Raw genomic sequence first — 576,716 nt, forward strand, 5'->3', positions numbered from 1 at the left:
GCTAAATAAAATTCCATTGTACATATATGCCATGTTTTGTTTTTCCGTTCATCTGTTGATGAACACTGTCTTGCCTCCACCCTTCGGATGATTGTGAATAATGCTGCTATGGACATACGGGTCCTTTAAGAGACTTTTAAGAATAGTTATCCCTGGAAAGTGAGACCAGGGCTCAGAGAGTACTGTTACTCTTTATCTTAGACCCTTCTGTACTATTTGAATTTTTTAAAACTACAAGCACATGATTTTTAAAAGTAATTACATCAGTTGTGTATAATATTGGGGAAATTAAAAGATCCTACCATGTAGGATTGGATTAAATGTGTGTAATACCCCAAGCTTGAAGCTGATAGATGAAAGGTATATGATGGCTGCTACTTACATTGGAGTCAGGATCCCCTCTCAGCAAAGGGCATGGGAGTGCTATAGACTGGAGGAGGGTAGGGTTCAAAGGCAGAAAATATGAGGCTGCACTAGAATTTGCTTTGGTGACTCATTTGGAGGCTGCTATCTCCATTTTGGTCCCTTCCCAAGAAACCCAAGGAATGGGGCTGCTCCAAGACCATCCTAGCTTCCCATCTGCACCCCCATATGGGCTTGTCTTCCTCAATTGCCAACACCAGGCAGCATGCCCCATTCCCAAACCCCTTCACTGGAAAGTCCCTGCCCTGACTCCTATGCCCTTGGGGCCCTGCTGATATGGTCATTAGCCATAACAGGTTCTTGTATGCTCTATCTTGGCCATATAACTGAAACCATAAATGTCAAAAAAATGTTCAAGGATGACAATTCTGTAGCAAAACCCCTGGCCCTTCTTTTCCAGTGCCCTGGTAGACGCTGCTACATGAGCACAAACATCCTCCTGCTAAGCCCAGAAAAGGCCTCAGAACCTTTCTGAAAAAATTCTACTCTCCATAATTTAGAGTTGGCACTGACTGTGAAATCCACTTGCCATCCCCATGACCCAAAGAATGACTCTCTTGGTCTAAGTTTCAGGTTTGGGACAAAGGTGTAGAAGGGAGATCTGGGGGGGGGGCAGTTCTTGCAAAACCTCATGCCACAGAGCTAGGGGATCCTGATACATCACAACTGTATAGCTTGAGAACCTCTGATCCTCTCCTATTTGAAAGACAGTGAAGGTCACCTTGTGAACACCAAGAGGGGTGGCCTCAAGTGGCCGATGCTGGGCCCATCTCCTGATATCACAGTTCACCCCTGAGACATGAAATATACGGTGGCATCGTCACCCCTTCCGTGCATATTCTGGGGGAAGGGAGCCGAGAGACTTTATGGACCAACTGATGGCCATGAGCAGATCTAGGGGACTGGGTTCTGTTGTGTCAATGCTTTCCTCCTTCCTGTGAATTAGTAAGACTCCTTGTCCTTACAGATATCATCTGGGAGAAAAGCAGAGAAAATTGGCCATAAGGGGGTAGAAAAAAGAAGAAGAAAGAAGAACTAGGGCAATCAAATTGCCTGCTTTTGTTACAGTGCAGCACGTTTGCAGTGGGTTTGACTATCCACTTCCTTGGTCAAACTGTGTCCACTGTAGCTGGAACCATTAACATGCCACCTTTAGCAGCTGGTGAATTTGGTTTTCTGGATCTCATTGCTTTAGGCTGGACATGCATCTTTCATAAAGGCTAGCCATGGGAAATGAAGCTGTTATCCAGACGCTTACCTGCCACTAATGACAGCAGCAATAAATTAAAAGAGAAGCAATTATCCAGAGTTTACTATGTGGCAGGCACAATGCCAAGGGCTTTATAAATGTTTCCTCACTTTGTCCTTACAACAACCCTAAGAGCTAGGAACTACTGTCATCATTTTTATAGATTGAGGAAATGGAAGTTTGTAGAAGTTAAGACATTTATCCAAGGTGACCCCTAGGGGGAGACACAGAGCACAGATGTGAATCTACACAGAGCAGACTTCGGATCCCTCAGCCACTAGGCTGCCTGAAAAATGACTTTCCTGTAAAGCTGTGAACATGATAGGCAGCTGTCTGGGGGTTGATGCTGGGAAATATTGCACTCTATTGAAAGCAGGCATTGCCAATGAGATTCCTTTCCCTCCCCCCTCCATCCCTCTCTTGCCTTCCCTATCACTGCCTATCCCAGCTTCGACCCCCTTGTCCATCCCTTTGCCCCAAACCATGCTGGCCCACATGAACGGGAATCCTCACTCTGCTCAGCTGCCCGGGTCTTCCAGGCCTCCCCAACAGCTTTATGTCCTCCAGGTGCTCCTGGGGGACCTTGAGGAGTGAGGATCCTGCTTCCTCCTGCTCTGGCAGCAGCCTGCCAAGGTCCACCATGTTTCCCAGGGGCCCCTGGGGCTTGAGGCTTTCACCTTGGGGGCTGTGGTGGCCCCGGGGACAAGGGGGCAGGGGGTGGCTGGGGTCCCCTCTCAGCCACGGGTGAGCAGGCCTGGCCGGAGCAGTGGTCACGCTCAGATTCCTGAGTCTAGGAAGTGCTTGTGGTAGACACAGCAGGTGACTTCCTCCTTGGGGGTGGGTCAGTGGATGAGCCACAGAGGAATACCAGGGTTCAGTTTCACTTTCCTTGTCTCCACGCTGTCTCTTGCGGCTCTAAGCCCAAAGTGTTGGCAAGTGGCCTCCCAGACCAGCCCCTACAAGTCATCTGAGCTTCTGGGCTTTTGGTGCCTTTCACCTTCCCAGTCAGAGCCTGCTTCCCTGGGTCTGCAGCCTTCCCATTCTGCAGACCTGCGGGGCCCTCCATCACCTGGGCAGGGGACTGCTTCCAGTGGGGAAACAAGCAGAGGTTTATCCCTCATCACTATTCCACTGGTCCAAAGGGCTCCACATTTATCTGATGAGGATCTTTGAAAATTGTTTTGTCATAACTGTGGTGCTGGCCTCAGAACGAGAGAGCATTAGTGCTTCCCACAATGATCCTACTGACCCCACAGATCTCAGCAGCTCCCAGGGCTGGGGACGGGGCCAGAAGTCTGGTTTCCTGAGGCAAGGACTCTAAGATGTTGGCAGGGTGACACTGTCTGAGTCACATCTCAAGAGAATTTGGGAGGAGGAGTGCTTTCTTAAACTTTTCTTTGTGGGAAATGAGACTTTGCCTTCAGTAGCTAGTGGGGGACAAGAAATGGTGGGGAGGGTGTACTTGTCCAGGAGTAGCCTCACTGATGGGTACCATCCGGGCCTTACAAAGAAGAGAACTGGAGAAAAGGGATGAGCTGGACGTCCTGGGTTCTGGTGGTGACATGAAAAATGTAATCAAATCATCCTGATGGTCTCCACACTTAGATGCTCTTCTGACTCTACACTGACTTCTGTCCCTGGAAGGGGGAGGCTGTGTGCATGGTCGTGGTGGGGAGCTGGAGGGGTCTTGTTCCATTCCCTCTGTCTCTTGAAAACATTCTTTACAAATGTCCTCTGGACACACAGCCCCTGCCTCAAGCTCCAGATAGAGGTACTTTATTCCTTTTTTTTTTTTTTTTTAAGATTTTATTTATTTATTGGTCAGAGAGAGAGAGAAAGAGAGAGCACAAACAGGAGGGGTGGAAGAGGGAGAAGCAGGCTCCTGGCTGAACAGGGAGCCCAATGCAGGGCTCTATCCCAAGACCCAGGGATCACAACCTGAGCTGGGGGCAGAGGTTTAACTGACTGAGCCACACAGGCATCCCCAGGTAGAGGCACTTGCCTGAGGCCAAAGTTCGTGGGAAGTGGTGGAGTGGGGATTCAAGCTGAGGTCAGCTAAAGCCCAGATGTTTACTGTGCACACTACTGACCTTCTGCACACGGGAGGGACTCTGAAGGAAAACAGCTGGACTTGTTCTCTGGGTGAATACTCTCTTAGGAGACAGGAGTCACTGAGACCTTTTTCTGGCAGCAGCAAGAGGACCAATGGAGTGGGTGTCCTTTGCTCCTTGAGCTTATGTGGGTCTGGAGAGAAGCGTTAGTGTGAAGCTACTGCACTTGTGGTCCATTGTGGGCATTCAAGGGAAAAGTACTCGCCCTGGTTTTCACAGTTTTCTAGTCTGAAACAGCTGGAGTGGAAATATTCAGCCACAAGTCACTCAGAAGTGACTTCTCGAACTTGCCTTGCGACACATTCTCCTAATAATGCACTTTAAGTCCCGTGAGCATCTGCCACCCCCTCCCAAGGATTCAGAGACCCAAGTTACCTCCTACTCCCAGTTGATGGGAATATTAGAGAAGTCAAAGGGAGGTGGACTCAGGCAGGAGGGGCCAGCCACTGTCATTACAGATGAGAGGAGACCCAGACAGTTGCTGACAGCCAAGAAACACCTGTTTTAGGGCAGAAGCAAGGGCTAATCTTGGTAACATTGATGGAAAGATGACATTTTGTCAGGTACTGAGAGAACCCAGTGGAGCAAATTTGCATTCATGTTCTACATGGGTTTCTCTGGTGATTCATGGGCCACTCACTGAAAAATGTGCGAGGTTTGCAGAAGTATTTCCTACAGCAAATTCAGTTCCACATTGAAAAGGGCCTGAGTACAAGCATTTTTTCCCCAAATTTCATTTATTTATTTGAGAGAGAGAGAGAGAGAGAGAGGAAGAGAGCACAAGAATGGGGAGGAGGGGCAGAGGGAGAGAGAGAAGCAGGCTCCCCACTGAGCAGGACCCTGGGATCATGACCTGGGCTGAAGGCAGACACTTAAGCGACTGAGCCACCCAGGTGCCCCCGCAAGTAGGAACATTTTAATGAACTGCTGCAGCACTAGACGCTACTAAGCAAAAAGCTCCCCTCTTTTAATTTTTAAAAATTTATTTTTTAAATGAGGAGAGGCAGACAGGTTATCCATAAGGGCATAAATCTTTCCAAAATGGTTTGCAGAGTACGAAGTTTGAAGGTCTCTATCAGGAAGAACAGGTTCTATGTCTCAGGTCTCCTTTCTTGGGAACACAGCACCCCCTCAGCCTTGGGTCTAGTGAGAGACTAAGTCAGCCCTCTTCCCAGCAGTGAAGATGGAGGGGAATGCTGGGCTGGTGGGCTGGTGAGCGGGGTGGAGGGGTCGTGGGGAGGGGCAAGGGCAACACCCTTGGGCCATAAAGATCTTCATCATCCCTTTTAACAAAGGCATATTTCCATACAGATGGGAAAAAAAGACCTGGGGAAAATACCAAATGTGCATAACAGTTAACTCCGAGTGATTCTTATTTATTTTTTATTCAAATGTATTTTTCAAAATGTCCACAAAGAATTCACATTCCTTTTATAAGAGAAAAAACACATTGTAAATACCTCTCTCAGGCAGAAAAATAACCATTTATGTAACGTTCTGATTTATAAAGTCTTTTTCAGACACATTCCGATTTCATTCTCTCAACAGCGCTGATGACAATTTCCATTTAAGCTTCAGAACACAAGCCTCAGGAGGTTGAGGAACTTTCTCAAGGACAAGCCGCCGAGCCAGAGTGGGAGCTGGTCTTTTCCCTTCAGTTGCCTCATGTGGTAGGTAGGATATGAGGTTCTTGGGATGAGGGACTGAGGCTGCAAAAGGGAATCAGGTGTAAGTTCAGGGAGAAAGCAAGGGAACAGCTAATCTCATAGGAGGTGAGGGTTTGGGGGCTGGTGCTTCAATAGCTGGGACATGAGACTTTGGGGTTTATTTCGTGGGCTCTGGGTGATTTCTGAGCTGAGTAGAGAGCATGCCTTCGGGAGGCTGGTCCTCTGGGGCTCCTGACAGCTGGGCTTGGCTCTGCCTGGCTCACTTCTCCAGCTGGAGACAATTAAAACCTGCTCCCCCAGGCTGTGCATCAGCCCATACATGTCTCCTCCTTTTCTGGGCCCAAGGTGGGCCTTCTTCCTTGGGGTTTAAATAAAGGGAGTGGCTCATGGTCCTGAGGCCAGCCTCCTCACACCAGAAGATTCAGGGCTCCTCCAGGAGCCAGGAGTTGCCCTCTGCTGGGGTGAGAGCTTCTGGGCTGAGGCAGGCCTGTGAACCCAATCTATGGGGAGGGCATTTGGAGGTGAAGACAGGAAGGTCAAATCAGAAGGACATTCTCTTTCAGGGCTGCTCATGATGTTTAGGACAGTCCCTCTTCCTTTGCTTCGTTAGAAATGAAAAAGACTAGCAAGGGGGGGGGAATGGAAGGAGAAGTGGACCCCCGTGTTGGGCTCCCCGTGGAGGCTGAGGGGACCTCAGCTGGCTCCCCCCGTTCTCTGTTAGGGGTCAGCCTTGCTGGGATAAGGCTGATTTGTGCCTGCTCCATGATGTGCACCAGCTGGAAGGAGTCTGGAGTCTAGCTGATTGGGAGGAAGATGAGAGGGTGTATTTTTTCTAGAGATTAAGAAAAAGTGGTGCGTTAGAACCAGCTCCCACCAGCCTGTGAGAGACCAGTTGTGAAATTTTCAAGAATCTCGTGAATCATCATGTTTGTAGCTTGAAATTGGTCAAAGTGGGAGTATTTACACCATGGAAATTGGCAAACATGACAAACCAGGGCTTCCCTGTGCCAGAGAGCTGGTTGTTAGTTGAGCAGGTGTACCCTTCACCTCATAGCTTGGGGTTTCCTGCGTTCTTCTGGGGGAGAGGATGACAACAACGCCTGGCTTTGGTCTCCTTTCTATGATGTTATGATGGAAAGTGGGGTTTCCCTCGCCTGTGGCTTTCTCTGCTTTCCTTTTCCTATATCTGAGTCACAGAGGGCAGGCTTGGCTGGAAAGGAACCTCCTATGTCCTCTATTCCTAAGCTCTAGACCACGTGACAGCTAGTCCAACGCTCAGGACAAAGTAAGCTGCTCCAGAAATATTTATTCAAGGGGGATGAAGGGGTCAATGTCACCTGCTATAAGAATTGCATCACTTTCATGATTCTTATCAGCAGGGGGCGCTGCAGGACTAATGATGTGTCTCGAGTCACGCTTCTCTGACACTCTAAAAGAAAAAAAAACCATTAATTTGAATGAATTAGAAAGGGGCTAACTGAATCAGTGACTTTTTTTTTTAGATAAAGCATCAGTTTTGGGGGAAAAGAAATGTAGTGCTCAAGTGATCATAGTGGACATTGCTGTACCGCTTTACAACATACAAAGGGCACGTGGCCTGCATGGCCTTGTCTAGTTCTGAAGAGGAGCCAACCAGGCAGCTGGAAGGGCCACAGTGTAGCCAATACACGTGTGTGCTCTGGAGTCAGAGCAGCTGGGCTTCGAATCCTGGCTCCTTCCATTGCCGACCCTCTGACTTGGGACAGGTCACCAAATCCTCCTCGGCTTTGGGAAAAACACCCAGACTGAACCTCAGGGCTTGGTGTGAAATGACAGGGTGCCTTGCAGGTAAGAAGCACTCTGCAGATGTGATCTGAGCGTGAAGGAATCTCTCAAGGTCACATCACCCGTAAGGGCAAAGCCAGGACAGAAGTCTCACCTCTTTCAGCCTGGGGTCTCTGTCTCTGGCCAGTACCTGTCCCCCAGATGTCACTGCTGAAAACCTCCCAGGTGGGCTAATAATGCTCTACATTCCCACTGGAGTGCCTAGAAACTGCTTTCAAAAAGATTCCATCTTGGGGCGCCTGGGTGGTGCAGTGGGTTAAAGCCTCTGCCTTTGGCTCAGGTCATGGTTCCAGGGTCCTGTGATAGAGCCCCGTATCAGGTTCCCTGCTCAGCAGGGAGCCTGCTTCCCTTCTTCCCTCTCTGCCTGCCTCTCTGCCTACTTGTGATCTCTGTCTGTCAAATAAATAAAATCTTAAAAAAAAAAATTCCATCTTGAAATCCTATTTGGGCTATGAATTGGCTTAGTAGCTCACTTTTCTCAAAGAGCTCACAGCTCACTTCGGCCTGTCTTTCCCAGGTCTCAAGGCTTGAATCTGAGTGTTCAACATCAGGTGGGTCGACTGCCCCTGGGAGGTTGAAGCCTGGCTTGATGAACTTCAGGTGTCGTGAGATAGGAGTGGTGGGGAGTCATCCCATCTGAAGCTGGAAGGGGGCGTGCAGGCTGACTATGATTAGATTTGCTGATGTTTCTAGAAAAGCCAGGCCTCCAGGTTTTTATGTAAAATATCCCAGTTGATAAATCTTGTCAACTCATTTTAAGTTTTATAAAACACAACAGCAAACATGTTTGTGGGCTGTACCTACTCGGAGGCTAACAGGTAATCATCACTGCATACAGTTTATGAGAAGCACTATACACTATATAATCTTGGGGGTGGGGTGAGGTCGTTGTAGTCCATGGCCAGTATTCCCAGGGGCGACAAGGGTAATCCCGCTTCAGTTTGGAGATTCTTGTCAAAAGCCAGTGTATTTTGCTCTATTGATCATTTTCTCCCTTCAGTTAAGCAGCAGTCTTTGCTCTTTCTGTAAAGAATCAATTCCTTGTCTAAGCACTGGATGCTTCTAGATGGAGAATTGGAATGCCTGGAATCTATTTGCAACCCTGTGGTGTGACTCTAGACAAGCTTCAGACCCTCCCCACACACTTGTAAGATCAACAAGGGCTTTTCTGCCCTCTCGTCAGAACCTTGCTTAGAGAAGGAGACTCCACTTTTGAAGGCCCAGGCCGACAACCTCCTCATGGGTCTGTGTTAGATCCTCCCCACCCCCAGATTTTGAGTTCGTCTTTTCATTGCTCATTTGCTCTTCAACACTCAAGAATCCTTGGAACCATGTAACCCTGCGGTGTGGTCCATGCAGAGAGTAAAGGCAAGTCTCAACAAGCATGTCATTTCAGGTCCTTTGAGAAACAGATGTCAGCATGGAGTTAGGTATGCAAAAAAATGTCCTGAGGAGAACACCTGTGAAGGAGGAAGGGTGTGGGAGCCAGGATGGGTGAAGAGAGGCTTCTAGCAACAATGCAGGCCTGCTGCTTGCCAAAGGAGAGGGGAGACAAAGGAGGCTTGGGGAGGAAGAAATGAAGAGTAGACCACAGCTTCAAGAAAGTTATGGCCAGGCCTGGCCCGGCTCTCGTACCTCTGCTGTGCTCCGGGAGAGCAAGGCTTTAGTGGGAACGCTACAGGCATCCCAAAGGTGCCATGGCTGGGAGCTGTCAGCCGGCCACACCCTCACAGCGTGCTCTCTCTCAAGGGGCGATCTAAGCTATGCTCTCTTATGGCTGCCCCAATCAGCCAGATTTCCATGAGTCCATAAATGTGTGTTATTACTTATTTCAACACAAGAAGAGGGAGCAGAGTGGGGGTTTCAGAGTTAGTCCTAGGTTTGTGGCCCCATCACTGTGCTGGCTGTGACCTTAGGGCAAGGACCTAAACTTCTTCATCTGTTCATTGAAAACAGTGAAAGGATCGCTCCACGGAGTTGCCATGAGAATGAGGCTAGAATTCAGGGAAGGCGCTGAACACAGTGCCAAGTATCCACAAGTGCTGGGTCAATGTTTTTCCTCTGGTGTGTACTTGGAGATGAAATATAGGCTAGCTGCTCCACCACCTTTGCTTTACTTTGATTTTTAAGAGTGTCATCTTCTAAGATGACATTGCTAGGGTGAGTCTGGTCATAGGGTCAAGGGAGACTGCATTTATGGACAACGGTCACTACAGGCAGTCTCCCACCTCCCTGTAAGTTCTACTTTTACACCTATGGTACAGATGAGCAAACAGAGGCTCAGAAAGGTCTTGGGGACCTGGTGGAGCCGGTGACTCAGATATGATGATCAGAGCGTTGTGTCGTCTCACTCCCCATGGTTTAAGAAGGGGCGGAGGATCCAATGAGAACCAACACTTACGGAGTCTGACTGGGGTAGTTGCAAAGATGTTGGGCCCTTTCACTAAGGGGCTCGGAGGGTGGTGCCGCTGAAGCTCTCTCAGTCTCTACAAAGGTCACCAGCCCTTGGCCTGTCTGGGAATGAGGCCGATGCAGAAATGGTTGGCTGGCTAATCCAACACCCATCCCAACTCCTCTTTCTCTCGTAACTGTTCTGGAGGAGGCTGCTAACTCTCTGCAGCGCTGTTCCCCTTCGTCCCATTAGTAACACAACTCCCTCCTTTCTGGCGGAGCACATCGCTACGCAGACGCTGAATTTCCCAAGTTCCCTTGCGGCCAGTTGGACCATGTGACTAGATTCTGGCCAATCAGATATGAGCAGAAGGGATGCCGGGAGCGCAACCTCTGTATCCCAGCCTAGGAGGAAGCTCCTTGCACTTCTCTAATGCTTTCTCCTTGCCCAGAGGGGAAGGGCGACCTTACCGTAGGGGCCAGGGGAAAAAAACAAAAAAACAAAAAAACGCCTTCGTAGCCACAGAGGAGCTGTGTGTCCTGTGACACTGACGTGTCAAACCAGTCGGAAGCAGAGATCAGCCGGGGACCTCGAGGGACAATTTGCTTCTCTAGATAAAATAATCAGATATAGCTACTTCTTCTTTCTGCCTTGAATCCCTGTAGCTGGAGAAGCCCTCCTGGGACCCCAAAGACCAGTGGAACTGAAATGAAGAAAGAGGTTGGGTTCTTGATAACATTAATGAGCGGCGGCATAGTCACGCCATTGGCGCCTATTCTGGGTGACTTGTTACATGAGGGAGAAAAAGAAAAAAAAAAAAAACAACAACAAAACCCCCAAGCCTATCTCTGGACTTCTTATGTGAGGAAAATAAACCACCCTTGGCTGAAGCCTCCTTTAGCTGAATTTTATGTTATTACAGCCCCAAATGCCAAGACATCAGTAGAACTTGGTGTGACAGAGAGCCCAGATGTTGATGATGTCATCTGGCCCCATGAATAGCTGAGCCCGCGAGACTAGCCCTTGGACTTTTCAGTTAGGAGAGAAAGTGAGTTCTTTTCGTGCTTTAAAAGGTTGGATTTTGCGCTGTTCTGAATGGGAAGACTCCTGTGATCCTTATTGACGAAGAGCCAAGTGGGCTGACTGCATTTTCACCTCCTCTCAGTCCCTCCACTGAATTTTATGGTGGAAAATATGAGAAAACTTAAAGGAAGAGAGAAAAGCGGGAAGGAAGGAACAAAAAGGAAAGAAGAGCGGCAGTGAGACGTGAGCTACGTTAATAGAACGTGAGGATGCTTTGTTCAGAATCCTTACTCAGAAACCCGGGTCCTAGTTTCCCTCACTCAGGACGCTAGTTTCTGGTGCCTGGGACCTGCCCCTGACACCCTGGGAGCCCCCCTGACTGCAGGGGGTAGTGTGACTCAGTTTCCCATCCCAAGCAACCCAGCACCGTATTTCAGGAGCTTTTCATTCTCTTTTACTCTTCTTGAGGTACGGCATGGCCCATGCTAATTAATCCATGCCCTCAACCCAGGTGGTTGTTCTCCCAGGTCACCCGTAAATCCACGGGCCATAACCCTCTTGTACTTACTGATCTCCGGGGTTTTCATCACTCCTGAGAAGGCACCATTTAGTCCAATCTTGGTGCAGACCAGCATTAATAGGCAATTGCCACAGGGAGACAATACGGGAAGAAAAATGGCTAAAAATATACAGTGAATCACAGAAAATTACATCTCTTAAAACCTACAGTGTATTCCTATTGCCATAGCAACCCTGGGGCTAGTGAAGACAGAGCTGATTTATCGCAGGCTCTCCCCAGCACTCAATTCTGCCGGAAGCGCCTCCAGCCTGTGGTGCAAGTCCCAAAGACGAGAGGGAGGGGGCCATCGCATGCCCAGTGTTTTCTCTGCTGTCTTTCCATCCCTTCCGGTGGTGTGGCTGTGCCGAGGAGACCTGAGTTCCTTCAGCACAGCCCTTGTTGTCTCCCAGCCCCTTTTCTGAGAGGAAGGTGACAAAAATGTCCTGCATTCTGCCCACACTGATGCCGGTGATGGCAGAAGGCTAGCGTTCTGGAGGGGTCAGTGTGCATGGGAGCCCTGAGGAAGCTGCAGATGCCAGGCCACCTGGGGTAGGACAAGAGGAGAGCAGTTTCTCTTGCCTTCTTTCTTTTCCTTTCCCCTTCCTCTCTGCCTCCCTCTCTCCCCCACCTCAACTTCCTGACTCTTCCGTATCTCCTAGTTCTTCAGTGGGTTTACTGTGAAGCGGACTGGCCTCCCATCAAGACCAGGACATGGGAGAAGGAATCTAGCCTTGACTTACAAAGTGAGTCTGGTGTGTAGAAAGTCGATGAAATGAGTGTTCATCAACCGTTTATTACTCCATTGGAACTCTAAATTGCACTGGCATATAATATGTGTTTCACTGTAATAGTGAAAATGACATTCTTGTGTGCGATTTCAACTTCCAACATTTGGGGAAATATTCTGGACCAGAGTTCTGGCACGTCCTCACTCAAAAATAGCCCTTTCTGGACATGTCGAAAGGACAAAGGAGACAGCTGGAGGGGGCTCCCACTGGCCAAATCTGGAACAATCTGAATTCTAGGGGAAAAAATATAGTGGTTTAAAATCTACTGAATAAAATAAGAACTATAAGTCCATACTGATACAAATAAATAAATGGAGGAAAAGGAAAGCCCTGTCATACAGTAAAATTTCAACTAATAAATATAGAAGAAATAATGGTACTAGAAAGTCATCATTTGGCAACTTTCAGAGCAATAATTGATTCAGGCAAGAACTAGCAATGGATGTGTAGTGGATAAAAGTTTGATGAGAAACAGTATATTTATACAATCTCTAAGTATCTCCTCATAAAATACTTATTGATTTTAAAAAAAAAAGTATATTGAGAGTGGAGAGGCTTGGCAGACCCCACCTGAACCAAGTGATCAAAGTTAACGTCACAAGGGACAAATAGGACAGATCAATATCCTGTTTCTCCTGAGGTGATGCGCTAAGAAGGACATAATATCAGCTCTGTGGTATTCCTGCCAAAAATGTACAACCTGAATCTCATTGTGAGGAAACATCAGACAGTCCCAGAATGATGGACAGTCTATTCTATTTCTTTAATGTCAGTGTCATGTCAAGAATGACAGAGACTCGGGAACTATCCTAATTGAGCGAACCTGAAGAGACGTGCAATGTGTAATCTGGGATTGGATTTCAGATCAAAAACATTTTTATCTTTTGATGTAAAGAACATTATTAGGAAAATTGATGAAATTTGAAAAAGACATGTAGTTTAGAGAATAGTATTTCATCAATATTATTTTCCTGATTTTGATAAGGTATTGAGGTTATGAAAGGGAATGTCTTTTTCTTTTTTTTTTTTGTAAATGCATGCTCAAGTATTTAGAGATAAAGCGGCATCATATCTGCAACTTATCTGCAACTAGTTCAGAAAAGAAAATATATACAGAGAGAGAAAATGATAAGCAAATCAGATGAAGAGTATACAGGAATTCTTTGTCCTTTCTGTATTTTTCTGTAAAAAGTACTTTGTGCTTTTTTGTAGTCTGAAATGAGTTCAAAATAAAATGTAAAAAACAGCCCCATCTGCACACTCACAGTCCTTTTGAGTGAATTTTCTTCCCACTCTTTTCTTTCTTGCACTCTATTACTACACCTTAGTATTTCAGTCCTCACAGCTCCCTGCATAAAATAGGAGAATCCTACTTTAATATGGGAGTATGAAGTGTGTGTGTGTGTGTGTGTGTGTGTGTGTGAAAGAGAGAGAGAGAGACCTCAGGGTGTCACAAAAGGCCAAACATAAAGCCAAGTTAAAGTATTTGTTCCAATGCCCAAACCAGACCAGTGAATGAAGTCAAAGTTTCCCTCAGGTTTCTGAGGGAAGGGAGGGTGTGTTTTCAGCAGGATGTACTGACCCAGCCTATTGAGAGCAGAGAGCCAAAGATGTGAGAAAGCCAGGACTGAGTTCATGTCCTCTTTCTCAACTCCTCCCTCTCTTATCTCTCCCTCCTCCTCTCTCTGTCTCTGTCTCTGTTTCTGTCTCTGTCTCTGTCTCTCTCTCTCACACACACACACACACCCCTTTCCTCTTTTTTCCCTAGAATTGTTCTTGATTCTGGAGCCTTTTCTATCAGAGACAGAACACTTCTGCACAGGAGGTACTTTCTTCCTCTGGAACCACAGAATGAAGCTTAGTGGAAATGTTAACTTCAGCCTCAGCAGGTGGTGGAGTGGGGTGAGGTGAGGTGGGGTGTGGGAGGTGGTGTGAGGCCCAGAGCTCCATCCTCCTCCATTTGGCCTGGCCTGCCCAGAGCCTTGTATCCAGGTGCAAGGACCTGGCTTACAAGTCCCAAAGTGCTGACCCCATTGCCTACACATGGTTGCGATTGGAAAAGATTCCAAAGGAAGGTCTGCGGTATGCTACATTAAAATTCACTCCCCTACTTTCTCTAATAGCCGTTTACTTTAATTCACTCATCTCAATATCATGAACTGCAGCAAAGCAGAAAGTGGTTCTGCTATTTATAAATGATCCTGATCCAATAAAGTAATGTCTTGATTTCTTTCCAGTGGTCTAGGAACGATAACAGGAGAAGCCTGAAGTATGGTGGTTGGTGGGGTGGGGGATCAGAATTCTCCTCTCCCATGAAAGCAGCCATCTGTCCCACCCCCAGCTTTTTGAACACAGCCTTATGGTTGAAGGGAGTCACAGGAAACTATGGAGTCATTTTCAGTTCTGAAAAGATGATATTTGTCTCTATTCGCCAGCATCAGCCAGCTCTGTGTTGTACAAATCAAATAGGCACAAAGCTTCAGGCCAGACTGTGAAAAAGAAACTTTAAATATTAAAGAAATGACCAGCCCTTATCTGATCAGTTTAGAGTGAAAACAGACTCGAAGTCTGAACCCTTTTTAAAGAGGCCACAACGTACATTTCTGCAGAGAAGAGAGATCACGGCTGGGCCCAGAGTTCCATCCAGATTATAGCAGAGGCAAGGCCCATTTGCCTATATACTACCCCACAAATGTCTTTATTTCACAGGGACTATATCCCAAGTAGCAGCATCTTATTTATCAATCCGGAGGGAATCAGGCAACGAATGACTTGATATTAAATTTAGGCCAGCCCAGCACTTGGACAAACCTGTAAGAAGCTAAAGGACTAGCTCCCAGATGGGAATGGGTGTGACCAGAAAGTTCTCGTGCCATCCCAGTAATCATGAAGGCGGAGAGTCAGGGCTTTTCCCTGAGTGAGCGGCTGATCGCGCAGACCTCCAGAGCCCAAGGGCGTGAAAGGGATTTTGGTTTTCTCAAGGCCCCCATATCAAAACAAATGATTCACTCTGACATGGGAAATTCACTCTTTTCATGAGGCAACCTATACTTTCTTTTCTATTGACAGTCTGAGGAAGCGTCTGTAATTTCCTCATGAAGGTTCTCATGAAGACCTCAAAGCTCCTGTGGTACAGGCTTGGGAAAGAATTACTGTATTTAAGGAGCGAGGAATTTGCACAAGGAGAAACTGGTATCTTGGGGGAGCCCAGGGATAGATGTACTCCACAGCAGAGGGAGGAGCTGGGATGAAGTGCCCTTCTCTGGCACCGGGGGGGGGGGGGGAGGGGGGGAGGGCCGTGGGGCAGGATCAGTGTTACTACTGTCTCGTGGGTCTGGGTTCTGCCGAAGATTCCATTTCCCTCATGCAACCCTGGTAATGGTCTCTTTTGGTTTATTGCTCTGAATTGCAGGAAACGGTTCACACTTGAGGGCACACCTGGGTCTTAATAATTTGCAACCCCATAGTGTTCTACTTCATTATGAAAGACCCTTGTAACCCTTTTGTCTTCATCGGGTTTATTGTAGTAGGTTAAGATGGAAGCAAATTCTTTGCCTCTCCTCCCTTCAAGAGGCAGACTCCATTTCCCTTTTCTTTGAATTTAGACTGACCCTGAGACTGGCTTTGATGTACAGAAAGGAATGGAAGTAACACTGTGTATCTTCTAAGGCTGGGTCTTAAAGATTTCAGTAGCTTCCAATTTTGTCCTACTTGGAAACAGTTGCCACGTAAGAGGCCTAGCTACCCTGAGACCTCCACGCTGTGAGGAAGCCCAAACTAACCATGTGGAGAGAGAAAGAGGCCATGCAGAGAAGTGCTGAGGTGCCAGACGTATTTATTATGTTCTTCTCAGACCTAATGCCCAGCCACCATGGGAAGGAAGCCAAGTGCCTGACCCCAGCATAGAACAGAAAAACCACTCAATATGGTCCTGTGTTTTGACCCACAGAAGCATAAGCAAATGTGATGGTTGGTTTTAGCCAGTAAGTTGTGGGGTGATTTTTTCATCTATTTAACATGAAACATACATATTCAAATCTAATGGAATTCGTGACCCATCCACCACCACCACCACATAGAAACAACAGGACCCATATGCATGAAACTTCTTTATGTCACTTAATTAGCAAAACTCCACTGAGCTGGGAGAAGATCTGAGAAAAATTTGAGGATTCCAGTTGTGGTCTATACAGTGTCAGATGGAAATAATATTTTTCTGAGAGCAATTCTTTTCTCTCATAGTCCTTTTTCTGTACTGTACCCCATATTTCTTACCCTAACATTTTGGCCATTATATTACCCTGCTGTAATCCCATTATCCAGGGGTGTGTTCATTTTACCTTTAAATGACTGCAGAGAACACCATAATACTAACACTTGTAAACAAACTAGCTGTCCAACAAGAGGGGATTAGATAAATATAATTTATGGCACATCCAAATAATTTTTAAGAACCCTTGAATTTATTAATGTGGTAGATGTGTATAGATGTGTTGTAGATGCTAGATGAGTGTATCATAGACATATATTTTCGATATATGTTATAAAACAGAATAATCTTACTTAAAAACCTTATATATGGTATCTATTTATATACACCTAGAAAAGGATATGAGGATTTGCAGCCAGGTTGAGTAGGATATGGGGACCCTTCTCCTTTTGAGTTTCCTGAAATAAGTATGTATCTAACTTTTATATGTAATAAACCAGCACAAGAAGTTATTTAGGAGGTAGAAGTGGTGATGGACTGGCAGGAAGCAGGCCAGACCCCCCAGGGAAGTGGACTGGGGCTGAAATGACATTGTGACTTAGATTGAAATACCTGTGGTTTCTTGGGTCCCCCACTTGGTATTTGCTCTCCTGCGCCAGAAGCTGCCCCAGCCTGCCAACAAGAGGACCTCTATTAATAGCAGCTGAGATCGGACTCAGGCAGATTCTTAAGTGCGGCAGTCAGAATCATGGGTTATTGAGTGGCCTTGTCAGAACGTTATCATCAAATGGTATTTATTAAGCACTTTCTTGCTTTAATTTGTCAGGAAATAGGGTTCTCTTTCCCTTCATCACTAACAGAGGTGTTTCTCGGCAAGAGTATTTCTCTCTTCCAAAAATGGACCAGGACCTTCATTTCCCTGAAGCCATGTTACTGGGCAGAGTTCTACAGGGATAGGAAGTGCTGACTGAACCACAGAACACCAGCGAATGTGTGGTTGCTCTCTGGGACTTTCTGTCTGGCTCTCACTTCTCCTTCTGACATCCTGCCGGGAAATACAGTAGCAAAATCTGTGTGTCATGGACATCCATTGGCTGGTATCTCCTTCTCTCTCTCGCTTCTATCAGAAGCCCCGGCCTGCCTTTTTTCTCGGGAACGTCCTCCTCTTGTTCTGTATATGTGGTTGGGGTTGGAGCGACCATGTCTACTGGCTCCAGGTAGGGGCACATGATTCAGGCTTGGCCAATTGGCATGTTCCATTCTCCTGGCCATAGGTGAAAGGGCCACGAACAGGCACATGACCTAGGTCAGACCACTGAGACTCAATTCTGGCACTTGCTGGAATTATGGAGAAAAGGGTGGGTTGTTTCTCTTCGGGTTGCCAAGCTGACAGATTGCAAGCCTGGAGCTGCTTGTGGGCACTTTTGCCATCTCATCGGCTAAGTCCGCCTGGGAGTAGAGACTACACAGAGGATAATGGAACTGAGAGAAGGAGAAAATCAGCTTTTTAACGCCATCTTTTTGGAAACCTGGATGACGCTATTCCAGAATTTGCTCCTGGATTTTTTAGTTGCAAGAGCTAAGGAAATCCTCTTTTCATTGTTCTCCTTCATGTAAGACAGTTGGAATTGGATTTCTTTCACAGAAAAAGTGGGACAAGGCAGGGCTCGGGGAAACCTCTGAGATTAGGAGAACAATAAGCTTCTAGGTTTATTTATTTATTTAAAAAGATTTTTCTTATTTATTTGACAGATGGAGATCACAAGTAGGCCCAGAGGCAGGCAGAGAGAGAGGAGGAAGCAGGCTCCTCACTGAGCAGAGAGCCCGACACGGGGCTCGATCCCAGGACTCTGGGATCATGGAACACTAAGTTTCTATTTTGCACACTACCTTGCAGCTTTCGGGGCACACTCACACATAATCACAGTGGAATGTCGCCGTGCCCTCGTGAAGGAGGCAGAGGCTTTCTTGTTATTTCCACTTTACAGAAGAGGAAACTGAGGCTCAGAGAAGTTTGCTGACCTCAGTAGATGCCTGGGGCCGAGGAATGCTGAGCCAGGGAGCACAGCCCAGCTCTCTCCACCACGAGGGAGAAGCTCCTGAAGAGGAATCAGATTTGGTGGGCAGACGGGAGGCAGGGAGGGGCTTCAGAGAACATATTCCTTAGGGGCAGTGACTGCCTCTGCTCCTTATGCTTCTCTCATGGAGGCCTGACACAGCCCTAAATACGGAAGAACAACAAAACGAATATTTACGGCCTGCCACGTGCCCGGCATTGTCTAAGCAAGCACTTTCCTTGGATTATTCAGCTCCTTTGCTCTTCCCGACACATATGTGAGGAAGATATTATCGCCATCACCACCGTTTACTATGATGAAGTGACTAAAACTCAGAAAAGACAAAGAAGGGGCTGGGATCCAGAGCTCTTGTCCTCCCTCTCCATCACTGGACTGAATTGGTCCTCAGCAAGAAAAATGTGGATGCAGTCGACACCTCCTGGTTGGCCTTTGGGCCTTTCGGTTGGAATTGGGAAGTTGTGGTTCTAGATTTTTCCCTCCAATCCTACTTCTCCTCTCCTGACTCTGGGGCTGAATTCTGTCCAACTCCACGGGGACACAGTCCCCACGGGTACTCTACCCTCTCAAGCCGGCTCTGCCCTCCTGGCTTGCACAGCAGCAGCAAAGCCGTCACACATTTCCAAACGACTCGTGAAACTTCCGAGCTTCGGATTTTCTGGCTCCTGCTGGTGCTCCGAAGCCCAGTGTGGCACAGTTGGAGGACAAGGGGAAGGAGTGGGCGGCAGGAGTGAGGCCCTGAGCCCCGTAGGTCCTCAGAAGGCTTCTCTCTTTGTCTCTTCCCACCCCACCCCTGCCGGCTCCCTCTCCATCCTGAAGGGACAGGAATACAGCTCATTATCTATTTGTTCTCTAAAAGTGCTGCCTTCAGTGTTCAAATCACCTCAGGGCCCAGAGCACACAATTTTAAAACAATTAAAAGATATAAAACACAAGATCGGCAGTGACGATACCTTTTAAAAATCAGCAGTAAAATGCCAGTGTGAGGAGCCCTGGCTCACCCTGGGGCTTCGTGGGTCACTTGAGGGGGCTCTGGCAACGGCACGGGCAGGGAGTGAATTTTCTACAACCTCTTTCTGAGCTGTGTGCTTCCAAAGCTGAGACGCTTCAGCCACCTTCCTTCAGACTCTCCCGTCTGAGGCTTTATGACTCAGCTCAGGCCAGCATCGACTCGCTCATTTCCTTCCTGTGAGTGCTGTGGAAGCTTGTAGGAGGCCTGCGGTGTCTGACAAGGAACACAGGGGCAGGCCAGCTCTACGTGTCTGCGTGGGGGTGGCCTTGGCTGTTGTGTGTCACTGCCTGGGCCTTAGCCTATAGATGGTGACCAAATAATAATATATATATATATTTAAAGATGTTATTTATTTATTTGACAGAGAGAGAGAATACAAGCAAGGGAAACAGCAGGCAGAGGGAGAAGCAGGAAGCTGAGCAAGGAGCCCAATGCAGGACTCGATCCCAGGATGCTGGGATCATGATCTGAGGTGAAGGTAGACGCTTAACCAACTGAGCACCCAGACGCCCCCCCCCAATAATATTGATAATAACAATATTAATGATGAGAGCTGGGCTGGATGGAGTCTTCTGCTCTGTGAAGAGAGTTACTAAAGTTTCTCCAGCTTTGAAAGATGTGTTTAGAACCCGAAAGGAGAAAACCAGCCCAGAGCTACCATGTTATCCAGGCTGTAAGAGAACCTGGGAAAAAGAAAACCCCAGTGGAAGTCATCTGACCTTGAATGGAGGTCGAGGTGCGGCTGGGGCACGGGCCATGAGAAACAGAATTGATGGTCACTGTAGACTGGTTTGCCTGAAGAAGGAGCAGTGAACCGAGATCTGGAGGATCTGAACTTTGCTCCTAGCTTCCGGTATGGCCTTGGGCAAGTCGCTTTACTTCCTTGCTCTGGACTTTGGTTTCCACACAGTAAAAAAAAGAGGCAGGCCCCATGATCCCCTTATAAAGCTTCATTATAGGTTTCTGATGCTCAGGATTCAACTAATCATTGGCAAATATTTATTGACCATTTTCTATCTGCCAGGTACCCCTAGAGATCCCTCAGGACAAATAACATTTTCTAATTTTTCAGTATCCCACAGGTTTCTCTTCTGACGGCCACAGCCCAGCCACCTGTCCCAGACCAGGGGGTGGTGGTGGTGGGGTGGGAAGGTGGCGATAAGCATCTTTTGACTCAATTACTCCTTTACTGATCACTTACCTTCCCTGCCTTCCGTGTGGGTGGTTGCCTCTAATAGCTTTTCCATTTGACCTCCATGCAACCACATTTTGTGGGATTCCCTGAGCACTACCCCACCTAAAAAGCAGCCCTGGCCTCTCTCTGGGCATTAATGAGGTTTCCTTTCCAGTCTCATGCTGACCTACTACTATCTTTCATCCTGCCGAGCGTCCCCCTGGCTGCATTCATTTCTCTCTCTGCCCCGGTTTATTCAGCTGAGTTCTCCTTGGCTCTGCAGGCTATCTGTCACAGGAGGCTGTCACAGCCCCATTCGAAGTCACTTTATCTTTCCCTCTGCCCTATTCCAGAGTGAACATGCGCATTTGGCGTTTCAGCCCTGGAAATTCTCTGGCCCTCTTTGCTCGGCCTAAAATGGAAACCTCAGTGGCTTTGCAGAAAAATGCCACTTTCTCCTGCAACCTAAATTCCACAGTTCTTTGTTGAGCGTTTATGATACGCCTCATTGTTATGCCCTTGAAGGGCTTCCGATATTGGGGGTGAAATAAAACAGACACGAGTCGGATACAATCTGAACCCAGCAAAGCACAGTCATGTTGTCAGAGTCAACACGAGGGGCCAAAATGTGTGGTAGTAGAAGACCACCTCGGACACGCACCGAGCACCAACGCACATTCTCCTCCCATCTCATAACCAACCTGTGAGGTGGGCATTATTGTCTGCCCCTTACACAGTGGCAAGCTGAGTCACAGAGGACTGTATTAGCTTATAGTCTCATGGATGATAAGACTCTTTTCAACTCCGAAGTCTATGCAAGTGTAACCTAAACTCCACACTGAGTCGTGGCTCTGTGAGCACCGAGAAGGTGGGGTCTAGGTGTGTTTTTGTTCATGACGGTTTTCCAGAGCATTCTCCTAGTTCTCACCATAGTAGATGCTCAATAAAACAAATTACATATATAATATATGTTATGTGTTGCACCCTGCAGTTTTTCTGGACAGAAAGCCCTATAGGAAAAGCTGGACAAAATGGTCTGCTTTCTAGAGTCAGGGGTTTGGAGGATTATGCTCCCCAGGACGGGGGATGGGCTTGAGGAGAAAACAGTGCGGGGATAGGGAAGGAGAGACAGGGAAACAAAACAAAACCCTGTAACAATAACAACCCACACACGATGGTGCTGCTCCTCTTTTCGAGACCTTCCATCCAGCTCTCGTCGTGCCCTGTTCCTTGTGAGCACACGGCCTGGCGGTGGTAGCCATTGGGGAGTGGGGGGACAGTATGCTGCTTTTGTGCCAGGTAGGCCTCATGGGGGCGGGCTGTGGCTTTACCCTACTTTGTGGATCCCCTGTGGTGGGTTGGTCCCTCAGAACAAATGTTTGTTGAAATAAATTGAAATTAGGAAATGTACCATGCCACCCAGCCTTCTTTTTCCCCCCGTTTCTTCTGTAATGCTTGTTGGGAAGTAGCAATGATGTAGGAAGAAAGAACAGGAGAGAAACCCCTTGGTAGTTACAAGGAGAAATGATTGTGGTGCCATTTTTTTTTTTAAAGCCCTGGGTCTGATCTGTCCCAGATTGGATTAACAGTCTTAGAAGAAGTGGGGGGAAAAAGAAACCCCAAGAAAATGAAGCTGCATTTCCCCATTGAGACAGCCTGGAGGGTCTGCCTCAAAGAGGATTGAGGGGGAAATGTTCAGTTTTATTGGTTTGTTCTACTGGGTCCTTCTCTCCAGGACACTGTTTAGTGTACCGAGTGAAGTGGAAAATGAAGAACAGGTGAGCAATCAGCTGTGAAAAGCTTTAATGGACCCAGCACCCCCTTGGGAATGAAGCAAGGCTCTTGCGGGGCGCTCAGGACCAACCCTATTCCAGTTCAATGGGTTTTGTTTTTGTAATGGGAATTTAACTCCCTCAGGTGGCCCCAGGATGGAGGAAGATTACTGCCTTCAGCAACAGTGGGATAGCCACATCTTTAAAGAGAGCCGAGGCCACTGTCTCAGAAGGAACCCCCTGGCTCATTAGAGGCCTTTGGAAATCTTGAACTTCCTGGGTGGTCAGGACAGTGTGGCATGTGACCCCGAGAACAGAGGGATGCTGGGATCCCCTGGGGCTTCCTAGTAATGGAGCTGGGACCATCCTGGAGTGGAGGCTACTCTGGGCTGCTGTGGATCCAGACCCAGGAGGCTTGATAGCGCTACCGCATCTCAGCGGGAACACCTGGGTAGGCGGGTGTCTTTTAAGGTTTCTGGAGCGTTCCATAGAGAATGAGGTCTTGGATTTGGGCTGGCAGGCTGGGAAAGGATGTCTCTCTCATAATAATGAGGAGGAACAGAGCTGTGTTTTTCAGCGCTGCAGATCCCAAGCTAAGTACCTTATTCACTAACGTGCGAGAGCAATGCCTTCACTCCCCGACACTTGCAGAAATGTGGCCTTTGCAAATTAGCCTCTTCCTCTCTCCTGCCCTTTCAGGTTTTCCTGACTACTGAGCTTCTGGAGGAGTAGAATAGGGGGAATGGAATAGAGAGGAGATCGGGGAGGCCGGGCGGGGGGAGAGGGAAGGGTTCTTCTTGCTGGGCCCCCTCCAAAGCCCTTCCTCAGTGTCGAGGATGCTGGTGCTGGGCAGGGCATAAATGAAAATCTGAAAATGAAGTGGGAGAAACTCACTTAGTGGCCTCAGTCAACCTATGTAGCAAATATGGGATGGGGAGACATGAAGAACCGAAAAATGTCTTTGAGTTGCCGGATAAAATACAGGATGCCAATTGCATTTGAATTTCAGATAAACCAGTCATTTTTTAGGCTAATATATGTGTTTTTTAGTATAAATGTCTCAAAGATTGCATGGGAAATAGTAATACTAAAAAAAAGATTTGTTATGTATCTAAAAATCAAACTGGACATCTTTTTCTGTTGTTTGTTTGTTCTGTTTTGCTAAATCTGGTGAGTCTAGTGCTGTTGGGAGAGGAGTTTTGTGAGCTTTCTAGTTGAGGGGGATTGGAGAAGAGAAAAAGATATTTAATGGAAGCTTGCTGTGGGTTATAGACTGGACCCTCTCTTTGAGCAATGCTAGTACGATTAGAAAGCAGTATGGGTTACATTTGCTTGTAGGACTGTCTTCTTCAAATGTCACTCCATGCAGACTGGATAACAGGAGATCCTGGTTTATGTCTGGGGTACATACATATTATTATTTCATTTAATCCTTACCTTTATGTAAGGTAGGTGGCATTGTTCTTGCTTTATAGATGAGGGAAATAACACTCAGAGAGGTTAAATAACTTGCCCAGAGTCACACTGTAAGTAGAGGAGCTGGATTCCAAGCCTAAGTTCATGGGGCCTCCTGTGCTCTAAACCTGAACCTAAAGAGCCCACGTCAAACTGAGTTCTTGCGTGCCAGCTAAAATGCCGCTAGGATACACATACATGTGTCTTAAAGTACTTGAATATAAATGATAAATGCATGTGGAATGGACTGGAGGGTTTGTAGTATTCCTTTTTCAGTTAAAGGAACAGATCTGGAGGAGATAAAAATCACACAGGCAGGTAGTAGCAGAGCCAAGACCAGAACCCGGACCCTTGGAGGGGATACAGGGAATGAGAGCTCCAGGGGACAGCTGCAACGAAGTGAAGCAGATCCAGCTGACTGCCCCTTTTTTGTCAACCTCCTCCTGCCTCATCACCCCACCTCCTCCTCCCCCGCCACGTCTCATGCTCCCCCTGCCTTGAGCCCTGTCCATTTCCAATGTTCTTGCTCTGAATCAGCTGTCATAATCCCTACAAGGTGTTGGCGGATAACAGCCTGCGGGAGGATCATAAGATGTGGGTCCAGTGGAAGATATTAGCGGCTACAGAAGTCTGCGAGAAGTGTGTGCCCGGACAGACATTGCAAGAGATGCCAGAAGGCCCGGCCTGCACGTGGCCTTTACCTTGGGGCATTTGCTTTGGTCCAGTGTCTGTTCACAGCTTTGCTATTCCAGAAGCTCTCTGTTCTCATGCCCTCAGTTTGACTGGATGAGCCATGATCACTCAGAGGAATGGAACTCAGAGAGAAATACAAACCAAAAAAGCCAATTTATTAATGTACAATAAGATATAAGGCTGCTGAAGTGACTTTAGCCCGAATTGTGCCTTCTCTCTCATAGGATGAGAAGCTATGTGGAGAGTCATAGTATCAACGAGCTGTTCAGGGCTCCTGAAATCAGGGCAGGGGCCAATAGGTAGAGAAGACTAGAATTTAATGGCATTGAGAGCTAAGGTCTGGGGCCACCAATTTTGCCAGAAAGAAATACTTGTCAGAACGGTGGGATGCATTCCTCCATCAAACTAGGCATACTCTCTTCTGGACAGTGCTGGAATATGGCATACAGCATACTCAAAAGGGTGTAGTGATTGCAGAGAGCTTAATGAAGGGATTCTTTTCAAAGGTGTTTCAAAGCCAACAAGAGATGATGAAGCAAGCACTCCTCATCTAGCCCCAATCTAGAAACCCTGGGACTAATTACCAGCTCCAGAGCAAAAGGAGGAAGTAGTTACCAGAAGCTGGAGAAGGCTGCATTTGGAGGTCTGAGGGAGAGCATTTCCACAGGACCCATGGCTCTCTGATGGGAGAATACCTACAGCCATTGCCGAAGCTGTCTAGCAGGGAAGAGATCCTTGGGCTTCTCTCTCCTCCTGTCCTCTGATCCTGCTCGTGCCTCCCATTGGTTGAACATAACTGGAGGCCAGAGGGCTTGATTCTGTTGGTTGAGGCCAGTCTTTCGGATCACAGAGCAACATGGAGAAGGTGGAGAACAGCTCCAGATGGGCAAACAGAGATCCCTGGCACATGGACCTGCAGGCATTGTGCCTTCTCTTTCCCCGACTTCCTTCGAGGCCATGCTGCTTCTGCTCGAGACCATCCAGAATAATCTCCTTAATGTGGTGACTCAGGGAGGCATCTTCCAGGTCTAAGAACCATTTTTTCTCCTTCAGATGACTCTGGGTATCTTTGTTCTGATCAGGTAAGTGATGAACTCATTAATGCAATATTATAGTCCTATTTTCCTTGTTTTCTCATGGCTTTAGGGCTGGGGTTGGGGCTCGTCAGAGCGGCCTTGTAAGCCAGCAGAATTCAGCCCCATTGGATAAAAGAGTTAAGGGTAGAAAACTCAAGAGCTGGCCAGGGCTCTCTCAGATACTCTTGGTATCACCTTTACCAGGAGTGCTCGCATTTTATTTCATTTTAAAAAAAGATTTTATTTATTTACTTGAGAAAGAAAGAATGAGAGAGAGCGAGCACGAGAGGGGGAAGTTCAGAGGGAGAAGCAGACTCCCTGCTGAGCAGGGAGCCCAGTGTGGGACTCGATCCCAGGACTCCAGGATCATGACCTGAGCTGAAGGCAGTTGTTCAACCAACTGAACCACCCAGGTGCCCCTGTGTTTGCATTTTAAAAGGGACTCTTAAATATACAAAACTTAAGACCTGAAAGAATGTATTTAAAAAGGCAAAATTTAAGTTTAGTAGTGGGGGAAGAGTGCTGGGCTAAATAATGGCCACCCAAAGATGGGTATGTCCCAATCCCCAGAACCTGTGAGTATGTTGCCTTATATGGAAAAAGGGATTTTGCAGGAGTGATTAAAGTAAGGACTTTGAGATGTGGGGGACTATCCTAGGTAGAGCTAATATAACCACAAGGGTCATTGTAAGGGAGACAGGAGGGTCAGAAGCTGGGAGAAGAAATATGACAACAGAAGTAGAAGTTGGAGTGATGTACTTTGAAGGTTGAAGAGGAGGTCCCACGAGTCGAGAAATTCAGGAAGCTAGAAAAGGTGAGGATTCTTGCCTACAGCCTTGGAAGGAACTTGGCCTTTGATTTTTAGCCTCATAAAACTCACTTTGGACTTCTGACCTCCAGAACTGTAAGAGAAATTAGTTTGTGTTGTTTTAAGTCACTAAATTTGAGGTAATTTGTAACAGCAATTATAGAAAACCAACACAAAGGATATCTTTAGGGTAGAGGCTCCTTTCCAACATCCTTTAACCACAGGCTACCCTAAGACCTGCTTAGGATAGCTTTTTTTTTTTTTTTTTTTAAGAATTTGTTTATTTATTTGAGAGAGAGTGAGAGATACTCCAGTGGGGGGAGGGACAGAGGGAGAGGCTCTTCAAGACGACTCCCCACTCAGTGGGTAGGCTGATGAGGGTCTCGATCCCATGACCCATGAGATCATGACCTGAGCCGAAACCAAGAGTCAGATGTTTAACCAACTGAACTACCCAGGTGCCTCTAAGGATAGTTTTTTTTTTTTTTTTTGCCAACCAGTCTTGAGTTTCCATACAGACATCTGTTGGCTAGAATCCTGAGCAGAAAAGCTGCCGTGGTTAACTGCCTATGACATGCACGGCTGATGCTCGCAGTCTGTCTGTCTGTCACGGCTCACCAGGGTCCCTGGGCTCCTGCATCTCCCTTTGAGTCCAGAGCACTGTGTTCCTAGAAAGTGAGAAAGGCAGACAGGTTGTGAGGAGGCCTCTCCAGGCAGGGATGGTTGGCCAAAAAATTAAGGAGTGACATGAAGGGCACCTTTCCTCTTGTCACTCTGCTGCAAAAGTAGCCTAAGGAAATAGTTTTGAGTCTGCTTCGAGCTGAAATGCTTGGTGGGCAGGGGGGGGGAACCACCCATGGCATGAACTTCAAGTCATTTAGCCGATTTCCTTAATTTTTTTCTCCACCCCTGTGGTGACCCTGACAGGCTCTCGAAAGAGGTCCTTCTTTTTAAGGCTGTTTTCTTTCTTCAATTAAGCTGCACACACTAAATGGAAATAAAGAGGACATCGCTTAAAATGTGACTTTAGGATGAAATGGAATATGAAAAGGCTTAAATCCGTTTTAGAGACAGCCTCTTCTGTCAGAAATCAATACAGCCCATGCGTCCCACAATGTGTCAGTTCATGAAGCAAAAATGACTCGAACTCTCAATTTAACATTTTCAAAGCCGATATTAAATTCCAAGATTTTATATCTGCTGTTGCCCATTTAGGACCAAGTTATAAATCTGAAGTCTCTCCCCAGCTTACGAGTCTGACAGTACTCGATAAAAACTTTTATAATCAAGTTCGATAAAGAATCACAAATCTCCATCCTGTGATTTTTTAGCTTACAACAGTCTGCGTAAATAACATCTTCCTGCCTTGATGTTTGTCAATATTTGTCATCTTAAAAAAGGGATAAAATAGAAATACTATGTAAACTCTCACTTTTTGGGGGGAAATTACAGTTAGTAAAGGATTCAATGAGTAAGATGTCTTTACAGTGGCATTACTTAAAGCCAAAAGCAGAGGGAACAGCAGGCAGAGCAGGCTCCCCGCTGAGCAAGGAGCCCATGTGACACTCGATCCCAGGACTCGGGGATCATGACCTGAGCTGAAGGCAGACACCCAGCAGCAGACTGAGCCACCCAGGCGTCCCAATTTTGTTAGTATTTTTTAAAAGATTTATTTGTTTATTTGAGAGAGCATGAGTAAGCAGAGGGATGGGCAGAGTGAGAATCCTGAGCAGAGCCCCTGTGGAGTTTGAATTTTTTTTTTTCCCCCACCCACCCCCCAGGCTGGGCTCCATTCCACAACCCTAGCAACACGACCTGAGCTGAAATCAAGAGTTGGGTGCTTTGCCCAATGAGCCATCTAGGCGCTCCCAAAAGAGTCTTATCTTAAAAACAACATGATAAAACATCTGCTGGTAGCCCCTGCCTCCAACTGTGCACTGGGGGCTCCTCCTAAGTGTACTAGTGTGGAGCAGAAAGGAAAAAACAGCTCAGTTGTATTTAGTGTGAATCAGGTACCCAGCATTGTGCTGAGTGCTCTGGGTTATTTCAAGTCTTCACTGCCCCAGTCCTACGACGTTGGCATGAATACTCTGATGATAGGCGAGGAAACTAAGAATCAGAGAGGCCTCATTTCTTTGCCTAACCCGTGCAGCGAGTGAGCGGGGTGTGGGGGGTGGGGTGGGGGTGGGGTGGGGTGGGGCTGGCATTTAAGCCCAGGCAGACAGGCTCCAGAGGCTGTGCTCTCAGCCCTGGCTCTTTGCTGTGCTGCCTCCTACTGCTCCGCTGCCTGTCTGGCAGGGTGTCAGAAGCTCTGGGAGACCAGCCTATGCGAAAATTCCTAGCCAAGCGTCCTGAGTGTTTATTCTCAGTCTCAGAATTCAAGGAGCTGTAAATTCTAATTGAGTCAAGTCTGTTTCTTACCTGGGACTGTTATGTTTGCATGAATAAAGGTTTGAGATGAGTTTTGTCAGCTTCCCCGGGGGTGGGGGGTTAGCCAAGAGGATGAAGGGAGCTCCTTAACAAACCTGAAGTCAGCTGATGCACCCCCAGCTGCAGAGGTGGGGTTGGGGGCCAGGCTGGGGAGCCCCCAGACCCTATGGACTGAGTAGGCTTCCTGGACTTTAAATCTAAGTAGCCCCACAGGGTCCCACCCTCAGGAGGGACCCACGTGAGGTTAAATGCTGTGCTGTCACCATCTTGAAAGTCTTCATAATTTAAAAAATTTATTTTAATTAATTTTTTAAAAAAAGATTTTATGTATTTATTTGACACACAGGGAGAGAGAGAGCGCACAAGCAAGGGGAGCTCAGTAGGGGATCAATGTGGGGCTTGATCCCAGGACCCCAGGATCATGACCTGAGCCGAAGGGAAAGGTTTAACCAACAGAGCCACCCAGGTGCCTGTGTATATGTGTGTAAATATATATATATATATAAATATATTTAATAATTATAAATATAAGCAATAATTTATATTTATAAATATTTAATTTATATATTTATGTAAATATTTTAAAGATAGATATATTTTAAAGATAAAGATTTATAAATATATAAATATAAATATATATATATAATTTTTTTTTAAATCAAGGGACCTTACATTCCTCACATTCTTCTTGCATGGGGAACTGCAAATTGTGTAGCCACACATGCCTTAGGGCATCAGAGGGAGAAATTCGACCTGAAATTATGGCACCAGAGGCTCAGGTGGGAGGGGAGAGCTGCAGGCCCAGGACAGCGAGCAGGTGGAGCAGGGGCACTGGAAACCCAATGCCAACTTCTCCAGCAGCCCCTTTGCAGGAACACTCTTAAGGCAAACCTCAGCCGGGGGGGGGGGGGGCGTGGGAAGGGGGCAGCAGGCGGGTGCAGCTCTACTTTGTTTCCTCTCTCACTTTGTCCTTGGGTCTCATTTCAGTCCCAGCCTGGACCTGTGCCTAGTATTCACTGTTAGAATTTCCATACCTAATAATTCTATGAGTTCTTTATATTTCCTGTCTCATACTGCTTCTATTTTGTCTCTTTAATTCTACTTAATGCTTGTTTCAGATTCTCGGTCCGTTTGTTCTTATTCTAATCCTTCTAGTCCAAATGGCACCGGTGGCTTGTGCGGTCTGCTGTGTTTCTTCTGAAAGTGTGCCGGTGGCCCAGTTAGGGAGAGCGTAGTCCCCAGGAGCACTCTGGGCTGCTCTGTAGTGTGTACAGGAAAGTGCCCAAGGCCAGGCCCTTGTCCCAACCACCTCCCCAGGGGCTTCTCAAGCCTTGTTGCTATTGTTAGCCTCCTCGGTGTTAGTTCCTGAAAGCCCGGCTTCCCTCTGTAGTTTTTCCAGCACGTATTTGGGAAAGGGAGCCAGTGGCCCTGCGGGTCCGCCAACTTGGCACGTACTGGAAGTCTCTGTCTGGCTCTCCTCTGGCTCTTGGGTAACCTAGCCATGCTGTCCTTTCCCTCCCTTGTGGATGGGTGAAGCCTATTTTATCGTAAGTTGCTAGGTAGGAGAATTTCTCCATTTCAGTGGGCCCACTTCAATTCATTTACAAAGGGTCAGTCATCTGCTCCTGCCAGGTAAACAAGATCCTGATAGTGAAGGCCAGTAAACAAGGAATGTGTGGGGAGAGTGCTGTCCCTTCTGATTTCTGACGGGTGGAATTTCCTTGCAGTATCATTGGCCACACGTCAGGCAATTATGCAGGAACATGTTCTTGTTTTTTTGGAGAGGGCATTTAGGGGTGAAGTTTCATGATGTATATAATTTATTTTAAAATACTTCAGCATTAAAAAAAAAAGAATTTAACAATAAGAATTGTTAGTCCCTAAGATTACATTTCTAAGACCATAGGTTGCAGGGAGCATTCTTGGAGGGAAATAATGTTTCTATCTTATAGTGCATGTAATCTGCCTTACATTGTGTATAATCATGTTACTTGTTCTAGGTAGATGCTATGGTATGAACATTTATACCCCCGTCCCCCATTCTTAGGTTGAAACCCTGCTGCCTGGTGTGATGGTAATAGCAGGTGGGGTCGTAAGGAGGTACTTGGCTCAGGAGAATGCAGGTCTGGTGAATGGGATGTGTTTCCTTATAAAAGAGGCTCTAGAGAGATCCCTGTCCCTTTCTAGCAGGTGAGGATGCGTTGAGAAGACCCTGATTATGAACCAGGAGGCAGTCCCTTGCTAGAATATCACTTTGTTGGCTGGATTTCCAGCCTCCAGAACTGTGAGAAACACATTTTTACTATTCATAAGCCACCCAATCTATGCCATTTTCCTACAGCAGCCTGAGTGGACTAAGACAGTAACTGTTTGGCAATAACCTAATTTCATGAATTCTGCAGAAGTAATGTCCATTTGACAGATGAGAAAACTGAGGCCCATTGAGCTTGTGACTTGTCTGGGCCACATATTGAACTAAGGTAGAAGGGGTGCCGGGTGCCTGGGTGGCCCAGTTGGTTAAGTGACAGATTTGTGATTTTGGCTCAGGTTGTGATCTCAGGGTGGTGGGATTGGGCCTTGTGCTCAGAGACTGCTTGAGATTCTCTCTCTCCTGTCCTCTCCCCCACCCCATGACTCACTCTCTCAAAAAGCACATGAGTTAATACATTTAAACTACTTAAAATCATGTCTGTCACAGGATAGGCAATATGTTTTGGCTCTTATCATATCAGCAAGGATATTTAAAAAATCTCTTCAAAGATGCATAATGCATTATTATATGGTCACAATGCACCTCAATTCCATTATTAGATCATTTCTAATTTCTTTTACTACTGTGACATGACAAAAAATATATTTGGTTTCTGCCTCCAGTTCTAGACACACAACTCCTAAAATCTCTGGAAATTTCATGATGGGAGTGTCTTTTGTTCTAACGAGGCAATTTTGTGTGGGCTCCTGGATGGCTTCACAAGGGGAATGGCTCACCAAAAAGACCCAGCCATGATTATAAGCCTTGAACTATCAGCTCTGCCTCTTGTCCTCCAGGGAGGGGATGGGCTAGAGATTGATTTCATCATTGTTCATGATTGCACTTACCTGATGAAGCCTCGGTCCCTAAACTATAGGGTTCAGAAACTTCTGGGTTGTTGAGGACATCCACATGCAGAAAGGCTAGAAGCTCTGTATCTGGAACATTCTGGACCTCACCCTTCATACCTCTTCACCTGGCTGTTCATATGTATCCTTTATAATATATTTAAAATAAACTGAAAAATATAAGTGGATGTTTCTTTGAGTTTTGTGAGCCACAAAAGCTCATTATAAAAACAAATGATCAACCCTGAGGAGGGAGATGAGAGAACCCACATTTATAGCCAGTTGGTCGGAAGTATGTGTGAGAACTTGGGACTTGCAGTCAGTGTCTGCAGTAGGCTCTTGTGGGTCTGAGCCCTTGACTCAGGTGATCTGTGCCAACCCTCTTAGTGTCAGAATTGAATTAAATCACAGGACATTCAGTGGGTGCCTGGAGAGCTGGAGAACTGGTTGATGCGGCAATCTCTTCCCCCACATTTGGTGTCAGAAGTGTGGTGAGTAGAGAAATCATTTTTTCGTTTAATTACTTATATTGGTAATGCTGTGATGAACATTCCTGTGGCTCCGTCTGTCAGCTGGGGAGGGAGCTCTTTGGAACATATACACAATTTTGTGTATATAAAAGACTGTGGAGAAAGGGTCCATGGCCTTCATCAAATTCTCAGAGATTCCTAATTCAAACGATGTTAAGAGCAGCTTGTTGAAGATACAGTCCTTGGCCACCCAGGTTTGGTCCTGGAGGAAGGGATGGGAGGTGTGGACATCAAGGTTGGGAGCACTCATTTACACGAACCAAGCTCCTGGGGAAGTTCTGGAGGCATCGTGTCACATCAGCAGTGAATTCATATGTTGTATTTCATGGTAGCTTATTTCTAGGGTGATTTCTGTAAGTGACTAATCTAACCACCTTATTATTCTTGTTATGAGATCAAGTAACTTTGTGGTCTAAAAATATGTGGTTCTTCAGTCCACTGTATCCAGGCTGTTCCATTTGAGGGTAAGGTATGATTGCCCCCAGTGTGTATGTGCTGTGTGCCAAGCGTTCTATAGTATTTGTTGAGTAAATGAATGCATAAATGGAAGTGCTGTCAAAAGTGGAAATGCAAAGAGGAAGTGGCCCATGTTTGTCAGGCCCTGGAATGATGGAGCTTTCGTGATGGCAAGAGATCCAGAGAAAGGAAAAGGAGGCCCAGCATCCTGGTGGAGAAGGGAGATGGCGAGTAGATGCTGCATGGAGATGGCCTGAAGCTTGGGTTCTCAAAGAGCCGGGATGAGTGAGAGGGTAATGGACAGATGTCTCAGATCAGGCAGTGGGGGTGCAGGGAACAGGAAGCACCTGGCCTCCGGTGTGGGGCCAGAACCTGCGGCGATCGCACTCACCCCAACTCAGCAGACCGCCACGGGACTCAGCCACGCTGCAGCTGAGAGCTCAGTGTCCCACCCGGGGCGGCGGGCTGGCGGTGCCTCAGAAACCCACCTCCCACTCACGGCTTCATTTTGTCTGAGCCTCCCCAGCAGCAGCTGCTCAGAAACCACCCAACTTCCAGGCCAGCGGCCCTTAAGGTCTGAACTCGTGGGGGCCGCTCATCTATGGTGTGGATCACTAGGCTCCACCTCTTGAGTGTTTAACTTAGCAGGGCTCGGGGGAGCATTTCCAGTGCTGGTGCTCACAGACCACCTATGTTCCTTCAGGTCCACTGGGAAACGGATGCCAAGATGGGTTTGGCCATAAATGAGATTTACTGGGGAAATGCCTAGGTAGCGTCAAAGGGTGGGAGCCCAGGAAGCGGGTGAGCTGGCACCCCAGTGCAGCTCTGGTCCCTGTGAGGGGGGGCGGGGTATGGTTAGTGAGAAGAGTTAGGATAACTGCAAAGTTCCAAAGGAACAATTGCACCAGGCCACCCTGACTTCAGACACCAACTACAAGTTCAGAGGCTCCAGGACCACTCTCATGGTTCAGCGATTTCTAGAAGGACTCATGGAACACACTGAAAGCTGAGGATTAGTTTATTACAGGGAAAGGATGCAGACTGAAGTCAGTCGATGGAAGAAGCACATAGGACGGTGTCCAGGGACGTGTCAGACCCAGGGCCTTTCTTGTCTTTTCTCAACGGAGTCAGGACAGGTTGCTTTCCATGCATCCATGTGAGACAATATGCACAGAGTATTACAAACCAGGGACGCTCAGCTGAGCCCTGGTCTTCCTTCAGAGCTTTTGTGGGGCTCTGTCACATAGGCATGACCGGCTGACTGCCCACGTAGGACATCTCTTTGGGGGACCACATCATCCTTCCTTGAGTGACCAGCCCCTACTGTAACTCATAGGGCTCCTAGGGGGCCAGCCCAACGCCCCCAGGCAAACAAAGATTAGCTCCCAGGAGTCAAGGGTAAAGGCCAGACCTCTTTTTGGGCAAGGCTCAATTTTTTTTTCTTTTAAAGATTTTATTTATTTATTTGACACTCAGAGATCACAAGTAGGCAAAGAGGCAGGCAGAGAGAGAGGGGGAAGCAGGCTCCCCATTGAGCAGAGAGCCCGATGCGGGGCTTGATCCCAGAATCCTGGGATCATGACCTGAGCCGAAGGCAGAGGCTTTAACCCACTGAGCCACTCAGGCGCCCCAAGGCTCAATTTTTTACTACTCAGATGGGAAGAGTCTTAGTAGCACGGCTCAGAGAAAGGTTCAGCCAGAAACATGGGGAATGCCAGAGCCAAAACTGCTTTGGAGGAGGCCTGGGTCTCTCAGGAATGGCCTGCATGAGTCCATCCACTGTTCCCCAATGCTCAGTCCAGGGAGTGTGGCTTCAGGCTGAATGTAGGTGTGGAGCCTGAGGAGCAGTGACTGGGACCTCCAAGCGGGCCTGCTCTCTGCAGCAGGAATGCCGAGTGGCCTCTTGATGGCACGAACTTGCCACAAGAGCTGGGAAGGAGAAGCAGGGCAGCTGCTGGGTAAGGCTGGTCCCTGGCCTTCCCACTCTGACGCTCATTACGAGACTTCTCAGCCTGACAGGTCTGCCTCCCTTTCCTCCTCCACCCCAGGCTTCTGGCTCCTGTGATGAGGAAGGTGGTCCTGACTGGGCTGTCCATATGGCCGCGGCAGTGGGGTACAGCCTTGACTGTGTGCTCCCCTCCCACTGAGGCTCTGGAGTGGCTCTGGGCCATGGGATGCAGAGTCCGGGCAAAGCCAGAAAAGACGCTACTGGGGTGCAGGCGGCAGCACCCCATGACCCCGTGAGGGGGTCACTCCTGGGGCTTCTGCTCCAGCTGCTGCTCGCCTGGGATCCCAGCAGCGTGGCCCCAGCTCACACAGAGGAGCCCCAGGGGCTGTGGCTCAGAGTCTCCAGCTCAGGGATGGGTCAGGTGTCCAGAGGCACCTGTGGGGGAGCATGGGCTCAGGGGGCAGCTGGGGAGGAGCCCCCTGAGTGTCCACAGCCAGATCTCCTGTCACGGTCCCTTCTAGGCTTGTGCTGATTTCTCCTTCTGAAACTCCACAAGCCACCACAAGTTTGGGCAAGAAAGCAGGTGGGGAAACTGAGATTATAGAGAAAGTGTGGCGTATAGCCCAACCATGTGGAACCAGGAAGGGGATGACTCAGAACAGAACGCCAGGGCCGCGGGTGTGTTTTTTGCCGGGCACAGCTGGGCCTGCCCTGCGTCTCACAGCCTCTTTCCTTCTTCCACCTTCGCTCTCACGTTGTCTCACTGTTTTCCCTTCCTGAGGTCAGATGCCAGCCCCCGGGCATGGTGCATGGTCCTTCTAACTGAAGAATGCAGAAGAATCTTTGCACACTTAAAAAAACAAAGAACAAACAAACAAACAAAAAACCCTGGGCCTGGGCCACTTTGCATCAATTCTGAGCCTCAGGGTAGGGATGGGCAGCCTTGGTGGCCCTGCGTGTGACAGAACTCCAACGCTGGAAGCACTGTGATCTTGGGGACAGGACGTTTGGACATGCAGGCTGGCCTCCTGAGTCCTTTAACTTACTATACCGTTGACAATTATGATCACACTTCTCAGATTCTAAGACACCATTGGTTGTAAGATGTACCATCAGTTTAATAACTGCTTTTAGGGAGAGAAAAAGAAACATGGCCACCTTAAATGCACACATCAACTCAAACACCTGCTCTGATTTCAGGACTATTAATGTGTGAAAAATAAATGATTTAAAAATGATTTTTTTAAAAGCAGAATTTATATAAAAAAAAAAAAACTAAGCAAGAAGAGACTTTTTCTAATTCTGGAATTGAGATGCAAAAACCAATACCCACGTTTTGGAATAATAATAGTTTTGATAGACTTTTACCCCGTGCCATTGCTATCTTTTTGAGAGGAAGACGACATGAGTTGACCTGATAGACATTCAATCAAAAGGATGGCATATTTGTGATATTTATAGTCAGTGAGCAGTGCAAGGTTTAAATTGGTTACTAGATATTTGCATCTTTTAACTACACAGCTGAAATAAGAGAACTGTAGGACCTTTCTGGCTCAGGACAATAATGTTTGTGGAGCACTTTTTAGGTGCACATATTTCATCTTTACTGACTCGTAGAAACGCACCAAAATCTCAGGAGAAGGTGCTAAGACCACCGTGACCTTAGAGATGAGAACAGGAAGCACCGAGATTCAGCAGTGGCTCTGGGTCTCACAGGCAGGACGTGGACTTGAACTCAAAGGGTGTGACCACCCCCCCCAACTGCACTAGACAATCTCTCTTTAAGCTTAAGGGAGGAAAAGAAAGCAGATATAACTGAAGATCTCTAGTCCCTGTGGGCAGGACGTGTTGGGTCGGTCTAAAAGCAGTGGTAGGCTGGTAACCCTCCCTCAAGATGCCTTGTTTAGAACACTTACTGATATCTTTGGTGTAAACACTTCTGCTTTGGCTGATTTCAAGATACCACTCACTGGTAAAATTCTGAGTGTTTAACAGTTGCCTCTCAGGAGTTGGCGTGACTAGCTCCAACATACCCCTGGTTGAAAGTAGTTGTTTATGTCGATATGGGGCAGTTTGGTCAAGAATGTGTTTTCCGTGACATTTGTTCAGTTAAGCCAACCATGGGTGGGACTCGGGGCATGTGTTTAGGGCCTGACGCAGTGTCTCCCCTCCGTCTCCCCTCCTGCTCACCGGGGAAGCCAGCCCCTTGCTGGATTCTGGGAGGACGAGTGCATGCTCGCCACTCCTCACCGGCCTCCTGAGTGTCACAGATGAAGATGGAGACCCAAGTCCCCATCCAAAGAGAGGCAGTTGCCTGGCTCATGTTCACAAAGGAGTGAACATGAGCACGAACATGAACATACTCACTTGCCTCCGGAAGCAGAGGGGCAGGGCTGAAAGGAGGTATAAGAGAAGAGAAACGCAGGTTAGAGACGAGGAAAAGGGGCATCTGGAGTGGCAGAGTCGAGGCCACTAGTGGAAGGCTGGTGAGCTGTGGTCAGTGAGGGCAGAGCAGAGAACAAACCCTACAAAGCAAAAGGACTGGAGAACATTCAGGTTCCTATCGGGACAGCTCTAGAAACAAAGTCACAAAGTCAGATGCCTACAGGCGCCAGGCAGATGACAGAAGTGGGCAGATGAATCAAGGTCTGAAAAAACAGGAGTGGCAGGGCTTGTGGTCAGCTGGAAGCACAGTCCCCACCAAAAGATACTGACGAGTCGTGGGGTTTTTGTTTTGGTCTTAACATCCTCGGTCAAACAAAATAGGTCCACAACCTGGATGCAGGCCTCTGGCTTTGTGGGTTCTGTCACCAAGGCTTCCTAGCAAGATGTAGAAGGCCAGACTCAGAGGTCAGCTGGCCTGGGGCTGCAGTCTCCCCGCTCCCTGTGTGAGCAGGGGGACACCAGGGGTGGGCGGGCAGTGGGGGAATCCGTCCCAGGTGCAGGCAATCAGGGGTGCATCGTCTAGAACATTTTAAAACAACAATCAAACAAACTAAAATTCGGTCAGTTTTTTATTGTCAACACGTGCTGGCCCATCTGAACCACGTCAGTGATCAGAATACCCACTCTGAAAACAATCTTTTGTTGGTCTGAGTCCTACATAATTGCTGTGGCTGCTGTTGAGTTTCCCTCATATGGATGTAAGCTTCAATTAACACATTTAAATCACTTATCTGTTAACGAGTCTTGCATTCTACGTGAAAGTTAATTTGAGAATTAACCCCCGACTCCAGTGGATCTGCCCACAAGAGTATGTTTTGAGAAGAAGTCCCTAATGATTTGGAGCCCTTCTGTTCTAAAGCCTGTAAAATCACATATTCCTGTGGCTCAACAATAAATTCAAAATAAACAATGATAGTGGCTGATTGGAAATGTGAAGAAACAGACTAAGAGTTAGTGGGGTTTTGTCATTCTCTGCACTCGTTGCCGGAACAATGCCGAACGGCAATGCTGAAGTGCCTTGTTTTCCCAGGCGTTTAAAGAGCTGGATGCTGGGGCGCCTGGGTGGCTCAGTGGGTTAAAGCCTCTGCCTTCGGCTCAGGTCATGATCCCAGGGTCCTGGGATCGACCCCCCCCATTGGGCTCTCTGCTCAGCAGGGAGCCTTCTTCCCCCTCCCCATCTCTACCTGCCTCTGCCTACTTATGATCTCTCTCTCTCTGTCAAATAAATAAATAAAATCTTAAAAAAAAAAAAGCGCTGGATGCTTATTCTAAAGCAATATATATCAGAAGTTTACCAGCTGTACTAGAAACGTAGGGTGAATTTTCTGGGGAAGGTGTTTTAGCAGGAATTTTTTGACTGTGATGATATTTGAAAGCGTCCACACTAGATCCCAAAGAAACAAACCCACGGACCGTATTGCAGCTTCTGGAGTTTGCTGTGATGAGGGATTTTTAGGAATCTTCTACAAACCCGTCACTATGTTTAAGACGTCCTATTTGTATATCTGTTGATTCACGTAAGAGTTGTCCTAAATGGAAATTGATTAACTATGAGTGAAGAGAGATCAAGAACTGTTTGCTGAGCATGAATATGTGAAGTTAAAAGTCTTGACAAAGCCATTAACAAATGGGTAGAGGTTAAGCCTGGAAAAAGAAACCTGTATTATTTATTATTGCAGCAGACCAGTCTGTAGGTAGGTTTGTCCCAGTTTTTAAAAATATTGATGTACTTGAAACATACCAATCCATTGTTTTTCTCATTTTTTATATTTTAACACTTGCATATTTTTACGGTATGGTTATACATATGGAAGAAGGTCTCCCCCTACCCCAGTATTTTATTTAAACCGTTTTCCAACATAGGAACGGTTTTGAGACAACCTGATCCCGATCAGTTGATGGCCCAATGGAGAGTCCATTTTGGCAGCACAAAATGACGTTGGGAGCAACCATGGAAATTCTGGAATTTGAAAGTTTGATCTCATGGTCAGGGAGTAGTGGGTCTTGTTCCCACTTGAGAATGAAAATACTGTGAAAGCTTTTCTAGACACCATTCTAGATAGGCAACATGGGGGTTTTCTCAGACACAACGTTCTGACATTGGGCAGGGAAATGGAGGTGACTTTCCTTTCCTGCTGGCTCCTGTCTCCTAGCTAGCCCATTTCACTGTGGGCTCATGGCGGTTGTCTTTGCAGAACGTGGACATGGACACTGGCCAGTCTGATGAAGGGGCAGAGTTAAGACTGTGAGGATCCCCCTTAAATCACCCTAGATGGGCAGAGATGGTGGCTTTTTCTGAGGAATAATTTGAGAGGTCCCTGATCCCAGATAGAGCTCTCTTCTCCCCCATAAGCCCTGAAATTCTCACCATCGAGGTATTACTCCTCCTCCTCTTACTACTACAACCATTTTTACTCTGCTTCCTAGATATTCTTGTGAATGCACAGAAGTGCCACCTGGAAGAACTTCCATGCTCACCTTCAAAATGACAAGGAAGACCAGCTTCCGAGCAGCCAATCTGGTCATCCGGGGCCTGGAGGCCAGAGATGCAGAACAGGGATGGGTTTACCAGGAGTCTTAGATGCAGAGAGGTCTGGGACAGGGGAGAAAGAGCGACAGAAGGAGGGGAAGGTGCAGACTCCCCACGCTGGAGGAGTGCCCAGTGCCCAGGGATGCAACAGGCCATGGTCCCAGTCCTCAACGCTTTGCCCAGTTCGGTTCAGGGGTCTAAAAAGGTCATGTGTCCGTAGTGGCACGGAGACACTCCAAAGGCAACTGATTTCCTCTTGGAAGCTGTTAAGCTTATTGATTTAAGTCATGACAGGCTCAAGGGCATCGAGAGGTTCTTTCAAAAGGAAATAAAACAGCTTCTGTAGGTGAGTACTGCTTTTTATTTAGGCAGGGGTCTAAATCTATTGAGGTGAAAGCAACTGGGTCTCACCCCTGGAGCAATCTGGGGAGACCTATAAAGTTTATTGATTGGACTTACTTAACTTACACGGGCTAATAATAAAACAACTAGACCCATCCATCAGTCCCCAGGCCCCCCCCAGAGAATGATTAAAGGATGGATTGATTCCTCCTCAGAGATGGCAGTTTATGGGGAAAACACAGAGGGGGTGGGGGCAATAGATGCTGCACAATGACATTCTAGGGCAGCATGCTGGGGAGGTCACTTCTTGGCCAGGTGAGCGTCCTGGCTGAGGGCCAGGAGCTCTCTGCAAAGAGGCTGCAGTGAGCTCTCTGGACAGCAAAGAGCCTCATCAGGAAGGTGGTGGGAAGCCGCCAGGCTTATGTTTGCCAAGGAAGAAAGGGCAAGAAAGTGGGGATATTGACACAGGCTAAAGAAGGAGGGGTGTGGGGGGAGGAGGCTGAAAGCCAAGATAACTGAGAGGCAAGCACCCCAGCCTTGCAGTCTGGAGTAGGGTCCTCTCAAGGGCGTGCTGTGCTCCTGGCCTGCCTTTGAGCCAACAGGAAGGACCTGGAGGGCGAGTTACTCAATCCTCTTCATGGAGTATTTCTCTTGCCTTGAAGAGTAAGACATGTCCTTACCTGGGGTTACGTGCATTCTTGTTGCAGAGACAAGATGTTCCCACTTAAATGAGATAACGGCCTGAAACCTTGGATGACAAAATGCCAAGTGAGTGGCACCCATTCCACTTCTTGCTGGAATTCAGGAAAAGGGGTACGCTGTGAAGGCTGGGGGGGTTGAGGAGAACCTCAGAGGGAGTGTGAGACTTGAACTAGGCGTCCCTCGTTCAAGAAGAGCAGAGGGCCTTTTGATGAGTAAATCTGTCTTCTGCAAATGTAGCATCTGTGGCTCATTGGGCAAATGCTTGAGGACTGTGGGATAATGTACACAGTGGTTAAATGTGAGAGCTCCGAAGTCAATGCTTGGGTTCCATCCTGGGCTCCACTAACATGGACAAATAACATTTATAAATCTTTCCTTGCTTATAAAATGGGGATCATAATAGTATTTATATGGTAAAGCAGTTGTAAAGATTAAATGAGACTGATGTTTGTAAAGCTTTTAACACAGGGCCTGGAGATTAGAAAACAGTCAAGAAATGATAGAAATGATAGTCACTGCCCTTCTTATTCTTAGTGGTTGTCAGTATTCAGACTACCAGCAGGTTCTGGAGTTCCCTAGTCGTGGGTGGTATTTCTACGAGCCCATGTTAGTCTCTTGAATTGTATGCATGGTCCTCACCTAGAGCCTGGGCAAGAAGGCCCAGGAGCCCCCTGAGGAGGAGCACGATGGCCATAGCGTACCACAGCCCCAGCCAGCTAGTTCAGCACCTGCGGGGCAGAGATAACCAACCCCCCGACCTTTCCAGAGCCTCCCCCAAAAGCACCACTGGATTGCTGGCAGGGATGTAATGAGAGAATGCAGCCCGGAGTTTTGAATCTGAAGTGGCCTAGAGAATAAATAGCTTGAAGAAGCTTTGAGAGAAGACAATCCCTTTGGGCATCCAACAGAGATGCATCTAGAAGCGCTGGCTCCCCACAGCAACAATTACATAAACGGGCTCCTGACGCTGTGGAATGAAAAAGAAACCAGTCTCCAGGGCAATGCCAGGCTGCCCCGGGTGATGTTTACAAACACCTCCAGGGCTGGGAAAGGAGCAGGGGTTCCTCACTCAGCCTCCAGCTCCTCCTCCCTTCCTTTTCCCTGTGCAGAAGCTGCAGGAAGAAGAAGCCCTCAGGATGGGGGATGAGGAGGGAAATGGAACTTGCATAAATGGTACTTTCAACAAATTGGTAGGGATTAGCCAGGATCTCTCAGAAATCAAGAAATGCACAGGGTACTTGCATTTTTTAAGGCTCCTGGTAACTTAAAAAAAAAGGAGAAATGTCAAAACAGAATCACAGAAATTGCGATATTTTTGGAAACTTTGCATTTAATAAATTGGTATAATTTAACACCGAAGGCACTGAGTTATTCGCAAGATAATTGCAGGAGTTTTGAAAAAATATTAATTCATAACCTACGGGAGGCAGTCTGATCTGAGAGTGGGGACACCTGGGTGAGCTGTATAAAGGACATCGTCTTCTTTCAACGCTGCTGTCAGTACGGCTCCGAGACTGTAGGTATAACCTCATTTGGAGATGAGCCAAAATATTAATTTTGAGGCCTTTGGTTGGCCTGGGATGAACGGAATAAATGGTTTTCCCACATAACACACTGCCCCCACTGGTAGCCCTCGGCATAGCAGAAATAAATAATTGATGTAAGTGTAGCATTTTATGGAGATCCAGAAGTCTTAACTAGTATTCAATAAAGATTCCTTTGTTGAGTTAGAGAAGTACTAAAGAAGGGATTATTATGGCTTCTGGGACAGCATTTTGGGGGGCTTTTTTGCCTTTAGGATCCAAATTTCATGAAAGCATTGCCAATGAGATTCAGTTACATTCACGCGTCTCCACAAAAAGCCTAAAAAGACTGAGCCAAAATGCTAATGGAAGGGAAATGATCCTTCATTACCAATGTAGGTCTATGAGATACCTCTTGTGAATCACTTCTGAGGTTTAGGTCTCTTCTGTCCCTTATTCTGGCTGTGTCCAGTTCTGTGGGCTGCCAGCCAGTTTGCACAGGTGTAGTTGATTATGACTTACCTCAGGGGCGCTTTTTGTACCCCTTGCTTTCTGCCTCTGGGCCTCTGAGTGATGGTGCGGGCAGGGCTGCCATGGAAACATCCTTGTCACTCGCTCATGGGCAGTGTATGCTGTGGCAACCATGCGACTTCACCTGGTGGTCTGGGGGCAATGGAGAACTGCTGTCCCCTTTCTACACCCCTTGGTTGGTGCTGAGACACCTTTCAGACAGCGATGCCACAGTCTCCTGGGATCGTAAAAAAGTAGCCTGTCGACATGGCCAACTCATTACATAGTTCTGAAGTTCTTAGTTCATAGTTTTCTTCCTTCCTCACTACCACTTTTCCCCACCACCTCCTCTCCTCTGCTCCTTTGGTAACTTTTCCGGGAAAGAGTTTGGCCTCTGTCTTAGGCTCTGCTCTGTGCAAACCTAAAACCCTTTTCCTAAGAACTGGTGGCATACCTGATCTTCCTTTTACTGCTTCTTGCAATTGATTTTTTGAACCTAAACGCAAGATTTGACATGGAGAAGTGTTACATGCCATCTGCTGAAATGTTTTTTAATTCTGATTCTGTCATTTAACAATGTTACCTGTTCTTCCTAGCCTTGAGGTATCTTTAAATTTGTTCATAAAATTTATTGGCTGTTTTAAAAAAAGCCGTCAATGACCAACCTCTGTAACCTCATCTCATGCTTCGCTCTTCCTGAAACTACCCTCCCCGTAGCCTCACCTCCTGCAAGTGTACAAATGGGCTCAGCTCTTCCTCCTCAGGGCCTTGGACTTGTTCTTTCTGCTTAGAAGCCTCTTCCCTCAGGCTCTTCGTGTGGATCCATGTCCTACTTCAGGACTCAGTTTAAACATCACTTCTCAAAGAGAGCTTCTCCAACCGCTGTCTTTCAGTCATAGCATTTATTCCAATCCATGGGTCCCATGGGTCCATTGCTTCTTTATTGTTCAGTGCCCTAATTAGAATGCGATCTGTAGGAAGGCAGGGGTATTGCCTGTTTTCTTCACTGCTGTGTCCCTAGCACCCAACTTGGCTCTGACACCAAGGGACTCGGGAGGTACCTGATTTATTCTCCATTTGAGCACTAGATTCTGTCCCTTCTCAACTACCCAAGGGCAAGTCACCAATTCTCCCTCCTCTCTCCTGTGTCATTATCCCCCTTTGCCGAATCATTCCCATCAGCAGATATGCTAGAAGCTCGCCTGTCTGAAAAAGTGAAACAAAACAAACAAATAGACAGCAACCAAATAAACTGCTCTTGGCTTGCATCCGGTACACACTTTATTTCTTGTCTGTCTTCTCCAGTAAATGAGAAGCTGTAGGAATTTTTGTTTGTTTTGTTTACTGTGATATTCCTTGTGCCCCCAAACTGCCTGGCACACAGTAGGCATTCAATAAAAAAAAATTGTTGGATGAATGACTCATTTTACAGATTGAATGAATAAAGCAATAAACCTGTTTTTAATTAACAGAGAAAAAAAAATCCATCTGTATCCTGAGCAATGTCTAAGTAAGTTAAAAGATCAACCTTCAGCTAAGAAAGCAAATATACGTCAGACAGCTCTGTGGAGATAGATGGTGGCTATCTAACCGTGTAAGTGATGCGGGGAAGGACCCTCTTTCATTCTCTGGTGCTGCCTTCTAAAAGCTCAACAGGGCAGTTTAATGGAGAAAGGAAAATCAGCAGTAGACTCTTCTGCATTCAGAGAGTGGCCTTGCCTTAGAGATGGAAAAATTGAGGTCCAGAGGTAGTAACTTCTCTCAAACTCTGCATTCTCTCCTCTAAAGCATAATCCTTCACTGAACACATCCAGATAACTAACTCACAACAAAAGAGAATTTCTTATGCTTGCTCAGAAACTGGGCCCCGAGAATTGCTTGTTGGAAAATTGGCATGCGATAATAGCACCAGCCAGGAGATGGCGATGTGCCTTTCTCTCCGGGAGGGCTACTCTCTAGGCAGCCACTGAGGGACTGAGAGCAACTGGGACCTGGCCAGGGTCAGCCAGGGGCCTCTTGGGAGGAGACCCCCCAAAACAGTGCTCTGCTTCAGAAGCCCTCATTCTTGTTGGCTGGGTCCCCATGAGTAAAATAGTTGTTGCTGAATAAGATGCATTTTTAAGGCTTCAGATGCCAGAGCAACTAGGAATTCAGGACCGTTGGCAGGTCCACAGTCAGGATATTTATCTCAAATTCAGGGAGTTTGAAAATCTAGGACAGCTCCTTGGCAACCCCGTACCGACAGTCCTTTTGTTCGACTTTTCTTAGGCTTAGATGAGAGCCAACGAGATTTTCTCCGAGATGGAGCCCCACCCTGGCCAGCATTCGACCACAGGAATTATTCATCCGGGCCTTAGGGTCCACCAACCCCTGGAAGTGGGTGCAGAATTGCATTCCAGGGTTGAAGGTCGGGGGATATTCTGATAGATAGTTACAGTTTCTGAGGAGAAAGCCCATTGTTTTCATGTCTCTGGGACAGCTCCACGATTCAAGAAAGGTTACAAAACTACTCTTAAAATCTTCCCTTCGCTGATTCTTTACCCCCAGGGAGTCCCCTGAGGTACTCCAATTCTCCATTTTTCACTGAGGGGCGTACCAGTCGGGGACTGGCCAGGAGAAGGAAACTGCATCAGTTACTTGAACAGAGAAGGTAGTATAAAAATTGTGAACTAAGAACCGAGCTGTTAACTTGGTGACTGAAAAGGCAAAACCAGCGCATGAGGGTGTCACAGAGGTAGCACCTGCGGGAAGCAGGCACTCCCCATGGGGCCAGGCGTGGGGAGAGGTGGGGATTATTAAAAACTTAGAAACCTGAAACACACACTTCGAGAAGGAGGCACTGCTGGGCTGAGCTGGCATCTCTGAGCTGGAGAGGGGCCCACAGGGACCTGGTGTCTCCTGGGAGCGGGGAGCGTGAGGAGGCTCAGGGTAAGCGTTGGGAAAACTGCATACTGTGTGCAGGTGACACTGCGAGGGAGAACTGCCACTGCCCAGGCGGAGAGGGGACACTAGAGTGACAATGAAGGGACAGGAACCCCACAGGTAGCATATGATAGAACATGTTCTCCAGCTCGGCCCCCTCCCTCTAACTCTTCCCATAGAAGAGTTACCATGGAGCCTGGTTTGCAGAGTCTGGGCCTCACAAGGAGGAGCCCAGAGGGGCAGGTTTGGAGCTGAGAGACTGTAAGTTCAAAAGGTCTCCCGAAAAATTTTGCTCACTCTAATATTCACAGCCATTATCCAATCTGTTCATGCCCAGGCTTTCCAGCTCTTAATAGAGTCATCGTTGGGCAGCATCTGGGGGCACATACAGCGGAGTTACTGCTCCGTGGCTGGCAGGAGAAGTCATCTGCTTCCGTGGTCTTGCAGTGATGGGAGCAGTGGTGGCTGTCAGCATTTGTAATCTCTGGTCAGGATGGGTTTCTAAATCGGGTGGGGACAATGGATAATCCTTGATCATAGCTCCACAGTGGCTGCGGGCGCTGCTCTATTTACTTTGTGGGTGTCACCTCTCCAGTGATGTTCTCTGGGCTTCTGAACCAGAGTCCAACTCATCAACAACCACCCACTCTTTCCTTGGGCGCTAGGAAATCTCCCAATTCTGAAAACGTGACTCATGGAGTGGAATCAAAGCAAATTTGTTTTGGTCTCCCACTGTCTTTTCTTGTCCATTCAGGGAAATGAGCTTTCTTCTGCCCCAGACAAAATTTAGGGCAAGCCCCGTGATTTTCTAGTCATGCTTATTAATACCAACAATCGTCTGGTCACTTGGAAACATAGAGCTGGAATTTAGTAGTTGAAATATTCTTGCTTTAAAATCTAAGCTTCCTGCCCTGTCCCACATCAAGATTATTGAAAGGTGGGGACAAAGGGGCTAAGGGGATGGGTATATGGTCAGCTGCTTATGATTTTCCTCCGCCTTCTCCAGCTTGCTAACTATGAGTCCTGACTCTTTCAGAGCTAGAGTTCTAGAACGGAGAAGAAGTGAGGGGAGCAGGGAAGTTTTTACATGACTGGTCTTGGCATGGATTTATCACCTGCTTTCATTGCACTTGGCAGTTGTTTGAAGGCTGACTCTCTGAGGCTCTTTTGGATGACCTTCAGTCTCAATTGCTGAGATCTCTTTCCTGAAGTTTGCTTCATAGGACAAATATTCTGTATTCTAGCCACTCACTCTTTCTTCAGCCTTTGCGAATGTGGTGATAACTCAGGCTGCTCTCTGAGGTCTGTTTGTCCCTCCCTGCAACCCTCTTGGACAGATCTAGGACAGTCTTTCACTACTGCAGATGAAGATGGGACTTCCTCTACCCTTTTATATTCAGTGACTGGAGCCTGCAAATTAAAATGACCAGGGACAGATTAAAAGGAGAGAAGGTCTATGTTTGTCTGTTGGGCGGGGTGGGGGTAGGGTTCACACAAAAAGGAGTGGAAATCCCCCAAAGCATTGGGGGTGTCTTATATACCATTTTCACAGTGATAAATTATAAAGAGACAAGACAAGTTAAAAGGGGGGGGGGCTGGGCTCCTAGGCGTGGTAAATCGTGGAAATAAATACACAGGGGAAACAAATGGAAGGTAAGAATTATTTTTGCGCTATGGTGAGTGCTGTGAAGTGTGCAAACCTGGCGATTCACAGACCTGTACCCCTGGGGCTAATAATACATTATATGTTAATAAAAAAATAAAAAATTAAAAAAGTAATTTTTGCAAGGCTTCTTATGTAAGTTGAAGTCAGTGCTCTTAGCCATTATGAAAGAGAGGGAAGGGGGCAAAGCATCAAAGGAAATGTATGCCTTGCTTTGACAAAGAAAGAGAGGGCACAGAGTTCCTCTTATGTGCACTGTTTCTTAATTGCCTTCAGCTCAAAATAATCCACATGTCAAAGTGGTATATTTTAGGGTGGTATATTCTTATCCCTTTTGCTGCCAACCCTAATTTGGGTGAGGCTGCTATCTGGCCACATCCTTAATCATTGTTGTGACCAATTTTGAGAGCACAAACTGTCACTGACCTTCTTTTTACTCCACAAAGACACAGTCAGCCCATCCCTGGTCCTTCGGATTTCCCAGGTGGGAATTGGACACTTTTGTACTGTGTTTCCTAAATCTCTCAGTGGACATGTTGGATCCCTTTTACCTAAACTTGTGACAAGGGTCCTATACTCCCTTTTCTCTCTCATGGATGATACTGGGGCTCAAAGTACATCGAAAATGTTCAGAAATCCCCAAAGTACATCGAAAATGAACAAAAATGTTCCTGCTGCTGCCTTTTCTTACCTCCAAACGCTTAGCCATTTTATCACCACGAATGAGGAGCACAACGGTCACACAACTGGTTTCCTCTGCCTGCTTGTCTGCCTGCCTTCCCGAGCCCGCATGGAGGTCTGGCACCTCATTTTGGAATATGATCTCTGTCATCTTCAGGCCTTGGCAGAAATTTCTATTTTTAGATATTGTTCCATGTGTTTCTTGAGAAAAATGAACAAAGTAACTGAGTTGTTTTATTATTCCCAAAGCATCAATATTCTTAAAGTTTCCAAACCTGAGTAAAATGGCTGGCACAGGTCTTTTTCAGTCCACTAGGGACTGTCCAGACATGCTGCAAAACTTCACTCAGGTCCTAGGAATCATCTCCCAGCAGGAATCACTAAACTGTTTCCAATCCCTTGTAAAAGGATCGAAAACTCTGGGGTGCTTTGGCAGACTTTTCTCCACCTCATGGGCTGACCGTGAGGACTAAATGAGATCATATATGCAAAACGTATTTTTTAAATTTTGTAAACTAGAGGCCACCAAGGCGCAAACATGCAGGGGACTGTCATGATTTATGGATACTTTGAGGGGGCTTTATCTCTCTAGAATTTCTCAGGACAGTCCTAAGCAGGCACTTAGAGTTCAAAGAGGAAATTTTTTCTCATTAAAAATAGATCCAGAGCAAACAATGGGGCTATTGGCAAGCGTTTCTAAGGAAAAAGAAAATACACCTAGAGTGTACATGAGCAACATTGGGAGATTGTGCTGCTGAGCCCCACCTCTATGCCCTTGGCTTTCCCCAGGGTCACCTGCAACCTGTTTCCCAGCACTTCCTGTTCCCGCTGCTGCCTGTGGGGGCTCTCTGGACCCTGGCGTTTGCTTGTCTGAGGTTAGCGGGATGAATGCTCCAGGAACAACCCTTCCCCCATGGAGGATGGGTGTGCAGGTCCCCAAGGACCATTCTGAGGTGTGTTCCCTCCCATCTCTCAGAGAGTCCCCGTGGGATCCAGCCCTTCTCTTACCGGGGTAGCCTGCTCACGAACAGCCTTGCCTCCCTTCCCTGTTCCCAGTTCTCTCACCGAGCTTTCTGGGTTCACCACGATAACTACTTGCAACCCGAATCTTTGCCCCAGAGTCTGCTTTCAGGGAGAGCTACTGGAGCTGAGGCAGAAAAGCCATGAGGACTTATCTTTGGCAGGAAAATGTCAGTTATACTAACTGAAATAGTAGCTTCTGCATAAACCTAGCTATCGGATAGAAATTGTTATGTGACCATAATGCCTTGTGGTTGTTGAGAGTTTCCTTCAGGATCCCGAGCAGTTTCCGCCGCCTCGCTCTCCGCCATCGTAGAAGTGGCTGCTGTCATTCTGTCTCATTTTCTAGATGAGGAAATAGACACACTGAGCGGCGCAAGGCCACATAACGTGGACGTGACAGAACTGGGACTCTGACTCAGGCAGTTTGGTTCTAGAAGCCACACTTGTATCTCCTCACTGTGCTTTTCAAACTACTGAACACCAAGTAAGCCAAGAGCCGGGTTGCCTGGCACCGTTCCTCTCTTGTGTGAGAGGGAGGCCCAACTCCAGTGTTGCTGAGAGACAGAGGGTACAGTAAGACGCAAGTAGGTGGGGGAATTCGAAGTCTGAATCCAGAAACCACAATTCCAGTCCTCTTACCTGCTGAGTGACCTTGAACTCATCACTCTTCCCTCAGTTTAAATCTTATGCATACGTTGTATGTGTGTGGGGGGGAGGGTCTGGTGAAAAATTATGTCTGACTCATGGGTTTGTGGTGAGGTCCGAAAGAGAGGGTGCTTGTGGGGCCCTGGGCAGACCCTGAGCCTGACGGGCGATTTTGGAGGCTGTGACATTGGCCACAGGCTCTGAATCCTGTCCTTTCTACACATCACCATCCCCTTCCTCCCAACTCCCAGGACCCACGACTCTGACTTGCCGCCTCCCTGAAGGAGGTAGAATGATGTAGGTGACAGAGGATGGGCCTTTGGAATCGGACGCAGATTTGAATCTCAAAATCCTTGTGGTTTCTACTCGTTTCCTTTTTTGAAATAACGTTATTTAATCTCTCCAGGCCTCTGTTCTGTCACCTGTAAAATGGGGATATAAAACAGGACTATGGAAACAGTTAAGCGGGCAAAGCACACAAAGAGCTTAGTGCAGCCAGCATACGCCAGTGCTCACAACATTGGTAGTTACTGTTAATACTCTTGGCTTTATGAGAGAAAAACATGAGCTGCGTCCAAAGACAGCAAGGAGAAAGGGTGATTTGAGATGATATATAAGAAGAGGCTTATTGGCTCTCGCCATCTACTTAGGAGAAAGTGAGAAAGCCTCAGTCTGTCATTGCATTTCTGTTTACTTTCAAATTCTGTACATCTTGCTGGAGAGAACCATAAAGAAGGTTTGAAGAGGAATCAATTTTGGAAACCATTATTAAAAGCAACAATGATGTAACACAAAATAATCTATGAGCAGTGAGCCCACATGGAGTCCTTAAACACAAACCAGGCTTTTATTTCTGAATCTTGCTCCCTCCTCACAACGGTGTCTGGGGGAAGGGAGTAGGGAATGCAGTGTGCTGAATCTCAAAAGACTGGGAAGATAGCCCTGGGCCGCTGGGTGTGGACTTTGGAAGGAGCAGGAAGGAGCAGGGCAGGGGCAGTAGTGTGGGGGGAGAGGGTGAGAAGATTGAAGACACAGGAGGAAAATGGCGAAGCAGGAAGCTGGTGCCGGCCTCCCACCTGAAGACAGAAACCTCCTCACCCACCCCTCTCTCTCCCTGGCGGGCTCAGGGAGAGGCCCCTCCAGGCTTCACCAGGTTTAAGTGCCTATCGGAGATTCTGTACTTGTTAATTTGTCAGGTTTACAAGAACGGAGAGAGCCCGGATGTTTTCCCACGTTGGGGAAGTGAAAGAAGAAAGAGTTCTTTACTTTTAGGGCCATATGCTGAATGACAGAGGTCAGTGTTTGCAACTGATCCGCGTGGGCGAGGGCTCCTAATTATTTCCTGGATAACCTGTTATCTATTAGCCATCAGGTTGCTTGCCAGAAAATACCATGTCTCCAGAGTTCCTGGTCTGGATTCTGAGGATCGGATTTTTTCTTTCTTTCTTTTTTTTTTTAGAGATTTTATTTATTTATTTAAGAGAAAGAGAGAGAGAGAGAGAGATCACAAGTAGGCAAAGAGGCAGGCAGAGAAAGAGAGGGAAGCAGGCTGTCTGCTGAGCAGAGAGCCTGATATTAGGCTTGATCCCAGGACCCTGAGATCATGACCTGAGCTGAAGACAGAGGCTTAACCCACTGAGCCACCCAGGTGCCCCTGGATCTGATTTTTTTTATGTGTTTTGTTTTATTTTATTTTATTTTGTTTTGTGGGGAAGTATGCATTGGGGGCAGGCAGCCGTGAGTCCCATTGGCAGAAGGGCTGTCTTGTCTGGCCCCCTGCCCTTAGCTTGTACTGGAAGAGAGAATGGGGAGGAACCCAGGGCACAACAATTCTGCTAAACCACCCCCCCCCACCCCATCCCTCCCCGTCCCCCGCCCCAGTGGAACCCAGCAGGTTCTCTTCTTTGTCCTGGCTTCTTGACTCACACTACTTCAGGAGACTCAGCTTTGTTATAATCTTCTGGAAAAGCTTCTGAGAGAAATGTTTTTCTGGGCTGATATCATTTGCTTAGAGAACAAGGAAAAGTCTTCAGATAATCTTCTGTTAGGGGAAGGGAAGGCAGGGAGCCTGTCAGAATTCAATAGGCCTGTTCGGATGAGGAGGGGCAGAACTTGGCCAACACCCAGGGGAGCTCAGTTATCATCCGTTACACCCATGGCCTCTGTATTGTTCTGAGGCACCGTGAAGTGTCAGCAAATAAGAGGAGCACACAAGGATAGGGCATCATCCCTTTTCTTTTTATAAAGGTGGCACACGTTCATTGCTTAAACGTTAAGAACTTCCAGAAAAGCGCTAAGCAAAAACCACTCAAAATTTCATTCCTCTGAGATAACCACTCAAGGTTGAAAGAATAAGAGGAAGTAGTTTGAATTTTTAAAACTTAGAAACTCAGAAGGGAACCGTGGAGTCGAGACTCAGACCTCCTCTGAGGAAAAGGTGCTACTTAAGGGTTGGTTTCTGGGGTTCCGGTGGAAGGAGCCCTTAGGGTTGGAAACCAGAGCTCTGAGAGGGGTTGATGCTGGTTGCAGCCGGTGTTATTTAACTGCTGAAGTAAGACTGTTGGAAAAACTGTCACACTGTAAAGCATTTCACTGCTGCTAAGAGAAAGACTTGCAGCCAGGGAGGGGCAGTGGCGGGGGAAGGTCCCTGGAGTGAGATACCCCGGGGGGGGGGGGGGGGGGGGGGGGGGGGGGATTGGTAATCGCAGCCCCAAGACAAAGCAGGAGGGAAGGAGACCTTCTCCCTTCTCCAGCCCCACAGCCCCCTCCCTGGCTGGCAGTCCCCCACCCAGAGGCAGCAGGCAAAGTGGACTTGCCATGTGCAGAGCCTTCGCTCCAGGCTCCAGGCTTCCAGGGCAGAGTGTGAAAGGGTGGGTTTGGAACCCAGAGATAATAACAGGTGTGTTTGGGTCTGTTTGCTCTTTTGTGTTTCTTCCTTCTGTCCTCTATTTAGCTTGTAGAACTTTCATATGTTTCCCAAGAATTGAAACTGTACACAAAGGCAAACCCAGAACAGCACCCATGCACCCCTCTTTCTTTACCCCAGGCACCCTCCACCCCCTTGTAAATATTCCACTCAAGGTTTTCTGATTTATCTTTAGTATGAGTGTGTGGCTTTTTCCTTTTTGCTTTTCAAGATTTGGCAGATACTTATGTTTTCTTATTCCCTTTTATCTCTTATACTAAAGTGTATTATTTATAATTGTTTGCACTGGGGCACCTGGGTGGCTCAGTTGGTAAGTGTCTGCCTTCCGCTTGGGTCATGATTCCAGGGTCCAGGGATCAAAGCCCAAGTCAGTCTCCCTGCTCTGCTCAGCGGGGAGCCTGCTTGGGGAGCCTGCTTCTCCTTCTCCCTCCATCACTCCATCCCTCTCGTGCTTGCTCTCTCTCTCTTTCTAATAAAAAAATAAAATAAAATCTGTTGTTAAAAAAAGTATAATTATTTGCACTTAGCATTTTTCATTTACTATATTCTGGAAATCAGTTCATAGAGATTTTCTACATTTTTTTTATTGTTGTTGTTAACAGTGTTTCAACCAAATGTCATCATTTATTTAATTAATCTTTCATGTTTGGGGATTTAAGGTATTAACATATTTTTTGGAAATGACAAATAATGTTGCATGAACAACCTAGTACATGCATATTTTTTAAATTGTTGGATGTGTACCTTTAGGATAAACTCCTAGAAGTGGGATGACTGTGTCAAAGGTTGACTGGCTCTGGGTTTGTTAGATATTTGCCAAATTCCTCTCCATTTGGTATTCCCACTAGCCCATTTCCCCAGTGTATTGTCAAGCGTTTGAATATTTGCGCATCTGATGAATGAGAAATGCTATCTTCGTATGGTTTTCATTTTCATCTCTCTTATTATGAGTGAGGTCGTACATCTCTTCCTGTTTCAGGGTCAATTTTTATTGTCGTTGTTAATTTTCTGCTCGTGTCTTTTACCCATTCTTCTGGGGGATTTTTGATCCTTTTCCTGCAACTGAAAAAAATTAAATAAAAATTTAATTTTTATTAATATAAAAATTTATAGATTAAGAGGTCTGGGTCCTTAATCTGTGGTATTATGTGGTAAATCTGTTTTCCAAATCTGTCCTTTGAATTTTTGATCTTGTGAATGGAGTTTTTGCCCTGCGAAACCTTAAATTTTTTAAAGTAATTAAGTGTATCAGTTTTTTATTTTATTGTATCTGCATTTTGAAACACAGGTTTTTCCCCATACACAGGTTGTAGAAGGCTTTACGCATATGTTCTTCTAGTAACATGTTTGTTTCAGGTTTTGCATTTAGATCTCTGACCCATGTGGAGTCCATGGTATCTTTTCCCAAATGCCTGTTTTGGTGATCTATCCATGTAGAACAAACTATCCCCAAGTATAGTGGCTTACAGTGAGATTTGTTTTATTAGCTTCCATAGCTCTGTGTGTAGATCTGGCTCAGCAGGGCAGTTCTTCTGCTAATCTTGCTTGGCTTCTCCTGCATGGGTGCAGTGCTTGGGGGCTGGGGCTGGACTTGTTTCAAGACTTCATCTGGGAGCTGGGAAGGCAGGGCCTCTCTCCTTTTGCGTGTATTTCCAGGGGTTCTTATCTCCATGTGGCATCTCCATTTGGACTTCCCAGCAGGATAGCTAGGTTGCTTTTTCTTTTCTTCCTTTTTCTCTTTCTGACTCTCTCTCTTTTTTAAGGTAATCTCTCCACCCAATATGGGGCTCAAACTCACTACCCCAAGATCAAGAGGGGTGTGTTCTCCTGACTGAGCCAATCAGGTGCCCCTCCTCTCATTATAAAAGTTTTAGATAGATTTCATATATGATAAAATTCACCTCTTTAAAGTTCATACAGCTCTGTGGTTTTCAGTACAATCACAGAGTTGTACAAGCATTGCCACCATAGAATTTTAGAGTATTTTTAACATCCCAGAAAGAAACCTGATATTCATCAGGAGTCATTCCTCATTCCTGTGGCAGCCCTCATCCCTGTTCTGGCCTCAGACAACTGCTGATCTCTTTTCGGGGTGTATGAATGGGTCTATTCTGGATTTTTCACCTAAGTGGAATCATAACAATATGTAGTCTTTTTGGACTGGCTTCTGGCTTCTTCATGTTTTCCGGGTTCATCCATATTGTAGCACGAATCAGAACTTCATTCCTTTTTAGATACTAACAACGAGCCACTGCACGGTGACTTCACAATGTGTTTATCCAGTCATCTGTAGGTGGGCATTTGCACTGCATCTACCTTTGGGCTATTGTGAATGACGTGTCTGTGGACATCTTTTTACAAGTGTTTGTGTGGGCAGATGTTTTGATTTCTCAAACCTTTACACCAAGAGTGGAGTTATCGGATCCTATGTTTAGCCTTTTGAGGAATTGCCACTGTTTTCCAAGGTGGTTGCACTTTTTTTTTTTTTTTTAATTTCGCCAAAAGCTTTCTTATCATTTAGGTGAAATCACATGTTTTTTCTCATTAGACCCATTCAAACGGTGACTTATATTAATGGACTATTTAATAGTGAATTATCCTTGCATTCCTAGTATAAACCCAAGTAAGTTATTTCTTGATGCCATCTCCGAGTTTCAGTTTTGCTATCTGTAGATTGCAGTATTTACTTTCATAATGTTGTGAAGATTTAATGAGATAGTGAATGTGAAGTGCCTTTCGCAGTGCTCAGCATAGAGTAAAGGCTCAATAAATGTGAGCTATGTGTTACTACCTATAAGGAGCTTCTCTCAAAACCCAGGACATTTCCCAGACACAAAGCCTGAGCCAACTAAATGTCTGTGAGAGAGACTGTCTATGGGGAGCCGGGCACTCAGTTGCTAAGGGCTGCGATAACGTGAGATTGAAAGTGGACTGCCGCCATTTCGACCGCAGTCTGTACTTTCTAAGGATCAAGTTCTTCTTTCAAGCTTTTCTCTCAACTCAGGCAAAGTCCCTGCAGACAAAGCATCCCTTGTTGGGAACCTAAACTACCCTCTTAAGCAGTAAGGACTGCACTGAACCAGCAAGACCCTGGTGGCTGACCCTGAGACAGGGATCAACCTGACCTTCACTGCCCACCTGCACATACCCATTGACTTTTGTCCCACATTTTCCTCATATGAACCTGGAAGTATTCGTAGCACTTTGGAGACCATCTTTGAGACTCTAGCCTGCTGTTTCCCCAGTGTTGGCCTCACTGAAGTTAATCCTTTTCTTATTTCACCGCCACTTGTCTCTCTGACTTTGGAGTTTATACACCACCACCCCCTCCACACACACACGCACGCACTGGGGTCTCAGTCCCCAGTTGCTTGGTCAGAGCTCCTAAAAAGCTTTGTCATTCCCTGAGTGATAGGTGTGACAGGGGAGTCCCCATCCAACCACAACTGAGTGATCCTAATGGGGTGAGTCCTGGAAAGCAGAGGCTGCTTGGCTGAGAAGCTGACCCTGTGATCAGAGGGTCTGAATTTTCAGCCCCGCCTGTGACCTCTAGTAAGCAGAGGGACTGGAAATGGAGTTATCCACCAAAGGTCAATGATGTAACCAAGCTTGCCTATTTCATGGAACCACAAAAACTCTAAATGAAGGGGTTCAGAGAGATTCCAGGTTGGTGAGTATACCCACGTGCCAGGAGGATATCGCACTCAGGATGGATCTGGACCTCACTCTTTGTACTTCTTATCTGGTTATTCATTTATATCCGTCATAATCGATCATTAATAGCACTTACAGTGTTTCCCTGTATTTTATGAGCTGTTACAGCAAATTACTGAACACAAGGAAAGGGTTGTGAGAACCTCTGATGTATTGCCAAGTTAGACAGAAATGTAAGTCACTTAGGGACCCATTCCTTGTGATTTGCATCTGAAGTGTGGGTATGTCTTATGGGCCTGAATCCTTAACCGGGTTAGTGTCAGAATTGAATTAAATTACAAGACACCCAGTTGGTGTCCTCAGAGAACTGGAGAACTGCTTGTTGTGGGAAACCCACACATTTGGTGTCAGAAGTCTGGTGAAGGGCTCAGGCATGGGTTGGAATCCTGGGTTTACCAATTCCCAGCTCTGTGTCTTCGGGTATGCTTTGCTTAACCTCTCTGAGCTTCCCTTTTGTCATCTGGAAAATAGAAGGATTAATGTCTACTTCGTTTACCTGGTGTATGAATTAACCAAGATCATTTCTGCAAAGCACTTAACCCATAGTAATATCATACAGTGAGATGGACCTCGAGGTGGGGGGAATAGTTACTCTGACAAAAGAAGAAAGTCATGAGGTGGCAATATCCTGACTCAGAAGGAACTGACCTGACCAGGGTAAACCATCTCATTTCCACTCTTCTCTCCTCTCAAAAAAAAAAAAAAAAAAAAATGGAATTAATGTTTCCTAACATCATTAAGCAGGGTGGTATGAGGGAGGGTGCCTTGGCCAGAGATACTTGGATTCCAGTTTTGATTCTCCCAGAAATGGCTGCCTAATGTTGGATGAATCACTCTCCAATTACATTAGTAGCTTTCAAAGTTTTAACCGCTTCTCAAAACAAACATGGATTTTACACCATGGTTTAATACTTATGTATCTATGTACACGACCAAAAAAAAAGTCAATAATACTCATCTTTACTGTTGGAGTATTGTATTAGTTTTCTATTGTTGTGTTATAAATGACCACAAACTTAGTGGCTTAAACAACATATATTTGTAATCTCTGTTTTCATGGGTCAAGGGCAGGCACAGTGTAGCTGGGTGCTCTGCTCAAGGTCTCACAAGGCCACAGTCAAGGTGCCCGCTGGGACAGCCATCCATCCGAAGCTTGGGTTCTCTTCCAAGCTCCCACGGTTGTTGGCAGAGGTCATTCCCTTACAGCACTAGAATTCATGGCAGCTTGGTTCTTCTGCAAAGCCCACAGGAGGACCTCTCTTTTGAAGAGTTAACCTGATTAGGTAAGGTCTATCCAGGATAATCTCTCTTTAGATTACCTCAAAGCCAGCTGATTATGGGCCCTAATTACTTCTGCAAAATCCCTTCCTTTGCTGCATAACTATCATAATCTTGGGAGTGATGGCCCATCATAGTCACAGGTCCTTTCCATACTTGAGGTGATTATGTGAAGTCACTGGGAGGGGTCCTCTGAGAGTCTACCTACCACAACTATGTTATACCCTGATATTTCTACTCTTCCTTTGCCTTTAAAAAATTAGATTTTGCCACCAATTAATGGTTTGGAACCACTAGCTTGAAAATCCTGCACTGGATGACTTTCAAGAGCCCAAAATCCATGCTCTCAAGCATAGTTCGGGTCTGTAGGCATTTGAGGGCTCTGGCTGCAGGGTCAGGAGGCAATTGCATTGAGAGCTTGACCCTATCAGTGCTAACCTGACTGAGTTTCTTTGGCTCTGCTCCTCACAGAGAACTGTCTTTCCAAGTTGGGAGGTGAGCCTCTCAGCATGCTGGGAAGTTTATCTGGACAAGTCCCAAGGGAAGGGAACAATGAAGCCAAGCCCAGAAGCAGCCAGCTGTCATGGATTCTGCCTGGCTCATCAGCTCAAAGGAATGTCAGGGAAACAAGGTGCTGTGGGGGAATAGGAAACAGGCCCAGGCCTGACACAGCCACCAGCAAGGTGACCTACTCAGGACCTTTCCGGGCCTCAGTTTCCATCTCTGATACCGGGATGTCTAAGGAGCCTTACTATTCAGGACCTTTGTGACTCTGCAAGGAACCAGAATTGTCACTTCTGTTGGAGGCTGGGGCAGGAAGGTGGCTTCATGCTGCTGGCCAATGACCAGGTGTGCTCCAGAAGTTTAGTGAGAAAAAGTTCAGTGAGAAGCCAGACTGTGAGCTCCCTCAGACAGGGCCCCTCTACCTTTGGGTTTCTGCCCAGGCATAGAGCCTGGCCCCTAAATCTTTGTTTAGCCCAACAAAGGGACTCTGGAATGAGGTGTTTTTTGGGGGATGGGGGGTTGGTCTGTTTTGTTTTAGCTCTGGTGCCCAGATCCCACTGTGAGAAGCGCCCACTTGGCTCATGGAAAGGACTGATTTGGAGGATTTTAGCCATTGGGGCTGTGAACTCTGCCTTGTTAAAGACTTCAATAGAATGTAGAGTTCTTTTTATTCAGAGGGAGCTGGGACCATGGGATGGGTGCCAAAGCCAGGTGACAAGAGACAAGAGTGCAGGTTTCTTGAGTCTAAGGCCGCAGGCATCTGCTAGTAGAACCATTCCCATCTCCTGTCCAGGTGGGGAGGGGAGAGAGGAACCAGAAGGGGAGGGAGAGGACTTCTGGGCTAAGTTGGCAAATGGGCAAAGAGTGGTAGGGATATGAGGAGGGAAAGGAGGGATTGAGAGAAGGGGGTGGGGGGCACAAAAGCATGGGCAAAGATTGCTTAGAGCAATGGATGTTCTTCTCCTGGGAATTTTCAAAGGCAAAAACAACCCCCCCAAAACCCTCCAAACAAACCCCTAAAACAAAACCCAAATATCCCCTCCGCCTTTTTTTCCCCTAACAAGAGCTGGTGAGTTAGTGCAGAGGCATGGAACAGGGCACCCAACAATCCATTTTAGGATCAATAGAAAGTTTAAGAGACTAACCATCCATGTAGAGGACCCTTCCGGGCTTCAGAATTAGGCAGCCCTATTTAAAAAAAAAAAAAAAAGAAAAGAAAAGAAAAAGAAAAAACAAAAAGGCAGCCCTAAGACAAACACATTCACCAGTGTCAGCACTTAGCAGTACTAAATATGTCCTCCTTTGGTTAACTCCTGCGTCACTGATGAGTACTCAGCTTGCAGAGAGAGGATTTGGTAGGAAAGAGGGGAATTACTCCAGACCCCCTCAAATGCCCCACTTGGTAGAAAACCCTGCCTGCCTCTCAGGGCTGCTGGGAGGAAGAGGCTTCCCCAGCGAGCCCTCATGTCACACAAAAGAAAGACAGTTTAGGATGGCTGTGGGAAAAGTGAGTTAGTGTGGTCCCTTTCTCTCTAAGGACATCCTGCCCCTTCCAGAGGAGACAACCATGAAGCGGGTGGAAGGGAGGTGAACTGGCCTCTGTGGGAGCTGCTGAATCAGCGGTGAGGCCAGCAGATTGGACTGGGAGGAAGACAGCCCCAGTGACTCATCAAGGGACTGCTGCTTCACTGCCTCAGGGCCAGGAGAAGTGTGTGCTCACAGGGACTCAGAACTGAACTCAGGTAGCTCCCAGCCTTGCAAGCCCAGAGCAGGGGCCCCAGAGGCCCGAGGAGAGGGATGTACTCGGGTCTCTCAGGAAAAGGGACTTAGTGATTGTGTAGGGGAAGGGCCCTGAAGACCCTTAGGACCCCAGTGCTTATTGTCCACCTTGGGGGCTACCCAGGGGAACTTTCTTTTTCAGACTTTTTCGGGGTCTTTTGCCATTGCCACCTGTGTATGTGTTTGGATAAGCTCATTACTTTTAATATTAGCATAAGGAAAGCTAATTAGAATGGTGAATCTACTGCAAAAGAAATGTTGTGATGCATTTACAAAGGAATGAATTATCTATTGTCTGGAATTGTTCTGCCGGCTCTCCTTCCATTAGCAAAGCTTATGGTGAGCCAAGTGTGAACTAAATTTGTTGTTCCATAATGGAATAGTATGTGGGGTAAGGGCCAGCGGAGTGCAATAGACAATAGGCACAAATCAAGTTCAAGAAGGAAGAGATCATTTTAGGCAGGTGTGTCCAGAAAAGGTTTCAGAGTTGAGAATTGAACTAGGCTTTGAGCCTAGGGTGATACTCTCTGACAGACTTTGTCAGGACTTCTATGATTTCATTGTACAATTTCCCATAAATTCTTCTGTCAATTCCCTATTGTTGAACATTTAAGTTAGTTCTGATTTTTGGTATATAACACTATAATGAACATCCTTATACACACATTTTCAAGAATTTAATTTTTTTAAAGGATGTTTTTCTTGAAAGGGAGTTGGTGAGTCAAGGGTATGCACACGTTTTTAAAATCATTTTTTCCCTTTCTGATTACCAAATGAATACACACTCACTATAAAACATTTAAACACAACAAAAGTGTAGAGTTCAAAAAAAGTCTCCTGTAATCCCATATATGGAGCTATTTTCTGATAAGAGTTGGTATATATTGGGGTGTCTGGGTGGCTCAGTGGGCTAAAGCCTCTGCCTTCGGCTCGGGTCATGATCCCAGGGTCCTGGGATGGAGCCCCGCATCGGGCTCGCCGCTTGGCGGAGAGCCTGCTTCCCCCTCTTTCTCTTTGCCTGCCTCTCTGCCTACTTGTGATCTCTGTCGAGTAAATAAATAAAATCTTTAAAAAAAAATAGTTGGTATATATTTTTCCAACTTTTTTCAGTGAAACACCAACATGTTGTAACAGACAAATCTCCAAAGACTGCCTTTCCATCACATTTACAGTGGACTCTAGAGCCCCTGCCATGTGAACTATATGGCCCCTCCCCAGGTGAACTATATGGCCCCATGTCCCACCTCTCTGCTCCCCTTACTTTGTCCCAGCTGCACAGGTCTCCTTGCTGCTTCTAAAGCCAGCTGAATTTGCTACTACAACAGGCTTTTTGATGGCTGATCCTTCTGATTGGAATGTCCTTTCCCCAAATATTCACAAGATTCCCATCCTCACTTTATTCAAGTTTCTGTTCAACTGTCACTATTTCAGAAAGGCCTTCTCTGACCACCTACCTAAAATAGCACATCTCATAATGCTGTTTCTTTCTTTCTTTTTTAAAAGTAGGCTCCATGTCCAATGTGGGGCTTGAACTCACGATCCAGAGATGAAGAATTGGCATGCTCTATTGACTGAGCCAGCCAGGCACCCCAATGCTATTTCTTCATAGCACTTTCCATTACCTGACATTTCACATATATGTAATTGGCTTATCATCTGTCTAGAAAGCTCTGTGAAAACAAGGATCTTGCCTTGTTCTCTGCACATTCCCAGCACCTGGACTAGAAACTGGCAAGTAGTAGATGTTCAATATATGCATGCTGAATGATTGAATAAGATGAAACCAAACTATATTTATCATTCTGAAACCTGCTTTTTTACTTAAGAGTATATCAAGGACATCTTTTCATGTCAGTATATAAATCTTTTTAGTCCTTCTAAGGCTTTATAGTAGTATTGGAATTTATTTACCCAATTCTCTTTTGATGGGCATTTGGGTTGTTTACAGTTTTTCAATATTATAGACAGTGTTGCATTACATATCCTTGAATACATATCCTTGCATGCTTTTAGTGTTTTTATAGCTTTTACTTGAGGTGGTGAAAAAAACTTACAGGCATGAATGTCTAGCATCATGTTGGAAATGCAGACTTGGTGCTCAGAGATATCCAGACTGTGGTAGACTGGAGACTTCTTCACACAGACCTGATCACTGAAGCCTAGGAATCAATGATACAGAAGGAAACTGAGTAAAGCCCAGAGACATGAATCTTAAACAATATCTGTATTAGAAAGCAGAAGAAGGGCAAGAAATTATTCATTCATTTGACAAATCTGTATTAATTGGAACTTTCTAAAAGTTGGAATGTAACAACACAGCAAGAGTGACATGTATAGACCATGTAGTGGCCTTCCTTTTGGTTAAAGTCTAATGAGGGGAAGGGCACAAAGAATAATAACAGAAATCAGAAAATCATACAATGGTGGATAGGACGGGGTGGCACTGATGTACAGACTAGAGATTTTAAGGAAAGTGTTCTAGAAGTAGGGTTTAAGCTGAGGCTGAGGTAGGTAGCAGTTAGCTGAGTGAGAAGAGAAGCTCCAGTGGGAAAGTGTTTCAGGCTAGGGGAGTAGCACTTCCAAAGGTTCAGAGGTATGAGGGAGCGTGGCATACCCAGGCACTGGGAGAGAAAGTCTGTGTGGCAGGAAGGTTAAGAATGAAGAGGGTAGTGGGGAGAGAAGGGATGGAAAGGTAGGCAGCAACCCTCTGGGCCCCGTTAAAGGGATTGGCTTCTGTTTTAAAGGCAACAAGGAATTTGAAGCAGGGTGGTCTTGTGATCAGAGTTATCTTAGAAAATGACTATGGCCACAGTGTAGACAATGGAATGAAGATGGGGTAGGGTGAAATGATCAAAACTGGAGGGACCTGTTGGGGGATCAATGGGGATGTTGGGGGATGTTGGCCTAAACTAGAAATAGTATGGGGCATGAAGAGCCCCATGGCTGGATGGATTCCAGAGGCATCTCAGAGGATTAGAAGATAATTATCAGGACTCGGTTACTGATTCCAATGACTGCTTTGGCAAATCTGTATTAATCTGTATTCCTTATGGAGGAAGACTTCATAAAATCCCAACTTTTTCCAAAAGTTTGGAAAATGAAGACTCAAAGATGGTGAACAAAGATGATGAACACTTTGTGGCTTGTGTAACTGAGATAGTAAGAGGAGAGCTGGTCTGGAGGTGGGCTGAAGATGGAAATTTTAGTTCTGGAAATACTGAGGTGTATGTGGAATAGCCAAGCAGACCAAGGAGACAAAAGAGAGAGATCTGGACTGGAGGCCAATTTACGTGTCATCAGGATCTGGATGGAATTGAGACCATTGGCAACTGTCAAGTCCATGAGAGTAGGCACTTGTAGTATCTTTAGGGTTTAGATCAGTGCCTGACTCACAGTGGGTGCTCAATAAATATTCGTGGAGTAAGAGATAGGTGAAATCACTCAGGGAAAATGAGAAAAGAAGGAAACTCAGGACAGAATCCGAAGGAGAGGCTTATCCATGGTGTGGGGAGGAAGCAGTCATGGTGAGGGGATGCAGGAGAAGGAGGAAGTCGTGAACAATGTCAGTGCTATCAAGAAGAAGTCAAGGGACCATAAAGTTCCAAGGGATTTTGGAAACGCGGTCATTGGTAGCCTTGGTGAGGTTTTTTACTGACACATTGGGAGCAAAGGTCACATTTCAGAGAACTGAGGAGTGACCAGAAAGGATGTAAGGGAAGACAATGGGTACACACAACTCCTAGAAAGTTTCCCTGTGTACTGGGTGTAAAAGGAAATGGAAAAAAAATAAAGAGAGAGAGAGAGAGAGATGGAGATGATGTTTTCACGATGTTTAGAAAAAGGAGCAGAAAAGAAGAGGTTTAAGATTCAAGAACACATAAAGCCAATTGTTAGAGAGAGATCTCTGAGAAGGTGAGAAAAGATAGGATCTCCTTCAAATTGGAGGAACTGCTGCAGGTCAAGCAAGGGAGAAATATTCTATTTTGACCAGAAAAATGATGATTTTTCAGATTTGCAGGTATGAAGTTGGGAATATTAGATGAATTCTAGTCTCTCTTGAGGCCACCAAACAATGGTAGGAATGGCTATACAGGATTGAAAAAGAGTCACAGAAAAGAGAGTTTCACCAAGGAGACAGAAAAAGTCACCTGAGCACAGCACCACAGAGAGGAGAAGCGGAGGATGGATGAGGTACTGGGTCTGGTAAATTGAAGTTTATTCATAACTGAGAAGGTCTGGAAACTGATAGAAGGTGGACCCTCTACTACAAGGATTAAAGAAATGAGCAGACATGTGAGAAGGGAAGGCAGCAGTTATATGTATGTGATTGGAGAGAATTCTGGAGGGGAAGGTAGGGGTGGAGCAGGTGCTAAAGGTCTTTAAAATTTAATTCAGGAGGAAAAGAAGAGCCAGACTGAGAGGAAATCAAAAGTTTGGCAGAGAAGTTAACCCTCAAAATGTGGAGGGATCCTTCTCTTTTGTGACAAAAAAGAAGCTAGAGAGGATTTGTACACCAGCAGAGAAGCATATTGAAGTTGAAGCATGTTGTGCTTTATAATAAGAAATATATATTTGGAGTTCATCCTGGTTCCTGGCATGGAACTTCTAAAACACTTGTAATTTCCTAAGTGATAAGAAAACTAGGAGCATCATCTGTTCTGACGAGGCAATTCTGAGTGGCCTCTGGGATGGGGCCTCATAACCAGAAATACCAAGCCATGATTACAAGCTTGGATTTTGAGCCCTACCCCTTGTCCTGCTGAGAGGGGAGAGGCTAGAAATGGAGTTAATGATTGATCCTGCTTATGTGAGGAAGACTCTATAAAATCCCAAGAGTATGGAGTTTAGAGAGCTTCTAGGCTGGCCAATACATTCACACCAGGAGGGTGGTTCACCCCAACTCCACAGAGGCAGAAGCTTCTGCACTCAACATCCTCTCTGACCTCGTGTTAAGACTCTTTCCATCTGGCTATTCATCCGTCTTCTTTATTGTAACCTTTAATAAACTGGTAAATGTAAGTAAATGTTTCACTGAGTTCTAGTAGCTGCTCTAGCAAATTAATCTAACCCGAGGAAGGGGTCTTTGGAGGCTCCAAATTCATCGCCGTTATTAAGAAGCCCAGGCTTTGATGGGCTTCCTCCTATGAAGGGGGTATGGGGGCTAGTCTTGTAGGCCGGAGCCCTTACCAGAATGCTATCTCCAGGCAGGTAGTGTCAGAATTGAGTTAAATTGTAGGATACTCAGCTTGTATCCAAGACTTGCTTGTTATTTGTCGGGGGGAAACCCCTATACATTTGGTGAAAAGAAGTATCAGAAGTGAAGTGTTCTGTCTAAAGTAGACTCACAGGGAAGAAAGACATAGTAGGCAAGAATTGGGTTTTTCTTTACATAGGAAGGAAACTAGTTGTTTCCTTTTATACCTGCCTAGCTCAGTGAAATCCCAAAGTCCTAGTAGGTTTGTGTGTGTGTGCGTGTGTGTAAATTGGCTCTAAAATGTGTAAGAAAGCAAAGCATCTAGAATAACTATAACATCACTTCTTGGCCTTTTGGCTAAGATCAAGTATAGAATAACTAATGCAATATTGAAAAAGTAATTTTTAGACAGCATGGACAACTCACTTCTTTTTTAAAGTTTTATTTATTTTTTTGACAGAGAGAGAAATCACAAGTAGGCAGAGAGGCAGGCAGAGCGAGGTGGGGAAGCAGGCTCCCCACTAAGCAGAGAGCCTGATTCAGGGCTTGATCCCAGGACCCTGAGATCTTGACCTGAGCCAAAGGCAGAGGCTTAACCCACTGAGCCATCCAGGTGCCCTGGCCAACTCACTTCTATGGGATGTGTTGACTTTTCAACAAATGATGCTGGAATAGGATTTCCATATTAAAAACATGAATTTGACCTGTACTTCATAGCATACACAGACACTAATTTGAGAGAGATCATAGACCTAAATGTAAAAGATAAACCATAAAGCTTCCAGAAGGATAAATAGGAGAATATTTTCACAACCTTTGACTAGTAAAAGGTTGTTTTGGACAACTTGCAGAAAACAATAACTATGAAAGAAAATATCAATCTATTAGATCACATGAAATTATAAATTTCTGCACCTTTAAGAAAAATGAATAGGCAGACCATAGACTGGGAGAAACTATTTGCAAAACAAAGAATGGTTATCAATAAAATAGAAAGCATTTCTACAACTTAATAAGAAAAAGGTAACATAGTTTAAAGAGAATGTGCAGATACTTCATAAAAGAAGATATACAAATAGCTGGTAAGCACATCAAAAATGGCTCAGCATCACTAGCCAGCAGGGAAATGCAAATTGAAACAAATATACACCCACTAGAATAGCTAAAAATAAAAGACTGACAACACCAAATGTTGATGAGGTTGTGAAGCAACTGGAACACTCATACATTATTTTGGAAAATAGTTTGCCAGTTTCTCATAGTTAGAGAAGCTCATGCACCTATTCTGAACAAACAATTCAATTTCTAGGCATCTACCTAAGAGAAATAAAAACATATGTCCACAAAAAGACTTGTATAAGAATGTTCATGGCAGGTACCTGGGTGGCTCAGTGGGTTAAAGCCTCTGCCTTTGGCTGGGGTCATGATCTCAGGGTCCTGGGATTGAGTCCTGCATCGGGCTCTCTGCTCAGCGGGGAGCCTGCTTCCCACCCCACCCCCCCGCCTGCCTCTCTGCCTACTTGTGATCTCTCTCTCTGTGTCAAATAAATAAATAAAATCTTTAAAAAAAAAAAAAAAGAATGTTCATGGCTGGGGCATCTGGGTGACTCAGTCAGTTAAGCATCTGCCTTCAGCTCAGGTCATGATACCAGGGTCCTGAGATCGAGCCCCTCATCAGGCTCCTGGCTCAGCAGGGAGCCTGCTTCTCCCTCTCCTCTGCCAGTCTCTGTCTCTCTTAGATAAATAAATAAAATTTAAAGAAGGATGTTCCTGGCTCTGCTGCTTGACTAGCTGAGTGGCACGCTACTTTGCCACTCCATATCTTTTCCCTCTAATGTAAAATGGAGTTAATATCAATGTGCTAAATAATGTAAAGGGGAAATCATGATGCCATATTTACAACCTTTTTCTGAGAAAAGGAGCATATCTAGTCTTTTCCCAGTGTAGCTGCCATGGCTTATGTAGCATGCTTTGCTGGTGGCCCAGCTTGACTCTCCTGGGCACAGAAGACAGGACGAGGTCTGGGGTACAAGCTGGAAGCAACCACATGATGGAGGTCTTGGTTGGGCCAATCCATGCAAAAGTTGGCTTTGTCTGGCAAAAGGTGTTCCTCTAAGGAGTTGTTCCTCTAAGGAGCAGTTTCAGCCAAAGAATCCCCTGGAAAAAAAAGCTGGAGCACAATTTGCATTTGAGATTCCAAATTAGATAAGAAAATCCGAGAGACTTCCACTCTCTAGGAGATGGTAGTAGGGTCCCTGAGAAAGCATTTAACATAAAAAAAGAAGGACAGGAACCCAACCATGTGGAGGGGAGTGTCTGTGTGACCTTATGGTGAGCAAGTCTGTATTTGAGAGTTGGAAAGTATCAGTGTTCTTTGTGATGAACTCTTCAGCTTCCCTTCAAGCCAGCCACAGCAACTCCATTCTCCTTGTCAGAGATTGGTTTAAGAACAGGCATGTACCTAATTCTGGCCAATGAGACATGAATGGAATTCTACTGGGGACTTTTGGAAAGTTTCTGTGCTTCTAAGAAGGAAGCAGTGTCCTTTTCTTGTCCAGGAAGAGTGTCCTTTTCTTCCTCGAGATGTTATTGCGTCTGGTGAAAACATCTTATTACTACAAAGGGAACTACTACAGGACAAAGACAACATTTTGAGGACAGAAAAGCACAGAGATGAAGACAACCTGTGTCCTCAGCACTTCAAGCTGCTCATTGTACTACACCTGGAGCCCACAACTTCTGGAATTCCCATTAGTGATAGATGGATTGCCTTGTACGATTGAATCTGGGTTTTCTATGACTTGTGGCTAAAGCATCCTAACCAACTGAGCATTGGACTGGAATTCTTGCACCAGCTGAGGAGAGCTTAGAGCTAATAAGATTTGGGTATTAAGGAGATATAACTGGTATCGTCACAGGCTGTTGGCACCAGAACGATGGGGTCATTCATGCTTCTAGACATGTCAGGTGTGACTCTTACTTTATAAACCAGCTGAGCTAGGAATATTGTATTCCTCTACTTTTACCCTTTAATCAAAGTAAATCTGACTCTGAGCCCCCAATCCTGTTCAGTGGGCAGATAATCTATCATTCTGGGAGCTCAAACCCCTGAAAAATTGTGCCCAATTGGGCAAAAGTGTAGCGGCATCCCACCCGCTCACCAGCTGGTAGTCCACACTGAATTTATTTATTTATTTTTTGCCTCAGGTCTCATTGCATTTGGTGATTTTAAGGTTTCTGAGTCTGACTTTGGGGTCCAGGGATCTTTGTTGATGCTGGAAACCCAATGCCTAAGGCCTGGTATCCTCTGGGATCTGACCCTTACCCAAGACTCTGATGGATTCTGTTCTCACAGAGTTGTTTTCTAACTTTCTGGTCTCTGAGCATACCTCTTTCTCTTTCCTTGTCCTTCAAAGCCCTCCCTCCTCCATCCCCCTTCTCCCTCAGGGTGTCTGCATCATCTCCTCAATGAGCCAGGGATTCTACCAAGACAGGAAGATCTATTAGCTTCAAGCAGCTTCTGCTTTCAGTCCTGTAAGAATTCCCAGGCAAGAAAAAACAAAGTCTGACTAGCAGTGAAATGAGAAGGCAATGGAAAAATACAGTGAATTTATTAATATGGCAATTATCTCATCACGGATACTTCGGAGGTGACAGGAGAGAACTCAGCCCAATAGAGGGCTGGCTCTGTGCTGAGTGGCAGCGAGCCCAACCAATGAGAGTGGGACAAAGAGAAAGAAGGTGGATCCTGAGCACTGTGGGGGAAACTTTCCAGGTAGCTTGTAAAACCTGCCTCCCAGTCCAGAATTGAAAGCCTGGCTACCAGCTGCCTCTTCCCAGCTGCCTCTTTCCTGAGTGTTCTTGAAAATATATTTTCATTCCGCTAGCATTCCGTCTCTGCCCTGTGGTCACACATGGGGCTATGATAAATGTTAACCCACCAGGAAGTGAGAAGGATAAATGGAGATAATGTACAGGAAAGGTCTTTGACTTGTTTTAGGCATTGCTGGTATGTTGCCCAGGGCTGGCCCCACTCATGGTCTTCCCCAGCCTCCTTGGTGAAGGTCCTTTCTTATGGCCTCAGTGGTGTGGGTCAGCTGGCATCTGTTACCACCCTCCAGCTGGCTAGGGGACCCCAGGGCTTCTGGACTTGCTCCCAGGTAAACAAGGGCAGCAGAAGTACAAGCTGGATTTAGATAGTATCTTCCCACCTATAGCTGAAAGGGACTTTGAGACCATAAAAGCCAACTCCCTGAATTAACAGATAAGAGCCCGGAGGTTAGAACTCAGGGAACTTGGCTACCGTAGTGTGAAGATGGAAGGGGAGAGCAAAAGGGTGCAGGGCTCTTTGTTCCCAGGCCTCCCTTACCATCCGAATCTCCCAGTCCTGGGTCTGCCCCTTGATCCTGATTGTTCCCTCTGGTTGGTTTTGAATCATGGAATGCACTGTCTTGTTGCTGCCTTACTTCCTGCAGAAGGCTCTCTCGAGGCTTGGTAGCTGCTAGATAATTAACCCAAGGACAAGAAAGGTGTGTAGAGCCCACAGCACCCAGATCTTGGGCCCTTCCTTGGTCTTACTGTCATCCTCAGAGCATCTCTGGAAGGCAGTGAGACTGCGGGTTACTCAGAAGACAGCATTTCCCAGTTTTTAGGTATCTTCTGGGCATGCTCATTTGTGACTTTCCAACCAGAAGTATTTCAGTCTGAAGATAAACCTCAATCAAACCCCCAGAGCAAATATGTGTGGGTTTTTTTGACTCCTGTTGTCTTGATTGGCCTACCAAACACCTCAGGGCATTCCGATGCAGGAAACCCATAAAGCACACTGTAAGAAAGATTGGCGTATGGGTTGGTGAGTTTGGGCAAACTGCTTACCCACCATAAAACAGGGATAGAGTATCTACTCATAGCATGGCTGTGAGGATCATATAAGATGATGGAATGTGAAGTGTTTAGCACAATACCACGCACAGGGGAAGCACTCAACACATGCTCACGGTTACTGCTCTTACTATTATTTTAATTGGGCCACTGTTCAGCTAGGCTCCTAGCTACTACTTCCTGCTTCAAATCTCTGCTGGTCTGAGCAATCTCCTGTTAGTCCTGTTCTTCAAACCTCTACTTCCCAATCCTAGATCTCTTAGCACTTACTCTCCAGCATAGACTCAAATGCCAGGACTGTCTCCTGGCATCTTTTCCACCCCTCAGCCACACACACACACACACACACACACACACACACACACACATTACAACCTGTGTTTCAGCTCTGTGCATTGCCTCCTGCAAAATCTGGTTGTCAAGGTGTTGAGGGTGTTAATAGAAGCCGTCTTTGGGTGGGCGAGATTGTAGGTGGGTTTTTAAAAAATTTCCTTTCTTTGCTAGTCTGTATTTTCTGATTTGTTTGTCGTGAGCATGCATTGCATTTGTACCAAGAAAATATCATTTTTAATTTTTATAAAATCTACTCACTATCTCTAGAAAACTCTCCCTGAAGAGTTCCACTGCATTCTGAGCACTCCTTTGAATTTCCTGTCCCCTCAGCACTTCTCTGCACTCTGTACTACCTTTGTGTGCTCTTGTGAGGTCATCTGTAGAGGCTCTTAAAGGGAATTTGCACCTGTGAGCAGGCAGTAGGCATCTTGAGGGTAGAGCTGGATCATCTTTATTGTTTGTCTTTTTCTTTTCTTTCTGCTCTTTTTTTTTTTTTTTCTCAAGTAGGTGTGGAGCCCAACCTGGGGCTTGAACTCATGACTCTGAGATCAAGACCTGAGCTAAAATCCAACCTGAGCTGAGATCAAGAGTCAGACACTTACCGACTATGCCACCCAGGTGCCCCTCTGTCTGTTTCATAGCTGACTTCAGCTCTCCACCCTTCTCTCTGCACCACTGAGCCAGTGACTGGGAAGAAGTCAAGGGTGCTGGTTAGAGCTGGGCGTGATCATCCTTCCCATTTTACAGTCCCTGATACTAGAGCTAGCAGGTAGAGTGTAGTTTCTGGGGAACCCTGATTCATAGACAGGGCAGCGTTCAGTAGGGATTGGCTGTGTCATGGGGCTTAGGACACGTCTTAGCTTGGGCATGAATTCAGCCTGGATCTAGCAAAATCTCTACACAGTTACTTGTGTGATACAGATAGAGTCTAAGGTAACAGCCACAGGCAGTAGAGAGCGAAGGGCACACTGTATACGGAAGCCCTGGGAGCATCATACTAAGGGGAAGAGTCTGGGAAGTCTTCAGAAAGGATGGAAGTCTTGGACAGACCTGAAGGGATAGGAGAAGACATGGAGGGGTGGGTGGGAAGAAAGATAGGAGTGGGATGCAGTACTGAAGAGGGAAGGCATAGGGGCTGGATGTTAGGAGCTGGCTGAAGGGTTAAGTGGTTAAGAGGTCAAGCTCTGGAGTCAAAAGACATGTTTTGTTTTGTTTTTTTAATAAACATATAATATATTATTAGCCCCAGGGGTACAGGTCTGTGAATCGCCAGGTTTACACACTTCACAGCGCTCACCATAGCACATGCCCTCCCCAATGTCCATAACCCAACCACCATCTCCCTACCTCCCTGCCCCGGCAACCTTTAGTTTGTTTTGTGAGATTAAGAGTCTCTTGTGGAAAAGACCTGGTTTTGAGTCACTAACTAACCACGTGATCTTGGGCAAGTTTCGTGCTCTTCTACAAGTCTGGGTTTTCTTATCTGTGTAATACAGCTAAAGGCAGTTCCTTCCTATTAGAATTTTTATGAGGAATTAACGAAATAATGCTTATAAATTACATTTTAAACGCACAATAAATGCTAGCTAAGGTTACTGCTATTATTTATTATAATTACTATAATGGATACTAGGCATTTGTTTTCCAGAAGAATCTCATTGCACATTCATTCAGGCCCTACTTTCCCATGATTTGTTCACCTGTATTCATTCATTTAGTGCATCTATTATTATATGTAATAATTATATATAAGTACATGTATTATATATTATATGTAATAATAATATAATAACTAATAATAACTAAAATTTAAGTAGTGTATTCTATGTGCCAAATATTATTCTAAGTACTTTATATATATGAAACTAATTTGATCTTCCCAATAATGGTTTTTTTGGGAAATATTTTATGTATTTATTTGTCAGAGAGAAAGAGAGAGAAAGGGAGCACACAAGCAAAGAGAATCAGGTGTAAGGAGAAATAGGCTCTGCACTGAGCTGGGATCCTGATGTGGGACTCTATCCCACCACCCTGGGATCATGACCTGAGCCGAAGGTAGATGTTTAACCAACTGAGCCACCAAGGCATCCCCCCAATAATGCTCTGAAGTAGATACTATTATCACCTACATTTTATCTAGAATGAAATTGGAATACAGAGAAGTTAAGCAGTTGCCCAAAGTCACACAATTAGTTAAGTGACAAAACTAGAATTTTGGTTCCATCAGAATCCAGGCTCTTAACTCTTTAACCTGTGCTATTTTCAAAGACTCTGGGAAAAACTGAAGAACAAAAGTTTAGATTAACTACTAATCTGCAGGGAGATAGTAACCAGGAAGAACAGCAAGATACTTATGATAAGATCAGACCCATCCAAGAGTGACTATGACCGCCTGGAAGTCTGTGCAGAACCCATGTAGGCCTCTGGACATGCCTGGATGGTTGGCCGTGACCAGCTTGTATATCACATGACGTTCCTGTTGTAGGCTCTCTGAGACCTCATTAACTTAGTGCACTGCTGATACTTCTTGGCCACGGTCAGTGCCACCTGTCCCATGGAAGGCTGGATGACATAACATGGGTGGATGAATATAAACCCACTCCACTACTGGTTGAAAAATAACTCAAAGTACAAAGCCTATTGTGTGTGGGTTGGGTCATTGCCCCATTTGCTCACTGCATCACCATTCACTGGATGGCCATCTATTTTTAAGTACTGTGCTCTGTGCTGGATATTACACTGAAAACATGTTTTTCTGCCCCCTCCTGAGCACACTTTCCAAATCCCTAGGATTATTCCACTTAGCCCTTCCCAGCTTCAAACGGCTTCTTTAGTTTCAAGATTTAGAATGTTGGTGCTAAAAAGATCTTAGATAGTGGTATCCTAGAGCTGACTCGTCCTAACTGGTAACAATGGATTGTTAAATTTTCTGGAATTTTGCAAGCCAATTGCTAACACAGCCATTATCAAAAATTGCATCATATAAACTTACAATTAAATAAATTATTTTAAAAGTGAAACTACTAAATACTCAAAACTCATTGCTTCCTAATTACTTTAGCTCATGCTATGTTACTTAGCAGGTCTGGCTCTGCGTTCAGTGATGTGACATTGGTGACTTGAGTGCAGCCATGGTGGTAATATTTACACCACAGAAATCAGCAAACTCTACAAATCAGCAGCCCCTACTCCCAGACTATTGTGAGACATTTCCCCGCACACCAGTCCTAGAGATCATCACATCTGTTTCAGCCAAGGAAATCTCCTGGGAGTCCTTGGTTGCTTCCTAGAGCAGGCAGCAGTGGAGGGGTTGGGCAAAGGGAGAACAGGTGGGGGCTTCTGGGGCATCCCCTCCCCCCCTCCCATGGCCCCAGCCCTGAACAAGGCCAGCCACACATTTGTTTGTTTTTAATATAAACTTATATACAAGATTTTGTCCAAGTCGTTCTTTCACACTTAAAAACAGTGGAAAGTGACTAATCTCCTCTAATCTTATCTCACAGTTTGGGAAACAGAAATTTTTACAGTTTAGATCCCGAGGAGGGAAGTGACTTAACTCTAGATCTTGCAGAGCCCAGTCCTTGGAGTTATGGGAGGGGGCCAACAGCATGGCTCCTTGTAACTAGAGACAGGCTCCTGCCCACAATCCAGGAAGCTGCGCTCATGGCTCCTTCCAGATGGGTGGTCCTCCCGGAGCCCTGTCTGCTGTGCTCCTTCGCGCCCTAGAGTTGAGTAGACTCCCAGCCGAGCCCTGTGTGTGGTTTTCCCTCCTAATAGAAACCCTTCCTGATACCTCTGCTGAACTGTCTGCTTTTCATATTCCCTGATGGGAGAGGCCAAGTTGAAAATCCTACCCTCCCAAACAGGTTTTTAAATTTGCCTGACTTTCAGTTGGGGAAATCTGCTTAAAGATCTCATGGCCTTCCAAACAAACATGGCCAACAAACAAACAAAAAAACAAACAAAACAAACAGCCATTTTATTTCTTATTAAGCAAAGGCTGGGAGAGATGGATGTCAAAAAGCCTGCTGGAGAGCATAGGTGTGGTGGCGGTAGGGGGAGTGGCTATAGGGAAGAGTGGAGGGAAGGCAGGCAGAGCAGAGAGAAGGTAAAAGCAATAATTTTAAGGGGTAAGAAAATTTAGCTACAGGTGTCCAGGGGTGTCCGGTTTCCTTAGATTTCTGAAGTCTTGCCAACCTCTTCCTTCTAGCATAAGCTGATTGCTTGTGTTATCTGCCCATTGTCATTTCTTGTGCAATCCCCATTACCCAGTGCCCAGTGAGTCCCTAGATGTGTTGCACCAACCCATCTTTTTGGTAACACCACAATGAAGAATTCTGCAATAAAGGTTGTATGAGTTTGCTAGGGCAATGATAATAAAATAATGAAAGACTAGGTAGCCTAAACAACAAATTTATTTAAACAAATTTATTTATTTATTAAAACAAATTTATTTTCTCACATTTCTGGAGGTTCAAAGTCCAAGATCAAGATGCAGACAGGCTTGGTGTTTTTCCTGAAGCCTCTCTCCTTATCTTGCAGATGGGCGCTTTGCTGTGTCCTCGCGTGGTCTTCCTCTGTGAGTGCACGTGTCTGATGTCTCTATGTATCCAAATTTCCTCTTCTAAAGACACCATATTAGATTAGAGCTCATCCTAATGTCCTCTTTTTACCTTAATCAGCTCTTTAGAAATGTATCTCCAAATACTGTTACTTTCTGAGGTAGATGTCTGAGGTAATTCATACATTGAGGTTAGGACTTCAACTTATGAACTTGGGGGCTATCATTCAGCACATTACAAGAACTTAGGAAACGTTTATCCTCTACTACATGAGAAGGAGCCCAGTCACATACTTAGTTATCAGTGGTGCCCCCTTGTCAACATGGAAAGACTTTGTCATGTATACAACTTCACTGCCATGCATTGGACCGAGAGCTCATCAGGTGAAGTGTTTTTTAAAAAATCACATGTTGTCTTCAAGAATTTTGAAAATTCTCTCTCCTCCAAATTGCCTTTTTGTTAGTTATCACAGGAGTTTTTTTTCATAGGTGGGAAGTCCTCAAGGGATTTTCAATATTAGCAGAAGCTACTGATGACATGGAAACAGGTGCAATGTCTGAACACAGCTGAAAGTAGTAAGGAGAAGTCATTGGTCAAGGGGAACAGGGCAGGTGAAGGTCACACTGTCTCATCTAAGACATGTATTGAGTATACTACCTCTTGTGCTGTGTCACCCGTTCCTTTGTTCTTTCCTCAATCTTTTAGTCCTTGCCAGGCATCTAGAATGGGCTGGCAACTGCAGATACACAGGTGAGTGACGTTCTTAGTCCCTGCCTTTGTGAGTTGATAGCTCAGTTACGTGAACTATTAAAGACATGATTCAAACAAACACAGTCCTTACCTTACAGAGACAACCTGGCAGGGATGAGGAAACCATCTTCAGGGCCTGCCCTAGCAAACATGGGCACCCACTTCCTGTTTCTCTGTACCCAGGAAGCGGGTAGTGAGGCATTGGTCTAGTGCCTCAGACCATGTTTGCCAGGAAACAGCAGGCAAAGCAGACTACAGTCTCCTCTCACATCTCAAAACGGGCCTTCTGGTGTGCGTTCTTCCCCATGGGAGGAGCTCTGTTGGTGCAACACTCCTGCCTTTCCTTCATTCCTTCACATACCCCTTCCCAGGGGAGGTGGAATGACATAGCTGATCCGCAAATTTGGAAGAAGAAACATTACCAGTCCCCACCTCTTGGCTTTCTTTTGGGAGTAAGTTGCCCCCAGGGATGTGTTTTCTGCTCTGCATTTCTAGGGACAAAGGTTCCCCCACTGGGAAGGGATGTGGTTTCCCAGAGTGACCTACTGGGTAAATTGGCCGCTGTTGGAGTTCAGTGGTAGGGAGCTTACCTGCCTAGAGCTACACTTGCTAACATAGATTTATCAGAGATAAGGGTAGTGATTTGAACTTGATATGCCAACTTTTTCTTGTTTCTCCATTGATTCAAGAACCTGGTAAGGACTGTGCGGGGGTGGCTCAGTTGGTTAAGCATCTGCTTTCGACTCAGGTCCTGATCCTGGAGTTCTGAGATCAAGTCTCGAGTCGGACTCCCTGCTCAGAGGGGAGTCTGCTTTTCCCTCTCCTGCTGCTGCTGCTTCGGCGCTCTCTCTCTCTCTCTCAAATAGGTAAACAAAATCTTAAAAAAAAAAAAAAAAAAAAAGAATCTGCTAAGGAAACTAGAGCTGGTAACATGGGTTCAAATTCTTTGTGCTTCTGTTACAGTGCCAGCTGTCGGTGTGTCTACCAATTGCTCTTGAAGCATTTTACACTTATGTCTCATGTGATCCTCACACAACCTGCTGACAAAGACAGGGCCGGATTTATTAGTTGAGGAGCTCGGGCAGCGATTCTCGGTGCCTCCGACCTATTCCATACGGTGATACACACGGGAAACTGAAAAAAAAAATGCATCTATATATACATAAATCTATTTCTGTGTCTGTACCCATACCTATATCTCACCATGGAAAATGGATGAGGCTGTTGGCATCAGAGGTGACAAGCTCAGAGATGCTGGCTGTCCTAGGGCTTCCCTGCCTATTCTGAGCCTTGAGAAGAGCTGTATCTCATCACCTATAAACCCATTCCTTGCCCACCAGTTGGGAAATTTTAGCTTAGAGAAGTACACTAACTAGTTCAAGGCTACAGAATTATTATTTTTTTAAAAAAGTTTATTTATTTGTTTATTTTAAGATTTTATTTATTTATTTGACAGAGAGAGAAAGTAGGCAGAGAGGCAGGCAGAGAGAGAGGGGGAAGCAGGCTCCCTGCTGAGCAGAGAGCCCGATGCGGGGCTTGATCCCAGGACCCTGGGATCATGACCTGAGCTGAAGGCAGAGGCTTTAACCCACTGAGCCACCCAGGTGTCCCAAGGCTACAAAATTATTAAAAAAGAAATATGAACCCAGGTTCTCTGATTCCATATCTAAAGAACCTTCAAACATAGACTGAAGTGAGGGAGCCATTTGTTACCATCATTCCTACTCAGGGGGCACAGAGAAGTGTCGAAGGGATGGCCTCTCCTTCTGGTCTGTGCCTACGGGACATGCAATGCCTGTCCAGGGATGCAGTCTGCCTCCTATCAGATCTCCTCCTTTCTGAACCAGAGCAGATTTTCCTAGCTACCTTCTAGAGAAGGGAGTTCAGGGAAGTTGGCATTAAGATCTCCTGATCTGCTCTAGTGGTTGGCCCTGGGGAGGAACTATCTATTCGATAGCCAAGGCACTTCCCTGCTTCCAATCACAGGCAAAGCCCTTGTCTCTAATGTGATCAACACAGTAGATGGTCCATTAATGTAAAATATTATTTAAAGAGCAACCGTGAGAAACATACCTTAGACTTCTTATTGTAACTTAAAGCATATACAGGTATGTTCAGGCACCATTAAAAAAAAAATTGTTTCTTGGTGCAGGCCTCTATTAATTGGAGTTTTGTCCTATCTTTCTTGTATCAACTATACTCACAATCCGTTTATCCTTTGAATACTTACTGTGTTCTTTCTAGGTGCCTGGCATATTTTAGGTGCTGGGGAAGTCTCCACGCTCGTGGAGCTTATATTCTATTGGAATCTTCTGTAAGTTCCAGTTCAGGTTTCTCTGAAGTAGAGGAAGAATTTAAAGACCCAAGGCAATCCAAGTATCCAATCATGGTAAAATGTGTATGATCCCCCCTTTCCCAGTCTTTCCCGTGCCACTTCAACGAGATTTTTTTGTTGTTAGGACAAAAGGACAAGTCATAAGGACAAGTCATTATCAAGCTTTTCCAAAACATCAAATGTCAGTTTACAGAGGAACAAAAAACCTCTTTCTTTGTACTCACATTTTATTGGTTTTCACAACAATTAAATTACATAATCAGAATGGCAAGGACAACGGGCAGAAGTGTGTTTGGGAGTAAATGGCACTGAACCCTTGTGCCCTTGTGAGCTCTCAGCTCGATTTGTGGGAACAGAGGCACCTGAGAGCGCCCGAGATCACCCGAGAGCATCCGAGAGTACTCGAGCTTACCCGAGGTCATCCGAGAGTGCCCGAGAGCACCTGCAAGTGCCTTCGCTAGTTGAAGGTCTGGCAAGCCGTGGGCACAATGAATTTTATGGAGGGAACAGAGAGCATCCGTTAACCTGGTGACTTGGTCTGGAGGAGGTCAGTTTTAAGAGCTTTTGCCACATGGATGCACCTGTCCTCTCCAGACCAAATGCATACTGTACTTGGAGAGTGGCTTATGCCACTCTTTTATTAAAAGGCTCAAATACTTATTCCAAATCTTTACAAAAGGTGAAGGAAACTAGGAGCTGTACCTCTGTTGGGCCAAGTTTCATAAAACTGTATATGTCTCATATTACTATGGCTTGGCTCCTATTTTCCTGGCCTAGATTTCATGTTAAAGAGCCTCCCTCTTTATTAGCCAACAATGCGTCTTCCAGAACCATTCATGACAAATGGTACAGCGTTCAAATAGCCTGTCTCTGACGTCCACATTTCTTCTCCCTGAGAGTAGAGGTGAAGTATTCAGTTCATCCTCCTGAAGAAAACACCTGCCTGAGGAGAGCCAGTTGCCCTCTCCTCTGTGGAAGGATAGGAAGAGAACACATGCCTGTATATCTGGACAGCAGCACAGAAGAAAGAACAGGCCATACGGGAAACAAAGAGGCAATAATAATGATAAGGAGTCAATGATAAAGATTGCTCAGTGCCCCAAAGTCCTCCGAAAATGACAGTGACGTGATGGAGATTATTTAATCCGACCTGCTTCATGTTGCAAATACGGAGACCGAGACACTGGAGGAAAATGACTTGCTGAAGACAGAGCCAGCCCAAGGCAAAGCTGGGGTAAGAAGTCTCTGACATTTACACTTGCTGTTCTCAAAGTAGGGTCCATAGACTCCTGAGATCCCAGCAACACTCAGGAGCGGTTCATGAAGTTATGAAGGTCTCCGTTTGATCGTTTTTCCTTTGACCCCCTGTTGACATTTGACAGAAGGTACGAAAGCAATGGTGGGTAAAACTCCTGGCTTCTGGGCATGAATCAAGGCAGGCGCCAAGGCATATTAGACATCATTGCCTCGCACTTGCAATAAAAAACGCCAGTTTCATTTAAGAATACCCTTGATGAAGCAGTAAAAATGATTAGTCTTATTAAATACCGACACTTTTCAAATAGTCTGTGTAACAAAATGGAGAGTGTGCATAAATACTTTCAGTGCATTCCAAGGTATGATGGTTATCCCTAGGAAATGTACGCAGGCAATAAACCTGGGAGTCCAGCCATTTTTTTCATGAAGCGTCTTTCTTCTCTTTTTTTTTTTTCCTTCCTTCCTCCCTCCCTCTCTTTCTCTCTCTCTTTCTTTCTTTCTCTCTTTCTCCTTTTCTTTTCTTTTCTTTCTTTCTCTCTTTCCTTCTCTTCAAAGACTAAATGACAAAGAATGCTTTTTCAGACGGAGTATTCAAAAGACATTGTTTCTAAATGAACAAAAGGAGTCTGTCCCTTTGAGGAAAACAACTGATAGTATTTGTTGCCAGTGATAAAATTTTGAACTTGCAAGGGAAAATGAGAATTTTGGAAAACTTGTATCTGTTACTGTGGAACTTGATAGCTTCCTAATATCTAAGGACTTTTCTAATGAGATGGATGGTGATATTAATGAATGTGATTTTTAAAAAATATTGTATAATGAAATGTGTGAAAATCTGGAATATCTGTATAACTCAATAAACCAGCTTTTTCCAATGACCAATGCATGATATTACCCATCCATACATGGGTAAAAGATCCAATCAAAGTACATAATAAACCAATGGATTTTAATGTAAGAGAATATAAAAAGTTCATTGGTATGATTTCAGATTTCATTTTTCAACTAACCTTTAAGAAACTTGCTATAGTTGGCGCAGTATCAAAAGAGAATATGCACAATTATTCAAAAAGACTAATAAATACTCTATTTTTCCAGCTACATGTCTGTGTAAAGCCAGATTTTCTTCACACATGTCAACCAAAACAACATTTTGCAAGCCATTGACTTCAAGAGCAGATATAGGAATCCAGTTACCTTCTGTTAAGGCAGACATATAAAAAATTTGCAAAAATATCAAACATAGTTACTCTTCCCACTAATTTTTTTTTAATTTTGAAAGGTTTTTTAAAATGAAAATATTTCTGTTATTTATATTATGTAAAAATATGTTATTTATGTTAACATGCCATGGATTTATTTTTGATATTTTTAATTAATTAGCAAAACATTTTAACAAACATTTTCCACTGAGAGACATAACCTACACAAATTTTAAGGGTGTCAAATGGTCCCGAGATGAAAAAGCTTGTGAACTGCCCCGTTATACCAGCCTGCCTTCCAGAAAGTGGACTGGAGAGAGGTACTTCTTTCCCCTGTACCCAAAAAAGCCAGTGCTTGTTACCGTTTTAATTTTAAATCCAACCAGTCCTCCTCCTTGAAAACTGTTAAGAAGTGAAGAAAGCCGCAAACCAACTACAGATTCCTGAAATCAAAGGACCAAGAACTGAGAGAGAAGGCAAAAGAAGCAAATAAGAGTTGTCTGGAGCTGTGCAAGGCTGACCGGGACTCCCCTCCAGGCAGCCTGGTGGGAGCTGCCTGTTTCTTTTTGCATCATTGGCCTGACCCCATGGCCATCCTCCCACTCCCACTCCCTAAGTCTCAACCCTGCCCCGGGGAATGCTATCCTCTGGAGCCTCCAAACACAAAGGGACTTAATAAGCCTTGGGATGGTCCTCACCCTGACACCTCCTCCACTCCCCCGCCCCCCCAGGATGACAGTATGGGGGAAGGGCTCTATCAGCCTGTGCCTCCACCAGCCCCCTGTTCTCAGGTTTGAGTCAAGAAGGGAAGGCCCGGGTTTCTGGACTGAAAAGGAAATGTAAATCTCTCCCAGGCCATGTGCCAGAAGCTGCCAGGAGACCATTTCCCTGTTAGTAAACAGGGTCTCCTGGGCCATCTTTCTCTTCTTTAATAACCTGTGGGGCGCCTATTGATTGCCCATACTGGTCCCTCATAAATTACAATAGCGATGCCTCCTGGTTGCCCTGGAGCTGCGTGGTTGGGAAAATTGGCTCCCTGATACCTTGTGCTCACGGAGCACTGTATCGGGCCACATAAACGTGAAGAATATGTACCATCAGGCACAGAGAATACACAGGAAACAACTCGGGGGGGGGGCGCAGAGGCTTCTGGGCATGCTGCAGACTTTAATGAGCCTGTCTCTGCTGCTTGTCCTGGAGAGCCTCAGGAATGCTGATGACACGCCTCCTCCGTCAGGCAGACTGCTCTGCCTTCAGGTGGGGGGAGCTCAAGCTCTGGTGGGTGGGAGACGGGTCTGCTCCCAGCTCTATCCCCTCACCAGGATGGGAGCCGGCCGGTAAGAGGGAAGTTTCTGCATTGTGCCATGGTGGAAAGAGCACCTAGTTAAGAATCAAGACACATTCTATGCTCCGTGCCACCTATGGCTGTATGATCGTGGGTGAAACATTTAATTTCACTGAATCTGCGTCTCATCTGGAAGTGGAGAAAGTAATATCCCTAGTCAGTTGTGGGGCTGGTGGAAAATAAGGCTGACCCAGTGCCCTGCGTGCTCTTGGTAAATACCTGCAGAAACTGAATTTGAATCAGTTGAAGGACACAGTGGCAGGTCCGGGTCTGAAATGAGTTCTGCCTCCCAGCTCCCCAATCTGGCATCTGCCAGTCCCCCTAGCTAATACCTTGCTCTTCAAAAAGAAGGGAGGCCACGGAACTCACAGCTTGATTGGAAATGAATCTCTCATTCCTTCTGTCTTCCTGTGCCCCTCCTGACTTGGCTTCTGAATTTAAAATTCATTTCACAGGGAACGTCTCTAAAGTGGAGAGTAAACAGAAAAACATGCCAGCATGACTTCCCATTCTACTCAAGAAGCTTGGCATCCACATGCCCACAGTTGGCACAATCTGATAGGAAACCTTGGGGTTTCTCTGACTTGAAGCAGGTCCTGGGCAATTAGGTCCACCGATGCTTTCCCCAAGCTAGGAACTTTGTCCCCACAGTTCTACCACGAAACTTTCACCATTGCACGAAAATGAACTAGAAGGACACTGTACATATGCCCATGTTTTTCTGCTGCTTCCCTAGTCCTAGAGATGATATTCTGCTGCTCTGGGATGAGGTGTGTGGTGGGTTGAAGTGGCCCCCAGAAGACACACCCACATCCCAGAACCTGTACATGTGACATTACTTGGAAAAGAAGTTCATACAGATGCAATTAAATGAAGGATCTTGAGAAGAAATCATCCTGGATTACCCTGGGGGACCCTAACCCAAAGCACAGTGTCCCTGTAAGAGAATGGAGACGCCAAGAAGTCCCCACAAGGCACGATTCTTCTCTAGGGCTTTCGAAGGGAGTGGAGCCTGGCCAACACTTCGATTTCGGACTTCTGTCCTCCAGAACCGGGAGAGAATACATTTATTGTAAGTCACTTAGCTTGTGGCAACAAGCCAAGGAAATGACTGCAAATGTGCTCCTAATGATAGACCCGAGCTCAGAGACTTCTTCCACCAGAGATGCTTTTCCCCTCTCTTGGAGAATTTGCCCGAGCAGCAGCCTCTGTGGATAGGTCAGCAACCAGCTCTTGGGCAATGCAAACACCCCAATGGAGCTGTGGCTGAAGATCCACCCTGGAAAAAGCATCTGGGGGTGCTTTTGGCATCTCTTGGTGGGCAAGGCATTGGAGAAATGGCCTAATTTTGGAACTAGGCAGACCTTGGTTTAAAACTCAACTCCACTATGGGCTTTGTGACTCCAGACAAAATGCTTACCCTCTCTGTGCTTCAAGTTCCTCATCTATAAAATGAGGATAATAGCTCCTTCCATATAGGAGGGAGCAGATCCAAGATCTGAGACTTGCACATTTTTAGAGACCTTTTTACAGAAGAAGGATGCAAAGCTTCAAACCCCAAATTAGAAGTGGGACCTTGAAAGGGCCTTGTGCCAGCGAGGGGCCCCCGAGGCTTACATTAAGCCTGTCTCTGCTTCCAGGGTGTCCTGAGGTTTATAGATAAAAGCATGAAGCTCTAGACAGGCCAGGCTCCTACTGCATGCTCTGCAAGAGGTAGAGCTTTCTGAATGAGGAATCCAACAGTTAAGTGTCTACCAAAAGGCACACAGATATTTTTTCAAACCACAGAGAAAGGTATGGTAGGATAAATTCCATGGCAGCTTTCTAGCTGTTGCCTTGACATCCATTTCCCCTTTCTTTTCCATAACAGAAAACTGACATCTGTGGAGATTGCCATGTGCTCAACTAAAGCCTAGCTTCCCAAGCAGGTCTGGCAGAGACCTGTAGCCATGAGTAAGTTCTGGCCCAAAGACATATAAGCAAATAGAGGTCAGAGACTTCTGTAACATCTTATGGGAGTATATTAGGAATTGAATGGCACCTCCCTCAACCCCCATGCATATGTTGAAGCCCTAATCCTTAGTATCTAAAAGTATGAACTTACTTGGAAATAGGGTCTTTGCAGATGTAATTAGTTAAGATAAGGTCTTGGGGGGGCATAATACAATATGAATGGTGTCCTTATAAAAAGAGAACACAGACACACAGAACACAGACACACAAGGCAGAGAAAGCGGTGATGCTTTTATGACATTAGGAACATCAAAGATTGCTGGCAAATTACCAGTAGAAAGGGGAGAGGCAAGGAATAGATTTTCTTTAGAGTCCTCAGGAAGAACCGACCCTGCTGACTACTTAATTTCAAATTTTTGACTTACAGACCGAGATAATAAATAAATTTCTGTCGTGTAAGCCACTCCGTTTGTGGCAGTTTGTTACAGCAGCCCTAGTAAACTCATACAGGGAGATAGGCCCTTCTTCACCAAATTTCCATCCTGCTGCCTGGAAAGCAGATAAGAGGGCTGGCCTTCCATTAGCCATCTTGGTCCATGAGGATGAGGTAGAGCAAAGAGCTAAATGGAGCCTAAAACTTTACGGAACTGTCGGATTAGCCCTGGACTGCCTACCTTGGGGCTTGTTTTCCTGGAAAATAAGTATATTTGAATATTTTGTTATTGTTATTGTTTTGTTTGTCTTCTGAAACATAATCTTCACTGATACATTGTTTTGAAAAATTAATTATTCTTTGGGGAAGGATAAGGATTGGAATAACTGCAAACGGAATTTTAGCATTATCTGTGATGTTTCATTTTTGATAGCACAATGTATTCATGAATTCTTTTGTAATTAAAACATTTCACTTTGGGGTGCCTGGGTGGCTCAGTGGGTTAAAGCCTCTGCTTTTGGCTCAGGTCATGGTCTCAGGGTCCTGGGATCGAGCCCTGCATCAGGCTCTCTGTTCGGCAGGGAGCCTGCTTCCTCCCTCTCTCTCTGCCTGCCTCTCTGCCTACTTGTGATCTCTGTCTGTAAATAAATAAATAAAATCTTTAAAAAAATTTTTCACTTTATAATAAATAAATTGCAAAGGAAAAAAAAAAAGAGGGATGGCCACCTACAGATTAAAAGAGACCTGAGAAATGTATCAACCAATTGCAATGTATGAACCTGATTTGGATCTTGATCTAAACAAAAAGTTTTAAAAAATTTATAAGACAACCCAGGAAATTTTAATATTAATTGGATAGTTGATATTATGGAACTACTTATTTTTATGCATGCTCATAATATTGTAGTTATATATTTGAAGTGCTCTTAACTTTTAGCATCTAAAACATTGTTTTTCACCCTTAGCACTATTGTTATTTTGGGCCAAATAATTTTTAGTATAGTTGACCTACAATGTGACGTTAGTTTCAGGTGTATGACAGGACTTGGCCCAATTATACATTATGCTATGCTCACCACAGGTATAAGTACCATCTGTCACCATACAATGCTATGACAGTGTCATTATCTTTCATCCCAGTGACTTACTCATCCCATAACTGGAAGCTGGTACCTCCCATTCCTCTTCGCCCATTTTGCCCATCCCCCACACCCCTCCCCTCTGGCCACCATCAGTCTGTTCTCAGGGTTTTATAGATCTGATTCTGCTTTTTGTTTACTCATGCTGTTGTTTATTCACGCTGTTCATTCATTTTACTTATGAGTGAAATCCCATGGTATTTGTCTTTCTTAGTCTGACTTATTTCACTGAGCATAATACTCACTAGGTCCTCCATGTTGTCTCAAATAATCCTTTGTTGTGGGAAGCTCTCCCAGGTCTTGTAGGTGTTCAGCCCTATCCCTGAATTGGACTCACCACACGCCCATCGCACACCCCTCTCCCAAGGTAGGACGATCAGTAGCATCTTTAGACATAGCCAATGTCTCCTGAAGGCAAATTTGGTGTGGGTTCTCCAAATTTTAGAGTAATTTACTGGAATATTTATGGGTGAAATGATTTGTTGTTCCATAATGAAAAGTTTAAAATACATTTTAAAAAATTTGTAAGATTCTGTTTGTATGCTCTTTCTGTCAACGTGGTGGAGTCCTTGTGAAATTTCTTCTTACTTCAAAATCTGCATATCCTGGATAAAAAAAGTAAATATTTACCTTGCTTGGTGCAAGATCTTGTGTCAAGCCTCCTACATTATTACTCTTAACCCCCAAGGCTATAGGCCTTTCTGACTGTGGGTAGGGCAGACCCTCTCACACATCACTCCCTCAGCTCAGCCCTTAGCATTCCCTGGTCATGGACTGGGGTGTGGGGGAGGGGTGGCTGGAGAAGTATGGGGGAGGTTCTGAGTTGCCTGGTGACCTAACTCCTGAGGCTGTCTCCCACCATTTCTCTATGGGCCTCCTTCCCCTGTCCCCAAACTCCAGTTCAGAGGGGGGTGTGTTTAGAACCAGACTTGTTAGGACCTTGCCTTGCCCATCCCTCAGAGTCCAGCCAGTTGACTTTCTGCTGACTGTTTACAGAAACCTTGTGCTCTCACCACACATCAGGTCAGCCCACTCTGTTTAAACATGCACCACACCTGTCCCCATCTCCTCCACCAGTGCTTCACTTGACCACATGCTGCCTCACTTGGCCACCTGCTCAGGACTCCAGGCCCCCCTGGGCCTCAGACTTCCCTGGGTGTCTCTGCTAAGCCTGACTTTCAGGCCCACCTGATCGTCGAAAGGCCCCAGGCCTTCCACAGTTTGGTCAGGCCTCCCTTGTGATTGGGCTACGTTATCACCCAAGTCCGCCAGGGGCCAGTCGGAGTGTAGGTCAGAGGAGGGGCCTCTGAACTGCAGACAACCGCAGTTGGAAGTTTGGGGCAGAAGAGCCACATAGGGGTGGGGGTGGGCTGCACGTGGGCTCCTGACACCAGCTGAGGGGCAGCCTGCTGGGTTCACGAGGGCCTCCCCACAGAGCCCAGGGCGGGGGGGCAGGCAGCCAAGCCCAGCGAGCCCGGCCTGCAGCAGCGACTCAGCCGGACCAGCGCGGAGCCAGGGCAGGGAGAAGGCCCGGCTATTTTTACACGGACGGCGTCTGACCACAGCTGGCTGTTTTCAGAGGTGGGTGGTAGCTATCTGTTAGAAGGATCTTTCAGGTGAGAGGGCGGCAGGAGGCCTGAGCAACCACGACTTCCTCTACCTTTCTGAGTGTACCTTATCGACCTCCTGGTTCTCCTCCATTTTCTGCCTCTCGAAGAAGGAGGAGAGGTGAAGTCTGGCCACCTAAATGCCTGGGAGGCCAGCATGGCCCCTGGTGCGTTTCCAGGACACCGAGAGCTGTGGGTGGACTTACCCAAGGAGTCCTTACCCTGCCCTTCCTAGAAGCCGAAGGCTGCGTGAGTTCACAACAGCGCTCGAGCCCTGAGCACTGGGTTCAAATCCCACATCCTCCACTTAACTAGCTGTGGGAAGCCGCAGGCTCCGTGGTCAACGTCTTCGTACTTCAGCTTTCCCCTGTGAGATGTGAATGTGTGGAATGAGAACAATCCTGACCATTCCATGAAGTTATTGTGTGATACAATATTGTGTGATAGAATAGTTATAATATAGAATATATAAAACACACATTATTACCCATATAATGCAGAAGCAGGACAGGAATGAGTCATATGACCTCGCTCAATTGTTTGCAAACTCCTATTATTAATGACCCTCTTTTTATGTCAGTGAAGTGGGGGATTGTCCTCAGTCTACACCAGTGGTTCTTCCTTTCCCGCCAGCACCTCAGTAAATACCTACCTATGCTATATTAGGGATCAGTAATCCTGCCCGTGTCTGTGACTGTAACTGTCATTAATAATAGCTTCAGTTTATCGAAAGCTTGCTCATGGCGACAAAGACATTTTTCCACCACTAGGCCTTTTTGTCAAGCAAGTGAAGCAGACCTAGAGAAGGAAGAGGCCAGGCTGGCAGTGGGGTGGGGGTGGGAGGTGCAGTGGGGAGCTATTTAAGATGATGGAGCAAGAGCATCATCAAAATAATCAAATATCAGCACAATAGGATTAAAATTTTTTGAGGGTGGAGACTCATTGACTACCTAGAGGTGTTTGGGGTCAACGAACACGCGCAGATTTCTTACTGCCCATGCTGCACGTGTGGGACTAGCCATTCCTAAAGCTGTAGAGCTTTCCAGTAGGAGCGAACATTATCTTTTTAAAGGCAGCTTGCATTGAGTTTCTGTTAATGGCAGCCAAAGGGGTTCTGACTAATTCATCTTTCTATTTATTTTTTATTTTGATGAAAAATTTGCAGTTTTTACATTGTGGCATAAAAACAGAACTCTGACATGTTTGACAACATATTTTTGACAGTTCTGTCTATTTCTGACAAAGACGTGCTGGGAAGTTGTGGGAACACATCCCCTGTGTCTGTCCCCCTCCTTTGATTCAGAGCTACATAAATGTATGCTAATGATCTTCTGATGATGACAATGGGGCTATGCTCCAAGAAGGCTTTAGCAGTTGGGAGTCGGATCAGAGCAGGGAGAGACAAGAGGTAGAAAAGACTCCTCAGGATGCTGATTTCATGATTCCAGTGAGAAGTAACGAGTTCATGAGGTGGTAGCCACAGAAATAGAAAGGGAAGACCCTGCAGAGGTTGGATTTTCATGGTCTGGCCACAGATTAGAGGGCAAAGGAGTAAAAAAATAGTGTTTTCATCTACAAGGCCTGAAAGGACTTGACTCCCATTTCCCGCATCATTCCTGGTTTCTCGCTTACTTTTCTTCCCCTAGCCAGTCTGCCTAGTGACTCTGGCTTTTGAATTCACTGTGCCCTTTGCTTGGCACACTCTTACTCCAGATGGCCCCTGGTTCATTTCTCACTTCCTTCAAGCTTCTGCTCAGAGGACATTGCTTCAGAAAGGCTTCCCTGGGGGCACCTGGGTGGCTCAGTCGGTTAATTATGCATTGTGGTGTAGGTCATGAGCTCATGGGTCCTGTGATGGAGCTACCTCTCCCCTCACCAACCCCCTCCCCCGCCCCATCTGGCTCTGCAATCAGTGGGGGGGGCTACTTGAGCTACTTGAGGATTCTCGCTCTCTGCCCTTCCACTCCCATGCCCCCCGCCACGTGTGCGCATACATGCTCTCTCTCTCACATAAATAAGTAAATCTTAAAAAAGAAAGAAAGACTTCCCTAAAGTCTGCCCCCCCATCAATTAGCATGCCTTACACCTGCTGATCTCCCTCTGTAGTACGTAACCCCTTCTTGACTAGGTATCTGTTTCCTTTCTGTCTCCCTTGACTAGGATGTGGGCTCCAGGAAGGCAGTGACTTTTGTCCACTGCTGAGTCCCCAGAACCTAGGACAGAAGCTGGCACAAAATAGGTACTCAATGAATATAAATAAATACATCTTGAACAACTGGGACAATGATGTAGTGTTGACAAGAACAGAAACAGTGAGAGATGAGTGGTGCCAGGGGTGGTGCAGTGGAGGAGTGAGGTCGTGAGTCATTCAGACCCCATGGAACTTAAAGCTAGATGTGCAAACAGCTATAATAGACTGGTGGTCGGAGTGGCCATCCGGAGCTCAGGAGAAGCGAGAGGTGGAGATTTAGGGAGGAATTTTTTGCAAAGGCTGGTGGCTGCCATGGAGTCAGGGAAATCCCTGAGGAGCCCATGAAGAGAGAGATGAGACCTGGGGACTAAGGCCTACAGAGGACCGAGGGGACCAAGTAGTCTTGGTTTGCCCAGGAGTTTCCTGGTTTAAAACCTCAAAGTCAAGCTTGAGGACCCCCTCAGTCTCAGGCAAACTGCGGTAGTTGTTCACCCTAGGAAGGCCCTTCCATTAAGGTAGAAGGAGGGGAAGAGCCGGTTTGAAAAGATAGAGGAAAAGCAGCCTGGAGCTTCCTCACAGAACTCAAGAAGAGGTGGGCTCTGGTAAGGATGAGTCTCCCACACCCTCTTCCTCCTCCTGGACCAGTTTGGTTCTGCCCTTCTGAGCCCAGGAAGGCTGAATTACCTCTGAGCTTCCCCTTTACCCCAACACTTAGCAGAATTTGATGGCTTCTTAGTACGCTGGGGAATTTGGTTTGGTTCTGGGGCTGGGGCCCCAGCTCCAACCAACTGGAGCAAGTATGGACCCTTAAATGGTGTCTGGGGGTTAAGGGACGCCCTGGGTAAGGAGTTTCAAGTCAGTGATCATTTTCTGCTTGTGCCTGGTGGGAGTTCAAGAGGGTAAACAACTCTGCATTTGCCTAGCCACTGTGGCTAAGGAAACAGGAAGCCGCCTCTTCTCTCGTAAATGACACTGGCCAAGATAAGCAGTACTTGTAAGATGCCACTCTTAGCCGTGGATGCTGAATTGTGCCCAGAGCTAACCTGCAAGTGAGAAAAATTGTTGCTGGATATGCAGAAACACAAAAGAACCCTAAGGGGCATTTTCAAACCGAATTTGGTAGTAGAGTGAGTTTTAAAACAGATGTTTGAAGCCTTGGTCATTCACATTAACTGAGAGCAAATGAGACAATAAATCAGAAAGTACCTTAAGCTATATAGTTTATACAACTAAAGTTGTGTCATTATTTTATAATAATTAGACAAATACGAGTTCTTATCACTGGGCCTGGCTTGAAATAAAGGCACCACCTATAGAACACATGGTCCCTGTCTTTAGAGAACTTTATGGCTTACCTGTAGAGGAAAGATATATACCAAATGTATGATAAGAACTTAACTGTATTTATAAAACAGTATATAAGGAAGTGGAAATAAATGTTGTGTCCACTCCCTGACTCCCTCACCCCTTCCTAGCTCTCTAACCTACATCATGCATCTCTACCTTCCTAATGAACATGGAGAAAAGTGCCCTAATTCATCCAGGCCAGAGCACAGTAATGTTTCTGGCCACCTTTCTTTAGCCACTGACCTGCTCTAGGAAGTAAGGGTCATGAATGTGGCAAGCCTGAGCATAAACACATTTCCTAGAATGTTAATTCAGTAACGATGTGTAGGCTGATTACTTAAGGCTAATGCTGCTGCAGGTTTTGTGAAGGTCTAAAAGAAGGTCCCTTCCCCTTCACTGGCGGGAAGAAACTACAATCCCCTAAACAAAGTCCCATGTTGTGAAGTGTCAGTGTTCTAAGTGTGACAAAATTCTAGAAAAGGGAAACATTAATATTTTAAGTGGACTGTATATTTCATGGAGGGTGAGCCATGAGCTGGACAGACTGTCAAGACAGAAGAAAACCTGGTGAGTCTGGGCGTCATAGAATGAATGAGAGTGGTATCTGGAAAACAGGGACAGACTTCCTGCCGAGATCCAGCTTCTGAAAGAAGGGAAAATGTTTTATTGTTCCTTCAAAATATGATGGCTTTCAGTAGTAGTAAGCAAAAACAAAAACAAAAACACATGGTTCTTAAGAAGTTAAAGGACTTGAATGGAGAAACCTCCCTACCCTAGGACTTGAGTAGAGAACCTAGCACTTAGGCATTGGAAACTCCAAGTCCTTCTGGAATGGGAAGGTCCGCTGTGCTAGGAAGAAGGAAGCTAGTGGCACTACCTCCTGCTTGGAGCCAGGATGTCAACACTGGGTTCCCGGCAGAGGCCACCACTGCTGCCACTGACTGAGGCCGTTGTAGGTGTTCACCAAAGGCACCACTGTTGCCCATGAAAGTTGCCCTGTGCTCCTGTGCTCGGCTGCCTCACTGGGCTATTGCTTCCTAGGACAGGAATCCACCTGCTGAAGGCGTGTCCAGTCCCCTGGTCCCCTTGGCTCTGTAAACAGAGGAGCGTTCGGTATCTACGTTCACTTCTGCTTCTCCCCTAAGTGCTGTTTGTGTACCCCCAGTGTCTTAAGGAAATGTGGTGTGACTGTGCCTACTTCAGTTTTTTGCCACTCCAGCCCTTCTTCCTTAGGCCTTAGTCATATCCCCGGGATGCCGGATGGGCACCATCTGGGAGATGTACACCAGCTGTTACTCAAAACCACTCCTTTCCCCAGAAGTCAAGGACATTATCATCAGTGGCAGCTTGTGCTCGCCCGGGTCTCCCTTAGGAAGAGACCTTCCTTACTGGCCCCTCGGTCCCTCCTATACACAGACTCCTCCCCACCGGTTTTCTAGATAAGTCTGGACATGACTGAGCTCCAGAAGAGAGGGAAAAAAAAATAGACAAAGTTAAAAGCATCATTTTCTTGGGACCTTCAGAACCGAGCAACAGAAAATTAGTGGTGGGATGTCAGTAGGAGAGGGCTTTGGATGAACATTAGAAAAAAAAAGTTGGGGGGGGGGGCGCTGACTGAGAAGACTGGTTAAAGGCAGGGGTAGAAAGCCCTAGCCTTTGAGAACAGATGGGTGAAACTGCCCCAAAAGCAGTAGGGAAGGAGTTACCTGCAGAGTTGGCCTCTGACCTGGGAATGCCTAGAGCTCAGAGACCTGGAGGAGGCCCCTTGGGGGGGCTATTTGATAAAACAAGGGCTATCGCAGCACTAGGGCCCCTGCTGGGAACTTTTCAGTACATTATCTCTAATCTTCAAACAACCCTGTGTTACTGGGAAAAAGAAAACCAAACCAGACCAAAACCCCTGCCCACACCCAATCCCTCCTCTCCTCCCACCTGCAGGGCCCGGAGGACAAAGAGCCTGGGCTCAGAGCGAATGGTAAGGGAAGGGGGAGCTATGGAGCACTGCGGACAGTTCTGTAGTTTGGGTAGAGCTTTGGCCATGTTAAGGGAGAGTGGCTCTTGCCAGGAGGGACAGGAGGGAGGTGAATTGAGTGGGTCAGATGATAGGGATAATCTGTATCTCTTCCTGGGGGTGGGAGCAGAGAAGAAAGAGGTCAGAATGGGGGCGCCTGGGTGACTCAGTGGGTTAAACCTCTGCCCTCAGCTCAGGTCATGATCTCAGGGTCCTGGGATTGAGTCCCAAATCGGGCTTTCTGCTCAGTGTGGAGTCTGCGTCCTGCCCCCCCCCCCCCATCGCCTGTCCCTCTGCTTACTTGTGATCTCTGTCAAAATCTTTGAGGGGGGCGGAAGAGGGCAGAAGAGAGAGAAAAGGAGGTTCCTGAGCGTGGTAGGAGACCAAAGCCGGGAGCCCAGAAGAAGCCTGGGGACCAAGAGACTCCAAGAAATGATACTCATTTTTGAGTACACTTGACTGGGTATAAATCCCTCCATGCTCTGTTCAAAAGCCCTTGGTGGGGGAGTTGTTGTCGAAATTAAGGAGAGGGCTGAGCTTCACTACTCGACCCACGAGGCACAGGTCTGGGACAGCGCTAGTGGCGCATTTGTAAACATTTTCACTGCCATTAGACTCTTCAGAAACAACCTTTTAAAATGTATGCACGATATGGGTGCTCCTCAGTTTTCTTAACTCTATGAAATTGGGCATTCTGAGTGCTTCCAGAATTGTTTTGCTTGTGCATACATTTTCTTACTGAATATCAGTTTAACCATCCCAAGATAATATCGGGTAATCCAGACTAACTAGGATAGGATTCTCAAATCCTTGAGAGACTGACCCTGCAAATGATCTACGGCAAGACCGTGTGTCAAAACTGAACTCTGACCCCTAACTTCTATAGCAACCAGCGCAGGAAGTTAAAACACAGCCTCTGTAGTAATCCACCCATCATCACCCACTTTCCTACATGTCGCTTAAGCTTCCAACTCAGGACCAATCCGAGAAAGCCAAATGTACTCTATGAGCCAATCATACCATGTGCCCTGCTTCTAGAAGCTTAGCCTGCCTCCAGCACCCCTGTCAACAACCTCTAGCCAGAGCGCACCTGAAGCCTTCTCTGTCACTATGTAGTGTTCCTATTCCCCTGCTTGTCTTTGGGCCTCTGCCAGAAGCAAGTGTTGGTGGCTGCTCTTACAAGGCTCTGCATAAAAAGCCACAGCTTGTCACATCTAGCAGGGGAGCGGGGGCGGTCTTCGTGCCCACACTCCTCTCAAGGCTTGTGTCAGAATAACCTGGTAGACACTAGACCCAGAGGAATGTCATAGGCAACAAAGTTCCATCAGAGCTTTTTCCACTCGAGCCACTGGAAAATACCAGCCTATTTCAAGAAGGATGTCTAAGAGGAAAACCCCACCTCTACACCCTATGCATACCAATCAGACAGCAGGCCCCAGGGCCCAGTGTCTTCTGTGACTGGGGGGTGCCTTGTGGGTACACAGCAACAGCGGCGGTGGCGGGAAGCTGCAGAAAAGCAATCAGCTGCTGGGTTCCTATGGCTGCAGCCGGTCACACCTGCCACGTCGTCAGGCCGTGGTGCCGTGTGCCAATTACCCCGGCAAGCGCTGAAGTCACTTTTCAAAACGCGGTCAAACAAACTCCAGCAGGGCCAGCCAGGTGTTAAAACACTCAGACACAATTGTCAAAGCAAAGAATTACACGCCTGTACATAGACGTCTGGGCTCCAGTTAAGCAACCACCCGGATGACAGCCTGCAGATGAACCCTTTGTGGGTACACAGGCCCGCCACCATGTCCCTGAAATGGGGCTAAAGGGAGGGCAAGAGGGCCCCGGGCATGGGATTCAGTCAGACTGAAACTGGGGTGGTTTTCTGGACTGCCACTCCCAGGCCACCACCGTGGTGGGGGTTCTGAGCGATGCTGTCAGCTCGGAGTGTGTGGAGGGCCGGTGTAGGTGTCTCACAGGCTTCCTTGAGCCTCCGCCAGTGTTCTCACCGTCACCCAGAACCTGACCCCACGCAGAGGCTTGTGTTCTGGGCTCCTAGGGAAAATTCTGAAAAGATCCTTTTTAGCCCAACATTCTGAGAAATGATGCAGCTAAAATTTGAATAGGTTAAGCCCCATTTACAAAACTCACTTGGTTGGATTTCTGCAAACCTTCCAAGATAGTACGGTCATTATCATTATCCCTCTTCTGAGGCTCATAGAGTTGAACTGGCTCGTCCAAGATCCCACAGCTAGGAAGGTAGACAGCCAGAGCTCTTCTGACTCCAAGCTCTGGGAACCATACTTTGGCAGTGGGGTGGTAGGGGATATCCAGCTCTCATTAGGGCCTGAGGTGTTTGCCCTAAGCTTCCTGATACACTGGACAGTGGTGACCTTGAGGCAACTACGGGTTGGGTTTACAAAGCTCACAGGGAGGCTCAGACTGGAACTAGCCTCTGGGTTCTCTTCAAGCCCCAGATAGGGAGTGTCTAAGTGAAAGCTCTCTTCTGGTATTTTAATGGGACAAAAAGCAGGAAATAGAAGGAGTTAGCTGATTGCTGGGATGGTCCCTAACATGCTCTTTAACTATAAGGAACTAGTCATTTCCTGGACGGAAAAGAAAGGTTTAAGAAAAAAGTGACTGAGAACGTTCCGGCTCCCAGCCACCGGCCCAGCCAGCTGCAGAGAAGGAAGCAAATGAGTTTCTATAGATGGAATCCTTTGTTTCAGTACAGGTTAATTGTGGCTACTCTGTAACCTGGGGCTGGGGGAGGGGGAAGCGAACACCTTGATGCTTCCCTCAGGGCACTACCTCTGGAGGAAAGACAGCTGTGGGGACTCTGGACCGAATCACTTAGAAAAAAGGTCATAAACCTGGAAAAGTTGGGGGATCAAGTCAGATGTTGTGAAGGGTAAGGAGCCTGTGAATCTGGGAAAGAAAGGACATTTTTCTGGAGACTTCCCTCTTTATTCTCTTTTCATGCCACATTTAGGTAACAAGACCAAGTGATAGTAAATTCCCCAGCCAAAGTAGGAGTGCCCAGGGGAGCAGTGAGCCTGTGCCCAGAGTCTGTCCCGGCTGAGCGAGGTTTCCGGGGAAGGCAGGCCTGGTTCCCTGCCCCTTCGGATACGGGAACCACTGTGTTCTTAACCTCCCACAGCACCCCCTCCCCCCGCCCCCACCCCCACCCCACCCCATGGTGAATGAGTGCCTCCCTGAGGCTGGGAAGGTGGAGATCCTACCTAGTTCCTCCCTCCAGCCTCTGCACCATGGTCTCCCACCAGCTTCTCACCCTGAGGGCAGCCTGTCCCATAAAGAGGAGCCCCGCTAGGACAGCACAAGCATTGGAGAAGGAGATGTCTCTGTGCCATCCTCACAGGACTGGACTGTGTGCTGCACAGACTGCTTGAGGTGCTTGGGCTGGGACTGAGTTTCCACCCGACAACTTTTGAAATCTTTGTGAGGACAATAGAAAACGCATGGCAAATCAAAAGTAAATGCAGATTTTAAAGAGTCCCTACATGAGCCTTGGGTTTTGCAAGAGGCAAGACTTGGATAACAACTTTAGGGCCGATGGGTACTTAGTTCTCAGAAAACCAGTGAAATGGTCCATTTAATTATGCAGATGTAGAAATACAGTAGTTGTAAGGGAAAAGTGCTCTGGGTGATAAAGTGAATGAATGTTTTATGTTGGAGTTTGATAGAGGTCTCCACTATGCTTCTTTAGGAAAAACTGAATTTGTTGAGAAAAGGCAACTTCCGTATCCAGGCTGATGCCCCAGTGAAGCTTGCCTATGTTTTTGTACAGCTCATCGTAGATGAAGGACCCGCTATTGCCAGAGCTCTGTATGAGTACCACGGGGACAAGCAACACAGAATCACAGAGATTCTCTGTGAGGCTTAGCACCTCAGCCTGTTCTGGTATCCCCAAAGAAAGATCCTGCCGATCAGGACACTGGCATTCTCATGATGGGCACATGAGCAATGAGGCCCTTTGCAGGGGTTCTCTAGAATCATACATTTACTAGGTGGGGTATAGGAGTTTTAATCCTAACTCTGTGGCCCCCCTCTGTGGACTAGAAAATGAGAAAGAGGTCGTGAATAGAATTCAGAGACTTTATTTTATGTTTTTGAATGAAGAAAAAAACCTTCATTTTTACTACTTTTTTTAAACTAACTCATTTTTTTACTTTTACTAACTTCTAAATGAGTTTGGTGTTTTCTTTACTAATGATGGAGGCCATCAACTGCAGTCATACTTGCAGAACTTGTGTCTTTGTCACCAGTAGAAATCATAGATATTTCATATCATGTTACCGTTATTGCTGTTACCTTGAGATATTTTTTATGCGCATCGCCTCTTCTAAATTACAGTCTTCCATTAGAACCAGGCAGGATTAAACTGACCTTCTAGTTGGGATCAGGTAATCGATCATTTGTAGGTGGCTTAACTTAGAGCAGACAGAATCTTGGCTTGGACCATCCCAAAGGGCATGAGGTACTGAGCTGTTTGGACAAAGGAGCAAGTGCCAACCTAGTATTCCCAGCCAATGGCACCCACCTTGAACACAACTCATTTTGCCAGTGGAAACCAACATCCAACATTTTGCATGCAAATTAACAAGCCCTCTGGTGCTAGCGTAGATAAAGATGAAATTATGGAACCTTCTCTTGTTGGAATCGTTTTTGCTTAGAGTTCTGTTTAGAGTCTTTCCTAGGTCTTCATCTCTGAAGAGTGAATCTTTTTTAGAGGACGCCATATTTTAATTAACTCTTCCTATGGTGTAGATGACACATATATCATGTTAACTAGGCTGAGATTTTAAGGTAAATGATAGCAGTATAACACAAATCAAGACTGACCCAGAAGTTCGGTAGAAATTGTAGGTCATCTGGCACCCAGAGAATATTCGTGTTTCTCTTGGATAGCCAAAAAATCAAACTTTCCCATGAATTTACAGTTGAAACCACTTGGGAGAGAGCACGGTGTATGGGCTCCCATACTTACCTACTGAAGCCCCTGGTCATGGGTGGATTGCCTCTAAGTCAGGCTTAGCAAACTCTGTAATGCCAGGTCACTAGAAAAAGAGTTTCTTGGGGGACCTGGGTGGCTCAGTCAACTAAGTCTCCATCTTCAGCTAAGGTCACGATCCCAGGGTCCTAAGATCTAGTCCCACATTGCAGGCTCCTTGCTCAGCGGGGAGCTTCCTTCTCCCTCTCCCTGCTGCCCCGCCTGCTTGTGCTCATTCTCTCTCTCTCTCTCTCTCTCTCTGACAAAAAAATTAAAATCTTAAAAAAAAAGAGTTTCCTAAAAGTAGAAGTTCATTGCCGCATCCCCTGCCCTTTCTTTAGAAAGAAGCAACGTATTTCACAGAAAATCAGCAGATAATGCAGAATGGCTGCCTTACCCTGCTCGTAGCTCTGTCTTGCAAGTGTCCCATTCCCAAAGGTGCTAGATGTGGCTAAAATTAGCCGAGGTCCTGAATCCAAGAGCAGGGGATGCTAATCTTTATCACACTTGGTATCATTTTCAAATGTGAAGAGGTTCACTGCCTTTTAGCAAATGGAGCTACAGGATTCAGTTTTCTCCTTTTTTAAAATGGAACTACTCTTTGGCCAGAAAGAAAAAGTTATTTAAAACCTTAACATTATTAATTCAGGAAGGGACTGCAAAGAGCATTTGGTCCAAGTTCCCCATTTAACAGATGAGGAAACAAAAGCCAAGAGAGACACCTTAATAGCTGCATGGCTGGCATGCTGGCCAGTCTGAGACACAAAGATCTAGTCCCAGCTGAGATGAGACAATGGGAGATGATGAAATTCAATCTTCAGAGTAAGCATTCAGTCTGTATACGAGCAATAACAACTCAGAGAATGCACTGGGGAAAATACCTCACTTGAAGTAGCAGCAAAAATGATATAATTCTCTAGATGTCTTCTTCACATCATCCATAAAAATAAATTCTGGGTGGATTAAGGAGCTAGACATAAAGAAACAAACAAAACCAGCAACAAGAACAAAAGCCCCAAAAGAAAGGAGAATGTTTTCATGTTCTTTGGGTCAGAATGAAGAACCTTCCTAAGCAAGACATAGAACCCCAAATCATAAATGGAAAGATCTACAGCTATGACTGAATAAAAGTTACTGTAAACACTTGGTCAGAATCATGAGGTCTCCAGTTCCATCAGCCTCATCAGGTGGCTCCAGCCCCTGGCTTGGGGCTCCCCCACACCTGGACTCCCTGCCATACCACAGAACTGGGGCAAGATGCATGGAACCCAGTAGCAGCCAAACAACAACAAACGCAAGCAAAAGCACTTAAGATGGGGCACTGGAGCCTGCTTTCTGGCTTTGGCGTTGGGGAACACGCTTTCTGGCGTCTGGGAGCACCTGGGAGCACACTTTCGGGAGTCTGGTCATCTTTCACCGCCTGCACCAAGGCCGCCAGTCACTGAGCCCTTGAGGAGTGTGAAGCTGCCAGTGGGAACTCCACTAAAGCATTTTTCTCTCCTGGGAGCTCTCCTGCTGCTGTTTTTGTGGGGAGCAAGGATGACTCAGACATGAGTGCTCCTCAAATTGTGGGGTTGGCCCAGGGGGAGAAGTCTGGGGCTGGACTGACAGTGGGAATAGGAAGTCAGACCTTGCCTGGTCTCTTTCTATGATTTTGAATTAAGAAGGATTTCAAACATCTGACAGCAGACCAGGGACTGTATAGTGAATCCTGTGTACTCAGTACTCAGCCCTGACCACCAAGTACCCACAAGCCATCTGCCCTGTCCTGTGGTTTTTGATTTTCATTTTGAAGCAAATCTCGGCAGTGGATTATTTCTTCTGTATTTCAGAATGCATCTGTCCAAGAAAATGCTATTTAAAACATGATCACAAAAGTTTTCACACCTAAAAAGTTGGTTAACAATTCCTTAATATCAGTATGTATCTAATAAGTACTCAAATTAAAAAAAAAAAAACCCACTATAAACAAAAGCAAATGAAAAGCAGCAGATTAAGAGAAAATGTTCGCAGCCTACATAACTAGCAAAGGGTTGGTATCCACAATATATAAAAAATTTCAACAAATCACACAAAAATACAAATAGGTCAATAGAAAAGCAGACAGAAGATGGGAACTGAACTGGTCAATCACATAAAGAGTACAAGACATCACTGAGCATACGAACAGACAGTTTTACGGAAACAGATTTTGATTGTGGATTTCAGACCACACTCAGTTTCAGAACCGTTCAGTTAAGCGTCTGCCTTCTGGTCAGGTCATGATTCCAGGGTCCTGGGATCGAGCCCTGCTTCGGGCTCCCTGCTCGGCAGGGAGACTGCTTCTCCCTCTCTCTCTGCTTGCCGCTCCCCTTGCCTGTCTCTCATTCTCTCTCTCTCTGTCAAATAAATAAATAAAATCTTAAAAAAAGAGAGAGAGAGAGAGTATTAAGTCACAGGCAAGGGACGGTCTTCAGAGAAATGGGCTTTCTAGAAAGCTGAAAAGGTGTAGGCAGAGCTATTGTTCAGGTAGATCTGGCCTTGTTAAGTTTATTTCAAAAACCAAGAAAGCCCATGATTGATATACCTTCCTTTAGACAGAAATATGGCTTGTGTGTATGAAGGTCACAGAGAACCCTGATTATAGTAAGGTTAAGGTATAATACGACTTGAATTTTTCCACATTCTGACTTGACTGCCTTTATAGGCATAGTGTGTCCCACTTTGAGGCCTGGGGACCAGGGACAGCTGTGCTGAGAACACTCCCCTTTGCTCGATGTGGCCACACCACGACTGCTAATATTTTGTATCATTGGCTAGTGAAATCCAGGCTGCATTAGATGTGTGTTTTTTGTGTTTTATGCTGCATTAGGTGTGTGTGTTTTGTGTGTGTTTTTTCCCATCCACTGATAACTCCCTGAAATGTTGCCATGTTTATCCTAATTAATCAAAAAAACACAAATTAAAACATGATACATCTATTTTTGTCTAATCAGAAAAAAAATTAAAATACTTATTATACCCAGTTTGGCAAGAGGTGGGGTAAAGTGTATGCCAATAAATTGTTGGTAAGGATATTATTTAAAAAAGCCATTTTAGGGGCCAGTTTAGCGATATCTCTGAAATACCAAAGGCATGATTCCCTTTAACCTAGCAATTATAATTCAGGAATGTGTGCACATGCTTAATCCATATGGATCAATATTCTCTTACAGTGTTATTTGGATTGAAAATCACAAACAACTTAAGTGGTCATTAATAAGAAAATGATTCAGTGAACTAGAGCATATTCATGCTATCTTAGTTTATGTTCTTTTGGAAACAGACCTTGTGACTAGGGTTCGAGTGCAAGATGTTTGGAAGTGTTAAGTAGAAAAATGGGGAAGTGATACAGGAAGCGCAGAGAGCCCATAAAGGCTTCGTTGTGAAGCCTGTGAAGCCGGCTAGCGTGGGAGTGACTAGAGTTTAATCTTTCAGGGGAACGGAATAAACAGTGCAAAGCACATGCCTCTGAAATATTCTTAGCCAAAGGGCCCAGGAACCGGGGTATGTATACTCCTACAGCTTTTAGGTATTGTTAAAGCCTGTTTTCCACAGGGACGTTAATTCCCGAGTACTTGCCACCGACTGTCTGAGGGCAAATTCGTTTTCGTGACTGGAGGGAGCTATCCAAGAAAGTGGGGGCCCTGGCCGTTGGAAGCCAGGCTGCTCTATGTGGAAGTGATAAGGGTTCTTGAGGGGATATGAGTAAAGCATCAACGGCAACTGCTACATATGCTGACAAATACAAAGAGACCATTAAAAAGAATAAAATAAACCGAGGAGAAAATAAATATATTTTGTATGCTCCCACTTTTGTCATAAAAATATGTATCACATTGTCCACAGAGGTTTACCTCTAAAGAGAGCAAAGGATGGATTTTAATTGTTTATTTTATACGTTTTTGCTTCTTATTTGTTTTGTAACAAGGCTATAGAATGCTTTTAAAATGAAACAAGGAGAAAAAAAAAATCAGGAAATTCATTCATGAGAAAACAGGAATAAAGCTGAAGAAACCGAAGAAGAGGATATAGGTAGAACCGAACAATGCATTTTAATTCAGTCCCTCAACAAATTTTATCAAATGCCTTCTGTGCAGCAGGTTCCATACTAGATACTGGTTAAAGTGGCCAATAAATACTTTGCCAAGTGATATGCTAACCTCACTGCCCAAAGTATCCCCTGTCACGAGTTCTTGACGTTGGAGGAAAATTAGTTACTTTTTCGTGGAACGTCCATGCCATTTCCAGAGCTTCTCAAGCTAAATATTTATGCTTTTGAGGGCTTTCTAGAGGCGGTCCATTTAGGAAGGGGGAAAACACAGAGCTTCAGAACACATGGGGGTATGCTTTACCAAATTGGAAGCAGTGATACATAGTCAAGTGTTATTTTCTCGTATGTATCCTGAACAGAAGGCACGCGTTTATTGACAGTCACAGACGGGAGTGTCTCCTTCACCCACCTGAGAATTTTAACTGTCTCTCCCAGGTATATCACTCTTGTACTAGATAGTGATGCTGTTGGAGCCAGAAAACATTTTTCTGCAAAGAAGACTATCTCCTTTCCCCCGAATCCTGACATACCAGCTCTGTGGAGAAGAAGAGGTTCGAAGAGAGCTAGGCAACCCCTTCCACCCTCAGTAGCAATGCAGGCCTGGGTACCTCTTTCTTCAGAGTTGCCCCCCCCATTTCGTCCCCCAAATGAGGTACTGTTCTCTTGCTTGCGGGTGACCGGAAGGCCCTCAGTGATCAACACATGTGACTGGGTAAGAGAAGAAACAAACCTTTCTCACACGATTTTCAGCCTTGCTGTTCAGAACCAACAAGATCGGAAAACTCTCCAATGTTTTAAGAACCACAGATCAAAGCCTTTGGCATTTCCTCCAGGTCATCCTCTCGTTATTTCAAAGTGTTTGTTCACACCTGGCAGGAGGGGAGGAGGAGGAGCGAGAAAGCCATATGCGGAGATCTGCAGCCTTCGCTTTCATGGCAAAGCTTCCCCCTCTGCAGCGGTGATGAATTCAGTTATTTCAGGAGCGACGACAGAGATGTGACCCTGACTCAGCTCCGAGTCCCTGTTTAGAGTTCCCAACAATAGGGAGAAGAAAGGAAAATAAAAGTTGAGAAGAAAATCTCTCAGTCTAGTTCATGAACTTGCCAATGCTCGATTAGCTTCTGTATTGATCTGCTGTCCACTCGGGGTAGGACAGCAAGGGATTGGGATTTGAAGGGACAGAGGATTTGGCTCTGATCGCAGATCGGTCACGTATTAGCTGGGTGACCTTTGGCAAGTTATTAATTCAGCAAGCATTTATTGAGGGCTTTAACCTTGAAAATTACAGAGATGAAAGACACCATTTCTGCCCTCAGGGAGCACACAGAACATTGAGTAGAAAATGATATATATAAGCAAATAACTGTATCACAGTATGATAAATACCAAGATAGAGGTCCCCTGAGGGGAGCCTGGAGGAGAGGTACTCTGCTGAGCCTGCAGGGTGTGGTCTCCCAACCTAAGTTGGGAGTTTGCATCCTTCTGCTAGGAAATAGGGAGGTTTTGTGTACTTGTGAGGGGAGCCATTATCTCCGAGGCACCTTGTTTCCCAAGTGAAGCCCCTTTAGTGCCCTGCCTCCGTCTCTCTGGGTGAGCGGGGGAAGAACGCCCCACTCATCCTACCCACCCTCTGTTCGGGACCCTCGCAAGAAAAGCTCTTGCCTTTCTCTGCTGCTGCCTCAGTTTCCCAGGCACCCTAGGTCCTTTCTTGGTGAGTCATATGATTCAGATGTGACTGTCCGCAAATGTATGAAACTGAGAGAGATGAGGCATGTTGCACTGGCAGAAGCCGGGGCTGCGGAAGGAAAAGAGTCGAAGCTCAGCCAGGGCAAGACAAACAAGGAGAAGAGAGATTAGAAGGGAGGGAACCAGAAAAGCTGGAGGCAAATTAAACCAGTTTTCACGGATCCTGGGAGCCTCTCCTGTGCCCAGACAAGAACAGGAGAAATGCCTTGATGGTTCTAGATGTTTGGGACTGTCTAAGGTGTCATGAGGATGAAGAAAAGCCACCAGCACTGTTTCCTTTCAGCAGCCAGATGCGTTTAGCAAATATTTTATCTTCTAAGAGGAAAAAAATCAAGATGATATTAGGAATTGAACACAGACTTCTTGTCTAATTGGGGAAATTATACCAGTGCTTGCAAATGCATATGAGCTTTCCTTCAAAGGCCAATCGGAAACTCAGCATTTCTCATTCATTAACGTCCCTATCATTCATTCACTAGAGCTGGGCACTGAAGGAAATTCAGGATTGCAGAAGACTCAACTTCTGCCTTCAGTTTTCTTCTAGCAAATGTTTATTGAGCATCCGTTATATGCCAGGCACCCGACTCCAACTCAGAATTCAAAAATAGAGCACAACTTCTTACCTCAAGGAGCTTATGGTCTCGTTAATTTGGTAACAAAATGTCTTCTCATATTCTAAACATTGACTAGAACAGATACTAAATATTTTTCCTTCCTGCGATTTAAAAAAAAAAAAAAAGATTTTATTTCCTTATTTATTTGAGACAGAGAGTGAGAGCGAGTGAGAGAGAGAGAGGGAGAGGGAGAAGCAGGTTTCCTGCTGAGCAGGGAGCCCAGCACGAGGCTCAACCCCAGGACCTTGGGATTCCGACCCGAGCCAAAAGCAGATGCTTAATGGCCTGAGCCACCCAGGCACCCTCTTTCCGCCAGTTTTCTGGCCCTTCTTGGGAGAATAAATCTTCTGAATTTATTCTAGAAGCTTGCCAGTTCATCTCCGAGCTCACAGTGTTTATGACTGAGAGAGGAAAAAAAATGGTCTGTTTCCCTATCTCTCTCCTACAGGTTTAACAATGCTCCTGGCTGGATCGGGAACATCCACTTTGTTCTCCAAATGAAGGGTTACACACACTGAGTCATTTTTCTGGCTTTTTAAAAAGGCTCAGTTCAACCTTCCAATTTCCCACCTTCCTCTTCCACCTGCTTTGTTTAGTAATTAGGCTATTTAATAAATGCTTTAGATGAGGAGGAGGGGGAAGCAGATAGCAGTTGTTCAGGTTCACAAGTCCCTGGGGGAGCCACAGCCTCCACCATATACTGGGTTGTTCCTTGGACCTCTCACTGAGTGAAAAAGCTGGAGGCCTTTCCTGCCTCAGGGCCCAGGCTTGACTGACCTGGGTCATTCTGTCTCCAATGGCCTTGCCAAGGAATCCAGTTTGGCTCCTGCCTCTTAGTCTCCTTGTTGTTCCTGCTCTAAGTTTCCTTTCCTCTTCCTTGGGGCTGTTCCCAACAACAGATAAACACTGCTTTTCAAGTATATACCGGGTTCAGAAAACCGAGATCAGATTAGACGAGAGGCAGGTAAAGAAACAACTCCAGGCTAGCTTGTGACAAAGCAGATGAGTCGGGAGACCCCACTGGAAAAGCTCGGCTGGAGGGCGCTTTAGGCAGAGAAGTGAGGAGTGCCTCCCCATAGACAAGAGAGCCATGGAGACAGAGAGATAGGGACAGAGCCAGAGATAGGAAAAGACACTGGGGGGTCAGGATGGGTGTATATGTGCTTTGTACAGAGAGGCTATGCAACTCAGGGGCAAGAGCACTGGTTTTGGAGTCATAGAGATGTGGGTTCAGGTTCCAGCCCCACTTTGTACTAGCTGTATGATCTTAGGTGAGTGACTTAGTCTTCTCTTGCTTCCATTTTCCCATCTATAAAATGGAGCTCACAATACCTATCTTGCACAGTCATTGTGAGGACTAGTAATAAAATGTCAAGTTACGTGCATACAACAAGCACTCAATAAATGGTAGTTGTAGTTATTTATTGAGTACCTTTTTTTTAAAAGATTTTATTTATTTATTTGACAGAGAGAGATCACAAGTAGGCAGAGAGGCAGGCAGAGGGAGAGGGGGAAGCAGGCTCCCTGCTGAGCAGAGAGCCCGATGTGGGGCTCGATCCCAGGACCCTGGGATCACGACCTGAGTCGAAAGCAGAGGCTTTAACCCACTGAGCCACCCAGGCGCCCCTATTGAGTACCTTTTTTAAAAAAAGATTTTATCCATCTATTTGACACACACACACACACACACAGAAAGAGAGAGAGAAAGCACAAGCAGGGGAGCAGCGGTGGGAGAGGAAGAAGCAGGCTCCCTGTTGAGCAAGAAGCCTGATGCGGAACTCAATCTCAGGACCCTAAGTTCATGACTTGAGCCAAAGGCAGCTGCTTAACCTACTGAGTCATCCAGGTGCCCCCCACTTTTTTAAGGGAGAGAGAGCACACATGCGTGCAAGTGGTGGATGGGGAAAGGGGCAGAGGGAGAGGGAGACAGAGAATCTTAATCAGGCTCCATACTCAGCTTGAAGCCCACCTTGGGGCTTGATCTCATGACCTTGAAATCATGACCTGGGCAGAAATAAATGCTTAACTGACTGAGCCACCCAAGCACCCCTATTGTATACCTTTCATCTATTACTTAGCTGGGTTTTGGGGATATGAGTGGGAGGTATGCTGTGACAAGTAGGATTGGCCAGTGGATTGCCCTAGGGGTTTTCTTTGGGGTTGCCTGGCAATGGGCTAGCTCCCTCTTTCTCTAATAGGAGGGGCTGGCTGTACCCAACCTCAATTTCTAATGGGACTAGGAGGCCTCAAGGCCTCTAGCTAGGCATTTCAAACATTTCTCTAAGCAGTGGGCCCCTAAACTCATACTACTTAGCATCTGAATTCCAAAATACTCCCTTCCTCACCCCTTACCTAGCAGAGCTCTTTTCACACTGACCTATTAAAGGAAAAGCAACAAGGGATTTCTCCTCAGGAGCACTACCCGGTGGTAGGTCCCGCTGTACCCCAACCTGACCTTGCCTTTCTGCCAGAACCAGAGAGAACAGACACTTGCCCCTTCCTTGAGTTTCACCTGCACCAGTGATGCTACTAGTACTGAGTCCTTTTTTTTTTTTAAGAGTTTATTTATTTATTTGACAGACAGAGACCACAAGTAGGCAGAGAGGCAGGCAGAGAGAGAGAGAGGGAAGCAGGCTCCCTGCTGAGCAGAGAGCCTGATGCGGGGCTCGATCCCAGGACCCTGGGATCATGACCCAAGACGAAGGCAGCGGCTTAACCCACTGAGCCACTCAGGCACCCAGTATTGAGTCCTTTGCTAGGACAGAAGGGCAGCCTCTTTTTAGAAAACAAAAACTCTCATGCTGTGTGGTGAGTACTATGATAGAGTTAGTTCATGTGGTCTGATTGGGGTGCAGGGTAGAGGCATCTAATCGCCATTTGGAGAAGGTGCAGCCTGTGCTAACTTCGAAGGAATAGTTGGCTGGGCAGATGTTGGGCGTTTACGGGAATGGACTCAAAGAGGACTCATTCCACTCAAATGACTCAATTCCGATTGACTCAGTTTCTGAATGGACTCATTCCATTCAAAGAGAATAGTATACACAAAGCATGGAGGCAAGAGAGAAACTCTAAGTTCTGTTTGCTCAGAGTTGCATGAGACATGATGCGATAGGAGATGATGCTGGGAAGGTAGACAAGTCTTTTAGGGTTGTGCTGAGAATTTGGAATTGACTTTAGAGGTGATGTAGAGTCACTAGAATACTTGAGGCTGATGCAATGGAAATGGAAAGACCATTTTGCAAGCTACGTGTTGTGTGGTTTTGGAGGAGCAAGACTAGAGGCAGCTGCCACAACCTGGGGCAGAGATGTTGGTGGCACAAACGCAGGTGGAGCAATAGGAATACGGGAGGGAACACTTGAGGGAGAGAGTTCTAGTGCAGCAGGAGTGACCCGAGAAGGAGTCACTCACAAGGAGACAGAAATTCAGTCTGATGCAGTGAACGAGAGATCCTGGCAAAGTCTGATTGGTCACCGGGACAAGCAGCAATTCATCATTTCTGGAGAGCAAAACTTGAGATGTGCCCATGAAATAATCCTCTGCTATTGGTATTATTGGTCACATTGACCAGAGAGGGAAACCGAAGCCCAGAGAGCTCACGATCATGCCCGTGGATGCATGTAAGTAAGGAGAAATGCCGCTGTCCAAACGCCGAAGGGCCAGACTCGAAGTCTTCTTCTTCCTATTAGCATTACCTGAAAACAGGCGCAGGACTTGCCATCACTTCCTGTTTTCACTCTATCATGCACAAGCCCAGGACCATCTGCTAAGCTGGCCCCAGAAAATGTATATAAGGCCTCATGCTTCTGATCCTCTGACTTGGATGTGACTGGACCACCTCTGGGGGAGGTGGGGCTGTTGTCAGGGGACAGAAGGTATCTTTCTCCAACAATATAGCTCTCATGTTAGCCCTTGGCAATCATCAGGTTGGTGTAGGGTCAGGGGGACAAAAAGTGGGGTCCTGGCCTTTTTGTCAGAGTCCTTCTTTCTTCTAAGGCCCGTTTTCCAAATGCAGCACAACCTAGATTCTTACAACATGATAACCATCAACTTCCCTTGAGTGAGCGTGAGAAAAAGCGCTTTCTTTTTTCAACCCAGATTATTTATCTGTTATTCTATTGACCTATCTACTTACCTATTATTGAGGTATAATTGACATATAACATTGTATTAGTTTCAGGTATATAATGTAATGATTTGATATTTGTATGCATTGTGGAGTGATCACCACAATAAGCTTTTGTTTTAAATGCACCTTATTATAATGTTTATTAATAAAATATTATGTAATGAGAATATTACAAATACATAACAAATCACATAAAAATAATGCTCCTTATAAAATTGCACACAAACATTTGAATATATGTACATATACATATATCTATATATTTGTGGGAGTGTAGATATACAAATAAAGCTATGTCTATACATATATAGCCATACCCATTTTTTTTTTTCATAAACGGTATGACACTGTACAACCTGCCTTGTAATTTTTTTCAGTTACCAAATAAACTGATACTCTTCTTAAGTTAATACTGATGGGTTTCCTTGACTGCAAGTTCTGGAGAACTTGAGTTTATCCACTATTTCCCGAAGGCTCCTGAGGGTGGCTTGTGCACAACCAAATCAAATAAGGTCACGTGTCTGAGAGTGTTTCACAAACTGTAGGGTGCTGTACTAATGTTAGTTTATCAAAATATCAAAATGTCATATGTGGTGTGAGGACTACATTTACACAGAAATGGGTTGGATGCTTCTCATAATGTTCTTGCCAATAGCTAAGGAGACATGTTTGCACTTTGGAGGGGAAAGAGCAAACACTGTGGTTGACAACATTGTTGGTCCTCCCTCCTTCTTGCTGTTGAGAGCCCACCAAGGAAGGAGCCTATAAGGCTTCTGACTGCCTCTGTCTCTGTTCCCCAAACCACCCAGGTGATTAATCTGAGGAGATTTTCTTTTCTTTCTTTCTTTCTTTTTTTTTCCACAATATTTTTCCAACTTTATTGAGATATCATTGACAAATTTGTGATATATTTGAAGTATACAAGATAATTTAATACATGTACCCATTGTGAAGTAAATCCCACAATTAAGTTAATTAACATATCCATTACTTCACATAGTTACCTTTTTTGGTATCAGAATGCTTCAGATATACTCTCTTAGCATATTACGAGTATGCAGCACAGTATTTTTTAATACTGTCCATGCTGTCCATTAAATCTGGAAGTTATTAAGCTTGTAACTGAAAATCTGTACCCTTTAACTAACCTTTCCTCAGATTTTGAGGAAAATCAACCCCTGATAACCACCATTCTAGTCTCTGTTTCTAGGAGTTTGGCTATTTAAAAAAAAAATTATGATTATTGTTATTTTTAGATTTCACATTGAAGCGATATCATAAAATATTTGTCTTTCTATATCTAGCTGATTTCATTTAGCAATAATGTTCTCCAGGTTCATCCATGTTGTCACATGACAGGATTTCCTTCTTTTCCTTAAGGCTGAATTACATTACGTTATACTCTGTGTGTCTATATGTGTGTGTATGTGTGTATCATTTTCTTTATTTTTTAAAAAATTAACATATAATATATTATTTGTTTCAGAGGTACAGGTCTGTGATTCATCAGTCTTACACAATTCACAGCACTCCCCATAGCACATACCCTCCCCAATGTCCATCCCCCAGCCACCCCATCCCTTCCATCTCCCCTCCCCCTCCAGCACCCCTCAGTGTGTTTCTTGAGATTAAGAGTCTTTTATGGTTTGTCTCCCTCTCTGGTTTCATCTTGTTTCATTTTTCCCTCCCTTCGCTTGTGATCCTCTGTCTTGTCTGAGGAGATTTCCTGAGCATATTTATTAAACCACAAGACCATGTCACAATGGGAGGAGGGAATCCTCCCAAATTCCCCTAGAAGCCCAGAATCTGAGGGCAGCCTTCACTGCCACACAGGAGAGTTGACTTGGTTGAGAACATGGGAGCAAATATAGCATCTTCTTAACTTCTTAAAACATCCTTCGAAAAACTCCAAATCTCCTCTAGCTTCAGTGGAACATTTTACTTCTCTCAGTTTCCATCCGACAGCTTGAAAAATACCAAATTTGTTGTTGACTGGGTTTTTTTTGTTGTTGTTGTTGTTTGTTTTACCTAATGACAAGCCTGGCTTAGAACTATTTGGCCATTCTTCAGCTCCCAATACTGTGTGTCTATAGATAAACAGGCATATATATTATCTACTTTTGTTTACTTCTCCCCAAATGGAAGTCCATTAATTTCCCAATATAGTTTATAGAATGACTTGCCTGTTGCCAGCACTGAGAGGACATATTAATCCTTAGTTCTGAAATGTTTAAGTTAGAAAATAATGGGAAACAGAAGAAATAGAAGGACCAGGATGACTCATTTATCTCAGAGGTTCACCCTCAACAACTTCAGAAATGCTGGCAATGAATTAAAACCAGAATTGTAGAGGAATGGCCTAAATCACACTTCACCAGAGAGTCTTTATTTTGTTCCTTAGCAGCAATAACACTTTATGACTAGAATGGAGGAGCAAGATGATGTCTTGAGTCAGGTAGCATGAACTTTGCTCCAGCTGGTCTGGGGATAAAGAATCTATGTTGTCTCTCTTTGGGCAGAAACCTCATTAGCTTATGACAAAAGGAAGCCACAGTCAAGAGGATGATACTGACACCCTGTGACATGTTAATGTGGAGGAGAGCTGGCTTGAAAAGAAAGCAACATTTTTCTTTTCCTTTTTCAAGTAGACTCTATGTCCAATGTGGGTCTTGAACTTGAGAATTGCAGGCTCTACTGCTAGAACCAGCCATGTGCCCCAAGCTCTTTCCTCACTTGCGGGATCATGAACTTGAAGTCCTCCCCTCTACTTCTTCTGTGGTCTCCTCCTGCTTTGCTATTCCTGAGCACAAATGAAGTGACCCTACAGGGATCAGCCAACTCCCTTTCCTATCAGGTAACCGAAAGGCTGGGGATCCTGTGTGTGATGGTTGGTAAATGCGAAGTTGTGATTGAGGCAAAATTCAAGAAAAAAAATAAAACTCAGGTCAAGGAATAGAAAACATTTTGCTGAATGTTTCTAAAACTTCATATGTAACGAGTCACTGCAGGGAAGCAACTAATCTTATAATAGATGTTGTTGATAATGTTCTTTATCCCCTTAGATGCCATCAGGAAATGGCTTTCAAGTTTACACATTTCTCATCCAAGTTGTAAATTTGGTCTCGGTATGAACAGGGAGGAGGTAAGAGCCCTGAAAAGCTCAAGGAGGTTATTTATTTTGTGTATAAATGAAGAGAAGGATTGGAGTGAATGAAGATTATGAGTGAGAGGGAGACTAAGCCTAACTTTGGGCCTGTTACCCAGGAGGTGCTCCATGGCCAACATCATGTTGGTGAAGGTGGTCTTGGGGACAGCATTGGTCCTCAGCCTGGCGCATGTAGGACCTCCATTTTATCTATCTCCCTGGCAGGTAGCTGACTCTGGTAGGGTCAACAGGAAAAATACGGGGCACCCAGTTAAATTTGAATTTTAGATAAACCATGAATAAGTTTTTTGGTTTAAGTATGTCCCATACAGTACTTGTATTTTTTTTTAAAAGATTTTATTTACTTATTTGACAGAGATCACAAGTAGGCAGAGAGGCAGGCAGAGAGAGAGAGGAGGAAGCAGACTCCCTGCTGAGCAGAGAGCCTGATAACAGAGCTTGATCCCAGGACTCTGGGATCATGACCTGAGCTGAAGGCAGAGGCTCTAACCCACTGAACCACCCAGGCGCCCCAATACTTGTATTTTTATTTGCTAAATCTGGCAACCCTATCTCTCCTAGAGAGAGCTATCTCTCCAGAGACTTGTTTATGCATCAGAACACCAACGTGTGAATTGTAGGGCTGGCCACATCTTTCTGTGTATCAGAGCCCTTGTCTACTCTCTGTACTGTTCTCTTTCAGCATTTGGAAGACCAAGTTGGTCATTGTTTGGTGAACACCAAATTGTAGCAAAGCAAGTTGAGGAGGCTCTTGGGCTCCACACCCAGGCTGCAGCAGAACACCGGAAGCAGGGTGTTGACTATGGGGACACTGCCCAGAACCTGGAATCCCAGCCCAGTCAGACTCAGTGTCTCTCCCCACAGACTGTGCGTGCTGCAGTGATGCTGGGCTTCGAGTTTCCTCTTCCAGTATTTAGTTTTCACTGTTTTTTTGAAATTACCAAAACCTTTTTCCTTGTCATTGACAAGCTGCCATTTCCAAGATTATCTGCTGATTAAGTCCATTTTAGATGAACAATTATGTAACTTTTTAGGGAGTCATAGTAGATGTCTTTCTGAGTCTGAGGAAACTGGACAGTCTTAATTAGTATATATTAGTTTTATGAGACAGTTTCAGGAGTGTATATTGGATTTTCTAAAACAGAACATAACTTTGATCTCATACTCCCTTCTCTTTGGTGCGGAAAAATCAGCTTGTTAACTACTGAGGAGATGAATTCATACTTACACTTTTTCTCTTGCCTTCCTTTAGATGGAATCCCGTGGTAGGGGACTGAGAGGGGAACCATATAACACCATGTACTCTGAGTTGGTCACTCTCAAGGTGAATGACTGCCCCATCTTGTCTTTGGTCATGGAATCCCTCCCCACTAGTCTCCAGTGTCCTCCTTGGAGGCAGCTCCGTGTCCATCTGGTTTGCTCAGCTTCTCCATGGCGGTTCCTCCATGGCAGGACTCCTCGGGACTGCTGGCTGTCACACTCAGCCAATTAATTAACTTTAGAGCCCTTTCCAGGTTTTGAAGAAGGTCCTGTTATTCTCCCACACCTCTTTGGGGGCCACCGGAAACAAGGTTATCCTTTTGTTCATTTCCCCTGTGATCCATACAACCAGCTATTCTCCGTTGACTCCATTTCACTGTGGCATAAGCACAGCTCTGGGGTGAGCGACCGTCCCTAGAGGGCAAGTACACATGAACCTCTGCCTCTCTCAGTTTTCTTAAAGCCTGTCCAGTGTTCTACTCCCAATCACAGTCCTCTTGCTTCTGAGGGGATCCCTCTGGGAAGATGATGGGGCTAGGGCCTCTCTGGGAAACCATACACCCCTATAGTCCAGGTAACACTGCTACAGTGCCTGAGGGATGGGTACCTTGGATGAAAAGGGGAAAGGAGTTCTTTTGGGCCAGTTTTATTTGTCTACTGGTTCGGGCCAAACAGTTGTTGGATGCTCAGAAATACTTTTTTTGTATTCGGTGATCTTAATCGAATCTCAAAATCTAAGCAACTGACTTTATTTTGCTTGCATTAAAGCTGTATCCATCCCACCTTGCCCTGGGGCAGGGCATGCAGGGTAGGAGAGGGTAATGAAGTGTGTGATGTTGATGGTAACGGGGAAGACCCAGTTGAAGTCTCAGTATCTTCTTCTGCTCCACTGGCCAATGAGCCGATCACTGTACTAAGTACATTAGACCCAAGTCCTCGTCAGAACAATTTCCCAAACTACTACCATTCCTGTTTCCAGGTGAAGAGATGGAAGCCCCGAGACAGGATAGGTAACTTGCTCAAAGATCCCAGTTATAAGTGGTGGAGGAAGAAAGGTCTAGGGTAATTGCATTCCAAAGCCTTCATTTTATATCCCAACAGTGGTCTCATTACTTGGTGAACAACCGACTCTCCAGGAAGTTTGTTAAAAATAATTTGATAGGGCACCTGGGTGGCTCAGTGGGCTAAAGCCTCTGCCTTCGGCTCAGGTCATGATCCCAGGGTCCTGGGATTGAGCCCCACATCAGGCTCTCTGCTCAGTGGGGAGCCTGCTTCTCCATCTCTCTCTGCCTGCTTCTCTGCCTACTTGTGATCTCTATCTGATAAATAAATAAAATCTTAAAAAAAATAATTTGATAAAGACCCACCTCAAGGGATCCTGGTCCAATTGGTCAGTGATGGGGCCAGGTCATCTGTACCTTGAAGAGTCTCTGGAGGTAATTCAGGCACCCCCCAAAGTTTGAAAGCCCCCTCTGCCACTTGTTAATTGTGTGATCTGGAGCAGATGACAACCCCTTCCAGTGCTCTGGTTCCTCATTTATTAAATGGGCGATGACGACAGTACCCACCGCATTGAGTTATTGTGGGAATTAAGTTGGTTTAGAACGGAAGTACTAGGATGAGTCCATGGCGCATAGTAAGTCCTCGATAAGCTCTAAAGATGATTCCTTTTGCTGCCTCTTAGCAGCAACTTACTTATGAAACATTTTTTAGGAGTGTTATTTCCTGGACAGATTACATAAAAGGGCAATTGCCTGCATTTACATAAATTTTTGATAGTCTGTGTCTCAGAGAGCAATATTTTTTTTAGCCCTTTCCCCCTCCCAGTTTAAGTTTAAGCCTAATTTGGATCCTGTGGTCTCTTGTGATCCTAATCACTCTGAGGCCACCTTTTGAAGGTTAATTGAAATAAAGCTGAAGCTATAATACTAATGGCAGGCAAGAGAGAAGAAGACCAGTGATTCTCAGCCTTGATTGTGCCTTAGAAATATCTGGCGAGCTTTAAACGGTGCCAAAGTCACACCCGTACTGTTAACATCAGAGTCCCGGCAGATAGGGCCCAGCTAGCCGTATGTTTTGATGCCAGGTGACCCTGGTGTGTGCCCATTAGGCCGCTCCCAGGTCTACTGAACAGACCCAGGAGTCTGTGTCCTAACGTGGGGCTTTGTACGAACTTCAGAACCTTTGGTGTGAACCATTTTGTATCCGCTCCATTCCCCCAAGTCCAGGCCTCTGTTTCTGCTTCTCTGCTCAGTGGGGTGTGATATGAAGGCAAGAGACGCGTTAGCCTTTAGTTCCCTTAAGAAGGTGCAAGTAGATCCGTAGTTAAATCAAGCTGATACCATTCCAACCAGACCTGTGCTAGACTGGGGGAATGAGGATCTGCCTGGGGGAAAGGGGGGGTGAGGAGATAAGCCAATTAAGGGAGGCCCAACTCTCTCAGAACGGACACCTGTTTATATTTGCCTAAAATACCCCTTCTCTCCAATCCTAACCATGCCCTGGAAGCCTCAGGAGGCCAATCAAATGTAAACAAGTTCCAAACCAACCCATCTGCTTTTCATTTCCTGCAGGATGCTAAATCGAGTCTTTTAAGGTTGCTTAAAATATGTCCCTCTTCTCCTGCCCCGCCCTGTGGGGCATTTGCTCTGCGTCCTCAGACCACCTTACCTCCTGCCTCCTCCTCCACCTGGGGCCCTTCTGCACAGACTTGGCTTCAAACAATGCTCACAGTTATTCCTGGCATTTGCTTTTTTGGCTTAGCGTACATCCAATGATATCTTTTTCTTCTTCTCTTAAAAGCTCTGTCTTCTGTCTCCTCATTTGTCCCCTTCTCCGCTGGCAAATGTAATGTTACCAACATTTGAAAATGGTCTGGTTCCCTTGAGTCTGGTAAATGGCCCTGCTGCTAGAATTAGCGTGAGAGCGCTGTGTGCAGAAGTGAGAGCATGGGCTAACAGGACCTCCTCTCCAGGGGCTCAGATGCCCCTCTTGGGACCTCCACAGTGTACTTGGGAGGTTGGAGTGAGCTGCAGCTGGGGGGTGGGACCTGGAGTAAGTCTGAGTTTCCTTCCTAAATTTGAGTAGTGACTCAAGGTGACCTTAAACCACTCTTGGTTTTGCTCTACTTCTGTGTAACATCTGTTAAGTAGAGACCTTTGGCACCAATTAACAAGAGTAGGGCCCCATTCCGTTGCAAAGTACTTCAAGATTGTAAACAAACTTGGAAAGACCAGTTCCAGGGGAAATCATGGGGTAGGGGGTAGGAAATGTGCCCTTTATCCTTCTTTCAATATCAGAGAGATGCTGCCCTCCTCTTCTTCAAGGAGTTAATTTGGACCATCTTCTAGGGCAGAAGTGCAAGCTCCACACCCTGTCCCGAATATGCTGTCCTGTCCCATATTTCAGCTTTTCAGAGTCCTGCCAAGTACAGGGTAGGTAAAATGATAACAGCTCTTATTCCCCTAATGTGTTTTCCCTCTAAATCTGTCAATGTAAACTTATGAGCAACGGAATGGGGCCCTACTCTTGTTAATTGGTGCCAAAGGTCTCTTTATGCCAGGAATTGTGCTATACCCTAAAGAAGCTTATGTTCCTGTTCAAGAGACAAGATATGAGCATGCGCAAAGGTAATGGCCAGAAACCATGCCAAAAACACCAGGCAGATAACAGAGGTTCAAGGAGTTGCAACCAGTTCAGTAGCAGCATCTCGAGCACCTGTTACATGCTCTGTTTTGTGGTAAGCACTGAGGCTAAACCAGTGAACAACACAGATAAAGCTCTTGGCTTCATGGATCTTAGGTTCTAAGGAGACAAGACAGAGTGTAAATGAGTAAATATATAATTCGCCAACATGTGACAAGTGCTTTGAAGGAAAATGAAGCAGAGCGAGGTGATTTTTTCTGGAGAGGAGGTCTGGGAAGATCTCTCTGGAAAAGTAGCATTTGAGTCAAAACCTGTAGAAAAGGAAAGAGCAAGTCATCAGAAGGTCTAGGGGAATTTCCCAAGCAAGCTGAATAGTGAGTACAAAGGCAACGTGTGCTTGGTGCATTCTATGAAGGACAGGAGGATCAATGTGGCTAGAAGGCAGAGAACAAGAGGGTGTGTGTATGTGCATAGGCTATAAGGTTGCAGAAGTGGTGGGTACATCAGAGTGTCCTGCGGGGTGTGATGAGAACTTCGGATTTTATTCTGAAGCCCTTGGAGGGTTTTGAGCAGAGTAGTAACATGATCTGATTTATATATCGGAAGGATCTCCTTGGTGTGAGGACAGACTCTAGGGGTGCACGAAGAGAAGCGTGAGGTCAACAAGCAGGCAATAATTCAGGGGCAAAATGATGGTGGCTTGGACCAGGGTAACAGGACCGGGGGTGGCGAGATAAGATTACATTCTGAATGTATTTCATAGACAAGAGAGCTAATGTATGGGGTTATGAATAAAGAGAGAAATTAAGAATGACTCCACAAAGTTTTTGGACTGAACCCAAGGTTTTACATTCATAGGAGGGTGTGGCTACTTCTGCTTAAGATAATCAGAGGATTAATGAAAGAAAGACCCAAGATTTGAGCTGTACTTTGGAAATCTAGTAGGGTTTTGTGGTTTGGAAACTTTCAGTGGTTTATTCTGAGAACAATTTGTCTTTTGGAACCCTTCCCCCCACCCTAATCCCACTCCTTTGTTGTCTTAGCAGCCTCTACTCCAGGGGACCAGGAACTCAGAAATAGCCAGAGGGAAGTTCATCTTTTTGTTGTTGTTAAAGGTTTTATTTATTTATTTGAGAAAAAGAGAGAGAGAGAGCACAAGCAGGGGGAGCTGCAGAAAGAGGGAGAGGGAGAAGCTGGCTCCCCACTGAGCAGGGAGCCCAATGTGGGCTTGGATCCCAGGACCCTGAGATCATGACCTGAGTCGAAGGTTTAAGTGACTGAACATTCCACGTGCCCTGTGAGGGAAATTCATCTTGATTCTTTGAGCCCATCAAGGACATCCTTAGCTCTTGCCAGGAGTTGGTTGAGATGTGGGCTGGATTAGAAGTGAGCAGCATGTACTATAATTTTGGACAATGAAGCATAAAAGGGAACTCTGCAGAAGAGACTTCTGGGAAATCCTGTAAGTCTGAGATGCTCTGGGGTTGAGATGTTGTGTAAGAACATAGTGCTTGAGCTGCTGTTGCCATCTAGCAGATGTAAAGGGGAAAGCTGAGGACAGCAGCTGGCACGGTACGAGTGGCAGCTGGGAAAGGTTGGAGACAGCATGCTTCCTTGAGGACATCATTAAGCCACTGAGTTAGGCAATTCTGGAATGACACCACTTCTGGACTTATTATGTGTGATTAAAAAAACAAAAACCAAAAAACCTCCGAATCATCAAATGCTTTCGAGTTGTGTGGTTTTATACTTGAAGTGAAAAGTATGCTGTTTTAGGTCATTAGAATAAAGAGTCTACGTGGTAGGACACAGCAAAAGCAAAGACACTTTGAGGCAAGACTTTCTTTGAGACAAGAAAACTCAAAGCGTATCTGGGGAAGAGTAGGAGGAATCATTTGTCCTTCATTCATAGACTCATCAACAAATATTCGTAGAATCTCTGCTGTGCACCAGGCACTGTTCTGAGGTCGCAGATGCTGTGTTGAACAAGGTAGACAGGATCCTTCTTCTCATGAAATTTATTATCTTGTGGAAGAAAGATGGCTGGTAATGAAGGAATCATAAGCAGGAATCATTTCAGGAATTCTGAGTGTGATGAAGGAACTAGGATATACCGGTGTGATAGAAAGCAACCAGAGGAGCCATTTCTGGCTGGGAAATGGTGTATTCTGGAGGCTTAGAGAGAGAGAGAGAAGCTGGCCAGGCTGAGGAAGTGAGGCTTGTGTGGAGAGAAGAGAAAGAAAAGGACAGATAGAGAAGCGGGTCTTGTGGGCTTTGTGGCCAAGGCAGGCAGAAAGAAAGAGCAATCATTGGAGCATGTTAAGCAGTACTATGTTATAACCTGTTAAGATTTGTAGATCTGTGTGGTGGCGTCATGGATGGACCCAAGTCGAAGACCCAGTGCTTATAGGGGACTGTAAATCTGGGAAAGACTTACACTGCCGTGTGACTTCCTTTCATTTCAACAACCCACCAAACACTGTGGTTCATTTGAGAATTTTAGGTACAGGAATAAGGTCATTAGGGAAGGCACTTTCCTCTGCTGAGTCATCCACTTAGACTTCCAGGCTCCTTCTTCTAGAAGAAAAGCCAGCCTTGGTACAACTAGATACAAAGAATAGTGTCAATTACAAGTAGGTGATTCCCTCAGGATGCTGGTCACATTAGGTTAGGGCAATTCTAGGACAGAGCTGTCCAAAATAAATAAAATGTGAGCCACACAGGTAATTAATTAGAATATTAAAATTTTCTAATAGCCACATTAAAAAAGTAAAAAAAAGTAAAAAGATCAAATTAACTTTAATAGCAGATTTCATTTGAACCAATGTATTCAAAATATTGTCAACTCAATACGTAATCAATATAAAAATTATTAATGATCTATTTTTTTCTTTTTTCACCCTGAGTCTTTGAAATCTTTATATATACATTAAAAAATATTTTTCTTAAAAGTCCGGCTTAAGGAGCCCAATACAGGGCTTGAAAGCACGGCCCTGAGATCATGATCCCAGACAAAACCAAGAGTCAGATGCTTAACAGACTGAGCCACTCAGGCACTCCTGAGCCAGGAAATATTCAAGTGCTTGGTAGCCATATGTGCTTAGCGGCTACTCTATTGGACAGCACAAGTATAAAAATATGGGTTGGGAAGGAAGGCCATATCAGGATGGAATTCTGGATTTTGCCAATGGCTTGGTGCTTCTGCTGCTCTGTTAGAGATCCCTTCTCTTAAAGAGATATATTGGGGGTTAAGAGAGATATATTGGTCACAGGGCATAAACATTTTGGGGACTCTAAATTATTTTCCTAATCGATTACATCCATTTAGGATTCCATTTGCCATGAATAAAAGTGCCAATATAACCAGCCCCAGATTTGGGAATTTGCGTCTTAATTTTGGGGAGGTTAATTTAGTTAAGAGTTAATGTACTAATGTTAATTTAGTTAATTTAGTGAAAGAAATACCATACTTCTTTTAATCTGCTTCTCTTTGATAACTCATAACATTGAATACTTTTCCACATACTTACTAATTTTTTTGTGGATTATTTTATTACAAGTCTGTTCCGATATTAGCTAAGTCTTAAGATTCTTATCAACTTGGGTGTCTAGGTCACTTTGCCGGTTTAGCATCTGCCTTTGGCTCAGGTGATGATTCGAGGGTCCTGGGATCAAGTTCTGTATCAGGCAGGGCTCCCTGCTCAGCGGGGAACCTGCTTCTCCCTCTGTTCCTCCCTCCCCTGGCTTGTGCTTGTTTTCTTGCTCTCTCAAAAATAAACAAAATCTTTAAAAAACATCTTATCAACTTGTGTAAATTCTTGAGATCACAATGTCATTCATCTTTTATTGGTCATATTTTTTATAAATATATCTGTTAGTATATTATTTGTCTTTTGGCGATTTTTTTTAACATGCAAAGTTTCTTTTCTGAAATCTTCATGTTGTCAAGTACTTTCATTTTTGCTCTGTAGTAATCCTGTACTCATGAAGTTTATCATCTTGTGAAAGAAAATTAGGTAGCAATGAAGGAAACACAATGCAAATAATTCCAGAAAGTTATAAGTGTGATGAAGAAAGTAAAATATGTCAATGTGATAGAAAGTCACCAGAAGGGCCTTCCCACTAGCACTGTGATAAATATTTAATCCTATTTTTTTCTTTCTTCTGGACTTTATAGTTTTTGTTTTGTTTTTAAAGAATTTATTTATTTATTTGACAGAGATCACAAGTAGGCATAGAAGCAGGCAGAGAGAGAGAGAGGAGGAAGCAGGCTGGATGCTGGGCTTGGTCTCAGGACGCTGGGATCATGACCTGAGCTGAAGGCAGAGGCTTTAACCCATTGAGCCACCCAGGCAACCCAATGGACTTTGTAGTTTTAAGCACATCTAAGTCTTTAAATAAAATGAAATTCAGGGTACCTAGCTGGCTCAATCAGTGAAGCATGTTGACTCTTGGTCTCCAGGTTGTAAGCTCGAGACTCACGTTGGGTGTGGAGATTACTTAATAAATATATAAATATATAAAATGGAATTCGCTTTGATGTGGATCTAAATTCTTCCCTTCCTCCCAAATTGCTCATCAGTTTCCCCCCACCATTTATAGGTTTAAAAAAAAAACAACAATCAACTTTGCTTATCTTATTGTATTGTGACATCTTCCTAGTATACTAAAATTTCTATGAAACTTAAGATGTATTACTGATCTTTTTATTAAATTCTAGGAAGCTGTCTGTTCCACTATTTTACTTTAATTGTTTTGTAGGTTTTACTTTTGATAGTAATTCCTCCTTAACTCCCCTCCCCCAACACATTTTCTTTCTTACCTGTTTAGAGTTTTCCTTTCTTTCTTCTTGTCATATGTTTAAAAACATCCTTCTAGGGTTTTGTTTTTTTTTTTTTTTTCCTTAAACAAGATTCTGCTAGAACTAGAACTGAAGTTGTAGGAAACAGGTATTTATGTAATATTTTGGCTTCCTATCCAGGAACATCTATTTTCATTCATTCACATCTTTTTAGACAACGCAGGTTTTGTAGCTTCCTTTGTAAAGAAATGTGTGTATATATGTGTGCATGTTTGCACACATATATAGTATCTTAGACTGGGTTTCATAGAAACAGACTCAGAGATGGAGCATTGTTCTGGAAGATTTTCACAGAAGGCACATGTAGCAAACCAGCCTATGGTGCAGTGGCCAGTGGGACCTTAGCTGGTTGGGGGTGGGGGGAGAAGGAGGGGGCAGGGAACCTGAAAGAGATAGTCCAGAACTGGAATGGGACATTGAGGTTTAGCAATTTACAAATAAAATACAATCTTTGAATGAATCCGGATGCTCCTGTCAGCCTGACCATCACATTGTCTTTCTTTAGATTGGCCTCAGGGATGGTCAGATTGTCAAGCAAGGGTTAATAGTACCTGACTGCCTTCCGTAGATGTATACCATGCATAATCCTCCCATAACAAATGGCGCACTTGTTTCCCCTTGACAATATTGGGTATTGTCAAGCTTTGGGATCTTTTGTCAATATGGAGATAAAAAATGGCATCACATTTTAGTTTTGAAGTTTTAGTTTTGAATGGGGTTGAGAGAAGTTGCTGTGGCTGATGTCAAAGAGGTTACTGCCTGTGTTCTCCTCTAGGATTTTAACGGATTCCTGTCTCACATTGAGGTCTTTCATCCATTTTGAGCTTATCTTTGTGTATGATGTAAGAGAACGGTCGAGTCTCATTCTTCTGTATATAACCGTCTAATTTCCCCAGCACCATTTGTTGAAGAGATTTTTTTTTCCAGTGGATATTTTTTCCTGCTTTGTTGAAAGTTATTTGACCATAGAGTTGAGGGTCCATATCTAGGCTCTCTGTTCCATTGGTCTGTGTCTGTTTTTGTGCCGGTACCATGCTGTCTTGGTGATCATAGCTTTGTAATATAGCTTGAAATCAGGCAACGTGATGCCCCCAGCTTTGTTTTTCTCTTTCAACATTTCCTTGGCTATTCGGGGTCTTTTCTGGTTCCATACAAATTTTAGGATTGTTTGTTCCAGCGCTTTGAAAAATGCTGATGGTGTTTTGATCAGGATGGCCCTGAAAGTATAGATTGCTCTGGGCAGCATGGGCATTTTAACGATGTTTATTCTTCTGATTCATGAGCATGGAATGTTTTTCCATCTTTTTGTGTCTCCTTCAATTTCTTTCATGAGTGTTCTATAGTTCCAAGAGTATAGATCCTTTACCTCTTTGGTTAGGTTTATTCCAAGGTATCTTATGGTTTTTGATGCTACTATAAATGGAATTGATTCTCTAATTTCCTTTTCTATAGTTTCATTGTTAGTGTATAGGGAAGCAACTGATATCTGTGCATTGATTTTGTGTCCTGCCACATTACTGAATTGCTATATGTGAGTTCTAGTAATTTGGGGGTGGAGTCTTTTGGGTTTTCCACATAAAGTACTATGTCATCTGTGAGTTTGATCTGTGAGTTTGATTTTCTTCTCTGTCAATTTGGGACCTTTTATTTCTTTTTGTTGTCTGATTGCTGTTGCTAGGACTTCTAGTACTATGTTGAACAACAGTGGGGAGAGTGGGCATCCTTGTCCTGTTCCTGATCTTAAGGGAAAGGCTCTCAGCTTTTCCCCACTGAGAATAATATTCACTGTGGGTTTTTCATGGATGGATTTTATGAAGTTTAGGAATGTTCCCTGAGATGCCCTTCAACAAGCGAATGGATAAAGAAGATGTGGTCCTTATATATAATGGAATATTACTCAGCCATCAGAAAGGATGAGTACCCAACTTTTAAGTAAACATGGATGGGACTAGAGGAGATTATGCTGAGTGAAATAAATCAAGCAGAGAAAGTCAATTATCATATGGTTTCACTTACTTGTAGAACATAAGGAATAGCATGGAGGACATTAGGAGAAGTAAGGGAAAAATGAAGAGGGGAATTGGAAGGGGAGATGAACCATGAGAGACTGTGGAATCTAAGAAACAAACTGAGGGTTTTAGAGAGAAGGGAGGGGGGGGTGGATTGGCCTGGTGATGAGAATTAAGGAGGGTATGGATTGAATGGAGCACTGGGTGCTAAATGTAAACAATAAATCTTGGGCCACTATCAAAAGCTAATAAAGTATTGTATGGTGACTAACATAACACAATAAAAAATTTTAAAAAATTTAAAAATGAGGTTGAATTTTCCAGTTGTTTAGTAGTTATTTGTATCTCATTTTGAAGCTGAAGCTTGTAGTACAGTATGATCTGGACTTTGTATCCAACTGTTGCCTTGCAGAACCCAGAACATGCCTTTTATATCTCCATAGCTTTTGTATCCCTTTAGGTTCATTTTGACTGACAGTAACATGAACCCCTGAATCAATGGACTTTAGCAATGAGGAAAATCTTTTATCTTAAATGACATGTCCTGGGATAGAGTAGTTCTAGAGCTGGCTAATTCAGCTACTCACCAAGGCCATTGAGGTCCCTGGTTTTTCTATATTTTTGATTGCCATCCTCCAGACTAGATTACCTCCTGTGCACAAGATGGCTGCATCACCACCAGGCATCCCTTCAAGGCAATGCAGGATTCAGTAGAAGGACTGGTGTTTCTTACCAAGAGCCTCTTTTTAAGAACATGGAAACTTGTCTTGAAGTCCCCTCCTAGAAGGTATGTCTTGAATCTCCATTGGTCAGACTTGGGTTTTATGCCCGTTCCTAAACTAGTAACTGGCAAGGAGCCTGGGACCATCATATATGGCTCATGTTAATCAGAATTATCCCTTGAATGATAATGAGTAGGAGGGGACACTCCCTTGCCCCACCCCCACTTCCCAAATAATTAGAACACTGGGGACAGGAAATGTGGATTCATTGTAGGGAGGCAATCAACTATGATTGCCACAACTTTCCATATGATATTCTCTTTGCCTGATACAGCCCTCTTCTACTTATCCTCCCATCTAACCGCCATTCATTTTTCAAGTATAGGCTGGGGTGGCTTTGGAGGAAACATGTCTTGTCTCCTTTAGGGTCTCTAGGGGGGATAGGGAGCCCACCTCTTCTCCCATGGCAGCCTGTGCCACCCTCATCACACTGCACTGTAATTCTGGCTTCACTTCTCAGTCTCCTGCCACAACCCAGCTCGTTGATGGCAGGGACTGGGTCTGATTTGTTTCTCTATCTCTAGCCCCTAGGATAGTGTGCAGTACAGAACAGTTAACCATGGTTGTTGAATACAATCCATTTGCTAGTATTTTCATTTAGAGTTTCAGGTCTAGATGCATAACAGAGACTAATTTATAGCTTTGTCATTTGGGAATGATTTGTCTGTTGAAATTTGGAATTAGGGTTATCTTTTTCACACAAAGCCAACTGAAGAGTTTCCAGAACAAATTGTTTAATTTGTGGATTATAGATTTTCTTAAGAATCCAGAAGTTCAACAAGTATTTCCTGAACACGTATTATGTGTCGGGCACCAGCCCACTTGGCGCTTTATACAAGAGTGGTATGAGAGCTTGTTTCCGAACATGAAGTTTATGCTTTAAGGCAGCATTTTTCAAACTGCAGGTCAAGATCCGTCATGGGTAGAGAAACCAATCTTGTGAGTCAAAAACCATTAAAAGGGAAAAAAAGGGGATGTCTGGGTGGCTCAGTCTGTTGGAAAGCTGCCTTTGGCTCAGGTCACTGTCCTAGGGTCCTGGGATCAAATTTCGGAGGGCTCCTTGCTTGGCAGGGGGCATGCTTCTCCCTCTGCCTGCCATTCCCCCTGCTTGTGCTCTCTCTCTCTGACAAAGAAATAAGTAAAATCTTTAAAAAAACAAAAGGGGGAAAAAGAGTACAATAGAGTAGAACAAAATATATCAGAGTGCATCACTCTTGGTAAAACTTTGTATATGCATGTATATATAATTTGTTTATACAATGTCCTGGGTCAATATATAAAATGTGTTCTTTACTATGGGTGACAGTCAAAGCAGTTTAAAGCCAGTGCTCCAAGGGCCAGTCTGTTTTCTTTCTTATTTCTCTTTGCAGTATGTGCTCTCTACTCCTCATGTCTGGGCTCCCTGACAGGAGGGAAAGACAAAGCTTAGAGGTTCCTCTTCTCAGTGCGCCCTCCTGCCCCAAGCCAGCCCCGCAGCCTGAGATCTGGTGGGCCTGGTACTGGCTTCAGCGCCTGAGGCAGAAATTCAATCTGAGGCTCTAGGACTCATTATCTGAGTGGCCTTGGGCAAGTCACTGGACTTTCCAGAACATCTGTTTCTCTTTTGTGAGGGGAAGATGACAACAGTCCTTGCTCCACAGGCAGTTGAGAAGATCGAGGGAGATACTACCACATGAAGTTACTAAGGAAACCCCCTCCAGGTCCTCAGGCGAAAAGAGCAGATTTAGCCGGTGGATTAAAAAAATTCTGTCTCCTGAGAAAGGAGGAAAGACATCAAGGAATGGCCCCAAAGAGAAAGTAAAGAGGGATTCCCAGCACCCCTGGCCTGCAGATATTTGAATCAAAAAAGGGGGAAAATCAATGGGAAAAGATCGGGCTCTCCCACTTCTCAAATGAGCAGTAATTTTTTTTTAAAAAAATTATTTATTTATCTGCAAGGGAGAGGGAGGGCATGAAAGTGAGGGATACAGAGAGGAAGAGAAAATCGCAAGCGGAATCCACGCTGAGCATGGCTGATCCCAGACTGGATCCCAGAACCCTGAGATCTTCACCTGAGCCCAAACCTAGTCACTGGCTCAACCCACTGGGCCACCCAGGCACCCCGAGGGGTAGTTTTTAAATTTCTTCGTGGAGCACATTGTCAAGGTGTGTTTGGAAGGGCTGATAGTGTGTTGCTGTATCTGCTTTTCATAAGCATCAGAGGAAGGGCTGTGGCCTCTGTCCTTCCTTCCCTGCCTGAAGGAACTGTGCTGGTGGCCACCCAGCCTTCAGATCACGCAGGTTGGGAGTTGTGGGTTGGGGGGTGGGGGATGGGGTGGGAAGGGGTTCAGATAGGGTGGAGAGGGGTCTCAAAGGGGAGGAAGTCAATTGGAGTGTTGGTTGCCTATTTGGGGTCATTTCTCACACATCTGAAATTCTCTCTTCTGTGACTGTCTTAGAGCTGCTATCACAGCTGAGAATTTGGGCACAGGCTGTCCTTCCTGCTTGCCTACTTTCCTGGAAAACCCTCTGCAGGCTTCATAGCCTGCTTCTTCTGTCATCAGCTGTCTGAACAGCAAGCCGTAGATGGGCTTCCTTAAATAGAAAGTTATTGGTACTTGTTTGTTGTTACTCCTGAATTGTTGAGACTTGGGAGAAAGATTCCATAGGGGATCATGCTTCACCGCACCCCCCAAAAACACACACATGAACACACACACATGCACACCCTTGAGAGAAGACAAGCAAGGTGGGAAGTTGGTTTGCCTTAGCTGGCTGCTGGGGAAGAGAAGGCTGATATCCTGGCTGGGATTTGCCTTTCTCCCGAGGCGAGGCAGAACAAGAGGAAATGGGATTCCAAGAGTTTTAGGTAAAGACGGGGAATCTCCAAGAATCCAGTGGTTCTTTGCTTGTTTGTTTAGTTTTTATCCATCCTTAAGGAGTCCCATCCTGGACTGGGGCACATCATTCCCTGTTCTCTGACGTGTTTCCAACCAGCCTGGGCCCTGAGGGTGCTAGGGTTCACCAGCATGCCCAGTGGAAGGAGGTGTGGAAGCAGGCAGGGCAGTCATACCTGCTCCCGATAGCAGGGAAGGAGGAAGACCCCAGCATCTGTGAAGAGCTCGTTACATCTTCCCAGCATCTTGGTGTGTCCATTTGCCCACGTTTGTCACCCATGACCTTGAAGTAGCCAAGTTTAGTGGCTTTTTCTCACGCCTCATCTTCTACTGGACAGCCCCTCTTTCTTAAATCCTCAACCTAGTGAGCTAGTTCTCCCTGAACCTTGATGACTCTTTCTGTTTCTTTTTCTTTTTTTCTGTATTGCAAATTTGTGATTCCCCCAAACCTGTCTTTAGCCCTTTTCTTGCTTTACTCTCCCTCTCTCTGGGCAAACTTTGGTTTCCTTTGCAACTGACCAAGTAATAATTTACTGAGACTGACTTTCTTTCTTTCTTTCTTGCTTGCTTGCTTGCTTTCTTTTTAAAAATTAACATATAATGTATTATTTGCCCCAGGGGTGCAGGTCTGTGAATCATCAGGCTTACACATTTCACAGCACTCACCATAGCACATACCCTCCCCAATGTCCATCACCCAGCTGCCCTGTCCCTTCTCCCCCACCCCCAGCCACCCTCAGTTCGGTTTTGTGAGATTAAGAGTGAGACAGTGAGATATGCTTTCTGTCAAGAATAGTAACAAGCTTAGGCAAAGGGAAGGTTTACATGGCAAACCGTTTACAAAGCCAAGCGCAGATGTGAATCTGTCAGGGCTGAACCTAGGACATGCTAGGCTCCAAGAAAGCTAGGCAGAGCTGGCTAAGGCCCTGGTCTCTGCCTCTGCTTCTTGGACATCTCTTATCTCTCCCCTCCTCTCCTTTCTTGGGCTACCATCTGGCCTGAAGCCCTCATGACCTTTTCAGTGATTTCCTTGAAGTTGGTTATGTCCTGTATCCAAACTATTTTATTTCAACAGTATCCCCTCTGCCCTGGGTCCCATGTTGTAGGGCCAACCCTCTCTCCCCCAGACCACTTTAGCTGTATTTCTCCATGGGGTAAGGAATCCACAGGCTAATGAAATGTTCCCACCTAAGGTCCCCATTTCTCTTCTACAGCCTATTTGCTGGGCCTGGGTCAGTCTTTTCTCTAGGTACATTGTTCTGAGGACAGACCACATCACCAAAGTACTTGTTTCTGCACCTGAAGGGTACCCAAGGGGTAGTTGTTTATGGAGAGGGGTAGGGGGAGGTGGGGGCTTGGACATGACCATTAAATGTGCTCAAGGTCTTTTGCCATGTGGGGCCGAGCTTGAACTGAATGGGCCAGGGCCCAGTGACCAGCTTTCCCCCATTCTACCCAGCATGGAACTCGGAGAAATTCAATCATTCTATATCTGAACCTAGCCTTTCACACTGTAAGTTTATTTTTAAGTATAGGGGGATGGAACGTATTTTATTTAATAGTTTGTTAGTTTGATTTATAACTTCTTGATATGTGGCATGTGGACCTCCATTTGTAACCATACCTTGGGCCCCACAGACCCCAGGGGCAAGTCCGAATTTCATTATGGCTAGTTTAAGAAAAAAAAAAAATTCCCTAAACAAAGTTCTGATTAAACCATCACCTGCCTCAAAACTTTTGCTATGACTACTACTGTTTACTGGGGAGTAAGTGGCTGCTGTTGTTCATTATTTGGGTCCGATGAAGCTGACAGGTAGGGCATGCCTTTCATCAGAAGAATGCTCAGGCCAGGCTTGACTTGGCAAGGGAGCCGTTTCCTGCTCAGAGCTCGCTGGGAAGGCTCAGGGGACAGAAGCCAGGGAAGCCTGACAACCAGCCTTTGGAGCCTCTGGCAGAGATGCTGTAAGTTCATGCAGATAAGGTTTGGAAAATCACAGGCAATTCTAAGGTAAGCTGTTTAAGAAGTGGCTGGTGTGAGATTGTTGAGGAGAGCAGGGAACACACACAGATAAAGGGGACTTGATTTCCAAGGTCACTTTTTGCCTCCATTCCAGATTGTTCTATAGTTCCCACATACAGGAACTTGTCCTAGCCTAATCCATGTAAGATGCTTCTGGGAGGGGGGCATGGACAGTAGGAACAAAGCTTAATATTTAGCAGCACTCCATTAATAGTTTCTTCTCCTCCTTCTTCTTCCCCTTCTTCTTCTTTTCTAAATCTTTATTTTTTAAGTGATCTCTATGCCCAGTGTGGGGCTTGAACTCACCATCCTGGGAATGAGAGTCACATGCTCTACTGACTGAGCCAGCCAGGTGCCCTTTCGCAAGAGCTTCTATGAGGAACTTAGAGCAGTAATGAACACACTACCTTTATAATCAATCTCGACTGAATATCTTGAAAGTGATTGATTCTGGGAAACAATCCATTTAGAATGGGAGAGGGTCAGTGGGTAGGACTGGAGTCAGGGGTGGTGGCCTGGGATGCTGTCCTCTTGCCTTCCAGGAGCTTCTGAGGCTGAGTCAGGTGCTGGTGCTGGAGGAGAGGCTATGGGACTGAATCCAGGCTAAGGCTTCTGTGGGGCTCAGGACCATCTGTAAGAGCAGCATTCCAGATGTACAAGGATCAAGATCTTCACAGAGGAGCTGTTGCTGAGCGTGGGAGAAAATAGGTAATTTTAAAATAGGGAATATGGAGAAATGTATATTTTAGAAAAAACCTTGAGTTTAAGATTAAAAAAAAAAATGTATGCACAGCTTTCCTGGACTTCAAAAACAGGCATTGGGGATAGAGTCTCCAAAATCTGTAGAGCAGGCTATACTTACACATAAAATTGTTTTATCTCAAACTCACTGATACGGGTCCTAATGGAGGGAACTCCTCACACTTCAGAAGGGATGCTGCTGTCTTAAGCAGGCTGCCTTGTGAGGTGCTTGAAGGGCCAGCCTACCCAATGCTCCCGAGACCGACCCGTCTCAGGACTACCTGGCAGTGGTTGTTCCAAAAGCACAGTGTATGAGACTCTTTTCCTATTTACCCAAAATTATCTCTTGAAAGTAACGGTATTCATTTTCCCAACCAACCACAAATTATTTTCTCTCTTTTAAAATTCAAATAAGCTACTTTAGCTTTACTAAGGGAAAATTTTACCGAGGCAAAATAAAATCCCACTTGCAGAAGCTTAGGTAAGGGCAAAATTAAGTTAAATTCTTCTCCATATTAATTTAGAAATAGTAATAAAAGCAAAATGTTCTAAAGGTTACACCAATCAGGGTCCTGGCAACAGAGAGCCTTGGAGTGAGTCATTTGAGGAAAGCGTAATAAAGGCAGTACTTACTGGGCGCCTGGGTGGCTCAGTGGGTTAAGCCGCTGCCTTCGGCTCAGGTCATGATCTCAGGGTCCTGGGATCGAGTCCCGCATCGGGCTCTCTGCTCAGCAGGGAGCCTGCTTCCTCCTCTCTCCCTCTGCCTGTCTCTCTGCCTACTTGTAATCTCTCTCTGTCAAATAAATAAATAAAATCTTTAAAAAAAAAAAAAAAAAAAAAGGCAGTACTTACTAAGCCTAGGCTGGGCTTAGACAAAGAAAAGGGGATGGTGTCCTACTGTTGGTTTGGTAAGGGCAGGAACCATTAGCACCAGGAGGTGTAAAAGGGCCGAGGGCAGCAAAACCAGGTAAGGGAACCCAGAAAGAAAGCTGATGGGGAGGGTAAGTTCACAGGAAGGAACCAGAGAAATAAATCGGCCAACCTCATCAGCCTTTCCTCCTGGAGCCTGGAAGGCAAAGGGAGCCCATCAATTCAAGTTCCTGTGGCTCAGCCTCTTAGGGCAAGGGACAGGTCGAGAAAGGTGAAGAGTGGATCTTGAGGGACAAATGAAGAAAATCCAGCATTGATCAGAGACAGCTAAGGAACCGGAGGGACCCTTGTGTATTTTCACCAGCACTGGAGAAAACGGTAAAGTGATTTGTTTTACTACCATCCTGTTTCTATTGCCCTATAATATGTTTATAAGAAACATCATCCTTCAATATTATGCTCTTGTATCAGGGGAGGGGAACAGGATCCTATGTCCCATGCCCAGGCCTACAGACTCAAGTCTCACACCAGAAGGGGCCGAAAAATGTGAAGTTTAAGTAAGCACTCCCAATGACGAACATTCAGCTTCTAGAAGCCCTGAGCTATGAAATGAGAGGGTGAGCGGTAGCAGTTATCTGGTAAGGAAAATGGAATCTTATCTGTGTTGAGAAAACAGCTCTACACCCAGTATGGACACAGGTAGACAAGGAAAGGGCAGATGAACACACAAGTGAGAATAATTGGTTCGTGGGGTGTTCTGAGTTTTAAAACTTTTTTCTTTTTTTTTTTTTTTTTTTGCTATGAAATGTTCACATGAGGACTTATTAAATTAAAAACACTTAAAAATTTAAAAATTAAAATTAAATTAAAAACAGAGTAATTGGAGCAGGTAAAACACTAGGTCACCACAGGGGCTGACCCAAGTCCCAAGGAGTTCATGGAAGTAATTTACCATAGGATCTAAGTTCTCTTGGTCCTGGTCAGGGCTGCTCAGAATCCCAGAGTCTCCCAAGCCAGCTTTGTCCTACAGACATCTAGAGAGAACATCTGTGGCCTGAAAGAAGGTCAGACCCTGACCTGGCTTCCCAGGACCCCACAAGAAATACAAATGGGTAGGCAGCCACCAATGACGAGACTTCTCCCTCTCCTGGACTCAGTGACTGAATCTTTGGAACTTGGGCTGAGAAGGCCCCTTCTGTTGGTTTCCTTGTCAGCAGTTCCCAGACAGGGAAAGTTATCTGCCCAAGGTAATCTTATGCTGCAACAGAAATAACCCTTGGGGTTAGGTGCAGCATTGTTGTACTGGAAGTTTCCAAGGCAGCACAGTTCTTATCTCTGTGGAGGCCTGGGTCTGGGCCCTCTGCCTCTCTTTGAAATCTTCTTTCTTTGATTGGTCTTCCATTGAGCTGTAAAGCTCAAGACAGGTTTGGGGGTGCAGAGGGGGGCAGGGTCAGCCTGGTTTCCCCACTGAGGCCAGTGAGTTGCCTGCAAAGAGGAAGTTCAGTGTATAGGCCTTGGGATAGGGAGAGAGGTCCTCTCTCACTGCAGAAGTCAGGAAAGTCTCATTATATTCTATGTGAAGAGCCCCCCAGTATTTTCTGGGCTGACGCAGAGAAGGACTATTTATTTCTCAGCGATGCTTGTCTGAATTGGCAGGCTTGGGCTGGAGCAGGGAGAAGCAGATCCAAGCCAATCATGTGATGGAATTATACCTGCTGAGAGAGAGAACAGCGTGGCTCCCAAAGCAGACGTTCTTGCAGACTCTGCATTGTAAACTCTGGCCCAGGAGGCCCTGGACTAATTTGTCTTTTGCCAACTAACAGCAAATGGAGGAGGGCAGAGCCTGGTAGCCTCTTCAGATGCCTGGTGATTTGAGGATCACTCAAACCAGCGCCCCCCACCCCCGCTGCCCTCCCACTGATGCCTAAATAACAGATATGAATTTGTTCCACTTCATCAAGGAGCAAATTTTTATTTTTCCAAATCAACAGAAACCAAGCTCTGAGCCCCACCTTGGCCTGGTTGGTGGGACCCTCAATACTAATCATTATCAAAATCCCCCCTTCCTCTCCCCTGAGCAGCACTGTTATCTAGAGGCCTACTTGGTAGCAGAAGAATGCCACAGGCGTCTGAGGTAATCAGTAAAATAGCCACCGTCATTATTTCTTCTTTTGTTACAAGATGCAACTATTACACTAAAAAGTTTCCAACATTACCATCCGCTTTGCCTGCACCCTCTGCCATAGGCCCTTGCCTGTGTTTTCAAGGTCAAATAATTAGAGACTGTCCCGGAGGCATTAGTGATGGGCTACGCCTGGGATGGGGGGAGGGTGGAAGGAGCTTTGAGGAAACTTTGGACCTTCCCCAAATAATCTGGGTCAGTGTCTTCACTCTTCCCTGTAGATAATTAATATTTGCTCCTTCCCATATATAGAACCACGTAAACAGAACAGCCTCCCCCTCTCCCCAGACTGCTGCCACTAAGACCCTCCTGCAGAGACATTTTGGAGGCCTGACTGCTGGGTATCAACTGCCACCCCAGGGCTCAGAACCTCCAGAGAGTGCACAAGAGGCATGGATGTCTGCCGTTTGAAAAAGCTCCCCTTAATGTCCTTCCAGGCTTGCAGAATGCAACTCTGTCCCTCACCCAGGAAGCCTCAGCTTCTCTCCACCCATACCCATCCCATCCTTTCGGGCACTCATAGCTTAATTCCTTCTTGGGCTTGACTCTTGAATTGGAGAAAAGCTATTCGTTAACTGCTGCCACCTGCTAAGACAGAACTGGGGGCCGAGAGCACTGAACACAAAGCCTTGGCTGATTTGACAGGCTAGATGGCCAGTGAAGAGGGACAGAGACTGTTTTTTTTCTTTTTGAGTCTTTTTTCCTATAGCAGAAAGGAAACCTTCACTCATTTGATTGTCACGCCTGAAACTGTGCCACTAAAGAGGCACTCCTTTGAGCGGGGTATCTGCACGGGATCCTAAGAGGTGTCCCCGGGAGAGGTAACAGAGCACGGCTCCTAGCTTACTGTAAGGGGTTCCTGTAACACTGCCCGACAGTGGCAGGGGTAGAATATAGCCGGTGGGGCCAGGAGAGGGGCAGGCCCGGCTCTGTCCCACTTTGCAAACGGGCCCAGTGGCTGGCTTTGTGGTTGGTTAGATCAGGTGACGCTGACCAGAAAGCCTTCTCTTCTTTCTGTTGAAGATAAGCTTGCCAGTTTCCTGTGGTTTGTTAGGGGCCCGGCTCCCATGTCCTAGGGACGTAGCAAGGTGGGGCGATCCACTCAGATATCAAACCACCTAGGAGTTACTGCTGTTTTGTAAGAAAAAAAGACCTTCATGGTCAAGTTCAGAATGAACTGGGAATCAGAACACAGGTTCACGTGACCAGTAGAGGCCTCAAAATTCTCTCTCAAAATTCTCTTATTCCACCTCCGGAATAACAGAAGCTAGGAGCAGACTCTGGTTGGAATCAGGTTCCTTGTGTGCCCTTGGGCATTTACCCCTCTGTGCCTCAGTTTCTTATCTCCTAAAATGGGGATAATAGTGTACCTACCTCATGGGGGTATTGTGGGGATCTGTTAGTATATTTGGGCACTTAGAACAGGGCCCAGCACATAGCAAGTGTTAGATAAATTTTCACTGTTGTAATTGTTGTTATTGTTTATGGCCAGGTGGATCGCAGCTGCAACTAGAGATAATTAATCATACTTGCTACCAGTTGCCTAGTACTACAGGTGAAGTAATAGCTGTAAAACACCCAGAGTTTCCCTGATTAGGGGTGGGGTTGGGGACGGGGGTTTCAAAATACCCAGATTCATCACTAGAACCTGGGTACAGAGGCTTTTACCTTGGGGCATTGCAGCCCAAGTAGACCTGACTCCCACATGGTTGAAGTACACCCTTGGGGCACCCCGCTGGCTCAAGTCAGTAGAGCATGTGACTCTTAATCTCGTGGTTGTGAGTTCAAGCCCCATGTTGGGTCTAGGGCTTACTTGGAAAAAAAAAAAGGAAGAGAGAAAGAAATATACCTTTAATGGCCATAGTTTGAGGGGCTTTGAAAGGCTTTCTGGTCTGCACACATCTCTGTCACGGTCTTGCCTCGAAGCCTAAAATTGTCTCCAGTACTCGCAGGAATTCTAAAGCGGTTACCCTGTCTGTAACCAGACTGACTGTTTACAAATCCTGACTGTACTCACCAGCTGGGAGTCTGGGAGACGTTACCTACTCTGGGTGCCTCTGCTTGCTCTCCTGAGACTGGGAAAGCACCCTCTTGATAGAGTGTTTGCGATTACGCGGAATAATGTGTGAAGGGTTAGCAGAGTACCTGGTACACCCTGAACTCAGTAACTGGCAGTGATGGTGAATTTGACTAGAGAAGGTATCCAGTAGTGATTTCGTATTTACTAATCCATAAATACTCAATGTTCACACATTTTATTTTATTTCATTTTTTAAAAGATTTATTTATTTATTTAAAAAGACTTATTTATTTATTTATTTGACAGAAACGCAGAGAGAGAGGGAACACAAGCAGGGGGAGTGGAGAGGGAGAAGCAGGCGTCCAGCCAAGCAGCGAGCCCGATGAGGGGCTTGATCCCAGGACCCTTGACTCATGACCTGAGCCAAAGGCAGACCCTTAACTGACTGAGCCACCCAGGCATACCTGTAATAACTATTACTAAGTATGCAAAAACGTTAAGAAAAGTAATGTGACAACACCTGTATACACACCATTTCAACTCAATAGTTGTTTTATTCATGACTGCCGTTTTTACTGTTATTTGTAGGTTTTGTACACTTACTTTGCTGTTATGTGCATATATATTTTTTCCCTCAATCATTTGAAAATGGCAAGTGTTATGGCACTTTGCTCCTACATACTTCAGCATGTAGCTCCCGCAAATGAAGAGGTTCTCTTACATAACCCCAGTACCATTACTACATCTCGAACAATTGACAGGATTGATTATATATTTATTTATTTATTAAGGATTTTATTTATTTATTTATTTATTTATTTATTTGACAGAGAGAGCGAGAGAGCACCAGCAGGCAGAGGGAGAGAGAGAAGCAGGCTCCCGGCAGAGCAGTGAGCCTGGTGCAGGACTTGATCCCTGGACCCTGGGATCATGACCTGAACCTAAGGTAGCCACTTAACTGACAGAGCCACCCAGGACTCCAATATTTTAAATATTACCTAATAGTAAGTCAATATTCACACCTTTTCTGTTGTTCCCCAAATGTCTTTTAGAGTGTTTTTTTTTTTTCCCCAAATAGCAACCAATCGTAGGTCGTGCATGTATTGTGTTTGATTATGTCTCTTTCAATCTAGAATAATCTCCCCTTCATTCCTTTTTTAGGGACACTGACTTTTAAAGAGGCCGGGTTGTCTCATATAATGTCCCACATTCTGGATTTGTCCTAATGTTTGCTTGTAGTGCTGTGTTCAGTGAATATTTTGCAAAGGGATGAAAAAAACCTGGAGCTTGAACCAGATTCTCCAGGCTGTCCTAAGGACATAAAACCCTATTGCCTATAGGAAATGAGGGAGGAAAAAAAAACAACAACAAGGCACACTCATTTTTTTGGAAGCTTGAAACCTGTTAAAACACTAACTCCCCTTCTCACAGTCCCTAGAGCCCACCATTGTACTTTCTGTATGAATTTTCACTAAGAACCTCACCTAAGAGGAATCATACAATATCTGTCCTTTTGTGACTGGCTTATTTCAGTTAGCATAATGTCTTCAGGGTTTATCCATGTCGTAACATGTCAAAATTCCCTTCCTTTTAACAGCTACAGATTATTTCATTGTATGTGTGGATACAGCACACTTTGCTTATCCGTCCGTCTGTTGATGGACGCTTGGGTTGCTTCCACCTTTTGGCTATTGAATAATGCTCCTACAGGCATGGCTGTACACACACCTGTTCCCATCTCTGCAAAGCGCACTCTTTTTTACCTTTTGTCCTGGGGCTAGTCCTCCTGCGGCCTCTGGTAACTACTAACATTAGAAATCATGATTTGAATCAATTTTCCTTTTTATTGTTCTCTCCCTATGACCAGCATCTAACATGAGATGACTTTTGTGGTTTTGCCATTGTCTGGAGCTTATAATGATCTACACCAACCCGAGAAATGTGGACATCACCGAGAACAAGTATTTCTGTCCTGCTTCCTGATGCAAGTATTTTGATTATAATATCAAAGTGTGAGAAGCCAAAAGCTCCGAGATTTTTAAAGCCAGAGATGGCCTTTTAAATCACCGTAATGACTTTTTAATCTCTTGGGCTCCCATACTTCAGGGAGTTCCCTTTTTAAAGGTATTTATTCCAAGTCTCTGAGTTAACATGGGTGATTTTTATGTAGCTACGCATAAACTATGAGAGGAAGCCAGGCCGAGTGGAACGAATGAACTTTGAACCTAATCATCCGGAGTCGGGATCCAGGATCTGAGCCCTACTGATAACCACGCGACCTGGGACAAAGCCTCAATCGTACTTTAAGTGCCTCAGTCTTCTCATCTGCCATAGCCTTCACCTGCTATGATTGCCAGAGCTACAGTTTTTTTTTTTTTTTTTTTTTTTTTTTTTGCAGGCATCAATCCTGGGGGGGCAGGTGTAGAAAAGGGAAAGTTCCCAGGTTGAGTCCTAGCTTCTCCACAAATGAGTCGGGCGCTCTTCTGGAGATCCCTTCATTCTATAAGCCTAAACTTTCTTGCTTGCAAAGCAGGGATGACAACTACTGCAGAACATGGGTGAAGATTACAGCCAGTGAAGGAGAGTGACAAGACTTTGTATTTTTAAGGTACTGTGGGGTCACATGAGCATGGTTAGATGGAGGATTTTAAGCCATCAGGAGTGCTGCAAATGCAAGGAACTACTATACAGTCAAGAACACTGTTCCTAGCGACTCACTTCCACTTCCACAAAATCAGAGTACATTCCACTAAAATATAGATTATGACTCCTGCCATCCCTCTGGGCCCCAGAATCCATTCTCCAGCGGCCCTGGGTATTTCCTTCAACCGCTCTGGGTGTTGGGGCAGATCCTCCCCCGTCCTTACTTTATAAAACGTCCAACAGCCGTTTGAAAATGCTTCCTTTGTTTTGCTCTGGAACTTGTTGCAGCGGATCTTGTTTCCACAGCCCCCAGCCTGCCCGTGGAGCTTTGGTTCTGCCAGTTGCAATGACTCCCAAGCTCTTTGTCAATTCTTTTGAGTCCCGGAACACTTGACGGGCTAGTCGGGTTGCATGTCGCTTTAACCACTGAAGAGCAGGTTCCCAGGCTCTGCTGTGTTTTACAGTCTGCAATTTAATTATGATTGTTTCAACCAGTGTTCCTCCCCAGAGTTCAAATAGGCCTTATCAACATGCATTCATGCTTCACTTTACCACCACCTGATCTCTCTCCTAAGGAACTCCTTGGGTTCCCAGTTCAAAGGGAGACTATTTGAGAAAAAAGAATACAGGAATCAATGCGTCCAGAATTGAGCTAATGGCTGGTTTAGAGTGAAGGATGGTACACCGGGCTAAATAATTAGTAGGCCTAAGAATTGCCTGAAATTCATAAGAAAAATGCAGATTTCTGGACTCTGACCCCAGAGGTCCCTGATTAAGATTTCTGTGGTGGTGCTCTCCCTGGTGATTCTGAGGCAGGGGTTCTACATTTTAGAAACCTGGTGGAGAGAGAGCACCATTCCCCTACTGTTTGAAGCAAGTTGACTCTAGATAAGCTGCAAACTTACCGAGTTCCATTCTCCCTGCTCATAAGGGGCCATGAAAACAGTAACTGCCCCCTCAGACCCGCAGATTTGAAATGGGAGTGAAATAAGATAATGGACCCAAAACCTTTTGACAGTAAAGTGCTCCCACCAGTGCAAGGCAGCCTCCTCCTCCTCAGCCTTCTCTTGCCCAACAAAGCAGACCCCAGCTGGCAGGATCCTGCCCCCGTGCCACTAGGCACTTGCATGGATGCCCTCAAAAGGAGGGAAACCCCCACCTGCCTTTGTCTACTTGGTTCAGAGAGGCTCACCTAGGTTTATGCCCTTTCTAAGAGAGCGAGGTGAGGCCCACACACACTTCTACCTGAAATCTTGCCCAAAAGGCATCTGGGATGACTCTCCTGTACGCCCTAGCTCTCCTTGAAATCTAGGTCCATCTGCATCCCTAATGATCCCATTAACCTATTTTCTACCAAATCACAGCAGTCTGGGGCCACACAGTTCTTCCTCCACACCAAGGCTTACCCTTGAAGTTATGCGGTCTGCACCCACCCCTTGGCGTTGGCCTTGTTCCCAGGTATAGTACGTACCTTTTGAAGTTTAGAGTGATCGACTTCCCATTAATCTTTTCTTCTTTCCTCTCTTCTAATCCTTTTGGCAAGTACCTATCCAGGGGATTCTACCCTTTTTGGCCTCACTCAGCTTGGAATAAGGTAATGGGAGTATCATTTCCAATTAAAACACTCCACTCTTCTTTGTCCGGTTCCCCCAGGCAGGGCAGCACCTACAATGGCCTCCACCACTGTGCCTTTGTTCAGTTATCCAGCACGTTCTGAACATTTGCAGGTCACCTGGCTCCATACAGAGCAAAGAGGGGTATGGCTCTCCTCCTAAAGCCAAAGTCTTTACCTCACTCGTTCATTCAAGAGATGACCACCGAGCACCCAGGATGGGCCATGCATTGGAGGGACGGCCTAAGGCAGACAATGTTTCTGGTCTTCAGGAGTTTATGTTCTAACCTTCTTAGAGTCAGTATGAGCAAGAACACTGAAGGTGCTATAGTGCCCGCCTGTAGCATTTATGCAGGGTGAGTGGGACTGGAAAATTGCTACCAGAGACAAGGTAGTCAGGAAGGGCATCTCTGGGGAAGTGATTTTTGAAGGAAGACTTGAATGAACTGGCCTTAGAAAGATTAGGCCCAGAAAAGCTATTGCATGAATTTCCCCTCAATGGTTTTCTGTGTTATTCTGCAGAAGAAAGCAATGCTTAGAAAGTCTTTCGCTCTGACTATGGTGACATTGTAACGATTACTGCTCATATATAGTCAGCCAGAATGAGAATTCAGGCTATGACCTGCCACAGCTCTGTGCCCCTTTGCAAAGGAGCTCTCAGGTCAGTGGTGGCAGATAAGCCAAGGGATCCTTTAGAGTAGACTCCCTGAAAGGCCGGCTTTATCCAGTTAAATTAAGCAGGTTACGAAAGTGTTAAGTTTTTCAAGTCCCAGGAGAGGCTCCTACTCTTCCAAATACCCTGGCCTCTCCAACTGCCTCCTGGAGTCTGAAAGTCTTCCCAACCAGTGGTTCATTCTAGATCCAGTTGAAAGTCTTCTGTGCCATGTCCTCTGGAGAAGGAACAAACTGGCCCTGTCTCCATGATGGGGTTCAAAAGAGGATCCAGACACTGTGAGGGGAAGATGGAGAGGAAGAAACAAGTGCTGGAGAGAGCTAAAAAAGGAAAGGTGGGGGAAAGGGTAGAGGTGAAGGAAGGGGAAATGGAAGGACTATGTGTCCTTGAGCCATTTATTGTAAGAATGGCAGCTTCTCTAGATTTCTCCAGAACTTGAGGAATTCGAACACACATGAAGTTGGTCTGAGGGGTTGGCTATGGCTGCTGTCCGTTCCTTCTCTTGCTCTTGTCCTGAGGACATGTTCCTATATTTCAGAAGGTGGGTTTCCCCAGGGGAGGGAGCCATGAATAATTAACGGATGAGCATGATACGAAAGTGACATCTAATTAAGCAAATGATTTTTCATCTCTAAGAAGAAGCCTACTGGATAAGAAAGCCTTAATGGGATGAGACTTCCATGAGAATGTGACCACCGGCACCTGACTGTCCCACAGGAAGGTTGTGTGAGGTCTAACAAAGCAAGAGATGGGATCAAATAGGGTAGGGGTGGGAATGTTGTTGGGTCCTTTTAGCACTGAGCAAGCTACTCTCATATTACCCTAGGCCCCAGTTGGAAGGGTAGAAAGAACAGGGAAAAGGGATGGGAAAAAAAGTCCTAGAGAGTTTCATGGACTAATTCGATGAATATTTAGAGTAATAAAGTAACTGAGTAAATCCTGAGGTCCTCCGGAGGCCCAATTTCCCAGAATCAAAATCAAAGATGGTAATCCCAGAGCCAAGAAGAAATGAAACTTGCATTGCAATCTTTAGAGCTGCAAATCTCTCAAAGAATGCTAAAGGGAATCTGATTTATATCTCAAAGGACACTTCTTAAATTTCCTTTTAAATTTAAACTTCTTTCCTTTTAAATTTAAACTTCTTAAATTTCCTTCTTTAAATTCTCTTTTTCTCAATCTGCATCTGACAGAGAATTTTACCACCAAATCCACCAAATTGTCCTCAATGCCCAAGCTCTCTGTTCATGTCCCCTCTTCCTTCACCTTTTCTCTTTCCTCCCACCTCTCCAACCCCATTTCTCTTCATCTCCCAGCTCTGCACAACGGAAGTGCACAAATTGATTTGGTAAAGACTGGACCATTCCTTAGAGCAGTGTTGTGCACTGGAAATGCAATGTGAGTCACATAGGTAACTGGAAATTTTCTAGTAGCCACATTCACAAAGGTAAAAAGAAATGAGTGAAATTAATTTTAATAATGTTTAACCCAGAAGGTCCAAGATGCTATTATTTCAACATCTAATCAATATACAAATTATTGGGGGAGATTTTTGATATTTTCTTTCATACTATGTTTTTGAAATCCAGTGTGTGTTTTTCACTTATGTTTACACTTAATTCAAAAATTATGTCAAGTACTTGCTAGCCACACGTGGCTAGTGGCCATACTGGACAGTACAACCTTATAAGTTAGGTGAATGGGTAGGGGAAGGGGAGAGCGGGGGCCTCAAGTACAGGGACATGATCTGGTTCATGAAGACATTTTCACAAGTTGGTACAATAGCAAAATAGCAAGAATAAGAGCAGTGTGCCGAGTTTTACTTAGGGAACAAATGTATTCGATTTTTAAGTTTTGAGATTATGTCCCTGCTGATGGGTCCCCCAAAATTGGGTACCCCAATAATGGGTCCGTGATTCAAGGAGTGAGACTGATACAAAGCAAAGGTCAAGCAAAGCTTCATTTCGCGCCAAGCATCAGGAATCAGACCGACCATCAAACAGACCAGTCGGGGCCACCCCTATAGAGAGGACGATACCTCCCTGCCTTCCAGACTAACTATTATAGAGCAAAGGCCAAGTGGTTGGGCCTGGCCGCACACAGGTGGCCAATGAGATTGTTACACACCCAGGAGACTCCGCAGTGATGCTAGGCAACCAATTGAATTACAATTTACCCTAGTAGACATTTGATTTAGCCTATCACACCTTGGTTAGGATTGGTGCCAAAAGGCTCCCAAAGGGCTCCTTGGTAGCTAGGAGACAATTTGTGCCCCCACTGATTGAATACCTCCTCCTGGCCTGACCCACCCTTGTACTTGGACTTTGTTACCTGGGACTGGTTTCCTGGACTTGCTTTTAAATAAGTTCCCCTGGGGGAGAGGGGTGACAATTTAAGTTTTACAACAAAATAGCAGTTCAACCAGCATGGAGCTGCTTTGGCTGAATAGGCCCTTACATCCACCAACGTAAGTTGCTCCTCACAGAAATGATTATTTATAAAATGATAGTTGTAATTGATGATTGTCTTATTCTTCTTCATGTCATTCTGTGGCTAAATAAAAAGGTGGGGATTATAGTGCTCCCCCAATTAAAAACAGGTTTTACTGAACCACAAAACCCAAATGTGAGGCAACCACTGTTTTATAAAACACATCATCTTTTATATACACTAGCCCATTTAATTATCCTGACAAGTGCATGATTTTTTATTTTTATTTTATTTTGTTTTGAAATAATCACACACTTTCAGAAAAGTTGCAAGTACAGTGTATAGAACATTTTCCCCTGGAACCATTGAGAGTGAATTGTTGATCTGATGCTCTGTCATTCTCCAGATTTTATTGCATATTTCCTAGCAAGAAAACATAACCTGCAAATCCACAATACAGTCACAAACATCAGGAAGTTGTGTTACCACTGCCTGAAACTTTGATTGCATTCAGGTTTGAACAATTGTCTCCAACGTGTTTTCAGTTGGCCTCAGTCTAGAGAAGGTCCTCGGTCTGATGTACAGCATCCTAGCACTTCGGGAAGTGACAGGTCAGTTATTCCATAATTAATAAGTAGTTAGTGGGGAGTTAATTGAAAACTATGCAAATATCTCTTACCTCATCAAACTTTTAATTTATTCATTTTATGTTTTAATACTGAAACTGTCCCCAGTTTAAGCAGTGGGAGTCCCTTCAGGTTGTCTTCTGTGTCCTTTGACACGTGCCCATCACTCTTGAAAGCACTTTCTTGCTTTCCAGCACAATGGATTGTCCATGTTCATCTTGTACTTCTCCTGCCTCGTGCTGGGGTAGCCCCCACTTGGATAGCTTCCTCATCCAACGCCCCATGCCGGGACTCCTTTATTTATCTTCCCTTACAGTAAATTTTGAATTTCAAAAATCATATTTTCAATTTCCAAGCATTCTCTCTTTTTCTTTGGCCTTTCTTCTTCACTTCCTTCCTTTCCTCTTGCCTCATTTATTTATTTATTTGGCAGACAGAGATCACAAGCAGGCAGAGGAGAAGTGGCGGGGGGAGGCCGGGAAGCACGTTCCCTGTTGAACAGAGAGCCCAATGCGGAGCTCCATCCCAGGACACTGAGACCATGACCTGAGCCGAAGGCGGAGGCTTAACTCACTGAGCCACCCCGGGGCCCCCCCCTCTTTCCTTTTTAATAGACCGCTGTTCTTGTTTCATGGAAGCGATTTTTCTCTTTTCTCTCTGATGACATTCATTCATGTTCATTTAGTTCTCTCCTTTTCCTTTATTGTTTCTGTTTTTCTGGGTGTCCTTCTTGGTTTTGGCCTCTCTGTCTTTCCTGCTGGAGGCCTTTCTCACACATCTGCTGGTCCTCAGCCTGCATTTCTGTATGAGAATGAAGCACCGACTTAAATAAACAAACAAACATACAAACAAAAAATGGAGAGAATGAGGCAGTGAGAAACCAACTGGAATTTGGGGTCGGGGATAGAGATGCCAGATACAATACAGGACGCCGAGTTCAGTTTGGATTTCAGATACAAAATAAATAGCTTTTTAATAAAAGCATGCCCTAAATATTGTATGGGACATATTTACATGAAGGCATTTTCTGTTGTTTATCTAAAATTCAAATGTACTTGCGCATCCTGTATTTTTATTTGCTGAATCTGGTCACTCCAACTAGGATCTGAGTCAACTAATGGGACCTCAGTTTTTCTTAGGACTGTCCATTTCCTCCGAGAAAAATCCTTCAGTTTGCCCTTTGGGGCTATGAGCCCAGCTGCTGATGTGCTACAAGCCAGGTGTGGGAAGCAGGCAGGTGTGCAAACTATCTTCAGGGCCGCCGTCCAGCCCTCTCCAAACTGTCTGGTGTCCCTCTCCTGAACAGAATCCTGGAGGAGTGGGGGAGGGGGAAAAGAGGAAGGGAAAGGGAACTAGAAGTGATCTAAATGGGTTTTCTTTCTTTTTTTTTTTTTTTAAAGATTTTATTTATTTATTTGACAGAGACTACAAGTAGGCAGAGAGGCAGGCAGAGAGAGAGAGAAGGAAGCAGGCTCCCTGCTGAGCAGAGAGCCCGACGTGGGACTCGATCCCAGGACCCTGAGATCATGACCTGAGCCGAAGGCAGCGGCTTAACCCACTGAGCCACCCAGGCGTCCCCATAAATGGGTTTTATTTCAATGTTCAACCAATCCTTCTGTTTTCAGGCCTGCCCAGAACTCTGACCCTTGGACATACCTGTTGCCTCCAGGGCCTGAGTCTTTGGGATTCTGCGACTCTAACTGATTTGCTTCTCCAGGATGTTTAGGTTCCATCTTTCTCTGAATACCATTTCTTTCTTTCATTTGCTGTGTGTTTGTCTAGTGCTCTTTTAGTCTTTGTGAATTTTTGTCATTAAAAACTTTTTTTTTTTGCTGAATTTGTTTTGTGAGCATAGAGATAAATGTGAGTGTTCAGCCCGCCATGTGTAACTTGGCAACAATGATTTTTCCATTCATTTTATTGATCAGTATACCTGGATGAGAAATTGTAATGTGTTGCATACTCATATGTCCTGGGAAAAAAGGTATTTGGATAAACCCAGAATTTTTTTCCTTCTCCCTTTCCTCTCTTGCCCCCAGTGAAAGACCAAAGGTGACCCTTATGTGGGTTATTTGGCCTTCTAGACTTGGTACTTTGGCATTGTTGGCTCACCAAGGGGAGCTGGACGGAAGTGCTTATAAATCTTCAATCTTAACCAACTGTGAGTTTTAAACCTAACTGTTCCCTGCAGGTCTATGGCTTAGAGCAATGAATTTAGATAAGGGCAAGGTTTATTGTTGTTTATTGCTTTACAATAAGTGCCGTTTGCTCATGGTAATTGGTTTACAAAAGCTCTTCAGTCCCTAATAAATAAACACCCAGGGTCATTTGTTAAGTTGGAAGGTGAGGGGTCTCGAGGCTCAAGGAGGACTGAGAACCCTGGTCTTTGCCTATTTTCTTGGACACAACCTCTGAAATGAGCCCAGGAAATTTCCAGAGTAATCCAATTACTTCCAAAAATGATTTTCTATCAACTATTGTCGTAATTAAACTAGTTGCTACATGTGGTAAATATTATAGGCAGTAAAATCCAGGCTGCTAATCACACAGACTGGAAGTGAACAACAAGAATGGGGCAGGAGAGCCAACAGCTCTCACTTGGCTTGGCCCCATTTTACAGATGATGAAATAGGCTCAGAGAGACTTGTGGCAAGTGAGTAAATGGTGCCAGTGGATTTAAATTCATGTTTGTCAGACATTGACTTGTAGAGAAGGATTTTGGCCCTCTTGGATTTTAAGAATCTGAAAGGGCCTGTGTTCATTCTGGAAAAGCAAAGGCTAAAACCAAAGAACTCTGCAAACAGAAACTTCCCATTCTATTTGCCAAACATGGTTTTACACAGTGAATCATTTTTCTAGCAGATATTGCAGGGCAGTAGAATTGGGAGGACGGTGGTCAGGAAGGCTTCTGTTTTGGTTGTGATATCAGCCAAACCAAACTGGAAAAAAATATACGGTGACAAGAGCAGGAATGGGAAATCTTTCTTGGTTCGGTCCACAGTTAAAGAGTACTGTTTTTTTTTTAATAGCAGATAAGTTCATCTTCAGGAAAACAAAGAGAACTCTTTCCCCTGACATTAAAAAAAAAGGGGTGGGGAGAGAGCACCTGGGTGGCTCAGTGGGTTAAGCCTCTGCCTTTTGCTCAGGTCATGATCTCAGGGTCCTGGGATCGAGCCTCGCATCGGGCTCTCTGCTCAGCAGGGAGCCTGCTTTCCCCCTTCTCTCTCTCTGCCTGCCTCTCTTCCTCCTTGTGATCTCTCTCTGTCAAATAAATAAATAAAATCTTAAAAAAAAAAAAAAAAGTAACTCCAAGCTTGACGGGACTCAGACCTGCGCCCATCTGTCACTTCTATGTAGGGACGTATTAGAGAGAAACATGAGTTCCTGTGAAGAGTTTCATGGGGGCCGGGGCGGGGAGGGCTGCTGGGAGATGAATATGTCAGTTACCCTTCTGTAGTCTAGAAGAATCTGACAATGTTGGATTTCTATGTTCATTTTAGTTGTTTTGATGTCTTAACCTAGTAATAAATTGTTAGTTAATCACTTTTATTCAATAATTAAAGACACTTAAAATGGTTAGTGCTACTTCCTGCTAAGTCCCCCTCCCCAACATAGAGTGTTATTAAGATACATTTTATTCAGGTAAGTTGGCAATTTTATCAGGACATGGAGGACACTGACAATTACACCTCATGCTGCAGCAGACCATATAAAGAGCTTTCGAGTCCTAATCCTAATTTGGTTTGGCCACAAAAATGTACCCTACAGAGGGAGCCGCTTTGGTGGCCCTAGAGAGGTTGATCACCAGGTTACATTATTTTGATTGTAGAGAAGGCCCATATTCCTGCTTCAGAACTTAGAAGCTGGGGGTCAGTACGTAGGGAGATAAGTGATTAATAAAGGTGTTAATAAAGGTGTTAAAATGGGTATCACTAAATGTGGGTATAATAGGTATAATAAAATGTGTTACATATGTTAATAAATAATAATAAATGTGTTAAAAATGGGTATTCTGTGTTGAATGTGAGCTGCATGAGTTTTTAGATCAAGTTCATATAAGAACATTCTTGAATTCTGACTGGTAATTAACTTCCAGTTACCAGTGAGGTCAGCGTGTCCATGGAAATCTATCATGCACAGACACTAGCAAAACAGTCATTCCCAATTTCTGCCATGTGACCCCATATTACCTTGCTGACATGTTTGAGTTTTGGTCCCTTGGTTTAAGTGGAGAGGAGAACCCTCTTTACAAGGTTACCATGTAGGGGAGTCATTGCCAGCCTTGATTTGGCAAAAATCAAGAGCCTTTCTGAAGTTGTTGCAGATTCTCAAGGTATTTCGATGCATCCTGGTGCACCCTCCCCACCAGGTACATGCCATCAGGAGAAATGGTAGTGAAACGGAAAGATGGTGGGGTGATGTAACTCCACAAAGGTTGGAAATTCTTGATAGAGTAAGGTCATAAAACGAAGAATAAAGGAAGAAGTGACTTCGTGATGACTAAGATGACAATCTCAGCACATCATTTGGTTGCTTTTGCCAAAGGAGGAGGGAGGAAGAAGAAAAGACAGGGAGAGGAGGGGCGGGGGGAGAGCTGCCTCAGTTGTGACAGTTCGACAAGACCATAAATTAAGTTAATTATTAGTATTAGCTGTTCCTTATTATTTAATTCAGTAGCGCCACATTGTAATTCTACAACTCGTACGTTGGCACAGCATTTTGTAATGGAGCTGTGTGCAAGATCCTATATAAAATTAAGTTTACTACTCCTGTTATTATAGTTTAGGAGTCACCCTTACCCAGCTGGCATGGTCATGAATTAGGAAGATGAACTGCTAAGGAAGAGGCTGAGAGGAAGCCGATGTTTGGGTAAAGGTTAAGTAGGACGAAATCTGCAATAAAGCGAAAGGTGTGGGTTCTCTTTCCGATTTTGTCATCATTTTGACCTTTTAGCATGGAGACAAAATGAAAATGTTTGTCTTCTATCTACCCACCCGGAATGTCATAGAGAACTCTGGGAGACTCTAGGAGAGTAATGGAGACTCCAGTAAAGAAATGCATTAAGTAAATGTCAGGTGATACAAGCCTTGACGGTCTTCCAGCTACAACACTTTGAAAAGCTATTTATTTAGGAGACAGAGGATAGAAAGCCCTAGGGTTTAAGATTAATACTTCTGCAGTGCACATATGGTAGAGCACTTCTAGGACTATAGGTAAAAGAAGTCAATGGGACGTTAGGCAAATGTCTTTGTGTCTACATAGTGTTTCTTCCTTAGAGCATCAAAATTTTTCTTAGACTTTTATGTAGAGGATTATGAAAAAGGATAGCAGTACCTTTAGAAACACTTCACAAGAAGTTTTTAAACAATAAAAATAATATGTAGAAACACAAGAAAGCAGGATCACATGCGCAAAATTCAAGCATTCAATAACGATCTAGTGAGCCCCAACTGTCTTATGTGCCAGGCATTGTGCTTAGGTCTAAGATCGTGGTGGTGAGTGATAAAAACTGGGATCTAGTTTCCATGGAACTGAAATGTTGCATACCTTCTGGATTTAAGAGAGGGAGTCCTGATCATCTAAAACTTGTTTTTGTAAGTAGGCTAGACGTAAGCAATTATTGAGAAACAATTTATAGTGGCTCGGTATTCAAGCTGTGGAGAGCCAAGTAGGGGTCCTACCCTGAGTTCATCCCAGCCCTCTTCGTTCCTATCTCCACCTCTACTCCCACTGGATTTTTGGCAGCTGAAGGATCGGTCATCCCTCTGGGATTTCCCAAGACTCATTCAGGCAGGTTGGTCAAGTTTCCTGCCTTTCTTTGCGGCTATGTGCATTCCCCAACTTGGTTCACGAGGGTGTCAAGGAAGGAAACCCTTCTTCTGAATTTACTGATCCCAATTTTGGAAAGTGTTTCTGAGAGACAGGGACACCCAATGTCATGGGTTTCCTGCATCTGGAAAAGGGGAGCCATTCAGCTTACTGGCCTGCTTGCCTGTACTATATGGCATGGATAATAATGGGGAGGTGGTCTGGCCATGTAAGATGACTAAATCCTTTGTTAATATCCCCTGAGCCCACACAGTTGCCCAGGCATCACAGAAAGGAGGGGCATAGTCCTAGCCCTTGATGGATTTGTAATCTAAACTTAACGTATTTAACATGTAAAGGAGAACTTAAAAATATGCAGGTTAATTCCACTTCCTAAATATTTATTAATTGCCATTAGCTTGGGCCATTAAACACTATCTTTTTTAAAGCCCCATCTTTCTTTGCCCTTGCTAATGGAGCGTTCTCACTAATAGGCTTTTTCCCTTTCTCTAAAATGTTCTTCTATGGCTCTTCTCTTTAAACTAAACTAAGGAAATATTATCATAGCTGAAATCTTTCCCTATTCAGCTAGACATGAGCATTTAACTTAAAACAGATTGCAGGTTAAGCTTTAAAGGACCATTAATTAGTAGCAGTACCACAGGAGCAAGGTGACTGGATGGCTGAAATTGGGCAGAACAGGCCTATTTTTTGCTTCTTATCCCATGTGACATTTGTCCTTCAAGAGTACATTAAATGACTGGATGGGGTAACTTGTTAGAATTTCAGCATGTGGCCAGGCACGTGGGAAGTTCTCAGTGACTGTTCTCTGCCTTTCTACCTTCTTTGTTCTCACTAGTTACCCAGGCCTTCCAGCTGATTATGAAAACAATGCCTCAAACTCCCTCAACCTTTCTCAACCTAGGACTTATCTCTTTGGACATCCCTTGCTTGGTGGACTCTTCCAATAACCTCCCACCACCCCCAGGTTCCTCTGCGGCCCTGCTCTTCTAGTCACCCACCCTCCACTCTGTATCATCATTCTCTTCCTCTCTGATGCTTCCTTATCTTAGTCAGCTAACAGGCTCTATTGCAAAGTCCAACACAAGTTTCTCTCAGTTCTTCTCTTCTTAAGTTCTGGGCTCTTTTCTCCTACCTACTGGACCAAGCTTCTTGAAGGAAAGTCTATGCTCCTTCTGGTTCCTCATCTAAAATCTGCTCTTTGCTTCTTGCAATCTGGCTTCTGCAGTTACTCAAATTGCTTTTCCAGAGACCAGTCATAATCTATTTACCAGATGGAGGGACCTCTTCTCATTCCTCTTCCACCTGTCCAGGGCATGCGATCTACTCTCTTGATTAAAAATTTTCTTATTGTTTTTATCTCTATCTGCTGCTCTTTACCCTGAGCTGCTTCTGTTTTGCTCTTGATTCAGGTGCAATAGGAGTTGGCTAGGGAGTGATCTAAGAATCCAAACCCAGATTAAATCAAATGAAATCTGATTAAATATACACCAATTAAGTCTGATTTCTGATCCCAGTGATCCTTCCTTAGAGCATCAAAATTTTTCCTAGACTATTTTATATAGAGAATTATGAAAATCAGATTTAATTGATCTGGGGACTGTACCCTGACATTTACTTCCTAAAGGCTCCTCAGCAGAAGATTCTCAAGGACTGCTAGGACTAAGAACCGTAACTCTATAATATCTACTTTTATCTTCAGTTCTTAAATTATTCCTATTACATAGACCCAATTTTTTTAGCTCTTTGCTGAGGTTCTCAGCCTTAATGCTCCATGGCACTTCACTTTCTAGGTGGTCCAAATCAAACTCATGTTCCTAAGTCTAAGAATCTCTTCTAAGTTTATAGGGCTTCCATTCTCCTAAGCTGGAAACCTAGAAGCCACCCTTAAAAATGCCCTTGGCTTTCCCCCCCAATTCACTTATTTGCCATGCTCTCTAGATTTTATTGCTGACCACTTTAAAATCTATTTTCACTACTATCATCCAGTGCCCCATTTTAGGACCTTATTGTAATAACTCCTTCCCTGACTTCCCTGCCTTCATTCTTGTCTCTATTCATTCCATTCACCACCTGCTAGTTGATAGATCTGATTGTATCCACTTAATAACTACTACTGGATTTCTCTTAGCCAAGAGTAAAATCTAAATTCCTTAGTGAGGCCCTCACAATCTAGCCCCAGTTCTCTAAAACCACTCTCCTCTAACCTAGATTCCCACTCCATGATGTTCTCCATAATGCAGTCTTGGTTCCTCAGTCAAGACATGTGTTCCTTCTTGCCTTTACTTATACCACTCTAAGAGTGGATTCAACTCAGATGGTCCAAATGAAGAGGATATTTAAGAGACACAGTCAAGGTAAAGGGAAACCACAACAGTGTTTAAGACATCCAGAAACTAACAGAGTGGAAAGCTCTTACCTTCGATAGGCTCAAAGGGCCAAGGGGATTAGATACTGTCACCACAACCTAGGGAGAGCTAGAGTCATGGGAAAGGGGGCCATGAGTAGGAGCTGTAGGCTGGGAAGGTGGCAGCCACTGCCAAACCACAGTGCTGACCCAGAGATGGGACAGTGAATAAACACCCAACCTCTCTCTCCTCCCGCCCTCTAATTTCTGGCAGGGTCTTTGGCCAAACTCTACTAAAACCCAGCCAGCCACCAAGGATGGTCAGATGGTGTGGTCTCTAGATTATAAAGCAGGGCAGAGAGAGGCAGAGAAAGGAATGGTGGTGTGTGGGAGGGGGAAATTAAATGGAGAGATTAATGAAATGGAAATAAATGGAATTTAATGGGAGATTAAATTAACCACAGAATTCCCCTTTATATATAGTAAAATCCTTTGTATCTTACAGGACATGGTTCAAATGTTGCCTTTTATGTTGTCTTCTTACATTTGGCAATCCCAAGATCCAGTTATTATTTCACTCTTCTATGTTCCCTTGGTTGTTGTTATGTCTACGTTACTGCAGCTATCAGTCTGACTTATGATGCAATTATTTATGTATCTGATTCCATCTCTTGCATCATATTTTGTGTTGCTGGAGGAAGGGGATAGCACCTCCTTTGGCGCGGTGCCTTGCAGGTAACAGGCAAGCAGTAACTGTTGGTTGAATTTAACTGCCTTTTCATGTTATCGCCTTCTCTGCCTCTGTCAGGGAGATTCATTCATACTTGTAAAGCGTAGTTCTCACATTTTTTACATTCCCACTCTTCTCAAGAGTTCCTTTTAGTCTTCTTCAGCTTCTTGCTTCATTTTCTCCTACTTACCACATTTCTTAAGTTAGATACTTCAAGCCTCAGCTCACCCTCAAATTGGGAATACCGCTGTCACTGACCCTGGCAAGGGTCTTTAGCTAGCTTCAGTCCATGTCTTAAGTGGCGCATATGAATTTTTTTTTTCTCTAATTTATGCTTGCACCAAGCTTAAAAATGAAGTTGCAGAACCCAATTTTTTATTCTTCATTGGACTTTAAACTCTTCTGAATAGAAGTTATGCTTGGCTTAACATGTTTTGCATACAGAAAAGGCTGTGAGCTGCTTCTATTCTTTATAAATACCAATAGCAAGGGCAGCTAACATATTTTTATTATGCAAACGCTATTCTGCACTGATAGTTTTGATGCACAATGGTATGTGGTTTTGAGATTTCTGTATGAAAAGGAGTATTTTTAGACCCAATAAAAATATTATTCTTCATTTGTGACATTACTAATGATAGAAATAATGGCAAAAATTATAATTGCCATAGCAGTTCTGAGTTTTCATCTCAAATATTGTATTTTTCATATTAAGAAGTTCAACTTTACTTTTTTTTAGCCTTTCTTTTTCTTTCCTTAATATGCTCATCCCTTCTACTTCTTGAACATATGGAACATAGTTATTACAGTTGTTTTAATGTCTTTGTCTTCTAATTTTATCACCTGTGTCATATCTTTTTGTTTGTTTGTTTGTTTTGTTTTTTAGGGAGACAATTTGGTTTATTTTCAACCAAGAAACAAAGTGTGGAGGTGCTCTATAGAAGTGGTGAAAAGATACAAAAGAGGGGTGGGGTGGAGAGGAGACCCAATAATGCTCAGCATTATTCTAAGCAAGCTCCAGCTCTTCATTCTAACACTTTAGGCAAGGACAACCATACTTTCTCACTAAGGCTGCAGAAGAATGGAAACTGGACTCAGTTTATTGTCTCCTACAGGGCAGGCAGAGCAAGAGGCTCTTTTAAGCTGATGGAATAGGTCATTGTGGTCTGTTGGGAGTCCCGTAGCAAGCACAGAATGGATGCTGACAGGGGTCCACACGGCCAATGGGGGCCAGTCTTGGCTCCCTAGGGTCCTAGGCTTCTCTTGATTCCCAGTGATAAGCTTGTCAGTCAAATACAGTTGGCCCATGTGGACCTGTGGATGATTTATTTCAAGGTCTCTTTTGGTTTTATTCACTAGGATTTGAATTTCTTCAGGACCTTTACATTCTTATTGTCCTCCTGATATCATAAGTTCTTTAACTGAAGGAGCTGAAATGCTTGCTCTTTCTCAGCATTGCTTGTTACAGATTCAACATTTGTGTGGGGCTGGAGGCAGCCATTTTGGAAAGAAAGAATACATAAATAAATGGGTCCTCTTTGAGGAGGTCCCAAGTTTAACCTAACCCACAAAACTTAAGCCTACGTAAAACTACAAAAGAAATAAAATGCAGTGGGCCTCAGTCTTGCCTAGAGGGCTGGGCCTCCACCTCAGAGAGCCCGCCTGCGTCAGATCTGTTTCTGTGGGTTGATTGATTTGTGTTCCTCATTATGGGTTGTATTTTCCTGCTTCAGTTTGCATGCCAGGTTAAAAAAAAAAGAGTATCAATAAAAACATTGGATCCCAGGCATTATGAATTTCACATTATTGGCTGTTTGATTGTCTCTTTCTTTCTATATTCCTTTAAATATTTTTGAGTTGTGTTCTGGGACACAGTTAAGTTACATAGAAACCGTTTACTCACCTTTAAATTCTGATAGGAGCAGAAGGGCTAAACGGGCCTACTAAAGAGGCAGTAGCTTTCTGATACTCAAGCCAGTGCCCAATGTGTTAGAAAGTTTTTCCATTTAGATTGTTGGGAATGTGAAGTATTTCCAGCCCTGTGTGAATGCCAGTAATTGCTCCCTTCAGCTATTTTTTTTTTTTTTCTTGGCCTCAGGTAGTTTCCATAAACATCTATGTTAATTAAAGACTCAAGGGGGAGACCCTGCAGATCTCCAGAACTTTCTCTGTGTTTAGCTTTCACCTCTCTGGTCATCTACCCTATAAATCCTAACTGCCTTAGCCAGTCTGAATTCTCACCTCTTCCTCTTCAACTCAGGAAAACTTCCAGGCTTTATTAGGGTTCTCATGCCTATGCTGTAGCCTGAAATCTCTCTGGGCAGTAAGCTGGGGTAATTATAAGTCCACTTCATTTGTTTCTCCTCTTTTGAAGATCACTGTTCTCTGCTGCATTTTGTCCAATATTTGAAAACTATTGTTAATAGTTAACTCAAGTGTTAAGTCACACCACTGAAATGGTTTTCATTTGTTTAAGGTAAAGGGTAAATCAGGTCCCTGTTATTCTATCATGGCCACAAATGAAAGTCACAGATTTGACTTTTAAATGGAGGATGGGGAAGTATATTGGACCAATTTTGTATCAGAAAAAATAAGCTAGAGTATGACCATGGCTCAGTCATTTAACCTCTTCTTAGCTTTACTTTCCTCATCTGTAAAGTGAAGAGGTTGGTCTATACCATCATTAGGTTCTTCACTGGTTCTTAAATTCTGTAATTATATAATTAAGCATAGGTTTACCTTTGCAGAGAAAATAGATATATAGTCTTCAAAGTGATTATTTAAAGATCTGGATCTATGAAGCTTTTACTTTGCTCTGGTAAAGTAAATTTAGAAGAAAAGGTTTGTTTTTAGTGGATGAAGAAGGAATCTTAAGTTACAGGCTTGGGAGGGACAATACAAATCCCATAGCACATACCTGGGAAACGACCAAACAATTTGAAGAGGGCAAAATGTATAGGAATATTCTTTATTTCATTACTGTTTACAGGGCCTAGGTATCATGTCTGAACATAGTGAGTGGTCAATCAGTATCTGTTGAATATCTTACTTGATACTTGAAACCATTTTTCTCACAAGGAAAAGTGACTGAAAAAGCAATTGTTATTCAGTATATAGGAAAAGTTGGAAACAAACAAAAAACCCATCAACATTGAGATTGCTTAGTGGTATAGCCATATAATGGAATATTATGCAAGAATAACAATACTGAAGCAGTGTGGCATGCATTAATATGGAATGCTTCCCAAAATATGTTGTTAAACTGAGGGTTGCTGGGGGGAGGTGCAGGGATAGGATAACTGGGTGATGGACATTGGGGAGGGCATGTGTTATAATGAGCACTGGGTGTTGCATAAGACTGATGAATCGCACACTTGTACCCCTGAAACAGATAATACATTGTATGTTAATTCATTGAATTTAAATAAAAATTTAAAAATGTTCTTAAATAAAAATGTGAGATCACCATCTAAATTTTTATATCCTTACTTATATATTTCCCAATAAAAATATTTAAAAAGGAGTTGAAAAAGCAATGTGTATAATAGTCTATTATTTTATATAATATATATTAAGTATAAACAGAATCTGTTTAAGGGCTATATAATTATACACATCAGAAAATACATCTAGAGAGTTATAAAAATTGGTGTCACTAGTGCCTCAAGGAAGACTAGGGGCAGAGTGGAAGAGAGGCTCATTTTTCCCTTTATGCCCTTTCATATACCCTTTGCATTTTTTATCATGTGCATATGTTATCTCATTTTTAAAACTGCTGCAACTTGATATATACATGCATATATATATTCTTCTTCTTTTTCAGTAAAGTAGCCAAAGTTCTCCAAAAGGGTTAGATTTCCATAAAGCAGTCTGGGAAATGTCCCCCATCTCTAGATTACTTGTTTAAAGGAGCCAGACCCTACCCACTCTTTCTACTGCTACTCCAGGGCACTTCCATGGCTGTAATTAATTCCTTATTCCTTATGAAAAGAATCATCATGGTAAATAAACAAGCATCGTGCTTGTTTGAATATGGGAGAGAAAGAACAAGGTCATTCGTTTCCATGATTCTATATAGTATTTACGGTGTTTAATTAACGTTTATACTCTAACCTACCTTTCTTTCTGGCTTTCAGAGGAGCTGCCAAAAAAGCACAGGATGTAGGAGCTGAAGAGTGAGACTGTGTGACTCACCGGATGTTAAGCTCTGGCCAAGTTGCTCCTTCCCAGCGCTGCAGGTAACATGTACATATGTTTGTAAGAGTGAAAGGACACCCACAAAGTGGGTTGCTACCTAGTATGTTTTAGGAAGAGAGTTACACCTCTGGAGAGTGATCTTAAAACAATGACTTTTAGCCATAACCGGTGTGTCCCTACACATGTCTGAGGCACCTCACGTAAAACCCAAGTATTTCCTGGAAGACACTGGGAGATATTTGGAAACATATGTGCAAGTTCCAAAGTAAAAGTCCAAGGCCGATATAAGTCAGAAAAAGTGCTAGGACTTGCTATTATACATGCCTAAGGCATTTTCTTCTGACTCTGTTATCTGCTTTAAAATCTCTGGCGCTGTTATCTAGTTTTGAATTGTTGAAATGCCAATGTAGCAAGTGGATAGTTAATGCCAGAAAGAGGCCTCCAAGATCTAACTAGCCAATGAACGAATATGAAGAATAAGATCCTGACTTCAAGAGGCTTATTTTTGTCATATGGGAGATATTAGTATGTAGAAATCATTATAACACATGTATAATAGGAAGGAAAACATTGCTGTTGAAGGGGGAAATGTTATTTTGATGCAAATATACAATATGATACCACACACACACACAGACATATGCCAGTGTTTTGGGAGGTTTATATGTTGACAGGAAGTGTCCTGCTTTCCTCCCCAGTCTGAACCAAAGATCAAGAATTTAACAAAAGAGGGCGCCTGGGTGGCTCAGTGGGTTAAGCCGCTGCCTTCGGCTCAGGTCATGATCTCAGGGTCCTGGGATCGAGGCCCGCATCGGGCTCTCTGCTCAGCAGGGAGCCTGCTTCCCTCTCTCTCTCTCTGCCTGCCTCTCCGTCTACTTGTGATTTCTGTCTGTCAAATAAATAAATAAATAAATAAAATCTTAAAAAAAAAATTCATGCCTTAAAAAAAAAAAGAGAATTTAACAAAAGAAAGGACACTACTTATAATGCCAGGTCTAACATATAAAAATGCAGATTGTTCAGTTAAATTTGAGTTTCAAGTAGACAGCAAGGAATTTCTTAGCATAAATATGTCTCGTGCACTATTTGGGAAATACTTATGCTAAAAAGTGATTTGTTGTTTATCTGAAAGTCAAATTTAGTTGGATATCTTATATTTTATCTGCCAATCCTAGCTGCTCATTGAGTAGAAGTAGATGCATTTTATATTGTTTTCCCCTCACTTCTTGGTTCCCTCATGGTAAGATGAGTTGCTATTGACACCTTCCAGCAAGGGATGAGAATACAGCTGAATTCTTGCTATGTTGCAGAGCCGGAATGTGGGAACAGCCTATAGACTGATTTGCCTCAAGAAAAACTATGAGACAGACCTCCTTCTCCCCCACAAATAAACCAGATGGAGGTGACTTTATGATGTATGGGATGGAAGTTGAGCTTTTAAAATTTGGATATTAAAGGAAAAGGGGACTCCTGAAGGCTGGAGGACTTGAAGAAATTCTATACCATAGAAATTTGTGGAGGGAGTGAAGGTGGGGGTTTTGTGTGCTGGGTCAGTGACCGCTGGCTATGAGTGGGGAGGCACCTGCTAGGTGGAGTCAGGCTGACGGAGCTCCTGGTTTCAGGTCACCCTAGCTTCCAGAGATGGAGAACATAGGAATGAGAGACAAAGGTAATGACTGGGGCGCATAGGTGGGTTTGTCCAATGAATGGGAGAGGGTCTTGGAGACCATGTTAAGGATTCTGGGCTTAATCCACAAAGCAATGGGACTTCTCTGGGGGTTTCTGAGCAGGAAATATCATGATCAGGGTTACGCCTCAGGAATATTAGTTTGGCAGCTCTTCATAGAGGGATTGTGAAGGGGAGAAAGTGGAGACCAGGTGACCAGTTGAGAGGGGATACAGTCAAGGCTTTTGACAGTCCATACGGCATCTCTATGTGGATTATGAAGTAACAGCTCTGTTACTAAGCTCACAGAAGACAAAGGTACTCTTCGAATAAGCTTTGGAACTTGCACTTTGGAACTTACTACTTCTGTATATGATACTGGATTCCCCTGAGGGAATGCAGACCAGGGCAGTCGTTTTGGCAAAAGACTTCCAGGCCACATGGTTTGGTACCAAACCGGGGGCTAGATTTCAGCCCCCATTATCCTCTCAGTCACTATCGTAGTTGGTTAATTAACACTAGTGGCTTAATGCAATAAAAATTTATTCCTTGCTTATGTCAACAGTCCGCAGCTTGTCGGATGGCTCTTCTCCTAGTGGACACTCAGGGATCCTTGCAACCTACCTATCTTAGAGTGAGACCATCTGAAATATCTAGCCTCCAAGATCACCAAGGCAGGGGAAGAAAGAGCTGGAGGTTCTTACATGAGCATTTATAAGCAGAGTAGGAAGTAACAATATCATTTCTGTCTGCCACCCATTGGCTAGTACATGGTTCCAATGTTAGTAGAAAGGAGGCTGGGAAAATTGAAGGATCAGAGTATGTTGTGTTGCTCTGAGTCTAGAAAACATTGGAAGATGATTTTAGCAGCTGAAGATGACTGTAAGGATATTAGGGGAAATCTGATGTACTTTATTCAACTTTCATTTCAACTATAACAAAAAAACATTGTTTTTCTTGTATAAGCAATTTAATGAGCATCTGTATCTAGCAGTTTGGTTTTTCTAGACTGTATATGTGGGAAATTATGAGTCATCAATACAGGAGGTACCTCCAGACCAGACGTTATGGTTCATGCTACTCTCTGTCAGAGTATAATTGACTTAATCCTAAAACCATTATGCACACAAACACACACATTCACACACCCAAGTTAGTTTGAGTCGGTTAAAATTTGTCTTACTACTTCTGTATATGATACTGGATTTGTTGTAATGAGTGTAAAATTTGTCCCATGTCCTTGATGAACAAAGTGATAAGTGGTAATTGGGAGATAATGAAAAACAGGATTAAAAACTCTCCTTACAGAATCAAAATGATCTGGGTACAACCTTGTTTACCAGAGCTTCAGTTAACCTCTCTGTTACTAATTTAAGCTCACAGAAGACAAAGGTACTCTTCGAATATTCAAAATACTATTGCATGGTCTCAGACAATCAAAATAGACTCCTGGCCAATCAGAATTTTGCCCTATTGGTGAGTATCAGCCCTGATATACAACCAAGGACACTTTAAGTACAAGGTCATGAGGAATCATGCAGAGCTTAAATAAATATTTCAGACTTATCTGTGGTGTCCATGTGTCTTGGATTTCCAGGCAAATTCAGATTTTAAATACTAGATTAAGTGCTTAGACTTAGTTTCACTCCATTTGGTGAGTAAAATATGATCACCACAGCCATATCTATCTGGGAGGAGTCGGTAAATGCATTCATTGTAAGTTGGAGGGTAGAACTAATCAAGCACATTTTGTCTTAGAGGCACACAGAATATTAAAAGTGAAAGAGCTGCATAGATTCTTTTATTAGGCCCTTATCCTAAAAATGAAAAATACTCCCATAAAAGGAAAGACAAAGTTAATTGGATTTCTTCTATTATTTAGGAATGTGGACATAAGTATGTGGAAGGTTTCTTAGCCTACTTTAAGAATAGCTATTAAAAGGTATTACAACTTCCTTGGAAACCATTTGGAGGATCTAACAACATGTGAAGACAATTTTTTTTTTTTTTTTGGCCAAATCCTTTCCATTGATGTAGAGTCACTTTCTTCATTCATTCATTCCTTCACTCATGCATTCATGTAATGTTCACTGAGCATCTCCAATAGCACAAGCACTATTCTAGACGCTGCAGACCCTATCTGATTCAATGATACTTCGTTAGGATTTTGCTTTTTGTAAATGAAGTATTGAGCCTGACAGAATATTGGGTTGGGAGCAGAAGACATGATTCTAAATGTGATTATACTGAACTTTGACTTACATTAATGATATGAAATAAGTCATCAACCAAGCCCAAAATCTCATTCATGGTTTTTCACTATTTCACCTAATCTATTATCATGTCCTTCACGATTTCTGGAATTCACCTCCTGCTGTCCATTTAATCTTCTGGTTATCTTATGTTTAAATTACTTTATCCGGAGCTGTGCCGCATGGGATTGTGTTGGTCATCTACTGCCTGTGGTGGAGATATCAGTGCTCACCGAACACCCATGTGGTTCTTTGTATTTCCCAGTCCCCCTTATTGTTAATTCAGAGCTACAGGATTTCTTCTTCTTTTACTAAAAAGATTGATTGATTGATTGATTTTTAGAGGAGGAGTGAGTGGCTAGAGAGTCTTCAAGCAGACTCCCTGCTGAACACAGAGCCTGACCCCAGGCTGGATTTCACCAACCATGAGATCATGACCTGAGCCAAAAACAAGAGTCAGATGTTTAACTGACTGAGTCACCCAGGTGCCCCAGAGTGATATGCTATTTATATATTAGATATTCATAAACTCTGATAGAATTAGCTTTTAATAAAATTTGTCTATAGGTTAACTTTTAAAATGTCTATCTTTCTTACGTGAAGACAGTTTAGTTCCATTATCCTAGGGCTTTCACCTTTTTGCTGATTTTAAAAGGAGCCATGAGTGTTGCCTTTATGTAATTCATGATTTCTTCTGAGCTCACTCGTGACTGTGTGAGGGGGGCTGAGTCATTTTGTTGGTGAGATGCTAGATGGTCCATGTGGAGGCCAACTCCAACAGAGTCTTCATGACTTCATGAACTAAACACTTACTGGAAACAATGCATTAGAGAGTTTGCAGAGATCAATATGAAGGCTGAGCTTGAGTTGAATTGCTAAGGACTGGGGACAGAAGGACAGAGTAGTAAGATCTGTATGTGAATGTTAGAAAGATGATAAGAGTTGTCGAAAGCTGAAGGGGAAAGTGAGGGAAAGGACTGCAGCAGGTTGTCAGTGATGTCAATCCCTGTGTGTATCCCCTTCCCCCACTTCTACTACATGCTCAGGACCAGAGCCCCTGTTGAAGGGGCAGGCACCACCACCTTGACAAGGTAGTTTGGTCCAGAATGGGTACTTGACTGAGGTCCAGAAGACCTATGATGTGACTTAGTAGAGAAAGATACAGAGCCCTGACAAGATTTCCTTCTCTGGTGAACATGAATTAAGAGACAGAAAAACTTAAGACTGTGTCTTATACTATGAAATTACAAGGGAACAAAAATCATGAGCCCCAGAAACCAGAAGGTAGACTAAAAACTAGAAGTCAGTTGGGGGCACCTGGCTGGCTCAGTGGGTTAAGCCTCTGCCTTTGGCTCAGGTCATGATGCCAAGGTCCTGGGATTGAGCCTGGCACCAGGCTCTCTGCTCAGCAGGGAATCTGCTTCCCCTACCCCCCGGCCTGCCTCTCTACCTACTTGTGATTTCTCTCTCTGTGTCAAATAAATAAATAAAAATCTTTTTATTTATTTATTTATTTATTTATTTGACAGAGAGAGAGAGAGCACAAGTAGGCAGAGAGGCAAGCAGAGAGAGAGAGGAGGAAGCAGGCTCCCTGCTGAGCAGAGAGCCCGATGTGGGACTCGATCCCAGGACCCTGAGATCATGACCCGAGCTGAAGGCAGCGGCTTAACCCACTGAGCCACCCAGGTGCCCCATAAATAAAAATCTTAAAAAAAAAAAAAAAAGGAGTCAGTTGGCACTGAGCAAAGAGCAGAAGAACAGAGAATGAGATGGGGAACGTAAGAGGGATGGAGATACGGATCAGATCTCCAGCTGCCTTGGTGTCTGATGATGCTTCAGCCACAGGGTCAGTTTCAGTTCATGCATTTTGAACTGAAAACAGTTCAGATCCTCTTTTCCTTGGAGTAACCTGAGTTGTTTGGTTCCTTATACCTTAAAAAGCTCAGGTAGGTTGAATGGACTTCTCAGCTGTTTGACAGAAGACAGGGAGTGTATTTTAAACTAAATGATCAACCTTGAAAGAAATATAAGTTAGCTCCCCTTGACCCAATCCATGTGAGTTTACAAGTGTACTTGTAAACTCTGCCAGCACAATTTATAGGGGGTTGTTTTTAGAACCTTTGCTCTTTGTTTTAAATACCAACACTTGTACTCTAGCATGTACTGCCGAACTGAAACGACATTCAACCTTCGGTTCAGGAAAATCTCGCCCATCACCTATTTCTTTTTCTTCCTGAGATTCTGTTTTCATGTTATCTTGACTTTGGATGTAGATCAGATAATAATAATAGTGTCCACAAACGCTTGCTTTAGGGCAATAAACAGCTAACATTTGTTGTGTGCTCTCTGCCAGGTGCTGTTCTGAAGAGCCTTATATGTAATAATTCATTTTACAGGCATGACAACCCAGTGAGGTAGATAACATTCTCATTCCCATTTTACATGAATGAAAAAAATGACACATGGTTTTAAAAAGTTTCCCAAGATCTCATCACTATTAAGTGGCAGTGCTTGGATTCAAATATAGTTAGAATCTCCTTTCCGAGCCATGACTCCATACTGCCTTGTTCCCATGGAAACTGTAAAAGACCCTGACTAGCCAGAGGTTAGGAGTTTCTTGATCCCCCTGGCAGTTATACTGTAATGAAAAGTAATTAACTCATTCAGCAAATATGATGCATAGTGGTGATCAAGACAGAGAGGCACGGGCTCTGCCCTCCAGAGACCTTCTGGTCTTTCAGACTTCTGTCAGTTTGGTTAGAGTTAGTCTTTCCTTTCAGATTCTGATTTTCCCTCTCGTGAACTGATAGAGTTTTGCTCCTGCAAAGCAGAACCTTGGAACTTTGGTGGCTTTCAGCAAGGCCCATTCTTACCAGAACAAATATTTATAACATAGTGACACTGGTAAGTTTTGGCTTCTTTGGCTGGAATTTTTCTCTCTGAATTTTTATTTTTCTCTTGCACCTATCCCATCCTTCCTGTCTGTATCTTTATTTTTGGTTTAAAATTTTTCAATATAGTAGTATATATTTGTCTTTTTATATTTCTTTCAAATCTTTTTGGATTTATTTCTCTTTTTATGGAGTATTAAGGATCCAACATAATTTATCAAACTACTATGGCATTGTATCAGGATTAGGTTCAGTGGCATGTAACAGAAAAACCTAGAAAACAGTGGCTTAAATAAGAGAGAAGCTTGCTTATTTAGTTATTTATTTATTTCTTTATTCATATGAAAGAATGTTGGACGTAGCAGCCCAGGACTGGCATGGAGGGGTTTGGCTATCTTCCTCATGGTCCAAAATAGATGAAAGGGCTCCAGTCTTCACATTATGGCTCAGGTAATAGGATGCAGAGAATGGATAAGAAGGGTATATTCTCTTCCTTTTTATGATTAAAAAAAAAAATAGATGGCCCACAGAACATTTCTACTTTGTCTCAACAGCCAGACTTTAGTCATATGGCCACACCTATGCAACAATAGAGACTGGAAAATATTAGGTTTTAGCTGAGTGGCAAGATGACCATCTAAAAATTGGGGGTTCATTGTTATGGAAGAATGAAAGAACAGATATAGGGGGGTAATTTGAAGTCTCTGCTTTACATATAGTTGATGAAGATTTATTGATTCATTTTTATAAACTTGATCATATTCTTAGAAGTATCATTCAAGTTGTTATTAAATTTAATTAATTTAAGGATTTTTCCCTCTTATTTTTCTACTTTATGATAATATACATACCATTGCATTAATCACAGCTAAAATAAGCCCACCTGAAATTAGTTTATGCAAAATAGGGAATATATTAGAAGAATATGGAGGGAAACCTTGGAAGAGGCAACCCACAGCAGAAGGAAAGGCAGAGATTCTGTCAATAGTCAAGAAAACCTGGAACTGAGATCTCCAGCATAATGAAGACACTTTCTTCACCTGTTCCTCTCCCTTTGTCCATCGACTTCATTCTGTCAAAGCAGAATGTGTTTCTTTACTTGGCAAAAACAAAACAAAACAAAACAAAACAAAACAAAACAAAACCATGTCCAGTGACTTCTTTCAGATGATATATCCAGTTGAGACCAAAGATGACCTCCCTTCCAAAGGAGGAATGGCTTCATTGGCCCAACTTGGGTCAGATGTCTACCTTTTCACCAATTAGCTGTGGCCAATGGCCAATCAGTAGTAACAAGGCTTTTCTTGATGCCATCATATGACAGATGTGTGGAAACACGGGGAGCAGTTCCTATAGGAAAGGCAGTCCTGGCTAGGCAATTGTATAGGCTACACTATCATTATACATGATGGAAAAACACAGGGTCAGTGATGTGAATTAAATGAAAGGAACGATAAAGGAGAATGGATCTATTCTAATGCAAAAAAATTGATTTATCTACGAATAAAGACCATTTGATAGGACTGCAATACATAGAATGTTTATTATGTGTCAGGCGTTGTGCTGAGTGCTTTTTACATGTTGAGTCATTTATGCCTCAACCTATGAACTAGAGATTATTATTCTTTTACAGATGTAGAACCAGAGCTCAGGGAGGTTAAGTAACTTGTCTAAGAACATATAGCTAGTAAGTAAGCAACATTTGTCTTAACTTCAAAGGTTTTAACTACCATGGTAATATACTGTCTCATTGCTTCTCTATTTTCAGTTGGAAACTATTGTCATTTTTGATGAAGTAATTATTTGTTTTTTTTTCCCTTTCTTCTGTCATAACAAAGCTATGTGAACTTGATAAATCTTGAAATGTATCTGAGTCTTAATCTCTTTATCTGTAAAAAGATTGGGTTGTATTAAATTACTTTTCCCCCCTTGTTAATTCCGGTGACATTTTGTTTCTAAAGGCAAGAGCATGAACTATTATATTTATAACATTTTTAATTCATCCAATATTTTTGAGTACTTCCAAAGCTATATCTGTGTTAGGAACTGTGATGAAATTAAAGATAAACAAGATGTAATTTCTGCTCATGGTGTTATCGAGGAGAAAACCAGAATTATTATTTTGTAATATTACAAGTCCAGAGAAGAGAAGCCTTCAGGAATTATATAATCACCAGCTCCAACATATTTTCAAGGTTTTTTCTCTTGGTTTGTCATCTTCAGTGTGTTGACTTCATTTTAAGGTTAATCCATGTTGTTGTTAGATTGCTGCCAGTGGTAATCTCTGTTATGGCCTGACTCATTTGTATCTGTTAGGAGAGAATCCTCTCCCCTAAGCAGGACTACAAATCCTTCCCTCCAGCCTGACTGGGCCAGCATACTTCAGGACTATAGTGGTTTTCAGGTATATTAGAATATACCTAAATTAAAATTAAAATAATCTAAGACCTAGCATAACCTAGATATCAAGTCATACTGCAGTAAAAAACAACCCCAAGTCTCAGTGGCTTAAATAATAAAGGTGTATTTTTTATTCATAGATCCATCCTGACCTGATGAGGGTGGGAGGTGTGGTGTTCCACACTTTCCTCTTTTAGGGACCCAGACTAACAAAAGCTCTATCATCTTCAATAATATTGGTTTTGAGACTGGGGCAGGGTAAACACTGTGAGAACTTATACTTGAAATTAAATTTTATGCCTGGAAGCGATACATATCACTTCTGCCCACAACCCACTATAGACTAGTGGCTGTAACTAGTTACATGGTTCAGTGGGGTTGAGTGGCAGGGATGTATTATAAAAATATAATCTCTTTATATGCAAGGAAAGAGAGAGTAAGCTAGTCTTTACCATACTAGGGAATTAATTTACTGATTGACTCAGGCTAATTGAATTGCCCTTCTATAGCTGGAGGTTGGTTTGGTTACCTAAAACACACACACACACACACACACACACACACAGAGTACGCCATTAATGAGGAAGGAATAGGAGTGGTTGTGAACAGTGTGAACTATATGATGCTTTATCTCAATGAAGAAGACAGAAATTTCAGCCACGGAGGCAGGTCATAAAAAGGGATAGTTTGGCTAGTTTCATAAGTCTTTAAATCCATCAATTCATTTACTCTTTTGACTGGAAAGATTGCCTTTGTTCTTTAATAAGTGGATGTAGACTGAATTTCTATTTAAGGAGTTGGCTCATAAATGACTTATAAACATTTACTGGATTTCAAAGTATAGACTGTTTTTCCATATTTCATTGTTGTGGTTGCTGACAATGGTTTGTCAACCTGGCTAGATTTGTAGTTTTAGAACTGGCAAACAACTAAAATTTCATTAGACCATCCCCTTTATTCTACAGATAAGAAAACTAAGGGCCAAAATGGGTAAAATGATTATCTCAAGGTCACACCTTTTTGCATGTAACAATAACAGTGCTGTCTTTTGAATGATTTCCTCTAAGTAAATGTACCTAGAGCAATGCTTAAAAAATAAGAACAATTAAGAATTATTACAAATGTTTCCAGGACTGACATTCAATTGGTCCACACTAGCAGAAATGGAAATATTTCTCAACTTTTGGTAAGTAGCTGCTGCTGAGAACCTCTTTAGCTCCTCTCTGTGGCCTCTTAGATTCCCCTATTATAATAATAGGATTTGTGTCAAAGGGTTGCTTTGAGAATTACATGATGGAAGTAAGAGTTTATCATGGCGCCTGGCTCTCGGCAATATTACACCTAGCCTATTATTTTTATTATAGTCATTAATAAAATGATAGTAGTAAACTTCAAACCAGTTCCTGCATGAATGTTCACAACTTTGGAAATGTGATAATATTCAAGTTCATTAACTTTGATTTGGCTAATCTCTCAATAAAATGGCTACTAGTGTATCCACTTTAACTTTCATCTTCATCTTTCCCATTGTCTAATGGTTAACTCCTCCTTGCCCCACTCACAAGACCCCACATCTCTGGTTGATGACTAAGAATTTGACACAGGCTGTGTAAAAGAATATAATATACTGACAAGGTTCTATTAGTTCTTGGTATAATATGACAAAAGAATGTTCTGTACCGTCTCTTGCTGAGCAGAACTTATCTGTAAGTTTTCAGATAAGCAAAGATGAGTCTAAAACCTAGCTGGTGAGGGAATGGTAGAGGAAGTAGTGGAGCACTTCTACTTGCTTAAGCAAATATCAGAAACTAGGAGTGATGAGAAGCAGAGGCAGGCAGCTGGGGTGAGAAGAGAGAGTGAGAAGGCCCAGGAACAGCAGTGGGTGGTGGTGGGGAAGCTAGAGCTTGCGGAGAAAACATCTTTTGACAGAGATGTCTTCTGGTGACTAGTAATGTGTAGAACCTTTTGGAGATATTTTCCTTCTCAGAAACAACCTAGCAAGAGAGAGGCACAGTTTCAGTAATTCCTCTCCAGAGAAAGTAAGAGAAATGTTAAAGTTGGAACTGTTGTGAATTTTTTGGAAATTCATTATTGATCTGGAACTCACTGTGTAAAGATTTATTTCCAAAGTCAGTTGTATAACTGATACTTCCAGTTCTGAGGTGGCAGCTAATCCTGGGCATGTCCTGGAAAGGGCCTTGATAACACTGTTCTGTCACGGGCTGAGCACATTGACTCAACAGAGCAGAGTCACTAGAGAAGGAGTTTCTGAGTGTATTGTAGAGACACCCAAATTATCTGGTATTTTAATATGTAATAGACTATCCTACCAAAACACACTAAATTTTGAGCAAATATTCCTAGGACAGATTTTTTTTTTTTTTTAAAGCAGAAGGCAGTAGAGAAGATGTATTTTATTTAATTTTTTAAAAAGATTTTAAACTCACAACCCTGAGATCAAGAATCACATGCTCTACCAACTCAGCCAGCCAGGCACTCCTGAGAAGATATGTATTTTAATTCTTACATTTGGAAAGGAAAAATGAAGGCCAGATGGAAAATCGGATGTTTTGAGGCATATGTAAAGTAAAGCTTTGAACTTGGAGATCTTAAAGTATTATATAAGGTAAGCTTTAAAGTTAAACATCCTTGCTAAAATTTTTTTAAATGTGCCATGCTCTTTAATTTTATTCAAAATCTTATTTAGCTAATAACTAACTCTTGAGATTCACAGTCACGTTCTGGAGAATAGGGTAACACCATAATCAAAAATCTAGAACATAACTCCAAAAACTCAATGACAAAGGTTATATACAGAGATCTAACAAGTTGAAGTCTAGACTTTATACAAAATTGGTACAATGTATTGAATAAAGCAAAATGATTTCAAAGAGAGTATCTATCTTGAATCCCTCTGATTTATTTATCCATGTAACAACTTCAGTGAAAAAATTCAGAAGTCTGTTTTTTTTTTCCCAACAAGAAGACACCTAGCCAATCTGTTCTTAAATCAAGGTCAAAGTTGACTGACAACGTTGCTTAAATATTTTAAAAATGCCGTTTAAACTAAAAAGTAAATATCTATCTTACCTCTGACTTCTGAAAATGATCTAGAGAATGACTGATAAGACATTAGCCTTTACTTCATCTTACGATGGCATAAGCCTAAAATTTCTGTTCATTTCCGACAACCAAAGCTTGTGGCCCTTATAGTAGAATTCTGTTGTTTGCAAGCTCTGCACAGGAACCTCTTTAATAGAGGATGGCACCATGCATTCAATAAATCATTGTTGAATGATGATCTACAAGCTCTCTGAGCTAGAACGTAATTCTGGCTCTGCCAGTATCTTTTTCGTGTAACTTTAGACAGGTCACTCTACTTTTCCCTCAACTTTCTCTTCTTAAGAGAGATAACAGTCATAAAGATGACTGGAAACTACTTTGCTGAGAGCTTTTTCCTTAAAGGACTGACAGTAAATACCAGAGTCACAAGGTCCAGCAAACCTAAGAAGAAGCTGAGCTTCTTGAGGACAGGGAACTTTCTGTCTTCTTTGAATCAGCTGTTATCTTATTTGTTTTTCTGTAATACAGTTCCTGGCCTATAAAAAGGCCTCGGGGCACCTGGGTGGCTCAGTGGGATAAGCCGCTGCCTTCGGCTCAGGTCATGATCCCGGGGTCCTGGGATCGAGTCCCGCATCGGGCTCTCTACTCAGCAGGGAGCCTGCTTCCTCCTCTCTCTCTCTGCCTTCCTCTCTGCTTACTTGTGATCTCTCTCTGTCAAATAAATAAAATATTTAAAAAAAAAAAATAAAAAGGCCTCAATAAATACTGTAAATTTATGAACGTTATTAGGCAGATTGCAGTGTTGGCAGGCCAGTGCCTTGTAAATCTCTTTTCCGTGATCCTTTCCATACTCAGCATCTAAAACGCCGCCGCTATTTGTTTTGGGATAAGTACCTAAGGCATTTACTTAAAAATACCCAAGTTCAGAGAAAATTTTTTTCTGTGCTTGGGGCACCACGTCGCTTTCCCTGTCCGCACAGCGCTCCAGGCTCGGGATCTGGGTCCCGAGGCTACAGGGAAGAGTTGGGTACGGGAAGCTCACCCTCCGGCCGTCCGATTGGTCGGCTCGCACTCCACTCACACGGCTCGTGTCTCTGATTGGACCCCGTGGCACCCCCTCCCTCGGCCCGCGACTACTTTGTGTGCCGGGCCGGCGCGCTGGGGTCCTCCGGCTCCCCTCGCGGTCTGGGCTGGTCAGAGCTAGGTCTTCGGCCCACTGCTCTGCATCGCGGGCGCCAGGAATTTCCCGAGTGCGAGCGGGTAGGAAGCATCCTAGGGAACCCCTGTCCCGCACCCCCAAGTGCGCCGTACTGAATAAACTTCCGCCTCAAGGGGGCTGTTGCAGCCCCGGGTCGTGGCAGAGGCTAGGCATCAAACGCAGGCCCTTGTGGGAGGTCTTTCCGTCGGGGCAAATATGGAAATAGCTCTCCCAAGATAAAACAGGGCTTCGCTAGTTGCATAGGGGTGCGATGCCATTCTCTGGTCACGCCGCAAGCTGCAGTCGAACGGCCAGACCTGGGCTGCAGGGGCTGCGCTGCCGCGATCCCCTCTAAAAAGTAGCAGGAAGCCTGCTTCAATCTCCTGTACCAGTGCTCCTTAGGGGCGCGGAATGAACTGGCTCGGGCCAGTCCGTTCCCCGGCTGTCGAGAATACGACATTCCCTGGAGATGGCGCTCCCGGGAGTGGGGGAGTTCGGTTCGAGTCGCGCCGCCGTCAGCCTCCGGCCTGCAGGCGGTAGAGGGCGGCCTACGCTCGTGTAGGAAGCAGGCGCCCAAGCGCAGCTGCTGCCCTGCTGGAAGTCTCTCGGTCCCTCTGTGACCCGCGGCTCTGCCTGGCAGCGGATGCTGCAGCTACGCTATCCACCGGCGCAGCGAGAAGGGGGCGGGAAGAAGCCGTGGCACATGCCAGGGTCGCCGTAGGTGGCAGCGGCCGGCGCATGCGCGCCCTCTCCCAGAAGCCTGTAACGCTAAGGGGCGCGCGCCCCCACCCGCGCGCGCACGCTTGCGCTAGCCAAGGCTTCCCCGCCTGCGCTCGTTGTCAGAGCCGCTCCGGCGCGTGCGCGCGCTATCTCCGGCCGACCCGAGTAGCCGGGTTCCCTCTGCTCCAGGCCCCCGCCCCACACCGCCCCCTCCCAGCCCCCAGCCAGCCGGTCCCCTTCCTCTCCTCGCGGAATGGGGCCGGTGCTGCTCGGGGTCGCGCGCCCGGGACCCGGCTCGCGCTCCGTCTCGCGCTGTCAGCGACTGCCCCGCTCGCGCCGCCTCGCGCTCTCGCTCAGTCAGTGGCGCCGAAGGCTCCGTTAAGCAGCGGCGGCGGCGGTTCCTGTTTCCGTTTCTTCCTCTCCTTTCAGTCGGGAGTAGCATCCTCCACCCAGCCACCCCTCCCACTCCCCAACGGGGCAGCTGCGGCTGAGGGCTGTGGCGGCGGCGGCGGCGGCGGCAACTGGGGACGGCGGAGACCGCCTCTGCTCCCGCCTCGGGTAAGGGGGCGTTTGGGAGCCGGGCCCCGCGCGCCTCGGGGTCTGGGGCTGGGCTAGTGCGGGATTCGAGGAGGCGCCGGGGATGTGATCCGGGGCTGTCGCCGCTCTTTCCCCACCAGGCGTTCCCCGGGCCTCTTGCTGCAACTGCTGCTGCTTACCCGGGGCTCCGGGAAAAGTGGGGAGCGAGCCCCCGGGACGGTCTGGCGCGGCCCGGGGGCGCGGACTGGGGGTGAAGGGCGCCTGCAGCCGCGGCTGTCCTCGGCGTCGCGCATCCTTGCTTCGGGCAGGGGCCGAAGCCAAGGAGAGGAGGGATGGGGGCGGGGGTGGGAGGTGTCCCTCCTTTCTCCTCTCCAGATACCTGCCCTTTCGCCAGCAACTCGGTCCCTGTAGTCACCGACTGTGGGGAGGAGGATGCTTGTACGTTACCGGCTTTTGTGAGGGGTTCTTGGGCCAGAAATCGGGGGGGGGGTGGACCTGTACAAAGATCTGCTCCCGGCGAGGGGCCAGTGCCTGGGCAGTTAAAGGCGTGAGTGCCGCTGCAATCCCCCCCCCCCCAACTGTTGTGGAAATGATGAGCTGGCGGCTTTTGAGTATCTAAACTTATTTGGGAAGGTGAAACGAGTCCTAATTTATTAGTTTAAAGGAGATTTGTCCTGTAAGAGTGAGTGGGTTGTCGGGTGCAGCACCTGTTCTTTTGCTGTGGGTATTGCAATCTTCAGCAACACAGAACATCAGAGATGCAGTGTATATCTTAAGTTAAATGGCAGTGTCTTGGTTAGGGTTTATCCCTGGTGAGCTTTCAGCGTTTTGCCGTATATTATTAGCCTTTTGATTGGAGGCCTTGGAGAAAGGCAGAGAGAGGTGGTGTTTCTTCTTCCCATGTTTGAATTAATTTACAGTGGACTTAAGCCAACTCTAGAAGGTGAACCTAGGAAAAGGCAGAATCCCCAGTAGATAACCCCCAACTTCAAGGTAATGCAGAACAGATTTCAACAAAAGTTTTCTATCAGTTTAGAATTAAGCTCATCATGGGTAACTGACTGCACTTTGACTTGGCTCTCTTTTGAAACTGTAGGCAAGGTTTCATTATAGTTTTTTTTTTTTTTTCCCTTCTTGTTACTCCTGGAGGTAAGTGTATATTTATTTACTTTATTTAATTTAAATTTCATGTTTTTATACATAGTTCTTTTAAAAGGTGCATCATATCTATGAAAACATTTTGGAAAGAAATTAAGCACAGCAGCACTATACTGAAATAATGGAGCAAGTTGTGTTTTCCCTCCTTTAAAATAACCTTAAAAATAACCTAAAATTCAATGCCAAATGATAAGATCTTGTACATTGCCAGCTTTGTGAAATATACCATAAAATGTGTATACAAAGTTGCAATTACTTGATTTATAAATACTATAGTAGTAACAATTAAGGTGGGTATTCAGACATTTGTATTTGTGAATTTACAGTTTAATATATAGAAATGTAGGGGGTTAGAAATGAATAGGCTATTAGGACCATTGAAGAGTGATTTAGGGCATGGATTTTCCTTTTGCTGCTTTTATAAATTGAGAATTGTTACTTGAAGAGTTGAAGATCTGGAATGAAACTTGTATAGATTGCAGAAACATGTAAAAGTGTATCTTTGAGCAAGTAGTGAGTTAATATGAGTGGTATGCTGTGGTTTATTAGGGTAGTGATTCAAAATAATTTCCATAAAATATCATACCATGTAGATTGTTTAAGTTGTTCTTAAATTTAAAGAGTCACTTGAAGTTGTTTTCCTACAAGTCCTCCTATTTGAGATGTATGGAATTTCCTACAAGTCCTCCTATTTGAGATGTATGGAATTACTGCAGGGCAGTAATTCTGATTACATTATGCAATGTTTGATTTCAATTTTAATTAGTTATTTTAAAGTACTGGAATGTCCTTAAAAGTGGTGAATTTTGAAATTCTCTTGTGGTTTGGAAAAACTTGTGTTGTTGTTTATTTTTTTAAGTGCAGTTATATTAGTAGGTTGGTCTAGAGGGGGAGCTAGTGCCAAAGCAAAGAATAGCTTAGTATGTATTTGAACTTTTAAAACGCCCAAACCCAGATTTATGTCCGAAAGGAACATAAATTTTTAATTAAAAGAGTAAGGGAATTGATATGGGCATATATCTGTACTTGGTCATTTGTGGAATATATATATATATATATATATATTATATATATGTTTTATATTACAAATTACTTAAAAAATCTTTTCATGATTTAAAATAATGGAAAGTATATGCTTAAGGCTTACTGAATTTCTCATTTTAAAATCTCAGAAAAATATGCCCCGTAATGTAGTGTGTATGATAGTTGTTTCTTAACTTGTGCATTTCATCACAAGGGAAGTAGTCTTAATCCTTTGTGCATGTTGTTATGTTCTTGAATGTTTTCTTTATAGTATCTGCAGTCCTAAAATTTCAAAAATCAAATAGAGTCTTATATGGGCAGAGATATTGACTGGGTAGTAAGCTAAGTATTTATCAAGAGTAGAGATACTTTCATTAAGAAATGGACCTTTCAGACATCTGGAAAGCAAAATCCCAAGGTCACTTCTTAACCTCTGTCTCCTGTAATATGATGCAGTGAGTCTAGACTGTTTACTAAATTGAACTTGGGCCTTTGAATATAAAGCAATTATTTTTTGGTTTATGGCACTTTAGTTAGATTTCTCAGCTGTAATCAGGTATGCAAATTTATTTCTCACAGTTCACATATTCTTGGAATTCAAGGCTAGAAACTAATAATGTATATATTAAAATTAGAATATTTTATTTTCTGAAGATAGTGGTTGCGCTGTTTGTTCTATATTGCTGTGCAGTATGTCCATTAAGTAAACAGAATCTTAGTGCTGGTAAAATAAAAAATCGATTCTTTGAAAAGAATGGCAATATCTGTGAGATAAAACTAGTGAGGTGTTTACCCTTTTTAAGGTGTTTATGCTAGAAATTAAACAATGTTTTATAAGACATGCCAGAATATTTTTATATATCTTTTTCAATTTCCTAAATGGTTATTTTTGATTTACTATAAATTGCATTAAGTCTCTTGTTTTAGTTAATGGTAAATACACCCACTTCATATTATAGAACATTTATAAAAGTTTCCATTTTATAATCATAAGAATAAATGTTTAAAAAATAGTTTTTTTTTAACTAAAAAATAAAATACAACTGGGACACTTGGTTGGCTCAGTTGGTACAGCATGCAACTCTTAATCTCAAGGTTGTGAGTTCAAGTCCCGTGTTGGACATGGAGCATAGTTAAAAGGACAAAACAAAGCACAGCTAAGATTCTAAACAATGCTGAAACTAAAGTATTACTATTATAGTACTTTTATACCTTGCATTACTACTAGTTCTGTTAGTACTCCAGTCAGCAGTAGTGTAGTAGTTGTAGCGTTTAGAGGACCCATTCAAGATTTTCTTTGGTTTCCTTCTTAATGAGTATGTGGCTTATATTTCTGTACTATTTGGCATACGGTTTCTTTTTGGCAGTTGGAATTGTTATTAAATTGTAGTTTGCTATAATGAGACAAACATTGAAAATATATTTACAATCAATTTTTTAAAAACTGTTTTAAAGGGACACCTGGGTGGCTCAGTTGTTAAGTGTCCCAGGTTCCTGGGATCAAGCCCCGCATCTTCCCTGCTCAGAGGGAAGTCTGCTGCTTTCTCTTGCACTCCCTCTGCTTGTGTTCTCTCTCTTGGTGTGTCTCTCTCTGTCAAATAAATAAAATCTTAAAAAAACAAACAAACAAAATCATTTTAAAATTCCCAACTGAAGACTATTATGTAGGGATGTATAAGATATATTTTTTAAGAAATTAGTCTCATGTCTGAATCCTTTTTTCTTTCTCCCTTCTGCTCTCCAGCCCACTCTTCTTCAGCCTCCCTCCATATCCCAAAATTTTCACTTTGGAATAATCAGGGATCAAACCAATAAAATGAATGATATCACTTGCCTGACATTGGTTTTTCTTCTTGAGTAAATAAATGACCTTATTACCAGCCTCTACAATATTCTAAACATATGACCCATATAAACTTTATATGATACTGTACATTTTACTTTTTTTTTTTTAAGATTTTATTTATTTATTTGACACAGAGATCACAAGTAGGCAGAGAGTCAGGCAGAGAGAGAGGAGGAAGCAGGCTCCCCACTGAGCAGAGAGCCCAATGCTGGGCTCCATCCCAGGAACCTGAGATCAAGTCCTGAGCTGAAGGCAGAGGCTTAACCCACTGAACCACCCAGGCGCCCCTGTACATTTTACTTTTAATGGAAGAAGAATATATAGGGCATATGGAATTATGCTATATATTTCAGTATTAGTTAACTCATATTTGTTACAGAAAGCAGAGCTATATGGTTAATTTCATTTAAGTTTTCTTTTTTCTTTTTATTTATTTATTATTTTAAAGATTTTATTTATTTATTTGGCAGAGAGAGACAGCGAGAGAGGGGAAGTGGGAGAGGGAGAAGGAGGCTTCTGGCTGAGCAGGGAGCCCAATACAGGGCTTGATCCCAGGACCCTGGGATTATGACCTGAGCCAAAGGCAGATGCTTAATGACTGAGCCACCCAGGCACCCCTAAGTTTTCTATTAAAAAGACTTTATTCACCAAAACCAAATAGCTCACTTACCTATTTTTAAAAATATATTTTTGTGATAATTCTTTTTGTTTGTTTTTGTTTTTGGTCAGAAAATGACATGTGAAGAAGACATATGTTTCAAGTTTGATGTGGTTCAAACTTGCTTTTGCTGTTACTCTCTTTTGTATTTGTTCTGTAGTATAACTTCACTTGAAACATTGGAATAAATCTTTAAAGATCACTATTGAACTGCTCCTTATTTTTGTTTTATCTTAGAACTTGGGTTTTCACATTTATTTTAACAATAGGATAAACTCAAAAAATATGACAGCATACTGATGTTTTGATTGGATTTAACAGTTCTACTTGTCACAGTCTTGATGATGGTTAATGTAAATAAAGTTCACATTATAAGTATGTATTAAAATATTGATATTAATCATAGATGTAAATGAGAAACTAATATTTATTTTAGAATCTGAGTTATGAGAAATAATACATGATACTAACTTTAAATACTATAACTTTCTGATTATAAATGAACGAAAGTAGCAAAAATGGGAGATTCTTCTATTTAATTTACTGCAAACATATAACTAAAATGAAAATGAACCTGTTTTGTTTATATGTACATTTTTTTATTCAATTGACTGTTAATGAACCATGACTGAATTTCAAATTTTTAATAATTTTATGGCTGGATTATGTCCCTTAAATGAGATATGAAATCCCATTAATATCTAGAGCCAGAATAAATTTGCATGTGTTAAAAACAATATTTACCAATCATCAAACTATAAAAGCATAGCAATGTTATTAAATGACTTAAGTCATCATTCTATGAGCTAGTTTTAAAAATCATTTTCATAATTTAAAAAATGTAATTGATCATAATATCTTGATTGGTAGTAAAGGGGGGGAAAATATAATTTGTAGCTTCTGTATTATATCCATTGTTTCAGACTTTAGCTGTGTTTGGGGCGGATAGTGAAGGGAAGGAGACTGAGAGAGGCCCAGGATCTTAGTGGTTGGTGAGCCTGCTTTGTTTGGAGGTGAGGGAGAGTTCTTCTTAGTTTTTCTTTGTCCCTCCATTTCTTTTCCTTGTTTGTCATCCATAGCTCTCCCAGTCATGGTAGAAAATGTAGGAGTTGACAACATCCTTCTAGGATTTTTTTTTCTTAAAGTTCACAGAACATTTCCTGGTAAAACATTAGCCTTTGTGTTACAATAGATTTATTATAATGATTTCATTTCCTCTGAGGCAGTAGGCAAGAGACTGGGGTAGTGTTTATTATTATTTATTAAAAAATGATTTTGTTACTCCATGTAAAAAGGGATATTGGGTTGTTGGTTCATTCATTGTTAAGGGTGTTGTATCAATCACATTATTATGTTTAATATTTAGTATATCATAATCTCCCTCTTCCAGTTTCCTGGAATGCATTCTTATGTCTTCTTTGTTATTTCTGTCTTCATCTATGGAGTTTCTGTCTATAAGGGATTGGTTTTTAGAACATCACTTCACCTTCTTTGTGTGCCTCATTGCTGTAAGAAAAATGTAAAAAAAAAAAACCAAAAAAACAACCCCAAACTATACTGTGTCCCTTGGAGAGAGCTAACAAACTAAAATGAGCAACAGTGTTCTCCGTTCATGGGACTACGATTAGCAAGTTTAAGCCAGTTATTGTGAAAAGTTCACAAGGAGAAAGTGTATGTTTGATAATTAGGGCACTCATCATTTGGTATCTGACTGACTCAGTTTATTTAATATTTTACTTATTTATTTGAGAGATCATGAGTGGGCAGAATGGCAGGCAGAGAGAGGGGGTGGGAAGCAGGCTCCCTGCTGAGCAGAGAGCCCAATGTGGGGGCTCTATCCTAGGACCCTGGGATCATGACCTGAACCGAAGGCAGAGGCTTTAACCCACTGAGCCACCTAGGTGCCCCCTGACTCAGTTTTTTAACACATGGAAAGAGAGATGTATTCAGCTGAGATTGTGTTCTATTTTTCATGTCTTGAATCCTTTGAATAACTACTTAATTCATTCAGTTACCAAATGTCAAAAGATTGTAATTTTGAGAAACCTACTCCTTTAAACTTGGAGCTTAAGCTAGGGTAAACATTTAGCTTTCTTTTTATAAGTTTCAGATTTTTCTTTCTCTTTTAGGAAGTTTGTTGAAACTCTAGGGCTTTAGGAAGGTGGTAATTGAAATTCTTTTTTTTCTTTTAAAGATTTTTATTTATTTATTTGACAGACAGAGAGCACACGTAGACACAGAGGCAGGCATAGAGAGAGAGGGGGAAGCAGGCTCTCCGCTGAGCAGAGAGCCTGACGCAGGGCTCGATCCCAGGACCCCGAGATCATGACCTGAGCCGAAGGCAGAGGCTTAACCCACTGAGCCACCCAGGCACCCCGGTTATTGAAATTCTTGAGGGCAAAAGGTCTTTCGTTAGCTTGGGTAAACTAATCCTCAGCAGCATGGGAAATGTAGGTTTACTATGTAATCCTGACTGCTTCCTCTGACATAATTACAGATATCTAGGCCTAAATTAATTAAAACGCTGTTCATTTTTGAGGTTCCAACAGTGGTATTTCTCATAGATGTAAAGCATTAATTGTTATGAGAGAGAGCAAGGAGCCCAATGTGGGACTTGATCCCAGAACCCTGGGATCATGACCTGAGCCAAAGGCAGATACATAACTGACTGAGTCACCCAGTCGTCTGTGCATCTTCTATTCTAAACTGCCTGCGGAGGTTTACTTAGAGCGGTGTAGATCCTATCTAAAAGGAAATAATGATCAATAATGAAAGTGTTTTCAGAGGAATTATGCACATTTCCTATGTGTGTATTTGTGCACTTCCTGTTACTTTCTGTATCCACGGAAAACGTAAGGTTGGAAAATAAAGTACCTAACTTTTGGAAATTTTCAAGGGAAAGGGATCTGAAGTTTGGGGAAAAAGCTTTTTTTGTGTGTGTTTCAGTGATACTTTTATTTTTTTTAAGATTAAAAAAAATTTCTTTGAGAGAGAGAGCAGGGGGTATGGGGAGCTGCAAAAGAAGAGGGAGAAGCAGACTCCCTGCTGAGCAGGGAGACCCATGCAGGGCTTGATCCCAGGACCCTGAGATCATGACTTGAGCTGAAGGCAGACGCTTGAGGGACTGAGCCATCCAAGGCACTGCTAGAAATACTTTTTGACATATAATTTCCTCAGAGCTCTGTGGACTTAAAGCCAAAATCCGAGTTCCTTCTTAGTCATTTTTTGAATAGCTTTATTGAAGTATAAATTATATCTCATAAAGTTTCCAGCTTTAAGTTTTATTTATTTTTTAAAAGATTTTTAAATTTATTTTAGAGATAGAGCATACTAGGTGGGTCGAAACAGGGAGGGGGAAAGAGAGTCTTAAGCATACTCCCTGTGGAGCGCAACTCAGGCTCCCTCTTGTGACCCTTAGATCAAGAGCTGAGCCAAAAGAGTCAGACTCTTAACCTCCTGTACCACTCAGGTGCCCCATATATTATTGTGCAACCATTATCACAATTTAATTTTAGAATACTTTCATTCTCCAGAAAGTTCTGTCTTGCCCTCCTTCCTCATCCTTACTCCCACTCCCAGCCCCAGGCAACCACTGATCTGCTTTTGTTTCTGTAGTTTTGCCATTTCTAGAAATTTGACATTAATAGAATTATACAATATGTATTCTTTTGTGTCTGGCTCCTTTCATTTTGTATAATCCCGTTTAGTCATTTGAACGAATGGTTAAAGTAGAAAAGCTCCAAACCTGGAATCAGGAGATTGGATACTAGTGTTAGCTTTGCTACCAAATGTGTATACTTGGGTAAGCCACTTATTCCCCCTGGGCATTTGCGTGTTTCCCATGCAATGAATTATTTTGATTTTCTTCTATTCCAGTTTTTGCAGCTGGGTAGACATTCATTGACCTTTTGTATCTTAACTCTTCCCCCTAAATATAGTCACTTCATTATTATTTTTTTAATCAAAAATGAGGTTTATGGTCTAAGTTTTTCTTTTTTAAAGTTTATTTATTTGAGAAAGATAGGGAAGTGTGTGAGCTTATGGCAGGAAGGGGTGGAGGGAGAGGGAGAGACTTTTTTTTTTTTTTGAGGGAGACACTCTTAAGCAGACTTGACACCTGACTTGGGGTTTCATTTCATGACCCTGAGATCACTACCTGAGCTGAAACCAAGAGTCAGGTACTTAACCAGCCGTGCCAGAAGTGTGCAGAAAATGAGGCTTATAGTCTAATACTTGAGTCAGCCACAGGCAATTTTGGGACTATCTTGAAGAAACAATATGGCTGATTAAACTTTTTCTTGAACATTTCTTAGTTCATGTGTGTAATGGAGAATAGGGACAGTCATAAAGCTGAGTAAATGATTTTTGAAGAGAATAAAGGCAAAGTTGAATAATTCTCAGAGGTGGGGCTTTAAGAATGATTGAAGCTTCTTATGAATGTAAGAAAAAGACTGCTTTTTAGGTTTTTTTGTTTTGTTTTGTTTTGGGAGTGGAATACAGCATGGAGAGATTTTAGCTAAGTTTAAACCAAGTTGGGTTCAAGGCAACCGGGTGAGATTAGACTGTTTTTCAAAGAAGAACCAAAGAAAATATATAGCTACCGTTGGGAAGACTGTTGTAGGGCTCATGTCGAGGCAAAACTGATAGGTAACATTCAGGTGACAAACTAAGGGAAAAAATCCATATGTAAGGAGTTAAAAAATAGTGCTATATTTGTTTGTATATAAATGTATGTTTTTTGTTGTTGTTGTTTTGTTTTTAAATGGGGCTCAATCCCAGGACCCTGGGATCATGACTTGAGCTGAAGGCAGAGGCCTAACCCACTGAGCCACCCAGGCGCCCCTAAATGTATGTGTTTGTAACAGGAGTAGACAGCTGAGTAGGCTGCTGTCAGATATGCCAGAGGGTTCATGTGCATTATCAGCATAGTATAAAAAAAGGGCATTGAATAACAACTAGCTAAATTTAAAAATGGTGCTGTAACTGCTTTCAAATATTTAGTAATTTGACTTTTTTTTTTTAAGATTTTATTTATTTATTTGACAGAGAGAGCACAAGCAGGCAGAGCAGCAGGCAGAGGGAGAGGGAGAAGCAGACTCCTGGCTGAGCATAGAGCCTGATTGCAGGGGCTTGATCCCAGGAGCCTGGGATCATAGCCTGAGCCGAAGGCAGAAGCTTAACCCCCTGAGCCACCCAGGCGCCCCCCCCCCCCCAATAATTTGACTCTTATAAATCATCAGAGCTTCTTATATTACCTGTAATAGTAGGAAGTATGGCTTTTATTTTTACCCAACATTCTACAATGTATGGGTGGTAAGCCACAGATCAGACGCTGTGGAGGGAGGGGAATATTGTCATAAATATATTTTAATGATGGAGTCATTATAGCAGCATAGGAATATTTGTTTCATGCTTTGTAGTCATATTTTTTGTTCACAAGTAGTATTTCTAATTTAGGTAAACCACCTTATGATAACCAGAAGTTTCCCCAAATATGAAACCTATGTATTTAATCAATGAAGATTTGTCACTTTGACAATAATATTATTATGTTAAGACTTCAAAGGAGTTCTAAAGGTTGACTCTCATAGCTTTTTATGCAATGGCAGCATTCTAGGAATAAGTGTGAGAACTTTCTAAGGTGACTATTTTATGGCAACCCTAATCTTTTAAATATATGCAATGCCATATTTATTTTTAAATGTCTCATAGAATTTGTAATACATATAAAGTATCTAAATATGAATTATGTAATTGGAAAAAAATTTCAGTGTAAAGGGAGAAAATACTTCTTTCTATAACTTTTGAAGCTTTAAAATATTAAAGATCGTATTCTCCCAGGGAATTTTTATTTTTGAACATGATAATAAGTGAGCAGCTGTCAAAAGATAATAGCCCTTTTTTATTTTATTAAAGATCTTATTTATTTATTTATTCAAGAGACAGAGCAAGCAAGCACAAGCAGAGGTAGATGCAGAGGGAGAGGGTGAAGCAGACTCCCTACTGAGCGGGGAGCCTCATGTGGGGCTCTTTCCCAGGGCTCTGAGATCATGACCTGAACCGAAGGCAGATGGTTAACCGACTGAGCCAATCAGGCATCCCTCAAAAGATTTAGCCATTTTTGTTTAGAATTACTTGACTTGAAGAAAATAGACATTGTGGGGACACCTGGGTGGCTTAGTGGGTTAAAGCCTCTGTCTTCAGCTCGGGTTATGATCCCAGGGTTCTGGGATCGAGCCCCACATCGGGCTCTCTGCTCAGCAGGGAGCCTGCTTCCCCTTCTCTCTCTTTTCCTCCCCTCTCTCTCTGAGAGAGTATCTCTCTCAGATACTACTTGGATATTTAAGCAAAGCATCAGAGCAAGACACATTAAAGCAGTAAAAATGATTAATTTTAAAATTTTATAACATAGCGAAGAAAAAATGCAGTAATATACAATGGAAAAGAAGACTTACAGAAGGAACATCATTACCTCAGATCAGATGTAGAAGGCTGTCTTTACAAAACTGTAACAGTCAAATCAAATAGGCTAAAGAATTTGTGCTCTTCTACTAGATAAGTGAAAATGAGATGAATAATTAATTATAAAGTGTGCTCTAAAATATTCACTTACAATGGTTGGCAGTTCTTTTGCAATTGATTTCCTGCAAAGGCTATTTCTGACCTTTTCTACTCCCTAGCCCCTGATTCCTGTGTACTGTTCCCAGACTCTGTAGTTGTTTTCAATTACCTTTTTTTAAAAAGAGTAAGAAGATTAAGGCCATCAAATAGAAATGTCTTCAGCTTTGCTTTCCTTTATCTCAAAATTGTTTAATTTTCCTTCCTCTCTACGATTTCCTGTTAGCGATCTGTCCTTTTAGGCTTACCTGACTATTTCATGGCTACTTTTATCCCTTTTATATACTTTTAGAACGTATGGGTTTGTTAGTTAACTCCTTTAATAATTTTATTTGAGTCTCTCTGACATCTTCAGTGGCCTAAAAAAAAAAAACCCTCCCCAAAACACTTTTTCTTACTTTTTTTCTTCTTTCCCCTCCTTTTTATTTATTTATTTATTTTTTGTATTTTGTGGTAGCTCAAAGGAAAAAGCAACATATGTATTTAAATTTTGCTATCTTCTTTTTCACTAAAGCTGTTCTCTCTGTTGTTACCAGTAACCTTGTTAAATAGAGACTTTTTTTCAGTTTTATCTTTTTTTTTTTTTTTTAAGATTTTATTCATTTATTTGACATAGAGAGACATAGAGAGAGAAGGAACACAAGCAGGGGGAGAGGGAGAGGCAGGCTTCCTGCCAAGCAGGGAGCCTGATGCAGGGCTTGATCCCAGGACTTTGGGATTATGACTGGAGCTAAAGGCAGATGCTTAATGACTGAGCCACCCCAGGACCCCTTTTTTTCAGTTTGAATTCTTGCTTTTAAATTCTCCAGATTTGAAACTGTGAACCCCTTTACCTCTTCCCTTATAAGGGAGCTTATAAGCTCTCCTGTGTATTCTAGCCACTCTTCGTTCACAAGGTCAACTTTTTCTTAAATATTTGCCTTATACATTTTTTTTTAAAGATTTTATTTATTTATTTGACAGAGAGAGATCACAAGTAGGCAGAGAGACAGGCAGAGAGAGAGGAAGGGAAGCAGGCCCCCTGCTGAGCAGAGAGCCCGATGCGGGACAAGATCCCAGAACCCTGAGATCACGACCCGGAGCCGAAGGCAGTGGCTTAACCCACTGAGCCACCCAGGCGCCCCTGCTTTATACATTTTTCTTAATCTAGTTTCTTTTCTTAGAATGTTACCTGGTCCTTTGGCTTCAGTGAGTACCTTCCAGTTAATTCCTGTACTCTAAGTGCCCAAGCTTCAGATTTTAGCTGGAGAGCTCTACCTGTTTGTCATGCCCTTAAGTTCTACAGGCTCAGATTTGAATTTTCTTTCCCCTGAAAGGTATTCTTTCTAACTTTTCTTTCTGTACTATTGGCTTATTCCTCCCATTACCCAAACTTGAACTCTGAGTCATCTTTGAATTCCCCTTCAGATCTATTCAGCTGTTAAACTGAAAATTCTGTTACTAGTATTTCTCTATTTCATCAGCTCTTTTTCCTCCTCCCCCCTCCCTCCCTACCTCCCTTCCTTCCAAAGATTTTATTTATTTATTTGACACAGAGAGAGAGAGAGAGAGAGCACAAGCAGGGGGAGCAGCAGAGGGAGAGGGAGAAGCAGGCTCTCCTCTGGGCAGGGAGCTCGATGCTGGCACTGTCCCAGGACCTTGGGATCAAAGGCAGGGATCTGAACCAAAGGCAGACGCTTAACTGACTGAGCCACCGAGGCACCCCTTCCGTTTCATTTACTACTACAGACATTTTACTACAGAAGGTTCTCATTACCACTAATATATAAATAATTGTAATTTGGTAGTTGCTATGGCAGGGAGGAGTCAGAGGCAGCAGTGCTATTAGGGTGTGATAAGTGGAGAATACTATATTGAAAGGAGGTGATATTTAAGCTCAGCATCAAAGAATAAGTAGGGGCATTCCAGGCAGACAAACCGAAGAAAGACTTATTGGAAGTTTAGTATATGTTGTCAGTTCATATGGCTTTTGCTTTAATCCTTATTGCATATGTGTGTTTTTTATATTGGGGTGTGCAATTGCCTTTCTTCATATATTGATGGAGATGAGTGAACAAACATGGTAAAACCAGAGCAATACAAAGTAGTAACGTATGTTTATGACCTAGGTTTGAAGGAGCAGAATGCTGAAATGTCAGGTGGTGAGAAGTGAGCACCACAAGCACTGAAGACTTAAAAAATCTTAAAATTTATGTTTAAAGCTGTTTTTAAGGTCCCTGGCACTTGGAATTTAAATCTAGTGGACAGCTGTTTTCAGCCTACCTATATATAGCTGTATCTTTTATATCTGTCTCTTTATACATGTATGTTTGCCCTACAGCAGGGCTAGGTAATATCTATATATTAATGGCTACTAATACTGGGAATAAGTTAACTAAAGGCCACAGCAAGTGAAGAGATCATTTACTCTTTTTGCTCCCTTAGAGATATGAAATGTTTTGTGCTTTTACAATGGGATGTATTAAAACCAACAGTTCTAAATTGGATTAAAAAGATGACTTATCTTTGTAAATGGGAAGAGCAGAGGTGAAGCAGTCCAGGAACAAACAGATCCAGGGATTTAAATGATGTCTTCAGAATACTCTCCATTTCTTGACTGTACTTCTTTCTGTATGTTAGTCTTATTGTCTGAGTATGTTAGAAGTCTTTCATGACAGAGAGGCACAGCCTCAGATTGTAGAGAGCTTACAGCAAAGAACTGAGAACTTTCTGAAGGAAGGCCTCTCATGAGACCCATCCTTGGGCTGATCACTGTGGGGAATTGTCATTAGATTGTCATCAGAACCACATAAAATGGAGGAAGGTCAGTTACCCGAAGGTTGGAAATACTATTAACTGGAGAATTGGGGGGAGGAATGTGAAGTAGGCAAAAGCAATCTATAGTCACTGCACTGGAGGAGGAAAATAGAAGTTGTAGCCATAGGGAGAGAGAAATGTGTACATAGGTGAGAGAAGTGAGTAAAGGGAAGGGAAATAGTGTCAGTTGAGAATGTGGTAAGCCTTGTCTTAAGCATTTTGTATTTTATCTCTGTGGTTTACTGGAGGCAGCTTTATTATCTCCAGAGGATAACCATTTCTAGATCTAGTAATTTTTTAAAAACCTTTTCTTATTCTTCCATTCTTTTTTTTTTAATTTGGCATATTTCCTTTATATTTTATGAATTAAATTTTCTTTTAAATTTTTAAATTTACATGCAGTAAAATATATACTTTTGATATACTGTTCTGTATTTTGTCAAATGTATATAGACTGTGTATAAAGCACTATTAATTATCAAGACAAAGAGCCCCTGTGGCCTCTTTGTAATTAGCCTCTCCCCCTCATCTCCAGCCTCTGGTAAACCTGTTCTCCATGGCTTTTGTTTTGCTTTTACCAGGTTGTTATGTAAATGAATCATAGTTGTGTAGATTTCTGGGTCAGCCTCTTTCACTTAGAAAATGTCTTGAAATTCATTCATGTTGTTGTGTGTGTTAATAGTTTATCCCTTTTCATTGCTAAGTAGTAATCCATAGTATGGATGGACCAGTTTATGTATTTATTCATCTGTTGAGAGATGTTTGGGTTATTTTTAGTTTTTGGCAGCTACAAGTAAAACTCCAAACATTTGAGAGGTTTTTTTAAAAAAATATTTATTTATTTATTTGACAGAGAGAGATCACAAGTAGGCAGAGAGGCAGACAGAGAGAGAGGAGGAAAGCAGGCTCCCTGTGAGCAGAGAGCCCAATGTGGGACTGGATTCCAGGACCCTGGGACCATGACCTGAGCCGAAGGCAGAGGCTTTAACCCACTTGAGCCACCCAGGCACCCTAAGAATATTTAAAAAAAAAAATGAACGTAAATGTTCATTTCACTTGGGTAAATACCTAGCAGTCATGTGTATGTTTGATTTTGTAGGTAACTGCCAAACTTTTCCAAAGTGGCTATACCATTTTGGATTCCCACCAACAGTATATGAGAATTCCAGTTGCTGTTCATCCTTGTCAGCACTTGGTATTGTCAGGGTTTTCTGTTTTTTTTTTTTTTTTTGTTTGTTTTCATTTTAGTTCTTTTAGTAGGTGTATATATAATTGTGGTTTTGAATTCTACTTTCCAGATGGCTGATAATGCTGGGTATATTTTCATGTGCTTTAAAATACCTTTTTTTTTTAAACATTCTGAGAATACTTTTCTGCTTTTTAAAAAATGATTGCAGGGATGCTGGGGTGGCTCAGTTAGTTAAGTGTCTGTGTCCTGCTCTGGTTGTGATCCCAGGGTCCTGGATTGAGTCCTACATCAGGCTCTTTGCTCTGCAGGGAGCCTGCTTCTCCCTCTACCTGCCCCTACCCCTGCGTGTGTGTTCTCTCTTTCTGGCAGATAAATAAATAGAATCTTAAAAAAAAAAAACGATTGAAGTGGTTTTTGAAAACAGAACAATAAATGGCTTTAATGAGGGTTTTGATAAGCATTTGGGTTATAGCTGGTGTATTGCACAATCCAGAGGACACCATATTTTTTAAAAAAAGGCTCTCTGGAGTTGTGCAGTGCAGCAGTGTTGGCTATATATTTACAGCCATTATCTAGAATTATCAGTGATTAAGTTCCATGGAAAATTTGAGTACTATCAAATGATGCATTTAAAAATCACTTTCTAGTGTTTCTCTGGAATGAAGTTTTGTTCAGGAGCAGGTTCTAAAGAAATGTCTCAAAGACAGTATGTCTGATGGATCAGTCTTGGGAGATAGAAAGGCCTATTTCAGATACTCAGCTCCACCATTTACTGCATGAATGACCTTGGGCATCTTATCTAGCTTTTTTGAGCAATTTCTTTATCAGCAAAACAGGGTTGATAGTATCTCCCTTTTGTGGATGTGGTAAGAATTATCAATAATGTATATAAAATACCTGACACAGAGTGGACCTCTTTACGTTGCAACTGCTTTTCTATTTCTTCTTGCTACTTAGTGCTGATCACCCAAAAGCCATTCCCAGCAAAGGCTTTAGGGTACCAGCAAAGCAGAGGAAAATAATTTGAAAAAAGATTGAAAGTACTTAATAAAATTTTTTGAAGAAGATATCTGGAAAGAAATAATTTTGTTCTATTAGTTGTGTAGCATCTAATAAGGTGGAGTAGATGATTATACTATTATATTTTCTGTACTTGGGGCTTCTGAAGATCTTAATTTGGTCCTACCGCCATCACCCACCACAGCTACATCTGTATCATGCCTGTGGTAAAGAAAGACTCTGAAATTGATAGTATCATTTAATGTTTAGGGTTTTAGAAATGCAATTTCCTTGTTTGAGACAAGGTGTTATGAATGAATACTACTTAAGACATCATTAGTTCTGTCCAGTAAAGTGAGAATATTTGAGGTTCGAGAGAATTATTTTGTAAGATTCTCTTTTTTTTTTTTTAAAGATTTTATTTATTTATTTGACAGAGATCACAAGTAGGCAGAGAGGCAGGCAGAGAGAGAGAGAAAGGGAAGCAGGCTCCCTGTGGAGCAGAGAGCCCGATGCGGGGCTCAATCCCAGGATGCTGAGATCATGACCTGAGCCGAAGGCAGCGGCTTAACCCACTGAGCCACCCAGGTGCCCCTGTAAGATTCTCTTAAACTTCATAATTTCTTCATGATCAGTCTTTTAAAAAATTATTCAAATTCCGGTTAATTTAATGTAATAGGAGTTTCAGGTGTACAGTTTCGTGATTCCATACTTGCATACAACAGCTGGTGCTCATCACCACAAGTCCCCTCCTTAATCCCCATCACCCATTTAACCATCCCCTCACCCACCTCTCCTGGTCAGGATTATTCTTGTGATTCCAGGTGACTATAGGAAAATCCTTAAAATAGCAAGGGAGGAGAACCAGCAAGATCAGATATGCTTTATGAGTATAAGGTAGAAGTTTACCAGTAATGGAGTGGGGATATGGAGAAGAGGAGTTTAGGCTGAGTTTCTAGACCTGGAAGTAACTTAACTGAAGAAGAGTGATAGTATGATTTTGTTTCTTTGCTTGGTTTTATTTATTTTTAATTAAAAAAAAAGATTTTATGTACTTATTTCGCAGAGAGAGAAAGAGATCACAAATAGGCAGAGAGGCAGGCAGAGCTAGGGGGAAGCAGGCTCCCTGCTGAGCAGAGAGCCTGATGTGGTACTCGATCCCAGGACCCTGAGATCATGATCTGAGCTGAAGGCAGAGGCTTTAACCCACTGAGCCACCTAGGTGCCCTCTTTGTTGGGTTTTAAACTATCTCTCTCTATCTTGGTGTTTTCTGCTTCTTTGATACATCGGTTTTAAGCCTTTGTGTAGTGAAGCGGTCTTGCAGCTTTGAGCCAAATTAGTTTGATTCACACTTTTATTTCTCAAATGGACTTTTGAAAAGGTAATCATATGGAGCAGAGTAAGAAATATTCTAACTCCAGTTAGTTAACATAGTGTTAATATTAGTTTCAGGTGTAGAATTTAGTGACTCAACACTTCTATACAATACCCAGGGCTCATCTCCACAAGTGCAGTCCTTAATCCCTATCACCTGTTTCACCCATTTCCCTCATCCTCCTCCCCTCTGATAATCATGTTTGTTCTCTCTAGTTAAGAGTCTAAAGGTCCTTCTCTTTTTCCATTTCTTCTCTCTCCAGTATTTTTGCCATTTTGTAGCTTGAAATTAGAGAAAGGAAAGTTTGCATTCACATCTCCAATCTTCATCTAACTTTGTTGCCTTTGACTTACTGTTTCATATTCTGTTTTCCTCCATTAACGAAACCTAGATATTTAGTGGGCACTGTCTGCACTTGCTGAAAGACTAAATTTCCGAGGTTCTCTGTAGTTAGGTATAACCTTGTAAAGAAGTTCTGGCAAATGATATGTAAGTAGAAGTGAGTGATACTTCCAAAATTATATTTAAAGGGAGAATTGTATCCTTTTAATGTTTTTCTCTAGCTGTCAACTTAGACCATGAGGGTAGGGGCTATATTCCAAAAATAGTGGGTTGGAGAGTGGAAAGGATACTGTATGTTGATAACGTGGTAGAACAGTCCTGAGTTGCCTGTTTTCAGATTTGTTTTATGTCAGAGAAAAGCAAACTTCTATTTTGTTTAAGCCACGTTAATATGGGTTTTTCTGTTATGTATAGTTGAATTCACATACACATTCCCCCCCACATACACATTCTAAGGCAGCTTCACTTCTCTTGCTCTGTGGTTCAACTCTTGGTACCATTCACTTTTCCATTTCTTTTACTTTTTATTTATTTTAAAACAATTTTTTAAAAAGATTTAATTTTTTTTTAAAAAAAGATTTTATTTATTTCTTTGAGAGAGAATGAGTGAGAAGAGAGCATGAGAGAGAAGGTCAGAGGGAGAAGCAGACTCCCCAAGGAGCTGGGAGCCCGATGCGGGACTTGATCCTGGAAGTCCTTCATGACCTGAGCCAAAGGCAGTTGGTCAACCAACTGAGCCACCCAGGTGCCCCAAAGATTTAATTTTTAAAGTAATCTCTAAATGTAATGTGGGGCTCGAATTCACAACCCTAAGATCAAAAGTCGTATATTGCACCAACTGAGCCAGCCATGTGCCCCACTTTTCCACTTCTAAATCCCTGATATCTCTGCTGTCAATATCTTCTACATTTGTTCACAGGCACATCATTGTAGTTAGAAGCTACTGTAAGTGCTAGTTACATAGTTTCTGAAATTTTAATAACTTTGAAGAAACTTTTTAGACAAGAATATAAAAGAATGTTTAAGTGCAGTTACAGATACTTTATTTCCTAATAAAAAAGAAATAATTTCTTTTTAAAGAAAATTTTACTTACTTGAAAGAAAGTGGATGCATGTGGAAGCCAGGGAAGGGGCAGAGGGACAAGTAGACTCCCCACTAAGCAGGGACTCTGACTGTGGCTCCATCCCAGGACCCTGGGATCTTGACCTGAGCCAAGTCAGAGGCTTAACTGACTGAGCCACCCAGTCTTCCTGAAAAGATACAATTTCTAAAAAATAATGTATAGTTACTAAGTTGCTTCCCAGCCGAAGCACCCCCACTCCACAGTGGTGGTAGAAGTAGATTGGTTTGGTTAATTGGCTACCAGCAACCCCTCCAGTGATTTGTCTGGGTCACTATTAACCCTCTTGTTACCTGCCTCTTTTGGAGCATTCATACTACCCGTACTTTTGTCACAGGGAAGTATAATAATATAGGGAAGCTTCCACATCCCAGTTATGGGTGCAAGAATGGTTGTGTGAGATGAACAAATACTAGCTCTCTTCCAGGCTTTTTGGAACTATACCTAGCAGGGAAACAGATCATCCTTTCTAGTCTTGAGACTAAAGATGTGGAAAAACTGGGTTTAGGAGAATCTACTAATACCTAGAGAGAACCAGAAATAGAGATGGAAGGATACAGTCTAGTCTTTTCTTTCAAAAATGGACATTGTACCTCATCCAGGCTAATTTAAAATTTCTTTTCTAGTAACTTTTGATTGTTTGCAATTGAGACGTAACTTCAAGTCAGACTGGGTTGGGTACTTGAATTGGAGGGTCAAATAAAGGGACAGAAGTCTCTTTAAAGCCATACTCCTAAATATAAATATAAATATAAAATATAATTTAAAATTTCAAGGGTGATAAAAATTATGTTCTTTGATACTTTGAAGGAAGTTCAGTATTGGTTTTTTAAATTTTAACAAATATACAATACTAATGTAAGATGTTAATGGTAGGGGAAATTGGAAAGGTGGTATATGGGAACTCTGTACTATTTTTGAATTTTTCTTAAATGTAAAACTCCTAAAAGAGAAAGCCTATTTTAAGAAAAAATTAATTTTTAAAAATTATGGGTAATATAAATTGGTTGAGGACAGGGTCCTTTGACTTGTTAGTATTTGCATATTTAAGATCTAGCGTGGTGCCTAGCACAAAATAAGCAATAAATGTTGAGGAACATTGTTACACTTAGGTTATTTTTTAGGAGTTTCCAGAAAGATAAGAAAGTTGGAAAAGAAAGTATTAATTTTTCTCTTCAGTTTAATACAAGTTGAATTTTTTCAACTACATTTCCTACCCAGTGCATTGCATAAACTTTTCTGATACTGCTCGTGAGGCCAATTTTAAATCCTCAGTATTGTAAATGATTTTGAAAAGACATCAAGCTTAGTTTAGTTGTTAGAACTATTTCATTCCATGAACAGGCTGAATGCTGAAACAGTCCTTTAATAAGTGGAATTAAATGTAATACAACAACAACAAAAAAAACAACAAAAACCTGAGTATATAGGTGTTGTTAGTACTGGGTTGGGCCCTTCATTTGACCCTCCAGTTCAAGTGCCCAATCCAGTATTAACACTGATATTAGGGAAATGCAGATTAAATCCACAAAGAGATAACCATTACATACCTATTAGAATAGCAAAACAAAACCAAACAAAAACATTCTGCCAGTACTAAACCAGCAGGGATGTGGAGCACCTGGAACTATTACACACTGCTGAATAGCAATGCAAAATTGTCCGGCCTCTTTAGATAAGTTTGTCAGTTTCTTGTAAAGTTAAACATAAACTTATTAGCGCATGACGCAGAAATCCTGTCCCTAGGTATTTTCCCAAGAGAAATGAAACTATGTTCTCTGAAAGACTGGTATATGAGTGTTTAGAGCAGCTCTATTCATAATTGTCAGAAAGTGGAAATGACTGAGATGTCAGTGTGTGAATGGATACACCATATAATGGAACAGCACTCAGTAATAAAAGGAACTGACTTGGATGAAACATAAAGGCATTACACTTAGTGAAAGCAACTTGTCTCATGATTCCATTTATATGACATTGTTAAAAAGGCAAAACTATAGTGATGGAAAATAGCGCTGATTAGTGGGTTATGTTACTTATGACTACATAATAACATGACTATAGAGAAAGAGTATGAAGTTTTTTTGTGTAATAGAACTGTTATGTATCTGAGTATGGTGGTGGTTTATATGTGTTAACATTCCTAGAACTGTATTCCCCTGAAAAAGTCAATTTTATTGTATGTTAATTTAAATAGTAAACGAGAAGACATACACACTGAATATATATCTGCTTTATAAAACTTTTGTAAATAAGTTTAAATAAATAAGCTTATGTGATTACTGTTTGTTTTCTCTATTAGATTTTTTTTTAGATTTTTTTAAACTTTGAAGAATTTGTTTAAAGTCACTGATATCAGAAAATCTTTAATGTTAAAAGAATTAGTACTATAATAATTCTTTACAAAGAATTTGGGTGGTCACTTTTTTGGATAGGCAAGAATTTGTTCATTGAAATAATACTGGTTAGTTGTCACTTTGCTGAACATTTAAGCTATATTTTGCTCATATTCATAGCTAAGTATTATTTTTCCTATTTTACACATGAGGAAACTGAAGTATAGGAGTATTAGATATTTTGGCCAAGATCACACAATAAGAATGTGATAAAGCTGGAATTTCAGCTGTTACTGTTTTTTTGGGTTTATGTATTTTCAACTAATTATCCAATTTTACTTTACTTAATATCAAGGTAAAACCAACTGCAAGGCGTATATATACTAATTGGTGGATCAAAGCAGTCCTACAATAGTCTGCGTAGCAAAAATTAGCTAACTTGGCAGTATAGATTTCCTTTTGTAAATGAATATAGAGATAATAGTTGCAGGTATTAATAATTTAAAACATAATTTTTGCCAAATTGGCCATTAAGCATTATATTTATAGTTTTTGTGCTCTTCAAGTAGAAATAGACAAAAAGGAAAATAAAAATGTGTTTGCTACAGTACTCCAAATTAACTTATAATACAGTTTGTCTTTGACTTACAAATATTTTAAATTTAAGTGCTCTATAGAATAGAAGTTGCCTGGGGAGTGACTGATCTCTATGTAGAGGAAATCTGTCTCACATGATTCTTCAGATTTTCCAGCAGGCACTATTAATTAATTTTTTCTTTAACTTCTATTCTGTTGGTGAATCCCCGCCTCTCTGCAAAGCTGTCATGCTATCATGGCGTATGGTATATGAGTGTCACGGATATCTCTGGTCTCACTGTCAAACACGGAGGCAATTGAATTCCTGAGATCACAATTTAGAACTCAGAATATTAATACATTCACTCTCCTACCCATATAAACTTAAATTTATGCATGTATATTTTCCTGTATTTATGAACGGTAGCTACATATTGTTATTAATTTACTATTTAAATATTGGCTGGCCTGGGAACAGAATGACCACTTTTTAACTTAATTTATTTTTTAAAGATTATTTATTTATTTGAGAGAACGAGTGAGCATGAGCCAGGAGGAGGGCAGCGGGAGAAGAAGCAGACTCCCCACTGCGCAGGGAGCTCAATGAGGGGCTCGATCCCAGAACCCTGAGATAATGACCTGAGCCCAAGGCAGACACTTAACCAACTGAGCCACCTACGTGCCCCTATTTTTTTTTTAATAGATATTATTTATTTTAGAAAGAGTGAGGTGTGGGGGTGGAGAGGAGAGAGAATCTGAAGTAGACTCCATGCTTACAACTGCAAGATCATAACCTGAGCTGAAACCAAGAGTCAGATACTTAACTGGCTGAACCACCCAAGCGCCTCTAGAATGAACATTTTTAGCATTGCTTTCCTATACGAGGAAAGTGCATTTTAAATTCTGAGTAGGTTTTGGAATGGCATGTTCATTCATGGCAGCCTGCCTATTTTAAATACATGAGGACCTCATTGCTTGTCAGGTGCCAAACATGAAATATTTGGTACATTTATTAGCTTGTAATCATCAAGGATTATATATCTGAGTTTGGGATTAAACAGTATACTGCAGATAATTTACATTGTTGTGTAATTGAGACTGCTAGTACTATTGATACTTTGTTAATGAATGATAGAAGAGACTATAAATTTTAATCTGTGTAACTTGGTGGATGGAAGAAGCTATGTTTTTGGAGTCAGATTTGAGTTCAAATTCGAACCCTCCATATTTACAAACTGAATTTGTTTCTTCAACTATGAAATGGAGATGGTAATTGCTGGGTGGTTATGAGATTTTAAATGATTTAGCAGTACCCTGTATGAAAGTGCTTATTTAGTCAAGGCGCTTGGTACACCTTAAACATTCAATAGCATACCATTAGATCTTTAATTCCTTGAAGTTAGTTCTTTAGTAACTTGACATGCATAAAAGTGAACATTTCAATGAGCTATGGCATAGAATTATATTTTAAAAGGTGTAATAGTAAGTAGGTGTGATTATTATATGTTGATACTTCTTTGACTATGTTAAATAGATGGTTTATTTTACTTTTTCACACCTTTGTAATACTCATAAAAAGCACTTATTAAGTACTTATCTATTCATGAAAGCTCAAGTAGCAAGTAAAAATGAATAAAATAATGCATTGTTTATTTTTCAAATTATTATTTTGTATAGTAATATTTGCTTTAGCAGGAAGTCTTATTTTATGGAGATACTGGCTCAATTTTTATTTCCCATTATGAAATAGTAAACCTTTGAAATGCATATGTACTTCTGAAATTCAGAGTAGATTATCAATGGCCAATACTGACCTTCAAAGCTGTTTCAATAAAAGTGATGTAGAAACCTTAGAATGTAAATTAATTTGGTAATTATTCTTAAATGAACCTGATGGTAGGAGTATGGAAATTGAACTAGTGTAATATGTTTGTAGTCCAGTTTTGTAGTGCAGTTTCAGGTTAATAACTAAGCACAATTAAACAAAAATAATGTTTCTGGCCTTCAATACTGAAAATGATTTGTGAGAAAGTTTTAGTTAACAAATACTTGATTTAAGAAATGCTGTTTGGCTAGGCCATGGTAAATATCAGATGCCTAGAGAAAATTTGTTGGTGAGTATCATATATTTAAAATGTCTGGTCAGCTTTGTAGGAGGTATAGTTAGGAAGTTATTTATTCTTCCTTGGGGTTTTCTCTCTCTTTATTTCCCTCCTTCTCACTCCTTTCTCCTCCCTTCTCCTCACACCCTTTATTCCCCCCCCCCCCCCATTTCCCCTTCATCTCTTTTCCTCCCTTGTTCCTTTTCCCATTTCCTTTATTCCAGTAGTCTCTACTGAGATTTTTTTTTAAGACTAAGAAACATTTCAGACACATTAAAAAGTACAGTAAATCATATAGCAGACATTATCTACCACTGAAATTAAGCAGATGTTAACTTTTTTGCAGTCTTTAGTTCAACTCATGTTTTTATAAAAGGGCAGGTAGAAGAGCAGGATTCTTGTTTTTTGCAGTATCTTCAGTACTTCGAATAATGCCTGGGTCTTAGTAGGTTTCCAATAAATATTTGTTAAAAAGACCAGCAAATATGTATTCAGGAAAGAGCAACAAAAAATCAAACATCAAGGCAGTGGTATTTGAAAGAGTCATCTACAGTGTCAGCGACAATGAGAGAGTTTCTGTAAAAACTGAAAGCAGTCCATTATCATTGATAAACTGGGTAGTCACTGAAAGCATTAGTTTTCACCTTAACTTTTATCATGAGAGAGGCAGTGTATATAGTAGTCATTTAAGGTCCAGGTTTTGGAGATAGAATGCCCAAGTTCAAATCCCGTTTTTCCATTTAGCTTTCTGTGTCACTGGGCAAGTCATGTTTCAGTTTCTTCTGTAAAGTAGAGATGAACTTAGAAGGTTGTGAAAAGTAAATGAATTAACTCATGTAAGAAAAATAGGATAATGCCTGGTATATAGTAAATGCTTAAAAAAAAAAAAAAAGTGGCTTTTCGGTAGTTACTACTAAATAACCCAAACACTGTGTATGGCTCTTTTGTAGACTCTGTTTCAATTTGGCCAAAACAAAGTCCCTTCTTCTGCATAACTGCAATATCTCCTGGAGATATGAAATATTTTATATTTCATATTGAAGAGATTTCATAATCTCTTCCAACCTCTATAACCAAGGATGTAAACAATCTCATTATTTGTCTTCTTTTATCTCAGTTCAGATAGTACTTTAAATTTTCTCTTGGTGTTTTCTTGGTAGGCAGTAAGTATAATACCAGTGAAAATTAAGCAGGGTGAATTTTTTTTACGGCCCAAATGTATTTTGATGGTATTTTATCTACAAAGCTTTTTACCTTGAGAATCTGATAAACTTTGTTCGCTCTTCAGAGCTTTATGAACTTTGTTCGCTCGTCATAGCTTTATGAGGATCTGAAAGGACGATCTTAATAGCTGCTAAGTAAATGGTTTTGGATTTTATTCTCAGCCGTACTAATTAGTAATACTGTATGCATTGAATTTCACTATAATCAGGGAGAACTGACAATTTTATTTTCTTCTTTGAGCTTTTAAATGTATTCCATTCCATCCAAAATAATGGAGCGTTTTTCAGCATTAATGACACATTGGGAATAGAAAAATTCACAGCGAGAACATATAAGTTCTAAAATTTCCTTCTCTTATTTGAAAAAAGTAAGTTTGGTTATTTAATGAGGGAAAATAATATTTTAAGGTAAATAGAGGTGTTTAGTTAGTTGTATTCTAAGAACATTTGTTTTACCTATACTGAATTGAATGGACCTGTGTTGTAATAAAGACAGTCCATTTTTTCTTCGTATTGTGTAGCACTTAGAGGAAGCTTTCTGACAAATCAGTTGGTTTTGTAGTAGTGCTCTCAAACTTTTGTTCCTAAGACCCATTTTACATTCTTAAAATTTATTGAGGTTGGATTGCAAGAAACTTGGTTTTTTAGATTATATTGATATTTACCACATTAGAAATTAAAACCAAGAAGTTTAACATAATTCATTGACAAGCAATAATAAACCCATTATGTTCATGTAAATAGCATTTTTTATAAATAATTTCCCAAACAAAATATGTTAATGAGAAGAGTGGCATTGTTTTACATTAAATTTCCTTAATGTCTGGCTTAACAGAAGGTATCTGGAATTTTACTTCTGCTTTTGCATTCAGGGCATCGTGATTCGTTGTTTTGGTTGAAGTATATGAAGGAAATATGGCCTCACATACATATATATTTGGAAGAGGGGTAATTTTAGCTTTTTAAATGATTATGGATATCCTATTTGATACCGCATCAAAATTTGACACATGGCAGTTTTCTAAGTTGTGAAATCTGAAACTATATCAGTTAAACCTTTTTACATTAAAACCCATGGCTATGTTGTATTCATTGATTGGCTCTTTAATCCACACATGGTTTTGTAACATTAAGCTTGGGTCATTTGGAAAATATTGGTTCACTGAGTTATGCGGATCTTCCAAATGTTGACATGACACATTTCATTATACAGTATAAAAAAATCACTTGTTAATAACACCACTAATCTCATTAGAAAAGTAAGATGTTAAGCTCATGAGAATGAATGCATGTTTTCTCAACTTGAAAGTTTGAATTTTATCTTTGGAAACTGTTACTTTAAAGATAGGCTTACTGAATGCCACAGGAGGACAGGGCTCTGGGTTGACTGTGAGGGTGTGCCTTACCTTGCCTGCATCACTGGTGCTCCAGACTAGCCAGTGGTGGCTGGGATGCTGATTCCCGAGGCTGCTCCAGAGCTCAGTAAGGGGGGCAGGTTGCACAGCAGGCCAGTGGCTAACTGTGAGCCTCCACGTACCTCAAGGACACTCAGGAGGAATGGCCACAATGGGACGCCTGCTTGGAGCACATGCCCTATTGTGAGCAGGAAGGCCAAGTGTCTGGTGCACTCAGAAGCTAGGTGGACTTCAGGTGTCCTGGTCTGCTTAGGCTGTCCTAACACAATTGTTGCAGCCAGCTGGGGCAGCACATGTTAATGGGGCTGCCTTCTGCACGTTGCCACCTGTGCACATTCTCCCAGAAGGCTGACAGCAACAGAGCCTTGCTCACACATGTGTACCAACAAGCCTGTGCACACCTCTGCCAGGTGCTCCTGGTCAAGCAGGACAGCTCCATCATCCACAGCTCTTATTGAGAACCACGATGAATGCTTGAGATGCCAGTAGACCTGGCTATCCTATTCTCAGAGGAGAGGCAGGCCTGGTTCCTGAAATGTGAGGCCTAGCGCAGAGAGACAAAGGAGGAGCCAGAGCTCTGTGACAGCTTTGACCTGGAGCAGTACAAAGGGTTCTGGATTGAAAAGTGACCATGCCAGGAAGCTGTCCTGGCAGGGTTTGCTGGGGCAGGGAGCACATGTCTTTAAATGATATGTTCATACACATACACACAAAAAGATAGCCTTTGTTTATTTTCAAGAAAATGTCTACCAAATGCCCAAGTCTGGAGAACCGGAGTTCTTTCAAGTAAAAACAGTATCCCATGGAAAGTGGCTCTTTCACTTGTAGCTTGAACAAACCTACAGGTGGTTTCCGACAGGACAATTCTTGTTTTTTCGTACACACAGAAATGCTTTATGCATACTTCCATTTCATTACATAGACTGTTAAAAAGATGCATTCTCAAAAGGATGAGAATTTAAAAAATAAAAAATTTTAAGTTAAACTCGCCCCCTTTACTGCCTCCCTCCCCCAACATTGTGTGTCTTTGAAGCATACAATGACTAATAATATGATTTGATGCCAGTGCCTTGATTCATTCTAAGGCACTGTGCATGCAAATGTTAACTGTAAAAGGGCAAATATCACCTCAGTGTTATTATGAAAATAGTTTTGGCCTTGTGGATCCCTGAAGGGATTTTTGGGTATTCCAGTGAACTTGCACATCATATTTTATATGCAATAGGCCAGTTTGTGGCTATATCTTTTAGTTATTGGGGAGGGTTATTATTTACTGATAATTTTTTTAAGACTGGATTTTCCTGTTCAACTTCTTGTTTTGAGATAAATTTCATAGCTTTAAGCTATTGTGTGTTTTTTTAAAAATTTATTTATTTATTTTTATTTGTTTGACAGGCAGAGATCATAAGGCAGAGCCTTAACTCACTGAGCCACCCAGGTGCCCCTCAATGAATCAATCTTTTGGAGACACAAATGTTTCCAAATTAAAGAAAATGAGAACTAAGAGAGACTCATTACCCAGAATTAGATCCTGGGCTAGAGGAAATGTTTCTTCTTTTGCTATATTATTTGATCAATTAGTGAAACTTAAATTCATAGACTAAATATTTAGTAAGTATAGATATAGTAAATGAATATGGTTTATGTCCTTAATTACTTCAGGAAACTACCCTAAAATTTCATAAAATACACATTGCGTTTTTCAGAAGATCATGTCTGCAACTTTCAAAGAGTTCAGGAAAAAATATGTATATAATAAAAAGAAAATTATTTAAAACACTGTAAAATATTAACATTTGGGGAACAAGATGAAAGATAGTATACCATTTATTTTTGCAGGTCTGAAATTATTTTAAAAATACAAGACTTTAAAAAACTTTAAAGGTTGCTAAGGTAATAATTTTGAGATTGGAAAACAGATGCCAAGGAACTGACCCAGGATCAGCTAAAGGGTAGAAAAGATTCTGTGACTCTAAGGTCCAAAATTATATAGTACAGCAGGGTAGGGACAGGAAACGTGTCTGTCTATATTTTCCTTGAGTCTTACTCAATCCCAGTTCCAGCCAGTGCCTCCCACACCAGGCATACCCAACAAACGTGTTAAATGGATGAAAATATAAGTAACAACTAACAATGATAATCTGTATGAGAAAATGAACTGAGCTGTTTAGAAATAACTCCTAAAGATAAAAATTAAGTTTCCACACATATTTTAGCAGCAGAATCTTTTTCTCTACTAAAAACAGAACCTCGATGCAGGAAAACAAAGTGAAGTCACTCTAGTTTTAATGTGAATCTGATGAAGTTTTGGAACGCCTCAACTTCTCTTCACCCAGCATCAAGACTCCAACACCAACTTTTTAAGGTTCAGGAGCTCTGAGAAGGTAATTTAAAGATCAAAGAGCCTTATTTTGAAGCTCTAATATCAGCCTCCACCGATACAAACTTTTCCTTGCTTTTTTAAAACTGATCCAAAGAATCACTCAACTCCAAGACAAAATTATTTCCTTTTCACTGTTCTAAGTCTTAGGAACTGTTAAATAATCAATATTCAAAATTGGTTCTTAAGAAACTTCAACTACCTGGATTCCATTAAAACACACAATAGCAGGGCGCCTGGGTGGCTCCGTGGGTTAAAGCCTCTGCCTTCCGCTCAGGTCATGATCTCTGGGGTCCTGGGATCGAGCCCCATATTGGGCTCTCTGCTCAGCAGGGGGCCTGCTTCCCCCTTCCCCTCTGCCTGCCTCTCTGCCTACTTGTGATCTCCCTATCAAATAAATAAACAAAATCTTACAAAAAAAAATGATTGATTGATTGATTGGAGAGAGAGTGTACCAGAAAGGTGAAGGCCAAAGGGAGGAGCAGATTTCCTGGTGAGCAGGGAGCCTGATGCAGGGCTTAATCCCAGGACTCAAGGATCATGACCTGAGCTGCAGGCAGATCTTAACCGACTGAGTCACCCAGGCACCCCTCTGTCTTCCTTTTATAACACTGAGTTTTTTGAAGAGTGTAGCCCAGTTATTTTGTAGAATGTCCCTCAATTTGTCTAATATTTTATCTTCATAGAATCAGGTTACGCATTTTTTGCAGGACTAATGCAATAGTGATGGTGTGTCCTTCTCAAGGTGTTCTGTTGGAGACACATGATGTTGATTTGTCCCATTACTAGTGATGTTAGCTTTAATCACTTGCCAGTTTTCTTCATTGTAACAGTTCACTATTTTTTTTCCTTTGCTATTAATAAGTATATTGTGAGGAAATACTTGAGACTGTGTAAATACTTTATTTCTCATCAGATTTTCCTTAACTACTTTGGCATCTCTTTGAGGAGTTTTGACTGAATCAGTATTATTAATATGGTGGTTGTCAGATGGTGATTTCTCCTTTAATTAGTTGACATTCTAACATGTACATATGGATAGGTTCTTATTTTACTTAGTGCTATCAAATGACTGTCATTTATTTTGATTCTCAGATTGTTGTAAATCTGGTCCCTTTAGGCCAGCTCCTGTGTTCTTAAGACATATTTCCATGATTCTTTGAGCATTTCCTTAGGTTCTGGCTCAAGATATTTTGGGTCTGTCTTGTGCTACTCTCTCAGCCACTGAAGTGAAATCATTTTTTCTAAGAAGTCTCAGTCCTCTTAGTGGAGAAGAGTATTTAGATAAAAAGGTCTTGGTGGTAATTATTGTGCTCATTGTCACTGGGGTGTCATTGCTTCCAGGCCCTCTAGACAGAGTTAGGCAAATATACATTCTGATACATTCATATCCATTTATATTTCTAAGTATGTATATCTATAACTGAGCTCAAGTTGATAGCTCCATTTTCAATCTAGTACCACAGGAATCATTCCAGACTTAATTTTTCAAGTATTTGTAATTCCCTTTGCTGACAGTGAGACACCTGGCTCTGATTATTTACAATTCATTTGCTTATTCAGTTAATCTTAGTATGCATAAAAGATAGCCTCAAAATTGATAACCCATTCCAGTGGTAAAAACAGAATAATGTTAGTTTTGTTTTAAGCTTGAGTATAAACAAAATACCATACTCAGAAGTTACTACAGGGGATGGCTGGATGGGTTAAGCATCTGCCTTTGGCTCAGATCATACTCAGGGTCCTGGGATTGAGCCCCACATCAGGCTCCTTGCTCAGCAGAGAGCTTGCTTCTCTTTTTGCCTGCTGCTGCCCCCCCTGCTTGTTTTCTCTCTCTCAATCTCTCTCTCTGACAAATAAATAAAATAAAATCTTAAAAAAAAAAGGTTCAGTTAGTTCTTCCCAGTAGCCCTATTTTTCTTTTAGTGGTAATGTGTTAATTATTTGAAATGCTTTTAGGTCTGGTTCCTTCTGTTTATATACCACTTTATATACCACTTTAAGTGCTAGCCCCCTTCCATACTTGGTGATTTTATGTATTTTGGGGGGCTATGAAACACTTATATGGTTGAGAACTATAGGAGTTCATTAACAGGAGTCCGAACTATATGAAAAGTTATTCTCAAATGTCATTCCCCCATCTCTTCCACTCAAAAATATACCCTCAAAAATGACCTCCTAAAAGACATGCATGAGACAGGCGTACACTAATCTCTTGAACCTGTGAATGTTATCTTATATGAAAATGGGATCTTTGTAGATGTCATTAAATTGAGGGAAGGCTTTTGAGATGGAGACATTACCCTGGGTAGGTCCTACATACAGTCACATACATTCTTGTAAGAGGGAAGCAAAGAGAGATTTGACACAGAAGAGGAAAAGCCAGTATGATCATAGAGGTAGAGATTATAGTGATGTAGGTACAAGCCAAGGAATGTTGGCAGCCACCAGAGGCTGCAAGAGACAAGGAACAGATTCTTTCCTAGAGACTCCTAAAGGAGTGAGGCCCTATTGACAACTTAATTTCAGTTCAGTGAAACTGATTTTGGATTTCTGGCCTTCAGAACTGTTAAGAGTAAATTTGTTTTAAGCTTCCAGTTTTGTGATAGTTTGTTAAAGCAGTCACAGATACTGATATACACTCCTTGCCAGTAAACAATCTTACAATTTTCTTGTTTCTTTATTTTATTCTGATCCATGGATATTTTCTTAATTCCCTTTCACACTGAAAAGTTTACATACAATAAATATTCTTTGCCCTTTACTTTTCTCTCTTAATGTATCCTGGAAGTCACTGATCTTCATCTTTGTATAGTTGCATAGAACTTGATTATATGGATGTTAATACGTTATTCAACCAAGCTCCAATTTAGGATTTTTTTTTGCATATAATGTTTTTCCATTAATTTGCAATTAAAAGCAATACTGCAATGAATAACTTTGTGCATATATGTTTGCATACTTTCGGAGATTTTTTAGGGTAAATTTCTAGAAGTGAAAGTTGCTAAGTCAGGAGGTAAATACCCTATAAGTTTTATTAGCTGTTGTAAATTTTTCTCCATTAGCATTGTACCAATTTACCTTATCACCAGCAATTTATGAGAGTACCTGTTTTCCTGTGGTTTTGGCAGCAGAATATTATATTTAAAATTTGGGGGGATAGGTAAAAAATGGCATGTCATTGTAATGAGTGAGGTTAAAAATTTTCTGTATGTTTAAAGGCAGTAATGTATTATTGTGAATTATCTATTGCCAATTTCTCTATCCAGTTTTTAAGAATTCTTTCTATACTAGGGATATTAGATTTTTATCTATAATGTATGTTATATATATTTTCTGTCAGTTTTTCACCTGTCTTTTGATTTTGCCTATAGCATCTTTTAAAAAATATATCTAATTTTTTTAGAGAACTTCTAAGTTTACAGGAAAATTTATTAGAAAGTACAGAGTTCTCATACCCACCACTCCCCAGTTCCCTCCATATTATTTACATCTTATGGTAGAGTGACAGATTTGTTATAATTTATGTACCCATATTTTTGCATTATTACTAAATAAAGTCCGTAGTTTACATTAGAGCTCATTCTTTGTGTTGTATATTTTATGAAATTTGACAAATATGTGATATTTATCAACTTTTATTGTGTCATACAAAATAGCTTTTCTATATTAAGCATCTTCTCTGACCACAATGGTATGAAACTAGAAATCCATTACAAAAAGAAAACTGGAAAATTCATGTATGTGAAGATGACATAACATACTACTGAACAACCAGTCAAATAAAAAATTAACTTGAGGGGCGCCTGGGTGGCTCAGTGGGTTAAGCTGCTACCTTCGGCTCAGGTCATGATCTCAGGGTCCTGGGATCGAGTCCCGCATCGGACTCTCTGCTCAGCAGGGAGCCTGCTTCCTCCTCTCTCTCTCTCTGCCTACTTGTGATCTCTCTCTGTCAAATAAATAAATAAAATCTTAAAAAAAATTAACTTGAAACAAATATAAATGGAAATATAACATGCCAAAACATAAGAGGTACAGTAAAAATAATTCTAAGAGGAAAGTTTATAGTAAGAAACACCTTCCTTAAGAAAAAAGAGCTCAAATAAATGACCTGACTCTATGCCTCAAAGAACTAGGTGGGGGGGGGGGGGAAGAAAAACTAAACTCAAAGTTAGTAGGGAAAAGGAAATTCTAAAGATCAGAGTGGAAATAATTGAAATAGAGACTAAAAAGACAATAGAAAAATCAGTGAAACTAAGAACTGTTTTCTTTGAAAAGATAAAATAGACATACCCTTAGCTAACTCAGCAAGAAAAAAACGAGAGGATTCAAAATCAGAAATGAAAGAGGAGATATTATAACTGAGACCATGGAAATGCAAAAGATCGTAAGATTGTTATGAACAATTATATGCCAACAAATTGGACAATTTAGAGAAATGGATAAATTCCTAGAAATATACAACTTAACCAAGACTGAATCATGAAAATTGAAAATCTGAACAGACCAGTTACTAGTAAGGAGATTTAATCAGTAATCAAAAACCTCTCAATAAATAAAACTCTTGTCCTAGATGAATTTTCGGGTGAATTCTGCCTGATGTTTAAGAAAGAGTTAATATCAATCTTTCTCAAACTCTTATTAAAAACTGTAAGAGGAGGAAATACTCCTAAACTCATATTGCAAGGCCAGCATTACCCTGATACCAAAGCCAGTCAGTGACACTACAAAGTAAAGAAAAATTAAACTAGTATTCCTGATAAACATGGATGTAAAAGTCTTTAACAAAATAGCAAATGAAATTCAGGATATATTATAAAGATCATAAATCATGATCAAGTGGATTTACCCCTGGGATGTGAAGATGATTCAGCATATACAAATCAATAAATGTGATACATCAAGTTAATAGAATGAAAGATAAAGATCATATCATCTCAATAGATGCATGAAAAGTATTTGAGGAAACACAACATCCTTTTTATCAGATAAAAACTGTCAACAAATTGAGTGTAGAAGAAGGAACTTACCTCAACCATAGAATGGGAGAAAATATTTCTAAGTCATATATTTGATAAAGGGTTTAATTTCCAAAATATATGAAGAACTTAAACTACTCAATAGCAAAAATTTTTTAATCCAGTTATAAAATAGTCAAAGGAACCTAATAGACATTTTTCCATAGAAGACATACAAATGGCTTAGTTACATGAAAAGATGCTTGACATTACTAATCACTAGGGAAATACAAATCAAAACCACAATGAGATATAACCTTCACCTGTTAGAATGGCTGTCACCAAAAAGACAAGAGATAGTAAGTGTTGGCAAGGTTGTGGAGAAAAGGGAACTGTTGTGAACTGTTGGTGGGAATGTAAGTTAGTACACCCACCATGGAAAACAGTATGGAGGTTCCTCAAAAAGTTAAAAATAGGACTACCATATGATCCAGCAGTCCTGCTTCTGGGTATATATACAGGAAAGTGAAAATTAGATCTTGAAGAGATACTTGCACTCCCATGTTCTTTGCAGCATTATTCACAATAGCCAAGACATCTGTTAGTGGATGAATGGAGAGAGGGGATGTGGTACATAATATATATGCAATGGAGTGTTCAGCTCTGAGAAAGAAGGATTTCCTCTCATTTGTGACAAGATGGGTGGATGTTGAGGGCATTATATGCTAAGTGAAATGAGTCAGGGAAAGACAACTGTATTTCATACAGTATAGGTACTTGAATTGCATATGTGGAATCTGATGAAGCTGAACTCCTAGACACTATAGAATGGTGATTAGTGGGGGTTAGGGAGTGGCAAAAGTGAGATGTTGGTTGAAGGATATACACTTGCAGTTATAAGATGAGGAAGTTCTGGGAAAGTTAAGTTTTATTGATCTAACCTTAGGTTCACTGACTCTTATGTCATTTCCAATATGTTCTCTTTATTGTAGATACTCTTTTATTGTTCTAGAATTTCTATTTGGTTATTTTTCTGTGGTTTCTATTTCTTTATGAGCATATTTTCCTTTATTCATTGAGCATAATTACAATAGCTCTTTTAAGATCTTTATTTATAACAACATCTGATTTTATAAGGTTGATGTTTATGTATGTTTTTGTTTGTTTGTTGTTGTTTGGTCTTATTTTCTTGACCTTTGTATGCCAAATAAATTTGGATTATGGTCTTTTATGTTATGAATGCTATGAAATTCCATTATATTCCTCTATAAAAGGGCTGATGCCTTTGTGTTAGCCAGCAATTAATTTGGTTATACTCATACTACTAACTCTGTATCTTAGGAGGCAGTTGAGTTGTCAGTGTGGGTTTCTTTTTTTTCCGCCCAGTCATTAAGTGTTTTGTGTCCTGGATATATACAGTTCATTGGTCAGTTGGTCTGCCAAAGATTTGGGCAGAGTTACATGTAGGATGTATGACTTACCTCTCTGACTCTCTTCTTTCTGTGATTTCTCCCCACTTTCCAGTGTTGGCAGCTGCTTTGAAAACTTCCTCTGGTATTCTGGAAGAGATAAAAATGGTAATTAAAAACTGTGGGTATCTGTGGGAATTAGGAAACTGACTGCTGCCATTCTTTTGTTCCAAGAATATACTGCCCTCCAGAGTCTGCCTGCTTCTGTTCAATGTTCCTGTGCCTTCAGATAGTTATTGTTGTTTGTACTTTTTCAAGTTTTATAATTGTTACCTGCAGGAGGATTTGGTCTGGACAAACATATTCTATTATATAGGACATGGAATTTCCCTCTTCCACTTGTTTTTAATCAAGAGTCTCATTGATTTTTATGTATTTATAGTTATTTATGGCTTTTGATTTGATGCTCAAATTTGACCAGTTGGAGCCCCTTCAAGTTTACGTGTGTGTGTGTGTGTGTGTGTGTGTGTATGTGTGTGTTCTGTGTGTCTTTTTGCTGGGCCTTTATTGGGCTTTGAACTCTTTACATCAGGCATAAAATGATGTCCCAGGCTCTTTATTTATTCTGCTTTGCATATGAGAACAAGATTTAGATACCATGACCTGGGTGCTAGGTTCATTTTTCAGAGGCATCATTGCTTCTAAGATTTCTTATTGGACGAAACTAAGAAATATATAGATTAAAAAAAAAAAAAGATCCATGTATCAATTCGAATTTAACAAAGAGTCTATTTTGTCTTAATTTTTTTCATATTATGAATATTTTGTTTTCCCCACCATGCTAATATCTTTGTTCCTAGTAACAGATTTATCTATTTGATTTATTCTATACCATACAAAAAAGTTGTTCACAAATAACACTAGAATTACTGTTCTCAAAAATCATAAAACTGAACTTCAAGCTTTCTTTAGTAGTTCTTTTTCTGTTTAGAATATATTCTACCAAGATATGCTATTGCCAGAGTGCTGTCTTTGAGAGTCATTTTAAATCATTTTTGTGTGTAGTTATTTTACTAACACAGTATAAGTTTAAGATGATTTGTTTTGGGGATTTTGTTTCTCCTTTTGATTTAATTTTATTCTTGAATATGTAAAACATTCATTTAATGCAAAAATCAAAACTATTTAATTATATGTCCTTAGATAATTATTGTTTTTACCTACATCTCCTGCCTCCTAGCCCCTTTCCCTTCCTTGCCTTTTACAAGTAACTGTAACTATTTTTATTAATTTTGGTATTTTCAGTATTTTGGTTTTTAAAAAAATAAGACTATATTTACTTTTTTTCCTTAAAAGCTGGCATACCTCATATTTGTTCTGTACTCTGCTTTTATTCACACAACAATATATCCTAGAAAGCAATGTATACATAGAAATCCTCTTCATACCGTTTTACAGATACGAAGGCAAATATGAGCCACATGTGGCTACTAGAAAACTTAAATTGCACATTAAAAAATTAAAATATAGTTTTAATTAATTATGATTAACTTAACTATTTATCCAGATGTTACCATAAATTTAAAATACTATCATTTCAGACTCAAAATGAGTATTATCATTGGCATGTAATCAATAAAAAAATTATAAATGAGGTATTTTGTTTTCTTCTTTGTAGCAAGTCTTCAAAATCTTGGGTGCATTGCATACTTACAGCACCTCTGAGTTTGGACTGGCCACAATTCAAGTGTACAGTAGTGGTTAGTAGCTACATATTTTCTCACAGTTTGTTTTTTGCCATTACTTATAGTTTTGTGGGGGGGGGTTAGCCATTCATATTTAAAAAAATAGGTTTTGTTGAATATATCAGTTAAAAATTTTATCTTCTGCTTTTAGATTTTGAATCACTGCTAGATTGACTTCTTATTCCTGGGTTATACTTGAAATCATTTATGTTTTCTTACAGGACTTTCATGGTTTTAATCTTTATATTTTGGTCTCTAATCCATTTGGAAACATCTTTTTTTCTGTATTATACAATTTTGTTTTTTTCCATTTCATTCAAAAGTTGTGTAAGATAACACTTTTTTAAACTGCAGGAGTAAGCTTTTTGTTATTTTTCATTTGTAGTCTTACTGCACTGTGATCAAAAAACACAAGTTGTGGTATTTTTAGTATTGTGAACTTAAATTTTCTGTATGACCTTACATATGATCAGTTTTTGTGAATAGTCCATTTCCCCATGAAAAGAGATTGTTTTCTCTATCAAAATACAAAATTCAATGTAGTAAGTTCAATATGTTACAATAATTTACCGTACTGATTATTTGGCTTTGGTCTTCTATAGTTTCAGCTACTATTACTCTGTTTCTATTAATTTTTTTCCTACAGCTATTCTAGATTTTTGTTTTCTAAAACTTGTAATAGGGTTATTTGGTGCAAAAGTATACATAATTGATTTATCTTCCTTATTGTTAATTTGTCCTTTAGCATAGAAAAAACCCTACTTTGTCATGCTAGGTGTTTTTTGGGCCTGAATTCTGCCTTGTCAGTTATTAAGATCATAACCTCTGTTTTCTTTTTTATGTATTTGCCCATTATTCCATTCTTTGCTCATATCTTTTTCCTTTTAATGTTTCTTAATGACTTTGTTTTTAGGTATTCATTGTATAATATACTATTGGGTTTTTACTTCATGAGCCAATCTAAAAAATTTTTTTCTTTTGATAGAGGAGTTAAACTCTTTGTATTTATTTTTGACACCGATATGCTAGATTTTTAGCTCTGGCAATTATTTATTATATTTACGGTGTGTTCTGTTTACTGTGTGGCTTTCATTGTGTTATGTTTTCATTGCTCTTTTTAAGAGTTTGCTTTGAAAATTTTTTTTTGATGTTTAATATATTTATTTGAATAAAGTATGGGGTTTTATTATTAAAGTATATTAACATTTTTTTCATTAATTGTGACAAGTGTTCCATAGTAATGCAAAATATTAAACATAGGGGAATCTGCCACGTACAAAAACTCTTTGTATGTTGCAACTGGTCTGTAAATAGAACTATACTAAAATTTAAGACAATTTTTTTTTAAAGATTTTATTTATTTATTTGACAGACAGAGATTACAAGTAGGCAGAGAGGCAGGCAGAGAGAGAGAGGGAAGCAGGCTCCCTGCTGAGCAGAGAGCCCGATGTGGGACTCGATCCCAGGACCCTGAGATCATGACCAGAGCTGAAGGCAGCGGCTTAACCCACTGAGCCACCCAGGCACCCGACAATTTTTTTTTTTTTTTAATGTAGTAGGACTGAAGGTGTCTAGTACTGGTTTTGGAAAGTAAATTTTATGTGAGTTTATTACTGAACTTGGTTCAGTTTCCATAAATTAGGGAGCTGTAATCACTCTGTTTGATGGTAAAGAGAGGAAAACATCTCTGTTTTTTAATAATGAAGAAAAATCAGTTTTTATACTGGAAAGAAATTTTTTAAGCAAGAGATTAAAGAAAACAGTTTCTTCCAGAACTGGTTACTCAAATACTGTCTTGTCGAGATGAATTATTTAGAATGTTGTTAGGGAAGAGGGCGTGTTTAGTAGTAAGGCATAAAGGTGAATTGGATATAAGCGGAAGAATTTTGATGTCTCCTAGAAGGTGTAGTTTTAGGCTTTTACTCCCAGAATTTTAGAGCTGCAAGAGACTTCAACAATTTTTTTCAGTTCTTTCATTTGTAGAAGAATGATTAGAAGTCTAAGCAAGTGATATGTTACATCCAAAATCATGTAGTAAATTGATGTTCAGAGCTGGGGCTAGATTCAAAGACTCTTCTTCATCTCTATTTTAAGAATCTTTGCTCAGTGTCAGAATGTGTTCTTGAAAGTCACGATAAGCTTGAAAGTCATGGCATCCTGAGCTCCTCATATCCTACTTAATGTGCAGCTAAGGCAATGTTACATATTTATACTAGCATTTTAAAAAAAGGCATAAGTGATTTTTTTATTCAGCATTACAGAGATAATGTTAGGTCATAAGCCTCTGTCTGCCTTGTTGATTTTTTTTTCCCTCTGTATCTTATCCAGTAAGGGAAGGGCCAGGTAGAAGATTGTGGCGAATAGGCCAGTCACTATGAACTGTAGCCTGGGAGCTAGAACTGGAGGTGGTGCTGGAAACCATAAAAATGCCAGATGATATGGGGGCTGGGATGCTGTTGGGATGATGACTCCTGCCATGATTAAGTGGACCAGTAGAAAAGGGAACAGAGTAAAGGAGAGTGTGGAGCCACCATCAAACTCATGCTAATCATGAGGGCCAGTTCTGTTTTCATTCCACAGAGCCCTCTACTACTTTGCCAGCTAAGATTTAGGGTAACGATAGATAATGAAATAAAATTCATTTGATATCTGCAAAACATTTTTATTTGCAAAGTACTGTCACAAATATTACTCTTTTTGCACCTTGCAATATCCTTGTGAGATGGGTAAAAGATATATTGATGAACAGAAAATATTAAATGCTAATGAGTGTCAAGATGACAGTGTGTTAGAAACCATTAAAGGATATAAAAATGAATACACATAGTCTTGGCTCATGTGATGTGTACAGTCTTGTGAGATGGGGTGGGGAAAACAGCCAAAGATGTAGTGTAAGGCAAGTTGAAAAATATTTAGAAATTCAAACTGCCATGGGAATTTAAAAGGAATGGTGGTAATAATACCACCATTTTTGTATTTTGCCTTCTGATTTCAGACTAGTTAATAATAACTATAAAAGTATCTCTTTATATATATATATATTTTTTTTTTTTGCCTTCTGATTTCAGACTAGTTAATAATAACTATAAAAGTATCTCTCTCTCTCTCTCTCTATATATATATATATATAGTATGTTACTGTGCTGTTAAATAAGGCGTAACATTTCATAAGTCTATTTTGGGACTATAGTCAATGACCACACAGTAGTGGTCCAACTCTCTAAATAATAATAGTAGACAAACAGGACACCCTCTCACATGTGGACATATCTGCATGGAAAAGTACTCAAGGTTTAGGTGTGGACTTTTGTCCTTTATTTTCCTTTCTAGTGTATTAAGCAATGACATGCACTTTAACTTGCCCAAAACAATGCTTGCATTCTAGTGGCAACATACTACTTCTGATACATAGTAAAGTGAGTACCCGGACTACCAAGCAAGGCAGGAGGTGTAAGTAGATTTTTGTTAGGAAGGGAAGTTGTCAACTTAAATAGCAGCAAATGAAGAGTGAGTAAGGAAGCTTCTGTTGTCATAGACATACAAGACCTCATCATATACAGGATACAGGAGGCATTTCACTTTGTGATACCCAGCCCAGAAATGTCAAATGTTTTTCCATTTAATCTCATAATTCTGGATTTCTACCAAAAAGGAATACATTAAGATCATGGACAGTTGCTTACTGAAGAGAAACCCTTAAAAAAAGTAAGGGAGGGAAAATATAAATTAAGTTACATAGAATAGTCTTTAAATGATAATTAACTACATTTTCATATCTTCACAGTAATACAAAACCCAATTACTTGCAGAACTGGTTCAGCTTACTTAAATGTCAGGTATGTTTTTAGTCCTCTACGTAAGTGTTTAGAAGTTACTAGTGTTTATACAAAATGAAGCTATTAATACTTTTCTACAGCACTAACTACACACCAGGAAGGCCAAGGCAAACACAAATCAAGGAATGGGGTTTTCCCAATGCTAACAGTGTGAAAAGACTATAAACATGTGATTCCATACACATGAATGGGTTTCTTTGCTGTAGGAAATTCAAATGGAATAAGAAATGGAGATGTGTAAAAAGGTTTCTTGAGGGGGAGAAGGATGACATCTTCATGCACTTAGTTTTCTGCTCCTTCTGTGGCATCATATTCTTCTCCTGCACTGTCTGATGTCCATAATGTTAGGTTGTCTCTGAACAACTGCAGGATGAGGGTGCTGCTGTCTTTGGATGAGGCTTCATTCACTATATCAGGTTCTGAAGTGGCCTCATCAAAAGCCATTTTAGCTAGTGTGTAGGCAAGCTTGGATTACTAAGGATGTTACAGTGAAACACAGGAAAGTTAAGAGCCAGCCTCAGGCAGATTGGGTGTGTGGGTTTCATCTCTTGCTTACATCAAAAGCCTCTTGCTAAGCAACTTGGGAATTACCTACCATTTGTTTTTGATCTTCACCACCTGGAGCTTCAGCAACATACCATAGGTAATCTTTCCTCATTTTTAGGTAGAAAACCTTACTCTCTAGATTAATTGCATTGGCTGTTAAATATGCATCCAACAAATAGCTTTTTGCTATTTTTGATTACTGGATCCTGTTTATTCTTTGCGCTTAGCTGCTATTTGCCTATTTCATTTTTATGGTTATTATTCTTTTCTGCTACATGTTATGGATTTATCATATGCTTTAGAATAACTTACTAATGTATGAGTGATGGTAATTGAATATATCTAATTTTTTGAAAATGTCAGCATTCACTGCTGTCACAAAATTAATCTAATTGATAGATAGTGCTTCCACCCAAGATGGACCAACAGGGATTAGTATACTTCCACTTTTATCCATCTGGGTAAAAGATATGAAACAACAGTTTCTAAGACATTTGCCATCAGGCGGCAAAAGACTTTGATCCCTGAGTGATAGAAAATAAATTGAGACTTAAGAATGTGCTAGCCTGGAGAGAGTTTCTAGGCATGGAGCAGGTCAACAGAACCCAAGAGGAACCAAGAGATCTTCCTGAGTTGAAGGGAAGGAGCTGGAAGGCTATGGGGAATTAAGGTAGCTAGAGTTCACAGGGCAGAATATCAGGGAAGAGAGAGCTGCAAGAGAATTTTTAAGAATTTAGTTGAGTACTAATCAGTGAGGTTCCTTTCAAGAATTCAGTTGAGTACTCATCAGTGCATGCCTGTGAGGGAACTACTTGAGGCTAGGAAGAACCACTCAAAAGGAATTGAAGGAACAATACAATACTCATAGCTCACATACAATACCAGGAATAGAGCCCTGAATCCATCAGAGTAGAAAATCTTATTCACTGAGTGTCAGATAGAGCATCTCCAACATTCTAGTTGTCATTTTTAGATGTTCGAGGTTGAGTCTTTTTATCTGTCTTTACTGAAAATGTAGTCAACCTTTTTTCTAGCTTCTAGAACTTATGGGATTTATAACAACTTTTAATGTCCTGGTTTCCTAATCTTATCAACTGTGTCGTATCTAGGCTGATTTTGATTGATATTTTTACTCATGGCTGCATTTTCCTTTTCGTGTTTTTTTTTTTTTTTAATTTTTTTAAACCTGCTTGGAAATCAGTTGATGCTTGTCAGGCATGTAAAAGAAGACATTGTAAATTTTACCTTGTTGGGTGCAGATATATTTGTATTCCTCTGTGTGTTCTCGAAACTTTTTCTGGAATGTACTGAGTTTACTTGGAAAGTGGTCCTTTCAGGTATTACTTTTAATCTTTGTTAAATGGGACCATTTAATCTAATTGCCCCACTGCTGAGGCAGAATCTTTGTGAGTGCTTTACTGGATGCCCTGTGAATAATGAGGTTTTTCCATTTGGCTAGTCATCTGGTTACAGATGTTAAATTGAAGACCTGTTTGTTTTTAAGTTCTTTTGGGATCATTAGATAGTAGTCTTTATTCTAGGACTGTTTTTTAGCCATGCTGTGGTCTCTACTAACTGGCCTGGAGTATACTAGTCTTTATTTACTCTGGTTGGATAGAAGCTCCAATGTCTCCAACCCCGTTTGAACCTTGCATTGTTTTTGTTTGTTTGTTTGTTTTAGCTCCTCAGCAGTTGTTTTTTGCCTGGCCTTGTGGAATTTCACTCTAAGTGTATGTAGATCAGTATTAAGTTAGTCTCAAGTGGACCCCTACCTAGATGTCTAGAGCTTTTTTCTGCATAACCCCTCCTTTCTGGTACATTATTCCGGTAATTCCTGTTACCTGTATCTTACTGAATTTATATCTTTGTCTCTTCAAGTTAAGTAGATTGCTGTGCTGTGCTTTTAATCTCTCTGCCTGCAGGGGTGTTTAGGACATACATGTCTTTTGGCAGAAAGTCAAGATGTTTGCAGGGCTTATCTAGCTTATTTCCTTCTCTCAGGGAATGCAGATCTACACTTATTATTGTCCAATGTCCATAAACTGTTACGTCATATATTTTGTCTAGTTTTGTAGTTGTTTACTGTCTGGGGGTAAATCTGGTTACCAGTTACTCCATAATCATAATAGCTAGAAGCATAAATCCTAAACTGGGTTATTGTGGGAATTTGATAAAGACTTTTGGGTGAAGTTACAGGAAGGAGCGTTGGCTGATTTTTATAGTTGATAGCCATTTAGGAATTGTTTATGGACCCCTGCAGTAGTTGACTTAGCAGTGGTTTGTCTTTTTCAACCAGATCTGGCAGATGAGATAATGTAAATAGAAAAGCACTATACAAATGTGCTTATTATTTTTAGATTAGAGTAATTTATTGAATGTTCTTATTAATAAGTGTTCTGCCTCCGAGTAGATTTTTTTTTTTTAATTGAAAGTAAAAATAGTTGTTTTTTATGCTGGAGAAGTTGGAGCTTTATGCTGGAGAAGTTGGAGTTGGTGATGATGCCTTCAGTGTTATTTCTAATTACCAAAAATTGGTTTCAGTACACTTTGATGTTATTGGATAAAGAATGCTTCTCACATGTAGTAAAAATGTCAGTCCAAGACTACAGTAATGTAGTTGGCAGAAAGACATATTTCTGAAGATTGTATTGTGTCACTATATTATTCTTGGGTTTTTGTACTTAGGGACTTGCACATACATATTCAGTGAACATTTGATGTGTGAATCTTTATTAAGACCATTCACTTGTCAATCATATGATTAACTTTCTATATGTCAAACATGGTAGTAGATATTAGGGAGGCAAAAGAAATAAGAGGTAGGGTCCCTTATTAGAAGATTACATGAAATGGCACATGTATAAGGCAACAACACATTCTAGCAAAGATTAATGGAATACATAGTGATTATGTCAGCTCTCAGGGAGAAATGGAGGGGCTGGATTTTGAGAAAATTGGTGGATTTGCATTGATTCACCAAGAGGATAAGGGAGAAAAAGTCCCTGCTCTAAGAAGAAGGAATGGTGTGTTGCAGGGTGACAGCTGAGAATGACAAAATTGTTCTGTGAATAACAAGCAGATTAAATTGGCTTGAATGGAATTCTCTGTAGAAGAGAGTCAGAAATTAGGTTGTAGAGTTGATTGTGATATGAGGGATGTAGAAGATTTTGAGCATTAGTCTGCGAAGAGAGAAAGCTGATTGCCCCATATGTTAAAAAGTAGACAAAATTAAAGAATTTTGTGTTCACAAAGTAAGTTTTATAGGTGTTGACTTATTTTAAGATAAACTATGAAGCAAATGAAGACAATGAGTGTTGCTGTGTTTGATTACAATAAGGTAGAAACCCATTCTTTATTGGGATTTGAAAAACACTGCTTACAGAAGTGAATAAATATATAAAAGTTTTACATTGGGGTGCCTGGGTGGCTCAGTTGGTTAAGAATCTCCCTTCGGAGGACACCTGGGTCGCTCAGTTTGTTAAGCGGCTGCCCATGATCCCAGTGTCCTGGGATCGAGTCCAACATGGGGCTCCCTGCATGGCGGGGAGCCTGCTTCTCTCTCTGCCTCTGCCTGCCACTCTGCTTGCCTGTGTGCTCTCTCTCTGACAATTAAATAAAAATAAAATCTTTCAAAAAAAAAAAAAAATCTGCCGGGGCGCCTGGGTGGCTCAGTGGATTAAGCTGCTGCCTTCGGCTCAGGTCATGATCTCAGTGTCCTGGGATCGAGCCCCACATCGGGCTCTTTGCTCAGCGGGGAGCCTGCTTCTCTCTCTCTCTGACTCTCTGCCTACTTGTGATCTCTCTCTCTCTGTCAAATAAATAAATAAAAATCTTTAAAAAAAAAAATCTGCCTTCTGTTCTGGTTATGATCCCAGGGTCCTGTGAGTGAGCCGGATGTCTCCGTGGGGAGCCGGCTTCTCTCTCTGCCCCTCCCCCTGCTCACTCTCTCTCAAATAAATAAATAAAATCTTTTTAAAAAGTGAAAGTTTTACATGTTATGACATATTGTAAGGGAAAAAAAAGGAATTTTTAACTCACTGAGCCACCCAGGGGCCTCGAATAAAAAGGAATTTTTTAAATGATACAATAACTGAAGGTATTCTAACTGAATTCTCTGAGTAAGGCTGAATTTCATTTGTCTGTTTGTTGCTCTAGGTTGCTGCATACTCATGACCCAGGTGGTATTTTCATTCAAGATAAAGTGTGTCCTGTTGCCTTTATTGATTAACTGAACAATTCAGGTTAGTATATTTTTTGTACAGCATTTCCCTTTTCTAATTATAAATTGATATGTTGAGAAATAGATAATTTTGTGTTAAAATCTATGTATGTACGTGGCAATGAATTAGAAAGACCAAGTCAATCTAAATGCTACTGAATTATGTATTAGTTAACAGACATTTTGGTACTACCTACTATGTATAGTCTGTAGTGCATAAAATAAAAAAAATGTTTTACTCCTTGTTTAGTAGTTTTGTACTTTAAGAGGCTGGTTAAAAACAAGTTGTGGCTGAATATGTTACATTGTAATTTTGGCATTGTTGTGTGACATATTGGGTGTTGAAAAGAAACAACTCATCTTAGAATTTTTGGACATTTTTATAGCTGACTTTTAAAGGATAGATTGTTGTCCAGATTTTAGTCATACATAAAAATTATTATTTGTTTTTAGTGTTGTCTGTGTGTTTTGACAAATATATATTTATCCCCATAATCTTTTAAATTCATTCATGTTGTCTCTTTGTAGTCAACCTCTCTCTCATCTCAACTCCTAGCAACCACTGATCTGTTTTTTGTCCCTATAGTCTACCTATTCTGATATGTCATTTAAATAGAATCATTGAGTATGTAGCTTTTAAAATCTAGCTTTTTTCACTTAGCATAATGCATTTGGATTCATTCATGTTGTTGTACTAGTAATTTGTTTTCTTTCTTTCTTTCTTTTAAAATTCTGAGCTGTGTTCTACCAAATGGGGATATACTATAGTTGGTTTATTCATTCACCACTTTATATACATTTGGGGAGTTTCCAACTTTTGGTGATAATTTTAGTCATACTTTTTCTCTCTTTTTTGTGATAAAATACTAATATATAGCCTAATATTTATAACAATAAGATACATGACATAAAATTTACCACCTTAGCCATTTTTTTAAGAAAGATTGTATTTATTTATTTGCGAAAGAGAGAAAGCACCAGGGAGGGGAGGGTCAGAGGGAGAAGCTCACTACCTGCTGAGTGGGGAGCCCGATAGGGGACTGAATCCTAGGACTCCAGGATCTTAACCTGAGCTGAGGGCAGACGTTTGGCCTATATAAGCCACCCTGGCACTCCTCCCCCACTCATCTTTGCCATTTTTAAGTGTACAGTTCAGTGCTTTAAGTACATTCACATTGCTATGCAGTCATCAGAGAATTCCTGTAACTCTTTTCATCTTGTAAAATTGAAACAATATTCCTATTAAACAGTAACTCCCCATTCTCTATTCCATCCAGCTCCTGGAAAGCAGTATTATACTTTCTGTCTTTATGAATTTGACTCTAAGTAATTCACATGGGGGGGGGGGTCATACACAGCATTTGTCTTTTGTTTCTGGCTTATTTCACTTAGCATAATGTCCTTGAGGTTCATCCGTGTTGTAGTATAGCACAGAATTTCCTTTCTTTTTGAGGCTGAATAGTATTCCATTGTATGTACATACTTTATTTTGCTTATCTGCTTATTGGTTGTTGGACATGGGTTTCTTCCACATTTTAGCTATTGTGCATAATGTGGCTATGAACATAAGTGTGTAAATATTTCTTCAACACTCTGTGTTTAGTTCTTTTGGGTATATATATATATGTTCAGAAATGAAATTGGTAGGTCATATAGTAATTCTATTTTTAATTTTTTGAGGAGCCACCATACTTTTTTCCACAGCAGCTATACCATTTTACTGTCTCTTCAGCATTGCACGTGTTTCACTGTCTCTACCTCCTTGCCAACAACTGTTACTTTCTGATTTTTGATAGTAGCCATTTTAATGGGTATGAAATTGTAGGTTTTTGTGTGTTTGTATGTGTGTGTGGTTTTGATTTGCATTTCCCTAACGATGGGTGCCACTGAACATCTTTTTATGGGCTTATTGGCTCTTCGTATATCTTCTTTGGAACAATGTCTATTCCTTTCTTTTTTTCCAATTTTGAATTGGGTTGTTTGTCTTTTGTTGTTGAGGCTTAGGAGTTCTCTCTATATTTTGGATAGTAATTCCTTATCAGATACATGATTTACAAGTATTTTCTCTCAGTCTTTTAGGTTGCCTTTTTATTTCACAGATGTTATCTTTTGATGCACAAAAGTTTTAGTTTTCACAAAGTCCAGTTTGTCAATTTTTCTTTTCTTTCTCCCTATGTTTTTAGTGTCATATCCAAGAAATCATTGGTAAATTCAGTAACATGAAACTTTTATCCTATGTTTTCTTCTGAGAGTTTTATTATTTTAGGTCCTACAGTTATGTACTTGATCTATTTTGACTTAATTTTTATATATATGTTAGGTAGGGGTCCAGCATCATTCTTTTGGATGTGGATATTCTGTTTTCCCAGCACCATTTATTGAAAAGACTGTCCTTCCCACCCCTACCCCCCTAGCATTGAATGTTATTGGCACTCTTGTCAAATCATTTGACCATATATATGAGAGTTTATTTCTGGGCTCTCTGTTCCATTGGTCCATGTGTCTGTTTTTGTGGCAAACCACACTGTTTTGTTGTTGTTGTTGTTATTTTTAAAGTTTTTATTCATTTGAGAAAGAGAGAGAAAATACAAGTCAGTGGAGGGACACGGAGGAGGGAGAAGTAGATTCCCAGCTGAGCAGGGAGCCCAGCACAGGGCTGGATCCCAGGATTCTGGGATCATGACCTGAGCTGAAGGGAGATGCTTAATTGACTGAGCCAACACCACACATTGTTTTGATTACTGTAGCTGTATAGTAAAATTTGAAATCAGAAAGTGTAAGTCCTCCAGTTTTTCTGTTCTTTTTCAAGATTGTTTTGGCTCTTTGGGATCCCTTGAGATTTCATATGCATTTTAGGGTGAGTTTTTCTATATCAGAAAAAATGTGATTGGGGTTTTGATCAGTGTTGCATTGAATCTGTTGATTTCTTTGGGTAGTATGACATTTTAACAATATTAAGTCTCCTAGTGTTACTAACATGGGAGGTGTTTCCATTTATTTATGTCTTCTTTATTTTCTTTCACCAATATTTTGTAGTTTTCATTGTATAAGTCTTTTGCCTCCTTGGTCAAGTTAATTCATAAGTATTTTATTCTTTTTGATGCTGTTAATGGAATTCTTTTTGTAATTTTCTTTTTAGATTGTTCATTTTGTGTAGAAATGTGGTTTGTTTTTGTATGTTGATTTTGTATCATGCTGTTTTGATGAATTCATTTATTCTAAGAGCTTTTTCGTGGAGTCTTTAGGGTTTTTTTTTTTTTTTAAGATTTTATTTATTTATTTGACAGACAGAGATCACAAGTAGGCAGAGAAGCAGACAGGGTGGGGTGGGGAAGCAGGGTCCCTGCTGAGCAGCGAGCCCCATGCAGGGCTCCATCCCAGTACCCTAGGATCATGACCTGAGCTGAAGGCAGAGTCTTAACCCACTGAGCCACCCAGGTGCCCCTAGGGTTGTTGTTGTTTTTTAACACATAAGATTATATTATCTGCAAATAAATAATTTTACTTTGTCCATTTCAGTTTGGATGCCTTGATACATATATATATATATTTTTTTTTTTTTTTTTTTTTACTTGACGTATTGCTCTGGCTAGAGCTACCAGTACTATCTTGAATAGAAGTGGGGAAAGTGGACTTCCATTTCCTTGTTGGTAATCTTGGAGGAATAGCTTTTGGTCTTTCAACATTGAGTATGATATTTGCTGTGGGTTTTTCATATATTGCTTATATTATGTTGAAGTAGTTCCATTCTGTTCCTATTTGGTTGTTTTCATCATGAGAGGGTATTGGATTTTATCGAATGCTTTTTTTTTTATACCAATTGAGATGATTGAGTGGGTTTTTCTTTCATTTTGTTGATGTAGCATATTACATTGATCAGTTTTCATACATTGAACAATCCTTGCATTCCTTTAATAAATCCCACTTAGTGGTGGTGTGTGATCATTTTAATATGCAGTTATACATTTTAAAAATAAATCATTGTATTAAAAGAATGTTTATTAGTAGAATTATTAATAGAATGTTTTATTAACAGAATCTATTAATAGAATGTTATTTGTTATTGTTAAAGAAACCATGATGATTTTACTATTGCTTTTTTGGGCTGGGGTTGCATTTCTTTTAAAAAGCATTAAAGCTTAACCAAGGAATTTTTTTAAACAGATTTTGTGGGTAGGGCAAGAGACCTGCATTTATGATTTTTTTTGAGTATATAAAGACAAGTAATTCAAAACTGTTAGAAATGGGATATATTGGATCTTGTGGTGTTTCCTGACTATTGAAAAATCATGTTGCTTTCTTGAGTATAGTGTTAGATCAGAAATGTACTGATAGGCTTGTATAGTTAACCCTCATATAGGTAGCTCCAAAACCTACCTGTTTAGAAAAGTCAAATAAGTTATAAGAATTCTCTTATATTAAAAATCATACTTACTCTCGAAGATGGCAAATGTCAGGCATAAAACGTCAATTTAAACTTTCTTGAACGAATATTTGGATTGAAAGTGATGGAAATTGTCCTTCTGCCTTGGGGAAATTAGTAATATAAAAAATTAGCTATGTAGTGATCTCAAAAAGGCTACTGATTATGTACAAGAATTATCTGGTTCATTGTGTGCTATAGAAATAAAAAGATCTTGGGCGCCTGGATGGCTCAGTGGGTTGAACCGCTGCCTTCGGCTCAGGTCATGATCTCAGGGTCCTGGGATCGAGTCCCGCATCGGGCTCTCTGCTCAGCAGGGAGCCTGCTTCCCTCTCTCTCTCTCTCTGCCTGCCTCTCCATCTACTTGTGATTTCTCTCTGTCAAATAAATAAATAAAATCTTAAAAAAAAAAAAAAGAAATAAAAAGATCTTGAGCAAAGTATTGTGCTCTGAATCAGAGAATGTTGCTTTAGATTCCAGCTCTCAGCCTGGAAATTAAGAGTCACTGCGACTTTGAACTGTTCTGTTTCTGAATATTTTAGATAAATTGTATGACTTGAATAGTATCTACAGATAAAATAGTAGATAAAATAAAATGTGGTATGATATCTGTATTTTTAATTTTTTGAGAATCTTCCATTTTGTTTTCCATAGTGGCTGTACCAGTTTACAAAACCACCAACAGTGTACAAGGTTCCATTTTCTCCATATCCTCACCAATACCTGTTATTTCTCAGTTTTTTGATACTAGCCATTCTGACTGCTATAAGGTGATATATCTCACTGTGGTTTTGATTTGCATTTCTCTGATGACTAGTGATATTCATGTTCAGAACTACCAGTTTCCTTTTTCTTAAGAGCACTACCAGGCCTAGAAAATTAGCCAAACAAACAAACAAAAACCCAAAACACAAAAACAGAACAAAACTTATTCAAGATACTGTTTTAGAAATGGAACCTTTTAAAATAAAATAGCATTTAAGTATTTAATTTTAGATATTTGATGTATGGGCATATTAAGAGATTATGACTCAGTTGAAGTGGTTTTAGTTATACTAAAGTACACCTCTTTGCTCTAATTTTTTTTCTCTTGTAACATCTTCTATTCATTATATTATACTAATTTCATTCTGATTTCCTAAGAATTTCTAGCCCTTTAGAACAAAGGAGACAGCTATTTGGAGAAAATTCTTCATGACTCTTTTGTGTTTCTGTTCATATTCTGAGCGGAAGCATTGACAGCTTTTTGTTGGGGACTGTCTTTTCAAGGAAATTTGTATACCAAACATCCTAGAAAGATAGAAATAGTGTTTTCCTAAGGAAAACAGGTTATAGATTTCTTTGCTGTCCAGGATAATAAAGGTAATCCCTTTGGGGAAAAGATAGGGCACATTAGCTTATAAACCCCTTGAAAGATTTGGGTTTCATAAGCTCATCTTTCTTTTCCTGTACAAACGTACTCTGTGTGCGGGCATCACTGGCTCACCTTGTGTTGCCTTTTAAGGATTAGGGCTCGGAACCAGAACAAATGATGATACTCTGGCTCCTGCTGTTGTTTTGAGTAGTAAGCTGTTCTTTGTCTCTGAACCAGTAGTGTCATATCTTCTGCCAGGATTATCTGATGCAGAGTTGCCAAATACCACTAACACAACTTATTGTTAAAATAAAACTGAGTTTATTGTTTATTGCTGTGAAGGAGAATACCATCTTCAGAAGGCTTTGGTGATATCGTAGTGGGGCAAAGCCAAGGTCAAAATTTGAGAATTTGAAGTTTGGTTTGAGTCTTAAGTTGTGGTGATTGGGCTTGATTGGGATTGAATACCATAATAGTTTAGAATTGGTAGAAACAGCAAAGCAAGGATTTAAAAATTGTTGATGCTTCTTGTTGAAGAGATGATGGGTTTTTCCTGAAGCTTCTGAAATGAACAATCAAGTTATATTCATGCAAGAGCCTCCTGGAATAGTAGAGTTATGCTAATGAGAATGCTGGACTAATAAAGTCTCGTTAATATATACCAGAAGATTTGCATGTAGATATATTAGCTTCTTAGGGCTGCTGTAATAAATTGCCACACCCTTATGTCTTAAAACAATAGGCTCTTTTCTCTTCCAACTTTTGGTATTTACAAGCAGTCCTTAGTGTTTTTTGTTTCCTGGCAGCGTAACTCTAATCTCTACCTCCATCTTCACAAGGTGGTCTTCCCTCTGTATCTGTAACCCAAATTTCCCTCTTCCTATAGGGACTCCAGTCACTGGATTAGGGCCCACCTTAATCCACTATTACTTCATGTTACCTTGATTATATCTGCAAAGACCCTATTTCCAAATAAGGTCACATTGACAATGAATGACTTTTGGGGGGACACTATTCCCCAAGTACAAGGATGCAAGGGAGCATGTGGTTTCAGTCATCAGTATCTAGTGTGGCTAGATGATTTTGTTTCTCAGTATCCAGGACACTGTGGCTGGCTGATTGCTTAGCACGCATGTAGGATAAAATCTCAGACTCTTCAGAGTTCTTGACAAAAGGATGATGTAGTGGAAAGAATACCAGTATGGAAATCAAGTTGCCTTGGTTCTAATTTGTGCCCTGCTATTAAATAGCTTGAGAAAGTTACTGTCTTCTCCAGCTTTTAGTTTCTCAATGGGTATAATGGGGAGGTCTGGAAGAAAAGAGGAATGGACCAAATGATCTATCTGTATGGGCCTTTGTAGGTCTCGGATTCTGAAATTTGTTAATTGTTGAGTTTCTGCTATATACCATGCTGACAGTAGTTTTGATAGAGTGACAAAATTTAAAAAGGAAGTAGAGAATGATTTAAATGCTTATATGATAAATTCTGACTTGTGAATGTGGCCTTGTTTACGTTTTGCTTACTTGGGTGAAGACCACTCATGAAGATAGTAAGTAAACATGAAGTTAGTCCTGATCTCTCTGATTTAACCATATTTTGTTTTTCAATTTGAATAATATATTTGGAATAGAGACATTTTTGAGGTCAGTTAATTCACTTGAAGTTAGAAAAATGTATCGTTGCTGCACTCTCTCAGCTGAGTTCAGAAAATGAAATAATCTTTTTTCAAGTGAACATGAGAGGGTAGATCTCCCTTCATTGCACACATTGCTCTATTATAATATTCCTGCAGTCAAGGGATCTGAGAAACATTTCTCCTAGAGAATGGTAATAGACTAATGAGGTGGAGCCTGGTCCAAGAGTTCTAGGTGTAAGTGATTCTTCTTACATTGGATTTTTTAACATTTTAAATAGCTCACTGCAGTGTTGTTTGAATTCTGTCTCCGAATGTTGAAAATACATAATAGTTACTTCATTAACATTTTGTGGATACTTATGAGGAAATTTTTTGGTAATACTAAAACCATGTGTGGTTGTGTCTGTGCTTGTTCTTTTCAAGGTACAAATTAATAATGTCTATGTATTGGTGGTAAGTATAAATACAGGTTGAACCAACATCTTTGGATTTGCATTAAAAGTGACTGAAGTAGAAGAAAATGGATTGTTGATTCATCCCATATGGTAGAATTTCAGACCCATCTTTTGTGAAACCCTGGAAATCTCTCAACACTTGAATTTAAGGATCTTCCAGCATATAGCTCTTTAATTACAGAAAAATTTTCCCAGGACCCTGTTTTCAGGGTTGGTTATTTGGGTTATTCAGAGATGATCACCAGAAACTGCAACAATGGTGATTTCTTTTTTTTCCTCTCTTCTTTTCTTTTGTTTTTAGTTTTAGAAGAATATTAGAATATAAAATTTGCAATAATACATAGCAGTACTTGAAATAAAATATGTTAAAAGGGGGGTTCCTCAGTGGTCAGTTTGTTAAGCATCTAATTCTTGATTTCCGCCCAGGTCATGAATTCAGGATCTTGAAATGGAGGCAGACATGCCACCTGCTGTTGGGCTCCATGCTTCGTGCAGAGTCTGCTTGAGATTCTCTCCCTTTCTCTCTGCCCCTCTCCCCTGCTTACATACAAGCGCATGCTCTCTCTCTTAAATAAATCAATCTTTGAAAAAATAGGTTAAAATGATCATAATTAAAAACTAATAAAGTATAGATGCTATAATTATGGTAATAAAAATACATACCTTCTGTATCAAATTTTCTGTTCACATTTCCATCCTTCAATGAAAAGAGTAGGAGAATGTTTTTTTAATGTGCTGTCCACATCAGTGAAAATAACTTGACCTTTAAGACGCCAAGATTTTGGGCTCCTGGGTGGCTCAGTCAGTTAAGCTACTGCCTTCAGCTCAGGCCATGATCCCAGAGTCCTGGGATCAAGCCCTGCCTTGGGCTCCCAGCTCCACAGGGAGTCTGCTTCTCCCTCTGACCTTCCATCCTCTCATGCCCTCTCTTACTTGCTCTCTCAAATAAATAAAGTCTTAAAAAAAAAACAAGATTTTTTTGACTTGTGGGCCATTCTGATGAATCCTGGAAGGCTTTTTTTGAGAGGTGTGGGTGGATATGGTCGCTGATGATTCACGTTTTTATTAAACTTACTTGGATTTTCCTCCTCATTTTAGACCTTGAAGTTGGTTTGCTAATATTTAGCAAGATAAAGTTTCTTCTTCTTGTAAGAAATTTTTTTCTAGTTTCAGAGAATTTTGAATTGGCAAAGAGTAGAAAGTAGGGTATGGATATGTTTGATTTATTTTATGGTTTGGAATCTTCACTTTCTGTGTAGTGTTTATTTTGTTGGATTCACATATGCTTGAGAAATTAAAGAATTCTCCTCCCCCAGCCCCCAACCAGCTACTTCTGTAGTTTCATAGGAAAAAAAAAAGAAAAAAGGGAAAGAAGGAAAATCATGATCATGTTAAACACATTTTTTTCCCTTCTTCTTAAATACCTATTCTGAATTAATGGACTCTTGTGCTGGTTGTTTAGTTGAAGGTTTTTTGATTGATTGATTTGTCAGAGAGAGAGCACAAGTAGGGGGAGCAGCAGGCAGAGGGAGAAGCAGGCTCCCCACCGAGCAATGAGCCCAGTGGAGGAATTGATCCCAGGACCCTGGGATCATGACCTGAGCTAAAGGCAGGTGCTTACCCAACTGAGTCACCCAGGCATCCCCCCCCCGCTTTTTTTAAATAGATTTTATTTTTTGGAGTAGTTTTACCTGTAGAGAAAATACAACAGGAAGTACAGAGTTCCCTTATATCCTATAGTCTTGTTATAATTGCTTATTACTACCAGGTATTTTTTCCCTTACAGTTCTTTGGGATTTTTTATGTAGATCATACTGTCTGTGAACAGAGATAGTTGTATTTTTTCCTTCCTACTTTATATAATTTATATCCTTTCTTGTTTTACTGCATTAGCTAGCGTGTCCAATATGATATGAATAGGAATGGTGAGAGGGAAAATCTTAGAGGGAAAGTATCTAGTTTTTAACTATTAAGAATGGTATTTGCTGTGGGGTTTTTGTAGATTTTATTAGCCTGAGGGATTTCCCTTGTACTTCTCTTTGCTGAGTTTTTATCATAAATGGGTGTTGAATTTTATCAAATTCTTTCTCTGCAGGTATCGATATCACATGACTTTTCTTGTACAGTGTGTTGATGTGTGATGGATTACATTAAAAAACTGATTTTCAAATGCTGAACTTGATTTATATATTTAGAATAAATCTTATTTGGTTGTGTGTATAATTTGACTTGCTGATATTTTTTGAGGATTTTTTGCATCTCTGTCCATGAGAGATATTTGTTTGTAGTTTTCCTTTCTTGTAATGTTGTTTGGGTTTAGTATTAGAGTAATGCTGGATTCATAGAACAAATTAGAAAGTGCTCCCTCTTCTTTCTTTAACAGACTGCAGAGAAATGGTATTTCCTATTTCTTAAGTGTTTGGTAGAATTCATCAGAGAAAATATCTGGGTATGGTATGGAGCTTTCTGCTTTGGAATATTGGTAATTATTTATTTAATTTCTTAGATTAGTATAGGGTTATTTGTGTGATCTGTGTCTTCCTTGTGTGAGCTTTGGTAGATTGTCTTTAAAAGAATTGTTCCATTTCATCTAAGTTGTCAAATGTACGGGCCTTGAATTATTTATAATATTGCTTTATTAGCCTTTTAATGTGAATAGGATCACTAGTGATGGGCCCTTTCTGATATTTCTGATATTACTAATCTGTTTCTTCTCTCCTTTTTTCCTGACAAGGGGTTTATCCATTTTATTGATCTTTGAAAAAAAAACAGCTTTTACTTTTGTTGCCTTTTCTCTTTTATTTACATATTTTCAGTTCCATGGATTTCTGCTTCCAATTTTTATTATTTCTTTTCTTGTGCTTATTTTGGATTTTATTTGCCCTTCTTTCTCAATTTCCTATGGCAGAAGCTTGAATGATTGATTTTAACTCCTTCTATTATTTTAATATATAACTCCCGTGCTATAAAAGTTTTCTTAGGAAGAAAAAATACAATAGTATGTTTACTGCATTCCACAAATACTTTTGTTTTATTTTCATTTTTACTTAAAGTATTAATTTCTTGAGACTTTCTTTTGACTCATACTAGTATTGTGTGTTATTTAATTTCCAAATATTTGGGTATTTTCTAACTATCTTTTTGTTACTAATTTTTAGTTTAATTCCATTGTAGTCTGAAAGCATACTTTGTATGATTAAGGTGTGTTTTCTGGCCCAGAATATAGTCTATCTTGAAAAATGCTCTATTTGAGCTTGAGAAGAATGTGTATACTGCTATTGTGGAATAAAAGAGTCTGTAGGTGTCAATTAGATCCAGTTGATTGATGATGCTATTCAGTTTTACAATATTCTTACTGATTTTATGTGTACTGGTTCTGTCAATTACTGACTAGAGGGGTGTTAAAGTCTCCAAATATAATAGTGAATTCATGTGTTTCTCTTTGCAGTTTACTAGTTTTTACATCATTTATTTTGATTTACAGTTGCTAGTTGCATACATATAAAGGAAGTTATATCTTCTTGGTGAATTAATCCTTTGACATTGGGTAATGCCCATCCCTTATCATTGGCTGACAGTCTCTGTCTTTTAGTTGATGTATTTAGACCATTGATGTTTAAAGTAATTATTTGTATACTTGGATTAATATCTACCATATTTTTAAACTGCTTTCTATTCCATGCCCTTGCTGTTTTTTCTTTCTTTTTTTTGGTCTTCTATTCTGTTTCTGCTTTCTCTTGTTTCATTTGAACATTTCATATGATTTTATTTTTTTATCATATCTTATATATCATTATACTTACTGTAAAATTTTTTAGTGGTTGCCCTGGAGTTTGTAATTACACATTTACAACTAATCTTTGTTCACTTTCAAATAATAATATACCACTTCATGGGTAGTGCAGGTACCTTACCTTATCATAGATTATTCCCAATTCCTTTCTCCTATCCCTTATAATATTGCTGTCATTCATTTCATTTATCTATAAGCTGTGATCACTGAATATATTATGCTATTGTTATTTTTAACAAGTTGTTATTTGTTAGATCAAGAATAAAAAATAAGATTTAATTTTATCTTCATTGCTTCTCTAATGCTTTTCATTTTTTAATGTAATCCACATTTTCTGACATTTTGTAATTTGTACAAAATTACAATGCTTTATAATTTTCCTTCCCTCTGAAAAACTTTTTATTTTTATTTTTTATTTATTTTTTAAGTATTTATTTGAGAGAGAGAGAGAGATTAAGAGAGAGAGAGAGCACAAGAGTGGGGATGGGGCAGGGTAGACAGGGAGATGCAAACTCCCTGGTGAGTAGGGACACCAATACAGACTTGATCCCATGACCCTGGGATCATGATATGAGTCAAAAGCAGACACTTAACTGACTGAGCCACCCAGCATCCCTGAAGAATTTTTAAACATTTCTTGCAAGGAAGGTGAGGAGGCCTTCAGTTCCCTCAATTTTTATTTGTCAGATAAAGCCTGTATTTCCATTTCACTTTTGAAGGATAATTGTGATAGGTACAGAATTCTGGATTGGTGGGTTTTCTTTTAACACTTTAAATTTTTCACTCTGCTCACTTTGCTTGCATGGTTCTGAGGAGAAAGTTTGACAGAATTCTTATTTTTCTCCTGTCTAGGTAAGCTTTTTTCTTCTGGATTCTGTCCAGATTTTCTTATCTGTTTTGCTACAGTTTTACTATGATATGCCTAGGTGTACATATTATAGTATTTATCCTGTGTAGTATGTTCTGAGCTTCATGAATCTGGTTTATTGTTTATCATCTCTGTTACATTGTTGTTGATTTGTTGCATTTCCTTTTGATTTTTTTTCTTACTCATAACTGTGCTAACAATACCCATCTATTCTTGCATGTTGTTTGCTTTTTCCATTAGTGCCCTTAGTGTATTTATCATAGCTATTTTTAAACTCAGTGATAATTCTAAAACCTTTGTTATACCTGAGTCTGGTTTTGAGGCTTGCTTTGTGTCTTCAGATCATAGTTTTTGCCTTTACAATACTTTGTAATTTTTTGTCGGTAGCCAGACACGTTATATTAGGTAAAACAAAGTGAAATGATTAGGCTTTTAGAGTGAGGTTTTATGTATATCTGATCAGGAGTTAGGCTGTTTACTATATTCCATAGCAGTGGTGTCAGAGGCTAAAATTAGTAGTGTTTTTGTCTGCCCTGTTGGTTTTGGGTTTTGTAGAGAATCCTTTAATAGAGTCTGAGGCTTGCAGTTCTTTTACATACATATATGCATATGTATACATATACATATATACATTTATACACATACACACACTTATATATATATATATATTTGAGAGAGAGAGAGCATGAACGGGGGAGGGGCAGAGGGAGAAGAAGAGGGAGAAACAGATTCCCTACTGAGCAGGCAGCCTAATTCAGGCTCTATCCTAGGATCCTGAGACCATGACCTGAACCAAGGCAGCTGCTTAACCGACTGGGCCAGGTTGCCCCTACAATCAAGAAGTGGTTGTTTAACTGACTGAGGCATCCTTGTTACCCATAGTTATTTTATTAGAATGATGTGATGCGGTATATTTGGTCCCAGTGTTTTAGTGAGCCTGCTTTGGTTATCTCTTACCCCATGTTGAAGGATGGAGGGGTTGGAATTGGATATTTACTTTTCCCCAGGTTGGTTAGATTCTATAAAATCTTGGTTGGTTAGACTCTATAAAATTCTAGTTTCTTAAGCTTTATTAAATAGTTTTTGTTTGTTTGTTTGTTTCCAGACAGTCCTTTTAAAGAATAACAGAGAGTTCTGGGCATATTTCAAGATGGTTACTTTTCCCCTCCCCCTTCTGGAAATAAGATTTTTTTTCTCAGACTCTCCCAGTGAGAACCTGATAGGGTTCTTGGAGGTAAAAAGTCAGGAATGCATGGGGACCTTTCAAAGACTGGATTTCCTCTCCATTTTTCACTCCAAGCTAGTTGACACAGAGCTTCCATCAAATTGTCAATTATTGTTAAAGTATTCCTATTGATCCTGGCTCCAGCTAAGGGCTTATTATGTTCCTAGGCTTCTGCAGCTCCCACACTGTGATTTTCTGTATCTGCCTGTCTGTGTCTCTGGTTTTCAGGGTAACAGTTTGCCCTCTGAGTTCAATTCTCTGATGGATCTAAGAAGAATTGTTGATTTTCAACTTCCCCACCCCCACAAAGTCTTTCTTTCTTTCTTTCTTTCTTTCTTTCTTTCTTTCTTTCTTTAATGAGAACAGGAGTGATGAATTATAAGCTCTTTACATGTTGGATATGATTGAAGATTAATTTTTGACTCTTTTTGGCAATTTTGTAATGGTGACTTGGTATGATATCCTTTGTCTGACGGTATTTTGGAATTTGATTTCCTTCTGGCATTCGGTTTGCACAGTTTGAGGTAATGTATTCTAATTTGCAGGAATGAGTATAGAACTTTTTCAGAGGGAAATTGATCTTAGGACTGACTCTTGTTATTGGTGAAATGACTCATTCTTAGCCCAGTTACTATTCTTCTGTTTGCAAGTGTAGTTTGGGGCCACTGGCAACCTTTCCTTTGTTTCCTATGTTAAATAGTCAGAGTTTCATTTTTATACTTTTGAACCATACAAAAAATATTTTTACAGACTTTTTGGGTGTAGGATCTTGTCAAGTTTCACCAGTTTGCACTTATGGTAACTATACTGATGATTCTGGGAATGGTTATTAAAACATTGTGCTGGGGCTCCTGGGTGGCTCAGTTGGTTAAGCACCAGCCTTCAGCTCAGGTCATGATCTCAGAGTCCTGCGATGGAGTGCCCCATCAGGTTCCCTGCTCAGCAGGGGGCCTCTTTCTCCCTCTCCCTCTGCTGTGCTCCCCCCTGCTTGTGCTTTCTGTCTCTGTCTCCCTCTCTCTGTCAAATAAATAAAATCTTAAAAAAAATTACAAAACAAGAAAGCAACAAAACAAAAAGCTTGTGCTGATACTTTGGATTTATGAAATTAATTGGATGGCTCATTCAGACTGGATGTCTTAATTTAATTGGTACATTGTTCACTAATTATTTTTATGAGTAGAGAATAGAGTAATAGTGTTAATCCTTACATTTTCTGTGATGTGGTAAAAAAACAACAAACCTTAATGTACATCATGAATTTAGTGCTTAGATATCTTGACTTCAGTATCTTCAGTATCTTGGTGGAAGTATGAAAAGAGAAATTGGTGTATATTGTATGTTAAATGTTTATTTTCTTTTAAAAAACATTACATTAAAAAAAATCACTATGTTACAGGTAATTCAGACAACTGTTTTATTAAAATAAGAGAATCATACTTTATCCCGTAGTTTAACATGACAATAGCTACCATGTGTGAATATATGGTTCTTTTAGTTCTTTTTCATATATAGATTTTTTTAAACATAGCTTTGATAATAATTTCTCTTTAAATTTGTGCTTTTTGTAGTTAGTGTGTTTTCTCATTCTGTATTATTTTGTTTTTAATAGTATATTTTTTCATAGAGTAACATACTATACTGATTTTTCATAGAGTGACATTGTTAGGTTGGTCAGACTGACAGTTTATTCTGTTATCACTGTGATGAACTGTGTATGTATTTAGCTTTTCCATTTCTTTTGATTTAGCTTAAAATTTTTTAAAAAATTTTATTTATTTATTTATTTATTTTAATTAGGTAGACTCTGTGCCCAGTGCGAGGCTTGAACTTACCATCTTGAGATCAAGAGTTGAATGCTCTAATGACTGAGTCAGCCAGGCATCCTCTAATTTAGCTTTTGTATGTTGTGCCATTTCCTCGCCTGGATTTTCACAAGTTTCAGTCTCTCTTTCTTTATCTTTCTTTTAAGGAATATTTTATGTTTTCTCCCCCAGTGCTAATTAACTTCTATTGCATCTTGAAGATCTTTGTTTTCTTACACGATTAGAAAACAGTTCTTTAGGACTTAAATTGCCATAGTGATTCCCATTGTTCTCTTCTAAAAATTGAAATTTTGTAACTAGGTGATAAAAATGTCAAGATGTGTCAGACTTGGTATTCTGGACTCTCATACTTAGGTTGTAAGTAATCTGTAGTTAAGTAATTTAATATTTTATGTTGTACTTAAAAATTGAAGTTTTCCTCACTGGCTTTATATTTGTGGGTTTAATTTGATGTCTTTGTTAGGATTCCTTATTAGATTTCTCTGCGTTCTTCTGACTTTTCTTCTCCTGTCACTTGTGTTTAGGCCTGAACTGGGTCTAGCCTTTTGAGTGGAAAGTCAGTAGTGATAGAAACTTCTAGAAACAGTTAGTTAGTCTGATGATCCTGAACCTACTTCCTCACCCATAAAAGCCATCAAAAGATTGTCTAGGACCTTCTATACTGCATATTCTCTTCTGACTTTCTAAGTTGACATTTGATAAAGTATTTAGCTTTTTTTTACTCTTGTCATCTTCAAGGTATTTTACCATGATTTAAAAAAAAAAAAATCATGTTTCTACTGAGACATAGGTGAACCCAAGGGAAGGTAAAGAACATGCAGAATTGTTGAGTTCATTTCATTTAAAAGCAGTAAAATTCCATAATTGGAATTTGTTCTTATTCTTTGCAATTTTTTCGGGGAAGATATGATTTAAATATATATATATATATATAAATATCGTATATATATACGATATTTATATATATATACGATATTTATATATATTAATATATATATTAATATATATATTTATATATATGATATTTAAATCATATCATATATATATATATATCTCACTTAGGAATATCTGTATTGGTTGGCATTTAAAGTGATGTATACAAGGATGTTCATCATATGTCTTTTCTGTCCTTACTCCTTTTTTCTCCTCGTCTTGATTTCTTGCCCTTTCTCCAACAAATTTAATGAACAACTGCTGTAATTTTGGACACAAAATGATTAAGACCCTGCCTCTAGAAAGCTGATAATTTTGTAGGTGAGCTGGAAATATATGTCAATAGTTGCCATATAGGAAGTCCCCTAATTTCCTATATAATAAAATGTTTCCCAAAATGTGTTTGAAAATAAATATTCACATGGCAGAGAGTTAGGAGGTGTTTGGGTATTTCTATGGGGAGTTACTCCATGAGGCCAAAGTGTGTCATTATAAAACATCTAATTTTAGGGTGAATTTAGTTGGTTGGCTGGGTGGCTCAGTTATTTAAGTATCCAGCTCTTGGTCTCAGCTCAGGTCTTGATCTCAGGGTCTTGAGTTTAAGCCCAGGGTGGAGCCTACATAAAACAAAAACAAAACCAAAAACGTCTAATTCTTTTTCCTGGGCATGTTGTCTCTCTTGGGTCTAGGAATCCTATTTGGTGTACAGCATCAAACGTGTCTGAGTGGGATTGCTCGCTGTGCCTGAGCTAAGCAAATGAATCTTGGCCCAACCTCCTTGTAGAGAGAGGTGCAGCCTCTGGGATTTGAGCTCTGTTCCTGGGATGGTAGCTATATGAAGCTGGGGGAAAATGATCCCTCTCACCCTACTGTGACAGTATGAGCTGGGTACTTAAAGCATGTCTCCCATTCATATATTTGATTATCCGGGGTATCTTTTTGCAACCCAGCAATACCTATAGCTCTGCACTGTCCCAAGGGAGAATCACGGACTGTTGGAGATAGGCCTGGGAAGGAGTAGGCCAGACAAGAGGACACCTATTCTGCAGGACTTTAGAGTGACAGCTTCAGTCACTCCTTAGTCCTTAGCTGTCCCAACTTTTATGTATATGTGGCCAAGGCTTTGTCTGTAGAAGGACTGGGAAATGAGGTAGGAAGAGTTAATTTTTTTTTCCACCGTAGGCCAGGATAATAACAAATGTTTACCTCAACTTCAGGAAGGCCTGGCTTCATACTTCTTCTACTCCTTGGCATTGTGAGCTACCAGAGCTTCATGCAGTAACCACGATCATTAATAAGATGATGTCTAAGAGACTGAATTTGGTGTCCTAAAGGTAGTTTAAGGCTATTAGTCTATAATGTGTGAAATGTGTTGAGTTGTGTGAAATTTAGTCCTGGTTTGCTTAGTGTGGCAAATATAATTGGCATATTTGTAAAATTCAGTAGTAGTACACAGGGAGGAATAATAAATTGTGCCTAGAAGGTAATGAGAAGGTTTACAGAGGGGATACTCAGACTCTTTAGTAAATGGGTGGCTTTGAAAGTAGATTTAATAGTGGAAATTCCTTCCTGAAAATACTGATAATTAAGACCTCACTCAAATCAGATAGGACTGTGGTCCAGAATACATTATTTGTTTTGAATTTCTGTATACCTTAATTCTTTATACACAAAATACAGTAGCTTCTAAGCTGCCTTTAGTAAATTTTCATTGTTAGATGATTAAATGTTTTTTTAAGTAGAATCAGTTGCTCTATTTTAAACTTTTGATTCAGATACTGTGCTGAATGGCTGAGGCAGCCACAACATATGACATGAATTAAGTCTTAAGAGGCAAAAGTCCAGAGGAAAGACAGAAATCTCTGTAACTGTGACAAGTGGGGAATTGTGCTCTTAAAAAATGTGCTTTGTGAGAGTAGGGAGAGAGTGGAGAATGAGAGAGTTGGAGAATGGTGCTGGATGGAGATGACAGTTGAGTTGAAAGCAGAGATACTTTTAAAGCTAAACTTCCAGTACCTGGTCTCTAAGTTTTCTTTAACCCTTGACTTGATTGGTTAAGTTATAATCTTCCATAGCATTTAGTTACATATGTGTACAAGTTAGAATTACTACTCTTAATAAGGACTCTCAGATTTTGCATGGTTCAGGATCAATAAAGCAAAATTATATTTTCCTTGGTATATTATATTTACTCGTAATACTAATAAATACTACTATACTACCACTACTGCTCCTGTAACTACTTCTATCATCACTATTATTACTGCTATTAGTACAGTGTTCTAATGCTATTAACCCTTGTCCTCTTCCTTCCACTCCTAATACTACTGAATAATGCTTATTATTACTAGGAACCACTTTTAAGTTCTTTTTTTTTTTCAATTATTTTTTAATAGTAGTCACTATTACTGTCTGACATGGGGCTTAAACTCACAACCCTGGGATTGAGAGTCACATGCCCTACTGATGGAACCAGCCAGCCACACCTATAGTTTTTTCTTTTTAAGTTCTTTATAGTTTTAAGATGGGAGAGTATATCAATTTTTAGAAGGCTTTTCAAGATTGATTTAAAAAAGTGATTATTTCACAGAAACTTAATAAAATTATCTGCATTTTCAAAGAAGTCTTCTGATAATTCAAGTTCTAGTTATGAGGGGTTATCCTATGTTTTTCTTTTTTTTTGATAAGTATTATTATATGTATAGTAATATGATTGAGTTCTTATGATTAAATTTATTTCAAATAAAAATTAATCCTGGGCGCCTGGGTGGCTCAGTGGGTTAAGCCGCTGCCTTCGGCTCAGGTCATGATCTCAGAGTCCTGGGATCGAGTCCCGCATCGGGCTCTCTGCTCAGCGGAGAGCCTGCTTCCCTCTCTCTCTCTGCCTGCCTCTCCATCTACTTGTGATTTCTCTCTGTCAAATAAATAAATAAATAATCTTTAAAAAAAAAAATTAATCCTAAATATAAAGGTTTTTCTACTGAAGTATATACTTTTTTTTGTTACTCTTTATATATATATATATATGACTAAAATCAGGAAAACTGTTGCCTCCTTTTCATGTTCACAGAGCAGCTTCTGCTCTGTGGGCCAGAGCAGAGTTGGGCTAGTCCTGTTTCCTGCAAAGGAGGGGGTACATGTACCAGAGCAGGATTCTGGTACATGGAATGGAGCCAGGGGTCGGGACACTAAGCCAGCCCTTTCTGCCAGCCCTTCAGGAGATATCCTGAGCACCTAAAATAGCAGGTGACACATGGTAGGTGGTCAACAAATACTTGATGAATGGGAGATTTTCTCTTTTCTTTCTTCTCTCTTTCTTTTAGAGGGGAGGAGTGTCAAGATTCAGATTTGAATAACATATAAGTAACTTTAAGTTATTAATTTTCATAAAGATGATGCTGGGAAAGTATATTTTCATAATAAAGGGATACATTTCAACATTTTTAAAATGAAGAATTAAGAACTCATTAGTTTTAAGGCTTGCCAGTATTCATCATTGTAATCTGTTAAAGGAAAATATAAATTGTAATAATTAAATTGAGAATACAAGAGAACTTTTGGTAAAGTGATAATGTTTATAACAAAAATACAAATAAAATTTTTGAAAAGCTTGAATATTATGAAATCTCCAAAAGTTAAAAAGTCAAAGTAGAGTGATGCAGTGCCTGGCAGAAGTACCTCCATCTGCGGTGTTGTGCTCTGGGAAAGAGAGATGGATTTGTAAATCCAGACTGAGATTCTGCCTACCCGAAGCCACTACTGTGCAGAGACCCATTGGTGAAGCCTCCTTCATCATGTCCTCCCAGGAGGCAAAACTGTCAGCTGAGGACTTGGGGTCATATAAGAAGGAAGGAGAATACAGTAAACTCACAGTCCTTGGACAGGATAGCATTGAGATTCGCTTCAAAGTGAAAATGACAACACATCTCTAGAAACTCAAAGAATCATGCTGTCAGAGACAGGCAGTTCCAATGAATTCACTCAGGTTTCTTTTTGAAGGTCAGAGAGTTGCTGATGATCACACTGCAAAAGAACTGGGAATGGAAGAAGTGATTGAAGCTTATCAGGAATGAACGGGGTCATTCAACAATTTAGAGATTCTTTTTGTTTTTTTCTTTACTCTCAATCCTTTTTTTATTTTTAAAAATAGTTCTTTTGTAATGCAATGTTAAAAATGGAATTGAAAATCTTTAAAACATCTGGTAATTTGAATTCTAGTGCTTGTTATTCATTATCACTTGTTTTTATTATGCTGAGCTTCAGTGATGAAACCTAAGCCCCCTTCATATTGCCTTCTCCTTTTAAAAAGTTACATGTGTGCACAGAGACACCACCTTTTCCAACATTGCATTCACAGGCAATGTGAGTATTCATGAGTTTCCAGTTGGCCCGGGAAATTCTAGCATGTGATTGCTTTATTCCTAGACTATGATTTTCAGTGGGAAATGGAAGTTTTTCAGAGAACTGAACTGTGGAAAAATGACCTTTCTTTAATCTGAAGCTACTTTAAAAATTTGTGGGTCTGGACCAAAAGAAGAGAAGTATCAGGCTGGAGTTGAGATGATAGAGATGGTGAGAGTAATGACTAACTCCAAAGATGGCTTTACTGAGGAGAAAGCATTTTAAGATAAAAGACGTCTTGTCAGAAAATCCAGAAAAGTTCTAATGTAATTAGCAGTTAACAGTTACTCATGCAGAAGTGTATATAACAGAACACAGCTCTTTTTAATTTTATTTGTACTTTTTGGCCTGGGATATAGGTTTTAAATGGAAATTGTCTGTACCAGCTTCATTAAAATAAGCAAAGTGTTTATAAAAACCATTAAAAATGGGAGCCTGGGGGCACCTGAGTGGCTCAGTGGGTTAAAGCCTCTGCCTTCGGCTCTGGTTATGATCCCAGGGTCCTGGAATGAAGCCCCACATAAGGGCTCTCTGCTTGGTGGGGAGCCTGCTTTCCCCTCTCTCTCTGCTTGCCTGTCTGCCTACTTGTGATCTCTGTCTGTCAAATAAATAAATAAATAATCTTAAAAAAAAACATTAAAAAAAGGATCAAAACAGAATCTCTGAAATAGACATTTATTTTAGAATCTGAAAGAGAAAAAGAATAAAATTGGGTTGTAAGTAGACTAGGTATTGACAAAGCAGGCAGTCTGAGGCTAAATGTTCTCAGCCAAAACTAGATGTTAGATGGAGGAATCCAGAAGTACTATCTTCAACCTACTTTTGAATTGGACTACATTGGACCTATCATAGACTGTCGTTAAGACTAAGTTTACGTTCAGGGCTATCCCCAGTGCTCAGTGTAGTTCTGGTAATTAGTATTCTTTGCAAAAATTTTTTCTTGAAAAAGGTGAATTAATCTGTAGGTAGTAAATTGTAGAGAATGGACTTCAGACATTTTTGGAGGTGTTGCCATGGGTTTTAGCCATAGCTGCTCCTGTATCATTTTTCTTTGAGTTTCTCTTAACCTTTTAGGGTGAAGGATCAGAATTTGTTCCTTTGGCCCTTGTTGAGAATATGGTTTGGATTATTTTCTGCGTTATTCTTATCTATAGCTGGATTCCCTCCTCCCTTTTTTTCCATAAAAGGCAGAGGGCAAGCTTCTCTAGTATTTTAAGTTCTGGTAGCTGAAATTTGAATCTCTCTGACCAGTGTACTAATAGATGGAAAGTCTTATATTTATTTTCTTAGTGAAGTTATTTTAACTAAAATTCCAAAGGGTTTAGTCTATATTAAAGAAATCTGTATTTCTGCTAAAGAAATCTGTATTACTTAGTGATGTAAAGTTATAATGATTGATTGAAGGGATTAGGAATGAGCCATCAATGCTTTTCTCTTTGCTGTTAGTGATTTCAAACTTTTTTTTTTTGTGTTGGTAACATTGAAAAATTACTTAATCTTGCTGACATGAAGATATTCAGAGTTGCCTTTGCTTGTATCTTCATGGAATGAAAGAGGTGGATTAAGTTGTCTTTTCTAATGTAAATATGAAAATAATTTAATCTAGATTTTCTTACTAGGCTTTTATTTCACTGAGACCTTTTTTTTTTTTAACCCCAAAGATACACTCCTCTCACTTTAATACATGTTAAAATTGTATGAGTAAGCTTAAATATGTTAGTATGCCTCCCCTTTGGTCTCAGTAGCGATATTTTAAGTGCTCTTAGCCACATGTGGCTAGTGGTTTTTTTTATTGGGCAGTTTAGATATAGAACATTTCCTTCTTGCAGATATGCCTGATACAGACATTTTCTCTTATAGATTTTAATGATCTAGGTAATTACAATTTTTAAGGTAAGATTCTTAATATTTTTGGTAAGACATTTATATTACGAAATTTATTTTATTCTGTTATATCATGGACAGTCCAATAATTTTTGTTATTCTGTTTTAAAATGCCATTTTTAAAAAGATTTTATTTATTTATTTGAGAGAGAGAAAGAGAGAATGAGAGAGAGAGGGAGACCAGGAGAGGGGAGAGCTCAGAGGGAGCAGACTCCCAGCCGAGCAGGGAGCCCCATGTGGGACTTGATCCAGGGACTCCAGGATCATGACCTGAGCAGAAGGCATTTGCTTAACCAACTGAGCCACCCAGGCACCCCTAAAATGTCATTTTTATCTAATTTTGAGACTAGCTTGCATTTTGTAATGTAATTTAATGGGAAATTTTGATATAGTAACTGGAAATTGCCCTTGTTCAGTAACACGGAACATTAATCTTGTTAAGTGAAGTAATGAATAGAACTGTGAAAATTCCTGTTAAGGCTTTTATGATCAGTATTTTAGGAATGTGGAGCTTTCAAAACAGGCCTTTAGCTCCTAATGTGTTTTGGTTAAACATGATAATGATTTTGTCACTATAATGCTGGGCTTACAGAAGTTGCTGATTAGATGTTAGTTCTTTTAATACATAGATTTCATTTTCTAGTGCATGTTTCCCCAGATTAGATGATCATAAGAATTCCCTGAGGAGGGACACCTGGGTGGCTCACTCAGTTATGTGTCTGCCCTCTGCCTTTGGCTCATATCATGATCCCGGGGTTCTGGGATTGAGCCCTATGTCAGAGCAGGGAGCCTGATCTCCCTGCTTCTCTCTCTCCCTCTGCCTGTCCCCCTGCTTGTGCTTTCTCTCTCTCTGTCAAATAAAGAAATAAAATCTTTAAAAAAAAAAAAAAGAATTCTCTGAGGAGTTTTTATTTATTTATTTATTTATTTTTTGAGCTTTTTAAAGATACAGATATCCAAGGCATATATATTATAAACCATCTGTATTAATAAAATCCTTTGTATACATTCCTTAGTTTAAACTCCTTGAGATAGAATTGTTGGCTCCAAAGATTGAATTATTTTTTAGATTTTTGATTCAAAGGAAAAATTTCCTTCAGAAAGTTTGTACCAATTTATCAACTTTTCCTCCATTTTCTCTACACTGGGTATTATTGAATTTTTAATATTTCTCAGTTGATTAAAAGATCTCTTATTTTTGCTTGTATTTCTTTACTTATGAGTGAGAGTCAGCATTTTAAAAAATTTTTCGATAGGCGTTTTTTTCTTCCCTTTTCCTCTGTCCCTCTGTCCCTCCCTCCCTCTCTCTTTCCCTCTTTCTCCCTCCCTCCCTTTCTTTCTCTCTCTCCCCGCTTTCTTCCTTCCTTCCTCCCTCTTTCTTTTCTTTCCTTTCCCTCCCTTCGCTTTTTCTTCCCTCTCCTTTTCCTTCCCCTTTCCCCTCCCCTCCCATCTCCCACTCCCTCTGCCTGGTCTCCCAGCCCCTCCCCTTCTCTCCTCCCCTCCCCTCCCCTCCCTTCCCCTCTCCTCTCTTCTACTCTCCACTCCTTTCCTTTTCTTCAAATTGCCTGTTTTTGATATCTGTTGTTTCACATACCTAAGGTTCTTCATTTTGATCATCTGTACGTTGAATGATAGGGCTAGAAGGCAATGACTAAAAACAAGAATTGGTGTTCAAAAGGGCGGTGTGATTTTAGTTATTGAGCCTAGTACAGATTTGTTAAATATTAACAAATACAGAAATGTTAAATCTATCACAGATCTGCAGTATTCTTTGTACATATTTCCATCTGTTCTCTCATAAATTATATCTTTTAGGAATGGTCCTTTTCAGTTTGACAGTGGAGGAATTGGATGTAAAATTTTCTTATGAACAAAGGAAGTATTTTGCTACTATCATTCGGAAAACCAATCATTATGTTTGGTTCTGGTTGTTACTGGAATCAGTCTGAAATAATGCCATTAATAATGCTGTCTAACACAACTATTTATTTTGATTTCTTGCTTATGTATAAACATGATAGAACAGAAATCCCTTAATTATAGGGACCTTTTATCTTTGTGTTGCTTGTGCCACTTAGTATCTGGCCCTGTAAAAGAAAACTCATTTCCAGTACTCAAAACACTTCTGAAACCAGATTTGTGGGTTTTCTACACCAAGCAGTTTTTAATTTTTGGGGAATACCAACCAAATAATTAGCATAGAGCATAGACTCCAGAGGTTAAGGACCCAGTTCCACAAGACTACCCTTAATGTCAGATGTCAGTTGGGTGTAGTGAGTGCCCAGGTTATGCACACTTCTCTCTGACTTGGCTACAAATTGGCGGGATCCCATGACTTCCTCCTCAGATTTGATAATTGGCTATTATGGCTCACAGAACTCAGAAACACTTACATTGATCATCTCATTACAAAGGATATAATTAAAGATAATGAAGAACAACAAGATGAAGAGATACATAGGATGAGGTCCAGAAGGATCCTGAGCACACAGAGTAGAGTGTGCCACTCTCCTGGCACATGGATGTGTTTACCAACTTGGACAATCTGTAGGCCCCATAGTTTAGGGACATGATTAGTTATTAAGTCAATGTCTAGCCTCTGTCTCATCCCTGGAGGATAGGGCATGGAGCTGGAAGTTACAAGCTTATGATCTGTGTTTGGTCTTTCTGGTGAACAGATTGAATATTGAATATTCAAATATTCAAATATTGAAGCTATCCGGGAACCTACCAGGAGTAGCCTCATTAGAATGAAAGATGTTCTCATTAAGAAGTTCCAAAGGATTTAGGAACTCTATGTAAGGGGTGTGTGTTCATCTGGTCACAGACAACTGCATTCAGTCTGAATGGGGGTCTCACAGAGGGAGTGGAGGTGCTGGCACTGGCAAGAGTCCTTCAGAGTGCCCCGGGGCTCCAGTTTCCATGTTCAGAGGGATTTGACAGCTTATTATCAGACTGAGGTTTCAGGGTTGCAGGAGGATTTTGACTAAGTGACTGGGACTGCACTCCACTAGAAGTCCTCACCCACTTGTCCAACAATACTCACCAAGTCCCTGCTGTAAACTGGTGGAGAGCCTCTTTTTACTTCAGTGTCCCTTGAGTGCCCTCTACTGAAAAAGCTTAGCATAGTGCTTATGTTAAAGGAATAGTTAAAGGAATTTTGTTACCACAAAACATATATTGAAAGATTCCTTCACAGCTGGGGTCTCTATGTATGTGTCCATAAGTGATACATATGGATAATACCTAAGTTTGTTTATCCACTTACCTGTTGATGGACAATTTTGGTTCTTCCTAGTTATTAGTTTCTGTAAGTAAAGCTGCCATGAACATTAATATACAAGTTTTTGTATGGACATATATTTTCATTACTCTTAGGTAAATACATAAGTGTGGAATGACTGGATTATATAGTAGGTGTCTGTGTAAATTTTTAGGAAATTTCCAGATTGTTTTCCAATGTGGCTATATGATTTTTTTGTTCTTGCTGGCAGTTTATCTATATCTTATCAATATTTGGTATGGGTTATTCCTTTTAACTTTAGTCATTCTGTTAGGTGTATAGTACTATCTCCTTGTGTTTTAATTTCCACTTCTCTAATGACTAATGATATTGAGTATCATTTTTTGTGTTTATTTACCATTTTTATATTTTTTTTGGGTAAAATGTCTGCTCACATCTTACTTTTTTTAAAAAATTGGGTTTTCTCATTATCAAGTTTTGGATGCTTTTTTCTTTCTTTCTTTCTTTTCTTTTTTTTTTTTTTGAGTTTTGAATGCTTCTTCTATATTTTTGATTTTGTACTTTGCAAAGATTTTTTTCCTGGATTGTGGCTTGTCTTTTCATACTTTTAACAGTATCTTTTGAGGAGTAATAATTTTTAATTTTGATGAAAGCTCAAGCTATCAATTAATTCTTATATCCATCATGTTTTTGTATCTAAGATATTTTTACCTAATGCAAGGTTATAAGGGCTTTCTCCTAGAATAGTTTCTGGAAGTTTTATGGTTTTAGGATTTTTGTTTTGGAAATAGTTTTTTTTTTTTTTTAAGATTTATTTATTTTAGAGAGAGCGAGAGAGAGAGCGAGCACAAGCAGGGACAGGGGCAGAGGGAGACAAGCAGACTCCCTGCTGATCAGGAAGCCTGACAAGGGACTCAACAACCCCTGGACCCTGAGATCATGACCAGAGCCAAAATCAAGAGTTGGATGCTCAACCCACTGAGCCACCCAGGTTCCCCATGGTCTTAGGTTTTATGATTAGTACTATGATGCATTTTGAATTGTTTTTTATGTAAAGTGAAAATTGGAAAAGGGTTTAATTTTTGGATAGCGATTTGTTGTCTCTACACTTTCTGTCAAAAATCAGTTGATCATATATGTGTGAGTTTATTTCTGATTTCCTTATTCCACTGATTTGTCTGTTTCAATGCTACTGGTTGGATTACTGTGGTATTATTAAGAAGTCATGAAACCAAGTTGTGTTGCTCATCTAAGTTTGTTCTTTTTCAGTGCTATTTTGGCTGTTGTGCTGGTTATTCATTTATTGCCTCTCAGTTCCAGATTCACCCTTTATGCTTGTTCAGTGAAAATGGATCTGGCCCTTTTAGTATTTCTCTTTTGCCAGCTTTCACAGTGTTAAGCTTTGTCAATATAGAGTGCTACAGACGCATTCTAAGAGGAAAGAGTTTTGCTTCTTGCTTTTTGTGTGCTTGCTTGATAGGCTCCAGTATCACAATCAGTTTCTTTAGAATCAACCCACATGGCTTCCTTAGTGTATGGTTCTTGCCACATGTGTGACTTCACCAGCACTAAGCTTCTACAGAGCTCAGAGGATAGCAGTAACCCAGCAGCCAGAGACCCAAGGTTAGCTTCTCTTTGTACCTCTCAATGGGTATGTAGCAGAATGGCTTCATAGGATACTTCCAGATGAATAGCTTTTCCTAGACCCCTATGAGCAGATTTCTGGCAAGTTGCACAAGGCAGATTTCCAGCAAATTCTGTTGGCATGGCACCAGAACAATTTATCTGTCAAATTCAGTGACCTAGGACTGTGCCTTCTCCAACATGGTCTGACCTCAGGCCTGGAACGTATAGGGAGTTGGAGGAAGCTCTTGCTTAGGCATGCCTGTCTCAGCCCTAGGAGATACTAGCTGCTTTTATATTCTTTAGTATTTTCTGTGCTTCTCACTAGTTAATTGTTCTTTTACCAGCCCCTGTTATAGTTAATGATTCTTTATACTTTTCCTTTTCAAATTTCTGTGTGGCTTCTCTTGCCTGATTCTATCTAGAATGATGCAACCCCTTCTAGGTTTTTTTATATTTCCATGTGAATTTTAGAAGCGGTTTCTAAATGTCTAAAAAAAAAAAAAAAGCCTACTGAGATTTTCACTGAATTTATTCATAAATCTGGGGGAATTACACTGGGATCTATAGATAAATTTGGGGAGAATTGGCCTCAGTTGTATTGGGTTTTTTGATTCATGAATAAAGTATCACCTTTTATTTAGATTTTCAGGTTTTTTTTTTTTTTAAGATTTCATTTATTTGTTGATTTATTAGAGAGAGTGTGCATGCATGGGGGGACAAGCAGAGGGGGAGCAAGAGGGAAAGAATCTTTGTTGTTGTTAAAGATTTTATTTATTTGTCAGAGAGAGAGTGTGTGTACAAGCACGGAGAGTGGCAGGCAGAAGGAGAAGCAGGCTCCCTGCCCTGCAAGGAGCCCAGTGGGGAAATCTGTCCCAGGACCCTGGGATCATGACCCAAGCTGAAGGCAAATGCTTAACTGACTGAACCACCCAGGTATCTTGAGGGAAAGAATCTTAAGCAGACTCCACGCTAATCTTGGATCCTGTTGTGAGCTTGATCTTGTGACCCTGAGCTGAAACCAACAGTTGGGACATTCAACCAACTGAGCTACCCAGTTGCCTCTAGAATTTTAATCTCTTTTAGTAGTGTTTCATGGTTTTTTTTATACAGCTCTTTTCCAGATTATCCCTAAATGTGTTATATTTTTTATGCTCTTATAAATAGCATTCTTTTTAAATTCCACTTTCCAGTTTTTCATTGCTAATATATAAAAATGCAGTTGATTTTTATGGCTTTAACCTTGCTAAATTTATTTTTTTAGTTCTAATAGTTTTTTTGTTTGTTTGGTAGATTCCATCGGATTTTCTACATAGTCATTTCTAATGTGAATTAAGAGAGTTTTACTCCTTTCATTCCAATTTGTGTTCCTCTTATTTCTTTTTCTTGCTTGACCTCATTGGTTAAACTCTCTGATATAATGTTGAAGAGAAATGGTGACAGGACATTCTAGTCTTGCTTCTAATCTTAGCAGGAGAATATCCATTCTTTCATAATTAAGTATGATGTTAATTGTAGATTTTTCACAGATACCCATTATTATTAGTTGATTAAGTTCATTTCTATTCCTAGTTTGCAGAGACTTTTCAAATCAGGAATGGATATTAGATTTTGTCAAAAGTTTTTTTGTGTGTGTCTATTGAGATGAGAGTTACTATTTATTTATGTTTTATTTAGCTCTAGGTGGTGCAAACATCTGTTGTTATCTATGGTTTTGTTAGTACTTTTTTTTTCCCCCAAAAATGACCTCCTTCCCTAAAAAAAGCCAATTAATCTGCATCTATAATACCTGGGTTTTAAAAATATTTTATGTGCAATATCATCTCTAATTGGTTAAAATATAAATTACAATAATGCTAATGGAGTCTAATTATTGAGCTGTGATGTAAAAAAAAAAAAAAACAGAAAAGTCTGAGAAGCAGCCCTAAAATACATACCTACTAAAGAAATTTTGTGAGTACAATTGTTTTAACCCTAAATTTATATTTAACATTATTGAAGGGAAACAGCTATAGGATACAGATACATAAGGGTCTTTGGTAAGTGTTTAAGAAGAAGTGAAAACAATAGATGAATTACAAGAAGAAAAACTTAAAGCATAGAGGCTTACTTAAAGATTGAAAAAAGCAAATAAGTAGACCTAACAGAACACAAGGGGCTCAGAAAGTATGCAATTGTTTCTTATAGATAATAATTGGAGTTAAGGCAATGTAGCTGGTGACTTTGGTGAAGTGGAAAGGATTGCCCTGGGATAATTGGGTTTAAATCCTGTATTTTCCACTTGCTAACTCAGTAAGTTTCTTAAACTAAGTTTCTAATTTCTCATCTGTAGAAGGAACATAAAAATATCCCAAGGGTTGTAATGAAGATTAAATAGAATCAGTTACATAAAAGTGCATAGCAGTATAGTTAGGTGCTTAATAGTTTGTCTTTGTCTTTATTATTTTTTTAAATGGCCAATAGAAGCATTACTTTTCTGTTGCCTATTTCCCTGGTGATTATATGTAAACACAGAAGTAGGGCCCACAGTTAGCTTGAAACCCATCAAGAAAATAAAAACTGAAACGAGTTCCTGCTGTGTTGACCTCCTAGAACTTCTCATACTTTGAAAGAAAATTAATCAGAGCACTGTGAGCATAAGATTATATTAGAAGATGTTCTGAAGGAGAGTTCTAATTTGAGGAAGGATGGCAGAATTTCTAGGGTATTAGCAGGAGGGGTTAGACATAGTTCAATTAGTTTGGGGGAATAGTTGGTCAAGGATGACTCTCAGAGAATTGATCTTGTAGATTAGTAGCTGTTGGGCAGATTTTTTTCAAGAAGTTTGAGGAGAAGCAGCTGTGAGGGTCAAAGACATGAGAGAATCAGTGCAAAGTTCTCTGGCTTTTAGTGTCTGCACAGTAGGTTTTTCTATCATTGGCTCTTCCAGTCTTCTCTCCCTGCACCCCCACGACTAGTATAAGGGCCCTTTATCTTCGTCATGATTTTAGACCCTTGATTTTAGACCCTTTCTAGCTCTTGGTCTCAGAGGTATTATCTTTAAGAAACTATAAACAAGGAATTAAGTATTTTGTAGAACTAGAAAGTTCCCTTAGTCTTTGTTTCCAGCCTTCTTTGTGTTGTGTTTTGGATTACATTATGTAGATGTTCTGCAATAGAGAAAATGGTAATGTATGATAACAAAAAGCTTCACCAAATGGCTGGAAGGGAGATTGAAGTAGGATTTTGCAGCAGCTATTTTAGATGATGACACAGCTTAAACTTAAATTGCAATTGATTTTTTCTTTTTATTTTGCCTTATCTTTCTGTGATGATTCTAGTAGAAGTCAAATGAAATTATTTTTGATAGCTGGGTTTGTGAACATTGGTATTTGCATCTAACCTTCCAAAGCCTACCTGTGCTTTCAGAGAGCTCCGCTTGTGACTAAATGGATCATCTCTTCCCTTGTATCTATTTAATGCATTACTGGTTTCTGGCAGCTGGTACTTAACATTGTTCATTCCTGAGTTTGGTGCTTTAGGTGATTTCTTTGCCTTTATGAGGTACTTTCTGACTGTAGGTGAATCCATTCTACTGTAAATATAATCTGTGCTTTGGAATTAAATTATCCTTGTCCTCTTTGAATACTAAGTCCTTTTATTATCTGATAAATTTGCCTCTCGCTTTGTGGCTTCCTGTGTTCCTTTTGTAATGCTTACTTAGCTTTTAATTTAAATACAAGGTTGCCTTAGTTAGCATCCAAGGAAGACTTTAACCTATTCAAACATTCAGAAAGTATGAATATTTGGCCACCATATTTAGGATTATTGTGACATTTCGTTCTAATTTTTCAGAATATAGAAGAGGAGGCAAATTTATTATTTTTTTTTCCTAATCAAGCTTACCATAGGCCTGTACTTTTCAAAATAGCTTGAGTGGGAAAAAAATATATGAAGAATGGCATATCTGCTATTTCTACATGGATGTACTTACCATAACTGTAAAAAATATATTTGATTTACTGTGAACCTCTCAAGGTAAATGTGTCAGATATAATCAATATTTTAGTATTGTCATGTATAGTTAAGCACTTTCCCGTAAATTATGAGAAAGTTATGTTTTTTTGTTTGCAAAATATCAAAATATTTCCATAATGTGGCTTTCTTTTTTTGATAGAGGAAGTTAAAGATAAGATTTATCTACAACTAAATAGTAAGTCACCAGTGAGAATCTTTTCTACCTCATGTATTACTGTGCTTCTTATATCTCATTCTCCTCCATTTGTAACATTTGGTGATATGATACCAATGTTACTATCTTAGCTTTCTTTAATTTTCTGAGAAGTATCGTTTATAGCCTTTATATCTTTTCATCTTAGGAACTCTGGAAGTCTTCATCCTTTATTTCTTCTAAAGAAAATAGCTTCATTTGCTCTTTAGAAAAAATATTTTATCTATTTATTTGAGAGAGAGAGATAGAGAGAGTACAAGCAGGAGGGGCACTGGGAGAAGCAAACTCCCTGCCAAGCAGGGAGCCCAGTATGGGGCTCTGTCCCAGGACCCTGAGATCATGACCTGAGCCTAAGGCAGACACTTAAAAACTAAGCCACCCAAGTGCCCCGAATCTGCACTCCTTTACCAAGCTCTCCCTATTTCCCACACCACCCAGTCCCAGACACTTCTACCCTCTGTTAATATGAGTTGGATTTTTTTTTTTTTTTTGGTAGATTCTATGTGTAAGTGATAGCATACAGTATTTTCTCTGTCTGTCTTATTTCACTTAGTATAATACTCTTGAGATTTATTCATATTGTTGGAATGCAGAATTTCTTTTTCTCATGGCTGAATAATATTGCATATATACACATATATGTATTATACATACACAAACACATACATACACATACATATATACATATACACCCCACATAATATATCTATTCATCTGTGGATGGATACTTAGGTTGTTTCCATATCTCCGCTATTGTGAATAATATTGCAGTGAACCTGGGAATGTCCTGATCTTGTTTCTATTCTCTTAGGGTGTATACTGAGAAGAGGGATGTCTAGATCATTTGGGTAATTCTGTTTTTGATATTTTGAGGAAAGCTCCATACGTTCTCCAAAGTATGCTGAATCAGTTTACATTGCTACCAGCGGTGAACAGGGGTTCCCTTTTGTTCAAACCCTCACCAACACTTGTTAATTACATTTCTTTTTCTGTGATAGCCATTCTAACAGGTGTGAGGTTATATCTCATAGTTTTGATTTGCAAAACTGCATATTTGGTGATATCTAGTAATGCTGAGCCACCTTTTCACATACCTAATAGCCATTTATAGATCTTCTATGGAAAAATGTCAGTTTTTAAATCAGATTTATTTATCAATTGATTAATTGATATTCAGATAGTATGAGTTCTTTGTATATTTTGGGTATTAAGCCCTTATCAAGTATATGGTTTGAAAACATTTTGTCCCATTCTGTAGGTTTTCTCTTCATTTTGTTGATGATATCCCTTGGTGTACAGAAGCTTTTTTTTTTTTTTTCTTTCTTTCTTTAAAATGGAGGTATTATTGGAGGTATTATTGAAGCACAGTGGGGCTGAAAGAGCTGCTACTGTTCTCGGCTGCCCAAAAGCTTTTTAGTTTGATATTGTCCCATTTGTTTATTGTGTTTTCATCCCCTTTACTTTTTGTGTTTTGAAATTGAAAAAAAATCATTGAAGATTGATATCAAAGAGCTTAACCCCTTATGTTAACTTCTAGAAGTTTTATCATTTCAGGTCATTTTGAGTTGATTTTTGTCTGTGTTGTAAGATAGGGGCCCAGTTTCATTCTTTTGATTGTGGTTGTCCAGTTTTCCCAGCACCATTTCTTGAAGAGACTATCCTTTTCCCATTGTATATTCTTGGCTTGAAAAATATTAATTGGCCATATAATGAGAGTTTATTAACCATATATGCATGAGTTTATTTCTGAGCTCTCTTTTTTGTTTCATTGATTTGTATATCTGTTTTAATGCCAGTGTTGTTTACTCTAGCTTTATAGTGTACTTTAAAATTAGGAAGTGTGAGGCCTCTAGCTTTGGTCTCTCTCAAGATTCCTATGGCTATTTGGGGGCTTTTGTGGTTGATTACAAATTTTAGGATTATTGGTTTTAGTTCTGAGAAAATGCCATTGGTATTTTGAAAGAGATTACATTGAATTTGTACATTGTCTTAGGGTGTTTGGACATTTTAACAATATTCTTCTAATCTGTGAGCACAGATTTATTTGTGATCTCCATTTATTTGTGTCTTTTTCAGTTTCTTTCATCAGTGTCTTATAGTTTTCATGCACAAATCTTTTACTTTGCTAAATTTATTCCTAAGTATTTTTTTTTATGTAGTTGCGAATGGGGTTTTCTTAATTATTCTTTCTGCTAGTTTGTTGTTAGTATATATAAACGCAACTTGTTTATAACAACTTGTTGTTGTTAGTATATATAAACATAACTGATATTTGTATATTGATTTTGTATCATGCATCTTTGCTGAATTTGTTGATTGGTTCTAACAACTTTTTGGTGGAGTCTTAGTATTTTCTGTATATAATATGTCCTCTGCAAATAGTAAGTTTTACTAACTCCTTTCCAATTTGGAATTCTTATTTCTTTTTCTTGCCTAATGCCTCTGGCTAGGATTTCCAGTACTGTGTGAAATGAAAGTGGTGAGAGTGAGCATCCTTGTTTTGTTCCTGATCTTAGAGGGAAAACTTTCAGCTTTTTACTGTTGAGGATGACATTAGTTGTGGGCTTGTCATATGTGACCTTTATTATGTTGAGGTTTTTGTTGAGAATTCTTAATCATGAAAGAATGTTGAATTTCATTAAATGTTTTCTTCATCTTTAGAAATGATAATTTGATTTTTTGGGGGTAGGGTGGGGTGGAGAGGGGTAGAGGGAGAGAGAGAATCTAGTGTAAGAGCTTGGTGTGGGCTTGATCTCACAACCCTGAGATCATAACCTGAACCAAAATCAAGAGTTGGATGTTTATCTGAGCATCCAAGTGTACTCCTATATGATTTTTATTCTTCATTTTATGTGTGGTATTACATTTACTGATTTGCCTATATTGAACCATCTTTGCATCCCAGGGATAAAACCCTCTTGATCATGGTGTGTGATCCTTTTAATATGTTGTTGAATTCTGTTTACTAATATTTTGTTGAGTATTTTTGCATTCATATTCATCAGGGATATTGTCCAGTAGGTTTCCTTTTTATAGTGTCCTTGTTTAGTTTTGATTATAAGGGTAATGCTGGCTTCATAAAGTGAATTTGGAATTGTTCCCTTCTCTTCAAGTTTTTGGAAGAGTTTGGAAAGGATTGATAATAATTCTTTATTAAATGTTTGGTAGAATTACCAGTGAAGCCATCTGGTCCTGACTTTTTTGTAGGAAGGTTTTTGATTACTGATTAAATCATTTTACTAGTAATTGGTCTGTTCTCATTTTCTGTTTCTTCATGATTCATCTTTGTAGATTGGTATATTTCTAGGAATTTGTCCCTTTCTTAGGTTGTCCAATTTGTTGTATGTAATTATATAGTCCCTTATGATCCTTTATATATGTGTGATACCATTTGTAATGTCTCCTCATTCATTCATAATTTTATTTAAGTTCTTTCACATTTTTCTTGGTTAGTCTAGCTAAATGTTGTCTATTTTATCTTTAAAAAAACCAGTTCTTAGTTTCATTATTTTTTCTATTGTCTTTTCAATTTCTGTTTCATTTATTTCTACTCTGATCTGTGGTCTTTCTTTCTTTCCTTTTAACTGACTTTGGGTTTAGTTTGTTATTTTCTAGTTCTTTAAAAAAAATTTTTTTTCCTTGAGTAAATTTAGGCTGTTTATTTGAACTTTTTCTTTTTTTCTTAATGTGGGTAGTAATTGCTATGAACTTACTTCTTGGAAGTGCTTTTGCTATAGCCCTTAAGCTTTTATATTGTGTATTTCCATATTAATTTGCCCATAGATTTTTAGAATTTATACTTTGACCCATTTGTCAGCATTAGTAGCATGTTGTTTAATCTTCATATATCTGTGTATTTTTCAGGTTACTTCTTATAATTGATTTCTAGTTTGGTACTATAGAAAAGATGCTTGATATGATTTCATTTTTCTTAAATTTATTAAGACTTGTTTTGTGGCCTAACATGATGTATTCTGGAGAATGTTCCATTGGTAATTAAGTATTTTTTGCTTTTGGTAGTGGAATGTTATGTAAATTTCTCTTGAAGCCATATGGTCAAATGTGTAGTTTAAGTTAAGTGTTTCCAGATTGATTTTTTTTTTAAGATTTTATTTATTTATTTGACAGAGAACACAAGTAGGCAGAGAGGCAGGCAGAGAGAGAGGTGGAAGCAGGCTCCCTGCTGAGCAGAGAGTCTAATGTGGGGCTCAATCCCAGAACCCTGGGATCTAGACCTGAGCCAAAGGCAGAGGCTTTAACCCACTGAGCCACCCAGGCACCCCACCATATTGATATTTTTTTCTAGATGAACAATCCATTGTTGAAAGTGGGGTATTGAAGTTTCTATAATTATTGTGTTGCTGTCTGTTTCTCTCTTCAGATCTATTATTATTTGCTTTGTAATTTTAGGTACTTCTGTATTGGGTAGATAAATGTTTAAAAATACTACAACTACTTGTTGGATTGATGCCTTCATCCTTATGTAGTGACCTTCTTTGTCTTTCTTGTGACCTTTTGCTTTGAATGCTATTTTGTCTGATATAAATATAACTGGTCTTGCTCCCTTTTGGTTTCCATTTGTCTAAAATGTCTTTTTCCATTCCTTTACTTTTAATCTGTATATACCCTTAAGATATATAAGAGAACTTAGTCCACTTACATTTAAAGTAATTATTGATAGATATGGATTTATTATTGTCATTTTGTTAATTGTTTTCTGGCTGTATTGTAATTCCTTTGTTCCTTCTTTTATTTCTTTTTTATTATTTGGTGATTTTCTATAGTGGTATGCTTAACTTTCTTAATCTTTTGTGTATGTGTTGTAGTTTTTACTTTGTGGTTACCATGAGGCTTATATAAAAGATTTTATACTTGTAATAGTGTATTTTAAGTTGGTAGCAGTTTATGTCAAATGCATACTACTAACACTCTCTATTTTTACTCTACTCCCATACATTTTGTTTTCCATGTCATTATTTACATCATTTTGCCTTGTGTATCCATTAACAAATTATGTATCCAATTATGTATCCATAACAAATTGTTATTTTTACTAGTTTTTTCTTTGTGTCTTCATACTAGATTCACAAGTAATTTACCCACCTTCATTACAAATTATAGTAATCTGAATTTAACTATGTATTTACTTTTGCCAGGGAGATTTTTTCTTTAGTTTGTCTTGTTGTTACTAATAAGCATTCTTTAGTTTGCAGCTTGAAGAAGACATATGAACATTTATTATAAATCTGGTGTAGTATCAGTGAACTCCTTAAGCTTTTACTTTCCTGGAAGACTCTCTTACAACTGTGAAGGACAGCTTTGTTGGGGAGAATATTTTGGGCTGGTACTTTCTTCTTTCATGACTTTCATTCTACTTCTTTCTCACCTGCAAAAATTTTTCAGATTTTGCTAAAAAATTTCCTGATTATCTTATGGTGATCCCCTATAATGTAAAATAAATTTTTCTTTTTCTATTTTTAAGATTCTGTCCTGGTCTTTAACTTTTAACTATTATAATGAGTCTTGGTTTAAATTTATCTTGTTTGAAATTTTGTAGGTTGTTTCTTTTCCTGTGGTAAGTGTTATTCAAATAGGCTTTCAGTTCCTTTCTCTCTTTCTTTGCCTTCTGGGACCACATAATACATATATTGGTATATTTTATGGTGTCCCATAATTCTCTGAAGCTACATTCACTCTTTTTCATTCTTCTTACTCATTACTTCTCTAACTGGGTGAATCCCACATCCTGTCTTCAAGTTTGCTGATTCTTTCTTCCACGGATCTAATCGGCTGTTAAATCCCTCTGTTGAACTTTTCAGTTCGCTTATTTAATTATTCAGCTCTTTGTTTTGTTTGGTACTTTCCTGTATTTTTAATCTCTTCTTTGAAATTCTCATTTAATTCATACATTGTTCTCTTGATCTTGGTGAACATCTTTATGATCATTATTTTTTACTCTTGATCAGGTAAATCACTTATTTCCCTTTTATTAAGATCTGTTTCAGGAGTTTTGTCTTGTTCATTTGTTTGTAACATATTTCTGTTTCTTCATTTTCCTTAACTTTCAGTGTTGGCTTCTGTGAGTTAGATAAAACAGTCATATTTCCCTGTCTTGATGGAATGGTCTCATGTAGATTAAGAATCTTATCATTCAGCCTGGCCCTAGCTCTTGGCTGTCTCTCAGACCTTTTGTGATTGTCCAAACTGCCTTCTTCATGTCTCTCAGTAGCTAAGAGTATGCCAAGATCTTTGTGTCCCCAAGTGGAGGATCAATCATCGTCATGTATGCAGGCTGAGTGAAAGCTAGACCCTCAGGTAGCAGCTTTTAAAGTATGCAGGTAGACGTGTTTTAGAGAAAGATTGGGATCTGGATGTTTTTGTCTCCACTGTTCTAAACCCTGGGAGTTAACCAGTTAAGAACTGTTTCTTTGTTTGCTACTGTTTTGCGGGATATATGAATGCAATCCCTGCAGGCTGCCAGAACCAAGAAATCAAAGAGTGCATCCCCTGTGTGACAGCCATAGTACTGATAATACCGGATGTGTGCAGAAGCTCTTCTAGAAAGCTCTTTGTGATTTGTAGTGATCTCCTGGGAGAATGCAGAGATGGTATCTGCTGGCTTCTCAGGTTTCATGGAAGATTGACATCTGTCTGTACATGAATGCTAAATTAGAAGCCTCATGTTCTGGCAGCAGCTTTTAAAGTATGTAACTGGTCTCTTATTGGGAATGACTGGGAGATGGGTCTTTCTGTCTGCTCCTTGTGCATTGAGCCCAAGGGAGATAGCCCCCATAGAATTATTTGTTTGCTGCAATCCTGTTGAGTCTGCTAATGCAAGCTCTGGCCACCAGAGTTAGGCCATCAAGGGGTATGTCCTTTGGGTAGCAGCTGCAAAAGCCAAGCACTGGATGAGTACACAAATTGCTTTCAGGAAAATACCAGTGAGTGAGAGGTGGGCAGAGAAGGAATGCAAAGATGGTGCTCACTGACTTTTCTGGTTTCTGGAGAAGACCTGTCCCTACATGTGTGTTAAATGAGAGTCCTGGCCCTCAGCTTGCACCTTTTAAGATATTCAAATAGAGGGGCACCTGGGTGGCTCAGTGGGTTAAAGCCTCTGCCTTTGGCTCAGGTCATGTTCTCAGGGTCCTGGGATCGAGCCCCGCATTGGGCTCTCTACTCGGCGGAGAGCCTGCTTCCCTTCCTGCCTCTCTGCCTACTTGTGATCTCTCTCTCTCTGTCAAATAAATAAATAAAATATTAAAATAAAAGATACTCAAATAGACATATTTCAGGAAAGAATGGTAGGTGGGCATTGTTGTCTGTTGTCTCTGTGCTGAGGTTGGGGGCATAGCCACAATGAGTCTGTGGAGCCCACCAAGAACTGTTTCTTTGTTTGCTGTGGTTTTCTGGATCTTGTGGACACAAGCCCCATTGGCTTTCAGAGGTAGATGTTTTGGTCTGTCCCTGAGTTGGTGGAAGTCTTAAAAGTGACACTAGATGTTGTGTTGAAACCCTTTAGTCTTTCCTTTTTTTTTTTTTTTTTTTTTTTTTAAGATTTTATGTATTTGAGAGAGAGCATACACAAGTGGGCCCACCAGCAGGGGAGGGAAAGGAGGGGGAGAGGAAAAGAATCTCAGCACAGAACCCCAAGTGGGGCTCCATCTCATGACCCTGAGATCATGACCTGAGCCAAAACCAAGAGTTGGATGCTCAACCAGCTGAGCCACGCAGGCACCCCAGAAAATCTTTACTCTTCAGGGAGAAGTCGGCAGTTGTGAATTCTCTCCCAGTAGTATGTTGCTGTGCTGGGAGTGGGGGTTATGGAAAGAGTCTGGTCTCATAACTGGTCTCATAGTTACACAAAATAGATGGCATGGGGAAGGAGAAAAAAAAATTAGAGTTTCTGCAAAATTACCAAAGGAAAGAAGTGCTATATACTTTCTAATGTACTTTTTAATGTTAAAAAAATTAAAAATTCCAAAACCCAAGGAAACTGAGAAAGCTTCTTGGACTTATATAACAATTTTTATCTATTAGTTGCAGAACCAAAACAATAAGAAATTAATTTTATATAAAAAATAGCTTTTAACTATGAAGTCCTCCTGTCATTCTTCAGTTCGTTAAACTTACTTTTGGTTGTTATTATTTTTAAAAAAATGTAATTAGACAGTTCCAAGAAAGCTTCGGAACAGCTGTAATTACAGCTGTAGATTTAGTCAAAATAGGGGTTTTTAAAGGCTCCACTCCCCTTTTTCATCTCTTTCCCTCACCCTAAGTAACCCAAATTTAGTTGTAAAAGTTTTGGTGCACTCAGGATTCCTGAAACTGAAGTGCCATATGTTTAACTGCATGCAGATGTGATGATTATACGTGACTCTTCGTTAAGATTTTCCAAAACCTTTTTAGTTTTACTACTCTATGCACAGTTAAATGATTTTTATCAGCTTGTTTCTGTATTTAATTTTACAGATATACGTGTATTCCAAACGTAGTTTATTAATTTTTATCAAGGTTCAGGCATCTGCTAAAACTACTTAGGGGGATAATAGTCTTTAAATTTAAATTTGAGCTAAATGATGCTACTATTATTACAAGCTGACTGGGAATCTGTTACACCTTACGTCTATGTTTTTCTTCAAATTTTACTTCAAATATTTTTTAAAAATATTCCTTCAAATTTTACTCTGTAGTAATTAACTTTAACCTTGTCTAAAAACAAATTTGGTAAATCTTTAATTGGAGAAAGTTCTGTTATGATAAATCAGAAGTTAAATATACATCCTTGTTAGTACTCCCCTCACTCTTCCTTCCTTAGCTTTATGATCTAGGGATGTGGATGTCATTCTGAGGTCTAGTTTGCTGTTAGTCAGGGATTGGCCATAAGGGTTATGAAAAATATGGCTGAGCAAGGTTTGGGGCCAAACTCTCTGTCTCAGTTAATTGCCATCTCCTTTGCAGATGTTAGTTATGCTGAATATCATTCATGGACTACAGTAATTTAACTTGGATTCTAACTGTAATTTGGCAGTGTTATATTCTCAGAAATTGTCTAAAAATTGTAGTTATTTGTGGTTGTATCACACATAGGGAAATTCAAGAAGTCTTCTGCCAAAGTTAACAATTTAACACTTTCAGGCTGGTAAGCAAATGAAACATACCTGTATGTGTATGCCACCATGTTCAAAGGGATAAGGTTACAAAGATATATGGCTCTTACCTTCAAGTACAGTGGGTAGAAAAGATACAAATATGTGCATTAGTTTAAGAAATCAACTTCTAGGGATGCCTGGGTGGCTCAGTTAGTTAAACATCTCAGTCAGCTCAGGTCATGATCCCAGGGTCCTGGAATTGAGCCCTGCGTCAGGTTCCTTGCTCAGCAGTGAGTCTGTTTCTCTCTCTCCCGCTGCCCCTCTGTCTGCTAATGCTCTCTCCCTCTCTTCTCTCTCTCAAATAAATAAAGAAAATCTTAAAAAAAAGAAATCAACTTTTAGAGGGTAAATAAACTTGGATTTAAATCTCTAAACCAGGAACTCTTTAGATCATAAAGAAATTCCAAAACTCTAGACCAGCTTTCTTCTACATGAGGAAACAGATTCAAAGAAGTGGAGTGAATTAAGTCATCGATTTAGAAGTAAATAGGACATTTATTGGACATTATAAATATGAACTCAAGAGTGACAAAGGTAGCAAGTTAACTTTGCTCTTAGAATCTTGGATGTCAGCTCATGTCGATTGATTGCTCATTGTAGGTACTTTTAGCGAGAAACTGCTAGTTCTTTCCTCACAGGAGTCTAAGTGGGAGTATCAGCAGAATGTGGACTTATATAGTAGGTTATTTTTAGAGAGATAAAATTGAACAAAAGCCATTTCAGAGAATACTGCTGAATTCAAATGAATAGTTAAATACATTCATTAAGACAGGATAAAGAACTATATTTACAAAATTATATAACTTAAAACATAGATTGGTTTATTTGAGATTGAGTATAATTTTGATGATGAAGATACAACTTATTATGGAAAAATAAAGGAAGAAACTTAACGGAAAGAAACTATTAGGAAGGAAAATAAAACTGAAGCTTTAAAAAGATAGGAAAAATGAAATGCAAAAAGTAATTTAATTTTATTTAGGGACTGGCTACCTATTTATCTCATTACCAGAACTTGATGTTGTCATTGTCTCTTCTTTCGTCTTCTTGCTTTCTCTACTGGTGCTCTCTGAAAAAGGCTCTAGTGTGGTGTGGTGTGTGATACAGGTAATGCAGTTCTGGGTTTGTCTTGGATTTAAGGTTTGTGTATTTAAGACATACAAAATGAATAATTTTGAATTACTTTAACTTCTGAGCTTCAATTAAGGCACTTCATGAAAAATGAGATTAGGTCTTGGATATGACTATAAGATTGTTAGAATAATCAGATGAAGTCACATGAAATGTTTTAAAAGCTGAAGACTTCATGAGGTTTATAATATATTTTTTATAATTATAGATTCAACCCAGCTTGACAAATACTTGAGTATCCAATATGTCAGAGCCAGGATTGTAGACTTTTGAATTCAGGAAGATAGAGTCCTGTGTAATTTGGGGAAGAAACAAAATATATAGTTTATATATAATATATGTATAATATATAATGCAGATGTCTATAATGTATGACAGAATATGAAAAGGGTAATAAGAGGTTCAGCTGAACCAGATTGTGGCTTAAGTTAAAGAACTGTCCCCCCAAAATCTGCTCGAAGTCCGTGAGACTTGGTATGCCACAGTGACAAAGTGAGTATTTTGACCTTTTCTTACATATCTTCTGCTTTTTGAACCTTTAAGAGTGGACAGATTTTTAACTTGCATTGTAATGTGGTGAAATTCTAAACTTGGGCTCTTCTACTGGTTGCAGATGGGCGCTTATTGATTTTTTAGGTGTCCAGACATGAATCAGTAGCTGAGTCAAAGTGCCACAAAGAATGTATAATTTTAGATTTGGTGAGTATTGTCAGTGGGATAGGTTCTAGATTTTAATATCTGGGTTGGATCCCTTGAAAAGGACATAGGTGATTAAAGGGATGCTTGAGGAACATCTGTCCAACCCCCTTGAAGATAACTTTTACAGGGTCCCAGAATTAGCCTGTTTCTCATAGTGAGGAATCTGTTTGTTATGTGATGAAGTATACTTTCTTACGGGCTCTTGTGTTTGGAATTCTTTGTTTTTGTCAGACCAAGTGACCTGCTCCATCTGCTGTCTATATTTTTTACATTTTATTAGATATGCTAAAAGCTTGAATAAGGAGAGAACCTATTGACAGGGCAACCAGAAATAGAAGAGAATGATTGGTTCAGGAAGCAAGTCAAAAAAGGAAATAATGATAATAGCTAATACTTATGAACATTGAAGTTCCAGGTCCTGTTCTAAATGCTTTTCTTTTATTATCTTACAACAACATATGGTATTGATATTTTAATAGTAAATATGAGTTAAATGAAATATTAATTTAATGTTAAATGGTAATAATATTTATCCCTGTTGCAGACAAGGCAGCTGAGCTATAGGGCTTTGCACAACGAGAGACAGGGTTCATGCTAGGGTTGTTTGGTTCTATATATCGAATTCTAACACCACCACATACTACTTGTTAGAGATAATCTGGAGGCTCTTTTGGGAAAAATTCTCAGCCTCCTCTTCTCTAAGTACAGTATTCATTAGAGATAAAAGATGAATATATTAAAGCCAGTAACTTGGTTGGCAAAGGTGGGGTAGAGGAGGTGAAATATAGAATTTATTCAATGTTTCAAGACTGAATGAAGGTATCAGAAAGGAAGGAACCTCAATATGCATATAATCTACTTTGCAAATCAGGCAGGAAGGGAATTTTGGTTAGGCTATTGTAATGAGAAGATTTTATGATGCTACATAGTCATGAAAGATTGACATAGAAATAGTTTCATAAGAGCTTATGATTGATCACTAGTTTATAGACCAGCATCATCCAGTAGAAATATAATGTGAACCATGCATGTACTTTTAAATTTTCTGGTAGCCATATTAAATAAGGTAAAAAGAAACTGGTGAAAGTACTTTTAATAATATATTTTATTAAACCTAATATATTAAAAATACTACCTGAACTGCTAATTAATATAAAAAAATCAATGAAATCTTTTGTATTCTTCCTACTGAGTATGAAATCAGTGTATATTTTACACTTACAGAGTTTCTCACTTCAAATTAACCATATTTCACATGCTGAATGATCGTATTTGGCTACTGACTACCTTACCTGACAGTGCATTTATGTACCATTAAAAGATAAAGGATTGGTTTGTCTTGTTATGTTCTTAAAACATTTCTGATTAAATTACAGATAGATGATTTATTCTCCCTGTGTGTATATAGCACACAAAGAATAGAGGTTATGTTCTGGGGCCAAAAAGGCGTCACTCACTATTCAGTTGCATCTAGAGAATTTGCTCAGGAGGGGAATATATTTTTAATATTTAGTAAGAAGGGATCAGGAGAGATTTACCAAACGTGTCTGCCTTCAGCTCAGGTCATGATCCCAGGGTTCTGGGATCGAGGCCCACATTGGGCTCCCTACTTGGTGGGAAGCCTGCTTCTCCCTCTCACACTTCTCCTACTTGTGTTCCCTCTCTCACTCTGTCTTTCTTTGTCATATAAATAAAATCTTAAAAACAAAAACCCATGATGTTTGTTAGTCAGCAACTTTGTGCCTCTACCTGGGAACCTTCACAACCTCACTAATTTGCTTTTTGTGGGATTTAATGTTTAAGGTTATGTCCCTCAAACAGGGATTTCTAAATCTGCATTTTCCTACCAAAAAAAAAAAAAAAGATATACCTAATTAAACAGATTACTTCAAAATGACAAATCTTTCATAATTGGGGCTCTTGGGTGTTTTGGTCCATTAAATGTCTATCTTTGCCTTAGGTCATGATCCCAGATTCCTGGAATCAAGTCCCACATCACAGGGGCTCGCTTCTTCCTATCCTCCCCCTTGTGCTCTCTTTCACTGTCTCTGCTCTCTCTCAAATAAATAAATAAAATGTTAAAAAAAATGAATCATTCTATTTGTAGAAGTATAATATGCATTCTTTGTAAAAATTTAGATAGTAGAGATACCTACTTTTATGTGTTTAATCAACAGATCTCCAGCAGAAGGAAGTGTTACCACTTTGGCTTCTTTCTGTAGTGCTGGGTTCCTTGAGCTCTGTAGCATTCCAGTGAATCAGAACCTCTTTGGTTTGTATGGGAGAGGTATTCTCTCCTTAAAGGAGAAGGTGAGCAAATGGGAGATAGGTGTTCTCCCTGGCCGAGTTATATTTGTATATTGTTCTGTATTATGTACCATTTTATATTTAGCTAAGAGCTAAATTTTAATGCAGTTCATTAAAAATCTGTCTAGAGAGTTATCTATAAATTATAACGTTTGTAAAACTAAATAGCCTCCACGAGACTTATATTAACTTCTTGAGAGTTATCAGGTTAAAATAAAATAAAATTAAAATAAAAAAATAAAATTTGCTCTTTGCAATTTTAACAGAATAGAATGTGCTTTTATCATTAGTAATTTTCATTTTCTGAATTTCTAGTTTTGGTGGTATGTGTATGTTATCAGTATATACATATCTTTTTTTGCATGACTAATTGTGTTTTGTTATGAATGTTGTTCAAGTGGGGAAGGTTTGTGGAAACCAGTGCCTAAAATGCTTACCATTTTAGAGATAGCTGGTTGGAACAGGCAAGCTAGAAATGTACTTGGGAGGAGAAAATGATGGCCATTTGGGAGGCACAGAGATGAGGGGAAAACAGATGCTTTGAGACGAGGTCCAGAATGTTTTAAAAAGTAAATGATTCATACAAAAAACTTAATCATTAGGAACATAAGCAGATTTTATAAAATTTGAGTAGAAAGCATCCTGAAGGAGAACTTTGAATTGCATATTTATTCTGTTAATATTTTGTGATGGGTGAAATATAGAAGTCTCCTTATTGTTTTGAATTCATCGCCTTGTAGCTTCATATACTTTTAACTAAGGATTACAGCCCTTTGATGTGGGAAGTCAAGAGACTTTGAGTTTGTAATGTTTTTGAGTTAAACAGCTTGATGACTTAGACTGGATTTCATTTACCTTTTTATTCATATTGTCTGCTGGACAATATGACTGTATGGCTGTTAACAGTCATACTGGCCCTTATCATGGAGTTATTGCTAATTCATAATTTTAAAGTGCTGTGAAAATATTAAATACTCTTTAAATATTAAGTATTATATTTATTAGAACATTATTTAATATGAAGTAGTTCACTCATTAACCTGTACTTAATTTTGGTTATTATAATTACATATTGTTAACCACCCATCATAGTATATGCCTGTCTTTCAGTTCTTAGTCATATAAGAATATTTGTGAGACATGCTTAGGTCATGGTTGACCTGGGGATGATTCAGAAAATTTCTTATAAAGTGTAGTTATGACTATAGAATGATTTTGTGCTTACTATTGTTGTCTTGCTATTTCTGGAAGTTAGCCTAGGTTAAAGTAAAGAGTTCAGGTTTTGGAGTCGTAGGTATCACCTTGAATCCTTTCTCTGCTCCCTAACTAGCTCTGGGCAAATTATTTGCCCAGACAATTTATTAAACCTTAGTTCCTACAACTTGGAAATAAGTAACAACCATGTCTTAGAGTCATTATGATGACCCCCACAAAGTTGACTCTTCCTAGGGATAATAGCAGCTTACTGTTTCCTCCTTTTAAAAATTTATTTATTTATTTTTTTATAAGATATTTTACTTTATTCATCTGAGAAAGAAAGTGCAAGCGAGTGAGAGCATAAGCAGGAAGGAGGGTCAGGGGAGAGGGAGAAGCAGATTCCCCACTGAGCAGGGATTCCCAACACTGGGCTTGTGCTTCCAGGACACTGGGTTCATGACCTGAGCTGAAGGCAGACACTTAACCCACTGAGCCACCCAGGTGCCCCTCTGTGCCCCCTCTTCTTCTTCTTCTTCTTTTTTTGTTATTTAATAAAGACTTTTTTTAGAGCAGTTTTATGTTCACAGCAAAATCCTATCCCCTGCCCCTGCACATGCATAGACTCCTCCATTATTAACATTCCCCACCAGAGTGGTGCATTCTTGTAATTGATGAACCTACATTGACATATCATAATCACCCAAATCCATAGTTTACCTTCGGGTTCATTCTTCCTGTTGTACATTCTGTGGGTTTGGACAAATGTATAACATGTATCCATCATTATAATACATAGTATTTTCACAGCCATAAAAATCCTTTCCCCTTTCTATCTATTCATGTCCATTGCTCTTTCCCTAACTTCTACCTGTGACAGCCCGATTTTTTTTTTTAATTTTTTATTTTTTTTTACTGTTTGCATAGTTTTGCCTTTTCTAGTATATCAAATAGTTGGAATCAACAGTATGTAGCCTTCTCAGATTGGTTTCTTTTTACTTTAAGTTTCCTCTGTGTCTTTTCATAGCTTCATAGCTTACTCCTTTTTTAGTGCTGAATAATATTTCATATGTATCAAAGCTTACTTTTTCATTTACCTAAAAGAAGGACATTTTGGTTGCTTCCAAGTTTGGCAGTTATGAATAAAGCTGCTGTAAACATGCATATACAGAGTTTTGTGTATATATTAGTTTAGGTAGCAGCTAGTTTAATGAGCATTTCTTTATCTTAGAAGCTTATAGACTTTACATGCAATATATCATTTAATTCATTTTTTAAAAGATTTTATTTATTTATTTGACAGACAGAGCTCACAAGTAGGCAGAGATGCAGGCAGAGAGAGAGGAGGAAGCAGGCTCCATGCTGAGCAGAAAGCCTGATGTGGGGCTCGATCACAGGACTCTGAGATCATAACCTGAGCCAAAGGCAGAGGATTTAACCCACTGAGCCACCCAGGGCCCCTCATTTAATTCTTATATCTGTAATAGATTATGTAAAGTTCACGGCCTATGGTAATGTATGTCCAACAACTGGTTGTTCTTATTTTTTCTCTATTTTAATTCCAAGCATGTAGTTTAATCAGAAGTTGAAGCTCTTAAGACGAGGGCTAGGGGTGGGTAGTCTGATCAGACCTAAAGGGCTTATAGGGAAGTTCAGAGTGGTTTGAAGGTGCAGTATATATGAAAGTGTAATTTATAGATAATCTGCGTAATAATTACTTAGGAAGCTTGTTAAAATGTATAATTTTGGGTTCATCCTCGGAAACTCAGACTTTATGATTCAGAATTCCTGGTCATGGGCCCAGAAGTCTATAATTTTATGAGCTTAATATGTAATTCTGATTGACAATGAAGTTGAGAATCATCTTTTTAAGTTTATTCTTCCTGATGAAAATATGATTCAAGTGATTTTTAAATAGTTATTTTTCTTTGCTACAATAAGTTTTTATATTGATGATGGAGGTAGTAAATTTTTTCATTTAAGTTTTTACACATGATGTATAATAAATACAATTTTTCTGTGTTATGAGGGTAGAAGGAATAGTGATTACTCATTTGACTCATATTTAGTAAACATAACTTATTTGAGGTATATTTTATTTTGTCATAGGTCATATTTTACTTTATTATTCAAATAATATAGTGTTTTAGAATAGGATAGCAAAGGAAGGTAGACTGAGAACACATACTATTATGAAGATCAGAGGACAGATGAAGAGAGTGGTTTTCTGGTTTTAACTAGAAGGAGAAAGTAACTACAAATAGGTTACATAACTAATATGGATAATTAAAACCGGATGGAAATTTTGTTAGTCATATTAGTGAAAAGAGTCATATCAGGAATACTCTGCTTCTGTGTTTTTTGACAGTTGTTCTCTATACCCAACATAGGATTCAACTCATTATCTCAAGAGCGAGAGTCGTGCACTCTACTGACTGACTGAGCCATTAGGTGCCCTGTTTTGTTTTGTTTTGTTTGTGTAATGTCTGCACTCCATCTCAGACCAGTTAAATCAGATCTATGTTACTGTGTTCTGAGCGTCATCATCATTATTACTATTTTGTTATTTTTGTCAAAAATTCTCATTCATTCTCATGTGTAAACAGCATTAAGAGCTACTATTTTAGTGATTCAAAGGAGAGTCAGTCAGTAAGCTAAGAAGCCCGGTTTCATGTCTTCCTTGATTTTATCTTCTATCATCTTAAGCATCTGTAGGGTGACGAAGCAGAACTGGTTAGAACTCTTTAACTGGAAGGCAGCTAACATCCTGAAGTTTTCTTTTTTTGGCCTGAGCTAAGAAGTGACTCCTTGAATCTCTCCTCATGCATCCTATTGCCTGTTGCTTTCATCAATTTTTTTGTAATTTCTTTCACCTCTCTCTAATTTGTCAGTGGCTTCCTGAAAGTAAAACTCAAGTTCAGTATAAAACTACTTTAATAAAACAACAGTGGCAGAGGCAAAAGAGTAAAGTTCCTTCCACTTCTTAAATTCTGTGATTTGTTATGTAAAGTAGACAACTATATTTGTTTTAGACTTTTTATTGGCCTTTTCTTTATTTTTCTGGGGATTAAAATGTGTTTTCTTTCTGTCATGATATTTGTTCAATATATTGCTTTTTTTTTTTTAAAGGGGACTTTATTTATTTATTTGACAGAGAGAGAGTGTGCATGCATAAGCAGTAGGGGTGGTGTGGGGGAGCAGAAGGAGAGGGAGAAGCAGGCTCCCTGCTCATGCTGAACAGGGAGCCCGATGAGGGGCTCTATCCCACCTGAGCTGAAGGCAGACACTTAACCAACTGAACTACCCAAGAGCCCCCAATATATTATTTCCTCAAGTTGTGTTTCCTCATCTTTCTCAACCATACTTCTTGCATCCATTTCCCATCTTGCACCCATTTTGGGGGAGAGACAGTAAATATTTTCTCATAGGCTGTCATGTTTTCAGAAAATAGTTTTCCTAAGCGATCAAGATCATGTTGGATTTTATTCTGTCTAGGCACTATATTTCAGTTAGAATCTGGACAGGGAAGTAATCTACACTAGATCTTTCTGTTGAGAAAATTTAATATAGTCAATGGATTATACAGGTGATAGAGCTGAAAGAGCAAAAGGGGAACATTGGAGTAACACAGAGATGATAATTGCAAAAAGCTACAACCATCAATACTGGGAACAAAAAAGGGCTTATGAGTAGAGTTGGGGCTCAAAACCTCTGGAGGGAGTACTGTCTGGCTTTTGCTGATACTTCTGAGAGTGCTGGAAAAATTGGTGGCTGTCACCAACTGCTGCTGCTGGAGTGGAGGGCCTATGCTGGGGCAGTGCTGACTGGAAAAAGCAAGTTTCTCCTAGTGCTCTTATTAGCAACAGCCAGCCAAGCTGGCTGGCCAAAGAGAAAAGTAGTTTCCAGAGTCTCTTTTCAGCATCACTATGTTGAGTATTAAAGGCTGGATTTGGAGCTAAAAGACAATAGCTGAATAATGAGCACATATAGCTTTCTCCTCTTCTGGTTACATGACGGCATGGTCCTTTGGTCTCTTGATCTCTTTCTGAGCTATGGAACTGCTGTATGTTCTTAGAGTCTAGGATTTGGAATGAAAGGGGTTGTTACTAAATTAACTTGTCTAGTTCATGTGATTCAGGGGTAGGAGATGGGACCACCTGCTCCAAGATAACTCTGTCATAGCCTTTCTTGGGATCTGAGATTTAATCATTAGATACTAATTCCTTTGTCTCTCAAGGGGTTTCTATTTTTCAAGATGCCTTATTTAAAATACAAAAATTGGGGCACCTGAGTGACTCAATAGGTTAAGCATCTGAGCCTGACTGGCTCAGTTGAGATCAAGCCCTGTGTTAGGCTCCCTGCTCAGTGGGAAGTCTGCTTGTCCTTCTGACCCTTCCCCTGTTCATACTCTCTCTCTCAAATAAATAAAGAAAATCTTAAATAAAATAAAGTACAAAGATTGTGGGAGGAATAATGATGCTTTTAAACCAAAGGTTAAAAACTGATTGCTTATTAGACAGTGGCCTGAAGTAAGAACCAGTCTTCGAACAGATTATACCTTTTTTCTCATTCTAATCTTCCTGCAGAGATTCTCAAATATTAATACCTATGTGAATTATTTGGGGATTGTTAAAATGCAGAATCTGATTCAGTCTATCCCTGGATAGGGACTGAGACTCTGCATTTCTGACAAGCTCCAAAGGGAGGCTTAAGTGACTGCCCCTAAATTAGACTTTTCATCTCCTTTTGCTGCTTTGAAAACCACTGTTCTGGCTTACATCCCCTACTAGACCTGGGTTTGAGTGGCTGAATGGTGAGTGATCATAAAGGAAAAGTTCTCTTGCAAGCTTAATTTTCTAGGAATATTTTGAGCAATCTTAATAGAGATTTATAGCTGTTTCTTTCCAGGTGGAAAGAAAAGGACATATGCCTCTGAATAGGTTGAATTTTTGTCCATAATTTTGTTTGACTGCATCGTCTGCTCTGGATGCAGAGACATGTCTATCACTTGTAGTTTTCCTGGGTTCTTTTCAGTAATTTCATACATGTTTAAGGGGAACTGACTAATGGGAGATAGGATAGGAGGACAATTAATAAATTCATGCATGAGATATCTTGCCTTCATTAGAGCCGTTATTATTGATTAAATAGAGCTCTCTCTGGATTTCAAAAATTGAATTTGGTTTGAATTTCATACTAATTGCCTTTCCCCACTTTTGACACATTCATATACTTGTCTTCAAAGTGTAGAGTCTTGTCTTGAGGGAAATTAGTGGTAGTCTATCTTTTATGTCTTTTATTTTTTAAAAGATTTTATTTACTTATTTGAGAGAGAGAGAAAGAGAGACAGAGTGTGTGTGTGTGCCCAGGGGTGTGGCAGAGAGAGAGGGAGAGAGACACTCCAGCAGATTCTGTGTTAAGTGTGGAGCTGGATCCCACATCCCTGAGATCAGGACCTGAGCCAAAACCAAGAGTCAGAAGCTCAACAAACAGTGCCACCAAGGTGCCCCAGAAAAATGGTGGTCTATCTTAATGGAACTTTGAAGGCAGCCCAAATTTATGAAGTTGTTAAATGCTCTTTACATTTGGATTTTACTTACCAATCCATACCTGGCCACATGAGTAAAACATTAATCTTTTATTCAGTTGCCATCCTTCCAGATTCTTTCTTTGCAGCCACCTCATCCTCATTCCTGGATCTTTCTTTTTTTCTTTACAGACTTCGATTCTCAAAGATTCTAAGTACTTTCTTTTTGTCTGATATGAATATTATCCTTAAATTTTTAATTCAGGCTATGATGATAATTCAGGCTATGAATAGAGAAATAATTGGCCCCTTTATCAGCTGAGGTGAAAGAGTTAAAATGAAAGTTAAGGACTTAGGGGATTCCTACAGAAAAGAAGGGTGAAAAAAACTCAGTTTTAGGATCCTGAACAAAGCCTTTTGATTGGCATATAGAGACCCTTGCATGTACATAAACGCCCATATTTGAATATTTATAGCAGATAATCTGTCAAAATTACTGTTATTTTAATTTGCCAAGCTTGGCTGATTGCTGCAGTTGGATGTTAGCTGAATTCTAGATGAGGAACTGTAAATATGATCTAGTGTGAAGCATGTTTTTTGTCCTTGAAGCTGTTTGAATATCCCCCCTCCCTTGTGTGTGTGTGTGTGTGTGTTTTGTTTTTAATAGTGAGCCTTTTTGTATAGCTGAACTTCCATGCTGTTAAGGAAAAAATAAAGTGGTGTGAGAACAGTAAATATTTAAAAAAATTTTTTAGTTGGAAAAAAATTTATTCACATTTAGTGATCAGGAATTGCTTAAATAGTTTTAACTATGTGTTCAATCTTCAAAGGAGCTCTCTCTAGAGATTTCAAACTAGGGACATGTATCATATTTGAATAGCCTGTGAGATGATATGTGAGATATGTTCACGTTAACAGCAAAGAAAATGCATAATTGTAGGTAATTAATGTTATCCCTTTTTTTTTCTCATTTTGCACAGTGATAATTTTAGTGACCCAGATTCAAGCAATAATATCTTCCTTTGGAAATACCATGTGGTTTTGTCCGTTTACATTCTAGTGGAAGGAAGGTAAGCCGTTTTTCACAGTTAATATTGAAATTACTAATAAATCAAATTTTCTCTTTAAAAGTTAGGAAATCCTTTTTTCTTTAGGTAGGTAGTGTGCCTTCACCCAGAAAGTACTATATTATTTATTGATGCTATATCACTTTTCCTCAAAAGATTCTACTGATACTACATTATTTCAGCTCTGGAGATAATCTGGGACTTCCTTAAAAATCATGTGAGTTTTTTGGGAGCAGGAGTACATTCTGAGCTCTGTCTGCTAGATTATCTTGTCGCAGCCATTTTCACCTGGATAGTTTATTTTTACATATATATAACCACTTGACATAATGAGAGAATCTTAATTTTTGTTTTTTGGTTTTTTCTTTTGATGTTTTCATTTATCTTTTGTGAACTGACATAATTGGCTCCATTTTTATTAGTTATTACTTTAGCTAGAAACTATGCTAATTACTAAGTCTTAGTTTTAGTTTGATTCTGAATTTGTTTTGGGATTTGCAGGAATGTGGGGGTCTCAATAATATATTTTATCTTAAGCAAATTAAGAATGGAACTTTCAGAGCATTCTTTTCTTTCACAAGCGTCCATCTTCATTCTCATTTGACCTCTTTTGGGGTCAGTTACTCTTTCTTCATATATTACTCTTTCTTCATATATATATATATATATATATATATATATATTAGTATATATGTATATATATATTTTTTTTTTAACTAGTTACTGTAGTCACTTTTCCCAATGTTTTTTGTGACCATCCTCAAATCATTTCCTATGCCTTTCACCCTAATTCCTCATTATCCTCAAAAGAAAAGTATTTATCCAGCTTTGGTGGCTCTCCTCTGGCTGAAGAGCAAGATTATTAATGATTCCTTAAGATGTTACCCTTGTTCCTAATTTTGTAATGGTTCACCATCTGTTCAATATATTAAGGGCTCAGAAATGTGTGTTTTACCTAATACATCACAGATGTGGAAACAATAATAATAAAGTTCTATTTATGTGAAGTGAAGATACTGCTAATATGTTCTCTTGGGTTTAGTTAGTCTGACATTCTTGCTATGTTTGGGCACTTATTTGCAACATGCTTTCAAATTTCTTAGAGTGAATTAGATATTTTCATCTTATTTAACCAGCATGCATTTGATTAAGTATGTTAAAACTCAGTTGAATAAAATTTAAGTCAATAATATAAAGAGTAATGAGCTGTTTTACAGTGCAATTTGGGAAAAAATTAGCTGTATTTCTTGTTATAAGAACAGCAGACAGCATCATACAGTGGACTACGATTTTCTAAGTAAATTAATTTTGATAAAGGTTAATTGCACAGCAATAGCAAATGCTAGGAATTGGCATCCAAATGTCAAATTTCACAGACAAATTTTAGTTTTTTACTGATTTTTTTTCCTCCAGAGGAAGAATATGAAAACTCAAGTTTGTTTAGAAGATATTATCATTCTATTTAGGAATTAAGAAATAGGCTTTATTTTTCTGCAAATTGAGCAGCAAAGATACTGGTGAATTACAGTTTTTACAGATTTTTTTTTTGAAAAGCCCCTATGGAAATCTAATATTTAGGCTTTATTTGGGACCTGCTTTTAGTTTGTAATCATAATTCAGGATCTAAATGATCCCTATAATTTTTTATTATATATGTGTTTTCATTGCTTCAGAAAGAAAGGATGGAGTGTATTATTTAATAATTTGCATTTTGGTATTACTTATAGGGTGAACTCTATGATCATTTGTATTTTAGGTAATTTATATGCCGTTGAGACAAATACAGATCTCTATTTTCTCTCTCTCCTTAATAGCATAAGAGTGTTATATATCACTTTATCAGTTAGCAAAATGTGAAGGTAAAAATTGAAAATGGAGACTTTTCAGTGGTTTTTGGCATGTCATGCAAGTTATCATTCTATTTTAACAGTCAGTAAGAATCCGAACAATTTGAAAACTTTCAACTTTCTTAGAGTTTTCATAGAGGTGAGGTCATAGGGCTAGCTGCTGTCCCCAAATTGGAGAGACAGACAGGCAAATACAGAGAATGACAACTTATTCTAGCAGAACATAGGAGCAAAGACCTCTAAGGTAACCAGTACTGGGTAGGGAAAAAACCTAAAATGTAATTAATGAATTGCCAGAGGCTCAGTGTGGTAAGTCTGAGGTAGAAACTCTAGGGGGGCCCAAGTATAAGAATCCCACATTTTTCAAGGTTTTACCTCCAGCTCTACCATGACTTCACAGAGAGAATTAGAGAAAAGTGCCCTGGTACTTCCTACATAGGAAGGGGAAGTCAATCATTTTGAAATATGCCAAGGCATTCTGTTTTTCTTGACAAGATTTGCCCTAAAGAAAAATTATTTTGTCAATGTCTAATCTTTTATGGTGTTATAAGAGTCTAACTGACCTGGAGGAGGGGGAATGCCCAACTTTAGGCTGTTTCAGCCTTCCGTGGAGGGGAAGAAAATTGTCCAATTCCAGCCATTTTGTTCCTCCTCTAGCCATCCTTTTTGTCCTAAGGGGTGTGTGTGTGTGTGTGTGTGTGTGTGTGGTGGGGATGGTGGTGCCGGAGGATTGGGAGCACAGACTCACTAAAAGACTGAGACCTAATCATAGAACACTTCTCTTACCCCACATTACTAATGCCTGTTTGCCACAGTTCCTTTTTTCCAGTGCATCATGTCTGGCTTCCAACAAAAAAATTACAAGGCATGCTAAAAAGCAAAAGTAGAGTTTACAAAGACAGAGCAAGCATCAGAATCAGACTTAAACACAGCAGGGATATTGGAGTGATCGGACTAGGAATTTAAAACAATTATGACAATATGCCAAAGGCTCTAATGAAGAAAATAGCCAGCATGCAAGAACAGATGGATAATATATGAAATTCTAAGAAAGAACAAAAATGCTAGAAATTAAAAAATACTGTGACAGAAATAAAGAATGCCTTTGATGGGCTTATTAGAAGACCGAACATAGCTGAGGAAAGAATCTCTCTGAGCTTGAGGATATGTCAGTAAACACGTCTAAAATTAAAAAACATCGAGGGGCACCTGGATGGCTCAGTTGGTTGAGTATCCAACTCTTGGTTTTGGCTCAGGTCATGATGTTGGGGTTGTGGGATCAGGCACTGTATCTGACTCTGTGTGCAGTGTGGAGTCTGCTTGAGGCCCTTTCTCCCTCAGCACCTTCCCACCACTCTCTCAAATAAATGGATAAATCTTAATAAAGAAAAAAAAAAGATTTAAAAAGCAAAGAGAAAAAAGCCTGAAAAAAAATTAAAAAAAAACAACAACTAAGAACTGTGGGACAATTTCAAAAGGTATAATATATGCATAATGGGAATACCAGAAAGAGAGGAAGGGGTAAAAGGAACAGAGGAAATATCTGAAGCAATATTGACAGTGTTTCACCAAATTAATGTCCGAGTCCAAACCACAGATTCAGGAAGTTTGGAGAACATCAGGCAGGGTAAGAGTCCCCAAAATTTTACCTAGGCATTTCATATTCAAACTTTGAAAAATCAGACAGGAGGTAATCTTGAAAGAAGCCAGAGGGAAAAAACACCTTATCTATAGAGAAGCAAAGGTAAGAATATCTGACTTCTCTTCACAAATCACACAAGCAAGAAAAGAGTGAAGTGGAATAAAGTGTTGGGAGAAAAATCCAACAATTTAGAATTCCGTATCCTGCTAAATTATGCTTTAAAGAAAAGGAGAAAAAAGACTATCTCAGATAACAAAGATGTAAAAAATTTGTTGCTAGTGGGTTTGTCTTATAAGACATATTAAAAGAAATTCTTCAGAGAAGGAAAACTGTATAGGCTAGAAACTTGGATCTACATTAAAAAAGGGGAGAATGTTAGAGAAAGACTAGGTGAAGGGAAATAACTTTAAAATAACTTTTGAATAACTTTAACTTTTATTTTTCTTATTCTTAATTGACCTTACAAATAACATAATTTGTTTAAAATAATATTATCAACAATGTATTCAATGAGTGGAGCTTAAATATAAGTGAAATGAATGACAACAATGATACAAGGGTTGGGAAAGAGGAATTAAGAATATTCTGTTAAAAGGTACTTGTACTTCACTACCCATAAAATGGACTTGGATTAGTTGTAAATTTATAATGTGAACTCCAGGGCAAAAATAAAAGAAAGTGAAAAAAGAAGTATAATTGATATGCTAAGAAGGGAGAGAAAACAGAATCTCATAAAAATCCCTAATTAAAGCCACAAAAGAGAAAGAGTAGAAGATATAAATAGGAACAAAAACAAGGGCAATGAACAGAAAACAGTAACAAAAAGAGAGGATATCAATCCAGGTATATCAGTAATTAGTTTACATGCCAGTAGTCTAAATATACTCACTTAAAAGAGACTGTCAGAGTGGAACAAAAGACAAGATTCAACTATATATTGTCAACAGAAACCCACTTTAAATGTGAAGACACATACAGAATAAAAATAAAAGAATAGAGAAGGATATACCATACTAACACTAATCAAAAGAAAGCCAGAATAGCTCTATTAACTTCAGACAGAGCAGACTTCAGAGCAAGGAAAATCTTCAAGTGGAAACCGGGGCATTATATAATGACAGTGGGGTTAATTCTTTAGAAAGACATAATCCTTAATATGTATGCATCAAAATGTGTGAGGCAAAAACTGAGAGAATTGCAAAAAGAAAGATGATTCCCCTATTGTTGCTGGGTGTCTCAACACTCTTGTCTTAAAAATGGACAGATCTAGCAGGCAGAAAATTAGTGAGAATATATTTGAACTCCGCAGCACCATCAGTCAACCAGATATGATTGACATTTGTAGATTACTTCATCCAACGATAGCAGAATACACATTCCTCTCAAGAATGAAAATGGTAGGGGTACTTGGGTGGCTCAGTAAGTTAAGTGCCCTCCCCTTTGTTTTGGCACAGGTCATGATCTCAGGGTCTTAAGATCAAGACTTACCTTGGGCTCCATGCTCAGTGGGGAGTTTGCTTGAGAGTCTCTCTGCCACTCCCCTTGTGCCCCCTCTCCCTGAGATCTTCCCCCTGTTCCTACACACACATTCTCTCTCTCAATAAATAAACAAAATCTTTAAAAAAGAAAAAAAGGAATGAAAATGGTATTATTCAGAAACTTCAGAGTTCATTTTAGACTTTAATTTGTTTCCTGTAGGATTGCATCATAAACGAGATCAGAGAAAAGATGAGGACTCATTTTAAAAAATACAACAAATTATCACCTGCCTCCCCTCTACTTCTTACATATTCTAGGGTAAGAATTTTAGAACTTCGATTTTATTGTTATACATTTTTCTGGCCCCAAGTTTGGCATAATGAATGAGTGTATGTGAGTTAATATACTTTTATAATGAAACCTACCTGGCATTCTCTCTCATTCATTAGCTACTAGGAGTATTTCATACAACTCTTTGGTTCCATGTAGCAAAATTTGAAAATTTGAAAATTATTCCGAAATATGAATCCTTCATGCCTTGGCCAGTATTTGATAATTATTGATTTTGCTCCTGAATAAAAGAGCTCTAGATGTCTGACTGCCTTATTATTATTATTATTGTTATTTTGAGTAGATTTTGAGTAATAACAGAAGGAGATGAGAAAAGACAGGTGAGAATTTGTAAAGGAAGGGAATATTCTAACTGGATTTTAGACAGTTTTATAGGTTAATAGAAGACAGATACTTTGAGTGATACATTGCTGAACTTTCTCAAGTAGAGAGGAAAATGACTTAGATTTGATTTTATATTTGAAATGGTGGTGTTTCTTTCCCATTCTGAGACCAGCCTTTTCTCCCTGCTCTTGCTCTCCCATTGAGTTATGCTAGTGAGGAACAGAATCATAGGTTTCAGTTAGTGGAATATAGGAGCATTGGGTAGAATGAGGAGTAGTATTTCACCTTCTTTGTCTAAATTTTAATTCTCATTTTCGTTGCTCAAAGTAGTGTTTCAAGAATTGGTACCTGGTACAAGAGGGTCTTATTCTTAGCAAAGCTATTCTAATGACAAAAGGCATTCTGTGTTTTCCTATTAGATATTTGGATTAATTATTGGGTTGACATCTATTTGCATGCTAAATGCTGTGTCATTGCTATCTTTTGTTTGCCTGGTAGACTCATGATAGTGACCTTACAGGGATTACCAACAGAATTCCTTTTCTATAAAAAACAAATAAAACTGAAAACAGGGGCGCCTGGGTGGCTCAGTTGGTTAAGCATCTGAGTCTTGATTTTGGTTCAGGTCGTGATCTCAGGGTTGTGAGATCAAGCCCCATGCGGGGCACTGTACTGGGTATGGAGCCTGCTTGAGATGTTCTCCCTTTGCCTCCATACCTTCACCCCCACCCTCCACTCAGATACTCTCTCTTAAAAAAAAAAGAAAAAAAGGAAAAAAAAAAAAGAAAGAAAAACCCTAAAAACAAAAAAATAAAACAACATGTCAAATGAACTTCCCTCCTTGGATCGCAGTTATGGTTTGCGGACAAAAATCTGTCAATGTATATTCCCAGGGTTTCTGTCCTGTCTTAGCTGCCTATTTTCTGAACAAACCTTGATCAAGTCAAATCACTTCTTACCTCATTTTCTTCATCTTCAAAATGGAGACTGTGTCTACCTTACAAAACAGTGGTAAGAACTAAATAACAAAACGTGTGCCAAGTGCCTGGGTCATGTCTGACACAGAACAAGTGTTACTTCTCTTCCTCCTTCCTTTTGACATCAGTAATATCTGGATTCCACCTCTTGAATTCAGTAGTTACTAATTGTGAGATCAAATTATTTTGTTTCTCAGCATCATTTACCTTTAACATGAGATCATTTTTTTTTTAAAGATTTTTTTTTAAGATTTTTTTTTTTAAAGATTTTTATTTATTTATTTGAGAGAGAGACAGAGAGAGAGAGCATGAGAGGCGAGAAGGTCAGAGGGAGAAGCAGACTCCCCATGGAGCTGGGATACTGATGCGGGACTCGATCCCGAAACTCCGGGACTGTGACCTGAGCTGAAGGCGGTTGCTTAACCAACTGAGCCACCCAGGCACCCCCCATTTTATAAAGTTGTGGTTGGAATTCACTTCCTAGTGTAGTCTAAGAAATTTTTGTTGAATCTGAATGTAAATGTTAAACTGCTAAAAACTTATATAAATATATGAATTTTGCTGGATGGATCTTTTGGACACAAGATCCACAATGTACTTTTAGGAATGTATACTAAGAAGAACATAATAAGGAAAAATACATTTCTAGGTCGTTGTTGTTTTTATGGGAGGACTCTACAATAGTTTACTTAATTTTTGCTTAATGTATTTCATTGGGAAAGTAGGGAAATTGTTGATCAAATGATTTATTGTCACTTGAAATAGCTACCTCTAGAAGGGTTATGCATAGGGCACTAAGGGAGTCAAACACTTGAATATACCTCTTTCTTTGCTTTTATTCTTTTTGTCTTAGGTAACTTCATTTTTAGTGAGACTTCTGCATACAATGATAGTTATGTGGGCAGATCTTGGAAAATTAATCAGTACTGAAAACTGCCTAGTTTGGTAACTGCCAAAGAAATAATTAATTAACCAATATTAAAGTTTAATTGGCAAATTGAGGTCAAGTCCCATTAATGAATCATGTTAAATGAGTTACACATTAAATCAATATTGTTGAATTTAACTATGTGTTAAATCAATGTTTTCTTTGACATCATAGAATAGAAAAGAAATTGATGTATGTGTGGTATATTGTATTGAATTAAGGAGTTTGTATTTTTAAGAATGTTCTATAGTTCCATGAATTTCAGTTGGATTTGTTTGAATGTGAATCATTTTTGTAATTAGCAAAAATATTATTGCCTTTTTGTCTTGTAGCAGTTGTGCCAGCTTTTGTACATGTGGGGATGAATGTAAATTCTAACTTATCTTCTTACACATTTCCCAAAGGTTAGGAAATAATTTAGCATACAGAATGTTAATCACTTTTAAGAATTCCCAGTTTATCATTTTATTTGACATACTATATTTCTTATTAGATTGCTTGTTATCTGCCTTGAATATGTTACAGAAAGTTGGTAATAGTCTTTGTATGCATAGTTTTTACCCGCAAGGAAAAAGATACAAGAAAATAGAATAAAAACTGAATTGCAAATCATTTAAGTGCAGACAAGTTTCTGCTGAGAAAGTGGAGATGAATTTATGTGTGACTGTTAAAACATATGGATATGTTGATTATCACTATGTTTAAGTATTTTTGTCATAAGGCAAAGGGCTTGCAAAGTAAGAATAATTACATACATTATTGGTATTGCTGAAATAAAAAATAACTTTGTTTCTTCAAGGTTTGGGTTTTCTTCCTTTTGGTATTTGTTTTTTAAAGAAACCAGATGTGTATAGAACTGAATGTTTATTTTTTAACTCCTTTTTTAAAAAATAATTTAATGTTAAGAGCTAATAGAATTCTGTGATTGTACATTTATAAAATATTTGGGCAAGTCATTCATAATGTAATATAATATTTTTGTCCTTTTTTATTGTGAAATATATATATAACATAAAATTTACCATTTAACCATTTTAAGTATGTCATTAGGTGTAGATACTTACACTGTAACTCAGTGTAAGTACGTTTACAATGTTGTGCTGCCATCACCTCTGTCTCCAGAACTTTTTTAGCATCACAAACTATTGTACTCATGGAACATTAACTATGCCTTCTTTCCAGCCCCTGTAACCCCTGTAACCATTGTTTTATTTTTGTCTTTATGGATTTGACTATTCTAGGCTTTTCTTATGAGTTTAATCATGTATTTGTTCTTATGGGACTGTCTTCTTTCTCTTAACATAGTGTCTTTTGGGCTCATCCGTGTTATATCATGTATCAGAATTTCATTCTTTTAAGAATGAATAATATTTTATCTTATGAATGTGCCAAATTTGTTTATCCATTCATCTGTCAGTGGACATTTGGGTTGTTGTGAATAATGCTGCTATGAACATTGGTATCTAAGTTATCTATTCAAGTGTGGTAATGTGTTTTTATATATATTTTAATATAGAAAAATTTTTGTGGTAATGAAATTCTATTTAAATGGACTAGATAAATATCTATATTTTCAGTGCCATCAGTGAATATTAAATACCTTTTGTGTATTCTAAATAGTGGAGATATAAAGAGTCATAAAATCATGATACACTCTTTTGAACTTATAATCAAATAACAATATATAGGGTGTATATTTTAATAATAATAATAGGGTGTGCTTATAAAAATACCCTGATTGATAGCATATGCTTTTTGGAGTTGAAAAGGTATTTACAATATAAACCTGCATCCTACTTCACTAAATTCTTGCATGTTGTCCTCACCAACTAAGAGGCAAAATACTTGACCTTAATCAACTTGGATATTCCATTCAAGCATATGTATTTAACATTCAAGCATAAATTCTAGAGAGATCATATACTAAAATGGAAGTTAGATCATGACATTCCTCTAAACAGTTTTCTCTAATGAAAACCATTCTTAGAATGACTTAACATTTCTTTTCCCAGACTTCCACCTTAACTCTTTATCACATCCCCTGTCCCCATACCCACTGTGAGCTGGGTAATTCTTTGTTGTGGATACATGGCTTATGTATGTAAACTGGCTTAAGTGTATATGAGTAAAAGGCAGAAGGTTGAATTCTATATGTTTCAAGGTTCTTCCCAGGTTTGTGATTCTAATTTAATCTCTGTGGTACCTGGATTTTCCAAATGAGAGAAAACAGAATAGGCATGTATAACCTCTAAATAAGGCTTCTCAACAGATATATGGTAAATTTACAAGCTGAAATTTGATCAGAATATAAACATTTTGTTATTTTTTGGTAATTCAGTGGTCTTTTTCTCTCTTTCTCAAAGTATTTTTCTGGAAAAGCAAAATCTTTTATGAATTCATCATAATTTTGTAGTTTAATTGGATTTTTAAGGTTTCTCTGTGTGTGCCAGCTAGACTTTTAGAGAGTGTTACTACTCTTTTTCCATGGAAATGTTAGACCAAAGGAAAACATACAGCTAGCTGTTAGATTCACATTTCCTATGGATGATGTTTTGAAGCTCAAAAGGAACTTTGAACATTTTAAACGCAGCTGAGCAGAGGTTCCAAAAGCTGATGCTATAGTACTGTTTTTTCCTCCATATTCATCTCCTTGACTCCCAGTAGTGAGCCTGAATTGTGAATGATAGACATTTAAAGGCTTATTACTCTGCAGAGTGAAAAAAAAGAAAGAAAGAAAGAAAGAAAGAAAGAGAAAGATAGAAAGAAAGAAAACTGAACTAATTCAAAGTCAACACTTAAAATACTGAAGGGGTGAATGAAGAAGCATAATCATCCATTCATTCAACACATATATGATAGTCTACTATGTATCAGACAATCACTAAACACAGGAAATAAAGCAATGACTAAAACAGAATCAGTCCCTACACTGTTGGAACTTAGACTGCCTAGAACAGTGAGTGGAACATAATAGGCACTTTAAAATATTTGAATAAAATTGTTCTGTTTTCTGGAGAAGATTTTGGAGTAAGCAGCATTGTAGTGAAGAAGTATGGAGTGTCCCGATCACTGTATTATAAATAGTTCGTTTCAAAGACAAAAAATGGAAATAAACCAAGTATCTATTAATAGTGAAAAAGGTTAAGTAAGTTTATTAGAAATACATAAAATGTAGTATACACTGGGGTCTTGTAATGACATGTGAAGATATATACTGGCTGACATGTAAGATGTTCTTTACCTAATGAATTAAAGTAGGCTATAGAATAGGATGTGTGCAATGAGTCCTTTAATGTAAGACTGTTTATCTTTAAGTAAAATGTCTTGAGAGATGGTGCAGAAATGGTTATCCATGAATTATTCTTTCAAAAGATAAATTTCCTGTGAACTTTTCTTTATCCTTTATGCATTTCTGTGATTGTTTCTTTTGTTTTACAGTGATCATGTACCATAATTTGAAAATAATTAAGCTAATTAATATGTTTTAGTATAAATTGATTTTTAAACTTAATACCTGTATCAGTAGACATTGTTACTGGTTGATGGTCCATTGTCCTGTAAATATAAAATGTATCAACATTAAGGAATTCCACATTTTCTTTCTGGAGAATGAAAGTTAGCCAGAAGGAAATACTTACCTTTAACATTTAATATTTATCTTTAATATTCACAGGGTATATTTTTAAAATGAACAGTAACATTTTTAAATGTGTGTAATAGTAAGAAACTATTTTATAGTAATTTTAGTTTTTATAGATACTTTGAGGAATGTCCGTATAATTGAAAGATGGAGAACTGAGACCATTCCTTAGCTTTTTTCTGTTTGAAAACTTAGTTTGGATATAGATATTAGTAGATGTTAGATTTAACTGTATTTTTTATCTGAAGATTTATTTTTGCTTTCTTCTTTGCTTAGTATGATTACTGATTTTTTCTTTCTTTCTTTCTTTTTTTAAGGTTTATTTATTTGAGATAAAGCGAACTAGAGAGCATGAGTGGGGGTTGAGGGAGAGGGAAAAGCAGTTTTCTCACTGAGCAGAGAGCCCAAAGCCAGGCTTGATCCCAGGACCCTGGCATCATGACCCGAGCCAAAGTCAGACGTTTAACCGACTAAGCCACCCAGGTCCCCCTGCTTTTCTTAATTAGGGGAGAGAATACATGTGTTTTGGGAGTTCTGGATATAGTTGGTTAATATTCTTAGGTTTTCACAGTATAATATGGCGGATCATACTAAATTATTTCTTCATGAGTATTTTCTTCCAAATGTCTTGTAATAAGTTGTTTTTTTATCAGGACAAATTAGGGGACTCTTAAAAAATTCCATTGTACACAGATTATTCTAACAAATTCATTTCATTAGAAATACTATACCAACTTTATTTTTTTTTAATCTTCTGGAAGATCATATTGACTGATTATTGGAGTTTCAAATGATAGGTGATTAAATTTGAAAACTGTGTCTCAAGGTCTATTTATCTTTTTAAAATGATTATTGTTAAATACTTGTTTATTTTTTTTAAAGGTTTTATTTATTTATTTATTTGACAGACAGAGATCAGAAGTAGGCAGAGAGGCAGACAAAGAGGGAGAGAGGAGGAAGCAGGCTCCCTGCTGAGCAGAGAGCCCGATGTGGGGCTCGATCCCAGGACCCTGAGATCATGACCTGACCTGAAGGCAGAGGCTTTAACCCACTGAGCCACCCAGGCGCCCCTAAATACTTGTTTAAGTGATAGGTTAATATTGTTTAGGTATAAATAAAAGTATCATTCTTCAAAACAAGAGTTTTGTCAGGCTACATAGTCCTATGGACCGTGATACACTAAATTTGAGACAAATTTTTTTCTAGATGTTTAGCTGTAAGTGCCGTAATTGTACAAAGTCTTCACACACTGAGCATATGAAGCAAAAAAATAAACTATACACTTTGGAAGGTGATTTTTATAGATCCTTTTCTCTCTCTCTCTCTTGATTTTTAGTTTTCCATTTCTGAAAAATAAGATGCTTGTTCTAGTTCAATGATTATGGTAATATCAAACCCAGGTAGAATAGTACATCTCATGTTGTCATTTTTTAAAGTGAGATAGTTGATAGAATGAAGAATAAGTAATATTGTTAGACGTTGACTCCCTTCTAGAATAAAAATGTGAACCTCTTTATCAGTAAATTATTATTATATAGACTTTAACTGTTTAAAAATAGAAGAAAGGAATTACAGAAAAACTGAAACAAAATGCTTAAATTAATACCATATACTTGAATGATAGATAGCACTTATAATTGGTATTTTAATTATTATATGATGACATGTATATAAATAATAACTGTGTATTAGTCTAAATAAAATTAATGGTTTATTCTTTTATACACTGTCACTATTCTTGGACTTTACTTCATTGTACTCATTTATTCATTAGTCAGCAATATTCATATTCATTTCATATTCATATTCATAAATATTCATTTATTCATTAGTCAGCAATATAGCAATGTGTGCTATATTATAGGTACTATTCTAGACTGAATGATACTAACCAATATAGACAAAAATTATTGATCTCATGGAGCTTTTATTCTGGTGGGAATACAGATACTAAACAAATAAGTATGTTTAATGTTGATAAGTATTCTAGAGAAAAGTAAGTACATGAGGGAAGATAATAGGGAATGTTGGAGTGGGAAGTATACCATTTTTGTATAGAATGGTCAGGGAAGGTTTTATTGAGAAGGTGGTAGTTGAGTGATGATGACCTGAATTTGCTGAGGAGAGAAGTATGGTGGATATTTGGACAAGGGTATTTCAGACAGTAAGTTCAAAATTCCTGTGTTGGGGATAGGCTCAGCATATTTTAGAAACATAAGAAATGTATAATTATTTGTTTCATTTTTGGTTTCCCAGTAGATTCTGTGATCCACTAAAATGAGTATTATCTCTGTTTTATCATCCTTGACACTTAGTATAGTGTCAGACATATGGTGGGCAGTGGGGCAGTGGATAAATACAGATGAATTCATGAATGATGAGGGAGAGTTTGGAAGGAATCACCTGCCTCCCACTTTCTCAAGTTCTTATTACAATTCAAGCTGCAAAGGTCTTTATAGATATAAGAAAACAAGGGAGTTCTTTAGGTAGAATGATTCTTCCAAAAATCACTGTTAATTAGTAATGTTCTTGAGATGGCAAAGATTTTATTTCTTATCCTGACTATTGATAGGGATCCTTTTGTTTCAGATGTCTGGTCTAGACTAGGAAGATATTTGGCTGTGAAAGACATACTTGCAGTAAAATCTGGAACCAGGTTGCTGGGTTCAAATTTCTGTTTGATCCTTGCTAGCTGTGTGACACCATTCTCACCCCCCATTAATTCACCTTTAATGCCTTGGTTTTCTTATCTGTAAGGCAGATATTGTTATCTCTGTTCCAATATTCTATACACCCTAAACATTTTCTTTCGCATAATAGGATTTTCTCATTAATCGTCCAGTATACAATCATATAGACATTTTCCCCTTTTTTTATTTTTTATTTTTTTAAGGATGTTATTTATTTATTTCTCAAAGAGAGAGTGAGCACAAGCAGGGGGAGTGGCTGAGAGAGGGAGAGGAGTCTCCCTTCTGAGCAAGGAGCCAGATGTGGAATTGCATCCCAGGACCATCAGGACCTGAGCTGAAGGTAGATGCTTAACTGACTGAACCACCCAGGCGTCCCACTTTTTCCCCTTTTAAAAAGAGAATTATGATTAGGAACAGGGGACTTTGAAATGAAATGTACCTGGGTTCTATAAAAACTTACTACTTAAAGTTACTTGTTAACATGTATCATAGTTTTTATTTAACTAATGAGAGATCAATCAAGAAGAAAGAAGAACTGCTGCCAGGATTATTTGAGCATAAGGAGTTCACCTATTCATTACGGAAAGGGATGCCATGATAAAATGACTAAGCTACATTGAAGTCTGGTAATTTTTTTCTTTTTTTAAGATTTATTTATTTTAAAGAGGTGGAGAGGGACTGAGAGAGAATCTCAAGCAGACTATCCGTCAAGTGTGGAGCCTGATGCGGGGCTCAGTTCCATGAACCTGACATCATGATGGGAGCTGAAACCAAGAGTCAGGCAGTCAACCAACTGAGCCTTCCAGGCACCCCAGAAGTCTGGTTAACTTTTAATGGACAAGGAAGCCTTATCTCCTTTCGGATTTAATCTTTAGAAAATTTGGAATGTAAAACACTGAATTCAATTTAAATATCATCATGGTCTTTATCAACATCTCTAGTATCATCAGACTGGATTTCATCATCATCTCCAGCACCAAATGTATGTCTCATTTATTTTAGCAGGCTTTGGAAGCTTGCCACATGACTTTAGGTTTATATCTTTATCTGCATTGTAGTTTAAAATTTATCAGCTTTGTTATCCTCATAGTCTGGCAGACGAGTATAATGTTAGGTATTTGTTCAAGCCATTTTTCTCGGTTTTCCTTTCATATTGACATAATCTCTTCACACTATCAAGACACATTGTTTCTAATTATACATTTCCCAACATTTTGATTACTTGGTTATACTCGTATTCATCTGTTTACACACCAGCTTTTTTCAGGTTCATTTTCACTCTTACCCTGCACCTGTTTTTACCTTCTTTACCTTTATCCTTGGTCATGACAATACCTCATGGTACCTCAGTCTCCTTTCCTATGGTGGCAGTGGCAGCTGTTCTTCCAAATGGCACATGGGATGACCCAGCATGTTGTGCAAAGTGGCATTCTGCAGGTGTGGGAGAGTTTTAAGACTGAAATTTTCTGAGCCAGAGTCAGCAGCAGCAAATTTATTTCCTTCCCTCTTCCCTTTCCATGTGTGTTAATGTGTTTAAGGTTTTCTAAAGCAGGTCTAGAGGTAACCTTTATTCTTGTGCTTTCTTAGCCTCATACTAAGGTGGACCTCTCTTTGGGACTTAACTGAATGTTCCAACGATTCAGAGGACTCTCCTCTGTCTTGTTTGTAAGAAGTCTAATGATTCCTGGCCCTCAATGAGCTCTAGTATTATCATATAATTTTACTCAGCTTTAGGCACCTGTTAAATTTTCTTTCCCAGAACTTGTTTTTTGCTTAGACTTCTGTGTTTTCACCCTATGCATATATAGATTGTTATTCAGGTAATTTAAAGGGATCTATCTCTGTCTTTTTTAAAATTTACAAAATAGGTCTTTGCATAGCTCTCTCACTTTGGGGACTTTTCCCCACCAAAATTGTTTTATTTTGTTTTGGTGCTCTGACTTCTGCCTTTTCAACTTAGCAATGCACTAGAAGGGTTTCCGCTTCAACATACTATAATCTCAAAAGTACTTTCAGAAAGAGTTCCAGGTAATTATAGGTCTTCCCTGTTTCGTTTCTTCTTCTCTTCCTTCTTTTCCTCCTCTCCTCCTCCTTGGATTTCTCTTCCTCTTTTTTTTTTTTTTTTAAGGACTCAGTTTTGTTTTGCCTATTGTCCAAAGTCAGATGCATAGTTTATTCACTTTTCTAGTAGTTTACATTTGGAAGTTAATTCTGGATCCTATTGCTCCCTTGTGGTAAAAATAGAGACCTCTTAATACTTTTAAAATGAGGAATGATATTCTTCGCAAGTGATATGTCCTTCCCATTTCAAATTGTGTTCAAATACCATTATGTGTAAAAATTCACTTTTAAATATTGCTTAAATTAAATTGCTTTTAGTAACAACATTTCTGTTATCATTCCACATATCGCTATAAATAAAAGCTGCTTTGGCTGCTTTTCATCTAATAAGAGTTCCCAGTCAAGTGATGCATTAAATTAAAGTTGGTGTAACGCTAATGATTTATAATAGCTGATTCTTTTTGGTACTTTATGCCTCACTGAGGATCACTGGCTCTTTTATGATACTTTCTTCTTTCTTTCTTTCTAAACAGGAATCAGTATAACTTTAAAAATCTTAATATAATTCTTACTTAGTATAATAACTTCTTAAAAAAAGATTGTATTTATTTATGAGAGAGAGCAAGCACATGAGTGGGAGGGAGGGGAATAGAGAGAGGGAAAAGCCAAAGGCAGATGCTTCACCAACTGAGCCACCTAGACAACCCAGTATAGTAACTTTTTACTAACAAAAATATGTTTTATGTTTCATCCCTTGAGGAGCCAGTGAAGTATAGTATAAATTTAGTACTGTTCAATTCTTTAAAACTCCTTTTAAAATTAGTTTAAAAGCATTGGTAGTCGGAAGTAGAGTATAAACATGAACTGGTATGAACTTAACTGAGAATGTCTCATTTAGTCTGGAATTAGGAAAAAAGGATGTGTTTGATGAAGAATGATATACTGAACCTGATTTTTTTTTAATAGGGTATGAGGTGTTCATGAAAGTGAGTGACTCTTATAGTTGATTTGATTGGTGACATGAGCTTCATTCATCACTTTTGCTTACAGTGTTTCAGTTACTGTCCTAGGTGCAAAAGACTCCTTCTAATAGTCACTATGTATCTGTGCTGTTGTTGGAAGAGAGACTTAAAATTCTTAGGGGAGTGTTTGAAAATGAACCAGTAGTAGCATTGTGATTTGTATGTTGTGTGTTCAGGCTTAACATAGGCTTATTTATTTATTTATTTATTTGGGGGGGGGGAGATTTTCATTTTATTTATTTTTTAGAGAGGGCGAACACAGGTATTTTTGACTCTGGTATTGGAATTGTACATTTTGGGGTGCCTGAGTGGCTCAGTTGGTTAAGCTGCAGCCTTTGGTTCAGATCATGATCGCAGGGTCCTGGGATTGAGCCCCACATCAGCCTCCCTGCTCAACGGAGAGCCTGCTTCTTCTTTTCCCTCTGCCTGCTGCTCTGCCTACTTATGCTCTCTATCTCTGTATCAAATAAATAAAAACCTAAAAAAAAAAAAGAATTGTACCTTGTTAATCTTAGGAAAAAATATTAAGGAAATTTATAGCAATAATTTACTTTTCTCTCAAAGGATGAGAGTTAGGGTTGTAATTATAGGTAAAAGAACTATAAATTTTTTACTTCTGACAGATGGCAACAAAGTATCTGATTCTGTTACTTTTTATTATTTCTTAAAATATTTTTCCTGATGTCTTTAAAATTACTACTTCTAGATATATCCATTGAGTGTGGTGTAGCAAAAAACTGTTTACTCTTTAATTTTTTGACAGCAGTTGTAAAATGCAGACATCTATTTATTCAAGATCTTTTAGATACTATTGATTTCTAATGTATGACAGTCTAATGTATGACTAATGTATGACAGTCACTATATACATTTGCCAAAGCTGCTTTGAGTTTATCTGTTACTAGAAAAGGTGGGTCTACCTGCCGTGGTGTCTCGGCAATATGGATGCACTGCATTTCATCCTCCTCAATTGCTTATCACTGAAATTTATGGGTTATGTTTGTTATTTTGATAGTGTTATTTTCTTGTAATTCTGCCCTTGAAGAGTAATAATCCCTTGGTCAGTCAAACAATATTGCTTTGATTCATTTGGAGTCAAGACAGTAGATCTAGCTCTTAGGTGAGTTGCTTAACCCTCTGCTGGCTTATTTTATGATTCTAGTATAGGAGTTAATTGAGTTGACTCTCGAGTGTTTGTGAGGATTTGCATCCTGGCTCTGCTACTATTTTTTTTTTTTAAAGGACAGAGATAGCAAGCATGTACATTCATATGTGCACAGGTGGGGGGGGTGCAGAGAGCTAGAATCTCAAGCAAACTCCACTCTGGGGGTTGGAGGGGGCCAATCACAGGGGTCATGACCTGAGCTGAAATCAAGAGTTGGATGCTTAACTGACTGGACCACTCAGGTGTGCCATGGCTCTGCTACTTATAAGCTATGTGACTTTGGGCAAGTTACTAACTTTTCTGCCTTTTCATCTGTAAATTAGGGATAATAATAGTACTTATCTATAAAATACTTTGAGTAAGCCTGGCACATACTAAACACTCAATAAACATTTGCTATTTTTATTTTCTATAAAATGAGGACAAAAATAACATAATAGGGTTATTATGAGGTCTGAATGAATAAATAGATCACTTTGCACAGGGACCTACTACATGTTCAGTAAATGAGGTACTACAATGGGATTGATGATAATTGTGATCATGCAGCAGATGTGTCTATGGAATAAGATCCCAGATTTGTAACAAAAGAGACCACACTGGAGCTCCATTGATTTGCTAATTGGTCAAGACACACAGAGTGAGTTGCAGCATTCTATTAGGCCACTTTACAAAACAAATCAACTTTTCTTTCCCAGCTGGTGCACAAGATGTGATAGATGAAAAATCCTATCCAATAAGACTTCTGAATTACAATCTTATTGTACCTGTTGTAGTATCAGTACAGTTTAGGATTGGCCATACTCCACAGATAGCCAAGGAAGTAAGAGTATATATTGGGGAAAGCTTTTACATTAGCTGTATTGATTAAAGATATGATATAAAATTTCTCCCACTATCAAGGGTTACCTAGAAGCTGTGAAAAATGAATAGGAACTTGTAATGCAGGCTGCTAGTATTCTACCCAACCTTAAATCTGTTTTTCTGTTCTACATTAATAGAATCCTCATCTTTTTTTTTTTTTTTTAAGGTAGGTATTGAGGGGTGCCTAGGTGGCTAAGGTGTTAAGCATCTGCCTTCAGCTCAGGTGATGATCCCAGGGTCCTGGGATCAGACCCCATGTCGGGCTCCCTGCTTAGTGGGAAAGACTGCTTCTCCCTCTCCCACTCCCCATGCTTGTGTTCCCTCTCTCATTGTCTCTCTCTCTCCGTCAAATAAATAAATAAAATCTTAAGAAAAAGAAAAAGGTAGGTACATTGACACCTTGAAGAAAAGACTCTATTTTGTAGATAAGTGACAGGCAATAAAGATAAAAGCAGAAGTATGTGTGTGTGTGCTTGTAAAGATCAGTGACTCTGCTGGAATAGATCCCATTTGGCCATTCAGTTTCTCCTTTTTTACCTTAATTGAAGACATGGTAACCAGAGCTTTACCAAACAATTTGAACTATGAGGTGATCTTGACGATGGAAGCCACTTAGGGAGAATGGTGAAAGAGAAAGTTAGAAACTTGGGGCCCTGAGAGTCCCTGAGGATACTATGCAACCACCATCTCTACATGGCCTTTCTCTAGATGACTTCTACAAAAGAAGGGAAAAAAAACCTCAGTCTTTTTTAAGCCAAGCTGCTCTTGTGAGGGGATCTTCTGTAATGTGCAGAACCATGTCCTTATACGGAGGGGAAGCAGTATAAATAAGCACCATTGAGATTTAATGGTTTGTGTGAGAGGAGTGAAGATATAAGGAGAATTGGAGGCTAATGCTCGATGACTAAGGGAGTGTGGGTCTACTTTGATCATACCTGTGAAATGTTATTAGATTAATAGGAAACAGGAAACATTTTATGGGAAAATATTTAATAATTCAGTGGCATTGATAGTTTATCAAATCACATTTTGATAGATATGGGGGATGGTAAGAAAAACTGGTAAAATTGATAGGTGGGCCATAAGTCATTCTTGTCTTTAGAGTATTAGCAGTTTTTTTTCTTTCTTTTTTTTTTTTTTTGACTTTTAATTTTTTATTGCATTTTGCTAATGATTCGTAGTGTGGAGCACCTTTTCAGGTTCCTGTTATATAGTTTTTTACCTTTGTTTTTTGTGGATCTATTCATTTCTTTCCATATATCTCTGTCCATTTAATTTTTTTAAAGTTTACTAAGTATTAATTACAGTACATACTTTACTCATGTCACTTTTTGTCAGCTTATTTCCTTTTATCTTTATTTTTAGATTTTCCTAGGCAGTACATAGAACTCAGGTGGTGTGGAAAATACTACATACCTTCAAATCTCTAGCTGTCCATTCAATGGGATAGAATATCTTCTTCAATAATAATTCCCTTGGTGGTGGCAATATAATATTCCATTGTATTATCATTAGGCTTTTTAAAAAATTTTTATTTATTTGACAGAGAGATACAGCAAGAGAGGGAACACAAGCAGGGGGAGTGGGAGAGGGAGAAGCAGGCTTTCCCCTGAGCAGGGAGCACTGACATGGTACTTGATCCTAGGACCCCTGGGATCATTACTTGCTGAAGGCAGACACCCAGTGACTGGGCCACCCAGGTGTCCTGTGTTATCATTAGTTTTTTAGGTCATTAGTACATGTTTGCTAATTTGATATATGTAATATTTCTAATTTGATGTGTTTTAACGTATCTTTAATGCTAATTAGCTTATCATCCATCCATTTATATTTTAATCATTTGTATCAATAGTGTAATGTAATCTTAAGCACATAGAGCTTAACGACTTGGTTTTGAATACTGTATCTTCTAGTTACTAACTTTGTGATTTTAAATATGTTTCCATATCTGATTGACAGCATGGTGTTGTGAAAAGGGCATTAAATTTAGAGACAGAAGACCTATATTCTGACTTTATCATATACTAGCTTTGTAAATGTTTTGAGCAAATTACTTAATACCTGTGGGCTGCAGTTCCTCATCTGTAAAAGGGTAGTAAATCATAGTTAATATTTTGGGGGGGATAAATTGAAAGCACAAGTTATATAGCATTATAGGAATATATAACAATAAAACAGTTTGTCTTTAATTTTAAAAAATTATGGTTTTTGAGGTTTTTTTGTCTTTTTTTCTTATACTTAGTTATCTTTTAACTGGAAGTTTGTATTTTTTGACTACCTACACTCAGTGTGCCCACCTCACACGCCCTTGCCTCTCTGGTAACCACCGATTTGTTCTGCATATCATCTATGAGTTTGAGTTTTTTTAATTTCCACATTTAAGTGAGATCATACAGTACTTGTCTTTCTCTGTGTGACTTAAATTTCACTTAGGATAATGCCCCCCAAGGTCCATCTATGTTTTCACAAATATTCTAATTAATATATATTTTAAGTATATTAACTATATTTTAAAATCTTTGAATACGTGGACTTGTACGGTTCAAACTAATGTTGTTTAAGAGTCAACTGTATACCACATTTTCTTTATCCCTTCATCTGTCGATAGCACTTAGGTTGTTTATCTGTCTTGGCTATTGTAAATAATATTGCAATGAAAGTGGGGATGCAGATATATTTTCAAGATGGTGATTTTGTTTCCTCTGGATAAATACCCAGAAGTTGAGTTGCTGATCATATGGTACTTCTATTTTGAATTTTTTGAAAAAAAAAAACTTCATACTGTTTTCCATAGTAGTTTCATCCAGTTACCATCCCACCAGCAGGAGACAAGGTTCTCTTTTCTGTATGATCTCACCAGCACTTGTTGTCTTGTCTTTTTCATAAGAGCCATTCTACCAGGTGAGGTGATACCTCATTGTAGTTTTATTTGCATTTTGCTAATGATTCGTAGTGTGGAGCACCTTTTCAGGTTCCTGTTGGCCATTTGTATATCATCTTTGGCAAAATTTATTCAGATCCTCTGTCCGTTTTTCTTAAATACATTGTTTGGCTTGTTTCTATTGACTTGCATGAGTTCTTTATATTTTGGATATTAATCCCTTATCTGATATATATCTTACGAATATTTTATCCCATTCCATAGGTTTTCTTTTCATTTTGTTGATGGTTTCCTTTGCTATACAGAAGCTTTTTTAGTTTGATGTAGTCCCATTTGTTTATTTTTATTCTTGTTGCCTTTGCTTTGGTGTCAAATCCAAAAAAATAATTTCTAAGACTGATGTAAAGGAAGTTATACAATCTTTTGGTTCAGAGTCTATGGGAATAAAGAAAGGCTAACCCATGGACATTTATTTACTAATAAATAATCACAGTTTTCATTTATCAAGCCCATACTACATACTAGTCACCATGACTAGCACTTTACCAAATATCTCAGTTCAAGACTACGATAAATATTCATAAAAAATAAAAAATTTTTAAAAAATCAAAAAATAAACTAGCAAAGTAAATAAGGGTTAATAGTCTGAATCAAAATATTAAAATAACAGCCTTAATAGTTATAGCCAATATGTTCTAGCTCTAATTGGTTTGAAATGAATGTTATTAACTAATTTACAAAGGGGTTAAATACTATGGTTGCAGTCACAGCTAGAAAGTAGATGAAATGGGCAAACACAGTTGACTATAAACCTTCCTCTCTATTAAATTTCTAATGATTATATTGCTAAATTACTAAATTACTGAGTGCATATCTTTGTATAGATTTTTTTTTAAAGATTTATTTATTTATTTAAAATTTCCTTATTTTTAAAGTTATTTTGAGTTAGATTTTCTCTAACTTGTATCCTAACATGTCATAATTGATAGATATAGTTTATCAGGGCCTGTCTCTGAAAAGAAGCGACATTTATTTAAGTAGAGATATGAATTATAATGGTGAGCCAAAAGAATTATAGTACAGGTGGAAGGAACAGGAAGAATGAAGGTGCCATCATAGGTAAGAACTTAACAGAAGGCTAGTATACCTACTTTCTAATGACCAAGGGAAAAATAGTAGTAACTAATGCAAATCACTATTACATATATATTATTTTATGTAACCTTTACAATTATGTGAGGAGATACTGTTATTCCAATTTTATAGTTACGTAAACTGCCCATATATTTATAGCCAATCATTAATTTGAAATGGTTGCTGTTTCTACTCTATCATACTGCCAATCAAGTATGTATTATGTAATACTGGATAATCATATAAAATAGTAAGGGTATACATTTTATTTGAATTTTTTAGTATTACTACTTTTTGGCAGTTTTAATCTATTCAGGCCAGAGATACAGATGCCAAGGCCAGATTTTTTGACCCATTTGAATAGTACAAATTAATTGCATCAGTAAACACAGCCTGGTGTGTTATCTTGAATTACGGTGAGTGAGATACTCCTGATAGAAACCTCATAAATGTGATTATTTGTTTGCAGTTCATAATGAGGAAGATTAATTTCTAAGATATTGGCTGGTTTGAGTGAATTTAAATAGAGTATTTTGTGCTTATGTATTCAGGATGCCTAGCATTTTAAATTCATATGTGTGTATACTGTGACCTTACCAATAAGCAGTGTGAACGTATGATAGATGAGTCTGTCAGTAATGAATGAAAATTAAATTTATAGACTTGGTAGGGGCTATTTGAAAATTTCCTTTTCTGACTTCTCCTATCCTCCCTTTTCCCCTCCACTGGCTTCTTGTCTCCCCTTCTACTTTCTTCCTCTCTTCCTTTATTCTACATTTCAGTTTTCATTCAATAAATACTAATAAAGGGCTTACTCTGTTTTAGGCACTGTGTTCTAAGTCCTTGTTCTACTAGTGCATACCTTTTAGTATTGGAAATAAATAAGCCAGTGAGTTGTGATAACGAATGATAGAGGATGGTGAGTGCTTTAAAAAAAAAATTACATTTTTTAAAAATTGCAACTAGCATTAAAGGGCCATTTTAATTTATGATACTCTTCTTACTTGTTTTTTTCCACTTTCTTAGATTAATAAACACAAAACTTCCCTTTTTCCATATGGAGGCTGGACAGTAAGTAGTAGTTTAAATAAATGATATATAACAGTACTTAATTTAAAAATGAATTTAGATCAAATGGGAAGATATTTAAAGTCTTGGGTACATGTTAATCTAGAATTGGATTCTATATGTACAGGGCTTTTAAAGTATTTGTACTTCTCTCTTTTTTTTTTTCCCTCCAAGATTTTATTTGTTTATTTGAGAGAGAGTACACAAGAGAGTGAGAGAAAGCATGAGTGGGGTTGGGGGGGTAGAGGCAGAAGGAGAGGGAGAAGCAAAATTCCCATTGAGCAGGGAGCCTGACTTGGGGCTCAATCCCAACTTGAACTGAAGGAAGACACTTAGCCAACTGAGCAACTCAGTGCCCTCTCACCCAAATTTTTGTACATTATAATTGATAACTAGCTTTCTCTAAAAGTTTTATTTATGTTTCCCTTTATCAACCTGGTACCTTTAAAATGTAATAGTTACACTTACCTTCTACATTATAGTAATCACTAATTAAATTTGTTGAATAGATTATTTTCTTTTCTGTTGAAATTTTCCATTTCATTTCATTACAGTGAATTACTTCAAGAAGTAGTCTGTAATAGTGATTTGGTTTTCCCTCTTTCCAGTGAAGAAAATAAATTCTTCTAAAGACAACTCTCTGAACTATATATTTTATAATAATAATAACTAGTGTGTAATTTAGGGACTCATCATTTGAGTATTTGTGATTATTTATTTTGTTTGGAGGAGGTTAGGCTACTAAGAAGACTGAACACAGTTTATGATTTATTAATTATATTACTAGTTATTTGAGTTGATTCTTAACTATTTTGAAATGATACAAAATACAATTTTTGCATTAACATTTGGATTGAAGTTTATTATATCTAAAGAATAATTACCTTTGGAATTTTTTCATAAAACAATGTGCAGTGATTTGGTGAAAAAACTCATTGAAACTCAAGATGCAAACACATAATTTAGTCATTTAATGAATTAGCAGCACTCAATTATTGACATTCTCAATTACATTAAAAAATGGAGATAGTTTTAAACTTTCTCTTAAAATGTTTTTCAACTGTATTGAAGCATAATTTATATCAATAAAATGTACCCATATTGAGTGTACAGTTAGATGATTTTTCTCAAATACATACCTTCATGTAGCTGTCATTCCTCTTTTTAGTCAATCCCTGGCCCTTTGTAGTAATTACTTTGGTCTAGAATTTCATATCAATGTGTATGTTTTTTATCCCTGGTGTCATTAGCCTGGCATGTTATTGAGATTGATCTATATTGTATATATTAGTAGTTTGTTCCTTTTTACTTTTGAATAATGTCCTATTATATGAATAAGTCACAATTTGTTTATCCATTCATGTGTTGGTAGATACTTGGGTTTTTTCAAAATTTTGGCTCTTATAAATAAAGCAGCTGTGGATGTTCTTGTACAAGTCCTTGTATGAACATATGTTTTCATTTCCCTTATAAATACTTAAGAGTGGAATTGTTGAGTTATATGGCAAATATATATTTAGCTTTTATGAGACTGTCAAACTTTTTTCCCCTTTTTTCTTTTCTAGAAAAATTTATGAAAAATTACTGTTATGTCTTCTATAAATATGTTTGGTAGAATTCACACATAAAGCCATATGAGCCTGGAGTTTTCTTTTGGCAAGATTTATAAATACAGATTCAACATCTTTAATGTTTATGAGCCTATAGCCTATAGCTATAAATGCTATAGCTATTTAGATTGTCTGTTTCTTTTTGATTGAGCTTTGGTTATTTCTTTTAAAAAATTTGCCAGTTTCAGGTCTGGCTTTGTATTTGTTGACAATATTCCCTTATCATCTTTTTGTAGCATCTATAGTGATTCTCCCTCTTTCCTTCCTAATTTGGCAATTTGTGTCTTATTTTCCCCCATTGATTAGGTCAGCTGAAATCTCAATTTTATAGGTCTATTCTAGGGGGTTGTTTTTGGTTTTATTGTGTTTATTTCTATTGCTTATCTGTTTTATATTTCATTGGTATTTTGCCTATTTTGAATTTTTACCTATTTCACCAAACTTTCAAATGCTGTCATACCTCTTGAAGGATAATGTAGGAACTTTAAAGTAATATCTTTCCTTTTTCTGCCTGTCATCTTTTATTATTGTCATATGTTTCATAACATTGTTACATGTCCCATAATACCTTGTCATTACTTTAGTTTTAAAGATTAAAATTTATTTTAGAAGACATTAAAATGAGGTTTCATTTATATTTACCATATATTTAATATGTCTGTTTGAATCCATTGTTTATATTCACATTTCCATCTATAATCAGCCTGATAAGCATCCTTTTACATGTGTCTTTGGTGGTATCTGCTGCCAACAAGTTCTTTCAGCTTTTGTTTTCTGAAAATGTATTTGTTTTGCCTTTATCTTAAAAAAAAAATAACTTTTTATTTTGGAGTGACTTTAGAATTACAGAAAATTTGCAAAGAAAGTATGGAGAATTTCCATATACACTATTCCAGGTTTCCCATCTTACATAGCCATGGTAATTTGTCAAAACAAATAAATTAACAGTGGCACAATATTATTAACTAAACTACAGATCATATTAGATTTCACCAGTTTTTCCATAGCGTCCCTTTCTCTTCTGAGATCTAATCCAGGATATCATGTTGCATATAGTCATTATGTCTCCTTGGTCTTCTCAGATCTTTGATAGTTTCTTGTTTGTTTCATGTTTTTTAATGATCTTGTTAGTTTTGAAGAGTACATCCCGATCAGTTTGGGTTTGTCTAGTATCTTATCTTTCTCATTATTAGAATGGAGTTAGGGGTTTGCAGATGAATATCATGAAGATTTATACCCTTCTTCAGTACCTTTTTGAATTGTTCCATCATTGTAAAAATTTCCCCTGCAGCCTCTTTCTAATCCACCTTTCCTTGCATCTTTGAGCCTTGGCTACCAATGATCCCTTTTTCTTTTTTTTTTTTTTTAATATTTTATTTATTTATTTGACAGACAGAGATCACATATAGGCAGAGAGGCAGTCAGAGAGAAGGAAGCAGGCCCCCCCGCTGAACAGAGAGCCCCATGCGGGGCTTGATCCCAGGACCCTAGGACCCTAGGCAGAGGCTTTAACCCACCAAGCCACCCAGGTGCCCCCACTGATCCCTTTTTCATCCTAGTTTTCCATCTTTCATTATGTTAAATAAATGAATCACATGATATTCAGCTTTTGATTCTGGCTTCTTTCACTTAGCAAAATATATTAAAGATTCATCCATTTTGATGAATCAGTGGGTCAATAGCTCATACCTTTTTTTTTTTTAAGTGATTTTATTTATTTATTTGACAAAGAGGGAGAGAAATCACAAGTAGGCAGAGAGGCAGGAGAGAGAGAGAGAGGGGAAGCAGGTTGCCTGCTGAGCAGAGAGCCTAATATGGGGCTCGATCCCAGGACCCTGGGATCATGACCTGAGCCAAAGGCAGATGCTTAACCCACTGAGCCATCCAGGTGCCCCTAGCTCATTCCTTTTTACTGCTGAGCAATATTCCATTGTTTTTGACATATCAGAGTTAAATTAAAGGCCATCTCAATTTATTCCCCCCATTTTTGCCTATTATATGTAAAACTGCTATAAACATGTAAGTATCAGTTTTATTGAGAACATAAGCTTTCACTTCTCTTGGGTTGATACCTAGGAGTGGCAGTACTGGGTAAATGTAGTTTTAACTTTGAATCCTAAAACTAAAACTTATTTAAGAAAACATAGGAGAAAATGTGACCATGGATTTGGGATTTGTATTTTAGCCATAACACCAAAACTGCAATTATGGAAAAAAAGAATAAATCACATTTCATCAAAAAATTTAAAATCTTCTTAGGTGCAAGACACTGTTAAGAGAATGAAAAGAAAGGTAAGTCACAGATTGGGAGAAAATATTTGAAAAATAACTTATCTGATAAAATATTTGTATTTAGATAGGGAAAGAATTCTTAAATCTCAACAATAAACAAATACTCTATTATAAAAATGGCAAAAGATCACAATAGACACTTCACCAAAGATGATATATGAATGGCAAATAAGTACAAGAAAAAGATAATCACTTGCTTAATATCAGTTTGTTATTAGGGAAATTGAATGCATATTGAAACTACATCAAGATACCACTCTATAGCTATTTTAATTGCTTTAAAAAATTAGCAATATCGAGTCCTGGAGAGATTGTGGAGTAACAAGAATTCACATTCATTGCCGGTGATAACTCAGGATGAGCAGCCATTTTGGAGTATAGTGTCACATTTTTTTATTTTAAATAAACATACACTTTCCTTAGGACACAACAGTCCCACTTCTAGGTATTTACCCACATTAAGTGAAAACTTAAGTTCACAGAAAACTGCTTTTTTTAAAAAAAATATTTTTACTGGATAGCAAAGTGTAGTTTGGCCCTTTTTTTTTTTTTTTTTTTAAATTTCAGCAACTTTAAAAGATGTTGTTTCATTATCCACTAGCTTGTACTTTTTCTAAGAAGCCCCCTGAAATTATTTTTACCATATATGTACTTTTTCCATGACTATTTTTCCCCTTTAAATTATGACTTTATTTGTATTTTAAAATACTTTGGAAATTCTGCATGTGCCTAAAACTAAGCATATTTTCAGTATACATTACTTTAAGTTTAATGTCAGATTTTGTTCTGAGAAGTCCTTTTTCAAGCTGAATGTCAAAATGGGGAAATGCCCATAGATTTTTCCCTGGCCCTGAAACTAATGATGTAAATTGCTCTTGCTAATGATGTTGGATGACATTTATTTGAGTTTTTCACCTAAACAAATTTTTAGTTCATGATGATGGCTACTGTATGATGATACAGCTGTGGGGAAAGCTATAAAATACCATAATATCTAAAGATAAGTGCTATAAAATGGCTACTTTAAAATTTTCTTTTTTATCAAATCTCCTTCAGATTTTTTTCCTAGATAATTTTATCTTTGGTTAATTTTAAAAAATTATTATATACAATTAATGAATCACTGAATACTACATCAAAAACTAATGACATACTATATGTTGGCTAACCAAACATGCTAAAAATGAATAAATAAATAGATAAATAAATAAATAAATAAAATTGATATGTAATGTATTAGTTTTAGGCATATAACATTATGATTTGATATTTGTGCATATTGTGAAATGACTACCACAATAAGTCTAGTTACCATTTGTCACTTTATGGGTTACAAATTTTCTTTTCCTTGTGTTGAGGATTTTTTTTATTGCTCTGTCCTCATGTCCATTGACCTTTTCCTCTATAGTATTTAATCTGTTCTTTAATCCTTTCCAGAAAATTTTTTAAACTTTCAGCCTTTTTTTTTTTACTTATAGAAGTTGCACTTTTGTTGTAGCTTTTATTTGTTTTATTTCAGTATATTGATTTTTTAATCTAAATCTTAGTATATATTTTTTGTAATTGTTTTAGTTTCTTTGTCTACCTTCATCACCTCTGTCTTAGGGGTTTGTTTTAAATTGACTGATTTTCTTATTGGCTCTGAGTCACATTTTCCTCCTTTTTGACATCATGGTAAAATCAGTTTTGGGGGTAACAGTAATTCACAGTTTATTAAACCATATTTCTGTTGATGTGCAATTATTATTTTTTTCTACTTTGGAGCTATTGCATAAAGCGTTGTGATGAGTAGCTTTGTAAAATGCATTTTGTTCATATGTTAAAACACATCTTGGTATAAATTTCTGCTAGTGGAATTCTCATCAAAAGGGATGTTTTTACAGAAATACTTGATGTATAATGCCATATTTCCCTTTGCATAGTGTATAAGTGTATACATACTTATATTAAATGAGTGCTGAATTATTTTTGAGATTAGAAGACCATCTTCTTATGAACATCGTTCATAGCAGAACAAGTCTTTATTCTGACTCGTAGTCAGTTAGTTCTGTAGAATATTGTTATATCCTCGTCTTTTGCCCTTAGCATTAAAGTGAAGCCACTTGAATGTGATTCTTGGAAACATCATTTCCACATAGTCAGATGCTAAAGGAAGTAGCTTTGGTCATTTTCTTGTTAGATATAAGAACAGTCAATTTGACAGTTATAAGTGGTACTGCATTTGTTGTTTTTCACAGAATGATTAATTGTGTTTTTGAAATCAGTTGATATAGTTTATATTCAATTTCTCACTGTATCACTCAGTATGTTAGTTTCTGCAAGAAGAGGCTTTTTTGAGGTTGTATCTGTGGAATTACTTCCCTTTGCAATTAGAATCCTCTAGAATATCACCGCTTGAGGGCAGAGATTCTCATTTGTCTTATTCACTGGTACAACTCCAGTGCCTAGGACAGAGTCTTTTATAGGATAGGAACTTACTAAGTATTTTTCGAATGAATGAGTGAGTGAATCATGGTGCTGTATAAAATTAGGTGAAGTACATGGTAAATTTGTTCCACATGTTGTCCATTACAAATGTTGATTAAAACCACACATATATTTTAAAATAAATAGAGCGTAATGTATAAATCGCTACACTAAGTGAAGTAGCTTATTTAGAAGGTAAACTACTCATGCCGTCTCTCAGATGTGCTCCCTTCTTTACTGCAGCTATGAAACTTTCCCCTGTCTTCTCAAGATACTAAATTCTCTCCTCTCAGAAATCCTAGAGTGGTGATCTATATCATATATCTTATGTATATCCTTTCTGTTTTGTATTTTGAATTATGATTTAATTTTTATCATGTTTTTGAATTTTTTATACTTATTTTTATTTTCTAAATATTATAAATTTCTATAATTATTTTCTATAGTAGTTTTCTATTTTCTATAATTTTCTAAATTTTATACTTATTTTTATTTTCTAAATTGTTGCTCTGGGGAAATGTTATACTTAATGAGATGATGGAAATGTTCTATATCTGCACCATTCATAATGGTAGCCATAGGCACAAGTGGCTATTGAACATTTGAAATGTGGCTACTGTGACTGAGAATAAATATTTAATGTTAATTCTAGTTTAAGTGGTTCCATGTGGCAAGTAACTATTGAAGCAGACAGCACAGCTCTAGGACTTATGATATACATTTTTAACTTATCAATCTAATGTGCAGTGAGAACTTTACTACAGTGTACTTCATTTAACTATTTCTTTTTAATAGTGCAGTTTTGCTAACACAGAGTATTTTTCAGCATTTGTTTTTTCCTGGAAATGACTGTTTTTAAAAGATATTTTCGGGGCACCTGGGTGGTTCAGTGGGTTAATCCTCTGCCTTCGGCTCAGGTCATGATCCCAGGGTCCTGGGATGGAGTCCCACATCAGGCTCCCTGCTCAGCAGGAAACCTGCTTCCCCCTCTCTCTCTGCCTGCCTCTCTGTCAGCTTGTGACATCTCTCTCTCTCTCTCTCTCTCTCTCTCTCTGTGTCAAATAAATTTAAAAAAAAAAGATATTTTCACATTATAATTTGACACTATCCCCACTCCCTTCCCCTCTACTCAGTATTTTTAAAGCTGTTGCTTCATTGTCTTCTGGCTAACGTTGTTTCTGACAAGAGATGTGTTCTCATTCTCTGTTTATCTGTATGTAATTTTTCCCCCAGCTGCCTATAAGATTTTCTATCTTTGTTTTCAGCAGCTTTCCCTACATTTTAAATTTATCCTACTAGTAGTTCTCTGCATTTCTTGGATTTGTGGTTTATCATCCATTGATTGTAGAAAATATATTTTCTGCCTCATTTTCTCTCCTCTCTTTCTGGAACTCTTGTTATATATGTGTTAGATCATTTGATAATCAGTACTCCCACAGATTTTGAATTCCTTCTTTTTTTTTTTTTTTTTTTGCAGTCTTTTTTTTTTTTTTCCTTTTCGAGCTTTATTTTGGAGAGTATCTAATGTCCTCTTGTCATGTTTGTTGATTAGTTTTAACTTTTGTCCAGTTTTCTGATAAGCCTGTTGGAGGTCCTCTGATATTTTATTTTTGTTAATTTGGCATTTTATCTGCTGAATCCTCCATCTGTTCATGTATGTTGTCCATACTTTAGACTTTTTAATATATTGGTTATAATTATTCTGAATTTTCTGTCTGATAGTTCTAACATCTAGTTCATTATGGGTCTGGTTCTGGTGTGCTTGCTTTATCTCTTAAAAATGGTTTGTTATTTCTTGTTTTTTTTTTTTTTTTTATGTGTCTCGTGATTTTTTATTGCATGCCAGACATTATAAGTACAGAGCTGTAAAGACTGAGGTCAATAGTATTTATGCCCAGAAATGGGTATTTTTCTTTTTGAGAAATTGTTTATGATCTGATTGTTTATATATGGATGGGGATGGAGTCATTCTAGTCAGTGATTTTCATTGTTGTTGTTGTTTTTGCAATTGTTACCTTCACTGAGTCAGAAACTTAAAATTCTTGGAGTAGTGGAATGCTGTTACCTCATTCTTAGCATGAGGTCCGGACTGCTAAGTTTGCTCAGTATTCTAGTCCATCCTTAGCCTTTACTAGGTCTTGGATGGCTGCCTCACAAGATAATCTCTTTCAGTGTTCTTTCTAATTTTTGATTAGTAGCTGGAGAGAGTGAAGTTTATTTTGTCTTTCTTTTTTTTTTTTTTAAGATTTTATTTATCAGAGAGAGAGAGGGGGAGAGAGCAAGCACAGGCAGACAGAATGGCAGGCAGAGGCAGAGGGAGAAGCAGGCTCCCTGCTGAGCAAGGAGCCCGATGTGGGACTCGATCCCAGGACGCTGGGATCATGACCTGAGCCGAAGGCAGCTGCTTAACCAACTGTGCCACCCAGGCGTCCCTATTTTGTCTTTCTTGAAAGAATATTGAATTTTGTTTTGCTAGGCATTTAATTTACTTTTAGATCACCTTGATCCTTTTGTAGCTTGTTTTTAAGTTTTGTTCTAGCTTTCCTTAGCTTCTTCTTAATTCTATGGCTAGAGTCATTAAACTCTGGCTTATGAGCTAAATATGGTCCATAGCCTGTTTTTGTATGGCTTTTGAGGTAAGAATGGATTTTACATTCTTAAAGGGCTGTAAAGAAACAAAAATAAAAGTGAAAAATATGTGATAAAGACTGTATGTATCTCACGTAGCTTATGATATTTATTATCCTGCTCCTTAGAGAAAAGTTTCTGATCCCTGCTCTAGGGCTTACTTAACCCTAACTTCTTTTTTAAAAAATTTATTTACTTTTTATTTTCTTTTTAAAAGTTATTAATATATAATGTATAATATATAATATATAATTAAAGTTATTAATATATAATGTTTCAGGCATACAGGTCTGTGATTCATCAGTCTTACACAACACACACCTTCCCCAATGTCTGTCACCCAGGCACCCCATCCCCTCAGTGTCCTCCCCTCCAGCAACTCTGTTTGTTTCCTAAGATTAAGTCTCTTAAGGTTTGTCTCCCTCTCTGGTTTTGTCTTGTTTCATTTTTTTCCTCTTTTCTCCTTTAATCCTCTGCCTTGTTTCTTAAATTCTGCATATCAGAGAGATCATATGATAATTGTATTTCTCTGATTGACTTATTTATGTGTTAGCATAATACCTTCTACTTCCATCCATGTTGTTGCAAATGGCAAGATATCAATATTTGATGGCTACCTAATATTCCATTGTATTTATATGCCAACCCTAACTTCTAAGATGTTTTATTTCCTGGCTTTCTACTGAATGCACCAGGTTTTCTATGTGGCATTTTCATTGTTTTTGGTTGGAACTCACAGGTTTTCCCCTTTATACAATTCTGAGACATATTCACTTTTCAGTTACCAAGTATTTATTTTTTCTTGATAATTTTTCTTTGCGAGCCTCATAAAGTCTTCTACATGCAGAGCTTAGTATCCTATATACATTTTTGGATCCTTTTCTCTAGGCAGCTCCCTCCTCTTCAATATATAGATGTAGATGTTCTCCTTAAACGTCTTAACTTTAGTGTCTAACATCACTTCGGGAAGACAGTTTTGCTTTGCCTGGGTTCTCCACTTTTGTGTTGGTGTTCAGTAAATTTTAGGGGGAAAGCAGGAGTGATTATAGGATTTACCTTTGATTGTTAACCTTATCTCAAATGTCACAGTGTTGTCTAGCTATTGCCCAATCTTGAAAACAGATTTTCTAAATACTTAACATTTTTAGTGAGCACAAGTCTAGTACCAGTTACTCTTTCATGGTTAAAAGTAGAATGCTGGTTGGCAAACAATAAAAATGCCTTTAGTCTTCCAATATAGCGTTTAACTAATAATTACAATTTTATTTATTGAACTATTTATTTGTTCTAAATTGAGTTTAGTTTTTATAGTATTTGTAAGATGTGTGAGCAGGATATATAAGAAAATGTGATTGATTAAGTTCTGTCTGGCATCTTGAACGCCCACTCTGTGCCTTAGATTTTGTACAGCTTGCTGGAGACCGAAAGAATAACACATGAACTGATGACCAGGCACTCAGCGCCAGTAGGAAGTAGGCACATATACTATTTATCTATTGTTACGTAACAAATCACCCTAAGACTAAGTCATTTAAAAACAATTGTTATTTGTTGCTTAAGAATCTGGGCATGGCTTAGCTAGATCTTCTGGCTATGGTCTTTCAAAAGCCTGAAATCAAAATGTGGGCCAAGTTTCAGTCACATCAAGACTTGACTGGTGCAGATTCCATTTTCAAGCTTACTTATATGGTCATCGGCAGATTCTGTTCCATTCCACATGGGCCTTTTCCTATGGCAGCTTCAGAGTAATGAGAGAATAAGCAAGATAGAAGTATCAGTCTTCTATAACCTTATCTCAGAAGTAAAATCATATCACTTTTGCTGTATTCTATTCAAGAAGAGAATCACTAGGTCCAACCCACACTCAGGAGGAGGAGATTACACAAGGCTGGAGCACAGGACACGGGGATTCTTGGCAGCCATTTTAGGAACTGCCTATAATAATACGTGGTATATAAATTATGTAAAATCTTATAAATGGGTCTATAAAATAACAGCATTAATATATGTAGTATAATAATAATTTGCTACTGGTATGCTAACTGCTTCCTATGGATTGTTTTATCTAAGCTTTTTCTAGTAGTCTATGGGAAAGGTAGTATGTATTATATCCATTTTACAGATAAAGAAATTGAACTTGAGTATGGTTACCTTGCTGTGATGTAGCAGAGCAAAGATTCTAGTCCAGGCTTTGCCTATTCTATATTTATATTTTAAATCTCCATATCTTATTAACATTAAAATACTATGACCTTTTATTGAGCACCTCTTACGTGCCAAGCAATATAAGTACATTATATATTAACACCATTTAAGCCTCACAGTAACTTTATTAAAGCTCTCAGTTTTACTGATTATATACTTTAGCTTTCAGATTCAAGAAATTACTTTGAAAAATTATATATATTTTATATTTCAGAGACATTAAGCAAATATAACCCAAAGATTCTCTGTAAATACAAAGAACAAAACCAAAAACCATTTAAATACCCACTACCCTAAAAAAAGTGGTATCACTAATTAAATTTGTGGAAGAAAGCCTGCCACATGTCAATCCATTTAGTATTCTGCAATATATACATGCATGTATATGTATATACATATATATACATATATATGTATTCTGCTGATGAAAGGTGGTATGTGAATCTCAAACAGGAATGAGTTTATAAATTCTTAAAAAGAAAACAGCCCACTCCTAGAAGAAATCTCAGCAAACACTGCTGTATAAATTTTAGTTAGAAATTAGTTTATGTAGTTAATGTTGAAATATTTTTACTAATAAATTTGAAATATTTTCACTAATAAATTTTTTCACAGATAAATTGAGTGGTTTTCATATCAAGATCTGTACATACTTTCTTCAGTCATCCCATTGTCTTTGCAAAATGAATCTTTTAGATGAGGAAAATAAGACAAAGAGAAATTATTTTCTTATGGTTGAAGGGTACCATAAGTTGGTATTATGGTCTTTTAAACCAGTTTATTTTAATTATTTGAGAGTATATTGTAAGGTATGTGTTGACAATAGTAAATCCTAAAGCTTATGGATGACTTTATTTTTTAACCATTTCCTTATAGTAATAGTACTCTCTTACTTTCTGCATTCAGATTTGCTTTCTTAAGTGGGGCATAAAATGCAGTCGAAGCTGATGTACATGAATTATGTACATCATTATGTTCTCTTATTTATTTATTTATTCAAAAATGTTTCTAGTACCTACTAAGCACCAAGCACTACTCTAAATGTTGGGATACATCAGTGAACAAAATGGATAAAAGTCATAGAGTTTACATTTTGACAGGCATGGTTCAAATAATGGGCTGCTGCTGTTAATTAAGAAAATGACAAGGTTTTGCTCCTATAATAATTTTCAGTGTATTTTTACAACTCCCGTATTATGTAGTAATTTAATATTTTCGTTATTTCTGATGGTAGTTTATAACAATTTAAAGTATTTTGTATAACAACTTTATGTTTCTTTAGACTTTTGTTTCTGTTTGAGTTGAGTTATATTTTTGCTGGCTTTGAGTATTATAATTTTAAAAAAATGTTGCAGTAAATTTTTTTTTATTTAAATGATTCTTTTTTAGAACGCTGTCTTTTCTTTTGTTTATCAGAGTTATCTTTCTAAGTTAACTGTTACTATGAAGGCAAAGATTAAAAAATTTAAAATCTTGGGGCACCTGGGTGACTTAGTTTTGAGCATCCAGCTCTTGGTTTCAGCTCCGATCATGATCTCAGTGTCCTGAGATCAAGCCCTGCATGAGTCTGTACTCGCATGGAGTCTGCACTCAGCAGGGAGTCTGTACTCAGCATGGAGTCGGCTTGGGATTTTCTCCCTTTCCCTTCTCCTCCCACCCTCCACTCCCATGTGTGTGCACGCTCTCTCTCAAATAAATAAATAAAATCTTTCTTTAAAAATTTAATATCTTACTGGTATAGCTTAGAATTAACTAGACTATTTTATAGTTTTTTTTTTGCATATGTTATAACAGCAATTTACAATGTTATATATATTGTCACAGACGGTATTAACTTAAATGTTAATAGCTAAGCTTCTTTTGTTGAGTTACTGAATTAAGTCCACCCCTTAGGCCGTTAGACTGGATTTATGTATTTATGTATTTATTTATTTAATTTGCTTTTTTAACCAGGAAGCCCTGAATATCTGCTTTTCCCATATATGACATCTTATGACTGGTCTTTGACCCTGAAATGTTGAATAGTCCTTAATTCTTATGTTTTATTGAATAGAGGAGGTTACCTGAGATTAGAGGAACAGGGTTTTGGGCAAGGATTTTGAGAGGGACAAGAATGAGCAGTGGAGTCACTAACAAGAATGTTCTCAATAGGCTTAAGCATAGTTATTAAAACAACAGACAAAATGCCAAGTTTTCTTTTGGATTATTGCCTTTTTAGTTGGTTTTCAAACAATTCTCAGTGAATGCAATTCTTTTCATTGTGTGTTTTAACTAGTGTAAACCAATAACAATGAAGAAAATAGCATAGGAATAGGAAGGAAAGAGAACACTTATTTGAAGAGATTTCCTTTTCTTTGAATACTTGGGCACTTAAAAACAGGTGAGATCTGAGGTTCAAAAATAGGAAAATAACAGCTCTGTACTAATTTTTGAGGCCTTTTCTCCAACTTTTCTGTCTAATCTTTAATAACTGCTTAATTAATGCTCAAATGCTCATCACATTCAGTCTTCCATATAGAAACTATTTCTTATCTTTTCTCTTTTTTTGCAAGGAACTCTGTGCCTGGAGATACAACTTCTCTTACATAGTTCCAGAACTATCAAATGGCATTAAAATTACATCTTTGCCTACAATTTTTTTCTTTGCAGAAAAACCTGTTTTGTTTCTAAAGGGAATTTTAAGCCTGATGCTGAGGTGACAAATGAAACCCACAGCCTAGCCTGAGAAAACATTTGCATGTGTAACTTAAGATGCACAGTGACTAAGATATAACTGGTATAGACTTATGTTGCAGTTATTGGTATTTTTTAAATAAATTCAAGGAAGGGATAATCTAGCCTAATCTATAAGAACCTTTGCTTGTGATATTTGGAGTAGTTACCAGCTGCTTAATGGATGCCGTAACCTTTGCTTAGCTAATACACATGTCACTTTTAGAATTTTATCAGTGACAATTTGCCTGTCACCTACAGAGTTAAGTAGTAGTATCATGGCAGCTGAGCAGTGAGATGGAGGGAGATAGAACTGAGATCTTATGAGAATGAGAACATGTTCTGCTTGAGATAATGGAAACATTGGATCAAATATGTATATAGTTTGTTTGGTTTTGATTGCTTATTCAAAGATACAATCTTTTAATCTCCATGTATTATCTTTTGCACAATGATGTAAGAAGGAAAAGTGATGATGGCACTTAGAGGACTTCCAAGCTTAGAGCTAATTAATTTGTCTGGTGGAACATTTAACATGCAAATGTAAAAGTTTTTGCTTTTTTACTTATTATTAGGTTGTTAGATTATTTGCCAGCCTATTGACCAGTCAAAACCAATGTTTCCTTTAACTCCATGAATCTCAGCATATGCTACTTTGCGTATCCTAAATAATTTAAATACATTTCTTACTCTTTCCACAGCATGTAGAGTCCATGAAGCACAGGACAATAAAGCTTCCTACTCATAGCACCAGGAAGATCTCTTTGAAAGATTCACTACAGGACTGCCAGAGACAACGAGTTTGTCTGAAGCATCATGTGTTGAAACAACAGAAGGCAACCATTTTTGCACTAGCTAGAAACAGAGTTATGATGTTTTCAATTCTTTGAGCTCCAGGAAGCCAGGGGAGTGAGTTGAAAATCTGAAAATGCGGCCATGGACTGGTTCCTGGCGTTGGATTATGCTCATTCTTTTTGCCTGGGGGACCTTGCTATTTTATATAGGTGGTCACTTGGTACGAGATAATGACCACCCTGATCACTCTAGCCGAGAACTGTCCAAGATTCTGGCAAAGCTTGAACGCTTAAAACAGCAAAATGAAGACTTGAGGCGAATGGCTGAATCTCTCCGGTAGGTTCTAAAAAATTGAAGGAAGAGACCTGTAACTTTGTTTTTAGTTGCAGGCCTTCATGCATCTAATAAAAAATACTTAATGATTTCTTTAAACTGCTATTTTTGCAGACATTTAAATATTTTAGTGACATACTTCTTATACCAATGATATCTCTGTATATTTAACATAGAGAATTTTTCAAGGGTCAAATCTTATTTTACATATGAATTTTAGTATAGAAAAACCATGCCATTTAATTTGTTTTTATATTTCATTTATAGTTATCTTCAGCATTTTGATAATTTTGATACATTAAATATAAATTCTTTATGATTTAAATTAGCAGATATTAAAATTTTTATTGTATGGACAATAACAAAGACATTTATAATACTTGAGAGGCTGAGTTAGTCTATAACTTACTGAAATGGAGAAACAAAAATTCATTGCTAAAACAGCGGGATCTGGAATCTAGGAAATTGTTGCTGTTGCTACTTCTAATCTGTTAAAAAATGTGACGTATATGTTAGAAGGCATCAACTGATTTGAAAAATAAAATCTTATATTTTCAGGGAAAAAATAATTCTTAAATTCTAATTTCTCTGCTTTATATATGAAGGTAATTATACTATTTAGTGCTTGCTGTTTCTCAAGCTAGAGTTTGAAGATTTGAGGTAAAGAGTTGTCATTACTCTAGAGGTAGTAATTGACCCTAAGGGAAGTAGTATAGAGAAAAAGAGCACAGAGTTCATTTCTTGTTGAGTAACAAATGAAGGAGTGGAAATGAAAACATCCTGTTGTGCTTTGGGCATTTGGAATAGATGGGAAAGGAGAGAGGGAGAGTGCTTGATTGTGGAAGCTGAGGAGCATTCTCTGAAGGAAGAATATAGTTGACAGTGTCACATACTCTTGAGGCTTTAGAGAAGACTTCTCTGCTTCTCTCATTCCCTCACCTCTCTGCCACCACTGCCCTTGCACTCTTTCTTTAGAACTTCTTTCTCTCAACTTCTTTCTTCACCATAATATTATTTTGGCCCTTTTATGTCCTATGAAAGGCAAAGCTAGGTGTTAAGAATTTTATACAATGAATCAAAAATTATTCCTGTCATTTGTAGTAGTACGATGTGATAAAATATAAGGTAACCAGGGATTAGAAAGTGGACAGATAATTTCTTAAATTTATATATCATGTTATTTCCTTTGGGGTGGGAGCTTGGGAGTATCATGGAGAAGGTTGGTCTTTCATTTAAGTCTCACTCGATGATTTGTTATGAGATTCAAAGATTGATAGTTTAGAGGTAGTGTAATAGCTGTCACTGATGGAGAGTTTATCATATGCCAGGTACTGTGCCAAGGGCTTTGCATGGATTATCTCATTGAATTTCATAAATTTCCTTATGAGTTGCTTGTACTGTTTTCCTAAATGATTTTACAGATGAGGAATCAAAGGAATATTAAGAAATTTAATTTTTCCCAAGGTTATACTTTTACAAGTGGTGGAGCTTACTTTGTATCCTGGCAATATGACTCAAAAGCCCAGACTTTGATGAGGTGTATTGCCTCTGTGAAGAGAAACGAGAGAGAAGTCAATGATTCAGAAATATCAACTATAAGTCTCCTGTAAGAGATCATCAAGAGTGGCTGCTGTGCTAGTTGTTTTTGGAGTGTGCTTTAATTATAGTAAAATCTTGTTCTACATCCTGGGATTTTTGCTCCTTGGGAAAGATTTTGCTTTTTAACAATTCAGGCTCATAAATTATTTATTATTTTCTCCTCATTCCAACTTCAATACTGAGACTTCATTCGACTTATTTCTGACTGCCAAGTGTCTTGTTTTTATTGTATCAAAGAAAGCATGCCTTTAATAATAGTTGTTTATTCTGCAGAATAATCTTTGGGTCTCTTAAGTCACTTTCTTTGTATTCTTTTGTGTTGAAATTAAATTCTGAACTACTGCATTCAAATGTAAAGACAACTTTAAGAGCTGAGACAGTATGTCATGCTGAAATACTGTAAATACAATCTGAAAACAGACTTGAGTCCATTTTTGTACATAGATAATTTTAGGAAAATAAATAAGTAATTCTTTTCCCTCATTAGGAAAGACAACCTCCTCAGGCCTTTTCATCAACTTTACCGGTAGGGCTATTTGTGTTTTAGCCAAAGGGATTACATTTAGATCCCCCAGCATAAAAGGAAGAATAGTAGAGGTGCTAAGGCATTGGTGATTTTTCCCTCTCACTGTAACATTTTGTACCCAATTTGCTAAGTCTTTTTCTCAGAAGAAAATGTGTTCATAAGCTAGACTAAAAGGGAGTAATTCATATGTCTGTAAAATTAGGCCATTTCTTTGAGATGAGGCATATGGATTGAATTTGGAAAGAAGCTTGAAATTACAGTGTTTAAGAGTTAGGACAATAGTTTTAAAAGCCACCAATCCTCCAGTTAGAATTTGCTAATTTTATTGATTATACTACACATTTAGAAAAATAATCATTATTCTGAGGGATACAAATATTTAAGTACAATGAATATTTGGGAGGTTGTTCTGTGTGTGTGTTTAATTCTGATTATTGATGAATAATTGCTATACAGTAAAATTCACTTTTTCAGCATATAGGTCTCTGAATTTTGGCAGATGCTTACAGTCATGTAACTACCACCACAGTCAAATTATATAAGAATTTTACCTCCCACCAGAATTCTTTTGTGCCCTTTTGTAGTGAGATTTTGTTCTTATCTTCTGTCCCTGGTACTGATTTGTTTTCTGTCCTGTATTTTATTCTGTTATAAAATGTCATATAAGTAGAATAATGTGGCATATAGCCTCTTGAATCTGGCTTTTTTCATTTATAATGTACTTGAGATTCATTAACACTGTTGTATGGGTTGGTAGCTTTTTTTTCTTTTTCCTTTTCCCATTAATTCTTTTTTAATACTTAGTAGTGTTTCATAGTATGGTCATATCACAGTGTTGTTTAGTAGTGTTTCATAGTATGGTCATATCACAGTGTTGTTGTCTTTTTTTTTTTTTTTTTTTTAAACATATTGACCAGTTGAAACACATTAGGGTTGTTTCTGGTTTTTGGCAATTATGAACAAAGCCATTATAGCATTTGCTTTGTAGGTTTTTGTGCGATTTAAGTTTTTATTTCTCTTGAGTAAATATCTAAGAGGGGGATTGCTAGGTCGTTTTAGTGTATGTTTAATTTTTTAAAGAAGTTGCAGTTGCTCCAATGTTTTCTAATGTTCCTATATCATTTTGCATTTCCACCAGCAAAGCTTGAGAGTTCCAGTTGCTCTCACTCTTGCTAGTATTTGCTATTATAAGTTATTTTTATTTTAGCTGTTTTAACAGATACATAGTCTTATCTCGCTGTAGTTTCAGTTTGCGTTTCCATAATGATTAATGATGTTGAACACTTCTTTTCATGTCCTTATTTGCCATTCTTTAGTGAGGTGTCTGTACACATTTGTTACCTATTTTATTTTATTATTTTTTATTTATTTGAGAGAGAGTGTCAGAGAGAGAACATGAGCATGAGCAAGGGGAGGGACAGAGGGAGAAAGAGAAAGCAGCTCCCTGTAGAGCAGGAAGCCCAATGCAGAGCTCGATGCCAGGACCCCAGGATCATGACCTGAACTGAAGGCAGACACTTAACCAGCGAAGCCACCCAGGCGCCCTGTCACCTATTTTTAAAAATTGAATTTGCTTTTATTTTTTTTTTTTAAGATTTTATTTATTTATTTGACAGAGAGATCATAAGTAGGCAGAGACTGGGGCGGGGGAGGGGGGGAAGCAAACTCCCCGCTGAGCAGAGAGCCCAATGCAGGGCTCGATCCCAGGACCCTGGGATCATGATCTGAGTTGAAGGCAGAGGCTTAACCCACTGAGCCACCCAGGCACCCCAAAATTGAGTTTTCTTATTAAAATTTGTTTTCTTGTTACTGCACTCTTTTTAAAAATTGGGTTTAGCTATAAAATTTTAAATATATATGCCTATATGATAAAGTAAAAACTCTGTGGCTTAAAACAAAAAAAAATTTTTTTCTTGATTATTTAATTTATATTGTCCTCATCTGGATTGTTTTTCTAGTTTGGGGTCACTTTTGTGGCTGCTGTAAGATAGTAAGGCAGTCCATATGACCTCACTCACATGTTTGATGATTAGCTGGGACCATCATTTATTTCCCTTTCATGTGTTTTCTCCAGCAGGACAACCCAGGTTTCTTACATAGTAGTGTTTCAAGAGGGCAAGAGCAGAAACTGCAAGTCCTTTTGAGGCCAAGTATGAAAAGTCACACAGTGCCATTTCTGCCACATTCTGTTAGTGTATGCATGTGAAAGGGGCACTCTGTATTTAGGGAATAGAGGGAAGAACTGCATAGAATTTTGTAGCCATATTTAACCACGATTCTCATCTCCAGAAGCAATTGATTAGGTCAAATCATTGTGGTCCTGACAGCTGGAGTTTAGTTTAAATTTTTGTTGATAGGTAATAGGGAACTATGGTTGGGTTTATAGCAGAGGAATGACACACTGAAAATGGCTGAGTAAGATTTAGATTTTCAGATGGATTTGGGGCATGTGCCTCACTGGAATGAAATCAACTAGAAAACATAGTATTAATCTAGATATGAGGTGATGAGACCTTATTTGGTGTTCCCCAGACATCTCTTCCTTACTTTTAATTGCCAGCACATTAGGTAAACATGTGGTAGGCTTTCTTTTAAAAACTTGGAGATAATCACTGCCTGCCACCCTATAGGAATGCCTTTCCATGCTTCATGTTTGTTTTATTTCAGCCTCTGATAATGTGAAGTTACTGTCAGTTCACAGACTCTTTGCTTCTTGGAATTTGAATCTGCCACTTTGCCTCTCAGTCAGGGCTGACATTTAGCAGAAAATTACTGAAACTTTTTTGGAAATCCCTTGAGCAGTGAACCCTTAAGTGGACCAGATGTCGGAACTGGATAAAACTTGTAAAATTTAAAGAGTACTTAATTGTCAGTCTTCCTTTTAACTTAAATCCTTTTTGTTCTAGGTCCATTTATTTTTGAGAGTACAGCTTAAAAAATTCAAACGTGACTTTGTGACCAATTAATAAGGTTGTTTGAACAACGAAAAAAAACCAGGAAAACCAAAGAAATGTCTTCTGGAATTTAGATGCTAGCTATAAACTGTAAATTTACAAACCACAAAGAATGTATAATTAATTTATGGCTTATCTGTTTTTCTGAGTTATGTAGTAATTTTCCCAGATGGATTAGAGCCAAAGCGTGACTCTTCTGGTGGAAAAATTTGACTGAGGCAGCCAAAGCATGGAATACTGACATGGGTAGAAAGGAAACTGATGTAATGTTTCACAGGTCATATTTTACTTCTGTTTGAGAAGCTGGTGTTAGAAAGTGGGGGATGCCTTTGTTCCTATTGGTTAATTGGAAAATTTGCTCTAGGCTCTCTTCTCTGTAACTCCTCATCACTCATGTAAAGAGTGTACTTATATTCCTGGAGCAAGTGAATGGATTGGAATGTATAGAGTGCCTGCCATCTGCCTGTAACCTTCCCTTACATATGTGGCTTTTATTTTTGCAGCCCTGCTCCCCTTATTCCTTAATGCTATTGAGGGTATCTAATTTTTCCTTAGGGACAATACTGCTTTTCTATGTGAGAATATCTTAGTGAGATTTGTAGTCAAGATTCCTAGTCTTCCCAGTCTGACAAACAGATGCTATCTCCCTGAAATTTTCACTAGCTTTTTTATATATTGCTGGATTAAATTTGTCAGTGTTTTGTTTTGGATTTTTTTTTCTATGTTAACAAAGACATGTTTGCCTATAATTTTCCTTCTTATGTCTTTTGGGTTTTGGAGCAAGGTTATGCAAGCCAATTCTATTCTCTAGAAGGGTTTGTATAAAATTGGTACCCATTCTATCTTAAATCTTTGTTAGAATTCTACCAGTGAAGCCATTTGGGTCTAGAGTCTTTTGGGGATGGTGCAGGGTTTGAGTTGGGGAATGAACGGTGGCAGGTGGGAAGGTTTTAAATTCTGGATTTGAGCTTTTTAATAGAAATTGGCCCATTGAGATTTTTTGTTTTTTCTTATATCCGTTTCGGTAAAATGTGTTTTTCAAGGAATGTGTCCATTTTATCAACATTTTCAAATGTATAAATATAAAGTTGTTCATAATGCCTTTCTGATTTTCTTCTCCATACTTGTAATACCTGTAGTAATGTTCCCTTTTTCATTCCTGATACTGATTATTTGTGTTTTCTCCTTTTATCTTGAAAAAAGTTTATCAATTTCATTTATCTTCCCAAAGAACTAGTCTGGTTGTTTTTTTGTTTTATTTGTTTTTCTCTTAATCATGTGTCTATTTCTATTTTATTGATTTCTGTTCTTAGTTTGATAATTTCTATAGTCTCTTTTTCGTATGTGGGTTTTTGGTTTTGGTTTTGCTGTGGTTTTTAAAGCTTTTCCAAAATGAATTTTGTATCACTGATTTTAAACCTTGCTTCTTTTCTAATATACACCTGGTGAACTTTGAATTTCTCTCTAGTGCAGTTTTTTTTTTTTTTTTGCATTAAATCCTAGTTCTCTATATGTATATTATAAACATATATTTTTATCCCCAGGGGTACAGGTCTGTGAATCACCAGGTTTACACACTTCACAGCACTCACCAAATCACATACCCTCCCCAATGTCCATAATCCCACCCCCTTCTCCCAAACCCCCTCCCCCCGGCAACCCTCAGTTTGTTTTGTGAGATTAAGAGTCACTTATGGTTTGTCTCCCTCCCAATCCCATTTTGTTTCATTTATTCTTCTTCTACCCACTTAAGCCTCCATGTTGCATCACCACTTCTTCATATCAGGGAGATCATATGATAGTTGTCTTTCTCTGCTTGACTTATTTCGCTAAGCATGATACGCTCTAGTTCCATCCATGTTGTTGCAAATGGCAAGATTTCATTTCTTTTGATGGCTGCATAGTATTCCATTGTGTATATATACCACATCTTCTTGATCCATTCATCTGTTGATGGACATCTAGGTTCTTTCCATAGTTTGGCTATTGTGGACATTGCTGCTATAAACATTCGGGTGCATGTGCCCCTTTGGATCACTACATTTGTATCTTTAGGGTAAATACCCAATAGTGCAATTGCTGGGTCATAGGGCAGTTCTATTTTCAACATTTTGAGGAACCTCCATGCTGTTTTCCAGAGTGGCTGCACCAGCTTGCATTCCCACCAACAGTGTAGGAGGGTTCCCCTTTCTCCGCATCCTCGCCAGCATCTGTCATTTCCTGACTTGTTGATTTGAGCCATTCTGACTGGTGTGAGGTGATATCTCATTGTGGTTTTGATTTGTATTTCCCTGATGCCGAGTGATATGGAGCACTTTTTCATGTGTCTGTTGGCCATCTGGATGTCTTCTTTGCAGAAATGTCTGTTCATGTCCTCTGCCCATTTCTTGATTGGATTATTTGTTCTTTGGGTGTTGAGTTTGCTAAGTTCTTTATAGATTCTGGACACTAGTCCTTTATCTGATATGTCGTTTGCAAATATCTTCTCCCATTCTGTCAGTTGTCTTTTGATTTTGTTAACTGTTTCCTTTGCTGTGCAAAAGCTTTTGATCTTGATGAAATCCCAGTAGTTCATTTTTTCCCTTGCTTCCCTTGCCTTTTGCGTTGTTCCTAGGAAGATGTTGCTGCGGCAGAGGTCGAAGAGGTTGCTGCCCGTGTCTCCTCAAGGATTTTGATGGATTCCTTTCGTACATTGAGGTCCTTCATCCATTTTGAGTCTATTTTTGTGTGTGGTGTAAGGAAATGGTCCAATTTCATTTTTCTGCATGTGGCTGTCCAATTTTCCCAGCACCATTTATTGAAAAGGCTGTCTTTTTTCCATTGGACATTCTTTCCTGCTTTGTCGAAGATTAGTTGACCATAGATTTGAGGGTCTATTTCTGGGCTCTCTATTCTGTTCCATTGATCTATGTGTCTGTTTTTGTGCCAGTACCATGCTGTCTTGATGATGACAGCTTTGTAATAGAGCCTGAAGTCCGGAATTGTGATGCCACCAACGTTGGCTTTCTTTTTCAATATCCCTTTGGCTATTCGAGGTCTTTTCTGGTTCCATATAAATTTTAGCATTATTTGTTCCATTTCTTTGAAAAAGATGGATGGTACTTTGATAGGAATTGCATTAAATGTGTAGATTGCTTTAGGTAGCATAGACATTTTCACAATATTTATTCTTCCAATCCAGGAGCATGGAACATTTTTCCATTTCTTTGTGTCTTCCTCAATTTCTTTCATGAGTACTTTATAGTTTTCTGAGTATAGATTCTGTGTCTCTTTGGTTAGGTTTATTCCTAGGTATCTTATGGTTTTGGATGCAATTGTAAATGGGATTGACTCCTTAATATCTCTTTCTTCTGTCTTGCTGTTGGTGTAGAGAAATGCAACTGATTTCTGTGCATTGATTTTATATCCTGACACTTTACTGAATTCCTGTATAAGTTCTAGCAGTTTTGGAGTGGAGTCTTTTGGGTTTTCCACATATAGTATCATATCATCTGCGAAGAGTGATAATTTGACTTCTTCTTTGCCGATTTGGATGCCTTTAATTTCCTTTTGTTGTCTGATTGCTGAGGCTAGGACCTCTAGTACGATGTTGAATAGCAGTGGTGATAATGGACATCCCTGCCATGTTCCTGACCTTAGCGGAAAAGCTTTCAGTTTTTCTCCATTGAGAATGATATTTGCGGTGGGTTTTTCATGGATGGCTTTGATGATATTGAGGTATGTGCCCTCTATCCCTACACTTTGAAGAGTTTTGATCAGGAAGGGATGTTGTACTTTGTCAAATGCTTTTTCAGCATCTATTGAGAGTATCATATGGTTCTTGTTCTTTCTTTTATTGATGTGTTGTATCACATTGACTGTCTCTAGTGCAGTTTTAAGTTGTGTCCCTCAAGTTTTGACAATGGCCTATTTTAATTGTAATTGAAATAATTAAAATTTTAAAAATATTTTCAAATTTCTATTGTTATTTTTTTATTTAACCCACAGGTTATTTAGGAGTGTGTTGCTTAGTTTCTAAGTGGGACACTTCTTCCTTCTGTTTACCTGGGAGTGATTGAATATGGCAAGAGTAAGGTGATAAAACTTACTTTACATTACTGTACTCAGGGATTATTTTGAACTTGCCTTTATTTTAGGTAGTGTTGTGTTTTTCCCATAATTATATGTATACATATGTAATCTTTCAAACATGGGCATTTACTTTTGTAAGTGTAAATGTAGAAAGTTCCCATTGTAGATGGTTTATCCTTTTGTTCATGTAATGACGTTATTCCTGGAAGCAGGAATTTTTGATGAATACTTTTTAATTGAATTTTCAAAATATATATATAAAAGTATACTCAGAATTAATCAGTAGTTGAACACAAACAAGTATAGCTTTCATGTGAATAATCACAGACTCTTCAAGTGTTAATTAAATTTGGCTACCTTTTTACTGGGAATCTTTATAATATCTCACTTGTTGAAGATGGTTGGATCTCTGGGGTTTTTTGGTGTGTGCTTGGCTTTAAATGGCAAACTATGGCTGATAGAACAAATCCAGCCCTCTCTTATTTCTTTGGTTTTGGGTTTTTGGATTTTGGTTTTTGTTTTTAATGGCTCCCAAATGAAGAATGGTTTTACATTTTTTAAAAAAATTTTATTTATTTATTTATTTTTTAGAGTACAACTACAAGTAGGGAGAGTGGGAGAGGGAGAAGAAGCAGGTCTCCCAATGAGCAGGGAGCCCAATGTGGAGCTCTATCCCAGGATCCTGGGATCATTATCTGAGCCAAAGGCAGATGCTTAGCAACTGAGCCATCCAGGTGCCCCGGTTTTACATTTTTTTTTTTTTTTATATTTTATTTATTTATTTGACAGAGAGAAAGATCACAAATAGGCAGAGAGACAGACAGAGAGAGAGATGAGGAGAAGCAGGCTCCCTGCTGAGCAGAGAGCCCGATGCGGGACTCGATCCCAGGCCCCTGGGATCATGACCTGAGCCGAAGGCAGAGGCTTAACCCACTGAGCCACCCAGGCGCCCCATCCGGTTTTACATTTTTAAATGGTTGGAGAAAAAATAAATTCCAAAGAGAACATGCAACAGAGGCTATGTAGAGTCACAAAGCCTGAACAGGTTTTTTTCTGGCCCTTTAAACAAAGTTTGTTGACCAAAAGTTAGTATGAATCAGGATGTACTCATTTTTATCTCTTGTTTCTCTTAATCTCTAAATGGTTATGCATATTGCATGTGAGAATTGACATGCAATGTAAGTCAAAGTCCAATTACTGATATTATTATGTTTTTGTTTACTTTACTCTAAATCTTTATATACTTTTGGTTTCTTCTTGTTTTATGCTTTTACTCTGTGTTCAACTATTCCATGTTTTCATCCGTCTGCCTCCTTGAAGCAGCTTATATTTAGAGCTGAAATGGGACTTATGGGTAAGAGATTGGGTATGTTTAGAAAGTAACAGTCTGGTGAAATGAAAGGAGTGTGAGTTTCTCAAATTTGGATTTGGTTCCCAAGTATACTACTTACTATATGATCCTAAAAAAGACTTATAACCTTTTTGAACTTCAGGTTTTTCACTTGTAAAATGGCAGTAATAGTCTCTATTTTGCAATATTGTTAAGTTTTAACATAAGATTTGAAAGCTTATTGAGAAGACATCCTTTGTATTTGTAGTTCATCAATAAATAGTCATTTTAGCTAATGGTAGTTGATAATCTTATTTTACCTAATGGTAGGTAGTTAGTAATCTAAAAAGTACATGGCCTTATATACTTTAAATAGAATTCAGAATACTTGTTTCCTTTCTTTCTAACAGAAAGAATTCTCTTATGTCAGATGTTTAGCACAATGGATTAAAATTCAAAAACCTATGTATTCTTTAGAGTAACTCTTTACCTTGAGAAAATTACTTAAGCTCTATAGGCCTAGAATCAAAACTATGAGAAAGTTGATTGGGATAGGTGATCACATTTGATAGATCTGTATATTTTTGCAGACAAAATAGTTAATACAGTAGTTTGAATTGGAACATAGAATTGAGTTTATTCATTATAATTTGGCTCTCATGACTAAGTTTTATATATATATAAATATATATAATTGATGGATGCTTTTAGTTATAGGAATTATAATTCCCTATCCTGTGCTTTATTTAAAATACAGAGATTTTAATTATTAATTATCACCACCCAGGAAGGTCTCTAGGGAAGAATAGATTATTCTTTGAGAGAAGTGTCACACCATAATTTTACAAAAATCTTAAATAACTTATTTAAAAAAATGTAAACTTTGTGTTTTAATTATTTTCCATATATAAATGCCATAGAGACAAAGTGAATTTGCATTAAATATTTTTAAATGTATGAATATTTGAGTTTAGGAGCTGGATTAAACATTTTTTATGTAATAGCCTTTATACTTTTATCCTGGTATTATGGAGCTGATAATAGCTCTAAGCACGTCTTATTAATTGAAGATAATAACAGCAGGAAATATGGCTATAGTCATCATTTTCAGTGTTACCTGATTTATAGATGGTACATAATCTAGTAGTTGTTTAGAAAACAACTTTTCTGACTATTTCTCATATTTCTTTTAGGCAGACTTTTATTTCACTATGGTTTGTTTTGTTTTTATAGTTGTCACATTGATAGTTTATAATTTATTCAGTTAAAATGATGAAAGAAAATGGTGGTTTAGTTTCAGAGATCAGTATTCTAGACAAAGCTGTCTGAAGGAGAATAAATATAAAAGGATTTCAAAATATTATAGTTAGCCTGTGAATTACACTGGCTAGAAGGAAATACAGTATAAAATAGCACACTGCTTTTCTTGTTGTTGTTGCTGGTTCAAATAATAAAGCTTGATTTTAATCCAGTCTTTGTTCTTTTAAACTGTATGCAAAAGGTGTTGCTTGGCAGAGATGTTTCACATCTGAAATGTGTAAGAGATTCTAGTAAGGTTTGGAGAGAAATTGAGGTTCTCCTAATAAATGCAGAATGCTAAATCTGCTAAATGCTAAATGCTTTAAGGGACGTTCAGAAGTATCATATTAATTCTCATTTGTATTCAGTAGCACTTCAAAAATATTATCTCTTACCATGATATGTACAGAAGCTAAGTGACTTTGTCATTTTTCTGCAAGTCGGTGGCAGAAACAGAAATAGAATCTTCGAAGGAATTAAAAAGTTGTATCTAATTTTCAATACACTGCCAACACTGTCATTTTTTATACCTTTTCAAGTTCCTCTTCCTTTAAGTATTTACTCAGGACAGTATGTTTTACTAGCCAACCAATAATGACCAGAGTATCCTGTAATTAGTTCTGTAATTGTTACATGTGATCAGAGGTTCCTGTATACCAATATTAGAAGTAGCCATTTGAATCATTACATCTTTAAATTTATAGATACACCTGTATAAGCATAGAGGGGCTATTTTAATATAGTTTGTTGAACTTAATTAACTATAGTAACAGTTTATAATCTGTATAAATAAATTCAAGTGGCACATTTGACACAGAAGTTTGCTATGATCAGTACTTGTAGCATTTCATGTGGGTCATGAATCTGTAGGAAAAAACCATAGGCTATAAGATCAGATTAAGTTATTTGGTCAATCATACATAAGCTTATTAGAAGTGGTGTGGCCATGTGGAGAAAAAAAATATGTAATATGTCCAAATGTAGCTTCCATTGGCTCTTTAGAGCCCCATAAACTGCCTGTGTAGTTGTCCACAGAAGGTATTGTCTTGTCAGCTGTAAAGTCATTTGCGATTATATTGTAATCTTTTTAATACCTGGAACTAATGTCACCTTTTTGGAAGAATGTACGCAAACAGTTTATGCATTTCCATTTAAGGGAATGTATACCGGCTTTGGGGTCTATAAGTTCTTGAGCCAGTAAAGCCCTATTCTGATCCTTAAGAAGAAAGCAAAATTCATTTCAAGGCATCTCAATAATAAATATGCCTCTGGCTTCCCAGAATTTTAGAGAGTATATCTCTGCACAATACTATTAGTGTTATATACTAGACACACACACACACACACACACACACACACACACACACACAGAGGCACAGAAGATTGGTTGCAAACTAACCCAGTGTAGGTAATAATCATTATTATTTGATTACTTTTGATAGCCATTGGTAGCTTCCCCTAACTAGAGGTCAGTGAGGAAGACAGGCCTACTCCCTCATTTTTTTGGCCAACATTTAATATGTTACAGTGAAGGCAAGGCATGGATTGAATTCTGCCACATATAGACACATAATAAGCAGGTGCAAAAATATTCACATAATCTATTCTGTAATTCTGAAATCCACACCCTCTATCCCTTTAGGTATTCTTACAATACCTTCTATAAAAGGTTCTCTTAAGACAGTTGTGGCATTATTCTAACTATTGAATTTGGTCAGTCTTCTTTTCAAGTATCTGAGAATATTTGAATCAGTCCCTGGACATTATGGTTTTGGAACCTAAGCCTAATACACGATCCCAAAGATTATAGACTATGGGTTTTACTAGATTCTTACATGTTGTTCGTAAACTGCTTCTGAAACATTTCTAGATACTTCACATTTTCATGTATATTGAATTAACTATAACAATGAAATTATATTTCTCGAGTCTTCTTAGCTAATAAACTGCCTTTTATTGAAAATAAAGCTGGCTGAAGAGCTTAATAATACTGTTTCCTTTGGCATATTGTCTTTTCCCCCCAGATTTATTGGGATATAATTGACTCATAACACTATGTAAGTTTAAGTTGTGAAGTGTGATGATTTGGTATATGTGTATATTATGAAATTTTTACCACAGTAAAGTTAGTTACTTAATTGTGTGTGTGTGTGTGTGTGTGTTGAGAACTTTCAAGATCTACTGTATTAGGGGCGCCTGGGTGGCTCAGTGGGTTAGGCCTCTGCCTTCGGCTCAGGTCATGGTCTCAGGGTCCTGGGATTGAGCCCCGCATCTGGCTCTCTGCTAAGCAAGGAGCCTGTTCCCCGCCCCACCTGCCTCTCTGCCTACTTGGGATCTTGGATCTTTCTCTGTCAAATAAATAAATAAAATCTTTAAAAAAAAAGATCTACTGTATTAGCAACTTCCAAATATATAATACAGTATTATTAACCATAGTACACCATGCTGTACATTAGATCCACACAACTTATAACTGGAAGTTTGTGTGCTTTGACCACTGTCACCCATTTCCCCCATCCCTCCATCCCTCCACCCCCTAGCTGCAGCCAATCTATTCTTTGTTACTTGGAGTTTGACTTTTTTAGATTCTAACTATTAGTGAGATTATGTAATATTTGTCATACTCTTAATTTATTTTGCTTAGCAAAATATCCTCAGGGTTCATTCCTCTTTGAAATACTGATTTTATTTCCTTTGGATATATATCTCCAAAAGTGAGATTGCTAAATCATATGATTGTTCTAGTTTTAATTTATTTGGCAACCTCCATACTGTTTTCCATAGTGGCTGTACTAATTCACATTCCCTCCAACTATGCACAAAGGTTCCCTATTCTCCAAAAACCTTTCCAGCATTTCTTATATCTTTCTGTTAATAGCCACTCTAACATAAATGATATTTTATTGTGATTTAGATATGCATTTCCATAATAGTGATGGCAGGAAACTTTTCATGTGCCTGCTGGCAATTTGTGTGTATTCTTTCAAAAAATGTCTATTTAGTTCTACCCATTTTAAAACCAGCTCTCCTTCCTGTGCAGTTTTTTTTTTCTAAGTTAGATGTAGTCCCAATTATTAATTTTCCTTCTATTGCTTATGCTTTTGGTATTATATCCAAAAATTATTGCCAATACTGACATAAATGAGCTTTTTCCCCTGTATTTTCTCCCAGGAGTTGTATGGTTTCAGTTAAGTCCTCAGTCCATTTTGAGTTAATTTTGTTAGTGATGTAAGATAAGAGTCCAATTTCATTCTTCTGCATATTATTATCCAATTTTCCCAGCACCATTAGTTGAAGAGACTATCCTTTTCCCTTTCAGTATTCTTGGCTCCCTTATCAAATATCAGTTGACTAAATATGTGAGGGTTTATTTCTAGCCTCTTGGTTCTTTTCCATTGGTCTATGTGTCTTTTATGCAAGTACTATCCTGTTTTGATTACTATAGTTTTGCAGTATAGTTTGAAATCAGGAAGTGTGATACCTCCAATTTTGCTCTTCCTTCTTGAGATAGTTTTGGCTATTCAGCATCTTGTGGTTCCATACTAACTTTAGGGTTGTTTTTTCTATTTTTGTGAAAAACGCCATTGAGATTTTGGTGGGGGTTGCATTCTATAGATGGCTTTGGGAGTGTGGACATTTTAATAATATTAATTCTCCTCATCTTTGAACATGAGATATTGTTCCATTTGTGTTTTCTTTGGTATACAGATCTTTCACTTATTTTATTGTTTTGGTGCTATTGTGAATAGAATTTTTAAAAATTTCTTTTTCAGATGTTTTGTTATTAGTGTATAGAAACAACTGATTATTGTATGTTGATTTTGTATCTTGCTACTTTACTGAATTTGTTGATTAGTTTTGACGGCTTTTTTTGGTGGAGTCTAGGATTTTCTATATGAAAGATCATATCATCACTACTTCTTTTCTGATTTGGATGCATTTGTTTATTTTTCTTACCTAATTGCTTTGGCTAAGACTTCCCCTACTATGTAGGAGTGATGAGAGTGGGCAGCCATTTCTTCTCTCTTATCTTAGAGGAAAAGCTTTCAACCTTTAACCATTGAGTTTGATATTTGCTGTCAGTTTTTCATATGTAGCTTTTAATATGTTGAGATATGTTTCTTATGCACCAAATTTGTTGAGTTTTTTATATGAAAGGATGTTATACTTTATCAAATGCTTCTCTGCATTTATTGAGATAATCATATGATTTTTATCTTCCATTCTATTGATGTGGTATATCACACTTAATAATTTGCAGACATTGAAGTATCTTTGCATCCCAGGATATCCTACTTGGTCATGGTTGTGATCCTTTTAATGTACACTTGGATTAGATTTGCTCATATTTTGCTCAGAAATTTTTCATCCATATTAATTGGAGGTCTGTAGTTTTCTTCTTGTAGATTCCTTTTCTGGCTTTGGTCCTCATAAAATGAGTTTGGGAGTATTCTCTCCTCTCGTTTTTGAAAGAGTTTTTGAAGGACTGGTATTCTTCTTTAAATGTTTGGTCGAATTCATCAGCGAAAAAGTCTGGTCCTGGGCTTTTTTTTCATTGCAAGGTTTTTGATTATCGATCCTGTCTCCTCGTTACTGGTCTGTTCAGATTTTCTGTTTCTTCATTATTAAGTCTTGGTAGGTTGTATGTTTTTAGGAATTTATCTATTCTAGGTTATTCCATTTGTTAGCATTTTATTGTTAATAGTAGTCTTAAGCTACTTTGAGTTTCTTGGGTACCAGCTGTAATTTTTTTTTTTTTTTCATTTATGATTTAATTTATTTGATCCTCTCTTTATCTTAGTCTAGCTAAAGATTTATTAACTTTATCTTCTCAAAATACAAGCTTTCATTAATATTTTCTGTAGTTTTTCTGATCTCTATTACATTGATTTCTGCTCTATTTCCTTTCTTATGCTAACTTTGTTCTTAGTTTATTCTCTTTTTCCCTGAGGTGTAAAGTTAGGTTGTATTATATGAGGTGTTTCTTTCATCTTGATGTGGGTGTCTACTGCTGTAAAGTTCTCTCTTGGGTTTTAATAAGTTATATTTCCATTTTCATTTGTTTCAAGCTATTTTTAAAATTTCCCTTTTTGATATCTTTATGACCCATTGTTTGTTTGGGAGTGTGTTGTTTACTTTTTACATATTTGTTATTTTTCTAGCTTTTCTCCTGATTTTTAGTTTCATATCATTGTGGTCAGAAAAGACACTTAGTGTGATTTCAGGGTTTTTGTGACCTATCATGGTGATTTACTCTGGAGAACATTTCATATGCACTTGAAAAAAAGTGTATTCTGCTGCTGTTGGATGTAATATTCTGTATATGTCTGTTTGGTCCTTTTTGTGTAAAATGTGGTTCAAGTCCAGTGTTTATTCCTTACTGAGTTTCTGAAGGAATGCTTTGCTCATTGTTCAAATTAAGGTATTAAAGCATTCTACTGTTATCCTATTGTTGCTTGTTTCTTCTTCATATTTGTTAGTATTTGCTTAATGTATTTTGGTGCTCTGAGGTTGGGTGCCTGTATGTTTATAGTTATCATATCTTGTTAATGGATTGATCCCTTTATCATTTGTAATTACCTTGTTTGGCTCTTTTTAAAGTCTTTGGATTATAATCTATTTTATCTAATATAAATATAGCTATCCTTGGTCTCTTTTGGTTTCCATTTGTATGGAATTTCTTTTTCCATCCCTTCACTTTGAGCCTCTATTGCATCCTTGAAGCTGAAATGAGCCTCTTATAGACTAGGTATCTAACTGGATTTTGGTTTTTTATCCATGTGGTCATTCTTTGTTGTTTGATTGGAGAATTTAGTACATTTACAAGGAGAGTGATTATTGATATTTGGAAAGTTACTGATGCCATCTTATTAATTGTATGGACCAAAACATTAAAGAGGAGGGAACACTCTCAGACTTAATGAGGCTAGCACTACACTGATACCAAAACCAGGGAAGGACTTTATAAAAAAGAAAACTAGAGAATATCCCTGATGAATATGCAAAATATCTCAACAACAAAATATAAGCGATTTTAAAGGGCTTATTCCCTAATTAAATATTTTATTATTCCTTGAGTGTGGATTTAGATCACATATACACCAATACACACAAATGCATTCACCACATATACCATTTCCTAGGTATTTTAAAGTTAATTACTAAAGTTGTGGTATAGTTATAAAGAGACTGACTAATCTATTATTTATTATCCTTTAAGGGAAGTTACATTTAGTTTTCATCTTATTTTTGGTTTCTGTTGTATTTCCAGTAACATTTGTATACGGAGAACCACTGCCTCAGAGCAGATGTCATGCCTGGTCTACTTCATTTAAAGTGGAAATAATAAATTATGTAAATGGTTCTTTTGATGACCATTTGTCTTAACTGGTATACAGTATTCTATCAGTAGGACAGTTATGGACATTGGGGAGGGTATATGCTATAATGAGCACTGTGATTCGTTAAACAGACCTGTACCCCTGAAACAAATAATACATTATATGTTAATATATACATTATATGTTAATAAATAAAAAAGCAAAAACAATATATCAGTAGAACAGCTATCTTTAAAATGATAATCTGTACTCAGGGAAGAAATCTTAAATTAGTTAAGCAATTAGTACTAGTCTAGTAAGTGAAAATGAACGTACATGTGCTACCTGAATTGTATTAATGTGCAAAGATATAAACAGACTTAATTTAAATATTTGCAACTTTTGTGTTTAGAGAATGAAGCAAATAAAAAATTAATTCGTGCTTTCAAAGCATAAACCCTGAGAGAATGCTGTTTCTGGTATATGCCTCTCTGCATGTATAAATGTCTGTATATTCATACTCCTCCCTTCCCCTGAGTTCTCTCTGTCTGTTGAGGTTCTGTCCATTTTTCAGGCCTTTGTCCATAAGCTTCTTCCTAAAGACTTTCCTCAGTTTCCTTCCTGCATAAAATTATTTCTTGTAGTACTTGTTTTTAACTAGACATTGTATTAAAAACATTTATGGACTTGGGATGCCTGGGTGTTTAGTCATTTGGGCATCTGATTCCTGATTTCAGCTCAGGTCATTATCTCAGGGTCCTGAGATTGAGCCCCACACTGGACTCTGCACTCAGCCTGGAGTCTGCTTATCATCTCCCTCTGTTCCTCCTTCTCCTCCTCTTCTCTTTCTCTCTCTCTCTCTCAAATAAATGTTAAAAAATTTATGGACTTGTTTTATCTTAACCTCCTTAGTGCTAACTACCTTGAAAGTAGAGGGGCTATTCCATTCGTCATTGTATCCTCCATAATATTAAATATAGTGCCTTCTACAGAGTAAGTTTTGAGTATGTTTTTAGGAATGTGTTTATTTAGAGTTTTAATACTAAAATATTCCAGAGAAATTCATTGTAAGGACGTTTCTTTTTTCATCTTAACTGATCAGTCTGATTAGTTTTTATTTACTTGCTTTTTTTTTTCTTTCTTTCTTTCTTTCTTTCTTTTTTTGTTATTGAATCCCGCTGTTTCAAGTAAAGGTTCTTGGAATTAATTTGGGAAGCACCCTGACTTATTTGAACTTTAAGGAAAGAAAACTAGATCCATATCTTTACATCAAGGTGTAAAAATTGGCAAGAACCAGTGGTTAGTATAGGAGGATAGATGTTTAAAGGGCATGCCATATGGGTTGGTTTTGTGCCTCTCTTCTCTTTACTGAATTCCATTTCTCCCTCCACAAATATCCAATCACTAGGAAAGAAGCAGGCTAGGAGACGTTTCTTTGACTTTAACTGCTAAGGTTATTAATGATGCTTGAAACTTTGTAAGGCCATGATTTGCTCCTGTAGTTGATGAGTTTTTTGTAACTTTATAAATGAGGAACAGGATGGTTTACGTGTTATATTTAGTGTAAAGGAAAACTTGAAAATAGTTTTATAGACTTTATTTGTATTCTTTATCTGACCAAATTTTTTTTCTTCTTGATGTAAAAAAATTGGAAGAGTGATGCTGTAATGTTTTATAACTACACTTCTGTTTTCATGGAACCACCCCAAGGCAGTGGTTTTCAAAATGTGGCCATCTTTTTTATTTATTTTTTTAATTCAAGCATAATTAAAATGCAATGTTATATTATTTTAATTGTATAATATAGTTATTCAGCAATTCTGTACATTATTCAGTCCCCTTAACCTATTTCACCCATTCCTCCCTCCCACTAACTCCCTGACCAATTTCTGGCAAAATGTGGTCATTTGAATGTAGCATAAATATTATTCTTACAAATCCAGGTGCTCAGGCCCCACTCCTAGGCCTATTGAATCATAAACTCTGGAGATGTGGCTCAGTAATTTATTTTAGCAGACTCAAAATGGATCTGATGTGTACTTTTAATACGTAGAGTTAATAAGATGGCATTAGTAAGTCCTGCTTACTAATAATTACTCTCAGTTTAAATGTATTGAATTCTCTAATCAAAAGATGGAGTGACTAGATGGATAAAAAAGCAAAACCCAACTATATACAAGAGAACACTTCAGCTTTACGGATACATATAGGCTCAAAGTAGAGGGATGGAAAAAGATTAAGAATCTCTGCGCTAATAGATATAAAAATTTGATATTGAAAGTCCTGACAGAGAAAATTCATAACAGAAAAAGAAATAGTTAACTACCAACAAATCGTCTTTGCGAGTTTATCATGACCAGTTAGTCTCAGATACCCGCAGTGTTTACTAATGAAATAAATATTCACATCTTGTTTCCTCAAGTGTAGAACTTCATACAATACGATGGAAGTGAAGTTTATATTAATTCAAAAGCACTTATTAGGAGCCTTCCATTTTAGGAAGATTGCTGCTTTTGCAAGAATTTACATTGACTCACTTATGCAGCCAAAGATTTTATTAACAGCAAAAGCCTTGAAAGGAGAATGTGAATAAAATATTGCCATACTTGTCTGTGTCAAAGAATATAAACCAGCATGTGCAAATTTCAGTTTATCTGTCCTGGCCTTGTTTTCCAGTTAAAACCTACCAGGATTGTTTTTCATAATTCATCTATGTGTGATATATGAGTTGGTATGTTTTATTATTGATAGATGTCAAACCTTTTTATCTTTTTTGTTCTACCTATTTTCCTTCCTTGAATGATTTCATTATTGCCAAATCAACAATGAGATATTTATTTATGAGTTCTTTGTTTTCTAACAGGACTTTTGCATATTTACAGAAAAATTTGGTTACAGAAAGGAAGGTACTGACATTTGGACAGATTTTTATTTTCTCAATCTTGGGAGGAAACGGTTTATTTTGTCCATTACAACTGACTGAGACCATTAGAATCTTGTTGTGATAACTAAAAGTCATGGTATTGAATTTGCCTTTGAGGTGTAGAAAATAGAATGATGTACTTGAGTGCACTTTGCTCCACAGAGTAATAGCTTAAAAGGAGCATAATATCAGAATGATGAGTTTAACCAGAATTTCTTTCTTCCATCCAATTAAAGTAATATTTAAAATCATGAGTCTCCATTTTGGTTGTGTATCCATATTTTATTCATGATGAATGCCTATGATTTCTTTCATTTTAAACTTAAATGTTCCCCTCCCCCAGAAATTTTATGCTATTCTGAAATATTTTGATATAAAATGTACTTCATTATTTTTAGATGGATTTATAGTGATGTTGGTATTTCATGGTCTCTGCTTACTTCACTAACCTTTATTCTCAATATTCCTAGTTTGCATTCTAAACGTCTGCTTTATTGAGCATTTTATAGTTCTTAAAAAACGCTATGCTTCCTGCCTCTGTTCCCTTTGCATATTTTACTATTTTGCTGATCCAGCCCCCATGCCCATCTCTCCTAAGCATTTTTAGTGGGTCCTACTGGTGTTCTCTCAGAATCCTTTCCTGATCCCACTCACCTGGATTCAGTGCCCTTTCTGTGTTTCAGTGTGTTCTCCTAGCACCTGTGGCTAACAACAGTCATTTTACTTTACCATGGTGTAATAACTTTTTATACAGTTGTCTCTCTGACTGAGTCTTAAGTATCTTGAGGGAATGAACCATATCTTATTCATCTTTACATTACAATGCCTTGCTCAGAGGCTGGTATCTTTAATAAAATGTCCAACAAATGAATAAACGAATGAACAACTGAATGAACCTGATCAATTTGGGGAGCATTTGTGTCTGACTGAAAATCAAAATCATTCCTGTATTTTCAGCTGATAACTGTCATCTTAGACACTGTCATCTTAGACATGCTGATGCATGCCTATTATATCTTTGATTCCCTATATTACTTAGCATGATATTTTCTATAAATCATACAATAGACCTATTTATTTTCAGATTTAGTAATTTTATGATTGAAGGTTAGATGCCACCCCCTTTTTTTTTTTTTAAAGGTTTAGTTGATCTACCTTTTACCCCATTGGTCAAAGTATTCCTTTTGCATATTTGGACCTCATTTTGGGTTTTGGGTTCCGTTGTATTGTGGATTTTTGTGTGTGTGTGCACGTGCATGTGATCTAGATTTAGAATTCTTGTCAGCAATTATATAGTCATTGTTCTGAAATTTAGTATTCTTATGTCATTGTGGAAGATACTAGCCATAGTATTTTTTGTAGGTCAAGTAACTATGATAGTCATCACTGTGATAAAATATAAAAGCCACACTGCTATTTATAACCATCCAAAAGACCTAATAAACCTCTGGTAAATGAATTATAGGCTCTAGACAATGTAAGTGATATTAAATTTATTTGGATTACTGAACATCATAAGCAAAAAGAGAAAGAACTCTGAGTCAAATCTACATAACTCTGTTTTTAGTGATTAATCAGCATATAGAGATCATTGGTGCTTTCCAACCCCTTGTTTAGAGACCTAGGACCTCATCTTTGTTGTATAGAGTAGGCAGATTTTTAAGAAAACAGTGTTTTACATTTATTTCCTTTAAACTTTTTGAATTAGATCTGAATTAGGCAGCCAAGAATCTTTATTTCTTAATACCAAACCTTGAAGAAAGTAAATTGCTATCTATTGTAGCTGCTGTTTGCTATTAAGAACATTAAAAACTGGAATAAAGATGGAAAGATGGTCGGTTGAGGTGGTAACAATTAATGAAGCAGAGAAAGTAAGTCAAGATATTGAAGACCTGTAAATTGATCTAATGCTAATATCTTAATGGGTCCTGTGCCTAGTATCTAGGTTCTTTCACATATATTACCTTTAATTTCAGATGAAAATTATAGTTTATTTTTTTTTTAGGATCTTCCTTTACATCTTCTCAACACTTAATTCTTCAGTTTGTGTGTGTCTGCATTTGGCATACTGGTTTGTCAAACTTTATTCAGTGATTCATTCATGCATTCAGTCAGGCTTTGTAGTCTGAGAAATCTGAAATCCTGTTCCATCTCTGTTGTTTAGTTATTAGCTAGGTGACTTACTTATCCTTTTTGACCCTTAGTTTCTTCATTTATAAACCAAGAAATTAAACTTGTTGGTCAAGAGTTTTTTGTTTGTTTTGCATTATTTCGGTTCATTGAAATAAACTTAACCATCAGACAGAATTATTTTATAAGAATACATGGACAGGATGAAAATCAAGACCTTGTAAGAGTCTAGAAACAGAATTAAAAAGCTGGTAGAAACCAGCTTTTAACGGTAGACCGTTAATTTCTGTTTCTCTCTTACTCTTAGCTGTTATCTCTCTGTCTCATCTGTCTGTGTCATCTCTGTCTTCCTTTTTTATTCTTTCTTTCTCTCTCATCTCATTTCTGATTCGCTTTGTATATCTACCTCATTCTTTTCTCTCCCTCTTTCTGCAGATCAGTTTTCACTGCTTTAGTGTGCACATGGCCAAACACGGGAGCCCCACAGCTCCTCGATTTACATAACTTCAGTTTGAGTGACAAGCTGAAACTCTGTAGTAGATCTCAGTTTATATTCTAAATTTCCAGAAGAAAGAAACCAATTGGCCCATCAACTGTGGGGCGATGAGGGAGGGTCACGTATACAAACATGGCTACTCTTTAGGTAGTGGCAGGGGTTAGTGCTGAAAGAAGGTTGCTGGTGGCCGTCTATTTACTACCTTTCTCGTTAGGTCTGCTGTGATTTTTATATTAAATAACACATGGGTATCTATGAGCTGAATTGGTAGAGAAAACTTTGTACTACCATAATGCGGATGCCTCTCAAATGTTAATTGCTTCATTTAATATTCCTGGGCAAAAGGAGCAGTTATCACTCACATTTTAGAGGTGGTCACAGAAATGGTAAGCAGGCTGCTTACTATCACAGAGTGAAGTAGTTTTAGACTTAAAATCTAAGTATGTAAGTTATCGCTTTCTCTTTATCAAAATGCACTTATTAAATTCCTAATAGCATATGAGGCTATGCCAAGAAAATTAATTTGGCCTTCCCGTGATCATGAGATGCATATAATTAAGACATGCATTAGACATTGCAGATAGCCAATAAGAGAGATTAGTCAGTTATGAAAGGGCTAGTGATGCCTTTAATGCAATTTTAGGGTGCATATATATAGGCTAGAATACAGTAGTCACATTATAGACAATATTGGAATAGATACTGAATTGAAGTATGACCATGAGAATTACACATTTCACCTGAGTAACGTAAGGCGTGTCATTGATACAGTATACCTTGGGCTGTAGTGCAAAACCTTCTTTAATACTGTTACTAAATACATATATGTATATATTTTTGTAGATATGTATGAGATTCAAAACTTGAATGATCGTTCACAATTGTAAAAACTGATGTTCATTAGTAACAAAGGAATGTAGAGTTTCTGAACTTTCTCATTGTCAGGCAGTCTTTGAGAAAAGAAGGATTCAAGATCAAGAGATGGGCCCGCAGGGATATAACTTACATTGGCACATGCTGTCCTTGTCTGCTTTATCTGTATGTAAGAGGAATAGTAAATTCATTGAGTTAATTATAGGTCACATGTAGGCACTACCATTAATTCTTGTTGGTCATGAAGACAGTTGTTGGTTACGTTGTATACGTTCATTGCATAAGTTAATGAATAAACTAGTAGAGGCCTACTTTTGAAGGTCTTTTCTCTTGGCATTTGCGATCATAGAGAATAAACTATCAGTTACAGTCAAACGTGCATGCCCCACTGGAATAAAATTCCTTTAAGGACTTTCCAAGCACACTAAAAAAAGATTGATTAGAGACTATTTTTAAGATGTAAGGAGGAGTATTATCCTTTGTTCAGAAATATTGAGAAAATTAGAGTAAATGGTGATTTCTTTAATAAGATGGCAAGTTGAAGAGAGTCCTTAATGACTGATTTCCTTAAAATGGTGTGCTATGGTTAAGTATTAAGAAACAGTTTTCAGGGGCACCTGGGTGGCTCAGTTGGTTAAAGCCTCTGCCTTCAGCTCAGGTCATGATCCCAGGGTCCTGGGATGGAGCCTGCATCAGGATCTCTGCACAGCAGGGAGCCTGCTTCCTCCTCTCTCTCTCTCTGCCTGCCTCTTTGCCTACTTATGATCTCTGTCAAATAAATAAATAAAATCTTAAAAAAAAAAACACCAGTTTTCAGATTTTGCTATAGTGGGTCTGAAAGTAACGAAATTACAGAACAAGGAGGAAATTATTTCATTAGCTTATATATTGCTATTGATTGTATATACAATGGATCTAAGGAAAATTTGCAGAAAGACATGTGGCTCCTGTTCCTGGAAGGAATAAAGCCTAGAGTAAGTAAAGTTTTCTAGTGGAGATTGATCATTTTATATGACTTTAAAAGAGAGCCTGTAGGTCAGAATAAAAGAAAGCAATGTCTAAGTTTTAAGTCTGTTTAAAATAGAAGATAAGTAGTGTGTTAAGGCAGTGGAAAAAGAGATAATGGTTCATTATCCAAAGTTTACATTTAAAGTTTTAGAAATTTTTTCCTTATATTTTTGAATAGATTATCAATCATAGATATTTTTTCTTTCAGTTAGATGTTATTTTGGGACCCTTGGGATATTACATACCTTTAAAATATTGGTAGACTAATACATACATATGTGTATGTGACCATACTCAAGTTTATTGAGGAAAAAATTAGCATCAAAATGGCTGTTAAATAAAAGATTTATTAATTAGAAATTTGTATAAAGGAAATCAGAATACATAAAATGGGAATATGGAGGTTGGAATAAAAATGCTGTTATAGCACTTTTTCTTCTCTATTGAAGCTCAAAAATTTAGTTGGTTTGTGAATGACATGCATTTACCTTCTGCATGAAGAGCCAGTATAATCCCACCAAGTTTATGACATAGGCAAACCTGCCTAAAGTTAAAGGCAGAGTTGTGGTTTTAGGGATCATGCGGTTAACTACAGATCAGTCAACTGCAATAGTATGAGCAAAGTGACTATGTGACTATTCATCTGGTTGGTAAAGACATTAGTGTTTACAAAAGTTTAACAGCAGCATCAATTAGTTGAAGCTTATGGTACAAATACAGTATATCACTTTATAGGGAATATAACCCTTTTTTAAAAAAATTCTTTTAAGATTTTATTTATTTATTTGAGAGAGAGAGAGAACAAGCAGGGGGAGCAGCAGAAGGAGAAAGGGAGAAGCAGGCTCTACACTGAGCAGAGAGCCAGATGTGGGACTTGATCCCACAACCCTGGGATCATGACCTGAGCCGAACGCAGATGCTTAACTGACTGAGCCACCCAGATGCCCCCTACCCCAAACCTTTTTGGACAAATCTCCTTAGCTTTGAAAGTCAGCTGATCTTTAGAATTCATTAAATCACAGATCTCTGTCCCAAATGATTTCCATCATTTGAGGTGTTAAGTGTTTTTCTTGACAGGTTTTTGTTTTTGTTTTTTAAGTAAGGTGTGCAGGGCTTGAACTCCCAACCCTGAGATCGAGACCTGAACTCAAATCAAGAGCTGGACACTTAACCAGCAGAGACACTCAGGCCCCCCTTTCTTGACAGATTCTGTAAACCACATTCAGGTATTTTGTTCAGTCTCATATAAATACATTATAACTTTCAGAATATAAAACAACCTAATACCATTTTATACATAAAATACTATTCAAGTTTACCCCTCAAGCAACTGTTAGAATGACACATTAAACTTTTAATTCAGTCCATCTGTAATACTAGAGTTTGAGTTGATTGGCTTAGATGATGTCAGAGGGCATGATGTTAAGGAAAAGGTCATAAATTGGTTCACACCCCAAACTGTTATATTTTTATGGAGAAAAATTCTATTTTGTAGTTAGAGATATGCATTCTTAGGTATTCTTTATGTTATATACATATAAGTACATGCCTTACTGACTCCTTACTCCCTCTTTGAACCATGCCCATTCGAGAAGAGAACTAAATTTTGTAGGAAATAAAAGAAGTTAATCAAAACAGATCATCCCATTGTCTTAGTTTGTTAGTTATCTGTTTCTGTGTAGCAGATTACTGCCTTAGAATTAGTCTGGGGTGTTTAATGACATGCCACATGGCTGCTCCCAGAGCAAGTGATTCACGAAACCCAGAAGCTACAACGTCTTACAGGACCTAGCATCCAAAGTCATACTTCGTCATTGGCAACATGGTATTAGTTACTACATCAGTCATCTCTAGTCACTGTGGGAGATGACTACACAAGAGAGTGCATAATAGGAGGTGAGAATTTTTCTGGGCCATTTTGTAGGCTTGCTCCTCTACCTAGTATAATAAATTACTCACATGTTCATACAGTTTGAAAACTGTAAAGGATTTTAAGGGTAATCTGTATTAACTCTCTCATTTTTATGGCTGAAGGAATGGAATATTAGATGGCTTATTGAGTATTTCCCCCAAGGTGACTTGGCTAGCTCATGGCAGAGCCCAAACTAAAACCTTAGCCTCTGAACTTCAGGACAACTTTTAGACCTTCTAATGTCACCATTGGCTCTACTAGCATATTACAATTTGGGAATACATGTAAACTAAATACTTAATTGTTCTCATAGATACTCTTAATTGTTTATATATTTCTTGGTTAATTCATTTATAAAACTTTGCCTCCCAACTCATCTCTTAGGATGTTCTCTCTCTCTCTCACTCCTCCCCCCAGCTCCCTCTCTCCTGTCTCTCAATTTTATGGTTCTCAATCTTGAATAATGATTGATTTGAAATGATAGCCAGAGTAAAATTCTGGCCATATGTAATATGAAGTAATAGAAAATAACATTAACTATACTTGTAAAAATATGGATATTTTAAGCTGCTCCTCTTTTGACACATGTATAGATTACATGTATTTTTATTAAAATTTTAGACAAGGAGCAAAAAAGAAAGTATAAAATAGTGAAGATTAAGGAGTGGCATGTCTAGTTACTGTTGTTTCCTTCAGAGATAATGGCCTTAGATTTCCTCAAAGCTGGCAGAACTCAGCATAGGGAAGTCGGGTTGCCTTGCCTTAGAAACGTACTTTCTGTGTAGTACCTGGAAGCGTAATTACTTGAAAACAAAGTAGAAATAGCAAGGAATAGAAATAATAGATAAAAATTAAATTACTAACATTAAAGAAAGGCATGACATAATCACAGAGAATGCAGGTGGAAAAGTGGTAAAGAAAAGCACAGAGACTATATTAGATACAGAGAACCAGCAGAGATACAACATGATACAGGCAGTGGAAGATGTGGAAGAGAGAAATTATTCAAAAATATAATGAAGAAATTTTCTCTGAAAAGAATAAACATTCATCAAGTCAAAATAATATTTTGGGTCCTAGGGATTTTGACTGCTTGGTGTATCTAGTTTAAATGATAGAATTAGAATTTTGCTTTTTCTCCAGGTATCCAGAAAGAAGCTTCTATCATTTCAAAGAGAAGAAAATCAAGCTCTTAGTAAGTGTCTCCCTAGGAGCAGTCAGTGCTTAAGACCACTTTAGCAATCTCCGTACACTCCTGAAATAAAGAAAATATTATTCAGGAATGTTATTCCTAGCTAAGATACCACTTAAGTGTAAATTCAGTGGTCAGATATTCCCAAATGCCCATGGGTACTCTTTTTCTTTTTCTTTTTTTCTTTTTTTTTTTTTTTAAAGATTTCATTTATTGGTTTGTTAGAGAGAAAGAAGAGCAGCAAGAGCAGGATCCAGCAAGAGCAGGATCACAAGCAAGAGGAATGGGAGAGGGAGAAGCAAGCTTCCCACTGAGCAGGGAGCCCATGCAGGGCTCGATCTCAGGACCCTGGGATCATGACCTGAGCCGAAGGCAGATACTTAATGACTGAGCCACCCAGGCGCCCTGTCCATGGGTACTCTTGAGATAATATCACTTAATTATGAAATCCAGCCAATTAAAAGATGAAAACAAATTGGTAACAAAATTGGTAGTGACTCCATTTAAATGCATTACTAGACATCTACTCAATTTATGATTATGGAATTTAATATATTTGTTATAAAGTTGGACAGTGTGATTAATAGCATGCCCACAAAATTTGGAGTTGGAAATGTGAGTATTCTTATGTTTCAGTTAATAGCATCTGAAATTAAAAATATAAAGACATGACTATTGCAGTCTGTTAATATATTTTCACAATTTTTTAACCTTAATCTTTCAGAAAATATCAATTTGAATTTGAGAAGTTTGTGTATTTTCATTGAGGTTATGCTTCCATTAAATTAAAATTAAGTTTATTATATTTAAAAAGCACAAATAAGGGGCACCTGGGTGGCTCAGTTGTTAAGAGTCTGCCTTTGCCTCTGGTCATGATCCCAGGACCCTGCATCAGGCTCCCTGCTCAGCGGGAAGCCTGCTTCTCCCTCTCCCACTCTCCCTGATTGTATTCCCTCTCTCGCTGTCTTTCTCTGTCAAAAAAATGAAGAAAATCTTTTAAAAAAAGAGGACAAACAATATCAATTGGATGCAATTTATATAAAAACTACTTCTGCATATGCATTGAAGTGGCTAGAATTATGTTAATATAAATGATAACTATTTGTGTGTGGTGATATTTGAAGGTTTTTTCCCTGCACTTAAAAATACCTTTAATCCTTTGAAATAATAAGTCCTAACTTATACAGAAATCAGTAAAATATACATTTTGGGACCACTTACTTACTATAAAATAAAATTTTCATATATTTAGGAAAAAGTTATGACTCTTACACATGGAAAAAGTGTGAAATGAATGTTCTTTGTCTACTGCTCTTACATGAGTAATAACAAATGAAATTACGATGCTTCCAAGGTAGTGAGAGCCACAGTGTGTTAACAAAGAAAACAAGTAGTAGGCTCCGTGTGCGTGTGTGTATGCACATATAAAATAAGCTGAAAAATTTTAGTAAACTTACCTACTTAGTACATGTAATATTAATATTTTGTGAATAAAATTATACTGTTTAGGCAACATTGAGAAAACTTTACAAAATAGGCTTAAAAGATGTCAGCATAATCTTAACACTGAGCCTCATGGATTCCTGGACTTCAAATACTGTTAAATATGAATGTTACTGGGGCTTGGATTTGCACAACTAGTTTGTATGTATGCATGCCTGATTTTATAAAAGCATAGGTGCCCATGTATTAGTTGTGTTATTATACGGTACAAATTTGCTTGTTGAGGGGGAAGATAACAATCTGAATTAATGACAACTGCGAATCATACATCATTTGATGATAAAAATACAGCCATTCTGCTTTGAAGTTCATATAAACCAGAGTAAGTTCAACAAACTCTGCAAAGAGAGAGTCCACACCTGATATAATCAATAGGTAATAGTAATTAGCTAATAGTACTATTTATACACCAGTAATTAGTATATTTGTGTTCTGAAAAAATTGTTTTATAAGTGAAAATACTGCTACCAAATCTCACCCTGTGTATTTACACAATAAATTATTTTTAAAACAAATATTCTTCAACAGTTTAAGAAGCTGTTCATTTGCACTGTTTTAGCTTATTCTCCTCCTACTCCTCTCCTCACCTTAACCTCCCTTTTTACTTTTACTTCCTAGTCTCCTGTATACCATATGCTCCAGCCACATAAACTCATACTCGTGTTTCCTGGATGCCGTGTGCTCTTTCATACCGTTGCTCCTTTGCTCATGCTCTTCCTTCTTGAGATGCTCTTCCCTTTCTCCGTCACCCAACAAATTCTTCCTTAATTTTTGGTATAGCATAGATGTAACTGCCTTTTTATAGCTCTTCAGCTATACCAGACATTATTTGTCTCTTCTTAGTCTAGTTGAAACCCTCATACCAAATCATGACTCTTAATGTAATTCATATTTCATAATTTGTGTCTAACCTTTTCCACCAGGTCGTGAATTCCTTAGGATAATAACTGTTTCTGATTCATGTTTGTGTCCAACAGGCACCTGGCAAATAATTTTCTTGGTTTTGTTTTTGTTTTTGTGTGTGTGTGGTTTTTTGTTTTTTGTTTTTTAGTGAATTGTGATTCTTAGTCCTACAGAGATCTTTTTATCATTGTTTTTCTTTCTCCTTCCTTCCCGCCTCATTCTTCCTGTATGTCTCCAACCCTTTTTTCACTCCCTGCCTTCTTCCCCTCCTCCCTCCCTCTCAGTTTTTTTCTTTTCTTCAGATTCCTTCTTAAATATCAAAGTTTGTTAATAGTTTTATTTAACTGTGTGCACATAACAAAAAAGGAATCATGGGCCTATGCAAACTTAAAGATAAAAATTTAGCAAGGACTTATAATTCTACAGAGAACGCCATGGTACCTCCCGGGATATTTGCTTTGACATTCACCTCTGCTTGTCAAGGGCCTTACCTTAAAGGTGTTGACTCCAAGTTGTTCACCTTCACTCAGGTGCCTGGGTGGCTCAGTCAGTTAAGCCTCTCCCTTCTGCTCAGGTCATGATCCCAGGGTTCTGGGATCAAGCCCTGATTCTGGCTCCCCACACAGCGGAGCATCTGCTTTTCCGCACCTCCCCTGGCTCATGCTCGCGCTTGCGTTCTCTCACTTTCTCTCAAATAAATAAATAAAATATATTTTTAAAAAAGTTTTTCCCCTTTGCTCACTCAGTATGAAGACCTCTTTTCTCATTTTCATTCCCTTCCTCTCACAGTAATAAAGATATATGTAATTTACTTTAATAATTTTTTGAAACAACAGGCAATTCTAATTTTTTTAAAAGGTGGTCCACAGACATGGGAAAACATTCAAATGGTACAAAAGGGTATACAGAGACAAATAATTTTCCCCACTAACCCATTCTTCAACCCTTCATTTCCTCTTCCCATAAGCAGTTGCCTAAATCACAATCTTATGCATCCTTTCAAAGATATCCTCCCTATCCCTGAGGGAAAGAGACAAATATATGGCATATCAATGGATCACTTCACCTGTTCGAATAGTCTCCTAGCTATGTGTTCAGAGCTCTGCTCCTTGATTTTGTTCTTATAAATTCAAATTTTTGTGTTTATAACTGTACAAAAATAAGAATCACTTATTGATCATGAGTATATGGGCAGAAAATTTAATATTTTAATATCCGCTTAAAAAGTAAAACACTGGAACACCTGGGTAGCTCACTCGGTTAAGCGTCTTACTTCACTCAGGTCATGATTTCAGGGTCCTGGGATTGAGCTTTGCAGGAGACTCCACTCTGAGTGCGGAGTTTGCTTCTCCCTGTCCCTCTGCCCCTCCCCTGCTCATGCTCTCTCTTTGTCTCTCTTCATCTTCCTCCCTCTTTATTTTTCTTTCTCAAATAAATAAATAAAATCTTTCTAAAAAGACATGAGAAACATTAATTCTAAGTTTTTGTAATTAGAAGTGACTTTGCAGTGAATCTGTTTTCAAACCAGAATAACCAGTTCATTTGTCATATGGGATTAAAAAAAAAAAAGACAGGAAAGGAGTAGAACATCTCCACTTAACCTGCAGAATTATTTTTACATCTTTGCATCATGGGGCCAAAGAATAGATACTACAGGGAAAATCCTTTGAGAGGCTTCTTTCTCTTTCTGCCTTTAGCCAACAGTGAGGAATAATAATAACTGAAAAGGGTTGATTGCCTGGATGGCAGCATGATGGAACCTACTGTGTCATTCATGCATTTCCTGCAAGCGGATTAGTGTCTAAAAGACATTTAGGTATGTGGAAGAGCTGCAGTTCTTTTGTGAAGTAGGAACACAGTAAAAACCTGTGATTCTTAACTCCAGACAAAAGGTTTCAAGACACTCCCAGGGTTCAGTACCTCAGTAAAATCCTACTTAAAACAATGTTTTATGAGGCTACTGGGATTTGTTAGAAATAGCTTTCATACTTCAGGCTGGAATGACATGCCTGAGGGCAAAGGATAGTAATGTTCTTTCACCTCCTTCTGTCACTCCATCTGTCTTGATAAAAATCTCCGTGGGGAAAAGTGGTGTTAGTGCTATATTTTGGGTAATTTTACACATTCGTCATTTCATTGTAGGGGAAAAACAAACAGAAGCATTTCAGTATTTACTTGGGTAAATGTGATATCCTTAAGTTTGGGGTTTTTTTTTATATACATTTTGTTAAAACACACAAAACATAGAGTGCTGTGCAATGATGGAAGAAAACAAAGTATTTTGTTGATACTTTGGGGAAAATGTTTCTTCATAAGAATTGTTATAAAAATACATTTGTTAAGTAAATATGGAGTTAGTAGTTTTATAAGTTCCCATTTCAGTATAAAGAAACTCAAATTTACCTAGGAACTTGCTATTAATAGTCTATGTGGCTTTCTCTTGGCCCATCATTCTTTAGCTGTTTTCAATGAAAAAAAAAAAAAGTATTTAGTTCAGGTTTAGATTTAAGTATTTAAGAACATGAAAGGGACGTAAAATTCTACTTCTGAGAGCTTATAATACATTCTTTATTTGAACTTGAACTTCCTTGTTCTGACAACTGTATTATGCCTTGGCCAGGCAGCAAGATTATATATAAGTAAAACCCAAGTCTTTCTTGGAAAGGATTAACCTTCAGTTGTTTAATGCTTACCTTACTGGGGTTTTGTATAGCTTAATTAGCATTGGCAAAGCAGCTTGATATGTTTGGATTAAATGAAGTTAAGTTATTAAAGGTTATGATTTATTATGATTGCGGTTTTATAAACCAATGATCAGTTTTTTCATTTGTGACTTGAAGGGAGGCTGAGGAGAATCTTTATCTTGGTCTTAATCCCTACGATAGTGTAGTTTGAGGCTAGAGGCTTTATGAAGTGGGTCCTGTCTTTAATATCTTGGCTGAAAATTGATTGTTGTTTTTCCCTTAAACAATTCTGATACATTAACCAAGGAAAATGTACACTGTGAAAGTAGGCTTCCGTGTGTGGGGGTGTGTGTGTGAGAGACAGAGAAACAGAGAGACAGAGACATAGAGATGTATAATCTAGTAGCAGTTTACTGATATGGTTAACACTGTAGGCAAGTCACAGATGGATTTTAACAATTCCTTGCATGATTTGGTTGTGACTAAAAGGGTGTAAAATTTATTACAAGGTAATATAAGTTTTTAAACTAGAAATAAACAAAAGGTCATTGCTTCTAGATCTCACCTCCTAGTTCTTCAGGAAGTTTCTAGTTGCTTGTTTAACACAGGGATTAATTATGAAGGCTTTTCTGCATCTTTGTGCATTTGCAGCCGTATGTGCAGTTGGCTTTTTGCCAGCTCCATTTTTAAAACAGGCACCGAATGCCTATGGTTATATATGAGAATATTTTACTTGGATTTTGTATCATAATATTTTCTCTGCTAGAAAGTAGTTCACAAAAAAAATGATTTTGAGTGTGACTTGAAATACAAGGATACATTTGTAATTCATGCACAAAAGCATGAGCATGTGTGGTGCAAGGAGAGGGAATGACCTATGACCTATTCTTTTCCTTTATTCAAGCATTGGCTTTTTATAGGAGATGTAATTGTGTTCTCTTAAAGAATGAAAATTTATAAGTGGTGAAGTGTTCCTTCATTATAAAAGATATAAAATATTGTTCAAACCTCAGCCTTTGGTGGAAAGCAAAAGAGGATTTTCTCAGAAGATGGGCTTCCATTTAAGGAATGTCATTCTTTCATGCAAATAGTCTAATTCTATCTAATAATGATACTAGTGGACATTTCAGTTTGTCATAGGGCAGTTTATCTTCCAGGATATAACCTTTTAAAGTTTTTAGTCTTACTCAGTCACCTTTTCCCCTAAAATAATCTGTATGGGTCTGCTATCAGTTGGTTTATTGCAACTTTGTTTGAAACCAAATGGGTTGTCAGCATAGGGAACAATGCATTTCATGTATTTCTATCTTTTATGGAAAATATTACTCTCTTCTTTACATGTTAGGAAACTATCTCTGGTCATTCTTTAATGCATCAGTCATTTGATAGGTATTACCTGAGCACTTACTATGTGCCAGCACTTGGGCTGGGACATGCCATGTTCATAGCATTGAGTAAGACAAGGTAGCTGCTCTCCAAGTGGAGAATTATTTTTTGTGGATATATTGGGTCTTTTGCCTTCCCTCTCTCTTCTTCTCCCTTCTTCTCTCCTGGCCTTCCTTCCTTTATTTTCAAGTAACAAATAAAATTTACAGTTATATTACCTTGCACATGATGCTGTAGTGTATCTTCACTGAGTCTTCCAGAATTCCTTAGGAGTAATAAGATGGTTATTGTTTATCAAGTGCTTTTCGTTGTTCAAATGCAAGTCAGTCATGTTCCACAAATTGTTTTCCTTTTTAACTGAATAGGAATAATGAGAAATAAAAAAACATAAAATTTCCATTGAGTAGTTTTAGGATACCTTTTATTGCTCTTAAAAATAATATTCGGGGGCACCTGGGTGACTCAATCATTAAACCTCTGCCTTCAGCTCAGGTCATGATCCCAAGGTCCTGGGATTGAGCCCCGCATCTGGCTTCCTGGCTTCCTGCTCAGCAGGGGAAACTGCTTCTCCCTCTCCCACTCCCACTGCTTGTGTTCCCTCTCTCACTGTGTCTCTCTCTGTTAAATACATAAATAAAATCTTAAAAAAAAAAAGTAATATTCACTGTTACAACTAGTGGTTGGATCCATTCTACCAACACCTTTTTTTCCCTTCTAGTGAATAGGTTGCCCTTTTGTCCGTTTTCCCTATCTTGTTGGTAGTTACTGAATAGGTTCCAGTGCTAAGACTTGATACCCACCATACTACTCAGAAGATTGTTTGGCTCACTTCATTACTCTCCGCCAAGTTCAAAATAGGTCATGCATTATGAACTACCAATAAATGGTATAGTTAATGTAGAAGTATGATATTAACCTATACCTTTCTTTTTTAGCGTTTTTTCATGTTAGATTCAGAATCGATTTAAAATATGGCTGATTATCAGAATTACTAGAAGTGGTATTATTATTATTATTATATTTCTGTACCATTTTAAAGGATTAATATTGTTTATGAAGAGAAAAAAACTGCCCTCTTCTTTCCTTTTTTTTTTAAAAGATTTTTGTTTATTTATTTGACAGACCGAGATCACAAGTATGCAGAGGCAGGCGGGTTGGGGGGGGGCAGCCACCCAGCCACCCCGCTGAGCAGAGAGCCCAATGTGGCCTGATCTCAGGACCCTGGGATCATGACCTGAGCTGAAGGCAGAGGCTTTAACCCACTGAGCCACCAGGTGCCCCATCTTCTTTCCTTTTTTTTTTTGGTATAAGATTCCATCAACTGTTATTTAAAGGTAGTATCTTTGATTCATTTAGGAGTACAAATCTCTAAATTGATCAGAGAGGGAATCCCCTGATCTCAGCTCTTTCCTTTTATTTCTTGAGCATTATTTCTCTTCACTTCTATTATTTTTGATAATTTTACTCTGGATTTGTTATGGAAGTTGAGCAGAAAGGGACTCTTTTCCCAGATTCTTCCTGTCTAATAGTATACCATGAAACTTCTCAACATCTCTTTCCATAATTACTGTTCCTCAGTTCTAACTCTATAGTGGCCGATTGTCTCCCTTGCTGTCTTCTGTTCTCTGTAATTCAGCTGACTTGAATGCTCCTGACAATATTATTTTGCCACAATTTGTTTGAAACCGTTCAGTGGCTCTCCATTACATAAAGTCAGAAACATTTAACCGTCTTTGAATGGAATAAGAGGTCTTTATGATCTGGCTCTTACTAATCTTTTTGCTTTCATTTTCCACCACTTATACTATAAAATCAGTAGCACTGAATTTCTCTGCCATTCCATTTTACACCACCAATCCTTTGCACATGTTGTTCTTTCTGACTGTAGAATGGTTTCCATTACCTTTGGCCTAGGTTCAGTTTATCCTTTAATACAAAGCTCATGCATTTTCCTTTCCGTATAGCCACCTTTGCCTCTCTTCAGTCTGTCTACTTGCTCCACAGTCTTAATCACTTTCTCCTCTTTGCTACCTAGACACAAATTTGCTATCGCGCTTTTCCCCCGGCCCTTCCCTACTAAACTGGGAGCTTTTTTAAACATAGGGTAAGGGTTGGATACGTGTTTTACCTATCGTGTATCCCCCAGTAATTGTCCCAGTGTCAGGTACAATTAAAGGCCACAGTATATATTTATTCAGTAAAATTGAGTTGGGTTGAAGACCAAATACATAAAGTGATTAAAGTTGTGTGAAGCATTCTGAGCCAATATTAAGGCTATTAGTCAATGGAGACCACCTATAGGTTATATCATAAAGCAGAGGAATTGGCTTAAACAAACGGGGTGTTCAGTCTGGGATTCCAGAATCTTGGCAGTCCCAAATATAATATAAATTATCCCCATTTTAGGAAAGTGTACATCCCTATAAATGCTAGCATTGATTAAATCAGTACTACAAAGGGCTGTGAGACTATAGTCTCCAAAGAGTAAGTTCTGTACATGGTATTTTGGTAGTTTCTTAACTATTTTATTCACATATGATGGATCCAGTATAGTTTCTTGCAATTAGTTCAGGCAATTGATCAGTCCTTCCAGGCTTAAGTAGTGTTTATAATCCCCACCATAATTCCATAGGCTTTCCAACCTAATCCTGCATTGCTTGTTGATCTTTACCATGTATTTTTCTTGAATCACTGTAAAACAGTCACCTGCATTCCACTCCTTTTGTATGTGCCAATGCTATAGACCTTATATTTACCTTTTTTTAAGTGAAAAAGTAGAGTAAGGAAAATATCCAATATTTTATTTTATTACTTTTTTTATTAACACATAATGTGTTATTTGCTTCAAGGGTACAGATCTGTGAATCATTAGTCTTACACAACTCGCAGCAGTCACCATAGCACATACCTTCCCCAGTGTCCAAAACCCAGCCACCCTGTCCCTCTCCCTGCCCCCCCCAACCCCCCAGCAACCTTCAGTTTGTTTCCCGAGATTAAGTCTCTTATGGTTTGTCTCCCTCCCCGGTCCCATCTTGTTTCATTTTTTCATTCCCTACCCACCATGACCCCTCACCATGCTGGGGATGGAACTAGAGGGTATTATGCTAAGCAAAATAAGTCAATCAGAGAAAGACAATTATCATAAAATGTCCACTATTTTAAATAAAGAATGATAAAACTTAACTAAAATGAATCTTGAACTTAAGTGGGGAATCTACTGCTACCTTTATTTTGAAAGAGAGATAATTGTTCTTTTAGCAAACAAACAAGACTTGGTTTTGTTTTGTTTTTGAAATGTTCAAATTTTTATCATGAACACTATAGATTATGTATTTCACAGAGTAAAGATACAGACTAAACTTGGCTGCCTAATATCTATATAAAGGAATGTTATATTAAAACAAAATAGTTGTGAGATGATGAGCTTTTCTAAAACACACTTTTATAATGAATTTTACAGTGCCAGTTTGACTTCTAAGAAATCTTGAGGGGCATCTGGGTGTCTCAGTCTGTTAAGCGTCTGTCTTCGGCTCAGGTCATGATCTCAGGGTCCTGGGATTGAGCCCCACTTTGGGCCCCTTGCTCAGCAGAGAGCCTGCTTCTTCCTCTCCCTCTGACCCTCCCCTGCTTTTGTTCCCTCTCTGTCAAATAAGTAAATAAAATCTTTAAAAAAAATAATAAAAGTAATTAGAGGGGTGCCTGCGTGGCTCAGTTGGTTGAGTGTCTGACTTTGTTTCAGGTCATGATCTCAGTGTCCTGGGATTCACCTGTGTTGCCCCCACCCCCATTCAGGCTCTGCATTCAGTGGGGAGTCTACTTCTCCCTCTGCCCCTCACTCATGTTTTTTTTCCTCTCTCTCTCTCTCAAATAAAATCTTTTTAAAAAAAAAATTAGAAAATAAAATGAAAAATTGCTTTTAAATGTGAATTCTTAAAATATAAATTAGACTAATCTTTGTTAATGACATTTATCTAGCATGTTATATTTACTATGTTTGTTAATTAATAATAATCCTTAAATCTCTCATTAAGTGTCAGGGTATCATTAACATGAATGGATTTAATAAACTGCAGTTTCACTAACCACATTTCAAAAATATTTAGGTAAGGACTTATTTTGAACTTGCCTATGTCTATTTGACTATTATAATACGAACTGAAAATATTAGAATTTCTTTTCTAAGGCAGAATGATAAGGGAAATTTGTTTGCAGCATTCAGTTCTTCCTGAAAATAAAGTATCATTTTTTTTCTCACTTCCATGATACTCTTCTACCAGTTACCTGATTTTAAGAGAAGTCACTTTGAATTAAGTTGAATTTGACATTTATTCTTTATCAGAGAACTTGGTGAGAGTCATCTGTTTATCCTCCACAGCATTTTCTTCTGTCATTTCTACTCTACAACATTACTGTGGGGTTGATAGTTATTCTGTGTTTCTTAAAGTGTGAGCATAAATCATATTATCTGGGCTAGAAAATGCAAACTTATAACAATGGAAATGAAGCTTATAAATGACCTGACAAACTGGTGATCTGGAATCTAAAACCTTTTCAGTTCAATTGAAATTACTTTTTGACCCCTTTAGATTCTGTTAATTTTTTGGATTTTTTTAAAATTTTAGGAATGATTATTTTTCTTAACTGGGTTAAATAAATGTACACAGAGGTGATCACATGCACATATATATGAAAATGGGAATTTTGATGTGTTATGATTTTAAATGTAGATCTATAATAAAAGCCACATTTTTTTTACTTGGATGTGAGTATGCACAGTTTGAAGATTAAATATACTTATTAATCATTGCTTTGACAGCAGCAGTGTTCAGTTAAAACTCTTGATATTATCATATAATTTATATAATATTCTTTCCAAAGCTGTTAATTCACTTATGGCAGTAATCATGACTATTATTCTGGAAAGGGATTATTTTTCTTTCTTATATGATAAGCTATTTTAATGTTACTGAAATTTTTAAAAGTCATAATTCTTTTATGTTCCTTCAAATTTTCCTAGCAGACTATGGTGTGGGTCTGCAGAATAGCTACAAAAGTTACTAAATTATTTATTCTTTTGATAGTTTTCAGTTAACATCTCCAAGATGCCATAGTAAGGAACCAGATAAGAACCTGCTTAATTCTTTGATGACCCAAGAAATTCTCTGGTTAAAAAAAAAAAATTGTAGGGTGTCTTTGTGAGACTGTCTCAGTCAGGCTGCCTTCAGCTCAGGTCATGAACTCTGAGGGTCCTGGAGTTGAGCTCCGCGTCAGGCTCCCTGCTTGGTGGGGAACCTGCTTCTCCCTCTCTCTCAAATTAATAACTAAATAAAATATTTTAAAAATAAATAAATAAATAATTGTAGCTTAGTATTTGTGATTATTTTCTCTCAAAGAACTTACTATATTATAGTATATTGAGTTTTCCAAGCACGGTCCTGTGTAAACACTTACTTCGATATGTAGTATTTTATTAAATTTTTTGTAGACCAGTTGTAATTAGCTCAGCAACATACTTCATAAAAAAGAAGGTTAATCATAATATTTATAAAATTTTAGGGTTGTACCATAAAGATGTTCCACAGTGTTTGTGCTGCTCTATAGTAGAACACAGTAGAAATATTAATAGGTAACATTTATTGAGCCTCTACTATTTTGGAGCATTTAGTCCTGAAAATGAATCTTTGTGGTACTATTGTTTTGTTTTGTTTTGTTTTTCTCTTAAAGGCTTTACTTTGAATGTGGTAAATTACTTTGAATATGGAAGAATCTTACAGGTATACATGGAAAAGTAAGACATGATCACAGTTTGTGGTACTGTTATTTTCATGGTACAGGTAAAGAAAATGGGCTTAGGTTAAACACCTTCAGAGTCAAACAGCTAGCAGGACCCTGATCAAGGTTTGTCTTACTCTAAAACCACCATAATACACCTAACCATATGTAGAACTTAAGAAACAGGGCAGAGGACGTTAGGGGAAAGGAGGGAGAACAGAATGGGAAGTCATCAGAGAGGTAGAAAAGACTCTTAATAGGAAACAAACTGAGGGTTGTTGGAGGGGAAGAGAGTGGGGTGGATGGGGTAACTGGGAGATGACCATTAAGGAAGGCACATGATGTAATGAGCACTGGATGTTATACAAAACCAATTTTAAAAAAGGTTACTGTGATATAAAAATAAATAAAACTACCATAGTGCACCTAACCAGCAGTTGAAAAGGCACTGATTTAAATGATTTTTACAGTGATGGTAATGATTAATTCATCTAATTTATCCATCCTTACTAGAATGATCTATATCCCAGAGTAGTTTGGCTTGGGATAAAGGGCATAATAATGTAACAGGTTTTCTTTGGAGGCCTGGAAACTCTTTATACTTAACTTAAAACAGCTGAGGATATTTGGCTCTAGATCACTGACCAATATGGATAACTAAATCAGGGTAACATTGAGTCAGATATTTACAACTCAGGCCACCTCATAGTAAATTTGTTCCTAACAGGTTTTATTTTATTCTGTTAACTAAGAGAAAGGAAGAATAATAAAAGCCTGGGCTCCCAGTTCTGGCTACACTGCTTATTAGCTTTGGAACTTCGAACAAAGTGCTTAACCTCTCTGCACTTCCATTTCCTTGTCTATAAGAATACCTCCTTTTTCATGATTATTGTGAGTTGTAAATGAAATAGTTCTGTTAAATGGTAAACACAGTGCCTTGAAGATAATGGGAGTAATGTATATGATAATAGCTATTATAACTATATTGTCATTTGCATTATTCATGTTAGAACAAACAAGAGTAGGGAATAAATTTTTTTAGAAACTTGTTTTGCAAATTTGAGTCCTTTAGAAATAAGCAGTTTGGTGATGAGCATTCAGACAGACTAATGTGCCCTACTCTTACATGGGAAACATTATAGTCATAGCAATCTGCCAGTTTGTTTAGTTTCAAAGCATTCTATTATGAATATACAAGTACATGTTTCTACTTTCAGATATGTTTGTGTCTGTGCATATATGTGTGTGTGTGTGTGTGTGTATCACTATACTTTTTGGGGAGAAGAGAGTATATGCATGCATCTATTAAATCTAGTCTAATTTAGCTTTTAGTGTTTTTGTTTGGTAGAAGTCTTATCTTCATTTCTTAGTTTATTGTCATCATTGAATTGTGAAAGAAAATAATTTTATGTTTCCATAATAATACATTTATTTATTTCAAAGACTAAACTGTTGTTTGCAATTTTTTACAAACCCCTGAACATAAAACTAAATTTTTGCTTGAGCTGTTTTTCACCTTGTAAATGAGAAATAACCAAAAACACAATCAGTCATCAGCACTAGTAAACAGAAAACATGATTTCAGAATATGCTGCCCACTCTAATATCAGGCATATAAATAAGAAAATCATCTTTATAAAAAGAAATTGGAGGAAGAGAGGAAAAAAGAAAAGGTAAACTCATTGCGAAAACGCTATTTCCTCCTTTCCATGCATGCTCTCAACAACATTTCTTTTAAGCATTTTTTAAAAATTGAGGGTATGCCTAAAAGGAGACAAAAAGTGCCCTTTTAGAAATTTATTTTCCAAATGTAATTTTATTTACTTTCTTATTTTTATTTTAAGATTTTATTTATTTATTTGACAGCACAAGCAGAGAAAGTGGCAGGCAGAGGGAGAATGGAGCTTTAGGCTCTCCATTGAGCAGACAGCCAGACAAAATGGGTCTCCATCCAGGACCCTGGGATCATGACCTGAGCTGAAGGCAGATGCTTAGCTAATTGAGCCACCCAAGCTCTCCTAATTTTATTTACTTTAGTATATTCTTAGTTTGGTATGAGTATTTTCTGAAATGTTCTAAATTCTTACTTATACTAGGGAAAGGCTGGGGCGGGGTTGTAAGCAAGGGGCTCAAGTTTGGGCCCATGTGATAAGAAGGCCTGACCCACTACCTTGTAGGAAATCTATGTTTAGAAGAATTTGAGGATATATTTCTGGGTCGGACATCCACAGATACTCTGTGGTTTGCAAGGTTTGCAAGTCTTTTTTCAACATTTGTTCTAGGGGTTCCGCTTCACTTAGAAAACTAGTAATTGGTATGGTGCTACCATTTTATTCTACCTTCAAACTTTGCATCTAAAAGATCTGTAATAGCATGATTTGGCAGGCAACCAAGGTCTTGCCATTTCTTAATAAAGCCATTCACTACTTTCTTAATTTGTATCTAGAAGAGATTTCTAATAATAGTTTTACAGGCCGACTTAGTACATAAGCTTTGACAAAAATTCAGTAGTCTGTAAATCCTCTGCCCAGAAGATATTCTCACTGAAGATTCTTGCCCTTTGAGTATATGAAGAAAATTAGCTGTTGTTTTTGAAAATGTTGGAATGTAGGAATTTCTCAGAAAACAATAGATGTTAACAGTAGAATAACTTGATAATAAGGCCAGGATTTGGACACTTATTTTAACCAAAAAAAACCCCTAAAATAAAATATGCAAATTTTTTTTACAACAACCTATATTTTGAGCATTTTCTTACATTAAAAATATTCATTCTTAATGAAAAACGTGAATTTGGAAAAACAAAGAAACATAGCAAATGCAGCAATTGCATATTTGAAAAAGGAGTCGGATTTTCCATTTACTCATATTTCAGTTTCACAAGTGCTCTATTTTCACTTCTCACTGATCTTTCACTTCTCACTATAGCTCGGTACAAACAGAGCTTTGTTGTTTCCCCCTCCTTAACCACCTTCTTCTTTTCCCCTTGGCTCTGATAAATAGTGATTTGTTTGTTTGTTAGCTCATTTATTCAGAAAATATTTATGAAGTGTGTCAGAGAATGTGTCAGATGCTAGATATAAAGTAGTGCCCTCACAGATTTGAATGTAGCAGAGAGGAGAAATGGGCTTTTACCTTAAATATGTGGTTATACAAACAACCAAAATCACCATCAGTAGAGGATGGGTTAAATAGATTCTGTTTCTGTAAAATGAATGTTTTGTAGCTCTGTGTGTGTGTGTGTGTGTGCGCGACATTTTTTAAAAATGCCTAAGACACTGCCAACAGTTACTGTCTCTACTGAGGGTCCATGGGTCCTGGACTTGTTATTCGTTGTGTATAATCTTGCACCTTAAAAAAGAAATAAACCTCTATTCATGTAGGTATATTCAAAGAAACTTTAAGTAAATAAAATTTAAGAAAAATTTACAGTACAGTGAATAAACAAATAAGCAATTACGCTTTTGTAAAAAGAAAAAAGAAATCTGGAGGTAAAACCTTCAATTTTTAAAACAATCACTCATTACCTTAATTTGTATGTTTTGTCCAAAATGCCTTCTTTCAACGGGAGTGCTGTTGTCACATTTGAAGTGAGCAGGGACAACTATCAGTCTAGATTGTTCCGTTTTAGGCTGTTGGATGATGAAAGAATGGTCTAATTTACACTTTCTATTTCACTTGTCAAAATAAACTTGGTCACAGATTTCCTTGGAGAATTGAGCCTGAGACCTCTATTTAATGTTGATATTATAGTATCACAGAGCTGAATTTAGATACAGGTTATCCCATGTGATTATTCCTTTAAAACTGATGTGGTTGCTTGACCTTCTATTTCTTCCTGGGTTCCATTTCTAATTTCTGCACATTAGGTAAATGGATAGGTATAATGATAAGCAGTTCATTTGAATAAAATGGTGTTTTCTTTCCATAGAGACAAGGCCTGGCTCTTCCATTTAATTTGAACAGACCCTTGGCAAAGCTTGACATTTGAATAAATGTGATTTTTTGTGTGTGCTTTTGCTAGAGATATTTTAGTAGAAAAAATATTGAGCATCTATGTGTTATTGAGTATAATGCCAATTTTCAGCCAATTTAGCTCATATTTATAAATGGTCCAAATTTATGTTAGTCTTAGTGGTTTTAGTGATAGGGTACCACTATTATAGATTCTCTTTATAGACTGTGTTCTTTTTTTTTCTTTTTTAATTCTTTTTATCTTAGGAGCTCTTGTCCCATATAGCAATGACCAAAGTTTTGGTAGATGATGAATAACTAAGTTGGTTAATCTCTTTTAAATAAAGGACATTTTTATAGCAGTATTCTAATATGCAGTACTGCCTGATGTCAGAAGTTGAGAGTTAAAAAGCATTAATGATGAGCATCTACCCAATTTTTATTTTTTTTTCATTAAGGTATATCTCTGCATTTAATTAAAGCGTATTTGTAATACATGCATGAAGCTCAGAAAATAATGTAATTCCGTGTCCCTGTCGCTCCTTTTGAACAAGTGTTGACATTTTGCTTCAGATTGTTAGAAAAAATACAGATATTACTCCCTTCCTCAATCCCATTTTCATTCTTCCCTTCCCAGAGGTAATTACTATTGACTATTATATATACCTTCTGTCCATACTTTTATTCTTATATTGTGTAAGTATATATATATGAAAGCATGTTGTTTAATGTTTTAAAGATTTATATGAATGTTTCACACTACATATGTATGTATTCTGTGACTTCTTTCATTCAACATTGTGATACTTGTGCAGGATTTTGCATAAGCCATACTTGGAGATATACCCATTACTCTATTGATGAATAGAAAGCATCTTGTGTTGATGTGCCAAAGTCTCTCTAGGGTGATTAGCTGGAAGGACATATGCTGAGTCTTAATATATGGGCATCCTTGACTTTGAAGTAATTTCATGGTTATTTTATAAATGGATTATTCTACTTTTATCTCTCTACCTTTATTATATGTGTCTCCCCTGCCCCTCAGATTTGTATGTTGAAGCCCTATTCCCCCAGTAGCTCAGAATGTGATTATATTTGGAGTAGGGCTTTTAAAGAGCTTATTAGTTAAAATGAAGCCATTAGGAATGTCCCTAGAACAATCTAACTGGTGTCCTTATAAAAAGAGGATATTTGGATACACAAAAGAGAAATCAGGAAGTCAATCACACAGAATAACATGTGAACACACATGAGTAGGGAGCTTTCTACGAGCCACAGAGAAAGGCCTTAGAAGAAACCAAACCTTGATTTTGTACTTTTAACCTTCATAACTGTGGGAAAACAAGTTTCTATTGTTTAAGCCACCAGTATATGGTATTTTGTTATGGCAGCTCTAGCAAACTAATAGAGTAGTTCCAAATACTGCCCTATATCCTCACCAGCATTCAGTATCACACTTTTTGGTTATCAGTCTAATAGGTGAGAAATGGTATCTCTGTTGTAATTTGAATATCCTAGTTAGTCAGATTTTAGAGTTGGTCATTTCTGAGGAGTATTATTCAGTCAAGTCCTTTTCTATGAATTGCTAGTTCATATACTTTGCACATTTTCCTATTGGATTATTTTCTTTATATAATCTAGGTAATGATTAGGTATTTTCCATTCTCTTCTGTACATCTATAACTTGCATTTAAACTGTATTGCATAGAAATTCCTATTCAGGACCATCAGATTATCAATCTGATTTATCAAATCATAGTTTAGACTTTTAAAATCTTGGGTTTTGTTTTTTTTTTTTTTAAAGATTTTATTTATTAGAGAGAGAGAGAGTGAGTTCTTGTGTGTGCATGAGGGGGTGGGAGTGACAGAGGCAGAGGGAGAGGGAGAAGCTGACTCCCCTCTGAGCAGGGGTTTTCTCAGGTCTGTGGGATCATGACCTGAACCTGAACCGAAGGCAGATGCTTAACCAGTGAGCCACCCAGGTGCTCCTGGACTTTTAAAATCTTATTTACAATAAATCTTTTTTCCCAGGATCTTGAATAATGTAAAATTTCTTCTAAAGTTTTAAAGTTTTAATTGTCAGATTATTTTCCACATTTTCCAAGTAGATATCTCAGTGATCATTTATTGAGTAATTTATCTTTTCCCCAGTAATTTAGAATGATACCTCTGTCATACATACTGGAATCTATTTCTAGGTACTTTATTCTGTTTCATTAGTCTGTTTATCTGATCTTATGCCACACTGTTTTAATGTTTTAATTATTATTTTGCAGAATTATCTGGTCTATTAGAGGCGTTTGGTTTTTCGTATGAATTTTAGCATCACTTTGTCAAATTCAATTAAATTTTTGGTAATTTTTTATTAGAATTGCATCTAAGATCAATTTGGGGAGCAATTAGCTCTTCAGAAAATACATGGGTTTTCCCCCCATACAAATCATGTTATCTTTTGTTAGATTTATTCCTTAGTAATTGATTGTTTTGTATAGTTACTATTTTAAAGGTGATGTTTTTAAAAGATACATTTTGTAATTTGTGCTTATTGTTGTTTAGGAGCATTAGACTAATTTTTTTTTTTTTTAAGATTCTTTAATTTATTTGACAGAGAAGAGACAGTGAGAGGAAATGCAAGCAGGGGGAGTGGGAGAGGGAATCAGGCTTCCTGCTGAGCAGGGAGCTCAATGCAGGACTTGATTCCATGACCCTGAGATCATGACCTGAGCAGAAGGCAGATGCTTATTGACTGAGACACCCAGGCACCCTAAATAATTTTTATACCTTAATATTGTATCTAGCAATTCCCCTAAACTCTTTTAGTATTTATTAATTTGTAGATTATTTTGGATTTTCTGCATTAAAGGTCATATCATCTGTGAATATCATCAGTTTCTTCCTTTTCTCTACTTGTCTTACATCCTTCTTACTACCTTGGCTAAGACTTGAGTACAGTGGTAGTGAAGGGCAGACATTCCTTCTTTTATTCTTAACTTTAAAAGGTATACTTTTGATTATTTGATCCATGGAATGTGATATTTACTTTGAATTTATGATAGTTACACCTTATCAATTTTCCTTGTTAAGAATTTTATAATGATGGGTATTAAAGACGGCATGTGTTGTAATGAGTTCTCAGTGTTATACACAAATAAAGAATCATGGGACACTACATCAAAAACTAATGATGTACTGTATGGTGACTAACATAACAACAAAAAAAGAATTTTATATTGAGAAATTTTTAAAATTTGTCAAATGACTTTTTCCTGTTTCTATTGCACTTGTGATTTTATTTATTTCCTTTAATTTGTTAATGCAATGAATTTACATGAATATCTTTTCTAATCATAAATCAATCTGTTAGTCTTTGATAAAGTATGGGTAGTCATGATGTAATTTTAAATATATTGCTGTATTTGTTAATATATCACTTCAGATTTTGAAAATAAATTTTAAATTGAATTGGCTTTTTGATTTTCATTTTCTTGATCTTTATACTCCTTTTATATCAACCTTCTACTAATCTCAGGAATGGAATTTTAGAGGATCCTCTCTTAATATAATCCATAGAAAACTTCAATTCAAATAATTGTTTTCTGAAGATTTTTTTATAACTCCTATGTAAAAATGTCTAGGGGTGCCTGGGTGGCTCAGTAGGTTAAGCAGCTGCCTTTGGCTCATGTTGTGATTCCAGCATCCTGGCATCAAGTCCTGCATCGGGCTCCATGCTTTGTGGGGAACCTGCTTCTACCTCTGCTTCTGCTCTGTCTCTCATAAATAAATAAATAAATAAAATCTTAAAAAAAAAATAAATGAGGTGCCCCTGGGTGGTTCAGTTGGTTTAGTGGCTGCCTTTGGCTCAAGTCATGATCCCAGGGTCCTGGTTTCAAGCCCTGCATCAAGCTCCCTGCTCAGTGGAGAGCCTGCTTCTCCCTCTCCCTCTGCCTACCACTCTGCCTACGTTTCCTGTCTCTCTATCTCTCTGTCAAATAAATAAATAAATTTTTAAAAAAATAATAAATGAATAAATAAAAATGCCTGGACCTAGAGATTTTTTTTTTTAATTCAATAGATTTTTGGCAAGTGATTCAACTTCTGTTTCTTTTTTAATCTATTTGGTAATTTAATTTCTCTGAATACCTGTACCCCTGGGGATAAAAATATATGTTTATAAAAAATAAAAAATTAAAATAAAAAAAATAATTTCTCTGAATATATTTATAGTATTTTGTGATGAATTTTGACATTCCTAATCTGTGTTTATAATTCTCTTTTCATTCCTAATACTGCTTATTTGTGCCTACGTTCTTTTTCTTAAGATCTTTATTGTTCCAACATTCAAGGCATAATTGTTTTAAGTGTTTAAGAAAGGCAACCTGTTTAAATCAATTATTAAATACATTTCTGACGATGCAAGTTTAATTTTTCTGAGAATGCTCTATAATCATTCTACTTAGGCTACAGATTCACTGTTTTTTTCTTATTCTGACTAGAAAATAAGAATTTACTGGCCTTCATATTTTTGGATAGATCCACTGAATTCCTTGAAGAGTGAGGCTTATGTTTGGGTATTAGTAGGGCAACTTCATGCTTTAATAAATATTTTTGTCAAATGTTTTATTCAGGAGAATTTTGCAACTTTTGATGTATACAACAAATCTCAGAAAAGCCTAACCTGTAGGCATTTTTACTCCCCCCCCCCAAGTTTATATTTTTAATTCCAGTTAGTTAACATACAGCGTAATATTAGTTTCAGGAGAATTTAGTGATTCAACACTTAAATACAACACCCATTGCTCCTCATGATTAAGTGCACTTCTTCTTTTTAAAAATTTTATTTATTTTTTTAATTTCTTTTCAGTGTTCCAGAATAAGTGCACTTCTTACACCCCATCACCTACTTCACCCATCCTCCACCCCCCGCCCCTCTGGTAAACATCAGTTTGTTCTCTATGTAGTTAAGAGTCTGTTTCTAGGCATTTATAAAGGCACTTTAAATAAGGAATGAGAAATGAGGATCATGGGCAGGAAAATCAGTTTCATATTTAGGATGTCAGCTCTAAGCAGTGAACCAGGACAGCCACACATTCTACCCTTCTTGCATTTCCTAATGACTAAGGATGTTTAACATCTTTTAATGTACTTATTTGCTATTTTTGCATCTTTTTTAGTGAAGTGTCTATTAGAATCTTTTTGTCCATTTTTGTGGGGGATTGTTTTCTGATGATTAGATCCTGGGTATATTCTAGATACAAGTTCTTTAACAGATAGGGGATTTGCAAATATTATCTTCTAAGTCTCTGTTTTGTTTTTTCATCATTTTACTAATGTTTTTCTAAAAGAGTTTTTAATTTCAGCGAAGTCCAATTTATCCATTTTCTTCTTTTACAAATCTTGTGTCATATCTAAGAAAATTTTGCCTAACTGAGGATCACAAAGGTAATTTCTTATTTTCTTACAGAAGTTTGATTGTTGTAAAAGCTATCCTTTTTCAGGTAGATTGCCTTTGTGACTTTGAGAAATCACCTTTACATGTACGTGGAAACCTCTTCCTGGACTCGTCTTCTGTTTCAATAAATCTCGTTGTCTGTCTTTATTTCTAGCAAATGAATGTCTTGATTATTATAGCTTTATGGTAGATCTTAATATCAGATGGTGTAAGTCTCAGTTTTCTTAGTCTTGTTCAGATTTGTTTAGGCTATTTTAGGTTTTTGCATTTTCAATTTTTTCTAAAGAATCAGCTTTTAGTTTCATTGATTTTTCTCTTATTCTTTTCTTATTTCCATTTCATTGATTTCATCTCTGATCTTTATTATTTCCCCTTTTCTACTTAATTCAGGTTTCATTTGCTCTTTTTTCCTAGGTCCTTAAGGTAGAAGCTACAACATATAATTTGTAATAAATCCCATTGGTTGTATTTTTCAGTTTAGGTATTGTTAACTTTCGTTTCCCAAAGTTCAACTTGGATCTTTTTTTATGTTTAGTATTTTTTTTATTATTAACATATAATGTATTATTAGCCCCAGGGGTACAGGTCTGTGAATTGCCAGGTTTACACTTCACAGCACTCACCATAGCACATACCTTCCCCAATGTCCATATAGTATGTTTTTTATATTCTCTTTCTCTCTGCTTAACTATTGAAGAGATGAAATGTCATAACAACTGTTCCTTATCTGCTAGTTTTAACATGTCAGTTTTGCTTGATTGATTTTTCCCCCCTTATTATGGATTATATTTTCCTGTTTCTTTGCATGTCTGTTAACTTTTTGTTGGATTTCAGAGATTATTACCTTTGCCCTGTTGCTTACTAGATATATTTGTGTTTTTCCAAATATTCTTAAGCTTTGTTCTGGGTTAAGTTGAGTTACTTGGTAATAGTTTGATCCTTTGGGATATTCCCTCTAAGAAATGTTGGGCATGATCCAAGTAATGTTTAGTCTGTGGCTAATTCCCCCACCAACTGATACCAGATTCTCTGAACATTATACCCAATGCCCCATGAACTATGAGGTTTTCCAGTTTAACTGGTAAGATCAGGAACTGTTCCCAACCTTGAATGAATGCCAGGCATTGATTTCATTCATTCTTTGAGAGAATTATTTTCTCAGCCTTCAGTAGATTCTTTACGTACATGCACTGATTGTCAAGTAGTACTATGCATATCTCTGGAGTTTTCTCCTTGTTCAGCTCTCTCTTCTGTGGTACTTTGGTCATCCAAACTCTAGCTATCTCGGTTTTTTAGACACAGCTTTATCACTTTAGAACATGTACCCGGTTCCACCTGAATTCTCCTTCTATGTAGTCAGAAATCTCTCAAGGCAGTAAACTGGGGCAGTCAGAAGGGCAATCATCATTTATATTCCTTCTCTGGGAGTCACTGCCCTTTGTTGTCTGATTCCAGTATTTTTTCAACTTTCTTGGGATGTGATTAATACATGACATAAAGTTGGGTTGTACAACATGGTTTATACATATCTATATTATGAGATGATTACTACTAAAAGGTTAGTTAACACAACCATCTCAACACATAATTACCATTTTTTTGGTAGTGAGAATAATTGAACGTCTACTGTCTTTGAAATTTTCAAGTATATAATACAGTATTGTTAACCATAGTCACTATGCTGTACATTAAATTCCACAGAATTTATTCATCTTAGAAAATTAAATTTATACCTTTTGACCAGTATCTCCCCATTTTCTTCACCCCTCAGGCCTTGGCAATAATAGTCTACTCCCCATTTCTGTGAGTTTCTGATTTTTCTATTTCACATAAAAATAAGACTGTACAGCATTTGTCTTTTTCTGTCAGACTTACAGTTCATTTAACATAATGCCCTCAAGGTTTGTGTGTATTGTTGCAGATGGCAGGATTTCCACCTTTGTTAGGGCTGAATAATATAGCTGTGTGTGTGTGTGTGTGTGTGTGTGTGTGTGTACACTCAATGCCAACATACACACACACACACACACACACATACAATTTATACCATATATTCTTTATCTATTCAACCTTCAGCAGACAGCTAGGTTTTTCCCATGCCTTGGGTATTATAAATATTGATGCATTAAACATGGAAATGCAGATATTTCTTAGAGATACTGATTTTATTTCCTTTGGATATAGACCCAGTAGGATTACTAGATCATATGATAGTCCTATTTTTAAATTTGTAAGGAATGTCCATACTGTTTTCCATATAGACTGAATCAATTTATATTCCTACCAGCAATGTAAAAGTTTCCTTTTCTCCACATCCTTACTGGCACTTGTTATTTCTTGTCTATTTGATGACAATCATTCCAAAGGTGTGAAGTGGTATCTCATTGTGGTTTTATTTCCATTTTCATAATGATTAGTGATGCTGATTATTTTGCATGTAGCTTTGCAAATGTTAGCCATTTATATATTGACTTTGGAAAAATGTGCATTCGGGCCCTTTACTATTTTTTTAATCAGATGATTTTTTTTTCAGATTTTCGTTTTTGCTACGAAGTTACATGAGTATTTTATAGTTGCTTGGTATTAGCCCTTTATCAGATACATGGTCTCCAAATATTTCCTCCCATTCAATAGATTGCCTTTTCATTCTGTTGATATTTTGATTGCTGTGCAAAAGCCTTTTAATCTGATGTAGTCCCAGTTGTTGGTTTTGCTTTTGTTGCTAATGCTTTTGCTGTTAGGAAAAAAAATCATTGCTAAGACCAGTGTCAAGTTTTTCCCTATGTTTTCTTCTAGAGTTTTATGGTTTCAGGTCTTTCATTTAAGTTTTTAATCCATTTTGAGTTAAAGTGTATGAGTAGTGGTACGATGGGGGTCCAGTTTTATCCTTTTGCATACGGTTATCCAGTTTTCCTAGCATCATTTCTTGAAGAGAACGATCCTTTCCTTCTTGAGTATTCCTGGCTCCCTTGTTAAATATTAGTTGACTCCATGTGCAAGACCTTATTTCTGAGCTCTTGATTCTGTTTCATTGGTCTGTAAAAAAAAATCTGTTTTTTTTTTTTAATATCATGCCATACTGCTTTATGTTCTACAGCTTTGTAATAGAGTTTGAAATGAGGAAGTGTGATGCCTCCAACTTTGTTCTTTCTTAATATTGCTTTGTCTATTCAGTGTCTTTTCTGTTGCCATATGAATTTTAGGATTTTTTTTTATTTCTATGAAAAATATCATTAGAATTATGGCAAGGATTGTGTTGTATCTATAGATAGCTTGGGTAGTATGGATATCTTACAATGTTACTGCTTTAAGAACATGAATATTTTTCTATTTATATCTTCTTTCATCAAAGTCATAGTTTTCAGTGTACAAATCTTTCACCTCCCTTTTTATTCCTAAGTATTTTATTTATTTATTTTTTTGGTGCTATTGTGAATGGACTTTTAAAAATTTCTTTTTCAGATGTTTCATTATTAGTGTATAGAGATGTAATTGATTTTTCTATGTTTCTTTTGTATCCTGCTGCTTTACTGAATTTATTGATTAGTTCTAATAATTTTTTTGGTGAAGTCTTTAGCATTTTTTATATACAAGGTTATATCATCTACAAACAAAGACAGTCTTACTTTCCTTTCTGATTTGGGTGCTTCTTATTTCTTTTTCTTGCCTGATTGTTCTGGCTGTGAGTTCCAGTACTATGTTTAATAGGAGACGGGAGAGGGGGCTCTCTTGTGTTTTTCCTGATCTTAAGAGGAGAAGCTTTCAACATTTTAACATTGGGTATGTTAGCTATAGGCTTGTCATATTTGGCCTCTTATGTAGAGGTACATTCCTTTTCATACCCATTTGGTTGAGACATCTTAACATGAAAGAATGTTGAATTTATCAAATACTTCTTCAGTATCGAGATAATCATATGATTATATCTTGTTCTATTAATGTGATGTATCAGATTTAATCACATTATTGAACCATCCTTGTATCCTAGAAATGAATTCCACTTGATCATGGTATATGATCCTCATAATTTGCTGTTTAATTTGGTTTGCTAGTATTTTGTTGAAAATTTTTTCATCTGTATACATCAGGGATATTGGCTTATAGTATCCTTATCTGGCTCTGGTAGCAGGGTAATGCTGGCCTTGCAAAATGAATTTGGAAGTGTTCCCTTCAGTTTTCTGGAACAGTTTGAAAAGGATTGGCATTAACTTTTTTTTTTTTCAATGTTTTTTAGAATTTGGCCTTGAAGCCATTTGGTACTGAACTTTTCTTTCTTGGGAGATTTTTGGTTGCTTGCTCAATCTTCTTACTCATTATTAGTATATTCAGATTTTTTCTTCTTTTCTTAAAAATTTCTTTTCAGCATAACAGAATTCATTGTTTATGCACCACACCCAGTGCTCCATGCAATATGTGCCCTTCATAATACCCACCACCTGGTTCCCCCAACCTCCCACTCCCTGTCCCTGCAAAACCCTCAGATTGTTTTTCAGATTTTTTAATTTCTTGATAGATTGTATGTTTTTAGGAATTTACTCATTTCTCCTAGGTTGTCCAATTCGTTGGCATATAATTATTCCTAATAGTCTCTTAAAATTCTTTGCTTTTCTATGGTATCAGTTGTACTGTCTTCTCTTTCATCTCTGATTGTTTTTAAGGTTTCAGATGTAGTTTATTTCTTCAGTCATGCCGTATTTTAATTGGCCCACAGTACTTTTACTTGTCATCAATTATGAGTTGATTTTAAAACAATTCCATATTATACCAGCTGGGGTGATTACTGATCATTCCTTTGGGTTGAATGTGCCAACAGGAGACAGGTTCCATTCTATTCCAATTTGTGTTGCTGTATATGCCTGTTTGGTAACACAGAAAGTGGCTCTACTAGCTAATACAGCATTGCCACATTTGGTGTGGAAATCAAGTGTCCCTTTCTGGTAGCTCTATCTTGCCATTGTTTGCTGAGTGCTTTGAAATTGGAGACAACTTAGAGACATTTTAGAGCATGTGGGAAACATCATGAAGCAGAAGACAAAATGGAAACTGCAGCTATTGGTTTGCTACAACTTCGTGCTAAGTCCCCTTGCAAAGAGCCCTAAAAAACCTCTAATTTTTTTTTTTTTGTCTTTTTTTCTTGGTAAATCTAGCTAAAGGTTTACCAGTTTTGTTTATCTTTTCAAAAAACCAACTTTTAGTTTCATTAAGCTGTCTTATTATTTCCCTCTAATCCATTTCATTTTCTTTTTGCTCGTATTTTTATTTCCTTCCTTCTGCTTATTCGGAATTTGTGTGTTCTTTTTCCATTTCCTTAAAATTATAAATTTAGATTGTTTATTCGAATGTCTCATTTCTTAATATAAGTATTTATCACTGTCAACTTCTGTCTTAGATCTGCTTTTCTGTATCCTCTATGTTTTGGTATGTTGGTTTCCCATTTTCATTTGTTTCAAGATATTTTTTTAATTTCCTTTTTGATTTTTTTCTTTGGCTCATTTTTTGCTCAGGAGTGTGTCTTTGCTTTGTTTTTATTTCTACATATTTGTGGATTTTCCATTTTTTTCTCCTGTTACCCAGTTCTGGTTCCATACCATTTGGTCAAAAAAGAGACTTGGTCTGATTATAGTCTTTTAAATTTGCTAAGACATTTCTTGTGACCTAAAATATATGATCTGTCCTGGAGAATCTTCCATATCTACTTGAATGTGTATTCTGCTGCTGTTGGTTGGAATGTTCTATATGTGTCTACAAGGTCATTTTTGTCTAAAGTATAGTTCAAATCCAGTATTTCCTTATTAATTTTATGTTTGGATGATCAGTCCATTGTTGGAGGTGGGATCCCCATAATAGTAGTGGAACCTGCTATTATTGTCTGTTTCTTCCTTCAGATCTGATAATAATTGGTTAATATATTTAGGTGCTCTAATGTGAGGTACATACATGTTTAAAATTGATATATATTCTTTGAAGACTGATGTATTTATCATTCTATAATGAACTTCTTTTGTCTTTTGTTACAGTTTTTGACTTAAAGTCTATTTTGTCAGATATAAGAATAGTTACTCCTGCTCTCTTTTGGTTACCATTTTCTTGGAATATCATTTTTCATCCTTTCACTGGAAGCCTATTTAAGTGTTCTTAAAGCTGATGTAACTATTACAAGCATTATATACCCAGATCTTATTTTTTTAGCCGTTCAGCCTTTCTGTTCCTTTTGGGAGAATTTAATCCATTTACAATTTTTTAAATTTTATTTATTTATTTGGTGGAGAGAGACAATGAGAGAGAGAGGGAACACAAGCAGGGGGAGTGTGAGAGGCAGAAGCAGGGAGCCGAGCAGAGAGCCTGATGGGAGCCTGATGTGGGACTCAGTCCCAGGATCGTGGGACCATGACCTAAGCAGAAGGCGGATGCTTAACAACTGAGCCACTCAGGCACCCCTCCATTTACATTTAAAGTACTTATTGGTAGGGTAAGCACTAATGTCATCATATTATTTTATGGATGTTTTGTAGTTTTTCCCCCTCTTTCTTCCTCTCTTACTATATTCCTTTGTAATTGATGATTTTACTTGGTAGTATTCTTTGATTTCTGTTCTCTTTATCTTTTGTGCATCTACTGTTGGTTCTTGTTTTGTGGTTACTGTGAGAGTTACATGAAATAACTTATAACAGTCTATTTTAAGCTGATTACATCCTAACTTGGATCATTCAAATAAACCTCTACTCTTTTACCCTCTCCGCACATTTTATGTTTTGATGTCACAATTATATCTTTTTATGTTGTATAGGGGTTAACAAATAATTGTAATTATAGTTTGTCTTTTAACTTTAATACCAGAATGAAATGATTAAAACACTACCATATTACAGTACTGTAGTATTCTGAATTTGGTTATATACTTTACTACTATGTTTTATATTTTTTATATGTTTTCATGTTACTAAATAGTATCTTTTCATTTCAACTTAAAGAAATTTCTTTAAGCATTTCTTATAAGGCTGTTCTGGTGGTGATGTCCTCCCTCAACTTCTGGTGCTCTTGGAAATTATTTATCTCTACTTCATTTTTGAAGGACAGCTTTGTCTGATAAAGTGTTCTTGGTTGGTAGTATTTTTCTTACAGCACTTTGAATATATTATTCTGACTTGTAAGATTTCTCCTGAGAAAGCACTGATAGCCTCATGGAGGTTCCCTTGTATGTAAGATTTTTTTTTTCTCTTGCTGCTTGTAAAATTTTCTGTCTTTGATTTTAGATAGTTTTATTATAATGTGCCTTAGAGAAGATTTGGTGGGAGATTGAAACTTTTCAGGGACTTTCAGGCTGCATGAACTTAGATGTCCACATCTCTCACCAGATTTGGGAAGTCATATCTTTAAATAAGTTTTCTGCCCCTTTCTCCTCTTATCCTTCTGGGACTCCAATAATTATAGATTGTTCCTCTTATGGAATCCCATAATTCATAGTCTTTTTCACTTTCTAAAATTTTTCTTCTTGCTCCTTTGAATAATTTCAAATGACCTGCTTCAGATTCACTAATTTTTTCTGCTACTTGGTCAGATCTATTGTTGAAGCTCTCTGTTGAATTCTTCAGTTTAGTTATTGTATTTTCCAGCTCTAGAATTGCTTTTCTTTTCTTTCTTTTTTTTTTATGGTTTCTTTTTCATTGTTGAACCTCCTGCTTTTGTTCATATATTGTTTTCCTAATTTTGTTTAGTTGCCTATCTGTATTATCCAGTAGTTACCAAAGTCCTTTAAAAGGATTGTTCTGAATTCTTTCTTAAATAGTTAATGATCCTGTTTAAAATTTTTTATTTTTTTTAGATCTTTATTTCTAAAGGTTTGTTTTTTAGAGCTTTATTAGTTTGTTTTGGTGGTGTCATGTTTACTTGATTCTTCATAATCCTCATATTCTTATGTTGGTAATTTGCTCATTTGAGGAAGCAGTTTCTTTTCCAGCCTCTGTAGGTTTGCTTTGGCAGGGAAAGAAAGATCTTCACCATGGAGCTCAGGGGAGGGTTCTGTAGGCAGCTGCTAGCAGTTTCTGGCAAACAGTGCTTGCTCTGAGGGTCTCTAGTTGGGTGGGGCCAATGTCTGTGCTCTGACATTGGTTAGGGTAACTGCCACTGTTTTGTAGTCAGGTGGGTCTGATGGCTGGACTTTGCATTCAAGCATAACCACTGGTTTGTATCTGTATCCAGGCAGAGCTACTTGCTGGGCTTTGCAGTCGCACATGGTTGGAGGTTGCAGTTTATGTTTCCTGGCAGGGTGGTATTGCTGGTGCACTCTGCGATTGGGCAAGGCCACATGCTGAACTCCGAATTTGCCTCTAGTCGATTGGAGTCTCCAATCTGCACCCCGTGGCTTGATGGTGCCACTGGCTGGGACTCTACATCCAATTAAGGCCATTCACAGGGCTTTGCAAACAGATGGGAACTCAGGCTGTGCTTCTTGATCAGATGGGGCTATAGGCTGTACCCCAAGCTGGGTGAGGCTGCTGGCTAGGCTCTACGATTGAGGAGGCTACTGGCTGTGCTTTGCTATTAGTGCCTCTTGCTGGGCTTCCTAGTTGGGAAGGACTGCCAGCAGTACCCCGCAGTTGGATGGGACTAGAGGCTGTGCTCCATGGTCAGGCAGGGTTACCTTCTGGCCTCACTGATCTGGTAGAGACAGGCTATATTGTGATTAGGTGGGGTGACTGGCTATGCATTCTGTCTGGGTGAGTCTACAAGCTATTCCCAGCAGCTGGATGGGACTATAGGCTGTCTGTGCTGCTGGATAGAGCTGTCAGGTTGAGCTCCAGAACTGACCAGGGGCTCTGGCTGGGCAAGCCTGTAAGGCAGGGCTGGAAGCTATGCTCGACAGCAGGGGGTGCTGCTACTGGGGTTGGCACCCTACCTGAACGGGACTGTAGAATGGGTTCTGTGGTGCCTGAAATCACTGGCCAGGATTCCCAGTCAGGAGCTGCTGGAAGCTGTGGAGGCTCTACTTAGCAGTTTGACGGGATACTGACTTGCTTCACTGCATAGGCAGGCCAAAGAATGTGTATGCTACCCAGGGCTACCTGGTATCTTTGGTCAGGCTTCCCTGTTGGGTGGGGCTGGAGACTATGCCCAGCAGTTAGGTGTGGCCAGTGACTTGTTTCGCTAGTACAGTGGGCGATAGGATGTGCTGCATAGGCCTAGCAGCTTAGGGCAGGCTTCCTGCAGTGGGGCTGGAGGCTATGCTCAGCATTTGATCAGGGCTGCTGACTTCCTTCTTGTGTAGGTGGGGCTCCTCACTGACGTATCCCTTTCACTGGGGACCCAAACAAAGCAGAACTGCCATTGAAGCTCCCTGGCCAGTTGGAGGCACTGACTCAGCTCCGCACATAATTGGATCCAGGATCAGGAATCTGTTCAGGCCCCACAACTAACAGGAATACAGTTGGCCAAGATCTGTACACTTGTTGCTATGAGTGGCTTCTATCTGTGACTGATTCTCCCAGTAGTCTCCATGAGGCATTTCTTTTTTTTTTTTTTTTAAGTTTTTATTTATTTGACAGAGAGAGATCACAAGTAGGCAGAGAGGCAAGCAGAGAGAGAGAGAGAGAGAGAGAAGAGAAGAGAAGAGGAAGCAGTCTCCCCCCCGCTAGCAGAGCGCCCGATGTGGGACTTGGTCCCAGGACCCTGAGATCATAACCTGAGCTGAAGGCAGAGGCTCAACCCTCTGAGCCACCCAGGCTGCCCTCTGTGAGGCATTTCTTAAGTGGAGCTCCCAGGAGACATCAGGGATGCTAGGGAAGCTTGATGTCCACCTCGCATTCTTCCTTTTCTCACTGGAGAAACTGTAGGACCGGGGGAGCCCCTTGTGTAACATTGCTCTGTCTTGGAGGAGGAGCAATGCAGTCAAAGTGAAACTGCTCCTCTTACCTTATTCTAATGAGGTTTTTCTCAGTTTTTGTGGGCCAATTGGGATCTTCACAAATATCTTGTCTATAGATAGTTGTTAGTTGCCCTTTCCCTGAAGGGGACTAAAGTTGGGAACCACCTATTTTGCCATCTCTCTAGTGTCTGTCTCCTGATTCCAGTCTTATTAAACCATTGTGTCATGTATTTTTTCTGGGTTTTCAGTTGTTTCAGGCCTTATGGTAAATTTAATCTCTTTGTTAATTCATCTTGGCCAGAATATGTTCTCTATCTTTTGCATAGTAAGTATGATTTGAAACAAACAAACAAATAAAAAAAAAAACCCTCAAATCCCAAATATTCAGATAATGTCCTTGTAGACTGACTCTTTTCTGGATGGGTTTTGGAAAGAATAGTCCTTATTGTGTAATTTTTTTTACATTGGCTTCTCCGTTGCTTTTATCTACAGTTTATCCACAGTTGGATTACATTATTGCATATTATAGTGTTATATAAATTACTAGTTCATGTATGTTTTATTAAAATTAGATTGGATTTAGTACTTAATGGAAATCTGCTGAAATGATTTTATGCTCCTTTTTCTTGCCTATTTTACACTAATACTTCTCCATCAATATATGGAGAAATGAGATGAGAAGGAGAACCTAGACTTATCTTTGTATTGTCTGAAATTTTCTGTCATTAAGATATGTTCTGGAAAAGGACATTCTTGTCCTATGGCATATTGCTGTCAGAATAAATCCCAAGAGGTAGTAGTTTTATTCTGTTTTCAAATTATTTCCTAGAATTCAGCCATCTAATTCAGAAAGAGATAAAGAGCCAAATTTTAAAAACTACATACCAGGAAATGCCTCATTTATGAATGTATGCACATTTGAGCTTATGAATGGGGTAATTGTGCACCTAACAACTCTATTTATTTTATCATTATTCACTTTGTATGTATACAAATGCAGGCTTTGTAATTCAAATTTTGTAGCCTGGGATACTCATGATTAGAGAATGGTTATTTTTCATGCTGTTGTTCAATGTTAATGCATACAATTACAGAATACCTCATTTACTCTGGTAGTGCTGTACCAAGAGTTTCTTTACTAAACAGGTATTCTGAAGTGGTATAGGTAAGTAATAGTTAATTTGATTTCCTCTACTATATAAAAAGTGTTCAAAAAGGTATAAAAAATCTCTATTGGAGTCTTTGCATCAAAGGACTGAATTGACATCTGAATTTAAGTGCTGCCAAGTATATTTTAAAAATTGTTTCCTTTGGGACACCTGGGTGGCTCAGGTGGTTAATTGTCTGCCTTCAGCTCAGGTCATGATCCCAGGGTTCTGAGATGAAGACCTACATCAGGCTCCCTGCTCAGTGGGGAGCCTACTTCTCCCTCTGCCTCTCTCTCTCTCTCTGACAAATAAAACAAATAAAATCTTTTAAAAAAGATAAAGTAAATAAAAATAAAAATTATTTCCTTAAAATGATTGTGATAAGGATAACCCCAGATATTTTGAAATTACAGCTCATCTCTAAAATGGCTGAGCGCAGATACAATAGTCCTGATAGTGTACTGCCAAAATTATGCTAAGTACTTTTATAGATTTTGTAAGAAAACAGCCATTGTTGAATCTTCACAATAATTATGCAAATGTATAGATACAGAAGGATGGATGGATAGATGGATATGTGTATGTGTGTTAGTTTTCTATTGCTGCTATAGCAAATACCACAATCTTTATGGTTCAGAACAATAGTGATTTATTCTCTTACAGTTTGGGAGACAGAAATCTGAAATGAGTTTTACTAAGCCCAAACCAAAATGTCAGCAGGGCCATATTTCCTCTAGGAAGCCCTAGGGGAGAATCTGTTTTCTTGCTTTTTCCAGCTTCTAAAGTTGCATTCCTTGTATGTGTTGCTCATGACCCCATCCTCCATCTTTAAAGCTAATAGCCACACCATCGTCTCTTCTGCAGTAGAATTTCCCTCTGCCTCCCGCTTATAAGAACCTTTGTGATTACAGTTAGGGCCCACCTGGCTAATCCAAGACTATCTCCCTCATCTCAATATCCTTAACGAATTAATCACATATTTAAAGTTTCTTTTGCCATATAAGGTAGCATTTATAGGTTCCAGGATTGGGATGTAAATGTCTTTTATGGCCATAATGGAGTACAGAATATTGCCACAGTCATATAAAAATAAAACATGTTAGAAACAAGTCTTGTTTGGAAGTTGTACAGATAGGTTAATAATATAAACAAGAGATCCTGGAGTTCCTGTGCTATGTTCCAACATTTTATTTTATTGACTGATATTTTTTATTTCTGATAGAAACAAACAGGACATTAATCTTCAGCTTTTCCCCCCAATATACTTCATCTCCTAGTCTTGTCTACTATTCTATAAAACCAATACTTAGTAATCTAAGGTCATAAGTTCATGAATTAGAGCATCGATGTACATAGCCTAATATTGTGATTAATTCAGAAGTAATTTGTATTTGCTATTTGAACACAGGCACATGTTCAGATACATGCTTTCTTGTTTCCCTTCAACCTTTTTGTCAGCCTTACCTTCACCTTTACTGCTCTTGACACTAATGAAGAACTGATCACTTTGCTACTGGTGGTGTTTTTCTAAGTAATATGATGAGAGTTTTTAGGACACAGTTCTTTTTTTTTTTTTTTTTAATTTTTTTTTTCAGTGTTCCAAGCTTCATTACTTATGTACCACACCCAGTGCTCAATGCAATGTGTGCCCTCCATAATACCCACCATCAGACTCACCGATCCCACCACCCTCCTCCCCTCTAAACCCTTCAGTTTGTTTCTCAGAGTTCACAATCTCTCGTGATTTGGCCCCCCCTCCAATTTCCCCCAACTCACTTCTCCTCTCCTTCTCCCAATGTCCTCCATGTTATTCCTTATGCTCCACAAGTAACTGAAACCATATGATAATTGACTCTCTCTGCTTGACCTATTTCACTCAGCATAATCTCCTCCAGTCCCATCCATATTGATACGAAAGTTGTATAATTCATCCTTTCTGATGGAGGCATAATACTCCATTGAATACATGGACCATATCTTCTTTATCTATTCATCTGTTGAAGGGCATCTTGCCTCTTTCTACAGGTTAGCGACTGTGGCCATTGCTGCTATGAACATTGGTGTACAGTTGGCCCTTCTTTGCACTATATCTTTATCTTTGGGGTAAATACCCAGTAGTGCAATTGCCCGGTCATAGGGTAGCTCTATTTTTAATCTCTTAAGGAATCTTTGCATTGTTTTCCAAAGTGGCTTCACCAACTTGCATTCCCACCAATAGTCTAAGAGGGTTCCCTTTTCTCCATATCCTCTCCAACACTTGTTGTTCCTGTCTTGTTGATTTGGGCAATTCTAACTGGTATAAGGTGGTATCTCAATGTGGTTTTGATTTGAATCTCCCTTGTGACTAATGATGATGAACATGTTTTCATGTGTCTGTTAGCCATTTGTATGTGTTCATTGGAGAAGTGTCTTTTCATGTCTTCTGCCCATTTTTTGACATGATTATCTGTTTTGTGTGTGTTGAATTTGAGGACTTCTTTATAGATCTTGGATATCAGCCCTTTGTCTCTAGTGTCATTTGCAAATACCTTCTCCCATTCTGTGGGTTGCCTCTTTGTTTTGCTGACTGTTTCCTTTGCTGTGCAGAAGCTTTTGATCTTGATGATGCCCCAGACGTTCATTTTTGCTTTTGTTTCCTTTGCCTTTGGAGACGTATCTTGAAAGAAGTTGCTGTGGCCGATGTCAAAGAGGTTACTGTGTTCTCCTCTAAGATTTTGATAGATGCCTCATGTTGAAATCTTTTATCCATTTTGAGTTTATCTTTGTGTATGGTGTAAGAGAATGGTCAAGTTTCATTCTTCTATACATAGCTGTCCCAATTTTCCCAGCACCATTTATTGAAGAAGACTGTCTTTTTTCCACTGTATATTTTCTCCTGCTTTGTCAAAGATTAGTTGACCATAGAGTTGCAGGTCAATATCTGGGCTCTCTACTCTGTTCCACTGGTCAATGTGTCTGTTTTTGTGCAAGTACCATGCTATCTTGATGATCACAGCTTTGTAGTAAAGCTTGAAATCAGGCAACATGATGCCCCCAGTTTTGTTTTTCTTTTTCAACATTTCCTTAGCAATTTGGGGTCTCTTCTGGTTTCATACAAATTTTAGGATTGTTTGTTCTAGCTCTTTGAAAACTATTGGTGGAATTTTGATTGGGATGGCTTTGAAAGTATAGATTGCTTTAGGCAGTATAGACATTTTAACAATGTTTATTCTTCCGATCCATGAGCATGGAATACTTTTCCATCTTTTTGTTTCATGAGTGTTCTCATGAATTTCTTTCTTTCATGAGTGTTCTGTAGTTCCTTGAGTACAGATCCCATACCTGTTTGGTTAGGTTTATTCCCAGGTATCTTATGGTTCTTGGTGCTGTCATAAATGGAACTGATTTCCCTTTCTATATTTAATAATACCTATTCTCCTGAAGCTGTTTCATAAAATGGAAAGAGAAGGAAAACTTTCAGACTCTTTCTGTGAAGCCAGCATTACCCTGATCCCCAACCAGGCAAAGACCCATCAAAAAGGAGAATTTCAGATATCCCTGATGAGTATGGATACCAAGATTCTCAACAAGATTAGCTAATAGGAGAATCCAACAGTACATTAAAAAGATTATCTACCATGACCAGGTGGGATTTATCCCTGGGATGCAAGTGTGGTTCAACATTTACAAATCAATCAATGTGATAGAACAAATCAGTAAGAGGACACAGTTCTAAAGATTCCTTTATTCCTAGAAGATCTTAGATCTCTGCGCTGGATTATTTTTTTCTGTTTTTTGTTCAGTATCATTCCATTATTTATGCCTTATCCTACACCTTTGGAGAGAAAATTTTATTTTGTACTTCTAATCTATGGTTTCTGACTTTTAGAGTTACTGATAAGTATGTTATAGCAAAGTAAGCATTAATCTTGTTGCATTATTTATAAGCTAAATATTTACATTTTCTTTTTCTAACTACAGGATACCAGAAGGTCCCGTTGATCAGGGGCCAGCTTCAGGAAGGGTTCGTGCTTTAGAAGAACAACTTTTGAAGGCCAAAGAACAGATTGAAAATTATAAGAAGCAAACTAGAAATGGTAGGTGATGATACGGCATTTTCCCTCTTTAATATATTGATATTACCACAATTAAAAATTTTCTTTATCAAAATGTTGGGAATATTGATACTATTTATTCTTTGACTGCAGGTCTGGGGAAAGATCATGAAATCCTAAGGAGGAGGATTGAAAATGGAGCTAAAGAGCTCTGGTTTTTTCTACAGAGTGAATTGAAGAAATTAAAGAATTTAGAAGGAAGTGTACTCCAAAGACATGCAGATGAATTTCTGTCAGATTTGGGACATCACGAAAGGTGCTGTTCTTTTTTTACATTTAATTTGGGCTTTGATAAAGATTATAATCTAAGAATATAAACTGGGACTTTTGTTAATTTCTCTACCATAGTTAGGAGAAGAGTACCTGAGGTTTCAAGGACAGTAATTCCCAAATGTACTTCATCGACTAAAACATATCACTGGAAAAGATTTAAAATGTATTTCTAGAAATCTTTATGTAAACCCTAAGTAAACTCTGAAGGTAGAGTGTCAGCCAATAATACATTAAAATATCTTCCTATGAATTTCCTTGATACACAATAAATAATTGGAGTATGTAGTTTTTACATTACAGTACATTAGAACTCATACTGAGGCTGGCAGTTAGGTTTCTAATTCAAACATTAAAAACTTTAAAATAGCACCTTTTTAGGATTTCTAATTAAAGGTTAACAGGTTTTTGATAAAAGTTTACAATCTTTTAATTATTTTTCTACTTAGTTGCTAGAAAGAAGAATCTGAAATTTCCTGTTAAATTTACTTCTCCTGTTTACACATTCCTCAAAATATGCAGTTTCTCTTCCATAGAAAAGAAAACATTTTGGTACTGGTGTATTCATGCAGAACACAATGTATCTGAGAATCATTATAAATAAAATGAAATCTGTCCTTAGGCCTATTATATATACAAGTCTATATTCCCAGTAGGATTCTGATGGCAATTACTGTCTCATTAGTGAACAGTAAAAGAAAAATTGTTGTATTAACACAACCTACCACTGTGAAGAAGAAAAGAATGACTCCACAACCAAAAGATTCATATATATTAACATCATTAGCAATACTGTATGAATTTTGAAATACTGTTTTGCTGTTTTAAGTGAAATTACAAATAAAATGCATCGGTTTATTGGAATCATTTTAGCATTAATCTGCAGAAGTAAGCATAAATTTCAAGAGGTATTCAGCAGTCCCTTTGAAAGTTTTAGCCATACTTAGACCATTAGACCAAGTGCTGACTAATTCCTTCCTTATTTCTTCTCTACAATTCTGGGCATCATGATTCTGCTAATTGGAGCTGTATATGCTTCTGTGCTTTGCTTATTGAGGAAAATGTAGATCTGAAGAGGATTTGAGTTGGCTAGACTATGTGGTATTTAAAGGAGAATTTTGAATTCTTAGTGTTTAATTTTAAAGTTTGAATGATTAAAGTACTTGAAAATTTAATCTTCAGGTCTTTTCATTAAAATTATTATTTAAAGAATTATTTTGTGCATATATTTTGTGACTATGTAGAAATGGAAAAATATGTATAAATGTAAGAAGTATTGGGCCCAAAGTTGAATTAAATGAATGTTAAATTTTTGGTAAATTGAATTTTATTTTAAATATGTTATGATTCCTGATACTACCTTTTAGTATCAGTTAAATAATAGTAATATTTCACTAAAAACAAAAATGTCACCTTCCCAACCCCAGTCCTTGTCAGTCATTAGGCCTGTTTCCTGTACCTATAATTTTGCCATTTCTAGAACTTTGTGTAAATGCAATCATTATGTTATGTAGCTTTTGAGTGTGGTTTCTTTCACTCAGCTTATGTGTCTGAGAGTCACCCATGTTGTTTTGTATATTCATAGTTCATTCTTTTTATTGCTGAGTAATATCCCACTGTATAGATATACCACCGATAGTTTATCCGTTCACTATTTGAAGGACATATGGGTTGTTTACTTGTTTCTGGTGATTATGTGTAAAGCCACTATAAACATTAACATGCATGTTTTTGCAGAAACATGTTTTCATTGCTTTTGGATTAAATATCTAGAGCAGGCTTTGTGAGTCATGTGTTGAGTGTCTCTTTAATTTATAAGATACTATTAGATACTATTAGATTTTCAAGTGATGATTTCATTCTAGCAATTGCATATTACCACACTTCATAGTAATACAGTCAAATTTACCTGCTGCTTTTGACATCATTGAGCATGAGTTGATTGTGGCCTCTTTGAAATAGTGAGAAGGAGATTAAGTTAAGAGTGATTATTTTTGTCATAGTGATTTTATTATATGTGTAGTAGTGTAGGTTCAGTGCTTGGCCTTCTTACTATACATATCTTTCCCTCAACCTCTGGGGATAGCATGGAAAATTCTGCCTTAGCATCATCTTAAGTTGCCCAGAGACATACTTAACTTAATCACTGTTGCTTTGGTTCTTTTTGCATTTCTTATATATTGCCAGACACCAGTGTTTATGAAATAGTTCCTGGAGCTACTTCTTTCTGATTGTAGATTATAGCAATTATTAATCTTCAAACTGAAGGAGAAGGAGGGCTTACAGGGCTGAGGGACTCTTCCTCAATTCAGTTCACTGAAATTATTAAGAAATCATCTGGTGAAGCAGCAATCTCATTGCTTGGACCTGGTCTGCATCATCTCATTATCAGTAATATATATAAAGCAGCTTTGGTAAGACTGACATGAAGTGTTTCCCAATGATAAATGATACTTATAGCTAATTGTGCTGATTGACTGATGCTGTGTATAGGGGATTGTGTAGCAAAGGAAAGGACTTCGACGCAGATAAGGGGTGAAATATCTGGTTATAGGGAAGATTAGTAGGTTAATAGCTTATAGATTTATTTGATCAGAATTGCTGATCATAGCTATTATAGCACAATAGCTTGTGTTTTCACTCACTTTATAGGGTAGATGCCACTAGTCTTTGAATGGTCAAGGAGTTGATATTTTCATTCTTGAAAAGTTTTATGAACCTTCAAAGCTGTTCTTTGTTTTTTATTTCATGCACACACACACACACACATATACGCAAAAAGGAATGAAGGAAGACCTTAAGTTCTTTGAGATGTGACCTGATTGAGACTTATTTTAAACTGGGATGTAGATACTCTTCATACACAAGGTAAAAGCTCTGAAACAGCTCTGAGGCATTGTAGTGTAAATAGTAATGTCTAGTCTGTTCAGGCTGCTATGACAAAATACCTAAGATGGCATAGCTTGTAAACAACAGAAACATTTCTCACAGTTATGGAGCCAGGGAAGTCCAAGATCAAGTCCAGATTTGGTGTCTGGTGAGAACCCGCTTTCTTTATCATGGACAGCGCCTCTCACTGTGTCCTCACATGGTAGAAGGGGCTAGGGAGTTCTGTGGGGTCTTTTATAAGAGCACTAATCCCATTCATAAGCGTTCTACCCTCATGACCTAAGCATCTCCCAAAGATCCAACTTTGTGGCATAGTCCATATTTGTGAATAAAGTTTTATTAGAAAATAGGCACATGCATTCATTTACTTATTGTCTATGGCAGCTTTCCTGCGACAACAGCAAAAGAGGCCCACAGATCCTGAAACATTTACTCTCTGGCCCTTTACGGAAAAATGTTTGCTGAACTTTGCTTTGGACCATTGTTTAACAGTTACGTCAGAATTTTCCTCTCATCTTTTATTCCAACATAGTGTTTATGTATGAAGAGATAATTTAGGAGGGGCAAAGAAATGACAGAACAAAAATGTAGTATCCAAGTACTGGCACCAACTTATTTCTCTCCCTTATGGTACTTTACCTGTTTCTTTGCTATGAGTTTCTACTTCCCCTGAAGTCTATAGTGCTCTTTGTTGGAAAATAAGTACAGCTGACTGGCCTGGGGGAAAACAATATGTTTCTGTCAACAGTGAAAATTTACTGTAGGAATGAGTCTTGAATGTTACAGACTAATTGTTGAATTTCAAAAAAAAAAGAAAAGAAAAGCAAAGAAAAAGAAAAGAGAAAAATCTGCGAGATAGATATAAAATGTAACAATGACGTCAAATTTGCCTTTATAAATATGTTTTAAGAACAAAAGCCAAACATACTTTAAGATGTAAAGGAAGCTATGATGAAAATGTTTCATCAAACTGAGAACATGGATAGAAATTATTTAAAAAATTAAAAGAACCAAAAAAAAAGAAGGAAAATAAAGGATGAGAACCAGTATCAGTGTGAACATCAATCTTCATGAAGAATTTGATTCTCGTCTTATAATTTTGTGTAATCCTATAATGAAGTACAAATAAGTTAGATTTCCAAATGTTTGTTTTATAGGTCTATAATGACGGATCTATACTACCTCAGTCAAACAGATGGAGCGGGTGATTGGCGGGAAAAAGAGGCCAAAGATCTGACAGAGCTGGTCCAGCGGAGAATAACATATCTTCAGGTGAGAAAATTAGTAAAGAAATAAAATCATAATAAGACTAAGAGTTGCTGTTGGTTTTCGTCTTTCTGGCCATTTTTATTTTCCTGAAGTATTTACTCGTTTTACGTATTTATTCAGAAAGATCCTATGTTATGTTTTCAGTGCAATACAAAGATGGCTAAAACAAAGCCCCTGCCTTAAAGGAGCTACATCTTACACACACACACATACACACACACACACACCCCACAATGCAAAGTAGGTAGTGGTACATTTTATGTGAGACATACAGATGAAATGCTCATTGGAGGAAGATGTCAGAAATAGCTTTGTGGAAAAGGTATTTGAATTGAGCTGAAAAGGACAGTTGGGTAGGATTTAGACACATAGAAATTGAAAGGAGTGTACTAACTGGAGCATGTGGTATTGATGAAGTTCTAGAACCTAGGTGAGGTTCGGTGGGCTTAGGTCCGGAGCCGATGACCAAGAAAGAATTCTTGAGACATCTTTGGTGCAAAATGGTGGTTTATTAAAGCACGGGGACAGGACCTGTGGGGAGGAAGAGCTGCTGCCCAGGGTTGTGAGAGATGGCAGGTTATGTACCTTGCCTTTGGGGGAAGGTGAGGGGAAGGGAGGTTTCAATGGAGTTTTCATATGTTAAGAGGGCCTACAAGGCACCTGCCTGGTTACCAGAGCCCTTGCAGCTTGATCAATGTTGTCTTTAGACCAGCCATTAACATCAAGATAGTTGGGAGACTTTTTGGTGGGATGTCACAGTCCTGATATCAATCGTCTTTGTTAGTGAGATTTAGGATATTTGTAAGCCAAGGGACACTCCTGTCTTGCAGGATTGTGATCTCTGCAAGTTAACTATTGGTTTCTCCTTTATGGCAGTCAGGGGTGCCTGAGGAATGCTACACATATTACTGAGGGGGAGCGGGTGGAGAGGGGGTGCAAGGTGCCAGCTTTTGCTTTGTCCTCAGCCAGCCTTCTGCTCCCTCATCAGTATGAATAATGGTCCATAGTTGGGAAAGAACAGGACAGAAACCCATTGAATAATGGGATATTTTAACTTGTCTGGAGTTTTGGTTTGCGTAAACAGGTAGTATAAAATAAGCTAGAAAAGGTAGTTTTGGGAGCCAGGTTGCAGAGGTCCTTGGGTGCAGGTTAAGGTTTTTGGTGCATAAGCAGCAAGTGATTGCTAAAAGATTTTGTTTCATAAGCATCATTATAACAAAAAACAGCCACAAGTCCCAGGCCCTTTTAAATCTATTCTCTTCACTTTTTGGGTTTTCTTCTAGCTCTTTTTAATATGCATACCCAATCTTACATATTTGTTACAATTAATTTACTTTTTAAATTTTGTTTTTTTGCTTAATATGCCCTAAGCTTTTTTCCATTTTGGAGTCACAACCTGCTTTTGAAAGATTTTTACACCTAAGAGCGGCATGATGAGGATGCTGCTGTTAATCTGTGAGTATTATTTTGGCTGCACTGGATTAGTATTGGAAGAGAATAGAAACAAAGAGACCATTTAGGAGGTGAGGACCACCCCGCAGGTGAGAAATACGGAGGTATGTGGCAGTTTGCATCAGAAGTGAAGAGACAAAGTTGAGACTGGGAAGTAGAACTGATAGGCCTTTCCAAGTGTGTGCAAGAGCTGAAGTGACAGGATTATAGGTGCATTGTTATCTGACTGGGAACTTAAAGAAAGAATAGCCTTGGGATAAGCAATGAATTAGTGCAAGTAACTTCAAAATGCTGCAAGTTGAAAACCATGCCCATCCTTTTCTAATACTATTGCTGGTATACTTTCTGTATAGTCACTCTGCTTTCCTTCTAAGGTTTAAGTGTCTTGTAACAAAAGCAAAATAATAGCCAGTGACCTACTTCTCTATATTTCAAGGTGCACATTTTCCTACACTTAAATAGGAAAAAATAGAAAATCAAGTGTTTAAAGAGATCATTAAAAACCAAACTGATTTTGGCATGCTATCTTGGTCTCATACTCCCATGACCATTCATCAGAGGTGTCTGCAGAATGAGAAACCCTTGCCTCCTGTGGGGAAGAGGTAATTATCTCCTATCAACTAGAACCTCATTAGGTGAACTATAAACAGCTGGTGGTGCAGAACTATCAACCTCATTTAAAATGGAAATAACTACAGTTCCTGAGTTTCTTCCATTTCCACATATTCATTAGATTTTTACTCAACAAATGTTATATTTAAACTATGATTTGGTCATAGTTCGGCTCCACATACTATAACAAGTACCTGCCACCTGCTTTAGTTTAATTTTTTCCTCTTGGCCAAGTGCTTTTACTTATACTGCAGATTTGATCCTCTGTGTGCTAGTTTTGTGGTTCTGTGTTAAGAATTTCACTTGTAAATCATGCTAGTAATTTAAAACCATGTTGACTTTTTCAGTCTTTTAAACTGTAGCACAACAGTATTTCAGTTGGACCTTACTTTCAGTTTCAAATATTGCTGTTTAACAGATGCTTACTTCCCTCCTTTTCTTTTTTTTTTTTCCACTGAAAAAGAAGTGGTTTTGAAAATTCAAGGGATGAGGAAAATCTCAGTAGGAAAAACATATTTCAGAAAAATAGTTTTCTTTAATTATTTAATGTATTCATGTTTTTTGCCATTTAGTCCAAAAGTTCTTTGAAGTCAGGAATTATATTTTTAACATATTATTTGTTAGAGATAAATAATGCTAGTCATTTACTCTTTACCTTCTTTGGATGGAGGTGACTAAGAGTCTTTACTCCCATTCCAACAAAATTAAACACATATTTTTGTAAGGAATGCTTTCTCCAACTGGAACTTCTATTCTCAGCTTAGAAAATCACAAGCTACTTTAAAAGGAATGATTTGTTACTGGTCTAACTAAATGGATTAGAGAGTGTAATCATGAGGTGAGCTATTTATACTCATTTTTATAAAAGTGATTACATTTCTTTCCTGTTACAACTTTTCTTGGTATGCAAATATATTGCTGTTCCCAAACCATTACTTTAAGTGAAATATTGTAAAAAGGCTATTTAAGTAACTTAAATTCTGAAAGACTTCAGCAGGCTTAGAGTAGTATACTAGAAAATAAATCTGTAAAGGGAGATAAAGGAAAAAATTCTTTGACCTTTGATACCTATAGTCTACATAAAAATAAGCAGTTCATATAACTTAATGGAGATTTTAGAAGACATTCCTACTTTGGCCTCTCAGGCAGCAGTTGTATAAAGAATGATAATAATGTGTAGCTAACTAGGAGGGGAAAGATAAAATAAAGAAAATGTTTTTAATAGTTTAAATCTATTCAGGAGATTTTAGTCACTTAAATATCTTATTGTATTCCCAATAAATAAATCAGATGATTTTATAATTTCAGTGATTGCTTTGGACAGTTGAAAACATTTTCAGCTTTGCTAGATTTTTACTCATTCTGATGAAATTTATTATCAGTTCTCATTATCACCAATAAGCAGTTTTCTAAACTCTGATTTATTTAAGGTATAATGCAAGACCTGGTCAAAGAAAACAACCTGGATTAAACCCTTGTCTTAATGTACAGTAAATTTCATTTTAAGTCTAAACCTTTTTGCAACTCTTCAAACCTTTGAGTTGAGCAAATATTATTATGTCTCCTGAAAATCATGCTTGACTTAGTCATGTAGCCTAGTCAAATTTAGTCTCAGTTTTAGATTTTCGTTCATTTATTCTATACCTTGGTTTTACTTGGGAGAAGCAATTTCATGAAAGCTACTAGAAAGTAAAAATATACATACGTCAACTAGACATCAATGGGACAAAGTTCCATGGTTGTCTTAGTTAAAATTATTTTCTCTTTCGAGTTGAAGGGCTTATGGTGTAGTATAAAAAAGCTCTAGTTAGTTAACATAGGTGTCATATTAATTTGAGAAAGATTTTTTAAAACATCACTCCTTAGTTGAGGTATGTAAGAGAATGCATGTGAGGTTCTTACCATCTATTACCTAGAAAAAACTAAGCAACTGATGACATTCTAGATGCTGCTGCCCCAAACCATTTGATCTTTGAGGATAGAAACACCTAATAAAGATTTTATCCTCCTTACTTTTTTTAATATAAGTTGGACTTAAATTAGATTTTGTTTGATTTAGGTATATCAGTCTAGCACCTACTTTTTTTGAACATTATTCCATTTCCTCAGTGGTTTTCTACTTCTGGAAATATATGCCTCTGTTTTTCCTAAGAAATGTCAAATTTCACTATAGTTTGACTCTGCTCTAGGTTATAACATACACAGTGTTGTTATAGAAACAATTTTCCAAATCTTAAAACAGGTATGGTTTCCACATAGGTATAGTGTTATAATTGGGGATTTTGACCCCAACTACCAACTCCCAGGCCAGAGGTTCATTTTCCATAGTCTTGGTCTCAATTCCAGCAAGGCAAGAACTGGGGAGTAGCAACGTTCCCATGAAAGGAAGAGGGAGGCTACTGACCAGAACTGGATTCAGATTTGGGGGCTGGACTTGAAACCTCTACAGTTTTTGACACTTTTTATAAAAAGGAATACAAATACACTTAAATATGAAAGTAAATAGTGACAGTTGAGATTCTCATTATTTGCATCAATTATGTTCTATAAAGTCACCAAAAACACTAAATTAGTGAACCTCTGCTCCTGGGTGCCTGTGAATCTCTCTGGTCAGAACTTTTTGTCAACCAATTAATATATGATCTTGTGTTATGTATGTTTCTGTTTAAAAATATTTTGTATAATACATGTTGTTGATTCATTAACATTTAACTCATGACTTAAAGCACTGCGAGTCAGACTTGAATGAAGCTTATGTAACACACATATTTTTTCAGTGAGGGATATCACAGCTTTCCTGTGCTTAAGAATGCAGACAGCACTTCAGCACTATGCTTAGGGGAGATTTTAAACAGCCAAGTTGTGCACAAATGCACAAAAATGCAAAAAACATGGCATTGTATAGACTGCAAAAAGGATGCTTTTTCATAGTATGACAGCTAAAACAAGAAGACAAAATGCTACCTTGTTTGACCTCAGCTGAGAACTGTGTGCTTTGGGCAGCTCATATTTTCACTGCATTGCATGTGCCCACAAATGACCCTGAGAACACCTCAAGTATTGATTTTGAGATTGCAAGCAAATTTTAGCTAGTAGGCAAATTTGCAAATATGGAATCTATGACTAGTGAGGATCACTTATTTATAACGAAGAAAAGAAATACCAACAAATTACGTATTTTGTAAGGGTAACGTATACTATGACAACAATACTCCAGAAATATTGGAAGTCTTATTAATTGCCTGGCACTGTTTATAATACTGTTTCCCCATGTGTCTTAGCTTCATACTCTTTATGATTTATAAGATTTTCTATAAAGTGAATTTACAATGATTTTGTAATATTTTCCGTAAAGGGAATGGAAAGATTGAATCTATCTTTCTCTAACATGGTCGATGCAAAAAGTTGTTTTTTATTTTGGAGGTTTTTTTAAAAAATATATTTTATTTTTATTTATTTTTTTTTAAAGATTTTATTTATTCATTGACACAGAGAGATCACAAGTAGGCAGAGAGGCAGGCAGAGAGAGAGAGAGGAGGAAGTAGGCTCCCCGCAGAGCAGAGAACCCGATGCGGGACTCGATCCCAGGACCCCGAGATCATGACCTGAGCCGAAGGCAGCGGCTCAACCCACTGAGCCACCCAGGCGCCCCAAAAAATATATTTTATTTATTTATTTATTTGAGAGAGAGAGACAGATAGCGGAAGAGAGCACCACTGGGGAGGAGAGGGAGAAGCAAGCTCCCCACTAAGCAGGGAGCCTGATGTGAGACTTCATCCCAGGACCCCAGGATCATGACCTGAGCCAGAGATGCTTAACCGACTGAGCCACCCAGGGACCTAAAAAAAGTTGTTTTTTATTTGTTGTTATTTGTAACTTAAAGTTTTCAACTTTGCATATTTCATATCTGTGGTACTATTATAAGCTTGTGCCATACAAACAAAGGAGTTCATATAAATTCTATTTCATGTGATACCATAAAAGGAAAAAAAGAATAATACATAGAATTGTTTAGCTATATTTTGAATTGCATACACTACATTTTTGAGGATATTAATGACAGAAGAGAACTTCTGTGTTGACTAGGCATTATTGAGAACTGACTCCCAATTCTCTGATTCCCTGACACTTCCTATGCTGGGTGCAATAGGACCTATCGAATTGTAGTATATACCCTTGCCCTGTATCTACTATGTTACAAAAATAACTGCACCAAAGTAATCCTGAACCACATAAATATATCCCTGTAGATCTAGACTAAATGAATCCCCAGCTTAATTTTCCCAAACAGGATCCCAGAAATGCTGAAAGTTACCTCATTGCCACTTAATACTGACACCAACACCAGGAAAATGAGATGGAAGGGAATTCCAAGTGGGACAAGATAACCGTCTTAACTCATTGTGGTCAAAGTTTATAATTTTTACAAAAATTTATGGCCAGGTGAACACATTACATAACCCCTCCTCCTCCCAGGGCCTTTGAAGAGACCTGTTCAAATGAGGGTCCCTTCAGCTTACATTTCAGTAAACCCACTCTGCCCCTAAGGAAGCCCTTTTCACTGAACTAGAAGGTAATTTTATTTCCTTTAGACATAAGATTACCTAAGAACCACTGTAATTAGGAAGCTTGAAATAGAGAAAGACATATGGCAAAATTAGATGAAAAGTATAGATGCTGAGAATTTAAGATTGAGTGGGTTCTGTCTCAAGGACATAGATAACAAAGAAAAACTAGGTTGCCTCCAGTTAAAATTTCACCCTATTTATAAAGCAGCTTTCTGACTAGGACCTTCCCTGTCCTTCAATCCCTCAAGTATGCAGCACTTTCTCAAACTGACCAGACTATAATTGATTATCAGCTGCTGTTCACTGCCAACAGCCTTTGGGTAAGACTGCCATGCTCTAGGCGTTAAGTCCTGGTTACTATAGACAATAACGGTATCTGTTCAGTAAGCCTCACTACCCACTCTTCTTGTGCTCCCACCGCCACCCCTCCTCGCCCATTGCTTAACTCAGGGCAGAATACTGACTAAGAATCTAAGACCAGATAAGTCTTAGATGTGAGTCAGTAAAAAGTCATAAAAGCATACAACTATGTCTCTGCAATCAATTAAAATATATAGATATGCTCTGACACTAGAAAATGGTGTGTTCTCATATTGCTTACAGTACTGTAGTAGCTGTATTAAACACTGCTTGAATTGTCTGTATGGAATGCCATCATATATGGGACCTACCTAAGCCAAAAATGCCAGTTGTGATAAATATTTATCAGGGGGATAAATACTGTGTGATTTGTGCAGCTCATAGCACTTTAAAAACCCATCTGAGAAAGGTTAGTACTGATTTTATTTTCTCTATGGAGAATTGAGACATTTAGGTCATTACATTGGTGTTATACTGGGTTCAAGGTCTGGATCAGTCATTTGAAAATAGATAATAAAACATCCAAATAGCTCGAGGTCTCATCCAAGTCATTTAATTGGAAGGTGAAAGGGAAGAGATATTTCTTCTTAATCATATGCTACATTAAAGGAAGTTGTGAGGATGAATAATGTCTGTAAGCTGCCCCTTCTATACACTTTCTGTACTGCTAGGTTGTAAGCAAAACTCTTATGAGGCAGGTGTTGTTACATTCAATATGTAGGAGAATAAATTGAGGCCTAGAGAAGTTTGTGTAACTTGCCTAGTAAATGGTAAGGGGAAGAGGCAGAGTCTTAACTGCAAGTCGTTAGAGTCACCATTAACAAGTGCTTTGAGGAGCCAATATTTTGTTTATTTTTGTTTTGTTTTATTTTCCCAGTGCTTTGTTGAAGGTGACTAACTGAATATAAGCTTTAGGGCTGCTTTTAATATTGGCTGGGCTGGGGAAGCCACATCCTCTTTCGCATCTGCCCATCATTAGCAACATAAGACCTTGCTGCAGAAATCTTTTTTTTTTTTTTTAAAGATTTTATTTATTCATTTGACAGAGATCACAAGTAGGCAGAGAGGCAGGCAGAGAGAGAGGAGGAAGCAGGCTTCCCGCCGAGCAGAGAGCCCGATGCGGGGCTCGATCCCAGGACCCTGGGATCATGACCCGAGCCGAAGGCAGAGGCTTAACCCACTGAGCCACCCAGGTGCCCCCAGAAATCTTAAACAATTAGATTTCTCATGTACCTAGTAAACAGAGGAAAATGAATATAACTTTTAAATAACTGAATGAGTAGAACCATAAAATACGAAGTTTCTAGAAGTGGCTTTGCCTATATATATTGTTTCTACCTCTTAAGATGACTTCTTTGTCATTATAAGAGATTTTCAGTTGTGAAAACACTTAGAAATTTGCAAAAGTCAGTAGAGAATGTAGACTTTTTTCAGTAATGAACAAGTCTGAAGAGAAAAGAGAGAGACGTAATATTATAATATGGAAATCCTATGGAAAGTATGTTCAAAAAGTCATTATCTTTGCCTTTAATTGTAACAGAAGTCATGAGAAGTGATTTTCTTTCTTTGGACTATAGGAAGTTTAACTTAATGCTGTTAGAATGTAGAATGATATGCTAAGTAGATTAAAATTCAGATAGATGTGTAAATAGAAAGCCTGATTTTTCACAGAAGAAATGTTAAACATATTCTGAGCCCACATCGGGCTCTCTGCTCAGCAGGGAGGCTGTTTCCTCTTTCTCTCTCTGCCTGCCTCTCTGCCTACATGTGATCTCTGTCTGTCAAATAAATAAATAAAATCTTAAAAAAAAAAAAAAGAAATGAATATTACTTGTTCCTATCTAGTTGTTCCATATACAGTAGAGGTATCCTTCAAGTTTATCTATGGATGAGGTAAATGTTCTCTTCAGAAAGAGGAGTCAAGATTTTAGCAGCTGAGACATTAGGAAAATACCACTAGTAGTTTAAGTAGAAAGTAATGTGGGCATTGGATCCTAGGTTTATTGAAGAACTAAATCTGTGTATCCCATTAATGGTAAAAGATGTCATAATTTGCAGCAAATCAGAATACAAAACAGAATAAGACATAGGTTCCAATATTCTTAAGGAACATGTATTCCTATCCATCTGGTCTAATGTCTTTCCTTTTGCCAGCCTGTTTTTACAGATTTTACTGGCCTAGACCAGAAGTCAACAAACTACCACCTCAAGCCAAATCCAGCTCAGCTGTTTTTGTAAAATTTTATTGGAAAAAAGCCATGCATATTTTTTTAAAATATTGTCTATGGTTATTTTCAGGCTGTGTGACAAAGTTAAATAATTGTGGCAGATTATCTGGCCTGCAAAGCTAAACCTATTTACTGTATGGTCCTTTATAGGAAAAGTTTGTTAATTGTGGCCTAGATCGTAATAGAAATAATTCTTAAATGTTTTGCTTCTATTTTCCTTTGCTTCCTTCTCCTGTTCCATCAGCTATATATGAGCTCCTAATCTGTATTTGAGATACCAGCTTTCTGGGCATGTGCCTTTGTCTTCCCCATACTGAAGTTCCTACTCCAATTGGTTATTTTTTCCATTTATGAATGAGTTGAAGGGTTTTTACTGGTTAGATCATGGAACTAGATATGAAGTATACATAGGTTCTCAAGAATATACTCTACTCTGTTAAAGACCTTGGCCATGTTCACTTTCGATCATTATTAGCCAAAAGGCTGAGAAGCAGTCACTTTAGATCATTAAGAGCACAGTGATCTCCTTAAGATATAGTAAGGAACACTGTTAATGATTGTGAAGCTTTCAGATGCAAAATGATGTCTGCTTAAATATTGGGGCCACATCTTGATTTATTCTGAATGATCTCAGGTTCTACTAGAGAGCCATTGAAGTATCTAAGCTTTTTATTTTACTTTATCTTTGATTTCGTATACGTTCGAGGTAGGAAGGAATGAGAGTTAGTAGCATTTTTTTTTTCTAAGTTCATAATTTTCTTCTGTCTTAACTCTATAGCAAAGTTCTTCTGGTATATTTCGGATTTTGTTGTCATGCTATCACAAGAGGCTGTAATAGCCAGAAAGACTAAGAGGCAGATAGGGGCGCCTGGGTGGTTCAGTGGGTTAAGCCTCTGACTCTTGATTTTGGTTTAGGTCATGATCTCAGGGTCATGAGTGCAAGCCCTGCATGGAGCTCCGCAGAGCTCTGCACTGGGCATGGAGCCCTGCAGAGCTTCGCACTGGGCATGGAGCCTGCCCCCTCTGCCGCTTCTCCCTTCCCCTCCTTGCGTGCACTCTCCCTCTTAAAAAAAAAGTGATGCAGGTAGAAAAAGAAGCACTTAGAGATTTCAATGTGGAAAAGTAGGGAGTCACTGACTGCATCTGAATGGATAAAGACAGGTCTTAATTTTTACCATTGCTTGTTACTGTTTTCTCTGAACTGTTTCATATCTTCCCCAGAGCTATGGCACCTTCTTTTTAATTCCTCTTTCTTTCCATTGGTATAACCATTGTTTATTATAAGACAAGATGTATAAAAACCAACCATCTATAAAAACCAACACTTTTATATGCGTACACCTCATCATTTCTTTTATCAAATTGAAGCATATCAGAGATTATCTGGGATTGTTGGAAGAATTCTGGTTACTATTCCACCAGTAAAATAGCCCTGTAGCTCTTTGGACATTTCCTTTGCTCAGAGGTTGGTGGTTTTTTGTTTGTTTGCTTGTGTGGACAGGTTTTTCAATTATTTGTTTTATTTTGAATTTTGGTATAAATCCTCTTCCCCTGGAGTGATTAAAGTGGCTGTACTTGCTGGGTTTGGAAAGTGTCAGGGCTAGTAGAGGAGACCATACCTTGAAGCTGCAGGTATTGTCAGAAATCAAGAGAGTTGGTTTTCAGAAACCCAATGAGAGAGCTGCTTATGATTAAAGGGTTAGGGGGAAGATAGATACTATGTTTGACTTGCAACCCAAAGACCTAGTGCCCTGCCCTTTTTATGTGTAGAATGGGTGAAAAAGGAAATAAAGCTGTGCTCTAAGAAAAAGCTTTTAAATATAAGGAGTTTTGCCTGTGTTCAAAGCCTGCATCCCATAAAGGCTTTGAATAATCTTTTAAATGTTCACTATTAGAGGTCTTTTCTTCAAACAGTTGTTATATTTTCCTTTTACATAAGAAGATACAGTACCACAGTGTTCTCAAGATTCAAATTATATTGAAAAAAAGGTTGGTTTGTCATTTTTAAAAGAAACTTAAATGAGCAAATGCCTCTGGAGCCACCAAGTCATTAGTTTTCCAATAAATAAGTAGCATTATAGAAGTAAGTTAAATGTGCATTAAATGAGACTATGTTGGGCTAAAATATAGGCTTCTGTTTCTGGATAAGATAGAGTAAACACATTATACCCTATTCCTCCTGCTAAGTACCAAGAAAAAGAATCCTGTACAATGTGGATCTTCTATATTTGTTTATTTGCTTGTTTTATTCCTATATATCCCAGTTGGACGTGCTAGAGACTCCTCCTCCAACCAAAAAATACTAATGGATAAAGCATAAAAAAGGTCTCATTTTTTATTACATCTATCCTGTTCCAGGCAAACGTCATGAAAGCAGTTGCCCCCTGCCCTTCGCAGTCCCATTGCTGTGGAGCTTGAGTACCTAGCCCTGTCCACCATACCTGCCTTTCAGTAATGAGGGAACCCCTGCCTCTCCCAGCTGGTGTTACAACCTCAGAGCCATTGGACAAAACCTGTCTGCCATCATCACACTGCAATAATGAGGCAGTTCCTATTCTCACCACCACTAGAGTGGATGGAGGGTTATAGAGAAGAGGGAGTTAGAGAACAGGATTTTTCAAATCTGTGTTTGAAATCCTATGCAGACCTCTGAACATCACATGCATTTAACTAATGAAAATTGATGCACAAAAAGGTTTGAGAACTGAACTCTGGTATGATATACTACCTAGGCTTCACAATGGCTCTTGGTTACCCCACAAGTGGGTAGAACAAAATAACACTGAAAAAGTTTTAACTATTAAATTGACGTTTGAGCTACAGCCAGTACAAGTGAGCTAGGAATCTGTGTAGTTTGCTTCCTACCAAAATAGATAATAGAAAGCAGAATCTCATAACATAATATTCACCATATACTAAGAACTAGGTAAATCTTAATTCAAATGACAAAAGGTAATCAGCTATAGATAGTACACTGAAATGACACAGATGTTGGAATTACCTGATAAGTATTTTAAAGAAGAAATAATAATAAAAGTCCTCCAGTAGTAATTACAGCCTGAAAACAAATGAAAAAATAGAAAGCCTGGGTGAAGAAATAGATGATATAATGAAAAAACAAATGTAAAATTTTAGAACTGAAAAATGCAGTAACCTAAGTAAAAAACTGGTTCTTGGTAAGATAGCTGTAACAGAGGAAGGAATCAGTGCACTTGAAGTTAGAACAATGGAAATTATCCAGTCTGACAACAGAGAGAATAAAGATTGAAAAAAAAAAGTAAACAGAGCCTCAGGGACCTATGGGACAATAACAACAGCAACAAAAATTTATGTTTGTTATCTTTGAAGTTCAAGGAGAGAAGTTTAAGTAAGAGTGAGGGATTGAAGAAATGACTGAAAACTTCCCAAATTTGGCAAGCCAACAAGTTCAAGAAGTCGAGCAAATTCCCAATAGGAAAAACCCAAAGTAATCCATTTCCAGCCACTTTATATGTAACTTGCTGAAAACCAAAGGCAAAAATTCTTGAAAGCAGCTAGAGAGAAGCAATGCATTACATAGAGGGGAACCATTTGAATAACAGTCAAAATTTCTCATTAGAAAATATGGAGGCCAGAGAGAAGTAGTAAGATATTTTTTAAGTGCCAGAAGAAAAGAACTGGCAACCTAGATTTCTTCATCCAGAGAAAATATAATGAGGTGAAATAAAAACATTTTCAAATGAAGGAAAGCTGGAAGAATTCATTGCCAGCGGTCTTGGTTTTAAAAAAAGAAATTCTTCAGATGGGAAGAAAATAATGACAGAAGGAAACTTGCAATGTCAGGAATGAAGAAAATGTAAATGAAAGAGTAGACCTGGGATAATTGATTAGTCTTCTCCACTTAAGTTTTTAAAAATGTTTGGTGATGGAAAGCAAAATTTATAACATTTTCTGATGTAGTTTTCAATGTATGTAAGGTAATCTTAAAGACAATTATATCGTAAAAGGGGAGAGAGTAAAGGTAGTGAGGTTTCTGCATTCCACTTGAAATGCTGAAATGTTGATATGAGCAGACTAATAAATTATATGTGTGTGTATATATAGATGAATCAAAATTGAATACTGAGAGTTCAGATTATGCACAGGAAAGCAGGAATGGATGTTGGATTTGAAAATGCTTTTGCTTTATGAATTGGTATAATCATGGAGATTTTCTTCTTTAAACTGTTAATGTGATAGATTACATCAAATGTATTTTGAATACTTAACCAACTTTGCATTCCTTGAATAAACCCCATTTGGTCATGATATATGTATATAGGTATGTATGTGTATATATATGCATATATATGTGTATATATTTGTATATAGGTATGTATGTGTATATATATGCATATATGTGTGTATATATATGTATATAGGTATATATGTGTATATATGTGCATATAGATGCATATGTATACATCTATATGCACATATATACACATATATACCTATATACACACATATATACATACATGATGTATATATGATATATACATATATATACAAATATACATATCATAAAATAGGTTGAAAATAATAATAAAATATGTTGATAAGATGATAAAAAATGTCAACATGATAAAACAAAATTGACAAAATCCAACACCCATTCATGACATGAAACACTAGGAAGACTAGGAAGAAATAGGACAAATAACCTTCAGGTATCATCACACTTAATGGTGAAAGACTAAATGAAATACTTTATCCCTAAAATTGGGAATGAGGCAGTGATATCCTCTTTCACCTATTCTCTCACTCCTATTCATAGTAATGGAAGTTCTGTGCAGTTCAGTAAAGAAAGACAAAGAAATAAGTATCATACTTACTAGAAAGAAAGAAGATTGTCCCTATTTGCAGGTGACATGATTGTCTACACAGTAAAATTGCAAGTAACCTACCAAACAATAACAATAACCACACAGCAGTAAAACTCCTAAAATAAATGAGTTTAGCAAAGTTGTGAGATAGGTAATCATTATTAATTATATTTCTGTATCCTAGCAAGAAATAATTGGAAACCAGAATTTTAAGACATACTGCCATTTATAGTTGCTCCGAAAATTGAAAATGAAATACTTAGGTAAAAGTGCAATATAAAATGCTGATGAAAGAAATTAAAAGTCTAATGAGTAAATTAATATATTATGTTGGAAGACAACGTAGAAAAGATGTCAGTTCTTCCCAGACTGATCCATAAGCTTAACATAATTCCTATTAAAATCCCAGCAAGTCCTTTTTTCTATTGTTTATATAGACAAATTGATTCCAAAAATTTATATGAAAATGCAAAGGAACTAAAACAGCTAAAGCAATTTTGAAAAAGAAGAATAAAGTTGGACCAATTATATTTTATGGTTTTAAGACTTGACAGCTATAGTAATGGTAATCAAAATAATGTATGGTATTAGAGGAGGGATAGACCTACATATCAATGAAACAGAACAGAGTCCTAAATAGACCCATATGGGTATGTTAACTTTTTTTCATTGAGTTGAAATTTATAAAACAATCTAAAATGAATAGTTCGATGCTATCTAGTGCATTCACAAGATCATGTGACCACTACCTTTAATCTAGTTGCATAGCATTTCATCAGCTTAAGGGAAAACCTCCTTCCCATTAAGCATGTGCTCTCAGTCCCCCATTCCCTCTTCCCATAGCCTCTGGAAACGACAAATCTGCATTCTCTATGGATTTACCTATTCTGAATATTTCGTATGAATCGAATCATACAATATGTGATCTTTACTCTCTGACTTCTTTGATTTAGAATAATGTTTTCAGATTCCATCCATGTTGTAGCATATATGAGCACTCCATTCCTTTCTATGGCTGAGTAATACTCCATTATGTGAGTATCACTAAAATGTGTTTATCTATTCATTTGTGGGTGGACATTTGGATTGTTTACACCTTTTGCTATTTTAAAATAGCATTGCAGTTAACGTGTCTCTACATGCATTAGAGTAGTAGTTTTCAGTTCTTTGAATATATACTTATGAGTAGGCAATTGATTTTTGGGAAAGGTGCAAAAGCAGTTCAGTGGAGGAAGGACATTTCATAGGGGAAAAAATGAACTTGACCTAACCCTCACATTTTACATAAAATCACTCAAAACAGGTAGTGAATCTAATAGATAAATGTAACATATAAAACTATAAAACTTTTAGAAGAAAGGGTTGGAATAAATCTTGGTGACCTAGGCTAAAAGTTCTTAAACATGACACCAAAAAAAATGGCTTATAAAAGGAAAAAAAAATCAGTAAGTTGAACTTTGTCAAATTAAAAGCTTTTGTCCTGTGAATGACCCTGTTGAAGAGGATGTAGAAACAAGCCATAGTTGGGGAGAAAATCTTCGCAAATCACATACCCAACAATGGTCTTTGTATCCAGAATATATTAAGAATTCTCTAATGTCAACAGTAAGAAACAATTGAATTGGAAAATGGACAAAAGTTTTGAGCAGACAATTCCACCATGGAAGGTATATGGATGACCAATATGCACATGAAAAGATGTACAAAATCTTAACTATTAGGGAAATGTAACCTAAAAACATGGTGAGATCCCAGCACACACCCGTCAGAATGGCTAACATAAAAAATACCAAGAATTTAGAGCCACCAGCTCTCTCATATGTTCCTCAAAGAAATGTAAAATGGTATAGTCATTCTGGGAAACAATTTGGCACTTTGATTCACAATTGTGTTTGTATATTTATCCTAGAGAAATAAAAATTCATATGCACACAATAATCTGTACATTTGCATGCATAGCAACTTAATTTGTAATACCCTAAACCTGAAAACAGCCCAAATGCCCTTCAGTGGGTGAACAGGTTGTGGCGTAACAGACTGGAAGTTGGTAATAAAAGGAACTGAACTATTGATACATACAGTAGCTTGGATGGATCTTAACAGCATTATGCTAAGTGATTTTTTAAAAAGGCCAAACTGAAAGGGCTACATACTGTCTGATTTCATTGATAACACTCCCCAAATTACTAAATTATTTAGTCATGGAGAATGATCAGTAGTTGTCAGAGATTCAGAGATTAACATTTGGGGAAGGGTATGACTCTTAAAGGGAGTAGTATAAGAGAATTTCTTTGTTTTGATATAACAGTTTATATCCTGATTGTAGTACTAGTTACATGAGTCTGTACATGTTATAAAATTGGATATACTATACACACACACCTCCAAAAAACAATGCATATAAAACCTGGTGAAATCCAAAGAAGGTCTATATATTAGTTAATTATGTTATGTAATGTCAGTTTCCTGATAATGATAATGAGCTGTGGTTAAGTAAGATGTTCTCATTGGGAAAGCTCTGTGGAAGGTATACATGGTAACTCTCTACTGTTTTTGTAATTTATTGTGGGCTTTAATTTATTTTTTAAATAAATTAATAAAATCAATTTATTACTTAAAAATAAACAGCAAAAAACTCAGTGTTAAAGATTTCAAAAAGTAAATAACCTGATTCAGTTAGATGGCCGTTAACCTGAGGCATTGAGGAAAATTATCTTAAGAATGTTTTATATTTAATTAAAAGTGATAATAATAACTAGGAATTTCCAAGAAATTTAAGCCAGCTAGCGGAGGATTCTTAGTGCGTGGATAGCTGCATGGAGAAATAGAACAGTGCCTCTGTCCAGGGAAGAGGCAGCAGGATTTGATCTCTGGTTTAGATATTGTTGATGGTTTGATTTAAAAGCCAGTGAGGGGGCACCTGGGTGGCTCAGTGGGTTAAGCCGCTGCCTTTGGCTCAGGTCAAGATCTCAGGGTCCTGGGATCGAGTCCCGCATGGGGCTCTCTGCTCAGCAGGGAGCCTGCTTCCCTCTCTCTCTCTCTGCCTGCCTCTCCATCTACTTGTGATTTCTCTCTATCAAATATATAAATAAAATCTTTTAAAAATAAATAAATAAATAAATAAATAAATAAAAGCCAGTGAGTAGACAGACAAGTGCTGCAAGTACCAGTGCTCCTGGGATGAATGGCACTTTGCGGAATGGAAGAGCTGACAAACAGTTTAAGTTACTCATTTATTTACAACAAAACTAAACATTTGCAGCAGCCTTTGCACAGAACAGAGTTTCAACGAATGTTTCTCTTTTGTATCTGCTGTCTACTTTATCCTTTTTTTTCTTTTTACATCATGTTTTGATCTGGACTAACCATTCCCAGCTTGCTTTTACTTTTCTCCCTCTCCCACCCCAGCCCCGCTCTTTCCCTCCACACTTCTTCCCTTTCCCCCTTTCCTCCCACTTTCTTCCCTCTTCCGCCTTTCTTCCCTTTCCCTCTGTCCTTTCCCTATTCTTTTCCCTTCCTCATCTTTTTAAGAGTACCTGCCATGTCCTCTCTGAATTTCAGTTTAAGGAAAGAAAGCTGAATGAGTTCTGTTAAGTAAAATAGTGGAGGACATTTCTGAAATTCAACTTTAATTTTGAAAGTATGTTATTTTTTAAACTTTTTTTAAAAAAAGATTTTATTTATTTGACACACGGAGAGAGACATTACAAGTAGACAGAGAGGCAGGTAGAGAAAGAGGGGGAAGCAGGCTGTCTGCTGAACAGAGAGCCCAATGCGGTACTCCATCCTAGGACCTTGAGATCATGACCTGAGCCAAAGGCAGAGGCTTAACCCACTGAGCCACCCAGGTGCCCAAAAGTATGTTATTTTTAAACTGAGCAGTTAGTTGGTTCTGACATCTAGAAATCAGACTCTAAACCTCTGGAGAAAAATTGAAGGTGCTTGAGGTTATACATCTTCTGTATATTTGTGTAGGATTAGCAGAATCTGGCCTCTCAAGTTACTTAGATTTTCTTCACCAGCCTTATTTACATTGGATTCCTGAATGAGAAAAGTTGGATTTGGATGCATTTCATTCTTTCTCTGCCTTTCCTTTGTGGCTTTTATAGTAGCAGAAAATGTTACCGAGGTTGCTCTAATGTACTCATCTCTTGAGCCTGAAGTAGAGATTTTGTGGAGACCACCTGGGATATCCAGAGATGAAGGACTGCTGTCTCAAAGACCCTCCATAGAAGAAATGCCCCATCATATTTGTTGCTTTCGACTGGATTTGTAGAATTTCCATCTTTTTAAAAAATGGCTTTAGAATATTCAATAGAGCCTTCTAGGCAGAGCAAAAATATTTCAAATGTGTTTAAAGTAAGTCAGTTGTTTGTTGCTCTACTTACCAAGATCTTTCCTCTCCTGTAGCTGTATAGTGACCATATGCCTTTGTTTAGGGTGTATGTATCTTGATATCTTGTTATCAAGTTTCCACACTTAAAAGTTTATAAAATACCTAAAGGGAAATTGATTTCCTGCAGTATTGGGTAGCCTACTTGTGCCTAAGCTATTGAGTTGTTCGTACTACTTGCAACAAATTGTTCTTTGTTGGAGGGGTAGAAAGAACACCTCTGTACTATCTTAACTTTGCTGTGAAAATATTCATGTTTAATGGGTTAAAAGACAATAATTTCCAGGCCTGGTTTTTAAAAATGAGAATGCTTTTTAACTTTCTCTTTCATGGTTATTAACTATGCCCAGAGTTTTCATTTTAATTACCACAATGCAGTACTCCAGTTCTCTTATTTGCTTCATTACCTTCTCTGCTTTGGCTCTGAAAATAATTTTAGAGAAATAAAATCAGACTGTTTCCAATACAATGAAATGCTTTCACCACACTATTAATGAATCTTTTCTTCATTACCAACAGAAAGCTAGATGTTGCAGATCTTCTTAAACAAACAAATTAAAGACTATTCAGTCTTGTGATTAGAGGAGACAAAGAGTACAATAAAATTTGACTTACCTGGCTCATTCCTTTGGTTTTTCTGACCTCTCTTCTTTGGAAATACAAGCTGTCTATGGCTTAACTCCTCCTTAGAGAAGAAATGCTATTAGAGAGTTACTGGAAGAATCCTCAGGGTTCTGAGTCTTGGTCCTTAAATGTAAGACCTGAAACCATAGAAGTACTAAAAGAAAACTTAGAGGGAAAGCTCCTTGGACATTGCTCTTGACAAAGAGTTTTTGGATATGACAACAAAAGCACAATCAACAAAAGTAAAAATCAGCAAGTGACTGCAGCAAATTAAAAGGCTTCTGCATAGGAAATGAAATAATAAACAAAATGAAAAGACAACCTGCAGAATGGGAGAAAATATTTGTAAGTCATTTATCTCATAAGGAGTTAACATCCAGATGTATAGGGAATTCAATAGCAAAAAACAAATAACATAATTAAAATATAGACTGAGGATCTGAACTGACATTTCTTGGAAGAAAGCCTGTGAATGGTCAAGAGATCACTAATCAGGGAAACAATGAAATTATCACCTCTTACCTGTTAGACTGGCTATTATCATAAAGATGAAAAATAACAAGTTTTGTTAAGGATGTGGAGAAAAGGGAACCCTTGGACACCATTGGTGGGAATGTAAGTTGGAATAGCCATTATGGAAAACAGTATATAGATTCCTCAAAAAGTTAAAAATAGAACTACTAATGATACAACAGTCCCACTTCTTGGTATACATATCTAAAGGAAATTTTAAAAAATCTATCTCAAAGAGATACTGTACCCCTTGTTCACTGCAGCATTATTCACAAGAGTTAAAATATGGAAACAACCTATGTGTCTATCAGTGGATAAATGGATGTGTGTGTGTGTGTGTGTGTGTGTGTAAAATGGAATGTTATTCAGCCACGAAAATAAGAAAATCTGCTTTTGCAAGATGGATAAGACACAGGAAGATAAATATTGCATGATCTCATATGTGCAATCTAAAAATGTCAAATTTATAAAAGAGAGTAGTACAGTAGTAACTAGGAACAAGGAGATGGGGGAAATGGAGAGATGTTGATCGAAGGTACAGAAGTTCACTTATGTGGGATGAGTAAGTTCTAGAGATCTAATATACAGCATAATGACTATAATTAATAATACTGGCGTTATATACTTGAAATTTGCTATGAGAGTTGATTTTAAGTGTTCTCACTACCAAAAGTAAATTGTAATGATATGAAGTGATGGATATGTTAATTAGCTTGATTGTGGTAATCATTTCATATTGTATGTATGTAGGTATGTATATATATGTATATATATCAACATGTTGTACACTTTAAATATATGAAATTCTTATTGTCAAGTGTGCATTTATCTATAAAGCTAGGAGAGTGACCAGATAAGTCCTCTGAGCCTGTACTTCTAGTTGAATCATAGATTAAAGACCTCACAGGAGGATACATAAGAGCATTGAACAGTAGATTGAGAGAGCTGAATTCTAAATTCTGGCTTGTCACCAATTAATTTATTTTGGTCACTGTCAGCTTGACATCACCTTTCTCTCCCTACGTGGAATTCAATTGAACTAATTGTTATTGAGCATTTACTCTTTACAGGAGTTGCCTGGAGATACTACGTTCAGTTTATATTGACTAAGTTTTTTTTGTTTCTTGTTAATTTAGCCTTTTAACACAATATTTTTAGTCTGTAGTAAATCTAGGCAGATAAGTGAGGAAAATTACATGGTGGCTGGAAAATTTTCCTCTGAAGAGGCTTTTACTTGTGTGTATTGGAAATCTAAATAGTCATGGCAAAACACTTTGTCTCTGATTTAATTTAAAAGTCATGGAATCAGTATTGTTTTATAATGTTACATCATTAATTCGCAATTACTACTAATTTACCATGTGAACTTCTAAATCTTAGCAGAGCCTACATAATATAAGAATAATTCTGGTTTACTAGTTGATTCAAAATTACTTGTTTTTAGCAAAGTAGAAATTAAACACACTTCCTAATTTGAAATATGTTTGATAGTAACTATATTCATATTTTAGCCAAAGTAAAAAGGTCTAAAATATTTCAGCATTATGATGATGCCTTTAGTGAATTAGTAATCATTTAGGTTTAAGAGATGCTGCCTCTCTTAATGTACCATCCTAGAGGCATATTGATTTTAACATATGTCTCAATTTTTATTTATAGGATAATGAGAACAAATACAGCTTTTGGTTCTAGTGATCAAGGGTCATTCTTGGAAACTAGCAGTGTCAGAACAAATGCCTCAGATAGTGTTTTGTTTTTTTTTTTAAAAAAAGGAAGAAAAGGAAACTAAATACAGAAGAATGCTGTTTTCCTTAAGTCCTTTTTTTGTGGTTTGTCTGTACTACAGCGATAGCGTTGCTGGAGAATTATAACTATAATGTTGAATTATAACTATATATTATATTATATATATTATAATATATTATATTAACTATTGTAACTATTATGTTACATAATATTGTTAGCTTATAAAGGTCCATAATTGGGCTACCTTGTGCACTAAATACAAGAAATACTGCATTTATCCAGTGTGAAATAGTATCTCTTGAGATTATGAGGATAAATGAGAGAGTATGTTTGAATTAGCTTTGAACATATACCATGTCATTTAGCTTCATAGTATTTCTGAGAAGGAAGGATGGATAAGCAGAAAGAGATATTTGTCACAATTTTAAATTAAGAAAATGAATCAAAATCATACAACTTAATTCATAACAGAGCCTGAATTAGAACAAAATTGTATCTTAAGGCTCTCTATGCAAAGTTCTTTAACTAGAGCATGTGTCTCAAGTAATTTTGACAAAATTACCTCCTGTTTCTGAAACTTGAATAATCCTCGTCATTGCAAGGAAGAAGAATGTATGTGTCTATTAATGCCTTTGACTTCCAAGAAGACCCTATATGTAAAAAATCCCACATTATAAGTATAATTTAGAGAGTTTATAATTTTACTTTGCTCTTAACTATCATTCTTTACAATATGGATACTCATTTACTAATGAAAAAAATACTTTTACTTACCATTTCATAAAGACAATAAATTTTATCTTTTAAGGTTTAGTTTAAATACAATTTTTATTTATAATGCTTTCCAGTTCAGCTGAAAGTGATTTTTCCCTCTTCTAGTCCTTAATTTCTTGTTCATCACAGTCTTATTACATATAAGTTGTCTGTTATTATTTATGTATAATTTCTTATTCTATTGGATTGTTCATCTCCTGAGTTTTTTAATATATATTAAGGGCTTAATAAATACTTACTTAATGAACAAAAGTTCACCTCTACTTGGTTGGTGAGTGATACTCAAGGCAGAGAGAAGTGAGACCCACTCCCAGAGAACCTAAGAGGTGCATTTTCAATCTGTATTTCCCCATCTTCCATTCTCAGATGAGAAGTACTTCCTGGTAGGACTGAGAGTCCTGAGAGTGTATCCTATTCCACGCACACACGTCAGGTGTGTGTATGTGTGATGAGTGGAGAGTGTCATAAAAGGGGAGAGAGGAGAAGAATCAAAAGAATCACAATATAGAAAAACAATATGCCTGCATTCTTGCATAACTGATAGATATAGAAGGAAATACATTAGGCACATATAGAAGTTATTGAAAAACAGATTTTTTTTTTAAGATTTTATTTATTTACTTGACAGACAGAGATCACAAGTAGGCAGAGAGGTAGGCAGAGACAGAGACAGAGGAGGAGGAGGAAGCAGGCTCCCCGCAGAGCAGAGAGCCTGATGTGGGGCTCAATCCCACACCCTGGGATCATGACCTGAGCTGAAGGCAGAGGCTTTAACCCACTGAACCACCCAAGGCGCCCCAGAAAAACAGATTTTATCATAAGATATAGCTACCCTGTTAAAGCGTTAGCATAATTAAAGCTTTTAGTAATGAGACCCTTCTATATATGCTTGCTTATGGATGAGACATACCAGCAAGCTTTTTGAAGACAGAAAGTGTAAAACCAGGATCAACGGCAATTGACAAAGCCTATTTGGTAAGAAATTTGAAGATTATGCATACATATATATGCACACATGCGTGTGTGTGTGTAACAACAATTTATAGATTCCTGTAAATCTGTTTGTTGCTTGTTTTTTTCTAGATATTTATTCTGGTGAGCCTAATCTTATGTTAGAAACACACATTTTTTTTTTCCTATTTCTCACTCTCTCTGGCTTTTGATGAACAAGATATTTTGAATTTTTCAGACTTTTAAATATTTTTATGAAAAAATTGGGCTGTGGCTCTGAGCTTCTTCAGTACTTTATTGACTGTTCTCATTCTAGTCATTCATTTTCTCTTCTCTTACTGCTAGCCTCTGCCTTTGAATCTTCTGTTGGTTACTCTGTATATACGTAGACCTTTATCATTCCAGAACCAAATTTTCCTTTCTCTATGTTGTCCATGGCTTAACAGAAAGATTTAATATATTCTTGATTTAGCTTGGTTTGAGGAGCGCTAAAAATCTTGATTTAAGCTTCTTTTCAAAAACTGTCCGTTTCTTTCTCTTAGGACTCAATTCTTGTGCTCAAAGCATTGCATTCTAATTAAACTCAGGAAACACAATAATGTGTTTGTCTTAATGCAGATGTGTCTTCTTTTTTATTAAAAAAAACAGTTTGTGGTTTCATATGTTTAATTATTATGTTCCCTCACTCTTTTTTTTTTCATTAAAAAATATGAAGATTAATGTTAGACATAATAGGGGAAACTGGATGTGAGGTATATGAGATCTCTGTACTATCTTTGCAATAATTCTGTGTATCTAAAATCTGTTCTAAAAGAAAAAGTCTTTTGAAAAATATATAAGGGACATTTGCTTTTTCATTCATATGAATTTTAGAGATACTCAAATGCTATATTTCTTACAAATCATGAAAAATCTGACAAATTTCAGTGTTCTTTATTTACCCTTTAGATAAACTGTTGAGTTAATAATAAAGCTTTGGATCAGATTGAGAATGTTATTTATTCCCAAGATTCTTACATTATAGCGGATAGAAAATAAGTGATACTGGGCTTCCAATAACACATCACATACCCTTCTGTTCCTCTCAAATCTTTTATGGCTAAACCAACTAGATTTCAAAGTCTCAAAATGAAAAGAAGCAGCAATTCTAGTACTTGATTAGGGAAACAGTATTAACCAAATCTTGCTGAGTTTTATCTGGATTCTCTCAGATTCATAAGGACTCTTAACTTTTCAGAAGGTTCCTGATAGGGGCACCTGCATGGCTCAGTGGTTTAGGTCAGCTTAGGTCATGATCCCAGTGTCCTTGGATAGAGCCCCACTTAGGGCTCCCTGCTCAACAGGGCAGGGTGTCTGCTTCTTAACCCCCTTTTCTTGTGCTCTTGCTTGCTCTCTCTCCCTCTCAAATAAATGGTTTTGTTGTTGTTGTTGTTGTTGTTGTTGTTGTTTTTTAAAGAAGGCTCTTGGTATTGGGTTCAGTTTTATCTAAGAAGACCAGTCTGCTGTGGCACAACTGTGTTGCATTTCCCTTCTCAAGTTTTCCTTCAGAATCATTTTATACCTTCACCTTCCTAGCTTTTGTTTCTAAGGCTCTGCTTTACCAAGTAGATGATACCCTGGGAAATAGTTGTAGATTTGTAGTTTGGCAGTTGCTTTTTCTCAGGGCTCATATAGATTGAGAACTGGTTACTTTGCTTCTCACTTTGTGGGAGAAAAGATGCTGTTCCTGAAGGCACCCATCCTTTCTTTAAACCTTGCAGACAAAGCAGCTTAAAACTTCCTAGGCTAAGGAGTCCCTGTCAAAACAAATTTTTATTTGAAGACTAAGATGCCTAAGGATATTTAACAATAGCCCATATGAATTATAGCAGAGTCAAAGCTTTAGAATAAAAAGGACATCTCTCATTAACTAACTCTGTTGCACCCACTGTTAGATAATATTGTTTTAACCACTTGCTATTCATCTTATAGCAGGGAATACAAATAGAAAAATGGACCTCCTGATTAAAAATTGGCATAACCCTAGGTGGGCAGTTAGGTATGAAATAGAAAATAGTCAAGGAGATGAAAAGTACAGCATAGGGAATATAGTCAATAATATTGTAATAATGTTTGGTGACAGATGGTGACTACACTTATGATGAGCATGAGGACTGTATAGGATTGTTGAATCATGTTGTACACCAAAAACTAACATAACACTTGCGTTAATTATACTTCAATGACTAAAAAATTGGCATGATATAGAACATATTCTACTTTTTATTATGAAATAACTAGTAGCTATAACCAAGATTCGTTTTTTTTAAGTCCTGAACTCATTTTTTTTTATTCAGTGGTTTTACTTCCATAATGAAAAAATACATTTTGTTTGTGACATCTAGAACTCTGAAGATAGATGGAATTAAGTTATAAATTAAATTATAGTTTTGCATTTAAGATTATTTGAGTTTCAGCTGAAAAGGTAGGCACAACATGCTGAAATAGAGCTGGAATAAATAAATAAATAAAACTATTTTACTTCTTTCATAAAAATCTTAATCTATGCAACTCTGAGTTCAGAGATGATCGTACTTGCATACTCTGAGTGATAGAGAAGTGAAAGAGTAATTTTTCAATGTAATGCTTCGTTTTATATTTTTTCAGTGATGTTTCCAAAGCAGTTGTTCCTTCTCCTTGCTATCTCTTTAAAATAAACTTTCACTGGATTCTTTGAAATTCAATCCTTAAAGCTGGTTTTTTTGTTTAGTAAGATACACTGGATCAGGGCACCTGGGTGGCTCAGTTGGTAAAGCATCTGCCTTCGGCTCAGGTCATGATCCCAGAATCCCAGGACTATGTCCAGCATCAGGCTCCCGACTCCACAGGGAGTTTGTTTCTCTCTCTGACCTTCTCCCCTCTCCTGCTCTCTCTCACTCTCTCTCTAATGGATAAATAAAATCTTCAAAAAAAAAAAAAAAAGATATGCTAGATCAGTCCTGGCTAATTATATGATTTTTGACACTTGTCACTTATAAAGAGAAGATGACCTCTCTTTACCTTTGTTTGTCTTTCTCCCTGACAGAATCCCAAGGATTGCAGCAAAGCCAAGAAGCTGGTATGTAATATCAACAAAGGCTGTGGCTATGGCTGTCAACTCCATCACGTGGTCTACTGCTTCATGATTGCATATGGTACTCAGCGAACACTTATCTTGGAATCTCAGAATTGGCGCTATGCTACTGGAGGTTGGGAAACTGTGTTTAGACCTGTAAGTGAGACATGTACAGACAGATCTGGCACCTCCACTGGACACTGGTCAGGTAAGAAGGCTGTACAGTATTTCACATTTCTGGGTTGAACTGCCACGTTCCACATTATCAGATTTTCTAGGCTCAGTTTTATGGCTCATGGTCATCTTTTTCTCTGGATCCATGACTCTTCTACATTACCAAGGTAAAATTTAGAATGATTCTTTGTTTTAAAAGTGCTTTATGACCTATTTCATTTCTAATGTTCATTTTTATCTGGCTTTAGCAAAACCACTAAGTTTTTTTAAGGAATGTAATTTACTCTTTTAATGATAATACACGATTCATTTTTTAGGGTACTTTGACATTATTGAACTCATAATGATATTGAATATCATTATGATATTCATAATTATTTCATAAAATAGACTGATAAATGAGAATCTTCACCATGTGTTAGAATCACTTGGAAGGCATGTAAAAACACTGGCTTCTGATTCAGTAGGTTTGGGAGGGGTGCTGAGAATTTGCATGTCTAACAAATTTTCCATATCCAGGGATGACACCTTGAGAATCACTGAGGCAAACCATGCAGGCATCTTTACCTCCATTTTATAGTTCAGGACAGTGAAACCTAATTTGCTTGTTCAATTTTAATTTTATTCAGGAAACATTTGATGAGAAAAAATATGAATAAGGTACTGTGCTAGACATTATTTCCAAGAATTTAGTGATAAAGAAAATAAAATAAGAGTTTCTTACTGCTTATCTATTGTTCTTTCTACACCATGGTGATCTTTAAACAAGGTCTAAAGTTGGGCTACCCCTGTGAAAATCCTGGTTTTATCAGTTGGTAATCTTGGGCAAGTTATGATAGTTCTCTCATCAGTAAAATGGGGAGTAGTAATTTACTTTGAGTTGCTGGTAGGATTAAGTGAAACAATATATGTAATGCACTTAGCATAGTACTTGATACATGAATTCTAGTAATTATTAACTACTGTTAATAGCTTTATTCATTGGGTAGATATACAGTGAGTACCTATAGTGTGGCAGATACTGAACTAAGTGATTAGGTAAAATGCTAAACAAGACAATATACCATCTCTGCACTTAGATCTTGTGGGAAGTCAGAAATTTTTCAACAGGCTGAGGCATTTATGTTAATATAATTTCTCATGGAGCAGAGCATCTTTTTTCACAAATTTAACAGTAGATGTGGAATTAAGTAGCTCTTTCATTGCCAAAGTGAGTAACTTTAGTTCTTTTGTCTCTTTTTACTTCCTTTGGAAAATATCAGATACTACCTGACTCTTCACAGAAGCGACAGAAAAGTTAATTGGGTAATTTTTATAAAATGCTTTAAGTTGTGCTATAAAATTTTCTATATGATTTACTTTTTATTTTTTAAAGATTTTATTTATTTACTTGAGAGAGAGAAAGAGAGCAAGCACACAAGCAGGAGGAGAAGGAGTAGAAGCGGGAGAAGGAGGCTTCCTGCTGAGCATGGAGCGCAAGGCAGGGCTCAATCCCAGGACCTGAGCCAAAGGCAGACACTTTAACTGACTGAGCCACTCAGGTGCCCCAGTTCTATATGGATTTAAAGTATTATTTTGTGATGTGAGTTTTGCCTTCCTTAGGATGATTTAGGAGCCCTCTTGTTTATATCAACATATTTTTTCTTTGTAACTTTAAGTTTTAAAAGAACCTCTTACTCTAGAACCTTAGCTAAGCTTTGATTTGAGGTAACATCTCCCATTGATCTGCTCTGTAGTTTACAGCTGGGGCAAACAGATTAGGTGTCAAGGTTAGGAAGATACAGGAAAAGCAGTTCTGTCAGATTCATGGTAGCTAGCTTTTTCATTTTGTGAACTTAGTTTAGTTTCAAGCCTCTGCTTGTGAAGTATGAAGCCAGAGTAGGGCAAGGTTCTTATGTTAATAGAAAAGTAAGAAGTTGGCCTCACTAGACTTACCAAATTTAGTATATAGTTTTGCCTTGCCTAAAAGCTACAACTAGTTGTTTGGTTTGATTTTTAGTCCTTGCTCATACATTTTATAGTCTGTATTGGCAACTATAGCATTTGAAGGCTAAACAGGCTTGAATTTGAAACATGCAGAATTTCTGAATTTCTTAATGTTATAGTTCAACAGGTTCTAGAAACCATCCTTCTTTTACGTGGATTCTAAGGCCTAGTAGACACCAGCTGATTTATCCAGAATTATGCATCTTATAAATAACAGAACTGTGGTTGGCACATTGACTTCCACCTCCCTTCCGTCTACATCCTTCCCAGTTCATTCACGCCCAACACCTTACCCATTACAACCGTGGTAGGCATAGAGACTGTCCTGAATATCCAGGACCTAAATAAAATTACTAATTTATTTCCTCCCCCTGCCCTGTAACTTTTTTTCAAACCTTCCATATAATTTCCACTGAAGAGTTATCTGTGGTATTCTCTTCTCAGTCATTTGCAGTCCCTAATTAAAGAAGTCATTTTATCATGGTAGAACAGAATTACGATTTTAATTTATAGATCTTTCCCTTATCACTACAGGTATTGTATAAAATCATATACTTTTCTTTGTGCTAATGAATTAAACTGTGCCTGTTGGACACCTTTAATTAATTAAATTGGTGATTATTTTCAGTATGCTTACAGAACTCATTGTAACTAAAATAATTTAGATGCTAATCATTTATCTAAAAGAAGGAAGAGATTTATGTTTTGAGCTTAGAATATTTTATTTTTATAAAAGCTGTGGTACCTCTCCACTTCTGTTTCTGTTTATATTCATTATCTGAATATATACCTTTTGGAGAAACTAACCCATTTCTAGATATAAGAGGAAACAGAATGAATTTTAATAAGCTCTTTAATATTAATTCTTCAGTTAGCCATAAATCAACTACTACATCTGTTATTGTACTGACTTGTATAAAGAATCTTGGGATATTTCCCCTGGCACCACTGCCATGAAATTATTATTGTTTATACACACTTGACATGATGTGCCTGCTGGTGGAATTTAGTGATTTCTATTGAAATCTGTCACCAGTGCAGGAATTAGTATGCACATCTGATCATTTCAGTAGCTAAAGCATACCTTGTTGTGTTCTGTTTTTCTCCTTCGTTATTTATGAAATCATATCCTTTGTACTAAATAATTTCATTAAGTGAAGCAAAATATTCAAAATTATGCTTCCAGTTAAAATAATAATAATACTTTCCCATCACCGATAGATGTCATGTCTATTCTAAAGTTGATGATAAAATGGACAATTTATTTTTCTGTATATACAGTTTATTTTTCTATATATACAAACTGTTTCCTAAACCTGAACTAACTACATATAATAAGACTCATTCTTCCAAATATATTCCTTATGATAATTCAGAATGGAATCTTGGTGTTTAATGGTTTGAAGTATCAACAGTTAATTGATTTGATTTTTAATATATATTAACTGTTTGGAGCTATTATGATGGCCAGCTTCCAAAATGCTTATCTAGTTGATATAAATAGTCTTGAATAGATGATTTAGCAACAAAGAACCTCAACGATTTAAACTCAATTCTCCACTCTTCTTTCTGTCCTAAAAATTGAACATTTATTCAGATTAGCAGTTAAACCACTTTGACTATTTTGTATTCCCTTCTCTTGTCTTTTCCCACTATCTTAATATGCAATAAATTAAACCGACTTAATTTGATAGGTCTAATTGGAAAACTTTCTTTTAAATGAAGATAATGACTAGTAACAAAAAGTGTTTCTAAATATGATAAAAATTTAATGTCCTAGAGGTGCCTGATTTAAATACATCTTTAGGTAGATTCACATTTGCTATATTTAGTTACCTAAACTGGATGGTTACCTTCTCTCCATACCTCATTTCAAAAAGATTTTGGTCAGAGTTTTATTTGTCATCCTTATATGGAGGCAATCTTAAAATAAAAGTAATTTAACAAAGGCCCCTGCTCCATGCCAGGCACCATGCTGGACTACACGAAGAAAACAAACACAGTCTCTATCCTGTCAGGGGCAGCCTAGGGGGAAAGGCAGACAACTGAATGGACATGAAAATATATTGTGATATGGGTAAGTTGATAGGACTCTGAAACATGTATCTAACACATGTTTGGGATTCTTCTGGAAGAAGTGATTTTTAAAATGAGGCCCAAAGTATGAGTAGGAGTCAGCCAGATAGAGATATGGTAGAAGAATTTTCTGTCATTGGGCACAACATGTGAAAAGAGAGGCAAGAGAGCATGGAATCATTGGGGATACTAGACGTAGTTCCTTATAAAGTTTGGTTATTGAGAGACTGAAGTTTTGTTCCAAAAACATGTGTCATTTATTGGGTTTCTGTTTGGGTGGTTGTACGATTTTGTTCCTCCCTGAAACCAACAGGTTTTAGTTCAAGATTCAGAGCCCTTTGTTTTATTTTTCTTCAGAGATGGGCAATATTAGAAATTAATTGGCTTTCAGCTGGCTCTTGGTGTTATCCAAGTACCACTGAACTTTTTTTTAATTAAAAATTTTTTGTTTCATTTTTAATACCCTTTAGAATTTATTCTTGGTAAATTTTTTAAAAAGCTGACAAATAACACTAAATTCAGAAAATAAAAAAACAAAATATTGTTGTTAATTGTCTAAAACAGTTACATAGTGCTATTTTCCCTGCATTTTGAAATTGAATAATTTTTGTATGATAACAATTTGCACTATCATTTTGTATAGAAGGAATAGAAAGGTAATTCAGCCTTCTAGCTTGATTGATCAAATTATTTTTCCAGTTTTATTGAGATATAATTATCATATAACATTGAATTAGTTTAAAGTGTACAAGATAATAGTTAACATCCATCACTTCGTATACTTACAAGGACTTTTAAGATTTATTCTTTTAGCAACTCTCAAATACACAGTATAGCCTTGTTAATTATAGCTGTTATGGTACATTATATCTCCAGCCTAATTTATGTCTTAACTGGAAGTTGGTACCATTTGACCACCTTCACCCTTTTCCTCTACCTCTGCCCTTCTCCAGCCAATCTGTTTCTGTGTCTTGGCTATTGTGAATAAGGTGAAAATCAGTGAAACTCAGTGAAAATGAGGGTACAGATACCTCTCTGAAGCAGTGATTTCATTTCTTTTGGATATATACCCAGAAGTGGAATTGCTCAATCATATGGTAGTTCTACCACTAAACTCCTTAAGCAAATTATCTGTCACTTAGGTCAAAAGGAAAATCTTTCTTTTTTTTTAAGATTTTATTTATTTGACAGAGAAAGAGAAAGTGAACGCAAGCAGAGGAAGTGGGAGAGGGAGAAGCAGGCCCCTAGCCTAGCAGGGAGCCCAATGTAGGGCTCCATCCCAGGACTTTGGGACCATGACCTGAGCCAAAGGCAGACATTTAACCGACTGAGCCACCCAGATACCACAAAAGGAAAATCTTTAGCAAACAAAGCACAAATTAAATTATACTTCAAGTTTTCCTGTGAAACTGATATTTTTAACATTTAAAGAACTACTAAGATGTCGAATCATCTAAATGATCCAGCTAGTTTGTATCCTAAATAATGGCTAAACTCACATAGACTGATTGATAAACCAATGAAGTGAATAAGAGTCTATAGGCATACTAGACCTATTAGGATAGGCTATGGATATGCTATGTGACATTTTTACAGTAATATTTTCAACCTTTGGTGATTGATTAATAGAAACTTGAAATAAATGTATATATTTTAGATCCCTCATGCTGCAAAGACATCTTGATTTCTCTGTTTAGGTAATGGGAGGAAGAGGAGAAAATATGGGCCCTGAGTTTGACCACATCTGATCTCACTTCTGTTGTTTTTATCCTTTAATTATAGCTTCTGAACCTCTGTTTGGCTGTACAAAAAGCTCGTGATACTCAAGACCTTCCTCTCTGTCCACTTTAGTAGGGCTGTAATCTCAAGGAAAAATGATTAAGAACTATAACAGGTATAAGGTCATTTTCATGTACAGTTTATTTTCATCGTGTATGTTTGGTCCCAGATTTTAAAATACAAACATGATAATGGAATATATTATTAGATTATAACCTGCAACAATAGAAAAGTTATCTTTTTATTCTTAGATGAAGATTGAGCTTTTAAAAGAGTGTCATATAATTTTTCCTTTTTAAAATTGTAGCATTTATGTATATGATTTTATATAATACCTGTAGTGATAAGGGAAAGATCTATAAATTAAAATCGTAATTCTGTTCTACCATGATAAAATGACTTCTTTAATTAGGGACTGCAAATGACTGAGAAGAGAATACCACAGATAACTCTTCAGTGGAAATTATATGGAAGGTTTGAAAAAAAGTTACAGGGCAGGGGGAGGAAATAAATTAGTAATTTTATTTAGGTCCTGGATATTCAGGACAGTCTCTATGCCTACCACGGTTGTAATGGGTAAGGTGTTGGGCGTGAATGAACTGGGAAGGATGTAGACGGAAGGGAGGTGGAAGTCAATGTGCCAACCACAGTTCTGTTATTTATAAGATGCATAATTCTGGATAAATCAGCTGGTGTCTACTAGGCCTTAGAATCCACGTAAAAGAAGGATGGTTTCTAGAACCTGTTGAACTATAACATTAAAAAATTGAAAGAGATGCAGAGAGGAAAGATAACTTCTGAGAATAACCTCTAGACATTAAAATATCTTTTGTTTAATAAACCCTCTATGGAATCATAATAAAATTCTAGACCAAAGAGTCTCCCCTGCAGCTACCTTAAGCTTGCATCTCAGTATTTTTCCTGTACCAACACATCTGAGGTACAAGATTTATTCGCACCCCTAACAGTGGCTCACTGTAGTTAGTGATTTTTAAAGTGGCTGAGTTTGGGGGGAGGGGGTAAGTGGTGGTGGTACTGGGCTTGGAGATTGAGTTGGTGCCATAAATCGATGAAAAGCAAGCTGTCTGTGCTTCAAGATTCCAATGACTCTCTCTGTCCTATACCCCACTCCTCTAGGAATTACTGACCTAAGCAAGTATCATTGCCGATACATAAGGACTTTTGTTTCAACCTGTATGACTTTTGTTTTGCTATTCATGTTCCATAAAAGAAAGAAAGATCTTTGTTTCAAGAATATAAAATACCAGATTATAAGTATGTCTCAGAAGAACTCAAACTACTTTTCACTATGACATTTCCTTTATCTTCAGCTTCCCACTGAAAGACATAAAAAGAAGCCTTTGATATCTCATTTATAGTTATGAAATAAAAGATTAGGGAGCTGAAGCTTTGTCTACACACAGCCTTGCCCGGAGTGAGCCCACATAGAGGCTTATTTCCAAATTTATTCCTACAAGTGCTTTTCAAGTTGAATTATAAGTAAACCTGGGGAAAGTGAGTCAGAGGCTTACAAACTGCCAGGATAAACATGGTACATTTTCCAAGGCTATTAATTTTAGTTACTGGTACATAAGTTCAGTCATTTTCAAATAATAAAACAAACAGGATATTATAATGGTGTAAAATGAAAAATTTGATGAAACATCAAACTTCAGCCCCTTGGTTTAGATTAAGATTCACAAGTAGTGTAAGTTTACCCTCCTTTGCTATTGGGAGCATTTTGCTGGAAAACTTTAAGAAGCATCATTCTATATTTGGAATTTTAGTTTATTTTATCCTCAAGAGGAAACTCTAGAGGGCAATAGGGCCTAGTTCTTTTTGGTTATTTACACAGGTCCAAGCACTTGATCAGAACATAATAAATGCAACAAAAGAAACATACAAACCTACCTCTCCTGCATCGTGGTCCAAATTTCAAACTATTACCCTGCAAAGCTGTATGAAACACTTTTACCAAATTGTAAATTATGTTTTTTTAAAAGATAGCTTATCTCCAAGAATGAATCTTTTTAGAAATATATTCTGGGCTTTTTAGACAAGGTTCTGGCAGAATGAGTTCAGAGATAAAAAAGAGGTATGTTTTAGGAAGTAGCAATACATAATAAGCATTAAAGTGGAGTAGAAACAATTTCATTGGGGAAGTTTTTGAAAAGTCCTCTTACATCTAGTTAGAACCTACCCAAGGTTGCTGGAGCTAGAAATAGAATCCAGGTACTCTTATTCCCTGCGCAGTGTCTGGACCACATAGATAGCCATGATACCAGTCTCAGAAATTATCAGTGGTTTTATAAATACAGGTATATTTTTATGTTACAAGTGTGTTTCTTAAAGATTTGGTTAGGGGCACCTGGGTAGCTCAGTCAATTGGGCATCTGCCTTCCACTCAGGTCATGATCCTGGGGTCCTGAGATTGAGTCCCATGGAGGTCTCCCTGCTTAGTGGGGAGCCTGCTTCTCCCTCTCCAACTCCCCCTGCTTGTGCTCGCTCTCTCTCAAGTAAATAAAATCTTTTTAAAACAGGAAAATTTGCTATAAATTGAATTATTATAAATCCAAGTCATATTTTAAGTATTTTAGCAGAGCTATATAAAGGATTCCCAAAGGAAATCCTTTCCTAAAGTAAAGAACCTTTCTTCTAATATGATCTAGTAGCCCTCAGATTCATCAATTGTTTTTCCTTCCTTCCTTCCTTGTTTCTTTCCTTCCTTCCTTCCTTCCTTCTTCAAATGTTTGGCTTCATCTATGTAAGTCTTTGAGGCTCATATTTAGCTTTTGATTCAAACATCAAAGTATATAAAAGGACGAATGCAGTCCTTCAGTAGCATTTTGATAAGAGTTCTGTTTGTTTAAAACATGTAGATCACATTCAAGTTTAGAAATGATTCTACAAATAAGATAACTGTTGAAATGATAAAGAAAGTTAAGAATGCCTCCTAACTCTTTTGGCTAGTTTTATATGCAAGAGTTCTGAGTATGATATAAATCTAGAATTTCCTTATCGTTTTTCCTCAAGGTTATATAAATTATAAGTTAATTCCAAGGAATAGGAAAAGATAATAGTCCATGATCTTTAGTGGAATTATACATATCCTTTTTATCCTTCCAAAAGGATGTTGCTGAGTAAGAAGACTCGGTAGAGATTTATACATTAGATAACAATATAAAATTTATTATATATATATATGTAATTTAGATAATAGACTTTCCTTCTCACACATTTTCTTTGCCTTTGGCAGAAGGTCAAAAGCAGATTGCAGAATTATAAACAGCCCTAGCTGGTACTTTAGGGTTCAGTATTCTTTCTCCTGTTTTGTTTCCAAGAAAGCTAGGAATAAAAATATTACTGACAGTATTGGAAAAGATTAGACCTGAGTTCCCTACCTTTTCAAAAAGAGGTATTCCTTTTCATTCAATTAAAGATTAATCTAAAGTTTAATCTAATATAAGAAGCCTTTATACAATGCAGATTGTATTTCCTAGAAGCAAGAAATTGCAGATAGTAATGCTATAAGTCAAATGGATTTTGCCAAAAGGTATAATACTATAATTAGGATTATTATAATTCTTACTCAAAAATTGTGTGTCTGGAGCACCTGGGCTGACTCAGTCTGTAGAGCTTGTGACTCTTGATCTCGGGATTGTAAATTCAAGTCCCACATTGGGTGTAGAGATTACTTTAAAAAAAAAAAAAAAAAAAACTAAAGGGACACTCAGGTTGGGTATCCGACTCCTGATTTCAACTCCAGTCATGATCTCAGGGTTGAGAGATCAAACCCAGTGCTGGGATCTGCACTGGGCATGGATATGGTCATTAATACCTGTCCTATGTACCTTATAGAGTTATGAGGATTCAAAGTGATAACGTATTTGACAAGGCTTTATATATGTTAAACCATCCTGTTTGTTTGTTTGTTTGTTTTAAAGATTTTATTTATTTATTTGACAGAGATCACAAGTAGGCAGAGAGGCAGGCAGAGAGAGGAAGGGAAGCAGGCTCCCCGCTGAGCAGAGAGCCCGACTCAACTCTGGGCTTGATCCCAGGACCCTGGGATCATGATCTGAGCCAAAGGCAGAGGCCCTAATCCACTGAGTCACCCAGGCGCCCTTCACCTTGTTTGTTTTTATTAGCACTTTAGCTTTATGAAAACAACAATAACCTTTGAAGAATATGATACCTGTATTTTAAAAGTAATGTGTTATTTCTATTTCAGAGGAAAGATTATCTTATGGTAGAAACAAGTGTTAGTGAGGATGTGGGGAGAAAGGAATGCTTTTGCACTGTTGGTGGGAATGCAAGCTGGTGCAGCCACTATGGACATCAGTATGGGGTTCCTCAAAAAGTTAAAAATAGAACTACCCTATAATCCAGTAATCACACTATTGGGAATTTATGCAAAAGAATAAAAACACTAATTTACAGGGACACATAGACCCTGTGTTTATTGTAGCATTGCTTACAATATCCAAATTATGGAAGCAGTGCAAGAGTGAATTGATGGATAAAGAAGATATGGTGTATGTACATAGATAAAGAAGATATGGTATAAGTACAATGGAATATTGTTCAGCCATAAAAAGAATGAAATTTTGCCATTTGCAGTGACATGGATGGAGCTAGAGAATATAATGGTAAACCAAATAACTCAGAGAAAGACAAATACCATACTATTTCACTCATATGTGAAATTTAAGGAATAAAACAAATGAGCAAAGGGAAAATGAGAAACCAAGAGACAAACTCTTAACTATAGAGAGCAAACTGATGGTTACCAAAGGGGTGGTAGGTAGGGGTGGGTTAAATAGATGATGGGGATTGAGGAGGGCATTTAGCATGAGCACTGGGTGATGTATGGAATTCTTGAATCACTATATTATATCCCTAAAACTAATATAACACTAGTTGTATCCGTAGGTGAACATTTATTTTTATTGTATGTCATGACTTGTGTATTCCCTCATTGATGGACGTTTAAATTATTTCAAATTTTTGCCATTATATATAATGGTTATTCATTCTTTGTGCGTGTTTCCTTGTACATATGTGTTAGTTTCTCTAGTGCAGTGCGTTTCAGTTTTTCACATCTTACCATATGTTAAAATATGTCTTCCCTGCCCATATTATCACCTGGGAGGTGGTGGTATATGGCAAAGCTACAGAGACTTCTATGGCAGTGTGTTACAGATAAAATCTTATGCTCTAATGAAGGGGTAGGCAAACTGTAGTCCTCAGGCAAACTCAGGTCCCCACTATTTTTGGTAGTTTTACTAGAACACACCCATGCCCATTTGTTAACATAGTATCTATGGCTGCTTTCATACTATGGTGGCAGAGTTGAATAGTTGCAACAGAGACTTATGGCCTGCAGAGCTAAAATATTTACCATCTGGCTTTTTACTAAAAAAAAGTTTGCTGACTCCTACTCTAAAATAATAATTACCAAATAAATACAGCTTCAACCATTGTAAATTTGTGAATACTTTTTAAAAAATTTGATCTCTTTTTAAAAATTTGATCTCAAACTTTTTAAAAAATTTGATATCATGTACTTATTAATATGAGGTAAAAGTAATTTCCGGTGAAATAACAGATCTTAATTGTGTAATTCAGTGAGTTTTGATAGTATAACTAACACCCTTATCCAAGTCTTAAATTAGTTTTTAAAATTGGGCTGTTTTTTTATTTTTAATTTATAGGAGGAGTGTGTGTGTGTGTGTGTGTGTGTGTGTGTGTGTGTGTTTCTGGATATGAGCTTTTATCATAAACATGATTTGTGGGGCGCCTGGGTGGCTCAGTGGGTTAAAGCCTCCGCCTTCGGCTCTGGTCATCTGCTCAGCAGGGAGCCTGCTTCCTTTCCAACTCTCTCTGCCTGCCTCTCTGCCTACTTGTGATCTCTGTCTGTCAAATAAATAAATAAAAATATTTTTAAAAAATAATAAGAAAAATTAAAATTAAAAAACATGATTTGTAAGTATTTTCTCTCAGTCTGTGGCTTGTCTTTTCATTTTCTTAACTGTGTTTTGAAGATCACAATTTTTTAATTTTGTTGAAGTCCAGTTTATCAGTTTTTGTTCTAGTACTATAAAAGTTAGTGCTTTTTGTGTCCTGTGAAATTTTTGCCTATCCTAAGATCATAAAGTTACTATTATTTCTTCTGAAAGCCTTATTGGTTTGGCTTTTAGATTTATGTCTATGATCCACTGATACTGTTTTTTGTGTACAGTGGGAGGTAAACATGGGTTGAAGTTCATTGTTTTCCATATGTTTATCCAGTCAGTCCAGCTTTATCTGCTGAAAAATTTGTCTTTCCCTGTTAAATTGCCTTAGTGCTTTTGTCAACAATCAGTTGACCACATCTGGACCTATTTCTGATCTCCACTCTGTTAGCTGCTTCATTTATGTCTGTCCTTGCACCTTAAATTTTTCCTGCCACCAAATACTTTGCAGCATGTTGATTGGAAAGCTACTTATGCCTAGAAGTGTAGTATAATGCTAGGCCGTAGTAGACTGTACAAATCTTTATTTTGTCTACATATGCCTGATCTCTCTGTGGGACAACTATGTCAGTAATCTCCTAACTTTCCCTTTTGCTTTCAGAATCCATCTCCTTTTAATCAGTTCTCCACACTGCCATCAGAATAGTATTTCCAAAATCAAATATGACTTTGTTTCTTAAAATCTTCCATAGCTGCTCAGTGTCTAGAGAGGTATATGTAAACACCTTACTTAGCATATAGGAAATAAGCCACTTCTCAAAATGTGCCCAGTACTCCTGATCTCACCAGTCCAGCTACTGATTTATTTCTTTAACGTATGTACATTTCTGGGGCACCTGGTTGGCTCAGTTACCTGAGTGTCTGCCTTCGTCATGATCGTTAGGTCCTGGGATCAAGCCCCATGTCAGGGTCCCTGCCCAGCAGGGAGCTACTTCTCCCTCTCCCTCTGCTGCCCTACTTGTACTCTTTCTCTCACTCTTTTGTCAAGTAAATAAAATCTTTAAAGTTATGTGCACTTTTATTTCTATGCTGGGAACATGTTATTTCTTTCTAGAATGTCTTTACTCCATTTCATCACATGAAATCCTATTTATCTTTTAGCATCATTTGTTTTGTGATATTTCTCTCCCAATTGACTCCATGTTCTCACTTATAAATATACTATATTTAAATAGTTTGTTTTCTTTGAGATGTTTATCTGATTTATTTTTGTCTCATTTTTGCCTAATAGTATTGGCCAATACTTGTTACTCAGTCATTCGTAGTTTTTTGTTCATTTGTTTTTTGATTAAATTGCCTCTAAGCAAAATGATCACTAAAAATTTTAGGCTCCTTTTCCAAATCTACCAAATGAAGGAAACGTAGCCTAATCTATGTGATTCACGGGTTTCTGATAGGGAGTAAATGAGGCAACAGGCGTGAGAAAAGGTTGGTTTGTTTTTTTGTTAAAGAACATAATTTTTCATTTTATTTTACTAATACATGGAAATATTTGAAAAAAGTTTTTTAAAAATACGATGGCCTTATCGTGGCTTATAACAAAATCCGAATAGAATTGAACCCTCTTGATGTCTTATAAATTTTATTGTGATAGAATTTCACCTTGGCATACTTGTATATTAGTTAAAATAATACTACTAATAAAAGACTTTTAAAATTTTTACTCCTAATATTTTTAGTAAAATTTAAAAATATGTTAAGTAAAACTGAAAATAACTAAGAAAATACTTAACATTGAAAAATACTAAGTTAAAAAATAGCTAAATTTAAGTGTACTTTATGGACTAAAGATGACATTTTTCTGTACAAATTCTTTGTATGTGTATGTCTGTCTCTTTGGGTATCTTCAGCTCAGTAAACATTTATTGAATACTTCTCAGTTTAGGCACTATGAAAGTAATGCTACATATAGCAATAGCTAACATTTAGTGAATCTTATTATTATGTAACAGTGCTTACAAGTGCTTAAAAGTGCTTAAAACTTTAAAGTGCTTAAAACTTTGCATATGTTATTTCGTTTAATATTGACAATTAATCTATATGGTAGGTATTGCCATATTTTATGTAGATGAGTAATTTGCTCGAAGTAAAAAGAAATCCTTAGTTTGCCAGTCACATTATAGATTTTTAAGACAGAGCTCCTGTTCTCAAGAAGCCCCCAATCTAAATAGTAGATTAACACAATCATTTAAAAAATTGATCTCATGAGACAAAATATAGTTAGTGATGTTATAAAGATATAGACAAGGCCCTAAGGGATTGGGAAATATTGTCATTCTTGCCAGAAAACTGAGAAGGAAATGGCTTTTGCACTGTCTTTTTTTTTTTTTCAAGATTTTATTTATTTATTTGTCAAGAGAAAGAGATAGAGAGGGAAAGTGCACAAGCAGGGGAGCTGCAGGCAGAGGGAGAAATGGGCTCCCTGCTGAGCAAGGAGCTCAATGTGGGGCCTGATCCCAGGACTTCCGGATCCACTACGACTGAGCCACCCAAACATCCCTGAACTGGTCTTTAATAAATTGTAAAATGACCAGAAATCTTAGATACAGAATTCTGCAGACTGGATTGCTTTTCAGATGATGATAAAAATGCCAGTTGTGCCTGTTATATCTTTTTTTTTTTATTAACATATATTATTTGCCCCAGAGGTACAGGTCTCTGAATCACCAGGTTTACACATTTCACAGCACTCACCATAGCACATACCCTCCCCAATGTCTATAACCCAACCACCTTCTCCCTACCACCCACCCCCTGACAACCCTCAGTTTGTTTTGTGAGATTAAGAATCTCTTATGGTTATATCTTACTTAGAATAATGCCAAAGTATCAGAACTCCTGGGCATTATTTTTCCTTCTGCCTTTCCTTTGCTCAGGTATGTGGAAGCGAGCATTAAACCATCTGCTTCTCAGTTTATCCTTTAGGAGAATGTGACTAAAAAATTGACCCGATAGCACTTACACTGTATTTCTCAAGGGACACCAAAACAAATCTGATAGAGGGTACTTAGATACAAGTATTTACTCAGCTGTAAAAGTATAAAAATGATAGTGCTTTAGTTAAATAAACCTTGCATTTTGTATTCATTCTTAACAGTCATTGAAGAGGTGAAACTGAAAGCCAGTGTTTACATTCACAGTAATTGCAGTTTTTATGGTAGGTTTCTTATGTATGGGAATTCAACATGTAATTTTATAACATTAACAATCATTTTGAAAAGCAATAAATTAATGCAGCTATGCTTTTGAAGAATATCAGCAAAAGCAGTCAAGTTAATAGAGAATTGCTTGTTAGGAAATTTTTTAATTAAATTGAGGAAATGACAGGATTGGCTTTATTCTTATTACTCAGACCTTTGTTGTAAAGCATGGCAAGGATATAAACAATGAATGTCACTTTGGAAGATTTGTGTGCTTTCTAAATTAAGCACACAAGAAAGTATTAAGCTATATCAGGAGATGCATTTTCTGCTAGCATAATTTATAATATGAAAGTTAAATAATTAATCAAATGGTTAGATACAGAGGGATTTTTCTCAAAAAGAGAGATAAAGATAAATTACCCCATGCCAATTGAACAATATTCCAAACACAAAAAAATAAAGTCAGGGGGAGGCATAAAGCTTCTTTAATTTTGTAGTTTGTGTAGACTGACATCCATTGTGTGAGTGATATATGTGATGTCCATATTCATGACATGTAAAAACATCTGACACTAGCTTCAAGCTACTTTTTCTGAATATCATTAATATTAATATGTAATTATTGAACTAATTAATGTATATATGGACAAGTCACTGTTCCCTAGTCTGTTGTGGATATGTAATTTAAATGTTTCTCATTTGATTAAATGAAATCTCTTTTCTGAACACTTTTCTTAGCCTGAAAAGAAATATGTATTAGTGACAAGAGGCAATTTTGGTTTCTGTGTTCTATTGTTGGGGCAGGTATTTTGTTTAGCATTAATTTTATATAAAAATGTGTATTTCATGGCATTTTTAGTTGTTCAAGAAAAGACTGATACATGTTTTACTATAACAACTATTAGCATGCCCCTAAGTACTTACTTATATGTATTCCTCTCTATTCTACTAGTGAAATTATCTATATAATTGACTAAAAACAGGAGTGGCCACAGATGCATAAGAAAACACTTCTGCAAATTATTGCATTTGTCATCCACTTCTTAAAGATCATTTTGTAATTCTGTCCCATTGAAATGAATTTCCTGGGTCTTTAGAGTATGCTGAGAAGATTAAAGTAAAAGAGAGGGAAAAGAATCATTTGGAGAAGTTTTGAATGAAGTCTTTGCATTGTCACTAAAAAATAGTCTGAACCCTCTGTCTAGCTGTGTCATTATTTAGAAAGAGCAGGGAAAGCAATGTTTCCACAGCAGTATGTTGATGGATTGAATTGTTTGTTGTCAGGGGCAAGCTAGCATTTTAAAGCTATTGCTTTTTTAGTAAAACATAATATGTTGTTATCCAGTTTTATGTTTAATCAGTTTAGTTTAATCAAATGCTATTTTGTATCAGGAATCACAGATAAGAAATACTTACAGGAAAAGACTGTTCGATCTGTGGATTTTTAAAAAGGCACATTGTTCTTTCTCCTGTCCTGGTAGGTTAGTGACTACCAGAAATAAGGAAAAGGTAAAAGCTCAGACTTTTTTTCCCCCCTTGCTTGACATTTTACAATCTCTTTTGTCATTGGAATGTGAGACAACACATTTTTTTGCAGTCTTCCACTCAGTTTCCCAATTCAAAAAAGAGATTCGGACACATTTTTTTCCTAGCAGTACTGCGTGGAAGAATTCACTTTCTCTCAGTGACTGTTAAAGAAAATAGTAAGAATGATGCAATCAACTCTCTCCTGAATTAACTAAACACGATGTAACTGTACATCATTTAAAATAGTATAGTCAGAAAGTCATTTTTCCTTCATTTTGAATAGTTTTGTGCCATGCTGGGGTAACTTAACACCAGGGTACAGTAATGATATGTAGAAGCCATAGTCCACCATGTGGGTAAGACATACCTCAAGCAATAGGAAGCTTTTGTGTTTTTGTTGCATGATGGTGAACAGCTGTAACCATCAGCTAGCTTGCCCTTTCTGGCAGCTGGCTGATTTTAGCATTAAAATAAAATTGCATGCTATTTGCCTCTGGTGCATGGCCTTCAATTAAAATTTTAAATGTATTCTTATCATCCCCTAACACAAAGCTCACTTATGCAGTCCCAAATCTAGCCTGAGACACCTGTTCTTGAATCCTTTCTTTTTTTTTTTTTAATTCAGAAAATTTCGGTGTGAAATAAATCTCTGTGCTGCATCATGCTAGAATAAAAAAAAGCATAAATTGTTATAATGGAACCAGATCAAGCTACTTAGATGGGCTTAAGTGAGTGGTTGAGACCTGTTAATGGATATGAGATATTATTATACCAAAGCCATTTCAGTAAAGGATTAATGTTGTTAATTTTAAGAGTTGTTTTGTTTTTGTTTTGTTAACAACAGTCTGAAGACAATAAATAGGGAAAGGGGTTTGATTATATATCGCTTTGATTTCTTGTAAGCCTTAAAATTCCGTCATTTAAGAAAGAGTAAGAAACTATTATATGTATGGACAAATTTTAGGTAGCTGTTTGCCATAAAAGAAAGAGGACTTAGGAGGCACTGTATTTTCATTTATCTCAAATTATAGCCTTCAGATCACTATTGACCAGAAAATTCCTAGAGTTGTGAACTGAAAACATCTACACTGAGGTAGAAATTAAATACATTCAGATAGGACAAGTTTCTTTCCAGGGCAGAGGTTTCAGTTAAACCGTACCTCATACTGAATTTAAGCTATTCCTCCATATAGTCTTATAGTTGGACTGAGAAAGCCGTTGGTTTAATAGAATGCTCCCTTTATATTTCTAATTTATGATAAATTTAGCCTTTGTTAGTTGGGTAGAGGTTTCACTGAACTCTTTCCAGACCTATCTCCCTCTTCAATCAAAGGAAACACCTTATCTTTTCCTATAATTAATCATTTTTAGCACTTTCTTTGATACCCTTTTTTAAAAATTATTTTTAAAGAGCTTTCCTCATTTTGTCTTCTCGAGAAAACAACTAAGGGGAGGTAACGTGATTTTTAATTAATACATGAAAAGAAAAAGAAGGATCAGAGATTATGTGAACTGCACAACAGTGTCAGAAATCAGAACTTTCTGGATTTAATTTCATCTGGATCAGACTGTTGTTCTGTTTTAATGCCAAATTTATTCATTCCATTTGGCACATTTTAAAATAAATTTTTAAAATATATAGCAATGAACACCCATTGTTGAAAAACCCAGAAAGCATAGAAAATGTAACAAAGAAAATAAAAATACATAAATATGTGTGTGTGTGTATTCTTCTAGTCTTTTTTTTTTTAAGATTTTATTTATTTATTTGACAGAGATTTCAAGTAGGCAGAGAGGCAGGCAGATCTTTTAGTCTTTTTTGAATGCATTTTTTTTAATTAATAGATTTTGTTTCTTAGAGCAATTATATGTTTATAGAAAAATTTGTTAGAAAGCACCTTGGTGTGGTACACTTGTTATAGTCATTGAACCAGTATTGCTATATTATTTTTGAAGCCCATAATTTACTTTAGGGTTCAGTCTTTGTGTTGTATAGTTCTATGGGTTTTGCCAAATGCATAATGTTATGTATCCACCATTACATAAACCTATGTAGTACTTTCACTGGCCTAAAAAACTCCAGTTCATCCCCACTCCCTTCCTCCAACCTCTGGCAAGCACTGATTTTCTTTTTCTGTCTGTAATTTCGCCTTTTCTAGACTTTCATATAGCTGGAATCATACATTAGAAAGGCTTTTCTGACTGCCTGCTTTTTCAAAAAGTTCCTCTGTGTCTTTTTGTAGCTTGATCGTTCATTTCTTTTTGCTGAATGATATTGAATGGTATGGATGCACTACAGTTGGGGTATTCACTTATTGAGGGACATTTTGGTTGCTTCCAGTTCGGGGTAATTAATGAATAAAGCTAGTATAAACATTCCGTAAGCTTTCAAAGTATTTGGGTAAATACTTAACGGAGTGCTTGCTTGGTTGAATGGTTAAGACTACGTAGCTTTATAAGAAATGGCAAAAACTATCTTCCAAAACGGCTGTCTTAGTCTGCTTGGGCTGCTGTAACAAAATACCACAGACTGGGTGGTTTAAACAACAGACATTATTTTTCGTAGTTCTAGAGGCTGAAAAATCCAAAATCAGAGCGCCAGCATACTGGTTCTTGGCGAGAACCCTCCTGGCTTGCAGGGAGCTACTCTCCTGCTGTAATCTCATAGGATAAAGAGTGAAGATAAAGTGACTTTTCCTCTTTTTATAAAGGCATTAATCCCAACCGAAAGGACCTACCTTCACCGCCACATCTAAGCCTAATTACATCCCAAAGACAATCCCCCTCCACCTCTTTAATTTACCCCATCACATTGGGATAAGACTTCAACACATGAATTCGGGGAGGACACAAACATTAGCAGCAATTAGCATTTTGCATTATCAGCAGCAGTGAATCAAAGTTTGTGTTACCAGGCACCTGGGTGGGTAAAAGTCTCTGCCTTTAGCTCAGGTCATGATCCCAGGGTCCTGGGATCCAGCCCCTCATCTGGCTCTCTGCTCAGCAGGGAGCCTATTTCCACGTCTCTCTCTGCCTACTTGTGATCTCCATCTGTCAAATAAATAAATAAAAATCTTTAAAAAAAGAGATAAACTTAAAAAAAAAAAGAAAAGAAAGAAAGTTTGTGTTGCTCCCCGTCCTTACCTGCACTTGGTGTTGTCACTGTTAAATTTTAGCCATTCTAATAGGCATGTAGTGGAATCCTGTTTTAATTTACAATGCACTAATGATCGGTAATGTTGTGCATCATTTCATGAGTTTATTCTTCATCTGTATGTCTTCTTTAATGAGGTGTCTGTTCTGATCTTTTGCCCATTTTTTTGTTAGAGTAGTTTGTCTTCTTGTTGAGTTTGAGGAGCTCTTTTTTGGATATAAGTCTGTTAACAGATATTTCCTCCCTTCTGTGGCTTTTCGTTTGCTTCTTTTAATGTCTTTCACAGAGCCAAATTTTTCAATTTTAATGGATTCTTCTTTTATGGATTGTGCTTTTGGTGCTGTATGTAAAAACTCAGGGCCAACCCAAGGTCACCTATATTTTCTCCTGTATTTGTTTTCTAAAGTTGTTACAGTTTTGAGTTTTACATTTGGTCTATGTTCCATGTTGAGTTAATTTTTGTGAGAGATACAAGGTCAGTGTCTAGATTCTTTTTTTCTTTTCTTTTTTCTCTTTTATTTATTTCTCTCTCTCTCTCTTTTGCCTGTGGACGTGCAGTTTTTCTAGCACCATTTGTTAAAAGACTCTTCTTCTTTCTTTATTGGGTTGACTTTGTTTCTTTGTCAAAGATCAGTTGACTACATTTGTGTGTGTTTATTTCTGGGCTCTCTGTCCTATTCCATTAATCTATTTGTCTATTCTTTCACCAATATCACATTCTTGATTGCTGCTGCTTTTCAGTGAGTTCATATTCATTTTCTAGAAGTCAAGTAGTGTCAGTCCTCTGAATATGTCCTTTTTCTTCAATATGGTAATGGCTATTCTTGGTCTTTTACCTCACCATATAAACTTTAGAATCATTTTATTGATATTCACTAAGTTATTTGCTGGGATTTTCATTGAGATTATATTGGATCTATAAATGAAGTTGTGGAAAATTGACATCTTAACAATGTTGTGTCTTCCTGTTTATGAATTTGGACTGTTTTCCTATCATCTTCTTTCAGTTATTCAGAGTTTTACAGTTTTTTTCTTATAGATATTATCTTACAGATATACATATTTTGATTTAAATGTCTTTCTCACTTTTGATACATTGGTTCTAATGTAATGTAATGTAAGTTGTTGTATGTTTTTAATTTTAAATTCTAATTGCTCATTGGTGGTATATAGAAAATTCATTGACTTTTATATTTTTGCCTTGTTTCCTGCAACTTCAGTATAATTGCTTATTAGTTCCAGCAGTTCTTATTTCAGTTCTGTGGGATTTTCTACACAGATGATCCTGTCATCTGGGAACAAAGATAATGAGAGTTTTATGTCTTTTTTTTCCCAATCTGTGTAACTTTTATTTCCTTTTCTTGTCTTAATGAATTAGCCAGAACTTCAATACAATGTTACATTGAAGTGGTGAGAGGGGACATCCTTGCCTTGTTCCTAATTTTAGGGAAAAGACATCAAGTTTCTTACAGTTATATATGCCCTGTTTTTCTAAGTTGGAATATGGGTGTCAGCTTTTCTTTTTTCAGTATAGCTCTGTACTGTTCCCTCTACTACTCTCGCTATATCCCACAAATTTTTGTTTTTTTCATTTTCATTTAGTTCAAATTTTAATTTCTCAAGACTTCTTTAATTATTGTATTATTTAAAAGTGTGTTGTTTAATCTCCAAATATTTTTGGATTTTCTAGCTATCCTTCTGTTAATATTTTTTCATTTAATTTCATCGTGTTTGAAGAGCATACTTTATATGATGCCTATTCTTTTAAATTTGTTAAGGTATGTATTATGGCCCAGAATATGGTCTATTTTGGTGAATATTCCCTGTGAGCTTGAGAATATACATTCTGCTATTGTTGGATGAAGTATTCCATGTCACTTAGATACAGTTGTTGATGATACTGTCCTGTTCAACTGTATTTTTACTGATTTTCTGACTGCTGGTTCTAACATAAAGAGATCTATAATCTCTGTACTTATGCTTGCAATTCTATCAGATGTTTACCCCATGTATTTTTATGTTCTGTTGTTATGTTCGTGCATATTAAGGATAGTTACAGCTTCTTGACGAATTGACCTTCTAGCACAATGTAATTTCTCCCTTTATTGCTAATAATTTTCCTTGCTCTGAAATCTGCATTGTCTGAAATTCTTAGAGCTACACCAACTCTCTTTTGATTAGTGTTAACATTGATATATTTTTCTCTTCCCTTTATTTTTAATCTATCTGTGTTTTCATATTTAAAGTGGGTTTCTTATAAAGACCATGTAGTTGTCTTGCTTTTTTTATACACTCCAACAGTCCCTGTCTTCTAATTAGTATATTTTAGACCACTTAATGTAAAGTGAGTATTGATATAGTTGATTAATGTAAACCATATTTGTGACTCTATTCGTTGACCTTGTTCTTACTTTAACTTCCTCGATTCATCTGCATTCTCCCATTTTAATTATCATTGTATATCCCGTTTTCTCTTCTGTCTTAGCATAGAAATTACAACTTGTTTTTTTTTTAGTGGTTGCCTGAGAGTTTGTACTACAAATTTACAAGTAATACAAGTCTACTTTCAAGGAATACTGTATCACTTCATGGGAACTGCAAACACCTTATTAAAAAATAATCCCAGGGGCGCCTGGGTGGCTCAGTGGGTTAAGCCTCTGCCTTCAGCTCAGGTCATGATCTCAGGTTCCTGGCATTGAGCCCCCCATCAGGCTCTCTGCTCAGCAGGAAGCCTGCTTTCTCCTGACTCTCTGCCTGCCTCTCTGCCTACTTGTGATCTCTCTCTCTGTCAAATAAATAAATAAAATCTTTAAAAAATAATCATAATAATTTCAAATCCTCCCTCTCATCCCTTATAGCATTGTTGTCATTTATTCCACTTATCCATAAGCTATGATCACCACATATTTTGTTGGCTATTATTACTTTGAACAAACTGTTATCTGTTAGATTAATTAGGAATAAGAAAAAGGCAAGATTTTATTTCCCTTTTATTTATTCCTTTTCTAACACTCATATATAGTGTTTCTGACCTATATCATTTTTCATTCTCTCTGAAGCTGGCAACACATTCCCCCGATTTTTATTTGTCTGAGAAAATCTTTATTTCTTCTTCACTTTTGAAGGATAATTTCACTGAATACAGAATTCTAAGTAGATGGTTGTATTTTTTCAAAACTTCTGAACTGTACCTTTCAAAACTCTACCCTCTTCTTGTTTACGTGGTTTCTGAAGAGAAGGTTGATGTGATTTTTTTTTTTTAATTTATTTATTTGACAGAGAGAGACACAGTGAGAGAGGGAACACAGGCAGGGGGAGCTACAGAAGGAGAAACAGGCTTCCCACTGAGGAGGGAGCCTGATGTAGGACTCTATCTAAGGATCCTGGGATCATGATCTGAGCAGAAGGTAGATACTTAACAACTGAGCCACCCACGCACTCCAATTGATGTGATTCTTATCCTACTTCCTCCAGTGATAAGATCCCTACCCCCATCTACCTGACTTCTTTTAAGACTTTGTCTTTGATTTTGTGGTTTGATTATAATATTCCTAAATATAGATTTTTTAAAGCATTTATCCTATTGTTTTAACTTCATATATCTGTGGTTTGGTAACTGTCATTAATTTTGTTAAATTTTCAGCCATTATTACTTCAAATATTTCTTCTCTTCCTGTTTTTCCTGTGGTATTCCCAATACATGTATATTCACATTTTGTAATTGTCTTACAGTTTTTGGATATTCTGTTTCATCCTTTTCATTCTTTTTTCTCTTTCCAGTCAGTTTTGTAAGTTGATATTGCCATGTTTTCATATTGCCATGATTCTTTCCTTGCTCATGTCCAGTCTACTGATGGGCCCATCAAAGGCATTCTTGATTTCTGTTACAGTGTTTCTGATTTCTAACATTTCCTTCTGATTCTTTATCATAGAGTTTCCATCTCTTTGCTCAGATACTTGTCTTGCATATTGTCCACTTTTACAATTAGAGTCCCTAGCATATTAATCATACTCATTTTAAATTCCTGGTCTGATAATTCCAAAATCTCTGCCATGTATGAGTCTGGAACTGATGGTTGCTTTGTCCCTTCAGTCTGTACTTTTTGCCTCTTAGCATGTCTTGTAATTTTTTGTTGAAAGCTGGACATGATGTGTCAGGTAAAAAGGAACTGAAGTAAATAGGCCTTTAGTGTGAGGTTTTGTGTTTATCCAACTAGGAGTGAGGACATGTTTACTCTTAGCTGTAGCTATGTATCAGATGCTGAATTTCCTTTACTACTTTTGTTTTTTGTCTCCCCTGCTGTTATTAGATGTTCTTAGAGACTCCTTAAATAGGCAGGTCTTTTACCTCTACTCCTTTGTTATTATTCAGTAGCCCTATTGATGTGGTAGTGTTGTATGGGAAAGGCACATTCTGTAGTTTTAGGATTAGATCTGTTTTTTAATGTACCTGAGATAGCCATTTCCTGTCCCCCAGGTTGGTTAGTCTTTGGTAAAACCTCAATAGGTTAAGTTCTGGTATAATAGTTTCCCTTGAAGGCAGGCCTCAGGGAGAACAGAAAGCTTGCTGCAAGTAAATTAATATGTGAAAATTCTCTGAAAGTGAAAAAAGTACAACTATGCCTTATTAGAATGATAGTAATGATCACAAATAGCATTAACAAGAGATATGACGATGTTAGCTTTAAATGTAATATTTAATTTGTATATTTTCTGCTATGATATAAATATTTTAAGTGAGATTTTTATAAATTAATTTCATTATCTAATTCAAGTTAATTATACAATGTGAAGCCCACACAGTTCTGAATGAAGGAACAGACTTTGTTCAAACAATAAAGCATACCTAAAATGTGCCTGAGCACAATTACCAGCTCCATCAGGCTCTTCTCATCATGTCAAAATTAACTACAAATGCTAATATTATTTAATAACTAAATAATAACTATAGTATATATCACTCTCAAAGATAATACTTTAGGTCCAAGGAATTAGATTCAACTTCCTGAAAGAGTATACATGTAATCATAACAGAATAACAAAAGCAAGAATATTCTTCTTACCATGTCCTTTTTAAGTAGGGTTACTTAAGAAATGGGCAGTGGATCCACAGCAGAATGTCTATATATTTCTCAAGTACTTTACAAACAACAAGAATAGAGGTGTTATATATACAGTATTTATATACAGTTTTAGCTTAGCGAGGATTTATATACAGTTCTCCACCTATTTGTTATTTAAAAGACTGGTAAAGTTCTTAAATAAAGGCAGCACATGAGTAATATTGACTATTTTGCATTGTAAAGCAAGAAAACTGGTGATATTCTCAAATCTCAAAAATTTCCCCCTAACATTGAGATTATGGTGCTAAATGGTGGGATGATCTCTTAGCTAAGTGATTATTTCCTCCAGCAGACTATAGACTCTATATTAATTACAGTACTTTATATATTAAATTATATATTTATATATTATAGTAAAGTACTTTATATATTAAATTATATATTTATATATTACAGTACAGTACTTTATATATTAAATTCAATTCCATTGTTCAACTAAGCACTTATTTTGTGTTTTTTATGTACCTGGGATAGTGGTAGTTGCTGTAGCAACAGTGTATATAGGTTAAGGTTTATGTCCTTATTCCAGATTTGTGGGGGAGATAGATACACATAAAAACAATTATAAACAGGTTGGTAAATGCAGTAAATGGATGATTCTTAAGATTACCCTGTGTTGTAAGAGTTAAACTTCTAAAATTTTAAATTCCTGAAAGCTGAAGTTTTACTACATAGCAGTTATTAACTCCCCATGTCCTATCTAACATCACCTATTTAAGGAATATAGCCTTTTCTGTCTTGTATATTATCATGTAATCACTCCTCATCTCCTGTACATGTGCACGCACACACACAGATTCACACTCACAGCTGTACAGGCCAACGTGGTGACCTCACCCTGGGAAACGAATCCTTTAGGTTGGGATGTGCTAAGGGGGTGTGTAGGATTCCCTGTGGAGAGATGATCTAATCTTACAGCTGAGCACTCTGGAGTCTGAAGAATCTGGATTCTGATTCTGATTCTGATTCTGATACCTCTATTATATTATTTTATTATATTATATTATTTTATTCCTATAATATTCCTATATTCCACCAATCATCTATAAGTATACTTGCCCTATGGTATCATTTTGATAATTAAAAGATAAAATGTTTGTAAGCATTATGTACAGTACCCAATACATGGTCTCAGTAAAGGTTAGTATTTTACAAGACAGAGACTCTATTTTATCTAAGGGTGAGACTAAGCTGTTAAATTCTGTAGACTGAAGCTGATGTCTACAAGACGGGCCCTGAGCAAGAGTGGAATCAGGCTGCAGAAAGGAGGGTATGGCTGACTCAGACCACATGACCACAAAGACATGGTATGAATTGCAGGTCTCCTACCTCCTGAGATAGAGTTGTACTTTCTGCTTTTTTTTTCTTGGCAAAATCCCTTGTATTCTTTTGGCAATTTTCTTTTTACTTGAGTTAATTTGACTGGGTTTCTATTCTTTGCAATCAATGATCATTGGCTAAAAACATTTCTCAGTAAGAATTTTTTCATTGTTTGATTTTGGTAAGAGGAAATGGTCTTGTACGAGATTTGTTCTAACAAAACAACTATGTAGTACAAGCTTCAGAACTCCAATATCCTTTATATTATGAATTTTATATTCTACACTAACCAAACAATCATTATCACCGGGCATAAGTAATATTCTATTCTTCTTCCTCTCATCCTTTTCTGTTTCTGTGGTATATCTACCTCTTATCTCCATAGTGCAAGGAAAAGAAATAATGGTTTTTTGGTATACAAAGAAAAAGCATGCTTTAGAGCCAAAATGTAACATAGTCTTCTTATCTGATATATGTAATTTCCTCTGCACTGAAGCCTAAGAAGGGCATTTGTTGGGAGGCGCCTGGGTGGCTCAGTTTTTATCATGATCCCAGGATCCTAGGATTGAGCCCCGCATCTGGCTCCCTGCCCAGCAGAAAGCCTGCTTCTCCCTCTTCCGCTCCCCTGCTTGTGTTCCCTCTCCTGCTGTTTCTCTCTCTGTGTTAAAAATACATAAATAAAATCTTGAAAAAACACAAAAATTTAAAAAGAAGGGCATCTAGTGTCATAGCACTGATTAATCCAGTTAAGTACTCTGATTTAACAGCAGTTCTCAATGACATTTTATAGGAAATATCGTTGTCACCCATGGTGTCATGGTATGAACATTCATATTTTACCTCAAACATCATTTCTGGTTTAAGTTACCTTCTCTTGGGGTAGGGAGTTCTGTAAGAATTCTACCTATTGTCTGAAATTAGACTTTATTTTATTTATTCTTAAACTACTTCTTTCAGATACCAATGAAAGATCCGTAATTCTAAGATTTGGTGAACACGTTCTTGAACACCTTGTTTAACATCTAACTTTGAACAGAGAGCTCTCAGTTCTCTTTTCAGATAGATAAGAATCATCATGTTGTTACTTGGAAGAAATCTATCCCTCTAAATATTATTTCTCTTTGTTCTTGAGATCTAGTAGTTTAACTGTGCGAGTTTATTAGTACATAAACACAGTTGTGATTGTCCCCATTCATTTATGTTCAACTAAATGATCTATTGAATTAATTTAAAAATTACCTTGTATCACCTCTAAAAGTCCTTTCTCTGGTCTTTTTTAATCTTTTAGAAATTCCACTGATATGAATAAAGTTAATTATTTTAATAATCAAGGCTGAAATTTGTTTCTAAAAATAAAAAAATATTTGTACTTACTTTGTGACTCATTTTGGATAGCATCTGTTATATCCTGAATTTTGGGTGATATCCTCAGATGTAGGTACTTCAATTTATAAGGTCTTCAGGAGCAAATTGAAATTTGCTCATTTTTATTTATCTATCAATATACCATTTAAGAAATTAAAGGAGGAATTTTTTTACATTTTATTTATTTTATTTTTCTTCAGTGTTCCAGCACTCATTGTTATGCACCATACCCAGTGGGCCATGCAATACATGCCCTCCATAATACCCACCTAACCTCCAGGCTCACCTAACCCCCCACACTTCTCCCCTCCAAAACCCTCAGTTTGTTTCTCAGAGTCCACAGTCTTCCGTGGTTTGTCTCCCACTCCGATTTCCCCCAACTCACTTCTCTTCTCCATCTCCCTATGTCCCCTGTGTTATTCTTTATGCTCCACAAGTAAGTGAAACCATATGATAATTGACTCTCTGCTTGACTTATTTCACTCAGCATAATCTCTTCCAGTCCCGTCCATGTTGCTACAAAAGTTGGGTTTTCATCCTTTCTGATGGAGGCATAACATTCCACTGTATATATGGACCATATCTTCTTTATCCACTCAACTGTTGAAGGGCATCTTGACTCTTTCCACAGTTTGGATATTGTGGCCATTGCTGCTATGAACATTGGGGTTCAGATGACCCTTCTTTTCACTACATCTGTATCTTTGGGGTAAATTCCCAGTAGTGCAATTGCAGCGTCATAGGGAAGCTCTATTTTTAATTTCTTAAGGAATCTCCACACTGTTTTCGAAAGTGGCTGCGCCAACTTGTATTCCCACCAACAGTGCAAGAGGATTCCTCTTTTTCCGAAATATTTTTTAAAAACAGACATATTTTAGACTGCAAAATATCTTTGCTTTAATGTTTAATAGTTGAAAATAAGTATGTAAATAGATGTTAAGAGTGTTTTACCTATTTAATAAATCTCTTTATGATAACTGCTTTTTTAGATTCTTTGTTCTGAAGTAGGCTGTTTCTCTTTCATGAAAGGGCTATTGTATAATTATTAGGAAAAGAGACTGTCAAAGATTGACTAATTCATATTCTCTTTACAATCAAATTGTGAAGTATTAATAATCCTTAACAATGAGTTTTAAGTTGACTTAAAAACATCCTAATTATTTCATAAAAATAATTTAAATTTGAGATAATGTGTCTTTAGGTATTTTTGTTTCTTCAGGAATCTCATTATGAACCCAAAATGACAATGAATTGAGTTGTTTTGTTTAGCCATGATCTAGCTGCTTTATATGTGTACATGTGATCGGTGTCTGAAGCTTGTCCTTAATATTAAATTCCTTAATCTAGTGCCTGCTGTAGAGAGAGATCTGGACCTTACCTATTGGTTGTTACCTTACTCATACCTGGAGCCCCACCCCTCCCTCCTTTTTAAAAAAATTCCATGTAGAGTCACTTTTGTTTTCTGTGGAACTTTAAGGTAATGGAGTAAGGTGGTATAAAACTTCAAATTGTGGGATCAGAATGTCTGACTGCTACCTGGGTGACCTTGAGCAAGTTATTTAAATTCATCTATAAATTGAGGATAAGGGAGTACTCACTTCATAAGACTTTGTGGATTATTTGGGATAATATATGGAAAAGATTTAGTGTATTACCTGGCATGTAGTTGGTGCTCAATAAATGTTAGCCTTTAATTAAAGTTGCTGACAGGGGCTATTTTAGAAATGGTTTAGTAGACAAGATGTTTGTTTGATTAGCAATTTGTAGAGTGCTTTAGCATGGTAATACTACACTCAATTTTGTTGTCTTTCTCCTAATATCTCACAAAAATCTTAACTGTTTTGTTAGGATTTTCTTCTTCCAACATGACTATATTTTCATTTTCTTCCCTCAGGGAATAGCCAGAATTTCTAGTTGTAATTCTTTCGTTTTAGGGTATTAGGATTGACCTATACTTTATTATCAGGAAACTCAAATTAGGCCTTCCTGATTTTACATTTGAATGCTAATTTAGCAGAAAAAATCACAAGGAACTGTAAATCCAGCATGAAACTTTGCATTCTTAACTCCAACTAAGTGTTAATTACAAAGGCTGCTATAGAATTCCCCCAAAGCAAAAGGGAACACAGCATGCCAACTGACAGCTATCCTGTGAGATCCCGTGGCCCAACAATAGACTCTACTCAGTCATCTCTTTGAGGAATCCTCAAGGGATAAAATACTATTATTATGAAGGTTGTTCCTCCTGCCTTTATCTTTCAAGGTGAGTGACTTGTAGTGAAGGTGTAAGAGGAATATGAAAGTGGAATTGTGATTTTTTTTTTTTTTTAATGAGAATGGGGGAAAGAGAGTTTGGGGTTTGGCTCTTTAATAATTTGATGAAATTAACCCTTATCTTTATTTCTGTTTTCCGTTCCTTTGTTTTCTTGTTTTCTTCCCCATGAGAAAAGCTGTTCTAAAATTCTTTGGGATCCCTTGGATTAGAAGGAGTTTCTAAGTTAAGAAAAAGTACTAAATTATTTAAATAAAAAACAAAAAACCAGAACACTCTTCCAAATCTCTACATGGAGTTATAGGGCCAATGCAGTGTGACTCATCAGAGAAACAATTGGCACTGTCCCATTTATGAGCAAGCTGTCTGTGGACTGTCTGGAATCTTGGCAAAGTAACATATATGTATATAAAAGTTAAATGACTAAATTTGTTTCAGAAACATGCGGAATGACTGCAGGGAGCCTTCTGTTCCATGGCATGAAGCAAAAAATCTCTTTGGTCTTTTTTCTTTTGACACTATCCTGCCTGCCTTATCCTGAACTGCATAACTCACTAAGATATTACATATTTTCCATTAGCCATTCTTTTAGTCCCATATCCAGTCTGTCAGAATAACATTGAGGTCGGTGAACCATGAGCCTCGTTGCCTCTGCAAGGCATTCCTGTACTAGTAAAAGCAGAAAATACCTCATAAGAATGCTGTACAGTCATTCCCATAGTGTGATATGCTAATTCTGAAGAATGTTGCTAACACTGCACTTTGTTTCATATGATTGAATTTAGAACTTTTACTCAATTTGTTGAAGGCTTCAAACTGGCAGTAATAACAGTCTTTTGAGTTGTTGCTTAAGTAGAGCAGTGATGGAATTCATATGGCAGGCGACAGTTGCTCATTCAAGTTCAAGAAGAAATCTCTATCAGCCGCAGTGGTTGAAACAACAAAAAGAAAGTAGCCCAGCTGTTCACTTTTTAATAGTGTATCTTTCCTCCATATTATAAATGAGAACAGAGCTCAGTCATTAAATGAAGATATAACTATTAAGGTCATCATTGTTAAAAATCCCGAAGAATATACCTCATATTTATGTGATTTTTTTTTTTTTTTAATGTCCATCTTACTCTGTCCCAAGTAAAATCAAGAAAATTCCCCCGTGCCTCTAGAGGTCTCACCACAGCTAGTTAGCTTTCAGCCTTGATCTCCTTTTACTCGTACCTCCATAACAAGTCTCAGAGAGTTAAGTAAGAATTTAAGCAGTCATATTTGGCCACAAAGTGTTGAAGAATATAAATCCAAGAAGTCCAGAAAGTCTTTGTAGATATAATTTAAGCATACAAATTCTCTGCTGTGATACATATTACTAGTTTAGACAATTTACTGTCATTCTGTGCTTTCAGTGTAGGACAGAATTTTGGTCAAGTCAGTTTAGTGATAATAAGATATCAGAACTTCCAGAGAGCCAGAGTCCCTACTCTTCAGTGAACATTTGTTGAATATTTTGAAAAGTTAAAAGCTGCTCATTGCTCTATTGCCTATGATAAACAGTGTGATAAGATTTACTTTGGGTGTACATCTTCTATCTCCTTATACCTAGTATATTTGGGAGTATATCTTTGGCTCACTGAAATTGGGAACTTTGATTACTTTTCAAAGAATATATTTTGGCACATAATCTCTTCCTTGACCAAACTCTAGCTAGGTTCTTGAGAATTGTTCAGCAGAATTGATCCCAGGGTAAAGAAGTAACATTTTCTGAGAATTACTATGTGTCAGGCATTGTGGTCAGCTTTCTCCATGTAATATCTCATCCTTAAAATAACTCGATGAATAAGATACTATAATTAATCCCATTTTACAGATGAATAAGGTACTATTATCAATGCTGTTTTCCAGAGGAAGAAATAGGGGTGAAGTTAAATGTAGCTTACCCAAAGTCACACAACTGTTAAGTGAGAATTTGAACATGAATTTTTGTCATTCCAAAGCCCATACTCATAATCACTATGCACTATAGTGAAGGTACTGTGCGAATAGGCAATTGCTTTACTGTACTTGTTTGATGTCTCTCCCCTGGCCCAGCCTCAAGGAGGGCTGTGAGCCTCAGCAGTGGACACAGTCTTTGGAAAGGCTCTTGGGTATGATGGCATTTACCAGCTATAGCCATTCAAGGCAACCCCTAGAAAGGGAATTAAAACCTCATTCTACCCATCTGTACCTATTTGAGGAAAGTCTGGACATATGTGGGCATTGAAGGAAATTGCCTTAGGAGTCTTGAGACCAGAAAGCAGATTGCTTTTTTGGTTCAGAATTGCCAAAGTGTTGCTTATAATCCCCTCCTCCTCCCAAGTGAAATTTAAGTTCCAGGTAGTGATGTCTTATTGGAGATTTTTTCCATCTGGCAACCCTATTCCAAACCTCTTTATTTTGACCAGCCTGGCTGTATGAATTCTGTCTTCAGAGGATTTTCTCCTCTAAGTTCTGTTTCTCTCACAAGTCAGAGTGATACAGTCACTAAGTAGCAACTGAGAAAAGAAAACAGTAAATGGAGAAGAAATCTCATGGACCAGAACCCCAAATCTTTGAAACATTTTTCACTATAGCAGAATCTATTCGTTCATGGTAGATGTTAAGATCGTTCTATTAAATCTACTAATGATTTATAATTCTAATTGGCTAATTCCAGGGCTAGTGTCTCTGTCTTATGGTACATGGAATGATAACAGAGTAATGCTTTTAAAAATAGGGTTGCTATGAATTGAGCAGCAGGGAAGAGGGCTTCTCTGGAGATACTTGCCTGCAGCTGTGGAGATGTTCCCTGTCAAAGAGCAATCTACTACTGGCAGAAGGCTCTAAGTATACTAACAAGCCTATTGAGTCTTCCGTGCCTTTAGCAAAGAGAATGACCTTATAAAACAGAATTAGCAACAAGAAGAGGTAGTCTTGAAAATGAGTCTCTGAAATAATGAATAATGACCATATCAGTTCAAGTTGAACGAGGCAGTCAATTATCTAATACCTAGGCTAGTTTGCTGTGATTCTTTCCAAATGCATAGTGCTGACTTTTGTATGTCAGGAGGTTAATGCAGTGCTGCTTTTTTTTCCCCCAACACTAAATAAAGTCTTATTTGGTTGATCAAAAGGGGACATACTTAAGTGCTATGAAATATATATATAGGTTCCAGAAAGCAGAATGTAATGTAAGTAATGTAGTAAACACTAGAGTTTAATCCTGGCCTTTTTGTTAGCTTTATTACCTTTGAGAAATTCACTTATCCTCTCTAGCTTATATCCTCTGTAAAATGAAGGAGTTTAAGTAAAAATGTATTTCCCAAACTATGAACCTACCACAGATTACTGGAGATTAAAAAGTATTTCAGATAATTTCCTGATAAAAGATTAAAATAAACATTGAATCACATAGTTGAGAAAGTTGCTTTTTCAGTCTTTCTAATTATGTCAGAAAAATTCTCAATTTGGTATCAAGATATCTTTAATAGTTCTTTAACACTGGATAATTGTTTAGGGGTAGAGATGGGTAGGAACAAGTACTGGGAATCTTCCATTCCTCAAGAGTTTCGATAGAAGAAAAAAAAATTCTGTTACTTCAAGGGGAAAGTACTGAAGTTGCTTCTTTTGTTTACTTCATTTCCCTTCCACTTGGAAGGAAAGTAGTGTACAACTAGTAAGTTTAGGAAAAGGAACCAAACATGTGAGGCACAGCCATTTCTGGCTTCTCTCGTGGTACAGCCCCCTCTCAGAAGGCATGTTCCTCCTCCTCCCCTGGGTAAGAGGCTATGGTTGACAGACTCTACATAAGGCTGGGGAAAAACTATTAGGAAACCCAAAAGCCCAAAAATCCAAAACAAAGAACCACATTCTGTAGTTTATCCTTATTAGTAATCAAGCTGGTATTTTAATTGCTATTTTATTCTTCTCTGTCTTTCATTTGGTTTCAAACTCTTAGGCGATATAAGGGAAAAAGCAATTATACCCCTTTAATGTCACTGATAATCTCCTTTTTAAACAGAAATCTGGCTTGGGCTCAGAGCCCTCCATAGGGAATAGTATCTATATAGAATTTAATACTATGGTTTTGTTTTCAGTGAAGTTGGCATCTATAAAATAAAACCATGGAGGTTTTAAAATGAATTTTTAAAACATTAAACAGTACAGACAATGCATAGATATGATGAAAATATTATAAAGTTCATACATAAATGACTGAAGTTTAGAAAACACTGAACAAAATTATCTCTAGGATCTGTTCCAGATTTAAGTTCTTTTGGATATGTATACCAGTAGAATAAAAAATGTTAGGTGGTAAACCAAGTTAAAAAAGGAAACTTCTAACATAACATGTACTGTGTTATTTTCATTTATTTTGAAATATATCATTATTGAGGGAGCTAAACTTTTATTTTTTATATGAATGAAAATGGTATTGATATGAAAATGATAAATTTGTAATATTGTACTAGGCAGTTGAGTATTGATATCATTTTAATAGTGTGGGTTTTGGTGACGGTATTTTGTTTCGTTTATTTTTCTCTTACTGAAAGCAGTCAGTTCTGGGAGAGGATTTTGAACTAGAAATCTTGGAAAGTAAGAGCTGTGTTGTCATTGTATACTCTGCCTCATACAGTGTTTGGAATATAGCAGTGTTCAATAAATATTTGAACAACTGAATGAATGAATGAACAAAGAATCAACAAAAATAAACTGAATTCTCTGTCCTGAAGGTATAAGCATAGTTTTCATTTATATCTGAAAGCTATCGGTAGGACTAGCTGTAAGAAAGCTGAGGCCTTGGGGCAATCAGACAGGGTAATATTTCTATATAAGTGAAAGATGGAGCTAGTTACACAGCGCATTTAGAATAACCTTGTTAGGAAGAAATCACAAAAGGAAGGTAGCCCTATTAATTTTGCTCTTGTTTATGATCATATAGGAGAGGCTAGATTTTTCCATTCTTCCTTTTTTTTCCCTCTCATTTATGTACTACATCTCTTATCATGTCCTGATATCAGAGAAAGCACCCCAGTTTCCCTTGTCTTAGGGAAATTATTAGAGCTTAACTTAAAATGTAGTTCACTCTTTCCCCATACATTCTTTTTTTTTTTCCAAGATTTTATTTATTTATTTGACAGAGATCACAAGTAGGCAGAGAGGCAGACAGAGAGAATGGTGGGGGTTGGGGGGGGGAACAGGCTCCCTGCTGAGCAGAGAGCCCCATGCAGGGCTCCATCCCAGGACCCTGAGATCATGACCTGAGCTGAAGGCAATGGCTTAACCCACTGAACCACCCAGGTGCCCCTCCCCTTAATTACAGCTTCTCATCTGATAAGGTGCCCCCCCCGGCCCCCCCTTTTTTGTGTGTGTGCCCATCTCTTTCTTAACTGACACCCTAGATGAATTGCAATACTGGTGGTAAATTTCTTTTATTGCCATTTATTCGTGCAGCAAATGTCATGTTTCAAGGGCTTTGTCTAAGAATCCTGAAATGAATCTTACATATCAGAGAGAGAATATTAACCAGACATTTTTAAATTTTTTAGTTAGACCAACTAGTTTTCTAATAATCATGCATTTGGTTTAAGTGATTACTTTCCTAGGCCATATAATTTACCTTTAAACATTTTACGTATGTGCAAATAAAAAACCCAGAATCTGAGGACTGTGTTCTAGTGAATACATTTTAAACATATTCTAGGTTTATTCTCTATAAATGCATTCTTTTTTTAATGGTCCAGTGATTAACTGTGATTCTGAGGATAACATCTTAAGTGGAGTTATTTTATATGTTCAGGTTAATATTTTCTGTTATTGAAGTGTTAATTCAGTACATTTTATATTTGTGAAATTTCTCTGCCTGATGTCTTTGTGTCTTCTAGTTATTACTATGTGGTCTTCAATATGTGAACTCAACTCTAAAGTCACTGGCTTATCCCATTTTGGGATGTTCATCTCATTGCATTATAAAATTGACAGAATGGCAATAATAGTAGTGATATGTAGAAATTGGATTCTGAAACTACTCATCTTCTTCAAAAATTAGCATCTAGTCTCTGTTCTAACTTTAAATTAATATCTAGGTAAACAATCAACATAGATTATATTGTTATCATAATTGAAAATATAAAGACAATTGGGCCAAAAAAAAGACCAGAATTACCTTTTTCTTTTCTTTAAAAGATATAAGTGCTTGATTTATAATTATAATCTTTAAGTATCTCTAGAATCTTTATCCTATATCATGAAAGTAATGCAAGAGCCATTTGCTGTAATGACAATCTGGAAGTTTTGAGAACACTTTATTGTCTAGTTCAAAAACAATTAAAAAAAAACAGAACTTTGCCTCGCTGGCTGTGTTCACCAGCTGTATGGCTATTCTCTGATTAGATAGTTTGAGTGCTGGATGCGTCCTTATCTGGGGTATAAGGTGTTCATATGGCAGCTATGTTATGACAGGGAAAAAAGAGAAAACACCATGGAGTTGAGAGGCAGACCAGCCTAAATGTGAAATTTAACTCTGTCACTTCTGTGCTAGTACCTTGGGCAAGTGAATAACTGCCTCTGGAAAGAGAGAATTTTAATACTGCTTTAGAGTGGCTGTGAGGATGAAAGCATCCAGAGTGAGCTCTTCTTAAATGGTAGTTGTATGAGGAAAGCAGTATGGTGATGGTACGTTCTGATATTCTCGCAGGTGAAGTCAAGGACAAAAATGTTCAGGTGGTTGAGCTCCCCATTGTGGACAGTCTCCATCCTCGTCCACCGTATTTACCCCTGGCCGTACCAGAAGACCTTGCAGATCGGCTCGTACGAGTCCATGGTGATCCTGCAGTGTGGTGGGTGTCCCAGTTCGTCAAATACTTGATCCGCCCACAACCTTGGCTAGAAAAGGAAATAGAAGAGGCTACCAAGAAGCTTGGCTTCAAACATCCAGTTATTGGGTAAGAATCTGACTTATTCCTCATAAAGTGATATGTGGTAGCAGAGATATGTATACTTTATACTATATTGTAAACTTTATGATATGTAGTTTAATTTTCAGAGCCCCACCCAAATACAGATGTTCCAGAGTTCCCCCTAGGTCATGAAGAGATCATTCTTCCTTTGTTCACTTAGATATCATACTTTGTTACCCTCGTTCACTTATTTATGTATTCATTCAACAAATATATTAAACCCATATTTCTGAAATTAGCTGTCTTTCTAGGGAAGCTAGCAAAATTTTATTTTATTGAGAGTATTTTGAATGTTACACAAGTCTCATGTCTTATCCTAACAAGGCCATGAGATGAAGCTGTCACATTTATAGCTTTTCTATTGTACTTTTTGTTAGGCTTCATTAATTACCACTAGTGATTATTTTGCATTTTTTTGATGTTCTGTTTTCTTTTCTGTCTTGGAAGCTATTTTTGAGAATAAGAGGACTATTTATAATGTAAGATAATGTTAAAATTATTACTTAAAATTATCTCTTGGCCCACTTGGGAGTTATCATGTACATATGCAATCAGTCTCATGCTTATGTTCAGGGAGATGTATCTGGAAATCCTAGGACCAAGAAGAATCCAAAAAGAGCATCTTTGCTCATAAGAATGTGCTTCTGTACACAAAAATAAAAAAGTTATGGAAAGAGGAATTTTCCTGAGTCCTGGTGCCAGATTTCATACCTTGGCAAAATTTCCTTTGCCTAATGAGAAGAGTACTGGACTGAGACTTAAATGACCTGGGCAGTATGCCTGGCTTTTTCCTAATTCTGGACCAAGTAACTTATTAATGGTACTGGGCTATGATTTTTCCATCTGTATATAGAGAAGGTAATACCTGCCTTAAAAGTGATGATATGATAAGGAGGATAAAAAGATTTTAGTTCAGTAGAAAAAATGTACTGTAAAATATTATTACCTTTCAGAGAGATTGATGCTAAAGTAATTCCTGGAAATAGACTTGTCAGCTAGGCTGTGACATTCTGTAGCTTATATTGTTTTTAATACAGTCAGCTATTGATTAATATTAATACATGTATTGATTCATTCACTTATTTGCAGAACATTTACTGAGATTAATTTTCTAAGTGGCTTCTTCTAGCTTATAACAGTCAGGCGGAAAAAAGACATACAGAGATAACATTATATGGGTAGAATGTGATATATAACCTGAGAGCAGTATAAAAAGTATCATGAGTGCTGAGGGAAGAAGAAATGTATTTCCATCTGGATCAGGAAAGTCTTCATAGATTCAATGTTTGAACAGATAACAGTATAGTAATTAAATTATCAAAATACTTCCAACTGCACTATCTCATTGATCCTATAACACAGTCCTGTGAAGTGGGCAGAAGTAACTGTTTTACAGGTAAGGAAGCTAAAGGAAAGCGTATCTCTGCCCAAAGTTCCAGAGTTCATAAAGGCAAAACCAGGACATAGACCATCTTAATTTTTCTAGAAGCTTTCTACCATACCAGAAAGCTACCCTAATTGTCCATGCACCATTCATCATATTAAGAGTTAGCCAAATATAGAAAATTGAAGTACTACAGATAATTATTTGTACATTGAGGTAGGGTGCTGTAACGAAAGAGAAGGATACTAGAATTCAAGAATCTGGGGGTACCATCTAACTTCTACCACTAAAAAATTCTGTGACTTTGGCCAATATACTTGATCATTCTGGGTCTTCCTTGAGTGCCACTCTTTCCTCGTTTAAAACTGAAAAAAAAAAAACTAAGTTAGATGGTATCTAAGGTTTCTATTCATGTAGTACTAAACAATTAGATTTTTGTGTCAACCCAACATTCATTAATTTATTCATTGTATTTGGTGCTATTGGAAGTAAATAAAATCAGATTCCCTGCCATGAAAGAGCTTCATATCTAATACAGATGACTGTTGAACAATGCGGGGTTAGGGAGCTGACCCCCCCCCCACCCCATGCAGTTGAAAATCCATGTATAATTTTTGACGCCTCCAAAACTTAATTACTAATAAATAGCCTGCTGTTGGCTGGAAGCCTTACCCATGACATAAAAAGTCAATTAGCACATTTTTATGCTATGTTTATTAATATACTATACTCTTATAATAAAGTAAGCTAGAGAAAAGATTTTATGATTTTATTAGAAAATCATAAGAGAAAATACATTTATAGTACTGTACTATAAAAAGTCTGTGTGTAAGTGGGCCCACACAGTTCACACCCATGTTATTGAAGGGGCAACTATAGTGAAAGGCAGGTACACAAAGAACTTCTACTTTCGTGACAATTAGGTTGAAATGTATGTTACAGAAACCAGCTTCACTTTGCCTTATGTTGTCTTTTTGTTCACTTATGTCTTCAGAACCATCAGTTTCCTTAACTGTCTGATGAAAGACTTATATTAAACTAAAATGACCTAATATCTTTCACAGGCCTAACATTCTGATTCTTCCATAAAGACCATCCATTATGCTCCTCTCTGAAATTCTTCGTTCGGGCCTAATTTCAGGAGTGTTTGGAGAATTGAGTACTCTGCCACGACCTCAAATGCTCCTCTTCCTTTGATTTGTCCTCTGTTATTACAGCTCTTTGTTTTCATTTTCATTCTCGTATCTCCTACCCCACATCTTCCCTTTTGCCTTAGTCTTCATATGGATAGAAGTTACTGATACCCATTTTATTTACTTTTAAAGACTTCATTTATTCACTCACTTGAGAGAGAGTGTGCACGAGAGGGGGCAGAAGGACAGGGAGGGGAGGGAGCCCGACTCAAGTTGGGGCTCTCTCTCAGGACCTTGGGATCATGACCTGAGCCACTCGGGCACCCCTGACCCCTATTTTAAATGTTAGAGCTGAAGAAATTACATGGTGAAATCCTGAGTAACAAATCGTGCTTCTGCTCATGAAGCTTCTCGTTGAAATTCAGCGGAATTGTTCTTTCTATCCCACTTCATCTCTGTGGATCACAGTGAGCAATTCCAGTTTCACAAGAGAGGCAGTGATTAAGCAGGATGTGGGAAGAAAAAGATGATAGGATAGGTGTTCATACAATGGTATTTCATCTGAGCTATCGTCTGGAATGCAAAGGAAAGAATACCTGCCGAGATACCAGGTTAACTGCAATGAGAATAGACCCTCACTCCAGACTCATAATCAAAAGCTGTCCCTCGCCTTGACCTAAGGCTTGCTCCTACACTGTGACCTAAGGGGAAACAAATCTACCTTTTTCTTTTTCCCACGTATGAATAGTGGTTGAGTAATTTGCTAGGGAGGATGCAGGAAAGGCAAATTAAGGGAGAGTTTTAATTTATGGAAATAACCTCTGACCATTATTATTTTTATTACAATTACTTTGAAAGCAGTAAGACGGGAGGAAGTACTGTGGAAGTCAGCACATATTCAATGTAAATCTTTGTCCCTGGTTTTACAGTTTTAGAGCTCTTTTTTTTTTTAATAGGACAGATGAGATCAGTATCTGCTTGTGTTTGATAGAGTGAAAAACAGCAAAAGGAAATTCATAATGCATCCACCGAAAGCTAGAACATTTCCATGAACTTAAAATAGTAAGAATTTTTAAAAGGTTTGCCTGCCTTGATCGTGCTATAGGAAGAAGCCGTGCAGGTCTGTGTTTTCCTCAAACAACTTTCAATCCTACAAGCTGGCAATTACAGTAACTATACAGGGTATCATGAAGGAAAAGAAAAGTTGGCATCAAAATGTTACAAAATATATTTAATATTCTGTAATAACAACTGTGAATTTTTGTATCATTTGTTGTCAAAAATCTTTTTCTTTTAAGATTTTATTTATTTATTTAAGATGTATTTTATTTATTTACAGACAGAGATCACAAGTAGGCAGAGAGGCAGGCAGAGAGAGAGGGGGAAGCAGGCTCCCTGCTGAGCAGAGAGCCTGATGCGGGGCTCGATCCCAAACCCTGGGATCATGACCTGAGCTGAAGGCAGAGGCTTAACCCACTGAGCCACCCAGGCGCCCCTGTTGTCAAAAATCTTAAAAAGTTACATCAACTTTTTTCTGGAAGGCTGGTTGGTATTTTGCTCCCTATATGGAGTGTAGCTCTGGAATCTCCCATTTATTTTACCATTATTTGTGGATACGCCAATTACTTTACAAGAAAGCATTCTTCAAAAGCTTATTTTCTAATTCTCCTTGTCTTGTGTTAACATGTATATATATATATAGAATGTATTTGTTTGAATTTTTTAGTATTTTATTTTTTCTAATGGCAAAATAAAAGAAAAATTAATTTAAAATGTCTATGATGCCACCATAAATAAAGGTATAAAGTAGAATACCTAAAAGCATCCAGTGGATCAGAACATTATCAGCAGAATCTGACTTTTTCCTTTACCCCCCAGAGTCCATGTCAGACGCACAGACAAAGTGGGAACAGAAGCAGCCTTCCATCCCATTGAGGAATACATGGTACATGTTGAAGAACATTTTCAGCTTCTTGCTCGAAGGATGCAAGTGGATAAAAGAAGAGTATATTTGGCCACGGATGACCCGTCTTTATTAAAGGAGGCAAAAACAAAGTGAGTTAGATGAGCTAGTGATTCTAGACTGGGATTCTTTTTGGTTGGAAGGTATCCTTAATTCCCATAACTTGTGATTCTTGTTATAATATTACTACTGATTATTGGCAGTTTTTTATTCAAGCAACTGTGTACTTGTGTGACTGTTAATATGATTGAAGCATATTTGAGGAGCCGGCAAGGTATCTGAAGTCTTTTGGTGTGTAGGCAACTGCCATCTTGCTGTGACCTCTTTGTGTGTTTGGAAGAGAGAGAGCAAGCTTTCTGGTGTCTCTTCCTGTAAAGGCATAGTTCCATGAGGAGGGCCCCAATCTCATACTCATGCTTATTTAATCCTAATCATCTCCCAAAGGCCCCATTTCCAATTACTGTCACATTGGGAGGTACAGCTCAAACACAGGAATTCTAGGAAGACAAAAACATTCATCCACACACTAACCAGCTATCTAGGACTGCTAGAAATAAAACACACCAGGTGCTTACCTTTTTGCTCTCACTATCTTCATCAGCAATTATGGGCAACTGAAACATATGTAAAATACAAGTCTGCATCTCCTAAGTAATTCTGGAACTTGGAAATTATATTAAAGGAAAGTAAAGAATCAGAAGATAAGTCTTACAAGTGGAGGAATAAGCACTGCTAGTATGTACTGAACAGTAACCAGCATTTATGGAGCATGCCTGCATTTCAGGCACTGAAAATAAAGAATCAGAAGATAAGTCTTACAAGTGGAGGAATAAGCACTGCTAGTATGTACTGAACAGTAACCAGCATTTATGGAGCATGCCTGCATTTCAGGCACTGTGTCAGGTACTAGGGATTCCATGAAATGCAAGATACTCCACTCTCAAGGAATTCCTGATCTCGTGGGAGAACAGATAATTTCTCTGCAGTCTAAGTAGTGCTGCTGTAGAGTTAAAGTAGGGTGTTCGGAAAATACATAAAGTACACTGATCCTAATTGGGAATCTGTCACGGGCTCTGGGTGAACCTAGAATTGGCTTTTATTTACTATTAGTAAATAAAGGATGTATGTATTAAATGTGTGAAAAGTAGGGAATGAAAGAGAAGAATCTATAGTCTCAGTTTGGCTCAGACACCATTTACTACAGAAATTGTCCCTGAATCCCTAAGCATGCCCCCTCTGTGCATTCCCCTGACTTAGTGTTTAGCCCTTGCTTACCTCTGTCTCCCTCGCTGGATTATAAGCACTTTAGACACAGTCCCTAGCTCTAGTAACTGCCCGGTAATTATTGAATTATGTTTATTTCAATCCCATCAGTTTGAAAACATTTTATTAGCTGTTAATCACTTAAGCTATTTGACTAATTAATTTATTTCTTAGTCCATTTTTTATGTCACAAATAGGAATTGGGAAGAAAAACAAACTTAAAGTGAGGACTATAATGCGGGTGTTTATCCAAATCACTGGATAGTAATCTAAATCCTGTTTCTCCCTCCTAAAAAGCCAAATTAACCTGATATAAATTGCACGTTGTTGTTGTTTTTAAGGCTCCCTCTATCAGGTGGTCTCTCTCACATTCTCACTCTCTCGCACACACATACACACAAAGGACCATGGAATTCATTGGCCAACTATAAGCCAAGTTATATGCTTATAGTTAAGGGTTATATGAGCATTTGGTCACAAAGCACAATACAAAATCTCACAGATACTATTCCAGTTTCATATCCAGACCAATTAGGAACAAAGTAGAAATAGTTCACCAAGCTCCTTCACTTTAAAACACAAGACTGAATTTGTAGTTTGGTTCAAAAAATGTTAAAATATTAATTTTATCTCTTCTTTTACTTGTTCTTGAAGCATCACAACCTTTTTCTGTTTTTCTTATTTCTCTGATTAACAAAATAATTCATGCTCATTAAAAGATATGGGAGTTGGTGAGTATACCGGCAAGGAAAAAATGTCACCCACGATCCTATTACTCAGTGGCAACAATTACTTAAATGTTGACATATTTCCTTTAGTCATTTATATAGTTACCCCTTTAGTAGTTGATCATATTGTATATAATAACTTGAATTCTTTTTTACTTATTAATACAATAATGGATCCATTTTCTCAGGTCCCTAAAAAAATAATCATCATAAATATCCCTTTTAATGACTGTTTTTCTCCTGGATGCATATGCAGTTGCTTGCTTGCTCTTTCCCCTAAGATTGTACAGTTTGGTTATTTCCAGTTTTTTACTCTTATAAATAATGCTACGATGTATTCCTAAAGTTGTCCACATTATTTCCTTAAGCTAGGCTTCTGGACTTGGAAATATTTAGATAAAGGGATATGCACACCTTACAACTTTGATCCATAGTGCAGCGTATTTTCCCAGCAAGCAACCCTTGTAGTACAGTTGGCAGCAGGGAATAGTACAACTTGAATTTTCTTTTTGTGGTCAGCTGCTAGTGACTCCTCTCCCCGTGATAGTCCAGGAGGCAGTTTTTTTTTCATATTCTGTTATAAATGTAGCAACAGCATTTTATGCATCTTCCTCCCCCACCACCACTTTGGAAATCCTTTCATTTTAATTTTCTGAGTCATTTTTTATAAAGATTTATTTATTTATTTTAGAGAGAGAAAGAGTGAGCATGAGCAGGAGGGGCAGAGGGAAAGGAAGAGAGAATCTCAAGCAGACTCTGGACTCACAACACTGAGATCATGACCTGAGCCAATCGAAATCAAGAGTTGGATGCCTAACTGACTATACCAGCCAGGCGCCCCAATTTTCTGAGTCATTTTGAGAACTTTCTCAGGAACTTAAATGCTGTTTCTCTCCTTCATTATTTTACTTAGCTGTTTTTCTACTCTAAATCAACTCTGCTTTATACCTGTCAGGATTAGTTTTGATATCTAAGCAAACCCTGAAACCTCTGCCATTGTTTTAGGAGACCAGAAACATGAATTAATCTCTCATTAAGATATGTAGTGTCCAGGGTGATTATGAGACTTTTGTGCTCCAAAAGGGTGAAGAGCTGAATAATTAAATGATGCATAGGGTCCACACAGGGGAGAATCCACTTTCTGTGTAGCTTATCTTTTGTAAAAGCGGTCAAGATTAGCTTTAAATATGTGGCCTCTAAGCTTTGGTGCTTGGTATTACACCTCAGGTTTCTCTACGTTAAGCCCGAGTTCATCCGTAAGATTTTGGCACCTGTATGTCACTGACTATGGCAGCCATTGCTATTGTGGAGCGATCTCTTAGGTAATTCACTGTTAGAGTGTTTAATCACAGAATCATTGGCAAAGAAGTAAGCACTGTTAAAGTTGTCAATCCAGTATCATTGTCTAGCACATGAAGATTGGAAACGGGGGTGAAACCGGAGAAGAAACAGGTCTTTAAAAATCTCCCAGAATACTTACATAGTCAGTGTGCTCTTCATCAAAAACGCTGGATGGGGGCGCCTGGGTGGCTCAGTGGGTTAAAAACCGCTGCCTTCAGCTCAGGTCATGATCCTAGGGTCCTGGAATCAAGCCCCACGTCAGGCTCTCTGCTCAGTGGGTTGCCTGCTTCCCTTCCTCCCTCTCTCTGCCTGCTTCTCTGCCTACTTGTGATCTCTGCCTGTCAAATAAATAAATAAATAATCTTAAAAAAAAAAAAATGCTGGATGAGCTCTCCTAAAATTAGTTTCATTTAAATGAATAGAGGCAAGAAAAATATGTTTAAAAGTTTTTGTAAAGTGTTTGCCCAGTGAAATGACTCAGCAATAAAGAGTAGTGAATTTTTTCACTGTTTAATGGAACTATAATATGCTAGACACAGTTACAGGGCACTAGATATAAAAAGAGAAATAAAATATAATATGTGGCTCCTTATTTCAAGGAGTATCCAACTGGTAGGCATATACATGTAACAAGTCATTGTAGTGTAGTTCATGAATGTCCTGTAGGAGCTGTACACCAGCTATAGTGAAATCATGAAGAGGAGTATCTCCTTTAGTCTAGAGAAAGATTTCAGAAAACAAAATGTGTTCTTAGTTTATAAGTTTAATTAGTCCTTTGTGAGTGATATAAAAATAAATTTTTATAAGGTAGAAGAAGAAAAAAAATTTTTTTATCATGGTTAATCTCTACAATTTCACAGTAAAAGGATTTCTGTGCTGACATACTTGTCTGCAAAAGACAAGAAAGAAGCATGTTTATGTAGAAATGTCCATGCTTATTATTGGAGATGCAAAATCTACCTTGTCCATTATTTACTTTGTTTCTGTATGTTTGTTTTTTTCCAAACTCAGTATCCTTCATCAAGCAGTCTCGATAAGGCCTGAGGAATTTAGGTGTTCTTTTGGTTTGATTCCAGGGGAGGGGTCTTTAAGTTAGGAAGAACATTCATGTAAGTGTCACATCTCAGAAAAGGATCACTCTTTATTTTTTACTGGGCACCCAAACCATGCTGACAGTGTCAGTCTTGAAAACCTGTACTGGTGTGTTTTAATGATTCCCTCTGTCCTCTGACCTCCAGCCTTCTCATATTTATTTGTTGCTGTTTCCGCCCCATGCCTGGGTATGCAGCTTCACAAGAATCATAGTAAAAGTCCTCTTGGTTGTTTTGTTTTTAGAGCAAATGTGTCATTTCCTTCATCTCCCTGATTTGGGGCTGAGGAGGGCAAAATGTCAAAAATAATGAGGCCAAATGGATCGAAACACTGAATACGAGTCTGAAACAATGCTTAGAGACTTCGCTGTCACAGTCATTAGAGGCAACAAGAAAAAGCTCCTTGGTGGCTGTGAAATGAAGAATCTTTGAAGCAGCTGTTAGGGAATTGGGAAAAAGTCCCAGACGTAGGTAGCACTCACTGGTTCATGTATTTACTCACACAGCATTGTGTGGGGTTTTACGTGCTGGGAAGTGAAGAAAAATAAAAGTCTAGTCCCAACCTTTGGGGAATACTGTGTGGGAGACAGACTTGTAACGGACTCCTGATGGTTCAGGGTTTGCAAATAGGAACTATTGCCCTTCCAACATATGTTTATTGATCCTTTATTATATTCCAGATTCTCTTCTAGGTACTGAGAATAATACAGTGAACAAAGCCTGAAAGATGAAACAAAGATGAAATGCCTCTTTATAGAGCTTACATTCCAGTTAGGGGTGATGGAGGTGGGAAATGGATACAGATAGTGAATAGCAGTCAATATATATTATGATAATAAAAGTCATGAAGTTAAACAGGTAAAAAAGAAATCACTGAAGTCCTCATTAATAAGGCTATATTTTAGCAGAGATCCAAAGGAAGTAAGGAATGAAACCAAGTAGATATCTGCAGAAGAATGTTTAACAATCACAGCTAATATTTATTGAGCATTTACTTCATGTCAGGTGTTCTTCTAAGCACTTTACATTGCTTAATGTATTTAATTCCCACAGAATTATGTAAAGCAGACACACTTATTATCCTATTTTCATGTAACTCCCTAAGTTTGCTACTTAACTCTGAAGATCTTCCTCATGCACTGAGAAAATGTATTCATTCTGTACTAGAGTATAATTAAACCTCTTAATTCACAGTAAAATCATTTGAACATATGGTAGACTTTTTAAAGATACCCTGTTTTAGTATTTTCAAACACATTCTATCTGAAGACTATCAAAATGTTACTTGGTGGACATCTATAAGGAATTTAATAAATAATAAATAAATTCAATAAATTTATTAAACTGATTTTTCATTATCGTTGTTGGATAAGACAGTGCTTCGAGAATGGGGGTTAGGGGAGACTGGTCTGAATTAGCACAGATTCTAAGTTAAAAATTTAAATGAAACTTAACCATGATGTTTATATTCTAAAGGAGAAGTTCAGTGACCAAATGGGGAACTAGCTTAAGAAACCTCTTAGAGGCCACTCATTACAAAGAAAATAAGGAACCTTCAACACTTATAATTAAGAAGGGACATTTTGATGCATGTATGTTTATATTATGTGACATGCCAAGAACATGTAACATACGAGGCATTATAGAATGTTTTCTACCCCATGATGAATTCAAAGATGCTTCGTCAACTATTAAATGCCATAAAGCTCCCCTTACTATTAGAAAGAGGAACTTTGGTCAACAGAGCAGGTTTCCTCCTGCTGGTAAGATGTTAACCTCCCGATGGAATACTGTGATTTCCATGACATGTACAAATTTATTTCTTTTTTACAGGTACCCCACTTATGAATTTATTAGTGATAACTCTATCTCTTGGTCAGCTGGGCTACACAATCGATATACAGAAAATTCACTTCGGGGTGTGATCCTGGATATACACTTTCTCTCCCAGGCAGACTTCCTAGTGTGTACTTTTTCATCCCAGGTAAGTGATAGCAGGACACGTTTAAATGGCCAATATTTTTTTGGTCATATTGAGTTCAGGAAGTTCTTGGGTTGTGTGTGTGTGTGTGTGTGTGTGTGCGCGCGCGCGTTTAATATTATCATGATTCAGGTGCAATTTTTCTAATATTTGGGGATGATCTCTTCTGTGAAAGATTCCACACGCTCCCCCCAAAAAACAATAGGTATTTAGGTATTTAGTTGCTTACAAGCAATCATTGAATATATCTCCAATAAAGCCAGCTATTGGAATTATTTAAACTACATGGCTTGTTCACAGCATTTAACCAGAATAGCAAGTAAGTAAACTTACTTAATACTTTCTGATTTTGCAGGGGTGCCTGGGTGGCTCAGTCAGTTGAGCTTCCAACTCATGATGTCAGGGTCATGAGATCAATCCCCATGTAGGGTTCCATGCTCAGCACATGATCTACTCAAGATTTTCTCTCCCTCCCCCTCTGTCCTTCTGCCTGCTGGTGTGCTCTCTCTTTCTCTCTCAAATAAATAAATAAGATCTTTTTTAAAAAAATACTTTCTGATTTTGTATAGTCAGTATGCAACCAGAATCCATCCACTTCTACACATCGATATGCTGATTCTGAGAGGCTTAAATGCTAAGCATTGTGTCTCACTCAATTGCTTTATAGAAAATAAAGTGTAAATGTAATTCCTTTTCAAGTTCTATTACATTTCTACCAAGCAAAAAACTGTACATTAAATTTAAGCAATACCATGTTATAATCATTCTTTGAGTTTAATTGTTGCAGATAATTACATGTTATGTGCTTTGTGTATTTGTTTTTATGAGTGGTCCAATCAGCCTTGTATACACAGTGGAATACCAGCATAGAAATATTTATTGTTGGTTTTATCCTGCTCTCATTTATGTGCATATTATTGGTTAGTTCGTTCAACAAGCTGTTAAATGACTATTTGTGCTCAGAATTATATTAGGTGTGGAGAGGATTTCCAGGGAGAGTGAAGATACAGATCTTACCCTGGTCCAGAATCTAGTGAGCAAAATACTCACATGAAATAACTGGAGAGTAATTACCAAAAAATACAGATCATGTATGATAAATATTTGCCTAAAAGCTTAGAAGAAACAGAGAAAAGAAAATGTGAAAAGGAAGGCCACACCATTTTCATGGGCGTATACTTCAGAGAATATAAAGAAAGGAAGATTATTTTTTATTTTGTGACAATGCACATTGTCTCAGTGGGATGGTGATATGATTATTGGAAAGATACCTACCCCCGCAAAGGCTATGAGTTTCTTCAGTATGAAATAAAAACACAACTTTCTACCCGGAACAGAAGTCACATAGCAGTAGTCCTAGTTGAAACAGAAAACTTCTTGGCCTTCAAGTTCCCACGAAAGCATCCACTGCTGACATTTTTTTCCTAACAGGGATAAGGATCCGCTCCCTTTTCTATTCTCTTGGTGGGTAGACAGGAGGAGTTAGAAATACGTGGTCACTCTCAGATGTTATTGAGAATCTGACTCTATGCCCACCTGATTGACAGAATGACCAGAACCACCTCTACACATTTTTGAATGCTTATTGTTTGAATGAGTGAAGCTAGAGTCATTTTCCCCAGATACACCACTTCCGCTGTAGGCCCAGATGTCAGGCCTGTCTGAAGTCTGTTCCCGTTGTCCAGGGTTTCTCAGCCTGGACACTTTTTTGCATTACAGGCAGGTACTTTGTCGTGAGGTGCTGTCTTGGGCGTTGTAGGATGCTCAGCAGCATCCCTGGCCAGTAGCACGCCCCCTCAAGTTGTGACAACTGAAAATGTCTTCAGATATTGCCAAATACCCCTCAGGAGTGGGGAAGACAAAAACGCCTTTGTTGAGAATCACTGCTATAGTCATAAAGGTTGGAAATTAAATAAATATATACACATCTGAACACTTAGCAGCCTTACATGTGGACAGATGCTGAGACTTACCGGCCTGTGCTCTGTTGTGCTTTCCTTCCAGCCCTCCTTAATAATACCATGAGGCTCATTCTAGAAAGAAAATCCTTTTATTTTTTTTTTTCCTTTTCAAGCATGTGCTATAGAATTTTTGATTCTTATAACCTCATGACTCTAATTTTGACCCAGACCCCAGGACCTCTGTTACTTTGTGATAGCAGAAATCTGTCCAAGCTTGAGGGGCATATTGTTCATACTACTTTGTTCTATTTTGTGCATAATATCAACCTCAGTGTATTCTCCAGACCTCAGGTTCAGAGAAGTCATTCATATGAAGAAAGATTGGTGCTGAGAGGACTTTTTTCTCCAAAGGATTGAGATTTGTGCTTATATATTATATAGTTACTAATAATTCTTGATAAGTCAGACAAAGTTCATCCAAAATAACTTCTGTTCATTTGAACCAAAGCAAAACTCAAACCAGTATCTTGTATCTCAAAATAGACTTGAATACCTCAGAAAATTTTATGTGAGGGCTCAGAATAAAAGTTTGACAGTAAAAATACCTTTCATTTATGTATTGAGTAGTGGTTTGGTGAATGTGATCACAGCCATTATCCCATACCTTTCTTGATGATTATCAGCTGTGGCATTTGAAATGGTGGAATAATTCCACATTCACTGATAAATCTTTGGGCTTACCTGTATTCCAGCATTTTTTGCAATTATTTTTAGAAAAAAAAATGGGTTTAGTATGGTTCAATATTTTTGCACTATGAATGAAATTGGTTGCTTGATTGTAGAGGTTCTCTTGCTGTAAACCAAAATTGGAATTCTTTGAAATTGCCCAGAAATGTCTCATCATCATCCAGTGGAGTGTGAGAGAAAGTCACAGATAGCATCAAAATGCCAAGCCACTGACTCCTAGCCAGAGAACAAGAATGAGACAACACAGACTCTGGAATCAGACTGGGTTTAAATCTAACTTTGAGCGCTTAGTATCTGGGTGACATTTGAACAAATTACTTAGCCTATCACTGACCTTTTTCCCTTGGCCTATAAAACAGTAACACATAGTGCATAGAGTTTTTGTGATGATTAAAAGTTATATGTAGGGTACCTGGGTGGCTCATTCAGTTAAGCATCTGCCTTCAGCTCAGGTCATGATCCCAGGGTCCTAGGATCAAGTTCCGCATCAGGCTCCCTGCTTACTGGGGAGTCTGCTTCTCCCTCTGCCCCTCCCCACCACTCATGCTCTCTCTCTCTGCCAAATAAATAAAAAGATCTTTTAAAAAAAAAAAAAGTTATATGTAAAGCCCTGAGAATAGTACTTAGCAATATATTAAATACCATCAGGCTCATTCTAGAAAGAAAATCCTTTTATTTTTTTTTTCCTTTTCAAGCATGTGCTATAGAATTTTTGATTCTTATAACCTCATGACTCTAATTTTGACCCAGACCCCAGGACCTCTGTTACTTTGTGATAGCAGAAATCTGTCCAAGCTTGAGGGGCATATTTTTCATACTACTTTGTTAGCCGCTATTGTTATTTATATAGGGGAAAGTATAGTAATACCTTTGTGTGTTAGACTCCACAGTATTTATTTTATTTTCTCTTATTTATTTTTCTTTTATTATTATTTATTTATTTTAACAACCTTTTTTCAGCTCCGTTTCAGACCACACACTCTCCTGTTTTGGAATGTGAAACATGCTGTTCAAGGACTTCTTACTCCTGCTTGTGGTCATGGGTGATGATTAGGTTCCACTGAATAATCATGTACATTGTATATGTATAACAATCCTTTGTTAAGAAGAATAGCCAGAGGGCGCCTGGGTGGCTCAGTCAGTAAGCATCTGACTCTTGGTTTCTGCTCAGGTTATGATCTCAGGATCTTGAGATCAAGCCTTGCCTTGGGCTTGGAGCTCAGCAGGAAGTCTCCTTGAGATTCTCTCTCTACCTCTCCCTCTGCCCGTTCCCAGCTCATGTACTCGCTCTCTCCCTCAACTCTAAAATAAATAAGTAACTCTTAAAAAAGAAAAAGAAGAAGAAGAATAGCCAGTAACATTCAACATTTTGAATTTCTCTGTGCCAGTGTACCTCAACTCTTTTATTTAGCTTATTGAAAAAGAATATCACCATGTAATATAAATTTTCAGAAAACAAAGCTCTTCATTCCCAAAGGGTGAATGATAATTAATAATAGTATTTGCTTTAACAAATGCAAGTAAAATTGTGTATGTGTCAACTTTAGGGAAATTAATCTGCAGACATTCTTATTTATGCCATAGGCATGCTGGGAAATGGGAGAAGACTAAACTGTTACATCCAGAAGGGTGACAAAAGAATAAAACATTGAGAAAGAAATCTCAGCCCAGAATAAAACATGGACAGCCAATTCAAACTTTCCTCAATGATAAAATCATATTCCAGGAGATTATTAGAAAGTGACAAAGAGTTTAATATCCTCTTCATAATGCTTTGACAACCCTGCAGTTTTGTCTCCTGGGTCCAATCCTTTGAGGACTATTTCTCTATAAGACAATAGTGAGAAAGAGTTTATCTGTTGACTGTGAGATACAGTAGGCAGTACTGGAAGAGTGAAATGCCATGCCAGAAGGAAAAATGTAGGACTTGATTGATGTTTGAGAAACTGCAGGCACAAATATCATGGCACTTAATCAGGATTCTTCATCACATTTTGGACACATCTCCCTCAGTCTCAGGACTTCTAATCTTTCTTGGTTTTATATCCGTAAGTGAGATCTGGGAATTCTCTCTCCTTAAGTGAAGTTTTTTTAAGCCAATAATATGACTTTACTCTCTAATTTTGTCACTATTGTTGCTCTTAGTTTTCTGAATCCCTTCATCAGAGCTATTTCTCAAAGCCAGGTTTGTCCTAAAAGCCTCATAAATTGAAGAGAACAATCCTCAAGATTTAATTTGAAAATTAGAGGCAATATTAACATTTTCCAAGAACATCGCAAGTTTTGAAAGCTATGCAGTCACGTTCCAAACTATTCTACTTAGTACTCTAATCTTGTTCTCTATTACTGGAAGTTGCTTATACCCAAAGCATCTATTTTTTCACTTATTTTCCAATTCACAATACCATCTTAAATATGAAATACTGTAATTATAGTTGGTGAAATAGCAGTTGTTATTCAGTTGTTCTCAGTTGTAGATGAGCTAAATATCAGAAAGTTTTTTTTTTTAATACTATTAATCAGGTTTTAGAATCAGTTTTTATTACTCTAGAATCTGATTTACAGAAATTGTAGATTCTCACTTTAAAGGTTTTGGGCAATCAGCATTTTTTTAAGGAGCAATCAACATTGTTCAATAGTTCTAACCATTAAAATCACAATATGACAAAATTACTTTTTTTTCCTGTAGACACTTTCCTTTGTCACGCTTAATACAAAATTCTCTTGGCACTCTCTCTTATCTAGTTCCAAATCCACATACAACACTCCTGGCCTCCTTACCTTTTGAGTCAGATTTTGGAAAGCCCAAAGGGAAGAATCATGTACTACATTCATTTTATTCTAGACAGATGACTCTGGATAGGAATTTCCATTGAGGTAAGGCCCATGAAAGAACAGTGGATGCTGTTCTCTCGTTGAATAACAGAACAAAGTAGTTTACAGGAAAAGTGCATACATCTCTTAGAATCACCCAGGGAGGCAAGAACCTACTTCCCACTTCTCACACTAGGAGATCCTCCTGGTCCCATCTCTTTCGACAGAAAAACAAGATCCCATCTGCTCTGAGAAGGCTTTGGAGGCTCATATAAACTCAGATGGTTGCTTCTCAGGGATAAAATTCAGGTTAATGAAACTTCCTCTCCTTTTTAATTTTTTTTTTTTTTTAATACAGTTGCATCTTGTGTTTTATCCTTTGGCAGCATTTTTGCTCTTACCCATTAGTGTGTGCTTAGTGGTGTTCTAAATGATATAGTGATATGAAATAAATGAAGTAAAACTTACTACATACAGCCAGCCACTGCTTTCAAACCAAAGGGTTTGCCTCTCTCAGTCATGCTACCTGTCCAGTATCAAACTGAGTATGATATCAGCTGAAAGCCTTCATTTACCTGTCACACAATTTGGATTGGTAAAGCCCACAGAGGAAACCGAAAGTAATTAAATGCAAACATTAACACCATAGTCACCTTTCTAGCCCTTCGCAGTAAACTGCTGCGTGGTAAATACAGAGAAATCGTTTTAGCTACTAAGAGTGTTATATGTGGATCTTAGGGGCTAAATATCACTCATGGACCTGCATTTCCACTGCTGGGCTAGTATTATGCATGAAGCAGTATTCATTCAATAGATACTTTCTGAGCACCTACTATGTGACAGTACTAGGTACTTATCCTAAGACAGTTTAGTGCATGTTGGAGACCTGGAAAGAATTTTAATTGTAACTCTACCATTTACTAGCTCATTCCCCCACCCACCCAACTTTTTTTTTAATTTACTTAATCTTTCTGGGGCTTGTTTATTCAGCTAAAATACAGATATTAACAGCATCCTTCTCATAGGCTTACCATTATTGTGATAAAGGATAAAAGGCCTTGTATCAGCCCATCTCAGTGTCTGACATTTGTACCATTTGTTTTTTTCTTTGGCTTTAGAAAATACATATGTTGTCCATAGGCTAATACTTTATGGATACCAAAATATAAGCTGATTGTTAGGATTATCCTCCAAAAGAAAGTGGGTCCCTAAGGGTGTGGGACTGAAGGCCATGTTTTTATGAGGGTGAGATAATAATAGTGAAGAGGAGGAAATGCATCAGGACTCATTAGTACAATGTGGTCATCCTAAGGGCAATGCAAGCTCCTGCATTCCTGGCTAGAGATAATTGAAGAGTGGGTAAAGGGGCCCTGAAAAAAACAAAAACAAAACAAAACAAAAAACCTGACAAGTTTGCCCAAGGCTTGCCTTGGTCTTGTGTTTTATCTTTCTGGTGTTAGAATCCAAATATGGAGATCAGGATCTACAAGAGAAAATATGCTTAGGCGTTTACACACATATACAGACTGCCTGCGTTCAAAATGCGAATCAACCACTTAATAATAGTGTAACCTTGAGCAAATTCCTTAACTGACCTTTGAGGTTCCAAAAAGGTGTCAACAGGAAACTGGGAAGGATGGGCCTATATCCCTCCTACAAAGTCCGAGAGAAGATAGAAACAGTCAAGTACCCTACATATCCTGAGGCTGAGAAATAAAACTTCGATGGAAAAGAGGGACAACCGAACTCAGTTCAAATCATTTGAGCCAAACAGATGAAGAAAGTCGATGAAGTAAAATGAGCACGATAGAATTTATGGAGCTACTTAGAGGGTTAAATTCAACAATACCTAAAAACAATGTCTGACAGCAAAAACTCGGAAAATACTGGCCTCTGTTATTGTCACTATATTTTGCTATTATTGGAGCTGCTTTGTTTTAATTACTTAGTTTCTTCCTTTCCAGAGTCTCCACTTGATTTTGCTTGTCCACTGTGGGCCTTCGGCTGACTTTGGAATTCCCATTCCAAAATTTTTTGACCCTAATTTTGTTACAGTCTCAGTATTCTACCAGTGATCTCAATTGTACCATGACATCCCCAAGTCCCCAATGTAAAATTAGTTTGTTGATGGCGTAGTAGGCTTGCAAGGCAAGTCATTGTCTTGGTTCTATGACTAGTTGAAATTGTAGCACTAGAGTTGGGGTCCATCACTTACTCTTCTTTTTATGTTAGTCCATATTTGCAAAATTTAAAATATTTTCTAAACTTAGTTTTATTTGCAAATTACATATGGCATATGAAAAGCTTTCCTGCAGTTCCTGAAATTCAGATTTTTTAAGAAGTTAAGGTGATGTTTAAACCAATCAGATTTCGTTTGTTCATAGTAGTTAAGGATGAGCATCTCCATTTAGTTTTTGATCTCATAAATACAAGAGTTTTAAAGGACTGCAGGGTAATCCTAATTTTGTTCCAATGAGCAGGGTAACAATTACTGTTAGTAGTATCATTTTTAATAAATGCAAAAGTATTGGCATCGTGACAATAAAGCTTTATTAACTGAGACAATCACAACTGGAGATTTGGGAAAATTTGACTTGAGTTCTCTGTTCACAATATTTATAATCGAAGAATTTTTTTCTCCTCCTTCTCTTCTCCTCCATCTTCTTTTAAGATCTTATCCATTTATTTGAGAGAGAGAGAGAGACAGCAAGAGAGGGAACACAAGCAGGGGAAGCAGGAAACAGAGAAGCAGGCTTCCTGCCTGAGCAGGGAGCCCGATGCAGGACTCAGTCCCAGGACCCTGGGATCATGACCTGAGCCGAAGGCAGACACTTAAGGTTTTATAGGCGAGATAAACACGACACCGGGCGAGGTAGGCACAAGGCAAGACTTATTAAAGGCACTCTCCAGCGAAGTTTCAGGGCTCAGGAGAAGAGGAACCAGGAAAGTCGTGCTGGGAGGAAGTGGGCACCCTCAGACAAGATTCCTGGACTCCGGAAAGGGGAGTAGGGGAAGTCGCACTGGGAGGGAGTTGACAGGGGTCTTTTATCGGGCCAAGGTAGGGCATGGGCTCACATCCATATATGGTAGGGTATTTGGTGATCGGAGGGTATGGGGTGGGGGGTCCTGATACTTCTGTTTCCTGCATAGGTATCAGGTTACCTATGGAGACGTGACCTGGGCATACATTCTTTTGGTGGGAGAGTCAAGGGTTAAGGAAAGGTGTGGGGGGGGGCTGGAAGACGGCAGGATGCAGTGGTCATTTTTACTGTTCCTCCTGCACTCCTGGAGCCCACTGACCCAACATTAACAACTGAGCCACCCAGGCACCCCTGGAAGAATTTTCTAAGCAAAATGATAGTATTCTCTCTTCTGTCTTCACCTATTCTTAGAAAACTAAAACCCACTTACTGTATTGCGTATTTAGTAATTGCTTAAAATGTTACTCCCTATGAAAATCGTTATAAACTTTGTCACCATGCAGCAGGCTCAGTGTACAAAGTTCATATTGTGGAATTTCAGCAGCCATCCAGTGGGTATAGTAGGTACTCTTTGAACAGAAGAAATTTTTTTTTTTAAGATTTTATTTATTTATTTATACAGAGAGAGTGATCACAAGTAGGCAGAGAGAGGTGGGAAGCAGCTCCCTAGTGAGCAGAGAACCCGATGCGGGGCTAGATCCCAGGACCCTGAGATCATGATCTGAGCTTAACCCACTGAGCCACCCAGACGCCCCTGACAGAGGAATCTTTTAAGTAGACTTAAATGCATCAGGGAGTTGCATCTTCACCGAAGCAAGTCTGTCTTACTTTAGTTACAGAATGCTAATATCTACTCAGGGCTTTTAAAACTCTTTAGAACGGAAATGACAGATATGTTTTAGTTCACTTGCCAATGCTCGTTGATTGTCAATAATTACATGAATTTCTATTGAGAAGAGTTCTGAGATTAAGTCAAACCTAGCAAAAAAGAGTATGTGATTGACTGAGACTCGATGAGGGGAAGCGGGGTGTGTGTAGCAGCAGTAAAGTATTTATAATCCTAATGTGCAACCTTAAAATCCTTCAAGGGCACAAATGAGGTCTTACTCATTTTTCTATCACCAGGGCCCAACATGAGGTATACTGTTTGACTCTTAATAAATGTTCATTAAAATTAACTGATTCATATTTTTAAAGTACTTTGCATTATATTTTTTTTTCTCTGAGAGACTTTAGTTGTAGTAATCTTTTATGGTTTTTTTTAAGATTTTATTTATTTGTCAGAGAGAGTGAGCACGGGCAGACAGAGTGGCAGGCAGAGGCAGAGGGAGAAGCAGGGAGCCTGCAGAGCAAGGAGCCCGATGCAGGACTCGATCCTAGGACCCTGGGATCATGACCTGAGCCAAAGGCAGCCGCTTAACCAACTGAGACACCCAGTCATCCCAGTAATCTTTTATTTTTAAAAAAAAAGAGAGAGAGAGAGAGACAATTATGCACAAAGATGAAGACTGACTTGTACCATACCTGAGAGCAAATGGACTAAAAACCTGTGACTAGTGAAAGGGTCCGTGGACAAAAGGACGAGACTGATACAAAGCGAAAGTTAAGTAGGGCTTTATTTTGCGCCAAGCATCGAGAATCAAACTGACCGGCCAGGGCTGTCTCTTGCAAAGAGGTGACCCCTCCCAGCCTCACAGACTAACTTTTATAAAGCAAAGGCCATGTGGTGGAACCTGGCCACACACAGGTGGCCAATTGAAATATAATTCACCCTATAGTAGTTATTTGAACTAGCCTATCACTCTGGTCAGAATTGACGCCCAAAAGGCTGGGCCCACATTCTTGGGTGGTTAGGGAGGTGCTTTCCTGATTGGATGTCTCCACCTGGCTTGGCTCATCCTTGGCAGGTAGGGAGGTAATACGTGCGCTTTTACTGATTGGACATTTCCACCTGGCCGGGCACATCCTTGTATCTGGGCTCCGTTATCTCTGCCCAGCCTGACATGTCCTGGTATCTGTGCTCCGTTATTGGGGGCTATTTGGCCGTATTTCACCAATTCTGTTTCTAAGCGCTTTCCTCTTGAGGGGAAGAGGCGGGTTCAATCTAAGTTTACTGTATAAACAACAAAATGGCTCACTCTGGCTAAGTAGGCCCTTACAACTAGAATCTACTACTTCTCATCTTCTCAGTCCTAGTCCTGGTCTAGTCCTAGTCTATTTGGCCAAGGGCCTTCAGATTGATATAAAGGAGATTTTATGTATACTAACATTTTTTTTTCATTCTTTCCCAAGGTCTGTCGAGTTGCTTACGAAATCATGCAAACACTTCATCCTGATGCTTCTGCAAACTTCCATTCTTTGGATGACATCTACTATTTTGGGGGCCAAAATGCACACAACCAGATTGCCATTTACCCTCACCAACCTCGAACAGCAGATGAAATCCCCATGGAACCTGGAGATATCATTGGTGTGGCTGGAAATCATTGGGATGGCTATTCAAAAGGTGTCAACAGGAAACTGGGAAGGACGGGCCTATATCCCTCCTACAAAGTCCGAGAGAAGATAGAAACAGTCAAGTACCCTACATATCCTGAGGCTGAGAAATAAAACTTTGATGGAAAAGAGGGACAACTGAACTCAGTTCAAATCATTTGAGCCAAACAGTAGATGAAGACGACCCTGACCTTACAACACATGGTGAAATGAGTAAACAACTTCAAGCACCAGGAGCAACTGGAAATGACAGATGCTTCACTGGTGGAATTACTCTTTAACGAGGGCTATAGCGCCCTTAAACTCATGCACAGTCCAATAATGTACTCACATATAACATACAAACAGGCTGTTTTCTACTGTGCCCCTTCTTTCAAGATTATGTCCCCATGAGACAAACACTGCCACATTGTGTAATTTAAGTGACACAGACATTTTGTGTGAGACTTCAAACATGGTGCCTATATCTGAGAGACCTACGTGACCTAACGAGAAGACCCGAATAGCTCCCTACTGTGGGGAGGTTGATTCTTAGCCAGTGGTGCTATTGTAACCACTGAATTCACTCCAGTCAGCAGATTCAGAATGAGAATGGATGTTTTTGTCTGGATTTTTTTTTTTTAAGTAATTGCATCAGTTCATCCACTTCATCATTAATAAGTGAAGGGTACATCAGAAAATAAAATATTCACCCTCCATTAGAAACTTTTGTAAAACAATGCCATGAACGGATCTTTAGTACTCAATGTTTCTGGACATTCTCTTTGATAACAAAAAATAAATTTTAAAAAGAGGAATTTTGTGAAGTTTCTAGAATTTTCCATTGTTGGATGATGCAGTGTGGTCAGCTTTACAGTTTTCTAGTTTTTCTGCCTTTTTTTTTCTGTTTTCTGATTACCTACTCAATTCTTAGGTCAAACAGTCATTAGTCCATTTTAACACTGAAAACTGAATTTAGTTGATATGCATTACAGAGTTAAGAGGAATACACTCTGGGTACTTTTATTTTTTTATTTTGGGAATTGTTTATTTTTTTAATTGAACTAAATAATCACACTTCTTGTCGCAGAGGAACTGTCACATCCATTTCCAAAACAAACAATTTTAGGCTCGATGGTAACATTTCTTATTGTGGCTATTGTCAACTTTTTGTGGGTTGAACCCTGTTGTTTTATCGAGGAAACAATATGTGCCCTTTCTTATCATGTCCTGATTTTGAGAGCACCAGGAACCTTTGGGGTTGAGAAGCTGGCTCCGTTTCTCAAGTACATAGCTCATAGTATATAGAATTTGCTAGATTGAGCCATTGTGAGACCCAAGATGGACTTGGGGTTAGCTCTTCCAAATACTTCTTTTAGTAATTCCATGAGAAAATCACTTCCAAAGATAAGACTTTGATGCCCTCCCTATGCTTTCTTTCTGAACATCACTCTTCTTGTAGAGACGTTCCCCATATTCAGGAGCCTGCCTCCTTTAGATGAATGGCAAGAACATTTCATAGCATATGGTCTACCTTCTGAGAGAAGAATCTGATCCATTGAGAACCAGTAGCAGGCCTGGTGTTGAATACCAGGAATGCCAAACAGAAAAGCTCTCTTTCACATCCTCACTAAATAAAAGTATCTATATGTAAAATCTCCCCTCCAAGCTTCCTTAAATTATTTCTACCTCTCTTGTCAAGTCTCCTAAAGAGCAAAAACTATCTATAGTGTCAGCAAGCAAATTTGAATTTAGTCTTAGTACAAATAAAAGTCATTTGAAATAAAAATCTCCCGCTGAACGGAGGTACTTTTGAATATGAGTTACTTCTTTTTTTCTTTTTTCTTTTTTTTTTTTTTAAGTAGGTTGTATGCCCAGTGTGGAGCTTAAAATCATGACCTTGAGATTGAAGATCACAGGCTTTACTGACTAAGCCAGCCAGGTGCCCCTGAATAAGAGTTATTTCCTAATCCCCATCTCATTTGTCGTCACAATGTCGGTAGCCATGGGTTACTAATGGTAGTATATATTCCTCTGCTTATAATTTCTTTGCTGAGATTTCCTGTTTTTACTCATTACAAGCATTTTACTTTATAGAACATAGCAGAGCATAACTACCTTAGAATTCTTTTTTGCTAAATCCAACATCTGAATCATCTCAGAGTTGGTCTCCATTGTTTGTCTTTTCTCTAGAGAAAGAGTCTTATTTTTCAGGTTCTTCAAATGCTGAGTAATTTTAGATTGTTTACAACTGAATGTTGTAAATGCTTGTGTTGTGGATTCTGTTATATTCCTCAACATAGTGCTGATTTTTTATTTTATTTTATTTTATTATTATTTTTTTGTATTAGCAGATATTGTAACTTAATTGGACTCACACTGTAAATTGTGTTTTGGGCCACATCTCAAATCCCAATTCAGTTTTTTTATCTTTAGATGGAGTCCGCTGTGCATGTGTGTGGTTCAGAGACGCACCAGAGATTTGCATAGAGTTCATAGAATTTGAGTTTCTCTTTTCTTTGGTTCTTTTCTTCTGAGATTTTCCCCCCTCACTTTCTAGCAGCTGTGGTTCCTCTGACTCTTTAACTGCAGTTTTCAGTCAGCCTAAAAGCCATAAAAATGGGAATTCACCTTGTGCCATTTTCTTCTTCTTCTAAGTTTCAATCTGTCTCGAGAGTTTGTCTGCTTGTTTCGTTTGTTCTCCAGTGCCTTTGGGTAGGTTTTTTTGTTTTTTTGTGCGTTTTTTTTGTTTGTTTGTTTGTTTGGTTTTTGGGGTTTTTTGCCTAGTTTATATTTGTTCACAGTACGTGTCCAGAAAGTGCTTAAACGCTCACCATACCAGAAGTGAAACTCTGAGGCAGAGACTTAAAATGAAGAAGCAGGATGTGGGAGGAAGGGACATAGTCCTGTTCAGCCTGGTTAGACTCTAGCCTTAATAGCAAAACAGCCAGTAGCTTCAGGCAGGAAGGAAGGTGGAGAATTAACCAAATTATTAAACCTGCAGATGTGAAGGGCTAATGAAAACTGCTCACCACATCTTCCTGAAAAGCTTTTCTGAGCTCCCTTTTTGCAAATCATGTACATGCTGTTGATTCGTCTGTTACACACTGCCTTGTGGGGAGGGCTGACATTTCCTCACCACTGGTGTACTTTTTCCACGAGGACATGGTACTTAAAAACTGCATGATTTTGAATTGAGTAACCAGTGCTAGATTCGGAAGGTTTGGGTCTTTTCCTTGTTATAAGACCCATTTCTGAAGAAGCCTTACCTAGAACCAAATGAGTAGCCTGGGCTAACTGAATGTAGACACCAAAATCCTGCGTATTAATGACTAGAGGTTGCAATAGGTCTTACCGCAGGTCTCCTGTTCCTGCCAATGAAGTCGGAGTTGGTGCTGAGCTGTGCCTGCTGTGAAAGGGCTCCCAGTGCAAATCCAGGGTTTCCTGGTATCCCAAGTGAGGGACCAACTAGATGCTTCCCTCTCTTGAGCTTTAGTTTTTCCTATTATATACAGCCGAGCCTGCCTCCTGGGTTCCCTCCTTAAATCAAGAACATTAACTGAGCTTCTGAGAGGGTTGAATGTAACAAGAGAAAAAGCACACTTAAACACAATCTCATGAAATGTTGTTATATTTAGTTCTAAGAGATTACAATTACCAAAGAATCAATAAGCAGGAAAAGTACTTGTCCAAATGGTGCACTAGAAAAATCTCTGCCTCAGTAAGAAACCTCTCTTAGTTGAGAGGCAACAGACAAGTCCTCTTTGACCACAGCCAACTGCCTGATACTTCATTTGTGCTCCCAGGAAGGTGATGCGATAGCCAGGATTGATAGGCCTGTATAGAACAGATGTGTGGCTTGGGAATCCATGAATTTGGGGACTTGGTTATGACACCCACATATATGCCAGATACAGACTCTAGGGAATTTTTAAATGCAGTGTCCACAGGGACACACAAAGGAGAGTTTGCCTCTCTTCCCACTGGTTTCTGGAAGCATTCTCCCTCACGGAAACACGGAGGAGCTAATCCAAGATCTTTGTCAGGGCAGAGGGAAGCCTTGGTAAGTTCTTGACTTCAGTTGTCATTGACATTATGTGTGTTTTTGACCTTTGACAGTGGGTTCATTTTTGGTTCTTTCTGCAAGTCAGAATTTCTGACTCTGGGTACCTGCTCAGCATTTCAGCCTTGCTGTCCCCAATCCAGTTCAGTTGCCACCGTCTTTCTCCTTATCCTTAAATTAGACAATCTTGATTTTGTTTCCCACTACCTTTACAGAGAATGATCTCATGTGTTTCTCTTGTTACTGTTGCATTCCTTATGTAGTTCCTATCTTAGTTACTTACACTGTAGTTCTGTCTTTGACATCTCCAAGGTATAACGGGAACCAAATATTTCCCCTGGAGAGTTTTAGGTAAGATTATTCCTGGACTTGAGGTATAATGAAGCTATGATACTGTGTGTTTGTGTCTAAGCTAAAGATTTCAAATATTTTCACAAATCAGCGTTACTACACTGAAGCAGAGCATAGCCAGGACATCCTTTGTGTGACACCATGTCCATCTGGACAGAGCCTGCACTTTTTTAAAAGCAATGTATTGAAGGCCATGGCCATAATCATTTTGGCGTTTGGGAAGAGAGCCAGGAAGAGAGTTCTGAGCTTCTGCTGACCTCCTGCCATCTGTAAATGTTCTCTATGACCTCTCCTCCAGCATCAGGGTCTCACAGAGGCTCTTATTCCCTAAATGCCTGTGTAGGTAGAGGAAAGACCATTAACAAAGGAAAAATCAGTATGTTTGTTCATAACCCAGCTGCATATGCGAGTGTCTGTGGAGGTTGGGAATGTGCAGTGCTTTGTACAGAAAGCACCAAGAGTTTAGACTGTAGGTGTGGTCGTTCCTTACTGAGGAATCCTGGGACTTTGAGTTTCTGGATTAGCTCCTCCGTGTTTCCGTACTGGCTTGCAGTCCCCAAGAATTTCTGGCCTAACAAAACAAATGGAGCAGAGACAGAAGTTCTTAGTTTTCTTTCTTTGTCATAGGGCCTACAAGCAGGTAATATACGTGGATCTCAGATCCTCTAGGGGAAAGAGCAACAGTACTGTAGACCCTTGAACAGTGTAGGTCCACTTACATGTGGGTTTTTTTAAATAAATACAGTATGGTGCTATGAAATCTATTTACCCTTCATTATGACTTTCTTAAATTCACCTTTTCTCCAGTTTACTTTAAGAATACAGTATATAATACATAAAATATTTAAAAATCTGTTAATTGTTTATGATATTGGTAAGGCCTGGTCAAGTATAGGGGTTAAGTTTGGGGGGAGTCAAAAGTTATTTATGGGTTTTCAATTGCATGGGGGGCTGGTGCCCCAACCCCCACATTGTTCAAGGGTCAACTGTGCTCACTGAGGATCACTGAGCTGGAATCACAGCAAGCCTTGTGATTTTGGCTCTGCTATTAAATGTGACCAGGTCAGATAGTTTTTCAGCACTCCATTTACTTCATCTTTGGAATGAATTGCTTGGATTTAATCAGGTTCTAAAAGTGTTTATTGTCTGGTTGGATTCCACTCTTCAGCCTCAGCTGGTTATTGTCCCAAGGACAGAATATGGCCAGAATATGGTCTTTGTTTTTCAAGACTAGCAAAATCTATTTGTTATGCACCATTTTCAATTTTTTAAATATTAACAGCTAATTCACCAATACATGAAACACTAAGGGGAGCAAATAAGCCATCTGTAGCTACTTTTGGCCCATGGTCCATTGGTTTACAATCTCTAGACCTAAAAAGTTCTTTCCTAACTTCAAGATTCTATCTCTGCAGGGACGCCTGGGTGGCTCAGTTGGTTAAGCAGCTGCCTTCGGCTCAGGTCATGATCCCAGCATCCTGGGATCGGGTCCCACATCGGGCTCCTTGCTCCGCAGGGAGCCTGCTTCTCCCTCTGACTCTGCCTTCCACTCTGTCTGCCTGTGCTCGCTCTTGCTCTCTCTCTGACAAATAAATAAATAAAATCTTTAAAAAAAAAAAAAAAAGATTGGTAATCTGCAAAGGATTGGTAATATGGGTAACAGCCGAATAATGCTTTCAGATTCAGTTGCCACACATGTCCCAATTCTTTGTTAATATCTACTTGATTGGCTCTTATCCCGGGCTCAGCAGTAACTTAGTATGCGGAAAGACAGCTCTGCTATGATAGCTCAGACCCTGGGCCCCTCTCAGACTTGGCCTTAAGGATCCAAAGTATCTCTATTTCAATTGCCTTGACCACCAATCTTGATTTCTTACACCAAGGCTTACAGACAGTCTGTGACTCAAGAGGCCACAAACTGAGATGCCACTTCACGGAGTTCCTATTATTTTTCTCCATTACACCCTAATATTAAGATACGAGTGTATGCTTCAAGTCTCTGGTCCTCAGTATAGAGAGAGATACTAAGGCTCTTGGTAGTCTTTGAGGAGACATGGTGAACTCGGAGATACTGAATGATTGAAGAGAGCTGGTATTTCTGTTTCTGAAAATAAGATAGGTTACCAACATACAGATGGATACATTTGACAGTTATGAATGAGGTTTTGGACTCAATTATTAAAAAGCCAACAGCGGTAACAACAAGAACCAGACATACCAGACTAATCTTATTTCTTGTTTTCATACAGCTTTACAGTAATAAGAACGACAATACCAACATTTACGAGCACTTTCTGTGTGCCTGGGTTTTTCTAATTACTTTACTGGGTTAACATAATCGCTATCATCATAAGGTAGGTACTGTCGTTACCTTTTCTTTATTGACCAGGAGCCTGAAGAACCGAAGTCTTAATTTGCCCGTGATGATCAAGTTGGAGGGCAGTAGAGCCAAGATTCAAATGGAGCCTATTTGGCTTTCAACCACTTCAAGGATACTGTGTCTGTGCACGCTGCACTGTGTCTGTGCACGCTGCCGTACTAAGATTTCAGCCTGGCATCAGTCATATTATTGCAGACAAGACAGAACAACGGAGGCTGCATGAGCAGAAGCAGTTGTATGAAGAATTAGCTGTATCTACTCAGAAGCTTTGGTTAACTCAAGTCTCTGCTGGTTTGCCATAGAGCTCTACCCTGACTTGTTCACACAGTTTATTAATGCTTCGAAAAAGGACATTGATGGGAACAATATGACATAATAGTCAGAAATCTGAGTTCTCTTGGGTTCAAATCCTGGGTCTTCTACCTACTGGCACTGTGATCCTGAGCAAGTAACTTAACCTTTCTATACCTTCATTCACCCATTAACTAAATGAAAATAATAAGAGTAAGTACTTCATAAGGTTTTTATGAGAATTAGGTTAACATAAAAATCTCTTAACCCAGTGCCTGGTGCAAAGTTCAACAAATTGAGCTATCTTTACTATTCTTAGTTCCTTGTTGTCAGATTTTTTTAGTGACTAAAAGCCGAGATAATAGCAAATCACACTGTTTGAGAGAATTGGGATCCCTAAAAGTTGCTTAAAAATTGGGGAGGGTATGCGCTATGGTGAGTGCTGTGAATTATGTAAGACTGATGATTCACAGACCTATACCTCTGAAACAAATAATACATTATATGTTAATTTTTAAAAAAATTAAAAAGCAGCAACAACAACAAAATTGGAAACAAAGAGTAAATCTAACATATTGTCATGGCTAAGATTCACTGCATCAGATAATAAATGCTGGTGCGTTTGACATCTGTACAGCTTACAAGTGTAGTTTATTCTTAGATCCAAAGGCGGGTTGTGCCTCAGTGCAGACCACGGAAGCTGGAACTAAAAAGAATGTAGTTGCCTAAAAACTCAGCCTTGCCATTAGTGTGCTGCGACTTCCCCTCCCCCCCTCCCCTACTCCTCACAGACAGAAGTCCCCTGACAGGGAAGGTATAGAACTCCTGAATCTCACCTTGAACCCTGTGCTTGGTTCATGATAGCCTGTTAAAGTATTGGTGCAGCTGCTGTGGGAAGAAGTAATTAGGGTTTGTTGGGTCATGGTCAAAAGAGTGAGACTGATACAAATCGAAGGTCAAGCAAAGCTTTATTTCGCGCCAAGCATTGAGAATCAAACTGACCGGCCAGGGCTTTCTCTTGCAAAGAGGCAACCTCTCTCTTCTTTACAGACTAACTTTTAAGGGCAAAGGCCATGTGGTTGGGATTGGCCACACACAGGTGACCAATGAGATTGTAACACAGAGAAAGCTGCACAGTCCTGCTAGGTCACACATAAGTGACCGATTGAATTATAATTTACCCTAGTAGATATTTGAACTAGCCTATCACCTTGGCCAGAATTGGCGCCCAAAGGGCACCCAAAGGGCAGGGCCCATACTCCTTGGTAGCGAAGGAGACAGTATGCACCCCCACTGATTGGATACCTCCACCTGGCCCGACCTACCCTTGTATTTGTGCTTAGTTACCTAAGACTGGTTTCTAGGACTTGTTTTTAAGTAAGTTCCCCGAAGGGGTGTGGGGGGCAGGGTCAGGATGGAGCTGCTCTAGCTAAATAGGCCCTTACAGGTTGAGCAGCCATGAGACTAACTTTAGCCCAACACATGAAAGAACTTCCTAATAAACTACGTTGTTGAGAATGACTCAAGCTAGTTGAGGTGGCAGCTTCCTGTCCTTGCAGGGATGTCCAGGCAGAATGGGATGTGCCAGGGAACCGCAAGCGTCTAACTTGGGTTAGACAACCTCCAAGTTCCATTCCAGCCCTAAATTTCTAAAAAGGTCATGGATTTGTGGTCATGTTGTAGAGACTGAAATTCCAATAAGGTCACAAGCGGTGCCCGCCTGAAGCCGCCTGGAGTAGAAGCCTGGACAACTTGACCTGGTAGCAAGCAAGAGAAACAAAGTCCTGTTTGCTAGACTAGGTGACTAGGTCTTTTTCTGGCCATCAGTAGTAACTGAGTAACTTAATTTCTTACCTAATGTAACAGGCTTTGTGAACTTCTGTTTAAATTTGGAAACTCCTCTTTTATTTTCTTTACCACCTTTGTTCCTGGTAAAGCTTCTTTCATGGAATCACAGCTTTTTTCCTATCTAAATTAAGGGAAGAGGCAAAAGCCAAGAGAACTGAGGAATCAGGGTCTCTCTGGAGGGCAAATGTTGGGATGATATCCTCCCTGGACAAGATCTGACTTTTCCTTCCCACTCAAGAAATCAAAACAAGTGTAAGCCTCTTCTCATCTGTTTCATTATTTTTATGTAATATCTGTAAACACTAGAAATTGTTTGTGAACATACCTCACAATTAATCCCTGCATACTGGGGGTTCTCCTTGCCAAGAATGAGAACATCTGATGTGTGTTAAGGATAAACACAAGAGGTTTGAAATCAGTTAGCTCTAGTTTCTAGTTTGGGGTTCATACCTGTTGAGTATCAACAGGTTTAGTCTGAAGTAATATTCTTTCAAGAAATTCTTATTGATAAGTCAGACAGCCAGAATTCTGTGTAAGTCAGTCATCAGCAAGCCATAGCCTGCTGCCTTTTTTGTAAGTAGACTTTTATTGGAACACAGGCACACCCATTTCATTTACGTAGCGGTGGCCTTCAGGCTACAACAGTGAAGCTGAGTAGTTTGTAAAAAAGACAACTGCTGTAACCCAAAAGGCTAAAATATTTACTCTCTGGCCTTGTAGAGAAAATGTACTGACCCCTGCTATAAGTAATTCTACCTTCTAGATTCAAAGTGATAACCCCAAGGGCCTCAACATCCCCAATACTGTCTGAATCATCAAAGAAAATTTTAGTTGTAGTAGTAATGTATTAAGGCCCCCACTAATCTGTGTGGTGCCTTTGTGCAAACTGGATAAAGATGCTCCTTTAGACAATTATTGTAATATTTTTATAAGAAAGAACTCTTAACACCATCTGTCAGAAAATTACTTCCTAAATATACTAATAATCTACAGTGTCTACGATATGAATTACACTCCCTGGAGAAACTGTGTGCAGCAGCCTCAGTGTAGTCACGGGATCTGGTAGAAAAAACACCCTACTTGGAGTAGGAGACATGGATTCTACCTCCCGCTCTGAAACCAAGCTGCTCGAACCTTGGAAGCAAACCCTGTGATCTGCCTAGGTCTCAGTTTTCTAACCGTTAGCATGAAGGGAGCCTATGGTGGTTGTTGTAAGACATTAAATAAGATGGTAGACATAAGATTGCTTTGTAACGGCTTACAGCTCTGTAAAATCCATCTCTGGTAATGTTTTGGGAGGCTTCTATAGTTAGTTCATTTACAATTTAACTGGAAAGGTGTACACATACAAACTGCACTGGAAAGTTACAATCTAATGTAAAAAGTTATATAGAGAAACCCCTGGGTGGCTCAGGGTGAGCATCTGCCTTCAGCTCAAGCAGAGATCCCAGGGTCCTGGGATCAAGTCACACAGCGGGCTTCCTGTTCAGCGGGGAGTCTGTTTCTCCCTCCCTTTCTGCCTGGCAGCTCCCTTGCTTGTGCTCTCTCTCTCTCTGTCAAATAAATAAACAAAATATATATTTTTTAAAAGTTATGTATATTTAAACTAATTATCCTTTAGCTAAGGGACTTCTCCCACCTTCAGCTCTCCCCACCCTAAAGATGGGGTATGAAATACTGGTTCACATTTACTAACCTCCTACTATATGCCAGACATTGTATTAGGTTTTTAACATGCTTTGTGTCACATGTGTAATCCACAACAGCCATGTGAAGTAGACAACATTATCCCCGTCTTTACAGATAGGGAAAAGTAATAACTGGCCTCTATTTATTTATTTACTATGTTCCAGACACTATTCTAAGTGCTTTACATATTTTAGCTCATTTCATCATCACACTACCCTTTGAGATACATACTGTTATTATTTCTATTTTTCACATGAGGGAATTTATTCAGAGATTAAATCAGTGCTTTCCAAACTTTTTCCACATCATGGCACACAGAAAATTCTAACTTTTTGGCATTCTGGGATAAATTTGAGGGTTTGAAGCAACTTTATGGGCTGAGGTTAAAAAAAAAAAAATCCACTATCTCTGTATTGATAATTTGAGTAACTGAGAGGATTCAGTGTAGGATCAGGAAAGGTACACCTGAGGTAGTCAGCTCAGACTGCTCTCTGGCAATGGGTACTAGGTAGAAAATAAGCAATAAAGTAACAATTATGATAGTCAAGAAATCTCACAAAGTGCCAAAATGTAACTCTGTTATAAAATGCTGAATAGTTACAAAAATTGCTTTAAATACTTCATCATTAAAAAGAGTTCACCGCCAGTGGTATTTTGTGGTGCACCTGTGAGCCATTGTGCAAGTTCTGAGATAAATTACTTGCAAGGCAAATAGTTAATAGGTGGCTGAGTAGAACTAAGGCTCAAATCCAGGGCTGTCCGACTGGTAAGTCTGTTCTTCAAGCCTCCGTCCAATCTTGCCCGTCTGCAGTGAAAAGCCAGACTAGGCGAGCCAGGCTCCATTCATCCTTAGAGTATCTGATGACTTGAGGTTTGATCATCCAGATTCACTATAAAGTAAATCTGTCATCAACCATGGTCTTCAGTTAACCTTGTTCGCCTCCCCCATCCTCCCAATAATTTTAGAACTAGTAGTCCATACTTCTTTCTATTCATTCTCCACCCATATCCATAACAGGAATTAGAGAAGCAGGTGGGACAAGTGAAGAGTCGGGAGCTGAAAGGCGGTAGACTTCCCCCGTGCTCTGGAGAGACCTGCTGGGGCTCACTCTTCCTTTGCTTGCTACACCCACTGGGAGGTGAGTCCTAGCAGAGTGAGTGTCCCTTCCCGGCTCAGCCGGCTGTGCTCACACTGAGCTGGAGGGTGTAATAAGTGGCTACTTGAACTGTATCAATTACCCAGCCCGTAAATGCAAGAGTTAACTCTAGATTCGATTCTGTTTGCCTTCTGCGCCTCACAAGGTACACATCTGAGCAGAAACAATTCCCTGGGTGTGCTTTAGTCTGTGACTACAGTTGATGTTGGAGCTTTTTATCTATTACTTTTATTTATTTATATAAATGTGGGGGGGGGGCTATATGAAGACACACTATTCTAATATGAAGCTTGATATTACATGTGTGTTTTACTGGGTGATGGTCTGTCTAAGTTCCAAGCCTATTAGCATTTGAACTTCCTATTCCATCTTCAGGGTGGGGGCAAGCTGAAGACGGAAGACGCAGACGGTATTTTATTCCTGGCTTTGTGGGGCATGCCAAATGACTGTTGTGTAGGCTATGAGAGGTGGCAGGACATCTGGGGCAAGGTTAGTGACCCATTAAGGTGTCCTGAGCTCTGATTAGACAGAAGTTGGAGCCAGCAGAGCTGTCAGCACTCAGTTTCTTTTTGATTAAGATTCTGCCTCTTAGCCCCTGGAGGCCACTTATCCTTCCCACCTCTAAAAAAAGACAGAGTTAAAGCCTGAGGTCATTGCTTGGTAGAAGCCCTGGAGCTGATTGGGCTGCAAAGGGCCCCTCTTAGCCTCTCAGCAGCCTTCCATTATCAGCCTCCTCTACTGACAGGTGAGCTCAGACCCTGAGATATACAGAGCTCCTCAGCTAAGACGGCTCTCAGAGGAGCCGCTTCTCAAGGATGTGAAAATGCTTACACAAACCCACTGGTGAGGTGGGGAGATCAGGGGGAAATAAGGTTAGCAATTATCATAGGGTTTTTATTTTTGTTTTAGTTCATGTTGGAGAACAGGTCATGATCTGCTGGGTCCTGGGATCAGCTCAGGTCATGATCTCAGGGTCCTGGGATCCAGCCCGGTGTCAGGCTCCCTGCTCAGTGGGGAGCTTGCTTCTCCCTCTGCCTCTGCTGCTCCTGCTCATACACACACACACACTCTCTCTCTCTCTCTCTAAAGAAAGGAAGGAAGCAAGGGAGGGAGGAAGGAAGGAAGGAGGAAACCACTCCAAACTTCTGGGCGATGATGAAGCCTAGGTGAATATGCCTAGACCCCTGAGTTACTCCCTGAGAAGAACCACCTCCCACTCTGCTGTTGAACCTATACTAGATGGAGATGTGACTAAGAGATGTCTTTGTTGTGTTTAAAAAAAAAAAATACAATATTGGCCATAATCTGGCAAAGAAAGTTTTGAGCCTAGCTATTTTAGATATGGGAGGAGGCTTAAAAGCCATTTGTCCCTTTAAGGATATCCAGAGCTATAGTTAAGTACCTCTGAAGATGAGGATAAAAACAAAAACAAAAAACAAAACAAACAAACAAGCAAAAACCCCAACCAATATTATTTATTGAATAATTGCTAAATACCAGGTACCATTTTGGGCGCTTTACATGTACTAACTCATTTACTCCTGGTAAGAAGCCCATGAGGCAGAACCTACCGCTGTTCCCATTTTGTGAAGCAGAGAATTGAAAGTAGAATTTCTGAAGTCAAACAAATTCTAAGTGCCAGAGCCAAGATTAAAATTCAGGTCTGACTCCCAAGTCTCTTCAGGAGCCTGTAGTATTGCCATGGGGAATAGCATGAAATAACATCTGGGCAGCGTGTGGTATCCCCTCTAAGGTAGGGCTGGACCCCCATTCTGGGGAGGTGTACACAGAACTGGAAAAGGTCCAGAGTCTGCTCTTCCCCCTGCCCTTGTGAAGGATGCCCTAGTGAGCAGAATTTAATAATGGCATCCTTAATCATCTGGAATAAAACCAAGGGTGAGGGCTTCATTTACTCTGAATTTTTCTGATTTAATTCTTTCTATCTCCTGTCAACCTTGGCCGACCTTGTATTGACCACAAGGAACAAATGTCTCTCACTGGCTCCACTCACATCTCCCACGCCCCCCCACACCTCACCCTTGACCCATCCTTTGTGACCCGCCCCCCCCGCCTTTATCCCACCCCAGAACCTGTCTCCCCCCTCTCCTCCACTCAGCAACTCAGAGGGCATATTAGGGCAGAGAGTTGTGTCAATGCCCATTAAACTTCCAAATGATCACAGCTATTGATACCTCCCTTGCTTCCTGGCCTCACTTGCCTCCTGCAGATGTTGCCAATCCTCAGCGCTGCTGGCTGTTGAGGCACCATCAAGGCTTCTACCAGTTTCTACCTGGGACAGGAGTTTCAGACCGCCGCCCATGAAGAGGCTTTGGGAGCCACCTGAGAAGATGGGAGGAGAGGATACAGGCAGTGTTCAATGAGGGGGGCTATAAAGCCGCACCCTCACAGCAATTCCACTTGATCTGTGCCATGTAAGATCACATTTGGAGAATTGTTTCATTCTTGAAATAAAGAAGGAAAAAAGCCCTTGCTTTGGAAAATCCAAACCTTTGAGCCCTTCTTTATACCTCAAGCCTCTCAGGTTCCACCATTCCTGCCCACCAGGAACAGAGGTGGGATAAGTCAGCGGACCAGCCCAACTCCTGATATCCTACTCTCTAGGCTCTGGAGCCAAGGAAAATTACAGCAAAACAGAGCTTGTGCAGAGAGAAAGGATGGTGGGTTCTGCTCCCCCTATAGTTCCCACAGTTCTGAGCCTTCACAGGGCCTGACGTGGAGTAGGTGCTAAATGACCACAGCGTGAATAAATGAATGATTCGATCTCTGTTGGTCTGGGTGTAGTTCCAGTGCGGGGAAAACCCGGCCTTGATCTCAGAAAGGCCACAGTATTTATTTTTGAAGATTCACAGAGGCAACGTGACATCGATATTAAGAAGGTAGAACCTAGAATAAGAACCTCCGGTTTCAAATCCTGACTCTGCCACTTTCAAACTGTGACCTTATCCTTGTAGAATATGAATAATATTTCCTGAGGATGGAGTCAATTTATATGTGTAGAGCACCTGGTGCTCGGCAAACACTAACAAACATCATTGTTCTCACCATTGTTGTTCAAATACTCCCTTCTGACTCTCCCAAGCAGAATGCATTGTTCTCCGCACTTTCAGAAAGCACTTTGCTCAGACCTCTGAGGAAATTGTGAGGACTTTTTTCCCACCCGAGATCAAAGTAGATGATGGGGACAATAGAGCAGATTCTTTGAAATCGTGATCCCCTAGATCCCATAGGTAAAGCCCTACAGCTCCCACAGCTGTTATGGTCATGTGGCTGTTTCTTCCTCTTCTTACACTTTCAGTCATCTTTGTATCCCAGGGACATGGTGTGCTGTGAGCGCTGACTGCAGTTTGGGGGCATGGGTGAGCTGCGCTGGCTCTGTCCAGAGTCAAAAATAACCCTCACCAAGGCCTCCTGGCCTTCCTATCTGTTTACCTCTCCAGATGCTAGTACCTTTTTTTGCCCCAAGATGAGGAAGATGTTAAGAGTCTGGGCTGCAGTCAGGGCACCTCTTCAGGGCTTGGCTGCGTGGCTGTGGGAATTCAGAGCATACAAAGACCTGAACATTAAGGAATAGAGAGTGAGGTGCACTTGGTCAGAGTAGACCTTTCCAAGCTTCCTCTGGGCATCTGACCAAAGAAGAAGCTGCCATGTTCCTGGAACTGTTCAGGGCTCTTTAAAGATACATAATTCTCACAGCAAATTAACAGAGCTATTTTCCTGTTGGTTCCATTTTTCTAGAGGAGGAAACTGAGTTCAAGCCACTTTCTTAAGGTCACATATCTGATACGTCTGAGGCAGAATTCAAACCCGGGTCTGGATGGCAAAGCCTGTTCTTTCCACTGTCCTTGCCAGTTCCCAGGGGAGCATCCGTCCCATTCTTCCTCTTCTCTGTACCTCACTCTTTTCTTCATTTCCCCCTATTACCTTCCCTGAATTATTTTTCTTCTTGACTTGGCTTATTTATCACTTGGCCATGTCTTCTTCTTAATACAACCACAACTTAAACAATATGTATCCCCACTGCCTCATTCGCCGGCATGGTGCTGAGTGCTTACGAGCTTGGCAATTAGACTGACCTCAAAGGGGCCACAATATATGCATCTTCAGCTGCTTTCATGGGGAAACGGGGTGCAGAGGAAAGAATGTAAGATGGGCCAGCACAAGGCGGTGCACAATGTATTCGCACACAGCTGGGGCCAAGGAGGGGAATTGGATGATGACACCACCAAGGATTTCTCCTGCAGTGTACTTGGCCTTCACTCAGAGTGACCTGCTTGTGGCCTAGGGCTGTCAGCCTCCAGGAAAATCCTAAAGTCATTTCTGCCCAAGAGCCTTCTTCTGTCTTATTCCTATGCCTGGAATCAACAGCAGCAGCAGCCACCACTCATTTATCGAGTACCTACTGTATGCTTTACACACATCCCATTTGATCCACACAGCAATTCCATGAGCTAGGTATTCATCTGTTTCAGTATTTAGAAGAGGAAGCTAGAACTCAGACCATGTAAGCAGTTTGTTCAAACTCATATTCCTAGCAAGTAGCAGAACAAGGAAAGGGGCGAAAAAACCTGAAAATTAAGGAGTAGAAAATGAGGTGCACTTGGTTAGAGTAGACCTTTCAAAGCTTCCTCTGTTTGGGCATCTGCCCAGGTGAGCTGACAGAGGCACCTGAAGGCCCCTATCAGCTTCCTTCATGACCCTCTTGAGGAAGAAGAATCTCTGAATCCCAAAAGTCGATGCTCTGATTTTTTTTTTCTTCTGAATTTCCAAGAAAACTGCAAAACTGGTAGAGGTTGTCCAGGGACCAGGAAGACTTTATCCTTCAAAGCCCATCATGCTTCTTGAACCAAAACACTTTACATTTTTTTTTTAAGATTTTTAATTTATTTATTTGACAGAGAGAGATGACAAGCAGGCAGAGAGGCAGGCAGAGAGGGAGAGGAGGAAGCAGGCTCCCTGCTGAGCAGAGAGCCCGATGCGGGGCTCAATCCCAGGACCGTGGGATCATGACCTGAGCCGAAGGCAGCGGCTTAACCCACTGAGCCACCCAGGCGCCCCAACACTTTACATTTTTAATGGGTACTTCAAGAGCCCCCCTAAAAAGATGTCTGCCCCAGCTGATTGTTCTGCCCATGATTATTCTTTTCTGGCAGCTCTTCTCCAACTCTTCTACTTCTTTAGTCTTACCCACCCTCATGGTTTCCTGGGCCCAAGACTTCCAAGCCCCTTTGGAGCCCTTCCAACAGGTATTCTAAGACAGTTCCCTTAACTGTTCCCTTAACAGTTCCCATAACACAAAACCAATTCTTAAGAAAACCAGGCTCTCTCAAATTTTATCAGTTACCCTGGAGTTGGCCCTACCCTCCAGAGGTCTCTTGGAACCCAGCACTGGTCCAATTCACAGATCTAGGCTATGTCACGTAGCCCAGGAAAATTAGCTCCAACATCTTGGTAGCTGCGGAAACAGCTACCAACAAAAAGTAATAAGCTTTAGTGGAACAATTGACTTTTTTTTTAATTCTTAAAATATATTATTAATAGACAGGTATGATCAATAATGCAGGACCAAGTATTAACAAGGAAGATCTCAGCAGTTATAGTTGAAGTTGGCTGTGCTTTGTGCCTCCTCACACCTCACTCCACCTTCCCAATTGTCCCCTTTCCTCATCCCCCTTCTTCCCATAGAGTGTTACAGTCGGCAATTTGCACGGCCAGCTTGTATGCCCAGGGGTCAGCAAAGTGATGCTCACTGGTTTATTTAAATATGATATTACCAGGAGCATGGGAGCAGTTGGAAGGACCTTGGAAACTATGCATTGAACAGATATTTATTGAGTATATACTATGCGCCAGATACTATGCTAAGCCTTAGAGGTAGAGCAGAAGACAGAAAAAGATTTCCACCCTCCTGGAGCTTCTTATTATGGAGGAGGGGGGCAGATAATAAGTAAGTACATGAACCTTATAACATGTCAAATGTTAAGAATTATGACAAAGAGCAGAGAAAGCGTGTGAAGATTGCTATGGTGGGAGATGGAAGGTTATCCTTTTACTAGGGTGGGAGTTAGAAGCAGCCTCATTTGAGCAAAGAGCTGAGGAGGTAAGAGAGAAGAGTGTGGCTGACGAGGAAGGAGCATTTCAGCAGAAGGAACAGCAAATGCAAAACCTCTGAGGCATGAGAGGGCCTGGCCTGTTCAAAGAAGAGCAGGGCAGCTAGTGTGGCGGGAAAGGAGACTAACAGAGAACGAGGTGAAAGAGGTCATGGGAGACGGGATGGTGTGAGACCTTGCAGACAAGCATAAGGGCTTAGCCTAAATGAAATGGAAAGTATTTGAAGGGTTTTGAGCAGTGGACTGACATGATCTAATGTATGTAATAAAAGCAATTACTCTACTTCCTCATATCAGGGAGATCATATGATAGTTGTCTTTCTCGCTTGACTTATTTTGCTAAGCATGAGATGCAACATGGTGGGTTAAGTGGGTAGGAGAAGAATCAATGAAACAAGATGGGATTGGGAGGGAGACAAACCATAAGTGACTCTTAATCTCACAAAACAAACTGAGGGTTGCTGGGGGGAGGGGAATTGGTAGAATGGGGGTTGGGTTATGGACATTGGGGAGGGTATGTGCTTTGGTGAGTGCTGTGAAGTATGTAAACCTGGCGATTCACAGACCTGTACCCCTGGGGATAAAAATATGTGTTTATAAAAAATAAAAAATTAAAAAAAAAAAGCAATTATTCAGGTAGCTGCCTTGAGAACAGGCTGTGGGTGGTGATAGAGCTGGAAGCAAGGAGACCATTTAGGACACGGGCCAATCTTCTAGATGGGTGAGGGAGCTTCGGCCATAAGAGCAGAGTCTCTGGAGCCAGACTGCCCGAGTTCAAATCCCAGCTGTGCCACCTACTAGCTGCATGACCTTGGGCGAACTATGGAATCACTCTGTGTCTCAGTTTCCTCATCTATAGAATGGGGATAATAATTGTACCTACCTCATAGGGGTTTCGTAAAGATTAAATGAGTCATTAAATGGGAAACACCTAGAACATAGGGTTGTATGAGGATTAAGTGAGTTAAAATGCCTGTAACAGCACAGAGCAAATGCTGCCTTCCGTATTTGAGTTATTGTTATCCTTATAATTATCTTCTGCGTGAGGGATGACCTCGGCTCAGGCCAAAGTGATCATCATGAAAGAAAAATGGTCATTTGGAGGGAGTCTTTTCAAGGTAGAGCCAACAGAATTTGGTGACACGCTGGATGTGTGGAATGCAGAGAGAGAGGGGTCTCCCCTCTCCCCTTCAGGAATCACCTTCCTCATACAGGTGAAGAAACTGAGCACAGTGGAGGCCACCATTGTTAATACCATTTTTTTTTTTTAATAAAGCAGACTCCACATCTCAGGCTTGAATTTATGACCCTGAAATTAGGAGTCATGTCAGTACATGACTCAGTCACCAACTGAGTCAACCTTTAACGAGCCTTGTTGCTACATATTTAAACATGAACAGAAATCAGTATTAAAGAGCAAGTTCATTTTAACACAAAAAAAAACCCTATGTAACAAGCTATTTTAATTTTTACCTATTCCCTTCAATTTTTAATGTTATGCATGCGTGATTCTCAGATAATTATGATAATTTCATTAACATAACTTTATATTCCCCCCCAAAAAAGAGGTAGGAGCCACTTCCTGATTCTAGCAAGTGTTCATCGGTCAAACATTAAGGAAAATAATATGCTCAACACCATTTATACCTCAGGATATACACAGGGAACAGCATTCCCATTTTAAGATGAAACAGCATACAGTCCTGAATTAGCGGCTAAAAGAGAGTTGTGGGAGGCAGAGAGTCATTCATTCATTTATTCACTCCACAAACTTTTATTAAGTGAGTCTATATACAGCTACTAGGTAAGTCGACTGATAGATCGTACTTTTTTGTTTCAAGGAGATAAGTCTGGTGGGGACAAGAGCACATTGCTATAATTGGTTTTTACATCTCAGAACTATACTAGAGGTATTTGTGAACAATGCCCTTGGAAGCATCACGGAGGATGCACTTAATTCTGCTTGTAGATGTAGGGAGGCTTCCAAAGAGAGAGGACATCTGGATACTATATTCTTTCAGTAGGGCACAGAAGAGAACTCGTTCCCTGACCACCCGGCTATGTGTGTATCTCTCATCCCAGGCGCTGTCTGGATGCCTGACACATGGTCACTGCTTTATTAATGTCTGTTGAAAAACACACATTTTTAAAAAGTGACCAAAACAGTGGCAAATAAAGAAATCACACAAGTACAATAGATTTATAAGTCTTTGGCAGGGGGTTGGAAGAAGGGGAGGTTGTCAAAAAAATTCTTCCTGACTTTCTGAAGGACCACAGCTTTCATCCAAAGTCTTGCTTAATGGGTGGTCAGGAGATAGAAGGTTCTCTCGGTATTCCAAGTAGGAAGGGTCTAAAACAGGGAGTTAGAGACTTGCCCAAACACTAGATAAGCTGGAGGAGTGAAGGCTCAGGGAAGCGGCTGTTAGAGATTACAAAGCCAAACTATGCTGGGATCTCAAAGAAGCCCCTGCACTCACTACTGCTTGTGCTTCCAAAGCAGGTGATTTGCAGAAGAAGCTTGCCCAGAAATCACTGCAAACTTTGCTTCTGCCATCTGCTTTTATATTTGCCCCCAGTTGCCACCAGAGAAAAATTAACTTCTCTCCTGCCTTGAATCTTACCCAAGTGCTTCTCATTAGCAGACTATAACCCAGAACCATCTAGGAAGAAAGATCCTCAGAAATGGAGTTCCAGACTTCTCTCCTGCAATGCAGGGGTTTTAGGGGGGGACAGTGCTTATGCTGAATCCACAACAGACCGCTCAGCGCAAATGGCCTCCCCAAGATGAAGATGATTTCTCCATCTCTAAGCAGGGAGGTGTGCACAGCTCTGGCAATATCTCATTCTACTTTCCCTATGCCCAGGAAGCTGTCGTGTTCAGTCCAAACATCTTCCTAAATGGAGCAGGATGGTATCTATAACATTTCCATACAACCAAATCATGACAACCTGCTATTTAGTAAGCAGATCCAGGCAGTGTCAAATGCAGAAAGAACTCCAGTTTTGGAGGTGGACACACTCTCAAGTGCTGATCTCAGCTGTGCTGTCGGGTAGCCGTGTCAAGCTAAGCCAGTGAACTCTTCTAAAAGAGGCGGAAGGTATAACATAATCTGAGCTTTATAAAAAAATACATATGAAAGAATGTTTGTAAAAGTATTTTTAAGTACACAATTTATTACACAAATTCTGATACCTCCCTAGTAAATAACCTCACGTATCCACTTAAAATTATCTTATAGAAGAAAAAGGTGGACATGCGGAAATGTTCATGATACAGTGAGAAAAGTGAGTTACAAAAAACAGTATGAGCACTGTGATTCCATTTGTATAAAAATAGCTATGTAACTGAAAGTCTATTTATACCAAAATTTTAACAGCAATTCCCTCTGAGGGTACTTAGGATTACAGCTGGGGTTTTCTCCCCCTTAGGTGTGTTAGTTTTTCAGATGTTCAGCATTGACTGTGTATTACTTTTTTAAGTTTAAAACAATTATTTAAAAATAAAAAGTAGGGCTCAATAAAACTGAGAGAAGTAAATCAGGCAATATTTGCAGAGTTCCTGATACATTTTCAATAAATGATGGTTTCCTATTTATTTAAAAATGATTTTACTCTTTTGGGGCACCTGGGTGGCTCAGTGGGTTAAAGCCTCTGCTTTCAGCTCAGGTCATGATCTCAGGGTCCTGGGATTGAATCCCACATCAGGCTCTCTGCTCGGCAGGGAGCCTGCTTCCTCATCTCTCTCTGCCTGCCTCTCTGCCTACTTGTGATCTCTGTCTGTCAAATAAACAAATAAAATCTTTAAAAAAATAAAAATGATTTCACTTTTTAAAAATTCTGAATAAGAGTCAAATTCAAACATAAAGATAAAGAAATGAGAATCATCACTCCTAACTCAGGCCTCCAGATACTCTCTTTCTTTCCCTACAGTTCATGAATGTTATTGGTTTCTTACATATCCTGTAGGGAAAATATACACATATAAGTAAATATATAAAGTTATGTGTTAATTTTGCTCATTTTTTACACAAATTGTAGCACATTCTTCCACTTTTATGGCCCTTTACACTCTTATTTTATGCTCCTCCTATTGGTAATCTTTCTGTATCAGTATAGACAGGTATTACAGTAATTGGTAGCATTTATTTAACCCGTCCTGTATTGGTGGACATTCAACCCAGTGACAGCTTCTGAAGGAGCCCCAAGATACAAGGGATACAAGGGTGGCCTGCACTTTAGGAATGACCTCCCCATCCTGGTCTCTTCTGGGCTTGTAAACATCACCCACTCCATGGGCTCTGGTCATATCTTTGCCTCGGCTTCTGAGACTGGGGGTGCTTCAAGACACCTTGTACTGGTTCCAGCCCCAACCCATACTGGTTCCAATCTTTTTACCTATTTCTATGCTTCTTTTTTTTTGCAGTGAGCTGGATCTGGCATGGTTCTGAAGTCATTCTAGCTAGGATCTAACAGCGGATAAGCCATGTGCCATGTATTTAGTATTCTGTCCCCTCCGAGGGGCTCTTTTTCCGTGTCACTGTATTCTTCTGCACTGTCTTCCAATCTCAGTGATTTCTCGGGAGAGGCCAGTGGCTCATGAATCTCAAAACTCCCTCTCCCACTTTCCTCATTCTCTTCACCATCTTGGAGGATCTGGAAATAGGACTGGGGTGTTGTCACTTAACACCCTGGGTGACAAGGGCAGTGCTGAGGAGAAGCCAGGCCAGGGGTTCAGTGGTGACACAAGGGTGTGACAGCTGGACCTACGGGCCCCTGCTAGATGATCAGGAAAGTGGACATGCGGGGTGAAGTGGGGTGTGTTTGGCCTACAGTGAGTTTTCAGGGTGAGAAACCCTGGGGGTAGTTTGGGGGAGGTAGTTAAGATCTAAGCCAGTAAGAATGGTCTAATTTCTGTCCTTATATAAAGCCTATAAAGAGAGCCCGTCGGGTCATTTATCATTTCGTACTGAACTGATACTGATTCAGTACCTGCTGCACGTGAAGCGCTCTACAGGGTGGTCCCGCAGTCTCCACGTTCTCATTTCACGCGCTGTGGTTTGCCTTGCCGGCTGCGGTCACTAAGTCCTGCAGTCTCTTCCACTGCTTTCGCTTCAAACCTCTGTGGTCTTTCAAGGCCTGTAAGTTTTTTTTCCTGGGGCTCAGCCTATACACCAGAGTTCAAGTCCTTGAAAGTCACAGTTTAAACCAGGGCATTCCCAGACATAGACATCTCATCAGGCTGGCACATAGACACGCTGAGTCAGTGCTGTCTAAACTGACCTGATCCGGGTCCGGGAAAGCCTTCTCTAGAACTGCACGGGCTCCCATCTGCCCTCACTCACTCAAGATAATGGCCTTAGGAACAGTTATCAGCCTAATTTCTTTTTACATCAATGCAGATTTGATGTCCAGTAATATATGTTTTGTACCTTTAATGGCCTTTTAATGATGAAGAGTATCAAAGGCATTTTAGATGTGAGCCTGCACCATTAGTTTCCATTCCAGAAATCCACTGTAATGTTCTCAGCTGCTTCTCCATGCCCAGCGTGAGCGCCGGTTGCATGCACATAGTGGCGCAGTTAATCCCTGTGGCACGGAGCTGGTCTGAGGCAGGTCCAGGGGTGGCTACTGAAGGTGGAAGACGGGGTGTGGTAGGACAGGGAGCAGAACCGGAAGGAGTGAAGGGCTGAGTCAGTCAGGGCCTGGAGTGTCAAGATCCCTCAGAACAGGGGTTCTCTCAGCCCTGGTCCTCTCTTCTCTCCTCATGTCATAGTGAAAAAAACTATGGGTTCTTGGTAATTCTCCATTCTCCCCCATCCCATTCAGGAAGATTCGGCAGGGGGCAGGGGCAAGAAAGGGTGTGGGGCATGGGATAGAGAGTGCCCAGCTGAGGCGAGTGACTCTGACTAGGCAGAATTTGGGGGAGAGGGCACTTATGGAAGGATCTAAGGGACAGTGATTCTTTCCAGGGAAAGGAGGTGTTCCGATGGAATTCAGAGGGCACCGTTTATTTTTTGAACCCCATCTTCAAGATCCATTGTCTGCTGCTCCTTGTGCCCTAGGAGGCTGACCACTGGGTACCTCATCACCCAGGCTTTCTTGTCCCCTGGCTTCCACTGAGCTTTGACCATCGGAGGGCACTGGCAGCAGACGTGAGGGTGTAAGGAGCCAAGGGTCAGGGTATTTCTTCCTCCATCCCCTCCCTGAGTAGGCACGCAGGTCTGGCCATAGTTGTGGGTCTGGCCACAACTATAGCTTCTGTCAGGAAGCCCTTCTTCCTTGGCTCCAGCTCTTCCTGGGCCCTAATAACACGTTTTCTCTCCTTGCCCTTGTACTATAAATGTCCTCTTTTTGCTAGTTAGTGGATACTTCAAAATCCCATAGAGATTCCCTTAACCCCATTCACACCTCTGTAAATAGTACCCTCATTAAATTCAAAACCTCAGCTGAGCATGCCATCCATTTCCTGCAAGCACCCTGGTTGATATAATGAGTGCATCAGAAATAAACTCGTATTTACCAATCCCATTTCCTTTTCCTGGACACACAAGAGGATTACATTTCCACTCTCCCTTGCATTTAGGTTGAGGCTATGCGACTGTGTTCCGGGCAATGGAATGAACTATGACTTCCAAGCCTGGCCATAAAACACCTCTTGTAATTGGCCCCACTGTCTTCCTATTCCAAGATAACATTGGAAGCTATGTATTTAAGGTTACAAGGTCTCAAGCTGGAAGAAGTTTGGATCCCCGAGTCACTGCTTGGAGGAGAATTGTCCAGCTGTATTCAACTATGATGTGAGTGAGAAATGGCCTTTATTGCATTGTGCCACTGTGATCTTGAGAGTGGTTTGTTACCATCATGAGGGTTAATTACTTTGACTACTTCAGTGGAGGTGTTCAGTGAAGAGGCCACCTAGAGCAAAGGAGTATTCAAGGTATAAAGATAAGGAAGCATATGATTTTCTAACTTGAGTGACACTGCCCTGAGAGTTAACAGAGTGCTAGCATTATTGCTTTGTGAAAAGAACAGGGATTTGGGCATCAGAGTTGAGTTTAAATCTAGGCATCACCACTTCTAGCGATGTGAGCTTGGGCTAGTAACTTCACTTTTTTAGGTTTTCCTATCTGTAGACTATCTATATTCTGAGGCTCTTTGGCAGATAGATGACATATGTCTATAATAGTTGGTACTCAATAAAAGTTCCCTCTTTTTCCTCTTTCAGCTGTGAATTATAAACTCAGTCCACTAGTAACTGGTAAATCATTTCAGGTTGTGAGGCACCAGTGTCCAACCCCTGATGGCAGAGAACAAGTCACACTGTCCGCAGCAGCATCCTGGTATGAAAGTGGCTTGAATATTGATCAGGAAAAAGAAATTGCCTTTAGGTCTTGGGTTTAGGCATTAACTCTTTCACTTCTCTGCCCTCCAGGCCCTGTATTAAAATTTGTAGGCCAGTTAATGTACGTGTCACGTCAAGCAGAATTGAGTCCCAGTGCCATGTCTTACCTAATGAATGAGTTTAGATCCTGAGACTGAAGTGTCTTTTGGAAAATAAAAGGAAAGAACTTCCCACAGAAAATTTTTCATCATCAAGAGGCCTTATTTGTCCATTCATCCATCCATCTATCCAGAAATCCAGAAAATAATAATTTAGTGCCTAACATACGTGAAAACACTTCTAGGCCCTGCAGTAGATACAGAGATGGATTAGACGCATCTGCCCTGAACAGCTTACGTTCTTGCCGAAGAGAAGATAGTTGAGCTTCATAAATAACTGCACGACAGACCAGGTTGTCGTAAGCATGGCAGACTCCATACGAAATGCTGTGGAATCTGAGGAAGGGAAACCCCTTCTAGCTGAAGAGACAGCAGGCGGCATTTGAGTACATCTTAAAGGTAGGGCAGGATTTTAACATAATGGAGATGAGGGAAGAGACCCATGGGGAAATGGAGGTGAATAGTTTGGCTAGAACACAACTGCCAAGAGGAGGGTTGAGGGGGAACAGTTCTAGAAATTTCACCTAAGAACAGATTGGACAGAGCCTGAATTCTAGGTGAAAAGGCTTTTTGAGGAGGGCAGAGGCAGAGACAGGTCATCCAAAGGTTTCTGAGCACTGGGTTGGCGTGTGCCTTGGGAAGAGTAGTTGGAAGGCTGCATTCAGCAACTTTGGAGGCAGGAGGAGGTGGGGATAAGGAGCCGAACTCGAAGACCTGCCACCATCCAGGTAAACCTTAACTGAACTAGGATGGAGAGTATGGGGTATAGAGAATGGTGGAAAGAATCATTCAACATGTATTTATTATGTATCTATTCTCCTTCTGTCAGTCACTATAGGGGATGAAAACTAAGCAACCCAACTCTTGCCTCCTTGGTGCTCAGCATATGACTCGTGAGATGAATCAGTCAAGGAAAGTTTGTCCTTCTGAACGTTTTCCTGTTATGGCCACACAGCATAAGCGTAAGCTGCTTTACTGTCCCTACCCACTGTGCACCTGTCAATACCATCCCGTCTCCACCCCAACAATAGCAAAGAGAAGATAGGGAATGAAGTTTTAAGTTAAGATATGGTCTGCTGTCCATGCTTATTTAACATCTTATAACACTTATTGCATGCTCTGTATATCTTGCTATATGCTCTATTTTAAGAGCTTTATAAATACTACATTATTTATTTTCATAATAATCCAAGGAGGTAGGCACTATTATCATTCCCGTTTTATAAAGGAGGGCACTGAGGCAGAGATTAAGTAATTTTTTCAAAGTCATATGCTAATAAATTGCAGATCTAGAGTTTTAGAACCCAAGGCATCTAGCTCCAGAATCTTACATTTAACCATGACGTTGTGCCGCCTCTCCCTGCAACGCTGCTTGTCCTCTGTTCATCTGCAATGAATCACAGCCAAAAAGGAATTATTCTTGGACCTTACCTCTCCCCACTGAATCAGCTCTCTCTCCTTGGTTTGTGATGCTGTCCAAGGTCACAGTGAGTAAAATCAACTCAATGATCTCTGGTACATAGTTACTGTCAATGCTGAATTTGACTTCCCCACCTTGGTGGATAACCAGCCAGGAAGGAAGGTGGGTGGGGCAAATCAATGAAGTGGTGAGGGAAGCCTGTGGTCCCGCACCTACAGGACCTTAGCCCTCTGGTCAGAGCAGTCAAGTTAACGCTGCTGCTCACATCCCACTCTGGAAGAGGCTGATAATGGCAATGCCCACAGCCTGGGCTCTGATATTTACTACCCACAAATGCTTGGACTAAGCATCAGTTCCCCATCCACAAAATGGGGGGTAATACATAAGAGTTTCCTCTTAAAGTTGTAGTAAAGAGTAAATGAGACACTTTCTGTAAAACGCTTTGTCCCCAACATGTCTTAGTCTTAACGCTTAGTCCCCAACATGCAGCCAGTACTCAGAAAGTGTTACCTGTTGTCATTTTGCTCAGTTAAGAACAGACTCTTCACCTGTTTCGTGACACCAGACTCAGAGATACTCAGACGACCCAGGCTGGCTCTTCAGGTCCTCATTCAAGATAAGGACTACCATATCACAATAGCCTTTGGAGTGGAGGAACAAGTGAGTCTGGACCTTCCCATGCAGAGTCGTATGTTATTAGTAGTGCATTGTGCTTTGTGTTCAGGGGTGTACTGAATCATAGTGGGACTACAAGCCTGATTTAAATCTCAGCTCTGCCATATACCAACTGGGTGACCCTGGGCAAATTCACATCTCTGAGCTTCAGTTTCATCATCTGCCCCAATGAGGTGATGGTGGTATCCTCCTCATTGGGTTGTTGGAGGATAAAGTGAGTTCCTTATGTAAAGTCTTTACGGCAGAACTCAGGGCACTACAGATAGGTAAAGAGGATTAGCTAGTATTGCTGCTTTCCTTTGTGTTAAACTAATAAATTCCCTTTCTTCTAAAAAAAAGGAGATTGGGGTAGAATTTTCTTCTTTCATGGCGAGAGATAACCCACAAAATCCAGGCAAGGAGAGATAAGCCAGACCTTGATGGTGGGCGTTTTTCCCTCTCCTACAACTGGGAGAGGGAGGAGGAGCCCAGGCCTTCCAAGTCTGCAGGTGTCAAACATAATCCAGGCAGAAAGACCAGGATTGACTCCAGGTACCCCAGCTCCCTACAAGGAAGAGGTGATTCAGGGTGAAAAGGAAAGTAACCCTTTTATCTGAGGCTTCTCAGGGCATCAATGAGTAAGTCTGCCCTACCTTGGTCTTTGGAGACAACATAGAAGCTCTAAGCTTCTGGCGTTCCCTTCACCTCCACACTGAGAACGGGAGAGCTCATCACATAAACCTTTCAGCCGAGGCAAATAGAGGTTTCTTTTGCCCCCCTCAAAGACCCTCAATCAAGACAAAGCAGGAGATGGGGCATGCATGAAGTGGCCACCAATAATCTGTGGCAGGAAAGGCTACACGACCAAGAGGGACTGCAGGAGTGTGTTCCTGGGGGTCCAGTTCCACCCCAGCCAGTAACTAGCTGCTAAGCCCTGGGAGAGCCACGTCACCTTGCTGAGCACCCATTTCCACACCCGGGAAATCCTACCATCCCAACCTCAGTGCGCTGGGTGATCTCTAAGTAACATCCTTCCAGCTCTGTGATCCCATAAGTGTTGGGACAGTAATTCCATTAGGAGTTCAAAGGAGAGACAGATCAACGGGGGTGGGAGTGGTCAGAGAGAGTTTCACGGAACTGATGAACCTGGGAGAGTTTGCGTAGGCAGAGGGGAGGAAGCGCTGTTCCTGTTCCCTTGGCCTTTAAACCTCACTCTGACAGCAGACAACCTTTTGGGGCTCATTCATCAGCCGGAAGAATTTCTCTCCAAGGAGTCCCTGCTCCCCTTCTCACTCCAGGATGTCGTCTAACCCCACCAAGAGAACCAGCAAAACCTCAAACCAAGGTCATAAGCGGACTAAAATGTCACCTGCCTTGAGGCCACCTACAAGGTCTCCTTTGTAGTCGGACAGATGCATTCCATCTGTCTCTCATCCATTAAACACTGCCCGCGTCAATGTCCCCTAGGCTGGAGAGATTGTCTTAAAACAAGACTGAGGCTCTGAAGAGGGCTGGATCCCACTGTTCTCTCTGAAGGAGAAGGAGATGTTCCTTCATGAACAGGGTTCTGGGTGGAGTGTATTCACTGGACTTGGCATCCTCCCTTTCCACCATCATCTCCAGGAGGGCCCACCAAGGAAGCTTTCCTGGACACCTTTACATCCTACCCCCTTCAATGGCTCGCACTGTCAAGCACTGCTTGTGTCCCTGCCAAATCGAATTCAATGACACAGAAGACTGTGGCTGTCCTTCCAAGCTAATTAGAGGCCCAAGAAAGGAAGCAGGGAAAGGAGAGATCAGCCCCTGAGAAAACAGGACGCGTGAGAGCATCATGGAAAGCCAATGGGGATCAAACTTCGTGCTGCGTGCCTTTGCTCTGACCTCAATTTTTTTTTATTCCCAGCTCTCTTTGGGGTCCCTTGTCTACCTCCTTGAAAAGCTATACAGTAAGGTCATTCTTTTAGCAGCAGCCATCTGCCTATTGCCTGTGTTAGAAAGGTGACGTATTTTCCTTTTCTCCTAAAGGTCAAGCTAATTTATTCCCATGGGAGAGAATCCTGTGTGCTTGTCAGGAGTGACAGCTGGGCTGTGACGGATGTCATGTGGTCGCAGTAGCTCCAACTCAGGAACCTGCTTCTTCTAGGACCCAAACCCCCTGGCTGCTTCCTGCTGAGAGATAGAGTCCTTGTGAATGTTCAGAGGCCCGTAGTAACAACTGCCCTCCAGAAGCCCTCTTGCTTATCCGTTTTCTGCAGTTCCATCTTCTCAGCCCTCAGTTCTGTCACTGACCTTTGGAGTCAGGCTCTAGACTCTGAAACGGCCTTCAGTTTTTTCTGGTTAATGACACGGAGAGTTATCTTTTCAGATGTGACATCCAGAGGATTTTTTTAAACATCTTTTCTTCTACTGCCACCAGAATAGACTGCAGAGGTCTCCGTCTGGGTTTTGTTTTTTGTTGTTGTTGTTGTTGCTGTTTATTTATTTTTTTTTAATTACACTTCAGAGTTAGGATCTCATTTTTTTTTTTTCTCTAAAAATGAGAGGTGATTAATGCTGACAAAACATTGTACTTCGGCAAATGAGTAATGATGCCCTCTTTCTACCATGAGAAGACCTGCCCCTCACAGAAAAAAGCTTGCAGTCACAGAAGGACACAGCTGGAAGGAAGCTTAGAAACCATTCAGGGCAGTCCCTTGTTTTCTAGATGAGGGAATGAGGCTTGAAGAAGTGAAAGGGCTTGGATGCTCGGAAAATATAGCCTTAGAAATAGGGTTCCCTGTGACCCTGCTTCTCCTCCTCAGTAGCCCAGGATGTTAGATGTTCTTCATGTTCTTACTTTTGGGATCTGACTCTTATCTTGGAAAAAAATACAGAAAACAGAAATTATGTGAAAAAGAGAACAATGTTTCCACTTCAGATAAGAAAACTCTATCCCCTCATCAGCTCCACCAACACTCTCGCTCTAGATCCTTTCAGGTATCGATGACCACAATCCGGCTCCTGGGGGGTTATACTGGGCAGGACTGGTTTTGCTGCTCCCTGCACCCAGACTGTCATGAGTGACTGAGGCCCCAGCAGACCAGAGTGGAGAGAGACACCTGACTCCATGGAGCCTCATTCATAGACTAATCACCTGCTAAGGACATGACCTGGTTCCAAATGTCGAAACTGTAGTCAGGTGGCATAAGGCCCTGGACCCACATGGGTCCCAGAACTAGGGTGACCATGTTGGACTTTGTGCAGAAACAGTAAGCAGAAAGGGTTTTTTTTTTTTTTTTTTTTTAAGAAGCAAGAGGGTGGAATCAAGGTGGAGACACATGGGCACAAGTGACCACGTTCTCCAGAAAGAGAGAAGAAGGGCTGGCTATGGCTCTTGGTAATTTCTAGTGTTGTGAGGTTCTGCTTTACTTCATTTCCGACCCTAGACTGGCATGGATTTTCACAGTCTCCTACCCTCTGTCCTTTATTTGTATTGGCCTTGGTCCCTTACAGCTACAACATCTCTAATCAGAACATTATCTTGTACTATCCGCGTCTACAAGTCTTGTTCCTCAAACCAGGAACAAGCTCTCAAAGGCCAGAGGTTTATGTCTTAGCCTTTTGAAAAATCTTTCTAAGTAACTTGTACATATGACAGCTGTTGAAAGGTTGGGCTGTAAGGCTTTCTGGAAGTTCCGTTTTATAAGCCCTTTTAAACATTTACATCAGTTGGCCCCAAGGAAGCCTTGTTGAGCCTTCCGACATAAAGCTGCTCAGTATTAACTGTCACTATACAGTTGACTTTGAACACTGAGAGGGTTAGCAGTGCAATCAAAAATTTGAGTGTAACTTTTGACTCCCCCCAAACTCAGACTAATAGTCTATGTTGCCTGGATAAGCAGTCAATTAACACATAATTTTATGTTTTATGTATTACATGCTGTATTCTTTTTTTTTTTTTTTTTCCTTAGGAGGGAGAGATATAGAGAGGGTCAGAGGGAGAGGGAAAATCTCAAGCAGACTCCATGCCCGGCATGGAGCCCAGGGTAGGGTTCCATCTCACAGCCTTGATCATGACCCAAGCCATAATCAAGAGTTGGATGCTCAACTGACTGACCACCCAAGCTCCCCTATATACTGTATTATTATAATAAAGTAAACTATAGAAAAGAAAATGTTTTAAGAAAATAATAAGGAAGAGAAAACACGTTTACAGTAGTGTACTATACAAAAAAAGAATCTAGGGCACCTGGGTGGCTCAGCTGGTTAAGCAATTGCCTTCAGCTCAGGTCATGATCCTGGAGTCCCAGGATTGATGTCCACATTGGGCCCCCAGCTCCATGGGGAGTCTGCTTCTCCCTCTAACCGTCTTTCCTCTCATGTTCTCTCCCACTGTCTCCTTCTCAAATAAATAAATAAAATCTTTTTTAAAAAATCTGCGTATAAGTGGACCTGTGTCGTTCAACCTTCATTGCTCAAGAGTCAGCTGTAATTTTAAGGGAAACAAATGAATTCCAGTGTGTTTTATGTGTTCCTAATTTCCCTAAGCCTCTTCAACTAGCAGGTTGAAATGAGATTACAGGGATTTTAATAGCACAGAAACCACTGGCTCGTCTAACACCTCCATCCCTGAAAATGCCCCTCTTCTACTTTTGTGGGTTCCAGGGGGATGTCTCACTTGGGTGCATGGAGAGATTTGCTCCTCCAGAGGCCGCTAACTGTTGACTATCGATAGCCCAGGGATCTTTCTTTACCTTCTTACCCTCCCCTCCAGCTCTTCTTTCACTCCACCAGCAGATCTATCTTCCAAACTTAAATCTTGCCACACCATTCTCCTGCTTAACACCCATCTGCGGCCCCTGCTACTAGCTGCTGTTCTCAGTTTTCCCCAATATTGTTCTTCCTTATAGGGAGTGCTGGTTTCCTATGAGAGATGCCCAAAGTCCCAGATAGTCACCTTCCTAGATTCTCTCGGAGCTATGGCATAGAAATACAAACTGGCCAACTGGGCTTCAAGGGAAGACTTCTGAGGATTTCTGGGAAATAAGTTCCTTCTTAATGTAAAAGACACAAGTGAGAGGAATTCCCTTTTTCTTGCTTTGGGATTTTGTGTGTTGAGGCTGTGATGCTTAGACCGGACTCCCATATTGTGATGGTGGAAGTAAGCTGGCCCAGAGCCCTACAGTGATGAGCTCCTGCAGCTTTCTACTGCTGGACTTTTTATTATATGAGAAAATTAAGCATCCTTACAATTAAAGCTACTTTTAGATGGGTCTCCTTTTGTTACTTACAGACATCGTCCATAGATCCCTACAGGAGAAAATCCAAATTCCTTGGCATGGGTATATCAGGCCTTCCCAGGTTTGCTCTGTATCCTGCTCCAGCATCATTTTTTTTTTTTTAAAGATTTTATTTATTTATTTGACAGACAGAGATCACAAGGAGGCAGAAAGGCAGGCAGAGAGAGGAAGGGAAGCAGGCTCCCCGCTGAGCAGAGAGCCCAATGCGGGGCTCGATCCCAGGACCCTGAGATCATGACCTGAGCCGAAGGCAGAGGCTTAACCCACTGAGCCACCCAGGCGCCCCCAGCATTATTTATTTATTTATTTATTTTTGCCAAATCAACCTAACATTCCCATTCTGTAGCCACACCAAACTTTTTGCCAAACGGGCCAAGGTTTTAGAAACCTCAGACTGGAGTGTCCTTCCCTGCCCTGGTCCCCTCACACCTTTTGTGTGGAATTTTCCTTTCTTTGTGCCTCTCTGTACTCGTAAATACTCCCGTAGTAGTACCTGTAACAGCTCTTCTTCTTTGGCTGTTCCCGCGTCTGACTCTCCTCCCAGCTCTAAATTCTTTAGGGGCAAAGCCATGTATTCTTTTTCGGTTTTGTATGTCCAGTGTGGATGGTCAGTAAATGCAATTTTAAATTAATAGATAAATAGATGAGTGACTGAATTAATTACTTGATCCCAATTCTAACCTTCCCTTATGAACGCAATCATTCTAGGATTTTGTTTTTGCTTGTTTTTAAGTGTGCGAGTCTGTTCAGCCTGTTTTGGACCAGTGCATACCACTCTCCTGGGCCTCTTGTCAGCACGCAGGTTATGACCCATTAGGTCTGAATGGAGCTGCGGAGACTCAGCATCTCCGACGAGCTCCCAGGTGACGCTGATGAGCTGGCTCAAAAAACATAGCAGAGTCATCAGGATAGCAGGGTTGTGGGGGGCAGGAGTGGTCTGTGAGGGGAGACTTATTGACGATGACATTCAGATGACAAGGAGCACAGTTGGTATCCATCACTCGCATCCAGGAGTCTGGGTCTCCTTCTCTGGAATTCATCTTCGGTGATGAGCCGAGCTCTTATTTCTCATTTTCTCCAGCTAGAGTCCAGCCTAGGCCACAAATGTTGCTGCCTCCATACCTCTGAGATGTTGTCAGGGGTTCAGCTGAGCTGGGAGATGGAGCACTGAGCCAGCTTCCAGGTGTCAGAGTTGCTGATTAAGGCAACAAGCCAAAAATGAAGGAGTTAAAACCATAAATCACTGACTTCAGTCGTATGAGCAAGAGTCTAAAACTGAAAAAGATAATGACTGACTGTGTTCCATTTCCCCCCCGTGGAAAGGCGTACAAGTCAGGGTCAGATGGGTCCGCTGTAGATGGGAGGGTTGTCTTGCTCTTGAGGAAGTCCCTGAAGAAAAGGTGGTTTTAAGGCTCCTGAGGTTGGAGGACAGGGATGGGGGAAGGGCTTAGAGTGGAAAACTCCTGCGTACTGAGACAGTGTGGAGAGTGCCTTCACGGTTTCCTCCCCTACCCGCACTCCCCCTCGAAGGAGGCCTCAGCAGAGATGGGCACCTGAAGAGGACCACTGCCTGAGCCTCGGAGACAGGAATGCTGGTGCCTCCCAGCGAGGAACGCAAACATGGGAAACACATGACCAGCAGCGAGAGGACGCCCCCCAGTGCGTGTCTGCACCTCCCTCCACAGCCATAGGTACGCTGTGCCCCAAGACTGCTGTGCAGAAAACAGCCTTCTCCCAGACCTGCTAGGAAGAGCCTCTGTAACTGCTTGACAGCCTTAAACATCACACACAGGTTGTTTTGTTTTGTTTTTTAAAGATTTTATTTATTTATTTGAGAGAGAGAGAGAGAATGAGAGAGAGAGCATGAGAGGAAAGAGGTCAGTGGGAGAAACAGACTCTCTGGTGATCAGAGAGCCCGATGTGGGACTCGATCCCAGACTCCAGGATCATGACCTGAGCAGAAGGCAGTTGCTTAACCAACTGAGCCGCCCAGGAACCCCTAAACATCACACACAGGTTTTTTAAACAGGAGCTAGGGTCTTCAGTAGTTTTTCTCACCAAAGTGTCCACTTGAAATTGATTCATATCCATCCCCCTCCTCTTTGTCTCTGCCCCCTTCCCCCTTATACCTTGGACCCCCTCGATCCCACTTATCCTTCACAGCTCATTAATTACTTACTATTACATCACAAACTACCCAAGACTTGTTGTGGTTACAAACAAACATTTATTATGTATTATCCCACAGTTTCTAGGAGTCACAAATCAAAGTGTGGCTTTGATAGGTGCCTCTGGTTCAAGTTCTCTCGTAAGACTGAAAACCGTCAGCCAGGGCTGCAGTCTCCTTGGATGACGGGGACCTCTTCCAAGCTCACTCACTTGCTCAATGGCAGTGTTCAGCTCCTCGCTGGCTACTGGCGGGAAGACCACCACGGTCTCTTGCCATGGAGCCCCTCCTTAGGGCATCTTACAAGATGACGACTAGTTTCCCTGGGACAAGCGAGCAAGTGAGAGAGTGCATGAGCATGAATGTCCAAGCTGGAAGGCACAGTCCTTTATGTCACAAGGGGCTTCCCATGACTTCTGCTGTGTCCTGCTGGTTAGAACATTATGTCATTATGTCGTTAAGTCATTATGTCCAGCCCACATGGGGGTTGGTAATAATCAAGGGCGAGATTCCTAGAGGTGGAGATACTGGGGGCCTTCTTGAGGGCTGCCTATCAGGAAGGTCCAGATAACATTTTCTCTGTCTCCTCATTGTTCTTTTGGCATTCTGTGGACTCTTCTCCCTATAACCAAGCTTTTGATTTCATTCCGTTCTGGACAGTTGTTTTATTACCCGAAGTGTCTGAAGCTCCGCTTCTTAATGGAATTCCAGCTCCCTTAGGAGCCAAAACGGCCAGGTCTCATGCCTCACTTCTCTTACGCCCTCGTTGTATCCACGCCAGGAAGAGAGCTATGATGAACATTTGTTGACGAGGATCAACTCTCAACTTAAACTTGTTTAAACTTTTTCTCTTTTAGTCTAGCTTTCTGGGGCTCAGAGATTTCTGTGAGAGTTTTTATATTCAGAGCCTTTTCCTGCTGAGCAAACAGACCTCCTCCCGGTCGATAATCCTTGCTGGGAGGGTGAGGCCGGGTTATTGTTTAGACTACAGAGCTGTCCTCTAACGCCTGTAACATTGGAATTTAGCTATTGAAAGAAGCAGGCATGGTTTAGAGCCCTTGAGAACAGAGGAAAGATGAAAGGCAAGAGCCCTGGTGCTTGGTGTTTTATCTTATTGAGTCCTCCCAGCAAACACAAGGTGGAGTTCGTCACCCTCACTTTGCAAACACAGAGTTTGGGACCACACAATTAGCGAGGAGCAGAGCCGGAACCTGAACTCAGACCCCAGAGTCTTTTCTTCACCCCTGCCTTATGCTTCTAGGTGGGATTTCCAGAGTGGTTTATCCTCCCATCAGGCTCCTTCCTGCTGGGGTTATTGGCAGTATCACTGTCCCGTGATTCTCACAGTCCATTCCCAGATGCCCAGTAAACACCTGATGAATGAACTGTTCCTCCTCTGGAGTGGGGGTAGCCAGGGGTCTTCCATGCTCACTCCCAAAGGCCAAGCAGAGCATTAGACCCACCTAGCCAGTGCACCTGATTCCAGGAGTGGAGTTGTAGAGTGAGGCAGGGAGAAACTGGGTTGGGTGAAGTGTGGCAGAGATCTTGTCAGAAGCTCTGACACCACGGGAAGAAAAGGTCACCTGAAATGTAAGCGCATGTAAATGTACGGCTTTGCCAAGCAGACTTGTCTGCCCTTTTCAGAGGGCCCTCAGCAGTGGCCTTAACCCCCTGAGTGGGACACTTGGTAGAAGTTAGCATTGTAGGGAACATTGAACAGATCCAGAAATGGATGCAGAAAGTATGACCCTAGCAGGCCTGACATGGCTGTGTTTTGAGAGGCCAGCTTGCAAAGTTGGTCTCTGGTAATTTGCCACTCAGAAGGGTTCCTATCACCCCAACTGACAAGTTGCTCACTGTGTCTATACTGTTTGTGCAAACAGTGTGGCTTCTGCTCAACAACCACTCTCTTTTTGGGACTCCAGAATTTGGGGTCACGCGAGGCAGACAGTGCCTACATGACCAGCTCCCAGTAAAAACCTGGGCACTGATTTGCTATTGAGCTGCCGCAGTAGCATCCCATAGTTAGGATGTGTTGATGGGGGAACTGAGTGCCTCCTCCATGACTCTGCAGAGTAGGACTCTTGAAAGATCATGCCTGGCTTCCAGTGGCTGGTTTTGCTTTGTATCCTTTCACTGTAGTAAATTTTAGCCTTGAGTATGACTGAATACTGAATCCTGTGAATCCTTCTGGCAAAACACTGACCCTGAGGTGGTCTTGGAGACCCCTGACATACTAGGGAAGGAGGAGCGGAGGGTAGATGTGGGGGCAAGAGCTCTCCCTAGCTAGATGTCTGTAAATACTCTTAACTCTACAACTGTCCAATCTTCTCCCTCCTGATCACCCTCTTTCCCTCTCAGGGTCACTAATTTTCTTCTTTCCCTCATTGAATAGTCTCATTATTCAAAATAAGTGCTTGAGGGTAGCTTCCTGTGATTCAGCCTCATCTGAGCTCCAATATGGGAGAATGAGACCGGGGCTTAGGGAGATGAAAAAATCTTGAATCCTTTAGTTAGTAAGTATGATATAGTTCTTGCATATAGGTGAGGTTTGGTGGTATGAGGTCTGGAGCCAATGACCAAGAAGGAATTCTTGAGATGTCTTTGGTGCAAAATGGTGGTTTTATGAAAGCACAGGGACAGAACCTCTGGACAGAAAGAGCTGGTATACCAAGTTGTGAGGGATGATTGATTATAGACTAGTGGGTTTGGGGGAGGTAAGGAAGAGGGAGGTTTCAAAAGGATTTTCATATATTAAAGAGGACCTACGAGATACTGGAGGCCTTGCTATTGTCAAGTTAAGGTTGTTTTCCCCTCTAGTAAGGCACTAACATTAAGACAGTGGAGAGCTTCCTGGAAGAACATTGTACTCTGCCTGCCTCAAGTATTTGTCCATGGGCTGTAGGTTATAAGGACTTTAATCTTATCCACATTCTCTTCCAGAAGTGATGTTATTGATAAGAATGCTTTTGGGTGCCTGGGTGGCTTAGTCAGTTAAGCATCTGCCTCTGACTCAGGTCGTGATCCCGGGGTCCTGGGATGGAGCCCCACAGCTTCTTCCTCTCCTTCTCTTCCTTCCCTGCCTTCACCACCCGCTCATGCTCTCTCTCTCTCTCTCTCTCTCAAATAAATAAATAAAATCTTTTTTTTAAAGTGCTTTTTTCTAGTAAATCACTAAGACATTTGTAAACTAAGGGAGACTCAAGTCCTGCAGGACTGTAATCTCTGTAAGTTAACCATTTGTTTTTCCTTCCCTTAGCTCTAGAGTAGCCAGGACTCCCTGAAGAATGTCCCACAGATTCCACTTGGGAGTTGGGGAACTGTGGGGTGTCACCTGATGCTTTGTCCTCAGCTTGCTTCCTGCTCCCCCATCAAGTACACTGGTAATAAAATATCTATAGGTTCTCTGCTTAAAATTCTTCTCTCTGTTAAAAGGTCTGAAATGGTGTTCTTCTCTGAAAATGTAGATGGGTGTCACCTGGAGGGCTGTCACAGAGCAGCAAGAGTGTCATTTGGCATGAACACAGGAGTCAGAGCATTGGCAACCCCTTAAAGTGGCCGTCCATGTAACAGATGTGAGGTTTTCCTCCCCCCAGATCTGAGGTAGGTCAAAGGTGGGAGAAGGGCCAGATCCAGTAGGTAGCGGAGGCATTTTTTACAACCTTGAATTTCAAGTTGGGTGCAGGAGGATGGGGAGTCACTGGACAGGTTTTAACAGAGGACTGAGATCTTGAAAGTCTTTTCTAGTTCAAAGACTTTCTATATGAATACCTGAATGTGTCAGATCATTTCTGAAGAAGTACGGGGCTATTTTGGAGAAATTGGTGCTGTAATTTTATGTCCTTTTATTGTAATTTCTGGGAGCCATGGAGCCATCATCAAGGATCCTGCTTGGTTTGACAGTCTTATTTCTTCCCCTTCTTCCTTGCTTTTTCTCTAAGAAATAGAGGCCTTGTCTGGGGGGGAAAAACCGGAGTCCTCATTTTCTTCCCTATATCATTGTCATTCAGATTATTTAATTTAGTGAAAGGGCTTATGATTTGCATTTAGAAGAAATTTTCCATTTATATTTTAAACCCAAACAGTGGGGTGATAAATCAGCAGGGGCTCATTATGCCCATTTCCCGTGGGGTGGGACCCCTGACCCAACCACACAGCTGGGAAGCAACCCACTGACTACAGGCACCTTCCCTGCTCAGACAAAAACCTTCTCCTGTGGTTAGGCCCCATTTGCCCTCTGAGCAGAGATCTAGAATTCATTGATCAACCATGCTATGGTGATACACTAACATCATGAAAGCAATTAGAAAATGGTATAATAAAAATCTTTCAAGAGTTGAAAGCTAAACTCAACATTTATAATAGAGCCTTCCTCTTCCCATATGAAAGGATGAATCTCACTTCCTAGATATTTTATGTGTGCCCACTCTGTGCCAGGCACCCTTCTAAGCATTTTACCTTTGTTATTTAATTCCCACAACAACCCTTCCTTTAGCAGGGACAATTATTACTCCCATGTGATAGTTTATTTTCTGTGTCAATTTGATTGGGCCACAGGTGATGAGGGAGCAGGAGGCTGGCTGAGGACAAAGCAAAAGCTGGCGCCTTGCACCCCCCTCTCCACCCGCCCCCCCCTCCATAATATGTGTAGCATTCCTCAGGCACCCTTGACTGCCATGAACGATAAACAAATAGTTAACTTGCAGAGATCACAATCCTGCAGGACAGGAATCTCCCTTGCTCTACAGATGTCCTAGAGATCTACAAACAGGGAGGTTACCTTATCAATAGCACAAATTTCCAGAGGCAAATAACTCTCGGTTCCTCAAGCCCTAATGTCTCCCTCCCCATCATAAACAAAACTGGAGGAGGCTGAGGTAGAAGGGAATGTAAATGATAGCAGGATCATAACACCCCACCAAGAATCTCCCAACTATCTTGATGTTAATGGCTGACCTAAAGACGATGTTGATCAAGCCACAAGGGCAAGGCCTTCTCCCAGCACCTTGTAGGCCCTCTTTAACATATGAAAACTCCGTTGAAACCTCCCTTCCCTTCACCTTCCCCTGCCAACTGCAAGGTATATAACCTGTCATCCCCCACAACCCAGGGCAGCAGCTCTTCCTGCCCACAGGTCCTGTCCCTGTGCTTTAATAAACCACCATTTTGCACCAAAGGTGTCTCAAGAATTCTTTCTTGGTCATCGGCTCCGGACCTCAGCCCACTGAACCTCACCTAGGTTCTAGAACTTCATCACAGGGTTCCCAGATATTTGGCTAAACATTATTTCTGGTATTTCTGTAAGTGAGTTTCTGCATGATATTAACGTTTAGACTGAGTAAAGTAGATTGGCCTCCCGACCATGAATGGGTTTCATCCAATCGGTAGAATAAAATAAAGGTCGAGGAAGGAAGGATTCTCTTTATCTGCCTATCTCTGAACTGGGACATCAGTCTTCTCTTGCCTTGGACTCAGACTAGAACTGACACCATTGGCTCTCCTAAGTCTCCAGTTTACTGACTCCAGATCCAGAAATTTTTCTTTTCTTTCTTTTTTTTTTTTTTTTTAAGATTTTATTTATTTATCTGACAGACAGAGATCACAAATAGGCAGAGAGGAAGGCAGAGAAAGAAAGGAGGAAGCAGGCTCCCTGCTGAGTGGAGAGCCTGATGTGGGGCTCAATCCAAGGGTCTTGAAATCATGACCTGAGCAGAAGGCAGAGGCTTTAACCCACTGAGCCACCCAAGCACCACAGAAACAGGGATTTTTCAATCTCTGTAATCACGTGAGTCCATTTCTTATAGTATATCCATCAACCACTCTCTTTTTCTCCCCCCCCCCTTCTCTTTCTTCCTTTGAAGAATATCTCTCTCTCTGGGGAAAAAAATGTGTTATTAGTTCTATTTCTCTGGACAACTTGGGCTAGCACACCCCATTTCATAGAAGTAGAATCTAAAGCACAGAGCCAAGATCAACATGGCCATGGTAAGAGGAGCCAAACTGATTTCAGAGTTCACAGTAGATGGTCCAGCTCACCAAATAGCAAAGAAGTACAAATAAAAATGAGGATTTGATTCTTTTGCTTCTCAGATTAGCCAATACGAAAGACAGTGGGAAAAAAAAAAAAAGCTATACTGATGAGAGATGGGAAAATGGGCACACCTGTGTGGTGTTGGTAGCGTTGTACTACCAGCTAGTACAATCTTTCCAAAAGCCAGCTTGAGGTTATCACAATGCAAACCGTATAGACCCGTCAATAGCTGGCTCCTCAAATATCACCAACGCAACCTGTTGCTAAGACAAAACTGAGCTTCTCTCTTTCCGCCACAAAGGAGACCACCATCTTGAAAATCTCTGGCAATGTCTCAGAAAGGGAAGGGAAAGTCAGAACTTACTGAGAATGGAAGTTTGGTTTAAGGCCAGTCTTTCCATGGAGGTTAGGAGGGAGGTGACAGTTGCTTAGGATTAGGTAAAAATATCCAGAGTTGGTAGAAACCGCAATGTGAGGATTTTGAAGGAAGGGATTCGAAGGACCTTAACGACACCCTCTGTCTATTGATATATATTTTAAAGAGCTGATGGGTCTTTGGGAAGTTTCTGTAACGAACAATCAAACCATTTGCTTGTGCAGGACAGTGAAACCAGGTCAGAGCTCTGATCAACAGGGCAAAGGTGGGGTTTGTTGTTCATGTTGGGAAAAACTATAATGAAGTTAAAGTAGGTTTTTATTTTTTATTTTGTATGTTTTATGTTTTTTAAAGATTTTATTTATTTATTTATTTGGCAGACAGAGATCACAAGCAGGCAGAGGCAGGCAGAGACAGAGAGAGGGGGAAGCAGGCTTCCCGCCGAGCAGAGAGCCTGATGTGGGGCTTGATCCCAGAACTCTGGGATCGTGACCCAAGCCAAAGGCAGAGGCCCCAACCCACTGAGTCACCCAGGCGCCTCTAAAGTAGATTTTAAAGGCTGATGAAACATAAAGATGTTTCAGGTGGTTAATCTGAATACGTCACATAAACTTCAAACTTCTTTAAAGGATCACAACAGCACCATTAATAATAAACAACTCAAATGTCCAACGACAGGGGAAAAGGCTCAGTAACGTATGGCTCATCAACAGTGGAGTTTGGCCATTCGGCCATCAAAGAAATGATTGTGGAGATACATACAATCTCTCAATCTCTACTAGTACCACCTCCCAGACTGTGTGTCCTTTTTTTTTTTTTTTTAATCTTATAGTTGTCCAGGCTGGCACTGCAGGGAAGTGATCGCCAGGATAGTTAGAAAGAGGCAGGCTTGGTGTGGTTGGATTTGTTCCTATAGACAGCTTGGTTTAAATGAAGAGAAATTCCAATTTTCTGAGGGTGAGGGTGATGCAAAGCCCTATTGTTAGAAGGCACAGACTCTGATTCTACACAGCTCCTGGACAATGACAGAGTGTTCCTGCCCCTCACCTAGCACCTCCTGAGAGGCCTTCTTCGCTCCAGGACCACTGTCTTAGCTCAGTGGCCCTGTGTCAGGGCTATATGCCTCTCTCCTCTCTCTTCTGGAGTTCCTCTTTTGGTTAGTTAACTTCTTGCTCAGCATTCTTGGTTCCATATGTCTAGCTCCCAGCACATAGCAGGCATTCAGTGTATTTTGTTAGGTAAAGGGATAGATAAATATCTCTCATCAAATCATTTGAAGAGTTATCTTTTCCTTTTATGAAGAAGTCAAAAGACTATTTCTCAAGTGCATTTTGTGTCAGCTTTTTCCTTCACCCAGAGGTTCTATAAAAGGGAAATCCTTTTGATAACACATCCCAGTTGATTCCCTATAAAAAATGATCCAAATGGCTCAGCTATCAGGCTCTCCACTTGTCAGTCCCAAGGTAGCAAGGCTGCTTCATCTAAAGCACAGGGATGGTGTTTGATATAATATATGAAGAGCTTTTCCCCTAGGTCTGAGATGGGTACAGAGAAGTAGATTTGGGCAAGTGCTCTGGTTCTTCCCTGGTTTCTCTCAGAACCTGGGGTCAGATAGAAGGCAATAAATCTGGGGGGAAGAAAAGTATCCTGAAGAATCTACACATCTTTAGAGAGAAAAAAAGCCCTTAAGTAAAGTTGAAGAAGAATTTTGGAGAAACCAGAAATTGACAAGAAACCTGGGTAATGGGAGTCTGATTCCCCTTATTCTTGTTTGGTCTGGGGACATGGTAGAGGGGTGATGTCAGGGAGGAAATAGGTGCTTAGATCCCCAGTTTTCCATACCCTTGGAGGGAATGAATCCTACCCTTGAATGAACTAGGGGTTCAGGGTCCAACAGGTGGAACAGAGAAAATGGAACAAGTGCCAACAGCCCTGGGGAGCACAATGCAGTGAGAGTGGTTTGGAGAAACCAGTCTTGTAAATCTTCCATTGCTGTGTTTGGAGGTTGGACGCATCCTTGTTCCCTCTTCAGTTTCCTTCTTTGTAGAAAAAGTCTCAAAGGAACAGCAGATTGAGTTGTTGGGACTGAGATTTATCATCTACAAAAGAAAAGGACAATTGGGGTCCTGTTTCTGTCTTCATGATCATGCCAGTTAGGAATTGTGCTTATCGAAGAGGCCTTTCTTCTACACCTGCAGAAGACTGCAGGGCTGAGTTACTTTATCATTCTACTCCTCTCTTCCCTTTCATAATGGTTTGGTTAGAAGACGCTGTGATGCTGTTCTCTTTTTCATCACACACAGCAGGATTTTGAAGCTCTAAGAAAATCCTAAGCCAGCCAATTTTTAGAAGCAGCAGAAAGGATGCATGGAACATCATTGGGTACAGCCACGTGATTTAAATGAGATAACTCTGAGTTTAAATTTTTCGAGAAGTAGGCTTTCATTGGCTTTGGTGTCTGCCTCTCCCTCTATGTTTCCATTTTGAGAAAGAGTCAGAATATGGAAATGAAAAGGCCTATTTCAATGAGGAAAGTATCCTATCATCAGTAAAAGAAACATCTGACCACAATGGTTTAAATAAATAGGGATTGTTTTTCTCTCAAAAAGGAAGTCTGGGGATAGGTCCCCATTGGTGTTGAGTCAGAGGTCTGATGATGCAATGGCTAGGGCCCCGGGATCCTCTTGGCAAGTCCTTCATGGTTGTCACAAGGCTACTCAGGCCATCGTGTCTTCATTCAAGAAACGAAGAGGCGGGAGGAGCGAAAATGTGATACAATACTTCCCCCACTCCTTCCCTGCAATTTTGCTTTCTACATTTCAGTTACCCGCGGTTGACCTCAGCCTGGAAGCAGCTGTTTCTCCTTCTGATGGAGTCTATCATCTCTCATCAACACAAGACACAACAGAAGGGTGAGTACAGCATAATAAGATATTTTGAGAGAGAGAGAGAGAGAGGCCGCATTCACATAATTGTTATTCCAATAAAGTGTTATAATTGTTTTATTTTAATATTAGTTATTGTTGTTAATCTCTTATTGTGTCTCATTTGTAAAGCAAACTTTGGATAGGTATGTAGGTATGAGAAAAAAAAAATCTGCAGTATATATATGTTTTGGTATTATCCAGTTTCAGGAACCCACTGGAGGTCTTGGAACATATCCCCTGTGGGTAAGGTGAAGACTCCCTTACTTTTTTTTTTTTTTTTAAAGATTTTATTTATTTATTTGACAGAGAGAGATCACAAGTAGGCAGAGAGGCAGGCAGAGAGCGAGGAGGAAGCAGGCTCCCCGCCGAGCAGAGAGTCCGATGCGGGGCTCGATCCCAGGACCCTGAGATCATGACCTGAGCCGAAGGCAGAGGCTTAACCCACTGAGCCACCCAGGCGCCCCAAGACTCCCTTGCTTTTTTACTGGGAAAAAACAATAACCTTCTGGAAGACCTCAGCAGACATTGTTGGTTGGAATGATCTCACATGGCCATTCCTACCTTCAAGGAAGCCTGGGAAAAAGAGACTTTTGCTTCCCAACTTTGTAGGAGAGCCAGTCGGGAGAATAGGGCTGGGAATGTGCGGTGGCTCCACCCACCTGTTATTTTCCATGGTGGCGCACACCCCGGTTTGAGACATTGTCTACCTTCTGTTTGAGCGTCATTGTTCTCCTTGCATGTCTCCAGTTCATGTCATTTAGCACAAACTAGTTGCCTCAGTGTTTAGACCCTGTAAATATTACCTAAAGGAGGTGACAAACCTTCGTCAAGATGAGAAAAGCACACGGTTTTAGGGGACAGAGGTGGGTGAAGCAGGGTGAGCAAGTGCCAGAAGAAAAAGCTTTGGAGGAGAACCTTCCTCAGAGTGCAGTTAGACTTTGAACCCTGTCTGACTGAAATACCCTATTATCAATTCCCAAACAGGGGGAAGCCAGTCCCAGTGGGAACCAGACTCAAAGCCTATAGATTTGGGACGCATTAGAAAAGGCAGTCCCCTGGGGATTCATCAGAGGAGAAATTGGGCTCCTCTTCAAATCAGCTGAACTCAAAACCCTCAGAGGCAAATTGTTCACTCCTTGAGCATATCACCGTTGGGCCCATTAAAGCGTAATGAAAGGACTCTTCTGAGCCCCAGAGCAAGCTGGGCCTGGGGAGAAGGGCCAGGTAATGTTTAAAGTGAGTGTGGAGAGGCTGACTACCCAGCTGAAAGGCTTTTCAGGAGTTCTGAGAGTGGGCTGAGTGAGCCAGGCATTTTTTTCAAATGGGGAGGCACTCTCTGAACCCATCCATCCACAACTCTGTAACTCATCCCTTTCCCCAGCACCTGTGGCTCCTGAAGCCTGGGATCAGAATTGCTCACTGCCACAGCAACTTCGAGAATGGCTTCAAATGAGATCTCTCAGCTCCTGGAGGAAGCAGGTGCACTCTTCTTTCCTCTCCCTCTCTCTCTCTTCCGTCTTCCTCCCCTCCCCTTTCCTTTCCTTCCTTCTCTCTCTTCCTCTCCCTCTCCGTCTTTTGCTCTTTCTCCCTTCTCCAGAAGGCAGGGTCAGGTCAGTGATGGAAGAGTGATACACGATAGGGCTGAAATTAGCTGTTGAAGGTGCCACTCCAATAAGAAATGGCCCAGGCCTCGAGGCAGAGGGTGAACAGATGGTGTATAACTTGGACTCTCAGCCTCCTGAAGCATCTACCCTCGTACAGATTCTCGGGTCTTCTCAGAAGAAGAAGGGGATTGGCATTATGGCTACAGGAAATGAGAGAAAGGGGATTGCTCTCCTAGGTAGAATTTGGATACATAAACAAGAAAATAAGAAGGATATTTTTCTCTTATTGTTGTCTCTTGTGCTTACTCATTTTTCAGAAGCAGCCTGGTTTATGTGGAAGGATTCGACAATTCAATAAATTCAGCAACCTTTTATGGAGTGTCTTCTCTTTATTTTTATTTTATCGTTTATATCTCACCTCTTCCAACAGGAATTTCAGGCAGTTTACACTAAAGGATATAAAAGACAAGACTAATAAAATAGAAATCAGGACCAAAAAAAAAAAAAAAGAAAACCAAACCCAAAACAAAACAAATATTCTAACCACAACAGAATGGTAGCTGAGGATTAAAATTTAATTTGAGAGTCCTTAACACAGTCCTTAACACACAAAAATATTCGTATTCTCATCAGTCTCTCTTATAGACAATTTTTCCCCTACTAAATTCCGACTACTAATTTCCCCTACTAAAATCCCCAAGGACAGTTCTCTTGGGGAATTTGGATTTAATTGACATTGTGTAACATACCCTCCTCCTTCCTCTTCTTCATCATGATCATCAGTGACATTTATTGAGAGTTATTTACCAAGTGACATTTATTTGTTGACGCTTATTGAATATGCTACATCCTGTTCCAAGCACTTAATTTTTTTAAAAGACTTTATTTATTTGAGAGAGAGAGAGCATAAGAGAGAGCACAAGTTGGGGGAGAGGCAGATGATGAAGGAGAAGCAGGCTCCCCGCTGAGCAGGAAGCCCAATGTGGGGCTTGATCCCAGGACCTTGGATCATGACTTGAGCTGAAGGCAAAGTCCCCCAGGCACCCCCCCAAGCACTTTAGATATATTACTATCTCTTCCTTGAAATAATCCTAGGAGGTATGTGCTATTATCATCCTCATCGTCTAGGAGGGAAAAGGCAAACCTAGGTCAAGTCTTCCACATAACAGACTTGGTTCCTGGGCTACTGATCCTGCCAAGAGGGACGTTCATCTGCTGAGCCTAACACTGAAGGTGCCCTTAAGGACCAGGACTGGCTCATGCCCAGGGATCCCTCAGCTCATTCACATGCCCCAGGAGAGTCATGTGCTTTCTTAGGTGGAAGAACGGGGAACTCTGCCTCGGTCAAGATGCCCTTGACTTCCGCTGATGAAGCTGATATTCTGGTCCTACTGCCAAAGTTGTTCTTATTGTGGAAGGGGAGGCAGAAGGTTGATTCTGGCCAAGGTCTATTATGTCCTTTTTGAAGTAAGAACTGACAATCAAGGCACTTTTGAGACATATGGTCCCGCTTCATGGAAACTTATCATCCCATGAGCTGCTCAAACCAGAGACGCCTGAACCTTCTTCAGGCACTTTCAGTTCTCTCTAGGGCATCGCCTGCCTCGCTTATAGACTAGAGGGCAATAGATGCTTTCCATGGCAGAAAACCCTCTGACATGAGGACTTGTAGACATCCAGCCCCAAGCAGAAAAGGCAGCAGGATCTGGTGCAGAGAGCAGGCTCTGGGATGAGCTCCAGAAGCCAGAGGGTCTGGGAGCCCTCAGTGGAGAAATCCACCCCAAATATTTTGCTTTAGTGGGGATCCCACGCAGGTACTGTGGGACAGCTGAGGGGCTGGAGTGTTCTGAGCACCTACTCACGTTTTCTTTCTCTCTCTCACTTTTGCACAATTAGAGTCACCTCCTCGGGTCTTAGGGTCAGTCCTTCAGAGAATTTGACAGCCCATCTCTCTAACTTGGCTGAAATGGTCCTTTGGTCTAAGTCAATACCCCTCTTTCTTTCGCATTGTCCACCAATTGTGGACTGCTGACTGCTGTAGTCCGTCACCACAAGTCACGCTTCGCTCTTTGCCTCCAGATTCTCCCTCCCCCGCCCTCCACCCCGCCACGATCTGCACGGGCATATTTGAAATGTGTCACATTCCTCTTCATAATAATCATTGTTGTTTCTCAAGGGCTTATTATGTAGCAGGCGTGGAACTAAGAGGGTCACATAAATGAATTCATTTACGCCTCCACTCTACTGGGTGGGGATGATTATTACTTCACACAAGACGAAACTGAGGTTCAGAGACGTCCCATTACCACCCAGAGTCTCGTAACTGTTAAGTGGCAGAATTGGGGTTTTACCCCAGGGGACTGACTCCAAAGCCAGCATTTACACTACTCCCTGACCATCTGCACCTTCCACCACTCTCTGCACTACTGCGATGACACGGTTTTGTTTTTTTTTTTTACAAAAATGGAGCATGTTTACGCCGCTCCATGTTGCTTACAGACACCAAAAAGGCAGTTTTAAAAATCAACACTTTACTCAATTTTAATGATGAATATTGGGTTGTATTTGCATATGTTGTCTTTTAACTATTTATGAATGCATAGCTACTCCAGAAAATAAATCTCTTAGGACCCAGCATGAAAAAAAATCCTTGTTAAACATTTTGTTAAAAATCCTTTTGTATTGCTGCCAAAACAACAGAAAATAATGAAATTCCTTCGCATTTTATGATGTAATTTACATAAGTCACCATGCTCTTCCTATCTGTGAACGTCAAGTGTCCTAGTCTGGGCCCCCTATGGTAACCTCTCGGTGTCATTATGATTTCAACATTGTAAGCCAGGGTTGAGTGGCAACTTTGCCGTTTACGTGACACACAGGATTCTGACTAATTCTTGGAAAGGACAGTGAAGACCGGAACCAGGGAAAGTTTCCCCAGCCCTAAGAGCCTTGAGAAAATGCAAAGCAGGTTCCCAGGCCATCTGTCAGGGCTGTGTGTGCGTGTGTGTCCCCTCAACACCCCTCCCTCCCAGCCCGGCACTGCTCTGAGCATCGTGACTGTCGCTAGCGCCACCTACAGTGTGTTCTGGGGACCTCCAGTGACCTTTTCTTACTGTATCCCTGACCCTGACTGCCAAATGTGACCTTGGGCGATCTTCTCTTCTCTTCAGGCCAAGCCTCGGTTTTTCTATTTGTATATTTGGCTCCCCTCCTCTATTAAGGAATAGGCTTTTGTATTCACTGAGGGAGGAAGGTCTTTGAATAAAACAGCACCATCCAAATTCGTATTTTTCTTTAGTGTTAAGAGGCAGCGGAAAGCTAAGTATTCTACTATGTGTTCTAGGGTGTTTGTGGGTGGGTGTGGGAACAACCTCCTAATGACCCAAGGACAGAGAGAATAGAGCATTTCCTCTTTCCTCCTGCAGTGCGGGTAACCCAGCAAACTGGTCTGTCTTCCTCTTCCAGCTTTCTGGAGGGGCACGGGGTCAGCCCCACAGGCCTGTATAGTTTTCACGGCCTTTATCAACGACATTAGAGTGAGTTATTCTAATCAACACCTCATTGGTATATAGCAGGAGCTGGGTTTTTAAGTGTTCTGAAAATTTCGCCAAGCCAGCTGGTGAAGGCTTGGGGTCATAGGTCACCATAAACACCAATCTAATAGCAGGACACTCGCAGGGCTTTAAATACCTTTATCTACTGGGAGACCCATGCGGCGTCCTCGCGGCTCTTAAATCGCATAAAAGAACATTTTATGACTTGGAAGAAGACAATGCAAGTGCTCTTAACCCGCTGCTTCCTATTAGGAAGAAAATGACTGGGGAGCTCAGGAACCACAGGGAATCGTCAGTACCAGTCCCATAAACCATGTGGGTTCTGCAGGAGGAGAAACAATTTCTCGGCTCCAGACCCAGGAGGAATGGAGAGAACAATGAAGGGAAAGGGATCTAAAGACAAACGTTAAAAATAGAAGGAAAATTGGGAAAGAGAAGTCCGCCGGGTAATCCATTCAAGAGGGGAATTAATTTCAGGTCAGACTAAGCTGCTTTGGGTCTTCCCCGCTGAAATAGGGTAGCTGCTCGGGGCCCCCACTGACTTCTGCAAAGAACTCAGGGAGTACCTCCCTCCTGAGGGAGTCTCCGAGATCCCAGGCTCTCTGGACTCAGTCCCGCTAGCCATCCCTTCTGGCCACGGAGAAGTTCAAGGGCTGGAGAGGCATTCCTAGGGCTGGAAAGCTTCTGCAGACCCACAGAGGGACCCAAGAGTACTGAGACCTCTACAACCCTTGTGGGAGTCCGTTGCATTCTCATAGTGCCCCGGCCTCAGCGCAATTCCCTAATTTTGCAAATGGATTATCAGCGACTTAGGGGGCACAGAATCAATCCATCCGTCAATCAATCAAACCCACAGAAACCAAACTCCCTAAAATGACAAGGGAAGCAAGCCACAGTGAGCCTGGGGCACATAATTCCTTAAACTGCTTTTCTGTTCTGCATGCTGTGAGGACCAGAGACCAACTACCGTTTGTAATCGGGGTCTGTGAGACCCTTTCTTTTTTTTTTTTTTTTTTTTTTTTTTTTTTTTTTTTTTTAAGATTTTATTTATTAATTTGACAGAGAGAAATCACAAGTAGATGGAGAGGCAGCCAGAGAGAGAGAGAGAGAGAGAGAGAGAGAGAGAGGGAAGCAGGCTCCCTGCTGAGCAGAGAGCCCAATGCGGGACTCGATCCCAGGACCCTGAGATCATGACCTGAGCCGAAGGCAGCGGTTTAACCCACTGAGCCACCCAGGCGCCCCTGTGAGACCCTTTCTGAGGGTGCCCGGACCTTCAGGCCACTGTGTTGCTGGGAACCTCCTTGACAGTTGAGGGGATTTCTAGTATCTCTTCTCTTTCTCTCGAAGGGTGTCAGGATGGGCCCAGCACGGAGAGATAAGCTGGAGGAGAGCATTCTTCCCCAGAGAGTAATCCAGGATGGTTTTGTAGCCCATAGACAAGTTACAATGAGTTTAAATGACTTACAATATATTAAAGGATGTGTAAGGGTGTTTAAACACATCAATATATCCCAAGGCCACGCGGCATATAGCAAAAGCGAGATGTCTAATAAGATACAATTAAGGCAACAGAAAAAGAATGGCTATTACAGAGCAAATAAAGGAATATCTGAATAATCTAAACCTACATAAACAAATAAATCATCTTGCATCCTTGGGTGATAATAAAATTAGATAATAAACTGTAGGATTGGAAAATTTCTTTGACTGCACAGGACTAAGGGAGGAAAAAGGCTAGCTTGGTTTTGATCCTCATAAATGTTATTAGTGATGCTTAAAATCGCAACTGAAAAACTCTACTACAGGCCATTAGGTAAAACAAGTAAAACCAGGAAGTGGAAAAAAGGCCTGATACAGAAGCCTTGCATACTGTGGGTGTCTGAGACTGTAATGTGTCTTGTTGGTGGGCTGGGGCAGGCTTTGCAAAATTAGAAAACGTCGCTGAGGGCGTTACCCCAAGCAGAGCAACTTCTGACTCTTCCACCCACCCAAATGGATTTCTTCATAGATTGGCTCATTCTACTGGTATTTGCGGGCATCAATGTTAAGCAGGCTTCGCCCTGGGCCGGGGCGACATCAGGGAGAATAAGACAAACAAAGTCTTTACGGTCATGAGGCTCGAGTTCTGTGGGAAGTATACTGAGAATAAACAAGGAAGTCCATAAACAGACAAGATAAAACCAGACTGATAATTGCCGCGAAGGAATGACAACTGGTGCTCGTGGGTGACTGGGGTGGTAATAGGAGAAGGGTAAGATCAGGATAGGAGATCCGGGAGGGTCTCTCTGGGGAGCCGAGGGGCACTTGAGCCCTGGTCTGAATAGTGAGAAAGACAGGGTCCTATGGAAATCTCGGAGAAAGACCTCGTAGGCGGCAGAAATGACATGTGCAAAGGAGCTGAGAAGGCCACAAGTCCTCTGTACCTAGAAACCGAAAGAACCAGCATGTCTGGGGAGGCCCAGGGAAAGGTCTGAAATGCAGGGGTTGGGGGTGGGGAGCTAGATCTGGGAGGGCCTCTTCAATAAGAGTGACAAATATGGGCCTTAATCTAGGTGCCGGGAACCCAGGGAGAGTGGGGAGGGGTGCGTTCTGACCCAGTTGAAAGTCTACGTCCTAAACTTACACTGGGAACTTGCGGGAGCCTCCCCAGCAGAAGAAGGAGCTGGGAAAGGGGAGGAGATAGTGTTGGACATGGGTCAGCTGCGACATGGCCACCAGGCTTGGAAAAACCTCCAGACAGGTCAGCAAGCTGTGTTTTCCACCTTGTAGACAGAACAGGGGGAAAAGCCGAGCAGAGAGAACAACCATTTCAAGTGGACCACCCCTCACTGGGCGCTGCTCTGTGCCATGGGGACACTTTAGACACCTTCACTCATTCTGCCCTAACAACCCCCCTATTCCCATCCCTGTTCCAGAGGAGGAAACTGAGGCCTGAGGTGGGGATAAGTTGTCCCAAACCTGCAAGTGAGGCAGGGGTGCCGATCCAAAAGCTCGAGCGCGCGTCGCCCTGGATTCCCTGCAGCCACCCGCAGACCTTGGCTTTCCAGCCTTCTCAGGATGCTTGCCTGCATTCTGGGAGCCGCCCTCCTCCTATTTGCTGACTCTCCCCTTTCTGTCAACGCCATCTTGAGTAGCTGTCTGTTATACGGAACTAAGAGTCCTAGCTTCCGGATATGTAAACCCTTGGTTGCGGGGAGGGAAGAGCTAGTTTCTACATGACAACACAGGCCCCTCGGCTGGTGTCTCAGAAGAAAAGGGATGTTCCCATCCGTTCCACAGACAATTACACTGACAACACTGTTAATCACAGAAAGCATTCGTGACACACTTAAAATGTATCAGGCACCACTCTGAGTCCTTCCTGTGTGCTAACTTATCCAGTCCTTGCTGACAACACAGCTTGCTGACCAGTCCGGAGGTTTTTCCAAGCCTGCCCTGCTGGCCATGTCGTAGCCTGACCCATGTCCAAAACTATCTCCTCTCCTTTCCCAGCTCCTTCTTCTGCTGCAGAGGCTCCCATAAGTACCCAGTGTAAGTTTATGACCTTGACTTCCAACATGGGCCAGAACACATCCCTCCCTACTAGGAAGTGTGTGGCAGTACTCTCTTCCTTCAGGGGAAACAGAGGCACAGAGATAGTTACGAGTTGAATTGTGTCCTACCCCAAAATATTTTAAAGTACTAACCCCTTCATACCTCAGTGTGTGACCTTGCTTGGAAAAAGGGTTGTTGCAAATAAGTTGAGATATATTGAGGTCATACCACAGTAGGGGAGCCCTCCATCCGATATGGCTGCCGTCCTCGCGAGGTGAGAGAGAACACCATATGAAGATGGAGGGAGAGAGTAGAGCGATGGCCCACCTACGAGTCAAGGAACAGCAAGGACTTTGGACAGCCACCAGAAATTGAGAGAGAGAGGAACAGATCCTTCCTTAGAGAGTCTAGAAAGAACCATGCCCACCAACACCCTGATTTCTGATTTCTAGCCTCCAGAACTGTGAGAGAATACATTTCTCTTTCAAGCTACCCAGTTGGCAGTACTTTGTTCTGGTAAGTCCTCCGCAATGAAATCAGAGAAGTTAAGCCATTCACCCAAGGCCACACAGCTGATGGAGTAGTAGAGGGACTGTCAGTGGGGGTGGGCGCCTCAGCCCTTCTTCTCTGCGTCACGCCCTGCCTAGCGGTCCTGGATGTTGTGTCCAAAGGGATACCTAAGCAGATGGCCAGCTTGAGCCGCAGGAGAATCATAGTGTGCCTTTCTCTCTCCACCCCTCCTCACTGTGGGGCTAAGGCAGAGAGGGTAAAGAGTTCATGAGTGTGCACGAAGATCTAGAGGGGGCAACTGACTGGAGTGAAGGCGAGCCCGCTGCACCATCTCTGACAGGGGGTCCCCAGCATCTCTCTCAAGACCTACCTGGACTCGGTGTCCTGGGTGTGTGCGTGTGCGGGAAGGCGCCAGGAACTTGGGACTTGTTTGGCCTCCCATCTGCTGGGTGACCGTAGCCCAGGTGACTGACTTCCCCATGCCTCAGTTTCCTCAAGTGGAAAAGGAGGCCAAATCCGACCCCTCCTCCCCCAGTGCCGTTGTGGCGAACATGGCAGTGAAAGTAAGTGTGTCTGGGCCCAGAGCGGGACTTTAAAGATGAGACCATGAGCAGACGTCCTCTGTTCTGCCATTCCCCAGCCACGAGGGGCCACAAGTGAAAGCCACAGGGCATTCCTCTTTCCTTTCCTCTCCTTGGCTTTGTCTACACTGGGCCGACTGTGGTTTCTCAAGTTCAGCCCTTAGTATGCGCAGCTCTTCCCCAAGCTTCCAAGTGGGATGATCTACATGAAAAATTAATTGTGTATTTTTTTTCTCCTTTTTTTTTTTCCAAGTGGAGAAATTATTTAGGGCTTTGGGGAAGACGGGGCAGCGATTTGCTATGCAGTGGCTCATCCCCTTAGCCATCACCCCTGCCATGTTCAGCAAATGATTCTTCTATTCTCTTCCCTGCAGGTGGTCTCGCAGCTACATGTGTTCCTCACATCCAGCAGGGTGCTCCGGGGAACGCAACGTGGTGATGACTGCTGTTTCTAATTACCGCCCTATCAGGAGGCAAAGGAAAGAAACTTGGCCGGCTGCTGGGCTGCGGTGGAAGCGCTGACATGTTTGGTTATCGGGTTCCTGGGGACAGCGGGGCCTGGTAGCCTGACTGGTCACTTGAGTGCGGACTTGCCTTTCCCCAGACAGACCTTACCGCTGGATGACTGCCAGGAACCGGGCAATCGATACACCCTTATTTACTGAGCACCTAGTATGCTCCAGTTTTATGTCAAGCCCTGAGGCTGGAGTCGGGGTGGGGGGCGGGAGACAAGCAGTCACAGACACACCTCCCTCCGTGTAGCTGGGGACAAGGACAAAAGAAATAAAGAGAAAAAAAATTGCTCCATTTGTCTATCCAGTGGCATTTATTCAAGAGCTGCCCTGTGGAATGTATAGTTTAGTGGGGGAGAGAGACAGCAATCAAATAACATCCCAAATAGGTGGGCACAAACCATGGTCAATGTTATGAAAGCAAAGTACGGAGGTTGGTAGAGCCCAAGTGGGGACCCGATGCTTCTGGGGTTACAGGACTTCTGGATGAACTGCTGTGAGCTCGAATCCTGGACATGGGAAAGCAAGGTGCCTCTAGGAAGTGTTTAGAAAGAATGAACAAGAATTAACAAGCTGTTAGGTGTAGTGGGGAGGAAATTATTAACGCTGACTTCTAACTTTCTAACTAGAAGCGCTGGAAATCAGGCGCTCTTGTGACACAGGGCACTTGGGATGGGGAGTGATTTTTGCAGGGGAAGCAGCACAGGACAGGACAGGATGACTGGAGATGTTGGGCAAGGTGAGCCAGCAAGGTAGCAGGACCCAGGGGTTTGGGGCTGTGAGAGGCAGAGGCTTGGGGTGGGGAGGCTACAGGCAAGTGAAGACAGGTGTGGGGCTGCAAGTCTCAAGCTAGAGAGCTGCCCTAGCTAGGGCTGCAGAAGGGTGGCAGGATGCCCCCTTACACTGCCCTGAGGTGGGGTCATTGTGCAGCCGGACCCAGAAACTCGCTCCAGGTCAGTTCAGTGAAGTGTGTGTGTGCGTATATGAGGTGTGTGGTGTATATATGTGTGTGTGGTATGTGTGTGCATATGTGGTGTTATATCCCAGGGCAGGAAAGAGCTGGACCACCGGGGAGGGGACCTTGGAAGTCATTCTGGGGACACATGATCTCTCATCTCTGCCTTTCTCCGTGTACCTGTTCCATGTTCCTGGCTCTGTCTGCTAACTGTTGGGTACTGGCGTGACGATTCCTTGCTTCTTCATGACCATACTGTGGCTTTTTAGTTCAAGAATCCAATATTATCGGGGCGCCTGGGTGGCTCAGTGGGTTAAGCCGCTGCCTTTGGCTCGGGTCATGATCCCAGGGTCCTGGGATGGAGCCCCACATCGGGCTCTCTGCTCTGTGAAGAGCCTGCTTCCTCCTCTCTCCCTGCCTGCCTCTCTTGCCTACTTGTGATCTCTGTCTGTATAAATAAATAAAAAATCTTTAAAAAAAATCCAATATTATCCATCTAATCATTCAGTCATGATAAAACTTACTGAATATCTCCTGTGTGTCAGGCAGTATTTTAGGCACTGAGGTACAGCAGATATCAAAGCAAGGCCTCTTATTTCTAGTAGGGAAAACATAGTAAACAAATGATACAATATTTCATGTAGCAATACGCTGTGAAGAAAAATAAAGCCAAGCGAGAGTCTGGAACGTGCCTTTGGGAGGCGGGGTGTGGAGCGCCATTTTCCTAACTGCTGTCTGGAGGCCTGGCTCTGATCCAGTGACATTGGAACAGACTTGAGGAGAGAAGATAGTCATCTGTGCAGGTAGCTGGGTTGAGAGTGCTTCCAGCAGAGGGGAAAGATGGTTGAAGACCCTGAGAGGGGGCATTGCTTTGATCTTCAAAGAAAGGCCAGCCTACAAGTGCGGCTTGCATGGAGTGGTCAGGGGAGCACCTGGTGGAGACTGGCCTGCAGGGGAGGGCAGGGAGTAGAGGAGGGAGCTGTGTGACCCTCATGTAGCAGTGGGGCTAAGGATCAGGAGCAGGGGACAGACAGACTCTGGGCCTGAGCTCCAGCTAGCAGGCTCATCGGCATCCAGGTGAGATATCCTCGTGATGTGGGCCAGGGCAGAGCTGGGAAGCTGACGAGAGGAGGTCGCCGTCTGGATAGGTTAGAAGGCTGAAGAGTTGTCAGTGGATCTAACTGATCTTGTTTCTGGATCTTTCAGTTCAGCTTTTTGAGGGAGGCAATCTTACCTGCCCAGAGCAGCCTGTGCATGAACTGACCAGAGACGGAGAAGGAGAGGGTCCATCTCAAACCCGCAGCCCTCCCAGGGAGTGAGAGAGGAGAGACTCTGGTGTCCCAAAGGTTGGCCTGTTTCCTTCCCTCACGCCCGGCTCAGGAATGGTGTTCGCAACAGCCCGAGATGGCGACGGAGGTGTCCTCTTTCCAGCCTTCAGTTTCACAACCCGGGGCTCCGCGAGGATGGGGAGCTTGCCCTCGCCCGCACAGGGGGTGCAAGGAAGAGCCTGGATCCCACCTTTCGGATTCTGGCCGCTTCTAAAGCCTGCGCTGGGGGAGGAAAACAGCCGAAAGAGGAGACAGGGACAGCGCGGGGACAAGGGCAGCGTCTCGGAGGCCCCGAAGGAGCGTCTGATGAAGGACCGCGCTGACCGTGCGCGCGCGGCAGGAAGCGGCGAGGGAGAGCGCTGAGCCGCGGCCCCCACGCTGGCCCGAGGCCGGGGCTGCTGACTCCCCTGCGCTGTCCCGGGAGCTGGGGAGCCCAGGCCCGGTTAGTGGCCGGCTGGGGGCTGTAGGCAGGGGGACGCGGGGCGGGGGGTGCGCGGCTAGGAGGACGCTGCCCCCTGCCGGCGGTGCCCGCGGGCACCTGCCCCCTCCTGGCCTCCCGCGTCCAGAGCTGGTCCCTTAAACTTGGGCGGGGCCCTGCGAAACTGCCCCCGCGGGGGCTTCTGTTTCCTGTTCCGTGTTCGGTGGGGATCGATTTCAGCGCTGCTGTTCCCTGTGTTCACTTTGGCCCAGGCTGACAAGGAGCCCCTTGTCTGGGGCCTGGCCATCTCGGTGGCAGAAGGTGAGGAAAAGAGAGCGGGAGAGAGGCTGGGAGGGAGGGGGAGGAAAAGAGGGAGGGAGGGGTGAGAGAGAGAGAGGAGAAAGAGAGGGAGGAGAGAGGCAGGGAGGGAGGAAGGAGAGAGGCTGGGAGGGAGGCAGTCAGGAACTCCCAGGAACACCACCTGCTCACCGTCCAGTGATGGGAGAGGAGAGCCCCCCAGGGAAGGGACATAAATATGGGGACAACAACCTAACCTCTCCCCAGCGCCCAGGAAGGCAATCTGCCTGGGCCGAGGGCAGCTCCCCAGGCTCTCATTCAGTTGTTTGCACCAGGAGGAGAACCAGCAGTGGCACCAGGCTGGCTCCGAACACCAGTCCCCAGGCCACCCTGGAAGTCTGTCTGGATCTCCACAGACCTGCGGCCTGGCCTGCTCCACACACTCCCAGGGCCCGGCTCCCCTCTGCTCTCCACATCCCTCATGCTCTCACCTCAGCCCTCCTCCTTCAGGATCTCCTGGCTCTTCTTCTTAACACTGGTTCTCACCCCCCCCCCCACTTAAAAACAGACAAACAAACAAAAAACCCAACACAGAAATCTGAGTGGAAATCATTTTTAGTTACAGATGTTGGTCAGGATCTCTAGCTAATCACGTTGCACTGGAGTGATGATTCTTTACTTTCAAGACTGCAGAGTGAGGAAAATGTTGCCTCCAGCTTGATTTCTAATAGGAAAAAAGAAAAAGTGAAAGCTGAAGCCATCTCAGTTCTCATAAACCCAGGGGATCCCCTGCACGGGGCCGGGGGGCGGGGGGCATCATCCCTCCCAGTGGAACCGAGGAGGAGCCCATAGGCTTTTGCTTACTGTATATCTGTTCATAAAGAAAAAAGGTGGGACAGACACAGCCTAACTAGGAATTCACATTTTCAGAGAATGACACTACAGATACCTATGTACCCATAGAAGTACATTTTATCCAGACCTGGAATGGAGGCTTGGGAAGGCCAATCCTACTTATAAGGGTAGCAGTGACCATGGGGACGAGGGGGAAGTGGGAAGACCTGTTAAGTCAGGGAGAAAGAACCAGTGAGGAGAACAGAGTGCCCATGATGAGCTTGAATTTTTGTCCAGGCTGCAGATGTTATGATTTGCAAGATATATTTTTTTAGTTGATTTTCTAATTTTGGCCTCACAGCAACCTTGAGAAGTAGAAAGAGCTGGTAGATTTATCTGTACTTTCCTACATAAGATCAACAAAGCTCAGGAAAGATTAAGTGATTGAGCTGAGGACACAGCCCATAAATGAGGGGCTAAATGTTTTGACTCTTTGCTACCTATTATTTTTATTACTACAAGAAGCCTCTGGAAGATGAACATAGGTTCTACAAATGGTATGCCCATGGTTCTGTTGGGGAATGAGCAAAGGCAGTAGAGAGCAGAGTTAACGAAGGTTAACTTTGACTGTGACTCACAATCTACTACCTCAGTTAAGTGTAGGTTCATTGGTCCAAGGCTGCAGCCCTGTTCTCACAGGTGGAGATGGTGACAAGATTTGTGATGATCAGGGGTCAGCTGGTGTTCTTGGGTTGCAAACAACAGAAATCAGGTTGGGTAAGTGAAGCAGAGGATTGTGTTGGAAAGATTTCAGGCAGGTGTCAGGGTCCACGGGAAGACTGAAGAACTGGGCAGGGATGGAGGTAGTGGCCTGGGCCACTGGGTGGCCCAGTGGGTGGGGATGAGGTAGTACCGATAAGACAGGAACCAGTTGGGGGCAGCACTGGGTCAATGTGGTCAGAATGAAGGGTGGACTGTCTGGCTCACCTTCCCAGAGTCACTTGCCATCCTCTTGGCCCAGCCTACTTGACAGCGCCAGTGAAGTGACCTGCTGTCAGAAAAGGAAAACAGAATTTTCAGTCACTGAAAGGGGGGAAGCTCGGAAGACGATATCCACCCTTTCCGTGGACCCCTCCAGCCCCACGCCATGTTCCAGTAAAGGCGTTTTGCTAGCCCCAGTCCAGAATCTTCTGTGATGTGGACAGTGGGGGTAAGTGAGGAAGGTTGGCGGGGGTGATGAAGGGGTTCAATCAGTCAACGCAGGGAGTGAGTAGGGAGGAGAGAGGAGGAAGGTCTGCATGCCGTGTTTGGTGCTGGGGCTGAAGGAGATTTGGGTTTAGAGTCCTTCCCAGGTAGCGTCACATAGAGCAAAGACAAGGTTTTCCCGAGATGTGTTGTGGTGAGTTATGAATTGGGTCAGGGTTTTTTTTTGTTTGTTTGTTTGTTTTCTTGTCAAAGATTTTTATTTATTTATTTGAGAGAGAGAGAGTGTGTGTGTACAGGAGCAAGGATGAAGGGCAGAGAGAGAGGGAGAGAGAGAATCTCAAGCAGCCTCCAAGCTGAGTGCAGAGCCCGACACTGGGCTTGATCGCATGACACAGATCACGACCTGAGCCGAAATCAAGAATCTGATGCTTAACCGACTGAGCCACCCAGGGGCCTCTGAATTGAGTCAGTTTTAATGTACTTCACGAGTTACAAGCAAAGACTAGCAGTTCCCTTTTATTAATATGCGGGTCCTGGTTCATGTGACTTTGAGTGTGACTTTATGCACAGACTGGATTGGGCTCTGGATTTTATTAGGGTCACAGTGATATTTAGTGTTTGTCATCAAAATTCTTGGAAAGTGAGTGGTGTGCGGTTTGCGGGGCAGGAAGATGAATATGCCTGAATTGATCCAGGCCCTTCTTTTTGTCCTTTTTCTGGAATTACTCATTTTAATTTTCTGATGCGGAAAATTTTAAATCTGCTTAAAATTTCCTTAAGGATGCAAAATCTGTAATGGCTTTATTTTCTAGAAAGGGAGCATATTTTTGGTTAGGGCTTAGGTTGTACTCAGATGGGTCCTGCATTTCCATTATTATGGTTCCCTTATAAACAGCTTATTATTTTTATTATAAATAAGACCTTGTGTGCATAATTATATGTGTATATATATATATGTATACATATATACATATTATATATATATATATATATAGGCACATGATCTAACTCAGTAAAGTTTAATTTGTTAGTCTGTCATGTTACTCGAATGCCAACAGTACTATCATCATAAGAACTAACTTCCAGAGTAAGTATTTCACGTGCATAGTAACCCTGTGAGGTAAATCTACCCTTATTCCCATTGTACAGATGAGAAGAGTAAGGTTACTCATTTGTCTATAGTCACACAGGTAATAGGAAAGAACATCCCCAACTGGCCCATTTGCACAGTTGCCTCACTGATTAGTTCAAGCTCCTACTGTGGTTCATTTACCACGATGCTCTAACATTCAGAACTCAATCTATTATACTAGCATCATTAAGAGAACTAAAAAAAAAAAAAAAAAGCCATTGGTAGGTTAATGAATTAATTTTGGATTAATTAGGGTTTGCTAATTAACTAATTTTAAATATTTCTGGGGTATTTACTATGTGCTAGGCCCTGTGGATGCAGTAGTGAGCTAGGATAAATGTCTTCCAGACATTTCAAAATCTTTGAAGATGTCTTCCAGAATCTTCAAGCCTGGTAGAAATGTCAGATGATAATCAAATAATCCCCAAAATTAAATATAATTATAAATTCTAATAGGGATACATTCTTTGCATCTTCACTACCCACTGAAGGACAGTAGTAGTGATAGATGGAGAAAGGACAGGAATGAAAGGGAAACAGTTAGATATCAGCCATCCACCAGTCTCACAGTTCTCGCGTCCTGTAGGTATCCGACCTTGTCAATTGCCACGGACAGAACGACAATCCGCAAGATGTAGTCCATGCTCTCAAGAGGAAGTCAAGGCAGAAAACCTGTGTACGTGAAGAACCAGAACCTTATGCCATAAAAACATGCGTTAAGATGACAGGATGATGGAGTTAGCGTCTGACAGCTGACATCTCTTGGCACACTTGGAAATACACCCCCTGGGATAACTCAATACCTCTGAAAACAGCCCTCTTAGGTGAGTACTATTCTTATCCTCAAGTGCATGGGAAAGGGATGGAGAGCAAAGGGGCAAGGACAGATTGCAGGTTTCTGCCTAGGGGCTGGGCGAAAGAGAGGGGGTGAGTTTGAAGGAATGGCTGGAAAGTGGCAGAAAGGGAGGGTCAAAATGTTATGGGTGTTCAGAGCGGGGACAGCATACTTCTGGCTGGAGGAATCAGGAGATTAGGTATTAGGTACTGGTACCTTGGATCAGTTATTTAATTAGGTTCTTTGTAAGAAATTTAGAACACCAATTTGTGAGGGTAAAGTCCATTTGTGAGAGAAAACACAGAGCGGAGGTAGCCCTGAAGCTGAGGAACAGCCTTGATTTTTGGCAGAATTTGTGAGTCCACAGCTTTCTGATCAACCTTGCACTGCTTTGTAATCTCGTATTTCTCTTTCTCGGTGTCGAAGATCTCACCCTCCTGGTGTCTGGGCTTACGCAACTTCTTCTTCTTGAAACATCAGTGAAGATGTTTGGGGATTTTCACGCTGCTGATATCAATTTTGGTAGAAGTGGCAATGACAAATTTTTGGTGTGTTCTACGCAGAGGAACTTGATTGAGGGACAGAGGTCCAGTCACAAGTAGCAAGCCATTGCTCAGCTGCTTCAGGAAAACTACCCTCTTGCCTCTGTGGCGCCCAGTGAGGATGATCAAAATGGTTCCAGGGGTGATGCTAGCTCACAGTTTTCTCACATGCTGACTGAAAGGTTTTTTTGCCGTGGCTCAACAGCTTTCGCGGCACGTCTTCAGTAAGATAATACCTAAGCATTTTGCAAAGTTTAACCACTTGGGTACCACCGTTCTTGTCACCACCAACTGGTGACAGTGACGGTAGCAAGAACCTTCTCCTTCTTTTTCTTTTCAGCCCTGGATTTAGCTGCCGAATACTTCCTCTTGTACATGGCCTTCTGGAATACATAGCCAATCGGGAGTATCTGCCAATTCCTCTGACTAGGACAGGGTTCCGGCTGCAGTGGGGCTTCCCCTTCTTCGGGGTCTTAGCTGATACCTAAATCTCCTGATTTACATTAGGAGGATACATTAGGTATCCTGATACCATTCCTGGAGGAGTGGTATGTGATGTGGGCCTTAAGGATGGGGTGAATTCTGAGAGCAGAGACTGGGGCTGTTGGCACGGGTGGTGGCACACACCAAGGCAGGGCACACGGCGAATGTGCTGCACTGGGTATGGCTCTCCCTGGGAGCTGTGCAGAGCAGTGGCTCCTCTACCTGGCCATGCTTCAGTCTCGGAAAACTTTTTACAAACTTAGATTCCTCAGATCCACCCCAAGGCTCTCATTAAGTCAATTAGAGAACACCCATTTTTACAAAGCATCCTGCATGAACCGGATGCATAGGATGGTAGGGTGAGATGGGGCGTGGCCAGATTCTGCATGGCCTGGGGCTTGGGAGGTGGGAGTTGGCTTTATTTGGTGGGACAACGCTGAGAGAAGACATCACCGGAGCCAGGCTTCTTCCAGGTCAGTCTATTTCAGGATGTTGGGCTTTTCCTTGCCCAAAGCAAGGAGACTAATAGTGTCTAGTTAATTGCACCTGCCAGAAGTTCCACCCAGGATGGTGCAGTGAGAGTGGCCAGAGCATTCCAATGAGTCCCGGTGGCAGAGTCTGCAGGATGTGGACCCAGAAGGATGGGGAGGGAATGGAGAGCAGCTGGGCCGTGCACTGCACGGCCACTTCTGGACCGGGCGGCCAGGCACCACGGTGGTCTCCTGCGAAGTGTTTGCTCCACAAAGGAAGATGAAGGAGGGTGGCTGGCCAGAGGCCTGAGCCTCTCATGACACAGGTGTCTGGCCTGAATCTTTCTCTCTTCATTATGTCTTCCCGGGAGAAGCTTCTAAGATAGAAGCCTCTTGGAAGCCCATGATACATTTCAGAAATCCTTCCGGCAGAAAGATGGGTTCTTATATAGAATCAGAATGGATGCAGGAACAAGGACATCAAGACTGAGGCCGAGGAAAGACCTACCGGTTGAGTAGATCGGTCGTGGCTCAGAGGCAGAACAGTTTCAGCCAAATAATAGCATCATTGATTGTAACGCTAATAGCTACTGGTAACAGCTACTGGTACTAAGTGTGGGACGACCACCGTGTTAGAAGCTTCGTCTGGGTCATCTCATTTAGCCCTGAGGAATGTCAGTGGAGGCATTCTTAGCTCCAGTAGGCAGACAATGAAATCGAAGGCCGAGGTCCCCCAGCTCCTGAAAAGCAGAGCTGAGATGCTGCTTGAGCCCTCGATGGGGCCGTGGGGCCTGTGGGCAGCATGGTGCTTGAGGGGGACCTGGATGGGGGGAGTCCCGGACCTGGAACCAGAACCTCCAGGGCCAAATCCCAGCTCTATCTCTCCCCAAAGCCTCAAACCCAAGGCCAGTTCTGGCCCTTGAAAAATGTCCCCAGTAGCCCCTGCTCTCCTGGCTTCACTGGGTGGCTGCGAGGCTTGAGCGAACAGAGAAGGAAGCAGAAACACCAGAGGTCCTGCTCTGCTTGCTGCCAATGCAGGGAGGACCCACTGGGCTGTCACTTACTCATTTAAAGGGCATAGTCTCAGGAGAGAGTGTAAGAGCCAGTTTCTCTCAACTCCACACAGAGCAACAAACCCGGAGGGCCCACTCTGGGCCTGGCAGACGGCTGGAAGGTTCCCGATGATTGATCCTCACGCCAAGGGGCAGGGGAAAGACATGAAAGTGGAAGGCCAGCACTCCTACCCTGCCGCACAAGAAGCAGTGGGAATGAACGAGACATTGGAGACGTCCTTTTCCATGAACTTCAAATCCTGGGAGATGACTGGATCAATAGACTGTCATTTTGAAAGCAACTAAAGGACGGGAAGGTGATGATAATCAGCGGGGTGCATGGGTTTGTCAGATACAAATCTTATAACACTGAAACAATTGCTTTCCATCCCAAGATAACTGGCTTTGGCTGGGGGCCAACAAAAAGGTAGATTTAGGGGAATATTGAGGTTCAACGAAGAAATCACGCTCACTTGAGCTTTCTCTGAATCCTAACTCGGGGAAGCGGCAGCAAACACCCTAGTTCTTCTAAATGAGGGGAGTGGTGGGGGCAAAAAGAGGAATGAGAAACCGCAGTTCGCTCATCTTGAGACCGTGGCTGAGTTCGCTTCCTTTCCACCTAAGGTGAAATTCTTCCACTGAGGCAGGGTTGACCTGGGGCTGCCAAGTTGTAGAGGAAGAATGTTTATTGATTGCGTTCATGCATTTTACAAGGAAAGAGATGCCCGGGATTGCTCTGAATCTGTTTTATGGTGTAACTGTTTCTTAGAGCAAAGTATTTTATTTTTAAGCATCAGCTGTGCAGAGCCTGGTGGTCCTCAGCTGCCTCGGGCAAGTATTTTGTTTTCCGAACTAGAAACCAAGAAAATTTAAGGCAGATGTGCAACCTTCCTCCTCTGTGAGCTCCCTCCCGCCCACCAGCCCAGCCCAGCCCTGATCCGGGGTGAGACCGTGAGGAACACTCTGGGTCTGTGGTGACGGCCCTCTGCCCCAGCCTACAGGTCCCAGCTGTAGCATGGCCTCGGGGCCGCTGCGGGGCTGTCTGGGGTTGATTGTTTAATCTGGTCCTGTCTGTCTGATATACGAGCAGGAGGATCTGTCAGATGGGGTTTATCTTGCCTCACCAATAAATGCAATAAAGCCTCTGCGTGTCATGGTTTGTAGCTCTCGAGGTTGATAAAACGTCGACAAGCCTGTAGGATCTGATCTGCCCATATGGTACTTACATGATTATTTATGGTTTAGGTGTGAGTCTCGTCACTCACTCCTCCAGCCAACATTTATTGAGCACCTACCATGTGCCAGGCACTGTGCTAGAAGCTGCTGATATAAAAATAATTGAAAGACAGGCCCAGCTAAGGTTTTTTTTTGTTTGTTTTTTTGGTTTTTTTTTTTTTTTTTTGATACCCCCTAGCTCTTAAAAGTCTGGAGAGAGTGGAAGGGAAGACTGACACAGACACACATGGTTGTGGTTCAGCGTGATGAACACAAGGATAGAGAGATGTCACAGGAGACAGGAAAGAACTTGTGAGGGTTTCTAGAAGAGGCTCTTTGGAAGAGGAAGGAGATTGCTTATCTGGGTCTTGGAGGGCGCAGTAAGTGCTTCCCAGACAGCCTAGATTGGAAAGCCATTGGAGGCTGAACCACCGGGACAGAGAGTTGGGAAGCCCTTGAGATGAATCAGGGTGCTGTTGCTGGAAGAAAGGGAACTGGATGCCAGGCAGGCAGAAAGACAACAGAGTTGCCTCTAGAATTCCTAACATGACCTGAGTGCCTTGAACTGGAAATCTGGGTTAGTCTTGACCTCCACAGCATGTGGGGATCCACCATAATCACGTGCTGCAGGGTCAGCCTTGCTCCCCAGCTGCAGGGTGGCGGCCCTTGAGAAGCAGCTGTCAACAAAGACTTGCCTGTGAAGGGGTGGGTCCCTTGAAATCCACTCTCCTTTTTCCTTCCTTAGGCTCTCCCTTTCTGCCCCAAGAACAGCAAGCACATAGTACCTTTCCACCAGGTCCCTCACTGTCTCGATGTCCGCCAGCTATGGCTGGAGGCCCAGCCAGGTCCACTTCCTGATTAGTCCTTGAACCTCATGAGCTGCCCCAGGCCAACAGGGCCATACAGGGCTGCATGCTGATTCCCCTCACATAGAGCTAAAATGTCCCCTAATATAGGGGACCTGCTGCTGTAGGGAGATTAGACACATACTGTCACAAATGGAAGTGACAGGAAGCTACTTAGCCCTCAGCTGGAAATGGTCCGTCACAGATGATTAGGGTAGTCGGGGTTTTCATACTTCATGACTCCAGGCAGACTGGTTGGGGAAGGAAGCTGGGGTGGGAGCAGAAACCAGCCCTAGGCAGGAAGGCCTCCGGGAGTAGGGCCAAGGTCAGATCCAATGTCACGGATGGCCCGGTTTCTTCGGTACCCCTTCCACTGGCTCCTTGGACAAGGGAGAGAGGTTGCAGCCAAGGAGAAAGAGCACCAGAGCAGGGATGGGGGAAACTGGAAGCCTGGGTCCAGCTCTGCTTTGAATTGGCTGAGTCACTCGGGACAAGTGGCTTTCTGTGTCTGTTCCCTCATCTGTGAAATGAGGGGTGGCCCACCCATGAAGAGTGTTGTGAGGTTCACAGAATATGAGGTGCTCTGAACTTCATCTGCTTCCTCATTTGTACATGGGAGGATTTGCCTCTGTCTCTAGGCCCTTTACAGCATTAACATCCAATAGCTACTTTGAAAAATGAAAACCTTCAATGCAAATACTTTGTGTTATTTTTGTTGATGTTATTATTCCAAGTGGTAAATGAAAGATCTCACTGAGATACTAAAGAACCTGCTATTCTCCACTGGCCAGTTCTTAGCCAAAGGGAGCAGGGGAGCTCTGAGCTTATGACTGACCAGATCCTTCTCTGTGGAGCAGTATCATGGCGCCTGCTTGCAGAGGAGACTTTCACTGTGAGAGGAATCATAAAGGAAATTGCCAGCATCTCCCCCTGACAAGTTATTCAAACTTACTTAATAGCAAAAAGGATATTTCTGGTAAGGAGTGGGTATAGCTGTAAAGGAACTAATCTGACTTTGGCTAGATTAAAAAAAAAAAAAAATCTTCTAAGCGGGAACCCATGCCGGGTTACAGAGAGAAGCATAAGATCCCTCACTGTGATGCTGGGGCAGCAGGACATCTGAGCACAAAGCATATAATAAAGGAAAGTTAGATGAGAATATATGGAGAGTGGCCAAGATTCACAGAGCCTTCCTTGGTTAGTTGGTGAATGAATGGCAGAGAGTGGCCTGTGAGGGTGGGAACAGGTGCTGTGGGAGCCACGTGCATGATGTTTGAGGTTTAAGAGCTCATAGGGAACGGCCAAGATGGCAGCTGCCTCGCTGGGTCCCACAGAAGCAGAGGCCCAGGGGCCAAAGGGAAGGGGATGTGGCATGGGCTTCGTTAAATCCAGAGTAGTCATTTCCTTCTGTATTGACACCCTCTTGTACCTTCTGCTTCCCCAGATTCACTTTGGGCTTGGCAGATTTTGAGGTCTCCCACAGGAAGGTTCTCAAGAAAGAGACCTCTGGCTTAGGGAACTGTGTATGTCAGCTATGGGGAAATCACTTGTTTATACCTTACAGGCTTTCTCCGGGGGCAGATAGGAAGCAAGAATGGATGGGAAGTACCATGGGGGAAAAAACTGAACTCGGGGGCCAGCTGGCCCCACATTTGGATCTCCTACAAGTCACTCAAACTCTCAGGGTCTCAGTTTTCTTATTTGTAAAATGAAGTTGATTCTCACAGCTGGTTGTGAGTCTGAGTCAAAAGGAAATATTCAATGTGGAAGAGCTTTGTCAACTCTAAAGCTATTATCGAAAACTGAACAATGCTGTCTGGTGTGGTTCTCCACTTTCTAGTTCTTTGAGCGCCATTTCCTCATGTGTGAAACGCAGATCCTAACAGCACCTGCTGTTCAAGGTCATCCTGAGGAGGAACCCAGGCGATGTGTGTGAAGTGTTTAATTTAGGGGCTGCTCACGGGCCATGTGGAATCCATATTTGTTCCTCTTCTTCTGGTAGTTCAAAGCTTGGTCATGAGGAAAGTTTGAAGCTGGCAAAAGACTCCATTATAAACACCCTGGTGACTGTCACCTCTAGAGAGGATCTAAGGACTAAACCAGCCTTGGGTCACCTGTCCAGTCCAGCAATTCACAAGCAGATAGATATCTTCAAAAAGATAGGTCTTTAGCAAACTGTAGCTCAGAAAGCAGCCTACCTTGATCTTTCCTGCCTCCTTTCTGGGCCTCTGATCTGGGCAAGCAAGAAGCAGCTGACAAATGGAGTGAAGTTAGCAGAGAGGACCCTCAGGAACTTGCCTCCCACAATCAGTTCTTACCACCCACGCAAACCAAGATGGCTCTTCTTTGGCCAAGCGAGCAGCCGCGTTGCTGAGGACCAGAAGTGATGCTGAGCAGACCTGCCTGCCTGAGCTCCATGACCAGGGTAATTGAGTCTTATGAGCTCTGGGCCAAGCAGGCCATGAATCCTGATTTGCTAGATCTGCTCATCACAAAATAGTGCCCTGCCCTGGCTTGGGAAAGCTCAAATTGTCTAGCATCAAAGCTTGATTTATCTCTCTTAAGCACTTGCTTGGAGTCTTTGAGACTCTCTCTGCCTTGTGATGGATATTCCTGGTCCTCCTTGCTTCTCCATCACTCAACTGTGTGGGCAGCATTCAGTGTTCTACCCGCAGGCCTTTCTCTTCTCCCCTTGTGGTCCCTGGGTAACACCACCCACTGCCTTGGCTTTCACCATCACATCGTGCTGAGGTTGTTGGAATTTCCATCTTGATCCCCACCTCTCTTCTGAACTACGTGCCTATATCTCCAGCTACCTCCTAGACAGGTTCATTTGCATGGCCCATGTGACTTTGAACCCCAAACATCCCAGACCTAACTCACGGCTTCTCCTATATTTTGGGCTCCATCTGGGAACAGGATCATATGCTTCCTGGGGTGGCACTTCGTCCAAGTCTGTGGGATGACTTGGATGACTAGAGCTCAGTGTGTGGGCAGGACACATATTCCTGGAGGCTCCATTTTTATGGAAGGTAGGCAAAATACTGTAGAATAGAATGCAAAATCTCTATTAAAAATTAAGGCAGAACTTAAGATTTTAAACAAGATGTGTCTGTAGGAGTTGCCTCAGACTGTGCCCCCAGTTCTCAGTGGGGAACAAAATTGTTCTTCCCATGAAGGACTCAAGTTACTTTGGGTTAGAGCATAAATATGCAGTCATTGCAGAAAGAGAATGAAGAACTCCCAGCCAGCAGGTGTAGGTTGTAATTAACTGAGTGTGTGATTGGGGGATGGTCAGCAAAGGATCCCTAGAAAAAGGTGTGTGTTTCTGTGCACTGACCTGGGAAGGGGCAGTCATGCCAGTAGACCTCCAGACCTACTGACAGCGGTATGTCTAATGGCATACTAAGCCAACTGGGAGTGTTCCAGAACCATTGGCAAGAGCATATAATAGCAAGTTGTAGGCTGTGGGGGAAATTTTTATTTTTCCTTCTACTATTTGCTCCTCCCATTTTCATTCATAGCGCTGATTAATGTTTGCGACTCACCCTCCCTTATTCTGAGACCACATGTTTCCGGCACGATTCTACCTTCCGCTTAGGGGTGGAGCACAGGGCAAACCTACGCTAAGGAGCACATTTCATTCCTCCTGATTACAGTGTGAAATCTTAAGACTTTTGCGGGTCTACTAGAAAAGAGGCTGTGTCCTCAACTAGTTTCGGAGTTGTGAACGTGAGGCTGGAGCGGCTGGACCCACTTTGTCACCATGCAGTGAGACTCTGTCTGAAAATGGCATCAACCAAGAGGAGACAGAGACAAGAGAGGGAGAGAGAGAGAAACCGAATCCCTTGGAGCTCTCTCGTGAAGTTATGCCTGGTGTCAGCTCTATTTCTGGCTTTCTCAGTTGTATGAACCAGTCGATCCCCCCTGTGCTCGAGCCAGCATGTTGGGTTTTCTGCCACTTAGAACCAGGAGAATTCTAATGGCCTCTCGTTCTTCAGGTCATGTAAGCCTGATGGCAACTGCGTATTTGTTTCTTCTCAGTTTTTCCTGATTTTGTGTCCTTATTTCATTCATTATCATGATTCATTTCATTATATTATTATTATTATTATTATTATTATTATTGGTCACTGTTGATTTTCCAAGTGGTTCTTGCCAGGATGAGTGAATGTACTGATTACATATGTATATATATATATATTTTTTTTTTTCCCATTCAAATAACAGGTTTTTTTAAATTATAAGGAAGTAAATGGGTTTTCTAATTTTATAATTTGGTCACTGTAAGCCCAGTTCCTTAGAGAAGGTGCAAATTGGGTTTCTGTCTTCAAAAGATGGAGGGTCAGATTCTAGATTGTGGAAACTGGGCCAGAGGAGTAAGTGTAGACTCTAGGCCTTTTCCCTGGAAGAACAACGTAATATCAAAGTGTAGATGTGTGAGCATCAAAACCCTTTTACCCCCTTGTCCTTCAAGAACCACCTGAAATGTATCCTCCTCCCCTTTTCCCATTCATTCAGTGATGACTTACCAGATATTGGGTATGCATAGTGGAGAAAACTGACAAAAACACCTGCTTTTATTGAGCTTGTATTCTAGCGAGGGCAGGAGGACAATAAACAAGATAAGTATGTAATCTAGATAGTAACACACAAGTGGGGAGACTGAGATGTTTTAGACAGGATGATCAGAGCAGCGACTCTTCACCAAAGACCCAGGGAGAGTGAGGGAAGTATCCGAATGGTCATCGGGGAAGGGCACCCAGTTGAGGGAAGGCCAGTGCCAAGGCCTGAGGCCAGTGGCTGACCTGGCAGTTTGGGTGGGTGGACGGGACCAGGAGATGGAGTTGGAGAGAAGCCAGGGTGTGCCGGCACGTAGCGGTCAGGGTGAGGGGGTGGGAGGCGGGAGGGCTTGAGGGCTTTGAATAGAACAGTGACAGGATTCAACTCACATTCAGGCAGGATCCCTCTGGCCGCCGTGTTGAGGATGGATGAAAGAGGGACCATGCTTGGAAGCAGGAGAGCACCTGGGAGGTGAGGGTGGCCTGGTCAGGAGTAGAGGCTGACAGGATTTCCTTATCGACTGCATCGATAGCCAAGATTGAACAGTGGCACTGAAGTTATTTTATTTTATTTCATTGCATTTTATTTTATATTTCATTTCATTTCATTTCATTTTTTTATCCTAAGTACTGATGTGTCAACTTTATTTATGCCATAATACACACTTACAAATAGAAGTGTTCCTTCTCCAGGGCTGTGGCTGCTTTGGGGTAGGGTGCTTTTAGTTCTCCATCCTTGTCTCCCCCAAATCTGTGTAGGAGACACTCCTGTAGGGAGCAGATTGTGTGTCAACGTGGAAAGCACGACATGCCTGGGAGCCTGAGCCGCTCTCCCTTGGGAATGCTTCTGGAAATGCTGAGCAAGGAAAGGCGGTGCTTTCCTCACCGTCTGGCAACACAGGCAAGCAGCGTGGTGGAGGAGGTAAAGCTCAGGACCACTGGTAGAGCAGACTCTGGGGTTTTTCGAGGTCAAGGGAGATCAGGCCTTTGCGGTGGGTGGACTAGGCATGGTGTCAGGAGCGTCAGTGGTCTTGAACCACGGCAGGTGGCATGCACGAACATGATGCAGAGCAGAGACCAGCCCTCTGGAGACAATGGAGAGTGGCAATGGCCATGAAGGACATCCAGGTCAGAGGCTTGGTAGAGTCAGGTGAGCCAGAGGTGTGCAACTAACTAAGGTGAGCAGAGTGACAGCAGACAGAAGTGGTGTAGAGAAGTAGACAGATAACAGAACAGGGAAGAGACTGATAATAAATGGAAAGAGATAATCAAAAGGCTTCCCATCTTTTTGGATATTCTCAAGGAGGTATAAGAAGGCAAAGGATTGAGATCATGCCTCTTGGTAGGTGGGTGAAATTGATCTAGAGGTCATCCTACAAACTATTAACTATTAACTACAACTTGCCCAGGGTAGGACCTAGGGGATATTCTGATTTATAAGTGTTGTCTTTATAGGACAGTTCTGTTGGTGATTATCAATGTCCTCTGTTCTCTAGGGGTATTGGCAGTGCTAAAGTGGTCTTCTTCTGGGTCTAAACCACCTCATCATTTGTCTTCTCTTTATCTCTGTTGTTTGTTGATGCCCCATACCAACCCATGTCCCTTACTGGCCCCTACTGGTCAACACTATTTTGGTTGCTCCCCCATATTAAAGCTTGTAGAAGTGTTGTTGTGTCCTCCCGTCTCTGTCCGCAATTGTTTGTAAAGATTAGGCTTTAATGTACACAGACTTCTGTCTCAATTGTATAGCCTTAATCAATTTGGCTCTCTTTATTTCTTTTTTATGAGATCTATTGTCTTCTGATTACAAAAGAAATACATGCCCATGGTAGAACTCAATTGATTTTCTAGAGCTTTTATTTTGAATTTGCATTCCCTGTGAATGCCCATCTGGGCAATTTGGGAGATGCTGGAGGGGCAGCTCTCCTTGAATGCAAATGCATCCTCTGAGCCTTTGCTGGTGAAAGGGTGTCTGGGAAACAAGGATTCACAGCTGAGTGCTGCCTGGACAACCTTCCTCGTTGTGCAAACATCCTTCCCCTAGAGTTGTTTTTTGTCCCCCACTTTCAAACAGGCTTTTAGCAACAGCAGCTGGAATTAAAGGCATTCACTTACCAGAAAATATGGGCTTGCTGGGGCTTTGTTGTTTCTCATTTCATGCTCTTCACTTGGACAGCTCACATGCGATTTGAAGGGCTACGACCTTTGTGCAAAATTCTGTAGTTCACCCGTGTGCCGATTTTCTTGGGTACACGCTTCGGCATCTGAGTGTGCAGGGATATCATGCTTATAGTCTTTGGTCAAAGTAAGAAAAATCAGGTAGGTAACCAAGGCTAGCTGCTATCGCATGGGACCCATTTTCTCGTACCTCTTTCTTCCTCCTGAACTCATTGAATGCTATGGGTCATATACAAGAAATTTACCTGTCTTCATAATCGCCAGGAAGAAGAAAAAAAAAAAAAAACAACCCAAACCCTCATGGAGCATCTAGTTTGTGTCACTCACTTATCTTCTGTGGCACATAATCCTCACCACGACTTTTGGGGTAAGTATTGTCTACTTTACAGGTGTCCCTGAAACATGGATGAAGAAATCGGCACTCAAAGAGGTTAAGTACTTGCCCAAGAATTTGGGGTCTGGTCAACAGATTTGCTATAACCTTGGATAAGTTCTTAAATGCTATTTCAGGGCAAGGGCCAGAAAAATTGCAACTTGAGGAGAACAAATTAAATTGTTTAATTGTTAAATTGCAGAGACTAAAGGTGTTGATTTTCTGTCCAGATTATTTTTTTTTTCCAGCTCTTTCTCAGCCCTATTTTCTTCTTTTAAACAACCCAACCAGCCAGTTGTCCAGGGATTGATATATGGCTGGGAGCAAACTTGTGTGAGCGTAGGCAGGAGAGCCCAAGGAAAACCTACTGGCTTGGCTGATGAGGGTGACAGCTTGGTAATGGACCTCTGAGAGTGTATATATGAATTAAGCACCTTTCATTTCCTTTGCTGCAAAAACATCAATTAAGCTTGACTAATCCATGGGTTTTCCCCACTTTCAGGCAGAAGAAAATCAGCACAAATTGGCTGGAGTGTTTTTTCCTCTAGGTTTTGATCATTAATCATCTTTGGCTCCCTTCTGCCCTCCCCCCCCACTCCCTGCACCCTGCCAAAAACACACCCCCACACTGCCATCTTTGGCACCCACTGCCAACACTCACAAGGCAATTTGTTCAGTCTTGAGTATAAAGAAGATATGCATTCCATGTTCTGAAGGCTGAATCTATGGAGAGGGGGCCCGGCTCCTCGCTGAAGGCTGGTGAAGGTTTGTTCAGAGCCCGTTTTGCAGGTCGGCCAAGTTGATTGGCTTTGACATCGCAGTCTGGTCCCTGGCTGGCTCTGCCCGGCCCTTGAACCAAACAGATGTGTCTCCGCAGGCCTCTCCATCTGACACCAGCTGGAGAAAGCCTCATTTGTCTTTGAAAGGCCTCCCTCAACTCATACTTTTTTTGAAATGATGCTGGAAACGCCATGCTGCAGGGTTCGATACCGGCATGGACCTCTGTGATTCCAGAGCCCGGTATGCCAGTGTTTTGGGTGACTCTGGGCCCCCTGGGTAGCATCCCCATTCCCAGGGGTGAGCAGACTCCTGGAGGTCATCTAGCCGCCCCTCTGCTTCCAGGCGGGACACACCTGCACCTGCCAGCCATCGCCTGTCCTTGCAAGGGCAACAGTTTACTAAGAGCCAATAGAGGGGCACTTCCCTTTCTAAAAGTCCTTCCCACGTCTCTGCAGGGGACGTCAGAGGGAACACGCAAAACCGCTGACCATGCAGCTGCTTTGTCAGTTTCATTCAGTGTCTAATCCTATTAATCAGCCCCACTTTCAAGATGAAGAAAATGAGGTTCAGAAAGCTTTACTTTTTTCTTTTTTTGAGTAGTCATAAAAGTCAGGCTTTGTGCTCGGAGTTGAGAGATTATAAACCCCACTCCCTGAAGTTTGTTTATTTTTTTAAAGTCGTGAAACACAGGAGTCACATATAGAAGCAAGTTATATGTAAATCTCATATTCACCTGTCATTGAAAAAGAGCTAAAACAGTACTGTTATTTTAAATAGAACGTTATATTATTGTGTTATTTTGCTTTTTAACTATTGTGTGATTACATTTGGTGTTTAAATAATAGTGGAAATATTTCATATAATTTTCACTTTTTGGTTGTGAAAAAAATTTGGTTCTCTTCTCCATCTGCCCAGAGAGGTCTGCCCTGCAGACAGTACCCCATGGATGTCTCCCACTTCCACCCCACGTAAGCCTCCTGTTGACATGTGGCTGCCGTGTTTTGCATTTTAAGTTCTACTTAATTTAGATCAGACTGTGATTTGCAGTTCTTTTTTCCTCTTGTGACTTGCTTTTTACTCAATTTTTGTATGTTAGGTATCTATCTGTGTTGTTAAAAGTGATTATATTTCTTTCATTATAACAGCTACATAGTACTTTATCATATGGAAAGCCATAATATTTTATTTATTCCCAAGTTAATGTGCATTCTGGTTATTTCCAATTTTCTGTATTACAAAAGTGCTGCAATGAATGTTCTTTTTTTTATAAATTTAATTTTAGGGGTGCCTGGGTGGCTCAGTGGGTTGGGCCTCTGCCTTCAGCTCAGGTCATGATCTCAGGGTCCTGGGATTGAGCCCTGCATTGGGCTCTATACTTGGCGGGGAGTCTGCATCTCTCTCTCTCTCTGCCTGTCTTTCTACTTGTGATCTCTCTCTCTGTCAAATAAATAAATAAAATATTAAAAAAAATAATTTTATTTAAATTCAGTTAATTAACATATTATTAGTTTCAGAGGTAGAGTTCAGTGATTCATCAGTTGTATATAACACCCAATCCTCATTACATCATGTGCCCTCCTTAATGCCCATCACCCAATTACCCCATCCCCCCACCCGCCTCCCCTCCAGCACCCCTCAGTTTGTTTCTTATGATTAAGAGTCTCTTGTGGTATGTCTCTCTGATTTCATCTTGTTTTATTTTCCCCTCCTTTTCCCCTATGATCCTCTGTTTTGTTTCTTAAATTTAACATATGAATAAGTCAAATGATAATTGTCTTTCTCTGATTGACATATTTTGCTTAGCATAATACCCTCTAGTTCTAGCCACATTATTGCAAATGGCAAGATTTCTTTTTTGATGGCTGCATAGTATTCCAATGTATATATATACCACATCTTCTTTATCCATTCATCTGTTGATGGACATCTAGGTTCTTTCTATAGTTTGGCTATTGTGCACATTGCTGCTATAAACATTGGGGTACAGGTGCCTCTTCAGACCACTACATTTGTATCTATGGTATAGATACCTAGTAGTGCAATTGCAGGGTGGTAAAGTAGTTCTATTTTTAACTTTTTCAGGAACCTCCATACTGTGGTTGGAGTGGCTGCACCAGCGTGCATTCCCATGAAAAGTGTAAAAGGGTTCCACTTTCTTCACATCATTGCCAACATCTGTTGTTTCCAGACTTGGTAATTTTAGCCATTCTGATTGGTGTGAGGTGGTATCTCACTAAAGTTTTGATTTGTATTTCCCTGATGCCGAGTGATGTGGAGCACTTTTTCATGTGTCTGTGGCCATTTGTATGTCTTCTTTGGAGAAATGGCTGTTCATGTCCTCTGGATTATTTGTTCTTTGATTGTTGAGTTTGATACGTTCTTTATAGATTTTGGATACCAACCCTTTATCTGATAAAATTTTTGCAAATATCTTCTCCCATTCTGTAGGTTGTCTTTTGGTTTTGTCAATGTTTCCTTCACTGTGTGAAAGCTTTGTATCCCGATGAAGTTCCAATAGTTCATTTTTGCCTTTGTTTCCCTTGCCTTTGGAGACATGTCTAACAAGAATTTACTGCATCAGAGGTGCAATGTACATTCTTACATGTATTTCTTTGTATATACATTTGAGAATTTCTCTAAGAGTGGATTAATTAATTAATTAACACATTTTCTCTAAGAGTGGATTCAGAGCATGCATTTCATTGGTTACTTCTGAATTGCCTGCCAACATGCTTCCATCAATCTACACTCCTGTTAGCCACATATAAAAATTTCTTTTCTCCACATGCTCATCAATGCATGGTGTTGTTAGATGTTTCTGTTGTGCTGATATGATGGTGTAAAATGGAATCTCACTGTTGTTTTCCCTATCCCCATGGAATGTGCTGCAACGCCTGTCACCGGGACCTTGTCCGTGGGTTCGGGGAAGACTATGTCCCCACAACCAAGATGGCTCCAGGGTCTCTGGGTCCCAATGACAACCTTATGGCAGAGCTGGAAAGAATCTCGCTGAAGATTTGCTGCAGTTGATGGATGTCTTCCCTTCACACATCATGTCTCTTCCAAAACCCTCTGCTGAACCTCAGACCTTGTGTTTGGAGTAAGTTAATGGAGCCAGGATATCCTCGGCTTTTTACCCGTGAGAGATCTGAGGTCAAATGGCCTCAGTGAACCTGTCAAACATCTGGCAGTTGTCTTTGTCTTGAAGGCCATTCTGTCTCTAATCCCTTCATTTCCATGTAACCTCTCCCCTTGTTACCCTTTCCCATAAATCCTCCATCTACATGTTCTTTGGGCTAGTGTTTCATGACCACTGGTTTATGAGTGAGTCTGAGCAAACATACTGTGTTGTATCCAGGTCCTCCTCCAACCTACTCCTCGAAGATGGTCGTTTGGAGCTGTCTCTCCTCTCTTTCTCTTTTGTTGACCTATGTTCACTGTTAAGGTCCAGAATAGAGAACTAAGATTGTTTACTGGCTGCCAGAAAAAGTAGGATTGTAAGACTCAGCTCTGGTTCCCTCCTCTTAAATCCATTCACATAGTTATATTCTGATATGGGAACGAACTTAATGGGTAGAGAGAACGTTGGGGAAAAGGAACAGGAAAGGTAAAGAAAGATGCTGTAGTTTTCCCAGACTGTGATATGGTGTCTGGCCTAAGATCATGAAAAGAGTGTGTGCTTTTGGAGTATCCAGGCCTATTTGAGTTCCAGTTTTCCACTTACTGATTATGTGACCTTGGCCATGTTACCAAGCCTTCACCTCTCTGAGACTCGATTTCCAGGTTTGTAAACAACTTCTGTAGAGTTGGGCAGTTTAGAGATAATGGATGTGAATCACTCAAAGATCAGGCACAGCTCTGAGCAAAGCCAGGTCAGGGCCTGATTGAACATTGTCCATTCCTCTGTCTTACACACACACAAACACATATACCACACACACACCACACACACACACACACATATATATATAACACATATATACACATGCCCTATACACACCACACACACTGACCACCCAAGAACCACCCCGACATAGCCCACATACAAACATATACATATACCCTCTCCCACATATACACCCCACCCACAAAGATACACAACACACACACACACACATACACACACACACAGAACTACTCTAGGTGGTTTCCCTTCCACTCAGCTGACTGGGTCAAAAGGACAATTTCTGCTATAACTTGAATATCCTAAAACCCATTTCGATTTCCCTGGGAGAGAAAAGAATGCAGTTTCATCACTTTACCTGAGACGTTCCAGAAAGTAAATAGAGGGAAAGAACGAAGTCACGATCCAGGAAAGAGGTTTAAAAAAAAAAACCCAAAAAACCAACAACAACCCAATAAACTGCCCATCAACTTGGCTCTTTGCTTGTAGTTCCAGCAGAAAGGTCCTGGGGAAGAGCAGGTCAAAACTATTGTCTAAAAATGTAAGGGTTTTGGATGATGATTTGTCTTCTCTTTTCACCAGGAAGTCGGCTCCTTGTTTACTCAGAGGGGCTTTCTGGAAGAAATAAGAACCAGGGTAGTAACATCACCTTAAAACCGTGAAAATTGGGGCACCTGGGTGGCTCAGTCGTTAAGCATCTGCCTTCGGTTCAGGTCATGATCCCAAGGGTCCTGGGATCGAGCCCCACATCGGGCTCCCTGCTCAGCAGGAAGCCTGCTTCTCCCTCTCCCACTCCCCCTGCTTGTGTTCCCTCTCTGTGTCTCTCTCTGTCAAATAATAAATAAAATCTTAAAAAAAAAAAATCCTGAATAGTGTTATCTTCCTCAGAATGTCTCAAATGTATGTTATGTGATTATCCCCTTTAGGGATGTGTCCTGGCTGACAACCATCTGCTCTTGTCAAGTCCCATGAGCTGTGGCTAAACAGCAAGTCACTTAGATCCACGTTGGATTACAGTTTTGGGTCCCAGTTTCTAACCAGACAATGAGAAAAGTATACACCATCAGTTTTCAGGTGTATTTTGTGTTATGTACTACGATATTTAGGGAGCACCGCCTTTCCACAGAAGGGATTTAATTTCTTGAGCAGTCCTGGGCTCAGCCCTGATGTGTGATCTCTCACCATGACTGCATGAGGTTGGGGGGAGGGTGCTGTCATTCTCCCCATTTTACAGGTGACAAAACCGAGTCCAGGAACCTGCTCAGTGAAACACTACTCACCAGTGGTAGAGCCAGGATTCACATGCTGCAGCCCAGCTCCGGAACCCGAGCTCCCTTCTCCTGTGCTCTGTACCAGAGATCACCCAGTGTGGCACTGCTGGGGTTCACTGTCATGGGGGCAAGACCAAACTCAGGCTATCAGGGGAGTAAGCCCTGCCTCGCAGGAGACTTGATGATGTCTCCGCAAGAAAAATGACCGTTCGATTACATGCGGGCTTCACAGGCAGAGCAGTGAGAAGATCAGCCGGCAAGAACCTGGGGTCTGGTTTTCTTCTCTGCTCGCCTCTCACTCGACTGATTCTTCTGGGGGATCTCGGCATTTGGGGTGGAACAAGGGTGTCCTGACCATCCCCGCTCGTGCCACATCCCTGGCCCTGAGGCACTGGCTGCCAGTGGGGTGCGCAGTCACTGGAGCTGACCTGAAGGGCCCCTCCCCATTTCCCTGTCCTCCCACCTTGCTGAGGAGCCATGAGCGGACATCTTGCTGATGTCCTGAGGTGTTAGCAGCTGAGGTGTTAGTCCCGATGGGCTGGGGGAGGGGCTGAGGGGACAGCACCTCCTCCTGTGGGGGAGGGTGGAGTTTCCACTGTGAAGAGGCAGAGGACACTGGAAGGTGACCCGTGACCAGAGTAGAGGACTGCGTGGAAGGGGAGGGATGGAGAAGGGAAGTGAGACCAAGGTCTGGGGAAGGAACCTTCGTGAACAATCCAGTGAGTGAAGGCTGTCATTCGTAAACTGAAGTGACCACCTTGGCTTTCCCACCACATGCTGCTATCTGAGACTCTAGTCTGCTCTGGGCTTGACATGGAGAAGGCTGAATAAGAAGAGCTCGAAAGAAGAAACGGAAAAAAGCACCATAGATTCTCCCAGCCAAGAAGGAGCCGGCAAACCCCCTTCCTTCCTGGCAGCATCATCTCTCAAGAGATGTGGCGTCTCACTGTGGCACAGAAGACCCCTCTGAGAGCGAGGCCTATTGTAGATAGAGCTGTCACACTGACACAAGGATTTCCGGATGTTGCCCCCCCATGGGAGGGCATTTCAGAGGGAAAGTCCCATTTAGCATTGAATTATATGTCCTTTTTAAGCTAATCTCAACCCAGCTCCCAGAGGGATCCTATTAAAATTTAAGTCAGACCATGTCACTTCTCTGCACAAGAACCCCCACTAGCTCCCCATTTCACACAAAGTAAAAACTAAAGTCCTCCCAATGACATCAAATGCACGTTTTGGTGATTATTACTTCTATGACCTCACCTCCTGCCCCCGTCCCCCCTCACTCACTCTCTTCCCCTCTCCCCGGAATGTGCTGCTGCTGCCTCAGGGCCTTGGCACTGGCTACTCTTCTGCCTGGAAATCTCTTCCTCTACACGCCTGCATGCCTGTCTGTTCACCTTTATGGAAATGTCACCTTTTTCGTGAGGTTCCCCCTGACCACCCTTTTCAAACTGCAAACACTTCTTCCCTGGCCCCCAACCCTTTGAATCCTTCTCACCTTTCTTTACTTTTTCCACAGCAGCTGCCACCAGAATCCAGGATACTCACTCATGTATTTATTGAATATATTTAGACTCTTTTCCATCACAAGGACAGAAGCTCCACAACAACAAACATTTTCATCTGACTTGTTCACGGATGTATCCCTAGTGCCTCGAATGGTGCCAGGAGAAGCTTAATACGAACTGTTGAGTGAAATATTTCCCATAAACTGGCATTCCTCTGGAGACTAGGGCTCTAGGGATCTAACTGAGATGCCTCCAGAAGCTTTGAGGCTTTCATGTTCATATTGCTAGTCCTTCTGTTAGTGTGAATGCTGTCAGCTTAACCCTTACCCAGCCACAGCACTGAGAAGCTAGATGTTCTCTGCATACACCTGCCTGGTCTCTGTTTCTCAGATTGGGTTGCACTGACCCCAGGAGCTGCCCATTGGAGCACCCACACCATGCTCTGGGGTACCCTGGCGTGACCTCTTCCAGCCCAGGCTCTCTGGCTTCCTGGGCCCCCTGTCCAAGTCTTGACCTAATGGTCCATGAAACAGAGCTGCTCCCATTCCTGGACGCATGCTCCTGGCTCTCCCAAGGTCTGTCTCTGTTCTGTTTATTTTTTCCTTGAACCAGAAATTTGGGAACTGAACGCTGCAGCCACGAGTGAAGAGGAGGGTGGGCATGTGCATGCTCCCAGACAAGGGAGTTAACGGCTTTCTTCCAGCCTGGGGATGAGAATTGCTTTGTGTTAATTTAATGAAAATGACACAGCAGAGCCTGAGTTAAGACCAAAAATGATTCAGAAATTCTAAAAGTTAGGATGGATCAGCAGGTTGAGAACTCTTTAAAATTCTAATGAGCTTTTTAGCATTTGTGCTATTTGCTGGGCTTAAAGGAACACACCAAAAAACAAAAGAACAAGAATTCCCTGGAAGGACAGTGATGTCTAATGCATCTATTTCCCTCGATGTGTTCAGTTTCCATTTCATTCCAAGATCCTGCTAAACTCAGGAGGTTGCCTTTGGCTTTTCAGCTCTGCAGGGGATGATCTAAATCTAAATAATAATAAAAAGCCACTGCTTTTATTGGAATTTTATTTTATAAGTTGATGGAAACATTTCATATACACATTAGGTTTTGTAACCCAATCTTGGTACTTGCTGAGTCCCGGAGGGGCTGTTTCACTACTTGGGAGTTCCCTGGTGTTTGCATTACTCCTCCAAGGCAGAAGGAGAAAATGTTTTTAGTGAAGGCAGAATAATGTTTTTGTTTGAAAGAACTCATGTGTAAGTCGGGACACACACATTCATAGGCGCACGTGCGCGCATACACACATACCCTTATACATTCTTTCTCTCTTACACTGGCTATATCATAAAATTATAAAGTTTTAGAATTGAAAGGACCTTAGAGATGATCTGTTCTCACACTAGCATCTTACATATGAGGACGCTGCTGCCCAGACAGATGAAGTACCTCATCCAAGGTCACCGGCAACGAGTGGAAGAGTCCAGACTACAATTCAGGTTCCCTGACTCAAGTCTAATTTTCCTTCTGCTACAGCACATTGACTCCCAAATAAGATAATGCATATGAAATCATTTTGAAAACTGGAATGCATTATGCAAGTATTGGGTGGGGAGTGGGAGCATGAGAATGAGCTTTTTTTTTTTTTAGGGACAAGCCTGATATGCTCAGGTCTCCTTCCAAACGAAATGAATATATGTGATGTGAGTCACACAACATATTTCTAATTAGGCTTCTGGATTTGGCCTCAGGTAAATGAGCCTCAAAAGGGGTCAAACCAAGACACATTCTTCTTTCAAATTCAACATGTATATATCCCATCTTTTTCCCTTCCTTCTCACCCTCTCTCTCTACCTCCCTCTAGTGTCCACATTCAGTTATTGCATGTAAGCCAATGCAGTATATACGCCTTACAAAATGTTTATGTATTTTTTAATTAAAATTATCTGGTCTATTTTTTATATCAGCAGCTGTTGTCAAGAGCATTGTTAGAGTATTTTTCATATCGACAGGAATAATTGGCTGATACAAAGATTTGGATATTGTTTTAAAAAAGTCTTTAAACTAGTTTGTGATTAGCATGAGGACATATTTAAAGTTTGCTTGTTAAATTGTTTTCAGTACACTTGAATCACATAAAAAGTCCTTATAAATAATTGAGACGTTTTAATGGCAAGGAGATATAAATGTTTTAAGGTAGCGGCCCGATTAAGTGAACTAACACATGATTCATCCAAAGAAGTACTACTTTAACTATTTGGAATACTGGCAGTTACTATTATCACAGATGACTTGAGGGATTGAAATTTTATTTTGGTACCGTTAATAGATTAATTCACTAAGTCATATAGTAACTACACATAATTTTTCAGTGGTTTTATGCTAACCTCTCTGCCATGTGTATTTCAGCCCTGATCCATTATAAGTTCTGTGTTCCCTTAAAAGGAGTGTGTCTGACATTTCAATATTCTAGCCGGGTCCCTTGTTATGAAATATTGGCAACAACACCCAAAAATCATAGGAAGAAGATTCTTTGGTAATCTTGCCTAAAATCTCTGGATCGAGTAAGACAAATAGGTTGCTAGCAAACTCTATAAACTCTGGACTCCATCTCCTGACCTTAAAAGGTCTGTCCAAAAACGTGAGTGATATTTACAAATGAGAGCCTTCTACCTCGTTCCCAGCCCTTGTCAGGCGGTGACAAAGAGTTCAGCGTACACGCTGAGGTGAAGTGGCTCTGTGCACCTTTTCCCTGCTACCTGCCTTGATCTACCAGCCCTCAGCTGTCCTTCCACAGCCTTCCTTGCTTAGAAACACACACGGCACCACCAACCCCCCCGTTGCACACATGGCCACACCCTTGCACACCTGCATTCTGAAGGCTGGAAGAGGGGAAATTGTCAAGGTGGACAGTGGGCTCCGGTGTTGGAGGAGCGACAGGCACAGGCTGCGGCTCTCTGGCTGCTGGCTTGCTGGGCACGAGTCAACAGGAGACTGTGATCTGAGGACACCCTGACTGTCTCACCCTCTCTGGAAGAAAACTGTCCAATAACAGAGAATGAAAATGAAGCTACAAAATAAACATTTTTAAGGTTTTAAAATATAACGTAACACCCTCCTTCAACACTCTAAGCGCCATCCAAAAATTCAGTCACATAAATTGTAGGGGAGCCTGATCGCCAGGTTAATGAGACGAGATTGGCATGAGCCAGCAACCCAGGGCCGAGCTGACTGCCAAGTGTGTGATATTGGAAAGGGCTTTAGCAGAAGCGCTTGAGGGAGAGGTTTTAGCACTCCTGAGGGGTGCTAAAGAAGTTGGGATGGTTACCTGTACTTTTTTCCACCTTCCTCCAGGGACAGACTTCTATCTGTAGGGGAGTGAGTGACCCAGGAGAGGCCAACCGCAGCCAGAAAGTGGCTGCAGACATGGTTCCTGGGACAGACACAAGGCAGGTCCGTCAGAGCCCTGCCCTGAGACTGTTCTGTCTTCACGAGGCTGTAAGGGCCTGTGTCCAGGGGACCCTGGGTGGTTATGCAGAAAAGCAGAGAGGGCCATCTCAAAGAGAAAGTTCCAGTGCTGTTCTCCCTAAGGCCAGTTGTACCCACTCATGTCCCTTCTTGCAGTTTAGCATTTTTTCCCCTTTTTGGCCTAAGCCAACTTTAGCTTCTGTTACTTGCAACTGGAAGACCCTTGAAAGAGAGAGATGACTCCACGGGTCTGGAGTCTGAAGGCACATGAGACAGTGGTCACAAGGGACGAAATCCCATCTTTAGTTAGCTTCAGCAAGAAAGAGACGTGTTGGCTCAGGGAGCCAGAATGTCCAGGAGAGGCTCTCATTTTAGACACCCAAATGGTATAGGTTCCCACTTTTTCTTCGACCCTCTCCTCCCCCTTCCTCAGTCTTGGTTTTATTGACCGTGTGGCTCTCTCTGCCCATGTCAAATAACCCCCTGCCTCCCAGGGGATAGAAAGGATAGGGGCCCAGGAAAGGAACAGGAAAGGCAGAATAGAAACTATGAAGGGACAACAGATGTGGCAGAGAAGTGACATTCAGGTAGCCAACCTTGTGGAGAAGTCTTCTGGTTTCCCCCGGGAGGGTGGGACCCTGGGAACCGGTCACACACTTGTGCAGAGATCCCAACAATGCATGCTTCTAGGGGTGAGCAATCTTCTGGAAGGAAGTCAGTGCCCCAGAGAGCAGGCTGCAGGGGGAGGCGGGGGGAACACAACGAGAAGGACAGGCCAAGGGCCTCAGCCAACCGTCCTATGTACAGGAGGCTCAGGCTAGGGCTGGACAAGAAATCTGCCTCTGGGGACTTTTCTCTCTCTCTCTCTCTTTTTTTTTTTTTTTCTTGTTTGTTTTTTGTTTGTTTGTTTAATTGATAGCTTTTCTCTCCCTTTGGCTTGACCTGCGTGACAAGGAAGGGAGAGCTGACTTAGTTGCTGAAAGCAGACAACTTTGCTAGAGACTGGGGTGTGTGGCAGCTGCAAGGTCACCCAGGATTTACTGCCTTAAATGGGTCAGGTATGAGAAACAACGGTTGGCTTTTGCTGACGATCTCAGATGACATCGGGTAAGCCCTGAGCTGCTCAGCATGGAATGTTCTAGTAGATTCCAAAACGTGGAATTACTGAAATCCCTCCTCAGTCAGTCAGTGTCTTCCCTGGGATGCATCTGAAAGGCCCTGAAATCTTTGTCAAGTGTGGTGTCTTTTTAGGCTCACCCTCTCCTTTCTCCAGCACACAGTGTTTGGAAAAAAAAAATGGGTTGGCGAGAAATTCCAGGCTGAGAACTGAGTTCAACGGGAGGGAGTGCCCAGCTTCAGAGGACCACTGTGGTTTGGGGGCAAAGTAGATAATCTCATCACCTTCTCAGAAAGGGCTTGGCCCCTGGAGGAACTCCAAACCCCAAAGGCATTCAGAGGCTTGTCAGGTTTCCTGTGCTTGTCCTTGGCAGGGCCATAAATCCATCCCAGCCGAGAAAACTGTTGACTTACAGCCCCAAACCAATCAAGTCGGGCCTTAATGGACACAAACTGGTTGGCTGCTTCCATTCTTGAATTTGATTCTGGATCAAAATACTGATTTAAGGCACTTTTGATTTCCTGCACTCCTCTCCACCCGGAAAGAGGAGGCGGCATTACACTGATGTTAAGCCGAGAAGGCAAAGGGAATGAGAGGGTAGGCAGGCAGGGAGGGGTTAGTTCTAGGCTCAGAGTCCATCTTTTTGGCTTGGAGGCCGTTACAGTCCACGTGGATGGCTTGGGTTTTAGAGATGGAGACCGACATGTAGCCTGGCATCAGCCGGAGATGCCAGTGGGGTAGGAGGCAGGCATGGTTCTTGCCCTTCTCGAACACAGAGTCCACGAACAAATCAATGAACCTTATTAAAAATATCTAAAAATGTTCTTATTAACTGGCATAAGGGAAACTATAAATGAATGCAGCCTGGTCGTTCCTGCAGAGGACTCTGGGTGGGAACAGGAGACGTGAGAAAGAGAGGAGGGGTCATGGGGGCCAGATCTCTGGCAGGCACGGGAGGAGCTTTGTTTAGGTTTTAAAGATAGAAGCAGGAAAAAAAAAAAAACCAAAACTGAATAACTCATCACTTACAACACCGACCGAGAGCCCTCTGTGTCTGGGACATGGCAGGAAGGGTGAGGGGAAGGAGTGAAGCCAAAATGCTCCCCCATCTCTTTAATTCCAGGGTGTCTCCAGCTACCTTCCCCCCAGGTCCACCCACGTGGGCTAGAGGGAGAGAGGAAGGAGAGAAGGCAGCCAGGTTGGAGGGGGCACAGTCCGATTTTCACCCACCACACAGGACTGGGTTGTAATTAATGAGATCTAAGAGCTGGCCCTGTGATGGGACATGCTGGCTGTTCTCTGGTCTCCACAGTGGGGGAAGTGAAATATTATATCTCTCCTCATTTCTCTACCACATTCAGGGATAATGACTGTCATGCTGCTCTATTTGTTCTGAAGGAAATCAAATCTGCCTCTGAGCTCCCACTTCCCAGTAGTGAGAAGTCACGATTGGTTACAGGTTAACCTCACTGCTCCCTTGGAATCTTGTGGAACTCTCAGAGGACTCAGGCAGATCATGGTCTTCTGGGGGAGGGCCTCTGGTCTCCACATTCTTAGTGTCGCTGCTGAGGAAAGGCCTAGAGGAATGGGGTGACCCACGGCTTCTAGGCCGAAGGGGTTCAAGCTGCCAGGCCTGATGTCCGCCCCTGGGCACCCACATTGTGGCATCCCGCAGAGAGAGGGCACAGTGGATCCGCTCATCCTTTCCTTCCCTTTGGCCTTGAAGAAACCAACCGTTTCTCTTTCTGGAATAGGTTGTTGTTCCTCTCGTACCCCCTTTCTTAACTGGCTTAGCCTTCCAAACCAGGTGCTTCTATGGGGAAGGGAAGAAAGGTGTGCCTGCACACACATGCGTCGCTCTCTCTTGGACACTGACAACCAGGGAAACTCCTCCCAAACTAGGGAGCCCGACTGTGCGACAAAAGACCTTTTGGGTCGGCAGAGGTAAAAATGCCATCCAAATTCTACCTTGAGCAGCCTGTGGTGAGGAAAAGCCCCCCCACCCCGAGGGACTGAGTGTTCAGTGACTAGCGTGTGTCCCAGGTGAAATGGCTGCAGATGTGTGAGTAGAAAAAGCTGTCCCCTGGGGGGGACTCATTCTGAGCCTTAGTACTGCCTTTGCAGCCTGGAGTGCAAGGGTGAGCCACGTCCTTGTGAACAGGGATGCTGCTCTTATCTCCACAAACCCTGGCTCCATGCTTGCTGGGTGCCCATGGTGCCCCTGTCATTGAGGAGGGCCTGCTGGCGGCAAGGCTGGGGCGTGCAGCTTCAGGGAGCCTCTTCGGGGTCTTGCTTCACCAGCAGGCTATAGAAAGGGGAGGGACCCTCAGAAACCAAGCATCCAGGGTCTGGGGGACCCGGCCAGGAAATGGGGTGGAGGTTGGAGCTGCTGGGCTTTGGGGAACTCATACTGCTGCCTTTTTGCAAAGGGTGCCATGGAATGCCACAGAATACCACATAGTTCTGGGGCATCTCATTGTCAGTGGCACTGAGTTACCAACAATTCCTCCCCTCCCTGGGGAGGCACCATGGCTCTGTCACAGGTTCTATTAGATCCTGACAGTTGCATCTCCAGTGGATTTCCTTCGAAATTATAGGCTGTCATCTGCAGTATGGGGCACATTTGGGGTTGAGTTTAGTAGGTGATCCAAATGATGGGTTAACTGAGCCCACAGAGAAAAAGAAAATCCAAATAAGAAGCAGGAATAAAATAAATAGAGGAGCATCTTCCCAGCATGAAACTGCCAAGTATTAACGGCTCACCGATGGCTTTCTTCTCTCAACTTCTTAACGTTGGTTGTAATAATTTATTTAAAAAAATACAATAAGCTTCTCTCCTCATTTGTATGGTCTGTATTCGCAACTGCTGTTGTCACACCGTTATCACAGCTGTCGTTCGTCGGAAAGCAGAGCGCTAAGAACCTTTCGGGGTGTTTTTGGCCTGTCCCTAGAGGACAATTGCTCTTTCTCATGTGCTCTCCTGGGCTTTGCAAGGGCTAGTTTAAAAAGGATCCAGAAATGAAGTCCTGTCATTTCCTCTGGGAAAGACTATTTTAAAGTCAGATCTTATCACAATGATAAGTTTCTCCCTTGTTATTCTTTCCCAACTTTCTGTTCTAAATGTCATCCTCGCAATCATTAATCACAATGAATAGGAAGTTATAATTAATAGAGGCCCAAACCATTCAAGTGGAAGATTATTCTTTTGAATTCTTGTATTTTTCTTGAAAGATGTCCTTGAGTTAATTATTTAGTATTTGGGATTTTTTTTCCCCCCACAATCTTGTTTCCAAAAAGAACAGATCGATCCCAGTAACACGGGGGTTGAGGGCATTCTGTATAATGTATGCAGGAGACAGATACCAAGGATACAAACAGGGGTCCAGGGGCTGCTCCCCCTGCTGGCTTTTTAGAAAGGAGAAAGAAGAGCTGCCTTGACTCAGAGAGGCAGGACCCTGAAATGCCCTTAGGGTACAAAACCCTGAGGATTGTGCCCAGGGCCAGGTTCCCTGGGAGGTCAGTTGCAAGAGCTGGGCTGGGCTGCGTGCAGCGGGTGAGGAAGAGAGGAAGCTTTCACGAGTACAGGAGGGTTTGGTGGCTGCAGGTTGCCCAGCCTGCCATTCTGTGCACTGAGCAGTCCTGTCTTTTCGATGGAGGCATCCTGCGCTCCCAGGGTTGACAGCCTCCGTCACACTGGGAATGTGGGACCTTTAAATCCTAAGCTGGAATATGGAGGCAACCATTTCACAAGGATACACTGGGAGTGCAACTGAAAAACCATACAGCTGTAGTCTTGGTCTGTGACTGAAAGGGAGGGGCAGAGGATGTGGAAGCCTCTAGAGGGTTCTCTCAACAGCCTGTCTGTTCCCTGATCTGCTGGCCTGGACTTTGCAGCTCAGCTTCTCTCCTGGGGCGAGCTGTAGGATCCCGTTCCCAGGTGCACTCCATATTTATGTCCTGTGTTCCCTTGCCGGTGTCACTGGTGCCACTTGTTTCTGAAAAGGACATCATCGTGTCTGTATTCTCCAGGCTCAGCAACTTCCGGGATTCCTGAGCCCCAGGGAAGAAGCCGAGCGCTGCCAGGCTGCTGTGCACTGGAGGGCAGCTCTGGTGTTGGGTGACAAGGTAGGGCGCGCAGTCCTGCCGACCTCACATCACCCTGCTGGCCTTGAGAAAGCCCCAGATCCGGATGGAATTCCATGACAGAGAAATGCGGCTGCGAGGGCGTCATGGCTGGAATCCTGGACGATACAAGGGCGGGGCTGGAGCCGCGGCTTAAATCGGAGTCTGAGGGAGGGACTACGGTTCTCCCACTCGCGCATCCGCCATGGACACAGCTAGAGATTCATTCTAATGATGACCATGTTGAGTCCATGCAGCCTTCGAAAACTGTTTCCAGTGCTGAATCTTGGTTGTAAATAGTGACAAACGTGACCCCAGTTGTTTCCCTCCCTATAGCTACTCACAAAGAAATGTGGCTTTGCAGTTTTCTCCTCAGAGAGAAGGACTCTAGTTCTCCCGCCCTGCGATCCGGGGTACCCCTAGCCTCCCTTTGACTAGTGGAATGTGGCTGAGCGAGGGCATGCCAGTTCAGGACCTCGGCCTCAGAAAGTCTTGAACACTTCTACTCCCTTTCTCTCTCTGTCCTTCTCTGTCTCAGAACCCTATCACCTAGAGGACAAGCCCAGGAGAGTGGTGTTCAGCAGAAGAGAGGCCACATGGAAAGATGGCCAGTAATCCCAGCCTAAGGACAGCATAGACCTCTTATAACCTGATGATGCCAGACACCTGTGAAAACCCAGCCAAGACAAGGAGAGCGACCTACTTGGCCCTCAGTGGACTGCCAGAGTGTGAGCAATCCTGGCTGAGGCTACAGACTCCCCAGCCTACGCATAGGCTTTTAACCAATCCTCAATGTCGCCAGGTTTTGGGATGTTTTGTTACACAGCAGGAGCTCACACACACACACACACACATACACGCATATGTGTGCACACATGTGCGTGCACATATATACAGCAGTTGGTTCCAGCCAAGGTAGACTTCTAGAAGGTGTGGACCATTCCAATAACAACCAGCACACCCTCATGCTGCCCAGTGCTGTCTTCTGGCCAGGCAGCCATCAGCCACACCTTCAGTCCTGTGGGCAGCCTCTCCCCTGCAATCCCTCACTGTCCACCACTGGGGTCTGCAGACTGCTTATGGAGCAGAATGAGGGCCTCATAGCTGCCTGCGAGGAGGGTTTGTAAACCCTGATAGAGAGGAGCTTGGGTCTCTAGGGCTTCAGGACCCCTGAGACCTGCCCAGAGGCCTTGGAACTGCAGGTGGGGTGACTCCTACTTTTACAGGAGCTCCTTGTCCCTTAGGATTGCTGGGGCTCAGGAAAGCACCACAGGGTAAGGCTGGCATGGCCCTCACAAAAGGGGGTGCTCTTGTTCCCACTCCTGCTGCTGGGATTGTGGTTCTACAGGCCTAGGCTGCAAAGAAGCAGGGCCCTACACTTTGGGGTGCAGAGTAAGCCACAAGCTTGCTGCTTTCTCAGAATCCTGTTTTAGGCTTGCTCTTCTCTCCCTCAAGTCTAGAGTTTCCACAATTAGAGTCAAAGTTGGCCTTTTAAAATGTGATAGTGCTGGGACACCTGGCTGGCTCACTCCATAGAGCATGGAACTTTTGATCTCAGGGTCATGAGTTTGAGCCCCATTATGGGGATAGAGTTTACACACACACACTCACACACACACACAAATGATGATAGTATGTATATTATCTCATTTGTATTTTTCTCACCAATGTCAGGTAAGAAATTTTATTCCCACTTTTGAGGAGGAAATCAAGGTTTAGCAAGTTGACTAACAGCCCAAGGCCATGCTGTTCCTAAAGAACAGAGCTGGGATTGAACCTGTGTTGCCTGGTTTGAAGGGCCCAGCTTTCACCCACTGTGCTACACCAACATAGACAACAGAGCGACAGAGGATGCCTTCAAAGGGCCACTGTGAGTCCTACCTAACTGGGCAGAGGGGCTGGGAGCTCAGAGTTGTATCAAGTGGCTTGAGTCAGTGTCCCCTTACAGTGAGAGAAGATGGGGTCCAGGACCCCTCAGTTGTCCAGGGTAGGGGTATAACCATGGGGTGGTTCTGACTCTGGTCACATGGGCTCCCTCAGCGCCTACAACACTGTGCATGCCTCCATGTTAGCAGATCTCACTGCAGCCCTGCTGGTGGCTTTCTTGCTTCCTCAGGGAGACCATGTGAACCTCTGGAGAGGAGGGCTCATGGCATATTACTTGTCCATGGCAAGGAGGACTCTGGGCCCACAGGTCCACCTAAGGCCCAGGTCAGGTGAGTTGTAGCAGAGCATTTGGGCGAATCAGACAAGACAGGCCAGGTTTTGCAAACGTGGCCCCTGAGACTGGTGGCTGAATCCTTCCCATTCTTAAGGGTGATGGAAAATCTTGAAGGGGAGGAGAGATCATTCTCGAGGATGTCAGAGTAAGGGGAGGCCACTTTCGGTGGTGATATAGACCATGTGGGGATAGAACATTGATCAGGGCATCGAGAGAAGGGGAAATGCCATTATTTATCTCTCACAGCCACCACCTTCACGGGAGGCCTCTTGATAGAGTGTCAGAGAGACTAGCTACTGGTCCAAGTTCTTCTCCCTTTAGGCAAAGACATTCTGGTACATCTCAGAATGAAGGCTCGCCATGTAGCTGGGGTGTGTATGTGTGTTTGTGTGTGGAAGAAACCAAGGCATTGTAGCTATTTCTGTTAGTCTTGGTGGGTGATTCAGGAAGGCTCCTCTGTGTGCTAAGGCAATGGGATGGGCCACTTGGGACCAAACCTTAAGGCTCACAGAGCTGGCATGGTGCATCCCCAAAGCTAGGCTTGGACTCAAATATATAGCAGAGAATCCCTTCATGTGGTTCTCAACTCCCCTCCATTAGGTTCCCATGGAGGGCTAGTTAGTCATGCAAAATCCTGGGTCCCCAAAGCCTACTGCCTCAGAATGAGGGGGGATGGCCCTGGGAATCTACTTGTTTAGCAATGTCCCCTGGTGATGCTTCTAGCACACTTAATTGGTGAACCAGGGCCTGGAGGAGATCTGACCCAGTCCCTCAGGACCAGCAGACAGCCTCACGCATAGGCTCCAAGGCCATGTGGGCAAGCCCAGTGCTCTCTCAGTCTTCACAATGATCCCATGCTCCATACATTCCCTCCTCTATACTATTGGCTTCCAAACGTATCTGTATATATCTGTACACCAGAATTGCCTGGGAAGATTTTTCTAGAATATGGATTTCAAGTCCTCATCCTAGACCAACTAAAATGAGATCTCATAGGATGGGGAATCTCCTCTCCTTTTTAGAAGAAAAAATCTCTCCAGGTATCAATCTTGAATACCTTGATATTCAATCAGGCGAGGGGACCATTGGGCGCTACCCATTCTGGCTCCTACACAGGTGACCCGTTCTTACATCAGTGCTCACAGATCCTAATGCATTCTCTTAGTGTATCTACTCAGGGTGTGTATCTTTTTCCTTTTAATTTGGGGGCGCTCTGAGTCAACAAATTTTTGAGTCTTTGAAAACCAGAGAGAGAACAATGAACATGAACTCGTAGGAGGCAAGCTGAAACAACACGCCATCTGTGATAAAATCAGCATAAATTCCCCAAATGGCCTCATGCTGCCAAGACAATTCTCCAAGGCTTCTCTGTCCGCCTCAGTAGAGCACGAGCCCTGGAGAGGTTCAATTATCCTCCACACATGTGCTCTTGGGGAGCCTGGCGAGAGAGGAGGGACTGGAGTGTTCAATAATAAAAGTTCTCTGGGTTTTAGAATAAAGGGAAGGGCAGGTAAGTCAGAACCCGACTTGCATTTCTGTTACAGCTTTGATTACTAGTAATTAGGCAATAATTCAATTGTGATCACTTGCATGATTCACCTAATTGGAAAATAACTGATGGACAGCGTCATTATTAAGGACTCATCTCACATTTGAATATCCATTCATTCATCTAACAAATCTTTGTCTACCACGTGCAAAATACTGGACAAGCCACATGGTTTCTGCTGTACAGTTGCTGATGGAAAGGAGGGTGTGATATTATAGAGAGACTAAAATAAAGAGGTTTACGGGAGATGCTGTTCAGGTCAGGGAAAATGAGGACCTTTTTAGGGAGGAGATGCACAGGGCCTTAGGTAATAGGTTGGATTGACAGATGTGTTTGTGAATAATGCCCAGAGGTAGGTGGGTGTATGAGAGGAGTTGGACACAGGATGGGGTTCTGCTTTTTTAGCAAGGAATTGGAGAGCTCTGATGGTGAAAAGAGGATGATGGTGGGTCAAATGATGGCAGGCCTGGAAGTGGGACACCCACAGGAGGTGTGGGTGTCCCATTGCCCTCTTTTTGGGATCATGGAAGACATGACCCACTCTGCTCCTGGGAATCTCTTCCCTTAACTCTGGATACAGCCTCACACGCAGTCTTTTTGCACACTATATGTAATTCTTTGTGCGTCCGCCAGTTAGAGTTGGCTCAGGAGGGAAAACTCATTCCTTGCCCCTCTTTGCCCTTTTGAAGCCCAAGCAATTAGCATTTTATTCTGGAGACAGTGAAGAGAGGACAGTCTCTCCCACTACGTCACCACCACTGAAGAGGTGACATCATCACGCACATGATCTTTGCGATGATTAATCTGGCAATAGAGCCGGAAAAGGACTGGGATGGGGCCCAGTAGTTGAGGCTGGGAGACTGGGTAGGTGGCTGTGGCAACAGCTCAGGAAGAAGTGATGGGAGCCACAGTTAGGGATGTGGCCGTGATGGAGCACAAAGAAGAGGACAGAGGCAAGACCCCTTTTCAGGGTAGAATCGGTAGAATTCGGAAGCTTACGGGATGTCAGGGGCTGAGATGGGGAGAGATCTAAGCATTGAGCTTCAGAGCCGGGAGGAGAGACACAGAGGCTTCAGAGGGATGGTGGGGAATTTAGCTCTGGACTGAGTGTGAGAAGCTGGCCGCACATGAGGCAGGGAGATGCTCAGAAGTTTAAAATGGCATGTGGAATCAATGTCAGGGTAGAGGAGGAACTGGAAATATATACCTGGTAGTTATATCTGCAGATGGTGGTTGAAGGCATAGGAGTCGCTGAGAGCATCAGGGGAAAGAATGGAGAGGAAGCCAGGGGAGGGGAGAGCCGGGAGAAGGCGGGAGACAACAGACACCTGCTCGCTGAAGCTATTACAGAACAAGCTGCTTGTGTTTGCCTTCCTGAGTCTGATGGTTTCCAGTCAATTGGAAAATATTCACTTTAAGAGCCTCTGGTAAATGCCCATCAGTCGGGTTCAGGAAAGACCTAAACCCCAGACAGGAGTGCTGCTGCTTGTGGACGGTCCGGTTTCCGTTGCTGTGATGCCCAGACACGTAACCATACAGGAGGGGCACGAAGGAAAGCCCGGTTGTAGTCGGAGCCCTGTGCTTTTTGCCTTAAAACTCACCCCGGATGCAGCCCTGAAGTCTGGGTGCAGAGTTGGGGGGTTTCCCAGGGGCGGCCCAGCTCAGGCTTCAAGGCCACAGCCCCCCTGTTCAGGCTGTCCACGGACGGCCAGCCCCTGCCGGCTGATGACACTCCAGCACCCTGGGATTTGACCACAAAAGAGGTTAGAATCAAGGGCTTCCCCTTGGCCATCAAAGGGTTTCCTTCTCTTGGAAGAACCACAGTGATGACGGGTGCAGGCTTTGTGGGCCTGCAGAAGAGTCGGGACAGAACTCTGCCACAAGGGACTTGCTGATCTCTTACTAGAGCGTCCTCTTCAGCCTGGGGACTGAAATGGGAGTCTCCATGAGGCTTACCCCCAAAACCTGCAGCTCCCAGACCATAGATGAGGAATGCTTGGGACCCTACTTGTATGTGCTCAGGGACCCCTTGACCCTCCCCCAGTATTTACCTGGTTTAAGCATCTCGTTGGATCCCAAAGCAGGCTGCTGAAGCAAAATATAATTTTGGGAGCACCTGCGTGGCTCAGTGGGTTCGCGTTCAGCTCCCGATTCCCACTCAGGTCGTGATCTCAGTGCAGGATCCAGCCCCAAGCTCAGCGGGGCGTCTGCTCGAGATTCTCTCTCTCTCTCCCTCTGCACCCCCCCAATAAACAAACAAAAATAAATAAAAAATTCTGCTGCGGAGATGTCTGGTGGGAAAAAATGCTTTAAGAAATGGAATAACAGTACAGACAAAGGTAAACTATATCTATTGCCTCCATTTTCTTTAAAACAAAAATTTCTTTAAAATGTTCTTGGCCATCTTTTTTTTTTTTTTTTTTTTTTAAAGATTTATTTGAGAGAGAGTGCACCCGGCTGTGTGTTGGGAGGGGAGGTGGGGAGGGGCAGAGGGAGAGAGAATCCCAAGCAGACTTCCTGCTGAGTGTGGGGGTGGATCCTCCATGACCTGAACCAAAATCCAGTCTGGCGCTTGCCCAACCGAGCCACCCAGGGCCCCTTGGCTGTTTTTTTTTCATAGCACTCACCGTCCAGAGTCTTGTCCTCTGTCCCGTGGGAACTTCCCCAGCAGGAAATTCCATCCTCTGGCCCCAGGACTCTGTAGCTGCCCCATCCCTGCCGGTCCTCCCCTGGGTCACTGTTGTTGCCCCTTCCTTCTCGAGCTCCTGTCTTCGGGTCTAGCCTGGCCTTCCTCACCACTGCCATCTCCTTGGGGCTCTCTGGATCCCAGTGGCCGGGAGGGACTTCTCTGCCCGCAGTGGCTTGAGTCCCATTTCCTGATGGGTTATATTGCTGCCCTCCTGTGGAGGGTCACAGCTTCTTTGTTGCCTGAGGTGCTAACCACGCTTATTTTGGCTGGGGAGGGCATCGTCTTTGTATTTAAGTAGCTTAAAGTATTTGAAGCAGTTTGCCTTTCTCCCAGAGACAACCACTCCTTCACTCCTCCCAGATGTCTACCCAAACCCGTGATAGCGGGATCGTGATAGCGATCCTCATTTTCATGATAATCGCACTAGTAAGAATTAACACAGGCTGCGCTTACCAGGCTAAGATCCACTCAACGAGAGCTCATTTCATCCTCACAATGTCTGATAAAATTGAGTTAAACACTATTATTTTTCCCATTTCACACATGGGGAAACTGAGGCCCAGAGAGGTTAAATAATGGGCTCAAGGTCCCTGTGAGGCCCTGAATGCCTGAAATGTGGTAACCACTAGCTGCTGTATTAGTTCTATTATGAATTCATGTCTGCCTCTGACCGGCTAGGATCTGGGGAAACGCAGCCTGTCTTTCTTAGTCTTAGTTTCCTCATCTGTAAAATACAAATCATCTGTAAGCTCCTTTCCAATTAATCTGCGTGCTCTTAGGTCATCTCTTTCCGGCTTTTCCACAGAATGAGTCCTGTTTTCCTAGGAAATCTAGCTCTCCAGCTTTTCCTGGATTTTGCAACAAAATAATTCATGACTGCTCTGGAAGCTTCCCGAAAACAACTTGAAACAATGCTCCGGGGGCTCTGGAGTCAGAGCCACCTCGGATGTCTCCAAAAACCTTCCTTAAACCAGTGTTGTGAATGCTACTAAATCAGTGTTTTCCAGCCCGAATCCCCTCCGGGCTGGGCCGGGCCGGTCCCTCATCCCGTTTGCTTTCTGGTCAGATCTTCTGTCTCCGCTGCGTGATGCTGATGACACTCCAGCACCCTGGGATTTGACCACAATAGAGGTTAGAATCAAGGGCTTCCCCTTGGCCATCAAAGGGTTTCCTTCTCTTGGAAGAACCACAGTGATGACGGGTGCACTGGTTTTGCTTCCTGAGCTGTTGCCATTTATAGGAGATTGAAGTTTGAGCCCGTGGCCCCCAGACCAATAGGCAGGTCCACGGGCCGGTGGCCTGGGCTTAAGACAACTGCGCAGGCAGGATGTCCTCTGATCCTGTTTTGTAGAGTCCAATAGAGTGACATCGCAGGGGGCTCTGGAGTCTCTGGTCAGAGTGCCAAGAGACAGAACAATAAGGGAAAACGGTCTTTGAGTCCTGCAAAGCCCAGGGCAGTGTCCTTGCCAAACCAACACAGCGGAAGCCTGCTGGGTATTAATAGCAACAGCTAACATTTATGGAGCGCTTACAATGTGCCAGCTGCTGTGCTAAGCACCATTTAATCCTCACGATGACCCTCTGAAGTAGGTCTTATTATTATTATCACCGCCAACACTTTGTAGATGAGGACACAGACTAAGAGAGGCTAAACTACTTGCCCCGGGGCACACAGCAGTGCCAGGCTCTGACGCAAAAGCCCACGCCTTACCCATTGCACTCTACTGCCCTTCTCTGGGGTCCTCAGGGTAATGACGCCCCAATGCAGACAAGGGGCACCAAAGACAGCCGCTGAAGTCTTGTTCTGGCCCCACCTTTGAGCTGGGTTTGCACCTCATGGGACCTTCAGTCCCAGGTCTGGGTCTTGGTGCTGTGGATTAAAAGTCTGCTATAGGTTATTTAGGGGAACTGAGCCTGAGAGAAAGAATTTCTACTGATCTCAAAGAGAACTCAAGACATTAGCATGCAAATGCTAGTGCACAGGGTGACACACACCAGCTATCTGGTCATCCTTCCTGGTGGATGGTCTATTTGGGAAACCACCAGGCAGATAGGCACATTGCTCAAGAGATATTTCTATCAGGGAATAACTCTTCTCTTCTCTAGGGATCTTCCTGCCTGTTTTACTGGTACTCGTTTTTGGAATTCCAAGTATCTTCTTTTTTGATCTGTGTTGGTGATATTCCAATATATTATCATTCTCCAGTTTTTATTTCCCAACATTCCCCCTTAAGATCCCAAACCTTCTGTCATTGCAACACAGCTTTAAGGGGCATGTGGCTGGCTCAGTTGGTGGAACATGTGGCTCTTGATCTCAGGGTTGTGAGTTTGAGCCCCACGTTGGGTGTAGAGATGACTCAAAAATAAAATAATCTGATACAGAAAACCCCATACTCCTTTAAGAAAATGATGATAGAATTTCTGAAATTCATTTTATTTTATACCAAGACCTTAAAATTCCTGTCTTCCAAAGAAGAAATGGAAAGAGAAGTGGATTCTGAGGTAGGAAAATGGAGCGTCAGGTCCAGCTCAGCTCCCAGGGAGTCAGCCCAAGGAGCGAGTGGACTAGACACGCTGGTGGGCCCACCAGCGTGGACTAGCGAGTAGAGCAGTGAGTCCAGTCCATCTGTTTTGCTTCTTGGCCTGGAGGAAGCTCAGCATATATTTCTGCCAGGGGCTGGGATGGAGAGGTACTTGAGACACCTGGCTATAGAGTGTGGGTGGAAGTTGGGTGTCAGGGCTGATGGCCAGGAGAGGACATCCAACAGTTCTCGATGACTGAGGGGCACGTGTTCTGGCTACTTTGTAATGAGGAGCTCCAAGCCACTGAGTGGACACCACTGAGACCACTTCAGAAGAAACTTTCCTGGCTGACTGGCACAGGGGGCTGGACTGTGAAGCAAGCACTTTGGAAGTAGGAATAGGACCCAAGATGAACATCTTTGACACAGATTTCTCTTCAGGTAGCCTTCACGCCACTTCTGAGCATAGGGTTTGCCTCATGCATAAAGATAGTTCAGGCAATATTTTTTTTAACCTCTCTGTTGTTGACAGACTGATATTATAATTTACCTTCTAGAAAAGTGATTGCTGACCTAGAGATCTGGACTTCCAGGTCAGATCAGAGATATTTGCAACCTTTCAGTATTTTCAGTTTTTCAGATAGTCTCTCGGAAATTGTATATTTACGCAGATAATAATGTCTACGCTAACAAAAATGTCAGGTCTCTTTGCCTTTTGGTGAGAATTACTTCATTAGCTTGGCATGGTAACACTGGTTATCTTATGCTAATATGAAAAGTTGGTTGGCAGCAATCTATATTTTGAATAACTAATATGGAAGGAAAAGATACTCACATGCACTTGTCATTTACACCCTACACTCTTACACGCAGCGTGGAGGAGATTGAATTACTGCTCAATTATTTTTTCTTTTAATTGTAGAACATCTTTCACAACATTTGTACGAAAAACCTGGTGAAGGAAGTACAAGGGCATGAAAGGTTGAAGGGCTCTTTGTGGTTCATTATCTCTCCTCTCAAAAGGACATGGGGGTTGAGGGTCAGCAGAGGACACCTAGAGGCCCTTTAGTGGAGGGATAGTTGGGCTCAGCTTCCTAGACCTACCCCTCCAACTTAGGGGTGCAGGTGACTTTTTTCTACTCACTGGCAAAGCCATCCAGATGATTTATGTTTCCCTGGGTTCTTTAACTGTCCAGTTATTTAAATTCTTAAGGACTGTCTTCACTCCCAACCTCTCTCTAAAATACTATCTTGTAGACCAGTTGCCACCGGCTTCTCTGAACAACGGTGGCCCTTTGTTTTCCACCCCACATCCCAGGGAATTAGGTGCTGCCGTGGTGTCTTCACTAGATGCTCCTGTGTTAGCTATCTCTGCCAAGGCCTCACTGTAGGTTCCTTGCAGCAGAAGGTTTGATACAGTGCCTTAAAGACCTTATCATTTTACAACATTTACTATTTCAAAATGCTCTAGTGGCCATCACCACGCATGATCTTCACATCAGTTAGGGAGGTGAGCAGGACAATGTTAATATCCTCCTCTTACAGGCAAGGAACAAAGACTCACCTGGAGTCACCCAGCAGGCAGGTGGTGGATCTGGAACGTGTGCCTTCCCGATGTCTCATTTCCTTCTCACTGTGCTATGAGCTACCTCTCTAGGTAGCCAAGTGCAGTGGCTTTTAAATTATATCGCCTTCTTTGATAGGACTACAGCAACTATTTCTCAGAGGGTGTGAGGGAGTTCATACTATCCCCATCAAGTAGGGGCACGGGGCTAAGCTTGGAGATGGCAAGAGTCATGGTGTAGGTTTCTTTGCCTAGCAGACCTCTTTATTTTTCCATTTGATACCTGGGCCAGTCAAGGACTGGGGAGCCCCCTGTGACCCTACATTCCTGTTCTGCCGAGAGGATTTTCCAAAATAAAGTCACCCAAGGAAAATGAAGTTGTCCAGTATAGTACACAAGGAGAACGGAGAACCATTGTCTAGAAAGCAGTCTACTTTTCGCCCTGTCAATCCGAGCTGCTTGCTGATTGGAGTCTTGCTGGTTTGTTGGTCTCTGTACCATTTACTTTCGAGTCTTTTTGGTCCCTCACTGCTCGCATTAAGCTCTAGTTCTGGGTTCACTAGGGCAGTCATTTTCTACCCAAAGCCTCACTTCCCTTCTCAGTCAGGACCCAGGGAAACCCTGATGGTGGGGATTGACTTGTGCCCGCCAGAGCCTGAAGATTCGCGCTCTGCCATGTCCAAGACAGAAGCCCACTTTGCCAGCCAAAAGGAGGATTTTAGCTGTTCCTTTAAGCTGGCTGCCGAGTCTCCATCCCAGACCCCCGACATACTCGCACCCTCCTGGGAGACTGAGAAAGGAATTGCTTCATTTCAAGGCAGCCAAGTGGATAGATGGTGGGAAGCATCTGTTTTGGAAATGCATTTCTCACAGCAAATAACATTTGCATGATTGCGCCTGCAAATATCACCGTGGCATTTGTTAAGTTAAACACAGTGCCTTTGCTTGCCTGACCTTTGCCTTGCTTCAGACCCAAGATGCTCCTGGGGGATGGGAGTTCCACCCTGGGGGGAAACGTCTCCCCTCAGCTCTGTCCTCTGAGGGTGGGACGTTTCCTTGTCAACCTAGGGGGATATGTCTCTTTTATACACAGAATTCAGATTTTAAGGAATTTTGATCCTGGTGGTCCTAGACATGGAGGCAGTGACAGTGACCTCTTATAGCTTCTATTTTCTGCCTTTCATGAGCATATAGCACACAAGACAATAGGCCATTTCTCTATATATTTTCATTATGTAGTTATAGTATTGTATCACCTGTGTAAACTTTCCTCCCCTGCCTTGTTATGATGTTTTCGTATACATGCATTGTGTCCCCTAAAAGAAGGTAAGCTCCCGGCCGAGAGAGACTATATCTTTTACTATGCTGAGTCATCTGTACCTGTCAATATTCTATGCCTAGCTGTATGCATATGTGTCTGTGTAAGATCATATGAACATAGAAGTATATGGGATAAAGTAGGCACCCAGGTGCCCCTTGATATGTGTATTTTTTTTTTAAGATTGTATCCCATAAGTATATGGGATATATAATAGGTTGTTAATACGGATTATCTGGGCAAATGGTGGCTACCATGGATGGAAGGAAGAAGAAAGTGGGGGTAGGTGGTTAAACAAAAACAAAGAAAAGGACAAAAAAAGACCACATTAACAAAAACTCCCGGCCCATCATTTCAGCTCAGTGTGGGGACAGGGGGAGAAAGCCAGGATGGTGAATCAGCAGACCATATTTGCCCATCTATGTAAAATTTTACATATGTTTATGCGTCAAGAAATTACCATAGAGTACAATGAAGGAAAAGAAGTACTATGCTCATAACATTCCATAAATATGAATGAATGCTGAGTCTTGAGCTCTGTGTGATCATTTTATAGATGTGGATTTTCAAAGAGGTATTTAGTTGCTACTGTTACTATGACACCTGCAATGCTCGCAGTGTGTTCTCCTACTCAGAATCACTAGTGCCCTCTGTTTCATGGGTAGGGTAGGCTGCCCTAGGGAACCCTAGTTTACTCTGTGGTCATCCTGTTTACTGACCAACTACATCAGAACTGTCTGGGGTGGTGACCAGAAGTGGGAATGACAGGGTCTCAACCCTGGTGTACTGATTAGCATCTGGTGTTGGGAGGAGGGGGACAGGGACTGGGACAAGGGTTGGGAATTGGGAACCTGCATTTCAACAAGCGCCCCAGGTGATTTTTATGCTCATTAGAGTTTCAGGGCCATTTTCTCCAAGCATGGCTAGCTGCCAAAGTGGTGCACTGCTTTTATAATTAACTATTCTTCAAACAAAACCAAGATTTATTATTTACTATATTTAAAAAATCATGCCTCATTGTCTGACCTTTCTTTGTTTTATTGCCAGTATTTAAAAGACCTGATTCGTGTGAACTTCCTAATATATAGATCCAACTTTGAATGGATCCATCTAACTTGGGGGGGAGCCACAGTCCCTGAGCCGAAAATGTCTTGGCACTTTCTCCTGTACCAGCTTTGTGCAGTGGTGACCTGCCCTAGTGAAAAAATCTTAGATCTTTAGTCACCCTAAAATAAATTTCTGGAAACAAAATGCAATGTATCGAACATAAAAAAGGCACGGAGGATAATAGAAAAACTCTTTGTTCTTCTTTTAAAATGTTTGATATATGTATTTAAGATTTGATTTATTTATTTGAGAGAAAGAGAGTGAGAGAGAAAGCACAAACCAGTGGGGAGGAACAGAGGGAGAAGCCCCAGTGTGGGGCTCGATCTCAGGACCCCGGGATCATGACTTGAGTGGAAGGTTGATGCTTGACCAAATGAGCCACCCAGGTGCCCCTTGATATGTGTATTTTTTTTTTTAAGACTTTATTTATTTATTTGACAGACAGAGATACAGGTAGGCAGAGAGGCAGGCAGAAAGAGAGGAAGGGGAAGCAGGCTCCCCGCTGAGCAGACAGCCCGATGCAGGGCTCGATCCCAGGACCCTGGGATCATGACCTGAGCCGAAGGCAGAGGCTTTACCCCACTGAGCCACCCAGGTGCCTGATAACGTGTATATTTTAGGTAAGATCCATGCTCTTGCCACCCAGCTTGGTTCGGTCTTAACATTTTGTTATGCTTTCTTCAAATATGTGTTTTCATAAATAAAACATGGTAGAAAAATTGTCTAGCCATCCCCGACCCTTCCCTCTCCCCTCTCTGCAAAGGTAGCTACTGTACCGAATTTAGTGATTTTCTTGCCATAAATAATTCGTGTATGCTTTACTATATAATGTATGCATACATAGTTTGGTTTGACGTATTTTGAACTTTATATAAATGGTATTGCATGGTATACATTTCACTGCAAATAGATTTGTTTCGTCCAGTAATTTACCTTGTTGACATATGTAGTTCCAGCTCATTTACCTGTTCTGTGGTATGCCCCAGTGCGCCGCCATGTTGTGTAGTAGGGAATGGTAGGAGACTTTCACCAGCGGGCTCACAGTGGTCTGTTGGAGCAGCTCCGACTGTATCTATTCTTCTTCTCCTTCTTCTTCTTTTTCTTCCTTTTTTTTTCTTTTGATGTACATTTATTTTCTTTTTTTAATGATGATGGAAATGTTGACGTGCACTTTCTCATTGAATTTCTGCTGCTTGTGTGAGGATTTTACATCTCTAGCAATGGACTTGTGGGCTGTAGCATATGTGAGTCTTCAAGCTTTAACAGATATTGCTAGACTGTTCCACAAAGAAATTGCACCAGTTCCTATCACCACTTCTTGAATATTCCAGCAAGTTTTTCCTTGCATGACTTCAACTTTGAAAGCAGAAAACAGAAATATAAGTCAAAGAAAGAAAACAGCTGTGAGAACACGTTTAATTATCAGTGGAACTTACCTCAGACCGTTCATTTTCCAATCTGAAGGCATTTCTCCCATGTGAGCACCTCCCTTCAAATACAATTAGTGCATATTGGTTAAGCTCTTGTGTCGAGACATTTGGGAGTGGCGATGCAAAGGCATACATGTGAAGGGGCTTCTCTGAGAGTTTGAAGAATAACTGGGAAGCTAAGACATACACTATAGATAAAAGTTAATTATTTAAATAAGACTTTAGTAGAGAGAAAAGATCTCATTAGATAGTGCTGATTCATCATTGAAGGAGTCGTGCCTACATTAATTCTATAGAAGATCTCAAGACGGAGAGTCAGAGCTTGTGTGATTCCAATTTGCCATAGAATGGTTTCCTAGCAACCATCACTAGATGAGAATCAGCTAACTCTGCTTTTTGAAGCAGACTTTAGTCCCTTAGAAAAAAATGAGTTAAATAAATGCCAGCTTAAAGTAGAATTTGACCACATAAAAATATATTTGAAATACACGACTTTTGACCAAAGATCTAAAGCGATTTCCTTTCCCAGAACCTACCAAAGGTGGATGTGTGGGAGCAGAAGGGGCTCTAGATTGAGGGACTCAGGCATCTGACTTTCCCAGGAATTGGGGTTGGACACTGATGAGCCAAGAGAGCGGACCAGCGGGGGGTGGGGCAACGGAGCCGCAGGTTTGAATTATGGAAAGGAGCAATTTCCTAGGCACACCTGGGCCAGGAAGTCTTAAAGACAGCTGAAAGGTGGGGAAATTAGCCATTTGGGCACGAGTCCTGGAGACTCACTCCATATCACCAACTTCTACTGTGTCTCCAGAAATTAGCTTCAAGGAACTAACATCATGTATCTCCTGTCATAGAAAAAAAACCGCATGAACTTTATAGTTCATTTCTTCTTCTTCTTCATCATCTTTTTTAAATTTTAAATTTTATTTATTTATTTGACAGAAAGAGAGGGAACACAAGCAGTGGCAGAGGGAGAAGCAGGCTTTTTGCTGGGCAAGGAACCTGACACAGGGCTCAATCCCAGGACCCTAGGATCATGATCTGAATGAAGGCTGACGCTTAAGGACTGACCCATCCAGGCATCCCTGATAGCTCATTTCTATTTCTCTTACCATGTCTTACGACCTCTGATGGTCACTGGTTAGAAAAGGGAAGATCTCCTGGGCATTCCTGGGAGGAAGGCCCACGAGGGACCAGTTTATGTAGTTTGAGCTTCCTATGTGCTTGTGGCCCTGGCTCCCAAGGGAACCTGCCAGAGGATACGGTCACCACTGAAGGGCAGAGTTTTCTTTTCTTTTTTTTTTTTTTTAAAGATTTTATTTATTTATTTGACAGAGAGAGATCACAAGTAAGCAGAGAGGCAGGCAGAGAGAGAGGAGGAAACAGGCTCCCTGCCGAGCAGAGAGCCCGACGCGGGACTCGATCCCAGGACCCTGAGATCATGACCTGAGCCGAAGGCAGAGGCTTAACCCACTGAGCCACCCAGGCGCCCCTGAAGGGCAGAGTTTTCAATGCAAAATCTCAGCTAGTATCACATCAAGGAGACATTTCTGGGGCCTGACTCACTTCTAGATTTGGAAGAGACTTTTACATACTAAATATATAGAATATAAAAGAAAATAATTCTACCTTGTTGTTTGGAGTTATAATTTTATCCAACTCAACCCGGAAACTGCCTCTTAACCTTCCTCCTTTGTACAAAAAAAAATGTTATTAGATACTCTCAGAGATATCTATAAGAGAAGTCATAGTTTCTCTTTAAAGCTTAGTTAAGGGGCACCTGTGTGGCTCAGTGGGGTAAAGCCTCTGCCTTTGGCTCAGGTCATGATCCCAGGGTCCTGGAATCGAACTCCACATCGACCTCTATGCTTTGAGGAGAGCCTGCTTCCTCCTCTCTCTCCCTGTCTGCCTTTTTGCCTACTTGTGATCTGTCTGTCAAATAAATAAATAAAATCTTAAAAAAAAAAGTTAGTCAATAAAACTAAGAATAAACTATAAAGAGATTCTAAAAAAATTCTTATCATTCTTAAAATTGTGTAAAGTTTTTAAGATAAATCTGGAGTTGATAATAGAATTCTGTTAATAATAGATGACCTTGGTACAATTTTCCAGCACTGTAATTTCTGCTGCACATCAAATGTCATTGAAAGTCATTAGAAATCAATGCTGTGCCAATTTGGGAAATTTATGGACAAGTATTTTTTTCAAGATGGTGGACAAAGTCATACAATTACCCTTGAGATGTTCCTTGACATCATTTTTTGATATACCAATTCTTATTAAAAGTAATTAACTTCTTTGAATGTAATTATGGTGGTGACAGACAAAAACGTAAGGTTCCAGCCCCCACCAAAGTTGGTGGGTCTTCTGGTTTCTGACATCTGAATTCAGCTTATTCTGGTAGAAACAGTGGTATGTTGGGGCACCTTGGAATCAGCCACAGTGCAAGTATTTATGCCACTAAAAGTGGCAAACACAACAAATCAGGGCTTTTATTGGAGAACCAGTTGTTAGACATTTATCCTCACACCCCTGGTTGGAGGTCACCTCTGTTATCACAGTGAATAGAGAACCCTAGACAGACATTCCTTCCATTGCCATTTGCCATTAAAATCTCATGTGTGCTGAGGGCATAGACTTACTTTTCCTACTGTCCAAGTAAAATATAAAGGAAATCTACAATCACTTCTTCAAAATCAGAAAGGGAATCTACAATCTCTTTTTCAAAAAACACGTTTTTTAATTTTAAAAAATCTCAGAAAAGCCTAATAGAATCCATTCTGGGATTAACTGTTGAGTATGATATTTTGTTTTGTGTGATTATCTACACCAATAGAAACCTCTGTTTCCATGGATTATGGAGACATCTCTGGAAAGCCAATTCAATCCTCGTGAATATTCCTTATTTACCTTTCACAGTGGGCCCAGCCTAATGACTGGGTCTGTCTGTTGGGGAGCAGCTTTGATACAAAAGCCCTTCACAGACCCTGAGAGGACCAGAGAGTCAGAAGGGCCTTTGATTCATGCTGCTTATTAGGAGCTTAGCTCCTTTAGTACTAAGCATACTCCCTCCTGCTGGTTAAATCCCTTGTTTTTTCCTCTCGGTTGCACTAAGTATGCATCACATATGGGCAGTGTGCTAGGTACTGGTCTGTTGGGAAAACAGGAAGTGGTTCTTTTCACTGAAGCCATCCAGCATGATAAGGATTTAATGAAAGGCTAGAAAGCGCCCCAGTCACAGGTATATGAGGAGAAACCTGTACCTGGTCCCACTGGAATGTCAAAAGTAGCTGCTACCTAGAGACCTGCACAAAGCCCAGTGTCCTTGTTACGTTTTTGTTGCTGATATATTCTTTAAAAAAAATAGCAATGAAAAATGTTCTGTCGCTTGGACTTTGGGGTTAAATCCCTTTAGGCGAAATAGATATCCATCCATCCATCCATCCATCCATCCATCCATCTCAGGATAATTTATTAAACATTACAAAATCACAGGATCAAGTATATTCAGGCTCTGTGGGAACCCCTTGCCTATGGGTAACCAGGGATCTGAGGGCTAGGGGTTACAGAAGAGGCGGGAGAATTCACCTACTATCAGCTTGTTCCTCCAGCGTGCTTGTTGCTTTGGAAGAACAAGAGGTCTTTTCCCATGAGAAGTTTATTACGGAGGAGGAGTCACCATGTCATCTGCAGTGACAGGGTGAAGGTGTTGATTTTATACTTTTTGCACATTCCACTCTCTCTCTCTCTAGGCTTTACATAAGGTGACTTCAAAAAGAAAAAAAATTCAGAAGGTATTAAAGGAACTACTCATATCAATTTATAAACCCTTCTTGGACCTTCATTCCCAGCTTCATACTGAATCAGTTCTCTCTTTTTCTCAGGGAGGGGGAGGGAAATGACCACAGCAGAGCCACGATCTCCTGCACAGTTTGGCCCTCATACCAGCCGACTTAACACATTCCGGAGGCGCAGGGCTACCCGAGCATCTCCACCCTTCTGCAGTTGTATAAGTCTTTGTACTATGCTTCCTGACTCAGAAAAACCCAAGCAGAAATAGTAATTTGGTAGAGGCTCACGTTCCACGAGTTGAGTCTCATGCTGTGTTGGTCCCATAGATGCAATTAGTTACCCAACAGCAGAAAGCTCGTTCTGTTGTTGGCAGGTAACTTGGCATGTTACCCATAGAACAGATGGCTACTGGTTCCACAAATTAGATTTCCAGATGATTGTATAATAGCATGTCAACCAGCCACTCCTGCCTTGCCCTTCCTGCCTCCCAGATAAATGGGAGTGAGTCTATGTAAATGTATTGACCTCCTACCAATTAACCATTCCCGTGGGTGGAAACGCAGTTGGGACAGGGTCGCAGGGAGGGCAAGGGAGTCTGCTCTTTCAAAACAATTCATTAATGCTCGGTGTATATGTCTTTGTGCCCTTTCTCTCTAGTCCCCATTCCAGCTTTCCCAAATGTTCTATGTATTGACGCAATGGCACCTGGTCTCCCTTCGGTCTGCTTTGTTGACCAGGCTGGGAGGGATTCCCCTGCCCCAGGTCTGTGCTCCTGATTCATAGTGATGTGTGCGAATAAGAATCTTTCCCTATTACTAAGGGGCGGAACAGGAGGGGCTTCTGCAGCAGACCTGCTCCTTACTTGCCCCCATACTTCCTTCACAGAGGTAGTTCTTCTGCTGTACGCTCTCCCTCCCACCCCAGTGGTGGTTGACTAAGAAACCAATTGGACCCCGTGCTTGAAAAATGAAGAGGGAGGGATCAGGAAGCAGAATAGTGTCAATGAGCAGGCACTAGGGTGAAGGTCTAGGCAGTCTTGCAGAGGCCTCAGAAAGGTGCTGGCTCCAGAGTCTAGTTGGTCACCTTCTCTTTGGATTCTACTCAATCTGAATTTTTTGAATAAATTTTCCTTTATATTTGTGTAAAAGGTTTCTCTGCAGCCAAATGATTCCTCTCTGGAATGTCCCCTTATTCCATTTCCTTTCCCAAAGGAAATTCACAGAAACCATGTCACTGTCTTGGCTATGATTATCTCCCATCTGAAAAGTCAGATGAACATCCCTGTATCAGGCAAAACATTCCAGAGCCAGAACCACCATCGAGTTCAATTACACATAAGTACAACCTCATCTGAAGGCCATTCACCTGTGCTCTACCTACTAGAGCAGCTCAAGACTTGGAACCATGATGCCGATATTCTTTCCTCCAGTTGCCGAGATGACAGTGCCAAAAAGGCGGCACTTCTCTATCTTGGTCTTGCCTACTCAGTGGTGTTTGGATCATCACACTAATGGGGTTGGGTATAAATCACAACCCTTGATTTACTTCCTTTCATAAGAGAATGACTTAAAGTAGAGAGAAATAGTGCCTCTCATGACAGAAGCAGTTTGGGACGTGACCATTCATCCAGCAAGGATGCAACCAGGCTCAAGCTTTGAGGCTTGGCTTTGGTAGAAAAGAGTATATGGAGTCAGGCCTAGGAAACACCCAGACAGCTGGAGAAGAGGTTTGTCATTTTGGTTTTGATTGTTTGGTTAGATTGTTTTTGCTTATTTGTTTTCTCAGATTTTTAACAAACCCATATGGCAAAGTGTGTGCCGGAAACCCACTGGACACCGTCTTCCTAAAGGCGACCGTTGGCACTGTGAACAGGATGAAAATGACCTTCCAAACTCCCTGCATATGATGGGACAGAGAGCGGAAGCATCACCCTCATTCTTATACTAGGCTCTAAACTTGGACCTTTGAGGCCAAGCCCTGGTCAACTCAACCAGTGCCTACCGTCTGTTAACTGTTAGAGGCAGTCCTGGTATGAACCACTGGGGAGCTGGTAGCCAGCCTGTAGAGGGACTTGGGGTAAGGCGATCTCTGTTGTCATACTGGATTTGGCCAAAGGCAAAACAGTAATGACAGTAATGACAAATGACTACTAAAACAGTAGTGACTTTGGGTGATGAGCCTGTCTCTCCCTGTACATAGCATGTTCTTTCTGTGCGTTTGGTGACCAGCTAGTTATACATGATGTCATTGTCAAGGATGTGCTAGGCCATGTGAATCATCCTCTTCGGACAGAAGTGTGTGAGTTTGTGGTTTCAATGAGGCAAGGCAGTGAGGTCTGGTCCTAGGGAAGAAGCCAAGCAAACGGCAAAATTATCATTTCCAGATGTGTCCCATTTCATTGTAGGGTCAGCTCCCTCATACAATCGGGCTGGTGCCCCCACGCCACAAGGCTAGCTGAGTCCTCAGCAGGCATTGGCTCTTGTTCTCCTGGCCTGTGTTCATTTATCTGTTTTAACTTCAGGCTGACCTGTTGTTTTCTTTTTTGAAATCCCCAGGAGTTTATAAGCAGATAATGATGAGAAAATACGCACACACTTGCAAAATAGGGGGAAAAAATGCCAAAAAAACCCACCAGACTTTAGGCCAGGTTGTAGGCTGCCACAGATCAAAAAACAAGCTTCTCTGTACTACACACAGTGGGACTGTGTCTGATTGGGGGCAAGTGGCTTGCCCTGTTCTGCTTCTTGGTTGAGCAGCCACACTTGACCTTTTCTGGCATAGAAGTGCCTTCTGGTCTCAAACTCATGACTCTTCAGAACGCCAGCAATTGAGAAAGGGTTATCTCTTCAACGCACCACCTGAAGGAGGAATAAAATCCTAACGGCATGATTAAAAAACATACAGCTAAGGCAAAAATATGTCAAAGGATGAATAAATCATAAGGTGTGCAGTGAGCTCAGTAAGAGATGGTTTTACAGCAAAGCGTCCAAGAACCAGCCACTCTTGGCAGAGGTTTTCATCGAGCACCATGCAATTTAGGAACTGGCATCATGTTACTATCTCCAAGGCCGCCTTAGGCCATTTGGACAGGCAATATCTATTGGGTGTTTGCTTTATGAAAGGCATAGGATTAAGAGCTGAGTGGGGAGAGACATAAAGGAATCTGAAGATCTGGTTCTTGTACTCACAGAGTTTACAATCTCATTGGGAGATATCCTGCAGGTCAAACCATTTAAAGGTAGTTCTCTGAAATCTTAAAGTACAAAGTACCAGTAGTATCAGGGGGTATGAGGGAAGAGAGGGACCAAGAAGGTGAAAATCCATCCATCTATTCTGTGTTAAGATATATCCAGCTTAACTCTAGGAAACAAACTGAAGGGTGCTGGAGGGGAGGTAGGTGGGTGAAGGGGTAAGTGGGGGATGGGCATTAAGGAGGGCATGTGATGTGATGAGCACTGAGTGTTCTACGCAACTGATGACTCACTAAACCTTACATCTGAAACTAATAATACACTCTGTGTTAAAAAAAAAAAAAAAAAAAAGATATATCCAACTAGGGTCCAGAATCTATCCACATGGATGTGAAGGTCAGGTGGGGAGCTCTGATCTGCTTAGCAGCTCAGAGACCAATGGTGGGTTGTTAGATGTTCCATCAACAGATTCTGGGGACTTTCACCGAGGAAACTGTTAAGAGCTCTGCGTTACTACCAACTTCTTTTCTCTTTGAAGTCTTGTGAGGGGAAATTCTATTCCTCACCTCATTGTGATTGGATGACATTATTATACACCAATGAGATGTTGTCACCCTTTTACCAAGATGTGTGGGAGGTTAGTGTTCTTATTGGGCATAAGGGTAAATCATATAGCTGAACATATGTGCGTGGGAGAGAGTATGTGTGTATGATAAAGGGTATGGATTGGAACACTTACGTACATTTCCTGTGACAGGATAAATGGCCCCAATAAAATGTGAGTATTTTAATTTTCAACACTAGTCCTCATGTGGCTTTCTATTTCTTCCTGTGTTCTTGGCTGGCAATTGAAGGTGACTGGCACACATTGCCTTGGCCTGTCGATTCTGGCCTCGTGAGCCAAGCAGCCAGGCTCCCAGGAGGTTGTGTTGATTTAACCAAGTGAATAACATGCTTTGCCTCTTATTTTTTAAAGTACCCTTTCATTAAAACAGCTAATCACATGCATTTTCTAAAACTTTATTGCCGACTCTTAAAGATGACTGAATTTTAGAGCAGTAATTAAGAAAACAATTAAGAACCTATGGGGTATTATGCTAAGTAAAATAATTCAGACAGAGAAAAAACAAATACCGTGTGATTTCACTTATATATGGAATCTGAGAAACAAATGGACAAACAAAATAAAACTCAGAGAGAGAGACCGGATTGGGGGCTGCCAGAGGAGGGGGGGTGGGAGTAGGAGACATGGGTGAAGGACATCCAGAGGTACAAACTTCTGATTATTAAAATAAGTCAGGGAGATGTACAGTGTGGTACCTATAGTCAATAATATTTCCTGCATATTTAAAAGTTGCTAAGAAAGTAGATCTTGGAAGTTCTCATCACAAGAGAAAAAAATCTGTTAATTATGTGTCGTGGTGGATGGTAACTAGACTCATTTTGGTGATCCTTTCCCAAAATCATGTGGTACATTTGAAATTAACATAATGTTATATGTCAGTTATGCTTTAATAACAATAATAAAAGAACAGCATGACAGATCAGAGTAGACTTTGAAAAACAGAAAGAAAAAAAAAGAATGTAGGGGCCTCATGGTGAATCCATTTAACGAAGGTCAGCTTATTGGTAGGGGATACTCCCATGAAACTGGAGAGACAAATCTAGGTCAAGTTGAAGGATGTATGTATCCTACAGTAGGTTTATGGAGTTTGTTGCCCAGAGGAGATAAAGTAAGCTGAAGTGAGAATAAATTAAAGTTTGGATTGGTTCTTGGTTTGCAGATTGTTAAGATATCGAGGAAAATGAAGATAGGACATATAGGACTATAATGTTTTTAAGTAAGAAAAGTCCTGAGGTTTCTGTATCCCTCCCCCAGAAAAAATATTCCTTAGGATCAAGTTGGGAGAAAGAATGAAGGACTGGCCTGATTCAGCATAGGAGGGCCATTGTATGGGGTGGGGGGAGCAGCTCTCTTCATCAGAGTCAGTGTAATATTACCGTGACTTTGTGAAGATAACTGACCTCCAGTCAACACAGTAGATCTTACGCTGCTTACTTCCAGCTCAGTGATGAGCCATAAGGGAAGGCCTGCCAAGTTTGTGTGACCGAAGTGGCAGTAAGAAAAGCCCAGAGACTAGAACAGAGGAGAGGAAAGCCCCAACACACCATCTTCTTAACAGATCACTTCTGGAAGGATCTTTCTAGAAAGGCAAGTTGGAGAGCCTGTAACGTTGCAACTTTGAGAAATAATGCCCAAACACTTAGGTATCCTTTGTTCATGTTCTAGAATTCTCCAAGTGGGTACATTTGTTATCTCACTGAGCCTCAATATAAACCTATAATGTAACATTATCCCCATATAACATGTGAGAAAACTGTGACCCTCGGGGAGGCGAACAGGCAAGCCAGGGGATGGAGCTTACAGAACTTAAATACAGGCTTGCTGGTTCCAGGATGGACATTTTTCTGTGATATCATAAACTGAATTGCAATAAGCCCAGAGGCAGGGGGCCAGGACTGAGGATTGGGGAAACCACATTCCAGAAGAAGCTTTTGAAGAAACTAGAGATGCTTGGCCTGAAAGAGAGAGGCTTTTAGAGGACCTGAGAGTGAATATAAATCCGTGTCTGAAAGAGCGAAGAGTGACAAGGGTTGAGCCACAGCCTTGTGTCCAGACAGGTCAACGAAGCAATGACCCCAGAGCGACAGCCATCCTCGTGGCCTAAGCAGGTGGCACAGTGGGTCATCAGCACGCATGTCTGCAGTTGGAGTTTCACCTGCTTTTGTGGGCCAGCTCTCTGTCTAAAACACCAGTCCTGCTCAGCTTTGATTCCTCTTCTAGCGGTTTCCACTGATGTGGGACCTTGTCCTGGGAGGAAGCCCTCGCCCATCAGTTTGGAAAGTTCAGAGTTCAGAGCTGTCTGCAGACTGTTCCCACTCCCTGACAGAATGGGACAAGGC

General features: G+C 40.1%; 1 protein-coding gene, 4 long non-coding RNA genes and 5 pseudogenes across 10 annotated transcripts; 5 read left to right on the forward strand and 5 right to left on the reverse strand.

The window, feature by feature from the left end:
- Positions 1 to 5,151: 5,151 nt before the first annotated feature.
- Positions 5,152 to 11,464, reverse strand: LOC101683588. Its single transcript, XR_198473.3, has 3 exons — positions 11,258 to 11,464; positions 6,788 to 6,879; positions 5,152 to 5,492 (listed from the first exon to the last, which is right to left on the reverse strand). It is a non-coding gene; the product is annotated as an uncharacterized LOC101683588 (long non-coding RNA).
- A 34,185-nt stretch (positions 11,465 to 45,649) lies between these two features.
- LOC123389294 lies at positions 45,650 to 80,151 on the forward strand. Its single transcript, XR_006603877.1, has 2 exons — positions 45,650 to 45,754; positions 78,919 to 80,151. It is a non-coding gene; the product is annotated as an uncharacterized LOC123389294 (long non-coding RNA).
- Positions 65,493 to 65,626, forward strand: LOC123390604 (annotated as a pseudogene).
- A 47,885-nt stretch (positions 80,152 to 128,036) lies between the features above and the next one.
- Positions 128,037 to 135,375, forward strand: LOC123389295. The gene is made up of 3 exons (XR_006603884.1): positions 128,037 to 128,666; positions 129,221 to 129,386; positions 135,322 to 135,375. It is a non-coding gene; the product is annotated as an uncharacterized LOC123389295 (long non-coding RNA).
- Positions 135,376 to 152,443: 17,068 nt separating this feature from the next.
- On the reverse strand, positions 152,444 to 152,951 carry LOC101690674 (annotated as a pseudogene).
- A 16,021-nt stretch (positions 152,952 to 168,972) lies between these two features.
- On the forward strand, positions 168,973 to 463,727 carry FUT8 (fucosyltransferase 8). 6 transcript variants are annotated; one of them, XM_045070563.1, is made up of 11 exons: positions 168,973 to 169,107; positions 216,110 to 216,195; positions 307,808 to 308,237; positions 373,489 to 373,604; positions 373,716 to 373,878; positions 377,939 to 378,053; positions 404,180 to 404,417; positions 440,846 to 441,092; positions 445,503 to 445,679; positions 451,844 to 451,994; positions 462,727 to 463,727. In XM_045070563.1, the coding sequence occupies exons 3-11, from the start codon at positions 308,035 to 308,037 to the stop codon at positions 463,042 to 463,044; spliced, it is 1,728 nt and encodes a 575-aa protein (XP_044926498.1). In that variant the 5' UTR covers positions 168,973 to 169,107; positions 216,110 to 216,195; positions 307,808 to 308,034; the 3' UTR covers positions 463,045 to 463,727. The 6 variants fall into 6 exon arrangements, with proteins under 6 accessions (XP_044926498.1, XP_044926502.1, XP_004739006.1 ...); XM_045070567.1 differs by lacking the exon at positions 168,973 to 169,107 and adding an exon at positions 170,308 to 170,323; XM_004738949.3 differs by lacking the exons at positions 168,973 to 169,107; positions 216,110 to 216,195 and adding exons at positions 269,034 to 269,123; positions 274,308 to 274,406.
- On the forward strand, positions 235,626 to 237,539 carry LOC106005978 (annotated as a pseudogene).
- On the reverse strand, positions 363,303 to 363,539 carry LOC106005980 (annotated as a pseudogene).
- A 60,960-nt stretch (positions 463,728 to 524,687) lies between the features above and the next one.
- Positions 524,688 to 534,084, reverse strand: LOC101691530 (annotated as a pseudogene).
- A 27,171-nt stretch (positions 534,085 to 561,255) lies between these two features.
- Positions 561,256 to 567,078, reverse strand: LOC101685434. The gene is made up of 3 exons (XR_198474.2): positions 566,776 to 567,078; positions 566,305 to 566,695; positions 561,256 to 562,302 (listed from the first exon to the last, which is right to left on the reverse strand). It is a non-coding gene; the product is annotated as an uncharacterized LOC101685434 (long non-coding RNA).
- Between the last annotated feature and the right edge of the window lie 9,638 nt (positions 567,079 to 576,716).

Source organism: Mustela putorius, unplaced genomic scaffold (assembly GCF_011764305.1).
Source record: "Mustela putorius furo isolate JIRA1106 unplaced genomic scaffold, ASM1176430v1.1 tig00000129_pilon_pilon_pilon, whole genome shotgun sequence".
NCBI lineage: Eukaryota > Metazoa > Chordata > Mammalia > Carnivora > Mustelidae > Mustela > Mustela putorius.

Excerpts from the sequence above, each read along its gene's own strand:
- FUT8 (XM_045070563.1), top strand. The coding sequence starts at position 308,035 with ATGCGGCCATGGACTGGTTCCTGGCGTTGGATTATGCTCATTCTTTTT. Across the intron at positions 378,054-404,179 it reads GGAGAATAACATATCTTCAG|AATCCCAAGGATTGCAGCAA; the intron begins GTGAGAAAATTA and ends TCTCCCTGACAG. Across the intron at positions 404,418-440,845 it reads CTCCACTGGACACTGGTCAG|GTGAAGTCAAGGACAAAAAT; the intron begins GTAAGAAGGCTG and ends ATATTCTCGCAG.